This window comes from Notolepis coatsorum, assembly GCF_963971535.1.
Source record: "Notolepis coatsorum genome assembly, chromosome: 9".
NCBI classification, from domain to species: Eukaryota; Metazoa; Chordata; class Actinopteri; order Aulopiformes; family Paralepididae; genus Notolepis; species Notolepis coatsorum.
Window position 1 is genome coordinate 116,356,733 of NC_140173.1, and position 525,084 is coordinate 116,881,816.

The 525,084-nt window shown below is 43.6% G+C and overlaps 6 protein-coding genes across 8 annotated transcripts; 5 read left to right on the forward strand and 1 right to left on the reverse strand.

Annotated features, from left to right (window-relative positions):
• The first annotated feature begins 58,599 nt into the window (after positions 1 to 58,599).
• On the forward strand, positions 58,600 to 309,920 carry pde10a (phosphodiesterase 10A). Of its 3 annotated transcripts, none has more exons than XM_084321416.1 (22): positions 58,600 to 58,815; positions 126,574 to 126,708; positions 197,882 to 197,910; positions 227,807 to 227,930; positions 231,590 to 231,639; positions 231,813 to 231,953; positions 241,591 to 241,752; positions 245,964 to 246,014; positions 246,687 to 246,745; positions 247,648 to 247,699; positions 249,141 to 249,283; positions 250,245 to 250,337; positions 251,183 to 251,369; positions 254,888 to 255,030; positions 269,501 to 269,584; positions 273,549 to 273,699; positions 276,932 to 277,087; positions 279,150 to 279,322; positions 280,717 to 280,828; positions 284,203 to 284,283; positions 307,227 to 307,315; positions 309,030 to 309,920. In XM_084321416.1, exons 1-22 carry the CDS (start codon positions 58,752 to 58,754, stop codon positions 309,151 to 309,153), a joined length of 2,403 nt encoding a protein of 800 aa, XP_084177542.1. In that variant the 5' UTR covers positions 58,600 to 58,751; the 3' UTR covers positions 309,154 to 309,920. The 3 variants fall into 3 exon arrangements, 2 of the variants coding, with proteins under 2 accessions (XP_084177542.1, XP_084177543.1); XM_084321417.1 differs by having other exon boundaries at positions 227,810 to 227,930; XR_014620084.1 differs by lacking the exons at positions 307,227 to 307,315; positions 309,030 to 309,920 and having other exon boundaries at positions 280,686 to 280,828.
• A 51,562-nt stretch (positions 309,921 to 361,482) lies between these two features.
• Positions 361,483 to 385,914, reverse strand: crls1 (cardiolipin synthase 1). Its single transcript, XM_084321077.1, has 7 exons — positions 385,176 to 385,914; positions 382,791 to 382,928; positions 381,308 to 381,437; positions 377,857 to 377,942; positions 377,287 to 377,355; positions 365,652 to 365,743; positions 361,483 to 362,258 (listed from the first exon to the last, which is right to left on the reverse strand). Exons 1-7 carry the CDS (start codon positions 385,812 to 385,814, stop codon positions 362,165 to 362,167), a joined length of 1,248 nt encoding a protein of 415 aa, XP_084177203.1. The 5' UTR covers positions 385,815 to 385,914; the 3' UTR covers positions 361,483 to 362,164.
• Positions 385,915 to 416,065: 30,151 nt separating this feature from the next.
• LOC311234724 (E3 ubiquitin/ISG15 ligase TRIM25-like) lies at positions 416,066 to 416,842 on the forward strand (the record flags this gene model as incomplete). The annotated part of the gene is made up of 1 exon (XM_084321968.1): positions 416,066 to 416,842. One exon carries the CDS (start codon positions 416,066 to 416,068, stop codon positions 416,840 to 416,842), a length of 777 nt encoding a protein of 258 aa, XP_084178094.1.
• Positions 416,843 to 432,550: 15,708 nt separating this feature from the next.
• LOC311234265 (E3 ubiquitin/ISG15 ligase TRIM25-like) lies at positions 432,551 to 436,368 on the forward strand. Its single transcript, XM_084321401.1, has 2 exons — positions 432,551 to 432,651; positions 435,390 to 436,368. The coding sequence occupies exon 2, from the start codon at positions 435,392 to 435,394 to the stop codon at positions 436,082 to 436,084; it is 693 nt and encodes a 230-aa protein (XP_084177527.1). The 5' UTR covers positions 432,551 to 432,651; positions 435,390 to 435,391; the 3' UTR covers positions 436,085 to 436,368.
• A 15,379-nt stretch (positions 436,369 to 451,747) lies between these two features.
• Positions 451,748 to 453,451, forward strand: LOC311234725 (E3 ubiquitin-protein ligase TRIM21-like; the record flags this gene model as incomplete). The annotated part of the gene is made up of 1 exon (XM_084321969.1): positions 451,748 to 453,451. A coding segment is annotated over one exon (1,278 nt), but the record flags the coding sequence as incomplete, so codon positions are not given.
• Positions 453,452 to 464,725: 11,274 nt separating this feature from the next.
• Positions 464,726 to 520,948, forward strand: alg9 (ALG9 alpha-1,2-mannosyltransferase; the record flags this gene model as incomplete). Its single annotated transcript, XM_084322202.1, has 15 exons — positions 464,726 to 464,859; positions 487,916 to 488,051; positions 493,513 to 493,647; positions 494,680 to 494,750; positions 494,914 to 495,002; positions 495,851 to 495,986; positions 496,196 to 496,283; positions 497,025 to 497,130; positions 499,957 to 500,079; positions 500,630 to 500,784; positions 504,792 to 504,921; positions 505,313 to 505,460; positions 516,049 to 516,178; positions 516,504 to 516,634; positions 517,210 to 520,948. 15 exons carry the CDS (start codon positions 464,726 to 464,728, stop codon positions 517,331 to 517,333), a joined length of 1,836 nt encoding a protein of 611 aa, XP_084178328.1. The 3' UTR covers positions 517,334 to 520,948.
• Positions 520,949 to 525,084: the final 4,136 nt, after the last annotated feature.

Sequence of the window (525,084 nt, forward strand, 5' to 3'; positions counted from 1 at the left end):
ACAGAGCTGGTGTTAAATGTACTCTTATAGAGTCAAATATACAGTAGACAGTAGACACACATAGCTGGTATTAAATGTACTCTTATAGAGTAAAATATACACTATACACACAGAGCAGGTGTTAAATGTACTCTTATAGAGTCAAATATACACTAGACACAGCTGGTGTTAAATTTACTCTTGTAGAGTAAAATATACACTAGACACACAGAGCTGGTGTTAAATGTACTCAAGAGTCAAATATACACTAGACACACAGAGCAGGTGTTAAATGTACTATTATAGAGTCAAATATACACTAGACACACTGCTGGTGTTAAATGTACTCTTTTAGAGTCAAATATACACTAGACACACAGAGCTTACCTCCACTCAAGGACAATTTCAATAATTTTGTTTCAACTTAAATTAAGTAAAGGCTTTTGATAAAACGTGGTGATTTGCAAGATGGCAACAACAAGGAAAGGCCAGCGAAACAAACCAGATGTCGACGTCGACGACCAAACAATTGAAACAGACAATGACCCCACGCTGGTCGAAATTATGTCGGAGTTAAAATCTCAACGCATTGCAATATTGGGCCGATTAGACGGTATCGATACTCGTCTGGAAAAGGTGACAAACCAAGTATCGGCGATTAAAGAAGGACTGACTAAAACAAACAAAGCAGTCGACAAACACAAGCAGCGCCTGGATGAGGCGGAAGAGAGGATTTCTGCACTAGAGGACAACCTGCAAACAACCCAGCGAGAGTTACACCGAGCCGAAAAGACATTGAGAACAATGGAGATGAAAACGGATGAGTTGGAAAACAGAGGGAGGAGGAAAAATCTGGTTTTACTGGGGCTTCCAGAGAAATCGGAGGGTGACCAAACTCTACCTGAGTACATTCAGCAAAAACTACCCAACTGGCTCAAGCTTTCATTGGAAAAAACACTCGACCTGGAACAAGTGTTTCGCCCAGCGCGACCACAATCACAACCACACGCTGGGAAATATCCCAGACCAGTCCTAATCCGCTTTTTACGAATCGGGGACAAAGAGCTGATCCTACAAGCAGCAAAGAAATCTACAATCACAGAGGGGGAAGCCAAACTCACCATTCGCCAGGACCTGCCCACAGAGGTACGTCGAAGACGCAGAGAATTCGACCGGATGACCAAGATATTCATCGAAAAGGGCATGTTTCGAGGATTTGCATACCCTCACCGGCTTCGAATCCTCCATAAAAACAAAATTGTCCTGTTTGACGATCCAAAAGAGGCAGAATCATTCGCCGACGAGCTGGACTGAGGTTTGCCTCGTAAACCGTTACCCATGGTGGAGGTAAGAAGATGACATTTACGTTTTTTTTTTGTTTTGTTTGCACCCCCTCATTATGACTGTTATAATACGGACAAATCACTTGACTTTGAAACCCCAGAGGAAGGGGTATTGATTTGCCAATACAGTCGCGATCGGCTGTTCTTTCTTTTCTCCTCAATGTGTATATTTACTGTCTGGCAGCGGTACTTCCTGCAACAACGTGTGACGTCATACGGACGATACCATGACTAAAGGAAGGGAGGGGGGTACAAGGAATGGCACGAATTTAACATGCATCTGTTTTGCACTGATATTTTTCTCTCAAACATTAGAAGGTCACAATGACTGAATGGTAAAAAGTATGTGGAGAGGAGAACTCTCAACAGTATAAGAAAAAAAAGAAAAAAAAAGTCTGCCTAATAAGAAACACCCCTCACCATTCAGTAATATCAGGTGACCAACTCATATTTAACAACATGGGGGGAAGTGAAGAGGGGAGGGGGTGTAAAGAGAAATACAAATAAATAAAAGGAAGTTATTACACTGAAGACAAGAGCTCCAGGGGCCAATATAAGAAAGATTTAATTCTTTTTCAGTTATTTTGTTTTTTCCATTATTGTTTCTCTATGGCCTACTAGGAGTAAGGGGGTAAATGTCGTGGTTCAGAAAACCATGGCTGGGGTGGGTTGATGTATTTCATGTATGTTTTTTATTCTATGTATGTGTATTCTATGTATGTTTTGTGTTCTATGTTTTTTGGTCATGTTTATTAATAAAAGCAATGGCAATATTTTCGAGGCAAATGTATACAGTCATAGATACTCCTCAAAGATTGTACCAACTACCATGTCAGATATAATTATAAATTCGTGGAACATTAAAGGCTTGGGAAATCCTATTAAAAGGAAAAAAATGTTATCCCTTTTAAAAGAAAACAAAGTAGATGTGGCTTTTTTACAAGAAACATATTTGTCAGACACTGAACACGCAAAGTTAAAAAGAGAATGGGTAGGTCAGGTCTATTTCTCATCATATAAAAGTCATAGCAGGGGAACGGCTATTTTGATTAACAAAACAATACCATTTACAGTAGAAAAAACAATTACAGACCCAAACGGACGGTTTGTCTTGGTGTCAGGCTGCATTTGGGGAACATCCATTACTTTTTTGAACATTTATGCCCCCAATGCCGATGAACCCACATTTATGTCTGACATGGTGTTGCTGTTCAATGAAAACTGTAAAGGTTTTGGAGTGATGGCGGGAGATTTTAATTTGACAATGACAGCATTGGATAAGTCTAGTCAAACTAACCATAGCTCCAAATCCTCAAAAGTTCTTCAAGGGTTATGTGCAGAAAGTGGCCTAATTGATGTCTGGCGTGAATTACATCCAGGCATTAAAGACTACAGCTTCTTCTCAAATGTACATAACTCATATAGTAGAATAGACTATGCCTTTATTTACTCAAAATATATATACATGATAAAGGAATGTGAAATTAGCCCAATCATTTTATCAGATCATGCCAGAATATGCATGACTATTCAGTTTAATAGGAACAACTCGTTCACCAAACAATGGAAATTTGATAATTCATTACTCCAAGATGAAGAATTTAAAGTAAAAACGCGAACATGGATTACAAACTACATAAAGGAAAATAATGACCCCCTCATTGACCCTAACATTATCTGGGAGGCTGCAAAAGCCACTTTAAGAGGACTAATAATTTCATATGGTTCATTTAAAAAGCGAGTAAAAAGAGCACAAGCACAAGAACTTGAGAGAGAAGTAATAAGATGTGAAGCACTTCATAAGACAGCGTCTACAGAGGACAATTGGAGACAATTAATTGTGGCCAGGGCCAAATTAAACCTTAATATTTCAAACGAAATTACAACAAAAATGAATTACGTTAGACAAAAGCATTACGAATTTGGCAATAAACCAAGTAAATTACTGGCCCATCAATTAAAGAAAGAACAAACTGAAAGAACTATTAAAGCAATTAATCTCAATGATAATATAACATATCAACCTAAAGAGATTAATCAAGCTTTCTTTGAATTCTACAATACACTTTACAAATCTCAAAGTTCTCATTCACAAGAACAACTGGACCAGTACTTACAAAATAAGAAATTGTCAAAATTGTCTGAATTAGACCAGCAATATCTTAACTCATCATTTACAAAAGAAGAGGTTCTGGCCACAATTAAGTTAATGCCCATAAATAAAAGCCCAGGACCAGATGGTTTTTCTGCTGAATTTTATAAAGAATTTTGGACTGAACTTCATCCCATTTTTATGGCAATGATGTATAATTTCTGTCACAATAGAATACTCCCTCAATCAATGAACCTAGCACATATCACAGTATTGCACAAAAGTGGCAAAGATCCTTTAAATTGTTCATCATATAGACCTATTAGTCTTTTAGATCACGATTACAAGATTATAACCAAATTATTAGCAAAAAGACTAGAAGATATTTTGCCTAAATTGATTAATCCAGACCAATCGGGTTTCATAAAAGGGAGATATTCTGCTGACAATATAAGGAGACTTTTAAATGTAATAAACCATTTGGACACCAGTCGGAGCCCTTCTCTGCTCCTATCACTGGACGCAGAGAAGGCCTTCGATAGGGTTGAATGGAACTTTCTTTTTTCTATACTTGACAAGCTTAATATGGGACCAAACTTTATCGCTTGGATTAAAGCAATCTATAAAAATCCTAAAGCAGCTGTCATTACCAATGGAGCTTCCTCTGATTTTTTTACACTAACGAGAGGGACAAGACAAGGATGCCCACTGTCGAGTTCACTCTTCGCGATGGTGATTGAATTGCTGGCGTCATGTGTACGAGACAATATTCACATTAAAGGACTGAAAATGAATAAGGAGGAACATAAAATATCCTTATACGCAGATGACATTATTTTATACATAAAAGACCCAGAACAGTCCTTATCACACTTATATAACGAAATAGAACAATTTGGAAAATACTCTGGATATAAGTTAAACTTTAATAAATCAAATGCTTGTCTCCTGCATATGACCCCAACCGAAACGATGTATAAAACATATCCCTTTAATTGGTCTCCAGAAGGGTTTAAATATTTGGGAATAAACATTACACCGCAACTAGATAACTTGTACAGGGAAAACTATTGTCCTCTTATAGAAAAGATAAAAACTGATCTGTGTAAATGGTCCACGCTCCCATTATCTCTGCTGGGAAGAATAAATGTAATAAGAATGAACGTCCTTCCAAGACTAAATTTCCTTTTTCAAATGTTACCATGTTACTTATCTACAGAATTTTTCAAATCTATGAATAGACCCATCTCTAAATTTATTTGGTGCAACAAAATGCCTAGGATAAAGTTATTGACACTTATGAAACCAGAATCCATGGGAGGTCTCGGTCTCCCCAACCTCCAACATTATTTTTGGTCAGCCCAATTAAGAAATGTACTGTCATGGTCGTTGGGAAGACGGGATTCACAGTGGTTTCAGTTAGAAGCTAAATTTGTTGAACCGTTACCATTGGACTCTCTCATATTTATAAAACAATTTAAAAAGATAAGAAACATAGGTAATTGCTTCACTGTTTTTAACACACTATGTGCTTGGAAGGACTGCTCAAAAAAACTGGGTATCACCAATTGTACCTCTATATACTCTCCTATCTATCACAATCCTGATCTAGATAAACATCTAAGATCAATTAATATACTCAAATGGGCTCAGTTGGGGATAAGTCAATTCAAAGACCTGTTTCATACAAATATGCAGTTAAAATCATTTATGGATTTAAGAACAGAATATGCCATCCCAAATACTGATTTCTTTAAATATTTACAAATGAGAAACATTATACACATACTGAGAAGAGAAAATAAACTAAGACTAGAATTACATGAAATAGAAGAAATACTAATGTCATCGACCACAATTAAAGGTAAAATTAGTGAATTTTATGACATCTTCTCCAAAGAATGTCACTCATCTTTTTTGCCTTTGTTGAGGATCTGGGAGACAGACCTAACCATGAAATTTGTAGAAAATACATGGCTAAATATTTGTGATAGAATACACTTTCCATTTACAAGTAACAAAATCAAAGAAGCAAATTTTAAATTTATCCATAAATTGTATTTAACTCCAATAAAAATGCATAAAATGTCTAGAGATAATTCAATAAACTGTCCTAGATGTAAAACTAACGAAGGAACATTTCTACACATGTTTTGGCACTGTGATAAACTAAAACGATTCTGGAATTGTATTCATTTATTTACAAAATCTGTATTAGAAACGGAATTTGACTTGTCCCCATGTGCCTATTTACTTAATGAATTACCAGAGATCCAGATGGATCTTGGGATGTCTATCCCCGGTTGTGTATTTTTTGGAGGTGGGTTTCCCTAGTGGAAGAAGTTGTACAACAGACGCGTAAGAGGCCTGTCTGTTGCATAACAATGATGTTGTTGTTGTCATTGTTGTTATTATTTATTATTGTTTATTTAAAAATACGTATGAGAAAATGAACAGTGTAAACAATATCATTAACTCTGAATATAAAAATATGAGAAAAGCAAACAAGACGCGGTCTCGGACTGGTGGGGGCCCCTGATTCGAGGTCTTGGTGAATCGGAGTGTTAAAGAGGCATGATGCTCTGGCTCGCTGGGGCGCCGGATTTGGGGTCCTCACGGGGTGGGGACCTTGGTTGTCGATACTGGAGATGACGGGTGCTCAAGTAATCTCGCCTTATGGTACATACATGTGGGTATATGCATGTATATATGTATATATATGTATGTGTGTATGTATATGTATATATATATATATATTCTTATTAATTTATATATTTAATTTATACATGACTATTTTATTTTTCATTATTCTGATTTAACTGATGGTTTTGTCATTGTCGTTATTATTATTATTATTATTATTATTATTATTATTATTATTATTACTGTTATTGTCCTGTGATGTCTTGTTTATTAGTATTGTTATTGTATTGTATTGTCTTGTTTCATGTTGAAAAGGGAAAATAAAGAAAAACTATTTGAAAAAAAAAAAAAAAAAGACACACAGAGCAGGTGTTACATGTACTCTTATAGAGTCAAATATACACTAGACACACTGCTGGTGTTAAATGTACTATTATAGAGTCAAATATACACTAGACCAGGGGTGGCCAACCCAGCATGTGCAGGGGAGGAAATTAGGCCACTTTACTCGCCAAATGCGAGTATTTTTTACGTTTGGCGAGTGATTCATGAAGACCACTCGCCACTCGCCAGTCTGGCGAGTATACAAAAAAATAAAACATTCTGCAATCACTGCACTGGCAAACGGTGCGCGTCTTCTGAGTGTTCGCTTTAGTTGACAGTGCCACGAGAGCACTGCACAAGACCACCCCGCGGACATATAATGTTTAATAAACGTTTGGGCAGTACTGGCCAACCCGCGGACATATAATAATAATAAAAGTCCCGCGGTACTACTAGGCTAGCCATCAGGAGCACTCGCAAACAGATAACGTTAAACACAGCAGAATATGGAAAACAGACAGACTGACCAACGGGGAACTGCATCCAACCCTAGTACAACCATTGAGTATAAGTTACTAAGGACACATTTAAATCAGAGGTGTAATGTTGTCTACTGGAACTGTATACAGTGGTTAGCTTCTAGTTAGCGTTTTAGATATAGGTGCTTGCTAGCTAACGTTAGCCCCGTGTGCTCAAAGCAGCCAGCTGGGTGTATATCCGTTATGACTATAATGTTTCCAAAAAAGCACCGGACTACGACGTAAGGTTAGACATTTTATTTCATGCTCAAAAGCCCCTGGCTTGCACATCGCAGTCACGAAAGGGGCTAGCTCAACCAGTGCACTGTGCACACAACGTCAACAGCACACCAACCCAACTGACGTTACCACAACACTTGACGGTACTTCACAGCACTGTCGTAAGACCACCTGTCTTAAAGGCACAGTGTGCCTACCCAGATGCATACACAACATTGACGCGGCTTGACATACAAAGAAGTAATTATCACAATTAGCGATTTTTTTTGTCTGGTAAAAAATCTGTTTGGCTGGTAAAAAAAATCAGATACTCGCCAGTTGGCTGGTAAGCCAAAAAGTTAGTTTCCTCCCCTGCGCATGTGGCTCTTTGCCCGTCAATGTGTGGCTCTTCGATCCATTAAATTATTAAAAATAATTATAATATATATATTCATATAGTCACTCATTCCATAAGGACATAGAATAAACATTTACAGATTTTTTTTAATGCTCCATTTGCATGTTCTTGATATCTGAATCTAGGGACATCTATGGATCTCAGGGAATATATTCCCAGTGTCAGAAATAGTGTGTCTGTTCTAGGCTTGAGTAAATTGTAATGAACCAAAGGAGAATATCAATTCTATTTAAAAAATAATAATAATACATTTATCTTTGACTGTGAATAACACCATGCAAAAATTTACCAGACCTGAAAAAATCTAAGCAAATGAATAAAGGGAAGATGATTAAATAGAAGGTTTTGTAGATACAGTACTGAATTCTGCCATCTTTTTTATAATGTACATTTCTCCACCATTGTTCATCATATTGCAACACCGGTTTTTGCTAGACGTTCACAGAAAGGTAGAGAAACTAACTGCGTTCTGTTTTATGGCGTTCAGGTTTGTGGGAGAAAATCCCAAAAAATTATAGAAATAAAAAAGTAAATCCAGAAGTCAGATGATTGACAGGGGCTGGCGTGAGCTGGGTAGGGTAGTTTTTCGAAATTCGAAAGCCCTGAGTCTCTTCCTTCAAAAGACTACACTCACTTTTGGCCGCTCCACTTCCTCCTGTCAATATGTGCCGGTTTCCGACTCAATGCCCTGAGATTTCTATAATCTTATATTTCACTAATAACAGTTAAAATCATTGGTAAACAAACGTAATGCTGAAAATATACACTTTTACTGTATATCTCAGGCTTAAGAGGTTAACCCTGTGAGGCCCAAATTAAAAAGACATTAGCAACTTCAGAGGCCAGAGGGTGGGGCATATAAACACATTTACTATCAAATAGCATTGTGAGGCTGAACAACAGGACCAATTGACTATACATGTGCTTAACATTTTTTAAATAAACATTTACAGACTTTTCTTTTTAAATGGCTAAAAGTGATTTAGCAATTTTGCAACCGTGGGTCTCACAGGGTACTTTTAACCCTGTGAGGCCCAAATAAAAAAGACATTAGCAACTTCAGAGGCCAGAGGGTGAGACCTATAAACACATGAAGGGTGCCGTGACTGAAAAAAAAGGTTGAGAAACGCTGGTATATGGTGTGGCTCTTTGTGGTACCACAGTCATTTTTGTGGCTCTTAGTCTCTCACTGGTTGGCCACCCCTGCACTAGACGCACAGAGCAGGTGTTAAATGTATTCTTATAGAGTCAAATATACACTAGACACACAGAGCAGGTGTTAAATGTACTCTTGTAGAGTCAGATATACACTAGACACACAGCTGGTGTTAAATGTACTATTATAGAGTCAAATATACACTAGACACACAGCTAGTCAAATATAACACTATGAAGTTGAATATCTAGGCAGAAATGATGACTTGAGTGTCGGCAGAGGAAGAGAGAGAAATGCTATGGGAGAAGAACAACAGAGGCAATGAGATGAGAGAGGGGGGGAACTAGACGGTGCACGAGTGCGAAGGCATTATGTTATGCATGACCTCTGAATGGACCAGCTGTTTGAGAGTGCAGGAATGCCAGCGATTGATAGCGCAGATTGCTGACGTAACGCAACACAGCTCCCACGCGTCTCTCTCTCTCTCTCTCTCTCTCTCTCTCTCTCTCTCTCTCTCTCTCTCTCTCTCTCTCTCTCTCTCTCTCTCTCTCTCTCTGTAGATAGCATCAGAATGCATCGCTGCTGCGGCTGGAGAGGGGAGGAGGGAGGCCTTTATGCTGTATCATGTTGCAGGCTCTGAGCTGCTCAGCTGCAGTGTGGAGCTGATAGCGGGGAGAGATCAGCAGAGGGTGTAAAACGCCCCCATTCCACTGAGACGGGGCTCTCGATATGGAAAGAAATGGTATGGTAACCCAAATTCCTATCTCCAACTCAGAGAGACAAGAGCTCGCCCGAATTCCTGTCTCCGACTCAGAGAGACAAGAGGTCACTCAAATTCTTGTCTCCGACTCAGAGAGACAGGTCACTCAAATTCCGGTCTCTGACTCAGAGAGACAAGAGGTCACCCAAATACCTGTCTCCGACTCAGAAAGACATGAGGTCACTCAAATTCATGTCTCAGACTATAAGATCATGTAAATATGGGCTTCATTCCGAAGCAATAACACAGGTGTGTATCTATTTAGGTGCTTGAATTTCATTGTCAGTTATTTTTATATACAGTATACAACGATGAATTTTGCCTCTTAAATGTTTATTATTTTGGAAGCATAGGTCTTAACACATTGAGTACCAGCCACGAGAAATCTCGTGATTTCATGCCATGCGTTGAGTGCCAGGGACGAGGAATCTCGTTATTTAATCGTTATTGCTTTTATTAGCGATATCCATTCATTTTTCATCAATCTAGCCTCACGTTATCATTGGGACTGTCTATGAGCTCGAACAGGGAAAATACCGCCCCTATCGTCTCCCAGATGGTAATGCACCCATTGGATTGGACTCAATGGAAATGCATAAAAAAAAAAAAAAACAGAATCCACATTTTACTTCTCAGGCATGTAACCGGAGACGATTGGATTCATTGTGGACACTCAGAGCAGCGTGGATTATCTGTTTCGAGTACCTAACGTTGGATCAATAAATGCGATCGATATTTGGAATGGCGATCAGGAATTGGAATAATCTTTTTGCAGAACATCTGATGTGAGGTAAGGAATCTATGTTACCAGACTTGGGGTAATCAGATGTATTTTTCACATATATCTCAATGTGTCCCCTATGTGTGTGTGTGTGTGTGTGTGTGCGGCGTTAGCGCCAGGCAGGGCATAGATAATCGATTTTTCAGCCCGCTTCTCTAGTGTGCATAAGTACACATATACTATCGATAATTTAGCGTTTAATTGAAAACTATTCATAAATCAGTCGGAAAATGACAACGTGTTGTGTGTATTCCAGTAAAGAGCTATTATCACGGAATCTTTTATTTTTTCTAATTTCCAAAAACTTCAGTTTTTCAAAACGGTATAAAACGGAAATGTACCGATGAAAAAACTGTCCATTTCGTACATGTTGACTGCAAGCAAGTCATTGATAAGCGACGGGCGTATTAGACACATAGCCATAATATAGAATCAGGGCTGTACAGTGCGATGATATGATCGCAAATTGCCCCCTAATTTGGTCCGGGCGAGTTTAAAATAATATCTGGGGGCAAGCTTGCGAGTGGTGATTTCAACCCTTCATTCGCATTTCACTCCTAAATTAATCCATACAAATTGTAGTAAAACATTAGCCTACAACCAGGGCTGTACAGTGCAATATAATGTTGCAGTTGTAATTTCATTAGACAGACCAGCGCGGACCTTTAATAACATGCAATTTAATTGACACAAGCAATGAGCTAACCGTAGCTGCTAACCAAGGTATCTATTAGGATTATGCTAAGCTAACTAGCAATCTCTGCTAACCCTGGAAAACGGTCAAAGCGGACTCCACAAGACTAGTTCCATTCGTGAGGAAAGGGGGTGGGTTATATTGACAACGCTTGACAACAGAAGTTTAAACATAACTTCATATTTATTGGTTATTCATTTCTGTATATCATTCAATTTCGATCTCCGTGTGTCTCCATCTCTTCCTGTTTACATTCAAGTGTGACGTCATCACCTACGGCAGCTTAGACGATCAAAACGCGAACCTAGAACAAAACCCGAAGGGGGGGCTGGCTCTCTTGTTCGTTCTCGCCCCCCCCCTCTCTCTCTCTCCTCTCTCTCTCTCTCTCGCTCTCTCTCTACATTCAATGATTTAATGTAGCCAAATGTTACACACAGTATAAATACTAACTGGATAGTTAATGATATAAACATTTAATTTCATTATCTGAAATATTCTAAAATCATTAAGTCTGTGTGATTATTATTTTCTCACAGTAGTGTGTGTGTAAATATATTAAGGGTGCACCGATATATCCGTCGGGTATCGGTATCGGCCGATAAGTGCCTTGTTGACTGCTATCGGCCGATAAGCTCAAATGTGCCGATAGCAGTCGCCGATAAATAACCATCAATTTGTGTAGCGTCAAAAGGCAAAAAAAAAAAAAGTTCACTCGCGACCTACCTGCACAACGGCCGCCGTCCCCCACACACACACACAAGCTACTGCATCAACGTTACTACTTATGATTAACAAGGCATTCGTTTTGTGGCATTAACGTTATATAGTTAGTGTTACACGGACAATAACATCAGCATATTATTATTACCCATAGCAGCAAGGCATTACTCCGAGTCCGTTCATAGCTCAGTTCCATTCCGTTGCTCATTCCGTACCCAACTACCCCCACACACACACACAAGCTACTGCATCAAAGTTACTACTAAATATTCAACATTCTCTTTTGAGACTCCGCTTCAGACTCTTATCATTTGGCACTAAAAGCTAAACATTGTCACCAATATGGCTGTCCGCAACATGTCATTAATTGTGTACGCGAGGTGGTCGCTCAGTGACGACGCTAACATGAGCTAGCATGAGCTACCGGGAGGCAGAAGACTAACGTTACTGGTGAAAATGTGATTTACGTTGGAATACTCCTTTGCCAACTTGCTGTACTTTGCTTGCAGGTCTGCAGCCATTATTGCTGGATTATGAATAGCCCCAACTTTAGCCAACGTAACGTTATGCCATGGCTAAACCTTTAACATTAGTTAACGCTAGCTTTCGGTTAGCTGTTCAATGCTAATAACACAACCAAGCGAACCCATCAGAGCTCCCCATCAACACCGCTCTGTCGGGAGGATGGCATTTAAGAAAGTATCTGCTGTGATTTTGGGTAACAACTTTCTAAACACAGTGCCGAAAGTGGACCAAGCTTACAGAATCGGTTCTCGGGAGCAAAGAAACAACGGGCCAAGAGTCATCATTGTTACTCTGCGGAAGACATCAATAAGAGATGACATCATCAAAATTGCTCGCATCCAATGTGGGAAGCTGAAACATGGTGATCATTCAATATTTATCTATGAGGATCTAAGCAAAGACGCCATCGCTCGACGTCTACCATACAAGGAGGTGATGCAAAAATTGTTCAAGTCTGGCCTCAGACCAAGGCTAACATACCCGGCGCTGTTATCGATCGTGGACAGGGACGGCCGTAGGATTGGATTACACACACCTAAAGAAGCTGAGGAATATTGGAATCGATATGGAGCAGATCCCCCAAGGCAGAACGACACTGTCTGAAAACAGATAAGCCGCTTCATCTCTCTCTTTCTCTGTGTATATCAGTATTAGAATGACTTTTATTGTGTTCATCAAAAGTAGCAGATGATATGCAGGCCGTCTACACCAATGCGTATTGTGTATAATACGATTCGTAATACATTATTGTAACTGAGGGGTACAATTCCCTGACTGTATTGTTAGATATGATACTTACTACCACTACCTCTTGTACTTTAGACTCTGGCCACCCAGTACTAGGCATAAATAATTATGGTAAACACTCCCACGTAGATGAAACGATCCAACACAAATGTACCAAGTCGAAAGTCTGCGTTTAATAATAATTAATACATAGCAAAAGGTATGTAGAGCAATCACTTAATTACATTTATGATTTGAAATAGGATGCACTTTTATGGCAAATGAGTATTCGTTGGTATATCAATAGAGAACGTCCAATCTCTGGTGGCGCAGGCGGTAAATATACAACCTGGAATATTTAAGGAATAATAGCAATGATACTTTAATGATTATAGAACTGGATACACTAGGGGGGAATTCCGGTCGCTTGTAAGACAACTGGAGAAGGGGGGGGGGGTAGAGTCTGGCTGTATCCGTCTGGCCGAGGGTATCCTGGGAGAACCCACGGTTGTGCGGCTCGGTGCCTCAGCGATCCTCGATCCACAGATGAAAGCAGTTGGACTCTCTGTGGGCCGGCTTCCTCCGGTCCACGATGGAGAGACGTGAAGCGACCTCGTCGTGTAGAGCGTCTCCTCACCTGTCGTCCTCTCCGGGGGGGGGGTTTCCAACACACGGCAGTGTTGGTCTTTATCCATAGAATAATCACTGTATACAAAGCATAATCCGTGCCTGGGAAGGCGGGCTGTCGTCGGTAGAATAATCCGGTATGCAGGTCCACTCGCTCGTCGGCTCTGGGGCTCCTCGGGTGCAGCCTCACATGGGGTCGGCCACCCTGGATAAGCAGCCAGTTCTACCCGAAACGATGGGGGTACTGACTACGATAGTATTCTCACCGCACGAAGCACTACATATGAATAGACTATTATTAGCTTAATAGACTACGTCCAACTCGACGATACAGTGCCAAATATGACTATTCAAATATTAATATACACGATGTCTCAATACCGATGGTAGGCCGAACTTGGCCTTACTCCCACACGTGGCGTCGCGGGGAGGCTTTACGTCTGTCACTCTATTGGAGGGTAAGAAACTGGACTAAAAAGGAAGTCCTACTTTAGTAGCGCAGTATATATACGCACTATGAACAAATAGTACCATTAGTGGTGCGGTAGCCAGATTCCTACGCGGAACTAGGACTTGTTCGTACATGTTGAGCGGTACGTTTGAACTGGGTCTGGGGGGTATGGCAGCCTGGCACCAAGGTCTCGACCAATAGTAGAATGGAGACTATTATGGGATGTTCAGTAGGCTAGAATGGATATTCAATGCATATTGTACAAGGAATATACAAGGGATATCAGGGAATATTAGAGAATATACAAATACAATTAAATATATATATATAAATAAATATATATATTCGGTTTAATCTGGCCCTTCACAACAGCCACCCCCTGATTGGTCCCAGACCTAATCAGTTAAGCAGAGACAGATTAATCGCGTTGTCTATTTACACATAAGGGTTTGCTGTAGGGGTCAGTCAACTTCACAAAGTCATAGGGTTATAGGGTCATGGTCATCATCGATTGTGTCTGGGAGTCGGGGCAGTTCTATGAGCCTCGCCACGGGACGGGTGTAAGTGCGCCCCTGGACAAGCACTTCAGCTGCTCGGACCTTGCCGTCGGCACCGGTGATCACTTTGCTTACGCGGCCGGCCGGCCACATAGCTCTGGGCAGTGATTGATCAATAATCATGACGACTGTTCCTTCTGTCAAATTGTCTCTCTCCTTTACCCACTTCTGGCGGGTCTGTAGAGACGGTAGGTAGTGCAGTAGGAAACTGCTCCAAAACTTGTCGGCTAATACTTGGCTGTACCTCCACATTCGTCGGCCGTTCGCTTCTTCAGGCCGGTACATTGTCTGGGGTAACGCGGGATCTAGCCGCCCCATCAGGAGTGTGTTGGGGGTAACTGGGTCGATATCCGCCACATCGCTGGAGACGTAGCCGAGGGGCTTAGAGTTCAATACTCCCTCAATCTCCGTGAGGACTGTCATTAGGACTTCTTCCGCCACAGTCTGGGCCCCAAGTACTGCGTACAGGGCTGTCTTTATGGAACGCACTTCCCGTTCCCAAGTACCACCGAAGTGGGGTGCGTTTGGGGGGTTGAATTGGAAGTCAATCTGTGCTGGAGCGAGGTGGGTCTTAAGTTCTGGGCCCATAGCTTGGAAGCTCTCTCTCAGCTCTCTTTCGCCGCCTTTGAAGTTTGTCCCATGATCGGACAATAGTGTAGACGGTCTTCCTTTCCGTGATGTGAATCGCTTCTCGGTTCCTCTTCCTTTCTTTATGTGCAGCGGGCCAAAGCAGTCCATACCCGTTGAGTGGAATGGCTTGTCACCGATTCGGAGGCGACATGGAGGAAGGTCAGCCATCCTTGGTATGCTGGGCTGCGCGCGCCACTTGCGGCAGTCTAGACATGTTCGCTGGAAGCGTCGTACCGCCTCTCTTCCTTGTAGGATCCAGTAACGACGTCTGATCTCCGCGAAGACTCTTTCTGCTCCTGCGTGATGTACATCCTCATCGTATTTCTTTATAATCAGCTCTGTGACCTTGTGTCGGCTGTTCAATACGATCGGGTATTTAGTGTCATCCGGTAGATTGGGGGCTCTGCGTAGGCGACCACCCACTCTGATGAGGGTATGAGCGTCGCTCTCGGGGGCCAGATGAATTAATCTGCTGTCGGATGGGACGGGCTTTCCTCCCTGTAGACAGGCCAATTCATCGGGGAACGAGTCTCCCTGGGCTCGCTGCAGTAGAAGCAATTCTGCTTCCTCGTAGTTAGCTGCTGACATTTCAGCGGGGGACTTACACTCCGGGTGGTGCCGCAGGAATTTCCTTTGTTGTGCACTCTCTATGGTAGTGCAATCATCTATGTTGGGGTCTGCGGAGATAACAGTGCTCAATCCACAGAACATAGGTTTCTTATTCTCAGCCTCCTCTTGACTTGCTTCCCTCGGGATAGGCGTGGGCCACTCTCCTTCCGGGAGCTTTAGGAATGCTGGGCCGTCACTGTAGACATTGCGACGGGTGAGGTCATCTAGGGGCATTCCCCGGGTGATGACGTCAGCTGGGTTCTGTTTTGTATCAACGTAGCGCCACTCTGTTTCTCCGGTTAACTCTTCGGTTAAGTCTTGGATCTCGGTGACTCTGACTCCCACGAAGACTTTGTACTTGCATGAGTCCGATTTGATCCAGGCGAGTACTGTCGTGGAATCTGACCACAGGATTGTTCTATGCACCGGAATGGTGAGCTCACGTTGGATGAGCGTGGCTAGGTGCGCTCCGGCTAGGGCTGCGCAGAGCTCTAGACGTGGGATAGATTGTTGCTTGCGTGGGGCTATTCTCGAGCGGGCGAGGACAAATGCTGTGTAGATCTCTCCCCCCTCTTCTTGGGCCCGCAAGTAGGCTACTGATCCGTATGCGACCTCTGAGGCGTCACTGAAGACGTGTAAGTCCATTTTACATGTCTCTGGCCTCACCGTGGGTGGGAAGTAGCTTCGGCGCATATTAACGCCTGGGAGTGAGTGGAGCTCCATCTCCCACTCTCTCCAGGTGGATGCAAGGTGTGCGGGAATGGGGTCGTCCCAGCCCTGGTCCTTGTCCCACAATGCTCGTACAATCATTTTTGCCCTGGTGGTGTACGGTAGAATACATCCTAGCGGGTCATATTGTCGGGCGAGTGTTGTGTACACACTCCGTCTGGTGGTCGGCGCCGCCGCCGGCCTTCCCTGCTCCGTAGTCAGGGGCTTGTGTCTGTAGTGAAGCGAATCTGTTTTGAATCGCCACACCAATCCCAGGGTCATCTCCTGGGCTTCTCCCGGGATTGTAGCCATCCAGGTCTCGCTGCTGGCTGCCTTGTCCTCGGAGGAGAGGCTGCGCAGTACTTGCGGATCGCTGCTGGCCCACTGCCTGAGATCAAAGCCGCCTTTGATCAATGAGGCGCGGAGTTTAATCAGGAGAGCCTCGGCTTCTTCCGGGGTTGAAAGGCTTTGTAGACAGTTGTCTACGTAGAAGCTGTTCTTTACGCTGTGTCGGACCTCTTCGTCCGCTGCTGGGTCCTCTGCTACATGTTTCTGTAGTGCAAATGTAGCACAGCAGGGGCTGCACGTCGTTCCGAAGGGGAGGACTTCCCATTGGTAGATGGCTGGGTGCTCATCTCCTGGCTTCTCTCTCCATAGGAACCGTAACAGGGGCTTGTCCTCCTCTACTAATCTCACCTGCAGGAACATTCCTTTAATGTCCCCGCTGATGGCCACCTTTTCCTGGCGGAAGCGGAGTAGAACGCCGAGTAGGGAGGGGCCGAGTGTGGGACCGGGCAGTAACTCTTTATTCAGATTTTGGGATCCGATCTGGTAGCTGCAGTTAAATACTATGCGGTCTTTACCGTTGTGATGGACCTTGTGGTGAGGCACGTACCACGATTCAGTGGTCTGGTTAGCCTCTTTAATGTCCATCTTTGTGACGTGTCCCGCTGTGATGAGCTTCTCAATCTCGGCGCGGTATACACTCTCTTGGGCGGGGTTCTTGGCTAAGCGCCGCTCCGTGTTCAGCAGGTACCGTTCTGTGGCGTCTGTCTTGGCGTGGAAAGTAGGCATTCCTTCTCGCCGCAGGAGTGGCGTGGCGTATCTCAACACGCCGTTGACCGGGACTCTCTTGGTCCCTGTCTCGAGGAGGTGAATGGCGTAAATGTCATCTTTAGAGCGAATGTCTTTCTTTCCGTTCTTAAAGGGCATTTGTTCCAAGGTCCATAGCCGCTCTACGTGTTGCAGGAGTGCGGTTTCTCCCTCTGTGACTCAGGAGTGGAGACATCTAGTGGCTGTACTTCGGTTGAGAGATTTGGCGAGCGGGCCTTGGAGAGTCCATCCCAAACGGGTCTCGACTGCTGCAGGACAGCCTCGGGGTCCGGTATGGACCCGGTCTATCGGGACAATGAGGTCTGCATGGTCGGAGCCTATCAACAGGGTCGGCATAGCATTGTCTATGAGCGGGATCGGTAACTTGCGCAGATGTGCATATTTCTCCATCAGCTTGGCGACGGGGTATGTGTACCGCGACAGTCCTATTTCTTGGCTGGTGAAAGCGTCTGTAATCTGGTACTGTCGCTCAGGCTGGCCGCTTGCTGCGATAGAGAATGAGACATTCTCGCCCTTTATCGTCTTCAAATCTCGTCTTATTGTCCGAATTGTCATTTGGGTTTCGCTTCCCCGCAGCCCTAGCTGGGCCGCAGCGGAGGCGAGCAGAAGGGTCTTCTCTGACCCGTCATCGAGGACGGCGTAAGTGTCCAGGACTTTATTCTGGTAGCTTAGTGTCACACGCACTACTTTTAGGAGTACTCGGGCTCCACTGCTGCTGGCGGGATCAATGTACATGACGCTCGCTTTGCTGCTGGATGGTGCGGGTGAAGGGCGCCGTCTGTTACTGTCGTGAAGTATGTCCAGATGGGCTCCATCGCACTTGGTGCACCTTTTCTTTAAGCGGCATTCGGCTGCCATGTGTGAGCGCGCACAGCGAAAACAGCGCTTGTTGGACTTTATCCATTGACTTGCTTCCTCCGCGTTCAGCTTGGGGAAGGAGTCACATTGCGCTAGCCAGTGTTCTTTCTCACCGTAGGGGCACACTATCTTCCACTTCTCCGTTCTGGAGGGGGTACTGTGGCTCCTGCTGCTCGGTACTGACTCTGATTGGTGCATCACAGTCACCGATCTTCTTCCATCATTTAGTCGTCTGGTTCCTTCTCTGGAGCCAGGGGTGCTCCGTCCGAATGTATCTAGCCGTAGGCTGCTGACTTCTCTCGCCAGGAAGTCTGCTAGATCGAGGAGGTTCGGTTCGGGGCCATTCGGGTCTCGGTGGTCTCTCTGCCGCCTAAAACGCTCCTGTCGAGCGGGCGGCAGCTTCTCCAAGATCCTTTCCACATTTGAGTTGGCGTGAAGTTCATGCCTCCCCTTCTCTCTCTGCGCTCCCAACATCCCTACCAGGGACTGCACTCTGATGGACAGGTCGTCCAGTGCTCGATTGTCTATTGCTGGGGGTAAGCGGTCGATGTGTCGGATCTCCTGGATCACGTAATCCCATATGCGCCCATACCTCTGGTCCAATGCTACCAGCGCTGCTGTGTATGGGGTGGTGGAAGTCGCGTAGGCGAGCGCTATATTATGTGCGCGGGGTACCTTTAAGTGCTTCAGTAGGATGGCGTATTTATGGCGTTCATCCAATACATCCACCAACATGGTCTCCAGACACATGCGGAGTTCTGTATACTGGGCCCGGTTCTCTTGGGTGAAGTCGGGTACCATAGGCGTGCCAATGTATGACGCTGACTGTGGATACATCGGCGAGCGTTGGGGGAGAGGCCTCCTAGGCGAGTCTCCTCCCGCTCCTTGGTATGGGCTGGTACCGGCAGTGTACCATGGCCCGCTTGTCCAGGTGCTGTTCCTCGGTGCGGGTCGTGCGTCGTGCTCACCCGTGTATAGAGTCGGGGGTCTGTAGCGCAGCTCCGCGGGAGTATAGCCTGGGCTGTACCGGACCTCCTGGTCCGGTAGAGTACTGTGCTGTCGTCGGGCGCGGTTCTCCTCCTCTTCCTCTTCGTCTTCAGTTAGGTCATCCAGTGCTTGTAGTCTCTGGTTTAGCCTCTCCACAGGATATGCTGCTCCTTCCCGGTTGCTAGGTCTCGCTTGGACCGGTGGGGGGAGGTGGTCTGTGGGGGGTATAGACCTCGTCTGTTGGTCAAGTTCAGGGTTGTTTACTCGGCTAGGGGATGCCGCCCTGGAGGTGTGTCTAGACGAGTTCCTGGAGCCTCTGGCGGAGGGAGAGGGTGTTGTCCGTCTGATCAGCTGTTCTATTAGTTGCGCTTGCTGTCTGTCGCGCTCTGCGTCCCGTAGAGCACCAGCAGCTGCTCGCTGGCTGTCTGCTCGGTCTCGGGCCACATTCTCTTCCATCTGAATGCGTCTTATTTCTAGACGTATATGCTCTTCTTCGCTCCGCTGCTGGATCTGCAGTCGGTCGCGTTCAGCAGCGGCGTTCAGGCTGATGAGGAAGGCCTGCTGTAGGGTCCTCTCTGCCTCGCTGGGAGAAGGCGGTTGTATAGGGGAGCCTTCCCTCGGGGTACTCCTTGCGGAGCCTTGGAGCTCTATCTCCACGGTGCTCTCCCCGTCTTCTTCCGTGCCGAGTTCTCTCTCGGTAGCGTTGTATTCCTCCCGGGACTCATCGGGGACTACTTCTTCAGTACTGGCGGGGTGTGAAGTCATGTCTGGTTCCCACTGGTCCCCACCGTGAGCTTGGTCAGTTACATTAGAACCCGTAGGGGCCTCTATGGTCGGGGTAGTCTGGGCGTTGGGGTTAGACATACTTTTACTTTCTAGTTTTACCGCGTTTACTGTTAGTAGAAGACTAGGTTGTTGACTGACAGCGTAAGCCTCTAAGTACTGAGGGAGCCGTCGTTCGCGCTGCGGGTGTTGGTTAGGAGGATCGTTTCGTGGAGTGTTCATCATAGGCCATTTCAATATTAATAACACTATATTAATATTACACTAATTACCATCCGGCTCGAAGGACCAATTGTAACTGAGGGGTACAATTCCCTGACTGTATTGTTAGATATGATACTTACTACCACTACCTCTTGTACTTTAGACTCTGGCCACCCAGTACTAGGCATAAATAATTATGGTAAACACTCCCACGTAGATGAAACGATCCAACACAAATGTACCAAGTCGAAAGTCTGCGTTTAATAATAATTAATACATAGCAAAAGGTATGTAGAGCAATCACTTAATTACATTTATGATTTGAAATAGGATGCACTTTTATGGCAAATGAGTATTCGTTGGTATATCAATAGAGAACGTCCAATCTCTGGTGGCGCAGGCGGTAAATATACAACCTGGAATATTTAAGGAATAATAGCAATGATACTTTAATGATTATAGAACTGGATACACTAGGGGGGAATTCCGGTCGCTTGTAAGACAACTGGAGAAGGGGGGGGGGGGGTAGAGTCTGGCTGTATCCGTCTGGCCGAGGGTATCCTGGGAGAACCCACGGTTGTGCGGCTCGGTGCCTCAGCGATCCTCGATCCACAGATGAAAGCAGTTGGACTCTCTGTGGGCCGGCTTCCTCCGGTCCACGATGGAGAGACGTGAAGCGACCTCGTCGTGTAGAGCGTCTCCTCACCTGTCGTCCTCTCCGGGGGGGGGGGTTTCCAACACACGGCAGTGTTGGTCTTTATCCATAGAATAATCACTGTATACAAAGCATAATCCGTGCCTGGGAAGGCGGGCTGTCGTCGGTAGAATAATCCGGTATGCAGGTCCACTCGCTCGTCGGCTCTGGGGCTCCTCGGGTGCAGCCTCACATGGGGTCGGCCACCCTGGATAAGCAGCCAGTTCTACCCGAAACGATGGGGGTACTGACTACGATAGTATTCTCACCGCACGAAGCACTACATATGAATAGACTATTATTAGCTTAATAGACTACGTCCAACTCGACGATACAGTGCCAAATATGACTATTCAAATATTAATATACACGATGTCTCAATACCGATGGTAGGCCGAACTTGGCCTTACTCCCACACGTGGCGTCGCGGGGAGGCTTTACGTCTGTCACTCTATTGGAGGGTAAGAAACTGGACTAAAAAGGAAGTCCTACTTTAGTAGCGCAGTATATATACGCACTATGAACAAATAGTACCATTAGTGGTGCGGTAGCCAGATTCCTACGCGGAACTAGGACTTGTTCGTACATGTTGAGCGGTACGTTTGAACTGGGTCTGGGGGGTATGGCAGCCTGGCACCAAGGTCTCGACCAATAGTAGAATGGAGACTATTATGGGATGTTCAGTAGGCTAGAATGGATATTCAATGCATATTGTACAAGGAATATACAAGGGATATCAGGGAATATTAGAGAATATACAAATACAATTAAATATATATATATAAATAAATATATATATTCGGTTTAATCTGGCCCTTCACAACATTATAATTTCAGACCTCTGGTCTCCGGGGAGACAAGAACATATCATTGGCAATAAGAACAATCTGGAAGATTCTGGGTTTATCGCTCGACTGCCCTGGGTCACTTAGATCATTCTGGAACACAACAACAGTCTATTAGTACTAGTGTATTCTACAACCTTCTAGAACATAATGCACCATGACAACGAAGGCTTGCAACTCTAACATTAAACATCCGGTGTGTATAAACATAGCATATGATCAATTGACTGAAGTTCAATCAGACCTTAATAATACTTAAAAAAATCAACCACACCTAAACGTATGAACACAACAAGGTTATTCTAACAATTTAAGTAATCACTCCACTGATGAAGAGATTGGCACATTGTAGCTCTAAAAGGCTCTGTTTTTCTATTTTATCTAATCACTCAATTCGGTTCTAGTGGCTTCTCCACGTTGAGTATTATTCTATCTCTCACTCCTTATCTTTATCTTTTTTTTTATTATTTCTATTTTTTCTCTCTTTCTTTTATCTTACATTGTTCTTTTCCATTGTTCTTCACATTAAGGTGTTAATATTTCTCTACAATCTTTTCCTTTTTCCTGATGTTTCCTACATATGTTAGTAGAGGGTTCAAATGAATATGTCGATGAAAGTTTATTCTCTTTTTTTTCATTTTTCACAATATTTCATTACAGTAAGGGAAGGTGCAAGACCAAAAGCGACATTCTATTGTATTAGAATGAAAATGTTAGATCCTATGGCAATTAGCATAGGAAGATTAGGATTACAATGCTCAGTTTGGGCAATCCGGTGGACTAAGGGAGAAAGTCATACGCGGAGGATGTGTTTTTGGAACACAGGCATGTACGACTCTCTGGGTGCGGGGAAAATAGGGGATTTTTATTTGTATATATATATGTTTTTAAGCTCGGCTCTCAACGGGACCTCAATAATGTACATCTATTGTAGCTTCGCACTCCAGAAGCATTACCAAAAACTACACAAAAACATGCATAGATTATGGCTAGTTTGAATATAATGATATGGAACACTGGTGGGATAAACAAACAACACAAACGCAAAAGCGTGCTCACACTGATGAAAAAAGAACATGTGGACGTGGCTCTACTAAGCGAAACGCACATTTTAGAGGAAGACATAGATACGTTAGCGGATAACACATACCATAATATTAGTCACTCTTCTTTTGGTACGAGAACTCGAGGTGTAGTCATAGTCGTCAGACGTAAATTAAATATCGAATTAAAAGGGGTATGGTCGGATGCTGAGGGGCGTATAACTATAGCTAGGATTGTACATAATAACAGGAAAATAGCGTTGGCAGCGGTATATGCCCCAAATTTGTACGAAGTGGGTTTCTTCACTTCACTAACCGATGAAATGTTAAACCATCCCGAGTACTCATTTATAATAGGTGCGGATTTTAATGCCATTTGGAATCCAAGGATGGACAAATCTTACCTCGCCTTTTCCAGCGAACAAAAAAATTCATCTAAAGCATTAAAAGATTGGTCAAAGACTACAGGGGTAAATGATTTATGGCGTTCACTTAATCCCACAACCCGAAAGTACTCCTGTCGATCGGCGAGACATAACACATTATCCAGAATTGATTATGTCTTTGCATCCCCGAGACTATTTGATAAATATGAAGTGGAAATGATACCCAATGCGCTTTCAGATCACTGTTATTTACTCCTAAAAGCAACATTTGGTATACTATCTTCCCGGGCCCCAAGATGGCGTTTTAATACTATGCTGCTTAACAACAAGGAATTCATTACACAACTCAAAGAAGCTCTCACAGTATTCCTACGGGAGAATGCAAACGCGGTGCAAGACCCCAGAATAATATGGATGTCGGTAAAGGGTATGATCAAGGATTTCACGGATAGATTTTCCTCCATATTGCGCAAAAATCAATGCACAAAACTGTCTGAACTGGAAACGCTTTACTCAACGTTATTTAATTCTTTAAAATACAACAACTCAACTAGACTAGAAAATCAAGTTAACGTTCTAAAAACAGAGATCAATGCAATATACAGACAAAAATCGGAAATGCAAATACGCAGCACAAGACAACAGCAGTATTTCCAAGGTTCTAAACCTAGTCACCTATTAGCCATGCGATTAAGAATGAATGCAAAATTTGCAGATATAACTGCCATTAGAAAACAACAAGTACTTGTAACAGACCCCAAAATAATAAACGATACATTCAAAGAATTCTACTCCGACTTATATAATTCAGAAACGACCTTTGATCAAAACAAATTGGACACATATCTTAATCAAATTATTCTCCCTAAACTTTCGGAGGACGACGCTAAACAGTTAGAAGCACCGATCACATTAGAGGAACTCAAGAAGGCCATATCCGAAATGAAAAATGGTAAGGCTCCTGGAAGAGACGGTATCCCATCAGAAATGTACCTTTCTTGTTGGGACATATTTGGACCCTTATTACTAAATATGATCTTATACTCAGTCAAGGAGGGGAGCTTCCATAAACACGACAATATTGCACTCATTTCAGTCCTTCTCAAAAAAGACAAAGACCCCACCGAGTGCGGTAGTTACAGACCTTTAAGCCTCCTCGGAACCGATGTCAAACTGTACTCTAAGGTATTAGCCATCAGATTGCAAAAGCATATGACGTCTTTAGTTCATCCGGACCAAACTGGCTTCATAAGAGGTCGCCTGATCAATGATAACATAAGACGAATACTGCACGTACTAGATGCAGACAAAGAGGACACCACACCTAAGGCGATGCTATCCCTGGATGCTATGAAAGCATTTGACAGGCTGGAATGGTCGTTTCTATGGGCAGTATTAGAAAGGATGGGGTTAGGAAAAGGATTCATTGATATGATTAAAGTATTATACAAGGACCCATCGGCCATGATTACAACAGGCACATTCATCTCCGAAATCTTTCCGGTATCACGCTCAGCCAGACAGGGTTGCCCTCTTAGTCCCGGACTATTCGATCTATCATTAGAGCCTTTAGCACAATATATAAGACAATCCCAATACATAGAACCAATCGTAATCAAGGGCACACAACATAAAATTAGTTTATATGCGGACGACGTAATATTGTTCATGCAAAGCCCCAACACCACATTGCCTCATCTACTCAAGTTGATAGAGAACTTTGGTGATTTATCGGGATTTAAAATAAATTGGCCGAAGTCGGCTTTCCTTCCACTTAACATCCATGCAAAAAAAGACACAACCCTCCCAGGTGCGATACCCATTGTAACTGAGGGGTACAATTCCCTGACTGTATTGTTAGATATGATATTTAATACCACTACCTCATGTACTTTAACTTCTGGCCACCCAGTACAAGATATAAGTATGATGAACACTTTCCCACCTGATGAAACGAATCCACACAAATGTACCAAATCGAAGGTTTAATACAGCAAAGGGTGTATACAACGATCACTTAATTACATTTATGATTTGAAATATGAAATATGCACTTTTATGGCAAATGAGTATTCGTAGGTAAATCAACATTGAATGTCCAATCTCTGGTTACGCAGGGAGTAAGTATACAACCTGGAATATTTAGGAAAACGATAGCGATGGTACTTAAATGATTATAGCTGGATACACTAAGGGGGGGGGGGTCCCGCTGGTTGTAAGACAGTAGGAGGGGGGGGTTAGAGAAGCCGCTGGCGGTATCCCATCTGGCCGACGGTGTCTTGGGAGAATCCAAAGTCTTGGACACGGTGCCCACAGAACCTCGGACCGCAGACGAATACAGCTGGACCCTCTGTGGACGGTAGCTGCCGGTCCACAACGGAGAGACGTGAGGCGACCTCACTGGTGTCGAGCGCCGTCTCACCTGGAGTCCTCTCCGGGGGGTAGTTCCAACACTCCGCAGTGTTGGCCTTTATCCATGGAATAATCAAAGCACACAAAGCATAATCCAAGCCGTGGAAGGCTCGCCGTCGTCCGGGTAGAGTAATCCAATATACAGGTCCAGTCGCTCTTGGCCCGGAGCTCCTCGGATGCAATCACCACTAGGGGTCTGCTCAGCCTGGTTAAGCGTCCAGATAACGTCAGGAACGATGGGGGTACTGATAACTTTAGAACTCTAACCGAACGATGCACCATACATAAATAGACTATTATTAGCTTAATAGAATACGTCCAACTCTACGGTATAGTGCCAAACTATGACTATTCAACTATTAATCTACACGATATCTCAATGCCTATTCTGGGCCAAGTAGGCCTTACTACACCGCACGTGCGTCGTGGGGAGGCTTTGCGTCTGTCACTCTGTTGGAGGGTAAAGAACTGGACTAAAAGAAAGTTCTACTTTACTTGCGCCATATATATATGCGCTATGAACAAATAGTACCATTCGTATTTCGCCCGACATATTCCTGCGCGGAACCGGGGCTTGCCACGACATGTTAGGCGGCACGATTGAACTTGGACCTAGGGGTATGGCAACCTGGCGCCAGGTTCTCGTCCAATGGTAGAATGAAACTATTATGGGCTGTTTAGTAGACTAAAGGTATATTCAATGCATATTGTACAAGGAATATACAGGGGATATCAAACGATATACAAATACAACTAAATATATATATATAAATAAATATACATATTCGGTTTAATCTGATCCTTCACAACAGCCGCCCCCTAATTAGTCCCACCTAATTAGCTAAGCAGAGACAGATTAACCGCACTGTCTACCACTCAAGGTCCGCTGTAAGGGTCAGTCAACTCACAAAGTCATAGGGTCATGGTCATCATCGATAGTATCTGGGAGTCGGGGCAGTTCTATGAGCCTCGCCACGGGACGTGTGTAAGTGCGCCCTTGGACGAGTACTTCAGCTGCTCGGACCTTGCCATCGGCATCGGTGATCACTTTGCTTACGCGGCCAGCCGGCCACATAGCTCTGGGTAGTGACTGGTCAATAATCATGACGACTGTTCCTTCTGTCAAATTGTCTCTCTCTTTTACCCACTTCTGGCGGGTCTGTAGAGATGGTAGGTAGTGAAGTAGGAAGCTGCTCCAAAACTTGTCAGCTAGTACTTGGCTGTACCTCCACATTCTTCGGCCGTTCGCTTCTTCAGGCCTGTACATTGTCTGGGGTAGCGCGGGGTCCAGCCGCCCCATTAGGAGTGTGTTGGGGGTGACTGAGTCGACATCTGCTACATCACTGGAGACGTAACCGAGGGGCTTTGAGTTCAATACTCCCTCGATCTCCGTGAGGACTGTCATTAGGACTTCCTCCGCCACAGTCTGGGCTCCGAGTACGGCGTACAGGGCTGTCTTTATAGAACGTACTTCTCGTTCCCAGGTTCCACCGAAGTGGGGTGCGTTCGGGGGATTAAACTGGAAGTCAATCTGGGCTGGAGCGAGGTGGGTCTTAAGTTCTGGGCCCATAGCTTGGAAGCTCTCTCTCAGCTCTCTTTCTCCGCCTTTGAAGTTGGTCCCGTGATCAGACAACAATGTAGACGGTTTTCCTTTCCGTGATGTGAATCTCCGGAAGGCCATAAGGAATGAGTCTGTGCTCATGGTCGGAAGGAGCTCGATATGTATCGCTCTGGTGGTCATGCATTTGAATACAATACCCCACCGCTTCTCGGTGCCTCTTCCTCTCTTTATATACAACGGGCCAAAGCAGTCCATGCCTGTGGAGTGGAATGGCTTGTCGCCGATTCGGAGGCGACAGGGGGGTAAGTCAGCCATCCGTGGTATGCTGGGCTGCGCGCGCCACTTACGGCAGTCTAGACAGGTTCGCGGGAAGCGCCGTACTGCTTCTCTCCCTTGCAATATCCAATAACGACTTCTGATCTCCGCGAAGACTCTCTCTGCTCCTGCGTGGAGTACATCCTCGTCGTATTTCTTTATGATCAGCTCTGTGACCTTGTGTCGGCTGTTCAAGACGATCGGGTGCTTAATGTCATCTGGTAGATCGGGGGCTCTCCGCAGGCGACCACCCACTCTGATGAGATTATGGGCGTCACTCTCTGGTGCCAGGTGAATCAGTCTGCTGTCTGATGGGACGGGGTTTCCTCCCTGTAGACAGTCTAGCTCATCGGGGAACGAGTCTCTCTGGGCTCGTTGTAGTAGAAGAAGTTCTGCTTCTTCGTAGTCAGCTGCTGACATGTCAGTGGTGGACTGAATCTCTGGGTGGTGCCGCAGGAATGTTCTTTGCTGCGCACTCTCTAGGGTAATGCAGTCATCTATGTTGGGGTCTGTGGAGGCGACAGTGCTCAGTCCACAGAACATAGGTTTCTTGTTCTCAGCCTCCTCGTTACTTGCTTCCCTCGGGGTGGGCGTAGGCCAATCTCCTTCCGGGAGCTTGAGGAATGCTGGTCCGTCACTGTAGATGTTGCGACGGGTTAGGTCATCCAGAGACATTCCCCGGGTGATGACGTCAGCTGGGTTGTGTTTGGTGTCCACATACCGCCAGCTAGCTTCTTCTGTTAACTCTTGAATCTCGGTGACTCTGACTCCCACGAAGACTTTGTATCTGCATGAATCGGACTTGATCCATGTGAGTACTGTCCTGGAATCTGACCACAAGATTGTTCTATGCACCGGGATGGTGAGTTCACGTTGGATTAACGTGGCTAGATGCGCTCCTGCGAGGGCTGCGCAGAGCTCTAGACGTGGGATAGATTGTTGCTTACGTGGGGCTATTCTTGAGCGGGCCAGGATGAAAGCAGTGTGTATCTTTCCTCCCATCTCTTGGGCACGCAAGTAGGCCACCGATCCGTAGGCTACTTCGGAGGCGTCGCTGAAGACGTGTAGCTCAATCTCGCATGTCTCTGGCCTCACTGTGGATGGGAAGTAGCTGCGGCGTATATTGACACCTGGGAGTGAGCGGAGTTCCGTCTCCCACTCTCTCCATGTTGAGGCAAGGTGTGCGGGTATTGGGTCGTCCCAGCCCTGGTCCTTGTCCCATAGTGCTCGTACAATCATCTTTGCCCTGGTGGTGTAAGGTAGAATACATCCCAACGGGTCATATTGTCTGGCGAGTGTTCTGTACACACTCCGTCTGGTGGTCGGTATCGCCGCCGACCTTCCCTGCTCTGGAGCCAAGGGTTTGTGTCTATAGTGGAGCGAGTCTGTTTTGAAGCGCCAGACTAGTCCTAGTGTCATTTCTTGGGCTTCTCCTGGGATTGTCGCCATCCAGGTCTCGCTGCTGGCAGCCTTGTCCGCGGAGGAGAGGCTGCGCAATACGTGCGGGTCACTGCTGGCCCACTGCCTGAGATCAAAGCCGCCTTTGATCAGGGAGGCGCGTAACTTGATTAGGAGAGCCTCGGCTTCTTCTTGAGTCGAGACGCTTTGTAAACAGTTGTCCACGTAGAAACTGTTCTTCACACTGTGTTGGACCTCTTCATCTGCTGCTGGGTCCTCTGTGACGTGTTTCTGTAGTGCAAATGTAGCACAGCACGGGCTGCATGTGGTTCCGAAGGGGAGTACTTCCCACTGGTAGATGGATGGGTTCTCATCTCCGATCTTCTCTCTCCATAGGAACCGTAGCAGAGGCTTGTCCTCCTCTACTAGTCTCACCTGCAAGAACATCCCTTTGATATCCCCGCTTATAGCCACCTTGTCCTGGCGGAAGCGCAGTAGCACGCCTAGTAGGGAGGGGCCGAGTGTGGGGCCGGGCAAGAGCTCTTTATTCAGATTTTGGGATCCGATCTGGTAGCTGCAGTTAAACACAATGCGATCCTTGCCGTTGTGATGGACCTTGTGATGCGGCACGTACCATGATTCGGTCGTCTGATCGGCCTCTTTAATGTCAATCTTTGTTACGTGTCCCGCTGTGATTAGCTTCTCAATCTCAGCTCGGTACACACTCTCTTGGGCGGGGTCTTTGGCTAGGCGCCGCTCTGTGTTCAGTAGATAGCGCTCCGTGGCGTCTTTCTTTGCGTGAAAGGTGGGCATTCCCTCTCGCCTCAGGAGTGGAGTTGCGTATCTCATCACTCCGCCGACTGTGACTCTCTTTGTCCCCTGCTCGAGTAGGTTGATGGCGTAAATGTCTTCTTTAGAGCGAATATCTTTCTTTTCGTTCTTAAAGGGCATTGTCTCTAGGGTCCATAGCCTCTCGACATGCTGCAGGAGAGTGGTGTCTTCTTCTGTCGTTCTGGAGTGGAAGCAGCTAGTGGCTGCTGTTCGGTTGAGAGATTTAGCGAGGGGGCCTTGTAGGGTCCACCCTAGGCGGGTCTCGACTGCTGCAGGACAGCCTCGGGGGCCTGTATGGACCCGGTCAATCGGGACTATGAGTTCTGCATGGTCGGAGCCTATCAACAGGGTCGGGGTAGCGCCGTCTATGAGCGGGATAGGTAATTGGCGCAGGTGCACATATTTATCCATCAACTTGGTGACAGGGTAGGTGTACTGCGATAGTCCTATTTCTTGGCTGGTGAAAGCATTTGTGATCTTGTACCGTCGCTCTGGCTGCCCGTTGGCTGCGATGGTGAAGGAGACATTCTCGCCCTTTATCGTCTTTAAATCTCTTCTTATTGTCCGAATTGTCATTTCGTTCTTGCTCCCCCGCAGTCCCAGCTGGGTCGCAGCGGAGGCGAGCAGAAGGGTCTTCTCTGACCCGTCATCAAGGACGGCGTAAGTGTCCATGACTTTATCTTGGTAGCTCAATGTCACACGGACTACCTTTAAGAGCACTTGGGCTCCGCTGCTGCTGGCGGGGTCAATGTACATGACACTTGCCTTGGTGCCGCTCCGTGGTGCAGGTATAGGCCGTCTTCCGTTACTTTCGTGTAGTATATCTAGATGGGCTCCATCGCACCGGCTGCACCTTTTCTTTAGGTGGCATTCGGCTGCCATGTGGGGCCGCGCACATCGATAACAGCGCCGGTTGGACTTTATCCATTGACTCACTTCTTCTGCATTCATCTTTGTGAATAGGTCACATTGTGACAGCCAGTGTTCTTTCTCACAGTAGGGACACGCTATCTTCCACTTCTCTTTTCTCGAGGGGGTGCTGTGACTCTTACTGCTCGGTACTGACTCTGATTGGCGCATGACAGTCACCGATCTTCTTCCATCATTTATTCTCCTGGGTCCCTCTCTGGAGCTTGGCGTGCTCCGCCCGAAGGTATCCAGTCGTAAGCTGCTGACTTCTCTCACCAGGAAGTCGGCTAGATCAAGGAGGGATGGCTCGGGGCCGTTGGGATCCCGGTAATCCCTCTGCCGCCTAAAGCGCTCCTGTCTTGCGGGTGGCAGCTTCTCCAAAATCCTCTCGACGTTAGAGTTGGCGTATAGCTCATGCATGCCCTTCTCCCGTTGCGCTCCCAGCATCCCTACCAGAGACTGCACTTTGATTGACAGGTCGTCTAGTGAGCGATTGTCTGTGGCTGGGGGTAGGCGGTCAATATGCCTTATCTCCTGGATTACGTAATCCCATATACGTCCATATCTCTGATCCAGCGCTGCAAGGGCCGCTGTGTATGGGGTCGAAGAGGTAGCATAGGCTAGCGCTATATTGTGCGCTCGCGGTACTTTCAGGTGCTTCAGTAATATTGCATACTTGTGGCGTTCATCAGCGACATCCACCATCATTGTCTCTAAGCACATCCGGAGCTCCGTGTACTGTGCTCGACTCTCATAGGCGAAGTCTGGGAATGACGGTGTGGTATTGTATGACGCCGTGGATGGCTGATACATCGGCGAGCGTTGGGGGAGAGACCTCCTGGGCGAGTCCCCTCTTGCGCCTCGCTGTGGGCTGGTACTGGCAGGGTACCATGGCCCGCTGGTCCAGGTGCTGTTCCTCGGGGCTGGTCGTGCGTCGTGCTCACCCGTGAATAGAGTCGGGGGTCTGTAGCGCAGCGCCGCAGGGGTATAGCCTGGACTGTATGGGACCTCCTGGTCCGGTGGAGTACTGTGCTGTCGTCGGGCTTGGTTCTCCTCCTCTCCCTCTTCTTCCTCTATCAGATCCTCCAGATCCTGTAATCGTTTATTTAGCTTCTCCGCAGTGTATGCCGCTCCTTCCTTGTAGCTGGGTCTCGCTTGGACCGGTATGGGAAGGGGGTCTGCGGGGGGTCTAGACTCGGTCTGTTGGTCAAGTTCAGGGTCGCTTGCTCGTTGTGGTGACGCTGCCCTTGACTGTTGTCTCGACGAGTTCCTTGAACCCCTGGCGGAAGGAGAGGGTGTTGTCCTTTTGATCAGCTGCTCTATTAGTTGCGCTTGTAGTCTGTCGCGCTCTGCGTCTCTTTGGGCACGGGCAGCGGCACGCTGGGCGTCGGCCCGGTCTCTTGCCATATTCTCTTCTGTCTGGAAGCGTCTCATCTCCAGGCGTGTGCGCTGTTCTTCGCTCCGTTGCTGTGCTTGGAGGTGTTCGCGCTCGCTAAGCATCTGCGCTTGGAGTCGGTCGCGTTCGGTAGAGGCTGTCAGGCTGACGAGGAACGCCTGTTGTAGTATCCTCTCCGCTTCGCTGGGGGAAGGCGGTTGTGGAGGTGAGCCGCTCCTGCGTGAGCCGCTCCTGGGGGTACTCGTTGGGGAGTCCTGGAGCTCTAGTTCCTCGGCGCTCTCCTCCTCTTCTTCCGTGCAGAGTTCTCTCTCTGTAGGGTTGTCTTCCTCCCGGGGCTGGTCGGGGACTACTTCTTGGGTAGTGGCGGGGGGTAAAGGCATGTCAATTCCCTCCTGGTCCCCACCGTGAGCTTGGTCAGTTACATTAGGACCTACTAGGGCCTCTGTGGTCGGGGAAACCTGGTCGTTAAGGTCAGACATAATTTTACTTTCTACTTCTACCGCGTTTACCGTTTGTCGAAGGCTAGGTAGTTGACTGACAGTGTAAGCCTCTAAGTACTGAGGTGTCTGTCGTCTGCGCCGCGGGCGTTCTAGGTTAGGAGGATCGTTTCGTGGAGTGTTCATCATAGGCCATTTCGATATTAATAACACTATATTAATATTACACTAGTTACCCTCCGGCTCGAAGGACCAATTGTAACTGAGGGGTACAATTCCCTGACTGTATTGTTAGATATGATATTTAATACCACTACCTCATGTACTTTAACTTCTGGCCACCCAGTACAAGATATAAGTATGATGAACACTTTCCCACCTGATGAAACGAATCCACACAAATGTACCAAATCGAAGGTTTAATACAGCAAAGGGTGTATACAACGATCACTTAATTACATTTATGATTTGAAATATGAAATATGCACTTTTATGGCAAATGAGTATTCGTAGGTAAATCAACATTGAATGTCCAATCTCTGGTTACGCAGGGAGTAAGTATACAACCTGGAATATTTAGGAAAACGATAGCGATGGTACTTAAATGATTATAGCTGGATACACTAAGGGGGGGGGGGGGTCCCGCTGGTTGTAAGACAGTAGGAGGGGGGGGTTAGAGAAGCCGCTGGCGGTATCCCATCTGGCCGACGGTGTCTTGGGAGAATCCAAAGTCTTGGACACGGTGCCCACAGAACCTTGGACCGCAGACGAATACAGCTGGACCCTCTGTGGACGGTAGCTGCCGGTCCACAACGGAGAGACGTGAGGCGACCTCACTGGTGTCGAGCGCCGTCTCACCTGGAGTCCTCTCCGGGGGGTAGTTCCAACACTCCGCAGTGTTGGCCTTTATCCATGGAATAATCAAAGCACACAAAGCATAATCCAAGCCGTGGAAGGCTCGCCGTCGTCCGGGTAGAGTAATCCAATATACAGGTCCAGTCGCTCTTGGCCCGGAGCTCCTCGGATGCAATCACCACTAGGGGTCTGCTCAGCCTGGTTAAGCGTCCAGATAACGTCAGGAACGATGGGGGTACTGATAACTTTAGAACTCTAACCGAACGATGCACCATACATAAATAGACTATTATTAGCTTAATAGAATACGTCCAACTCGACGGTATAGTGCCAAACTATGACTATTCAACTATTAATCTACACGATATCTCAATGCCTATTCTGGGCCAAGTAGGCCTTACTACACCGCACGTGCGTCGTGGGGAGGCTTTGCGTCTGTCACTCTGTTGGAGGGTAAAGAACTGGACTAAAAGAAAGTTCTACTTTACTTGCGCCATATATATATGCGCTATGAACAAATAGTACCATTCGTATTTCGCCCGACATATTCCTGCGCGGAACCGGGGCTTGCCACGACATGTTAGGCGGCACGATTGAACTTGGACCTAGGGGTATGGCAACCTGGCGCCAGGTTCTCGTCCAATGGTAGAATGAAACTATTATGGGCTGTTTAGTAGACTAAAGGGATATTCAATGCATATTGTACAAGGAATATACAGGGGATATCAAACGATATACAAATACAACTAAATATATATATATAAATAAATATACATATTCGGTTTAATCTGATCCTTCACAACACCCATGGTAAAACATTTTAGATGCTTGGGTGTGGAAATATTTCCCACCATAAGACAAACGGTGAAGCACAATTACACAAAAATACAGAACAAAATCAAAGACGACCTGGACAGGTGGGCAAAACTTAAAAACTCAGTACAGGCAAGGGTATCAATAGTTAAGATGGATGTATTACCAAGAATCAACTTCATCAGCTCAATGCTACCGTTACCCCCTCCAGAGGGCTACTGGAAAAGATTACACTCCTCCACATACAAATTTATTTGGAATAACAAACCACCTCGCATAAAAAGATCCACCGCACAGAGAAATAAAGCAGACGGTGGCATGGCAGTTCCAGATTTTTTGCAATATTTTAAGGCTTACACATTAAGACCATTGACAATATGGTTTGATCCCCAGGCTTTGGTATCTTGGAGAGAATTGGAAGAAAACATAGTAGCCCCACAGAGACTGAAGGACATAGCACACACTAAACTTCCAATCAAGCACTGTGAGCGGAAATTTGGCCCCATAATTACCCATGCAATCCGAACATGGCGGGAAACACAAAAAAAATATCATAACCCTCAAAAATGGCATAATCACACTCCCATATTCAATAACAATGCACTCTTAATGGAAAAACGTCCTATAAGATTCCCTATATGGGAAGAGCAAGGCATACACTCATTAGGGGATATTTTTAATAACCAGGGCTTCTGTAGTTATGGAGAAATATGCACAAAGTTTAACCTCACCGAGTCCACATGGCTTTTTTACATACAGTTACGCCTATGTTTGAGATCTCACGGTGTTCCATTACACATACCAGTTGAACACCACAGATACCACAAATTTTTCTATGAAAGAGAAACATTGGGAGGTTTTGTATCAGGTTTTTATTATCAATTACTAACGTCCTCGTATGAAACCCTTCAACTAGACACTGTCTGGAGGAGGGATTTTCCAGACCTGGAAAGTGACTTTGATTGGCAAGAAGCATGGGCAAATGTCCGTCTTACATCAAGGAACCCGGACCATCAACAAATCAATCTTAACTATATTCACAGGACATACTTGACTCCTATAAGACTGAACAGAATGGGCCTGAAACAAGACTCAAAATGCTCCCAATGTACAAATGGAGACGAAGGGACATTTATGCACATGTATTGGGACTGCCCACCAGTTAAGGCATTCTGGAAAGATGTGACCCATCAATTATCAAAACTCGTATCTTGGAATATACCAGTACACCCCTCTGTATTGCTTTTGAATGATGTTTTTGAGTTTGCAGTAAATCCACAGCTAAAGAGATTGGTCTTATCGGGTATCACAGTAGCTAAAAAACTGATCGCATCACGCTGGTTTCAACCGGAAAAAATTTGCCGGAAAGTTTGGTCTCTTACATATCTCGATGTGATATATCAAGAAATATCTACAGCAAGAATTCTGGGTCTCAACGAATCCAAAATGTCAATGTGGGTAGAAGTGGTGGAGAGAATAAAAGCTAGCTTATAATGGTAGTGTCTGGTTAGGAGTGAGGGATAATGGAGGTACTATCCAAGGAGGGGTCCGGGAGGGGGGGGGTTCGAGCTGGAGCATATGTGTGTAGGGTTTTAGAAAATAGGTATTAGGGGTATGTCCTATATAAGCATTTGTATAATTGTTAATTTCGCTGGATATACACTGTATACGGTAAAATATTATTATAGACTTTTTTTTTTGTCTTGTTTCTGTACTTGCATGTAATTTTAACCACCTTGACTGTTAGTTTCATTATGCATTATGTGTTGAGTACTGACTTTTAATAATTTCTGTTTTGCAATAAAAAAAAAAAAAAAAAAGTATCTGCTGTTAAAATGACACAAACATTCGTTTTGTGGCATTAACATTATATAGTTAGTTACACGTTCAATTACATCAGCATAGTATTTACCCGAAGATAGCAAGCAAGTCGTTCATAGCTCGGTTCCATTCCGTACCCAACTACCCATTCTGCAATCTGTTAATAAAGTTTTCAACCAGACAAATGTATAGAAAGGCTTTGTTTTATTATAACATTTGTTGCAGTAAAATCATTGTGTCTCGTTTGGCCATCCTGTGGAGCGCACTGGTCGGCGGGCACTGCCGGGCAGCTAACGTATTAGCTTGTTGTGGTTCTGAGTTTGACTCGCATTCTCGCAAGCAGATCAATGGCGGCATGCCCCGAAGTAGAAAATTAATAAACGCTTGCCGATTGGTGGTAAGAACAGCAGGAGGTGGGTGCTAGTGGTGTGGCGTAATTGGCCGAATCGACTGTCAATCAAAATGGTTCCATTGCATTGGTTGAAAGCTCTGGTTGAGAGAATAGTATCCCGCTGCAGGCCGCCAGAATGGTTCCATTGCATTGGTTGAAAGCTCTGGTTGAGAAAATAGTATCCCTCTGCAGGCCGCCAGACGATACTGGGAGAGGGATAGTGATACCATAAACATATTTCTTGATGTTTCCTTTTTTTAAGTAAGTAAAGAGGTCTACAAATACAAACATACACATACAAATATACAGTAGTTTCATTAAAAAAAAATATTAAAAAAAATATTAAAAAAAATTACAAATACTTATTTTTTGCCACAAGTATCGGTATCGGTATCGGCCGATTGTGTTAGTTGAACAATCGGTATCGGTATCGGTGGCCAATTTTCATATCGGTGCACCCCTAATATATATATATATATATATATATATATATATATATATATATATATATATATGTGTGTGTGTGTTTGGCTAAAGTGGATAGAAAACACAGTACTGTGTAAAAGGCACCCAAGAGTTTTTATATAAATTGTCTTAGATGTAAATAATTTTTTTTATTAGTGTGTCAGTAGACTACTCTTAGTACATTTTCATTAAATTATTTTTTAAAGCATCTTCATGGTTTAATAATGCAAACATATGTTGCAGGGACTTATTATAATCATCATATTGGCGTGACTGTATGCATCAAAGGGTTAAATCAAGCATTTTTAAGTGCTTTAGAGGAAATGTCAAAATATCGCGATATCATTTAGAGGCCATATTGCCCAGCCCTACTATAATGGTAAAATAGTTATTAAAAAATGTGCCCCTAAAAAATATTCTCTGCCCCTAAATTTCTCATTTAGGGGCAAGTGTGCCCCTAGTGAAAAAGCTTAGCGTACAGCCCTGATAGAATATAGAAATAGCTCCGCGAATATCATGAAATATCGGAAAATCAGTCCAAAAAGGCTGGCATTCAAGCGATAAATCGTGCGCCCCCTGCTGGCACTCAAAGTGTTAAGATAGCTTAAGATAATAATGATCCTATGATTTTAGTCAGCAACCATTTCATGGTATCAAATGGTGAATATTTAATTTAGAAATTAATTTATTATTTGACGGTGTTCAATAATTGTATAGTTAGAAATTGCTCCAAGATATTAGAGTAAATGTTTGCATTAGGCTATGTTTTTGGCCACAAATTAGCCCCATGTTTGTTTGTGTTTCCCGTGTCCCTCTACTAAATGATGAGTTCTTATTACTCCATGCTAAATGATTAGTTGCGGCGCAAATGGAGGCCAGCAATGCTACCGATGCACTTAAAGGCTAGCTTTATAGCTCCCTGGCTCACTTAGCAGATCACGGCTGACATATTTGCGATGATTTGAGAACTGTGTAGGCGATGCAGACGTCAATGAGAGGTCAACAATAACATGATACAGGAAATCCTTCCAATCATTCTCAGAGTAAGAGAAAAGGGGGGGGGGGGGGGGTGAGGGATGGCGTTAGGAAGTAAACTCTAGTACTGGGATAATTAGCTAACCTAGTTTTTAAAAGCTCCCAGCTGTGAACCATGCATTGGACGATCCTAACTAGGGCTATTTCATAAGAAAAACTATATGTTTAGGGTGGCTAAGTGGCGCAGTGGGCAAGGCGCTCGCCACTAACGCAGGAGATGCTGGGTTCGAGCCCAGCTCTCTGCGTTGCTTCCGGCTTGGCTGGTCGTTCATACTAATACAATTGGCAGTATTAGGGGGTGGGAAAGCCGGTGGGTGGGGATCGGACGTTGTGGACAGCGACTCCTACAGGTCGGTTGGTGCGCCTGTACAGCAGAATCAGGAAGCAACGGGGGCAGCGTGAGCCTCCCACGCGTTACTCCTCACCGCTGAGAGATCGCGCTGTACAGGTGAAAAGATGCCGGAGGGGACACGTGATGCAAGGCTTCGTCCACATTGCAGCCGACTAGTGGGAGGCATGGTCTAACGACGTTCGAGACAGGGGAGGGTAGAATTGGATCATACGAAATTGGGATGGGAGAAAAATAGAAAATGGGGAGAAAAAGTAGGACTGTCACAAGGTTTGTATTTGTATTTATAATCCCACAGTCAAATTGGGCCATTGTTCATTTCATCTTAACTGGGTTTATGGTTTGTATTACAGGCCGGTCGCTCTGACGTCACTCGTCATGAAGACCTTTGAGCGGCTGGTCCTGCAGCACCTCAAGCCCCTGGTGAGTGACTCCCTAGACCCCCTGCAGTTTGCTTACCAGGCAAACATTGGTGTGGAGGAGGTCATCACCTACATGCTCCACAGGGCCTATACACACCTGGAGAGGCCACGCAGCTCAGTGAGGATCATGTTCTTCGACTTCTCCAGCGCATTTACCACCATCAAGCCACTGCGGCTAGAGGAAAAGCTCACTGGGATGCAGCTGGACCGGGGAATGGTGGCCTGGATCACAGACTAGCTCACCAGCAGACCTCAGTACGTGAGACTTCAGGGCAGCCAATCAGAGGTGCTGGAGAGCAACACTGGCGCTCCACAGGGTACTATGCTGTCACCCTTTTTGTTTACCCTCTACACCTCCGACTTCCGCTACAACACAAGAACGTGCCACCTGCAGAAGTTCTCCGATGACTCCTCCATCGTCAGCTACATTGTGGACGACGATGAGGCTGAATACATGGCTCTGGTGGAGAGCTTCGTAGGGTGGTCGGACAGTAACCAGCTCCAACTCAACGTCAGCAAGACAAAAGAGCTGGTGGTGGACTATTGGAGAGGTAAGAAGGGTCCCCCTTCTCCCATAATCCTCGGAGGGGAGGAGGTAGAGATGGTGGAGTCCTACAAAAAAACTGGACTGGTCGGACAACACTGAGGCCCTCTACAGGAATGGACAGAGTAGGCTGTTCTTCCTGAGGAGACTCAGGTCGTTCGACGTGTGCAATCTATCTTTCTACCAGTCGGTTGTAGCCAGCGTCCTCTTTTTTGCTGTGGTGTGCTGGGAGGGAAACATCAACTCGAGGAACTCCAGCAAGCTGAACAAGCTGGTGAAGAAGGCTATCTCAGTAGTGGATGGTGAGCTGGATAACCTAGAGGTGGTGGCTGAGAGGAGAATGAGGAACAAGCTAGAAGCCATCCTGGAGAACCCCTCTCACCCCCTCTATGAGGAGCTAGCCAGAATGAGGAGCACGTTCAGCCTAAGACTCATCCCCCCCCCCCCCCCCGACACACCACAAACCGCCTGGGCCGGTCCTTTATACCGGCAGCCATCACTGTCACAACTCGGGACTTGAGAACTAGAGACTATCTTGTTTCTTTGCACTAGAGACTCATATCACTGGACTCTAACCACTGGACTATCTTGTGTTCATACTTTTTATATTATTATACTGTATTTGTATCTATACCTTAAGTGTATCTATAGTGTATAATATATAGATACTGTACTGTATAGGACTGTGAAGCTAGCTATGCATCCCCCACCCTGTATCCCCCCCCATGCTGCTTTGACACCCGAATTTCCCCAAGGGGATCAATAAAGGATTATCTTATCTTATCTCATCGTATTCTCGTTGTTGCTGATGTTTGCTTTGTGTTATGTGTTTTGGGATGTTTTCACTATATAGCGAGCGCAAAAAAAACAAAAACACATTGTTTAGTGTATGTGACCTGGCGTATGTGATTTTTAATATTAGTTTTTGTAGACATGATTTTCAAATGTGGTAAGGCTAGGCATCTGTAGAGCAGTAGTCCTCTCATTCATGTCTAATAAATATAAATAATCATAATTTTACCTGTTGTCTAACACGCAACGGCCCATATACGGGACGATTTGCCCACCGGCGCGACATGCCACTTTGGCGACCTCTAGCGGCTCGGGTGTGCATAACATGTTTATATTACACTCATGTTAAGTTTCACTTTTGGTTTTGGCATAGTTGTAATAGACCTCTCACTACTACTCCGGCTGCTCCCGACTCCTCAGTCTTTGCTGCAGCTATAGGTAAATTAATGGACTATTAATAGATCGCTTTTAACTTCGTCTGTGCAGCCGTGGTCCCGGCTAAAATCGCCTGCCAAAAATTGCTTAGCATTGCAGATCAGGTCACCAGCGTCAGTGCATTCTCTGCAACAGTCGTTCATTTAGCAATTTGGCTTTAGATAATTGGAACTTTAACAAAACATGGAATCCTTTTTCTATTAACCCCACATGCAGTTTCAAGGACAGAATTACTGGTAGATGGGAAAGGAAAACACTGTCCAACCTCCTTTGATAGACAGGCAGTTCGCTTGTTAGAGTCCGTGGCACACTCCTACACAGAGCCGTCTCTATATGGTACGTCACAGCCTGCTAAACACCTCTGCCCAAGAGAGCCAAAATCTGTACCAAATCTTGACATCCAGAACCAAATTAGTTTACTATACAAACGAATATGGGGGAAACAAAAAAATATTATCTGTTCAACATGTTAAGGGAAGTATTACGAGTAATAGGTGGCACCGGTTAGTTGACTTGCTCTTAAGATTCAAGATTCAAGATTCAAGAGTTTTATTCATCACATACAGTACATACCAGGGCATACAGTGAAATGCGGTTGGCCATGCCCGCTTCGATTGTGCAATAAAACAATAGTAATAGTAATAATAATAAAAAGATAATGAGAATAGACATGGTAAAATAGACATGTTAATAAATCGCTTAAAGGCACTGGATCCTATGTACATTCCTATACAATGTGCAGTTTTTCTTCTATGTCCCTATGCTATACTTGCTGTTACTAACTATACTATACAACAATCACAACAAGTTATTTTCTTAAAGTGTCCTTTTCCTTCCTTTAAAGTGTCCTTTTCTTGTGTGTGTAGCAGGGTGGATTATCCCTGCTTCATGGGAACGGGTGTGCACAGCCACTGGGTAGCGAGACACAGTAGATCTCTGTTTGACTGCACCTCCGTCTTTGGGTCTGGAGCATCAACTGGAGGCTGGCAGTGGGAGTGAATGGGGCCCGGGATTTACCAACCTGGTCTGGTACTCTGGTCTTCCTCTCCCTTCCAGGGCGGTCAGCAGTACTCCCCAACACGCTCTCACTTCCCCCAATTACTCCTTTAACCCTCCCACACCTAGTGACTGAATTGTAAATAAATAACTTGGTTCCCCCCGCAAGCAGTACCCTCCCTCAGTGACACTAGAAACCTTACAGTAAGAAGGGAAAGGTGGAATAGGAAGGGGTTAATTGCAGCAACGTTACCCACACCAAAATGGCTAATACTGGGCACAGGAATGGACACGCACACAGAACCCCATTTAAGCCTTTATGTTAGTTGGTACTATTCGGTTACAAGGATTTAATAAGAATGGTCAAATAGAATGAAGTCCTACTATTACTCCGTTTGTAACTCAAGACCTTATAGACTCTTATTTACACCAACCTCTGGGTCAGTACCAGGGATAATATATTCCAATGTGCTCGACTCATCACCCACGTCTGGGTTAGTACCATGTATAATACCTCTATCAGGCTTTAATTATATGGCAAGAATAACACCTCTCTAAGGCTTTACTTATGATGCACCAGGTCTGTAACCTCCCCACAGGGAAAGGGTTAATTAAATGGGAATTATTATTAAAGAACCAACACGTTATCACACTCAAAGGAAATAAAAAATGTGGGCCCACTGTACCAAAACAAGAGTCCTATACTAATGCCGGCATAGAATGTATATGGGGTACCCCTATGAACTGTAGTTAGCAACCATTAGCTTCGCCCATAGGCCGCATTACACTGTGTACTGTGCAATAAGATCCGGCGCACTGGCGCTCTGCTGTACTCAACCAAGATGGCGTCCTCGCCGCGCCCCCACTGTTCGGGGTAGCAAGATGGCGTTGAATGCTCTCGTCACGGGCACTAGCAAGCGGGGCTGGAGCAGAGGAAGCAGTAGCGGGCTGTGAGCGTGTGCTGGATGATGGCGCCTCTGCTGGACGGGAAGAACTCCCGTGCTGGGCTGAAGACCGCCGGTGCAGAGCAGACATCCACGCCGGCGAAGACTGGTTGTTGACGGCCGGTGCTGGATAGACGCGCAGCCATACACTTGCCCTACCTTACACTGAAGCTACTCTCTGGGTCCCAAACAGCCCTCCTGCTAGCCGTGATATATAATGACGCAGGGTGTCTCTAAACACCGGTCCTCTTCAGGCCACGCTGGCGGGGCACCTCACTAGAGGGAATATCTTTAACTTAAGCCACACTTGGTTATACCGCACTTCTTCTAGGATAACTCGTTGTATCACTAGGGTTATTCAGTGGGGAAAACATGCAACGCTCCACTACGGTTACTCTTCTAGGATAACCCGTAATATACTCAAGTTCAATACGTTCGCCCGTGTGCTCCACAACGGGGGCTCTGTCGAGACACGTCTGATCACATCAAAGTCCAATATGAATATGATCCAGTGATACTGCTTATAATCCATATTCCAGACGGTAGAAAAGGAGAAGCCCACGTCATTGTCCAAGAGAATATTAATGGAAACTAGTTAGTATGTCTTGGTGCACCAGGGGAGATAAAAGGCAAGTCAGCACTTCTGAATAATAGCCATATTTTCAGGGTGCTACATGTGTTTAAAGTGACCTGTAGTGCGTTTGTGTCTGCGAGTGCAGAATGTTGTGTTGTGTGTGTGTTTATGTGTGTGTTCATGTGTGCTTGTGTGTGGAGAGATCAGTGTTCATTGTTCTGATGGCCTGAGTGAAGAACCTGAGCCTAAGTCTCTCTGTTCTTGTATACGGAGGTGCTTGCCTGACCGCAGCAGCTTGAACAGGCTGTTATTGGGGTGGTGAGGGTCCTTCATTATTCTACAGGCTCTGGATTTGCACCTCATATTGTATAAGTCCAGCAGGGGTGGTAGTGCAATATGTAGTGCTCTCTAAAGCCCCGGAATAGAAGGAGTGGAGTATCTTCCCCGATACTCTGAACTTCCTTAATTGTCTCAGGTGGTAGAGTTGACATGTCAGGTTCTTAGGGCAGAGATGTTTGACAGCGGAATGTCATCCAACTCTCTGCATAGGAGAATGAGTTATTCAATCAAATTGTAGAACAATGTTGAGGCCTGCAGGGCCCCATGCTTGTGGCGTGCACGTCCGTCCTCGTGCTTGTGGCGTGCACGTCCGTCCTCGTGCTTGTGGCGTGTACGTCCGTCCTCGTACTTGTGGCATGCACGTCCGTCCTCGTGCTTGTCGCGTGCACGTCCGTCCTCGTGCTTGTGGCGTGCACGTCCGTCCTCGTGCTTGTGGCGTGCACGTCCGTCCTCGCGCTGCTGGAAGAGGGGACCCCTTTCCTCCTACTGTGCGCTATAAAGGGTTTCTTGTTTATAAACATACCGTGTTTGAACCAATACATGCTGAATCACATGACTGAGTTGCCCCCCATCTGCTGCGCTAGTACAACGGGGCTCTATGGAGAAACCATAGCACTCCCCTGACTAAAAGTATAATGGAGCTCTATGGAGAAATCCATGGCACTCCCCTGCGTGATTACCAAAACTAGCCGCATTTCTCGGAGATGCTCTCTGATTGGCACTGACTGACGCTCTCTGATTGGCCACTGACGCGTTTGCCCAATCCGTGACGAGCTGTGTCTTTGCCCATTTCCACGTCAAACAGCCTGCAAACTACCTGGCGTTCTATCGCCATGCTCTAAGACAAACTCTAACCTTAACCAACTTCGAAAGAGTGCTTGCTTAACCGTCGAAAGAACTTGCCGTCACGCTCTAAGACAAACTCTAACCTTAACCAACTTCGAAGAGTGCCTAAGCTTAACCAGTGTAGAAACAGGCGTCGGCTAATCAGAGAGCGTCTCCAAGAAATGCGGCTAGGTTTGGTAATCACGCCACTCCCCTGACTAAATGGAGCCCTATGGAGAAACCATGGCACTCGCCTGACTAAAAGTATAATGGAGCTCTGTGGAGAAACCATGGCACTCCCCTGGCTAAAAGTATAATGGAGCTCTATGGAGAAACCATGGCACTCCCCTGAGGAAAAGTATTTTCAAATGAAAACGGCTGGATGTCATTTTGCCAAATCAGCATGGCTGAGTGTGAGTCTTTCACCTTTTACAAATCGAGCTTTGGCATGGATTGATTGTTTAGATGCCTAGCATGGCTAACACATATATTGTAGTCTGCCCCATTGTTCTGACCAAGATACTTGATGTGTGCACACAGAGTCTGATGTCAATGAGACCCTGTCTATAGTGCAAATTTTTTGCAGCTAGTGGTCAAAAGCTCCATTGGATACCTTTAAATTGATTGATCTCATCAGGCCAACAAGAGTTTTACATATTATAAATGTAAATGTGCAGTATGACCTGCTGACTCAACTGCTTGAACAGTGGTTCAGAAATAAGATAACAGTATTTAGATGAATTTGGCAATCAGGCTAATTCTGGATTGACACATAATACCATGTATGTGTCTATCTCATCTCTGTCACACATGCACAAGCTCCTGTCCTCTCCTTCTCTCCTCTATCTCTCCCTCCCCCCTCTCTATCTTCCCCATTCTCTCCATTAAACTTAATTTATTACATGGCATTTTCACATTCGCCGAAATGCTTGCTTGTGATTGGTCAATAGCGCGCGTCAGAGGTCCGTTATCACACAATAATGACCGCTGTGGAACAATAATGACCGCTGTGCGCAGCTGTTCGCAATCAAGCCCACTGACATCAGTGCAATCAGACACTGCCGGTGTTCTGCTGCAGGGGACGGAGCGACGAGCGGAGCCAGAACCAGTGTTGCGAGTCGATGTAAAATGAATTAGGTATATTGTTAGTAAGTTAGCCATGTAATAAGCGGGATAATGTATAGCTATACTCGATCATTGTCGCAAAATAATTGACCTTCACTGACGTTTAAAACACCTCGCTGAGGCGGCTCGGTATTTTAAACTCTGTGTCGGTAAATTATTTTGCGACAATGACCTCGTAGCTATACATTATCCCTTACATATTGTACCTGGATACTGGCTGGATCAGTGGGATATTTTAATGGCAACAGGAGAGCATTCAAGTTATTTGTTGTGTCGTTTGAATAATTTCTCTCCCTATCATCATTTTCATCCTCGCTTTCTTTAGCATCTCCATGACCCTCTTCATCATCATTTCTCTCCATAGCATCATCTGCATTTTCTCTTTCCTCAACTTCTTCATCATTTCTCTCCATAGAATCATCTGCATTTTCTCTTTCCTCCACTTCTTCAGCATCTCTCTTCCTGATATCATCATTTCCATCTTGAATATCTCCATCTTCAATGTCTGTACTGTCTTTATCTATAAGGTGGAGCAAATCATATTTGTTTTATAATAGTAATATAATTGTACTGTATATAATATTCATACTGTAGCCTACAATGTTTTAATTGTATTATAAAATAATATGTCATATAGCACTACCACTAGCCCTCTTGCCTTGATTGGAATAAAAAGGGTCTATGGTTGGTTAATTTAAATGTTTAAGACACATTTTCTGTCCAAAATAAGCATTATTGGCCATGTTAGCACCAGATTCGCAGTTATAATCGAAACTATGGCTCTGTGAGACAAGCTTGTACACATAGCTAGTAGTGATGACTTACAAATACATAGCTGTATCCGTATCTCCTCCCTTACTATTGTTGCTTTGGACCCACTTTTTCAAAGAGAAGATGCCTCTCGCAGAATTTTTCAGCTGCTTTCTTCCGATTTCTTTCTCTCCTTGGCATTCTGTAATCATAGAATATAGGCCAATGCTAAACCCACTTTTAAGTTTACTACCACTCTTAAATTAGCTTTAAAAAGCTATTCACACTGAACATTAAAGTGCTATGGGTATATTTTGTGCAAATGATCCTAAAATAATTTGTACACTTTATTTCTAAAACACAGGTTAGCATAGAATCAGCTAAGCAAGGTACCTGTTTAATTAGCTAGCTACAGTAGTAATACAGCTAGCCTACAGTAGCCTAGGCTACAACATACTGTAGGGTGACCAAACGTCCTCTTTTCACGCCCTGTCCGGGGCGTCCGTTTTTTTTAAAATAAATTCATGAAAATGTCCAGGTTTCATTGTTTTTAAGTTTCAGTTTCGGTTTCACAGCATTTTGCGAGCGTCTGAAGGCTCGGGCTGCATTTTTGGTCATTTATAAATGACAGAATTAAAGCGCTATTTGTTGCCGTTCGAATGCCACATCAATCCGTCCCATGGTTCTCGAGTTACATGCCGATGTCAGGTGTGCAACTTTTTACGCGGGCGCATCAGATTATCACCCCGGACTCCCGAGGCTGCAGAAGTCAATCATCCGCCGATTGCGAAAATGATTGGTCAGCGTTGTAACTTGCAGCAAACAATGAGTGTAGCTTTCCAGTGATATCTTTCCTGTGCGAATCAGGGATCTAGGTGAAAATTGACAAGCGAAGATGACAGAAGTGATACAAATTCCGAATGAATTTACTTGGATGAGGAAATGGAGAGATAGAGAGCTTTTTTCTTGGCACACGGTTTACCCGGATGTCTCTAGAAGACTCATTTCTGAACAGATTTTTATCAAATTTGGACCTGTACTACATAAGACTTCAGGGCTATGGATTTGCGGTGTTTTCCAGCTTATACAAAAAATATATATATATTATTTTGGAATATTGCAACTACTACACAAAAACGTGAGTACACAAGTTCAAGTTCAAATCAAGTACAGCCCTATGTTACTCATTAGCACTAAAAGTGATTTGTCTTTATTGTGTAAGAAACTTAAGAATGTTATCTTTTGAAAGAGACCAAGCTTATGCATGTGCTATAAGCATAAAGTATAAAGATAAGCTTTGCAAAAGAAAGTATGCAGTCCTCAAGTTCAAGTAAAAGAATGGCCTCTTTTCTGGGCGCATGTTATGTGCTTAAATTTGGGATATTGAAACCACTACAGAAACATTTGAGTACACAACTTCAAGTTCAGACCTATGCTACTCTATTTCATGAGCACTAAACGTGATTTTCCTTTTTTGCATTAGTAACTTCAGAAGGTTATCTTTCAAAAGAGACCAGGCTTATGCATGTGCTATAAGCATAACGTATAAAGATAAGCTTTGCAAAAAAAGTATGCAGTCCTCAAGTTCAAGTAAAGAAATTGCCGCTTTTCTGGGTGCATGTTAATTAAGAGGTTAAAACAATAAGGCATCTTTGAGTAAACTTTGAGTAGAGATTCAAGATTCAAGAGGTTTATTCACATACATACACAAGACATATAGTGAAATGAAGGTGGCCATGCCCGCTTCGATTGTGCAAAGTATCATTAAGTATCTCGAGGCTGGGGCCAGCATGTCCTCTTTTTTGGAAATCAAAATATGGTCACCCTACGCTAGCCATAGAAACAGTAATAGCAGTAAGAGCCTTAGTGGAAGGAACTGAGACGCTAGCAGCAGGGGCTAAATTAGCAGTTGAGGCCACGCTAACTTTAGGAGTCCTGCTAGCTACGCTAGCTACTGGGGCTAAGCTAGCGGAAGCGAATGTGTTAGTCGATGGGGCTACACCAGCTGTGGAGACCCGGCCAGCTGCAGATGCCAAGCTAGCAGACGGGGCTGCCCTAGCTGTGGAGGGTGGAGCAGGAAAAAACCTCTCTGTAGGGCATTCTTGTCCTGTGCATTGCTGTTTCCATACCAGGCAGTGATGTTTCCAGTCAAGATGCTCTCTACAGCTCCAGAGTAGAAGGTCTGGAGTATCTTCCCCGATACTCTGAACTTCCTTAACTGTCTCAGGTGGTAGAGGCGCTGCTTCACCTTTTTTATGACTGAGTCTATGTGTGTTGTCCATGTCAGATCCTCTGAGATGTGGACCCCCAGGTACTTAAAGCTGCTCACCCTGTCCACGGTAGCCCCGTTTATCCACAGTGGTGTGTGTGTCCCCTGCTGTGTTCTCCTAAAATCCACGATCAACTCCTTGGTTTTACCAATGTTCAGGAGCAGGCTGTTGTCCTGACACCAGCGTGTCAGTACATCAACCTCCTCCCGGTAGGCCTTCTCGTCGTTGTCAGAGATCAGCCCCACCACCACTGTGTCGTCCACAAACTTCATTATGGAAGTATAACGCCCCCTCTATGGTTGTAGCGCAACCATTCGCTCAACAACAGAGCGAGTGGAAATACCGACACTTCCTCAAGCGGGTGCCGACAGAGAGAGGCAGAGAACAAGCGAGAGAGAGGGAGAGAGAGATAGAGAGGGAGAGAGAGAGAAAGGGACAGGAGCTTCTCTCGGGGAAACACACACACACACTCACACACAACCTCCCGACCACGCGCGCGGGGCTGGAGCTTCTCCACTCGCATATCACTGTCAAAATATCTTTGACTCCCACGCGCGCCCCCGTATTCCGATCCGTGCAATAATATTCACAGGGGTATATATTGTCATTTGAAACAAGTTACCAATGCATTGTCCCGTGGGATTATGCTCCCTCGCAGCTAAATTAATTAGTATCCCCCTTCACTAGCGGACTGGCCATAGGGAGCACCGGGAGTTTTCCCGGTGGCCTGGCAGACTGGCATGGCCTGGCTGCCCTGGCAGACGGGCAAATGCTTTTTTATTTTTATTTTTATTTGTATTTGTTTGTGCCCGCAGTCAGGCCACTGAACTCTGAAGCAGGCCAGGTCAGTATACGTGTTTCTATTTGCGCGGAGATGTGCTCTATATAAGTTCAGGCAAGCAGGCAGGAATGAGTTAAATTGTCATTCACAACCCAGCGCAAGGCAGCGCGCCTGAGCGGGACTGCGCAGGCCTCGCCAATCTCAAACAAGCCTATTAATTTAAATCATGATGTAATCGACTGCCGAAACCCGGGAAATATGAACATTTTGGATAGCTCTAGAATGGGTGAAGACGAACGTCGGAATGAAATTGAAAGAATGAGACGAAAGCAGGGCGCAATCAGAGGTGTTACTACGCAAGTTTTGAATCAGATGGACATTGAAATTGACATGGAAACTCCGAATGTTGATCACTTGAGCACTTTATTGGATGTACTGGGAGTTAAAGGAGACAGTTTGTGGAACCTGACTGTGAAATAGAACAGCTATAACTCTGACGGATGATTTGGATGCTGATGATATTGAAGCCGGGGAGATGTATAAGGAGCGTGTCATTATGTTGAACTGACGGCAGCAGCGCAGAGGGTGAGTGACTAGTAAATTAATCGACTAGATCACAGAGAGCGTGAAGTAGAAGTAGATAAATGTAATGCAACGTGCACCGGTAAACTTCTATATAAAGGACACTTTCGTATTATAACCCGACGTTTGGACAATCCATTACTTGGAAAGTAGTTATTCTACACTTTGGTGTAGTGTATAAAACTTGTATGGTCCGTCACTGTCCATGGTGCTGAAGGTCGCGTTTATACTAGTGTATACAGCCTCTACAGTGCCACCAGGTGATGCGACGCAGCAAGATACAAAATGCTGTTCCCGGGGGGGGGGTATGGGACTGGCCTGGCCTGGCCTGGCCTGAGTAAAGTTTCCGGTAGGAATTATGGTCCCAGTCCGCCACTGTCCCCCTCAATCTCTCTATATCTCTCTCTGTCTGCCAGTGCGTGTGGGTGACTGTCACTCAAAGCGCTTATGGGCGGAGCCCAGCCCAAAACAGCTTGAAATTTTGAAGTGGAAAAATGCTGCTTTAGGGGCCTTTCTCACTCACCATTCGGGGTCGAATCAGCGCCCCCGGGGACGGGGGGGAGTGTTCTCACTCAGACGGACACACCCCTTTTGGGTGCGAAGCGGCGCTGATTCGTACTACCCCCCGCTGAACCTGGGATGCTTGAAATAGGTGGTTCTGGGTGCGCGCCAGTGACACACACAACGTCGTTACTTGCTTGAATTGTGGGCAGATAAAAACACACAGCAACAACTGGACAATACCCACTAAAATGATATATATATCTTCTATATATCTTCGAAATATATCAGATATAAAGCCCCTGGCTTGCACATAGCAGTTACGGAAGGGGGTAAAGACTTCCCTGGCTCGCATTAAGCCTGGTAACTTTTTTTGCCATAGCTATATGTCTACTATACTTTCTTGTTCAAATGCATTTATTTCTTTTTTTTTTGATCCACTTTTTCTCCCATTTTTCTATATTTTCTCCCATCCCAATTTCGTATCATCCAATTCAACCCTCCCCTGTCACGAACGCTGTTTCTTGCCTCCCACAAGCCGGCTGCAATGTGGACTAAGTCATACATAGCACAAGTCCCCTCCGGTACTTGAGGTAACAGCAGTCGCATCTTTTCACCTGCGCAGCTCGACCTCTCAGTGTCGAGGAGTAACGCGTGGGAGGCTCACGCTGCCCCCGACACTTCCTGATTCTACTGCGCAGGCGCACCAACCGACTTGTAGGAGTCGCTTGTTCACAACGTTCGATCCCCACCCTTCAGTTTTTCCCTCCCCGTAATACGGCCAATGTGTATTACTGCGGACGACCAGCCAAACTGAAAAACAATGTGGAGAGCTGGATTCGAACACGCGAATCCTAGCGTCTCCACACTGGTGGCGAGTGCCTTAGACCACTACACCACCTAGCCGCCCCAAATGCATTTATTTCTATAGACCAGTGGTGCCCAACTGCCCAACCAGTCGGCCGTGATCGACCGGTAGATCAATGACATTCAATATAATTGATGCGAGCAATGTTACTAGTAGCTAACTAGCGTTAGCCGTTAGCTTAGCGTCATCGTTAACCCTGCAAAACGCTCAAACGCGGACTCTACAACACCAGTTCCATTTGTGAGAAAAGGGGGGTGGGTTATATTGACAAGGCTTGACAACAGAGGTTCAAATATAACTTCATATTTATTGGTTATTTGTTTATTTTATATCAGCATCCAGTCTCCACCGCTGTGCCTTCCTGTGTTTACAGTTTCGAGCGTGACATCATCGCCTACGGCAAGCTTAGACGCTCAAAACGCAAACCGTAAACAGAACCCGGAGCGAACCAAGACTGAAGTGTGTACACAAACTAGAGGGGGGAGAGGGAGTTTGCACCGAGTTCGCACCCTACCCGGAATGAGGACGGTACGGACCGGAATGGTGAGTGAGAAAGCACCCTTAGAGTACTTGATTAGAGATACAAAACAATGATTAAAATGTTTTATTTTTTACAGATGTGTTCCATAATAGACTCACAGGGATTGTGTAAAGTTGCCCAATAGACAGGGTCAATTTTCAGAAAATCATAACCCTGAAGGCATTTCGTGTTTATTTTTGGTACACAACATTTCTAGGGGTATTAAGGGGTGCTGAATCCAAATCTGCTGTATACCAAGCTCAAAAATGTCAAATAAGGCCTCAAAATAGAGAAATCCAACATGGCCGCCAGCGCCAGGCTGAAATCTATTTAAGTGCATATCTTTTTGACTAAACAAGGTAGAAACATGAATGAAATGTGTTTTTATATGTTTGCATACATGAGGAATTTAAAATCATATCCTGATTTTAGATCAGTTGTGAAAATGTTGCTTGAAACTCATATTTATAGCAGAAACGGTGGTCGTTATTGATGCATAACTCATCAACCAAATAAGAAAGAAAAGCAGGATGATCCCAGGCCATGGATTTATTCATCAAACTCTTTTCTCTTGAATTTTTTTAATCAACATGCCATTTATGCAAATTAGATAGTCCTTAATATGCGTACAGTAGCTTAGGTACAGTAATTTATTGTCAGTCATCAATCGTATTCAGGCGGGTGTCGCAGGTGTCTTGCAGTTGCATGATTCATCCAATGCCACTTTTCCTGAATAGAATAGAATAGATTATAATATAATAAAATAAAAATATTATTTTACCATATCAATATAAGTGAATGTTCAAGTTTCTTTATTAGTTGTCATACAGAATACAGAATACTTTGCATGAAATGTTTCTTTCTGTGTTGCTCCTGAGAGTGTGTTAGATAATAACAAGATAGTATAAAATAAGTATAATAAGTATAAAATAGAAAGTCAAGAAGTCAAGTACGTAAACAAGTGTAAACAACAGAATTGTTCAGTATATCTATAAGTATGTACAGCTGGTACAAAAATGGTGAGGTATAGCTTAGCTTGTGGTGCCACCTTGTAGTGGTGAGGTGCAATAAGGAATGAGAATGATGTGCAATTTCCTTACCAATAATATAAATATAAAGTGTAAAGTGTGTCTAAAGTGGTAAAGTGGGTGCTACAGTGTGTTGTTTATTTAAGTGAGTGTATGTGCGCTGTGGGTGTGTTGATGGTTTGCTTATTGTTCATTGTTCATTCATTGAGCATCCTGATGGCCTGGGGATAGAAGCTCCTTCTGAGTCTCTCTGTGCTTGCCATGAGACTCCGGTATCGCTTGCCTGATCGCAGCAGTTCAAAGAGGCAGTTGTTTGAGTGGCTGGAGTCTTTGATTATTCTCTTAGCCTTGCCCATGCACCGCTTGTTGTAAATGTCTTGGAGAGTGGGAAGCCCACCTTCAATTGTGCGTTCGGCTGAACGGGCCACTCTGTAGTCTGCTGCGGTCTTGTGCAGTGCTATTCCCAAACCAGGAGGTGATATTGCCAGTCAGGATGCTCTCTATTGTGCATGAGTAGAAGTTCTTGAGGATATTCTGACTCACGTTGAACTTCCTTAAGCGCCTAAGGAAGTAGAGGCGTTGTCGTGCCTTCTTGATAACACTGTCAATGTGTGTGGTCCATGTCAAGTCCTCGGATATGTGGACTCCGAGGTACTTAAAACTGTTCACTCTCTCAACCGGTGCCCTGTCGATGCTGAGGGGGCTGTAGTCCCTGACCCCGACCTCCTAAAGTCCACAATCATCTCCTTTGTTTTGCTGACGTTCAGGGAGAGGCTGTTCTCTTGACACCATCCCGCTAGAACCTTAACCTCTTCCAGGTAGGCCCTCTCGTCGTTTGCAGAGATCAGGCCCACCACTACTGTGTCGTCAGCAAATTTGATGATTGTGTTGTTGTTCCGCTGTGCCACACAGTCATGTGTGTACAGGGAGTGGAGGAGGGGACTCAGGACACAGCCCTGGGGGGCCCCTATGTTGAGAGTGATGGATGAGGAGGTGCAGTTGCCTGCTCTCACCACCTGCCCGTCAGGAAGTCCAAGACCCACTGGCAGAGGTCATAGTTCAAGCCCAGGTCCCTGAGCTTGGCTATGAGTTTGGAGGGGACTATGGTATTGAATGCTGAGCTGTAGTCGATGAACAGCATTCTCACATAGTTCCCCTGCCTCTTGTTCAGGTGTGATTCTGCTGTGTGCAGCACATGGGCTATGGTGTCCTCCGTGGACCTGTTGGGGCGGTATGCAAATTGCAGGGGGTCCAGGTTGATGGGGAGGGAGGAACAGGGATACTGTCCGGTCCTGCTGCCTTCCTGATATTCACTTTCTTAAACGTCCTCCTCACATCATGTTCTGTTATCCTGAACACTGAGTCTCCATCAGCAGTGCCCCCCCCCCTCCATTGCAGTGGTTTGTAGGCTGGTGCTGTTATTCCCAGCCTCAAACCTCGCATAGAAGGTATTGAGATCATTTACCAGTTGGATGTCACTGTTCAGTTTGAGGGAGGTGCCTTTGTAATCTGTCATCGTTCTGAGGCCCTGCCACATAGCTCTAGAGTCAGCCTGTTCATATTGAAGTTCAATTTGATCCCTGTAGCCCTTTTTGCTTCTATTACTGTCCTCCTAACATTGTATCTCACCACCTTGTGGTCATTCATGTTGCTTGTCACAAGCCTGGCGTTGTATGCTGAGGTGCGCGCCTTCAGAGCTTCGTGGACAGATTTGTCTACCCATGGCTTTTGGTTTGGGTAAACTCTAATTGTGGTAGAGGGGATTGTTTCTTCTACCAAAGTACAAACAAAGTCCAGCACTGTTTCCGTGTAGTCATTAATATTATCTGTGTTATCGCGGAACACCCCCCAGTCTGTACATTCTAGTGCAGCTTGGAGCGTCTCCTCCGACGCCACCGTCCAGCGCTTCACCTCTCGCGATACTACAGGAATGCGCTTGAGACTTTGTTTATACTGCGGTACAAGAAAGATGGGGTTGTGATCTGACTTGGCGAAAGGACTGGCAGCATGTGATTTGTACCCACTCTTAAATTGCGAGTAGCAATAGTCTAAAATGTTCCCGCCTCTGGTAGAACAAGTCACATGCTGGTAGAAGTTTGGCAGCACTTTTCTCAGATTAGCACTATTGAAATCACCCACAACCAAAATAGCAGCGTCGTCAACGTTAGCTGCTTGGAGCTTGTTTACCTCGTCGTGGAGCTTGGAGAGCGCGTCGCCTGTGTTTGCTTGTGGTGGAATATACACTCCGATCAGAATGGCCGACGTTAATTCTCTCGGGAGAAAGAATGGCCGGCACTTGATGGATATATACTCCAGGTTTGGGGAGCAGTGGTTTGAAAGCTCCTTCATGTTGCCTGGATCACACCAATTGTTGTTCAACATGAAAGCTATTCCACCTCCCCGCTTTTTACCAGAATATTTTGGATCCTTCGATGTCCCAGCTTTCATGTAGAGATGCGTACATCGGATTCTGTCATAGTGAGCCAAGAGTAGAAGCAGCACATCTGTGTCACGCGCTGACACAACGATTGTTTCTACTGGAGCCTGGATGAGAAAATCAGACGTGTATCAGCTTCCTCATGGTCAGCACTCAGAGAGGAGACTTCAAGATCTGGATCTGTTGACTTGACAGTTGTCGCTTCAGTAAACCTCCCTGATACTACAACTACAGGTTCATAATCCGGGCTGTGTTCTATCAGGTGGTTTGAGAGCGATATCTGATTTGTTGTCTTCAAGGGCCATGAAGCTCGACTAATCGGCAGGAAGTGGAACAGACTTGCTTTTGATTTCATGACGTACTGGTCTATGGCGCTGTTTGCGTTTCACCCTTGTGCCTGTTTTGATGGATTGGTCATGGTATCTGTCAAAGACGACATCTACCCTCTGGTATTTTGCTCCCATCTTCAACACGGTGTCAGTGAACTTGTTGGCATAGTCACCAAATGTTGTAGTGTCAGGTGGCTTTCCGAGTGCCATTACCAGAGCTTGGCCATCAATGACCAGGCAGCTGGGTCCCTGAAGGGTAAGATCGGCAGGGGTTTTAATAATAATAATAATGGCTTGGATTTATATAGCGCTCTTCATGACACCCAGAGCGCTTCACAGAGTCCATTATTCGTTCATACACAGTCATACCGGTGGTGGTAAGCTACAATTGCAGCCAGAGCTGCCCTGAGGCAGACTCACGGAAGCGCGGCGAATAATCATCGCCTACGGCCCCTCCGACCACCACCAACATTCATTCACATGCATACACATTCATACGAGGCAAGTAGGTTAAGTGTCTTGCCCAAGGACACAACGGCGATGGGATGGACATGGGCTTGAGCGGGATTCGAACCACCAACCCTTCGATCATTGGACGACCCGCTCTACCCCTGAGCCAAAGCCGCCCCACAGCCGTTTTAACTTGTTTCGTCAGTATATTTGCTAACACAGACTTGTTGGTGGAATGTAGACTCCCGTTAGTTGTGGCCAGAGATGGCGGGATGGGCATGAGCTCATGCTGGAGGATATTGTCAAGATCTACCTTACGACCTGCTCTGTAAGCTGTGATGAGCCTTTGTAGAATCTGCCTGTCCACTTTGATGGTGTTTTGCTTGTTCTTGGAAAGTTGCACAACTTCATACAAAGAGGCAAATGTCTTGGCTTTGTTCTTTCGAATGGGTGATTTCAGGTTCAGGTGCTGGTCACTATCTGGAGGTTCACACAAATGTTTGTCCACAAACATTTTCAATTGTGCCTGTCCAAGGTGTTCTGCGCCAAGTATGGATTCTTGAATCTCCGGTGTGACTACGTCCTTGTTGATGTATGTAAGAAAACTTACAAAAGCACATTTAATTCAGGTTTGTACCTTGTGTAGGCACACTTAACTCATTAAGCCCCACCATTTATTTTTAGAAAATTCGCCTAAAACAGCATGCTTACATTAAAATGCTTATATATCCAGATTTATAAGAGCTACTTGCATAAACTTGGTACCTGAAGAAAGCTAAGACTTGGGGGATTCTAATGTTGGTGTCCAACACTGTACAGTTATTACCAAATTGCTGTAGTATTCCTGCAAACACTGAAGAAATGTAATTTTTTGTATCCTCGCCTATACAAAGATTACAGTTAGACAGTCAAAAACACCCTGTTACTCATGGTTGCACCCCAGCTATATTCCTACTTTCTTCCTCCATAGGTGCAGATGTTCTGTGCAAAGTTTCATGTCAGTAGAATAAAAACTGTGGGTTTAGCACCTGTTTTTGTGGAGAGAGGGCCTGGTGCTGGCGGCCATGTTGGATTTCTCAATTTTGAGGCCTTATTTGACATTTTTGAGCTTGGTATACAGCATATTTGGATTCAGCACCCCTTAATACCCCTAGAAATGTTGTGTACCAAAAATAAACACGAAATGCCTTCAGCACTTTATACAAGCACATTTTCTGAAATTCTGCCTAGTCTACAAATAGTGAAAGGAATAGCAAGACATGTCCCCTTTGCCTATTGCTTATTAACAGCGGAGCAGTGCTGCCGTTGCTTCCGCGTTTTCCCTGATTGGCTGCGACACGCCCCGCGGCAGGCGCGGCAACCGCAGAGCGGAGCGGCAGAGCTTGCGGCATTATGTAGCCCTAATCCACCATGATTTTCATTCGAAGCTCAGCTCACCTGGCAGCGCAGCGGTCCTGCGGTCCGTTGTTGACAAGTTCGAATCCCATAAAAAAAATTTTTTAACGTGTATTCTTTCGCCGGTTAAGGTTAGGCATGGTTATGGTTAAGGTTAAGGTTAGGCATTGTTTCGGAGTTGGTTAAGGTTAGAACGGTTAAGTTTAGGCGCTGTTAAGGAGCTGGTTAAGGTTAGAGTTTGTCTTAGAGAATGGCAATATTCTTTCTATGGTTAAGGTTAAGGTTAGGCATGGTTAAGGTTAAGGTTAAGGTTAAGGTTAGGCATTGTTTCGGAGTTGGTTAAGGTTAGAACGGTTAAGTTTAGGCGCTGTTAAGGAGCTGGTTAAGGTTAGCGTTTGTCTTAGAGAATGGCAATAGACAGCCTATTTCCGCACTGCCGCTCTCTCGCGCTGCCGCGGTCACATGGTCAAATTGTCACATTCTTGCACTCCTCCGCTGTTAGAAAGCAACACGCGTCCCCTTTAACCGTGAGGGCACATGGTCAAGTTTAGACCATTGGAAGAGCACCAATAGGGCACACCCTCTCATTTTTCGCCACTCAAAAGGGCACTTTAGCTGCGTTTTTCAACCGTGGAGGCACCAGGGGGGACGATCACCCCCTCTGCCCCCCCCCCCCCCCCTGAGTCCGCCAGTGAGATAGTCTGTTGTCATTTCCACCAATGTGGAAGGCAAAAGAAACCTCAAATCTCAAAAGCCTACAACAGCAGGTTATACATTCAGAGGTTGCTATATATTCAGAGGCTGTCCAATTCTGAAAGAAATGCTCCCCGCACGACAGCGCCTTGACTACACCAGTGAGAGAAGATACGCTGCAGAGAGAGAGAGAGAGAGAGAGCGAGGGATATAGAGAGGGTGAGAGAGAGATAGAGAGAGAGAGAGCAGCCTGCCTCCGGAGAGAGAGTGTGCTTATTGGGCATGTGGTTCAGCCCTTTCGGCGACGCCACACAGGAGGAGTAGCAGCAGCAGCAGTTCCCCCTGCGGTGTTTCCTCCCATTCCTCCGTCAGCCCTCCTGTTCCTCCCTTCATCCTCTACACATTCACAGAGCTGCCGCGCCGAGGAGGCGGACCGACTGTCTAGCTACACCTCGGCGAGAGGTGGGGTGGTGGTGGTGGGGAGGAGGAGGAGAAGGAGGAGGAGGAGGAGGAGGAGGAGGAGGAGGGAGAGGAGGTGGGGGTGAGAGGGGGTGGGGTGGGGGGCATTTTGCTCTCGTCTTTACCGTGCTTTTCAAGCACTGCTCGCGGCATCGTAGCCTACTGCTAAAAGGACCTTCGGAGCTTCGTGTTGAACGCGGGTCTGGACGGATCGTTGGGTTTGCAGCGGACCGCCAGACGCACAAGTTTCAGCAGAGGCGCGCTTTTCTCCTCCTCTCTCTCTCTCTCCCCCTTTGCGCTCGCAATCCGACATGGAAGATGGTCCGTCTTCAACAAGCTGTTTCAGAAGGTTAACGGACTGTTTTCTGGGTGCAAGTATGTACTTAATTTTTTTTAATTTTTTTACTCACTCTTTTTGAGAGTATACACCTCACACACACTAGTCTGGGGCATATGCGCAAAGGAGTCGCTCTCACCTTTACAGGTCTGCATGCGTAGAAACAGATTGTTTAAATGTTTGATGGAGGATGATCTGTAGTTTGTCTGCGCTGGAGTGATTGAACTTCTTTGACAATTGATAAACAACAGCTCACGAAATGATAAAGCATTTCAAAATGATCAAACGTTTCAACTGGACTTGTAACTGGGCTGTTGGCCGACACAACTTTATGAATGACAGATTGATAGCTGATCTGGATTGCAATGGGTGGGGACTTTATTGGAGGGTGTAGGTTACGCTATTCATAATGTGAGCGATTTGAAAGTGAATGCTATGTTTCATTAAAAAAAACAAGAATAATATTAATAATGCATATAATATAATAATAATTGTCTAGACGGCATGCGCGCTCGGCCGCTCGCATTCCTCGCCGCCGCCACCACGCGTAGCTGGACCTCGTTACTTGTAAGAAGTTGTTGCCATCCTGTTAAATCACAGGCGCATTAAAGAGAAGTGGATACATATATAATATTGCGTATCAGCTATTGGCATTTGGTGCACATTTCCCCAGCAGCCCGCTGCGTCAGATATAGGTCCTCTCTTTACTTTACATTTTAATAGACATGGCATCACGCAACCCCCCGCAAAAACAAACAAACAAACAAACAAACATAATAGTGATTAAAAGAAAACATTCGACCAACGTCTGATCAAGGAAAGGTGTGTGTGCGTGCGTGTGTGTGTGCGCGCGTGTGTGTGTGTAAAGGCGCTCCCATAGTCCAGCAGACTGTACACAGAGCAGACTCTGCGGATGTCCGCGCGGCTCTTTGAGCTTTCATAGTCGAGCAGATCTCAGCGGAGTCAAGCGGACGTCCGCGGTCTATTTCCTACATTTCTCGCACCAGTTTTACTACATTTCCCACAATTCTGTCTGTTCTACTGTACTGGCAGATCAGAGGGAACATTATCAGCGAGAGAGAGAGAGAGCGAGAGAGCGAGAGCAGAGAGAGAGAGAGAGAGAGAGAGAGCGCTTCACGGGCTCATCTCTCTCCTCGCGCCACCAATCGCTCGAGCAGTGTCACATTTAATGCAGTTCGATGTCAACCAAAACGCCGAGCAGCGTTTTGTGTGACACCAAGTCAGCGGCGCGGATGTCCGCGCGTCAGGAAATAGGAGCTTCGCACCTGTGGGTCTGCTGTCCGCTGAGATCAAAGCTCAAATAGCCGCGCGGACGTCCGCGCGGACATCCGCGGAGTCTGCTCTGTGTACAGTCTGCTGGACTATGGGAGCGCCTTAAGAGAGAGAGCTGTGGGTGATGTAGTGAGTGAGTTGAGTAATAGTACAGTGACTTTTATTTTATATATTAATATTAAGTTTAAAGACAGACTTTCACACAAAGCACTGATGTGGAACCAGAGGAATGGCTCTGCATCAGTCACCTCTCTGTAATAATAACAACAACACTGTAATCACATAATATTTGACCTGGTGTTACCAAATTGCACAGATATCAATATACCACTGTAATGGATTAGCCTAATATTAAGTCTGTATAATTAATGGTGACAGACGAAATCCATGCATGTTCAGGATTAGCATTGGTATTGCATTTGTAGAAACTAATCTTTCTCGTTTTGTAATTTCACATACCTATAGCTAACCTGAGAATATCTCCAGTCTCCATACATCTTAACATGGAGCACCTACTGTCCCTGTTATACATCTTAACATGTAGCACCTACTGTCCCTGTTATACATCTTAACATGGAGCACCTACTGTCCCTGTTATACATCTTAACATGGAGCACCTACTGTCCCTGTTATACATCTTAACATGTAGCACCTACTGTCCCTGTTATACATCTTAACATGGAGCACCTACTGTCCCTGTTATACATCTTAACATGGAGCACCTACTGTCCCTGTTATACATCTTAACATGGAGCACCTACTGTCCCTGTTATACATCTTAACATGGAGCACCTACTGTCCCTGTTATACATCTTAACATGGAGCACCTACTGTCCCTGTTATACATCTTAACATGGAGCACCTACTGTCCCTGTTATACATCTTAACATGGAGCACATACTGTCCCTGTTATACATCTTAACATGGAGCACCTACTGTCCCTGTTATACATCTTAACATGGAGCACCTACTGTCCCTGTTATACATCTTAACATGGAGCACCTACTGTCCCTGTTATACATCTTATCATGGAGCACCTACTGTCACTGTTATACATCTTAACATGGAGCACCTACTGTCCCTGTTATACATCTTAACATGGAGCACCTACTGTCCCTGTTATACATCTTAACATGGCGCACCTACTGTCCCTGTTATACATCTTATCATGGAGCACCTACTGTCCCAGTTATACATCTCTTAACATGGAGCACCTACTGTCCCTGTTATAGAGCGGCACGGTGGTGTAGTGGTTAACACTGTCGCCTCACAGCAAGAAGGTCCAGGGTTCGATTCCCGCTTGGGGACCAGGTTTCCACGATGCCAGGTACTCAGGTGGGGTATCTCCCAGGCCTTTCTGTGTGGAGTTTGCATGTTCTCCCCGTGCTCGCAAGGGTTTCCCCCCGATAAGATAAACCCAATGGAAAAACATGCACAACAGATCGCTAACGCTGTGGCGTCCTTGACGAAGACGGACAGGAGCACTTGGATTGGTCCCCAGGGGCACGGCTCACGTTGATGCCCTATCTGCTCCCGGCTGCCCATGGCAGGGCTGTACGCTAAGCTTTTTCACTAGGGGCACACTTGCCCCTAAATGAGAAATTTAGGGGCAAAAAATATTTTTTAGGGGCACATTTTTAAATAACTATTTACCATTATTTATATCGATTGTTTTTGATTTAAAAAAAAAAGAAAAAAAAATTGTATATATTTTTTTAATAGAAATATATATATTATATAATCATACTTGTAGCTGTATTATCTGCGAGACATCGCCACCACGCAACAAGTCAAAATGCTCGCTATATGCAACCAGCTCCACTGTCTGTGTGTACTCGAGTAGCCTCCAGCTACGGCCAGGATTCTCCGGAGCTGCAGCTGGACCCTATACTGTAGCCTCCAGCTACGGCCAGGATTCTCCGGCGCTGCAGCTGGACCCTATTGACTATATTCAGCGTGCCCTCAGCTCGAATACGCATCGACTCAGTGTTATAACTTATAAGACATTGATATCAGGAGCTATCTGAACTATTTAGTTTAATGGGACGTTTAGTTTTGAACAGTAAGCTAACGCGAGCTATCATGCACTACTAGACTTGCTGGAGGATTTGTTGATATCAGTAGCTAGCCGGCTGGCAGGCTCACCGAGGTCCCAGTGTCCCACTAGAGACTAGTGTTTACAACAGCCACGGGTGCGGGAGGGAGGAGGAGCAGCAGACGCCGCAGCTCTCTCTGTGTGTCTGAGTTCAGTTCAGTTCGGCTCACTATAGGAGGTCGAACACGTCGAAAATATGAAGCAATACTAACTTTACTTTTCTTCATAGCTAAATCAGACAGTCAGCCAGTCTATCAGAGTGAGTGCTCAGTCGATTGTTCCCGCTGATCATACCTGCTGAGTGCTCACTGCTCAGCTCGCGTGAGTGGCGTCATCACACGCCTTGGATAATTTAGGAGTGAAATGCGAATGCAAGGCTTGAAAGCACTGCTCGCAAGCTCGCCCCCAGATAATATTTACCAATCGCAACGGCCAATTAAAGGGGCAATTCGCGACCATCTCGTCGCACTGTACAGCCCTGCATGGGGGGAAGGACAACGGGATGGGAAAAGTGCAGAGAGACATTTCATCAGCGACTCAGTGCATGTGTGTGTGTGTTCCTGTGGGTCGCCCATCTCGCGTGTGTGTGTGTTAAACTGCATGACAAATAAAGACTTCTAGTCTAGTCATACATCTTAACATGGAGCACCTACTGTCCCTGTTATACATCTTAACATGGAGCACCTACTGTCCCTGTTATACATCTTATGTAGCACCTACTGTCCCTGTTATACATCTTAACATGGAGCACCTACTGTCCCTGTTATACATCTTAACATGGAGCACCTACTGTCCCTGTTATACATCTTAACATGGAGCACCTACTTGGGCGGCTACGTGGCGTAGTGGGCAAGGCGCTCGCCACGAAATGCTGGAGACGCTGGGCTCGTCAGTTCGAGCCCAGCGCTCCACATTTGCTTTCAGTTTAGCTGGTCGTCCGTACTAATACACATTGGCCGTATTAGGGGGTGGGAAACTGATGGGTGGGGATCGGGCGTTGTGGACAGTGACTCCTACAGGTCGGTTGGTGCGCCTGCGCAGTAGAATCAGGAAGTGTCGGGGGCAGCGTGAGCCTCCCACGCGTTACTCCTCGCCACTGAGAGATCGAGCTGCGCAGGTGAAAAGATGCGACTGCTGTTACCTCAAGTACCGGAGGGGACTTGTGCTATGTATGACTTAGTCCACATTGCAGCCGGCTTGTGGGAGGCAAGAAACAGCGTCCGTGACAGGGGAGGGTTGAATTGGATGATACGAAATTGGGATGGGAGAAAATATAGAAAATGGGAGAAAAAGTGGATCAAAAAAAAAACATGGAGCACCTACTGTCCCTGTTATACATCTTATCATGGAGCACCTACTGTCCCTGTTATACATCTTATCATGGAGCACCTACTGTCCCTGTTATACATCTTATCATGGAGCACCTACTGTCCCTGTTATACATCTTATCATGGAGCACCTACTGTCCCTGTTATACATCTTATCATGGAACGGTGGGCGGATTCCGAGACAGACGGATGAAATGAATGAACGAAAATATGAGTTAAGATTAACAGTTGAGGTAGACATTGAGGGGCCTGATAGAGTCACAATGATGGAGCTTTTGAGGGCGATAAAGTCGGAGTGTGGGACTGTCATTGGATGTCGATACAAGACGCCCAAGAAGTATGAAATCATGTTGATGGATGAGAAGGTGAAGGAGAAACTGATGGACGGATTTAAAATCAAGGACAGTAGAATAATGGCAACAGAACTGTCGAACGATGAGGTTGTCGTCTCTTTTTTGGGTCTGCCTTTATACGTAACGGATGAGGACATTCTCGAGAAACTGAAGCTATGGGGAGTGGCGGCGGTAACGCAGATCAAGAGAAGGACGTGGCCTGGAACGGACATTATAGACGGCACAAGGTTCGTAAAAGTGAAGTTCACTGAGTATGTCAAATCCCTGCCGTATTCGACCCGGTTTGAGACTCAACAGGGGATGGAACATTTTCGAGTGATCCATAATAGGCAGGTGCGAGTTTGTAGGCTGTGTCTTCAGCCTGGTCACGTCCTGAGAGATTGCCCGGACTTCAAATGTCACAAATGTGCCCAGCAAGGTCACTACGCTCGAGAGTGTGACACTGAACGAAAGTGCAGGGGATGTGATGAAAAGTACGAGCAGTGTACATGCACGCCCTGGAAGCGCTACGAGGAGCAGGGTACGAGAGGTGAGACCGGTGGGGCTGCCAAGAAGAGTGGAAACGACGGAGGAGAAGCCACTGAGACGGAGAAAACAGGTGGAGAGGACGAGGGTGAGGCAGTAGCAGATGATGAAGATGAAGGAGAGGAAGAAGACGAAGAAGACAAAGGAGATGATGAAGCGGAGGAGGATGAGGAAGAGGAGGGAACACTGTCGCCTCACAGCAAGAAGGTCCAGGGTTCGATTCCCGCTTGGGGACCAGGTTTCCATGATGCCAGGTACTCAGGTGGGGTATCTCCCAGGCCTTTCTGTGTGGAGTTTGCATGTTCTCCCCGTGCTCGCAAGGGTTTCCCCCCCGATAAGATAAACCCAATGGAAAACCATGCACAACAGATCGCTAACGCTGTGGCGTCCTTGACGAAGACGGACAGGAGCACTTGGATTGGTCCCCGGGGGCACGGCTCACGTTGACGCCCTATCTGCTCCCGGCTGCCCATGGGGGGAAGGACAACGGGATGGGAAAAGTGCAGAGAGACATTTCATCAGCGACTCAGTCAGGGGCGGAGCTATAGGCGCGGCAGGGGAGGCAGCGGCCTTAGGGCCCGCCCACCGTCTGGCGGGAGGGGGGGCCCGGGCCCCGGCCCCCCCTCCGGCCCCGGGCCCAGGCCCGGGACTGAATGGAGTTGCCGTTCGCGTGTGGGACTGGATCGAACACAACTGGTGGTAACGGCAACTGGGACTGGTGCGTTTGTTTTGATTCTAGGCTCCTCCCGTTTTGCCAGTACTGTGGTACGAGTACGACTGATAGCGTGTGGTTTAGGAACAGGGCGTTTTGCACAAATCCAGCGCTCCCTTTCCTTGGCTGTGACGTAGCCACGTAAATCTCACAAGCAGCGCGGAGCTGATATTTTTCTCTGATGTCGCGTTCACGTTACGTGGGAAGAATCGGAAGAATCAGCTTCCGACTGGGAAAAACCATTCACGTCAGCCTCCTAGTTGTAATTCCTACTAGGACATATGGGATTTTTTATAGACCCCGATATCTCCCACTTCGCGTCACGAATTGCGGAAGTATGGATGTGGGCGTTTTGAACGAGTCAATGCGTGAAGGCTTCCTAGTTGTAGCAACGAGATGTCCTCTGGTTCTTCCGCTTCTTCCCACGTAAAGTGAACGCGACATCAGAGAAACACAACATAATAAGTCACCTGAAACATGAATGAATGAAAACTTTATTAACAGATTGCAGAATGGGTACAGTACAGTACAGCTCAATACATACAATTGTTAAGGGGATGCAGACCAGAGAAAGACTTTCGTCTTGTTTACATCAGGGTCCCCCACATCACCACCGTGGTGTATTAAAATCCGACGACGCCGAGCAGCTAAAGGGGACATTTACCAGCACAAAGTGTGGATATATTATGATTTAACAAGTCTTATCTGTCCAGGACGATGACAACATTATTGCAGGTAAGCTACCTAGTACTACTAACGTTATCACGCTAGCTTGGATGCTAACTAACGTAATGTGAATGAATGAATGAAAACTTTATTTAACAGATTGCAGAATGGGTACAATACAGTACGGCTCGTTAAGGGGATGCAGACCAGAGAAAGACGTTTGTCTTGTTTACATCAGGGTCCCCCATTTTCAATTCATAGTGATCATAGAAAACATATACGTTACCACCTAGCCACAATCTATGGTATTTCTAGGTTACCACATGGGTGGCGCATGTGAACACTTTGTGAATTATGTGAGGGTGTATCATGATGATGGTAATTTGGCACTTAACGAACGTTACCTATCTCTTTGCCGTTTTGCATAGTGCACTGCATAGTACCAGAGATGACAAAAGTTATGTGGTAACATAGGTCGCATCACTGCCAGTAGTCGGCATATTACCCAATTCTGACTCTGGTATTAGTCAACTAACGTACTGTTAGCCAGCTACTGTAATAACGAAACTGAAATATCTAATGATGATAGTCAATCATAAAGACAGAAAACACTCTCATCACAGACAAGCTGGATCTGGCCAAATACCTAAACATGTCATGGTGAATGAATGAAAACTTTATTTAACAGATTGCAGAATGGGTACAATACAGTACAGCTCAATACATACAATTGTTAAGGGGATGCAGACCAGAGAAACACTTTCGTCTTGTTTACATCAGGGTCCCCCATTTTCAATTCATTATAACATAATGACATACAGATAGACAGTAGTGCTACATCTATACATGACATACCAGATTTGCAAATACAGTACTGTTTGTGATACGAAAAGAGTCCAGAAAAGAGAGTATATACATTTGACGTATTATTATTGTATTGTGATATGTTTTGTTTCATGTTGGATTTTTTTTTTTTTTTTTTTTTATACAATAAATATCGGGGGGGGGGGGGGGGGCCGAGCTGTCAATCTCGCCTCGGGGCCCGTGGGGCATTCCAACCGCCACTGCACTCAGTGCATGTGTGTGTGTGTTCCTGTGGGTCGCCCATCTTGCGTGTGTGTGTTAAACTGCATGACAAATAAAGACTTCTAGTCTAGTCATACATAGTCACACTTAACATAGAGCACCTACTGTCCCTGTTATACATCTTATCATGGAGCACCTACTGTCCCTGTTATACATCTTAACATGGAACACCTACTGTCCCTGTTATACATCTTAACATGGAGCACCTACTGTCCCTGTTATACATCTTAACATGGAGCACCTACTGTCCCTGTTATACATCTTATCATGGAGCACCTACTGTCCCTGTTATACATCTTATCATGGAGCACCTACTGTCCCTGTTATACATCTTAACATGGAGCACCTACTGTCCATGTTATACATCTTAACATGGAGCACCTACTGTCCCTGTTATACATCTTATCATAGAGCACCTACTGTCCCTGTCATACATCTTAACATGGAACATGTCATGCATCTTATCCCGTTACTCGGACATCGTCGTACCGGTATCATCAGAACCTTCAGTAACAGTTGGAGTTACTGTTAGTTAGTAAGGCACCATAAGTGTTCTATCAGGGCTGTCAGTTTATCGCGTTAATTAGATTAATTAATTACACCGAAAATTATCGCGTTATAAAAATTGACTCAAAATGAATAAAAAACGAAAAAATTAATAAATTGTATAACTTTATTTTTTTTATCTCATTCATTCCATAAGAACGTAGAATACACATTTAGAGACTTTTTTAATATGGTCCATTTGCATGTTCTTGGTATCTGATTCTAGGGACATCTATGGATCTCAGGGAATGAACCAAATGAGAATATCAATACAAAAAATGTATATCTTTGACTGTGAATAACACCTTGCTAAAATTGACCAGACCTGAAAAATCTAAGCAAATTAATAAATGGAAGATGATTAAACAGAAGGTTTTGTAGATATAGTAACTTTGACAGACCCATGCTCCGTTAAGTATACTTCTGGTATGACTGTGTTACTATTGATACAGCTATCACCCAAAAAATATTGAAGTCCTATTTTTTTATTTTTTTTTGTAAGATAGATGGTTGATCGTCCTACAAAGGGACACTATTTTCCACCATTAATGCATACCAGACATGCAAGTGTATACAGGACACCTCAAGACAGTAAACAACACGGACATGACATTGCTCCACAGCACACCAGTTACACAGACAGGCATTAATAATAACAGCAGACCAGTCACACAGACAGGCATTAATAATAACAGCAGACCAGTCACACAGACAGGCCAACAAGGGGAGAAGAGGACTTAGGAAGGACTAGCATGTTCTTGGCCTAATATTAGATTTGTCTAGTGAGGTTTCAAAGCATATACAGCACTGTTGTAGGCTATATGGATATTATATCAGATATTGTGTTTTGTATATACATAAGAATGGGCAAGTATTATCCAGGTGCAGTAAAGTGCAGTTGGGTTGAGTGACACTTCCAGTGTTGCAGTTTGTCCAACTGACAGAGGAAGTGATGGAGCAGATGCGTGGCACACGGGCACCGGCCAACCGACACCACAGAGCACAGCGGGAGGTGCTCCTTCTGAGTGTTTCTTCTGTTTTATTTACAATGTACTCACAACAGTCCTCACAGGGAATTGAGTGATCTAGGTAGGGTTCCAGCGTGGTCGAAAAACGTCGATGGGATAAATGATTTTGGGAGCATTCTAGAATGTTGTGCGGACTCTATCGTTATTATTTTGCTAGTTCCTAAGTCCTGCGCCTTGCACGTATTTTTTAGATGCAAAGCAGTATCTCTGTGACAGTAGGTCACCAACTCACTCAAGCAGTAACTCCGTAACTCACTCACTCACAGTTAGTCGTTCTGCCCCTAGTGGCGGCAGATGGGAAATGCACTTTGTGTAAAACGCTTCATATCTATGACACTATATGTGTCCTTGTTGGATGTGTGTGTGTGTATCCTGACTACTTTTCCTTTTTTGTTGCAATCTAACATTGTAGCTTTGCACGCATGTATGCTTCCTTTGTCATGGAACCATGATGTCCGCAGACTATCATTTAATTCAGGGCTAAATTTGGAATTGCGCTTGACACACTTTTCTTGCCCTCTTGCAGCATGACGTCCAGGGGATGGGTTGAGGCTCAGAGAGTGATTCATTGTGTCTGAGGTGGGGCTGTCCTCTGCTAAACAAACTCTGACTTGACTAATGGTCGTAGGGTTCCATCAACTGCGTAGTCATACATTATTGTCCTTCTGCAAACGAATACAGTCACACAGAAAGACCTCTTTAAAATTGTTGATGTGATTGTAATGGCTGACATTTGGAAAGATGTTAAAAAAGAAATGTGAGACCTTAAAGGGGAACTATCTTATAAATGGCCTTTTTGAGTGTTTAGCATTGTTTCCTAGCTATGTGAACTTATATTAATATGATCTATGTCTCAAAATTCTCATATTGGCGCATTCTTCCAATTCTCCTCTCACAATATTCACCCTCACTGAACTGAGTCATTTGAAAATGTGCCCTATATGTGATGTCAGAAAGACACCGCTGCATGTTAATGTTCAGGCGGCGGGGAAGTGGCGCAGTGGTTGGAGCCCAGGCTCAAAACAGCTTGAGATCTTGAGGTAGAAAAATGCTGTTTTTGAGGACTTGATTAGAAATACATAACAATGAATAAAAAAAATATATATATTACAGAGGTGTTCCATAGACTCACATGAATTGTGTAAAAGTGCCCAAATAGTGAAAGAAATAGTAAAATAGTTCCCCTTTAAAGGAACACGCCAACATTATGGGAAATGCGCTTACCGTCTTCTCCAGAGTCAGACAAGAAGATAGATAACAATTTCCTCTCTGTGTGTTCAGTAGAAAGCTATCCGGCTGCAAGCTACCATAGCTTAGCACAAATGAATGGAAGCGGATACGGACCACTAGCCCAGCTGTTGGCCAAATACACCTCTCTCTCAGATTTAAGCTTGGTTACTGGTTAGTGGTCCGTATCTGCTTTAATTAATTTGTGCTAAGCTAGGCTAGCTTGGAGCTCGATAGCTTTCTACTGAACGCACAGAGAGGAAATTGGAATCTATCTTCTTGTCTGACTCTGGAGAAGACTGTAATCACATTTCCCATAATGGTGGTGTGTTCCTTTAAAGGGTAATTTCAGAATTTTGGACCCCTATCCCTATATCCTACTTGTCATGTTCTTGATCAGTAGAGTCCTTTCTCATCACAGTCCACCCCGTTCTTCATACTGGATACCAGTAGCTCCAGCTAGTTAGCCACAAAAACAAATGCAAAGTCAACCGGGCCACACTCCTGTCTGTACAAACCTTGACATAAATTTTGCATTCGAATTGTGACTAACCCTAACTAGCCAGAGGTGCAGGTGTCCAGTATGAAGAACAGCACAAACTGTGTTGAGAAAGAACTCCACCATTATTGATAAGTAGGAAATAGGGTTAGGGGTCCAAAATCCTGACATAATTTATTATACTATATCCCATGCAGGGCTGGACTGTCTGGGACAAAAAATCTGCCCTGGCATTTTTGGCCCCGACCGGCCCACCACAATCGATCGGACACCACCCACCAGTACACCATCCTTGGGGCTCCTTAAATATGCGTACCTACTGTACTATTCCCCCAAACCACTACAAAGCTGGGTAGTAAATGCCATGGACAAGTGTACCAGTGCAAGTGGACCAGTGTACTCACTCGCTCTTGGCTGAATCTTGTTTTGGGTGGTGATGTAAAAACACCTGCATCATAGCAGGCTCAGGATGGGCATAGTAGTCTTCTATAGCCTGTTCATCCCTGTCTCTCTCCTCCACAACCTGGCTTAATAAGGAGAGGAGAGATGATTACAATTAACTGGTACATTCAGGTCCAGAATTGTTGGAATTCCCTGACAAAGATGTGAAAAAAGCTGTACAATTTAAACAATACATTACTGGTAATGAGCAAATAGTTGTTTATTCAATTAATGATTGATACTAACTACTCAGTTCATACAGATTTCAAGTATTCAAATATCAATGATGAATATTGCATAATGTTTACACAGTTAATAGATCACCTTTTTGTTTTATATTCATGTTCAGAGAGGACTAATAGTTAGATATTTTTATGTGATTTATATGGCAATTAAATCAATGGTGTGCTTGTTTGTTTGGGGAGTTTGACCTACAGTTAATGTGCCTACCACGACCACGTGAAGGTGCATGCTCAATTGACAGCACAAAAACAATTTGTGTAGGTGGAGACTAGAGCTACCACAGATAGTAATAAGTTATAACAGTAAGTAATCCATACCATATATATCATCATCATCATCATCATTTTATTTATCCGTACATGGAATCACCACAGTCCAACAGTACATATTCACATAATTCACAAAAAATACCATGGCCGAAAGGAACAGGAAGAAGAAAAAATCTTATATATACCTGCCCCTACACACGTACAACACACCGATAGACATATTGTGTAAAACCAAACAGAATATACCCATTTTGCAAAAAATAAATAAAAATTTAACATCAACACAACCAAATTAAATCAACATAAATAAACCCATTTTGTCTATCTATCAGTCAAACTACATATTTAGGTTAATTCATTTACACACACACACCCCCACACACACACACTTATATAATGTATTATACTTCTATATACTATCTAATTTCTATTTTATTATAATATAACTAAATCATACTATTTATTCTACACCATATTGGTACAGTATTATATATATCCTAATAGTTACAGTGGCAAATCCTTATGGAAGCCAACGGAAGCCAGGCCTCCCTATTAAAATATGAATTAATATCAAGTATCAAATATGAAAAAAAAAAAAAAAACAAAAATATATATATATATATATATATATATATATATATATATATATATATAATTTTTTAATATAGTTTACATTCTTTTTAATTTTTTCATCTTTTTCATTTAAATGTCTCCCTCTTCTCCTTCTCACTCCCTCTAACACACTGTCAGACTCACTGTGCTCACTGCAGTTATAGAGGAGAGGAGGGGGGGGGTAGGTCTCTTTCTCCAGCCTCAACCATGTGATTCATGTATGTAGAGTCCAAAACCGATCCTAGCCAATCAGATTCGAGCTGACTGCCACACCCTAAAAGTTTAAAACGGGGCTGTGAGAAGAGTGTGGATTCCCCTCTGCACACCTCCCCTCTGCACTCTGAACATTGTATTAACCCGTGACTGCTCCCACGGGCCGAATATTGCCCCGATCCTCGCGAGATTAAATCCACGGGTACCTCTCGGCGTGCCGAAGCTTTTCCTAAATCACTTCCATCATCGAAAACGAGGGGAAAAGGTCGGCTCGCGACCCTGAAAATGTTGCGTGATTTTAAAAACGCTGTTAAAATCTGTTAAATAAATAAAAATAAAGTTTGACTGGCCGCCGAGCCATACTGCTTGACTTAAATAAAAAAAAAAAAATATTAATAAAAATATTTAATAATTTTTTTTTATAATTCTTTTTTGGCTTCCCCTGTTATTTTACCCACGCGACGCCACTGAATAGTTACCTTATTACCATACTTGGCTGAAAATAAACGTTGCTGCCTGTTGTGAATGTGTTTTTCCCTGTAGGCTAATACATAATTAAGCATTACATCACGCGCAGGAGTGGTTTGTGAACAATAAACCATGCCTAGGGGTGGTCGTTAGACCCCCCTAGGCATGGTTTATTGTTCACAAATCACGACTGCAAGTGGTTTAAAGCTTTTATACAACTGCCACATTCATCCAACCTTATTTCTATACAATAAACACACATTAATTGAAGATTTATTGAAAAAACAAACAAATTAAAACAACAAATTAAAAAGTTTTCTTTGCCCTATAGGAAAAAAACGTTTTCTTCGCCCTATTTTTTTATTTATTTTTTTAAACCTACTGTAGAGGGCCTAAACTTAACCAGTTGGAAACCAAGCGTACAGTAATAAAATTAGCAATCAATCAATCAATCAACTCAATAGGCCATGCTCACTTAGAACAGCGCAGCACCCAGCTCTCTCTCAGTCTGACCCGCGTTGCAGACAGGAGTGTGTGTGTGTGTGTGTGTGTGTGTGTGGGGGGGGGGGGGGGGGGGGGGGGGTGGCGGTGGGTGGAGACTAGAGCTAGCGCTGACAGTCAGAGAGAAGGAAAAAGAAATTGAAAAGAAAAATGCAAATTAATCAATCAATCAAATCACGATTTTTCTTTTGTTCTAGAATGACTCAAGACCCATCAATTACATCATCCAACATTGTTTAAAGGACTAACACATTCGCAGTGACAGAATCGCTTCATATTTAGTCGTTATGGCGCTATCAACATATCCATTTGTTGTCCGCGATCTTGTTTTCTCCCGGAGTGAGCCGGCGGAGTGATATGTGATTCGGTTGTGGGCGGGTCCTGAGCCCAGGACCGTGGATTGTTGCCAATAAAGACGTGTAAATGGACTGTTTCAGCCAATCAGAATCGAGAAATTTGCATGCCGTTGTATAAGTAGGCATACATTTTTGCAGTTGAACAAAAATGTGCAATTGAGTAGGCTATATGTGCTGTGTTTTTATGTTTTTATGTCTTCCATCGAGGACCACCTTGGAAATAAGTGTTTTAATTAATGCTTTTAGGTGATATCCTCAGGAATACAAATTGGTCAAGATAATTAGTTTTTATGATGTTTTTTAAAATGTCCAAATACAAATCTAATCAAATAAAAAAAAGCAGTTTTTGCAGTTGAGCTACAGGTGTTGTATATTATCCTCCTGGGAACCGAGGAAAGAAAAGTGTCCTCACAATTATATTTGTTTGTGATTTCCTACCTATTAGGGCTAATAAAACATTTTACAATTTAGACTTTAAAAAAATTTATATATTTTTTTAATTTTACAGCATGTCCAGTGTAGTGGACACCAAGACCATCTTCGTGTAAAAAGACGACCAAACTTAACACTTTGATTGCCACGCAGTATGCCCATCATTATACCCAGTCTGCCACCGCTGTAAGCCAATGGAGATGTTTACCTTCTTTGCCTTACCTTCTTAATTTTTTAAATATTATAGCTATATTGACATTACTATGGCCCATTCAACATCGGGTATCTATTGTTCCGGATGTGGGAACGTTATATTTTTTCATTCATACATTGTTGTGTTAATACCGTCGAGAATATAAGTATGTTTTTAAGCTTTTCTGCTGTAATTCCAAAAACGCGAGTTATAGGCCCTGAAGCATATGATAGATTATCGATTGGTGTTTCTTTCCTATACACGCTATATTAAAAAATTCAAATGTATATGATTGGTATACATTATGCTTCATCATGCGTGAAGGAAAGGGGGGGGGGGTCGTTTAAAATTCCTTGATCGTCAGTAACAGCTTTATTTAGTATGGGTTGATATATTGATCAGATGGATTGCAAACAAAGAAATGGACAATCAAGCTGAAAATAACGTTATATCCCGCTTACCGTTTGCCGATAAGACTGGAGGAAAAATATTCCAATTATTTGAAGTCGATCTGCTAGATCCATTTCCCGTTTGTATGACGCAATAAATGCCGAAATCATATAGATTATTGCGTTTAGAAAACGATCCCAATGCACTCGATTGTGTCCTGATCCACGTAACAAGATAGTACTGCCGGAGGGATTTCCTCGATGCACCAGCGCCACTTCCAGTTTGGTGTGGAGTGTAACTCGCCTGATCATCCACCAGGCGGCGGTATTGAGGCGTTGCAATATCAGACAGGGTGCCGCTGCAGTCCCGGAGGCAGGCTGGATGAATTATGAAAAAAAAAAAAATGAAATATTGATCCCAACAACGAATTACCATGTTGTTGGCGTTCAACGCATGGCGGGCAATAACGAATTACGACGTTGTTGGCGACCAATGTGTTAATGTAGAAAATGGCTGTAGAATAGTAAATAAATAATTATTTCTTTAACAAATATGAAATAAAAATATTTTATCTATATCTATTATTGTAATTGAGTTATTTGGCTAACATAAATTCTCCATTCTTCATTGTGCTTAATTTCTTACTTTGCATTTTCTATTTTACTCCTGGAAGCATTTTCTCTGTTTGGTAATGCAGAGAAACATCTTGCATTTGGTACACATCATGCTCTTCTGTCCCTCGTACAAAGTCCTAATCTCTCATCATCTGACAACTCCAAATCTCAGTCTCCCTCAATTATTTGGTAAAGAATGCAACAATGTTGGTCATTAACTCATTCACGGCCACTAGATTTCACCATCTGCACTGTTTGGGGCCAGCGTTAACACTTTGACTGCCACGCTGTTTGGTTAAAGTTACCATCTAGTCGTTTCCGTGGTCGTTGCACTATGTTTGCGAAGCTGTGTTTGTGTTCTGTATTATAGCTGTAGAGACACGGTGTGGCTCATTTTGACAAACATTACTTGTAGTCCAGCATGGGAATAATAGTTTGTTTCCACACGCTGTAGTTTGTAGTTTATTACACGCTAAACATCATGCATTTCCAAGATAATAGTATTTATTTTTTTTTATCCACCTTTTCTCCTTATTTTTTCTATTTTTCTCCCATCCCAATTTTGTATTGCCAAATCTCCCCTCCCCTGTCTTGAACGTTGCTAGACTATGCCTCCCACTGGTCGGCTGTAGTGAGGATACACGAGGAGGCAGCCTGTCGCATCTTTTCACCAGACAGCGTGGACTCTCAGTAGCGAGGAGTAACGTGTGGGAGGCTCACGCTGCCCGCGATATTTCCTGTCTCTGCTGTGCAGGCGTCACCCAACCGACCTGTAGGAGTCGCTGTCCACATCGTCCAATCCCCACCCATCGACTTCCACCCGCTACCTCTGTCAATTGAGATAGTATGACGACTGGCCCAAGCCACAGGCAATGCTGACACCGGGATTCGAGACCGGAGTCTCTTGCATTGGTGATGAGCGCAATCTCCGAGTTTCAGAGCCTCCTCTGAGTTTCAGAACCTCCCTCTCAGTGAGGGAGCCTCCTCAGAGTTTTCAGAGCCTCCTCCTCAGAGAGTATTGGTCCAATGTGTTACATGAACCTTTTTCAATTGTTTACTCACGTTGAGGTCTCTCTGGGAAAACCGCTGTCTTCCCCTCTTACATAAGGAGCAGAATTGACGCGGTTGTTATTCCCATGCTCGTCATGTGAGGACCCGTGTCTGTGTCTTGTAGACCGGCTCCCTGCTGCTCGTCCCAGACAGCAAGGGGAAATGTTGTGAGGCTCTTTCTGGTTGGAAATTCGCCGTCACTGTTCTCTGGTTCTTTGCGAGCATATACGCTGTTTATGAAATCAGCGTATTGTAGTGGGTGCTATGGACATAATTCACCATTAGATTGTTTTGATGTATTGATGGGGCACTGTCACTTTAATGAGGTTGGTTGGGGGTTGGGCTTAGAGAAGACGCGCTGGTGGAATGTCATTCGTAAAATGTTTTTGGTGACGCGGAGCTGTCAGAGTTTAGCACGGCATAGATCTGACAGCTGTCACTTGTGCTAAGAAGATAATAAATGACACACTACTTACTTGGTGTGGTTGCAAGATAGAAATTGTGCGTCTCTCCTTTCCGACGATTTCTACAGTGGTGACCCTGTTATACGTTTTGAAGACGCTTCCGCGGCAACATGTCTACGAACGCAGTTTCACTGAAATTACCTGAGTTCTGGGAGTCGTCAGCCTCGGCATGGTTTGCGCAAACGGAGGCACAGTTCGAGCTGCGTGAGATTACCTCGGATACAACAAGATATTATTATGTGGTATCAGCCCTGGGAAGTTCGACAGCCAGCAGAGTGGTGAGCCTCCTAAAGAACCCTCCGGCTCGAGATAAATATCTCACGATCAAGTCTCATCTGTTAAAGACATTCGAACTTTCCGATACCGAGCGGGCCAGCCGATTGTTTTCTTTGCAAGGGCTCGGTGATAGCAAGCCATCGGAGCTCATGGATAGGATGCTGGATTTATTGGGAGAGCACAAGCCTGATTTCCTTTTCATGCAACTTTTCCTGCGTCAGCTGCCTTCTCCGGTTCGGGCCGCTCTGGCCAACACCACTATAGACGATTGCCGCGCTCTGGCCGAGGAGGCTGATACGTTTTTTTTGGCTGGTCAACAGCACTGTGCAGCGGCAGTTTTCCCAACCCAAGCCTTTGTTTCACCGCCGGGAGACTGGAACTTCACCGCCGCAGCGACAGCCCCTCGCCAGCAGCGTGACGCGAACGCGGGGCTGTGTTATTATCATGCACGGTTTGGACCTAAAGCCAAGCAGTGCCGCCCGCCGTGCAGCTTCAGTGGGCCGGGAAATGCCCGGGCCGGCGCTCGTTAGTGGCCATGAGCGTCGGTCAGGCTGGCAGGCTACTGTTTGTCCAGGACACCATCTCCGGGCGGCGTTTCATGTGCGACACGGGCGCGCAGAGGAGCGTCTTGCCGGCTTCTAGAGTGGACATCCTATCCGGCGGACACGGACCCCCCATGGAGGCCGCCAACGGCACCCCCATCCGCACATACGGCACCAGGTATGTCGAAATGTGTTTTAGTGGCCAACGGTTTGGCTGGGACTTTATCACAGCTAATGTAGCCGTCCCTCTTCTAGGCGCTGATTTTTTGTGTGATTATGGACTGTTAGTGGATGTTAAAAATTGCCGCTTAATTGATGCCATTACATTCTGCTCTTATGCTGGTGCGCTTGGGGGTGCAGACTCCATCGGACTCTCTAGCATGCTCTCCGCCGCAGATGAGTTTCAACACCTTCTCGCCGAGTTCCCGGGCTTCACGCGGCCCACGTTCTCATCATCTACAGCCAAGCATGGAGTGGAACATCATATCGCCACGACCGGCCCTCCAGTCTATGCCCGGGCTCGGCGCCTCGACCCGGTCAAGCTCAGCATTGCCAAGGCAGAGTTCGAGAACATGGAACGCCTCGGCATTGTCCGTCGCTCCGACAGCCCATGGGCCTCCCCCCTCCACATTGTCCCCAAGCCGGGAGGCGGGTGGCGCCCGTGTGGGGATTACCGCCGGCTCAACGATGCTACGACGCCGGACCGGTACCCAGTCCCGCACATTCAGGACTTTTCTGCCCGCCTTTCAGGGAAATTAATGTTTTCCAAGGTGGACCTTGTGCGTGGGTATCATCAGGTGCCCGTCCAACCGCTGGATGTCCCCAAAACAGCAGTCATAACTCCATTTGGACTATTTGAGTTTCTGCGCATGCCATTCGGCCTCAAAAACGCTGCACAGACGTTCCAGCGCCTTATGGACTCTATGCTACGAGACTTGGATTTTATTTTTGTATACTTGGATGATATCCTCATAGCCAGCGCCTCTAAGGCTGAGCACATGTCCCACCTCAGGATGCTTTTTGAGCGGCTAAATGAGCATGGACTGATAGTCAACCCGGCCAAATGCCAGTTTGGGCGGTCGACCATTGACTTCCTGGGGCACAGAGTCACTAAAGAGGGAGCGGTGCCCGAGTGGCCGAGTGGCCGTAGGGCCCTTAAGGTTTTCCCTACAGCGGTGCCGGCCGCTACAGGGGTCAGGCGGAGCCGTTATGGCAGGGTTCTCCGCCCTCCTGTTCATTGACTTCTTTTGTTATGATGAATTCTGGGGGGACGTATGTAGTGGGTGCTATGGACATAATTCACCATTAGATTGTTTTGATGTATTGATGGGGCACTGTCACTTTAATGAGGTTGGTTGGGGGTTGGGCTTAGAGAAGACGCGCTGGTGGAATGTCATTCATAAAATGTTTTTGGTGACGCGGAGCTGTCAGAGTTTAGCACGGCATAGATCTGACAGCTGTCACTTGTGCTAAGAAGATAATAAATGACACACTACTTACTTGGTGTGGTTGCAAGATAGAAATTGTGCGTCTCTCCTTTCCGACGATTTCTACAGTATGGTCTTACGAGACCGATCAGCGCCGGCCCAGGGTGTTTTTTCAATGATTGAATATGCTTTGTGGGCCGGCGAGCCTTGGTTGCCCAACATCATAAAACGGCGTTTTTTTATGCGGGCGGCTGGGAAGGAGATTTGTTGTCTCTACCGAGCGCCAGTGCACTAGGTTAGACTCGACGGCTCACGTACATCTCCGGGGGGAGATGACGGAGTAGATCAAACATTGGCAGGGGGGGTTCTACTGTTCTTACAGTAGACCCCTTAGGCGCCTGTAAGTGCTCCCGCAGTGCTCCGGGCACAGGTCGAGTTCTGCTCTTGGGACCTGTTTGCCTGGATTGAGGGGTCAACCTCCGTGGAGGGTTGTCTCCCCGGCACGCCCGGCTGGCCCCACAGTATTGTGGGGGGGAAGCCTCCTTGAGAGCGCTTCAGAGCGGCGTGCCAAGGGGGGAAGGGCCTTCACCTGATTTAGGCCCTGTCCGATACGCTGGCGATGTGGGGGGTGGTGTCACCAGTGACCGTCTGGTGGGGTCTCGATGCCGCAGCCTCGTTGGCCTCACCAGGCTCCTTTTTCAGGGGGTCCTAGTCCTCGGGTTGTGGCCTAGGGCTGGGACCTCCTCCGCGCTCCGCTGCTACGGGCTTGCCACAGGGTTGGGGTTTTGACTCCGACCCCGCGATGTTGGGGGCTGTGACGGGGGTTTTGCTCACGTCCGTTCCCTGGTGGCGTGTGGGATGCGCGTCTGAGTAGTCGCGGGCCCTTCTTAACAAAGGTAAGTCCCACGGTCTGCTCACCCTGTACGTTTGAGGCGCTAAACCCTCTTTGCACAGTCAGGGTCTGATCTCCCTCCCGTCCCTCGCTAGGGGGGGGCCCGGATCCTCCCCGGTTCTGATGGTTGTAGGTAGGCCTGCCACGATAACACATTTTGCTGGGCGATTAATTGCCCCCGAAAATATCGCGATAAGCGATATTATTGCGACTGGTTAGAGAATTTTTTTTGAGAAATTTATTTCCCAAAACTTTTATTTTGAAGCCCACCGCTCCGTCTTTTCCGGTTTTAGACTTTTATTTTGAAGCCCACCGACCGGACCGGAAGTATTGTTGTGATTATCCTAAGCAGAACATATGAGCCGACAACTTGTCTCGTCCGGTTGTTTTTGAGCTAATAACAAATGTTGAGATTGTTGGTGAACAACTAACTTTAGGTTAGTTTTAACGTTAGCTACTAACGTTAGATGCAGCTACTACAGGCAATCAACGATGAGGAGGAAGCGTCAAAGCAGTATATAATAGAATAGCTGTGGTGCGTAAGCACTGCAGCACGACTCGAAACTACCGGAGTGTTATAATAAATTAATTCATGTTTAACTTGTCCCCGTGTCCAGTCCTTTGACTAGCCCCACCCGTTCATTGTAAACAATGATGCATGTAATTGTATTAACGTTATTCTGTGTTGTACTTGTAGCTATGCTATACGTTGTATTTCGTTTGTTAGTTATTTAGCTAATGTTGTTAGCATGGAATGAGAATCAACGCTCTATCTTTCATCTTTATTTAGCAGTCCAGTTTCTCCGGGCAGTAGCGAGTAACTACTTGGGTCTAAAAATAGCTAACGTTACACTACAAATAATGCTACTTGGTTAAAAGGAGCAACACTATTGAGAAATGTAGTTAAGCTGTGGTGTTGCCCCACGGAGCTCCCGTGCTGTACTCTAGTAACGTCAGCGGCCCGCCTCCCAACACGGACAGTGACTGACAAGCGGCACTGGTTCCGCCTCATTAAAACAAACGCGCAAATAGCAATTAATCGCGCCCGTCAAAATCATTGCATTAATTTTAATTATCGCAGCAATTAATCGATTTATTGCTTATCGCGGCAGGCCTAGTTGTAGGGGACCTCAGCGGGTGCATCTGTCAGGCTTACGCTCTGCTTAGCTCTTGTGTTCCAATAGAGCAAAGCGTAAGCTATAACGAAATATAACAAAGGTTATCTTATAATAGCGAGCGCTTTGCTCGGACTCACTGAGGACCCCACGGTCTTCCGTTTCGGCGGTGAAAGACTGGGGAAGGAGCTGTTGTATGGCCATGACCCCGCTTTATAGGAGCGGATGTGGGAGTGGTCAGGCAGATGTGAGCAGGTACACGAGGTGAAAGATTTCATTTAGGATATGATTAAAGGGACAGTTCTTCCAATAGAGCAAAGCACTCGCTATTACTCATATAACTAGGGTTATAAGATAACCTTCGTTATAGTGTAGATCTTCACAACTTGTCCTCTTAGTTATAGTGTAGATCTTCACAACTTGTCCTCCTAGTTATAGTGTAGATCTTCACAACTAGTCCGCCTAGCTATAGTGTAGATCTTCACAACTTGTCCTCCTAGTTATAGTGTAGATCTTCACAACTTGTCCTCTTAACTATAGTGTAGATCTTCACAACTTGTCCTCTTAACTATAGCGTAGATCTCCACATCCTGTCCTCCTACAGTAGCTGTAGCGTACATCTTCACATCTTGTCCTCCTAGTTATAGTGTAGAGTAGACCTTCACAACTTTTCCTGTGAGTGGAAGAGCTGGGGGGGGGTATAGCGCTATAGCGAGAATCTTCACAACTTGTCCTCGTAGCTGTAGCATAGGGGCTCGTAAAAGAGCCTGGTGGCTTGAGAAGAGGCCAGGATCTGGGCTTCTCATTACCAAGGTCCCCACTGGCCTCGCTGTGGTGTGGCTCCAGAGTTCAGCGGCCGTCCAGATGTGGAGCAGGGAACATGATCCTATCACTGATGTGGCCCTGGGGGAGGGGGGGGGGGGGCTGGTGGGGTGGCAGTGATCCATCAAACATCAATTTCAAGCAGGATGCTGACTGTTTATTTATTTTTAGTGACAAGTGACAAGAAAGATGGGAAAAAAAGCGAGAGAGAGGGGGGGGGGGGGGGGGCATGTTACAAAGGTTATATGAGTAGGGATGTATGTAACAGTATGAAACTTCACAGTACGGTACGGTATCTACCAAAATACTACAGTATACAGTATTTCAGTTTGTATTGCTTACCGTCTTCTCCAGAGTCAGACAAGAAGGTAGATACCAATTTACAGACCTGTTCCTTTAAGGTATACAGTGATATCAAGTAGCCCACGGTTCTGAACCGTAAGCCTTGTAATACTACGCCCACAGAATAAACATATGTTGTGCAATGAGTACGTGGGTACGGATGGGACAGTAACCGGTTTCACACACATCTCTGGAAACTATTAGGACACTATTCATCTTCATTATCATCGCCACTGTGATTACCGTCGGTGGCGGCGACTTACGTAAGCCGAATAACTGACGGCATCACCCATAAAGTCCAGTTCTGTCATCCTTTAGTTGTTTTGTTTTGCATAGCTACAAGGGGGATTGCCCATCGCATCATCTCCTGGCCATGATGTGAACCCAGCCCACTCCCAATCAATCAGTGAGCTCAGCGTGGCGCCATGGTGAGACTAGCCCACTGAGGCTAGATCCACAAAGAATGGATTGCACGGAGCAAGTTGCACCCTTACTTACTTACAATTCATTATGAATTGAAAATGGGGGACCCTGATGTAAACAAGACAAAAGTCTTTCTCTGGTCTGCATTCCCTTAACAATTGTGTGTATTGAGCTGTACTGTATTGTACCCATTCTGCAATCTGTTAATAACATTTTAATTCAATCAATAGAGAAGTGTAAGAAGAAAACTGTTCTGTGAGTTGATACCATTTCTACCATTGGGGTGTGAAAGTTGTCCAGTATTTATCTAGTCCTACATATTTGCAATTGATAAAAAAAAAAAATCGAATATGGATTGGGTCTTTAAAACAGCAACTTAAAGGTGCTCTCAAATTGGGATTACTTGAAGTGAGGAGCATGTGAGACTCAACCACCACACACACATTCTGTGAAATCAGCACCTTGACCCAGTCATAATTTGACACGGTCCGGCAACAGCATTTAGACTCACCCTGCTAAATGACATGCTTATTTCCACAAAAGTGTATGTGTGTGGTTCAGTCCACACGGTCCTCACTTCAAATAATCAACATTTTAGCTTAGTGCACCTTTAAGCCACACCACTCAGTCACCTTATCACTGGGCTTGATTTGGCCTCTGAGTCTAACAGAGCTTCATTCAGAGTCAGAGTCACCTGACTCTTGGACTTGGAAATGCAAATCTAGATGCAGCTGTACTGTATCTGTCTGGGGCGAGGAAGGGCCAAACTTTTGCTACTTGACCATTAAACCACATTAAGTGTTATAATCATCCCCCTGTATTTATAGCTTAACCTTGTTGCCACAGAGGACAGGGGCCTTTCCTAGTGAAGTCTGAAGGTTGACCTGATATGGATGAATGTGTGGGTGTGTATGTGTGTGTGTGCACGTGCAAGTGGGAGTGGTGCAGCAGCTTGCCTGTGTGTGTGTGTGTGTCCAGATGAAGGGGACATAGGCCTGCCACGATAACAAATTTTGCTGGGCGATTAATTGCCCCCGAAAATATCGCGATAAGCGATATTATTGCGACCGGTTAAAAAAAAATTGGAGAAATTTATTTCCCAAAACTTTTATTTTGAAGCCCACCGCTCCGTCTTTTCCGGTTTAAGACTTTTATTTTGAAGCCCACCGACCGGACCGGAAGTATTGTTGCGATTATCCTAGCCGACAACTTGTCTCGTCTGGTTGTGTTTTTTAGTTTTAACGTTAGCTACTAACGTTAGATGCAGCTACTACAGGCAATCAACGATGAGGAGGACGCGTCAAAGCCGTATATAATAGAATAGCTGTGGTGCGTAGGCACTGCAGCACGACTCGAAAACGACCCGTTATAATAAATTAATTCATGTTTAACTTGTCCCCGTCTCCAGTGCTTTGACTAGCCCCACCCGTTCATTGTAAACAATGATGCATGTAATTGTATTAACGTTATTCTGTGTTATTCTAACGTTACACTACAAATAACGCTACTTGGTTAAAAGGAGCAACACTATTGAGAAATGTAGGTAAGCTAAATATGTGGCGTTGCTACTGCCCCACGGAGCTCCCGTGCTGTGCTCTGTAGTAACGCCAGCGGCCAACCCACACGGAGAGTGACTGACAAGGGGCACTGGTTCCGCCTCATTAAAACAAACGCGCAAATAGCAATTAATCGCGCCCGTCAAAATCATTGCATTCATTTTAATTATCGCGGCAATTAATCGATTTATTGCTTATCGCGGCAGGCCTAGGGACATGTCTTATCTGTTAAGACTGTCCAGGTGAAGGGGACATGTCTTATCTGCATCTCGCCATTTATAGCATTTACCCTTTAGCTCTGATGACCTGTACCATGCCAGTGGAAATAATGCAAATTACATTTCCATGGAAATCCCTCTCTCTCTCTCTCTCTCTCTCTCTCTCTCTCTCTCTCTCTCTCTCTCTCTCTCTCTCTCTCTCTCTCTCTCTCTCTCTCTCTCTCTCTCTCTCTCTCTCTCTCTCTCTCTCTCTCTCTCTCTCTCTCTCTCTCTCTCTCTCTCTCTCTCTCTCTCAATACCATCATATTATATCACTCATCTAGAACAGTGCTCTCATCTCTCTCTCTCTCTCTCTCTCTCTCTCTCTCTCTCTCTCTCTCTCTCTCTCTCTCTCTCTCTCTCTCTCTCTCTATCTGTCTCTCTCTCTCTATCTGTCTCTTTTAGCCTCTTTCTCTCTCTTCTGTGTGTGTGTGTGTGTGTGTGTGTGTGTGTGTGTGTGTGTGTGTGTGTGAAAGAGAGAGGTGTGAGCTTGTGTGTTTGTGCACTGTGTTTGCTTTCTGTCGTGGGGAGGGGGGGTATCTCTCAAGGTGGCAGTGTGTCTGGGGAACCACCACCTGAATTGCAAGATGTTATATCCATGAAGTTAAGACTTGTGATGTCAGCAGCTGTAAGTTTGGGGCTGCTGCTGTGACAACGAACGGGAGACTGATTTCGTTTTTATTCCCAAACTAGCTTTATTCTATAGCAGTGTTCTCAGTTCTTAAACAGAGCTTTATTCTACAGCAGTGTTCTCAGTTCTGAAACAGAGCTTTATTCTACAGCAGTGTTCTCAGTTCTGAAACAGAGCTTTATTCTACAGCAGTGTTCTCAGTTCTGAAACAGAGCTTTATTCTACAGCAGTGTTCTCAGTTCTGAAACTGAGCTTTATTCTACAGTGTTCTCAGTTCTGAAACAGAGAACATCTCCTGGCTGCTCCCCAGTGTCACCTCTACCATCTTTTTAAATTCCTCATCTATGGAGCAGCTTCAGACACTGCACCTGATGATGACGGCACATGTTAGAGTTTTAGCACTCACTCTAGATTTTGGATTTGTGAGATATTGATTTTATAGGCAACATGAGCTTTGTGTAAACCGCCGTCTCACCTCTGGTATGCTAATGGTGGAGTGGAGTACAGTAATAGAGGTGGAGTACAGTAATGAAGGTGGAGTACAGTAATGAAGGTGGAGTACAGTAATGAAGGTGGAGTGGAGTACAGTAATGAAGGTGGAGTACAGTAATGAAGGTGGAGTACAGTAATGAAGGTGGAGTGGAGTACAGTAATGAAGGTGGAGTACAGTAATGAAGGTGAAGTACAGTAATGAAGGTGGAGTACAGTAATGAAGGTGGAGTACAGTAATGAAGGTGGAGTGGAGTACAGTAATGAAGGTGGAGTACAGTAATGAAGGTGGAGTACAGTAATGAGTAGTGTTGTCACGATACTGGAATTTCGACTTCGATACGATACCTTGAAAAGTATCGATACTTCGATACCATTTCGATACAAAAAAAAATATATATATATATATATATATTTTTTTTACAAATTTAGCTTTTGTTGCTGGTTGATTCTCCTCAGCTTCTCTCTGGTACTATAATATAAGATAAATATAACACTTTTAAAACCCTTTGTTTATCTTTAGATCACACATTTAAAAATTCATCTCACTTCAATCATTTTAATTGCAGATGCAGAACATGGTATTTTCTCAAGCAGACAGATGTAAACACTGTAATCTGTGTTCCATGTACCTGACAAACTGAACTGTTTGTATTACAGTTAGTAACAGTTTCGATTTTTATTTAAAGATAACGAGAGAGAGAGAGAGAGAGAGAGAGAGAGGCTATGCTCGGAGCATTAGTAACGTTACATTTTCAACAAGATTGCTGCTATTTAAACACTTCATGGAAACGGGGTAACGTTAACCTTATGTCGACTGTAGTATTGTATGACCTCGACATAACGTTTAAACGTTAACGTTACTCCGTTTCCATGCAGTAATTATAAAAGTGGCCAGCTAAGCTAACGGAGCTAACGGCTAGCAGTAGCTAACGTTAGCTGAAAGCTGTAACGTTACTAACAACGAATCAGCTGTTGATATTATGCGCCATCAGTAGACAACGTATCATGTATTAAACTAGAGTTAATGGTTTAATGCTTCAGTCACAGTGACGTTGAAAGAGCAGCTGTCACGAACCTCTTTCATTTCTTTATGGAGATCCACGTTGGCACTGCTCTGTAACACCGCTTGCAAATAGCATTGGTGCATCTTTAGCTTGTCCTTCGTTGTTTACTTCAAACCCGAAGTACCTCCAAACAGCACTTCTGCTGTTTTCTTTATCCACAAGCACAAGTTGCGGAGGCTCTGCATTTGCCATCTTCAGCTAAAATGTTTGTTTACAAACTGAAGACGGCTCTGTGAGGGGGAGGGCTGGACTCGGAGGAGGCGGAGGGGCAAGCATGCTCTGAACAGCATGTTAACAACTTGCGGTAGAACACTCGCCAGCTGGTACCCATACTGCAGAAAGTATCGGTATTTCGGGAAATGAGTATCGAAACCATTTTAAATATTCAGTATCGATATGATCGATACTTCGATATTTTTGACAACACTAGTAATGAAGGTGAAGTACAGTAATGAAGGTGGAGTACAGTAATGGAGGTGAAGTACATTAATGAAGGAGGAGTACAGTAATGAAGGTGGAGTACAGTAATGAAGGTGGAGTTTCCCCTATCCTAACCTGTTCACAAATTGTGTGAATTCAATGAATAAACTCTTATTTTCAGTTTTCCATTGCAAACCTCTAGTTCCCGGACTCAATTGTTTGACAGACGCAGCCAGGCGGATGAACGAACGAGCGAATAAACGAGAGGAGAGGCGCTTGAACAAAGAAGAGTAAACCTCCAGCTCTCTCTCTTCCCTCCCTAATGCTCTGCCACTCGCCTGAGTATCGGGACGCGTAGCGGTTGGGTGCAGCGTCGCCCTCCGGCCCTCCTCCCCTTCCCGAGATAAGATAAGAAGAACCACATGCTCTCCCCACCTCCTGGCGAGGGAGTCCCAGGCGGATCTGCTGACGCACGCACCTACCCTCCTCCCCCTCTCCCCTTCCCGCCGTCCCTCCTGTTCTCCTGGCTGCTTCAGCCTCATGTCAGAGTGAACAGTTGTACCTTGGCACCTTGCCCTTGACTCGCTGCCAGCACGAGAGCGCCGGTCGGAGAGCACTGGTCTTTCCCGCTCTCTTACCTTCCTTGTTGTGGTGGTGTTGTTAGTGGTATTTGTGGTGGTGTTGGTAGTGGTGGTGTTGTTAGTGGTAGTGGTGGTGGTGTTGGTAGTGGTAATAGTAGTGGTGTTGGTAGTGGTGGTAGGGGTGGTGGTGTTGGTGGTGGTGGTGTTGTTAGTGGTTGTGGTAATGGTGGTGGTGTTGGTAGTGGTGGTAGTGGTGGTGGTGTTGGTAGTGGTGGTGGTGATGTTGGTAAGGGTGGTGGTGTTGGTAGTGGTGGTGGTGGTGTTGGTAGTGGTGGTGTTGGTAAGGGTGGTGGTGTTGGTAGTGGGGGTGGTGGTGTTGGTAGTGGTGGTGGTGTTGTTAGTAGTTGTGGTAATGGTGGTGGTGTTGGTAGTGGTGGTAGTGGTGGTGGTGGTGGTGTTGTTAGTAGTTGTGGTAGTGGTGGTGTTGGTAAGGGTGGTGGTGTTGGTAGTGGTGGTGGTGGTGTTGGTAGTGGTGGTGTTGGTAGTGGTGGTGTTGGTAAGGGTGGTGGTGGTGGTAGTGGTGGTGGTGGTGTTGGTAGTGGTGGTGTTGGTAAGGGTGCTGGTGGTGGTGTTGGTAAGGGTGCTGGTGTTGTTAGTAGTGGTGGTGGTGTTGGTAAGGGTGGTGGTGTTGGTAAGGGTGCTGGTGTTGGTAGTGGTGGTGGTGGGTGGTGTTTCACTGTAAAAAAATTAATCTCATTTTAAGTAATTCATCTTTTTAAAGCAAGAATGATCTTGCCATTGAAGGAGTGATATGCCTTCTTTCTAGACAATGGGCCTCATTTACCAAGGAAGGGAAAAAAACTAAAAACTGAGAGCTCTTTAAATATACGTTATCAAACTCATTTCCAATAGGAATTAGATTATAATCTAATGGAAATAGATTAGCATGCATATGTTGTGTTCCTAAATCAATTGTGGCATAGCATTTGATCAACTTTCAACCTTTTATGGAAGCGTTGATGAATGAGGCCCATTGTCATTTGTTTCAAGTTCATCTGGACTGGAACAAGTGAAATCCTTTCTCCCCTGTTGGTAGAATCTTCTTGTTTTCTAAGGTTGAGACTCATATGAAGCACACTTTTTTTGCAGTGAAGTCTTCCCTCCCACCGAACGTTGGCTCTGTTCGGGGAATGTCCAGCGCTCTGCTCGGGGAATGTCCAGCACCTGGGACATCATTGCTCATGGTCTGTGGAGTAAAAGCTGAAGACTCCTGTTTGGCTCCGTTAGGGAGCTAACACAGTTCCCACATCGTAGGGTCAGGAAGGAAAATCAACTTGGACTATTTGATGGACAGATAGTGGATATCATTATGGTCATTAGCGGTCCTCTCAGTTGAGTCCATCAGGGGAACCCTTACAAGTCCGGTTCAAAGGGATAGTTCTGATTTTCTACTTGAAGATGAAGATGACTTTGAGTCCTTTTTCAGCACAATCCGTGCTGCTCATCAAACAAGCTCTGGCTAGTTAGCCACACACAAATGTGAAGTCAATGGGGTCAAGCTCCTGTCTGTACAAGCTGACTGAAGCTCACTGAAATCTACTTTGTGTTGTGGACTAAGTTACAGTGAGCTTGTACAAACAGGAGCTTGATTATTGATCTGAGTGACCCCTTGACCTTTGCCTCTAGGCAACACCATCAGGCCAAACTTCCAATTTCAAACAAACATATCTGTTAGTCGTACAGTCACTTAATTGGCTGTGAAAATTCATGACCCTAGAGTGTGAAATCTATTGATTCCAGTGACCCGATGACCTTTCCTCTAGCGCCACCTAATGGATTCATAGCCTGGGTCTGTTGAGACTGGTAATATCGGCAACTCTTGTTTCTGTCCTCTGCCCAGTAAAATGTTGCATGTTAAAGTAATGGCAAAGTGGGGAGATTGTTAGTTGGCAGAGGTCTGCATTCTACCGAGTGCATTCTTCTATGTATGTATGCTGAATGAGTTATTACCTGAAAAATTATAAGCACATCTCTGGTAAGCACTAGATCTAGAATGATGAACACATCTCTGGTAAGCACTAGATTTTAAATGAGGAACACATATCTAGTAAGCACTAGATTTAAAATGATGAACACATCTCTAGTAAGCACTAAATCTAAAATGATACACACATCTCTAGTAAGCACTAGATTTAAAATGATGAACACATCTCTAGTAAGCACTAAATCTAAAATGATACACACATCTCTGGTAAGCTCTAGATTTAAAGAGGTCCTTCTGCATGTGGGAAACACAACAAAACTTTTCACCCCTCGCCGACCGTAAACATTTCTGTGACCCGTCGTCGACCCGGAGCGTTTTCCTGTCGAATCCGACTGAGCTGCGGGAGGAGAGACCCAGACAGACATATTGTCACTGGCTTGGGCCTTCCCGGGATGTGGTTGTACTGTAGTCATGACAAGTGTTATGCAACGATGCCTCATTGCTTGAGCTCAGGCCTGGGTTTAGACTTATCCACAGGAAACCCATGGCTGACTCAGGCAGAGAAAGGGCTGCCAACTGGGCCTCAGCCTCTCACACAATCACACTGACCGTAAAAACAACGTTGAGTTGATGCTCTCAGTCCTCGCTGCTCTCAGTCCTCACTGTTCTCAGTCCTCCCTGCTCTCAGTCCTCGCTGCTCTCAGTCCTCCCTGCTCTCAGTGCTCTCAGTCCTCGCTGCTCTCAGTGCTCTCAGTCCTCGCTGCTCTCAGTCCTCGCTGCTCTCAGTCCTCGCTGCTCTCAGTCCTCGCTGCTCTCAGTGCTCTCAGTCCTCGCTGCTCTCAGTCCTCGCTGCTCTCAGTCCTCGCTGCTCTCAGTGCTCTCAGTCCTCGCTGCATACGTATTGCTAAACAAGTGGCCTGCTGAATTGCATATTGTACCTACTGCTAAACAAGTGGCCTGCTGAACTGCATACGTACTCCTAAACAAGTGGCCTGCTGAACTGCATATGTACTGCTAAACAAGTGGCCTGCTGAACTGCATACGTACTGCTAAACAAGTGGCCTGCTGAACTGCATATGTACTGCTAAACAAGTGGCCTGCTGAACTGCATATGTACTGCTAAACAAGTGGCCTGCTGAACTGCATATGTACTGCTAAACAAGTGGCCTGCTGAACTGCATATTGTGACGAGCCTGGTGGTGTTCAGACTCGTCACGGTTCAAAAACAAACAAATTCAACTGTCCACAGAAGTGCAATTTCAATCAGTAAAGGATATTTATTGAATAGGGCAGAATATGGTCCGATGGGCAATTAGAATGGTCGTAATACAGTCCAAGGTCAAAAATACAAAACATGCTCGTATAAAAAAGGGATTGTTCAATACTCAGACTTGTCTTCCTGTCCAGGGTCAGTACACAAGGGGGTTTCTCAGCCAGTCTAGGGTCCAGTACACAATGAACACCTTCTCGCCTTCACCTCACCTCTCCACTACCTCTCACCTCACAAAACTCCGTAATAACAATCTCTCTCTCTCTCTCGCTCCTACCTCACCTCCTCTCAACTATACTCTGTCCTAGTGTTTTATGTTATGTGTGTCTGGTGTGTGTGCATGTGGGATGTGGGTGATCTAATGGTGCACAGGTGTGTTTTATCAGTCCTAATCAGCTGCCTAATTGCTTATTCTCCTCCTGTGGCAGTAGTATCTCCCATCCTTCACGTAGCCATGGGACGGGGGATGATATTTGCCACAATATGTACTGCTAAACAAGTGGCCTGCTGAACTGCATATGTACTGCTAAACAAGTGGCCTGCTGAACTGCATATGTACTGCTAAACAAGTGGCCTTCTGAACTGCATATGTACTGCTAAACAAGTGGCCTTCTGAACTGCATATGTACTGCTAAACAAGTGGCCTGCTGAACTGCATATGAACCGCTAAACAAGTGGCCTGCTGAACTGCATATGAACCGCTAAACAAGTGGCCTGCTGAACTGTAGATGTACTCCTAAACAAGTGGCCTGATAAACTGTATATGTACTGCTAAACAAGTGGCCTGCTGAACTGTGGATATGCATAACTGTGCACACACACACACACACACACACACACACACACACACACACACACACACACACACACACACACACACACACACACACAAATAATAATAATAATAAAAAGGATGTTTAATTTTAGCCCACATCTGTGTGTCTAGCCAGGAGCATCTTGTGTTACTTTTCGACTCAACATAACAAAGATGTATTATTAGCGACTAACAATGTCGATTGGCAGAAACTGATACCGAAAGGAAACCGCTAGGTCCAAAATGGAAAACGACACCAGTGTTCTTTGCCCATGTGTACCATTGCGTGAATTAAGCCAATCTTGCTTTTGATTTCACTGTTTCAATGGAAGGAAGGAAAAAAATCAATTACGAAACTACAAGGTGACGGAAACACTATTGTCTTGGCCTGTTTATATATAACATTCCATCCTTTTCAGAGGACATTATTGGAAAGAGGCACAAAGAGGTACATTAGAACAATGGTCTGACGGTCGCAGGTCACTATGTCAATATCATTTATCAGGGTTTCTGCTGCATTGTTTTTCCTACAGTGTGTGGCTTACGTTTCCTACAGTGTGTGGCTGTCGCTGATGTAACCTATGCTAACTGTTGACAAAAGTTAAATGCATCATCATAAAAGCAGCGCCGCCGGTCTAAATATTCAACCTTATTACCGAAAGTGACAAATCTGGGATTATTATTATTATTATTATTATTATTATTATTATTATTACACATGGGATGTCACTGGTGTATGATGTCAGTGGAATTTGTCTTCGGTACAGTATGCTATACTCTGCAGCACAAATACATAACAGACAATCCACATATTATCACGACACAATACAGGGATCCAGTCAATAAAACATAGTACACACAACCATGTACAGTAGGTGCAGTCATGCATGTCAGTGGTATGTGAGGAGGGGGCTAGAGGGAGGAGCTCAGAGTCCTAATAGCTACAGTAAGAGAAATAAGATATTTGTGAAGATGTTGAACGACCTTTAGCTCCTCTCTGAGGGAAAGGAGCTGAACGAGGTTTTTTCATTAGTGTTTCAAGTGCAGAATGTTTAGAGAATTCCTGTGAGATGGTAAATGGTAGCAACATGAACTTTTATCCATATATTGGAAGTTGTGTGCAAGTGCTCTCCAATAAATATGACTCCAATTGGCCTAAAGGGGGCACTATAATTAAAGGTCAAACTTCTTTAATTTGAAAGGTCATAACTCCTAAGCCGTAAGTCTGATTTACAGATGAAGCCTTTAGTTTTCCTAACCATTTTGCCGCGACGGGCGCACGGAGGTCTCACGTCATGGAAATTAATTAGGAAATCAGGTTGCTGTTCTGTTATACAGTATGCCCGCCAGGAGGCGCAAAGTCAACAACGGCCCGACAGGTGGCTGTTAACTTCAAGGAGGCTCATAACTAAACACGCAATGTTGCTCAATTAAAGAATTAAACAGTTAGAACCTGTCAAAATCAGCAGTCAAAGTGTATATTTTCGGGCAGCTGGTGACTGCTCTCTGTTCATTGGCGAGGAGCTCTGCGCTCGACAAAAGGGAGAGAGAGGCAGAGAGAGAATGAGAGAGAATGGACAAAATGCACTGCAATGTTGTGTTCTGACCACATGTTTTGGCTAAAATACATAGTATTGTATTGTACAGTATGTATAGTATTGTATGCCTCGTTTTATAAACATTTTGGGCCCGACGCGCGGCTCTGTTTATAATGGATATAATTTGTCTACGGCCCTGGTCTTGTGGCTTGTACCCATCTCTCACGCGGACGACCCGGGTTTGAATCCCGATTTGTATTTTATTTTTATTATTATTTATAAAATGAAATGGAGTTCTAAATGGCTAAATTCATATTAAGGGCGCTTTCACATATAGTTTTGGTGGACTCTGTGCAGTTATGGGGGTGAAGTTGCAACATTGTTGCATTCTTCATTTGGTTCACGCTGCCCTGAAACTTCCCTTCTCAACCAACCCACCGGACACACAAGCAAATATCGAGGCATCATAACTACTTCCGGTCTGGTTTTAAAATAAAAGAGCGAGGTCTAAAGCACCGGAAATACGTTTATTTTGTACATTATCTAACGTTAACACGAACCTAAACTAACTTAGGTTAGTTGTAACGTTAGTTTAGGTTCGTTTTAACGTTAGATAATGTACAAAAAAAACGTATTTTATTTTATTTTGAAACCCCCCGACCGGAAGTATGATGCTTCGATATCTGCTTCATCATTCGCCCACGTCTGTCCACGAGACATGTTTACAGTGTGCTTGTTTTGCAGTGAATGCCGTGCTAGAAGTTCTACCCAAGATGCACAGTTTAAAAAAAAGTTTAAAGGTGCTATGCATTATAAATGTCATTTTTCAGTCTCTAGCATTGTATTATAGTAATAGGAGTTCGTATCAATGTGTTTTTGGGCCTAAATACTATATTGGCGAATTCCTCAGCTACAGCCCATCCCCTCTTTGCCTCTAGTAAATCAGGTCATGTTGATTTGACGACCTGGTGCACGTCACAGGGCGCTGTTTATAGCGCACGGTGATGTGATTGGCTCTGTGGTTTTAGTAATGCCCGCCTCCATTCTTGCTACCTGCAGGGTGGAAGGTTTGTCCAGAAGATCACTAATCAGCTGAAGCCTGATGCGGTTCCCTCGGTCTTCGACAGACAGACCGGCGTTAGCTCTCGGGACTCGGGAGCGATCGCTAGCTACTTAGCACCAGCCGGGGCCGGCGTTAGCAACCGGGAGCGTCGTTGAGCATTCAGCCTGCTGGCTACCTAGATCCACTTCAACCAGCGTCGCGGAGCATTCAGCCTGCTGGCTACACAGCTTGTCGGTGTGCTAATAGCCTCTGCAAGCTAACGGTAGCTGGCTAAACAGCTTGTCGGTGTGCTGGAGCCTTTGCAAGCTAACGGTAGCTGGCTACACAGCTTGTCGGTGTGCTGGAGCCTCTGCAAGCTAACGTTAGCTGGCTACACAGCTTGTCGGTGTGCTGGAGCCTCTGCAAGCTAACTCTGTAGCTGGCTCCAGGCTATTAGCACATCGACAAGCTGCTGGAGCTCCCGACGCTCGGCTGGTTGAAGTGGATCTAGGTAGCCAGCAGGCTGAATGCTCCGCGACGCTCCCGGTTGCTATCATGTGCAGGTCCTCTTCTCAGACCTGTGTGGCAAAGCACTGCACACGCATCATGCAAGCTACACATCGCTGCATGTTGATCAATGGTGGCCCACTCGGTGCATCACAGTGGGCTACTATTGTGCTAACAACAACCGCGGTGTCCGGCTTGTCGGCCGGCATGAGTGCTCGATTTGGGGTGGTTCTCTCCTCCTTGTGTGCCCCCGTTCTCGCGGGTGTCCTGCCGGGGAGCTTGTGGACGCGACAACAGCGGCGGCCGTAGCGTTAGTTAGCTCATAGCTATTGTGTACCACTAGCGTTACGGCGGGCTCGAGCACCCTACGGCTGCCGCCGTTGTCGCGTCCATGGGCTCCCCGGCAGGGTACCCGTGGGGACGGGGGTGTACAGAGAGGAGAGAACCATTTTGTGTCGGGCGTGCATGCCGGCCAGCGAGCCGGACGTCGGGATATGTTGTTAGCACAATAGCTACCAAGCTAAGCTATGTTAGCTTCTAACGGTGTATACACAATATGTACAACGACACAATGATTTACATTATTACAAATATGGTAACGTGGTTGTGGCTTTTACAAATAGTGGTAACATATATATAGATAGACAGTACTGCTACATCTCTATATTTATGACATACCATATTTGTATTGCTACAGTACTGCTCAGTACTGCTATGATGGAGACCAGAGAAAGACTTTCGTCTTGTTTACATCAGGGTCCCCCAATTTCAATTCATGGTAACATATTATATATATATAGATAGACAGTACTGCTACATCTCTATATTTATGACATACCATATTTGTATGTAACCTGAAACCTAATCTCTGACGGGGAGATGGGCGGAGCTATTTGGTGGGTGGCTGTCACTCAAAGCATTCTGCTAGTATGGGTGGAGCCAAGCCAATAATAGCCTGCTTTCATGAGGCTGAAAAATGCTGGTTTTGAGTACAAGATTAGAAATATAAAACAATGATTATTTTTGGAATAAAAATTACAGATGTGTTACATAGACTCACAGGAAGTGTGTAAAGTTGCCCAAATAGTGCTAGGAATAGCAGTGCATAACCCCTTTAAGAAAACAGCCCATTTGAATGAAATAGCACCATGATGATAGTATAACAAGATATAGTACATTTACATTTAGTCATTTAGCTAACGCTTTTATCCAAAGCAACTAGGCCTGCCACGATAACACATTTTGCTGGGCGATTAATTGCCCCCGAAAATATCGCGATAAGCGATATTATTGCGACCGGTTAGAGAATATTTTTTTTGAAATTTATTTCCCCAAACTTTTATTTTGAAGCCCACCGCTCCGTCTTTTCCGGTGTTTAGACTTTTATTTTGAAGCCCACCGACCGGACTGGAAGTATTTTGTGATTATCCTAAGCAGAAACTATGAGCCGACAACTTGGGCTAATGATATGATGTTTTTGAGCTAATGATAAAACAAATTGTTGGTGAACAACTAACTTTAGGTTAGTTTTAACGTTAGCTACTAACGTTAGATGCAGCTACTACAGGCAATCAACGATGAGGAGGAAGCGTCAAAGCAGTATATAATATAATAGCTGTGGTGCGTAAGCACTGCAGCACGACTCGAAACTACCGGAGTGTTATAATAAATTAATTCATGTTTAACTTGTCCCCGTGTCCAGTCCTTTGACTAGCCCCACCCGTTAATTGTAAACAATGATGCATGTAATTGTATTAACGTTATTCTGTGTTGTACTTGTAGCTATGCTATACGTTGTATTTCGTTTGTAGCTAATGTTGTTAGCATTGAATGAGCATCAACGAACGCTAGATCTTTAATCTTTATTTAGCAGTCCAGTTTCTCCGGGCAGTAGCGAGTAACTACTTGGGTCTAAAAATAGCTAACGTTACACTACAAATAATGCTACTTGGTTAAAAGGAGCAACACTATTGAGAAATGTCTATGTGGCGTTGCCCCACGGAGCTCCCGTGCTGTACTCTAGTAACGTCAGCGGCCCGCCTCCCAACACGGACAGTGACTGAGGGGCACTGGTTCCGCCTCATTAAAACAAACGCGCAAATAGCAATTAATCGCGCCCGTCAAAATCATTGCATTCATTTTAATTATCGCAGCAATTAATCGATTTATTGCTTATCGCGGCAGGCCTAAAAGCAACTTACAAGTTCTGTACGACAAGTCATCAGGAAGGGTACAACTCTATCAGATGAGTAACAATGTTCATCAAAGTGTTGCGTGTTACAGTGTACAGTAGGTTAGTTTATTAGGACAAGTGCATGACAGTAAGGTTAGTTAGGGTTAGAAGAAGAATGCAATACAATACTATACATACTGTATAATACAATACTATGTATTTTAGCCAAAACATGTGGTCAGAACACAACATTGCAGTGCATTTAGTCCATTCACTCTCATTCTCTCTCTGCCTCTCTCTCCCTTTGTCGAGGGCGGAGCTCCTGAATGAACAGAGAGCAGGCACGTCGGGCAGGCTGTCACCAGCTGTATTCGAGCGCCCCTGCTGGTTATTGTTACCATTAATACGGTGCCCAAACGGTCCCCAAACGGTGGTCCAACGACAATTCATGGCTGTATCTGTACATGAAAATTGGTACAGACATCCAGCTATGTGCCCACTAAAAATTTTCCTCAAGGACCCATACAGTCCGCCATATCTCCTAAACCGTGAGTCCAACTATGACCAAATTTGCTGTGGATCATTATTGTATCAGTTTTATCAAACTTAACCAATGAACTTTAAAAAGGTGTGGTTCAGCACATAAATAGATGTAAGTTAACACATTTTAGGCCAATCTATCGTCACTCTACAAATTTGCCTCACGGACCCATAAAGTCCACCAGATTTTTTGTGATGTATCCCCTCCCTACTTCCCATTTCCCCACATGAAATGTACCTGATTGGATAAATGACATGCTGGTGCTCTTGTGCGACATCTAGTGGCCAAATGGTATCTATAGCACCTTTAACACATTCTGTGCCAAAAAACTGAAAATTACGTTTTTGGATTGTTTGATCTTTTTACTTTGATCCCGCCCGCTCTACAGACTTGCCCGGAGCAATCTGCATAATTTTGGCACATCCCCACACGACTTTCACCAGGTGGCAGTATCGTCCATGTCTGAACTGGAATAGGTTGGTGTGGATACACCTATTCTCTTTTTTTCTTTTTTTTGCAAGGGCCCCCCTCCTCGGAGACAGAGCGACAGAGCGATTGCCTAGAGATTTTTTTGCCTGAAGCCTATTTCCCGTATAGACATATACACAGGTAGGGATGGGAATCGAAAACCGGTTCCCGTTGGGAGCCGGTTCCTAATTGTCCGCTTCCTGGAATCGCATGCCTCCGTGACTATCGATTCCTCTTATCGCTGCCATGTTTTTTCGACAGTTGCGCATTTTAAAACAATAACGTTAGCGCCACGCATGCAGCCATAGCAGACTATTTGATTCCTTAACCTCTTAAGCCCGGAGCCTATTTTCTGAAAATCAGCCTAAAATGCATACCTAAGTAAATGGAATATTGCTCCACTTCTACAAGGTCCATTTGCATATTCTTGGTATCTAGGGACATCTATGGACCTCAGTGAATGTATTCCCAGTGTCAGAAATATTGTGTCTATTACTAGGCTTGCTTAAATTGTGATGAAACAAGGGAGAATATGAATTATGATTTTTCTTTTCATCTTTGACAGTGAATAACACCATGCTAATAATGACCAAACTCTGATCTCGTTCAGTACCTTCTTGAGATCATGTGTGCAAAAAATCTAAGGAAATGAATAAAGGGAAGATGATTAAACAGAAGGTTCTGTAGTTACAGTACTGAATTCTCCCATCCCGACCAATGCCATTTGAAATATTATTATAGAATATAGAATAGCAGGCTTATAAATTACCTTATTATAGCCAATTTGCACATTTATATATATATATACATATATTATCTTTCAAATGGTCGAGTTCAATTTGGATTTAGTATCACCAGGCGTGCATAAGAACAGATAATGAAATCTAATCGACTGTACTTTTTTATTTTCACCACGGTGCAACCGTTTTGAAACTAATTTCAGATCTAATTGTTGCTGCATGCTAACAATAGGGAAGAGAAACTAACTGCGTTTCAATATTTGTCAATAACGTTACGGTTTTGTGGTATATTATCCCGAATAATAAGAGTTCCCATGATTCAAAGTTTTCCAAAATGGTTGCCTCGCAAAATATACAGACATTTCGAAAAGGACACTTTAACCTATTCCTAAACTAACGTATTGATGATAATATACATTATAAATGCTGTTGTGACATGGTTATGATGTTTATACTTGAATACGTTTGAAAATAAAAACGCTACTTTTGTAGAACATTCTGAAGATATTGATTTATGACCAGATGTAATTTGCGGTCCACCGACGGACCGCACGGGCGGAAGACATTAAGGGCTCGAAATTGCCTGGGTTTTGGTCGCATATGCTCCCGAAATGCTCCCGCTGTTTGACTGTTTCTATGTGCAGTGAAAACTACTCCAATGCTTTCCAACCTAGTCATTCATTTAATTCGGGGTAAACAAACATTAGCCGCGGCGCTAACGCTAGCTAACCATGCTCAATTGCTCATACACACACACAGAGAGAGAGAACAGCTGATCTGAGCTAAAAAGGGTGGGGGCGAGCGGGGAGGGAGCCGTCTCTCCGGAGCCCTTTCTGTGTGCGTGGTGTGTGTGTCTGTGTGTGCGTATGTGTGTGCGCATGTGTGTGTGTGCGCGCACGCTGGTCTGCTGAAAGACCAGATGACAGAGGACTAAGAGGAGTCAGAGGAATAACGACCTGTTGAATGCAACTACAGTTCAATAGATTAAATTAGTTTAAGAGAATCTCAAATACATTATTTTATTTAAGTGTATAGTTATTATTTTTTTTACAGTTTTTGTATTTTTCTGACATGGGGGCTCAACAATAAATGACAATCAGAAATGTCAAGTTGCAAGTTATTCTAACCAGCTTAGTTCTGTTGCATTTCCAATTTATTTATTTAAATTAGGGATGTCCGATATTATCGGCCTACCGATATTATCGGCCAATATTGGCATTAAAATGTGATATCAGAAATTATCGGTATCGGTTTAAAAGAAATAAGATTTTTTTTCATTTTTTTTTAACATTTATTTAACCTTTATTTACCCAGGCAAGCAAGTAAGAACAAATTCAGATTTTATTTATTGTCAAAAGTATGCATAATGTTGTGTTAATTCCACAACAAGAGATATGTAATGTTAATTACCTGAAATTATTAAAATTTTTGGGGGGGGGAAACCCTGCATATATCGGTATCGGTTGATATCGGTTGATATCGATATCGGAAATTAAGAGTTGGACAATATCGGTATATCGGTATCGGTAAAAAAGCCAATATCGAACATCCCTAGTTAAGAACAAATTCTTATTTGCAATGGCAGCCGGGCAAGTGACAAAAGACACTTAAGGGAAGGGCAGGTGGGCTAGAAGATAAAAACAAGAGGTGATGAGCAGGGTGTGAGGGGTCGGAGATTATCTTCTTTGCTTGCTTTACAGTTCGTGAGTATGTAGAGATTCAACTGAGGGGAGTATGATGCCTTGTTGACAATACACTGTAGTTTTTCCCCCATGTTTGACTGTCCGTGCTGCCTTACCATACTGTCATAGAGGATGTGATGGTGGACTCGATGATGGCTGAGTAGAACAGAATGAGAAATTGATGCTTGATCTGGTATTTTTTAAGTTGTCTAAGGAAGTAAAGTTGTTTAACTTTTGCAATGATGTGCTCAGTGTAACGTCCCACTTCAGGTTATTGCTAACATATGTTCCAAGGAATTTAAAGTGGTGTCAGTGGTGTTGATGGTGTCTCCTTTTATTTCTATGGGTATCTTGGGAGTTCCTGGGCTTTGGCTGCATTGAGGTCATTGTTTGTGTAACAGATCGGTTCGGACATGCCCCGAGTGGGAGTTGAACCCCGGTCTCCCACGCCGCAGGCGGCATCACAGACCACTATCAAGAGGTGAATTCACTTCTAAGTAATGTGTCTGGACGCCTCTGGGGAGTGAGTTTACTTTGCAGTACCGCTGCCGTCCACAGTCACTTCACAACACTGTCCATCGTGACTGTAGGATAGACACACGGCACTCTGTTACACTCACCCCCCTAAACTCACACCACCCAAGGCATCCGGGTCACTTGGCACCAGTGTAACAGATCGGTTCGGACATGCCCCGAGTGGGAGTTTAACCCCGGTCTCCCGCGCCGCGGGCAGCATCACACACCATGTTATGTACCAGGAGCCTGATCACTCCTGTGTCACTGTGCAGGCAGGCCTGATCACTCCTGTGTCACGGGGCATGCAGGTGAGGGCTGCCAATTAGCCAATTAGTGCTGATTGGTTACCTGCTGGGAGCTTTAAAGCCAGCCCTAGTAACACACATGCAGGGTCTGTGCTTAGAGGAAGAGCTGTCAGGTTCTTCCAGTCCTTGTCCGTTGGGTTCACATTAGTACATTAGTTTACATTTACATTAATAGTTCCTTGATATAGTAGCACTTTGAGTTAGAGCACAGGGTTTTGGTGTTGGTTTGCACATAGGTTGCGTGCCCATGAGCCAGGGTCGTAACAGTTGGGCGCTCGTCCGGGATATTTTACCCCTAGAAATTTGTTTGGTGGTTTTTTTTTGTGTTACACGGGGTGTCATGGTATTATGGTTTGGGTGGTGTTCGTTACATATGGTGTAACGTGGGGGCTTGAGCCATTTCATCAAACAGGTGAGTATGCCGTATTTGTTTGTAATTTGATGTGACTACTTATGCTGTTAAAATATATAGTTTAGTGGGCACCACATGTAGATAGGGACATTATTTTCTGGTTGTTCGTTAGCGTCCTGTGCACCACGTACTCCTGGGGCAGTCAGGGAAGGGATTAGCACCATCTGCTTGTCTGGTACCGTATCATGTACTGGACGGGTGGATGGTCAAGTATGATCTTTGACTGGTAGCAGGTGTGGTTGAAGATGGTTAGGTCTACAGGGCATTAGTTTAAGGGTAGGTAGATTAGGGCGGCCAGAAAACACAGGTAGTGTGGTAGGGCTTGATTTTGTGTTTCTTAGGGTAGACATGTGGTGGGCCGGTTTTGACTGCAGTTTAGACGTAGAAGCATATGTAATCATATCAGGTTAGAAGGCGCACCTGTTTGGAATTGTTTGTTGGATTTATTTTGTTTGTTTGAGTGTTTGGTGAGCATACCTGGTAGCACCTAACACCCTGCGTGTATGACACGTATATTTAGGGTGGGTGTGTTTTATTTTTATTTTAATTTTTTTTTGCAACCTAGAAAGGTGCGCTCCGTAGAGCTCACATTTCCACCGCGTTCCCTTCTGGTTGTTATTATTGGCATTTAGCATTCTTCAGTGGTTCTTCAGTGGTTCTTCATGGTTCTTCAGTGGTTCTTCGTGGTTCTTCAGTGGTTCGTTAGGGGGGTCTTCGTGGTTCGTTAGTGGTTCTTCGTGACTGTGAGGTAAAGTGTGTAGCTTGTGGTAGCTGGTACAGTGACGATGGCTTCCATCAAGGACTTTGTTGATCGCCCGTCTCATGACATGTTGGAGAAGTTTTCCAAAGAACAACTTCTAGAACTTGCTGTACACTACAGGGTAGGGGTGGGACTATACATCGATCCAGATCGATATATCGATCTATTATCAATTATCAAATAGGATCGATGCAACGTAAAAAGATCGATTCATATCGCGATACTCTTATTTTGAAAATCCCCTGGTGAGCATATCCGCCCGGCCGCGGATATGTCCGCCTATTTTGCGACCCGAAATAAGTGCCTGTTCCCCCCCCCCCCCCCCCCCCCCCCCCCCACAACGGGTCAAATGCATCTAACATGCTTTGTATCCTCGCCATTCCTTTATGCCAAAATTAACGTTGCATTAGTGTAAGCTAACTAAGCTAAGCTGATCAGAGCCATATAGAGAGAACAGCAGAGGTCCTGGGAGGAACTGGGAAGGAGGGGGGTTACTGCATTCTCGAGACAGCGCCACTACCAGGATCTGGCCGGTACTGCACCTTCGGACTCCCAATATGTCTTTTCCAGCCAAAATACAGCTCTGTGACAGTGAATAGGATATTAATATCAAAAAGAAAGAAAAACGAACCAAAAACAGTGAACAGGAGGTATATTTGTAAATGTATTTGTATTAAAAACAATAGATTGTTTTTCATTTAAATGTCTGGAAGAGCTCAAAAATAAAAATGTCAAATGATATTTCCATTGCCTTTTTTTGGTTGATTTAAATGTTACTGAATCGAATCGTATCGTATCGTGGCAGACTTTGTGATATCGGAAAATGTTGTTGTCCAAAGAATCGATATCGTATCGTATCGTGATGAAACTGGTGATTCCCACCCCTACTACAGGGTAGAGCTTTCTGCAGGTGAGAAACGTTTGAAGCCGACTGCCTTGAGTGCTTTAAGGGTGTTACTCATTAGGGAGCAGGTGCTTGAGGAGAGGGTGGAGGAGCCTCCTTCGTCTGGCGCATCTCCGCTATTACCTGGTGTGGAGGGTGAGTGGAGGATTAGGGAGTTGGAGTTTAAGGAAAGGCAGCTAGAGCGAGAGCGTGAGGAGAGGAGAGAGGAGCGGGAGCTTAAGGAGAGAGAGAGTAAAGAGGAGCGTGAGCTTAAGGAGAGAGAGAGGAAAGAGGAGCGTGAGCATGAGCGTGAGCGTGAGTTTAAGCGTGAGGAGCGTGAGTTTAAGGAGAAACAAATGTTGCTGGAGCACGAGCGTGCACAGAAGGAGCTTGAATATAAGCATGCTGCCTTGCAGGCGGGTGCTCTGCATCCAGAGTCACGTTCCGGGTTTGATGTAGGCAGGAATATTAGGATGGTGCCACCATTTTTTGAGAAAGACGTGGAAAGATATTTTCCCCTTTTTGAACGGGTGGCAACCACATTGAAGTGGCCTGATACCGCCTGGACACTGCTGCTGCAATGTGTTTTAGTTGGTAGGGCACAAGAAGCCTACACTGCTCTGTCCCTTGAACAAAGCGCTGATTATGAGCTGGTTAAAGCTTCCATTTTGAGGGCTTATGAGTTGGTCCCCGAGGCCTATCGTCAGCGTTTTAGAGGTTATCGCAGGTCGGAGGGGCAGTCTTATGTTGAATTTGGAAGGGAGAAGGAGAACCTGTTTGACAGGTGGTGCACTTCTCAGAAGGCAGAGTCAAGAGAGCAGCTTAGGCAGTTGATTCTCCTAGAGGAATTTAAAAGATGTGTTCCTGATACCGTTTCCACACATCTAAATGAGCGTAAGGTATCGAAGATAGGCGACGCCGCTGTCTTCGCTGATGAGTTTGTGTTGACACACAAGTCCGTGTTTTTGGAGGACTACCGTGTTGAGTCCGGGGATAGGCGTCCTGTTCAGGGGGGGCCGTTTCCCAAGACCTGTGTCTGCTGGTCAGTTAACTTCACCTCCTAGGCGGGGTGGTTCTGCTGGTGCATTCCCAGAAGGGATTATCTGTTTCTACTGTAAAGAACCTGGTCATATCGTTGCTGGGTGCCCGGTGCTTGAGCAGAAAAATGTCAGAACCGTGGCTCTGGTAGAAACCATATGCAGAACGCCTATGCCAACGTTAGATGGGGATGGGGGAAGTATCAAACGTGTGGACAAAGAGCTCAAGGGTTCCTCAAGGTTTATGATGAATGGATTTGTTTCCCTGACTAATGCACTAGAGTCCAAACAGGCTATAACAATTTGGAGAGATACCGGTGCTTTTCAGTCCCTCATTCTGGAGGGGGTTTTGCCGTTTTCAGAAAACTCTTCTTTGCATTCCGGTGTCGTTGTTCGGGGCTTTGGGGGTGGATTTGTGGATGCACCTTTGCATGAGGTCACGCTCAATTCTCCCTTAGTATCAGGCAATGTTGTTGTGGGGGTATGTTCTCACATTCCCATAAAGGGGGTGTCCTTCATTCTAGGGAATGATTTGGCTGGTGACAAAGTGTTGGCTACTCCGGTTGTAACTCCCATTCCTGTGGTTTCTGAGGTCTCTAATGAGCTGGCACAGAAACATCCAGGAGTGTTTCCTGTGTGTGCTGTGGCTCGGGAAATGTCAAAGGACAAAAGTGATGTTGTTGATACTTCGACTTGGGACATTACACTTAGTGACACATTCTTTGTTGAATTAAAATGTGTACCTGTTGAGAATTTTGGAAAGCACACTGTGGATCTACCTCTGCATAATGATTCTCTTGATTGTGGCTTTGTGTTAGGCCCGGTGGTGAAACCAGAGTTGACATGCGTGCCGGAGAAGCATGTGGCAGGAGATGGTATGGCAGCGCAGTGTCTCAGGGTCTTCCCAGCCTGTATGGTGGCTGAGGCCACAAACGAATTGGAGGAGGAGTGTGGGAAGGATGCTATGAGAGGTGCTGTTGTTTCATGTGACACCGTTATAGTTGGAGAGGCTACTAAGCCTGACTTAGGCTGCCAGCCTTCCCACAGTAGCTCTATTGTCCCTAATGTTTCACTTGTGGGCAGGGATGGTCCCAGTATGTCAGTTGATGATTCTGACATTGATCCACATGTCCACACTGATTCTCTGCCATGCACTAGGTGTGATGGTCAACCTAGTTACCTGTGTCCTGTGGAGCAGGAGCCGCCTTCGCGACCTGGTCTGTTGAGTGGCAGCCATTTTGATTTTGATCAGGACAATGTTATTTTGGGTGACGCCATTTTAGATGGTGTTCCAGACGTTTTTGTGACTGTCGTACTGCCATGTTCCAGGTACGGTGGGGCTGTACCTGAGGCGGTACATCCTACTCTGGATGTTCACGGTTTGCAGTATCCTGGACTGCCAGTGCCAGGTGGGATGGATATGGGCGCGGTGGTGGTATCAGTGATCTATGGTTTTTGTTTTGCTGTGTTCTGTTCTGTTGAGCGCAGTTCTCAGGTTGATTTTGGTTTGCAGTCTATTTTTGACAGGTCGGTATCGGTGGAGGGGCCTGTTGAAAGGGAACATACAACACGGTTGGTGGTCGTGTTCGACAGGGGCCGACCCGCTATCACTGTTGTGGTGGTGGCCCTGACAACTAATGGGTCACAGTTGTTTTTTTTGTTTTGTTTATGGGTTGTTGTGTGGTGGTTGCCTCTGGGGCAACCAGTTTGGTGGGGGAGGTGTTATGTACCAGGAGCCTGATCACTCCTGTGTCACTGTGCAGGCAGGCCTGATCACTCCTGTGTCACGGGGCATGCAGGTGAGGGCTGCCAATTAGCCAATTAGTGCTGATTGGTTACCTGCTGGGAGCTTTAAAGCCAGCCCTAGTAACACACATGCAGGGTCTGTGCTTAGAGGAAGAGCTGTCAGGTTCTTCCAGTCCTTGTCCGTTGGGTTCACATTAGTACATTAGTTTACATTTACATTAATAGTTCCTTGATATAGTAGCACTTTGAGTTAGAGCATGGGGTTTTGGTGTTGGTTTGCACATAGGTTGCGTGCCCATGAGCCAGGGTCGTAACACACCACTATACCAAGAGGTGAATTCACTTCTAAGTAATGGGTCTGGACGCCTCTGGGGAGTGAGTTTACTTTGCAGTACCGCTGCCGTCCACAGTCACTTCACAACACTGTCCATCGTGACTGTAGGATAGACACACGGCACTCCGTTACACTCACCCCCCTAAACTCACACCACCCAAGGCATCCGGGTCACTTGGCACCAGTGTAACAGATCGGTTCAGACATGCCCCGAGTGGGAGTTTAACCCCAGTCTCCCGCGCCGCGGGCAGCATCACAGACCACTATACCAAGAGGTGAATTCACTTCTAAGTAATGGGTCTGGACGCCTCTGGGGAGTGAGTTTACTTTGCAGTACCGCTGCCGTCCACAGTCACTTCACAACACTGTCCATCGTGACTGTAGGATAGACACACGGCACTCCGTTACATTTGCACACCAAGTGACAGCTTGGGCCACCTCTATGGAGTACTGGGGTTCATCATTGTTGGATGCATATTCAATTGTTTTTACAGAACTGTCCTTGGATGTAAAATACAGTAGGTGGTGTACAGAGTGAGAAGAGCCAGGGGGGAGAACACAGCCATGAGGAGCTCCTGTACTGAGGGTAAGAGGGTGTAAGATTAGGTTATTAACCTTCACCCTCTGTGTCCTGTTTGACAGGAAGCTCTGAATCCAGTGGCATAAGGCTGGGTCAGTGTTCATGTCCAACAGTATGATAAAGAGTTTGAGTGGGTTGATGGCTTTAAAGGCGGAACTAACGTCTATGAACAGGATGCTTGTGTAGGTGTCTGGTGATTCCAGGTATTGCAGGGCATGGTGGAGCACTATGCTGACTGCATTCTCAATAGACAGGTTGGCTTGGTAAGCAAATTGATATGGGTCCGTCAGGTGCAGAATTTCAAGTATAACAGAATTATGCGATCAACTGCTTTCATGGCCACAGATGTTTTAGGGGTAACTGGTTCTGAAGTCATTGAGGCAGGTGATCTTGGGGGTATTTGGCAACATAAAGGATGGTAGAGAGTAGGGCTGCAACTAACGATTATTTTGGTAGTCGACTAATCTGTCGATTATTTTTTCGATTAGTCGACTAATCTAACGATTATTTCTGTCACACCCTCCATCTCTGCTTCCTGTGGGCGCGGCTCCTTTTCCGGGCTCTTAGCAGACTTCTTAGCTTAACATAACAGACCGACAGTAAGTTTGGGGGAACTAATGGGATAACTGAGGTTGCAACAAAAGTGCAACTAGGGCTAAAAACACAATGAAATAAAATAATAATAATAATAATAATAATAATAATAATAATAATAATAATAATAATAATAATAATAATAATAATAATAATAATAATAATAATAATAATAATAATAATAATAATAATAATAATAATAATAATAAATAATATATCCTTCTTAGCAGACTTCTTAGCTTAACATCCCAGGGAACTAATGGGATAACTGGGGATGTTGTTTGCGAGTCTCAAAGTCTGGGGTGATGGTAGACAAAGCAAGCGGCACGGTGGTGTAGTGGTTAACACTGTCGCCTCACAGCAAGAAGGTCCAGGGTTCGAATCCCGCTTGGGGACCAGGTTTCCATGGTGCCAGTTACCCAGGTGGGGTATCTCCCAGGCCTTTCTGTGTGGAGTTTGCATGTTCTCCCCGTGCTCGCAAGGGTTTCCCCCCCGATAAGATAAACCCAATGGAAAAACATGCACAACAACAAGATCGCTAACGCTGTGGCGTCCTTGACGAAGACGGACAGGAGCACTTGGATTGGTCCCCTGGCGCGGCTCACGTTGTGCCTGTCTGCTCCCGGCTGCCCTTGGGGGGGAAGGACGACGGGATGGGTTAATCGCAGATACGAATTGCATGCATGCATCGCATGTGTGCCAATTGATGACCTCGGAGCAGGTCCTAAATTATTATTATTATTATAACTCTGAGGTCATGCTCAATGTCCAATCTGAGAAGCCACTTTCACAAAGATAGGTAGTGCAAAAAATGTATAAAAAAAAATTAAAACATTTTTGAATACGACGCAAAGATTCGGCGTCAACGTCTTTTTATGATCGACGTCGTCGATTATGTCGATTAATCGCTGCAGCCCTAGTAGAGAGTTTGAAGAACTGTGGGACTGTACATTGGCTCAGAGAGGTGTTGAATATGTTGAACTGCACACAGTGGCTCCGCAGAGCAGGACCGGTCCTGTCTGACCCTGCTGCTTCCCTGATGTTCAGCTTATTTAAAAAAATAAAATAAAAAATTTCCTCCTTCTTTTACCGTCGGTCCGGGAGGGTGGAGACTATCACATGCTTCCTCCAACACATGTGTACCCAGCCCCTTTTCACCTGGCAGTGCGGACTCTCACTGGGAGAGTGTAACGTGTGGAAGGTCACACTACCTCTCCTAGATCCTTCCCTTGCTGTGCAGGCGCCCCGACCGAACTGTAGGAGTCGCTGTTTACAATGACCAGGACCCACCCTCGCCGGGTTTCCCACCCGCTAACACTGCCAATCGTGTTAGTATGGACGGTTGACCAACCCGGAAGCACCACAGCTGGATGAAATCCCACTGTCTCTGTGGTGGTAGACAGACGCTTAGTCCGCTGCGCTACCCGGCCGCCCTCTGGTGTTCAGCTTCTTGAACGTAGCTCTCACATCTCATCCTCGTGGAAGGGCAGTGTCGGAGTGGGAGGGACAGCTTTTCAAACCTTGCATGAAACTCATTTAATTTATCTGGGAGGTTAAGGCCACTATCTGGAGGGCAGCAGGGGCGTTTCTTTGGTCATCTGTCATGTCCTTAATGAGACTTCTTTAAGACTTCAGACTGTTGATGGGCTCATGACCACTGAGCTTTTATTATGTGATAAAACACGAGTCACAGGAGGACAGTTCTACATCTCTGGTTCGACTGCATTCCTCCGGGGTGACGAGGGAACCGAGTTAGTCCGTCTTGTTTGTACATATTCATTAATCAGCACGATCGCATGCGGGCGGACAGTGTTTGTGCAAACGCCAGAAATGTCACTTGTTGTTAAAAACGATTCCCGGGTGGCGGCGTGAGATTTATTCTCGTCATAATGCGTCCTCCAGATTACTTTCCCTTGTGTTTATCTTGACCGGCGTCTCTCCAGCGGAGCTGGCTCTAGAAAGAAGGAAAAATCCGATTGAAGTTTTGACCGAATGCCTCTCAGGTCAAGCCGCTGACCGAGACCTAACCATGCTACATCACGGCCTCGTCTCTGTCCCCCCCTTGAGCGAACGGCCACATGTGGTTCCCCTCAGGGTCTCACCGCCGTGGGGACCGTGGCATCTGGGACAGCGTGCTACAGATCTGGCCGCACCTTTTGATTGGTGGCCTTTGTTTCCAGGGCCCTCAGAGAGACCGATGCATATCATCCCAGCGGCTAATATCCAGTTGTCATAACACTACTTGCTATAATGATACTTGGTCTGGTATAGTATCTTAGAAGGACATTTTTCGTGACATCCAGTAAAGGAAGGAGGCAAATGGTTGATATTTGGGGCCACAATTCAGTAAATGTGAAAAAAAAATTGTCAAAATGTACAGTAACACAAATCCAATTTAATGGCTTATAGGCAGGTGCTAGACTTTTTATCAACTGAACAGACTTTTTAAATAGTAAACATAACTCCCAAAAACATACAGATTTTTTATGATAAATTAAAGAAGTACATGGAGGCATTCCAGTGTCCAGTGAATTAACGTTAACTGAAAGCCAATTGAACTTGAATAACATTCTCTTATTCATCAGATCTGAGTGATTATTATTATTATTATTATTATTATTATTATTATTATTATTATTATTATTATTATTATTATTATTATTATTATTATTATTATATATTTCCTTTAATAGCTTGCCCCTAGCCAAAAATAAACATGGAGTTAGCAAGGTTTAGCCTGCCAAAATATTTCTTTCTTGTGAATATATTGCTAAACATTGGAGCAGTCATCAGCCCCTTTCTAGGTAAGCTAGCTTGAAGTTTATTTGTTTCATGCAGATTCCTTGTGATCTCTAGTTTCATTACAGTACTGCTGTTTTCCAGTGTCATGAGGTTGATCTTGGGTTCACAAATGGACGGTGGCTGTGCTGAACAGCCGTAGCTTTGCTTTGTGGTCAGTGACGCCCAACAAAAACCCATTTGACAATTTCTGTCAAAATGTAGGCCAACATGTTTCTCCAACATTTGGAATAATCCCAGCTCTCAGGGTAGGGCCTATATTATTATTAGGGCTTACATGTTTACATTTGACAGTTTAGCCATTGAACCAATGCTCAACAGTGTTGTATAGTGAATGCAACAGTAGAATCAGTTTATTTTCACATAATATGAGTAACACTGCGAGCAGCCAAATAATAGCTTTTCAAGGGACAAAATGGAGTACAAATCAGGCTAGGGACAAAAATATAGAGGTTTATATGGTATATGTTTACAGAGTGCCCTGTATCTTTGGCATACCATTGCTCCATTACATAGCAATCATTAAATTACCATTGCAATGACAGCTAGCCGTTTTTAAATGCGTTTATACCACACAGGAGGAGACCAGTGAAAATCACAAATGAATACGATATGTAAATGTTTTTTTTAGACCTCAGTTGGCAAGCTGGTGTGATATGAAAAACCTCCGTTCAATACCCGTTTTGTTTGTAGTGTCAATTTTCACAGTGCCTGCTTTGTGTCTTAAATAGGACAAAGTCGTAAGGGTCTATCTTTTTATTTACACCCTTTTTTTCTCTCTCTCGCTCACTGTGTGTCTTTGTGTCCCCTGTAGCTCCCCCCACCCACCCCGCTGTCTCTGATTTATGAAGCCGTATTCTGCCGATGTGCGTCAGCACTGGCTGGGAGTCTCGTGAGGCGTTCCGCTCCTGAAGAGCTGTGTCTCGTGTCTGGACAGTGTCACTCTGCAACAGAGCCCTCCCACTCGCCCCCTCCTTTTCTCCTCTCCTCTCCTCTTCTCTCCTCTCCTCTTCTCTCCCCTCTTCTCCTTTCCTCTCTTCTCTTCTCTTCTCTTTTAGCTTCTCCTCTCTTCTCTTTTCTTCACCTCATTTATTTCCCTCCTATCTTCTCCTCTCCTCTTCTCTCTTATGTTCTCCTCTGTTCTGTTCTCTTCTCTTCTGTTCTGTTCTCTTCTCTTTTCTCTTTTCTTCACCTCATTTATTTTCCTCCTATCTTCACCTCTCCTATTCTCTCTTCTGTTCTCCTCTGTTCTGTTCTCTTCTCTTTTCTTCACCTCATTTATTTTCCTCCTATCTTCACCTCTCCTATTCTCTCCTCTGTTCTCTTCTCTCTTCTATCATCTTCTCCTCTCTTCTATCCTCTTCTACCTCTGTTCCTCCTAGGGGTTAACCATAAAAAGTATGTTTACTCAAACATTACTTATGTACAGAGGGTACTTGTATTTTAATTGAGTATTTCCATTGTTGGGGGAAGTTAATACTTTCACTACATTTCACAGGGAACAGCCTCATTTGTCCTCATTCAGCTGAACCCCTCAGTTACCAGATTGGTGGAAAACAAAGGCTTCCGAATCAGAATCACTTTATTCACCAATGTGGGGATACACTAGAATTTGAACATGAAAGAACTTGATTATCTGTGCAAGAATGTAGAACAATTGCGCTTTAACACGACAACAGCACACAGGGTACACGACAGAGGACATCTCACATAATGCAATGACAGCACAACAAAGCACATTAGACTATACAATGAACGTAACATGTACAACATATATATGTACACCAAAACATTTAGAATTGTCCATACGTTCAGTCAGGAGTAGGCGGAATAACTCGGGGAAGAAGCTGTCATGGTGCCTTCCGTCGTCTGTGAAGAGGTGGTGACCAGGGTGGGCTGGTCAGTGGATCAGAGGCAATCTTACCAGCCCTGCTCCTCCTGGCTCTCATCGCTCGCTCACAAATCGCTTCCATGCTACCTCTTGAATATGGGGGTCAGCACAACTGAGGTGCAATGCTTAGCCTCTCCCTTCCGGTATTGAATCAGTTTTTACATGGTCCTTCATGCCCTATAAGGAGCTGGCGGGGCGTTTCTGTATGCAAATGCAGGTGTACGAGAACGTGCTTTCATTTTAAGAATGACTGACATTCTTCATTCAGTTACGATCATTTTGGCAACTTACGAGCTCCTCTCGTGTCTGGACAGTGTCACTCTGCAGCAGAGCCCTCCCACTCGCCCCCTCCTCTTCTCCTCTCTTCTCAGGGGAGAGCGTTCAAGTATCCTTAGGAGGACTATCATAGGTTTCCTCTTACGAACTTCTTACAAGGTTATTTAAGAAGTCGTCTTCTTCTTCTTCTTCTTCTTCTTCTTCTTCTTCTTCTTCTTCTTCTTCTTCTTCTTCTTCTTCTTCTTCTTCTTCTTCTTCTTCTTCTTCTTCTTCTTCTTCTTCTTCTTCTTCTTCTTCTTCTTCTTCTCCTAAAGTTCCTTGATAGATGCCATCACTCCCCACAGGCTAGTCTTAGAACAGGAGTAAGCTGAGGGAAACCAGACGGTAGGATCACTCTCTACACAGGCTGGTCTCAGAGAAGGCAGATAGTAATGGAGATGGTGAAGATGGTATCAATGGTCACTCTGTAAAACTCAACCAGGACAGGAGGGCAGATGTTCAGCTTGTTAAGTTGTCTCAAAAAGTACATCCTCAGTTGGGCTTCTTCTTCTATCACAGTGATATTTCCATTCCATGGATATGGTGGTCCCCAGGAACTTAAATTACTTGACCAGTTCCACAGCTGAGCCATTCATTTCCGGGGTGTGTGGGGGGGGGGGGGTGGCGTTGCCTCTTCCGGAAGTATATTCTGATCTCCATTGTATTTTGAACATTGAGCTCCAGGTTGTTGGCAGAGCACCAAGATGCCAGCTGGGCCACCTCCCTCCTGTAGATGGACTCATCGTGGTCTGTGATCGTCTGCGATCTCGAGCAGCTTGACGGAGGGGTGATTGACAGTACAGTTGTTTGTGTATGATGAGTATAGAAGGGGGACAGCGCACAGTCCTGGTGGGCACCTGTGTTAGTGACTAGGGGCCTGGAGTGGTGTAATGGGCCTAGTCGAGCAGTCTGCTTCCTGTCGGTCAGGAAGTCAGATCCAATGGCAAAAGGGAAGGGGGGTTTTGAGTTGTGCTAATTTGTTGTGGAGCAACTCAGGTACACAAAGTCCACAAACAGAATCTGGGCGTAGCAATTGGGCTTATCCAGGTGCCCCAGAATGAAGTGGAGACACAGGTCAACTGCAGGCTTTGCCCTGTAAACTGCAGGAGGGGCTCTGGGATGGCTTTCAGATGAGCCAGCACCAGATGCTCCAAGCACTTAATGACGATGGACATTAGAGCTACAGGTATGTAGTTATTCAGTCCAGGAACCTTGTCCCTCTTTGGGACGGGCACGATGGTGGAGGTTTTAAGGCAGGGGAATGCGTTGAGGAATGGAACACTGAAAAGTACTAACATCTAAAAATGTTTACCGTTACTTTTGATTCTTCAACAGAAATAATGTCAAAAACTTTCAGGCCTATACTTGGGTAAAATCTGGGTAAGAACTCACGAGAGGACAGCCATCCAGAAACCTTCAGAAGGCGTTACTCAGTATCAGAACTATGATGGTTACTGAAACTTACATTACCCTACTCATCGGTGACCACCTTTTATGATTTCCTTGTGTGTCAGAGTTCAAACTAAATGTTAATTAGAAGGAGTTACTTATTGCATTTTCAATTAAAACTTTGCACACACTTGCACGTTTACCAGAGTTCTATTCTATCAGGGTAAATGTACTTTGACCAGAGTGCTATTCTATCAGGGTAAATGCACTTTTACCAGAGTGCTATTCTATCAGGGTAAATGTACTTTTACCAGAGTGCTATTCTATCATGGTAAATGTAATTTTCACTTGAGTTAAAGCGTTTGTTGACTTTGTCCACCGCCCCCTACTTTGCCTTTGGCTGAAAGGCTCAAGCTCCCTAACCCACCCACGCAGAAGCACATGCATGAAAACAGATGACCCATCATAACAGATGATCCTCCTGTTGATTTTGTGTGTGTATGTGTATGTGTGTGTGTCTGTGTGTCTGTGTGTGTGTGTTTTTCTACTGGTGAGGGAGCGTGTTTCTCAGTAGCAGGATCTGTTACACTTCACCTCAGTTCATTCAGAAAGTAAAAAATTGTGATGATGCAATTCAGTGATTAAAAAATGAAATGGAGAAATCCATTTTTAATTGAATTAAATGTTTCCACGGTCCACACATTATGTAATAGGAAAATAAATGCAATATGGTCAATCAATCAGAAAATGGGGATCTTTTTTTTAGTACTAGATTTTACACTAATATACTAAATACAAAATGTCTTTAAATCACCATGTTGATGATTTGTTGAAATACGGTGGCCTTTCTAAATGGATTCCATGGTAACCCTGCTGTCTGTGACCTCCTCCCATGTTCTGACCTGTAGTTACTGAGACAGTTGTTGTTCTGCACAACAGCCTGTAGCCCTGTGCTACGCTGGAATAGCATGGCTTTCAGACAGACATGACTCTCATAATGTTTTCACTGTGTGTGTGTGTGTGTGTGTGTGTGTGTGCGCGTGTGTGTGTGTGTGCATGCGTGCGTGCATGTGTGTGTGTGTGTAGGCAGCCCACTTAGTACTGCTTTCACCATCTGTGTGTTTGTGCATGCATGTGTGTATGTGCAGTGCACGTGAATCTGTGTGTGTAGACAGTCCACTGAGTACTACTTTCACTGTATGTGTGCGTGTGTGTGTGTGTGTGTGTGTGTGTGTGTGTATGAGAGAGAGTGAGAGAGGGAGAGGGCAGAACACATGCCTCACAGCTGCTTGTCCTCCAGTGATTCATGCTTAAAGGCAGTCTACACCAGGGCCCTCATTTATCAATGGTGCGTACGCACAGATATGTGCATAAACCGTGCGTACAATCATTTCTAAGCATATCTACGCACAGCTCAGACCGTGCGTACCTGGCGCCCAGCGGTAGAATATGAAGACTGCAATACGGAAATAAGCTTTCGTGCATTAGTTTCAACCCTGGCGTGTTCGGTATGACCCGTAATTCATTATAGTTAATTGTAAAATATAGCGACATTAGTGTAATTATTGTCAAACCCTATAAATAGCATTTGGAATAGGTCTTTCCAAATGAATGCATCTTATTTATTTATCGTTGCATTTGGCTGATAAGTCATTGCCGGTGGCCGGGAGGAACGCATTAAATTGTAATGTTATTATTACTGGGGTATCTGTAATTAAAATATCACTTAAATGCAGGGGATCGGGGCTATCTACTGAAGCCATGGCTGATGAATCCTCTGATCAACCCCAACAGGAGTGCATCTACAACCGGGCACACTCGCGCACAAAGGTCGATGGCTCTGCCCATGTCTGGCACAGGGGGCATGCTGCATGGCCTGAAAAGGTTTGCCACATCATCATGGCTTGCAGTGTGCTCCATAATCTGGCCATCAGAAATGGCATCCCGCTGCTGGAACCCCCAAGACCTGACGCATGTCAGACATGGAACAGCCACCTCCAAAAACGCCACAGCAATACCCTCATTTATCAATAATGCGTAGAAAGTGTTCTATTTTCGTTCCTACGCTAGGAATTTAGAATGTCTCTACGCACAGAAAAATCGGGATTTATCAACCGTGCGTGCACAGGTCGTACGCACACTCCATGTTGATAAATACCATTGTTCTTACCGTCTATGCTCAGGGGGCGAAATTTAAGCCGCCACCCGCCAGGGGCGCTCAATTTTTACCTTTGGCGCTTGCCACTGAGAGGTCTGCCCGCCGTGTGGCGTGTAGACGTGTAGTTCATAATGATACTCTTATTTTGAAAATCTGTGCGGGTCTCATTTCCGCCCCAAGCGCAGCTAGAGTCATAATATCGATGGCTCCGGCAGTTAGCAACATTCGGTTCGTATGATACTCTTATTTAGACATTTTGAAAAAAAACGTGGTCATATCCGCCCAGCCCTGCAGCGGGATACTATTGGCTTCTGCTCGTATCAACACAGAGGCAGTCTGCTCTAGTCTAGATCGGACCTCCATGAGCTACCGTTACTGTTTAAACAATGACCCAGTCAACTATTCACTTTTAGTTTAATACATGACGAGGCATTGTCTAACGGTATCTAGCTGGCTAGCTACTGATAGCTGCTGATATCAACAAATGCTCCAGCAATAGTCGACTCGAGTGCATAATACCTCCGTTCCCTCGTTAGCTAGCTCACGTTAGCTAGCTCACGTTAGCTAGCTCACGTTAGCTCTATATGTCCCAGTAAACTAAATTGTCTTAACGTTATCTAGCGGGCTAGCAGTAGCTACAGATAGCTCCTGATATCAATGTCTTATAACATTGATTCAATGCGTATTCTAGCTGAGGGCTTGATGAATGTGATTTGACCAAAGAACCGTAACATTATACACCAATAGGGTCCAGCTGCAGCGCCGGAGAATCCTTGCATGCTGAATGTAGAGTATTAGTATAGGGTCTAGCTGCATCGCCGGAGAATCCTTGCTGGAGCTGGAGGCTACTCAAGTATACACACAGACAGTGGAGCTGTTTGCAGATAGCGAGCATTTTGACTTATGACTGGCGAAGTCTCGCAGATAATACAACTACAAGTATGATTATATAATATATATTTTATTTAAAAAAATTTTTTTATATAAAATATATATATATATATTTTTTTTAATCAAAAAAAATTTGGCAGGTAAGAAATATGCTTGGCGGGTAGATTCTTCCCATCTACCCGCCACTGGCCGGTGAGTCAAAACGTTTATTTTGCTCCCTGTCTATGCTCGTGCATGATTATCCATATATGGTAATGAAACACCCCCATGGGATGTGAAATAATGGACTAAGCCGAGCGAACTATGAGAAACTTCACGAGCGAGATTGATCATGGAGGTCTAACTAACTAATTTAACGCACTGTCGAACCAAGAAGACACAACGCATGCTATTGGAGAAATACGCGACAGGCTGACGGACTTGTACACGGTGATGTCGGATATCAATGACTCCCTAAAGACCATTGCTGCAATGCTGCCTGGGCAGCTCAAAATACTAATAAAGACCGTTAACCACTGTTTGGCGTTGGTGTCATTACCATGCTGGAATATGAATGAATTTTTTCGTTTCGTTCTTTTAAAGTTCGATTGGCTAGCTGGTATAATATGATTTGTAGAGGCATACAATCTATTTTGTTGTCGGTATTAGGTAGCCTATATAAATTATATATAATAGCATAGCCTACATATGTAACAGTAACTTGCGCATAACGCATATGCACAGACACGGAGCCCTGCGAGGCCTGCATACAGTAAACTAACTTGATCGTTTATCTAACTGTTGTCCTTGTATCTTTACGCTTATGAAAACATTAAATAATATTTATAGGCTATAGGCCCTCGTTTTGCCATAATAGCCTATTCTCAAATGGCTATCATCTCCTCGCTGACGGACCAGTATACCTATATCATATCATATTCATTTTCTTTTGTTTTTTGATCCATTTTTCTCCCATCCCAATTTCGTATTATCCAATTCTTCCCTCCCCTATCTTGAACGTTGCTAGACTATGCCTCCCACTGGTCGATTGTAGTGAGGACAGAAGCCTTGCATCACGTGTCCCTTCCGGTACACGAGGAGGCAGCCTGTCGCATATTTTCACCACAGCAGCTCGAACTCTCAGTGGCGAGGAGTAACGCGTGGGAGGCTCTTCCCGCTACTTCCTGCTTTCGCCGCACCGGCGTCACCAAACCGACCTGTAGGAGTCGCTGTCCACAACGTCCAATCCCCACCCACCGGCTTTCCCACCCTCTAACACTTGCCAATTGTGTTAGTATGAACGACCGGCCAGCCGGTAGCAACGCCAAGAGCTGGGCTTGAACCCAGCGTCTCCTGCGTTAGTGGCGAGCGCCTTGCCCACTGCGCCAATCAGCCGCCCTATCATATCATATTCCTATGTCTCCAAGGAATCGTGGGGCTCTGGGGAAGAAAGGTTGGGAACCCCTGCTATATAGCCTATCCTTTATAATGTTATAGGCTATTTTACTTACAGTAGTCTATTTATGATTTTTTTCCATAGCCGGTCTCAGTTATGATGTGGCTGAGACGGATTGGGATTAATGAAGCTGCTAGGACTAGACTGCTTCTCGGCTACGAATTAAAGCCACGATTGAAAATAATGTACTTCCTTTCTTGACAATAGCCTATAACAATAATACGAGAGCATACAATAACAATGAATCTCACTGCCATGTAGCCTATTGATAGAAATGGCCTTGTTTTTCAATGTGTATATAATGTAAATATCGGTGGATGACAGCATCTGCTATTAGATCTCAGATGAGGAGGACAGTATTAGTGGTGTGTGCTTTCAAGTTAGACTGGGAAGCCACAGGCTAATAGGGCCATGGGCTGGGCTCCAAGGTTGTCGGCAAGTTGGTAACATCAACAACTGATAGCACTGGTGGGGGGGGGGTTTGGTCAGAGAGCTATGGGGAGAAAAGGGACGTTTAGGGTGTCAAAGGCCAGGCTGCCGTTGCCATGGTATCGTGTCACTTAGTAATGAGAAAAGGGGGCGGGCCCCATTGCTAGGGGAAAGACGTTATGAGATGTGAGTTCCTTCCGGGGTAAGTTAGAATAGGACACAAGGCTTATATGAGCAGACGTGGACAGAGAGACAGAGCACTAACTAGAGGGTGATGGGAGGGGCCTCCCCCCCCCTCCTAGGCCTCGAGGAGGCTAGCTTTGGCTAACAGGGAAGGTTTTTGGCTAACGACGAGGCCTCAACCACCATTGGACTAAAAGCAGAAGAGACGGTAGAATAATGAATTTAGTTTGTCTTCAACGACTGTTCAAGGACATTTCAGAATTGTTTCCATCTTGTACGGGGCTATGTTTATGAAAATAAACATCATGAAGTAGGTCACGTTGCCAGTGTCGAATTCTTTATGAGACGGATTGCATGGACGGGGTGATACAGTGTGTGACAGCCAATGTGAGATAACCGAGTATTGATGATAAACACAACGCAGAGGAAAGTCACGGTGATGAGCAGGTGACGAGATGAGATTGGCTGATTACCGATGTATCCAACAACTTGGTGACGTGACCCGGATTGCAGATCGGGAGATTAGATTAGGTTGAGACAACGATGCCAACGGTTGTTAAAGACAATGGGGCTGGTGACGGTGCGGTGCCAAGGCCATGAGGGAGAGCACCCGCGAACCGAGCGAAACCATGGACACCAGCCAATGGTGAAAAGAAAAAATTTGAGTGAGTGAGTGTCTCACGCTCTGGGGTCTTAGCCTTGTCTAACTTCATAAGCCAATGAAAACGAACAAATATGCATCCGTAAAATAATTAACGACACAGAGAAAGCCAGATTTAATCATGAGGAGTGCAGAGCTTTAGAGAACAGCTGCCGTTGGGTTGAGAGAGCAGAGAGGGCAGCTAACTGTCTTATTACCAAAAGAATGAAAACAAAGCCGCCACACCATGGCACAGAGGGAAAACATAGCAGGAGAGAGAGAGAGATAGAGTAGACTGTTATGAGCGAGATGAGAAGGGACGCAACAGCAAAGATGTTAATTTAGGACGACATCGTGTTTAGTTAATAACTGGGTCAAACACAGAGACGGAAAAGAAGAGACTGTCATGAGCAGGAGACTGTGCTGTCTGATATGGCTTGTCTTAAAATGTGCATTTGTGGTGTCAGACAGCCAGGAGACTCATGAGCAGGGGAGACTGTCAGCTGTAATGCTGTCTGATATGGCTTGCCTTAAATTGCGCATTGTGGTGTCAGGCAGGAGGATAGCATACTGGACGGTTGTTGTTATAAATGAATATTTAGTCCGAGATAGCGTCCCCTTTTAGGTATATTCCATGTCTTAGGGCTGGAGGCGTTATGATCAACTATGCTATGATCTACTTGATGCCTTTTTTTGTAATTCAATTGCCATTTTCATCCAAAATGGTATATTTTAAATACAATTTCTTTCATTCCAAAATCTTTATAATACTGCTGCAAGCAACAGTTTTTAAGCTTAAAGGCCAACGTGCAGGTTGTATTTTTGTTCAATAAACAATGTGACTAGGGCAACGGTGACTTTCATGAAGAGGGAAAAAAAATTATCAAAATTGACCCAGTTTTAGCGTTTTTTATCAAACATTTTGTCTACCAAACCACAACCTCCACGCACATGCATATTTTAATCCATGGTTCATAGCGTGCGTGTGTCATCTTAATGATGACGTCACACAAGGTGCAGGGCAGCGAGGGGCTCTGAGAGTCACAGCAGGTAGTGGTAGGAAGCAGAGAGCCTTGCTACTACTAGCCGATGAGCTAGTCTCTGTTTCACCTAACACTATTGCTCCGTGATCATAACCATTCATCTCTAAAGCTAACCACTATTTGTAAAAGCCACAACCACGTTACCATATTTGTAATAATGTAAATCATTGTGTCGTTGTACATATTGTGTTTATAACGTTAGTAGCTAAGTTAGCTAGCTTGGTAGCCAGCATTCTCGAAACTCCTAACATCACCCGATTTAAAATGGTTCTCTCCTCTTTGTATACCTTTGTCCTCACAAGTATTCTGCCAGGGAACTTATGGACACGACAATAGTAGTAGTTATAAGGTGTTTGAGCTTGTAACGTTAACGTTAGTTAGCTAATAGCTATCGTGGTAGCCCGTTTCGTGACTGATGCACCGAGTGGGGCTACTAGGGGGCTACTATCGTATCAACATGCCGTGACGTGTAGCTTGCTAGCCGGCATGAATGCCCGATTTAAAATGGTTCTCTCTTTGTATACCTTTGTCCTCACAAGTATTCTGCCAGGGAACTTATGGACACGACAATAGTAGTAGTTGTAAGGTGTTTGAGCTTGTAGCGTTAACGTTAGTTAGCTAATAGCTATCGTGGTAGCCCGTTTCGTGACTGATGCACCGAGTGCTATCCGAGGGGCTACTATCGTATCAACATGCCGTGACGTGTAGCTTGCTAGCCGGCATTATGAGTGCAGTGCTTTGCCCCACAGGTCTGAGAAGAGGACCTGCACATTTTACTCGTTCCCCAAACTCTTTTACATGGCCCGATTTAAAATGGTTCACGACAGTAGCCATAATGCTAACGTTAGCGGGGTAACGTTAGCCAGAGCCATATAGCCAGTAGTACTATGACCCGGACGGGGATAAGGCATAAGTTGCCTCGAGTGACGTCACGGCCCTGCTGGCGTCTGATAAGCTTTTTAATTTGCTCTGTGCATGTTATTCGTGCGTGGACCTTTTTAACCCTTTCTGAGTGGCATTTCCGGCGTCAAATGGAAAAAAATAAATAATGAAATTAGATACCAATGATGTAAACTACCCATAATTGCAGAGTAGGGTTTAACCTGCAAATTGGCCTTTAAGTTAAAAAGTACATGTGTCATTTTACAATCCGAGTATATATAGTTGACAACGGTATTATAGTACAAATCCATGCCTTTTTTTTAGGGATGCTCGATATTGGCTTTTTTACCGATACCGATATACCGATATTTTCCAACTCTTAATTTCCGATACCGATATCTAGGGATGGGTACCTTTCACATTTGAACCGATACCGGTACCGGTACCTGTGAATCGATACCGGTACCCAACGGTACCTTTTTTCGGTACTTTAGTCTCAAGAAATTTAATTTACCTACCTCAGTCGTAAAAAAAAAATAACTACAATTTCGACAGTTTTCGGCTTGTCATTGCTCCGACTGCTTTGTTGTTGAATCAAGTCAAATCCTAGGTAAGCATATATTGTGCGTGTGAACGTTGACATGAAAATAAAAAGGTAAAAAAGTTAAAAAAAAAAAAAAAAAAAAAAATAATAATAAAAGTTTTTTATTTTTTTTTTATTTTTTTTTGGGTTTCTCACTTGATTCGATACTCGGTAGTACCGACGTGTTTCGGTTCGGTACCTCAAAAGTACCGAATTCGGTACCCATCCCTACCGATATCAACTGATACCGATATATGCAGGGTTTCCCCACCCCCAAAAAACTGAATAATTTCAGGTAATTAACATTATATATCTCTTGTCGTGTAATTAACACAACATTATGCATACTTTGACAATAAATAAAATAATAATTTCTTCTTACTTGCTTGCCTGGGTAAATAAAGGTTAAATACACGTAAAAAAAATAAAATAAATAAAAAAATGTAACCGATACCGATATTTTCAGATATCACATTTTAACCCATTCTTCGCCAGGCATTGTACCCTTCTTATACCATCCTCTGCCAGCTCTATTTGTCTATGGAGATGTTCACCTTCTTTGCAGGGCTATAACTTTTTAAATTGTATTGCTAAATTGACATTACTATGGCCCATTCAACATCAATTATCTATCGTTCAGGGTGTAGGAACGTTTTACTTTTTCATTCACACATTCATACTAAAATACTGTCTAGAGTATAAATATGTTTTTATCGTTTTCTGCTGTATTTCATAGAACGTGAGATATAGCCATTTATGCATATATTAGATCATCAAATGCAGTTTGATAGCGATTGACACCAGATTAAATATTTCAACTGTACATGATCCTAGACGTTATGACTTATCATCTGATGTTGACCGGAGGGGGGGGGGTCGTTTATAATTCCGTGGCCCACATTACATCATTTATGTAGTATGGGTGATATATCAGAGCAGTTTGTATGGTTAATAATAATCAAAAACGCTGAAACTCACCGCAGCTTACTCCTACCGTTGGGTGATCAGTGTGGAGCAAAAAGATCGCTATTATGGGATGTTGATCTAGATCAGATTACCGCACACACACACAAAAAAAAAAAAGGTGAATGCATTTTTTTTTGTAGTCTACTCTTTATAGCATATAGCCTGCCTCTAGTCTAAATGTCTATCTTTAGAGGATGACTTTGCAGCATGAATATTGTTTGGGATTCGGCATGCACGCATTCGCTATTAAAAGTGAAACACGGATTCGAAGTCTCCCCTCTGTGTCGCGGGCAGGTGTGGTAGCGGCGCGCCCGCCGGTTACCCCCCCCTGACCCTTTCTTATTATTATTATTATTATTATTATAACGTTACTACTTATGATTACAAAGGCATTCGTTTTGTGGCATTGACGTTATATAGTTACACGTTCGTATTTACCGGACCATAGCAAGGCAAGCGTTACTCAATTCATATCTTAGTTCCTTTCTTTGCTCAGAGCGTGCCGAGTTGTACCCATTCTGCGGTCTGTTAATAAAGTTTTCAATCAGACAAGTGTATAGAACGAAGGGCTTTTATTATAACATTTCGTTGCAGTAAAATCATTATGCCTCGTTCCCTGAGGAGCGACGGTAATCGACTCCGGACTCCGGTCTCCGGTGGGAGCTAACGTACTATTAGCCGTGTTGTGACTGAGCTCTGATCAATGGCTGAGATTCAGGAAGTAAAAGCACTGCAAGATGCTCCAAAGTGTGACGCGTCTCTCTTCTGACCAATCAGTGGTCTGCAATGTTTCACGTGACTTTTCTGGTACCCAATAGGGTCGCTTGGAACCTCGATAGAGGAGTAGGGTATATCTGCAGAGCCGCAAGCCCAACGAGAGGAGAAACTTTATTTATTATTATAAAAAAACAGCGGTGATGCGGTATTCAGCCTACACTTGCGGTGGACGTGATGTAACAGCGATACCGCGGTAATGCGGTAATCGCGGCAGCTCTAGTGACAAACGAAAAGGAGATGACGGCAGCTCATCTGCAAAAAAAGTTAGGACCTACAGCAATCGCGAAAATTACATCACCATGGGCTTCACTGAGGGACCAGACAAACGACCTGAGTGTGTGATTTGTGGAGAAAAGTTGGCAAACTCGAGCCTGAAGCCCAGCAAGCTGAAGAGACATCAGGCGTCTAAGCACCCAGAAACCGTTGGGAAGGATCCAGACTTTTTTCGGAGGAAAGAACAGTCTCTCAAGGCGAACAAGCCCGTTGATGTTAGAGTAGCGTGGAGCAGGGGTGGCAGTGATTTACAGAAGGCTACTGAAGCCTCCTTTGAGTGTTCGCTTTTAATTGCAAAAGCAAAGAAAGCGCACAATATTGGCGAGCAGCTCATCAAACCAGCCTGCATCAAAATGGTTTAGAAACTGTGCGGCCCACAGGTGGCGGATAAACTAAAATCAGTACCACTCTCGAACAATGTAGTGAAAGACCGAATTGATAAGATGTCAAGTGATTGCGAGCAGCAGCTGTCAGAAAAGCTTAGAAAGGGTCCATTTGCCATACAACTTGATGAAACTACAACTGTCGCAGACGAGGCTGTGCTCATCGTTTATGTGCAGTATATCGAAAATGAGGATCTGAAGCAGGACATTCTCATGTCAGTCGAGGTGAGGATATTTTTACTGCAGTGGATTCTTACTTCATTCAACATAAATGCAAACCGTCCACCATTAGGGCCTGATTTGAGAGGATGAATACAGGATTTGAATATTGGCCAACATTTTGAAATACATATGGTGCAAGATGCGATTTGTTGATTGAAGGCACAAGTCAAAGAAGCATAGTGGGTCTAATTATGATGCATATGCCTGTGTATAAGCAGTTTGTTATTAAAATGACAAAAAAAGTATTAAAATGAAAAAAAAATAAAAAAGTATTTTATGGTATTTTATTAGGAGGGGGGTCCAGGAATTTCATCAGAGATGTTTGGGGGTCCCTGGGGGAAAAAAGGTTGGGAACCCCTGATCTAGATGAACCATTTCCGGGTTGTATAATACTATATACGTCCAAATAACGTTGTTTATTGAGTTATGGCAACGGATCGATTATCCAGTGTGTCGAGATGGAGTCCCGGGAGCGATAGCGAGTGGCGGACGGAATAGGGGGGAAACCAAGCACTACCGGCCCCAATTCCGGTTTGGCAACTCGCCGATCGGCCACCCGGTGGCGGTATTGAAGCGCTGGAGAGTTGAGTGGAGATCTACAGCACCAGTCATGGCTCCGTGGGTGAAATGTGAATACCATGACGAAAATTTGAAATATTGATCTCGATGACGTCGTAATCCTTCATTGGCAGATTAAGCATGGCTAGGAATGACGTCTTAATCCGTCAATGGCGGAGAATGGGTTGATGCCAATATCGGTAGGCCGATAATATCGGACATCCCTACTTTTTTTGGATCGATGACGGTATACCTTCATATCTGGTGGCCTACATTTCAGCCCTACCATGGCTGACTGTATATAGAAATGTGAGATATTGTCCTGGACTCATACACACACACATACATACACACACACACACACACACACACACACACACACACACACACACACACACACACACACACACACACACACACACACACACACACACACACACAGGACATTGGTGCTTGATGGTTTCCTAGTGCAGTGTGTGATTGAAGGCCTCTTGAGACCTGGGTGAGCTCAGAGGGATAGGGTGTGTGTTAAAGACAGCTTTCCCTCAGCGATGGTCTGGCAAATGGCTTTCTGCCCTGACAACCAAGACAATAAACAGCAGCACTTAGCGGGCTCTCAAGAACCTAATTGCCTATTAAGCACAATCGAGTCCTTTTTTGCCCCGCCGCCTCTGCGGGGGGTGGAGGGTAGAGGGGTGCTATCCCTGGAGATGTGGCTTTACTGTAAACATTAGCGCTAGCTGAACGAATTAGCCATAACCACACTGGTTACTGCCACACACACAGTAAAGAGGGGAGACGTTCTGAATTCATGTTCACATTACATTCTATCCAGAGCCACTCACAATAAGTGCAATAGTGGAAGCATGTTGACATTCATACAGTATGACACCCAACACTGCAAGCATGGATCGTGATGTCAGGTGATGTCAGGTGATGCCACGAAGCCGACCTCTGTAGAGGATGACTCTGGTTGACTGTGTGTGTGTGTGTGTGTGTGTGTGTGTGTGTGTGTGTGTGTGTGTGTGTGTGTGTGTGTGTGTGTGTGTGTGTGTGTGTGTGTGTGTGTGTGTGTGTGTGTGTTATGGAATGAATGGAGTGGCGGGTTATGGAATAAAAGATGATTTGGAAGCCTTGTTGTGGAAATCTGTCAGGGAAAACATCACAGCCATGATGGAGGAACCTCAACCCTTCTCTCTCTCCATCCCTACCTCTCCTTTTATACAGTCTGTAGTTTTAGTGATTTCTCAATACAAATCGATGTAAGTATACCCACCAAAGATGGCGACCGAGGTCCGTAGCGACGTGTAGCAACCGTCTAAACAGTTATTCAACTGGATGTTGGAAACTGAGATATTAGAAAAACCTTTGGCTACTATTTCATCCCATCCAACCTATTCACTAGTAGTGATTGAGGAGGATTGCTCTGCAAATAAAATGCTTAATTTCTACAAGGCCTTTGTCTTACTACCGCTGTGGTTATCCAATTGTGTTCTTTCTGATTCCTCGGTGCTGTGCAGCTTTCTTGGTTTAATTTGTTCTTACTCTCTTTCATCAGACTATGTATTAAGACAATAACAGCGTCTTGTCCTCTGGCTTTGTCTGTCAGGTTTGACTGATGAGAAAGTGAAGGCCTACCTCTCGCTGCACCCGCAGATGCTGGATGACTTTGTATTGGAGAGCGTGAGTGAAGAGACCCTGGACAGATGGCTGAAGAGGAAGACGAGCAGCAGCAGGCCTGCAGGTACACACACACACTTACACACACACACACACACACACACACATGCGCACACATACACACACATACACACACACATCTACACACACACACACTTACACACACACACACACAATCACACACACACACACACGCACACACATCTACACACACACACACACACACACACACACATACACTTACACAAACACACACACTTACACACACACACACACACATACACTTACACAAACACATACACTTACACACACACACACAGACACACACTCACTCACGCACACACACACTCACATACACTTACACACACAATCACACACTTACACATAGTAGCATACTACATGAACCTAGGCGTCCACAAAGACGACTTCAAACTGGAAATAGTAACTACAGATGAGGTACTCAAAAAACTGAGCGCCCTCCAACCAAACAAGGCCACTGGCCATGACAACATCCCCTCCAAATTCCTCAGAGACTCAGCAGCAGCCATCACCCCAGTCATCACACACATAATAAACCTCTCCATAAAACAGGGACACGTCCCCAAGGACTTCAAAATTGCGAGAGTAACACCCCTGCACAAAAAGGGCAGCAAATTAGACCCGGGTAACTACCGCCCTGTTTCTATCCTTACATCCATCTCGAAAGTCATGGAAAAAATAGTATACGAACAGATCGAAAAGTACCTCGCGGAAAAAAATCTAATCTACGAATTCCAATCTGGCTTCAGAACATCCCACTCCACTGACACATGCCTTCTCTACTTGAACGACCACATCAAACAAGAGGTGGACGCGGGCAAATACTGCGGCATGGTCATGCTGGACCTACAAAAGGCCTTCGACACTGTCAATCACACCATTCTGATTGACAAGCTAAAAGCAATTGGTTTTGATAGTTTATCAGTGAGCTGGATACAATCCTACCTGGAGGTGAGGGAACAGATGGTGGAAGTAAACGGTACCCTATCCCCCCCCTCACAGTGAGCTGTGGTGTTCCACAAGGAAGCATACTAGGACCGCTACTATTCCTAATTTATGCAAATGACATGTCGTCAGCTTGTGACTGCAACTTGTTCCTGTTTGCGGACGACTCAGCCCTGCTGGTCTCTGACAAGAACAAGTTACAGGTTGAAAAAGCCCTCAGCTCGGAACTAGGCAAAATCTGCATATGGCTCGCCGACAACAAACTATCATTACACATGGGCAAAACAGAGTCCATTCTCTTCGGTTCAAATAACAAACTCAGCAAGACCGACGGCTTCTCGGTTACAGTGGGTGACAATATTATCACAAGGAAAGATGAAATTACCTACCTGGGTTCCATCCTAGAGGCTAATCTTTCCTGTGACAAAATGGCATCCAATGTAATAAAAAAAGTCAACCAACGAACGCGATTCTTGTACCGGATCTCCTCTCTGGTAAACAAGAATACCCTGAAGACTCTAGCAGGAGCACTCATTCAAGGGTACTACGACTATGCTTGCACCTCATGGTACCAAAGCACCTCAAAGGCACTAAAAAACAAATTACAAACATCTCAAAACAAGCTAGTCAGACTACTACTTGACCTGACTCCTAGAACCCACCTCACCCCTGCCCACTTTGACAACCTAGGATGGCTTAGAGTAGACGACAGAGTACAGCAACTTGCAATGGGCCTGGTCTACAAGATACACTACGCGACCAAGGTACCCATGTACATGTCAAAATACTTCCCAAAGGTCAGTGAATACCACGATCACAACACCAGAGGGAGCTCCACAAATCATGTAAAACCCAGATTCGGCTCAAACAAGGGACTAAACACGTTTCGCAATTATGCCACATCAATGTGGAACGCCCTGCCTAAAGCTGTAAAGGAATGTGAATCACTACCCACCTTCAAAAACACTCTCAAAAAACACCTACGTGAGACTGCAATTCGAAACTGGCCCCTACAAATGTCCTAACCTAGTTGTACAGTAAATGACCAAGTAAGGCTTTGTCAATATTCCAATGTACAGTGTAAATGTGTGTGTGTCCCCTACCCAACCCCCCCCCCCCCCCCCCCCCCCCCCCACCTCCAATGTACAGCCCTCACCCAACCCACCCAACCCCACCCCACCAACCTCCTCCAATGTACAGTTTCTACGCCAAATGTATATACACTCCTTTTCTGGACACTTTTGTATCACAAACAGTACTGTATTTGCAAATCTGATATGTCATAAATGTATAGATGTAGCAGTACTGTCTATCTGTATGTCATGTATGTCATATATGTTATGATGAATTGAAAATGGGGGACCCTGATGTAAACAAGACGAAAGTCTTTCTCTGGTCTGCATCCCCTTAACAATTGTATGTATTGAGATGTACTGTACTGTACCCATTCTGCAATCTGTTAATAAACTTTTCAATCAATCAATCAATCAATCACACACACACTTACACAAACACACACACACACACTTACACACACATGTGCACGCATGCACACACACACATCTACAGACACACACACACTTACACACACACGCACACGCACGTACACACTTACACACAGGCATACATACGCACGTTCTGTGTTTCAGCAAAACACTTGCCATGGTTTACTTTAGACACATAAGGCCCGCTGAGTTGCACTACTTTGACAGGGGCCGTACGGTCTAGAGGTGAAAAGTGTAGGGCGGTATTTGACTTTGCCAGAGCACACGTCCCTGCAGTGTGTGCTATGAGTTCACGACCCGTCGACAGGCGATTTTGGCTGCCCTGTGGTGACATCGCTTGCTTAAATGTTTTTGAAAACCATTATAAAACAAACAGCCGGGGGAAATAATTCAATATTATCCTTTATCGTTTTTTCGGTATGATGAAATGCATTCTCCTTCACAGAGAGTTGGACAACGTTCCACTTGCTTTGTCAAACATCTCTGCCCAAAGAAGGAAGTAAACGAACCTACCTATACTCGTATTATTTTCCTTAACACATTGTGCGCCATAAACGGCGTAAGTCATTTTTGGGATCAATATTTCATTTTTTCGCCATGGCATTCATAATTCATCCAGCCTCCCTCCGGACTGCAGAGGCACCCTGTCTGAGATTGCAACGCCTAGATACCGCCGCCTGGTGGATGGTCGGGTGAGTTACACTCATTCTAAACCGGAAGTGGCGATCGGTGCATCGAGGAAATCCCTCCGGCAGTCATATCTTGTTACGTGGGTCCAGACAAACACTCGAGTGCATTTGGATCGCTTTCGAAACGCAATAATAATCTCTTTGTTTGCAATCAGTCTGATCAATATATCAACCCATACTAAATAAAGCCGTTACTGACGATCAAGGAATTATAAACGACCCCCCCCCCTTTCCTTCACGCATGATGAAGCATAATGTAAGTCCAAGTTCAAGTTTCTTTAATAGTTGTCATACAGAAGTACAGAATACTTTTATACAAAATGCTTCTTACTGTTACGCTCCAGAGACTGTGCAAGACAAGATAAGTATGAAATAAAATAACATAGTATAGCATGTAAATTAGAAGTAAAAAAATTAGGTCACAGTGTTCAGTATAGACATATGTACAATGTTCGATGCAGAATAAACGTAACTGAGTTACCATATAATATACAATATACTATGCAGTGTACTAATATACAATACTATACTATATAGTGCAAGGCAGAAATGGGATGAGGAACTGAGTTACCATATAATATACAATATACTATGCAGTGTACTAATATACAATACTATACTATATAGTGCAAGGCAGAAATGGGATGAGGTGCAATTTAGGTACAATTTACAGTAGGTGTTCGAGTTGTAGTGCAAATCCTTTATCAATAAATATAAAGTGTGTTTGTGTGATCTAAAGTGTGGAGAGTGGGTGCTGCAGTATGTTGTTTGTTTAAGTGAGTGTGTGCGTGTGGGTGTGTGTGCTGTGTGCATTTGATGGTTGTTGCATAGTGTTTATTGTTCGTTTAGCAGCCTGATGGCCTGGGGATAGAATCTTCTTCTGAGTCTTTCTGTGCTCGCCTTAAGACTCCGGTATCGCTTGCCTGACCGCAGCAGTTCAACGAGGCAGTTGTTCGGGTGGCTGGAGTCCTTGATGATTCTCTTAGCCTTCCCCCTGCACCGCTTGTTGTAAATGTTCTGGAGGGTGGGAAGCCCCCCTCCAATTGTGCGTTCGGCTGAACGTGTCACTCTTTGTAGTCTGCTACGGTCTTGTGCAGTGCTATTCCCAAACCAGGAGGTGATGTTGCCAGTCAGGATGCTCTCTATTGTACATGAGTAGAAGTTCCTAAGGATCTTCTGACTGACTTGGAACTTCCTTAGGCGCCTGAGGAAGTAGAGGCGTTGTCGTGCCTTCTTCACAACACTGTCAATGTGTGTGGTCCATGTCAAGTCCTCGGATATGTGGGCTCCGAGGTACTTGAAACTGTTCACTCTCTCAACCGGTGCCCCGTCGATGCTGAGGGGGCTGTAGTCCTTGACCCCCGACCTCCTGAAGTCTACAATCATCTCTTGTTTTGCTGACGTTCAGGGAGAGGCAGTTCTCCTGACACCACTGTGACAGATTCTCTACCTCTTCCAGGTAGGCCCTCTCGTCGTTGGCAGAGATCAGGCCCACCACTACTGTGTCATCAGCAAATTTGATGATTGTGTTGTTGTTCCGCTGTGCCACGCAGTCATGTGTGTACAGGGAGTAGAGGAGGGGGCTCAGAACACAGCCCTGGGGGGCCCCTATGTTGAGCATGATGGATGAGGAGGTGCAGTTGCCTGCTCTTACCACCTGGGGTCTGCCCGTCAGGAAGTCCAAGACCCACTGGCAGAGGTCATAGTTCAAGCCCAGGTCCCTGAGCTTGGCTATGAGTTTGGAGGGGACTATGGTATTGAATGCTGAGCTGTAGTCGATGAACAGCATTCTCACATAGTTCCCCTGCCTCTTGTCCAGGTGTGATGCTGCTGTGTGCAGCACATGGGCTATGGCGTCCTCCGTGGACCTGTTGGGGCGATATGCAAATTGCAGGGGGTCCAGGTTGATGGGGAGGGAGGAACAGATGTAGCCCTTCACTAGCTTCTCAAAGCACTTCATGGCTATGGAGGTGAGGGCTACAGGGCGGTAGTCGTTGAGGCAAGCGGGCGTAGATTTTTTGGGTACAGGGATGATGGTGGACTTCTTCAGACAGGTGGGGATGACAGCCTGTTCCAAGGACAGGTTAAAGATGTCAGTGAATACCGGGGCCAGTTGGTCGGCACAGACTTTTAGGACGCGGCCGGGGATGCCGTCCGGTCCTGCTGCCTTCCTGATATTCACTTTTTTAAAGATCCGCCTCACCTCATGCTCTGTTACCCTGAACACTGAGTCTCCATCAGCAGACTCCCCCCCCCCCATTGCTGTGGTTTGTAGGCTGGTGTTGTTATTCACAGCCTCAAACCTCGCATAGAAGGAATTGAGATCATTTGCTAAGGAGATGTCACTGTTCAGTTTGAGAGAGGTGCCTTTGTAGTCTGTCATTGTTCTGAGGCCCTGCCACATACCTCTAGAGTCAGCCTGTTCAAACTGAAGTTCAACTTTATCCCTGTAACGCCGTTTTGCCTCTATTACTGCTCTCCTGACGTTGTATCTTGCCGTCTTGTGTTCTTCCATGTTGCCTGTCACCAGCCCGGTGTTGTAGGCTGATGTGCGCACTTTCAGAGCCTCACGGACGGATTTATCTACCCAGGGCTTTTGATTTGGGTATATTCTAATTGTGGTAGAGGGGATTGTTTCTTCTACCAGAGTACAGACAAAGTCAAGCACCGTTTTAGTGTATTCGTTAATATTGGCTGTGTTATCACGGAATACACTCCAGTCTGTGCATTCAAGCGCAGCTTGATATATATATATATATATATATATATACCGATCATATACATTTGAATTTTTTAATATAGCGTGTATAGGAAAGAAACGCCAATCGATAATCTATCATATGCGTCAGGGCCTATAACTAGCGTTTTTGGAATTACAGCAGAAAAGCTTAAAAACATACTTATATTCTAGACGGTATTAACACAACAATGTATGAATGAAAAAATATAACGTTCCCACATCCGGAACGATAGATAATAGATGTTGAATGGGCCATAGTAATGCAGATATAGCTATAATATTTAAAAAGTTATAGCCCTGCAAAGAAGGTAAACATCTCCATAGGCTCACAGCGCTGGCAGACTGGGTATAATGATGGGCACAATGCCCGGCACCCAATGTGTTAACATATTGAATAAATAAAATCACATTATTGTTCATTTAATTTCACGGCGTCCGTGCAGCCATAAAGGTTTGGTTTCCTTACACAGAAAAGATAGTCCATTTACCTTTCTGATAATTACATCACTGCATAACTCGTAAATGTTAAGACAAACTTAATCTTTGGTTATTTGTGATACTCTGTATGCACCCAACCCAACGTTATAGCCGTTATAATCAGTGATGCAGTGGTGGTCCCACGGGGTACCACACCGTCCTAGCAGTTTTCTGAACAGAAGTAAGCGCAGTCGCGCACGGATGTGTACGCGCAGTTGCGCACGGATGTGCACGCGCACGCACACAAAAATGCGCTCCAATCAGTACTAAGTACCCACCGTCTTATAACAATAGCGCAGGTCGTCAGGTGTCTTCAACTACACTACCGGCACTTATCTATCACCTAGACTTTGCATAATAATAGGATACCAATACTAACATAACAAAGAAAGAGATGATCTGTGGAACTCTCACTATGTGACAAATGGTCCCGACTGGAAGGATGAGGCATTAAGTTGTGCTTCAGAAGGAAACTGTCCTTCTATAAACTGTAAGTTACATTGTTAATTTAGTTTGTATTTACTTGTCTAGTTTAAGTTAATTCAATTAAAGAAATTGTAACTACAATATTGTATCTACAATTACATTTAAAACATTGTTTGTTTTTCAACCATATCTGTTGACAATATAATTTCTTTATATATTGAAGGCTACATCCTGCTACCTTTTTCAGCTTCTCTATTTCAAGGCAATATTTACAAAAACTAAACTAAAACTAGTAATTTCCTATACAAGCATGTTTACTACTATTTATGCATAATAATCATCTGTTCTGTGCGACCGCGAGGGAACATGTGTGCGCGCCCGTGCGCACGCAGGAGTGCGCGTGCACGTGGCGTCCAGGCAGTTCTGATATTACGACTGCATCCCTGGTTATAATATATGTCCTGATTTGGTACAGACTTTGGCTCTCTTGGGCAGAGGTGTTTAGCAGGCTGTGACTTACAGTGCAGGCGTAGAGGGCAGCCCTGCTGCGTAGGGATTAAATTATGTTAATGTGATATTGCAGTACACACTTTTGTTTCCTAAATAAGTGAGGCAAATAGTAAAATCTCTCACACAGAATGAGATCGGATAAATATTTGAGGGCAAGTAATTGAAACGATGACCTTACTTGCACAGAATAAACTCATCCCCGCCCCCGCATTCCCACTCAGCGCCAATGTGTGTCTCTTCTAATCGTTAGAGAAAAGAGGTTGACAGGGACGGAAAGAAGAGGAGAGGAGAGGCTGGGAGCCTGTCGGGTCTTTGCGGGTCATTAAGCCTGTTTGAGCGGGCCAAGTGAAGTCTGCTGCTGCGTGCTGCTCTCACACACACAGGCGGACTGCCTCACACACACACATGCCGACTGCCTCACACACACAGGCCGACTGCCTCACACACACACACGCCGACTGCCTCACACACACACAGGCAGACTGCCTCACACACACACACACAGGCCGACTGCCTCACACACACAGGCCGACTGCCTCATACACACACACGCCGACTGCCTCACACACACACACGCAGACTGCCTCACACACACACACACACACAGGCCGACTGCCTCACACACACACACACACACAGGCTGACTGCCTCACACACACACAGGCCAACTTCCTCACACCCACACACACACACACACACACACACACACACACACACACACACACACACACACACACACACACACACACACACACACACACACAGGCTGACTGCCTCACACAGACCAACCACATCTATCAAGGGCCCACGGGGGCTGGCACACGGCCCAGTTGAGCTGCTGACGTCAGAGCCGACCTCCTGGGACGTACAGCCGGCTGGAGAGGGGGGGGGGGGGGGGGGGGGGCTGGCCCGTGGTGTGGGTGTGCTGGAGTGGGGGCGGTTGGTGGAGGGAGGATGGATTTGTCGCATTTTGGAGCTGTTTTCTGCATGAGATCTCTGCAGTGAGAGAGAGAGAGAGAGAGAGAGAGAGAGAGAGAGAGAGAGAGAGAGAGAGAGAGAGTTAGTGTGTCCGGTCCCCACCAGGCGCTTCTCTCAGACACTGTGTGTGTGTGTGTGTGTGTGTGTGTGTGTGTGTGTGTGTGTGTGTGTGTGTGTGTGTGTGTGTGTGTGTGTGTGTGTGTGTGTGTGTGTGTGTGTGTGAGTGTGTATGTGTGTGTGTGTGCGTGTGTTGGTACACTGAAGTACACACTGATGCCCCATTAGTACAAGTAATTTTCACTCTTTCATTTCAGAAAGAAACAAGGCATACAAGCACACAAAGCTTGTGTATAGCTAAGACACCGATTCATTCACAGAACACAAATCACGTCTCCAGCCCAAGGCCCCCCACAGGAACAATGAAGGAGAGCAGCTCAGCTTCTTGCGCTTCAGTGTCTCTCATCAATTTTCATCAATGACAGACCTGGAACTAAAAGTCCCTGGAAGTCTTCTTCTTCTTCTTCTTCTTCCCCTAACCCTGTTCCTAGAGCCATATGAAATCCGCGTTCACGGAATCGCGGACGGAATCGCGGAATTAACCAATAAAAATGGAATCAACTGCAAAACGTGGAATATTGCAGAATTTGGCCTAATCTGGACTGAAATGTAGTTTTTGGGTGGAACGTTTGGTGCACACGCGACCGGGGAGGCGGGGACGCTACAGCGTGTTACACACAACACAGCGGTGCTCAAGCGTCTGGCTGCTTCAGTGTTAACATTGTCAAGAAGCTAAAAAATTCCACAATAAGCCCTCAATTCAGAGCAGAACAGTATCCTAATGACTTTTATGCCTCCGGTGATAAGGTGTTTTGTCAACGTTCCGTGGACTGGACCCGCAAAACACTTGCGACACTATTGTGATTAAATAGCTATAACGTTAGGACATGATAGCTTCTAGCTAAATCTAGTGCACCCATTCATTTGTTTAATGCAAACGATTGTCATTACACACTGTCTTTTATAAACTAAATACACTTAAATAGCTATGTAACGTTATAGGACTATAGATGGAAATGATAGCTTCTAGAAGTTCTAGCTAAATCTGGTGCACCCATCCATTTGTTTAATGCAAACGATTGTCATTATACACTGCCCTTTATAATCTAAATAAACTTAAATAGCTATGAAACGTTACAGTACATAGGACTATAGATGGAAATGATAGTTTCTTGCTAAATCTGGTGCACTCATCCATTTGTTTAATGCAAACGATTGTCATTATACACTGCCCTTTATAATCTAAATAAACTTAAATAGCTATGAAACGTTACAGTACATAGGACTATAGATGGAAATGATAGCTTCTTGCTAAATCTAGTGCACCCATCCATTTGTTTAATGCAAACGATTGTCATTATACACTGTCCTTTATAAACGAAATAAACTAAACTAAAGGTGCCTAAATTATGCATTACTATATTTCATCACAATTTAATAGATATAGCTAGGTTACTGACATTGTCATTGTGATAATGTCAGTAGTAGCTAGCTGTATCTATTGTTTACACTTGAAATATGTATTTTTATTTTGTCACAATATTAATTGAAAAATATTGTGTAAAATTGAGTTGCAGCACTTAAAAACATTAAATGGACTGTTATATCTTATTCAATTGTGGACATTTATTCATTCCCACTTATTAGACACTATTTCTGATGGTAAAATGAGCATAAAAAGCAAAATACAGAATTCTAAAATATTAAAACGGAAAAAATGGAATTTGGGAAAAAATAAAATGGAATTTGGAAAATAATAAAACTGATTTCATATGGCTCTACAGCCTGTTCCCTACTTACCAGTGAGGTTATTGACCGAGGCCTTTCTCAGCGTGACCCGTGCCGTTCTTCATGCCGTATACCTGAAAACTAATATGGAGTCAATGGTGCCACGCTTCCAGTCTGGACAAGCCCAGAAATAAACACTGAAATCTATTCTACACCACACAGTGCACCCAAAGTAGGTTTCAGCGTTTATATCAGGGCTTGTACAGACTGGAACCGTGGCCCCATTGACTTTGCATTAGGTTTGTGGCTAAACCAGTCGGAGCTGTGGGTATATTATCCAGTCTGAAGTGGATTGTGCTGAGAAAGGACCAACACCATTTTGGTAAAACAGTTGGAAAGCTGAAAAAGAGGACAGCCTGCCACAAGGATATTGTTTTCCTGGCTCTGGGAGGGCAGAGAGGGAGTGTGCTGTTGGTTATAATGGAGGTCACCTTGTTGGGTGTCATTACTTTTTTCCCCACACTTCCAAAAATGCTCGAGCGTCAGTATCGATGTGCAACATATGTCCAGACATCAATATGCGAGGCAGAGCAGACCCCGGGTGCACGTTGCACAGTAGGGTTGGGGGAAAAAATCAATACAGCAATATATTGGAATATTTTGCATGCCAATACTATATTGATACAGTGACGGCAAGTATTGATAAAAAAAAAGAACGTTACACAAAATATTACAATAGCGTGTATCGTGATAATATTGTATCATGGGGCCTCTAGTGATTCCCAGTGAGTAGGGTTGCAATATTGTTGTATTTCTAACATAATACAGTATGGCATTGCACTGGAACATGCAGCTGTTTTTATTTTCTTTTACGATTGCATACCCAAAGTAATTTGCGATTTATTATACTTTATACTTATATACATGCATGAGTCTGGTCTCTTTTGAAAGGTAACATTCTGAAGTTTCTTACACAATAAGCTGGAAAACATAACGGTTCCATAGCCTGAAATCTTGTAGTCATACTGGTCCAAAGTTTATAAAAAATCCCACCGGAGATGAATGTTTAACAAAGGTTTTTGTAATGTGTGTACCGGTAAAGATTCTGCATGATTATCCAAAATGGCCGTCCGCTCCCATTCATTCAGAGGCTCTCGTCAAAACAATGGACTTCTTCGTCTTCTTGTGTCACCTTCCCCCACTCTCAGCGCTCGTCTGGGATAGCTTTCGGAGCAGACGCTCCTTGGCTACAAAGGCGGTCAATAATTTTCACCGCCGGGGGTCATTGTATAGATGTAGCAGTACTGTCTATCTGTATGTCGTGTATGTCATTATATGTTATGATGAATTGAAAATGGGGGACCCTGATGTAAACAAGACGAAAGTATTTATCTGGTCTGCATCCCCTTAACAATTGTATTGAGCTGTACTGTACTGTACCTATTCTGCAATCTGTTAATAAAGTTTTCAATCAATCAATCAATCAATTGGTCCGCTTAGGACAGGGGCAAACAGGATGTGGTCACTTGTCCGTATGGCTTGAATCACACAATGGAATCACACAATAGGTTGAGTGTGGTGACGATCGAAAGGCGGCAAATTAAACTTTCCAACAATGTATTGGTTGATCGGCGAAAACGCAACCCGCAGCCGACAGACGAGGGCAAAGTGCCGCGACATGTGTGCGAATGCGTGACTGCCCGCCATCCAATGCTTAACTCATTGGGCGCCACCCTCTTTCCCCATCTGTACTCAATGGCGCCAGCATTATTGACAATTTTAGCGATGTTTGCAGACCCATCGTGTTTTCTGTATTATAGCTATGGAGACAATAGTATGGCATTGTTCATAGTCCATCACTGACTAATCAGTTAATTTCTACATACTGTAGTTTGTGCGCTATTACACACTAAACATCGCCCCTTTCCAAAATAATCCAGTATTTTTTCATAGATCGCGAGATATGACGTGTTTTAAGATAAGATAAGATATTCCTTTATTGATCGCCTTGGGGAAATTCAGGCATCATAGCAGCATGGGGGAAGGGGGGGGGTACAGGTAGTAAGAACAACACAAGCAGTGTAAACAAATAGGTCAATATAATTTACTATCTAACTAACTGAAATATATATTCACAGTATTCACAGTTTTATGCAATATGACGCGTTTTATGCAATATGCCCAAATCATTCTGGTTGATCGCCTGAAACCCCAAATACTTCCAAATCAAAGGTATATACCATGTACATACAGTGGTGGCCAAAATTATTAGAACACCTGACAGATCGGAAAACATTTACCTTTTTCTTGCCTCCAAAACATGATTTAATTTCCTAATGTTCATGAAACATGCAGATGGTTCCTCTGAGCACAACAAATATCAGATTAAGTGAGTCCTACTGTTTGTATCCACTTTTAACTTTAATATTTGGTATGTCCCCCTTTTGCAGCAATTACAGCAGCACATCTCTCTGGCATAGTGTCAATATATTTCCTGATAACTTCAACACTAATGTTATCCCATGCCTTCTGCAACTCAAGCCAAAGGCTTTCCTTTGAATGTACAATAGATCTGTCCAGTTTATTGTCCAACTCGCCCCAAATTTGCTCGATGGGGTTGAGGTCCAGACTTTGAGGGGGCCAGCCCAACATTTTCAATGTTCCAACAGATTCCTTCTGTTGCAGGTAGTTCCGGCAATAGTTAGAAGAATGTTTAGGGTCATTGTCCTCTTGGAAAATAAATCCAGGCCCAATAAGACGACGCCCAGATGGTACTCCGCGCCTTGTGGTATACTTTCTTATCCATGATGCCATCAATTTTCACTAAGTCACCTCTTCCTGAGGCTGAAATGGCACCCCACACCATAATACTACCCCCTCCGTGTTTAACTGTTGGCAAGAGACACTCATATCTCTCCCCCTTCCTCCGTCTAACATACACTCTTCGCTTGTTGCCAAACTGTTCAAACTTGAACTCATCAGTCCACAACACTTTATACCAATCTTCCTTTGTCCATTTCTTGTGTTCTTTTGTTCTTTTTTCTCTCTCAGTAATGATTTATTTGTAAAGTAAAGTCCTTGTTCTCCCAGTTTCCGACACACAGTTCTTGAAGACACTGTTGCACCATTAATCATTGTGGTGTTGATCTTGTCGTGCAGTTCTCGTGAGGTCTTTCTTTGGTCCTTAACACTTTGAGTGCCAACGACGAGATTACTCGTTTGTTCATGCCGACCGTTGAGTGCCAGAGAGACGAGAGATCTCGTTTTTTATTTTTATTTTTTATTTATTAGCGATTTCCATTCATATTTCATCAATCTAGCCTCCCGTTACCACTGGAACTCTCTCTGAGCTCCATTGGGAAAATACCGCCCCCTATCGTCTCTCCCTGTGGTACTGCACCCCTTTGGATTAGACTGAATGAAACGCATGGGGGGGGGGGGAATCCTGCTTCCTTATTTTACTTCTCAGGCAAGTCACCCGAGACGATCGGATCCATTGTGGAGCCTCAGAACAGCGTGGAATCGGTGTTTCGACCACCCAGCGTTGGATCAATAAACGCGATCGATATTTGGAATGGTGATCAGGAATTGGAATAATCTTTTTGGAGAACATCTGATCTGAGGTAAGGAATCTATTTGACCAGTCTTAGGATAATCAGAGCTTTTTTCACGGAGATATCAACGTGGGCCCTATGTGTGTGTGCGTGTGTGTGTGTGTGTGTGCTGATCAGGAAATAAGATAATCGATTTTTCAGCCCGCTTCTATAGCGTGCATAAGTACACATATACTATCGATAATCTAGCGTTTATTTGAAAACTATTCATAAATAGGACGAAAAATTACAACGTTTTTTGTGTATTCCAGTATATTCCAGTAAAGGGCGATTATCACAGAATCTTCGGAAATTTTCTGGAACTTTCATAAAACAAGCGTTTTTCAAAATGGTATAAAACGGAAATGAACCGATTAAAAAACAATCCGTTTTGACAATGTTGACTGAATAGTGATAATCTAGCGTTGATTTCAGGATGATTAGATAATCAGCCGAAAAATTACAACGTGATGACTGGATTACAGTAAAATGCATTTTTCTCACCTTTTCCTGGAATGACTGAAAAACACCCAAACCATACTCTATTCAAAACGGTATAAAACGGAAATGTACTGATGAAAATACAATCTGTCTCAGCAATGTTGACTAGAAGCAGCTCACTGAGACCCGACGGCGTTATTAGACCCATAGATATAATATAAGATATATTTTAAGCACTCGCAAATGTCACAGTCTAAAACTATATCCATTGAATAAAGACCTGGCAATGAGTGGGGTATCAGCGCCCCCTGCTGTGCCGGTCAATGTGTTAAAATAGTTGGTAAACAAACGTGATGCTGAAAATATACACTTTGACTGCTGATTTGACACATTTGAATAATTAATTCTTTAATTCAGCAACTTTAATTCATACAGTCTGTAGACATAGTGATATGGCATGATGTCAAATTTTGTGGTCTCGTTGTGAGCCTCCTGTCGGGCCGTTAATTCCCATGCCGTTAGACCACTGTGTGCTCGTCACGGCAAAATGGTTAGGAAAACGAATGGCTGCATCTGTAGAGAGCTCCGGCTGAGTGTTTAGAACGGGGATCAAAGGAAAAAGATCAAAGGATCTAAAAACAAGCGATTACATTTTTGGCACTCAACACTTGGCGGCGAAACACGAGAAACACATTACGTTTTTGGCGCCCAATGAGTTAGGAGGTTAAAAATTAACGGCCAGACATAGAGATAGTGTCTGGCAATGCAAGACTGCGGTCACCATGTTACCATGGTGACACAGTGTGTTAACTTCTTCCGCCTGTGCGGTCCATCGGTGGACCGCAAATGGCATCATGTCATAAATCAATATCCCCAGAATTTTCTACAAAAGTATCGTTTTTTTTGTCAAACGTATTCAAGTATAAACATCATAACCATGTCACAACAGCATTTATAATGTATATTATCATCAATACGTTAGTTTAGGAATAGGTTAAAGTGTTATTAGATAGATTTTCCTTTTCGAAATGTCAATGTTATTTTGGGAGAGGCGACCATTTTAGAAAACCTTGAATCATGGGAATTGTAGTTTTTTGAAAACTACACTTCCTGAAAGGATCTATGGGGTTCAAGGTTCATAGTTCTGTATGCATTTCTTTAACTCTTTCAGTGCCACGCCTGGTTTTCCGTTTTACCGCTTGAATGCCACCATCGGCGCCAATGTTAACGTTAATATCGCCTAATCTATGTTTTAAATTATGGCTATGTGTCTAATCTGCCCATCGCATTATCAAAGACTATTTTCCAGTCAGTGCTGTGAAGACAGATTGTTTTTTTATCGCGTCGTTTCCATTTCAGAGGAGTTAGAAAAGCCCCCGTTTTGATATAAAAAACAGCTCATTCTGGAGCATTCTATGAAAATCGTCTTTTAGTGGAATATTCCACAACGTTGATATTCGTCTGCCTTTTTATGAATCGTTTTCAAATAAACGCTAGATGATCAATATTATACGTGCACGCAAGCACATTACGGCCGCGCACTGATAATCGCTCCGTTGATTACCTCACGGAGTTTTACAGTGAAACCGAAAGAAGACATTTCACAAAACAGCTTATAACTTCATCAAACTTACTCCGATTATCCTACCACTGATAACATAGAGTCCTTACCTGACATCAGATGGTATCCAACTGGTATATTCCAATTCCTGATCACCATTCGAAAAAATCGATACGTGTATGGATCCAACGCGACACAGTAGATCTCTATGATCCGCGGGGATCTGAGGCTCCAGAATGAACTCTGGTAACCCCGGCTGGATCAGTGAACTGGAAAATGTGGAGTACCGGATTTTTTTCCCCATTCATTTTCATTGAGTCCATTCCAAAATCACTTATGTCATCTGGGAGACGACAGGGGGCGCTTTTTTTCACAGTGATCGTCGGCGCCCCTCGGCTATATTCGGGTAGGCTCGGGTGATGCAATAATTTTTCAGATCGCAAAAAAAATAATAAAAAAATCCGAGAAATCTCGTGAGTGGCTAGCAACCACCTATAAAAAACACGAGAAATCTCGTGAGTGGCACTGAAAGAGTTAATAACTCTCATTACAAAGACAAATATTGAAACGCAGTTAGTTTCTCTTCCCTATTGTTAGCATGCAGCAACAATGAGATCTGAAATTAGTTTCAAAACGGTTGCACCATGGTGAAAATAAAAAAGTACAGTCGATTACAGTAGATTTCATTATCTGTTCTTATGCACACCTGGTTATACTAAATCCAAATTGAACTTGGGCATTTGAAAGATAATATATGTATATATATAAATGTTTGAATTGGCTATAATAAGGTAATTTATAAGCCTGCTATTCTATATTCTATAATAATATTTCAAATTGCATTGGTCCGGATGGGAGAATTCAGTACTGTATCTACAGAACTTTCTGTTTAATCATCTTCCCTTTCATTTCCTTAGATTCTTTGTATACATGATCTCAAGAAGGTACTGAACGAGATCAGTGGCAGTCTTTAATGTTTGGTCATTATTAGCATGGTGTTATTCACTGTCAAAGATGCAAAGAAAAATCATAATTCATAATCTCCTTTGTTTCATCACAATTTAAGCAAGCCTAGTAATAGACACAATATTTCTGACACTGGGAATACATTCACTGAGGTCCATAGATGCAAATGGACCTTGTAGAAGTGGAGCAATATTCCATTTACTTAGGTATGTATTTTAGGCGGATTTTCCGAAAATAGGCTCCGGGTGGAAGAGGTTAAAAACCACAAGTCAAATCTGGCCTTGTGAACCCCAACACCATTTGAATGATGGTGTGGTGATGACGCTTGCATTGCGGAATGGTGTGCAATGGCCCATACACAGTGGGCAGAGAGAGAGAGAGAGTGGGAGGGGGGCAGAAACAGAGACATAATGAGATTCACAGCTTGTCTCGTTGGATAGGGAGAGGACTCTAGTGCAGGGGTTCTCAAACTTTTTTATACCACAACCCCATTTTATTTAGGAATTTTTTGGGCGACCCCACACTTAATGTATCACGTAATTTCAACGTGGAAATAAGGAATATCAAAATAAAGGCACACGTTGTTGAACTTGATCATGCATATTTATTAGAAAATGAAATTACAGCACTATGTTATCAATGAAATTAATTAATATTATCAACAAAAGCAACAGAATTGTTTCTGTATACACATTTATAAAAACGAGGCATATTTAGCCTAAATATGTTGCCAGAATATAAAGAAAAGAAAATGCGTTCACACGCGCTTTAGTGGAGGCGGAGATCCGCTTCTACTCTGAGGCGAGATCTCTATTTATTTAAAATTTGTATTCTGATATCCAGAACTTTGCGAGGGCCTGTCCAGTGAACTTGACTAATCATTGAGCTCCTCCTGCTCAGACAGTGGCCTGCTGCGTCATGCGTAATGAACGGATCGTTGATCCAGTTGTCCAAACTGTCCTCGCTCTCTCTCCAAAATTGTTCAATGAGCCCTTCTAGTGGCTACAGATGATGGGATTCAAAGAATTTTTTTAAACATTCTGTTCCTACAAAAAGCCATCAAGCAGAATAAATACCCCAAAATCTCAGCTGATTATCCTGGAGTGCCACTAACAGAGTTTTTTAATCCAGATCTCGATTTTAGCTGCAAGTCCAAACAGGTCTGTGTCCCGACCTTGTAGTCCCAGATTCAACGCATTGAGGCAGTCAAAGATGTCGGCTAGATATGCCAGCTGTGCCAGCCATTCATTATCAGCATATTTATCTGCCAATGGGTTGTTTTTGTCTGCAAGGAAAATCTGCGCTTCATCTCTGAGTTCAAAAAGGCGATTTAATACTCCGCCTCGAGATAGCCACCTCACTTCAGTGTGGTATAGCAGCTGGTTATGCGCAGAGCCCATTTCATTGCGGCCAACCGGCACCACTTCTGACAACTAACCTATCCATTGCGAATCCAGGTTACACACAAACGTGGCCTCCGCGATTATAAATTTGCAGGGTGAGATGTGTATTGTGTCACAAATGGGTCAATTGTCCACACGTGATAGCAATTTAACTAAATAATTAACACATTAATCTAACACAAGAATAATTGACATAAACAACCAAAATAGTTTGTATAAGAATCAGTGGTGAATGCAGTGTGTGGATGAGTGAAACAGTGTGGTGTGGTGTAAGTATTAGTATTATAATATCAAAGGATGGAGTGCTGGACAACCTGTTCCTAGGAGATGGGAAAAGCAGACAGAGGGAGTTTAGACAGGGAACATAAATACATATGTGCAGGCAGCTCTCTCACTGCCCAGGTGAGAGTAATTGGGCTAACGACCCACCCACTCCACCATGCTCTGTGAGTCAGCAAACTCACCCATTTATGTTTATGTTTATTAACACTTTGAGAGCCAGTCCGTGTTTTCCTTTTTACCCCCTTGAATGCCCAAATCCACTCCAATGTTAACGTTAATATCGCCTAATCTATGTTTTTAATGTGTGTAATCTGCCCGTCGCTTATCAAAGACTCATTTTCCAGTTAACATTGTCAAAGCAGATTGTTTTTTTATCGCTTCATTTCCGTTTGCTAGCATTTTGAAAATCACTCGTTTTCGCGGAAAAAACAACACATTCTATGATAATCGCCTTTTACTGGAATATTCTAGAACGTTGTCATTTGTCGGCCTATTTATGAATCGTTTTCAAATAAACGCTTGTGCCGCACGCTGATAATCGCTGCTCTTATTTCCTGATGGCTTTTACAGTCAAAACAGCTATATCACATATAGGGGAAACGCTTATATATCCGTGAAAACGAGTCTGATTATCCTAAGACTGATAACATAGATTCCTTACCTGAGATCAGATGGTATCCAAATGGATTATTCCAATTCCTGATCACCATTCAAAAAAATCGATCATTGTATTGATCAACCGTGTATACAGTAGAACACATAATCCCTGCTGCTCTTCAGGCTCCGGAGTGATGCCGGTCGATGCCGGCTGCGTGAGTGAGAAGTAAAATGTGGAGTCAGAAATCCTTTCTCCCATTCACTTTCATTGAGTCCAATCCAAAAGGGTGATTTACCATCTGGGAGACGATAGGGGGCGCTTTTTTCACATCTGAGCGCCGGGGGTGCCTGGAACTCCAACGGTAGGCTCGCTTGATGCAATATGATTTCAGATCGCTAATAAATAAAAAGAAATTATAAGACGAATATTCTCGTGATGGGCCTTCAACCAGGGGGATAATAACCAGAGAAAAGCCGTGAGTGGCATTCAAAGTGTTAACACATTGGTAGGGCTGTCTTAAATACTTCGAAGCTTCGAAGCTTTGTTCGATGGCACGAGCTTTGAACATAAAAAAAAATAGAAGTAAATTTTTTTTTTTAATTTTTTTTTGCCTCCAAAATCTTGCGCCTCCATTCCAATTAATTCCCGCCTCCATTCCAATGAAACGAAAGTAAGCGGCGCCTTCCCGCCTCCATTCCAATGAAACGAAAGTAAGCGCCTCGACTCCACCTCTCTACAACAAGCACGTGGAGATTATCTGTGTTGAAAACAACAAGGACATGTGCAGCAGACATGTCGACGAAGAAGTCATCAGACGTGTGGTTACACTTTAAAATATGCAAAGACAATGCCCAAAAAGCCGAGTGCCAGATATGCCAGAAGAAAATGGCTTTTCACAACTCTACAACAACTTTGTCAAATCACCTAAAAAACGTAAGTATCGTTGTACACGACGGCGACACCACACAAAACATTAATAAGGCTATGCCTATGCTGCTATGACTAATGTGTTACCAAGTTGGCTAATTTAATTGTAAGTCAGCCCTATGTGTAGGTCAGCCCTACACATTGGGCGCCATAGGTTATATCCATCAATATAGCCAGTCTGCCACCGTTGAAAGCCTATGGAGATGTTTACCTTCTTTGCAGGGCTATAACTTTTTAAATTATATTGCTATATTGACATTACTATGGCCCATTCAACATCGATTATCTATCGTTCAGGATGTGGGAGCGTTATATTTTTTCATTCATACATTGTTGTGTTACTAGCGTCGAGAATATAAGTATGTTTTTAATCTTTTCTGCTGTAATTCCAAAAACAGTAGTTATAGGCCCTGAAGCATATAGATTATCGATTGGCGTTTCTTTCCTATACACGCTATATTAAAAAATTCAAATGTATATGATCGGTATACATTATGCTTCATCATGCGTGAAGGAAAGGGGGGGGGGGTCGTTTATAATTCCTTGATCGTCAGTACCGGCTTTATTTACTATGGGTTGATACGTTGATCAGATGGTTTGCAGTGAAATTAATAAACAATCGGGGTGAAAATAATGTTAGTGTCCTCTTACTGTGCACCCATGAGACTGGAGGAGAAAGATCCCAATTATTTGACGCCGATCTCCTACATCCATTTCCGGTTTGTATGGCGCAATAAACGCCGAAATCATATAGATTATTAAGTTTAGAAAGCGATCCAAATCCACTATAGTGTTTGTCTGGAGTCCCGTAACAAGATGTGACTGCCGGAGGGATTTCCTCGACGCACCGATCGGCACTTCCGGTTTTGGCGAGAGTGTAACTCGCCCGACCATCCACCAGGCGGCGGTATTGAGGCATTGCAATCTCATACAGGGTCCCGCTGGATTCCGGAGGTTGGATGGATGAATTATGAATGCCATGGCGAAAAAATGAAATATTGATCCCAAAAACGGTGTACGCCGTTGTTGGCGTTCAACGCATGGCGGGCAAAAACGGCGTAAGTCGTTTTTGGCAACCAATGTGTTAAAGGATCCCCATTAGAGACACATGAAAGAGCCTCTAGTCTTCCTGGGGTCCTGGACAAAACAAATACAATACAAATGTACAATAATTTTTTTTAACAAAACATAAATAAAAGATTTATACAAATATACAAATTCACATTATACAATCTAACATTCCAGTCAAAAAAAGATAAAACACACAGATAACAGTTACATACTTGACATGTTTGCAAGATATCTCTTAATATTTTAAGTAATTTTATTATGTATTGTGGATGAGATGTTTTTCGGCAGAACATTCCAGAAAAACGTCTCATCCCCATTAGGAGGTAGAGTGGGGGTTGTCACAATTGGAATACTGCGTCAGCCTCCGTTGATGAAGGGGTGAGACATACACAAATACACACAGCTGCCAGGTGGAAAACTCGATCTGGTTGGTTTTTCTCTTGATTTAAAATTTTTTTAGTTGCCAATGCGCAATCGTTGATCCAGTTGTCCAAATTGTCCACGCTCTCTCTCCGAAATTGTTCAATGAGCCCTTCTAGTGGCTACAGATGATGGCCTTCAAAGAATTTTTTCAAACATTCTGTTCCTACAAAAAGCCATCAAGCAGAGTAAATGCCCCAAAATCTCAGCTGATTATCCTGGAGTCACCTACGCGCGACCCCACTTTGGGTCGCGACCCGTAGTTTGAGAACCGCTGCTCTAGTGCCTAAGAACAAAGGGTTGCATTGCAGGCCAAATGGGTCAAAGTTGAAGGCCAGAGACAATGATACGTCCACACGTCCTCGATAAATCTACTTCTACACTCTGCAGCCTTGTTTAATTGTTACACCAAGCTATAGGCTGTTCTAGGCCCTCTGGAGGTGTTGACTTTTCATACTGAGGCCGGGGGTTAGTTGTTGCAGGGGGATATGCCTACGGTATTAGGTCACATCTGTTTCATGTTAGCTTGGTCCAAATGATGATTCTCGAAATAGAAAGCACTGATTTTAATGAAAGCCACAGCTTTATAATACACCGCCATATTTGGTTGTTTTCTCCTTATTCTTTAAGGCTGAGTGATGCTGAGGACCTCACAATACTGTACAATATGTATCACAATACATAGACCAATAATTAGGGATGTTCGATATTAGCTTTTTTACTGATATCCGATATACCGATATTGTCCAACTCTTAATTTCCGATACCGATATCAACCGATACCGATATATGCAGGGCCCCCCCCCCCCCCAAAAAACTGAATAATTTCAGGTAATTATTAACATTACATATCTCTTGTAGTGGAATTAACACAACATTATGCATACTTTTCACAATAAATAAAATAAGAATTTGTTCTTACTTGCTTGCCTGGGTAAATAAAGGTTAAATAAATGTAAAACATTTTTAAAATATTCTTTTATTTTTTTTAAACAATACCGATAATTTCCTATATTACATTTTAATGCCAATATTGGCCGATAATATCGGTAGGCCGATAATATCGGACATCCCTACCAATAATCTGATTACAGATATTCTATACAATGGTTTATGATTTCTTAATGTAAACTGAAACATTATTAACCTCAAAATCCTGTTAGGCTATATTGTGCCAAGGATATTGCTATATATTGTACCAGTATCAAATTTTTTTTTTTTGCACATCTATTATTCTATTTCTATGATAATACACTGGAGAAGATCATAAATTGAATGCATATCAATTGTAATTGCAGGAAAAGTCACCTCAAAACACTTGAAAAAGCAGCTGGCGATATATTTCGGGCTCTATTTAGTGGATTGTTCTTGTATTTTGACGTTACCTGTGTCAAACTAGCTAAAAACTCTCTAACCTGATGTCACATTGTATTATTGTGACCACAGCTATAGAAGAGATTGATAGGAGAAAGAAATTATGCAGCCTAAATCTTCAAGGGTAAATACCGGTTTTGGTGTCAGTCCCACTTTATCAAAGACAATTGGGCTAGATCCACAAAGAATGGATTGCACGGTGCTAATTGCACCCTTACTGTACCTGCACGGTGATTGATTGAATGAAATTTTGATTAACATGTTATAGAATGGGTACAATACAGTACGGTTCAATACACACAATTGTTAAGGGGATGCAGACGAGAGAAAGACTTTCGTCTTGTTTACATCAGGGTCCCCCATTTTCAATTAATAATGAATTGTAAGTAAGGGTGCAATTAGCACTGTGCAATCCATTCTTTGTGGATCTAGCCCAAAGTGGTTCTTTCTAGACCGACTGTGTTACACCTTCCTTCAACAATCATACAGGGAGAAATGTATCATAGAACAAGCACACTTACCAAGTTTCTTACTGATAGTAGCATTATGTTTGGATTTTGCAGCATGGCCACAATCGAAAACTCTTGTAGTTCAAGTTACTTACTTACGTTAGTTCGCTGTTAGCTGTGCCTAGCTAACGGGTCAGATGAGTCAAAATGCTGTTCACGCAGTATCTGGGTGGGTTCGGCTTGTCAACTGTCCTCTCTGTGTGTTCAGTAGAAAGCTAGGCCAGAGGCTGCACATTAGCCTAGCTTAGCACAATGAATGGAAGCGGACATGGCCGGTTAGCCTAGGCATTGTCCAACTAACACCTCTCTCTTCGGCCATGTCCGCTTCCATTCATTGTGCTAATCTAGGCTAATGTGCAGCCAGATAGCTTTCTACTGAACGCACAGAGAGGACACCGATATCTATCTTCTTGTCTCTCTCTGGAGAATAATGTAAGTTAATTTCCCCAAATGTTGGCGTGTTCCTTTAAGTAGAAGTAGACGCGGCAGGATTGGAGAAAGTGAGAACAACAAAAAAGTACATAACATTTAATCAGAAAATAATAGCAATGGAATCTGTTGAATAGCAACACCTAGCGACTTCTAACGGCGTGAAAGTATCTCAGAGTGGATTCTTCCTGTTATAAGTGATAATCAGAAACATGTGATGTTCAGCAACTTGCCCTACAGGTTGTTAGCATTGTTTGGGCACTGGAGCCGCCTTGAGAGAAGAACAGAACAGACTCAGTGAAAACACCAGTCGACAGGCAATAACAGCAATATCACTTTAGCTCCACTTCCTGTGCTGCTGGGGTAAGACCGCTGTTCTAGGCCACTTAGGCCCCCCCACTCGGCTCTCTCTCTCTCTCGCTCTCTCTCTCTCTCTCTCTCTCTCTCTCTCTCGCTCTCTCTCTCTCTCTCTCTCTCTCTCTCTCTCTCTCTCTCTCTCTCTCTCTCTCTCTCTCTCTCTCTCTCTCTCTCTCTCTCTCTCTCTCTCTCTCTCTCTCTCCACGGCCTACTTCAAAACAGATCCACTCCGTGGACAAGCATGACGTCCAAAATTGCCACTCATTCGGCGCAGAAGCAGAGTGGGTAATGTGTTCGGATGAGAACAGGATGGAGTTTTTCTGTACAAGTTGGGAAACTTTTATGAGCTTCCTCTGTATGTCAACGCACTACTGTATGTACTACTACCGCAGTGATATTATATTTTTGATACTCTTATGTCCGTAAAGTCCATTTACATGTTCAGATGAGTCAGAATTTCACTATCAAAAGACTTGTGATGTACATTCATTGGTAAACCTTTTTTATTTTATTTGTTTGACAATGTAAGTAAGTGTGGGGTATATTTTTGAGGAATTTCATTTGTAGATAGAAAATACGATTTAATTTTCTTAACTCACCATAATGTAGAATATAAGTGTTTAAGCAGCCTCTATCCCTCACTGTTTCAGTCCTGTTCTCATTTGAGCAGCCTCTAACCCTCTCTGTTTCAGTCCTGTTCTCATTCTAGTAGCCTCTAACCCTATCTGTTTCAGTCCTGTTCTCATTCTAGTATCCTCTAACCCTCTCTGTTTCAGTCCTGTTCTCATTCTAGTAGCCTCTAACCCTATCTGTTTCAGTCCTGTTCTCATTCTAGTATCCTCTAACCCTCTTTGTTTCAGTCCTGTTCTCATTCTAGTATCCTCTAACCCTCTCTGTTTCAGTCCTGTTCTCATTCTAGCAGCCTCTATACCTCTCTGTTTCAGTCCTGTTCTCATTCTAGCAGCCTCTAAACCTCTCTGTTTCAGTCCTGTTCTCATTCTAACAGCCTCTATACCTCTCTGTTTCAGTCCTGTTCTCATTCTAGCAGCCACTATACCTCTCTGTGTCAGCCCTGTTCTCAACAGGCTGTTTCTGTGTCTGTAACAAGCAAGCCGCCTTGATTGTACAAATGAGATAATTCTTGTACATCTAGCATTGCTGTATGAGCCTGTACCATCGAAATGAAATGAACAAAATGAAAACAGTCAAATTAGCATGGGGGAGTGGAGGTACAGGTATGGACAGGGTAATAGTAGAATTGTATCTGAATATAAAAATATGAGAAAACAATAAACAGTGTAAACAATATAATTAACACTTTGATCGCCATGGGTTAAATTCATAATTTACCATCCCTCGCCAGCTCTATTTGTCTATGGAGAAGTTCCCCTTCTTTGCAGGGCTATAACTTTTTAAATTCTATTGCTACATTGCCATTATTATGGCCCATTCAATGTCCTATATGTATTGTTCAGGGTGTAGCAACGTTAAACTTTTTCATTCACATATTCATACTAAAATATGGTCTAAAGTATAAGTATGTTTTTATCGTTTTCTGCAGCTTTCTTCAGAACGTGATTTATAGCCCTAAATGCATTATATTGATGATCAGATACAGTTTGGTAGGAATCTGTGCGAGATGAAAAATTTCAACTGGACGTACTTCTAGAATGATCTACGTATGATATGATGATGACCGGATGGGCGGGGGATCGTTTATAATTCCGTGGGCAGCGTTAGATGATTCATCCAGAGTGGGTCATATGTTCATCATAGCAGTTTATATGGAATACGTTAGAAAATAACGCTGAATCTTACCGTATGTTCCTCGCGCCGTTGGACGATCAGCGTGGAGTAGACCGTTTTCGATTATGGGATGTTGATCCTGATGAACCATTTCCAGGTTGTATAATACTATATACGTCCAAATAACGTTGTTTATTGAGTTAGGGCGAGCGATTGATCATCCAGTGTGTTGATCTGCCGATCGGCCACCAGATGGCGCTCTCGAACCGTTAGACAGTTGAGTGGAGCTCACCAGTACATCTCAGGGCTCCGGAAAGGAAATATGATTTCGATGACAGATTTTTGAAATATTGACATCAAAGACGAGTTACGGCGTCTTCGGCAGAATGAGCATGGCTAGGAATGACGTCTTAACTCGTCATCGGCGATCATAGTGTTAACTCTGAATATAAATATTTGAGAAAAATAAACAATGTAAACAAAGGTGCAGATGAGGGTCTGTATGCCCTATTATATGTTACAATAAATATATACTATGAGTAAGAGTAAACAGTATACACAAGGTACAGTATATACAAGGTACCCTAACTGGTATGATGTCGTCATATGTTAGTCCGTGCAGGATTTGGTGGTTAAGTGAGTTTTTCACAATATGGGACCTTTAATATATTTGGGTGACAGGGCTAGGCATAACAAAAAATATTGTTTGGTTCCTGTTGGTTGTCAGTTAAGGCCATGGGTAGGTAGGGAATTTTTTTATTTTTTTTTCACGGCAACTATGGATAGGGAATTTCTTTATTTAATTAAAATTTTCACAACAACATGGATGCATGTACTCTGCCAGAATGTTTAATATCCATAATACAAAAGGTTTGACTAAGATTTGTATGAAACTTTATTGTAAAAAAATATATATATATATATATTAAAAAGAAAAAAGAAAAAAATTGAAACTCATAAAATAAATTGGGTCGCACCTAAATCGGCAGGGTCGGTCGGCAACTGGAACCAAACCATTATTTTTGTTAGGCCCTACCCATTTCTTTACATTTGGATCACTGATTGAACCAGTCCATATATAACATTCACATTCCAAAATATTTTCGGATCGACTGCATTGGCTGTCGAAAACATTTCAAAATAGATTTACATGGTATTATTATACACAGAGAACATAATCAAATGCATACAGTATATTCTTCATTGAGAGCTGCCCATTACTAGATCAAAACATGCAAGGCTCTATCTCAGTGGCAGGACCCTGTCATCATGTGACTGTCACTGAGATATTGTCTATATTAGCGTTGACTGCTAGCAAGCACACTACTTCCTGCTGGCCACCCCTTCAGACAACCCTGTTCTCTCATCATGTGATGGCCAAAGCTGCATTACATAACAGTTTGTTTGTACTCGTGTGTGTGTGTGTGTGTGTGTGTGTGTGTGCGTGCGTGCGTGCGTGCGTGCGTGCGTGTGTGTGCGCTCGCGCGTGTGTGTGTGTGCGCGCGCGTGTGTGTGTGTAATGGATTATAACAAAATCAGAAGTTGGAGAAGTAGTGTTGACATGGTGACTGTGTGGATTGTGCAGCATGGTGAAATGTTCACTGCAGAACCAAAGAGACTAATCTCATGTTAATTTGTCAGTGTCCATTGCATCCTCCAAAATGGAACTTATTTTAATAAGGGAAGGTCTTAACTCATTCAGCACCGGGGATTAGCCATCGCCCTGTGGTCGCATTGCCACACGTTAAAATATAGGACTGAGTCACCTTGTTTGTAGAGCTATAACTATATTCTATATTATAGCTATGGATACAATACTATGGCCCATTTGACATTACCTATCTATCGTTCAATATGTGAGAAAGAATACATTTTTCCATCCATACGTTCCAGTGTTATACCATGGTGAATATAAGTATGGTTTTAGAGCGGTCTAGGGTAATTCATGAAATCCTGAGTTAAAGCCATACGTCGATTCCACTATAGACGTTGCCATGTCTTGCCTGTATAATCGGAAATCAAATCTATATCATAGCTATTATGTTCCACCATGAATGCATGAAGGGGGGGGGGGGGGGGGCGTTTCTGATTATTTGATTGACAGTAACGGCATTCGCATTGAACACTAAAAACGGTTATCAGCCTGATCAGTATGAAAGCATTGCAGGATCAAGCTAAAATGTACGTCAAATCGCCCTTACCTGTGGCCGGGAGTATTCCAAAAATAATATTCCAATTGTTTGATCGCCATCTGGTATAGCCAATGTCCATTTTGTCTACGGCATAATTCACCACAACATATGGATCGGAGATATTTGACGCGCTTCGATGGAACTGGCAGAACGGCTGCCCTTGCCTGACAAGGAAACATAAAACCGGAGACTTGGGGCCATCCCACAGAGAAAGATACAAGGGTACAAAGGGTGCTCGATACCGCCATCTAGCGTGATGCGGCCGGTATTGCACTTTTACATTCTCATGAGGATTCCCCATGTTAACCCCGAGTCCGTGCGCCTGTAATGAATAGAAATATTGAATAAAAGAAATAACGATCAAATAACGAGTATACTCGTTGTTGAACGAGTATACTCGTCGTTGGCGGGGAATGAGTTAAAGGAACATGCCAACTTTTGGGGAAATTAGCTTATTTGCCATCTATCCTGGAGTTAGACAAGCAGACACATATTTTCTTCTCTGTGCATGCATTAGGCTTAGGGAACAGCCGCACCATTAGCCTAGCTTAGTGTCATTCACTGGACGTAGGTGTAGGGATGCCCCCCGGACCCCGGTTTTGAACGGGAACCGGTAGTATATTAGAAAATACCGGAGTATTTATAAGCTCCGACGTCCTCGGTACTGCTATCGATACTCTAGAGAAATTATTATTATTATTATTTAAAAGTTGCGAACGATCCTCTCTCTGTCTCTGCACGAGAAGCGAGCCGCAGCCAGCGAGTCAATTATTACACACACTCCTCGCGAGTCGCTCGCTAGTGCTACACATAGACATACGGGTACTACATACGGGTACTCCTTAATGAAAGTGCTGTCCCCGACGCCCCGTGCTATAGCGCGCTGCACACAGACAGCAGCTCTGCATGCACTGAGTCGTGATCATGGCGGATAGAGCGAAGCGTTCTAAAGTATGGATATACTTTACAAGGGTCAATGCCGACAATGCACGTTGCCACAAGTGCAACAAAACATTTGCCAGTAAGGGTGGCAATACGAGCAACCTATCGAAACATTTGTTGGCAAAACATATTAGCGTGCAGAAATGCGCCATATTCGACTGCCTTGCGCGCAGTGGTCCATCTGCATCCACGTCCACTGCAGCCGGTAAGCCAAGATACGGAGTTTCCTAGGCTAATAACGAATTATTACAAATAGGCTAATAAACAAAATAATTGTTTAGCTACAAATACTACAATCTAAAAACTTTTTATAGATCGTCAAGCTGAGGCGTCAGCCACCAATGTGTCCCAGGCCAGTGAGCCCAGGGCCACCACACATCCTCCCTCTACCTCCCTCCACCACCCAAAGTCCTTTCTCCCTAGCAGCTAGAGGAAGGATGACAGAGGATAGGGTGAACGAGTGTCACAGTTCTGTTAGCCTTTTGCATTTGTTGTTTATTATAAAAAGTCTATAATTCAGAGTCAGACACATTTAAAACATTGTTGCTGCTGTTGCTGAAGAAATTATATTCATTTATTATATTTATTTATAAAGTTATATAAAGAACATTGCTGCTGCTGTTGCTGAAGAAATTATATTTATTTATAATACTTATTTATAAAGTATTAAGTTGTATAAATAATAAAGCAATGTCGATTCTGTTCTTAATTAATTGTCTTTTTTTCTTGCAAAAAAAATAATCAAAAAGAACCGATAAGAGTATCGATAAAGTACCGAACCGTTAAGCAGTATCGATAAGAGTAGTAGTATCGATAAAATCCTAACGATACCCATCCCTACGTAGGTGTGCCAGCAGTGGCGGCTGGTCCATAGAGGGCGCTAGGGCGCTGCCCCCCCCTGGTGGAGAGAGAAGAAGAAGAAGAAATAGTGTTTTTGGATTTTAGATTTTCGACGCCTAAAAATATAATAAACATGTTTAAAATAAATAAATGTTGTGTTTAAAATGCACAATAACGTTAATATATCAAATATAAATCATTGTTTGTGCGTCCTATTCATCCCCCCTCTGTTTGTGCGTCACGTCACTCTCTCCTGGGCACTAGACAACAACGCCTCACTGAGTGCAACCCAGGAGAGAACAGCAAAACAGCTCTAATAAGTAGAAGTAATAAACTGTCGCCCAAGGCTTTCTAAACCATGTATCCACTCACTCATGATATCTTATGTTTAAGCAAGCCCAGTGTTCACACGCTGAAAGGGGAATGATCTCATTTGTAATCCTCCTACTGATAATACTCAATCTAATGTAACAATAAAAAAGAATGTCATTCATTGCAACTCCAAAATGATGACAGGGACTATATGTGCGGCACGGTGGTGTAGTGGTTAACACTGTCGCCTCACAGCAAGAAGGTCCAGGGTTCGATTCCCGCTTGGGGACCAGGTTTCCATGATGCCAGTTACCCAGGTGGGGTATCTCCCAGGCCTTTCTGTGTGGAGTTTGCATGTTCTCCCCGTGCTCGCAAGGGTTTCCCCCCCGATAAGATAAACCCAATGGAAAAACATGCACTACAATAGATCGCTAACGCTGTGGCGTCCTTGACGAAGACGGACAGGAGCACTTGGATTGGTCCCCTGGCGCGGCTCACGTTGACGCCTGTCTGCTCCCGGCTGCCCTTGGGGGGGAAGGACGACGGGATGGGTTAATCGCAGATACGAATTTCATGCATGCATCGCATGTGTGCCGATTGGTGACCTCTGAGCAGGTCCTAAATTATTATTATTATTATATAATAATTCATTTAATCCTGACTTATTTATGTCAAAATGTATCTACAAAGGTTGACTCGCATGATATTGTTCATGATTCATCTTCATGTGATTATTTTTCAGAAAATCATTTTAACTCCTTTATTTCAGCCTTCAATATGACCAACATCTTTTCTACTATACATCTAAATATAAGAAGTCTTCCCAAAAACTATGACAATTTCTACCATTATCTCTCATCACTGAACCATGTATTCTCAATTATAGCACTAACTGAAACATGGCTTACAGAGGAAATTACCTCGCTATTTGAAATCACAGACTATACAGCCACACATAGGTGTAGAGAAGGCAGAGGTGGTGGAGTTTCTCTCTATGTTCAAAAGGGTCTGGAATTTAAACAGAGATCTGACCTTGAAGTGAAGTTTCATGACTGCAACTGTGAATCTGTTTTTCTAGAGCAGGGGTGGCCAACCCGCGGCTCGCGAGCCGCATGCGGCTCTTTGCCCGTCAATGTGCGGCTCTTCCATCCATACAAATAAATAAAAAATATTATTATTATTATTTTTTTTTTACTTTTTTTTTACGTCACTCATAAGGACGTAGAATAAACATTATAATTTTTAAATGGTCCATCTGCATGTTCTTGGTATCTGAATCTAGGGACATATATGGATCAGTGTCAGAAATAGTGTGTCTGTTACTAGGCTTGAGTAAATTGTAATGAACCAAAGGAGAATATCAATTATATTTAAAAAAAAATTATCTTTGACTGTGAATAACACCATGCTAAAATTTACCAGACCTGAAAAATCTGAGCAAATGAATAAAGGGAAGATGATTAAACAGAAGGTTTTGTAGATACAGTACTGAATTCTGCCATCTTTTTCATAATGTAAATTTCTCCACCATTTTTCATCGTATTGCAACACCGTTTTTTGCAAGACGTTCACAGAAAGGTAGAGAAACTAACTGCGTTCTGTTTTATGGCAATAACATTCAGGTTTGTGGGAGATAATCCCAAAAAATAAGAGAAATAAAAAAGTAAATCCAGAAGTCAGATGATTGACAGGGGCTGGTGTGAGCTGGGTAGGGTAGATTTTCGAAATTCGAAAGCCCTGAGTCTCTTCCTTTAAAAGACTACACTCACTTTTGGCTGTGCCACTTCCTCCTGTCAATATGCGCCGGTTTCCGACTCAATACCATGAGATTTCTATAATCTTATATTTCACTAATAACAGTTAAAATAATTGGTAAACAAACGTAATGCTGAAAATATACACTTTTACTGTATATCAAGAGGTTAAAACCCTGTGAGGTCCAAATTAAAAAGACATTAGCAACTTCAGAGGCCAGAGGGTGGGACATATAAACACATTTACTATCAAATAGCATTGTGAGGCTGAACAACAGGACCAATTGACTATAATTTTTTTTAAATAAACATAATTTTTTTTAAAAGGCCCAAATAAAAAAGACATTAGCAACTTCAGAGGCCAGAGGGTGAGACCTATAAACACATGAAGGGTGCTGTGACTGAAAAAAAAGTTGAGAAATGCTGGTATATGGTGTGGCTCTTTGTGGTACCACAGTCATTTTTGTGGCTCTTAGTCTCTGACTGGTTGGCCACCCCTGCACTAGACACACAGAGCTGGTGTTCTGTATCATGCTAGCTTCCGCTCAGCGTCATATTGCATATATCTCGCTTCAGTGTATATGCACTGAATACATTTCAAAATGCACCTTTACATACCAACATCCGTCTGACCACACCCCCATTTGCTACCTATATAAGCAGGGGTGGGGCCACACACTCATCTCCTTCTCAAATTTCACCACAAGGAAGTGCCTGTTATATACCTCACTTGACGTGGGAAAGAAAGTATTTATCTGAAGAAAGGAAAACAGAAGACAAGGAGATACGTTGACATTATATCTTTATTTTCTCTCTCACTATTTTCGAGAAAATACAGCGATATTGTCTTCGTCACTGGAGTGTCTGGAAGATGATGATCATTCTGACCTCCACCGGCTTTTTCGTATTAGGGGCTCGCACCGCTGATATACTCCCCACCTGCAGTCCTCCTTGCTGCGGCCGGATAGGTATTGAACCTCCGGTCATACAGCTGGACTGTGGGAGGCACCGGCTGTTGTGAGAAGCTGTTTTGCTTCCGAGCTGGGTGAGTAATGTTTTGCTTGCGAGCACTAGTTGTCTGTTAGTGCTATGGGGGCTAGCTGACAATTTTACGAAGGCCGGCCCCAGATTGGAGTCCTCTGCTCGGCTTCTTAAGCGGCGGACGGAGGATCTTGGTCTGACGCCCATGATGGTCAACCTAGTGGGCCGCGACCGAGACCTGGTTGAACCCGGGATTCTCTGGACGAGCGGATGCTTCTCTGTCCCGTGCAGGCCCCATCTTTCACATGAATGTGGAAGTACACCCTAAAGCACGAGGAAAAGTGGGCATGGATCTTCGTTATCGGGAGTTCCATGCTCAAGTCGGCTGCAGCCCGGATGGGAATTGTGCCGGCTCCGCTGTATGTCTGGTAAATCACAGTTGAAAACTGTGTTTGACATTTCTTTTTCTCTTCCCTCTTAGGATGGGGAGGGACTTAGACAGCGGCCTGTCTGAAGTGTGGCTTGTTATGTCGTTGTGTACAGTTCAGGTGATAGCTGCTTAGCTTGCGTGCTAGTTTGTGGCCTACTGTTGTTAGCCAGTCAGCTGTTAGCTGCGACGCTAGCTTGTTGTGTTCACTAGGCTAGGAAAGGTTAGCTTGCTGCTATCAGTCGAGAGCGGCTGTTAGCTTAATGCTACACTGTTGAACGTTACTGTGACTATAACATGCCTTAAACACTCTGACTACGACGTCATCTTTGACAGAGGATGTTAGTCGACCCTACACCCGGGTGCCATGCCAGCGAGGACTTCGTCAACATGGAGAACGGCGGCTGAGTGGCGTAGCGGACATTACCCTTGTCACCAACGCAGGAGATGCTGGGTTTGACTCGGTGTCCCGTTGACCAGTGTTGCAGTCCTCTCGGCCTGCGCTCAGGGTGAAGGTAGGAGTCCTGACCGGACTTTAAACACTTCTTCTTTTCTTCCCTTCTAAATGTTTTGTAATAACGATGTTTCCAAAACATGTGTTGCTGCAATACATTGAGGATACGACGCGTGTTGTGTGTGAATTGTCTTGTCACTGGTATAGCTTCTCTCTCCATAGAAAATCTGCGTTGTTTTTTACATGTGTGAAAAGAACTGGTTAGTTGTGATGTGTTCATGTAACGTTTGTAACGTGGGTGAACTCACAACTAAGAGGGTTAGTTAACCTGTGAAGCTATGCTTAGTGACATGTGATTGAGGAATGAATCTTTTTCTCAGCCTGTGATGACAATGAACAGCATGTTCACATATTAACAGGAGTACCTGTTCAACCTGGTCGTATCAAGGGTAAGGTAGGAGGGGTGACCCCCCCGGTTTCCCTGGGGCTTCCCCCCTCCTCTCAGACATGTTTGTTTACAATATATTGTGTCACTGTGTTTGTGGGGATACGATGTAACCCTCAGCTTAAATTGCTGGGGTTGTGCTTCCGCTTGAGAAACTATTATTTTCCTAAGAAAAGGTTGTTTGGTCACTTATCATGTGTGCTTAGCAAGGCCTGTGGCCAATACGTAATCAAGGACTTATGTCTCTCTCATTATGAAAAACGGCGTTCCTCTGTAGTAAGAGTGTACTTTGCCATTTTTTGTTGTGATGAAGGGTTGTGTGTGTCGTTGTGATCTACAACTGGGTTAGGTTTGGCCCACAGAAGCACATGTTTAAGTCTGGACCGGGGCTCTTAAAGGGGCCCTCTCTGTTCTGTGTTTTTTCCTTAGTAAAACTCAGATAGCAGGTTAGCACATGAGCTATGTGAAGCTGTTAGATGCTTCATGTAGCATGTTATGACTGGGTCGCGTCTTTACTTTCCGTAGCTCCATTTCTGCAGACCCCTCTCTGATTGGTTGAGCCCATTTCTGCAGACCCCTTTCTGATTGGCCGAGCGCGCGCATGCGCATGAGCCGCGACAAGCTCCTCTAGCCAAGAATCGAAACTCCGTTAAGCTCCAGAGAGAGAGGCTGAAAACCCACAGTTCTTGCCCGACGGATGGGAGCCGAATCCCGGATCCGAGTTTTCTGATGAATACCCCCAAAACATGGAGGTCGCGAACGCAATTTATACGCATGGAAGTATTGATTACGCCATAACGAATCATTAAAAAAATATACCGTTAACTGAAATATGTTGTGTGTGCCTTTACACATAATGTTGGATTATGTAATTGGTTTGTCATTAAAAACCAATAATAATCGCTCGCATCGCCGGCTTCGCTGACCAGAGCTCTCTCAGATTCAAAGTTTTAATTGCAGCCTGGAACATACATGTTTCGGAACCAATGTGTAACTAGACAGTTACAATATAACATTTATATTAATTAACCCAGTTAATGCCTTAAGAGAAAGAGTCTGGTAGGGTGGTCAATGTCACTTCGGATTGCTACGGAAATGTTGTGTCTTACTAATAGCTAACTAATTCCTTGGTCAATAGAAGTCTCTGTGATACTTTCTGAATATGATTTGGGAACATCAAATGGGCAGGGTTATAATAGAAGAAAGACAGTGTAAACAATATAATTAACTCTGAATATAATAATGAGGAAAAAGAAACAGGATACACAACAAGGTGCATGAGATGAGGTTATATGTAGAACATGGTACAGTTACAGTAAGTGGGGAGTGCGTCATGGTACAGTTACAGTAAGTGGGGAGTGTAAACACTAAACAGTGATTCAAACCCCCTCAATGTACAGTTTCTGACAGCTGGGCTGTGTTGAACTTGTCACGTGAAATAACGTTATCTGAATAAACCGCGAAATAACCGCGAAATAACATAATGTTATGTTATATAACGTTACAATGTACAGTTTCTAACAGCTGGCTGTGTTGTGAAATGTGCATAACGTTATGAATAAACCGCGTACATGACAATGTACTAAAAATGACCCTAAAATACTCTGTTCCGCCCAATTCATTGCAACGACGTCCACCGTATACCCCACACTACTATAACAGTTACCCTCAGAATTCAAAACACACACCAACTCGGCAGGTAACCTGTAAAATAGCGCCGTGCAAGCTAATTAGCCCTAGCCAGCCTCGTTTCCGAGCGGAGTATCTCATGACAATGTACTAAAAATGACCCTAAAATACTCTGTTCCGCCCAATTCATTGCAACGACGTCCACCGTATACCCCCCCACACTACTATAACAGTTACCCTCAGAATTCAAAACACACACCAACTCGGCAGGTAAACTGTAAAATAGCGCCGTGCAAGCTAATTAGCCCTAGCCAGCCTCGTTTCCGAGCGGAGTATCTCATGACAATGTACTAAAAATTACCCTAAAATACTCTGTTCCGCCCAATTCATTGCAACGACGTCCACCGTATACCCCCCCACACTACTATAACAGTTACCCTCAGAATTCAAAACACACACCAACTCGGCAGGTAAACTGTAAAATAGCGCCGTGCAAGCTAATTAGCCCTAGCCAGCCTTGTTTACTGAGTCCTACCTCCGCGTCTCCTTCCGGGTCTCCTTCCGCTATCGGCCATCTCCTTCACTGATTGGTTGTTAGTGCGTGTGCTCATATCCAAGCTTGGAAAATCGATATATCGAAACTTTGCGACCACGTTTCATGTTTATTTCGAGGAAATAATTTATCGCGATAGTTATCGTTATCGTTTTATCGCCCAGCCCTATGAGCATGTCTCTATTGGTAAGACTTCCGTGAGTTGTTCAGGTTCCATGTTATGGATCTGTTTCAGGGAGTTGTCAGAGCTCCTTCTCACGAAGCTCCTCCTCAGGGAGAAGTGCCTTCTGTGAGATCGGACTCTCCTTCCCAGTGAGGGAGCCTCCTCAGAGTTTCAGAGCCTCCTCCTCAGATTGTCAAGGTGAGTAGAACTTCAAAAAGGAGTTCTGCTCTATTGTATATGTATTCGATTCAATTCGATTATTGAGTGTGTATTGGTTCAGTGCCTCCTCCTCGGAGAGCCCTAACCTAAGTGTTACATAGCTCAATGTTGCAATATTTCTTTTCAATCTATACAGCTCGCGCGGGGAGTCTCTTTGGGGATTCCCGTCTCCTCCCTGTGGCGAGGGTGGCGGGATGTAAAAATGGAAAAAAAATTACCCTCGGCCGCGTCACGTGGGATTCATGTCAGTCTGTGTTTCTTTCTTTTTTAATAAAAAGAGGAAAGAACATGAAGCACGACGGCTCCTTGTCGTTCTCCCAGGCGACTTGAAGGAACAATGTCTGGTGTCTTGTTAGACTATCCATTGATGTGTTTGGGTCTCGACGCGTACATAGTGCTGGCTCGGGGTGTTTCTGATAAGAATCACGCATGAGGCTGGTACACCTTGGTTGCTCATTATTAAAACGGCGTTTTTATAGGGCAACTGGGATGGAGGTTTTCTCTTCCGAGCGCCTGTTACTAGGTCTCGACGAATTCTCGTTCATATCTGGGGGATGTTAACGGAATAGATCAAAACATAGGTAGAGGGGTCTCACGCCCTTGGGGTGGGCCACTGAGCGCGGTACGAATGGGACCATCTGGGTGGCGCCCTCTTTTCATGTTTTAGATCGACACGCGTACCTACCCGGATCTCCTCTCTGGTAAACAAGAATACCCTGAAGACTGGGGTACCCATGTACATGTCAAAATACTTCCCAAAGGTCAGTGAATACCACAACCACTACACCAGAGGAAGCTCAGCAAATCATGTTAAACCCAGATTCGGCTCAAACAAGGGACTAAACACGTTTCGCAATTATGCCACAACAATGTGGAACGCCCTACCCAAAGCTGTAAAGGAATGTGAATCCCTACCCACATTCAAAACCGCTCTTAAAGAGCACCTACGGGAGGCTGCAATTCGAAACTGGCCACCGTAAATGCCCAAAACCCCCACCACCTCCTAATAGACAGTCTCCTCCCCACAGCATGTATATATTCCCTCCCCGCCGTATGTATATTTCTCTCCCACCCACCCACCCCCTCCTAATGTACAGTCCCCTCCCCATCATATGTATATACTCTGTCAGGATCTAGGGGTAACAGTACTGTATATTTGAATACCGTTTATGTCACAAATGTATCAGTACTAAATACCTATATGTCCCTATGCCATAAATGTCATGTATGTTGTGTATGTCATTTTTTGGGAAGGAGATGAGTGTGTGGCCCCACCCCTGCTTATATAGCCAGCAGATGGGGGTGTGGTCAGACGGATGTTGGTATGTAAAGGTGCATTTTGAAATGTATTCAGTGCATATACACTGAAGCGAGATATATGCAATATGACGCTGAGCGTCACTAGCATTCACAGAACTTGGTTATATTCATAACCTTACATTAAATGTACTCAAGAGTCAAATATACACTAGACACACAGAGCAGGTGTTAAATGTACTCTTATAGAGTCAAATATACACTAGACACACTGCTGGTGTTAAATGTACTCTTTTAGAGTCAAATACACCCATGTATATATTCCCTCCCCGCCGTATGTATATTTCTCTCCCACCCACCCACCCCCTCCTAATGTACAGTCCCCTCCCCATCATATGTATATACTCTGTCAGGATCTAGGGGTAACAGTACTGTATATTTGAATACCGTTTATGTCACAAATGTATCAGTACTAAATACCTATATGTCCCTATGCCATAAATGTCATGTATGTTGTGTATGTCATAAATGTCTATATGAATTGAAAATGGGGGACCCTGATGGAAACAAGACAAACATCTTTCTCAGGTCTGCATCCCCTTAACAATTGTATGTATTGAGCCGTACTGTATTGTACCCATTCTGCAATCTGTTAAATAAAGTTTTCATTCATTCATTCATTCACCCCCTCTCTTGGAGTGGGGATGTCGGCGTGGTTAGGGCACGGGACTGGTTCTGGTCACGCTGGTCCAGGTCAGTTAACCCATTGTCTGCCGGGGACGCAGATCTGCTGTTCTGGTACCCTGAGGGACTTGTGCTTTTTTCGGGGGTAAAAATGCCGGGTCGGCCCGGGTGTCACAGGGTTGGGCGTTATGGAGACCCTTTGTTGGGTACATGTTGTACCCTGCATTATCATAAAGGGGCGGGTTTTTCATTCCTTTCGCTCCTCTCTTACGCATGGCGAAGAGGGGGCTGTTGGGGTGGTCTTATGGACCTCCTCTGGCATCCCTGTGTGCTTCCCGGGCCGCCGGGCCCGGTCCGAAGTTGTGTTTCGTCGACCCGTAGGCCTGGAATAACCCCTTTTTGAAAACTGAAACACTTGTACTGCGGTATAGCCAGTGTATACCCGCAGGTGTGTTTTGGAGTTTTTTCTTGAGGGGTTATAGGAACAACCACCGCATGTGGTACCAAGAGGGTGGTTGATTCCCTGGTGTGTTGGAGCAGAGTCAACTCCCGGGTTACCCGGTTGAGTGTGCCCCTGCACGTTCATGACGTCTGCCAATCGTGCCAACCTTCTCTGCCTCGGCCCCTCTGGGTCGGGGTTTTTTGGTGGAGGCTTTGCCATGGTGCGCAACAATGCCAGCATACGCCCCTTCCGCCGGGGATGCTGTTTTCAGTTGACCCCTTTGGCGCCTGTCTTGTCCACAGTGCTCCAGGCTCGGGTCAAATGCCTGCTGCCTGGATTGAGAGACCGACCCCTTCTGGTGGTCATCTCCCCGGTGCGCTGCCTGCTCCCGCTGTAGTGTAGCCTCTTGAGTGCTTCGAGTTACAGCCATGCTGACTGCCTGAGTGTGCCAGGGTCAGTGTGCCAGGCGACGTGCTAGTGGGGGGAAGGGCCCGCTCTTGGGGGGCCCTGTCTGAATACGCTGGCGATGTGGGGGGCGGTGTCACTAGTGACCGCCTGGTGAGGTCTTGATGCTGTAGCATCGTTGACCTCTCCGGGCCCCCTTTTTCCGGGGGATCCAGTCCCTTCAGTGGGTCTGGGTCTTCCTTCGCGCTCCGCTGCTACGGCCTTGCCACAGGGTTGAGTTTGCTCTCGACCACGTGATTTTGGGGGCGGTAACGAGGTTTGTTCTTTCCGTTCGTTCCCTGGTGGCATGCGGGCTGTGCGTGTGAGTAGTCGTGGGGTCAAGCCACGGTCTGCTCACCCTGTGCGTTGAGTTGCTCGAGTTTCTCTTCGCACGGTCGGATCCGTCTCCCTCCCGTCCTCCAATAGGGAGGGTATCCTCCATTAGGGAGGGTCGGGGGGCTCGGTCCTCTCCGGTCTGATGGTTGTGGGGGGCCTCAGCGGGGTACATTTGTCGAGCTTTTAGCTCCCGCTCAGCTCCTGTTATGCAATATGACGCTGAGCGGAAGCTAGCATGATACAGAACGTAAGGTTATGAATATAACCAAGTTCTGTGAATGCTAGTGACGCTCAGTGTCTAGACACCACTGCGGCCCTTGATTTTTCATTGTGGTGAAATTTTTTGGGAAGGAGATGAGTGTGTGGCCCCACCCCTGCTTATATAGCCAGCAGATGGGGGTGTGGTCAGACGGATGTTGGTATGTAAAGGTGCATTTTGAAATGTATTCAGTGCATATACACTGAAGCGAGATATATGCAATATGACGCTGAGCGTCACTAGCATTCACAGAACTTGGTTATATTCATAACCTTACGTTAAATGTACTCAAGAGTCAAATATACACTAGACACACAGAGCAGGTGTTAAATGTACTCTTATAGAGTCAAATATACACTAGACACACTGCTGGTGTTAAATGTACTCTTTTAGAGTCAAATACACACTAGACACACAGAGCAGGTGTTACATGTACTCTTATAGAGTCAAATATACACTAGACACACTGCTGGTGTTAAATGTACTATTATAGAGTCAAATATACACTAGACCAGGGGTGGCCAACCCGCATGTGGCTCTTTGCCCGTCAATGTGTGGCTCTTCCATCCATAAAAAAAATAAAGAATTATAATATATATATATTTTTGTATGTCACTCATTCCATAAGGACATAGAATAAACATTTACAGATTTATTTTAATGCTCCATTTGCATGTTCTTGATATCTGAATCTAGGGACATCTATGGATCTCAGGGAATATATTCCCAGTGTCAGAAATAGTGTGTCTGTTCTAGGCTTGAGTAAATTGTAATGAACCAAAGGAGAATATCAATTCTATTTAAAAAAAGAAAAAAAATGTATCTTTGACTGTGAATAACACCATGCAAAAATTTACCAGACCTGAAAAATCTAAGCAAATGGATAAAGGGAAGATGATTAAATAGAAGGTTTTGTAGATACAGTACTGAATTCTGCCATCTTTTTTATAATGTAAATTTCTCCACCATTGTTCATCATATTGCAACACCGGTTTTTGCTAGACGTTCACAGAAAGGTAGAGAAGCGAACTGCGTTCTGTTTTATGGCGTTCAGGTTTGTGGGAGAAAATCCCAAGAAATTATAGAAATAAAAAAGTTAATCCAGAAGTCAGATGATTGACAGGGGCTGGCGTGAGCTGGGTAAGGTAGTTTTTCTAAATTCGAAAGCCCTGAGTCTCTTCAAAAGACTACACTCACTTTTGGCTGCTCCACTTCCTCCTGTCAATATGCGCCGGTTTCCGACTCAATGCCCTGAGATTTCTATAATCTTATATTTCACTAATAACTGTGAGGCTGAACAACAGGACCAATTGACTATACATGTGCTTAACATTTTTTAAATAAACATTTACAGACTTTTTTTTTTAAATGGCTAAAAGTGATTTTGTCATTTTGCAACCGTGGGTCTCACAGGGTACTTTTAACCCTGTGAGGCCCAAATAAAAAAGACATTAGCAACTTCAGAGGCCAGAGGGTGAGACCTATAAACACATGAAGGGTGCCGTGACTGAAAAAAAAGGTTGAGAAACGCTGGTATATGGTGTGGCTCTTTGTGGTACCACAGTAATTTTTGTGGCTCGTAGTCTCTCACTGGTTGGCCACCCCTGTTCTAGAGGTTCAATCTATTGCTCTGAATGAGAATAAAAGAATGATTGTAGGTTGTATATATCGTCCTCCTAATACAGACATCAACAAGTTCAAAGTAGGTATATTAGATATCTTGGAACAAGTTGATAAGGAGAGTAAAATATGTTATTTATTAGGTGATTTTAATATCGACCTTCTAAATGAGGAAATAAAACAACACATAGATGACCTCTCAAACATACTGTCTTCCAATTACTTTTATCCTTTAATTAGCAAGCCTACAAGAATAACTCGTACATCTTCTACACTAATAGATAATATTTTACAAATATTACAAATGCATTCCCTCATGTTGTAAAATCCGGCATTCTTTATACTGATATCTCCGATCATATGCCTGTTTTTCAACTTTCTATTCTCCATGATAAGTCAATTATGTCTAAACCAAAGAGGTCTTCATTTCGAAGGTTCAATGATATAAATATTAACAACTTCAGAGAGATGTTGGCAGAATTGTCCTGGGAAACAGTCTATGAGACGCAAAATGCAAATTCTATTTCGTTTTTGTCCAATGTTTTCCTCTTATAACTAACAGTAACAAAAACGTTGCAAACTTGAACAAACCATGGTTCACCATTGAACTGCTCTAAAGAAAAATAAATGATATAAAAAATATTTAGAAAGTCCTACTCCATTAAAGTATGCTTCATATAAGACACACAGGTATAAACATAATCATCTTCTTAGAAATGCCAAACGGAATTATTTTAGTGACCAATTTATTAGCTCTTCAAACAATATTAAATCGACATGGGACACCCTGAAAACATTACTCAATATGAGACACTCCTCTTCTCCATCCACAACTGAATTTCAGGATGGTACGGATAAGATAACAGAGCCATCCCAAATTGCGAATAGTTTTAACAACTTCTTTGTGAATGTGGGACCATGTCTTGCAAAACATAGGCAATGCTCATGGTTCTCCAACTGATAAAAGAGTATGCTTCTCTAAATGCTTTTGAGCCTGTAAAGACCTCAGAAGTACTTGATATTATTATGAGCCTAAAAAACTCTTCTCCTGGCCATGATGAAATTCCAGCCTCTTTGATCAAAAAGGTTGCATCTTCAATTATTGATCCTTTATCATTCATTTTTTCCATGTCCCTTGAATCAGGCACTATCCCTCAAGCCTTCAACGTTGCCAAGGTTATACCGCTGTTTAAAGCTGATGACCCCTCTGTATTCTCAAACTATCGTCCTATATCGATACTACCTTGTTTTAAAAAAAATCTTGAAACGCTGGTATATAGTAGAATCATGAAACATCTAGATGACAACCATATCTTGTTCGAACATCAGTATGGCTTTAGGAAAAAATACTCTACATATATGGCTCTTTTGCACCTTAGAGAAAAAATTACAGCTGCACTGGAGAAACATTTATATAGGCATTTTCTTAGATTTATCAAAGGCTTTCGACACAGTGAATCATGAAATTGTATTATCAAAAATGTCATGTTATGGTCTTAAAAACAGGTTATACAATGGGTTGAGAATTACTTAAACAACAGAGAGCAATTTGTAGTTTTCAATGGTAATCGATCACAGCTGGCTGTACTAAAATGTGGTGTTCCACAAGGGTCCATTCTAGGACCCTTGTTGTTTTTGATTTATGTGAATGATCTTGCAAATGCATCCAGTTTATTGTCACCTATATTATTTGCTGATGACACAAATATCTTCGTCACTGACAAGAATTTTGATTCCCTTATTGATAAAGCAAATTCTGGACTCATTCATTTTTCCTATTGGTTTCAGTTAAACAAGTTATCACTCAATGTCAAAAAATCTAACTTCATTATTTTTAGAAATAAGAACAAAAACATTTCAGACGGAACCAAGATTTGTATCAATAACAATGAACTTGCACAAGTTTCATCAGTGAAATTCTTAGGTGTCAATATCGATGAGAAACTCTGCTTTAAGAATCATTGTGAAATTGTTTGCAAGAAGGTTTCAAAATCATTGGGCATTATAAAAAGGGTTAAAAAACAATAAAAAATAGCACATTACTAACTTTGTATTACAGTTTAATTTATCCTCACATCTCTTACTGCAATATAATTTGGGCCAGCACTTACCCATCTTACTTACAAACAATCCATAGAGCTCAGAAATCATTTGTAAGAATTGCAACCAACTCTTCTTATTTAGCCCCAACCAAACCATTATTTAAACAACTGCAACTACTCACAATTTATGAGGTGCACAAGTATCAAACAGGGGTTCTTATGTACAAAGTAATTGGTCTTCCTTTATCTTTGCCTAATTTTTTTCAAACTTATTTTGAGTTTAATTCTCATTATCATGCACATCTCACAAGAAGAAATAAAGACTTACACATTCTTTTCTGTAGGACCTCTGTTGCCAAATTCTCATTTGTTTATCAATGTGCAGTGATGTGGAATGATATACAAAATCTAACAGAAACATGTTCCACTTTAAATATATTTAAAAGTAAGCTTAAAAAAGAACTACAGATCCTGTAGTCTATAGCAGTGTTTCTCAACTGGTGGGTCGCAACCCAAAAGTGGGTCGCGGGGCCATTTTGAGTGGGTCGCGGATGTGTGTGTGTAATATTTGTATATTTTTTGAATTTTTTATAATTGTTTTTGTTCACTACCTATCTTTGTGAAAGTGGCTTCACAGCTCTGGTCCAGCTGAAGACAAAGCAGAGGAACAGATTGGACATTGAGCATGACCTCAGAGTTGCTTTGTCTACCCAGACTTTGAGACTCTTGTCAGGAGCAAACAACATCCCCAGTTATCCCATTAGTTCCCTGGGATGTTAAGCTAAGAAGTCTGCTAAGAAGGATATATTGTTTATTATTATTATTATTATTTTATTTCATTATGTTTTTAGCCCTAGTTGCACTTTTGTTGCAACCCCAGTTATCCCATTAGTTCCCCCAAACTTACTGTAGGTCTGTTATGTTAAGCTAAGAGGTCTGCTAAGAAGCATAATTATTTATTATTATTATTATTATTATTATTATTATTATTATTATTATTATTATTATTATTATTATTATTTTATTTCATTGGGTTTTTAGCCCTAGTTGCACTTTTGTTGCAACCCCAGTTATCCCATTAGTTCCCCCAAACTTAGGCCTGTTATGTTAAGCTAAGAAATCTGCTAAGAAAGAAGCATATTATTTATTAAAATTTTATTTCATTGGGTTTTTTAGCCCTAGTTGCAGTTTTGTTGCAACCCCAGTTATCCCATTATTTCCCCCAAACTTAGGTCTGTTATGTTAAGCTAAGAAATCTGCTAAGAAGCATATTATTTATTATTATTTTATTTCATTGGGTTTTTAGCCCTATAGTTGCACCTTTGTTGCAACCCCAGTTATCCCATTAGTTCCCCCAAACTTAGGTATGTTATGTTAAGCTAAGAAATCTGCTAAGAAGCATATATTATTTATTATTGTTTTATTTCATTGGGTTTTTAGCCCTAGTTGCACTTTTGTTGCAACCCCAGTTATCCCATTAGTTCCCCCAAACTTACTGTAGGTCTGTTATGTTAAGCTAAGAGGTCTGCTAAGAAGCATAATTATTTATTATTATTATTATTATTATTATTATTATTATTATTATTATTATTATTATTATTATTATTATTATTATTATTATTATTATTATTATTATTATTTTATTTCATTGGGTTTTTAGCCCTAGTTGCACTTTTGTTGCAACCCCAGTTATCCCATTAGTTCCCCCAAACTTAGGCCTGTTATGTTAAGCTAAGAAATCTGCTAAGAAAGAAGCATATTATTTATTAAAATTTTATTTCATTGGGTTTTTTAGCCCTAGTTGCAGTTTTGTTGCAACCCCAGTTATCCCATTATTTCCCCCAAACTTAGGTCTGTTATGTTAAGCTAAGAAATCTGCTAAGAAGCATATTATTTATTATTATTTTATTTCATTGGGTTTTTAGCCCTATAGTTGCACTTTTGTTGCAACCCCAGTTATCCCATTAGTTCCCCCAAACTTAGGTATGTTATGTTAAGCTAAGAAATCTGCTAAGAAGCATATATTATTTATTATTGTTTTATTTCATTGGGTTTTTAGCCCTAGTTGCACTTTTGTTGCACTTTTTTGTGTTTATTTCATGTTTTTAACAGTGCATGAAAGGTAACTGCAATTTTTTTTTAATATAAATCATAGTGGTTAAAAAATTTGGATCGCGACTTAATGACTAAGGAAAATGTTGGGTCCCGAGGCTAGACCAGTTGAGAACCACTGGTCTATTGTATCCATGTGTATTTGTGTGAAGTCTTTTTTTTTTACATTAGAATATTGTATAATGCTGTATTGTATGTATCTGTGTGTATGAGAGAGGGATATGCGCATGTGTGTTTGTGCATAATGTGGGGGGGGGGGGGGATTTTTTTGTGTAGTTATCCTATATAGGTTTAAGAGGGGAGGTCGCTTATAAGCCCTTGGGTTTTTTTTTTACCTCTCCTGCACATTTTAACTGTTCTTCTTTTACTTATTTTATTCCAGAATGTATGTTTGTAAGTGCAAATAACAATAAACAATAAACAATTGAACCCATGAGGTGGTTCTAAAGCTAGTTGATTGATTAGAAACTGTAGGGCACACCAAAAATGCACTGGAAATTAGGGGTGCACGATATAGATTTTTTTACCCCGATATCGATACCGATAACGTTGGGTTATAACTATAACCAAGTTCTGTTAGTAATGGTGACGATCGGCGTCACTCACGCACTGTACCTCGCTTGTGCACGCGCACTGAATAAAATTCCACAATGTACCTTTATCCCAATATTCGTCTGACCACACCCCTCATCAGCTTACTTTCATAAGCAGGTGTGTGGCCACCTACTCGCCTCCTTCCCAAGCTTTCGGGGCCCGGAGAAGTCCATGATGCCAGCATCAAGACCCCACCAGGTGGTCACCTAGTGACCCCGCCCCCCACATCGCCAGCGTATTCGGACAAAGGCCCCTCACAAGAGCGGGCCCTGTCCCCCCAATAGCACACTGACCCTGCAGGACAGGCAGTCAGCATGGCCGTAAGAACCAAAGGCTTACCACGGAAGCAGGCAGCGCACCGGGGAAACCATGCAGGCAACAGGCTGTAACCCGAGCCTGGAGTACTGCGGACGAGACAGGCGCCAGAGGGGTCAGCTGAAACAGCCGCCCCGGCGGAAGGGGCGTATGCTGGCGGTGTTGACCACCATGACAAAGCCTCCCTCAATGAGGCAGCGAAGGCTGACACGATTGGCAGATGTCATGAACGTGCAGGGGCACACTCAACCGGGCAACCCGGAAGTTGACACAGCACCAACACACCAGAGAACCAACCACCCAGTCATTACCCTATGCGGTGGTTGGTCCCATAACCCCTCAAGAAAAAACTCCAAACGTACCTGCGGGCACTACCGCAGTACAAGTGTTTTAGTTTCCAACAGGGTTATCCCAGGCCTACGGGTCGACGAAACATTACTTCGGACCGGGCCCGGCGATACGGGGAGCACAGGGTCCCCCGAGGAGGTCAAAGACCACCCCAACAGGCCCCTCTTCGCCATGCGTAAGAGAAGAGCGAAAAGAATGGAGAACCAGCCCCAAGCACCCCGTACTTGGTATTCCCAGGAGGTCTCCCAACCAAGTACTAATCAAGACCAACCTGCGTAGCGGCCGAGATCTGACGAGATCGGGCGTATACAGGTTGGCACGGCCGTAAGCCATTATGACAGTGCAGAGTACAACGTACCCAACAAGGGTCTCCATAGCGCCTAACCCTGTGACACCCGGACCGACCTGGCATTTCTCCCCCTGGAAAAAACCCAAGTCCCTCAGGGTACCAGAACAGCAGATCTGCATCCCCGGCGGACAACGGGTTCAACTGATCCGGACCAGCGTGACCAGAACCAGTCCCGTGCCCTAACCACGCCGACATGCCAACTCCAGGAGAAGGGGCCGATATGCGTGTTGACCTTAAACATGAAAAGAAGGCGCCACCCAGCCGTTCGGTGCGAACCGCGCCCGGTGGCCCACCCCCAGGGCGTGAGACCCTTCTACGTATGTTCAGATCCATTCCGTCATCATCCCCCTGATATGAACGAGAATCCGTCGACAACCAACATAGGTCGTCGGAAGAGGAAAAAAAACCCATCCCAGTTGCTTTATAAAAACGCTGTTTTAACCCCAAGCAACCAAGGCGCGCCAGTCAGTCGCCTGATCTTCAACAGAACACCCCGAGCTAGCACTATGCATGCGTCGGGACACAACCACATCAATGAACAGGCTATTTAGACCTGTCATTGAATCCCCAAGGCACTATGGGGAACGACAAGAGGGGTGTGATGCCTCCTAACTCCAACTCTTTTTAATAAAAAAGAAGGAAGCACCAACAGCATGAATCCCAGTCTACACAGCCGGGGGTAAAAATTGTTAAAATTTTTACATCCCACCACCCTCCCATAGGGAGGAGACGGAAATCCCCAGAGAGACTTCCCACGCGAGCTGTACAGATTGAAAAGAACATATTGCAACCTTGAGCCATGTAACATTTTGGTTTTAGGGCTCTCCGGGGAGGAGGCACTGAACCCATACACACTCAATCGAATTGAATCAAATACACACACAATAGAGTAGGACTCCTTTTTGAGGTTCCACTCACCTTGACAATCTGAGGAGGAGGCTCTGCACTCTGAGGAGGCTCCCTCACATGGAAGGAGAGTCCTAACTCACAGAAGGCCCGAATAGGAGCTTTGTGAGGAGGAGCCCTGACCACCCCCCGAAACAGATCCATCATATGGACCAAAACAGCTCACGGAAGTCCTACCAACAGAGACGCGCACAGTGACGTACTCTATGGCGGGGGAATTTCTGCGGTGCACACGCCCAATATTCCAGGGCGTGGGACCAGGAAACTCCCCCCCCCCCCCTCTTACCCTGTAACGTGCCGAACAGCAACGTGACAGGAACCTTGACAGGAACCCCTGCCCATCAAAGAAGGGGAGAAAAGGATTACCAGTTCACCCCTTTACAACCCCACACCCATGATACGATGTAATGACAAAAAAGAGTATGACGCAGTCATAGTCAGCTCCATGAAGTGTCTAACAGCTTCACACAGCGCATGTGCTAACCTGCTATCTGATTTTTAATAAGGAAAAAACACAGAATAGAGAGGGCCCTCTCAAGAGCCCCGGTACCAGACTTACACATGTGCTTCTGTGGCCAACCCAACCCAATTGTAGGTCACACGACACACACAACCCATTATCACCTACAAAAAATGGCAAAAACACTCTACAGAGGAACGCCGTTTTTCATAATGAGAGAATACATAATTCTCGATTAGTATCGGCCACAGGCCTTGCTAAGCACACACGAAAGTGACCAAACAATCTTTTCTTTTAGGAAAATACAGTTCCTCAAGCAGTTTTTAGCACAACCCCAGCAATCAAGCTAAGGGTTACATCGTATCCCACCACACAGTGACACAATATATTGTAACAACATGTCTGAGAGGAGGGTGAGGAAGTCCCCAGGGAACCGGGGGGAAAACACCCCTCCTACTTTACCCTTAATACGGCCAGTCGAACAGGTAAACCTGTTAATATGTGAACACACTGTTCATTGTCATTACAGGCTGAGAAAATAATTCATTCTTCACTCATATGTCACTAAGCATAGCTTTATAGGTTCGTTTTAACACCCTTAGTTGTGAGTACACGGTACATGAACACACATGATGTTTCTCAACACAACAAACCAGATAATTTTCACATCTGTAACAAACAACCCGATTTGCATGGAGAAGCTAAATACCAGTGACAAGACAATTCACACATAACTCGCATCGTATCCTAAATGTAGTGCAGCAACACTCGTTTTGGAAAACATCGTTATTTACAAAACATTTAGAAGGGAAAGAAAGAAGAAGTGTTCAAGGTCTGGTCAAGACCCTTCCTACCGTGAGCGCAGATCAAGCGAAACTGCAGTCTCTAACAAGGCACCGATAGTAACACAGCATCCCTGTGTTGTCGACATGGGCAGCGTCGCCGCTCCATCCCGCCGCTACGGTTCCCCTTGTTGACGCAGTCCTCGCCGGTCGGCCTCAGGGTAGGTTCGACTAACATCCTCTGTCAAAGATGACGTCGTAGTCAGAGTGTTTAAAGCATGTTATAGTCTCAGAACGTTCAACAGTGTAGCATTAAGCTAACGGCCACTCTCGGCCAATAGCAGCAAGCTAACGTTACCTAGCCTAGTGACACAACAGGCTAGTGCCTGCAGCTAACAGCTGACTGGCTAACAGGTAGGCCACAACTAGCACGCAAGCTAAGCAGATATCACCTGAACTTGTACACAACGATATAACAAGCCACACTCAGACAGGCCGCCGTTCTGAAACCCTCCTCACCTTTTAAGAGAGAAGAGAAACGAGATGTTAACACAGTTTTACAACGGTGATTTTACCATCCGGCGGAGCCAGCATAAGTCCCATCTGGGCTGTAGCCGACTTGAACATGGATTTTCCGATAACGATCATCCATGCCCACATTTCCTCGTTTAGGGTATACTCTCATTTGCATATGAAAGACGGGGCCTATACGGTGACAGAGAAGTACCCACGCGTCCAGAGATCCTGGGATCACCAGTTCTACTGGTCGTGGCCCACTAGTTGCTATAATGGGCTTCAAACCAAGATCCTCCGCCGTCGCCTAAAAGGTTGAACAAAGGACCCTAATCTGGGGCCGGTTTTCGTAAACATTGTCAGCTAGCCCCCATAGCACTAACAGACAAGTGGAGCTCGCAAGCAAACATTACTCACCAAACCTGGAACCCACCACTTCTCACAACAGCGGCGCGTCCTACAGTCCAGCTGTGTCGCTGAAGGGTTTTACCCCAACCAGCCGCAGCAAGGAGGACTGCAGTTGGGAGGCATGTAGCGGCGTGAACTCCCAATACGAAAAAACCGGCGGAGGTGTAGAATGATCATCATCTTCCAGACACTCCAGTACGAAGACAATATCGCCGTATTTTCTCGAATATAGTGAGAGAGAAAATAAAGATATGATGTCAACGTATCTCTTGTTTTCCAACTTTCTCCTACTAACAACCTCGTCAAGTGGGGATCTACCAGGCACTTCCTTGTGGTGAAAGCGAAGAAGGAGGCGAGTAGGTGGCCACACACCTGCTTATGAAGGTAAGCTGATGAGGGGTGTGGTGAGACGAATATTGGGATAAAGGTACATTGTGGAATTTTATTCAGTGCGCGTGCACAAGCGAGGTACAGTGCGTGAGTGACGCCGAGCGAGAGCCGTTACGATACAGAACTTTCTGCTCCTCAAGGTCGATACCGATACCGATAACCGATAATATATATATATTTATTGTATTATTATTATTAAAAAAAATTTTATTCCTGTAGTTTTTACCTAACCAGATTTATCATGACATGAGCGTTACTACTATGAACAAAACAAAGCCAAGACAACAGTTTTGACTCTTCAAATTCCAAATAAATATAATTTTAATCACAAAATTCACAATTCGTCAATAACTTGTAAACATAACACTGCAAAATGTAAACATTTTCCAATTGCCATAGTGAGGTTCATCACTCAGTGATGTAAAAATTAAATAAAGGCCTCTAGAACTGTTGCAAATCTTTGCATAAGCCTGGGATTCAAATTCAATACTGGCAGGTAAAATCGGACAGTCAGATATGTCTCTATGTAAACAAAGTATACAAAGGCGGCTTGGAATTATATACCTGGGCGCTAAATGACGAAGTAGCCGACAGAATCCTTTGTCTTCAACGAGGGAAAAGGGCTGGTCGTCAAGTGCCATCATTTCTGTGATCAAGTTAGAGATCGCTTGAGCCCTTGGGTCATTTCTGTCAAACTTCTTTAATTTTGCAAACGCCTCGTCAATAGGTACAAGCCCCGCCGGTTCCTTTGCAGCTGGCTTTGGATTCGCAGCAGTTTTAGCTGCTCGCGCGTCGTCGTAGGCTTTTAACACACCATGTTAAATGATGTGATGTTGCAGGTGACTTATTATGTTGGATGTGTTATAGCTTGTTGCCCTTTTCCCTCCTCGTGGAACTTCTGCATTGCATTTGTTACAAATAGCAAGCAAACTCAATATCAATTTTATCAGGTTTATCGGGATGACGTCATAATTGCTGATATCGGCCCGATAATTATCGACCCGATAACTATCGTGCATCCCTACTGGAAATGTTTTTGCTCGTTTGGCAAGATCATACTCGAGAAATGTACAAAAATATAATTTTTTCTTACCCAACAACATCTCCTTTCTTATGTTTTTAGGGATTCAACTTCCCCTCAGGCTCAACTTACCACACTGACCGAAACATGCCAAATTTATGATGATGACTCAGCTTTCATTACGTATTCATACCACGTTCATGTCATGTGTAACATATAGTTATCGTTTGTTATCGTACGTGTTGTTACGTTATGTATGAACAGTGTGTCAAATTCATAGACAGAAAATCTCAAACGATACTTTATACAATAGTTGTTAGCTCCTGTCTCCCAGGTTTATTGACACGCCGGACCGGGCAGGACGAGGGTCTTGTGCTTAGTCGGGCCGGACCTTATTGGCTGCCAGGCATAGCATGATGCTGTTGATCAGCTGCGTTTAGGATAGTCCCCTCCCCACAAGCAGACAATCATGTGCCTGTGTTGCACATTCTCACACCACAGCACAGCGATAAGAAAGCCACCTCACCTGCAGGGCTATAGCCGTGAGGAGGGTGGGCCTCACAGTGGGCCTCACGCGCCCCGGCATCGGGCCACAATTTAATACCCTGGAACACTTGTGCCTTCCCCCCTTCCCTGAGATGATTTGCGTGCTTTGCCTGAAACACAAAATGTAAAGAACTCGCACTATTCTTCCATAACAAAATAACTTCAATTAGAGACAGCATTAGTCCTGATACAAACATGGACACCATCAGCAAACCCTGCAATAAAGTAACAATAGGAAAATGTGCCTGCATTACATCAACTGATCTTTACAAAACTGTCATGAAATATAACTCCTCCACTTCCTGTCTTGACCCTATACCCACAGCATTTTTAAAGCGAATATTCAAGAGTATTTCAAGTCATGTCCTAAATATTATAAATACCACGCTTCTGACAGGTATTTTCCCAGATGCATTCAAAACCGCCGTTGTAAGACCCTTACTAAAGAAACAAAAAAAATACAGTAATGTACTGACCAACTATAGGCCGATATCCAACCTCAGCAAGATACTTGAAAAAATTTTCTTAATACAAATAAACTCCTTTCTCAAAGAAAACAACATCATGGAGGAATTTCAATCAGGCTTCAGAATGCACCACAGCACTGACTGACTGCTCTTACTAAAATAATTTGTGACCTCAGAATAAACTCAAATGCAAATAATGTCTAAATTCTCGTCCTATTAGATCTAAGTACAGCATTCGACACGATCGACCATGTTATCGTAATAAATGGTCTAGAAAAGTTAGTTGGTCTTTCTGACTATGTATTGAACTGGTTCAAAACATATATCAAAGAAAATATTACGTCAGACTTAGAGATCATTCTTCTGAGAAACATGACACCTACTTCGGAGTTCCACAGGGGAACTGCCTTGGTCCATTATTATTCTCACTATACATGCTCAAGTTCAAGTTTCTTTATTAGTTGTCATACAGAAGTACAGAATACTTTTATACAAAATGCTTCTTTCTATTACGCTCCAGAGACTGTGCTAGACAAAAATAGATAAGTATAAAATAAAATAAGTATAGCAAGTAAAAATAGAAGTCACGTACATGGACACAAGTGTTCAGTATGTACATATGTTCAATGCAGAGTAGAAGTAACTGAGTTACCATACAATATACTAATATACAATATACTATATAGTGCAAAGCAGAAATGGGATGAGGTACAATTTACAGTAAGGTGTAATGAGGTATGGGTTGTAGTGCAAATTCTTTACCAATAAATATAAAGTGTGTTTAGGTGTTCTAAAGTGTGTAAAGTGGGTGCTGCAGTGAGTTGTTTGTTTAAAGTGAGTGTGTGCGTGTGGATGTGTGTGCTGTGAGTGCATTTGATGGTTGTTACATAGTGTTATTGTTCATTGAGCATCTGATGCCACTTGGAGACATCATTAGAAAACACAATGTATGTTTCCATAGTTACGCAGATGACACACAATTGTACATCAGTGCTGAACCAAATTATCGCACAGCTATTAACTCCATTTCCGCCTGTCTCTTAGCAATAAACAAATGGATGATAAACAACGTCCTAAAATTAAATGAGGACAAAACTGAAATCCTACTAGTTGGTCCTATAACAAAAAGAGAAATGTTACAGAACAATATGGGGCAACTTACTCTTTCGATCAAACCCGAAGTTACAAGTCTTGGTGTTCTAATAGACTCAGACCCAAGCTTTAAATCACACATCAACTAGGTAACAAAAACATAATTCTTCCACCTTAGAAACATAGCTAAGGTACGGCCATTTATAAATCAAAAGGACGCTGAAAATCTCATCCATGCCTTTATCTCAAGCCGACTTGACTACTGTAATGCACTCCTCACCGGCCTCCCAAAAAAAAACACAGAACAACTCCAACTCATTCAAAACTCTGCAGGTAGGCTACTAACTAGAACCAAGAGGAGAGACCACATCAGTCCAGTATTAGCTACTCTGCACTGGCTTCCGGTAACATTTAGAATCGATTTCAAGGTCCTCCTCCTTATATACAAAGCACTAAATGGAACAGGACCAAGCTACATTGCAAATTCTCTAGTCAACTATGTGCCTTCTATTACGATCATCTACTACTGGTCTATTGAAGGTTCCCCAACCACAGCCTAAATAAAATCACGGACGCAGCCTTCAAGATTCAAGATTCAATAGTTTTATTTCAAACCATAGTGTTAGTTTGGCTACATTTACCATTGTCCGGCAAAACAACATTTGAAAAATAAATGAAATGGGAAAAGAGGAACCCCCCCCCCCCCCCAACTTTTTTTTAAAATAAAACAACAGCCAGAAACTATACACTGTTTGAAAAGGAGATGGAAGAAGCAAATCGTATCTGTTTCCATCCCCCATAAATAACTAATTGCAATATTATATGTACTTCAGCAAGTACAATATGACATGATTTCCAATACATAACATATGATACAATACAATTTGCAAATACTTCAACTACACATGACACAACACAATCACACATGCACACACACCACACACACACACACACACACACACACACACACACACACACACACACACACGCACACACACACACACACACACACACACACACACACACACACACACACACACACACACACACTAGACCAGGGCTATTCAACTAAAGTGTTCAGGGGGCCACATTGTCAGAAACCCAAGGGGCCAGGGGCCGGACTGCCACGGCGCCTCCCCGTGCTATGAATATATGTACACTTGACACAACACGCAACCACATTTTCACAACTTTTATTTAACTACATTGCAAAAGTAGTATACTTTTCAAAAAAAGTGCTTAATTTATGTGCCACATCTGCAACATCTCCTGCAGAAAGTGCTTCATTTATGACTGTGCAACAACTGCAACATCTCCTCTTCAACATTTCAATATAAAAATAAAATAAAAAACAAACAAGTGCATGGTGTGCATCTGAACATTCTAACATCAACACTTGAACAAAAAAACACATTTATAGTGCAGCTGAGCTTATGAAAAAGTGCTTCATGTCTGTGAACAACAGCAAATCACAGCATCTTATTAGCACTTATTGTCCACTCTTAACTCTAAAACATCAGGGGGGTGGGGGGCAGACAGGCCTAGCCTACATACACACATCTAATGAGAGCGATTGCACTTCTTTGACTGGGCAATGGCAGAGAAAGAGGGTTCATAGGAAGTGAGGGCTACCCGCAAACAGTGATGCAAATGCTCATTTGTCAAGGAGGCACGTTGCTTGTTTTAATGGCATTCATGTGAGAGAAACTGGATTCACAGGTGTATGTTGAGCCAAACATTGTTGAGCCAACACAGATATTGCCAGCGTTTTTATTTTGGGGAATGTCTTGACATGAATACACTTTATCCAAAATGTTGTGGTGGATTCATTCTCAAGTGCCTGCTTCAGAGCAGATGATGCTTGCATGTCAATTATTTCAAGTTGCAGGAGACCTTCATCAATGTGAAGTGATGCAAGGAACTAGCAGCTACATTGGCAAATGGGTTGCTCACAAAATGCATCAATTCTCTGGACATGTCAAATTCATCAAATCGACTTGCAAAGTTTTCCCTCAATTTATCAATGAAATCTGTCATTAATTGAGTGACTTTTGGCTCAATTGTGCGTGTTAACGTTGACATGAAAAGAAAAAAGTAAAAAAATATATATATATTATTATTTTTTATTTTTTATTTTTTTATTATCATGTAATCTTTGGCGGGCCGGTCAGAATCATCCCACGGGCCGGCAGTTGAATAGCCCTGCACTAGACTATACTCTCATGTCACCCTTCAAATCATTCTCATACAATAAGTTGGACTTCCTCCCTGGTATACTTTGTGAACACCATCTTTTTGAATTCCTCTTTAATATACTTATACTGTAGATTGACTGGATTTGATCTCCTCCTACAGATCATTCCACAAGGTAACTCCACACAGAGAAATACACATAGCCTTCCTGGTTGTTCTTGAAGATTGCTGTTCCAGTTTGAGTTTCCCTCTAAGGTTATATCTTTGAAGTCCAGCTCTCTCATAGAACAATTTCTGTATCTTGTCAGGAAGGCTGTGATGTATGACTCTGTACATGAACTGGGCGGTTTTGTAATCCACCAGGTCCTTTAATTTCAGGACTGAACCTTTTAAAAACAAAGAATTTGTATGTGCTTTATAGCTCTCATTGGTTACAATCCTGATTGCTCTTTTTTGGAGCATAACCAAAGGAAGTAGGTTGGTTTCATAGGTATTTCCCCACACCTCAACACAATAATTCAGATATGGAAGGACCAAAGCATTATATAAGATAAAAGAAGATTGTTGGTTCAGCCAATACCTTGACCTCCACATAATACCCACACTCTTTGAAATGTTTGCTCTTACATGGCTTATGTGAGGCGTCCAACAAATTTTTTCATTCATGATCACTCCTAAAAAAGTGGTTTGCTGAACTCTTTCAATAACGGTATCATCTATCGTAACTTGGATCGGTGTGTCATAATTACGATTTCCAAAAATCATTAGTTTTGTTTTGTTCAAGTTTAAGAGGCGTGGTGTTTTGGCTCGCGGGGGGGGGGGGGGGCCGGGCTGTGGGTCCTCCGGGACTGTGGCTTGCGGTTGCCGGACCTGGAGGTGGAGGGGGCTCGGTGAGCACTTTTTTATAGTAAAGATTTTATTTTGTTATCCTTTTTCTCTGTGACAACTTGTTTTGACTGGTTGTGTATCCAATAAAGGTCTAATTTATTGTCTAGTCATTGTTGTGTTAGTTTGTGTTCTTGGATGTCTGTTATGTATTATTGTCATTATTGTGCTGTGTTGTTGTTCCTTGTTTGAAAAAATTTAAATTAAAAGATTTGGTAAAAAAAAATAAGTTCTGTTTTTGTCAAACCACTTTTTTAATTTGACCAATTCAGTTAGGGTTTCATTCAAAATCTGTTGTAAACTCTCACCAGAGCAAATCATATTTGTATCATCTGCAAAAAGCACAAATTCCATTGTTTCAGATACTTTACAGATATCGTTAATGTACAAAAGAAACAAAACTGGACCCAGAATTGAACCTTGTGGTAAGCCACACCTAATATTCATGTTTGTTGAGATGGCACTGCCCATTTGAACAAATTGATTCCTATTACTCAAGTAACTTTTAATCCATTCCAATGCTATACCCCTAATGCCATATCTTTCCACCCTTTTAATTAAAATACTATGGTCAATCGTATCGCAAGCTTTTTGAAGGTCAATAAAAATTCCCAGTAGGCCTACATGGTGTTTTTTGTCAATTGAAGTAGTTATTTCCTCTATTAGCTCAATGAGTGCCATGGTAGTGGATCTATTCCTCCTGAAGCCATATTGGCTGTCAATCAGCAAATTGTGTTTCTCAATGAACTCTTCAAGTCTTTTTACATAAATCTTCTCCAGAATCTTAGAAAATTGGGAAAGCAGAGAAATAGAAATAATTTGAGAAATAATTTGTAAACTGGTGTTTGTCCCCTGTTTTAAATGCAGTTTTATTTTTTTTTTGGTCCACTTTTTCTCCCATTTTTCTATGTTTTTCTCCCATCCCAATTTCGTATCATCCAATTCAACCCTCCCCTGTCATGAACGCTGTTTCTACTTTTGCAGTTTTCATTATACGAGGAAATATTCCCGATTGTAAAGACTAATTACATAGATATGTGTGAATGGTTCTACAAATCCTTCCGCTACGTTCTTAATCACGGTCATGTCTATGTCATTCCAATCCGTTGATGTTTTATTTTTGAGTATGGCCATGATTGCATTTCCATCTGTTGGAGAAAGAAACATGGAGCTTTGGTTTCTATGGATTGAGTCTTCTACACCCACATTTTGTGTCGGACAGCTTTCTGTCATTTTTCAGCTAGACTAGGTCCAACCCCTACAAAGAACTTGTTAAAGCCATCGGCCACTTCCTCCATATTACTACTTTTCCTGCCGTCCTCAATGAAGTAATTTGGATACAGTCCACCTTTTGGCCCTTTTCTTATTATGTCATTAAGCACTTTCTAAATACCCTTGCTATCATGTTTATTCCTTTCTAGTAAGTTGGGGGAAAAAGAACTTTTTACAATTCCTCATAATATTGGTTAGTTTGTTTTTATATAGTTTATATTTCAATTCAGACTCTTCCGTCCTATTTGTAATAAATTGCTTATAATTTTTGTAATTAACTTCATACACCGTAAACACAGCTAAATGGTCCTAAATGTCATTGATTAATAATCCACTAATGGTGTTACCAAAACTGTTACAAAATATGTTATCTATTCTCCACTTGCACAACATGAAGTAGGCATTTCCGGTAGGTCTTCCTGGTTGAGAATGGTTCTTCCGGTCCCATCTAAATACATTGTTTTTAGCAACTTTTCTCCTGTTATTTAAACAACTTTGTCGTCACAGAGAGGTAATGAAACGTTTGTATTATTATATTATAAAATGTATTTAATAAGCAAACGTTTGTCAGCAGGGTTTTTGCGCTGTATTTCATGTAAAAACGTTTACTGTTAGTCTACTTGCTCACACTAATTAAGGCTAATGCTGGCTAACAGAAGTTAGCGCAAGAAACGACGCAAAGTAGTGTTTATAGTGCATTTCTTGCCACCAAATAGCATTTGTACATTTGTATGACAGTCTATAATGCTCCCGTGAGGTCTTTCCGGACGTTTTAGTAATGATTTTCACTATAAAAACATATTTCTAAAAGACAGGAACTTGATGAAAACGGGCCAGATTAGCTTTGAGCTAACAATCTTTGCCGACGCATACTTGATGTAAGATAAGATAAGATATTCCTTTATTGATCCCCTTGGGGAAATTCAGGCATCATAGCAGCATGGGGGAAGGGGGGGGGGGGGGGTACAGGTGGTAAAAACAACACAAGCAGTGTAAACAAATAGGTCAATATAATTTACTATCTAACTAGCTGAAAAATATATTCACAGTATTCACAGTGTCACATAAGGTGCAGTATGCATAAGGTAGTGTTATAATTTACTATCTACTGAAATATACATTATTCACAGTGTCACAGTATCCACTGAAATATACATTATTCACAGTATCACAGTATCCACATAAGGTGCAGTATGCCTAAGGTAGTGTTATTGTCCTCCTTGGGTTCCTATTAGTCCCAGGTCAATGTCTGGCAGCAGTCGCTGCCCCCTGTTGTGGAGCCTGGAGGCCGCTAGTCGCTGCCCACTGTTGTGGAGCCTGATGGCCGCTGGTATGAAGGACTGTCCGAGGCGGTTAGTTGAGTGTCGGGGGGGTATGAGTCTGTGGCTGAACGAGCTTCTCATCTTGACTAGCTCGTCGTAGAGGGGGTGGTAGGGGTTCTCCATGATGGCAGCCAGCTTCCTTCTCATCCCCCTCTCTGCCATCACCTCTAGTCTAGGTAGCTCGACTCCCACCATGGAGCTAGCCTTCCTCACCAGCTTGTTGAGCTTGTTGGTGTCCCTTGAGTTGATGTAGCCTCCCCAGCATGCCACAGCAGTATTCATTTCATTCTAAACGTAACGTTAGTTTACAAAACATTACCTGTCTATATAACGTTGAGGAACAAATTATAAAGTGTGTGAGTGTGTATTGTTGTACATAATCACATCAGCTCTGGAAACTAGAGTGATTAATTCGGTTGCAGTTAGTTAAGTGCAGCTAACTTTTTTGCTACTGTCTGTAACTGCAATGCATTTTCTGCTTTCTGTCCAATGTTCACCAAAACACACACAAGCAGAAAATGCTCTCTACCTCATCTGCTCGGCGTGATAGATGAATTTGGCAGCCTGTCCGGCTTTAAGATCAACTGGCCAAAATCTGCTTTTCTTCCACTTAATGAGCCTGTGAAGGCTACCATCCTACCGGCAAACATACATATGGTGGAGCACTTTAAATGTCTCAGGATTGAAATATTCCCCACTATTAGCCAGACGGTAAGGTATAATTACTCCAGCTTGGGTGACAGGATTACGAATTACTTCAACAGATGGTCCAAATAAAAAAATTCATTACAGGCCTGTGCGTCAATAATTAAAATTAATATTTTACCCAGAATTAACTTTATCAGCTCCATGCTCCCGGTACCTCCTCCTGTTGGTTACTGGCAGAAATTGCACTCTGCCTCATATAAATTCATTTGGAACAATAAACGCCCGCGCTTGAAGAGATCAACTGTTATCCTCACACAACCCAGATCACCAACAGATTCATCTACATTTTATTCACAGGACTTATTTAACCCCTAGACGATTGAATTTAATGGGTCTCAGACCTGACTCTCTATGTACCTTGTGTCCAAAGGGTGCCACAGGTACATTTATGCATATGTACTGGGAATGCCCTCCTGTTGTGATTTTTTGGGAAAATGTTACATCTCAGCTCTCAGACATTTTCTCTTTGACCATACCTGTATCTCCTTCTGTATTGTTATTGAATGATCTCTCTCAATTATCGACCTCTATACAGGTGAAAAGACTCATTTTGGCCGGCCTCACAGCCGCAAAAAAATTTGATCCTGTGCATTATTTTCAGTGACACTGACCCGTGTCTCCAGCTCGGAAACATGATCCCCCAGAGTGTCCAGTTTTGTCTGGATTACATCCAGTTTGTTGTATATGGGGTCCACCTTAGAATCCAATTTATACAACGGCATGCAAATATCTCGATTCTGATTGGCTGAAACAGTAAATTTACACGTATGTATCTGTCACAATTCCACGCTCTTGGTCCCAGGACCCGCCCACAACCGAATCACTATCACTCCGCGTCCGAGTTAAAAAAAAAAAAACAAGATGGCGGACAATAATCTTTACAAATGGATATGTTGATAGCGTCATAACAACTAAATAATAACCGATTCTGTCACGGCGAATGTCTTAGTCTCTTACACAATGTTGGATTGTGTAATCTATGGGTCATGAGTCATTGTGGAACAAAAGAAAAATCGCGGATTGATTGATTGATTATTTGCAATTTTTCTTTTTTTTTTATTATTCCCTGACTGCAGAGCTCACTCTCTCACACTGTCTGGCACACCCACACACACACACACACACACACACACACACACACACACACACACACACACACACACACACACACACACACACACACACACACACACACACACACTCCTGTCTGAAACTGAGAGACATAGAAGCAGCTGAGTGCTGCGCTGTTTTAAGTGAGCATGGCCTATTGAATTGATTGATTGATTGATTGCTAATTTTATTACTGTACTGGTTTCCAACTGGTTAAGTTTAGGCCCTCTAAAGTAAATAAATCAAAAAATAGGGCGAAGGAAACTTTTTTTTCCTATAGGGCAAAGAAAACTTTTTAATTTGTTTTACCTACTTTCTATAGAAGCATCTAAGAATGAAGTTCTATAGAAAGTAGGTCTGCACCCCCTTAACAATTGTGTGTATTGAGCCGTACTGTATTGTACCCATTCTGCATCTGGTAATAAAGTTTTCAATCAATCAATCATTCCAATAACAACCGCTAACTTCATAATTAAAAACTAAAGAAAAGTTGGATGTGTTAGTTGGTTGGATGTCTTAGTTGAAAGACAGTTGGATGTGTTAGTTGGTTGGATGTCTTAGTTGCAAGACAGTTGGATGTGTTAGTTGGTTGGATGTCTTAGTTGAAAGACAGTTGGATGTGTTAGTTGGTTGGATGTCTTAGTTGAAAGACAGATGGATGTGTTAGTTGGTTGGATGTCTTAGTTGAAAGACAGTTGGATGTGTTAGTTGGTTGGATGCACTTCCGAGCTGCTTCCACATGGAGGAAATTTCTCTTTTTTGTGTTGTGGGAACTACTTTTTGTGGCGGATGTTTTTTTCAATAAATCTTCGATTAATGTGTGTTTATTGTATAGCAATAAGGTTGGATGAATGTGGCAGTTGTATAAAAGCATTACACCACTTGCAGTCGTGATTTGTGAAAAATAAACCATGCCTAGGGGGGTCTAACCACCCTCGGCTGCGCCTCGGGCCTAACGACCACCCCTAGGCATGGTTTATTTTTCACAAACCACTCCTGCGCGTGATGTAATGCTTAATTAGTGCTGAATCCCAGAATAGCCCTCCACAGTGTCTCCAGAGTCCAGGTTGATTTCCACCGGCAACGCCACCTCCATCTGGCTCGTCATGACGCCGATTGATTGCAGGTGTGCTCGGTGTGTGTAGACCGACGCGCCGACGCACCCCTGTCAAAACACTGCCCGATGCGAGAAAAAGCACCGTTTTGCTTCAACAAGGAACTGGAAGACTATTGAAGTTCAAATTAATTCAGGATCAAAATTAAAAGAGTGAATGTCAAAGTTTAGCTAAAAGTTCATCTTATTCGACTGAGCATTTTCGTGCTGCCTCACACCGCCACCATCCACAGACACAGCTGTCTCCAATCAGTGAAAAAAACATCAACTTTGCAAACTATGCACCAAAGCTATGGACATTAGGGAAGCTAGATCTCTAAATATTTTCAAAAATAAGCTAAGAACTTACCTCCTCACCACAGCCTTTTAATACACTACACTGCTGATTGTACTATAGATTGCATTATTTGACTCTGTCCATTCTATTTTACTCTTTTATTACTTTTTATTCAGTCGGGTGAACTGTGTGGGTATCAAGCAGGAAGAAAGACTGTCAGGCTTTAAAACTGTGTAGGGGACCCAGGCTTAGAGCTGCGCCCTGAGAGAGGAAACTGTGCCCTGAGAGGGAGGTTTGCCCTAAGAGGGAGGTTCGAAGGGTCAAAGTGGGTATCAAACAGGAGGGAAGACTGTCACCGATATTGTCCAACTCTTAATTTCCAATACCGATATCAACCGATACCGATATATGCAGGGTTATATTTCAGGTAATTAACATTACATATCTCTTGTTGTGGAATTAACACAACATTATGCATACTTTTGACAATAAATAAAATCAGAATTTGTTCTTACTTGCTTGCCTGGGTAAATAAAGGTTATAGAAATGTAAAATAATATATATTTTTTTTTTTAAACCGATACCGATATTTTCCGATATCACATTTTAATGCCGATATCGGCCGATAATATCGGTAGGCCGATAATATCGGACATCCCTACTTTAAACTGTTAAACAGTCATCCAGAACTATTTTATTGCACTGCACTGTTGCATTATTTTACTCTGTCTATTCTATTCTACTATTTTATTACACTGCACTATTGTACTATTTTACTCTGTCTATTCTATTTTACTCTTTTTATTATTGTCTATTTTTAAAACTGTAGAGTAGATGAGAGGGGAGGAGAGGAGAGCCGAGGGGAGGGGAGGAGAGGAGAGGAGAGGAGAGGAGAGGAGAGGAGAGGAGAGGAGAGGAGAGGAGAGGAGAGGAGAGGAGAGGAGAGGAGAGCCGAGGGGAGGGGAGGGGAGGAGAGGAGAGGAGAGGAGAGGAGAGGAGAGGAGAGGAGAGGAGAGGAGAGGAGAGGAGAGGAGAGCATGGAGTGCAGCAGTAGGCAGTGTTAGTTTTGGCAGCTGCCTCCACATCCTCAGTGGAGGCAGGTCGCTGCAGGACCACCACTGGGTCGACACGTATCGACCGCTGAGTCACCGATGGCTGAGCGTCCTGCAGGGATCGGCTCCTGTAGCAGCCCTATAGTGAGGGATCGATGGGAGGACCCGTCATCCAGTATCGTGCATGCACATTAGAGCCAGCTGACTGAGGGCTTCCGCCAAGGCCACGGAAAGGAATCCCAGCTATTCACAAATAATTGAACATGAATGATCTACAAAAACAAAGGATTATTTACACAATCTTTCCATTTAGAATTGATTCAATAATAGATTTACCACAGCGCTGCTTCGTACACTCAGTACGATAGATAATAACTAGGCCTGTGAAGGTATATGGATCTTTATATATTAACTCATTCCGGGCCAACCACGAGTATAGTCGGGTTAACTCGCCATTGCTTCCGTGCCAATCACGAGTATAGTCAGGTTTTAATCGTTATTTCTTTTATTAGCGATATCCATTCATTTTTCATCCATCCAGCCTGACGTTATCATTGGGAATGGGTCTGAGCTCACAAAGGGCAAATACCGCCGCCTATTGTCTCCCGGATGGTATTGCACATCATTGGATTGGATTGGCTGGGACTGTGTATCAAAGAAAATAAGTCCGGTCCAGGTTTTACTTTTCGGGCATGCAGCTGGATACTATTGCATTGAGTCCCCCCACTGGGAGCATCGTGGATCATTGTGTTTTGGACTATAACGTTGGATCAATGGACGCGATCGATATTTGGAATGGCGATCAGGAATTGGATTAATCTTTTTGCATGACATCAGATGTGAGGTAAGGCCTTTATGTTACGAATCTTGGGGTAATCAGATGTTCCTATCACCGCCATCGGAGAGTGTGTGTGTGAGGTTCGCGCCGACCAAAGTATGGAGAAGCGATTTTTCAGACCCCGCTTCTCTTCGTACATGAGGACACATATACTATCGATAGCGTTTATTTGAAAACAATTCATAAATCAGCCGAAAAATTACAACGTGTTTTGTGTATTCCACTAACGGGTTATTATCGTGTCTTTCTCTGGAATTATTACTAGAAATCTCCAAAACTATACTCGTATTCAAAACGGTATAAAACGGAAATGTACGGATGAAAAAACAATCCGTTTCGTACATGTTGACTGGAAGCAACTCATTGACGATCAGTCACTGTGTTATTTAGATCTATTGCTATTATATTTTATATGTTTTATGCACTCGCAAATAAGTCCTATTCTCCATTGGATATAGCGTTGGCACGGAAGGGCCAGCAGCAGAGGGCGCTGTTGGCTCGGAATGAGTTAAAGGGGAACTATTTTACTATTTCTTTCACTATTTGGGCACTTTTACACAATTCCTGTGAGTCTATGGAACACCTCTGTAATATATATATTTTTTTTATTCATTGTTTTGTATTTCTAATCAAGTCCTCAAAAACAGCATTTTTCTACCTCAAGATCTCGAGCTGTTTTGAGCCTGGGCTCCTAAACCACTGTGCGCATTCTGGTTCGCCTGAACATTAACATGCCGCGGTGTCTTTATGACATCACATATAGGGCACATTTTCAAATGACTCAGTTCAGTGAGGGTGAATATTGTGAGAGGAGAATTGGAAGAATGCGCCAATATGAGAATTTTGAGACATAGATCATATTAATATAAGTTCACATAGCTAGTAAACAATGTTAAACACTCAAAAAGGCCATTTATAAGATAGTTCCCCTTTAAAGAAAAAGTCAACAAAATATACTAATCATCATGTATTTTTTGCAGCAGTATTATACAGATTTTTGGATACAAATGTTATTAAAATATACCCTTGTGAATGGGAAAACACTGACAATTGCATTAAAAATAAAGAAGACATATCATGTTCAAGTCATTTGCACTTGATAAACAAATTAAATATCATTATACCGTAAAAAAAAATAGATAAATATTGTGATATCATATTCTGACCATACCACCCATCACTAATCATGACTGTGATCTGATGTAATGGACGTCTGTTCAGGAGTTGCTAGACTAGTGTTTAGAGTTCAGCGTAGAGCAACTGGGATCTGGTGTATTCTCTAGGAACATGTTCAGCCTGTTCCTTACTGTTGTTTACTGAAAGCACAGCAGGCCAGTGAAAATACGGGATGCCATTACACCAGCCCCTCTCTGGTCTCTGTCACCGTGGTGATGACAATAGGGAGGAGAGGCCTACCGTATCCTGACCACACACACACAGACACACACACACATACGCATGCACACACACACACACACGCATGTATTTTTCTGAAAGTACAGTATACTATTTATGTATTCAGAAAGTATACTAAAGTTGTATTGAATCCCTTAGTGTGTTAATAGTTGTATTAACAACTGTGTGCTTAAATATATTGAAATTGTACTTTTTATGTAATTTTGGTTACCTTTTACTCACCAAAATAGTACACTTTTAATAAGTTGACTAAAGTAAGGGAAAGCGGGGTCGGTTGAGACAATTTTGCAACCACACGAAATAAGTTATTATTACCCACAGACTACTTGAATAGGAATGGAAATAATTTGATTCCTTAACAGATACAGGTATCTGCTAACAATTTATTATGGCACAATTTTGTTAAATATACTAGGAGTGCGTTTTCCCCAAATTCGACCTCACCATGGAGGTTGGGACAGCGGGTAGGGTCGGTTGGGACAGTGGGTAGAGTCGGTTGGGACAGTGGGTAGAGTCGGTTGGGACAGTGGGTAGAGTCGGTTGGGACAGTGGGTAGGGTCGGTTGGGACAGTGGGTAGGGTCGGTTGGGACAGTGGGTAGAGTCGGTTGGGACAGTGGGTAGAGTCGGTTAGGACAGTGGGTAGAGTCGGTTGGGACAGTGGGTAGAGTCGGTTGGGACAGTGGGTAGAGTCGGTTGGGACAGTGGGTAGAGTCGGTTGGGACAGTGGGTAGAGTCGTAGGGACAGAGACAGTGGGTAGGGTTGGTTGGGACAGAGACAGTGGGTAGGGTCGGTTGGGACAGTGGGTAGGGTTGGCTGGGACACCTTTTTCTGACCTCAAAAACAGCTGTTGAAACACACATTTGATATATAATATAACTTCACATATTCCTTTGAAAGAAAATGTCAATGACACAAATATCAAAACAGTTACTTTTAAGTATAAAATACCTAAGAAAAAAAACACAAAACGTACATGTTGGTCACCCAATTATAACCAAAGACAAATAGGCTACAAAAGTTACATGATAGAAAAATTTTTATAAAAGTAACATTCCAAACCCACGAAGGGTACAGTAAAGTGGTTTGAAACATTAAATTAAAGCCGTTACTCCAGAATAGTAGCAAACGCCAATCCATCAGCATGTGCAAAGAAAAGTTTCCCATGTTTCATTAAATTTGGCAAGTGAACCATTTATAGTACACCCAATTCCACTTTAACAAAGTAAAACATGTCCTTGATCCATGAGGGGGTGAAGGTGATTTCCACCTCAGTAATCAGATGTCTGGCTAATAAGGTAACAAACATACAAGGTCTGCCTTATATTCAGGAAGCAGCAGAGTGGGAGGGGGAACCCCAAACAATGCTGTGATTGCGGTTGGTTCAAATTGAATCTTAAAGGGGCACTTCACCAAATGCTGATTTATATTGGACATCTGAAAACTCTAAAACTGTTTTGCACACTTTAATTTAGTTGAAAGTAAATTAGTTTGAATATGGCCATCAGTGATGTCATCGGGGACATTGAATCCTTGTGTTAATGATACGATTATGAAAAGATAAGTTAGCAGTCCCTATACGATAAGCTATTGCTATTTTATGTCTATATAATTTCATGGAGCACACAACGCAAGGATCAAACTCATTCACTCTCAATAACTGCCAAACTAAATGAATGTGTGCAGAACGGTTGAGTTTTTGGTTGGGTGTGAAATGATGTGCAAAATAAATCAGCATTGTTTTTTTGGTGAAGTGCCCTTTAATACAATACTGTTCTGCCCTCTAATATCCCCTGATCAAACTGGGTTTATACGAAACAGATGTAATTTTTTTAACCTCAGAAGACTCTTTAATCTGGCGTATAATCCCTCCACCTTGTCTGCACCAGAAGCTCTGATCTCATTAGACGCTGAGAAAGCTTTTGATTTTGTGGAGTGGAATTATCTTTTTTACACCTTGCTTTTGGTCAGTGGTTCATCACCTGGGTAAATCTGCTTTACCCGTCCCCTATGGCCTCAGTCAGAACTAATAATACCCACTCAGAACTCTGTGGATGCCGATCCCAACGGCCCCCGCTCTCCCCTACAATTTAAGCTTTGTAAACATCTCCATTTCTTTGTTGAAGTGTACTTAGATTACACTTACAACATATTAATGACTATCAGGCTAAACATGTGCTTTGAATTAGTACATGAAAGTAGGGCTGCACGATTAATCATGTCATCATTTGCATACAGACACGCCCCGCCCGCCAGCTTATTATAAGGAGGTGAGAGGGTCTGCATTACCTCTATGCTGTGTTGGTCCTTATTCAACAGGTAGTGCAGAACCAATTTGCGACAGATCACAATTCGATTAGATTAAAATGCATTGTCATCATACAGCACAAGTACAATACAACATCCAACCAGAATGCAAATGTAATAGTAAATTGCACTTAAATTGTTTTTTCTTTAATTAAGTATTTAGTTTAGTAAGATTTTCATTGTATGGCAAACTGTCTGTTTAACTGTGCACATGACAATGAACAATCTTGAATCTTGAATCAATAGTAACATACAATGCACAGGTGATAGAAGGCTTCATTTGGGATAAATAGTTGGTGATTGCTTCAAGTCGATTCTAGAGACATCATCGGATTAAATAATTATAATGATAATAAATACGACAATTACATTTTGCATTTATAGTCATGACTCAATGAGGAATCTGAGCATCTGAACACACACACATGCACACACGCACGCCGTCTGGCTCACCTGCCGCATAACCCAATCGCGCGATCGATATATATAATAATATTAACAAATTCCATATAAATCTATAGTTCATTAACGATGCAGAAGCTGATACTGTATCCTGCCCACACACACAGCGATTTGCTACTCGAAATGATAATAATAATATTTTATATAATCTCCCAAAATGAGATTAGTACAATCATCCAACTCCAGCAATGGGTGCACTGCATTTACAACACAAGACAAAATGAGAACAATGCGGCAGAATAATAATTTTTTCTTGATTATCTTGCTTTCATCATCGTGTGAAGCCAAAATCATAATTGAAATTGAAACTCGATTAATCCTCATCCCTAACCTAGCATAGACAAGTTATGGAATTCTGCACTAAATTATCTAACAATATGTTCTCAGATGGGTGTCACTGGGACAAAATATCATATCAAATGGGGTCCATGGCTTGACATGAAAAGGTTTGAGAACCTCTGTCCTGGACCACACGATATATCATGTATGAATTCTTAAATCGAGTACTTTTCCCCCTTGATGGATTAGATAAAATTGTCATTTTACATGTGCTTACTTACATATGTATTCTCATCATACAGCACAAGTACAATACAAAGAAAATAAGTTTGGCATCCAACCAGAGTGCAAATGTAAGTAAATAACATATATCAAGCCGTTTCTACACTGGCTCTTAGGCAAGCAATGTAATAAATAAATAAAACCAACAATAAATAATATAATAATAACAAGACGGTATATGGAATATTAATACAGTATATTCCACTATACAGTAGCTATATCCCGATCGGTTTAGTTCTTATTTATTTAGTTTGCAGTGTGTGTGTAATGCTCACAATGCCTCACTGAGTTAGGACCACAAACGCAAAACGTAATTATTAATTATACAAATATTGTTGCATTAATACACAGGTTCTCTTCTACACAGGTTATCTTCTACCCGGGTTCTCTTCTATACAGGTTATCTTCTACCCGGGTTCTCTTCTACACAGGTTATCTTCTACCCGGGTTCTCTTCTACACAGGTTATCTTCTACCCGGGTTCTCTTCTACACAGGTTATCTTCTACCCGGGTTCTCTTCTACACAGGTTATCTTCTACCCGGGTTCTCTTCTACCCAGGTTCTCTTTTACCCGGGTTCTCTTCTACATGGCTTCTCTTCTACGTGGCGTCTCTTCTACCCAGGTTCTCTTCTACCCAGGTTCTCTTTTACCCAGGTTCTCTTTTACCCGGGTTCTCTTCTACATGGCTTCTCTTCTACATGGCTTCTCTTCTACCCAGGTTCTCTTCTACCCAGGTTATCTTCTACATGGAACAAAAGGGTTCTGGAGTTTATAGTTCTCTTTGTTCCCGGGCATGGCGCTGTGCCCCTGATGGACGTCACGTCATGCCTGGGCCTGGGGTTCACTCTAAAATAGCTCTCAGGGCTAAAGTTAGGAAACTCGTAGTGTGCCGGAGGAATGTTTGAAACAACAAACAGTGTCAACTGTTTTATTTTCCCTCTTCACATCATGTACAAAGAGAAGCTTCATTTCAAACGGAGGATGGTGTTCAGAAGCAGCACTGTCGGGGGGTGGTAATGGTGGGGATTTGCATGGTTTTGATCACATGAAAAAGATATCAAAGAGATCTGAGTGGGTTAGCGGTCATGTGTGCTATTGGCCCATGTGGAATGAAAACTGCTTTTTTCTTCTTCTTTTTTTTCAAAAGAAGGAAGAAGGAAAAAACAGCGTGTGACTTGTTTTATTCTCATAACTAAAGTCAGGGCTCCCACCACACTATCAGTCCGAGAGCTGTTTTGATTGGCGGGGACGTGGTTATCACACACACCAGCGTCCAAACACAATACTTATAAGTCAAGTGAGTCTCCAATGGCCACAGGAAATCAGACGTCTCTGCATTACGTCAACTCCAGCTTTCCTAAAGCCTTTGTTTCTAAGGCCTTTATTCAAAAAATAAATAAATGCATAGACCACAAGTCAAAATCGTAAAAATAAATGTTGCCAGCTTGTCATTTAGTTTTCTTTTTTGGATAAAGGGGTTATAGGACGGTAGACCTGCTCCACCTGATCTATAGGATATGGTATCTTTTTGGATAAAGGGGTTATAGGGCAGTAGACCTGCTCCACCTGATCTATAGGATATGGTCTCTTTTTTGTTCATATCTTTGTAGAAGTGTAACATTGTTTGCTTGTTTGTGTTGTTTCTTCTTAGATGACACATCAGCCAAAGAAGTCAGCAGGGTAAGTTATGGTATCCACTATATATATATATATATATATATATATATATATATATATATATATATATATATATATATATATATATGTGTGTGTGTGTGTGTGTGTGTGTGTGTGTGTGTGTGTGTGTGTGTGTAGGTGTGTGTGTGTGTAGGTGTGTGTGTGTGCATGTGCATCTATTTTTCTCCTCAATGGGTTGGCCAATCAATCTGGAATTGGAAATTGGTCATTGGGCATTGGCATAAGCAGGGACCGACGTAGCTGGTTTTTAAATGTTCCCAAATTTACCGTAAGCTGTTTATGAGCATTTTAGGTGGATTTTGTCTAGTCTTGATGTAGATTTGGCCATCTGAAATGTTATTTAGGTGCTGGGCAAAAGAAAATGTAGGTACCCTGCCATTTAACCAGATATTACCCTTTGTGATGTCATACCAAAGACTAGTTGAAAGTTGTGGCGGCGTTGTGGTGCTCACATCCCAAAGTGTGCTACCCACCACAGTTAAGACAGCCGAAACATGACCAATCTTTCGCTGTTGACTAAAAACACACTTCTTCAATCAATATCTGAAATGAAATAAAATAAGAAAAATACTAATATTCTTGTATTCTTATGTACCCCAGTTGCTATTGCATGTACTTATTTGTGTTTCATTACACGTATATCGCCTGTTTTATAGCAACACTACTATCACCGACATCTACTGTAAGAAGGGAGATTCCCCCCTTGAACGGCACTTTTAAGGTTTCTCCCCTCCACATTGCCTGTGGTGCTTTTTCTATATATATATATATATCTTTTCCCCCCTTATTTTTCCATTTTTCTCCCATCCCAATGTTAGTCATTATGCCAATTCCCCTTCCTGGTCGTTGCGCACTCTACCCCCTACTGTCGGTCTGGGAGGGCGGAGACTATCACATGCTTCCTCCGACACATCCGCCAGCCCACCGCTTCTTTTCACCTGGCAGCGCGGACTCTCACTGGGAGAGTGTAACGTGTGGAAGGTCACACTACCTCTCCCAGATCCTTCCCTTGCTGTGCAGGCGCCCCGACCGAACTGTAGGAGTCGCTGTTTACAACAACCAGGACCCACCCACGCCGGCTTCCCACCCGCTAACACTGCCAATTGTGTTAGTATGGACGGTCGGCCAAGCCGGAGGCACCACAGCCGGATTCGATCCCACTGGCTCTGTGGTGGTAGACAGACGCTTAGTCCGCTGCGCTACCCGGCCGCCCTATTGCTAGGTTTTTTGTGAGTTTTTCCTTAACTTCACGTGGGGTATGTCTGTGAGTGTTGCATTTATTAATTTTACATTTTATTTTGGATTTCATGGTGTTTTTTGTTTTGTTCTTGATTTATTGTGATGTTTCTTCTTGACTTGTTTAAAGAAGACGTGTCCAGCCCATGGGGACATTAACGTGTGTTGTCGGGCCTTACAAATACATTTGATTTGATTTGATTCTTACGGTCTTCTACTATCATCCACAGGAGAATAACAGTAGAACAGTAGAACATAATATGTACGTTTTGGAGAAAACCATACTGTATATAAAAACTAAAAAATTATAATTTGCGTGATACTGCAGTAGTTGTGGATGTGGCGCGTGCATACCTGGGTTATGACATTAATGTCAACGTTTATATCAAATCAGGGACTAGCACCTTCAATGGAAGTCCATTAAATTAGTTTGTTTGATCTGAAACTTGCGTTGAATGTTACAAAAACTAAATATTATGTTGCTTTCTAATGCCAGGAAGACAATACTGTAGCTTCCCCCTCTAACAATGTAACCTTGCAGGACAGTCAGATTGAATTGGTGTCACAGTAGGTATTTTAATTGATTTAATTTAACTTTTGATTTTCACATTGAAAACGTAGTAAAGAAACCGAATCTCAAGCTAGGTTTTTATTTTAGAAACAAATCCTGCTTTTCCTTTGTTGAAAAAAATTTGTTGAGACTGCATTTCTTCCCTTGATTGACTATGGTGAACATGCACGCATGCCTCTACCCAATGCTTGCATTGGCTGGGTACTGTTTACCACAGTGCTCTGAGGTTTGTTACAGGCTGCAAAGCTCTCACTCACCATCGCTCCCTATGTGCCAGATTTCAGTAGCCTTCATTGGCCTTATGCAGATTCACGCATTGGCACATATTTATTCATAAGTCCATCCTTGGTCTGCTTCCCTCTGACCTTTTTGGGTATATCTCACACAATGCGCTCTCATTGGGCCTCATGCATGAAGCGATATAAGAACAGATTTTGTTCTCTTCTGCTCCCTTAACAAGTTAGCAGAGTTATAATGCTAAGCAGGAAAGTGTTGCGTCAAGTTCAAGGCCATATCATTTTTTATTTTTAATATTAAAAAAATTATAATAATCAGGATTAACACTAAGAGCCTAACCTCAAGATATCTATAAAAGATTACAAATATTTCCTAATTTTAACCACTTATCTTCCTGTTTGTTTGATAGTAAATCCCTTTTTATGACAAAAAAATCGCAGAAATCGGCATTTATTTCATATTTATATAAGTTTTCAACCCCATAGTGCAGCGTGGAAAACCTGCACCAAGTCCTTGTGAAAAAGATACTGTCTTTATATTTACAAATTATTGACTAATTCGGTCAGAAATAGCTGAGACGCTAACGTTAGTAAGCGCCAGTTATTGGTCATATTTCCAGCGGGGGATACAGTACACATTGTCCGGGTAAAATCTCTCAACACAGAGCCCCTCCCGTAAGAGCGAGCCCTCTTTTGTCACCAGTGAGCAGCCGGGAGCAGATAGGGGCGGGACCAATCACAGTGCTTGGATGTTGCCGTCTAGGTGGTGATACAAGCCGGCTTGCTCTGAGGGAAGGAGCCCATTCACGCTAGTGGGCTAGTCGCTAAAATATATATCGTTTTATATATAATTGTACCAACACAGATATTAGGCAGTACACACATTGTCCTGCAATACATGTAGTGAATGCACAGCTACATTCGCCATATATTTCTATCGCTGCTGCTGAAATGCAATGTTATTATTATTATCATTATTATTGTAAAGATTATCATTACAATCGCAGCCGCCTGGAGAGGCAATGTTACAAGTGTACAATAATGGTGATGGTGGTAGTGGTATTGCATTTCACTGTGGACCGCAGCAGCGATGGAGGTGTGTGGCGGGGCGGTGTGTGTGCTGCCTGGTGTCTGTGTTGGTGCAGTTGTGTGTAGGGCGATGTATGTTTTGGCGACTGGCCGGTGCGGGGGGCACCGTCGCGGCGCGGCCTCCTGCACCGGCTGGTCGCTGGAATGTATATCGTTTTGTGTATAGTTGGGCCAGCGCGGATGTTGGGCAGTGCACGCGTTGTCCTGCAGTGCATGTGCAGTGGGTGCACGGCTGCATTCGCCGTGTGTTTCTGTCGCTGCTGCGGTCTACAGTGAAATGCAATATTATTATTATTATTATTATTATTATTATTGTAAAGAAGCGTTCCCGGAAGGCGACCACGTAATTCTAACCGGGTTGACCTTTTATGTGATTACTGCCATCTGTGTAAACAAACATCGCCTCGCCCGAAAATTGTTTTGACCCACTTGGGCATACTGCATACACCTTTGAAACCACTGTCCACTCTCTCTCTCACTCTCTCTCTAACATTGGAGTCAATGGGAAGAAAATAACCCTTATGGTTAATTGGCAAGCTACAGTGTATAACTTTTTTTTAGAGCTATTCTAATGATGACCATTTAACATATTGGATATATATAGAAAATGACCAAACGGACCTAATTTCATGACATAATCATCAACACAGCCATCGTTGTACACAGAAACACAAAAAATAGGCAAAAAACACAAAATAGTCACTAAGGGGGCAGAAGAGCATTTCCTCTTACTTTGTTCTTACCTGGGATTCAGAAAAGTTTTCTTATTGTTGCTTTTTTCTCAGGCAAGAACAAATTATAAGAGTGGTCGAGACCACTCTTACCAAAATAAGAAACTCTTACCCAAAATAAAAATTTAATAAAAAAAGCATACCATTGGTTAATTGCCCCCAAATACGACTTTAAAAATACAGAACTTTTCTTAATTTTTTATCTACTTTTTCTCCCATTTTCTATTTTTCTCCCATCCCAATTTCGTATTGTCCAATTCTACCCTCCCCTGTCTCGAACGTTGTTAGGCCATGCCTCCCACAAGCCGGCTGCAATGTGGACTAAGCCTTACATCACGTGTCCCCTCCGGTACTTGAGGAAGCAGCAGTCGCATCTTTTCACCTGCACAGCGCGATCTCTCAGCATTGGGGGTCTGCGTTTGGAGGGCACGCCGCCCCCGTCGCTTCCTGATTCTGCTGCGCAGGCGCACCAACCGACCTGTAGGAGTCGCTGTCCACAACGTCCGATCCCCACCCATCAGCTTCCCACCCCCTAATACTGCCAATTGTATTAGTATGAACGACCAGCCAAGCTGATAGCAATGCGGAGAGCTGGGCTCGAACCCAGCGTCTCCTGCATTGGTGGTGAGCGCCTTGCCCACTGCACCACCTAGCCGCCCCAAATACAGAACTTTTCAATAATAATTATTATTATTATTATAACTTATTGCGTGCGTTCTGTCTGAAATGGATTATATATTACTGTTAGAACAGTTATGCTCTGGCCACCCAGGCCATTGATTGATTGAAGATTTTTTTAACATATTGCAGAATGGGCACAATACAGTACAGCTCAATACACACAATTGTTAAGGGGATGCAGACCAGAGAAAGACTTTCGTCTTGTTTACATCAGGGTCCCCCATTTTCAATTCATAATGACATTTATGACATACACAACATACAGATATACAGATATATATCATGACATTTATGACATGACATACAGACAGTGCCGTCTGGGAGAAATGCGAGGACCTGTGCGAGATTTCAACATGAGGCCCCCCCCCTAAAGGTTAAAAAAATATATATCAAATTTTTTTTATTTTGAATTTTTTTGCATACAGTCAACGTATTCTTAAATAATAGCACTGCCCGAGGCTGGGCATACAGTCAACATACTCTTAAATAATAGCGCTGCCCGAGGCTGGGCATATGATACAGTCAACGTATTCTTAAATAATAGCACTGCCCGAGTCGCTGTCCACAACGTCCGATCCCCACCCATCAGCTTCCCACCCCCTAATACTGCCAATTGTATTAGTATGAACGACCAGCCAAGCTGATAGCAATGCGGAGAGCTGGGCTCGAACCCAGCGTCTCCTGCATTGGTGGTGAGCGTCTTGCCCACTGCACCACCTAGCCGCCCCAAATACAGAACTTTTCAATAATAATTATTATTATTATTATAACTTATTGCGTGCGTTCTGTCTGAAATGGATTATATATTACTGTTAGAACAGTTATGCTCTGGCCACCCAGGCCATTGATTGATTGAAGATTTTATTAACATATTGCAGAATGGGCACAATACAGTACAGCTCAATACACACAATTGTTAAGGGGATGCAGACCAGAGAAAGACTTTCGTCTTGTTTACATCAGGGTCCCCCATTTTCAATTCATAATGACATTTATGACATACACAACATACAGATTATATATCATGACATTTATGACATGACATACAGACAGTGCCGTCTGGGAGAAATGTGAGGACCTGTGCAAGTTTTCAACGTGAGCCCCCCCCCCCCCCTAAAGGTTAAAAAAATATATATCTAATTTTTTATTTTTTTGCATACAGTCAACGTATTCTTAAATAATAGCACTGCCCGAGGCTGGGCATACAGTCAACATATTCTTAAATAATAGCGCTGCCCAAGGCTGGGCATATGATACAGTCAACGTATTCTTAAATAATAGCACTGCCCGAGTCGCTGTCCACAACGTCCGATCCCCACCCATCAGCTTCCCACCCCCTAATACTGCCAATTGTATTAGTATGAACGACCAGCCAAGCTGATAGCAATGCGGAGAGCTGGGCTCGAACCCAGCGTCTCCTGCATTGGTGGTGAGCGCCTTGCCCACTGCACCACCTAGCCGCCCCAAATACAGAACTTTTCAATAATAATAATTATTATTATTATAACTTATTGCGTGCGTTCTGTCTGAAATGGATTATATATTACTGTTAGAACAGTTATGCTCTGGCCACCCAGGCCATTGATTGATTGAAGATTTTATTAACATATTGCAGAATGGGCACAATACAGTACAGCTCAATACACACAATTGTTAAGGGGATGCAGACCAGAGAAAGACTTTCGTCTTGTTTACATCAGGGTCCCCCATTTTCAATTCATAATGACATTTATGACATACACTACAGATATACAGATATATATCATGACATTTATGACATGACATACAGACAGTGCCGTCTGGGAGAAATGCGAGGACCTGTGCGAGATTTCAACATGAGCCCCCCCCCCCCCCCCCTAAAGGTTAAAATAATATATATCTAATTTTCTTTATTTTTATTTTTTTTGCATACAGTCAACGTATTCTTAAATAATAGCACTGCCCGAGGCTGGGCATACAGTCAACATATTCTTAAATAATAGCGCTGCCCGAGGCTGGGCATATGATACAGTCAACGTATTCTTAAATAATAGCACTGCCTGAGGCTGGGCATACATAACATATTCTTAAATAATAGCGCTGCCCGAGGCTGGGCATATGATACAGACAACAGTCAACGTATTCTTAAATAATAGCGCTGCCCGAGGCTTAGTGGCAATGCACCTGTACAGTCGTGCACTTTATGATTAATTGAAAATGGGGGACCCTGATGTAAACAAGACGAAAGTCTTTCTCTGGTCTGCATCCCCTTAACAATTGTATGCTGTACTGTACTGTACCCATTCTGCAATCTGTTAATAAATGTTTCAATCAATCAATCAATCAAGTACACCTGGCAGTAACAGGGAAAATGCATAAAACACCCCTGGAACCTGATAAACAAGCTTAAAGCCAGGTACATTTTTCAAGCACGACATGCAGATTTGCAGTTTTGCCTTATTTTAATCGAACTCTATAAGCTTATTACACACACGTCACAAACTGCACGATGCAACACACAGAGTGAGCGAGAGACAGAGAGAGACAGAGAGACAGAGAGAGAGAGAGAGAGAGAGAGCAAGAGAGAGAGAGCGAGAGAGAGAGCGAGAGAGAGAGAGAGCGAGAGAGAGAGAGAGCGAGAGAGAGAGAGCGAGAGAGAGAGCGAGAGAGAGAGAGAGAGAGAGAGAGAGAGAGAGAGAGAGAGAGAGATCCACGGCAGGAACAGAGTAGAGAGCATTAAAAACTCACCCTAACGCAGTCAGGTCCAAGAGGAAGGAGACGACCGTGGAGAAAGTTCACCAGTCCCATGATGATATTGTACCCCCTGTTGGGATGAACTTGGGAGTCTGTTCCTAGTTTGCCACACGTTAGCACTCGATAACGTAGCTAGTGTTAGCTAACGCTAGTTAGCTGTCCCTGCCTTTAGCTAAGCTACTAGCCGACATAGCTATAGCCTGACTGAAGGTTCTAACACGCAACAACTTTCATCTTCAGTCCATCTGCCGAACGTCCTCTTCGTCTTGGCATAACCTAATCACTATACTTGGTATTGATAAGCTTACGGCACGCAGCGTTATTTCTTCTGCTCCGATGCTGCACAGCGCTCCCGTGGAAATAGTCAGATCCCGGCCGTACCTGTAACCTCTCCCCTCGTTGAAACCAATAGTATATCTGCAGAGCCGCAGAGCTCCAATAGTATATCTGCAGAGCCGCAGAGCCGGAACAAGTCAGACATTCTACAAACGTGTCTAATGTGAAATATATAAGCATGTAAGCAAAACTAGGTTTTAGGTCTGTGATGGAAAGTGATTGTATACATAGCATAGAACGCATATTTAGAGATCGTCTATATCAGTGGTTCCCAAACTTCTGTTTTATGCGGACCACTAGATTGTTATCAAGAACATTTGCGGACCACCTCGTATGCAAACAGTAAAACATAAATAAATAAACAACTGACTTAAACCCAGTAATACGCGAGACCCTCTTCTTGGACCAAGTAAGGTTTCGTCGATAATCCAATGTACGGTTACCCCCACCCCGCCTACCCATCCTACCCCCCACCCCACCCCACCCACCCAACCACCCCCAATGAACAGTTCCCCCCCCCCACACCCCACCCCACCTACCCAACCCCCCCCATCTCCTCCAATGTACAGTTGTTTCAAATGTATATACTCTCTTTTATTTTTTTACTCTTTTTGTATCACAAACAGTACTGTATTTGTAAATCTGGTAAGTCATAAATGTATAGATGTAGCAGTACTGTCTATATGTATGTCATATGTTATGATGAATTGAAAATGGGGGACCCTGATGTAAACAAGACGAAAGTCTTTCTCTGGTCTGCATCCCCTTAACAATTGTGTGTATTGAGCTGTACTGTATTGTACCCATTCTGCAATCTGTTAATAAAATGTTCAATCAATCAAGACCCGGGCACTGCATTCCGTTCTCAGAATGGATTTGACGAGAGAGAGAGAGAGAGAGATCATCAGCAGGCTATATATGCGGAGATATTCAGACTCTAGATCTATTTGCAGAGCCAGATGAGATGAGGCAACCTGTGCGATTGGCTCTTGACAACGCACAGTCGTTGTATAGATATAGTATATTGACAAAGCCTACAGTACTTTGCTGGAACGATTCATTTTGCACGTACTGTATACAGTACGTGTGTATGCGCGCACTGTGGGAGGTGGCCAGAAGCATGCAACTAGCCAACTACTATTATATTACTACTATATTAATACAGTCTATTCCATTATATAGGTGCTGTATGATGACAATACATTTGATTCCTATCTAATTTTGATCCATCCAGCGCTTGAATACGGCCGGGGGATCCGCTCTATACAATGCAGACCCACGGCTCTCATATTATAATGAGCCCGCGAGGCGTGTCTCTATATGCAAATGACTTGCGCGAGAACGCGCATCCAGTTTAGAATGAGTGGAATTCACCATTCAAAAAACCTGGGTAAGAACAGATTTGGACTTTAAGAACAGCTTGATGAATGTGGCGGTGGCTTTTCTTATTGTTCTCTTAACAGACAGGTAAGCAAGAATATAAGAAAAATAATAAGAGAGTAATGTTGAATGAGGCCCATTGTCCGTCCCTGAGGTTCACACTGAATTTGGCAAATAGGCATTTATGTTCTCTGTCCCTGCAGCCTGGAACCCACTTGCAGACAGATTTGCACCTAGATGGGCTTGCGTTGCTACTCTATATTTTGTTAATATGTGCTTTTAATGTTTGCTTTTACTGTATGTTGTTTGCAACACTGTATAGTAGTGGGGCGGCATAGCTAACCTATTGTTCAATTTGTGATAAAAGCACCAAATTTGGTACATATTTAGCTTAATATATTTAGAAAATATATGGATATTGGGGCATTGCAGATTGGCATTCTGGTGACCATGGTAACCATTTCCAAAAATGGCTGCCAGCAATTACTGGCATAGAACACTTTGGCCACCAAAGCTATTGTTTCCATGTTTTTAACACTACAAATAGTATTTACATACAACTTAAAGTTAAGAACATGTTTTATTAATATTTCTTCATAATTATTATATAAAGATTTTATTAAAAAAATGTATTTAAAAAATGTGTAAATAAACAATTTACAAAACAGTATCAAACATTTTCCCCTAACCTAAAAACAAACAATGACGCGATACTGGAAGATAGGAGGCGGCATGAATATATACAGAACCAATTAGGAAGACAAAAAACAGCTGGGCCTGGAGGCTAGGATATAAGAACACTAACACTAACGGTCATTAAAAGTACTCCCGTAGTCTCGCGAGAGGTGCAGAAATGGGATGTGACGTCAGAGGATACGATCCGGTCAGTGTTTCACAACACAGACTGGATTGTATTCCGCGACACAGATAACATTAATGCCTACACGGAGACAGTGCTGGACTATGTCTGTACTAGGGTGAAAGAAACAATCCCCACTACCAAAATGAAAGTTTACCCAAATCAAAAACCCTGGGTAGACAAATCCGTCCGTGAAGCTCTGAGAGAGCGCACCAAAGCATACAATGACGGCCTAGTGGCAGGCAACATGAATGACCACAAGGTGGCGCAACACAACGTAAGGAGGACAGTGTCAGAGGCCAAACGGCGCTACAGGGATAAAATTGAACTCCAGTTTGAACAAGCTGACTCTAGAGCTATGTGGCAGGGGCTCAAAACGATGACAGACTACAAAGGCGCCTCCCTCAAACTGAACAGTGACATCTCCTTAGCAAACGACCTCAATACCTTCTATGCGAGGTTTGATGCTGGTAATAACAACACCAGCTCACAAGCCTCGGCAATGGGGGGGGGGGGGTCGGCTGCTGATGGAGGCGCAGTGTTCAGGGTAACAGAGCATGAGGTGAGGCGGACCTTTAAAAAAGTGAATATCAGGAAGGCAGCAGGTCCGGACGGCATCCCCGGCCGCGTCCTAAAAGTCTGTGCCGACCAACTGGCCCCAGTATTCACTGACATATTTAACCTGTCCTTAGAACAGGCTGTCATCCCCACCTGCCTGAAGAAGTCCACTATTATCCCTGTACCCAAAAAATCCAAGCCTGCTTGCCTCAACGACTACCGCCCTGTAGCTCTCACCTCCATAGCCATGAAGTGCTTTGAGAAGCTAGTAAAGGGCTACATCTGCTCCTCCCTCCCCATCAACATGGACCCCCTGCAATTTGCATACCGCCCCAACAGGTCCACGGAGGACGCCATATCCCATGTGCTGCACACAGCAGCATCACACCTGGACAAGAGGCAGGGGAACTATGTGAGAATGCTATTCATCGACTACAGCTCGGCATTCAATACCATAGTCCCCTCCATACTCATAGCCAAGCTCAGGGACCTGGGCTTGGGCTATGACCTCTGCCAGTGGGTCTTGGACTTCCTGACTGGCAGACCCCAGGTGGTGAGAGCAGGCAACTGCACCTCCTCATCCATCACCCTCAACATAGGGGCCCCCCAGGGCTGTGTTCTGAGTCCCCTCCTCTACTCCCTGTACACACACGACTGTGTGGCTCAGCGGAGTAGCAATACAATCGTCAAATTTGCTGACGACACAGTGGTGGTGGGCCTGATCTCTGCCAACGACGAGAGGGCCTACCTGGAAGAGGTCAAGGTCCTGGCGGGATGGTGCCAGGAAAACAGCCTCTCCCTGAACGTCAGCAAAACAAAGGAGATGATTGTGGACTTCAGGAGGTCGGGGGTCAAGGACTACAGCCCCCTCAGCATCGACGGGGCACCGGTTGAGAGAGTCAACAGCTTCAAGTACCTCGGAGCCCACATATCCGAGGACTTGACATGGACCATACACATTAACAGTGTGGTGAAGAAGGCACGACAACGCCTCTACTTCCTCAGGCGCCTAAGGAAGTTCCAAGTCAGCCAGAAGATCCTTAAGAACTTCTACTCATGTACAATAGAGAGCATCTTGACCGGCAACATCACCTCCTGGTTTGGGAATAGCACTGCAAAAGACCAAAGCAGACTACAAAGAGTGACACGTTCAGCCGAACGCACAATTGGAGGGGGGCTCCCCACCCTCCAGAACATTTACTACAAGCGTTGCAAGGGGAAGGCTAAGAGAATTATTAAGGACTCGAGCCACCCGAACAACTGCCTCTTTGAACTGCTGCCGTCAGGCAAGCGATACAGGAGTCTCAAGGCGAGCACAGAAAGACTCAGAAGTAGCTTCTATCCCCAGGCCATCAGGCTGCTAAACGAACAATGAATGAACACTACACAACAACAACCACCAAACACACATAGCACACACATCCACACGCACACACTCACTTTAAACAAACACACTGTAGCACCCACTACACACACTTTATAGCACACACCCACTTTAAACAAACACACTGTAGCACCCACTCCCCACACTTTATATTTATGGATGAAGGATTGCACTACAACTCGTACACCTTACTGTAAATTGTACCTAAAATTGTACCTCATCCCATTTCTGCTTTGCACTAGATAGTACTGTACATTAGTACACTGCATAGTATTGTGTATTGTATATTATATGGTAACTCAGAACATTGTACATATGTCTATACCGAACAACTGTGACCTCATTTTCTTCTTCTAAATTCATGCTATATTATGTTATTATGTTATTTGATACTATCTTGTCTAGCACAGTCTCTGGAGCGTAACAGTAAGAAGCATTTTGTATGAAAGTATTCTGTACTTCTGTATGACAACTATTAAAGAACTTGAACTTGAACTTAACACAATGAATACATGAGGAGTGGACTAGAGCAATATTACAGGGACAGAAATAATACAACAAGACAAGGACACTAGACTAACAGGCAGGGATAATAGAGACACATAATAATAGGCAGCAAGGTCTTGAGCCAGGCAGGGATTAAACATTGTGAATGTGATAGAATGAAAATGAACGATGACAACAACAGATTGTCCAGAACGGCGTAGTACCGCCGATGAGCACACGATGGTGCCAGAGGATAAATGTCCAAAAAGTTCAGATCCTGACAGTACACAGATTTGGCGTAGCGGTTGGTCCTATTTGGTGGGACGTCATAACGGCGGCCAGAAGGCAACAGTGAAAACTGCTGAGACAGAGCATGGAGGGGTTGATTAGTGATGCTCGTCCCCTTCTTGACCACCTGGTCCGTCCAGAGAGAACATAGGTCTCTCTGTTTTACTCCAATTATTTTGGAGCACACTTTCACTATGTACTGTAGGCTGTTCCTATCTTTAATAGACAGGCCACTGAACCAGCAGATAAAAGAAAAAGTTAGGAGGCTTTCAATAAAAGAACTATAAAAAGTGCTTAGGATCTTCGCACTAACATAATGGGGACCAGCCACGAGTTAACTCGGGTTTCGGTGCCATGCGTTGTGGACCAGAGCCACGAGTTAACTCGTGGCAAGTTGTTATTGTTTTATTCCATATTAATCACGTATCAACGTCCCCGATCGACTCTGCAGATCTACCCGCATATCTGATTTCCGCAACATGCAATACCGGCCAGATGCTCTTAGGGGCGCCATCGCTCCACTGCAGTATCATTGAGGGCGAATGGGGAAATTCTTTTTTTACTGTCTATGGGCGTTTCATATGAGCCTGGATCCCAAGCGACCATCCTCCACCGTTGATCACGGTTCAAAGCGCAGATTTCAGCCTGGAATAATGGGATTTATGATCAGCCAATGGACATATCGATCTACCAGATGCCGATGAATAATGGGGAAATGCTGCCGGCGATCACATGGGCTGACGGTAGGACACTCTTCACCCAAATTACAGCCGGATTGAACATTGTTGTACTTGAGCGCACACTGTATTGCTAATCAATAATACTAATCGGCGTCCCCCGCCGCCCCCATTTCATCCATAGATGCTCTGTAATAGTCTGGATGCTAAGCAGTTTGTTTTATTTCATTCATATATAGACAACAGAAATGCCGTTCGATATAACGTGACTAGCCTTTAGCTCTATAAATAGCTTTCCAGAAAAAAACCGAGACAAAAACTGCGATAAAGCTTATATTCACGGCGTTATAAAATGACAACCAACTGATGGATTTTTATTTTCTTTAAGCCATTATGAAGGCACGGTTTATGCACTCAAGTGACAATGAGAATGGACAGATAGCAATACTATAAAGTATATATATAGCTATCCAAAAGTACATCGGTTTGTTTACAAAGCGTTGTCCTCCAGCCACATATTAGATGGCAAGGCCCGGTCGTCAAAGTGTTAAAAGAGTTCAGCTTTCTCAGCAGGTAGATCCTCTGCTGACCTTTTTTAACAATAGACTCTGTATTTAAGTTGAACTTTAGTTTACAGTCAAACACAGTTCCCAGGTATTTGTACGATTCAACAATCTGGACGTCCTCATCGTGAATTACACTAGCTACACTGGCTTGATGATCGGGGTTGTGTCTGAAGTCAATTATCATGTCCTTAGTCTTAGAGACATTGAGGTCCAAGTAATTCTCATCACACCAATTCACAAAGTCGTGAAGTACAGGTCCATGATCAGTTTCGGAGGGCTGCAGTAGGGATACCAGGACAGTGTCATCTGAAAACGTAACTAGATGCCTTTGGTCATGAAGCGATCTGCAGCTGTCCGTGTACATAATAAATAAAAGGGGAGACAAAGCGCAACCTTGGGGGGAGCCAGTGTTGGAAATCGACATGTTGGACATCTGCCCATTGACAAAGACCTGCTGGACCCTCTCAGTGAGGACATTTTAAATCAGCATGAGAAGCTGGTGTGGGAGACTAAAATAAGAGTCAAGCCTCTCAATTAAAATGTGGGGCTGCATTTTATTAAAAGCAGAGGAGAAATCTGCAAATAAAAGTCTAGCATGAGCTCCAGGTGTTTCCAGATGTTTATACACAATGTCCAAGATGAAGAGCATAGCATCCTCCACCCCTTTACCTGGCTGATATGCAAATTGAAGGGGATCTAATTTACCCTCAATAAAAGACATAGTGTTTTTTTTAAATCTCAAAAACCTTCATTGCTAATGAGGTAAGCGCCACTGGTCTAAAGTCCTTCAATTCTTTTGAATCTTTTGACTTAGGGATGGGTATGATGGTTGACGTCTTCCATAATGTGGGGATCTGACCTAGATCTACACACATCTGGAAGAGTCTAGAAAACACCCAACCAAGCTGATCAGCACAGTGGTGCAGGGTGCGCCCGCATATCGAGTCTGGGCCAGCAGCTTTTCTTGGTTTAACCTTTTTAACAAGCAGGTCTTCACTCCTCTTCGAATGGGTTGCCCAGTTCTTCCATTACATTGAGGAGCGAGCAGACATATTTTCTAAATTCTTTCTGCACACTTGCTGTCTGATCATGGTGGAACACCCCATCTTGTCTTCCCATGAGCTGGTGAGCATCTTCAAAGTCCTCAATCAGCACTGCAACCTCAGGGCCAGCTACCATCCACCGTCTGAGGGCACTAGGGTTGTCTGGAAGACCTACCACCCCTCCATCACTCTTGATGCAAGCATTATTTTGCTCATGTGCTTGATCAGTGGGGATTGGCGAGAATACCTGATTGGTCTTCTGAATGGTGAAATTGCCTACATTCAATTCTCTGGCAACATCTGGGTGTCTTGTTGGTAGTTCAGTCATGTCACGAAGATGAACGGATCCAGCGGGCATAGTTTGTATGGTCCAGAGCAAAGAACCAGGGGACGAGTTCTGTCAGAGCATCAAGGTACATGCTGAAGGACTGCCGCAGGGATCTCACATAGACCAGTAAACACAGCTCCAATGCCATGACTGTTGCCCAGTACTGGAATTGAGCGCAGCTCTCCTCCCTCCTTGAGCACCATTCATCAAACCCGAAAGGCGCATCTTCTGTATCTGTATCACGGTTATTGTAGGCCCGATACTGCAGGACATATAGTGCAGCCACTGTGACTTGGTGGGCACATCAGGTGCGAGCAACATGTGCTGCACGCAAGGAGTCAGCAGTGCCTGCTGTTGTGATCTCTGCTTGTACCAGTGCTTCAACCCAGCCACTGCCTTTCAACCAATCACCCAGGGTCTTCAGAGCTGCCATCTCTATATGCAGGCCGCCAAACATCACAACAAATTTGTCTTCCCCATACATCTATGGCCACTTCCACTGGATCTGCTTGGCAATAGCATACAGGGGTTGATCAAATGTTACTACTGGTGTCTGCGCAGAATTCAGATGTTGAACTGCATTTCTGACTACATCCATGGAGTGTTTGATCATTGCCACTGTGTGGGCACTCTCGTGGAACAGGGGTAGTAGGGCACTTGGGCAGATTACTTTGGGCAAAATTCTTCTGCTCTGTGTGACAATAAATAAATGAATGATGATATGCTATTTAAAACCAAAACTAAGGCCTCAGTATGAGTTTAAGACGTGAACATGGTCATGTTTGTTGAATAAAAAAAAAAAAGTTAAAAAAAAAATCTGATTTTTTTTATACATTTTTTTGCCGATCCCGATCTTCGGAAAATCACGAATCACGTGATCGGCCCCGATCACGTGATCGGATCGGGACATATCAGGGTTAGTGGGATCTAGATTATACCCGTTATTGCATGCAAATCCAATGGGATAGGAAAGTTTGACCAAGCGCTGGTGGCCATTTTGAAAAATGCCTGCCACGGCCACCAGGGTGCTAGTTTGTAACGCCCCAATATCCAGTTTTGTTCCCAATATATCTATCAACACATCTGCCAAATTTGGTGCTTTTATCACAAAATGAACAATTGGTTTGATATGTTGAGCTATGCCGCCCCACTATAGGGAGGTGTAGTGGTTATGTCATTTTCGTTTTTTCCTGTTCCACCCTCTGTTCCACTTAATGTATTTCCCCATTGACCATTTCTAAATCGGCTCGTTTTAGATAAATAAAGCATTAACGTTGGCATGGTGTACCTTTCTGTACGTATTCATCCACAATCTATAGCTCAACATGAAAATATTCGCAATTAATCGTAAAGGTAGCAAAATAACAACGTTTATGTTTTCGTTCGCTGGGAAACTACACTGCTATTTGGCACTGCTGTGTAGACGCTTGGCTTTAGTCGCAGACCTAGGACCAGATTTCCCTTACATTCGATAAGCTTAACAATTTGTACAATGGGAAAATAACTGACCCTGAATCTGTGGCTAGTATCTCTCTGGTGATCATATCCATTTATCAGATGAAGCCAAACACCATTTCTAAAAGCAACAACCACGTTATCATTATTTGTATTCACTGCATATTAACACTTTGATTGCCTAAGGCTAAATTCATTATATACCATAGGTTGCCAGCTCTATTTGTCTATGTAGAAGTTCCCCTTCTTTGCAGGGCTATAACTTTTTAAATTCTATTGCTAAATTGCCATTATTAGGGCCCATTCAAGGTCCTATATGTATTGTTCAGGGTGTATGAACGTTAAACTTTTTCATTCACATATTCATACTAAAATATGATCTAAAGTATAAGTATGTTTTCATCTCTTTCTGCAGCTTTCTCCAGAACGTGATTTATAGCACCAAATGCATTATATTGATGATCAAATACAGTTTGATAGCAATCGGCGCGATATAAAAAAATCCAACTGGACGGACTTCTGGAAGTTACTACACGTAATCTGATGTTGACCGGATGGCCGAGGGGGCGTTTATAATTCCGTGGGCAGCGTTATACCATTCATCTAATGTGGGTCAAATGTTCATCATAGCAGTTAGTATCGTACACATTGAAAAATAACGCTGAATCTTACCGTATCTTCCTCGCGCCGTTGGGCGATGAGCGTGGAACAGACATTTTCCTATTATGGGATATAGAAATATCCGGTCCATTTCCAGGTTGTATAATAATATATACGTCCAAATCATGTTGTTTTTTCGAGTTATTTGCAGCGATCGATGTTCACTGTGTGAAGACTGAGTCTCTCTAACACTAGTGAGTGCCCGGACCCCATATGGAGTGAGTCCTACCGGGTTAAAGGTAACATCCGTTTTTTCGATCTGCCGATCGGCCACCAGATGGCGGTCTTGAACCGCTAGAGGATTGAGAGGAGATCACACTTGTGTCTCAGGGCCCCGGAAAGGAAATATGATTCCGATCACAGATTTTTGAAATATTGATATCAAAGACGAGTTACGGCGTCTTCGGCAACTTGAGCATGGCGGGGAAGGACGCCTAAAAGCGTCTTCCGGCAGTTAAAGTGTTAAATCACTGTAAATACTAATGTAAATCATTGTTTCGTTGTACATATTGTGTATAGTTTATAACGTTATTGTTTTTACGGCGGGCTCTACATGCCCCGATTTAAAATGGTTATCTCCTCTTTGTATACTTTTTAGAGAATATGCTATACAGCGTTATATATATCGTTCTTATTTACTTTTGTCCTCACAGACAAAGTATTCTGCCAGGGAACTTATGGACACGACAGTAGTAGTTATAAGGTTTTTGAGCTTGTAACGTTAGTTAGCTATCGGCGTGATTTTTTTTCCGTAGTCGCAGTTTGCGAAGACGCTCTCTGATTGGCTAACCCGCGTACAGCGAAGACCCTCTCTGATTGGTTTAGCTCCGAACGGCTCTGGGATAGAAATTTCCGCCTTGTACATATATATTCTCTGCTTCGAAGTGGTTATGCTGTGGCCCTCTTTCGAAGTGGGTTATGCTTAGAGTTTGGAATCAGGGCTGGTGGTTTATCGCCCCGCTCTAAAGATAAACTCTAAGCATAACCCACTTCGAAAGAGGGCCAAAACATAACCACTTCGAAGCAGAGAATAATATGTACAAGGCGGAAGAGCCCTTCGGAGCTAAACCAATCAGAGAGGGTCTTCGCTGTACGCGGGCTAGCCAATCAGAGAGCGTCTTCGCAAACTGCGGCTAAAAAAAATCACGCTAGCTATCGTGGTATCAGCCAGAAGTGACGTGTAGCTAGCTAGCTAGCTGGCATGATGCATGCAGTGCACAGGTCTGAGAAGATGACCTGTACATTTTACTCTGTCCCGAAACGCCTCTACATGCCCCGATTTAAAATGGTTAGCGACAGTAGACATTGCTAACGTCTAGTACGTTTAGCGAGGTAACGTTAACGTTAGCTAGCTAGCTAGCGTGGTATCAGCTGGCCGCGACGTGGATCAGGCGACAGCACTGAACAGGCTGCCTAGTGAACAACAGGCTGCCTACTGGTAAATGTAGTTCTTTTTTTACGACAAATTAAAAACCTTATAACTACCTTTATTTCAACCAAAAATGCTTAAACAATAATGTTAGTGGTAGAAGGGAACTCATTTTGTGCAAAAATGGAAAGCTTGCCAATGTCCATGCGGCAGAATTGTTACAATAGCCGATAATCCATTTTCCCAATGATGAATCCCTATACGGGTGGAACAACCAGTGACGTCAGACTACACCTCCCTATTGCTGCTATCTTGGCCAGGGCTCCCTCGAATAAGAGATATCTCAATGGGACTCACCTGGGTTAATACATTTAATTCCCAATGCTAATCACAGCCTCCTTTTGGATTTATACTCATGACACTTTGAACAGAGTTCAACCCCTTCCACGGATAACTGCAGGTGAAAAGGTTGTGGTGTCAGGGCTCTGTTTTCTTCAGAGGCCTTTATGGTAAAAGGTTCAACATGGGATGGGGGATTGAAGGACTCCCTATGAACACACAACTAGCTTCATGGGCAAATAATAAGGCTATTGGATCCCATTCTGAAGCTCTAATGCTAAGGAAATACACTATTGTAGCTCATTAGGTGGTTCCCATTAAAGATCCCACATTATTGAAAATGGGTTTTGTCTAGTCTTGGTGTAGACTTGGCCATCTGAAATGTTATTTAGGTACTGAGGGAAAAAATAATGTAGGTACTCCTTGCCGTTTGACCAGATATTGCCCTTTATGATGTCACACCAGAGACACAAGCAATCAATTAGCTTTAATTAAACAATTACCTGTCCTTCTTGGAGCCAGGAACACTGCCTATCTAATCTACTGTCCAGTTTTACTTTTGGGTGTGCTGTAATCATCAAAAATGGCCTGTTCACTGCAAGGGAAGTAAGCTGTGCTGGAAAAGAAAATGCTAAACATTTTATTTAGACTAGTTTGTTCCAAAGAAAACGTAAACATGTTTCATAGATTAACACATTGGGCGCCGGGGGTTGTGCCCATCATTGTACCCAGTCTGCCACCGTTGAAAGCCTATGGAGATGTTTACCTTCTTTGCAGGGCTATAACTTTTAAAATTGTATTGCTATATTGACATTACTATGGCCCATTCAACATCGATTATCTATCGTTCAGGATGTGGGAACGTTATATTCTTTCATTCATACATTGTTGTGTTAATGTCGTCTGGAATATAAGTATGTTTTTAAGGTTTTCTGCTGTAATTCCAAAAACGAGAGTTATAGGCCCTGACGCATATGATAGATTATCAATTGGCGTTTCTTTCCTATACACGCTATATTAAAAAATTCAAATGTATATGATCGGTATACATTATGCTTCATCATGCGTGAAGGAAAGGGGGGGGGTCGTTTATAATTCCTTGATCGTCAGTAACGGCTTTATTTAGTATGGGTTGATATATTGATCAGATGGTTTGCAGTGAAATGAATAAACAATCGGGCTGAAAATAACGTTACTGTCCTCTTACCATTTGCCGATGAGACTGGAGGAAAAAGATCACAATTATTTGATGCCGATCTCCTAGATCCATTTCCGGTTTGTATGGCGCAATAAACGCCAAAAATCATATAGATTATTGAGTTTAGAAAGCGATCCAAATGCACTATAGTGTTTGTCTGGATCCACGTAACAAGATATTACTGCCGGAGGGATTTCCTCGATGCACCAGCGCCACTTCCGGTTTTGGCGAGAGTGTAACTCGCCCGACCATCCACCAGGCGGCGGTATTGAGGCGTTGCAATCTCATACAGGGTGCCGCTGCAGTCCAGAGAGAGACTGGATGAATTATGAATGCCATGGCGAAAATTTTTAATATTGATCCCAAAAACGACTTACGCCGTTGTTGGCGTTCAACGCATGGCGGGCAAAAGCGGCGTAACTCGTTCTTGGCGACCAATGTGTTAAAGGTTAGGGGTTCACCGAGCGATCGGCCGGCTGAGCAGTCTCAGTATATCCGATTCTGTGCCGATTCAAATTTACACAGCATGTCGTCGGCAGGGAAGTTCTTCACAAGACACAAATCCTGCATATCTGTAATCCCCATAAGAATTGGTTGACGGTTTAGCGACAAGTCAGTCTCTCTCCCCCTCGGTCAGCCAAGCTGTGTCTCGAGTCGCTAAACACATTAGCTTGTTAGCTAACTATCTAACACAGCTAACTGTTGAACATAGCTGCAATGTCATTGTTTTAGATTGCAAGGTAAAATAGACCTACCATTGTGGCTCTTCAACGAAAGCTTCTCCAGGAGCTACTACAGTATAGAGCCACAGTAAACAGGGCTGTCAATCAAAGTCATTGGGGCAGGACTAACCACATACTAATTACGTATGCCATAAACCCGGTTACACAATAACAATTACCTGGAGCACTTTTTTTATTTTGAGATTTGTTTGAGTGAGAGTGAGAGAAGGTTATTAATTGTCAATGTTTCATTATGAACATACAATTGAACTTTCCATTAAAGAAAAGTTACAAAACGGTTTGTGTATGCTGTCAATTATGGTTCTTAGAAAGGAGAAAAATTGGAATCGTCAGAAAAAAATATATAGATGCACCCCTATAAATCATATTAAATTGTTGAAAATATCACAAAAATATGGGACCTTTAACTCTTTGCCCGCCAAACCCGAGAAAAGTCATGTTTCGTCACCAACCGTTGAGCGCCAAACCCCGACTTTTCTCGGGTTTTGATCCTTTTTCCTTTGATCCCCGTTCTAAACACTCGGCCGGAGCTCCCTGGGTCTCCCTGGCACAGCTGCCTACGTTGGAATTGCAATGATGATCGAATCCCGCCAGGTGGCAGTATCACCTACCTTTTGAACTGGGATAGTTTAGTGTGGAGAGTATCTGCAAGAATTCCTCCCCCTCAGCGGGAATCAGGACAGAGCGATCGCTCTGAGATTTTATCGCCTCAAACCTATTGTTTCCTGTATACACATATACACAAGTAATTGCGATCGCGATGGGATCACCGGGATTATTCTTTTTGGAGTACCTTCTGGCTAAGGTAAGGTCTATTCTGTCTATTTTACCGAACCTAAAACATGTTCTTGTACCGATCACAGTGTCGTATTTTACCGGACCTAAAACATGCTTTTGGTAACGATCACAGTTTCGAGTTAAAACGACCCGATGATTTTTGTGAAGACACATATGGTATATACCTTTGGAAGTATTTGGAGTTTCAGGCGAACAATTTGAGCATAATGCATCTAACGCGTCATATCTTGCGATCTATGAAAAAAGACTGGATTATTTTGGAAAGGGGCGATGTTTAGCATGGAATAGCGCACAAACTCGAGTATGTAGAAATGAACTGGTTAGTCAGTGTTGCACTATGAACAATGCCTGTCAAATGAGCCATACTATTGTCTCCATAGCTATAATACAGAACACACGATGTTCTGTAGTATACAGCAAACATTGCTAAAATGGTTAATAAAGCTGGCGCCATTGAGTAGAGATGGGAAAACATCATGGCGGTCGATGAGTTAATGTGTACGGGAAACGACTTAGATTAAGATGCAGGTTGATTATATAGATATTTTGACAATAGTTACTGTTGTTTTATATTGTTTTGAGACCAGTGACCTCCTGACCTTGGTCCTTCTTGTTATGCATGGCTGGACATTGAACTGGTGGTGTGTAAATTATAACAATTGATTTAAAAAATGTTGACCTCTCTTTCCAACACCAGCGACTTTCACCAGTGACTCATTCGCTTATGGCTAGCAGTACCCATTGGTTTCAGTGAGCAATGGTAACAGTGCCAACATGGCATTTTTTGTTTTGAAATTCACAGTGCTAAAATGCCATTAGCTGTAGGACTAGCGTTGTTTTTTGTGCGCACGTCCCCCACCGCCCCAACAATGTGACAAGTGTACCTATAGGGAGGAAAGATAAAACCCTATAAAACATTGAAATCAAAGCATCTCTTTAACATTGGAATTGGTGAGAGGAAGTCAGCTTGTACGAATGCACGTGTCAGAAGATAACAGAGAGTCAAGTCAGTGGGAACCTTTACGACCGCAGGGCAGTGAACATTATTTGAGAGAGTTGGCAGGACATTGATGGGAAAGCCTGGTCCCCCCATGCCCCCCCCCCCCCCCCCTCCCCCCCTCCTCCTACCCTCTCTGTGTTCACACTTACGTCACCCTGGCACCAGTGTGAGGCTGGCGCTCCCTGAGGCAGAGGGCACTGGAGCCTGGTAGAGAGGACTGACAGGTGCCTGGTCCATAGGTCTATAAGCTAACAGGATGTGGGAGGAGAGAAGGCGGTCCCATGGGAGTTTGCTTTCTAGTGTTCTAGGAGTTTGCTTCTCTCTCTCTCTCTCTCTCTCTCTCTCTCTCTCTCTCTCTCTCTCTCTCTCTCTCTACCTCTCTCTCTCTCTCTCTCTCTCTCTCTCTCTCTCTCTCTCTCTCTCTCTCTCTCTCTCTCTCTCTCTCTCCTCTCTCTCTCTCTCTCTCTCTCTCTCTCTCTCTCTCTCTCTCTCTCTCTCTCTCTCGGCAGGCCCAGAAATAGATACTACTCTGGCCCTTCACACGACAGGAGGCCTGGCTCTTATGTAACAAACAGCCCTCTGTTGAGGCTCAGCAGCCCTGGCTATGATGATCAGAGCTATGGGGATTCAGTGTATTTCTCTCAGGGCTGTGGAGGCGGGGCTGTGGAGTTGTTACCTGTTTGCACGATAGTCATGTCAACTCACCTGTTGTACTCAGGGATTAGGAGGAGGAGGGGCGAAGTAAGGAAGGGGGGGGGTGAGTTAGGGGGAGTAGACATATGGGGGTTGGTGGTGGTAAGAAGAAAGGTGGGTGAATGGGGCAGGGATTAATTGATTGATTGAAAACTTTTTTTTAAGATTTCTTTTTTGGCGTTTTATCGCTTTATTTCTACTGGGCAGTCCAGTAGGGAGAGACAGATGAGGAATGGGAGACAGAGTGGGGGGAAGACATTCTGCAAATAACGAAGGGTTCGCGAGTCGAACCCGGGTCGGCCGTGTCACGGCTGAGCGTGCTATGTGGTTCGCCACTGGGGCGCCCCTTGAAAACTTTATTAACAGATTGCAGAATGGGTACAGTACAGTACAGCTCAATACATACAATTGTTAAGGGGATGCAGACCAGAGAAAGACTTTCGTCTTGTTTACATCAGGGTCCCCCATTTTCAATTCATCATAACATATATGACATACATGACATACATGACGTACTGCTACATCTATACATTTATGACATACCAGATTTGCAAATACAGTACTGTTTGTGATACGAAAAGAGTCCAGAAAAGAGAGTATATACATTTGACATAGAAACTGTACATTGGAGGAGGTTGGGTAGGTGGGGTGGGGTTGGGGGGATGGGGGGGACTGTACATTGGAGGTGGTTCGGTGGGAGGGAGGGGTGGGTGGGTGGGTGGGTGGGGGACACTGTACAACTGTACAAGCAAAACTGTACATTGGAATATTGACAAAACCATACTTGGTCATTTACTTTACATTGGAGGAGGTTGTGTTAGGACATTTACAGGGGCCCGTTTCGAATTGCAGTCTCCTGTAGGTGTTTTTTGAGAGTGTTTTTGAAAGTGGGTAGTGATTCACATTCCTTTACAGCTTTGGGTAGGGCGTTCCACATTGATGTGGCATAATTGCGAAACGTGTTTAGTCCCTTGTTTGAGCCGAATCTGGGTTTAACATGATTTGTGGAGCTCCCTCTGGTGTTGTGATCGTGGTATTCACTGACCTTTGGGAAGTATTTTGACATGTAGTTTCAAGTTTCAAGTTTCTTTAATAGTTGTCATACAGAAGTACAGAATACTTTTATACAAAATGCTTCTTACTGTTACGCTCCAGAGACTGTGCTAGACAAGATACGCATGAAATAAAATAAAGTAGCATGTAAAAAGAAGTAAAAATAGAGGTCCCAGTGTTCAGTATAGACATATGTACAATGTTCGATGCAGACTAGAAGTAACTGAGTTACCATACAATATACTATGCAATATACTAATATACAATACTATATAGTGCAAAGCAGAAATGGGATGAGGTACAATTTAGGTACAATTTACAGTAAGGTGTACGAGTTGTAGTGCAAATCCTTTACCAATAAATATAAAGTGTGTTTAAGTGATCTAAAGTGTGGAGAGTGGGTGCTGCAGTGTGTTGTTTGTTTAAAGTGAGTGTGTGCGTGTGGATGTGTGTGCTGTGTGCATTTGATGGTTGTTGCATAGTGTTTATTGTTCGTTGAGCAGCCTGATGGCCTGGGGATAGAAGCTTCTTCTGAGTCTTTCTGTGCTCGCCTTGAGACTCTGGTATCGCTTGCCTGACCGCAGCAGTTCAAAGAGGCAGTTGTTCGGGTGGCTGGAGTCCTTGATGATTCTCTTAGCCTTACCCCTGCACCGCTTGTTGTAAATGTTCTGGAGGGTGGGAAGCCCCCCTCCAATTGTGCGTTCCGCTGAACATGTCACTCTTTGTAGTCTGCTTCGGTCTTGTGCAGTGCTATTCCCAAACCAGGAGGTGATGTTGCCAGTCAGGATGCTCTCTATTGTACATGAGTAGAAGTTCTTAAGGATCTTCTGACTGACTTGGAACTTCCTTAGGCGCCTGAGGAAGTAGAGGCGTTGTCGTGCCTTCTTCACAACACTGTCAATGTGTGTGGTCCATGTCAAGTCCTCGGATATGTGGGCTCCGAAGTACTTAAAACTGTTCACTCTCTCAACCGGTGCCCCGTCGATGCTGAGGGGGCTGTAGTCCTTGACCCCCGACCTCCTAAAGTCCACAATCATCTCCTTTGTTTTGCTGACGTTCAGGGAGAGTCTGTTCTCCTGGCACCATCCCGCCAGGACCTTGACCTCTTCCAGGTAGGCCCTCTCGTCGTTTGCAGAGATCAGGCCCACCACTACTGTGTCGTCAGCAAATGTGATGATTGTGTTGTTGCTCCGCTGAGCCACACAATCATGTGTGTACAGGGAGTAGAGGAGGGGACTCAGAACACAGCCCTGTGGGGCCCCTATGTTGAGGGTGATGGATGAGGAGGTGCAGTTGCCTGCTCTCACCACCTGGGGTCTGCCCGTCAGGAAGTCCAAGACCCACTGGCAGAGGTCATAGTTCAAGCCCAGGTCTCTGAGCTTGGCTATGAGTTTGGAGGGGACTATGGTATTGAATGCTGAGCTGTCGATGAATAGCATTCTCACATAGTTCCCCTGCCTCTTGTCCAGGTGTGATGCTGCTGTGTGCAGCACATGGGCTATGGCGTCCTCCGTGGACCTGTTGGGGCGGTATGCAAATTGCAGGGGGTCCAGGTTGATGGGGAGGGAGGAACAGATGTAGCCCTTCACTAGCTTCTCAAAGCACTTCATGGCTATGGAGGTGAGAGCTACAGGGCGGTAGTTGTTGAGGCAAGTGGGCGTAGATTTTTTGGGTACAGGGATGATGGTGGACTTCTTCAAACAGGTGGGGATGACAGCCTGTTCTAAGGACAGGTTAAATATGTCAGTGAATACCGGGGCCAGTTGGTCGGCACAGACTTTTAGGACGCGGCCGGGGATACCGTCCGGTCCTGCTGCCTTCCTGATATTCACTTTCTTAAAGGTCCTCCTCACCTCATGTTCTGTTATTCTGAACACTGAATCTCCATCAGCAGCGCCCCCCCCCCCCCCCCCTCCATTGCAGTGGTTTGTAGGCTGGTGTTGTTATTCACTGCCTCAAACCTCGCATAGAAGGTATTGAGTTCATTTGCTAAGGAGATGTCACTGTTCAGCTTGAGGGAGTACATGGGTACCTTGGTCGTGTTGACTCGTGTAGTGTATCTTGTAGACCAGGCCCATTGCAAGTTGCTGTACTCTGTCGTCTACTCTAAGCCATCCTAGGTTGTCAAAGTGGGCAGGGGTGCGGTGGGTTCTAGGAGTAATGTCAAGCAGTAGTCTGACCAGTTTGTTTTGAGATGTTTGTAATTTAGTTTTTAGCGCCTTTGAGGTGCTTTGGTACCATGAGGTGCAAGCATAGTCGTAGTACCCTTGAATGAGTGCTCCTGCCAGAGTCTTCAGGGTATTCTTGTTTACCAGTGAGGAGATCCGGTACAAGAATCGTGTTCGTTGGTTGACTTTTTTTTATTACATTAGATTTTGTCGCAGGAAAGATTTGCCTCTAGGATGGAACCCAGGTAGGTAATATCTTCTTTCCTTGTGACAATATTGTCACCCACTGTAACTGAGAAGCCGTCGGTCTTGCTGAGTTTGTTATTTGAACCGAAGAGAATGGACTTTTTTTTTGCCCATGTGTAATGATAGTTTGTTATCAGCGAGCCATATGCAGATTTTGCCTAGTTCTGAGCTGAGGGTTTTTTCAACCTGTAACTTGTTCTTGTCAGAGACCAGCAGGGCTGAGTCGTCCGCAAACAGGAACACGTTGCAGTCACAAGCTGACGACATGTCATTTGCATAAATTAGGAACAGTAGCGGACCTAGTGTGCTTCCTTGTGGAACACCACAGCTCACTGTGAGGGGGGGGATAGGGTACCGTTTACCTCCACCATCTGCTCTCTCCCCTCCAGGTAGGATTGCATCCAGCTCACTGATAGACTATCAAAACCAATTGCTTTTAGCTTGTCAATCAGAATGGTGTGATTGACAGTGTCGAAGGCCTTTTGTAGGTCCAGCATGACCATGCCGCAGTATTTGCCCGCGTCCACCTCTTGTTTGATGTGGTCGTTTAAATAGAGAAGGCATGTGTCAGTGGAGTGGGATGTTCTGAAGCCAGATTGGAATTCGTAGATTAGATTTTTTTCCGCAAGGTATTTTTCGACCTGTTCGTATAACATTTTTTCCATGACTTTCGAGATGGAGGTAAGGATAGAAACAGGGCGGTAGTTGCCAGGGTCTAATTTGCTGCCTTTTTTGTGCAGGGGTGTTACTCTCGCAATTTTGAAGTCCTTGGGGACGTGTCCCTGTTTTATGGAGAGGTTTATTATGTGTGTGATGACTGGGGTGATGGCGGCTGCTGAGTCTCTGAGGAATTTGGAGGGGATGTTGTCATGGCCAGTGGCCTTGTTAGGTTGGAGGGCACTCAGTTTTTTGAGTACCTCATCTGTTGTTACCATTTCCAGTTTGAAGTCGTCTTTGTGGACCCCTAGGTTCTTGTAGTATGCTACTATGTGTTCTACCCCATACTGCCCTGAGTGGGAGGGTAGTTTGTTTACCAGTGTTGTGGCTATGTTTGTGAAGAAACTGTTTAAGTAATTGGCTACATCCAGCTTGTCTGTGATGAGCGTGTTGTCCGTCTTTATGTTTATGTTTGAGAATCTGGTTTTAAGTTTTTTACTGCAGCCTAGTTGGTTATTGAGTAATTTCCAAAGTTCACGTGGGTTGTTTTTGTTTTCCTCGGTTTTGTCATTGATGAATTTTTTTTTTGCTGTTTTGATCATGGAGTTTACGTAATTTCTTAGTCTGTTTCTTTCCAGTTTGAGTTCAGTCATGTGGGCTTGGAGTTCACTGCTCGTGCTTTTGGTAAGCTTTGACTGACTTTTACGAAACTCAGAGCATTTTTTGTCTCTTGTTTTCATAGCGGTCAGTATTTCAGTGTGCATCCACGGCTCAGCGTGATTTTTTACCCTGGTAGACAGAACTTGGGTATTGGAGGACAATAGGCTGTCTGTGGGGGGGGGGGATCACAAGTAGGATGGAGGGTGAGATACAATTATTCTACACTAGATCGAGTGGCACGACGAAGGAGGCGTGCATGAGATAAATCCGCTAAGCCGGGGTGTATCTCTCTGTATAGTTCACCTGGTCGCATGAAGAGCTTTCTCCACTTTTCTCCCAAGCCTTGTGGTCGGACTGCTGTGTGGACCTCCACTTCCCTGTGTGAAAGCGGTTTAAAGGAACACGCCAACACTATGGGAAATGTGTTTAGTAGTCTTCTCCAGAGTCGGACAAGAAGATAGATACCAATTTCCTCTATTTTTTTTTTTATTCTGTTTTTGGTAGATTTTTAACTACCGGGCAGTCCGGTAGAGAGAGAGAGAGAGAGAGGAAGAACGGAAGACAGAGCGGGGGAAGACATTCAGCAAAGAACGCCGGGTCCGGGAATCAAACCCGGGTCGGCTGTGCCGCGACACAGTGCGTTACGTGGTTCGTCAGTCACTTGGGCGCCCCTCCCCAATTTCCTCTCTTTGTGCGTTCAGTAGAAAGCTTTTGGTTGCAAGCTAGCCTAGCTTAGCACAAATGAATGGAAGCAGATACGGAACAGCTAGCCTAGCTTTTGTCCAATAACTCCCAGGGTTTTAAGCTAGACCAGCCGCATTTCATTGTATACCTGTATGCCGTGACAATTAAAACTCTTGACTTGACTTGACTTGACTAGACTAGTGGTCCGTATCCGCTAACTCTGTAACCATGTTCCTTTAACTTTACCTCTTACCGGCTGTAATACAAAAATCACCAGGCACTCTAATTTTATGTCACCAGCTGAATTAATTTTGGAATAGAAAATAAACCCCTCATGCCTGTTACCTTGGGGCCCACAACTTTCAATTTAAACATCTCACAAAGCCAAAGTTAAATAGCATTTGGTGGATTTAGTTCCTAACTTTTTAAAGGGCCACTTTGCCAACTTTCAACCTTAGTCCTATTTTGTTCTGTTGTGAGGACATGATAATCGGACATGACACGTACTGTGGTGTTCTGTGTCTCGCAAGCTCTGCCAAATTTCTGTGGATGTATTAAAAAAATTTGTAAGTTCAACTTTCAAGTTTTGTTTTATTTGTCACATATAAGGTACATACACATTACAGTGAAATGCTTGGTTCTGTATGAGCCCCATGAGATTGTGCTTCAAACAGTAAAGAAAATACCAAACTCTATACAATATACAAACTAAAGTACAAAATGCAAACAAAATGCAAAAATGCTGAAATTAGGTAGGGATGGATGTAGTGCAAACATTTTAGTATTTAAAAAGTGCAGTTTAAAGTGTCAAAAGTGAATGTTAAAGGTGAGTGTGTGCATGTGGATGTGTGTGCAATGCATGGATGGGTTTAAAAAAATGTCATTGTCCCTTTCCTCCTACCCTGACTCACCCTCAGTTCCCATTTGCTTGACTGTGGAGTTGCATTGTGTGTGTGTGTCTCTTTGTGTCCAGCAGTACCAGGACACTAACATGCAGGGTGTGGTGTACGAGCTCAACAGCTACATGGAGCAGCGCCTGGACTCGGGAGGAGACAACAAGCTGCTGCTCTATGAGTTGTGCAACATCATCAAAACAGGTAGAAGAAAGCGAGGCCAGTGGGCTTCAGTCTCACCTCGCATGCTGTAGAGGACGACCGCGGGCTCTGCCGAGTGATTGACAGCCTTCACCCGGGAAACAAAAGATCAATCGATATCCGTGTGATTGTTGAGAATTTTCGTGAGAATTTCTAGAACTCCAACATTTTAATGACATAATAATAAAAATGGCTGCCGCTGGTAATTGAAATCAGTACAGTTCTACAATTGCCAAATCAAAATCGGAGGGAAAGTCTGGGGGCACCGCAAAAGGTTTATGTTTGTAGATTCACATTTTTGAAGAGTTTTATCTGTAGATGCAAAATGATCTTGACAAACATTACCAAGGTAAACAAACCTTTTACAGCAACAGAATACAGCAAATCCAACAAAAAACCCATGTGGTTGGACACTAGTAATTGCTTTCTCTGATGTGATATTGCATATTGAGCTGTATTTATCTTTGACTGTGTGTTGGTGATTGATTGATTGTATGTTTAAAATGTATTGTGTGTGTTTTGTCACCTCAAATGCCATGTACACTCTGCGCCATTGAAAATGAGTGTCTCCCTCAATGACCCCTGAGTTTAACCCTTGTGGCTCCCTAGGATTCTGACACTCACTGGGCTTAAGAGATTAAATGATCAAAGCCATATAATTTTAACTGTTTACTATTTAAAAAAAAATCCCCCATGATTAACATTAATAGCCTAATCTCAAGATATCTGTAACAAATTATAAATATTTCCGAATTTTAACCACTTAAATTCGTGTTCGTTTGATACCATGTCCGTTTTTATTGAAAAAAACTGAGAAACAGTCATATTCATCATATTTCTACACATTTTTGATACCACATTACAGTGTGTGTAAACTCGACAAAATCCCTGTCAATAATAATCTGCCATTATAAAAAAGAAAGGTTGACTAATTCGGTCATAAATAGCGGAGACGCTAAACGTTAGTAAACGCTGATTATTATTATTATTATATTCTGCGGGCGAGCATTACTCAATCTCCCGGTATAATTCTGAACACAGATCGCTGTCGGCGGAGCACCAGAGTACTTCCGTGAATGGAGCTCTAGTCACAGTTCCGCATAGAAGCGGAGGCGGGCCTGGGGGGCTCTTTTTTCAGCGTGTGACACGTGATATGGGAGAGGGAGGGTGGAGCGAGGTGGATGATATGGTTGTTTTGTGTTGAGCGCTGTCTCGCACCCCCCCCCCCCCCCCACCCCCGGAGCAGTATGGTGCCATTTCAGCCACATTCCCCAGCATAATCACCGCATCCTGCCTGCTCAGTGGCCGGCAAAGTGAGCTGTAGAGCAATTGCGCCACCGCGTGTTCTACATCGTTAACAGCATCATGCCTCGAAAGCTTGACCACTGACAGTGTGTAAACAGATTGCATTTGATAATTCTATCTAGAATTGAACGAATGAGTGCAGATAAAAAAATGCCTTTTAACATGGGAGTGGAGCTGATGAAAACGGACGCCAGGCACAACGTTGTACCCATATACTAATAACTTTTGTTTTAGAGCGTTTCAAATCATAATCTTTTCACATAATGAAAATATATGTAATATATAGATACGGACCCAATTTCATGAAATAATAATAAACACAGACACCGCTGTGCTCACACACACACACACACACAAAAAAGTCAAGAAAGTAGAAAACGGTACCAGGGAGTGATAAAGTAGATACAAAAATAAATAATAATCCTACGAAAATACGAAGAGCCGAGTTAATCAACTAGAGATAAAAATTATTTCTCCATTCCTATTATTTTCTTTTGTTTAGACCCATTTGTTTGTAATAAACGGTTCATATGTATTTTTTTTTTTAAATAATAATAACTTAGGCGGTCAGGTGGCATAGCTGAGATTGCGCTCGTCACCAATGCAAGAGGCTGCGGTCTCCCGGAGTCAGCATTGCCTTGGCGTCGGGCTGATCGCTATACTAACTCGTTTGGCTGGGTAGGGGGAGGGAAGCCGTGGGTGGGAAACTGGCGTTGTGGACAGCGACGCCTACAGGTCAGGTCTGGGCGCTTGCTCAGTGGAGGCAGGACTTGAGGAAGGCAGCGTGACCTCCCACGCGTTACACTTCACCAATGAGAGCCCTCGCTGCCAGGTGAGAAGAGAGCCACTGGCTGTCGCCGCACGTGTCGGAGGAAGCGTGCGGATACTTCAGGGTTCCCTTGTACCGACCAGTAGGAGAACATGCGCACAACAACCAGGTAGGGGAGGGGGGGGAATTGGCACAACGACTAAATTGGGACGGGGAGAAAAACAGAGAGAGATACAAAAAAATAAAAAAAACATTGAACTCTTCCGCCATCATCATCTTATTTGTAATTCATGCCGTTAGCTTGCATTTGCGTTAGCTGGTCGTCTAGCCAGAAGTGGGAAGACAACGATGTCTGCGGTTCCCCTGACAGCTTGGTCCAAGTGTGGGACAGTTTGGTAGGCCCCCTCGTCCCGATTCCCTGTCCCAGGCTGTCCACTACTGTCCCTGGCTGTCCACTACTGTCCACTACTGTCCCTGGCTGTCCACTACTATCCACTACTGTCCCTGGCTGTCCACTACTGTCCACTTCTGTCAACTACTGTCCCTGGCTGTCCACTATTGTCCACTACTGTCCCTGGCTGTCCAGTACTGTCCCAGGCTGTCCACTACTGTCCACTACTGTCCACTTCTGTCCACTACAGTCCACTACTGTCCACTTCTGTCCACTACTGTCCAGAGCTGTCCACTACTGTCCACTTCTGTCCACTACTGTCCAGAGCTGTCCACTACTGTCCACTACTGTCCATAGTTGTCCACTACTGTCCACTACTGTCCAGAGCTGTCCACTACTGTACACTACTGTCCACTACTGTCCACTTCTGTCCACGACTGTCCACTACTGTCCACTACTGTCCACTTCTGTCCACTACTGTACACTACTGTCCACTACTGTCCACTTCTGTCCACTACTGTCCACTACTGTCCAGAGCTGTCCACTACTGTCCACTACTGTCCAGAGCTGTCCACTACTGTCCACTACTGTCCAGAGCTGTCCACTACTGTCCCACACCTATAAAAAGCCATCAGGGGAACGGCGGGCATTGTTGACATGCCAAAAAGAGAAATGTGCTCAGGCAACATTCCTTGGATTAATAAAGGTTACAAAAACAATCTCAAGTGAAGTGACAGTAAAGTGTTGCCAATGAAAAAACGTCCCATTGAATGAGGTCAATAAACCGCAGGGATCACTGAGTAATGGAGTTATCTGTGTACTTATCTGTGTATGATTCTCCCCAAGCTGACAGTGTCCATCTGTAATCATCATGCCATACACCCACATTACCCACGTGCTTCCAAATCATGGTAGTAGGTGTGTTGGGTGGAGGGGGTGGGCATGTTTGGCTGAAAGGGAGCATGGGCCCTGGGTCATCATGTCCTTGTTCTTCAGGGAAGGTTCTCGTCCAGTCATACTCCCCTCTAAGTATCCCTGTGGTTTGCCCTCTTTTACCCACTGTTGTTTGGCACACATTTGCGTCAGAGAGAATAACTTGCGACGCATAAATACCATGCGACAAATTGTCACAGGACTTTCTTGCTGTGTTTCAAGCATGTGCATTGCATGTGACACATGTTTCTCGTACCTCTACAGCGACAAAAGCTGACGGATTTGCACTTTACTTCTTGGGAGAATGCAACAATGTAAGTGCATACAGTAACAATACAGTAATAATAATCTTCTGATCAGCAGTTGAAGTTATTTCTGAGGTCCTTGTACTAGTTTTGATGTGTGATAAGTATTTGATGTCTCTCTCTCCCTCTCCCGTTTTCTCTCTCTATCTATCTCTCTCCCTCCCCCTACTATCTCTTCATAGAGTTTATGTTTATTCAATCCAACAGGGGCCAAGGAAGGCCCCCCAAGCCTCATCCCCTCTGGCCCCATTGTGTTTGGGACGACCATTGCCGCTCACGTTGCCAAGACTCGCAAAACACTACTAGTAGAGGACATCGTGGGGGTAAGGCAATGTTACAACCAGAAGACACGGCAACAAGCATTGTTTATACACACTTTTAGTTTACCTTTAACACTTTCAGCGCCAGGGGTCACTGTTTACCTTACCGTTGAAATGCCATCACCTTTTAACATGGGGATACGTGGCTGTGTTTGCAGGCCTAAAGCTATATTATATATTATAGCTATGGATCTAATAATATAGTGGATTGTCATTGAGTTTCTTCCGGTCAAGATGCAAAAAACAGATAATTCTTTCATTCATACATTCCCATTTTATACCGTGGTGAATATGAGTATAGTTTTAGAGTAATGCTGTGTAATCCCAGGAAACGCAGCTAAACAGCGTTTCAGTGCATTTCACTAGGAATCATGCCATTCCTCGCTTGGATCAACAATCAATCTGAAATCAACGCTAGATTATCTGTATTATGTTTCATCATGCATGCATGAAAGGGTGGGTGGGGGGGTTTCTATGCTTCGATCGTCACCAACGGAATACGTTACACAGTACATTACAGACACGCGCTCCGATCACGGGGAAGGAATTATCGGATCAACGCAATATTTATAGCATAGTCCTTACCTTGTCTAGGATGTACTGCAAAAAGAATAATCCAATTATCTGATCGCCATTCCAAATACTGATGTCAATTGTGTTGCCAACGTAATCCAGCACTGAACATGATCCGGGGGGGCCCGACTCTCGTCAATGCATGCATTATAAGCGATTGTCTTGCGCGAGTAGTTAGACCCCGCCTGCTGGCCGCAGACCGGCCCAGACACCAAGCCACATCGTCTCAAATGGAGTGCAATAGCCGCCGCGGCTGTATTGGACTTTTGCAATCTCAGACCCATCCCCAGTGATAACACACAGCTGCTTGCATGTTTATGAATGGAAATATCAAATAAAAGAAATAATGATGAAAACCAGAGTATTCTCAGGTTTTCGGGGGTCCTGGCGCTCAACCTTCGGCGAGTTAACCCGACTTTAGTCGGGTCCGGCGCCCAATGTGTTAACAGAACATTTTCATTAGCTTTGTTTTTTATCTTGTTTTAATCTTGTTTATTTATTTGAACTGTAACGCATCATCAATGAAATGAGGGCAATCATTTTAACTTCAATACTTTTTTATTAGTATAAATAAAGGTTTGAATCCTTTGATTGACAGGTAGCTAGCTTGTCAGTTAGTCAGATTGGCAATTAGCTTGTTGGTTAGTTAGCTTTTGAGTTAATTAGACAGGTAGTTAGTTAGTTAGTTAGTTAGTTAGTTAGTTAGTTAGTTAGTTAGTTAGTTAGTTAGTTAGTTAGTTAGTTAGTTAGTTAGTTAGTTAGTTAGAATGGTAGTTAGTTTGTTAAATGAATATAAATACATCTTTGAATCATTTGATTGACAGGTAGCTAGCTTGTCAGTTAGTTAGTTAGTTAGTTAGTTAGTTAGTTAGTTAGTTAGTTAGTTAGTTAGTTAGTTAGTTAGTTAGTTAGTTAGTTAGTTAGTTAGTTAGTTAGTTAGTTAGTTAGTTAGTTAGACAGACAGGTAGTTAGCTTGAGACATATAAAGGGGCATGCATATACTTCCTCAGCACACTCTTACATAAGCAAAAGTCTGTCTTCATGCATCCTTGTTGTTGGATTCTTGTGTTATCAGTAGGGGTGCACCGATATATCGGTCGGGTATCGGTATCGGCCGATAAGTGCCTTGTTGACTGCCATCGGCCTGTCGGCCGATAACCTCAAATTTGCCGATGGCAGTGGCAATTTGTGTCGCGTCAATCTGGTCCACACGTTCAAACTTTGAAAAAAGTTTCAGTCAAGCGACGTGCACAACCCCGCCCCCACACGCTACTGCATTGATTGATTGATTGATTGAAAACTTTATTAACAGATTGTAGAATGGGTACAGTACAGTACAGCTCAATACATACAATTGTTAAGGGGATGCAGACCAGAGAAAGACTTTCGTCTTGTTTACATCAGGGTCCCCCATTTTCAATTCATCGTAACATATATGACATACAGATAGACAGTACTGCTACATCTATACATTTATGACATACCAGATTGGCATCAAAGTTACTTATGATTAACAAAGGCATTCGTTTTGTGGCATTAACGTTATATAGTTACACGTTCAATAACATCAGCATATTATTTACCCGACCATAGCAAGCATTACTCATTCATATCTCTCACTTCCTTCCTTTGCTTAGAGAGCCCGTACTGAATTGTACCCATTCTGCAATCTGTTAATAAACTTTTCAATCAGACAAATGTATAGAAAAGCTTTTATTATAACATTCGTTGCAGTAAAATCATTATGCCTCGTTTAGTACTCCTGCAGAGCGCTGGTAGTCTACTCGTGGGCTGCGGGGAGCTAACTTTATTAGCTACGGTAAGTTTGTTGTGGTTCGCTCGCGTGTGTAAATCAATGGCGGACTTCCCGGAAGTAAAAAACGAATAAGCGCTTGCCAATTGGTGGTAAGAACAGCAGGAGGTGGGTGCAAGCGATGTGACGTAATTGGCAGAATCGACTGTCAATCAAAATTGTTCTGTTGTACCTGATACGACACATGCATTGCAAACTCAGATTATGGAGATATTACTGGAGAACATGGAGCTTTGTTTGAGAGAGATACAGTGAGTGCTGTCTCTTAAACTCTTAAAACTCATACACTTTTTAGTCAAGTTAGTCTGTGGGTATTGTATGACTCAGACTTCAGCAATAATCATGAGCATTATAAAATATATAAAAAACACACATGGCATGATGGAATACCATAAACATATTTCTTGATGTTTCCTTTTTTAAGTAAGTAAAGAGGCCTATGTTCATATCGGTGAGCACAATTTGTAACACAAAAAGAGAGACGTGTAGCCTATTTATTTATTTAATATTTTATTTATTAATTTTATTATTATTATTTTATTTGTTGCCATGCCTAAAATAATAGTCAAGCATAGGGCTAAAACATTTTCATAAACAATAATATCATTTTTTGTTATATGGTTATAATAAAAGCTTTTCTATACATTTGTCTGATTGATTGATTGAAAACTTTATTAACAGATTGCAGAATGGGTACAATACAGTACAGCTCAATACAACAACAGTGCTAAGACTGGAGGATGAAGACCAGAAAAAAACGTTCTGCTTTTTTACATAAGGGTCCTCCATTTTCAATTCATCAAAACATTTAGAGACATACAAATATACAGTAGTTTCATAAAAAATAAAAAATAAAATAATAATAATTTCGGCCGATTGTGTTAGTTGAACAATCGGTATCGGTATCGGCTGCAAATTTTCATATCGGTGCATCCCTAGTTATCAGCCTCTAATCAACTCATCACCTGTGGTTCCGTGAAGTCTCTGCGTTGTGTTATCTTACTTTACTTATCATACTGGCTGTCACATGCTGGCTCACCCCATTAGTATATCCATAAGTTTTTACTGTCCACTACTGTCCAGAGCTGTCCACTACTGTCCACTACTGTCGTGATGTTTATTCCATAAACATAGACTCGTAAGATGGAAACAGTTTGAAAGTCTTGCAAAGTCCTTGAAGAAACTAAATTCATAATTCTATGATCTCTCTTGATGGTTGCGGCCTGTCCTGTCCTGTCCTGTCCTGTTAGCCTGTCCTGTTAGCCAAAGCAATTGGTTCCCTTAGCCGAAGCTAGTTATCTCTCTTCTCGTGGTATTTTCCCCTCCCCCCCAGCCCTCAGAGGGCTGGAGCTCAGCTACTGTTTTGAAACGCTTGTCTGGTTAGTCTCCTAGTCTGACTCAACCCGGAAGAACCCCCCAGCTATAAAGTGTATTTCCCTAGCAACGGCCGTTAGCCATGGCAATGACGCAACGTGTCTACGTTTCTTGTCACCTCTGACCCAACTCAACTCTAACACCCTTTCTCTATCTCTTTCTCTCTCAGCGGCCTGCCTTCGATACTGACCTTGGCTCACAGGGCCTGCCTGTGGCTCTCCCACAGTCTAACTTGAAAACACACACATACATGGCAGCTGTCCTCCTCAGCGTTTATAGTTTAACAAGTATAAACTAATATCTATATAGGGTATAAACCAAATGCAAATCATTGATTTCCTTCATTGTGCATATGTGCATCTGTGTTTGCATGTGATACGCAATTCTCATGGACTGGTCTTTTCCCCTACTGTGCTCACTAGTGGTCCACAGTTGTAGGTTATAGTATATTTTTAACACATTGGTTGCCGCTCACGTAGATTTACGTTTCTATGGCCCAGCGGTTGAGTGCCGGAAACGTAGATTTACGTTTTTGTCTCGGTTTTCCTTTTATTCGCTATTGCCATTCATAATCCATCGAGGCACCTTGTGCATGCTGTACTGAATGTGTCTGAGATCGCAGACGGTCAATACCACCGCCTAACGCCTTGCGGCCGGTATTGCACTCCATTTGAAACTATGTAGTTTGTTTTCTCGGCCGAGCTGCGGCATGGGGGTGGGGTCTGAACACTCCGGCAAGACAACCGGTCACCACGTTGCCTCGACGAGTTCATCCGCCCGCCCGTCCATGTGCAATGTTGGATAACATGGGACAGACTACCGCAACCAGTATTTGGAATGGCGATCAGATAATTGGATTATTCTTTTTGCATTACATCAGAGACAAGGTAAGGATTATATATTACCAATCTTGCGTTGATCCGATATTCTTTTGCCCACGATCAAAGCGTGTCTGTGTGGTTTGTGTGTGTGCTGTGTCCCGTTGGTCACATCACGGCACGGAGGTGCGCCCCACTCCAACCCCCCTTTCATGCGTGCATGATGAAAGATAATACCGATAATCTAGCGTTGATTTCAGATTGATTGTTGATGTATTTATTGAATTACACAATTCTGGGATTACTCAGAATCACTCAAGCTATACTCATATTCACCACGGTATAAAACGGAAATGTATAGATGAAAAAGGTATCTGTTTTTTGCACGTTGACCGGAAGAAACCCACTGACAATCGACGGCGTTATTAGATCCATAGCTATAATATAAAATATAGGTTTAGCTCTACAAACAAGGTGAGCGCTTATATGGGGTTAATGGGCGGCAAGGCCTATGCACTTCCCGGAAGGGGCGTGGCACCCAATGTGTTAAAGGGATAGATTTTTGGAACCCTAGCCTTATTTATTTCTTACCATTGATGATGTACTCAGCACAATCCATGCTGTTCCTCATACTAGCTCCTAGTTAGCCACAGAACCAATGCAAAGTCAGTGGGTTTGCCCCCGTCTCTGACTGAGGCTCACTGAAATTTACTCAACAGTGCACATAAAGTAGTGAGCTTCAGTCAGCTTGTACAGACACAACCCCATTGACTTTGCGTTTGTTTGTGGCTAACCATCCAGAGCTATTATGAGGAACAGCATAGATTGTGCTGAAAAAGGACTCCATCAATCAACATCATCTTTGGTAAGTAAGGAATGGGGCTTGAGTTAAAATAAATCTGAACATTTAAGCCGCTTTTCCACTTCATGGTACCTACTCGACTCTACTCGACTCTACTCGGCCTTTTCGTTTTTCCATTGCAAAGATTTTCGGATACCGGTAGTACCTGGTACCGGGTACTTTTTTTGTACCTGCTTTGTTGAGGTTCCAAGCGAGTAGAAGTGATACCAGAAAAGTGACGTGAAACACTGCAGACCACTGATTGGTCAGAAGAGAGAATCGTCACTACGCTATCATTGCGCTACACGGGGGACGTCCTCCACAAAACCGCCATCTTTATATAGCCTCGCGTAGCATTCATTATTTGTTTGCAGCAGGAACAAAGTGCAATAAACAAAAAAGGATACATTCACTGTGTATTCTGCCTCATTTATTGATGAAACAAAACCAACATCAACACAATTTACCACCAAGAACAAAGAGTTTAGTCTCACAAAAAGATCGCAAAATTTGTTAGCTTACGTGCTAATGTCACTGGGATTTACCATTATAATAGTTAGCATTGCGGCTAGCGTACAAAAGATCACAAAATGTGTTAGCTTACGTGTAGTTAGCTAATAAGGCCAGGGCTCGAGACTAACGATGTCCCGTCGTCCCGGGGACGATCAAATATTGATTTGGGACGAACAGAAATCTTTTTTGGGACGCAAACGGGACGAGAGGATTTAATTTTTTTCACAGGAAATGTCAATTAGCCGACTGTCAGTGCGCGCATATATATATATGAATTATTCTACGTTAATAAAACATACCTGGTGATCAACTACAGTTTGCTGTAAACATTATGATATGTGTGTAGTGTTCTGATAACGACGGCTGCAGCGGGAGCTGGCTCATGCTGGATTTGCGAATAGCACAGTGCAATACTCCAATTCAGCCATTGGCAATTCAGCCGTTTGGTGGGGGGCGCTGTTGAGCGGGCCTGTGACCGGACCTGAAAGCGCCCCTGGCTCTGCGGCTCTGCAGTTGCATACTATTGGGATTCGTTGAGAGCAGCACGGAGTCTCGACTCGGGACTTATTTGATTTTATTTTAGCAGCAGTTATCAATATCGACCAGGAGGACAGCGCGATCTAAGGGACATGTTTCATTACTAGTCAAGTGTCATTACTTTAGTTATCAAAGGTGGAATCTCTGGACGCAATGACATTATATAGTTTAAAGCTAAACTACGTTTTTCTTTCTTGTTAGAAGAGAGATAACTTATTCAGTTAGATTTGATTTGATCTTTATTTATCTCGAACATTTTCAACCATAAACACACCAGGCCACGTGAGCGTATTGGCGCGGCCGAGAAATCCGCTATTCGCTCTTTAAAGCTTGGTCCGCTCCGCTAATCGCTCATGTTGACCCCGTCCCCAAGTCGCTCCCCGCTCACCTTGAATCGAGCGCTCCCCGCGCCAGATCGCTCGGCAGTTTTTTTTTATTTTTTTTTTTGCATGGTGTAAATTAGCTCAAACTACAACAGTCTACACCCCCTGGGCCCCTTAACAATTGTTTGTATTGAGCCGCATTGTAATTGTAGCCATTCTGCAATGTTAAATAACGTTGTTTATCCATTCACTAGCTCTATTAAGCGATGATAGGCTAGCCGAGCCACAATGCTATGGTCGCTGCCATTAACGTTAGCATGTAAGCTAACGTCAACAACAATGGCGTCGATACTTTTTCTAACAGGAGTGAGTGTGGGCATCTCTACAGTGACAAAGCCTGAACAGGATATCACAGGTTCACCCTTCTCATTGGTTGAAAATGGCCTTCATGTTTGTACATCGCCATCTGTTGCTTTGGCATTGTACTGCATGCATATATTACATCAACAGTGTTAAACCACTGTGAGCGGCCTGGAGTGGATTGGAGCGGAGGAGAACTCTCGCTCCGGACGTCGCGCCGACTCATTTTAAAACCCACTCCTCGCTCACGTCAAAACCGCCCGCTCCGCGCCCCGCGCCGCTCACACGCCGCGCCGCTCACATGGCCTGAAACACACACATTTGTAATAACAAAAAAAACTAAAACGAAATAAAATACAAATACATTTAAATATATTTTCCTATGGAAGGAATAATCAACATGGCTCCAATTGTTTGACTATAACAGCACCGTGACCAAATATCCCTATACTACCACCTTGTTAAACACTTTTTTTTATATATATATATATTTATTTATTTTTAATCATAATTATTCTTGTGAAATCTTTCCACCTGGGAGCCTTTTGACTAAATCAATTTATTCTCCCCTTCTCTGAATGGTGTTTCTTATGGCAATAACAACTATAGACGACAAAACCAAAGTAAAGAAACGACATTTGATTTTTGGGACGGTTACATTCACTTTGGGACGGTTAAAATTGTATTTCGGGACGGTTCTGGGACGGTCGTGAAAAAAGTTAGTCTGGAGCCCTGAATAAGGCACTGGTATCATAGAATATAATAGAAATACTTTAATCATCCCGAAGGATTTTACACTACATTTCTAGTAGCCAAAGCTAGCGAGCTAGTCTAGCAATCTAGCCATCGCTAGTTAGCCTGCTAACATCAACTGATTGATGTTTCTGACACTTAACATTAGCCAGCGTTAACGGTAGCTAGCTATGCTATCTATTCTATCGTGTGTCCATTTAATCCGTCCAGATCAAATGTTAACACATTTAGTTAGCATTCATTTGCTAGCGTTAATTAATATAATCTCCCCGTTTTATAAATGTATATTTAACGACAGCCACGATAGCTAACGTTAAAGGTTAATTAACAGTAACATTAGCTAGTTGGTGAGTCAGATTCACTGATGGGATACACAGGGGCGGCTGGCTAAACTGACCCCCTCCATAGAGCTCCACAAAAAATGTCTACATTTGTTAGCTTACGTATAGTTAGCTAATAAGGCACTGGTATCATAGAATAGAAATACTTTAATCATCCAGAGGGAAATTTGACACTACAAATCTGGATGATTAAAGAATTTCTATTCTATGATACCAGTGCCTTATTAGCTAACTATGCGTAAGCTAACAAAATTAGCTATCTTTTTGTGAGACTAAACTTTGTTCTTGGTGTTGATGTTGGTTATGTTTCATCAATAAATGACGCAGAATACACTGTGAAGGTATCTTCATAGCAATTGTGTTGCTGTTGATTGTGTTTCATCAATAAATGACACAGAATACACTGTGAAGGTATCTTCATAGCTAGCTTCAATACGTGTGTGTGTCGCGTTGAAGTTGACATCACGGCGCCCTCGCTATGACGACCAGCTACACTGACGGCGGGTACTACCTGCAGTGGAAAACAAACAAAGTACCAGGTACCAAAAGCGAGTAGAGTAGAGTAGAGTAGAGTAGAGTAGAGTAGAGTAGAGTCGAGTCGAGTAGGTACTATGCAATGGAAAAGAGGCATTATATTGCACTACACTGAACATTTTACACTGTAGTCCTAATGTACCATACATGCTGGATAGAGGCATCATGACAAAGAACATATGTCAACCACTGTATTAACTCACAGCTCACACTCATGCAAAACAAGGCTGTGACCATGATTGCAATATAAAGACATACTGTATGCTATGCTACTATGAGCAATGTGATGTACCTGGGTTTTTCTTGGCAATCCTTCCCACGTCCATTGCTGTACTGTGACTACTGTAGATGTATTGACCTGAAGCCCAGCAGTCAAGAGTAATGATAAACTCCATATTCCCCCCTTGACCCACACCCTGGCCATGCTGGAGACGTGACTGGCATTGGCATCTGTTTCTGTGTGAAGTCAAGCCATTATTGGTGATCTTCCACCCTACATCACTTCATTGCTGGATTGGAACTCTGGACCTTATCACACTCACTCTGGTGATTGGCTTATGCTTAAGGTCCCCAGAGTTTGCGCTGAATTAGGAAAATCTGCTTTTAGCTTCTGTGCCCCAGACACATGGAACGTTTTGCAATGCACTTTAAAACTGAACTCATTAGTATGCATTGGTCAGTTTACATCTGTAACAGCCAACCATCTCACCACAGTCTGCAGTTGTTTTTAATTATTAAAAAGGTTTCATTGAATTTACTTTCCGTTTCTACACAGTTATTTGTATTTATTCGCCGTATATTTCTCGACGTCATTGTAAATGAAAGCTGAAGTAAAGATTGAATGAATTCTCCCATGGCAGGACGAGCGCTTCCCGGACGGCACGGGGCAGAGGTCAGACTCAGGGATCCACGTGCACTCTGTCCTGTGTATCCCCATCCTCACTGCTGTCGGGGACCTCATCGCCATCCTGGAGCTCCACCGGCACCGGGCCAGGGAGCCCTTCAACCTCAGCCACCAGGAGGTCAGTCAGAGAGCTGGGGCTGGGCAATAATCCAGTCACATCATTTGTCATCTTTTAAAAGGAACACGCCGACATTATAATACAGATAGTGTCTTCTCCAGAGTCAGACAAAATGGTAAATGGCTGCATTTTATATAGCGCTTGTATCCAAAGCGCTTTACAATTTGTTCCTCACATTTTAGCCATTCACTCACTGACGGCAGAAGCAACCATGCAAGGTGCCAACTTGCTCATCAGGAGCAATTAGGGGTTAAGTGTCTTGCTCAAGGACACTTCGACACGCTGCCCGGGAGGCCTGTAGCTGTTCCGCAACTGTTCCTACTTCCCGGGTAGGCCTGATTGGCCCCGACAGGCACGTGACCCGCGCGGCCATGCCCCGCGGCAGCCCCAAGGCGCGCGGCAACGAGGCTGCTGTAGTTCACAGGCGCTTTCCGCCTTCCATTAGGAAGGAGTTCGCGGCGCCTTTCATAATAATATCATCAGTCATCTCTAATAATATTAATCACTGTTCAATGTACTAATATACAATACGGCTCACTTTTCCCACTTCAATGACAGAGCCGCTGTTTAATAATATTGTCGCGGCGGAGCTCCGTCGCGGCAGCATTATGTAGCAGTAATCCCCCCTTAATTTTTTTTTTTTTTTTTTTTTTTTTACGTGCATTGCATTCTATAGCGTATTGTATATTGTATGGTACAATTTACAGTAAGGTGTATGCTGTACCATACAATATACAATATACAATACGCTATAGAGTGCAATGCACGTTAAAAAAAAAGAAAAAAAAATTAAGGGAATCGAACTTAGGACCATAGGATCCACAGCCAAGCAGCCTTACCAATTGAGCTAGTTTGTCGATGGTAAAAAAGGGGGGATTACTGCTACATAATGCTGCCGCGACGGAGCTCCGCCGCAACAATATTATTAAACAGCGGCTCTGTCATTGAAGTGGGAAAAGTGAGCCGTATTGTATATTAGTACATTGAACAGTGATTAATATTATTAGAGATGACTGATGATATTATTATGAAAGGCGCCGCGAACTTCTTCCTAATGGAAGGCGGAAAGCGCCTGTGAACTACAGCAGCCTCGTTGCCTCACGCCTTGGGGCTGCCGCAGGCCTACCCCGGAAGTAGGAACAGTTGCGGAACAGCTACAGGCGCCCGGGAGGAGCGGGAATCGAACCGGGAACCTCCGGATTACCAAACGACTTCTCTACCTTCTTTTTTTTTAAAGATTTATTTTTTGGCGTTTTATCGCTTTATTTCTACTGGGCAGTCCAGTAGGGAGAGACAGAGGAGGAATGGGAGACAGAGTGGGGGGAAGACATTCGGCAAATAACGACGGGTTCGGGAGTCGAACCCGGGTCGGCCGTGTCGCGGCTGAGCGCGCTATGTGGTTCGCCACTGGGGCGCCCCGACTTCTCTACCTTCTGAGCCACTATACCAATTTCCTCTCTGTGCGTTCAGTAGAATGCTTAGCACAAATCAATGGAAGCGGATACAGATCCCTAGCCTAGCTTAAAACTCCAGGTGAGGTGTTTTTGGCCAACCGCTAGGCTAGCCGGTCCATATCCATTCATTTGTGCCGGATAGCTTTCTACTGAACGCACAGTAGAGAGGAAATTGGTATCTATCTTCTTGTCTGATTCTGTAGACGACAGTAAGCGCATTTCCCATAATGTTGGTGTGTTCCTTTAATATAGGTCTTTGAGGTCCCCCTAAACATGTCTTTGAATTTCTTTACTGGAAAAACCCTCCACTCAGATTATGCATTCTAGCATTCCTCTGTACTCCTCTGTTTCTATGTCTGTACATGCAAATGAGCGGCTCCTGCTCCCACAACCCAGAACTGTGCATGGACGATTGAATGAAATTCAGATCAAGCTGTCAAACTAGGCAGTGCAGATCAAATATGACTCAAGATTCAGCTATTTCATCCACAACATAGGCTACCGTTTAAAATGTTGTCAGAAACATATTTTAGCTTCAACTTTAGGTATAGTAGATTTACGAGCAAGCTGTCATTTTGTACACATGTGTTTTTCCAAGCTCTCTTCACACACAGTCAAGGACCATCCATATGAGCGTATTGTGATTGGTCAGTCGTTATTAACTATGTCAATGGTATGGTATTTATTTTAGACAACAAAACATATACAGATCATTACATCACATATTTGCTTTTGTCAAGGAGAGGAACGAAAAGCCAATGACTTATTTCCATCGTTGTCCTTGGAAGTCTAGGATGCTTTAAGAAACAAACACCTACAATTTCATGCCTGAAATTCCGAATAGCTTGTTTCAATAGGGAGGGTTCTTGTCACAGCTGAACTGCAGAAACTGCACAATGTACATATTTCACAATTTCTCTTGATTGATTGATTGATTGACATTTTATTAACAGATTGCAGAATGGGTACAATACAGTACAGCTCAATACACACAATTGTTAAGGGGATGCAGACCAGAGAAAGACTTTTGTCTTGTTTACATCAGGGTCCCCCATTTTCAATTCATCATAACATATATGACATACATGACATACAGATACTGCTACATCTATACATTTATGACATACCAGATTTACAAATACAGTACTGTTTGTGATACAAAAAGAGTCTAAAAAAGAGAGTATATACATTTGACAAAGAAACTGTACATTGGAGGAGGTTGGGTAGGTGGGGTGGAGGGGTGGGGTGGGGGGGGGGACTGTACATTGGAGGTGGTTGGGGGGGGTGGGGGGGGGTAACTGTACATTGGATTATCGACAAAACCTTACTTGGTCCGAAGAAGAGGGTCTCGTGTATTATTGGGTTAGGACATTTACTGTACATTGGAGGGGGTTGGGTTAGGACATTTACAGGGGCCTGTCTGTATCCTGTCTGTTGGGACAACCCCTCATTGTGGAAAAACAATGCAGCACACAGGAAAATCTAATTTTTATAATAGCTGCTCTTTAATGGGATCTAATTGTGAGGACATTTCGATATTATATGATTTATATATTAATTGATGTACAGGCAGGGAGGACCATTGTCGAATTTGTCAAAACTTCTGCGGATAATCTGTCTGCTGTCTGGACACTGACATGTTTCAAGTTTCAAGTTCAAGTTTCTTTATTAGTTGTCATACAAAAATACAGATTACTTTTATATTAAATGCTTTTTTTCTGTTTTGCTCCTGAGAGTCTGCTAGATAAAAATAGATAAAGTATAAAATAGAAAGTCAAAAGTACGTAAACAAAGTGTAAACAAAAGTGTTCAATATACATATATACAATATACAATACAGAGTAGAAATTTTTTTAACTGAGTTACAATACAATACAGTATACAGTACAATGCAGAGATGGGATGAGGTACAACTTAGGGTAAGGTGCAATGAGGTATGAATTGTAGTGCAAATCTCTTTACCAATAAATATAAAGTGTGTTAAAGTGTCTAAAGTGGGTAAAGTGGGTGCTACAGTGAGTTGTTTATTTAAAGTGAGTGTGTACGCGTGGATGTGTGTGCTGTGAGTGTATTTGATGGTTTGTTACATAGTGTTATTGTCGTTGAGCATCCTGATGGCCTGGGGATAGAAGCTCCTTCTGAGTCTCTCTGTACTGGCCGCACATGTTGAATCGAAGGCAACTTTGAGTGAAATTAACAAATTTTATGTTCAAATCTAGATGTGCCTGATCATTACTTTGGAATGATAAACAGCCTTTAACAGATGTTTGACTGCACAAGAAGCCACTGTAAAGGTTATACTACTTGGCTATAAGTTATCGACTTGTTCAGGCGAGCATCTTGATTCACACTCCCCCTGATCAACAAGTTGTTGTGTACTCTTTAGACTTTAACTCCAAACAACAGTACACGTAAACAAAAATGTCCACTTGTTGGGGTTGTGGGGACTTTTCTCGGGGTCACCAGTCATAAAAGTTTGGGGACCCCCTATCGAAGATGTCCCATTTAGCTTTAAGTCAATGTTATGAAGAACCCAGAAGAACCCAGAGCACTGGCGTCCCTGAGGACTTGTAGGACTATACAGGTTCCAATGAGATGACAAATGACAGTAGGCCTTACACATGTCTTTCGCACTGAGAGACACAATATTAAGACTGGTACATGGAAATTAGACTTAGATGAAATGACAATATGCATTTGTGGCTATAATCCAACAATTCTTCTCAGTGTTTTAAACATCTTTGTTTCTTCTTTCAGGTTGCAACAGCAAATTTAGCATGGGCGTCTGTAGCCCTTCATCAAGTACAGGTAAGAACAGTAGCTCTGCTTGTGATCTTGACTAGAGGACATCAGTAAACATGAAGACAGAATATGCTGGAGTGCATTTGGATAATACACTATGTGGTACTTTAGATATAATAATCCCCTATAGTGCGTCACTTGGAGAGGGAGCTGAAACCATACCCACGTCCCACTTATTATGTTCTTTTGGGTGACTTGTGTTTGTCGGTGGTTCTGAGCTGGTGTTTTTGACGGGAGAGGAAATCCTCTGTGTGCAGGAACTGGGCCGTCAGCGGGGCCCAGTCTAATCAACCATGCCGTAGTTTTCAACACACGGCTTCCCCCTGGGGACGTCATTATGACCCTGCGACTCTGTTGTCACACGAGCAGATAGTGCAACACCTAAGAGAAGATAGTGCAACACCTAAGAGAAGCCGTGTCCCAGGACAGCCGAGGCCACAGTGGGCCTTCTGTACCGTGGCGCATAGTGCAAACTGTACACCTGGGTTAACTGCAGGAGCTGCAAAACAATCTCGTTATCACCGGGACTCGGTTGAAGTGGGCCACAGCCAAAAAAAAAGTGCCAGCTGAGAGTGGGTTAATTTAGTGGATGTGGGATGCTGTATGGCGCTCAATAGGTTATGTGCATGATGCCGTGGTGTGTGCTCGGTCTTGACTTACTTCTCCTTCACTCCCCAGGTGTGCAGAGGCCTCGCCAAACAGACTGAACTCAATGACTTCCTACTAGACGTGTCAAAGTAAGGAATGCTACCTGGTTATTTGGGGATACAGTAGGTAATAAGCTAGACCTGTACCTTCGTTTAGAATAGGCTGGTAGAGCAGAGACAAAAACTGCAGTAGAATGACTTTTTTAGCTATTTTTTTGCATCAACAGTGAATTAATTTCTTGTATTATTTTTCGTCATTCAAGTTTAGATAATTATTATTCACATTCAAATGAATTGAGGTCATACGAAATGTGTTCTCTTTTCAGCAAACAGAAGGTACTGTCTGACATATAGTCTTTTTGAGAGAGTCATGTTTTGTTTTGCATCACGCCTGTTTATCTCCACTTTCCGACATTTTCGAGAGTCCAGGCTGCAGCCGCTTCTGTAGTACTAGCACAGAGATGACTGTGAGTAATGGTACTTCTATAGGCTATTGGGTACCACTGTATGTAGTGTACACACAAACAAATCTCAACAGACTGCAATAGAGATCTTAAATGACCATGCCAGTCTACATAGGAGGTTTAGCCCATTTAATAATCACTGTCAGCACACATTATCTGTGTTTTGCTTGTATATTTTTTAAACATTAAAATGTTATGTTGATATCATATAATTAATTATATAGAAGAGACCTAACCAGGATGTACCGTCTGGTTGTGCTAACAAACATAGCTACTTAAAAACAAGTTTCTCTCTCTCTCTCTTCTTTGACAAGAGTCTTTGTTAGCACGACCAGGAGATATAGTCGGTATCTCATCTACAACGGCATGTCTCAGATCCATGTCACGGTTGACCAGCTCTTCTTCTACATACATGCATCACTCTGCGACTTGACCTTTTTGCGACATGTATGTGAGCCTGACGGTACTTTGTGTTTGTCATGTATCTCATTGCTCCTTCTCCCCCCCCCCCCCCCCCCCCCACACCAGAACGTACTTTGACAACATTGTGGCAATAGATTCTCTACTTGAACATATTATGGTGAGTGTTTTCGATCAGTCCAACACACACACACACACACACACACACACACACACACACACACACACACACACACACACACACACACACACACACACACACACACACACACACACACACACACACACACACACACACACACACACACACACACTTAGTCAAGCATAGACTGGTAATGGTGAACCCTTTTCAGGCTATGATGACTTGATTAATGATTCGATTCAACTTGATTAATGATTGGAGGAGAGCTATAGACTTTGGTATTTCTGTATTTCACAAGAAAAAAGAAAAAATTTAAAAGATGATGGATTTGTATATATTTTTTTATACAATCAGTGGGGGTTAAAAAAAGTTGACTGCCGGTTGAGAACCACTGGACAGACTATGTGTTATGTCATGTCATGTATATTGAGCTGTGAAGGTTTGTTGTGATGATACTAGAGCCTGACTCATACTGGATTGTATACATGCACACAAAAAAACAAGATGGTTTGGGCCTAATTCTGAATGGGACTAGCATAGATTAGCCTGGCTGTGAAGAGGAGACTTGTGTGGTTCCAATGAGCACATTTTCATTCAGCACAACTCATGCTGTTCCTTAGCTACAAACCAATGTAAGGCCAATGGGCTCAGTCAGCTTGTACAGACAGGAGCTTGACCCCATTGACTTTGCATTGCAAGTATGAGGAACCACATGTATTGTGCTGAGAGGAAGGACTTGACCGATCAACAACATCATTGGTAAGTAAGAGGGTTCCAAAAATCTGAACTATCCCTTTAAATCTGGAGCAATATCCATCCTCTGTGAGCATGACATGGCTGGTGTCTATGGATTCCTCAAGATCTCCAGTTTCATATGATATCGGCCGATAAGGCTCTAGATGACACCTTCAAATTGCTTTGCCTGAGAATAAATAAATGAATTACTATGGACATTCATGTTGCCGTACCTACAGTATGTTACACATTTTGAATTGTTTAAAATGCATGTAGATGTTTATTATGGATACAGTAACATGACCACAACATTTTCTTTCAATCATCTCTGGCAATGCAATGATGTCCTCACATTGGATTTCCTTATGTTGAGAGCTCATAACTCTTAAAACAGGAGAAGAAAATCTTGGCAGTAAAATGTCCTCTCGCAGAATTGCAACATTACATTTTATTGAACGGAATCAGTTCCTGTTCAGAATGGCCAGTGGCTGTTAAGTAACACCTACTTGGATTATTTTCAATTTAACCAATGCAATTTTTATCATTAGGTTTAGTCAATGTAAACACATTTGCAACAAAGTGCTTAGATAGGCAGCTTTGCAATTTGAAACCATTCATGAAACTAGATCCAAGTCAAAATGAGTCACCTTCTTTCAATTCTTAAACAAAACATTTTAAAATGTATTTTATTTTACTCATATCACACATTGGTTTTGTGTTGCAGATATATGCAAAAAACCTGGTGAATGCAGACAGATGTGCCCTCTTCCAGGTCGATCACAATAACAAAGAACTCTACTCCGACCTGTTCGATATCGGGGAGGAGAACGAAGGAAAGCCTGTCTTTAGGAAAACCAAAGAAATTAGGTGTGTAAAACGTCCTCTCTCTCCTATCTTCTGTGTAACACAAGATATGATCCCATCCCCTTCAACTCTGTGTCCGTACTTTCCTCTGTGGTAGCCTGTGTGGTTAGACTGATGTATTGTGTAGACAGAGCTGTGAATGACTATGTAGTGACTTAGAACAGTGGTTCCCAAAGTCGGGGTCGCGACCCAAAGGTGGGCCGCGAGCAGCCACGGGTGGGCCGCGAGATGATTAAACCTTTTTTTTTTTTTTTTTTTTTTTAGTCAGGCCACTGTGTGTCTAGTTGTATTCTAAAATTCTATTCTATTGTATTCTAAAATGTGACTATATGGTTTTATATTAACTTAATAAATAAACAAAAACGAAAAATCTACTTATTTCAACGAACATTTCAAACTAAATAACAGATTATGCACATACAATGCTGAAAACAACCGAAGCAACAATAGTATTTTAATGAGGCTATTATTATTATCATTATTATTTTGCAACAAGTTAGCCCTCTCATAAATAGCACATATAAATGAATAACTAACTTGAACTAACTTAATAGGATTGAAGTGATATTTGGCTTAAAAAATCGGTCGCCTGGCAAAAAAAAAGAAAAGAAAAAAAGCCTGATGATGTGCATTTGGCCGCGGCTCTCTGACGCCTTATTTTCTGGGTCCTGGCCTGAAAAGTTTGGGAACCCCTGACTTAGAAGACTAAGAACAGTACTAATTTAACACCTGTCTGCTATCCCCTCTCTCCTCTCCTCTCCTCTCCTCCTCTCCTCTCCTCCCCCCCTCTCTTCCCCTCTCCTCCCCTCTCCTCTCCTACCCTGTCTTCCCCTCCTCTCTCCTCTCCTCCCTCTCCTCTCCTCTCCTCTCCTCTCCTCTCCTCTCCTCTCCTCTCCTCTCCTCTCCTCTCCTCTCCTCTCCTCTCCTCTCCTCTCCTCTCCTCCTCTCTACTCATCTGCCTCAGGTTTTCGATAGATAAAGGAATAGCAGGCCAGGTGGCTCGGACAGGGGAAGTCCTAAATATCCCAGACGCCTATGCAGACCCACGGTTCAACCGGTAAAAGCCACCAGGCCCCTCAACCAGTCAACATTATATTCAGCCAATAGGCCTCTTGACCAGTCACCATTATACTCAGCCAATAGGCCTCTTGACCAGTCACCATTATATTCAGCCAATAGGCCCCTCAACCAGTCATCATTATATTCAGCCAATAGGCCTCTTGACCAGTCACCATTATACTCAGCCAATAGGCCTCTTGACCAGTCACCATTATATTCAGCCAATAGGCCCCTCAACCAGTCATCACTATATTCAGCCAATAGGCCTCTTGACCAGTCACCATTATACTCAGCCAATAGGCCTCTTGACCAGTCACCATTATATTCAGCCAATAGGCCTCTTGACCAGTCACCATTATATTCAGCCAATAGGCCCCTCGACCAGTAACCATTATATTCACCCAATATGCCCCTCGACCAGTCACCATTATATTCAGCCAATAGGCCCCTCGACCAGTCACCATTATATTCAGCCAATAGGCCCCTCGACCAGTCACCATTATATTCACCCAGTATGCCCCTCGACCAGTCACCATTACACTCAGCCAATAGGCCCCTCACTCCTTAATGATGAATGACGACAGTGGCTCAGGAGGTAGAGCGGTCGTCTGGTAATCAGAAGGTTCCTGGCTGGCTGGTTCCTCCCAGCAGCGACACTTAACCCCTAACTGCTTTCTATGAACACGTCGGCACCTTGCCTGGTTGCCTCCCCCCGGTGGTGTGTGAATGTGTGAGTGAATGGGTGAATGTGAGGCATACATTTTAAAACTCTTTGGAATAAAAGTGCTATATAAATAAAGACCATTTACCAAAGTTGTGTTTTTTTCCATGTCTTGGTGTCAGAGAGGTGGATCTGAAGACGGGCTACACCACGCGGAACATCCTGTGCATGCCCATCTCGAGCCGGGGGACGGTGATAGGTGTGGTGCAGATGGTGAACAAGCTGAGCGGAAGTGCCTTCACTAAAACAGACGAGAACAACTTCAAGATGTTTGCCGTCTTCTGTGCCCTGGCCTTACACTGTGCAAACGTAAGTGATTGTCATGTAGTCGAGAAGCTAGGCGAGCCAGTAATAACCACGGATGGCCAAAATGGTTTGAAGCTTCGAAGCTTCAATCGTTGCCCTGGTAATCAATGTCAAAATCACTATTTGAATGCTTTGTTTTCTTTTGTTTTTTTACCCCTCCAAAAATGAGAAATATATTGTAGAAATAATAATCCAATAATAATAACATTAATTTCCAGAATCTAGTCATAAGTAAAATATATAGACTTCTGTATATTTTTACTGTATATTTTATTCTATTCTTATTCTTAGGCCATTTGTTTTGTTATTCTTATTCGTGACTTTGTGTGCATGTGTCTATGGGTGCATACGAGTACTGTATATTATATTTTATTTTATTTTATTTTACTTTGATCTTTATTCACGTAGTCGTTGCTGTAGTTACTATGTACGTTGTGACCTTTGTACTGTCGACTTGTCCATATGCCCCATAACCAATTTCAACCGGGGTACGAATAGTTTATTCAATACATTTTTATAAAATTCAAGTGCAAGTTGTGGGTATATGCTCTGCTAAATATACCACCACTGCAAAAGAAATCTCCTTCTAAACAAGTAATTTAATCTTGATTCTTAAAATCTTTATTAAAAAAACACCTGCCAATGGGGTGAGATAATTTCACTTGTTTTAAATACAATAATGAATTTCTCCCAAGATATGAGAATATGTTTAAATGATCACTCTTACTTGTTTCAAGACAGTAGCAGCAGGGGCCTTGAGAGATGATGCAGTAATGAGAGCCAGGTGTGGATTAATGACACTCAATAGAAGAGTTAGTCAAGAGTTGCTGCAGGGTGTTCATTATTACAGACGTAGCTGTGCGTTAGAATTTGTTATACTGGACTGGCGGGGTTTCTCCATCAAGGAGACTCACCCCGTGACCCCTATTGTGGTGGGAGGGGGCTGTCTCACTCAGTTTGTGCGACAAAGCTTACGCAAGCACAGCGTCATGAAGTTTAATTTAAAAATTGATGGGCCGTGTTAATATTTTAAGACCATAAGCACTCGGCGTCTGTCCGCCGAAAAAAAGGATTTATGTTCAGCCATAACTCACTCCCCCTGGTGTCTTTTGGCAAGTTACTCAGCACCGCTGGCCTCCTGCTTTATACATTTTGGTGGAAGGTGTGAGGTTTGGCATTGCTACTACGGCCTTACTGTAGCACTGCTGCTGTCTTGTGGAAGGGACGGGGGATTCAAACCAGATGTGGAGTGACTTTTTTGAGAACACAGCGGTGTTAAGATATGTGGCGGGACCTCTGCGGATGTTTATCAGGCTGCCAGAGGTGCTGGAAATGACAAGAGCTGTGGGAGGCACTGATATCTTGTTGTTTAAAAAGAAGAGGAGCAATGTTGATAATGAATAGGCTGCTGCACAAGAGACACATGCCAGTGTTACAGGTCCCAAGGCTATCGGGTACCTTCACAAATCATGTTTGCGGCCGATGTCATCATTCCCTCCTGAAACAATAGAGTGGTGGTCAAGAGGAATGAAGACACGACCTGTTCACGTTCTGCTCCAAATCTCCTCTCTGAGTTATATTACAAAACCTCCGAATCAAACATCATTTCTGTATCAAAACGTCATATTTACAATAATAATAATAATAATAAAACTGATAACGTGGAAAATGCCATCTTTCACCCCATGGTCGAGGTGGGTCGCAATGTGCGCTCACATAACACATATCACATTCTTATTGACGTTATTAACCATTCAACTTATTTCACAATTCTCGTTATTCATATCACCTAACGTTATCACTTCTAATGGTAGTGTTTCCTGTACTTTTCACAGTGTACTGACCTGAAACAATAGAGTGGTGGTCAAGAGGAATGAAGACACAACCTGTTCACATTCTGCTCCAAATCTCCTCTGGGGAGAGGGTGGAAACCGTCACCTTAGGCCTTAGGGGGACCTGGTGCATCACCTGAACTAATAGGTTCCGCCCTTCACTTCCTGTATAACCTATTCTCCTCCTCACAGTAAATGTGAACTTAGTTAATTATATTAGCGTGTAGCTGGCAACATGAAGTTTACCACAATTCTTCTAATAATAATAATTAGATATACAATTGCAAAAATTACACAAGATTATGCACATATTCTTGAGAGTACCACAGCAGCGCAGTGTTGGGTTAGTCTGGACACAACAGGGCAGTGTTGGGTTAGTCTGGACGCAACAGGGCAGTGTTGGGTTAGTCTGGATGTGACAGGGCAGTGTTGGGTTAGTCTGGACGCAACAGGGCAGTGTTGGGTTAGTCTGGACGCAACAGGGCAGTGTTGGGTTAGTCTGGACACAACAGGGCAGTGTTGGGTTAGTCTGGACGCAACAGGGCAGTGTTGGGTTAGTCTGGACGCGACAGGGCAGTGTTGGGTTAGTTTGAGCATGCCAGCGCAGTATTGGGTTAGTCTGGACGCAACAGGGCAGTGTTGGGTTAGTCTGGACGTGACAGGGCAGTGTTGGGTTAGTCTGGACACAACAGGGCAGTGTTGGGTTAGTCTGGACGCAACAGGGCAGTGTTGGGTTAGTCTGGACGCGACAGGGCAGTGTTGGGTTAGTTTGAGCATGCCAGCGCAGTATTGGGTTAGTCTGGACACGCCAGGTCAGTGTAGGTTCGTTTGGACATGCCAAGGAAGTGTTGGGATCATTTGGACGTGCCAGGGCAGTGTTAGGTTAGTTTTGACGCACCAAAGCAGTGTTGGGTTTGTTTGGGGGCCAATTCAATTCACTCAATTTAGAAAGTGGGTTTTCTTCAAGTTTTCTTCTTTATAGTATTAATTAGATTAATTAATTACACAGCAAATTATCACGTTATGAAAATTAACAAAAGATTTATAAAAAAAAATATGTAATAATTTATTTTTATTATTTATTAAAAAATCTCATTCATTCCATAATAACATAGAATAAACATTTACAAAATAAAATATCAGGCCTAAAATGGTTATGCGATTAAAATGCGATTAATTAATTACAAATCCTGTAATTAATTAGATACATTTTTTTAATCGCCTGACAGCACAATTTTTTTTTTTATAATTTTTTAGCATTTTTACAGCTTTTTATTGGCCACGCAGGACCGACAGAGGGCGAACGGGAGGAGAGGTGGGGAGGACATGCGACAAATAACGACGGTAGCTGGGATCGAACCCGGGTCGGCCGTGTAGGTGCGCAAGGCACTATGGTATGCGCCACGAGGGCGCCCCTGACAGCACTAATTTAAACTAAAATGGACCCTCGACTCAGATAGAGACCCTTCAAGACAGGACCACAATGTTTTCAGTGTGTGTTCTATAATTTACACTTATCTCCACATTCTGCTATGCTCCCTCTGTGTGTGTGTGTGTGTGTGTGTGTGTGTGTGTGTGTGTGTGTGTGTGTGTGTGTGTGTGTGTGTGTGTGTGTGTGTGTGTGTGTGTGTGTGTGTGTGTGTGTGTGTGTGTGTGTGTGTGTGTGTGTGTGTGCGTGTAACATTCTAGATGTACCATCGGATCAGGCACTCCGAGTGCATCTACAGAGTGACTATGGAGAAGCTGTCGTATCACAGCATCTGCACGTCAGAGGAGTGGAAGCCCCTCACCCAGCTCAACCTCCCCACGCCCATCTATAAAGAGATTGAACTGTGAGTCTGTCTGCTGTGTGGACTGTACTGTCTCCTATAGCCACAGGTAGGGCTGTGATGATGTTGTGTGGACTGTACTGTCTCCTATAGCCACAGGTAGGGCTGGGATGATGCTGTGTGGACTGTACTGTCTCCTATAGCCACAGGTAGGGCTGTGATGATGCTGTGTGGACTGTACTGTCTCCTATAGCCACAGGTAGGGCTGGGATGATGTTGTGTGGACTGTACTGTCTACTATAACCACAGGTAGAGCTGGGAGGATGGGTCCATATATAAAATGTAGGGATGTTCGATATTGGCTCTTTTACCGATACTGATATACCGATATTGTCCAACTCTTAATTTCCGATAGCGATATATGCAGGGTCCCCCCCCCCCCCCCAAAACGATTAACATTACATATCTCTTGTCGTGGAATTAACACAACATTATGCATATTTTTGACAATAAATAAAATCAGAATTTGTTCTTACTTGCTTGCCTGGGTAAATAAATGTTAAATAAATGTAAAAAAAAATAAAATATATATATATATATATTTTTTTTTACCGATATTTTCCGATATCACATTTTAATGCCAATATCGGTAGGCCGATAATATCGGACATCCCTAATAAAATGTGTTATTTGCAGCAGTATTATAAAGATTTTGGGATAGACATTGGATTTGAATAATACCCTTTTGAATGAAAAAGCACCATGCCAATAGTAATACAAAAATGTTGTCAAATGCTGCTGTAATTTGCACTGGGAAAAAAACCAATATACTGTAAAATACTGTTATACCATCACAAATAACTAGAATATATCATATTCACGTCAAAATAGCTAATTAACTCATTCTCAATCAGTCATACCTTTTCGTCGCAAATATTATCAGTTTAAAGTTTAAACATAGTTTAACCCTCTGAGACCCACATAGACCCATTTCTGTCTTTTTTTTAGGGAGGGGGGGGCAGGGGGTCTTTAGGGAGGGGGGGCAGGGGGTCTTTAGGAAGGGGGGCAGGGGGTCTTTAGGGGTAATTAGGTCAACAGTAGATGCCACATAGAAGTGGTGACATCATCTGAAAGCTGGAAACCTGAAGATTAATTTGAGATGCAGCTCAACGTTTTTCTAGTCATACATCTTTAATAAACATTGTGTTTTGTTTAGGCGCCCATTAAAATTTTGAAAGTTTAAAGTGTATAAGGGATTATGATTGAAGCATTTGATGGCCGGCCATTCCCATGCTCAGTTATGTCTCGTACATTTTTGGGTTGATACCATTTGTTACACAGATTTGGTGCAAAATCTAAAAAAAAATTATAAACAAATTATAAACATGGTCAAAAATACCACAGTAAGACACCAAGGTTTGGTAGCAAAATCCTTCAACATTTGGGGATTTGTAAGAATTTTTCAGCGATTGGATGGTGAGAAATTCTGTTCTGGAAATTGCTGAATTGTCTCTGAATGCCCTGGATCTCTAGTTTATGGTGTAAAGCAGGGGTCAACAATTAAGTTTGGCCTCTGGCCAAATTTATTCCAAGCCATTGTATGGCGGGCCAGAAACAAAAACAATGGCTAATTTAATATATTGATACAGACCACCTTATAACTAAGACATACATTTGTGGCAGAGGCAGAGAATGAACAAAATGAACGAGCTGCATAGGTGGCATAATAAACTGTAAACGACATACACATTTGCACTGAACATTATACCTTTGTCTTTTTGCCATTTTATTATAAAACCAGAGACATGTGCCTCTATCTTACATGATGGCCCTTTCTGTGGAGCGCACTGGACTATTGAGAAACAATAGGAATTTTCCATTGGTTTTCCTAGTCCACGTGACCATTTCTAGCATTTCCATTGGCTATAGTGAGAGACATAGATATATGATAAATGGATAGATACAGCAGATTAGATGCGGTCCAGAGAAAACAACCAATCTAGATATTTCAAGATTCTATGCTTTACATCCGCGCAATCTCAGAGAGATGCACAACATTTTGAGATGACAATCGATTCCGATACAATAAAGCCTTTATCACAAACGGATCCAAAGATATTTAATGTTTTACAAAACATGTCTAGTGTTGCGCCTGGCTTTAGAGGGTTAAAAGCCAAATTGTATTTTTTATTTAGTTAATAAATGTCTCGTTGTAATTCCTTATATACCTAATGTAGCGCATCTTCTTTAAGCGGATTCAGCTTTTTTTGCTCTGATTTGACTTCAGTTTAATTGCATTGTTACTGTTCACATGTGTATAAGTAAAGATAAAGTTTGAATGACTTACTGAACTGGTGTTTGTTATTTCAGCACCAGGCGCGGTCCACCGACTTTTTACATGTTGAGCAAGCGCCTCGCTGCCTACCTGTTTATAAGTATAATACACCAAATAATAATACAGTATATATACACCAAAGTATAATAAGCATTGTTTAAGTGGTGGTCGTTTCTTTGTTTGGACATTATAGCTAACATATAGCCTAGCCTAGTTGGTCTGATATATATAAAAAAATATATTTAAAATCTGACGGTCCAGTTATTATTGCTGGCGGGCCAATATCGGCCCGCGGGCCACCTATTGCTGACCACTGGTATAACGTTTCATGAGGCTGTGATTATCCTAGAGGTCATAATAGGTCATTTTATACAGTGAGGTATGCGTTTAAAGTAGGGATGCTCGATATTGGCTTTTTTACCGATACCGATATACCGATATTGTCCAACTCTTAATTTCCGATACCGATATCAAACAATATCAACCGATACCGATATATGCAGGGTTTCCCCCCCCAAAAAATGGAATAATTTCAGGTAATTAACATTACATATCTCTTGTGGAATTAACACAACATTATGCATACTTTTGACAATAAATAAAATCAGAATTTGTTCTTACTTGCTTGCCTGGGTAAAATAAAGGTTATAGAAATGTAAAAAAAAAAAAAAAAATTAAAACGATATATTTTTTTGAAAACCGATACCGATATTTTTCGATATCACATTTTAATGCCGATATCGGCCGATAATATCAGACATCCCTAGTTTAAAGCTTAAAAATAAAATGGTACAAATAAATGGCTACTATGGGAACTAACATCATCACATACAATATAAGTACAATTGGGTCCACACGAGTCTCAGATTTCCAGTCATACCCAATGTATGCAATTCCAAGACTGTTTAGGGACCCCAGTATGCAGAAATTGTCAAATACACAATTTTTAGAATAGGCAAACATAACACATTTGTACTGCATGGAATCAAGTCAAGTCAAGTCAAGAGTTTTAATTGTCACGGCATACAAGTATACAATGAAATGCGGGTGGTCTTGCCCGCAACGATGTGCAATACAGTGGTACAACATATAATAGAATCCAATAAAAACAACATTGTGCAATAAACAGGTAACAGGTAACATGGTGTGACATCTCGGTATCTGTACATAGTTATTTACAGAGCATATAGTTATTTACAGAGCATATAGGACATGCTAGGTAGCTTTGGTAGTGCAATACACTGTTCCTGTTATTCTAATTTAAAGTGGCCTTTCCTTTTGGCCATAAGTGTGCGTGTGTGCGGCATGAGTGTGTGCCCGCTCATGTTAAAGTGTTAAGTGGCTGCTAGTGTGTGAGCGTGCACAGCGTGCGTGTCGTGTGTGTGTTCATGTGTGCTTGTGTGTGGATAGTTCAGTGTTCTGTGGCACTCAATGTTCATTGTTCAGGGCTCTGATGGCCTGGGGGAAGAAGCTGAGCCTAAGCCGCTCTGTCCTAGTAGCTGGGGTTCGCAGGCGTCTGCCTGACCTCAGCAGCTGGAACAGGCTGTTATTGGGGTGGTGAGGGTCTTTCATTATCCTGCAGGCTCTGGATTTGCACCTCTTGTTGTATAGAACCTGCAGGGGAGGTAGTGCAATACCCGTGGTACGCTCGGCTGAGCGCACCACTCTCTGTAGGGCCTTCTTGTCCTGTGCCGTGCTGTTTCCATACCAGGCAGTGATGTTTCCGGTTCCCCGATACTCTGAACTTCATTAACTGTCTCAGGTGGTAGAGGCGCTGTTTCGCCTTCTTTACTACTGTGTCTATGTGTGTTGACCATGTCAGGTCCTCTGAGATGTGGACCCCCAGGTACTTAAAGCTGCTCACCCTGTCCACGGTAGCCCCGTTAATCATCAGTGGTGTGTGTGTCTCCTGCTGTCCTCTCCTATAATCCACGATCAGCTCCTTGGTTTTACCAATGTTCAGGAGCAGGCTGTTGTCCTGGCACCAGCGTTCCAGTACCTCAACCTCCTCCCGGTAGGCCTTCTCGTCGTTGTCCGAGATCAGCCCCACCACCACCGTGTCGTCTGCGAACTTCACATACAATTAGCATGTATGTAAAGGGGAGACTCATGGCTGCCCATAGAACCCATTTTCATTCAGATATCTTGAGGTGAGAGGTCAAGGGTCTCCTTTGAACATGGCCAGTTTTTCACCTTGCCAAAAAAAAGCTTATGAAAAGCAGTCTGCCGGTGAGAGTCTCAGAGGGTTTATAAAAACTCACTTCCTGAATTTACTTGGAATTTCAAACCTTTATTTTCGAGATATTGAGGTTTTCCTAATTTCCAATGCTTGTGATGACAGACATATTTAAAGAGGAAAATAAAGATAAAGGAAAAGAAAATCTGTTTAATAATTAGACATTGAATAAATAGGACAAAAACACAGAAGAAAACAAAAACTCAAACTCAACTACACACACACAGCCGCGACCGTGGTAGAAAGACATATCAGATCAACGATCAAATTTATATATAGTGTTCTTACCTTGTATCTGATGTAATGCAAAAGAAATAATCCAATTATCTCATCGCCATTTGAAGTACTGGGCGCGGAGGTCCGTGCCACGTTCAACAGCATTGCATATTGAGGGGGGGGGGTGGGGGGGGGGGGAGCCTCGCAGATGCATCGGTGTATCTGCCTACCTCGCCTGAGTATTTAAACCACGCCCGCACAGCTTGGATTGTCCCAGAAAAGAAACTAGACCATTCCCAATGGGGTGCAATACCAACTGGAAGGCGTAGGCGGCGGTATTTGCCCTTTTGCGAGCTCAGACCCATTCCCAATGATAACATCAGGCTGGATGGATGAAAATGAATGGATATCGCTAATAAAAGAAATAACGATTAAAACCCGACTATACTCGGGTCTGGTGCTCAAGCGATGGCGAGTTAACCCGACTATCATCGTGACTGCCACTGAATGAGTTAAGACATTTTCAGACAGATTTTGGGATTCACCAATGGTCCTTTCTCCTGGATTCTGTTCTAACTAAGAGCAGGACCCCTGAATAGCAGTCGTAAGTTGACAGACTGGTGTGCGCCGTGTTCTTAAGGGCTTTATTTGGGAGGAATCATAGTGATTTCGTTCATGTCAACTCTATAGGCCTACTTGGAATTAATTAATCATAATTTAAATAAATATGACAATATTTGTATGATAAAAAATTACGTTTAATATTTATAGTCATGCCTCAACTACGCATTTGATGTCCGAAAATAAATAATAGCACTACACAAACACTGCAAATGGCAGTGGATAAATAAATAAGAAATAAAGCTAATCGCGTGGATATATCAATAGTGGAATAGACTGTATTAATATTCCATATTTATACCGTCTTGTTGGGCCACATGTTCAGCGCACACACACACACGTGCGCATACTGTATAGTCTACCTGCGGAATGAATGAACAGTAGGCTTATATTATTCTAATGACTTGTTTTATTAGGAGATCACAGATACTGCGCTGCCCTATAGTAGTACAGTACGTACACAGTACACATCTTAGCGTGACATCTCCACAGAGTCGGGCGTGAGCGGTTTCAGTCAAGCTTACCACTGCATACAAATTTCCTACATTTCTCATGGCAGTTTACTACATTTTATGCAGGTCGATGTCAACCATCATGCCAAGCACCCTTTTGTGGGACACCGGTGCGCAACAACTCTGTGGAGTCTGGTCCGCTCACGCCCGACTCTGTGGAGATGTCACGCTAAGATGTGTACTGTACGTACTGTAGGGCAGCGCAGTATCTGTGATATCGTAATAAAACAAGTCATTCGAATATTAATATAAGCCTACTGCGTTCATTAATTATGCACATAGACTATACAGTACGCGTGCGCGCACATGTGTGTGTGTGTGTGTGTGCTGATGCTACTAAATAATATAACTGTCCTCCTTTCCACTCCCAGCACTGCAGGAGTACCTCCAACTCCGCATTGCTGTAGTTAGCTCTGCGTTTTCCTGCAGGTGCGCCTCTAACTCTCACACTCTCATTGGGATTTAATTTGCACACAGCTCTGTTGGCTGGCTTTATAAGGAGCTGCCGGAGGCGTGTCTGTATGCAAATGGAGTAAACGGGAACGCGCATTCAAGTTTGTCAATGAGTGACGTATCTCATTGTGGGCATTGCAGCTGTGATCATTTTGGCCACTTAAGACAGCCTCTCCACGTGTTGGTGAATCCGGGTGTAATTATCGTCGAGTTTCTCTTACTGTATGACCTTCCAAGGTGGTTGTCGTAAGATAAATCTTATGGCAATGTTGGTGAATGAGACCCATTGGCCTTAACCTCTTAAGCCCACAGCCTAATTTTCGAAAATGTGCCTAAAAGTACATACCCAAGTAAAAGGGAAGATTGCTCCAGTTCTACAAGGACCATTTGCATGTTCTTGGTATCTAGGAACATCTATGGACCTCAGGGAATGTATTCCCAGTGTCATAAATATTGTGTCTGGTAATATGCTATGAGTAAATTGTGATGAACCAAAGGAGAAATATAGATTTTCATCCTCGCCTGTTTTTTTCCATGTTTGACAGTGAATAACACCATGCTAACAATGTCCAAACCTGAAAAGATGCCACTGAGCTCATTCAGCAACTGTACCAAAAAGCTAAGCAATTGAACAAAGGACATACTGTAGCTTCCAGAGCAGTTCTAATAAGGGTAGTACCAGGCGGACACTCAAAGGACATCTGGGATACCCAAAAGTACCCAAAATGTGCCAAATGGGTTCCAATGGAATTTGGCTAGAAGAAAACACTTATGATCACTACAGGAGGTTATTTCCACATAATGCAGCCTTTGAATATGACATGTACCCTGTGCATCATCATATTCTACCATTGTGTACAGTATAAAATCAATAATTGCCCCATTGCCTCCAAATGGGGTTGTTTTATTATAAATCTGTAAAATCTGTAAAAATGAAAATAGTAAAAGCCATCTCTGTACATTTCAAGATAAGAAAATATGCAAATAATGCAAAAGAAAAATGCTACATAAATGCAAAAAATATATGCAAAAAATACAAAGATAAATGCTAAATAAATGCTAAACAAAATGCAAATAATGCAATAAAAAATTAAATAAAAAGCCTACTATATACAACTATATACCACAGAAGGCTGGGATACCATTCACAGCCTTCTGTGGTACTCCAAGAAACAGTTCCTTGTTGATGTGAGGCACAATGCAACATTGCAGTTGCTGCAGGAGATAGGGGTCTTGATCTCCATGCCCTTTCCTTTCCCCTGTGCCTTAGCCTTCTCCGCACAGAACACGCACTTCCTGCGGCCAGTCGTGGCATCTGCCCCCAAGTACACAGGCATACAGCTGAGGGAGGGGCGGGGGGTAGCAGCAGTAACCTGTCTCCCCTCTCAGCGTTGGGTGGCATGTCATTGGCCGTGGTTCGGGGAAAGCCTTCCCTGTGCACACGGACAGTTCCACAAGCCATTGTATGGTTGACTGCTAATTTATTGAAAAGCAGGGGGCTGCAATAGAAATTATCCACGTACAAGTGGTACCAAGAAGGTCAAAGTTCATCAGATCCATTACGGAGGTGACACTGAGACCCTCTCCCTTCTTGGCTCTGGCTACAGGATCTTTCCATTGATAAACAAAGAAGTTGCATGTGTAGCCAGTGCTGGAGTGACACAATACAAAAAGTTTGTAACCAAATTTGGTCGGCTTGTCTTTCATGTATTGTCTGAATCCAATTCTGGCTTTACTGCCAACCATCCTTTCATCAATGCAAATCTCCCTGTATGACTGGAAATGTGCACTACAGGCATTCACAATCTGGCAATCTGTTCCACATCCGGCTCTTCCTTGTTACACCACCTCTCCTCCTCAGCATCTCCAGTAGCCAACAGAGACTGCCCACGACCACGTCCACGACCGCGTCCACGATCGCGGCCCCTCTTTGGCGGTGGTTGGGTGGGGGAAGGGGCATCACCCTCACCAGCCGCTAGCCTCGGCCGCTTACTGGCTTGACTAGATTACCTGCGCCCCGATGTAGTAGGCAGCATGTACTCATCATCATCGTCTTCTTCAAGCTCACTATCATATGGAAACAGAGCGATACATTTAATTAAAATATAGTCATTGGTGCGGCTGGGTGGCGCAGGGTGGTAATCTGGTCATTGTAAACAGCGACCCCTACAGGTCGGTCAGGGAGCCTGCACAGCGAGGAAGGGAGATGGTGGGGGTAGTGTGAGCCGCCCACACGTTACACCTCACCAATGAGAGTCCGCGCTGGCAGGTAAAAAGAAGTGGCTGGCTGACTCCGCATGTATCGGAGGGGACATGCGATAGTATCTATCAACCCTCCCTAGACCGACCAGTGGGGGGCACATGCGAGCAACGACCAGGAAGGGGAGGGGGGAATTGGCACGACTAAATTGGGATGGGAGAAAAACACAGAAAAACAGGAGGAGAAAAAGTGGATCAAAAAAATATAATATAGTCATTGCACAACACAGGTAGTGAGCAAGAGTAAATTAAATAAAATGTTACTTGAACTAAACATATACAGTAAGTACAGTCACATTTATCACACATGTATGTAAACAATGTATGTATTATACTATAGTTGACTGAGAGTGAGACCAAGTTCCACACCTTGAAAATGCTGATTGCTTTGTCCTTGGCCAGACGTTGATGTAGACGGGTTCTGGTCAACAGATTCACTATAACAAATAATAATGCAGATATAATTGTATTCTTATTTTTACTGTATGAAAAACATTATCAGGGGCTCCCAAGGGCATCAATAAAGGAATATATTATCTTACTGTATATACAGGACAGAACATTTCACTGTAAAGTACATGTATGTGACAAATAAAATGTAACTTGAACTAAACTGCATACTGTACCTTGAGCATGTAGTCGATGGGGGAGGGACACTTGGGGCAGCAGTAGCCTTCTCTTCCTCCTCAGAATCACTATAACAAAAATACAATAATGATGTAATATCATGTAATATGATGTAATCAATATGATGTAATCAATATGATGTAATAAACACAAATAGCATATTATATTATCAAAATAAAGAATAAATCTCATCTTCAGAGGCATAATTATCTGTGGTGTCCTCAGAATCGATTACCGTACTTTTCGGACTATAAGCCGCAGCTTTTTTACGCATTTTTCGACCCTGCGGCTTATATAACGGTGCGGCTTATGTGTGGACCAAACTCGAAAATGTAAAAATCGAAATATTGCTTTTTTTACTGCATTGAAATGTTATTTATCTGTTCCCTTATTAAATATGCAACTTGTTTGTTGAAATGTTAATAAATGGGAGCTTCCTCAAACAGCCATCTCTTTCCCGACAATCCCCTCTGTGCACGAACCCTACATATGGTAATTAAACATTAAAACACCTGCGGCTTATAGTCCAGTGCGGCTTATATATGTACACATCATTCAATTTAGCTGCTGCGGCTTATAGTCAGGTGCGGCTTATAGTGCGAAAAGTACGGTACTTCTTCTGTATCAGAAACTCGCATAATCTCTAGCAAGATCTCCTCCATTGTCTTGCAATAAAACTACTAAAAGCATTAAAACTTCTGTTGTACTGCTGTTATAGCGTGCAGATGCGTCCTGGTGCGTCTTCGTGCATCCCACAGGTAAAATGAGAATGACCGGTTGTTGTTTACGCATGCAAATTTATAGCCTTTGCTTGACCCAAAACACATCAAGTAAGGTAACGTTGGAAAGGTCACGATACAGAGAAGCCGACTGCAGTCTCCAATCTAGCTGTTGTAACACCTCCCGCCCAGCAGATGGCCACAGAGGAGGGTATGTGCAATTTAGTACTTCAGACCAGTCGAAGACATTTGGATTACTGTATTCGCTATTCATATCGGATTTACTTGTGGATGGGCTCAAACGAACGACAGAAAGGTAACAAATTAATTATACATTGCATTTCATGACAATCGGGTCCGTGTACGTTTTGATAGTTCGTTTTTCGTTTAAAACGGAAATACGAAAAAACGAGAAAAAATACGTATATACGAAGTGTTTTCCTATTTCCGTTTGAAACCAAAATAAAAAAACTGGGAAAAACTGAAATACGAAGCTGTTTTTCGTATTTTGGTGTCAGAATCAAATGAAAAAAAGGAGTAAATAATGGGCCGATTTTGGTCCGTGTATGTTTTGATAGTTCGTTTTTCGTTTTTGATGTGAAGAATGGAGAACGGAACCACGTGACAAGTACATTTTTCAATGTAAAAGCCATGCACGATCTAATGTTAACGAATATGTATAACGTTATGAATAAATACATAAATACATGCATACAGATCTATACCAGGGTAGCGTTATGATACATACATTTTTTGTTTTGTGCATTTCATTTAGACATGATATTTTATGTGAAGTAATAGCCTAATAATATGGAAATAGCCTGTGTGGTCTGTCCCAAATAGTGTTGTCTAAACACACGTTATACAGATATCCTAGTTCAGTGGTCGGCAATAGGTCCGCCAGCAATAATATCTGCCCGTCAGATTATTTTGAGAATATGATTTGTGATGAAGACTCGCTTTATTGTATCGGAATCGGGAGACTTAGGTAAAGTTAGAAAGATATTCACAGATTAGAATTTCCGCGGTCAATAATTCTTAAGCTAAATGTTTTTAAAACACAAAGGACACCTCTTTCCTATCGTAGTAAGGTAGACAATGAGCTACAACCTTATTTTCACCTAAACGAGGCGAGCCGGCCTCGGAGCTGTACATTTAATAATAATAATATTGATCTATATGTGCAGTGGGCCTTGAGGCAAGTGCGCAGCCAGGGACCGTCTAAAAAGTGCAATACCGGAAAGAGACACTACAAAAAGATTCAATAACTTCACTGTCATACAGTGTATAGTGTCACCAAAATCACTGCACACATCATCAGTGGTATCCTATTATATTATAGTGTTATACTACAAAACTTAGATTTGGAAAAAATGCTTTTTCATAATTCTGGGGATTTTGTATTGGAAAAAACATTAAATATCTTCACTCTTATAGAGTGTAGTGTCACCAAACTCACTTAACAGTTCAATGAAAAAGCATTTTTTCCAAATCTAAGTGTTGTAGACCACTATAATATAATAGGAGACCACTGATGATGTGTGCAGTGATTTTGGTGACACTATACACTGTATGACAATGAAGTTATTGAATCTTTTTGTAGTGTCTCTTTCCGGTGTTGCACTTTTTAGACGGTCCCTGGCTGCGCACTTGCCTCAAGGCCCACTGCACATATAGATCAATATTATTATTATTAAATGTACAGCTCCGAGGCCGGCTCGCCTCGTTTAGGTGAAAATAAGGTTGTAGCTCATTGTCTACCTTACTACGATAGGCAAGAGGTGTCCTTTGTGTTTTAAAAACATTTAGCTTAAGAATTATTGACCGCGGAAATTCTAATCTGTGAATATCTTTCTAACTTTACCTAAGTCTCCAGATTCCGATACAATAAAGCGAGTCTTCATCACAAATCATATTCTCAAAATAATCTGACGGGCAGATATTATTGCTGGCGGACCTATTTCGGCCTGCGGGCCGCCTATTGCCGACCACTGAACTAGGATATCTGTATAACGTGTGTTTAGACAACACTATTTGGGACAGACCACACAGGCTATTTTATTATTAGGCTATTACTTCACATAAAATATCATGTCTAAATGAAATGCACAAAACAAAAAATTTATGTATCATAACGTTACCCTGGTATAGATCTGTATGCATGTATTTATGTATTTATTCATAACGTTATACATATTCGTTAACGTTAGATCGTGCATGGCTTTTACATTGAAAAATTTACTTGTCACGTGGTTCCGTTCTCCATTCTTCACATCAAAAACGAAAAACGTACTATCAAAACGTACACGGACCAAAATCGGCCCATTATTTACTCCTTTTTTTCATTTGATTCTGACACCAAAATATGAAAAACAGCTCCGTATTTCAGTTTTCCCCCATTTTTTCGATTTTGGTTTCAAACGGAAATAGGAAAACACCTCGTATTTCCTTTTTTTTTATTTCTTTTTTTGTATTTCCGTTTGAAACGAAAAACGAACTATCAAAACGTACACGGACCCAATCGCTTTGTGGTTTGTTCCGAAATTGAGATATAAACACGTAGTGTCACTCTTTCGATTAAAATAATGAAATCCTTTGTCTGGCTTTGTCAAGGGATGGTGTGAACTGGGAATTGTTTTCTTTACTTCTTGTGTCATTTGAAAGCCCTGAGTCTCCCGGTCATTAGGACTACAAAAAAATTGCGTATATCCCCTCGTTTATGAATAAAAACACCAGTTTTTCGATGCGATACGCGGATTTTTTAATAAGCTCATATTTCGCTAATGTCAGGGGAAAGCATTGCTAAACAAATGTATTGCACAAAATATACACTTTGACTGCTGTTTTCACATGTTTAGGGTCTTAACTCTTAGAGACATTATGACATACAGTCTGGAGAGATTGATTTATGATGTGATGTCATTTTGGGACCCGGTCGCGTCGGGCTTAAGAGGTTAAAGATAAACAGATAGACTTTCTTTCTGCTAACCATTAGGAAGCTGGTTCTGTTGTTGTACACAAGTCCAATTTTTGTCGCAATTTACTGGCAAGATTACAACAAGATACAGAGTGATTTGAGATAAATGCTTTGAGTTGGTTATTTACCAATGATTCCATGATTTTTGCTAGACAGGACCGTTTGGAGATTGGTCAATAATCATTTAGGTCACTTCTATCTCCTCCTTTATGTAATGAATAAAGTGAAAGTGGATCAGTGCTACAGCTCAGCTGCACATGCAGTGTTCACTTTTTGATTCAGTGTTTCTGTCTATGTACTCTACGGTGACCCTGACCTACCAGTCTGGTCTGCGGCCACGTGTCTGTGAAGGAGACGATGACACAGTACAGGCCCGTAGGTGGGGAGAGGGGGAGGGAGGGGAGGGAGGGAGGGGAGGGAGGGAGGGAGGGAGGACGGGGGGGGGACACTCCACAGGAACAGGAAGAGGCAGGTCTTCTGGATGACAGCCCTGTCAGATTTACAGCCCCTAGACCTCAGACATCCCCTGATTCTGTCTCCCCCTCCACTCCCCTCCCCCTCATTTCCTCTCCTCTCCGCTCCCCTCCCCTCCCCCTCTCCTCTCCTCTCTCCTCCTCTCCTCTCCTCTCCTCTCTCCTCTAGGTGTTTTGGCTGTGCTGTTAATCTGATCCTCTCTCTCTCTCTCTCTCTCTCTCCTCTCTCTCTCTCTCCTCTCTCTCTCTCTCTCTCTCTCTCTCTCTCTCTCTCTCTCTCTCCTCTCTCTCTCTCTTCTCTCTCTCTCTCTCTCTCTCACACACACACACACACTCAAACACCACACACACACAGCATTATATTTTGTATCAGCCCTTATCCTCCTCTCCCCTTCCATCCCCCATTCTCTCCCCTCTCCTCTCCTCTCCACTTCTTTCGTCTCGTCTCGTCTCCATTCTCCTCTCTTCCCCTCCCCTCCCCTCCCCTCTCCTCTCCTCTTCTTTCATTTCCCCTCCCATCCCTTCTTCTCTACTCTCCTCCCCCTCCCCTCCCCTCTCCTCTCCTCTCCTCTCCTCTCCTCTCCCTCTCCTCTCCTCTCCTCCCCTCCCCTCCCCTCCCCTCCCCTCCCCTCTCATTACATTTACATTTACTTTTAGTCATTTAGCTGACGCTTTTATCCAAAGCGACTTACAAGTTCTGTACGACAAGTCATCAGGAAGGGCACAACTCTATCAGCTGAGTAACAATGTTCATCAAAGTGTTGAGTGCTACAGTGTAGGTTAGTTTATTAGGACAAGTGCATGACAGTAAGGTTAGTTAGGGTTAGATATATATTTTTTTCTTTTTTCTTTTAATTCAGATTCGTCTCCCCTCCCTTCTCCTCTCAACTCCTCTTCTTTCATCTCCCCTCCCCTCTTATCTCCTCTCCACTTCTTTCGTCTCTCCTCCTTCTCCTCCCTCCCCCCATCTCCTCTCCTCCTCTTATTTGTCTCTCCCTCTCCCTCTCCTCTCATCCCCTCCCTTCTCCTCTCCTCCCTTCTCCTCTCCTCTCCTCCAGGTGTTCTCAGCGGTGCTAATCTGAGCCTCTCTCTCTGTCTCCTCCAGGTTCCACTTTGACATCAGTCCTTTTGAGGAGATCTGGCCTGCTGTCTTCGTCTACATGGTTCATAGTTCCTGTGGGAAGAGCAGGTGAGTCGCTGCAAGCTGTGACAACGTCACTGCATTCTTAGCAGAGCCCCCCCCTCTTCTCTTCAGGGAGTCATTTTCCATGGTATTATTGATCAAATAGCGAATATGCAATGTGGTGACATCAAATCTAATTTATGATTTTTATGATTTATGATTTTATTAGGATCCCCATTAGCTGATGCAAAAATGTGTGTGTGTGTATGTATATGTTAGATGTTGTTTCAGTTGTCTTTAAAGCTTGCTTTCGTTTGTGCTTTAGCAATCAAATCAAATCAAATCAAATTTATTTGTAAGGCCCGACAACACACGTTAATGTCCCCATGGGCCGGACAACGTCTTCTTAAACAAGTCAAGAAGAAACATCCCAATAGGTCAAGAACAAAACACCATAAAGTCCAAACATTTTTAAATAAATGCAACACTCCCAGACATACCCCACGCGAAGGTAAGGAAAAACTCACTAAAACCTAGCAATAGGAAAAAATGCACCACAGGCAATGTGGAGGAGAGAAACCTTAGAAGGGCCATTCAAGGGGGGATCTCCCTTCTTAGATGTCGGTGATAGTAGTGTTGCAGTAAAACAGGCGAGCAGTTGGTAAAGCATGCACTCACATGTGTGAGTAAGTGCATGCGATAGCAACTGAACATTTTGAAAGATTAAAGATAGAGCTGATAGGGGATCTATTTGAGGCAAAGGGGTGGCGCAGAGAGGGTCGCATCCTCCCGGTCATCATCACGGGACGTCCAACACTCCGGTCATCACTCCGAGACAGCCACTCACAGGGAGACAGGGAGACGGGACAGGTGTTTCGCGTGGTTGTGATGGGTGGACATAGCAATAGATACAAGTGGTAAGCATATATGTGAATAGAATAGATATATGTAGTAAGCATATTATATGAATAGAATAGAAGTACTTAACCAGAAATGAACTCCACGTCTGAACCACGTTGACAGACCACGGACAGAAGACGGTAAGAAGCTGATCCATGGCCTCGGTGGTGCACGTAGAACAGTCACTGCAATCTTGGCCAAGACCCAGAGACATCCCCCACCTTAGTCAGCACTACGAGACAACCACTCAGAGAGATGGGGGGGGGGGGGGTTAGATAGTTCCCATGTTTGTAGTGGGCGGAGATGGAGCAATAAATACATGTAGTGAGCATATGCATACATGGTGACAGTAGAATCATAGTATATAAGAAAATTGTGAAATTGAGTAATAGATAGAACTACTGCAAGCGTATGGATACAAGATGAGATACAAGACAATAGCTCAGGGCCGTATGCCCCGGGGGGCAGGAGAAGCCACTCAGAAGGTTCAGCACTGCAGGCCAGACAGAAGGCGGTATGAAGCTGTTCCATGGGACCGGTTGAGACAGAGACAGAGGTTAAAAAGGTTCTCCCATGTCTGCAATCTGTTCTGGAAGTGAATTCCATGCAACCATGGCTCGATACAGCTCATTAGTGTGATCCTCCGTGATTAGACTAACTAAGGGAGGATGAGAGGTGTTTTGGCGGGACATGATTTGAACATTAACCAAGCATTACGGCAGAGTAGAGCCTGACCGTGATAATCAATACGTTTCTGGAACCCTACTGGAAACTGGAAACCTAGATTTTTTTTCTTGAATCTGTTTTCCTTAGAAACTATAGTTTAAATGTCATATGAATTATTTATTTTCCAGCACCTTAATTTTTATTATATTATTTTAATTAATAAAAATGTTATATAAAATGTTTCCCTGCCTCGGTACCACATACCCAAAAGTAAAACAACCTTTTACAAACTGGCCAGTAGGTTAGGTAGGCAGTGTTCCTGTCTCCAAAAAGTACAGCTAATTGATTAATTAAAGCTAGTTGATTGTGTCCTTGGTATAACATCACACAGGGGATACTTCTGAACAGCGTGTTATGGCTTGCTAATCTGAAGACCTTTTCAGGTAACAACCCTGGCCAAACTGCAAGGAGTATCTACGTAATTCGCCTATATAACATTTCAGACTGCCAAATCCAAGACTAGGCCCATTTTACATCATAATATGAGACCTTTTCAGGTTTTCCAGGACATGTAGTAACCCTGTACACATACAGCCAGTGCAGTTGCTAGATAAGGCCTGTAGATCCTTCTCAAAGGCTCCTTGAGGAGGTTCCAGAGGGTCCCGGGAACAATATGGAATAGGTTGATTTCACTATTTTATTCAAAGTTAGCCATAAGAGTTTATAAGAGTGACTATTCTATGCTGTGTAGTGTAGAGGTCTAACTTGCCTACAACTGCAGAGACGCGGGTTAAATTCCCGGCAGCGGTACCGCCCACTTGGTCAGTCGTCCCTGTGATTTGGCAGGGGGAGATAGTGTGAACCTCCACACACATTACGCTCTCCCAGTGAAACTCCTGGCTGTCAGGTAAAAAGAAGCGGCTGGCGACTCCACATGTATCGGAGGAACCCTCCCCAGACTGACAGTAGGGCAGCGCAACGACCAGGAGGGAATTGGCATAACAGTCCCTTATCTTAACTTGATTTTATCAAATGGGGGGATATTATGAAACACGTTGAGAACCAATGCTGTAGATGATGGATCTGAATCCCTCATACAAACCATATACATTATTATCTGCTTTAAGTTTTCACATGAACAATGTTTTCAAACTGGATCATCTAAAGACGGTAAAAATAGAATTTACTTTATTGTCATTATACTTGCATACAACAAGATTAGGGACTCGAATTTAACACATGCATGGCCATTGGGGCCCGTCTAATCCCACTCTATGAGGCCAGCTTTTCATTACAAGCTTTCACTGTGTGTGAGGTTGTTTATAGAGCTAAATCTATATTTTATATTATTGCTATGTGTCCATTGTCATTGTCAATTGACAGTAGTATAAACCTTGCCTTCAATATGCCATAAAGAAATAATTTTTTTCATCAATACGTTCCCATTTTATAGCATCGTGAATAAGAACGTTATATCGGAATGGTCTAGGGTAATTCCTGCAACGCTAGTTATAGGGCGCTAAGCTAATAACGTTAAATCGATTGGCGTTTCGGCCCTTACACAAGCTAGAGTTAAAAATCAAAATGCATATGATCGGTATCATGGTCCACCATGAATGCATGAAAGGGGGGGGGGGGGGAGTCGTTTCTGATGATTGATTACCAATAACGGCATTCGTTATTGCAACATCATACGTTGACCGGGTGGATGGCTATGAGAACAAGGGCCGATCAGATTGAAATTGACGTCAAATCGCTCTTACCTGTGGCCGGTTGGATTCCAAAAAGAATATCCCAGTTATTGATCGCCATCTGGTAGATCGATATGTCCATTGACTGATGCTATATTCCTTTACTGCATACTGAATTCGGCGTCGCAAAAAGTATTCCAGGCGATCTAGTAAAGCCATAGCTTCAGGCTAACAGAAAAGTTAACCCGGAATGAAAAAAAAGTTACACCCGGTCTGCAACAGGGAAAACTGCATTATCGAGACAGCGCCAATACCAGGATCTGGCCGGTACTGCACTTCCGGAATCCGGATATGCCGTTTCCAGCCAACATACAGCTCTGTGACATTGAGTAGGATATTAAAATGGAATAAAAGCAAAACCGAGTGGTAACACGTATATATACATGGTTGGCCGTGGTGCCCAATAACGTATATGGTTGGCCACGAAACGGTTTTAAGGTGCTGGTAATAAAAAAAACAAGCATAAAATCACAAGTAATAAAAAAGGAACATAATATCGCAATACTCTACAAGGATGGATTGTCATGTTTTTCATAGTTAAAAGACAGTAGAGGATGGAAACATTCGGGTAATGTACAGTATCACATCCACATTCTTAAGTCATTTTGATTGACTTTACAACTCCTAATACACAGGGATGTCCACAATTTCTCTTTGAAGGGTCCAATTCGTAATTTGAATGTTTGTGTGCTTTTCTGCTGTGTCTGCTGTAGCTTTGAGCTGGAGAAGCTGTGTCGGTTCACCATGTCGGTACGGAAGAACTATCGGCGCGTCCCGTACCACAACTGGAAGCACGCAGTGACTGTGGCCCACTGCATGTACGCCATCCTCCAGAAAAGCACCGGGATGTTCACAGACCTAGAGGTTTGCTCAGTCATTTAGAAAAGTTTTCAAGTTCAAGTTTCAAGTTTGTTTATTAATTGTCATAGTAAAATACAGAATACTTTATCATGAAATGCTTTTTTCTGTATGAGCCCCTGGGGCACCACCCCACCTGGTGGAGAGAAAGAAGTGGTTTTGGATTTTAGATTTCGACCACTAAAAATATAATAAATATAAAAAAAAGAGAATTACTCATTTTAAGTATGTTTGTGTTTAAAATGCACAATAACGTGTAATTTATCAAATATAAATCATTGTTTGTGTGTCATGTTCATCCCCCCTGGCCCCCCCTCTCTCTTCTCGGGCGATAGAAATGTGCGCACGAGAAGAGTGTGCAACGCAGCCAATTGAAATGTTCACAGGGCAACATAAATGAACCTAGCAACTAAATGTTATCCAATCAGCGTCTTCAAATATGATGCCTGAACTAAGTAGAGTCATTGTCAAATTGTCTATTGACTCTATTGGCTGAGCATGGCATTCATGTGATGTCGATCACGTCCACCAGGAAATCCCATACGCTCTGCTAATAGTTGTTGTCGAAGTCGTCATCGAAATTGATAATAATCAAGTTTCAAGTTTCAAGTTCAAGTTCAAGTTTCTTTAATAGTTGTCATACAGAAGTACAGAATACTTTCATACAAAATGCTTCTTACTGTTACGCTCCAGAGACTGTGCTAGACAAGATAGTATCAAATAACATAGTATAGCATGTAGTTTAGAAGAAGAAAATGAGGTCACAGTGTTCGGTATAGACATATGTATATATATGTGTATATATGTATATATATGTATAATCACAAGATACTGTACATTCAGACTTCAAATTTCAAGCCCGGACCACAAAGCTTCTCGAAGGGTTAAGCGTGACACGCAACGGCAATTCGTACGTAACGTGATGTTCTACAGGCAGCAAAACAAGTGAGTCTATAACAATATACTGTACTGTTCTTCTAACTGATTGAATATGGCACCGCCCCACCTAGAATAAAGGATGTGTACCACTACCAATATAGTGCAAACTAGTGCAAGTTGGTGTGTATTTGAGCCAGAGCAGGAGAAATACAATTATAGACCAACTGATCATGGTTGATGCTGTGCATAGCTGAGAATGTGTGACATTGCAGTAAGTATTGAGGGCATTTGGCATATAGGCTGTTATCGTGCTTCATCAATTATCAGTTTATTGTGGTATGAAGATTTGGGGTGAACTGAAAGATGTGGACTATCCCATTAACCAACTCAATAAAAGCCTAAATACTTTAAATTTTTTTATCCACTTTTTTTTTTAATCCTTATTTTCAATTTTTTCTCCCATCCCAATTTCGTATTTCCAATTCTTCCCTCCCCTGTCTTGAACGTTGCTAGACTATCCCTCCCACTGGTCGGCTGTAGTGAGGATAGAAGCCTTGCATTACGTGTCCCCTCCGGTACACGAGGAGGCAGCCTGTTGCATCTTTTCACCGCAACAGCTCGAACTCTCAGTGGTGAGGAGTAACGCGTGGGAGGCTCACGCTGCCCCCGATACTTCCTGTTTCCGCCATACCGGCGTCACCCAACCGACCTGTAGGAGCCGCTGTCCACAACGTCCAATCCCCACCCACCGGCTTTCCCACCCTCTAACACTTGCCAATTGTGTTAGTATGACGGCCGGCCAAGCCGGTAGCAACACCGAGAGCTGGGCTCGATACCAGCATCTCCTGCGGTAGTGGCGAGCGCCTTGCCCACTGCGCCACTCAGCCGCCAAGCCTAAATACTTTTTGAAATAAGATTAGTCCATGACGTATCTAGGTGATGGTCAGAAATACGTTGTCTAGGGATAACATACAGTCCAACTGCTCATTTCCCTATCACCCCCCACATCATCAAGGGGGCAAAAAGAAACATAATCCTGGTCAGAACAACATCACAATTTTCAGGTGATTGATTGATTGATTGAACATTTTATTAACAGATTGCAGAATGGGTACAATACAGTACGGCTCAATACACACAATTGTTAACACATTCATGGCCATTGGAATGTGGCTGGAATGTGGCTGGAACGCCAGCTTTCCATTACAAACTTTCACTGTGCATCACGTTGTTTGTAGAGCTAAATCTATATTTTATATTATAGCTATGGATACAATATCATGGTCATTTGACAGTATGAACCTTCCGTTCTAGATGCAAAAAAGAAAAAAAGATTCCATCAATACGTTCCCGTTTTATACCGTGGTGAATATGAGTGTTATTTCGGAATGATCAGGGCTAATTCCTGTGAGGCTATTTATAAGGCGCGATGCTAATAACGTTAAATCCATTGGCGTTTCGTCCATACGCACGCTAGAGTTAAAAATCCAAATGCATATGATCTGTATTATGTTCCATCATGAATGCATGAAAGGAGGGGGGGTGAGGGGGTCAATTCTGATTAATTGATTGCCAATAACGGCATTCGTTATTACCACAACATACGCTGATCAGGGGGATGGCTATGAAATCCTTGCACGATCAAGCTGAAATTGACGATAAATTGTCCTTACCTGTGGCCGGTCGGATTCCAAAAAGAATATTCCAATTATTTGATTGCCATCTGGTAGATCATATGTCCATTTGGCCCATGATATAACCCACCACAGGAGTCGGGGGTCCCGAGGGCTATTCAATGTGATCCAGTGAAGCCATAGGTTCACGTTAGTAAAAAGGTCCGCCCGGAGCATTTTCAGTGGCACCCGGTCTGCAATAGGGGTTACAGAATTCTCAAGACAGCGCCACTACCAGGATTTGGCCGGTACTGCACCTTCGGAGTCCCAATATGCCTTTTCTAGGGCAAAATACAGCTCCGTGACATTGAATAGGATATTAAAATCGAAAAAAATTAAAAACTAGTGTCAAGCGCTGGCTCCCAATAACGTATATATACGTGGTTGGCCGGGAATGTGTTTTAAGGGGATGCAGACCAGAGAAAGACTTTCGTCTTGCTTACATCAGGGTCCCCCATTTTCAATTCATAATGAATTGTAAGTAAGGGTGCAATTAGCACTGTGCAATCCATTCTTTGTGGATCCCGCCCGCATTGTGTTTACTGTACAAACAGGAAACCCATCTATATGGGCCTACAACTGACTTTACATCAGCATGTTCTATAGTCACGAGGGCTCCCAAGTAGGGCCTGCCGTAACATCTTTCCCCCTTTACCAAACTTTCTCCGCCATGTGCCGGTGTGCAGAAGAAGGGTCTGTTGATAGCCTGTCTGTGCCACGACCTGGACCACCGCGGCTACAGCAACACCTACCTGCAGAAGTTTGACCACCCGCTGGCGGCCCTGTACTCCACCTCCACCATGGAGCAGCACCACTTCTCCCAGACGGTCTCTATCCTACAGGTAGAGCTCCAACCAGCCAGCACCGCCTACAGAACAGCGACCAGACAACAACAACAACAACAAAATATGTGAACTTATTGCGGATGTATTGTATTTAGATTATTTATTGAGTCCATTTTGCATCTGAAAGGAATATTTGAGCATTGTATAAGTTGTCGTAGATGAAGCACGTTTATTTTCAATAAGAGTGGGCAGTAAACTAAACAGGGCAGTAAACAGGCAAAGTTACTAACTCACTCTCTCTCTCACACATTCATCCATTCAGTCACTCACTCACTCACTCACTCACTCACTCACTCACTCACTCACTCACTCACTCACTCACTCATTCACACACTCACAGCTAGCCACTCTGCCCCTAGTGGTGGCTCACAGGTATGGAATGTTGACTTATGTTCAGAGAATCTGCCCTCATGCTTCACATCTATGAGACTGTGTCCTTGTTCTGTATTGAGACAGTAGGAAGGCTGAGAGGAAGACAGAGTATGGGAGACACAGGAGAGAAGGCTCTTTATTGAGACAGTAGGAAGGCTGAGAGGAAGACAGAGTATGGGAGACACAGCAGAGAAGGTTCTTTATTGAGACAGTAGGAAGGCTGAGAGGAAGACAGAGTATGGGAGACACAGCAGAGAAGGTTCTTTATTGAGACAGTGGGAAGGCTGAGAGGGAGACAGAGTAGGGGAGACACAGCAGAGAAGGTTCTTTATTGAGACAGTAGGAAGGCTGAGAGGGAGACAGAGTAGGGGAGACACAGGAGAGAAGGTTCTTCATTGAGACATTAGGAAGGCTGAGAGGGAGACAGAGTAAGGGAGACACAGGAGAGGGGGGTCCGGTATCGAATTTGGTGCCATTTGGCCAGATGGTGGTGCTATAGTGTGTGCCTGTCCTTTGCATATCTCGAGAACCATTCATCCAATCAACTTCACGCTCGGCGGGTCTATTGCTGAGGAGTGCAGTGTCGAATTTGGCCAGATGGTGGCACTATAACAATTAACTTTATGTTAAGTTTGGCGGGTATATTGCTGAGGGCCCAAGTAAGTGCAGTGTGAAGTTGATTGGATGGGTGGTTCTCAAAAACACTGCAAGCACTGGGGGGGGCCAAGCAATCGTAGAATCGTTGAATCATTGATCCAACCTTCTATTCCACACTGCTGGAAAGGAAATCTGGTCTAAATGAGATTTATTTATTATTTATATTATGTTATATTATATCTGTATTGGGACGTGTATATGATATACTGGATATTGGATTCCAAATGGAGCTGGTTGGACACACACAGACACATACACACACACATGCACGCACACACAGACAGACACACACACACACAGGGATACATTGAAAGATACATGCGATACTTACATGATGTTCTAACTTCTAACTGTGCACTGCTTACACACATACTTAAGATTTACAGTGCAAACAACCACTTGTGCTCATGTGTGTACAATGTACACACACACATCCTAATATATATTCCCAGTATTGCTCTTGTTTGTTACTCTTCCAAATTGAATGAGCATGTGTCCTGTCCTAAACACCCAGTATCCTGACTGTCCTACACCCATAAACACCCAGTATCCTGACTGTCCTACACCCATAAACACCCAGTATCCTGACTGTCCTACACCCATAAATACCCAGTATCCTGACTGTCCTACAGCCCTAAAGAAACCGTATCCTGACTACACCCCTAAACACCCAGTATTCTGACTGTCCTACACCCCTAAAGAAACTGTATCCTGACTACACCCCTAAACACCCAGTATTCTGACTGTCCTACACCCCTAAAGAAACTGTATCCTGACTACACCCCTAAACACCCAGTATTCTGACTGTCCTACACCCCTAAAAAAAACAGTATCCTGACTACACCCCTAAACACCCAGTATCCTGACTGTCCTACACCCCTAAAGAAACCGTATCCTGACTACACCCCTAAACACCCAGTATCCTGACTGTCCTACACCCCTAGGCCTTGCCGCCTGTTGTAGCCTAGCTGAGCCGAACGCCTCATAAGTGGAGCTTTTGCTTTTTTATTGATCTCTTTGTTTCCCATAGCTGGAAGGGCACAATATTTTCTCCAACCTGACATCCAGCGAGTACGAGCAGGTGCTGGAGATCATCCGGAAGGCCATCATCGCCACCGACCTCGCCCTCTACTTTGGCAACAGAAGCCAGCTGGCAGACCTGCTGACCACGGGAGGGCTGGACCTCAACAACCACACACACAGGTCAGCCCACACAAGTCACACAGGCTATAGTGGTGGGCGATACAACGGTGCAGTGATTGGAAATATAGTTTCTACCGGTATGGGTACACAGGCCGTAAGCATTTCAGTCAAATAGAAATACCATGGTTGTAGAGTATAGTGAAAAATTTGTTTGTGTTGCACAATGAATATTATACTGTATTGTTACAATTGCAACTGTTGAGACCCATGGCAAGAAATGAGCATTCCCATAGAGCTCTTAGTCCTACATTCTTTTAGAAGGTATCACAAGAAAAACAAATATACCATGATATATATAATTAATGTCCAAAAGGCTAAATATACTGTATGTATATTTGAAATGTGGGCCGTATCTTCCACCCCTAATGGGATCCATGGAATGCTTCGGCTCCATTAGCTGTGTTCGCCCTGACTGAGGCTAGGTATGGCTAGGTAGTAGGTACGATTTGGTCTTCTGTGTCTCCACTGATTGGCCAGCCATCTGCCAGTGACAATATCAAACACATCTCACACACGCACAACACCAAAGCTAAGGGCTGTGATACACCAGGCAACCATATTGGTAACACGAAAGCCAGGGCAACTCACCTGCCAAATGAAATTGGAGCAAGATGCAACACAATACTACAATGTGTCTGGGTAACATGTTTTAATGGAATCAGTGGAAGAATGATGATGTACATAATGCTTAGTTACTTAGTACCATCACACTTTTACTCCTTGTTTTATTTATTATAAAAAATGTGGCAGTTATAATATATAGAAATAGGCCAGTGAAAAGATAAGGCTTAAAGATGCACTTGTGTAAAACTGGCACCCTGCTGTGACCGCGAGAGGTAACGCCACAGTTGTACACACAGACAAACATGGAGGATAAGACAAAACAGAAATAGAAGAAAATACATTTCTTCATGCAAGGTAACTTTGGGGCACAGTTTTACATGTGTTGTTCACATTTGTGCTCTAGAAAGGAGATTTACATAGTTCTAATTTGTAAATCACAGCTTTTCTTGTTTGCAGAGAAGATTTTGCGCCACTAGTCATGCCCGACCAGAAGGGTTTGTGTCAGCGATCCCACTGGGCTTCATGCATCACTGGCGGGAGGGTTTTCTCTCGTTCAGCACGACTGTGTAATTTAGATTCCTACAGAAGAGGTATTTTCCCATGAAAAAGTTACATAGTGCAGCTTTAATGCCAATAGAAGCCCCAAGGCACTATATGAATCACGACAGCCCTACTGGGAGCCAGACAGGCCCCACCCCTGGTCTGATGGGAGACCGAACATAACATGCCCCAGACCAGGTCAGCTGAGTTCAGGATTCTACCAGGGCTCACAGTATCTGACTGAGGCTTCCATGTGCAGCACAGCTGTAATGACCCCCCATCCCCCCCAGGGACCGTGTGATTGGGCTGATGATGACGGCATGTGACCTGTGTTCTGTTACCAAGCCGTGGACAATCACACGACTCACAGCCAACGACATCTACGCCGAGTTCTGGGCTGAGGTACAGTCTACTACTCTTTATATTATTTTTATGTTTTATATTTTTATATCCACTTTTTTTTTCTAATAAAATTCCACGATTTCTCTGGGAATACCTTGACGTATAGACCCTTTTATTTCTCGTCAAAGTCATCTTTTTGACTCCAGGGACATTCTGGATGAGAGAGTTCCCATGTCAACCAAATTGTGTGCGCATCCCTAAATATCATCATTGTTTACAAAACGTAAATACGGTCTATGAGCTACCGCGGTTTCTAGTTGTTCACATAGCTGGTTTGAATGTCATAGGTCCTGTTTTGACTTGCTACAGCTTGCATTTGGGAATTATGTAATCAGGAAATGTATTACTTTTGGTTATTATTCCTTCAAGGGAAACTAGATCTACCATCAGCCTAATGTGAGAATCTCCAGAAACTCTAACTGTACTTCAGTAGAGTGGGCCAAGCATCTGGGGACGCCGCTTACTGACTCCATGCACAGGAAGTTGAAAGTTCTATGGGGGCGGGGTCTTACTTAACCCGCTCCCTATCAGGAATTTACATGGTGAGCATGACAGGCCAATAGCTCAGTTTATACAACCTCGCCCCCCTTGCCTCATGATATACGTGTTTGCTCGCCAACCGTTGAACGGCAATCATTATTTGGTCCGTTTTCCTTTTTTTAGATTTTAATATTCTATTCAGTGTCACAGACCTCTATGTTACCGTTAAAAGCCATACTGAGACCCCTAGAGTGCAGTGCCGGCCAGATCCTGCTAGGTGGCAGTATCACCCACCCTTAGAAACCCTGTTTCAGACTGTGTGTCACATCTAATCTTGTCCAGGCGGAGAATTTTGGTCCAGGCAAGTCTAGCGGTTCACCCGATCACATTGGAACGCGTCCATGGCCCCTCGATGCATGTGGACATCAATACTGGAAATCGCGATCAGATAATTGGAATATTCTTTTTGGAATAACCCCGATCAAAGATAAGGACTATCTGATGTCAATTCCACCTTGATCCTACAATGATTTCATATCGATCCAGTCGATCAGCTTATGTAGTATTCAAAACTAATGCCGTTGATGACGATCAGAGCATAAAAAATTTGGAAAACAGTAGCAAGTAACGCAAACGCATTTAGCAAAATTCACATATCGCTCCATAACGTAGTTCCCAGGAATTAGCCAGTATCACTCTGAAACTATACAATATTCACGACGGGATAACACGCGAACGTATACATGAAAACATTTATTCTTTTTTACATGTTGAACGAGGAATATTTACTGTCAAATGAGCCATAGTATTGTCTATATAGCTATAATATAGAATATAGATATATAGCCCTGCAAACACCGTGACGCACAGTGAAAATGCCTATTTTAAAGCGTTGCGACATTTACTACAGGATGAGGATAATAGCTGGCAGAGAAAGAGTTAATAGTGTAATATGTAATAATAATATGTAATACATGTGAGACATGCGCCAGCCAACCTTTTTTTCACCAGATGGGTCAGCATTTCCTTCTTTTTTTTTATCCACTTTTTCTCCTCCTTTTTCTATTTTTTCTCCCATCCCAATTTAGCCGTGCCAATTCTCCCCTCCCCTGTCTTGATCGTTGCTCGCATGTGCCCCCCACTGGCCGGTTGTAGGGAGGATAGAAGCCCATCACATGTCCCCTCCGATACATGTGGAGGCAGCCAGTCACATCTTTTCACCTGCCAGCGCGGACTCTCATTTGGCGAGGAGTAACGTGTAGGAGGCTCACACTGCCCCCGCCATTTTCCTGTCTTTTGCTGTGCAGGCGCCCCAACCGACCTGTAGGAGTTGCTGTTCACAACGACCAGACTACCACCCATCGACTTCCCTCCCGCTAACTCTGCCAATTGAGTCAGTATGACGGCCGGCCCAAGCCGGAGGCAACGCTGACAGCCGGATTCGATACCGATGTCTCTTGCATTGGTGACGAGCGCAATGTCCGCTGCGCCACCCAGCCGCACCATGGGTCAGCATTTCCAAAAATGTTTGGCTATATATAATAATTATGTATAACTGGCTCTGGGCCATAACTAATCTGAAAAACATCAATTGAAAATGCTGGCTTTTGCATAACCACAGGGTTATTTACAGCCATTGTAGCACCATGCTTATATCTTTATAGAATCCAGTGTTAATTTTGTCAATGAAAATGATGACTATATGCACTAGGTGGTGTAGTGGGCAAGGCACTCGCCACCAGTGTGGAGACGCTAGGATTCGCGTGTTCGAATCCAGCTCTCCACATTGTTTTCAGTTTAGCTGGTCGTCCGCAGTAATACACATTGGCCGTATTACGGGGAGGGAAAACTGAAGGGTGGGGATCGAACGTTGTGAACAAGCGACTCCTACAAGTCGGTTGGTGCGCCTGCGCAGTAGAATCAGGAAGTGTCGGGGGCAGCGTGAGCCTCCCACGCGTTACTCCTCGACACTGAGAGATCGAGCTGCGCAGGTGAAAAGATGCGACTGCTGTTACCTCAAGTACCGGAGGGGACTTGTGCTATGTATGACTTAGTCCACATTGCAGCCGGCTTGTGGGAGGCAAGAAACAGCGTTCGTGACAGGGGAGGGTTGAAATTGGATGATACGAAATTGGGATGGAAGAAAAAATAGAAAATGGGAGAAAAAGTGGATAAAAAAAAAAATAAAATGATGACTATATGGTCGTCAACAAAGCTTTTTCCCCTGACTAAATCTAGACTAAAACAGAAAAGACAAAATCGAGACTAAAACTGACTGAGACTAAAATACTCAGACCTGTAGTTGACTAAAAGAAAAATAAATGAAGGTGACTAAATATGATGAAAACGAAAAAGGAGCATTTGACACATGACTAAGACTAAAACTAAAATTTAAATAGCTGACAAAATTAACACTGGGGGAGAGGGGCGTCTACAATCTATGATCCCAATAGAAATTAATGTGAATTTGACTGACTGTAGCGGTACATAGAATTGCATTGCAAGAGAATAAAATGCCCTTTTTTTCATTAACGAAAACTAGACAATAATGTCATCCGTTTTCTGCGACTAAATCTAGACTAAAACAAAAAAGACAAAATCGAGACTAACACTGACTAAGACTAAAATACTCAGACCTGTAGTTGACTAAAACTGACTAAACGAAAAATAAATGAAGGTGACTAAATATGATGAAAACTAAAAAGGAGCATTTGACTAAGACTAAAACTAAAATTAAAATAGCTGACAATTAACACTGATAGAATCCACCATTATATACAGTAAATGTTGTGATCACCTGGTGTGGTGTTCAGACCATTAACTGGCCTGTATAGGAAAAGAAACACATCCAAATATGTTGAAGTGAGTGTGTCCTTGTCGCCCTCCCTCCCTAGGGAGATGAGATGAAGAAGATTGGCATGCAGCCCATTCCCATGATGGACCGAGATAAGAAGGACGAGGTGCCTCAGGGCCAGGTGAGAGCACAACCTGAAATGACACCTCTGTGTGTGTGTGTGTGTGTGTGTGTGTGTGTGTGTGTGTGTGTGTGTGTGTGTGTGTGTGTGTGTGTGTGTGTGTGTGTGTGTGTGGGTGTGTGTGTGTGGGTGTGGGTGTGTGGGTGCGCTCGTGCGTGCATGTGTGTGCGTGTTGTGAAGACAGCTTTCCAAGGGTTTAGGGACAGCTTAGGGTACCTGAGGTTAGGGTCCTGCTCAGGCTAAGGTTAGCTTATAGTTCCGGTTATATTACAGATAGCCCTGCAAGGTTTAAGTTTGGATTTGTCAGTGCAATGTCCCCCCTAATAATAATAATAACAACAACTAGAAAGGTGTGCTCAGCAGAGCACAAATCTCCACCAGGCTGACAGACAAACATACAAACACTGGGTCTCATTCCCCAAAAATTTTCAAAGAGTTCTCTTGGAAGACTTATCTTGGAATCCCCAACGTGCTGGTAATATGTCTTAAGTGGCTCAAACGGTCGCACCGGTGATATGATCTTATATCTGCTTGGGGAATGGCATTATGTCTTAAACTCGAACGCGTGTCCCCGTTCAGGTCATTTGCATACAAAACAACGCCTCCAGAGCTCCTTATAAGGCAAAGTAATGACGCAGCTGTGTGGAAATGGATGCGGAAGTGCCTTGTGCGACCCATCGAAATGAGATTAGATTAATGTATTGTCATCATATAGTATCTACTAAATCCTAATGAAACAAGGACCTAGAATATATTAAGCCTATACTGTTCATTAGACACGTAGGCTATACTGGCGCACACAAGACTTGTTATGGAATATTAATGCAGTCTATTTCCATGCGATTAGCTTTAGTTCTTATTTATTTATTTATCCACTGTCATTTGTTGGTGTATAGGCTATATAGTGTATTTCAATATAAGTTTAATTGATTAATGATATATTCAAAGGAATGCAGGTTTATAGCTATATCAAACAAAGGTCTGTCCCATTGTATACCAATCAATGGGATATATTGCATGTTGACCTTCTTCTTTAGGCGCTATTGGATCGAAAACAAGTTTGTCTCCTTCACAGTCTTCGTCGTCGGATGAATCAGATACAACAGGATCATCACGGTGTATGAATTCCGAAATGTACTCGTGCATTAAATCCGAGGAGTCAATGTTTCTTCCTGAAGCCGAGACTCTGTTGAGAGCAGCTGACAAGCTGTGCGTCCATCGTTAACGTTAATAAATCTCTGAATCTGTGTGAATGCTACCTGCTCAGTGAATCTGAATATAAACACAAGCCCATGTGTGTGGGCGTACCTCCCGACGTGCACCCATTCAGATGCAAAATAAATCCAGCCTCCTCACCCTCGGTTTAGAAGGACATTCTCCGTCCCAAAACAGCCTTTTTGAAACAGATCATTCTTACTATTAGAGATATTATAACTGTTCGCTGTTATAGTATATATGTTCTTTAACACTCTAACTGTAATTATATTAAAGAAAATATAATAATAACACACAAAAAAAGACTTGTTTTTTTTTTTTTTAAGAATCCAGCACCCCGACTTGTAGGCATTATCGCCAGACGTGGTCACATACTGTATTGTGATCGAAGTGAAATCATGGTTGGATCACAGCAGGATTGATACCATATAGGCCTTACCTTCACTAGGATGTACCCCAAAAATAATATTCCAATTATCTGATCGCGAGTCCCAGTATTGGTGTCGATCTTGTCGCCAACATAATCCGCCACACATCATGGACCGGGAGCAATTCACGCTTCTCAATCCAATCGGGACAACCGGTCCACTTGCCCGACCAATATAAATCAGACCGGAGACCGCTGATCGACCCACAGGCCAAGATATCATGTTTCAAAGGGTGCTCGATACTGCCACCTGGGTGGATGCGGCCTGTATTGCACATTGGCATTCTCAGAATGATTCCCCATGTTAACCCAGATGTCCGTGTGCCTGTAATGAATGGAAATATCGAATAAAAGAAATAATGATGAAAACCCGACTATACTCGGGTTTGGCGCCCAAGCGTCTGCGAGTTAATCCGACTATCATCGGGTCTGGCGTCCAAAGTGTTAAGTCCGGAGCCCTATTTTCTGAAAATCCGCCTAAAATACATACCTAAGTAAATGGAATATTACTCCACTTCTACAAGGTGCATTTCCATATTCTTGGTATCTAGGGACATATATGGACCTCAGTGAATGTATTCCCAGTGTCAGAAATATTGTGTCTATTACTAGGCTTGCTTAAATTGTGATGAAACAAAGGAGAATATGAATTATGATTTTTCTTTGCATCTTTGACAGTGAATAACACCATGCTAAAAATGACCAGACATGAAAAACTGCCACTGATCTTGTTCAGTACCTTCTTGAGATCATGTGTACACGAAATCTAAGGAAATGAATAAAGGGAAGATGATTAAACAGAAGGTTTTGTAGATACAGTACTGAATTCTCCCATCCGGACCAATGCAATTTGAAATATTATTATAGAATATAGAATAGAAGGCTTATAAATGACCTTATTATAGCCAATTCGCACATTTATGGATTGTGCCAAATCTTATATTTTAAATGCCCGAGTTAAATTTGATTTAGTATCACCAAGCGTGCATAAGAACAGATAATGAAATCTACTGTATGTACAGTAGCTTTTTTATTTTTGCCAGGGTGGCACCATTTTGAAACTAATTTCAAATCTAATCATTGCTACATGCTAAAAATAGGGAAGAGAAACCAACTGTGCTTCAATATATACCAATAACGTTAAGTTTTGTGGTTTATTATCCCGAGTAATAAGAGATATTAAGAAAATTCATACAGAAGTAATTTGCTTGAAACCCCATAGAGGCCTTTGGGAAGTGTCGTTCGAAAGAATTCCAACGCTCATGGAAAGCTGTCCGTGTCCTCTTCAGAATGGCCACAAAAAAACTACAATTCCTGACGTAAAAATTTTCCAAAATGGTCGACTTTCGCGAAGTAAACAACACCAAAACGAAAACGAAAATTGATCTTAATAACACTTGAATCTATTGGTAAACTAACGTATTGATGATAATATACATTATAACTGCTGTTGTGACATGGTTATGATGTTTATACTTGAATACGTTTGAAAAATAAAACGATACTTTTGTCAAACAGTCTGGAGAGATTGATTTATGACGTGATGTAATTTTGGGACCAGTACCGGTCTCGTCGGGCTTAAGAGGTTAACTCATTCAGCGCCAGTGTGTATCCCCATCCCTGTGGTCAATGGGCCACGCTTTAAAAGATAGGCATTTTCACTGTGCGTCAGATATAGCAGAGCTACCGGTATATCTATATTCTATATTATAGCTATGGAGACAATACTATGGCTCGTTTGACAGTCACTATCTCTCGTCCAACATGTAAAAAATAGTTTTTTGTTTTTTCATGTATACTTTCGCGTGTTATCCCGTGTTGAATATTGTATAGTTTCAGAGTGATCCGAGCTAATTCCTGGAAGCTGAGTTATGGAGCGATATGTGCATTTTGTGAAAGCCGTTCGCGTTGCTCGCCTGGACATGATACTATTTCCAAATCAAAGGTATATAATAGGTATTATAGTTTCATCATGAAGGCATCAAATGGGGGGGGGGGGGGGTGTTTTGTGATGCTCTGATCGTCAGCAACGGCATACGTTTTGGAGTATGTTACATATGATAGTTGCGATCGATGTGAAATCATTGTAGGATCAAAGTAGGATTGATGTCATATAGTCCTTACCTTTGCTAGGAGGTATTCCAAAATGAATATTCCAATTGTCTGATCGCGATTTCCAGTATTGATGTCCATCGGGTCCCTGACATGAAATGGGACAAACTATGCATCAAGTGTGCTGGACGCATTCCAAGTGGCTCGAATGAAGCCACTCTTTTCTCCGTAATCTCACGTAAAGACATCTTTGCGTTAACTCGTTAATAACGTGATAACGTTGACAGCCTTAGTATTAACCCTACTCTTTTCCTGTGGGACCGATATGAGTCCTGGGAGGAGCATTATAATAATAATTATTTAGCATTTAGCATGTATCTAATGACGTTGTTCTGTGCAATCTGGAATTTGCTCTTGAATGAATGAATGAAAACTTTATTAACAGATTGCAGAATGGGTACAGTACAGTACAGCTCAATACATACAATTGTTAAGGGGATGCAGACCAGAGAAAGACTTTCGTCTTGTTTACATCAGGGTCCCCCATTTTCAATTCATCGTAACATATATGACATACATGACATACAGATAGACAGTACTGCTACATCTATACATTTATGACATACCAGATTTGCAATTACAGTACTGTTTGTGATACAAAAAGAGTCCAGAAAGAAGTAGGAGGGGTGGGTGGGGGACTCTTAAGCTTTTGAGAAAGGCTACTATACCACGCGGAACAAGAGTAGTCAAAGTGACATTGTATTAGTGATGCTACTGTACTAAAGTTTTTTTTTACCTTGAAATTAAGAAAGCGTGTGTATCAATACAGGAATTTCAGCTTCTTTGAGATTTTGGATAGAGCCATGGCTGCTATTTCCTTCTCAACAACAGCTTGGTCCCGGGAAACACCAAGATATTTTACATTTGATTTGCTTTCAATGATGTTTCCTTCACACTGTACCTTGATTGTCAAGTCAAGTCAAGTCATCTTTATTTTACAAATGACTAAAGCCAAGCCAAAGTCCTTCACAGGTACATGATAAAAATACATACAATGCAGTAATAAGTAAAAAGAAATATTAAAAGAATTAAATACAAAAATTACAGAAAAAGGTATTGTACAATTAAGGAAAAAAGAGCAAGGTGCAATATAAAAGAGACAAGAAAAGTCCAGAGCAGTGGCGGCCGTCGGAAGGGCGCAGGGGGTAGGGGTGAAGCCCCCCCCCCCCCCCCTTCGTAGATTTTTTTTGTCAAATAAATTGTGCAATAGTCACTTTTGGTGAGTTCTACATTTAGGTAACATTAATGAACAAAGGGACAGCTACAGTATGTAAATTGTAAAGCTTTTTTTTATTTTTTATTCCAGTCGATCATAATGTAATGATCATGATCATACTACGGAGAGCTCACTGCGTTGGAGAGAGAGGTAGAGAGAGGAGATCGATGATCTCTCTCTCCCTCTCTCTTGCTCTCTCTCTTGCTCTCTCTCACACAGCATTAACCTCACATGGAATCCAAAGCAGATCAGACCTAGTATACTGTATATGAATAACTTCAGTATGAGACTATGAGTACAGCATATTTTGCATATTGTTAAAAGAGCCAAGGCTGGCTTGCGTAAATTAAACATATGACTTACCATCAGAAGAGTTGACATTCAGCTGTCCATTGTTTAATATCCTTTACTCCAGTAACAGTCCATGGGCATGTTGTATCTGTCCCGTCGTTTGAAAAAGCAGGCATGATGATGGAAAGCAAAATACGCATTTTCATGACTGCATCCTATAGCTTATTGTTGTTGTTGTTGTTGTTCTTACCGAACCAGCTAAGACAGAGTATAGCCGTAACCCTTCGAAAAGCTTTGTGGTCCAGGCTTGACCTTTCCATGATAAAAAGTGTCCATATAAATCCATTTGTTAGATCCAACACTGTCTGAATGTACAGTATCTTGTGATGATCTCTCCAACCCCTGAGAATACACTTCTTATTACCGAACCAGCTAAACAAGCCTAGCTAAGCTAACGCACTGAATCTGAAATGAAAATACTACTGGCTCCTCCTCCAAGCATTCTTTTCTGTCTGATGACTGACGGGTACAGTGGCACAGAGCTTCAAGTCAAGAGTCAAGAGTTTTATTTGTCACGGCATACAAGTATACAATGAAATGCGGTTGGTCTTGCCCGCAACGATGTGCAATACAGTGGTACAACATATAATAGAATCCAATAAAAAACAACATTGTGCAATAAACAGGTAACATGCAGGTAACATGGTGGGGCATCTCGGTATCTGTACATAGTTATTTACATAGCATGTAGGACATGCTAGATCCTTTGGTAGTGCAATACACTGTTACTGTTGCTATGCTATTTTTAAAGTGAGCTTGCTTCGATCGCTAGAAAACGCGCCCCGAGACATCATATTTGAAGACCCTGATTAGCGAAATGTATTTGCTTGATCTATTTACATTGGCTGCGACGATACATTGGCTGCAGTGACGCGCACAGTGTGCGCGTTACGTCTATGCGCCCAGCTTTGGAGGTACTCTCTATCAGGAGAGAGAGAGTGACGTGAATCACGCACAAATCAATGATTTATATTTGATATATTAACGTTATTGTGCATTTGAAACACAAACATACTTAAAATTAGTAATTATTATTCATTTTAAACATGTTTAGTTTATTTTTAGGGGTCCAAAATCTAAAATCAAAAAACACAATTTCTTCTTCTCCTTCTCTCTTCACCAGGGGGGGGGGCGCCACTGGTCCAGAGTAACAGCAAAGGTTGTGTGCAAGTGGCAGGCTAACTCTGGTCAAAGGCTAGGGAAAAGAGGTGCGTTTTGAGCAGCAATTTAAAAGCCTCTAGGCTCTGGGCAGATCTTATGTGGGGGAGGCTGTTCCAGAGCCGAGGGGCAGCAGCAGCGAAGGCTCTGTCCCCCCTGGTTTTTAGCCTGGTCCTAGGCACCTCCAGCAGCTCAGCAGACCTCAGGGCTCTGGATGGGGTGTGGTGGTGCAGGAGCTTGGCCAGATACAATGGAGCCAGCCTGTGTAGTGCTCTAAAAACAGTCAGCAATAAGCCAGGCGACGAAGCAACGACATACAGCACATTACAGTAATCCAGCCGGGTCGAAATTAAGGCATGGATCACCCTCTCCTGATCCTTCTGAGAGAGGTATGCTTTGGTCTTAGCCAGGAGTCTGAGGTGGAAAAAGCTGGTTTTAACCACCGAGCTAACTTGTTTATCGAATTTAAAATGACTGTCAAAGATTACTCCAAGGTTTCTGACAGAGGAGCGGATATTTGAGCCCAGAGGGCATTTCCAAATAAAATTATTTCTGTTTTGCACTCGTTTAGGTTGAGAAAATGTTTTTATGTCGGTTTTTATGTCGGCCAGGCAATCTAACAGTGGCTGTAGTGTAACCTTGCCTTTTGCTTTTAAGGGTAGATAGATCTGCACATCGTCGGCAAAGCAGTGGAAGGACATGTTGTGCTTCGCAAGGATTGAGCCTAAGGGCAACATATATAATAGAAAAAGGATGGGGCCCAGTATCGACCCCTGGGGCACCCCACAGGTAAGAGGGGCCGCTGATGAGAAGAATTCTCCTAGCTGGACTGAGGCCATGTTTAGACGGAGAGAGTCTGAACAGAAACCGCAAAAGTCGTCTTGCGGTCTCACTTCAAATTTTGCGTTTAGACTAGTGTTTTGGGATGGAATTCTGCGTGCAGACGAGGCTGTAAAGACTCGAGACGACGGAGCCCCGCTGTCACACGATTGGCGCAGATGTCACATGACCAGAAACGTCAGTGGCCAATCAGATCGCCTCAGGTCGTTGAGACAACCAGACGTGCTGTGAAGACCCGCCCTACTCTGCCTCTGATTCGCAGACTGTGGGTGGGGGAATGTGATTGGACCAAAGCAGAGTCACTCACAGACAGTGGCTCCAGTCACTAATAGTTGCGATAGCCGCGGGACAGATTCTTGTGTATTTAAAAGTACTGCCAATGTAGCCTTCAGGTGATCGCCATGGATAGAATCAGACATGCTTTGTTTACGCTTCTAGGCTACTGGCATCTGGCGCATGCCTGTGATGTAAGCAGTACGCGACGAGAGCCTTGACAACCCTTTCGTCATAGTTTTATGCGGTTTGACAGTTTAGATGATAGCGCAAAGGTTTATCGTTTCTAGGAATTCCACCCAGGAAGGTGGTCTCACTTTTTTGCGGATTCTCCCCGTAAAAACGTTGTTGCCGTATAAACAAAAGGCACATCCGAAAAAAAAATTTGCGGATTCACCTGCTAGCGTTTCCGTCTAAACAGGGCCTTAGAAGCTCCGGCCAGTCAGGTAGGACATGAACCAGCTTAGGGCGACACCTGTGATGCCAACATATTTTTCAAGCCGCAACAGTAGGACAGTGTGGTCTATGGTATCAAACGCGACTGTGAGGTCTAAAAGCACGAGAATGGCGGTGTAACTGAGGGGTACAATTCCCTGACTGTATTACTAGATATGATACTTACTACCACTACCTTTGTACTTAATATTCGGCCACCCAGTACTCGGCATAAATATATTATGATGAACACTGTCACGTAGATGAAACGGATCCAACACAAATGTACGAATTAGAAATAGGTCTTTATTTCTACACAGCGGTGGTGTGTAGAGCAAGCACTTAATCAAATCAATCACATTTATGAATGGGAATTAGTATGCACTTTTATGGCAAGAGTATTCGTCGGTATATCAATAGAGAATGTCCAATCTCTGAAGGCGCAGGTGGTACATATACGACCTGGAATAGTTAAGGAATAACAGCAATGATACTTTAATGATTATAGACTGGATACACTAGGGGGGGTTAATCCGGTCGCTTGTAAGCCGACAGGAGTAGGAAGGGGGGGGGGGGTAGAGTCCGGCTGCCTCATCCGGCCAAGGGTATCCCAGGTGAACCCACTGTAGTGCCGTTCAAGGCGCCGGCGATCCTTGGACCGCAGATGAAAGCAGATGGACTCTTTGTGGGCCGGCGTCCTCCGGTCCACGGAGGAGAGACGTGAAGCGACCTCGTCTTGCAGAGCGTCTCCTCACCTTGCGTCCTCTCCAGGGGGGGGGGTTCCAACACACGGCAGTGTCGGGGGTCTTTATCCATGGAATAATCAACGTATACAAAGCATAATCCGTGCCTGGGAAGGCGGGCTGTCGTCGGTAGAATAATCCGGTATACAGGTCCACTCGCTCGTCGGCTCTGGGGCTCCTCGGGTGCAATCTCACATGGGGTCGATCATCCTGGATAAGCAGCCAGTTCTCTGCCCGAAACGATGGGGTACTGACTATGGTAGTATTCTCACCGCACGAAGCACTATATATTAACAGACTATTATTAGCTTAATAGACTACGTCCAACTCGACGATATAGTGCCAAATATGACTATTCAAATATTAATATACACGATGTCTCAATACCGATGGTAGGCCGAACTTGGCCTTACTCCCACACGTGGCGTCGCGGGGAGGCTTTACGTCTGTCACTCTATTGGAGGGTAAGAAACTGGACTGAAAAGGGAAGTCCTACTTTAGTAGCGCAGTATATATACGCACTATGAACAAATAGTCCCATTAGTGGTGCGGTAGCCAGATTCCTACGCGGAACTAGGACTTGTTCGTACATGTTGAGCGGTACGTTTGAACTGGGTCTGGGGGGTATGGCAGCCTGGCACCAAGGTCTCGACCAATAGTAGAATGGAGACTATTATGGGATGTTCAGTAGGCTAGAATGGATATTCAATGCATATTGTACAAGGAATATACAAGGGATATCAGGGAATATTAGAGAATATACAAATACAATTAAATATATATATATAATAAATATATATATTCGGTTTAATCTGGCCCTTCACAACAGCCACCCCCTGATTGGTCCCAGACCTAATCAGTTAAGCAGAGACAGATTAATCGCGTTGTCTATTTACACATAAGGGTTTGCGGTAGGGGTCAGTCAACTTCACAAAGTCATAGGGTTATAGGGTCATGGTCATCATCGATTGTGTCTGGGAGTCGGGGCAGTTCTATGAGCCTCGCCACGGGACGGGTGTAAGTGCGACCCTGGACAAGCACTTCAGCTGCTCGGACCTTGCCGTCGGCACCGGTGATCACTTTGCTTACGCGGCCGGCCGGCCACATAGCTCTGGGCAGTGATTGATCAATAATCATGACGACTGTTCCTTCTGTCAAATTGTCTCTCTCCTTTACCCACTTCTGGCGGGTCTGTAGAGACGGTAGGTAGTGCAGTAGGAAACTGCTCCAAAACTTGTCGGCTAATACTTGGCTGTACCTCCACATTCGTCGGCCGTTCGCTTCTTCAGGCCGGTACATTGTCTGGGGTAATGCAGGATCTAGCCGCCCCATCAGGAGTGTGTTGGGGTCTGCGGAGATAACAGTGCTCAATCCACAGAACACAGGCTTCTTATTCTCAGCCTCCTCCTGACTGGCTTCCCTCGGGATAGGCGTGGGCCACTCTCCTTCCGGGAGCTTTAGGAATGCTGGGCCGTCACTGTAGACATTGCGACGGGTGAGGTCATCCAGGGGCATCCCCCGGGTGATGACGTCAGCTGGGTTCTGTTTTGTATCAACGTAGCGCCACTCTGTTTCTCCGGTTAACTCTTCCGTTAAGTCTTGAATCTCGGTGACTCTGACTCCCACGAAGACTTTGTACTTGCATGAGTCCGATTTGATCCAGGCGAGTACTGTCGTGGAATCTGACCACAGGATTGTTCTAGACACCGGTATGGTGAGCTCACGTTGGATGAGCGTGGCTAGGTGCGCTCCGGCTAGGGCTGCGCAGAGCTCTAGACGTGGGATAGATTGTTGCTTGCGTGGGGCTATTCTCGAGCGGGCGAGGACAAATGCTGTGTAGATCTCTCCCCCCTTTTCTTGGGCCCGCAAGTAGGCTACTGATCCGTATGCGACCTCTGAGGCGTCACTGAAGACGTGTAAGTCCATTTTACATGTCTCTGGCCTCACCGTGGGTGGGAAGTAGCTTCGGCGCATATTAACGCCTGGGAGTGAGTGGAGCTCCATCTCCCACTCTCTCCAGGTGGATGCAAGGTGTGCGGGAATGGGGTCGTCCCAGCCCTGGTCCTTGTCCCACAATGCTCGTACAATCATTTTTGCCCTGGTGGTGTACGGTAGAATACATCCTAGCGGGTCATATTGTCGGGCGAGTGTTGTGTACACACTCCGTCTGGTGGTCGGCGCCGCCGCCGGCCTTCCCTGCTCCGTAGTCAGGGGCTTGTGTCTGTAGTGAAGCGAATCTGTTTTGAATCGCCACACCAATCCCAGGGTCATCTCCTGGGCTTCTCCCGGGATTGTAGCCATCCAGGTCTCGCTGCTGGCTGCCTTGTCCTCGGAGGAGAGGCTGCGCAGTACTTGCGGATCGCTGCTGGCCCACTGCCTGAGATCAAAGCCGCCTTTGATCAATGAGGCGCGGAGTTTAATCAGGAGAGCCTCGGCTCCTTCCTGGGTTGAAAGGCTTTGTAGACAGTTGTCTACGTAGAAGCTGTTCTTTACGCTGTGTCGGACCTCTTCGTCCGCTGCTGGGTCCTCTGCTACATGTTTCTGTAGTGCAAATGTAGCACAGCAGGGGCTGCACGTCGTTCCGAAGGGGAGGACTTCCCATTGATAGATGGCTGGGTGCTCATCTCCTGGCTTCTCTCTCCATAGGAACCGTAACAGGGGCTTGTCCTCCTCTACTAATCTCACCTGCAGGAACATTCCTTTAATGTCCCCGCTGATGGCCACCTTTTCCTGGCGGAAGCGGAGTAGAACGCCGAGTAGGGAGGGGCCGAGTGTGGGACCGGGCAGTAACTCTTTATTCAGATTTTGGGATCCGATCTGGTAGCTGCAGTTAAATACTATGCGGTCTTTACCGTTGTGATGGACCTTGTGGTGAGGCACGTACCACGATTCAGTGGTCTGGTCAGCCTCTTTAATGTCCATCTTTGTGACGTGTCCCGCTGTGATGAGCTTCTCAATCTCAGCGCGGTATACACTCTCTTGGGCGGGGTTCTTGGCTAAGCGCCGCTCCGTGTTCAGCAGGTACCGTTCTGTGGCGTCTGTCTTGGCGTGGAAAGTAGGCATTCCTTCTCGCCGCAGGAGTGGCGTGGCGTATCTCAACACGCCGTTGACCGGGACTCTCTTGGTCCCTGTCTCGAGGAGGTGAATGGCGTAAATGTCATCTTTAGAGCGAATGTCTTTCTTTCCGTTCTTAAAGGGCATTTGTTCCAAGGTCCATAGCCGCTCTACGTGTTGCAGGAGTGCGGTTTCTCCCTCCGTGACTCGGGAGTGGAGACATCTAGTGGCTGTACTTCGGTTGAGAGATTTGGCGAGCGGGCCTTGGAGAGTCCATCCCAAACGGGTCTCGACTGCTGCAGGACAGCCTCGGGGTCCGGTATGAACCCGGTCTATCGGGACAATGAGGTCTGCATGGTCGGAGCCTATCAACAGGGTCGGCATAGCATTGTCTATGAGCGGGATCGGTAACTTGCGCAGATGTGCATATTTCTCCATCAGCTTGGCGACGGGGTATGTGTACCGCGACAGTCCTATTTCTTGGCTGGTGAAAGCGTCTGTAATCTGGTACCGTCGCTCAGGCTGGCCGCTTGCTGCGATAGAGAATGAGACATTCTCGCCCTTTATCGTCTTCAAATCTCGTCTTATTGTCCGAATTGTCATTTGGGTTTCGCTTCCCCGCAGCCCTAGCTGGGCCGCAGCGGAGGCGAGCAGAAGGGTCTTCTCTGACCCGTCATCGAGGACGGCGTAAGTGTCCAGGACTTTATTCTGGTAGCTTAGTGTCACGCGCACTACTTTTAGGAGTACTCGGGCTCCACTGCTGCTGGCGGGATCGATGTACATGACGCTCGCTTTGCTGCTGGATGGTGCGGGTGAAGGGCGCCGTCTGTTACTGTCGTGAAGTATGTCCAGATGGGCTCCATCGCACTTGGTGCACCTTTTCTTTAAGCGGCATTCGGCTGCCATGTGTGAGCGCGCACAGCGAAAACAGCGCTTGTTGGACTTTATCCATTGACTTGCTTCCTCCGCGTTCAGCTTGGGGAAGGAGTCACATTGCGCTAGCCAGTGTTCTTTCTCACAGTAGGGGCACACTATCTTCCACTTCTCCGTTCTGGAGGGGGTACTGTGGCTCCTGCTGCTCGGTACTGACTCCGATTGGTGCATCACAGTCACCGATCTTCTTCCATCATTTAGTCGTCTGGTTCCTTCTCTGGAGCCAGGGGTGCTCCGTCCGAATGTATCTAGCCGTAGGCTGCTGACTTCTCTCGCCAGGAAGTCTGCTAGATCGAGGAGGTTCGGTTCGGGGCCATTCGGGTCTCGGTGGTCTCTCTGCCGCCTAAAACGCTCCTGTCGAGCGGGCGGCAGCTTCTCCAAGATCCTTTCCACATTTGAGTTGCCGTAAAGTTCATGCCTCCCCTTCTCTCTCTGCGCTCCCAACATCCCTACCAGGGACTGCACTCTGATGGACAGGTCGTCCAGTGCTCGATTGTCTATTGCTGGGGGTAAGCGGTCGATGTGTCGGATCTCCTGGATCACGTAATCCCATATGCGCCCATACCTCTGGTCCAATGCTACCAGCGCTGCTGTGTATGGGGTGGTGGAAGTCGCGTAGGCGAGCGCTATATTATGTGCGCGGGGTACCTTTAAGTGCTTCAGTAGGATGGCGTATTTATGGCGTTCATCCAATACATCCACCAACATGGTTTCCAGACACATGCGGAGTTCTGTATACTGGGCCCGGTTCTCTTGGGTGAAGTCGGGTACCATAGGCGTGCCAATGTATGACGCTGACTGTGGATACATCGGCGAGCGTTGGGGGAGAGGCCTCCTAGGCGAGTCTCCTCCCGCTCCTTGGTATGGGCTGGTACTGGCAGTGTACCATGGCCCGCTTGTCCAGGTGCTGTTCCTCGGTGCGGGTCGTGCGTCGTGCTCACCCGGGTATAGAGTCGGGGGTCTGTAGCGCAGCTCCGCGGGAGTATAGCCTGGGCTGTACCGGACCTCCTGGTCCGGTAGAGTACTGTGCTGTCTTCGGGCGTGGTTCTCCTCCTCTTCCTCTTCGTCTTCAGTTAGGTCATCCAGTGCTTGTAGTCTCTGGTTTAGCCTCTCCACAGGATATGCTGCTCCTTCCCGGTTGCTAGGTCTCGCTTGGACCGGTGGGGGGAGGTGGTCTGTGGGGGGTATAGACCTCGTCTGTTGGTCAAGTTCAGGGTTGTTTACTCGGCTAGGGGATGCCGCCCTGGAGGTGTGTCTAGACGAGTTCCTGGAGCCTCTGGCGGAGGGAGAGGGTGTTGTCCGTCTGATCAGCTGTTCTATTAGTTGCGCTTGCTGTCTGTCGCGCTCTGCGTCCCGTAGAGCACCAGCAGCTGATCGCTGGCTGTCTGCTCGGTCTCGGGCCACATTCTCTTCCCTCTGAATGCGTCTTATTTCTAGACGTATATGCTCTTCTTCGCTCCGCTGCTGGATCTGCAGTCGGTCGCGTTCAGCAGCGGCGTTCAGGCTGATGAGGAAGGCCTGCTGTAGGGTCCTCTCTGCCTCGCTGGGAGAAGGCGGTTGTATAGGGGAGCCTTCCCTCGGGGTACTCCTTGCGGAGCCTTGGAGCTCTATCTCCACGGTGCTCTCCCCGTCTTCTTCCGTGCCGAGTTCTCTCTCGGTAGCGTTGTATTCCTCCCGGGACTCATCGGAGACTACTTCTTCAGTACTGGCGGGGTGTGAAGTCATGTCTGGTTCCCACTGGTCCCCACCGTGAACTTGGTCAGTTACATTAGAACCCGTAGGGGCCTCTATGGTCGGGGTAGTCTGGGCGTTGGGGTTAGACATACTTTTACTTTCTAGTTTTACCGCGTTTACTGTTAGTAGAAGACTAGGTTGTTGACTGACAGCGTAAGCCTCTAAGTACTGAGGGAGCCGTCGTTCGCGCTGCGGGCGTTGGTTAGGAGGATCGTTTCGTGGAGTGTTCATCATAGGCCATTTCAATATTAATAACACTATATTAATATTACACTAATTACCCTCCGGCTCGAAGGACCAATTGTAACTGAGGGGTACAATTCCCTGACTGTATTACTAGATATGATACTTACTACCACTACCTTTGTACTTAATATTCGGCCACCCAGTACTCGGCATAAATATATTATGATGAACACTGTCACGTAGATGAAACGGATCCAACACAAATGTACGAATTAGAAATAGGTCTTTATTTCTACACAGCGATGGTGTGTAGAGCAAGCACTTAATCAAATCAATCACATTTATGAATGGGAATTAGTATGCACTTTTATGGCAAGAGTATTCGTCGGTATATCAATAGAGAATGTCCAATCTCTGAAGGCGCAGGTGGTACATATACGACCTGGAATAGTTAAGGAATAACAGCAATGATACTTTAATGATTATAGACTGGATACACTAGGGGGGGTTAATCCGGTCGCTTGTAAGCCGACAGGAGTAGGAAGGGGGGGGGGGGGGTAGAGTCCGGCTGCCTCATCCGGCCAAGGGTATCCCAGGTGAACCCACTGTAGTGCCGTTCAAGGCGCCGGCGATCCTTGGACCGCAGATGAAAGCAGATGGACTCTTTGTGGGCCGGCGTCCTCCGGTCCACGGAGGAGAGACGTGAAGCGACCTCGTCTTGCAGAGCGTCTCCTCACCTTGCGTCCTCTCCAGGGGGGGGGGTTCCAACACACGGCAGTGTCGGGGGTCTTTATCCATGGAATAATCAACGTATACAAAGCATAATCCGTGCCTGGGAAGGCGGGCTGTCGTCGGCAGAATAATCCGGTATACAGGTCCACTCGCTCGTCGGCTCTGGGGCTCCTCGGGTGCAATCTCACATGGGGTCGATCATCCTGGATAAGCAGCCAGTTCTCTGCCCGAAACGATGGGGTACTGACTACGGTAGTATTCTCACCGCACGAAGCACTATATATTAACAGACTATTATTAGCTTAATAGACTACGTCCAACTCGACGATATAGTGCCAAATATGACTATTCAAATATTAATATACACGATGTCTCAATACCGATGGTAGGCCGAACTTGGCCTTACTCCCACACGTGGCGTCGCGGGGAGGCTTTACGTCTGTCACTCTATTGGAGGGTAAGAAACTGGACTGAAAAGGGAAGTCCTACTTTAGTAGCGCAGTATATATACGCACTATGAACAAATAGTCCCATTAGTGGTGCGGTAGCCAGATTCCTACGCGGAACTAGGACTTGTTCGTACATGTTGAGCGGTACGTTTGAACTGGGTCTGGGGGGTATGGCAGCCTGGCACCAAGGTCTCGACCAATAGTAGAATGGAGACTATTATGGGATGTTCAGTAGGCTAGAATGGATATTCAATGCATATTGTACAAGGAATATACAAGGGATATCAGGGAATATTAGAGAATATACAAATACAATTAAATATATATATATAATAAATATATATATTCGGTTTAATCTGGCCCTTCACAACAGGCGGGATTTCCAGAATCAGCAGCTAAAATGAGATCATTAACACATTAATTGCCAATCACGAGTGTACTTGTGGAAAAAGCGCCGCCAGAGATATCTTGTAACGTGGATCAATATACACACCTCGAGTGCATGGGATCGCTTTCGAGACGCAAGAATCAATAGGCTTTCTGCGTTTATTGCGTCATACAAACAGAAAATGGATCTAGCGGATCAACATCAAATAATTGAAAAGAATTATCTCCAGACTCATCGGCCAGAGGTAAGAGGAATCTAACGTTATTTCCAGCTCGATTGTCCATTTATTTCATTGCAATCCATCTGATCAACGTATGGTGTCTTACTAAAGAAAGCCGTTACTGACAATCAGTGGCGAATCCTCCTGGAAGCCAAGGGATGCCAGGCTTCCCCATTATTAAAATATGAATTAATATGAAATATGAAATATGAAATATGAAATATGAAAAGAAAAAGAAAATATTAAAATAAAAATAATATATATATATTTTTGATATAGTTTACAATAATAATAAAAAATCATTATTTTTCATCTCTGTGTTATAATTTTTTTTTTTAAATGTCTCCCTCTTATCCTTCTCACTCTCTAACACACTGTCAGACTCACTGAGCAGAGGCAGTCACTCTGTGCTCACTGCAGCAGAGGAGGCAGAGGGGAGGTGTCTTTCTCTAGCATCCACCATGTGATTCATGCTTGTGGAGTCCAAAACCAATAATAGCCAATAAGATTTGAGCTTAGCAAAGCGCTAACCACACATTAAAACGGGTCCGTCAGCAAACTAAGTACTCTAGCCTCTGCACATTTGCCGCCCTGGAGGCGGGCCAGTCCAGAACGTTTCCACCGATTGACCAATCATATCACATTAAAAGCTAAACGTGACGACGTCATCGCCTCGGTGAAACTGCGTTGGGGAAAATATACACGCCTCGCGGCCACGTTCTAATCAAAACAACAATACGAGGGAACCCCGGAGATAGCTAGCTAACGTTATTTGAGTCTTAATGTCTAAACAAACAGCATTGTTTGATTGATTGAAATTTGGATTCCTCTCTCGGATTAATTCATTGAGGAGACCTGAAATTCGCTCAGCTGCAGAAGAGTTTAGGAGAATACCTGAATACCCACAGGACTTGGAGAACTTTGTGATTGTGGACGTTGCTTTATTTTACTTTGCAGCGTCAGCTGCAACAATGGTGACTGCGAGTACCTAATAACCTAATAACTTTTCATAAGTGATGCCGCTGTGTGTGTGTGTGTGTGTGTGTGTGTGTGTGTGTGTGTGTGTGTGTGTGTGTGTGTGTGTGTGTGTGTGTGTGTGTGTGTGTGTGTGTGTGTGTGTGTGTGTGTGTGTGTGTGTGTGTGTGTGTGTGTGTGTGTGTGTGTGTGTGTGTGTGTGTGTGTGTGTGGGGAGCCATACTGTATATTCTGCTGTGTCATATCATACTGTGTTATTGTGTTGATGGGGCGGCGCCGACTCGCCGAGTCATACTGTACTGCTTGTGTTTGATGGGCCGAGCCACAGGCTACTGTATACATGTATGTTCTGCCATGTCAGCAATATCTTGCAAAACGCTGAGAAACGCTCCGACGGCGACATCAGGCCATATCTCTATCTATCTCTCTCTCTCTCTCTCTCTGATTCATAATCAACCAGACCTCCTGCAGGCAACCACTGTATGTGTGTGTATATATATTTGTGTTGTGTGTGTGTAATATTCAGAAAGAGAGGGAGAGAGAGAGCGAGGGAGGGAGAAATATATTATATATATTATTTGGCTTAAATATGAACAGAATTTAATAAGAAAAATATTTATAAATATTTTTTTGGCATCCTCTGTTATTTTACCCACGCGACGCCACTGCTGACAATCAAGGAATCATAAACGACCCCCCCCCCCCTTTCCTTCACGCATGATGGAGCATAATGTATAGCGATCATATGCATTTGACATTTTTAATATAGCGTGTATAGGGACGAAACGCCAATCGATAATGTATAATATGCGATGCGGCCTATAACGCGCGTTCTAGGAATTACTGCTATACACTAGGGCTGTCCCCGACTAAGGATTTGGATAGTCGACTATGATTGGCCGAAATTAGCCGATAGTCGACTATGAAGAAAAAAAACGTGAAAAATAAATCTATAGTTTAAAAAAAATTTAAAATTATCATTCCATTTGGGCTGTGGGGGTGCTTAACACTTTAACTGCCACACACGAGATATCTCGGGTTTATTTTTATGTGGTTGAAAGCCACTCACGAGATTTCTCTGATTTTTTTTTTTTTTTTATCGATCTGAAATCATATTGCATCACGCGAGCCTACCCGAGTATACACGAGTGGAAAAAAGCGCCCCCTATCGTCTCCCAGATGACATAAGGGATTTTGGAATGGACTCAATGAAAATGAATGGGGGAAAAAAAACGGTACTCCACATTTTCCAGTCCACTGATCCAGCCGGGGTTACCACAGTTCATTCTGGAGCCTCTGAGACGCGCGGAATCATGTACTGCACTGTACACACGGTGGATCTATACACTTATCGATTTTTTCGAATGGTGATCAGGAATTGGAATATACCAGTTGGATACCATCTGATGTCAGGTAAGGAATCTATGTTATCAGTGTTAGGATAATCAGACTAATTTTGATGAAGTTATAAGCTGTTTTGTGAAATGGGCTCTTTCGGTTTCACTGTAAAAGTCCAAGAGGAAATCAACACGGCGATTATCCGTGCGCGGCCCGAATGTGCTTGCGTGCACGTATAATATTGATCATCTAGCGTTTATTTGAAAACGATTCATAAATAGGCAGACGAATATCAACGTTGTGGAATATTCCAGTAAAAGACGATTTTCATAGAATGGTCCAGAATGAACTGTTTTTTATCTCAAAACGGGTGCTTTTCTAAATGCTCTAAAACGGAAATGACGCGATAAAAAACCAATCTGCCTCGACAGCACTGACTGGAAAATAGTCTTTGATAAGCGACGGGCAGATTAGACACATAGCCATAATTTAAAACATAGATTAGGCGATATTAACGTTAACATTGAAGTGGATCAAGGGGGTAAAAAGGAAAACCCGGCGTGGCACTCAAAGTGTTAATGTCTGAAGGAGGCGACGGAAGGCTTCTTGTCCTCTGCAAAAGCATGCAATTGGTCCACTAATGCAGTGATTCCCAACCTGGGGTCCGCCAGGGGGCGCAGGGGGTCCGCCAGACCACAGATGATTTGAGGTATTTTTTTTTTTTTTTTTTTTCCCTTTCAGAGAAATATTTAATTAGTATATTTTTATCATCAGAAGCATGAATAGTCTCTCCACTACAATAAAAAATAAAGATAAATAAATAAACATCTAGACATGATTTTTGAACGTTAACGGTAGGCTAAACCGGGTAGCCGCTAAAACGCGAATCAGTTGACTATCACTTTCCGTAGCTAGCCTAGCACGCTAGTTAACTTTCTCGGCTCGTCTGCAGTCAGCCGCCAGAGGCGAAAATTTGTGACAAACGAAAAGGAGATGACGGCAGCTCATCTGCAAAAAAAGTTAGGACCTACAGCAATCGCGAAAATTACATCACCATGGGCTTCACTGAGGGACCAGACAAACAACCTGAGTGTGTGATTTGTGGAGAAAAGTTGGCAAACTCGAGCCTCAAGCCCAGCAAGCTGAAGAGACATCAGGCGTCTAAGCACCCAGAAACCGTTGGGAAGGATCCGGACTTTTTTTGGAGGAAAGAACAGTCTCTCAAGGCGAACAAGCCCGTTGATGTTAGAGTAGCGTGGAGCAGGGGTGGCAGTGATTTACAGAAGGCTACCGAAGCCTCCTTTGAGTGTTCGCTTTTAATTGCAAAAGCAAAGAAACCGCACAATATTGGCGAGCAGCTCATCAAACCAGCCTGCATCAAAATGGTTTAGAAACTGTGCGGCCCACAGGTGGCGGATAAACTAAAATCAGTACCACTCTCGAACAATGTAGTGAAAGACCGAATTGATAAGATGTCAAGTGATTGCGAGCAGCAGCTGTCAGAAAAGCTTAGAAAGGGTCCATTTGCCATATAACTTGATGAAACTACAACTGTCGCAGACGAGGCTGTGCTCATTGTTTATGTGCAGTATATCGAAAATGAGGATCTGAAGCAGGACATTCTCATGTCAGTCAACCTTACTACCACCACTCGAGGTGAGGATATTTTTACTGCAGTGGATTCTTACTTCATTCAACATAAATGCAAACCGTTCACCATTAGGGCCTGATTTGAGAGGATGAATACAGGATTTGAATATTGGCCAACATTTTGAAATACATATGGTGCAAGATGAGATTTGTTGATTGAAGGCACAAGTCAAAGAAGCATAGTGGGTCTAATTATGATGCATATGCCTGTGTATAAGCAGTTTGTTATTAAAATGACCAAAAAAAAGTATTTTATGGTATTTTATTAGGAGGGGGGTCCAGGAATTTCATCAGAGATGTTTGGGGGTCCCTGGGGGAAAAAAGGTTGGGAACCCCTGCACTAATGGATACATCTTGATATTTGTCTAGTCTAGTGTGTTCATTAGATGGGTGAAATCCTCTTTCAGTGCCTCTGTGCCTGTTTTCTTAGGCAGTTAGCCTCTGGTATGCGTGCCATTAGCGTTAGCAACGCTGCTTCTAGGCCTTTTTTGTTTTGGAAAGAATGATAATTTTTTTTTTTATTATTATACTTTTTTTTATTTATTTTATTTTATTTATTCAGCATACGCTGCAAATCGATTCTCTGCTGTTTTAACAGATTTTCATCTGTGTTTTGCCTATATTTGATTGTTTTTATTGATGACTAATTTGATTAGTTCTGAAAAGGAAAGGAAAATAATATAGAAAAAGCCCATGCATCGTAATTCATATCACAATCACAACATTCAGCTAAAGTAACCGCTATGCGGTTTGTTTGTTAACACTTTCAGTGCCACCAGGTGGCACCAGAGTTAGTGCTTGAATGCCACCATCCACTTTAATGTTAACGTTATATCGCCTAATCTATGTTTTAAATTATGGCTATGTGTCTAATCTGCCCGTCGCTTATCAAAGAATCATTTTCCAGTCAGTGCTGTCAAGGCAGATTGTTTTTTTATCGCTTCATTTCCGTTTGAGAGCATTTTGAAAAGCACCCGTTTTGAGGTAAAAAAACAGCCCATTCTGGGCCATTCTGTGATAATCGTCTTTTACTGGAATATTCCAGAACGTTGATATTTGTCGGCCTATTTATGAATCGTTTTCAAATAAACGCTAGATGATCAATATTATACGTACACGCACGCCCATTCGAGGCGCGCGCTGATAATAGCCGTGTTCATTTCCTCATGGATTTTACAGTGAAACCGATAGAGGACATTTCACAAAACAGCTTATATCTTCATCAAAATGAGTCTGATTATCCTAACACTGATAACATAGATTCCTTACCTGACATCAGATGGTATCCAACTGGTATATTCCAATTCCTGATCACCATTCGAAAAAATCGATAAGTGTATAGATCTAACGTGTATACAGTAGAACTCATGATCCGCGGCGCTCAGAGGATCCATAATGAACTGTGGTAACCCCGGCTGCATCAGTGGACTGGAAAATATGGAGTACAGGATTTTTCCCCCCATCCATTTTCATTGAGTCCATTCCAAAATCCCTTATGTCATCTGGGAGACGATAGGGGGCGCTTTTTTCCACATCTGATCGCCGGCGGCTCTCGGGTAGACTAGGGTAGGCTCGCGTGATGCAATATGATTTCAGATTGCTAAAAAAATAATAATAATAATAATTTCCGAGAAATCTCGTGAGTGGCTTTCAACATAACTATTATAAATCCGAGAAAACTCGTGAGTGGCATAGAAAGTGTTAATGTAGAATTTTTACATTGTGGACCAGGGAACATGCCATAGTCTGTACAAGGTCATCAGGTTTACAGAGGACTGGGATTGAATTCCTTAAAGGAACACACGCTTACCGTCTCCTTCAGAGTCAGATAAGAAGATATAGATTCCAATTTCCTCTCTGTGCTTTAAGTAGAAAGCTATCCGGCTGCAAACTAGCCTACCTTAGCACAAATGACTGGAAGTGGATACGGACCACGAGCCTAGCTTAAAACTCCGGGAGTGATGTTTTTGACCCACAGCTAGGCTAGTTTGCTATATCTGCTTCCAATCATTTGTGCTAAGCTAGGCTAGCATGCAGCCGGATAGCTTTCTACTTAACACAAAGAGAGGAAATTGGTATCTATCTTGTCTGACTCTGGAGAAGACGGTAAGCTCATAATAATTGCCGTGTTCCTTTAAGACCTCCACACACACACACACACACAGACACACACTTACACCGGGTCACGTGGTGCTTTTTCGTCCCAGGGGAGTGAATCTCCTAAATTAGCCTGTTGACGGTCCTCTGGCCATGAATAATCTGTTATCAGTACACCTCCCAAACCAGAGAGAATTGAAATCATGAGATGTGTGTGGCGCAAGTCCAATTGGTTCACCAGAGTGTAGAGATTTTATTAGGCACCCAAATGATCTGACAACATATTGAATATAAATTAATTGATCGTAATATGATTACCGACATATTATATTGATAATGTATGAATATGATATAGTATAATGAATCATAATGAATAATCATAATAACTAAAGAAGAGTTTTGTTGTTGTTTCCTAAGGTGGGATTCTACAATGCTGTTGCTATTCCATGCTATACAACACTATCGGAGCTGTTCCCTCCATCCAACCCTCTGCTAAATGCCTGCAAGTGAGTATCTATCCCTCCTTGAAACCCTTGGAATTTAGATTCCTAGGCAATAACGTGTCCACCTGTATGTACTGTATGTGTGTGTGTGTGTGTGTGTGTGTGCCTGCGTCCATGTGTGTCCGTGGATGTGGGTGAAGGTACACAGGTTTCCTTGCTTTGTGTGTGTGTGTGTGTGTGTGTGTGTGTGTGTGTGTGTGTGTGTGTGTGTGTGTGTGTGTGTGTGTGTGTGTGTGTGTGTGTGTGTGTGTGTGTGTGTGTGTATGTGTAGATTGTTTATCAGTATCACATTTCACGTTGCCGCCTCCCCTGCGTAACCCCGTGCTTTGCAGCCTTTGCGACCTTGATCCGCGGGGAATGCAAACAAAGCGAGTGGTGCAATATGAACGCCTGGCCCCCCTGACACCGTGTGCGCTGCCAGGGGCAGGCCGGGCGGCAAGGGCCAGCCGCTTCGGAGCCCGGTGACGTGCCGTCGGATCAGCCACAAGTGTGTAAACTCATGAAGTTGGCTAATTGAACGGAATGGCCTGAAAGGGCAGAGGCAGGTTTTTTTTCTTACATTCTTGTATCAGGCTTCATATAGCACAGAGGGGGGGGGGGGCAACAGCTCAGTAGAGTTAGAGGGATAGTCCGTCCGTTTTAACAAGCCTGTCTGAATTGTCTCAAACTGGGAGTTATTTTGCGTTCTTCCTATAAGCACTGGTACCGGTGTTTTGAAATGTAGCGATTGGTAGCCTATATTGCTAGCTCAAACCCATACAATGTTATACAATAATGAACCAGCATTATACAACAGACTGCATTTGATACAGTTGTTGTTATTAGCAAACACTGCAACAGGAAAACAGCTGTAGTCCCAAGCTGTTTCCTAGCAACACATCAAACATTCCACTGAAACTGTATGGAGGGTATTTTTTTCCAAACTACAACAGCAGACCTTGCCATAATCACGCCTCACCTTAACGGAAAATAGTGATTAAAAAATATGTTTTTGTGATCAATCTATTTTATAAGTTACGACCAACTAGGGCATTGAAAAAGTTACTTTATTGATGACATTTTCGCGTAATTTGTCAATGGGCCGCTTTCAGACCCATGGGAAAGGTGTTTGCATACTTTTCCATGGGTCTGGCATGTCAGGCTTATACTGACTTATTCCATTAAAACACTAGCATTTCTAACAAACACTAATCATTTCTACTTCCAATGTCTCAAAAACAAAAACACTGCCCTTCAGGGGGAAACTGAAATGCCTCCCAATCCGTAACCATCAGATAGGCCTCTTAAAATGTGTGGCGTCTCTAATGGACAATTATGTGGTCGCTCTCTGCCACAGACTCTTGATATAGAGACTTGTTGTTGAGCATAGTTCATTTTAGCAGCTATTTAGACTTTGTGTTTTTCTTTTAGATTAGACATTTTTTACCAGTTTTTATTGTTACATTTTAGTCATATCATTCAATGTAGTTTTCGTTCAGTTGTTTACCGACATCGTCCACTATATTTCCACTGCATCTATTGCATTTTGGTCCTTTGCCACTTTAGACACGTCCCCATAAGAAACAATGGCCTGATATCAATGTGTGTCCTGAGAACTTGAAACATGGTGAAACAAGCTGTTACCTATACCAACCCAATTCCACTGAAACAGAGGGGAATTACTGAACTCACACGTGCAGCCATTTTGCCCTTATGTCTGACTGGGTGTGTTTTGCAGGGACAACCTGGGGCAATGGGAGATGATCGTGAGGGGAGAGGCGGAGGACATCACCCTGCGTCCCTCAGACCCTGCAGATGCCAACCGGTCCCACGATTCAGGCCCCGTCAAGGTGGACAACTGACTAGAAAGCGATTGACCGGTCTCCCGCCCACGGAGTACAATCCCCTAATCCCTCCACAGACTCTTGGACTTCCTGGGAGAATGATCCCCATTTTATGTGGTGGCACCGTGGCAGGGAGAGGGAGGGTGGGGGGCAGGTGCACCGCGTGGGTAGTGAAGGTGACTTCCTTTGGTGATTTTAGATTTTTTTGTTGTTGTTAAACACACAGTTACCTCATTGGGTGACGGAGATGTCAACACTGACGGTTTGCGTGATCCCAGAGACTGACGGACAGCCAGAGGGGGAGGGACCTGAGCCCCATCGTCCTATGGCCACTCAGCCTGGGAATCCAATTGGCAGAATGGACTTCGTCTATGTGTGTGTTTTAAAACATTTTTGACGGTTGATTTATTTTGTTGTTGTTGTTTTATGTTATTTTTATTTATTATTTTTGTTATTTGACTTCAGCTGGTTTCTTCTATGGTCTTGTTATTTGCAGAAGCCTTACTCTCTGAACCTGAATATGTGAAATATTTTCGACTGTTGTCGGTTCAGCCTTTTTCTTTTTTTGTGAAATGGTACTGTTTGCTTCCTGCGGTAGATAATTTTGTTTAACACAAAACTACTTCAGAGGGTACAGAGACAGAAGGAATGTTTTAGAACAGATGCATGTCGTTAAGCCATCTTATTAAGGAGGCGGCTGCCAGAATGTTTTTCTATAACCTTTTTTTTTCTTAAGCAAAAATCTTTTTTGCAGTACTTGAATTAAAAAAAAAGCCCATTCTAGGTGGAGATTGCAGCCCCCCCCCCCCCCCCCCCCCCCCCCACAGCATATTGTGCGAAACAAAGCCTGAACTGTTACAGGAGGAGACAAATAATACACTTAAATCACACGGGAGTCACACTGCTCCAGTGCTCCACCCAGGAGTGGCCCCTGGCGCTGAGGCCCCCCCGCTGCGTACGTCAGCCGCTCGAGTGTCTGTTTAGCGTGGACCTGACCTTGGGCTGGGCAACCTGTATTTAGAACAAGCGCTGAGTTCACAAGACAAGAACATAGAAGCAACACGCAGATAGCATCAATAAGGCTCATTGACAGTCAACGTTTTGCCTCGACTGCTGACAACAGTCAGAACAATGGCCCCCTAATCCCCATTGCTTTTCTCACGCAATTGATGGATGAATGAATGGTTTTGAAACAAAAGATTTTGGGAGAAACTGAACTTCAGCCTTAGATCTTCGTTTGTGATTGTTTCTGCGAGGTTTAATATTCAGTACAATGAAATCAATCTTGATGGTATGTTGATGTAAAATTTGCCAACATTTTAGAGCTGTTGTTGTTTGCAGTTTAAAGGCCCTTTTGTTTACAGAATAGGACGTCATTATCTATATTCAAATACTGAGATATCAACACTAGGCCGACAATTTTTACTTCTGAAACTGACGTATATCATTTAAAGAATGAAACTCGTTCCTATTCCATTCTATGAGAGACGTCGGAAGCGTTTAGGCCATATCCTATTATGTCAAGTTTGCCAAGAAAACCGCTAATAACATTTGGTTGAACTTTTTTTTATATCTTTTTTTCCCCATTTCGCTAGTGATGCCAACGACTGAAAAAGGACCTCTGATCTGTAAACACACACACACATATGCATCACTTAAGATCCTGCCCCCTCAGTGTATTTCTCTGAAAGCTAAGGCTATAGAAGGCCATTTGGAGCTCAAGAGAAGAGAGGTCTGGCCCTCCCTTGGTACGCTGAAGTACATCACAAGTCTATCACTGGGTTCGCATCTCAAGAATGTAAGTTGAACATTTGCAGGCATGTTGAATAAAAAATATATATAACCTATTCGTTCCCTTTAGCTATGAAAGGAAATACATGTACATGTACCCTCCACTATGCTGACACTTTGTTCCAGAACAGAGATACACGTGGTACTATTGTATACTGTCGTATATATCTGTCCAATATGTTTCCAAGATCTTCCAAAAGACACCTTTTCTTTGTTTTTCTTTTTTATTTAATGTTTTATTTTGTCCCCAGATTGTTATTCCAGTGGACGGTGTTTCTCCCTGCTAAGATATTTTTGTGAATGACTGGTTACTGAGTTGTGAATGTATATTTTGATGAATGTTTATTTTTTTTTTTTATGACTGCAGATTGCTTGTGGTGGTGGCGTGTGGGTTATATTATACACCATCAGTTTATAGAATATGTGCTCTTGTCTTACTTTTTTGCAAATATTGCTTCCAGCAACTTTTTGACCTAGAGCAACAGCATGACACCCTAAAAGCGGAGGTTTCTCAATGATTTTTGCATATGCAGTAATAGGTGTATAGCGTGTGTACATGCTAGGACTTAGGTTGACACTGAGATATATGCTCTGATGGTGCTGTATTGAATGGCGGTCGTGCACTTTCTGACTCTGTGTGTGTGTGTGTGTGTGTGTGCGCGTGTGTGCACGCGTGTGTGTGCGCGGTGTGTGCGCGTGTGTGTGCATGTGAGCTTTTGACTGCCCCCCTCCCCACAACCCACAACCCCACTTTGAAACATGGGAGTCCATGGTACTGCATTGTCCCTTGGCTTTTAAGCACCAGTTGTATCCCATTGTCTGCACTATGTTTAGCTTATGATCATCATTATTATATGAATGATTATTATTATTATTATTGCTATTATTATTACTATTGTTATTTTCTTAATTAGAGTTAAATTTAAATTAACTTATATTTTTTATACAAAGAAAAATAATGTTGGGCTTTTTGTTTTTGTACAGAGTGAACATTAAGAGAAAAACAAAATGGTCTAGACATGTTACTGGTACAGTAGGCGGAGACCACAAGATAACTGAGCAATGGCTCACCTGTAAATGTTAAGAGCAGTAGTCATGACGACTTTTATTAAATACATGGAGAAAAAAATACATCAATGTGCTTGTTTTTTTATTCTTAAAAATGTGTTTTCACAGACAAATGCAACCTACTGCTCAGCTCGGAACTAGGCAAAATCTGCATATGGCTCGCCGACAACAAACTATCATTACACATGGGCAAAACAGAGTCCATTCTCTTCGGTTCAAATAACAAACTCAGCAAGACCGACGGCTTCTCGGTTACAGTGGGTGACAATATTATCACAAGGAAAGATGAAATTACCTACCTGGGTTCCATCCTAGAGGCTAATCTTTCCTGTGACAAAATGGCATCCAATGTAATAAAAAAAGTCAACCAACGAACGCGATTCTTGTACCGGATCTCCTCTCTGGTAAACAAGAATACCCTGAAGACCCTAGCAGGAGCACTCATTCAAGGGTACTACGACTATGCTTGCACCTCATGGTACCAAAGCACCTCAAAGGCACTAAAAAACAAATTACAAACATCTCAAAACAAGCTAGTCAGACTACTACTTGACCTGACTCCTAGAACCCACCTCACCCCTGCCCACTTTGACAACCTAGGATGGCTTAGAGTAGACGACAGAGTACAGCAACTTGCAATGGGCCTGGTCTACAAGATACACTACGCGACCAAGGTACCCATGTACATGTCAAAATACTTCCCAAAGGTCAGTGAATACCACGATCACAACACCAGAGGGAGCTCCACAAATCATGTAAAACCCAGATTCGGCTCAAACAAGGGACTAAACACGTTTCGCAATTATGCCACATCAATGTGGAACGCCCTGCCTAAAGCTGTAAAGGAATGTGAATCACTACCCACCTTCAAAAACACTCTCAAAAAACACCTACGTGAGACTGCAATTCGAAACTGGCCCCTACAAATGTCCTAACCTAGTTGTACAGTAAATGACAAAGTAAGGCTTTGTCAATATTCCAATGTACAGTGTAAAATGTGTGTGTGTCCCCTTCCCAACCCCCCCCCCCCCCCCCCACCTCCAATGTACAGCCCTCACCCAACCCACCCAACCCCACCCCACCCAACCAACCTCCTCCAATGTACAGTTTCTATGCCAAATGTATATACACTCCTTTTCTGGACACTTTTGTATCACAAACAGTACTGTATTTGCAAATCTGATATGTCATAAATGTATAGATGTAGCAGTACTGTCTATCTGTATGTCATGTATGTCATATATGTTATGATGAATTGAAAATGGGGGACCCTGATGTAAACAAGACGAAAGTCTTTCTCTGGTCTGCATCCCCTTAACAATTGTATGTATTGAGCTGTACTGTACTGTACCCATTCTGCAATCTGTTAATAAACTTTTCAATCAATCAATCAATCAAAACTGTAGAGGCTCTGAGACAGAAGATTTGGTTGGCAATGTAGCCTGATTGAATGAAGGTGTGCTGCGCCATCTAGTGGCGTGTGTTTACTACTGACGTTCATAATGATCTGTGTTGACGTTCGGTTATGCTGAGCACCGGTCCGAGCAGACACACAAGCCATAACGGCGGGTGAGCTGAACAATATTGTCAATAGGGAGGTGTAGTCTGACGTCACTGGTTGTTCCACCCGTATAGGGATTTATCATTGGGAAAATGGATTATCGGCTATTGTAACAATTCTGCCGCATGGGATTTGAAAAACGTTCCACTTTTGCACAAAATGAGTTCCCTTCTATCACTAACATTATTGTTTAAAGGGGCTATGCGTTATAAATGTCATTTTTCAGTCTCTAGCATTGTATTATAGTAATAGGAGTTCGTATCAATGTGTTTTTGGGCCTAAATACTATATTGACGAATTCCTCAGCTACAGCCCATCCCCTATTTGCCTCTAGTAAATCAGGTCATGTTGATTTGACGAGCTGGGCAACGTCACAGGGCGCTGTTTATAGCGCAAGGTGATGTGATTGGCTGTGTGGTTTTACCTAATGCCCGCCTCCATTCTTGGTACCTGGAGCCGATACAACCTGGAAACAGAAATTGCCGTCACTCGCCTCAATTTCACGATGAGCAGCAAACCCCGCAGATGTAAATGTTCCTGGTTGTAGAGCTACCGAGAAGTCTTTGCACAGTTTCCCCGTTGATGCCGAACTTCGCCAACAATGGAACAAGTTCCTTTTTGGTGACCCTCCAAGTTCCGTTGCAACGTCTAATACTCGGGTTTGTACTGCACATTTCTCCGCCGACGACGTCACCAATCAAGGTATTTTTGATGCTGGAGTGGTCTCCATGTTGGTGCTAACCAAAAGAGCTGTGCCTTCAATACGCGACCCGACACAAGAAATAGTAAGTAGATATGTCGTGTGAGATATGTTATCATAAATACCATCTAACGTTATAGTAACTGCTGCTCTTTATAAAGTAACGTTATAGAAAACTATTGAAGCAAGCTAGTCATAACTTCTAAATAAAAGAACACAACTAGTGAGAGGTAAACAAGGTAACGTTATATTTAGTGGCTTGTATTATATTGTAATTGATTTACGATTTGGTAACTCTTAGGCCACCACAAGTTCCAGCGGCAATGTACGCCTTTCTCCTGCTTCAAGGGACTTCAGTTGCCAGACAGACAACCCAAAGATTCGTTCTGTTGGTACACAGCTTTCTATGAAAACACTTCGTTCGCATGTCAAGAGTCAAGGTAGGTTTGTAACTCAGTGTGATGTAATGTAATAATGTGTAATAATGTGACCCAGAATTGTTTAGATTGGCCCCCTTCACCCACCGCTTTCACCCAAAGCTGTAAAGGAATGTGGATTGTTTGTATAGTGTCCCCCCCCCCCCCCCCACCTCCAATGTAAATTACCCAGTATGGTTGTCAATATACAGTATATATACAGTATATACAGTCAAATGTATATACTCCCTTTTCTTGACTCCTTCAGTATCACAAACAGTACTGTATTTGCAAATCAAATTTAGCTCTAGTGTGGTGACCCATGTTGGCGTTACACAGGTCACAATGCTAGCTCTAGTGGTGACCATGTTGTTGTTACACAGGTCACAATGCTAGCTCTAGTGTGGTGACCATGTTGGTGTTACACAGGTCACAATGCTAGCTCTAGTGTGGTGACCATGTTGCTGTTACACCAGGTCACAATGCTAGCTCTAGTGTGGTGACCATGTTGGTGTTACACCAGGTCACAATGCTAGCTCTAGTGTGGTGACCATGTTGGTGTTACACAGGTCACAATGCTAGCTCTAGTGTGGTGACCATGTTGCTGTTACACCAGGTCACAATGCTAGCTCTAGTGTGGTGACCATGTTGGTGTTACACCAGGTCACAATGCTAGCTCTAGTGTGGTGACCATGTTGGTGTTACACAGGTCACAATGCTAGCTCTAGTGTGGTGACCATGTTGCTGTTACACCAGGTCACAATGCTAGCTCTAGTGTGGTGACCATGTTGGTGTTACACCAGGTCACAATGCTAGCTCTAGTGTGGTGACCATGTTGGTGTTACACAGGTCACAATGCTAGCTCTATTGTGGTGACCATGTTGCTGTTACACCAGGTCACAATGCTAGCTCTAGTGTGGTGACCATGTTGGTGTTACACCAGGTCACAATGCTAGCTCTAGTGTGGTGACCATGTTGGTGTTACACAGGTCACAATGCTAGCTCTAGTGTGGTGACCATGTTGCTGTTACGCCAGGTCACAATGCTAGCTCTAGTGTGGTGACCATGTTGGTGTTACACAGGTCACAATGCTAGCTCTAGTGTGGTGACCATGTTGCTGTTACGCCAGAGCAGGTCACAATGTGTGAGTGTGTGAGTGAGTGAGTGAGTGAGTGAGTGAGCAAAGTTATCAATAAATCCCTTGTTTGACTAAACTATGTTTTGTAAATAGGTGTTCAGGCGAAAGTCGTGTCGCTCTCGGTGGGGACACAAAATACTGGATACTGGTCTAATCAACAGGGACCATCCACGTCAACACCTGTGAAGGGGTTTAGACCCAGTAAAAGACCACGACTGGAGTCTGATGACGATGACGATGGAGTGACCGACAGCTCGATCGATGTTCCAGAGCCGCCGCAGGATTCCACTTTCAACATTGACTCTTTGATTAGCGAGCCCTCGATTCTAGCGTAAGTTAGTTGTTACAAACATCTCCATGGCCCGTAAAAATACAAAAGCTATATAGTTGTGCCGTGTTATTTATTTGTGTTTTTCTCGAGCAGGGAACCGTCAAAACCAATCTATGAGGTCCAGAAATACATCGTTTACGAAGACAGTCTACTGGAATTATTTCAACAGTGTCCGGTGTGCAATGCTCAATGTCATATCACCAAAACTACGCGAGGGACCTTCTTGGCTGTCTCCCAAGTTTGCCCCGGTTGTAAATACAGCCGTAAATGGGCGAGTCAGCCTCTCATCGGCATCACACCAGCTGGAAATATTCAGCTTTCTGCAGCAGTATTTTTCACTGGCTCATCTTTCACCCAAATGGAGAAGGTATTTGATTTGATTGATTTGATTGACAAGTCAGATATACATTATGTTTTTGTTTGTGATTCACACGTGCATATTAACAAAGCGTTATTCATTTATTCTTTTAGGTCCTAAATGCGTTACACGTCTCCACAATAAAGTACAGAGCGTTTCGGGAACACGCCAAGAAGTTCTTGGAACCTGCTGTTCTAAGTTTGTGGACCAAGGACCAAGACGTTACCCTCGCCAGATTAAGCGAGAAAGAAAGCGTGATAATCGGCGGTGACATGCGAGCCGATAGTCCAGGTTAGAAAAAGCTCCCCAATGACAAATTCCTACTTTATGAATACATTTTTAATATTGCACTACATTGATTGAAATTGTTATTATTATTTTCAACAGGCCACAGTGCTAAGTACGGAAGTTACTCTGTGATGGAACTCGCCACCAATCATGTCATAGACGTCCAACTAATTCAGGTAATTAACAAGTCTGAAGAGACACTGCACCCTTCATTGTGCTCAAACGAACACAAAGCTCTCGGTCTTGAATCTTGAATCGCTGTAGGTGTGAAGTGGTCTGGCTGGCTGTGTGTGTGAGCGGGGTGTGAAGTGGTCTGGCTGGCTGTGTGTGTGAGCGGGGGTTAGGAAATGTTAATTGTGGAATTTTGAAAAGGCTATTCCCTTCCTTGTTCCAGAGCAATGAGGTGGGAGGCAGCTACCATATGGAACTGGAGGGCTTGAGGAGAAGCCTCGCTCTTCTGGACGCCAAATCCGTGACCTTGGACTGTATTGTCACAGACCGTCACCCGCAGATCCAAAAGTACCTGAGAGATCACGACATCAAACACTTCTACGATGTGTGGCACGTGGCCAAAGGTATGTCGAAAGGCATCCCACATTCAATTCCACCCCTCCTACCAACCCCCCCCCCCCCCCCCCCCCCCCACCCACCCAACCAGTACTGTAATTGCAAATCTGGTATGTCAAAAAATGTAGATGTAGCAGTACTGTCTATCTGTATGTCATGTATGTCATACGACTGTTATGTAATGTTATGTTATGTTATGTAATTCAAGGTCTGTCTAAGAAGCTTGACAAAATTGCACAGGCGAAAGACTGCAAGGTCATAAAAAAGTGGCGCCTGCACATTTCAAACCACCTCTACTGGACAGCTGCCACGTCGAAGTCTGCCGATGAGAGGGTTGCTAGGTGGAAGTCATGTCTCAATCACATGATGAATGTACATGAACACGACGAAGAACCACTCTATCCGCGTTGTCTTCATGCTGACCGTGTATCAAGAGATAGTAGCAAGTGGGTTAAACCTGGTATGTCTGTCTGTCTTTCATCATGAATATATACTCAAAATATTTATTTATGTCCTCATTCTAGATTGGTGTGATTTTCAAATGTATACTTGCTTGAATAATTCTAATCTACTGTAATATACTCTAATGAAATATCTGAATGCAATTTCTTTTTTACTTTAGACTCAAAACCGGCCCACCAGCTCGAGAAGGTTTTGCTAAACACAAGGATCATCAAAGATGTCGCCAAATTGAGTCCACACCATCAAACGTCTTCATTGGAGTCCTATCACAGTGTGATTTTACGTTTTGCCCCAAAAAACGTGGTTTTTTCGTACATAGGAATGCTTTGCAGGTATTTTATATTGTGTACAAATGACTAATTATGGACTCCTGATTTGTCAAATAACTCATTATGTTGCATTAGATAACCTCAGATCAACTACAAATATATTGCTTGTGCTTATTGAAATGTTCCTTTCAGACTATACCTAGCTGCCATGCATTTCAATGAAAACTCAAATCGCCAGCAAGCCATAAACGCTTCTGGAGAGCCGGCGTACAAGATGAGTTTTCCAAAGGCCAAAAAAGGTGGACACACAATAAAACCAAGGAAAATCCCAGCGACATTCAGTAAGTAAAAATATCAACATTTATTATTGCACACACATGACCTATATAAATAGAAAAATATTTCCACTTACAGTGGAATACAATAAATTGAATAAATAATAACCTTTTTAACATGACAAAACAAATAACAATTTCTCATTTACAGACTATGTCAACCAGCTGATGGCGCTCCTGTTTGACTCCGTCCTTCGTGACCCCCAACAATATATCCAGGTGGTAGAGGCGATTGCCATCCCAGAACCTTTGTGCGCACAGTTCGACAGGCCTTCCATGGAAGAAGCGGTAGCCGGCTATGTGTCACGATTCAATCCTGTACCGGTCTGAAGCCAGTATAGACACCATCAACATCCGGAAATTCTGTGCGGATTCGAACCACGACACAGGATGGGATTACTACCCTCACTCTGCGGCCTAAGTAGCCGAAGCACCACGCGACAAAGCATCTGTACGCGATATATCTGAAACGGCTGAAGAAAATCAAGTATTATATTTATGCACAAATAAAATTAAAAAAAAAGCTGGGAAATAACCATTTGTCATGTCATGTCATTGGACAGTAGCAAGCATTGATTATATGTGATGTGCAATAAGGATTAGATTGTGTTTGCAAGAAAGATTAGTATAGTCTGAGAGATGCAAGATGGAGAAACACCTGTAAAAAAATATATAAATCTGTAATAAATATTATTTACTTATTGATTCCGCTTTCTGGTATCCGGCCAAAATCTGCCTTGTAGATATTAGTTGCCATTTGGATGGTATAGGGGTTGAAGCACACTGGATCCAATCCCGGATGATCAACCATGCACAGTAGTCCAGTTGGTTCCTGGTTAATTCGACGTCTGACCTATATATATAGAAAATTAAATCGTTAGCCATATGCATGGTTTTCAGTGCTACCAAGATGCAAGTTTGTGTTACTACTTTACCTGTGGAACTTCCATGCAGCATACATTCTCAGTCTCTGTTGGCATCCGTTCACAATTTCCGCACGTGCACCTAGTAGATTTGAGGGTGAATGAAATTATCAATCAATGGAGGCCAGAGAAAGACTTTCGTCTTGTTTACATCAGGGTCCCCCAATTTCAATCGTCAAGTACAGTTAGTGTCAGTCAGTACAATCAGTCACACTGTTCACAGAAGCAACAGTCAATCATCTTTATCTTTCAGTCACACTGTTCACAGAAGCAACAGTCAGTCATCTTTATCTTTCAGTCACACTGTTCACAGAAGCAACAGTCAATCATCTTTATCTTTCAGTCACACTGTTCACAGAAGCAACAGTCAATCATCTTTATCTTTCAGTCACACTGTTCACAGAAGCAACAGTCAGTCATCTTTATCTTTCAGTCACACTGTTCACAGAAGCAACAGTCAATCATCTTTATCTTTCAGTCACACTGTTCACAGAAGCAACAGTCAGTCATCTTTATCTTTCAGTCACACTGTTCACAGAAGCAACAGTCAATCATCTTTATCTTTCAGTCACACTGTTCACAGAAGCAACAGTCTCCGAGCAGAGACTCTCATCGGGACAGAGTGTGTGTTTTCGACGGGCCGCGCGCGACAGAAGTACACAACTATTATATAACAGTAAGTAACTAATAGTGCAATTAATCAACTTACCAATCGGAAACGATGTAACGTAAGCCTCGATCGCTGTTGTTTGGGGGTTAGTGTCAGTACAATCTAACGTTAGTGAGTGTGTGTTTTCGACGGGCCGCGCGCGACAGAAGTACACAACTATTATATAACAGTAAGTAACTAATAGTGCAATTAATCAACTTACCAATCGGAAACGATGTAACGTAAGCCTCGATCGCTGTTGTTTGGGGGTTAGTGTCAGTACAATCTAACGTTAGTGAGTGTGTGTTTTCGACGGGCCGCGCGCGACAGAAGTACACAACTATTATATAACAGTAAGTAACTAATAGTGCAATTAATCAACTTACCAATCGGAAACGATGTAATGTAAGCCTCGCTGTAGCAAATCGCCTTCTTCTTCTTCTTCGGGATCAAACTGTGGGTCGCTCTCTGGATCCCAAACATAATGTACAGCCATGTTGTATTAGTTAGTAAAATCGGTATATGTTTTTGCGTGTCGAAATAAAAACCTGAAACCTAAGACCTCAGACCTCTACCTGGATGGAATGACGGGGAGATGGGCGGAGCTATTTGGTGGGTGGCTGTCACTCAAAGTGTGGGTGGAGCCAAGCCAAATAATAGCCTGATTTCATGAGGCTGAAAAATGCTGGTTTTGAGTACAAGATTAGAAATATAAAACAATGATTATTTTTGGAATAAAAATTACACATGTGTTACATAGACTCACAGGAAGTGTGTAAAGTTGCCCAAATAGTGCTAGGAATAGCACTGCATGACACCTTTAAGGATTTTTGGTTGAAATAAAATTCGGCGATTTTTTTTAATGATTAATTGCGAATATTTTCATGTTGAGCTATAGATTGTGGATGAATAAGCACAGAAAGGTACACCATGCCAATGTTAATGCTTTATTTGTTTTAAACTATAGACGATTTAGAAATGGGCAATGGGGAAATGCATTGGGTTGGACAGAGGGTGGAACACGAAAAACGACAATGACGTAACCACTACACCTCCCTATACACACCCACTGGCTATGCGAGCCCCACTCATATAAAGTGCAAATTAAGTGTTCAAATGAAGGCATCAAATAATAGATTAACCATTGTCTTACCTTAACACATTGGGTGCCATGCATTGTGCCCATCAGTATGCCCTCTCTGCCACCACTGTAAGCCTATGGAGATGTTTACCTTCTTTGCAGGGCTATAACTTTTTAAATATTATAGCTATATCTGCATTACTATGGCCCATTCAACATCGGGTATCTATCGTTCTGGATGTGGGAACGTTATATTTTTTCATTCATACATTGTTGTGTTAATACGGTCGAGAATATAAGTATGTTTTAAGCTTTTCTGCTGTAATTCCAAAAACGCTAGTTATAAGCCCTGAAGCATATGATAGATTATCGATTGGCGTTTCTTTCCTTTACACGCTATATTAAAAAATTTAAATGTATATGATCGGTATACATTATGCTTCATCATGCATGAAGGAAAGGGGGGGGGGGGGGTCGTTTATAATTCCTTGATCGTCAGTAACGGCTTTATTTAGTATGGGTTGATATATTGATCAGACTGATTGCAAACAAAGAAATGGACAATCAAGCTGAAAGTGACGTTAGTTTCCTCTTACCGTTCGCCAATGAGACTGGAGGAAAAATATCCCAATTATTTGACGTCGATCTGCTAGATCCATTTCCGGTTTGTATGACGCAATAAACGCCGAAATCATATCGATTATTGCGTTTCGAAAGCGATCCAAATGCACTCAAGTGTGTACATATTGATCCATGCCACAATATATCTCTGGCGGAGGAATTTCCTCGATGCGCCGATCGCCACTTCCGGTTTGGCGTGAGTGTAACTCGCCCAACCATCCACCAGGCGGCGGTATTGAGGCATTGCAATATCAGAACAGGGTCCGGCTGCGATCCGGAGGGAGGCTGGATGAATTATGAATGCCATGGCGAAAAAATGAAATATTGATCCCAAACACGTGATACGCCGCTGTTGGCATTCAACGCATGGCAGGCAATAACGATTTACGCCGTTCTTGGCGCACAATGTGTTAATGCAGCAAAATGCCACATTTCGTCTTGGCACCAATGATCTTTTCTGCTTTAACTTTGTCTGTGAGTGTGAGATCACTTTCAATGTGAAGCAGACTCTCAGAGTTGCCTGTCTCTTCTGGCACATTGTTGTTGTTAGCCAGTTTCGGATGTGATGTGCCTCATTGCTGAGAAAGACCGTTCACAACTTGAATCACAAGTAGCGGTCTTGACAGCAATGAAGGGAACGTTTTTCGTCATTTGGATCTCATGCTTTGAAAACAATGTACATACATACAGTAGCTCTAAAAAGTTTCCACGATTTGATTAACTCTGATCATGTCCTCTTAGAGCAAGCCCTTGTATGCCAAGATAAAGCAACATGCAGCCTCAGGTGATCCGTAGTTATGCCCAGGGGTAGCCCCTTTCGTGACTGTGATGCACGCCAACAAGGTTTGGCCGTGAAAACACAGTCACTTGCTCCTCAATGGGATACCAAGCAATGTTGCCCATGAAGGACTGGTTCTGGCGAACCGTTCATTATATATAAATAAGACCGGTTTCACAAGTATCACAGAGAAATTTCAAAGGTACTCACAGTTGCACGAAGGTTTCGGACAAAAATACGTGATGGTTTGAAAGCTCGGCGTTGCTAATAAACATTTTAAATAATTTTTATAAACTGGTCAACACTGCATTATTTCCAGCGTTGGGTGTGATGCGCATGCGCTGTGATCACAGCGCAGGCGCACCAGGCAGCCAAATACGGAAACAACGCAGTTTTGAGCAGTGTTGACCAGTTTATAAAAAATATTTAAAATGTTTATTAGCAACGCAGAGCTTTCAAACCATCCCATATTTTTGTCCGAAACCCTCGTGCAACTGTGAGTACCTTTGAAATTTCTCTGTGATACTTGTGAAACCGGTCTTATTTGACATGCCCTGGGTGGGAGTCGAACCTGGCGCCGCGGGCGACATCGCAGACCGCTATACCAAGAGGTGAATTAACTTCTTGGTAATGTGTCTGGATGCCTTTTAAGGGGGAGTGAGTTTTACTTGCAGTACCGCTACGTGCCACAGTCACTTCACAACACTTGAAGTCCATCGTGACTGTGGATATATTCGCGGTACCTCCGTTACACTTGTATAAGACAGGTCCTGAGAGCGGCTGAGAGGAAGTATAGAAAGTCACGCCTCACTGCTGACATCGACACATATCACAACCTCTTGTTAACATTCTCCAAAACCATTACTAATGCCAAAGCTTCTTTCTTTCACCATAGGATCGAGGCCTCTGCCAAGAATCTTCGCAAACTGCATGCTACCATGTCCTCCCTCCTCACTCCCCCCCCCACCCCCTCCTCCCTCATCTTTTTCTGCCGAAGACTTTGCGATCTTCTTTGAGGAAAAAGTGGAGAACATCCGCAGCTCCTTCTCCCAACCCCCACCCATTCCAAACACTGAATCGAGAACCTCATCCTTCACTCTGTCATCTTTCTCTCCCATTACAGAAGCCGAGACCCTGACACTGGTAACGTCGAAACGTCCGACTACATGCCAGCTGGACCAGCTACCCTCCCCACTCCTCCAGACCATAGCACCAGACATCCTCCCATTCCTAACTGCAACCATCAACTCCTCACTCAACTCTGGGGTGGTCCCCACCTCCCTAAAACAAGCCAGAGTCACGCCCCTCATAAAAAAAAAACTCTGAACCCCACCGTCATAGGCAACTATCGTCCTGTCTCTCTTCTCTCCTTCCTTTCTAAAACACTTGAACGTGCTGTATCCAACCAACTTACTGCTTATCTCTTACAGAATGACCTCCTAGACCCTAATCAGTCTGGCTTCCGGACTGGCCACTCCACAGAAACGGCCCTCATTGCGGTCACAGAGGCACTTCACTTAGCAAAAGCGAAAGGCCTCTCCTCTGTCCTGATTCTCCTAGATCTATCTGCAGCCTTCGACACAGTCAACCATCAGATCCTCCTCGCGGCCCTCGCAGGAATGAGAGTGGCTGGATCTGCGCTGACATGGCTGACATCATACCTCAATGACCACTCCTACCAAGTGTCATGGAGAGGGACTCTGTCGGCCAAAAAGCTAGAAAGCAGAGAAGAAAGAATCTAGCTGCTGCATTGAGAATGAATGAGAGACTGATTTTGTGGATCAACAGAATATTCGTTTTCTCCCTTTTCTTCTTTTTTAATATCCAAATGAGCTTCATTGTCTTTTCATTGTCTATGTGGAGCCAGCATCAGACTTATACATGACATTTATGAATTCTGAAAGTGGGCATAGTTCCCCTTTAACTGTCTGTTGCCTAGTTGAGTGGGTTCACTGGTTTAAACTAGGGTAAAAGAAGAGTAAATAAACATGGAATAACACAAGTAAAAAAAAGTATTTTTTAAAGTATATATATATATGACAGAGGATTTGTGTGTAAAAGTGATAAGCATACTTGCATAATGGGTATGTGGCAGTCCAGCTCCAATAGCAGCAGTCATAGTTGACGGTGCATTTTTATGTAAATGCCACAGGCAGAGCTAATCGACTTGGACTATTCATAGCAGGTTCCCGAATCAGCTATTCAGACACAATGGATTGAAAATTTAACAAGGAAGTGTTTATTTGCACAATAGAACATACAGTATCAGATGGGGAAATTGTTATTTTTATTGAGCCGTACTGTATTGTACCCATTCTGCAATCTGTTAATAAAATGTTCAATCAATCAATTAGGTCGGCTTGCCGGCAGCCAAACACCGGTGCCGGCTTGTGTTGGGGAATGTTGGGGGTCACGTGGCAGGCCACTGGCCTCTGCAGCTCCACACGGGGCAACTGTATCTCAGGAGCGGCTGTCTGGTAATCAGAAGGTTCCTCGCTCGATTCTGGCTCCTCCCGGCGGTGTGTCAAGGTGTCCTTGAACAAGATGCTTAACCCCAAACTGATGAACAGGTTGGCACCTAGCATTGTTGCGTCCGCCGTCGGTGTGTGAATGTGAGAAAGAATGGGTGAATGAGTTGTAAAGTGCTTTGGATAAAAGTGCTATATGAATGCAGTCAATTTACCACCATGGCTAGTGCCAAAATGACAGAAGCTGTAAAGCCAAAAGGCAAGAGTTCTGTCACACGGTATAGATACTGGCGCACTTCTATGTGCACCATTTACACACTGTACTACACCTAGGTGCCATGCTCAACACAGGAGCTAACTTATTTATATAAAGCACTGCAAACCATAAGCTAATACTTCTAACAGACCAGCTAACACACTCTCTGATCTGTACTAGATCCTGCACAATAAATACTCTATTATCAGTGACTGCTAAGGGGAAAAACACACCGCTACCTAGACACCCTAGTGGCCTAGCGGAGCACCGTGGAAGCCGTACAAGACAGGGGAGACCATACAAAGGGATACACACGAGCAGCTAAAAATACTACCTGCTGGACACTTTCCTACAGTACATTACATCCAAACACAACAAAAGAGGGGGGTGGGGAAGGTGCTAACACGGTGGAGCAGTGCACTAGAAAGGGGGGCACGTGGGGGATAAAATATGGCCGCTAACCCTGGATCAGCAGACAATATACTGTGCCTAGATAGCTGCTGCACGTAACCCAATAATACTGAGTTTCAGGGGGATGGAGGTTGTGGTGTAACAGCAACCAAGGTCCATTGGAAAAAATACCAAAATGGTTCTACCTAGCAGAGAAAAACCCAATCAGTGGCATTGTTACGTTACCATTGATTTAGTATAAAGTGCTTGTTGTCTTGTATCAATGTAACATAACAGGAACCGGTAGCCAAAGTAACAAAAAGGTGTTTAATTATATTTACCATGGTTTGAAGGTGAAGGAATAACATAAAAATTATAACAAACAATTGACAGGACTGTGCAGATAGGATCAGCCACCCACACTTCTTCTTCTTCTTCTTCTTCTTCTTCTTCTTCTAAATGGTGTTTTACGGCGGACGGCCACCAAAATTGGGGCATTTACCGCCACCTACCGACCCGGAAATCGGGCCAGTCTTCCATTCTCCCCTCTTCTTTTCTTCTTCAATGGTTTAATGTCAGATTGCGACCACAAAAGGTGCATACCGCCACCTACTGTACAATCCATTCAACCCCCTAACACACAAAACAAAACCAAAACCCATCCCTAACATCACCACCCTATCCAAACCCAATCCACGAGTCACTCACTGCCCCCTGTGGGCTGACTCCGACCCTCCCGAACACCCACCACCCCCTTCCCCAACTCTCCCACTTGATCACCCACAACAACCCTCTTCCCCAACTTCCCTAACTCCCTTGATACTTGCCCCATTGTCAACCCCTTCATACCCATGTCTAGTACTGCTGCTTCAACTACTAACTTTAACCTCTCTGTCCTACTGCTAACCATCACTATTGTATTCACTACCCTTGTCACAAATGCCACTATCTCCAACTTCTCCCCCCACACCCTCTCTTTCTCCTCTTGTACTTCCTCTACTGACAAATGCCCTTTTCTAAACCCCTGATCCACACCTTGCTTCCCCTGATCCTCCTGCACTACCCTTACTGCCAAATGCCCTTCTCCTTCCTTACCTTGCTTTCCCTGACCTACCTTCCTAACTGCCTCTGCATACGAAATCCTATCATCCCTTCTCACTCTCTGAACCTCAACCTCCCTCTTCATCACCTCACAACCCCTAAACGCTACACTATGCTCCCCACCACAACTACAACACTTCAGCTTCACTCCCTCTCCACACTTCCCATATTCATGCTCCCCACCACACCTAGCACACCTCTGTCCCTTCTTACATGAAACAGCTATATGGCCAAACCCCTGACACCTATAACACCTAAGAGGACTCTGAACAAATTCCCTAACCCTAAACAACCTATACCCTACAAACACTACACTAGGAACAACCTTACCCTCAAACTTAATCACTACCGTCTCCGTCTCTATCCTATCTGCTCCCCTCTTCATCCTTTCTGCACTCTTAACTATGCCATTACGCCCGTCCCTCCCTAATTCTTCCACCAGCTGCTCTATGCTAACCTCGACCGGTACCCCAGCTATCACCCCCTTATATCCCCCCTCCCTCTTCTCCCCTACTCTCACTACCTCACTTATACCCACTCCACCAATGCTCCTCATCTTTCTAGCCATCTCCACCTGCCCTACACTTACACACCCTAAGGCCAGATTCCCATCTCCCAAAACTCTAGCATACTTTACCTCTCCTAACTGCTTACCTACGAGTTTGGGCAACTCGAACAACCCTAATTTACTCACTCTCCCCTCCCCCTCAAACCTAACCACTACATGAATCACTTCCGCAACAACCTTGTCTCTACCCTCACCATCTGATCCACTCGAGCTATCCCCCCTACCCTTCTTCCTTTTCACCCCCTTCCCCCCACTATCCCTGCCCCTCTTCTCCACCTTATTCCACCCTTCTCCCCCGCTCTCACCCCCTGAACCACACTCCATACTGTCATCTCCCATCGCCAAACTCACTCCCTCAGGGAGCAGCAAGGCGGACATACCCATCGGCTCATTCTCTTCATATCCGTCAAACGTGACCCTGCAGTCTTCACCCTTGATCCAGGAAACAAACCCCAGATACACCTTGCCATCCCCGGGGTACACAGCACGACAGCGGGAGCCCACCATCCATGCTAGAGCCGCCTCCATGTCTCCATATCCCATCAAACAGTTCTCTCGACAAGTAAACTTAAGTCTCTCTCGCTTTCGACACCACCGCTCCGGCACACCAGGACCAGACTCCACACATTCAATCTGCAAAACGCTTCCCTCCTGGCGGAGTGACTCTACTTCCCCTTCCGACATCCTCACGCCACCGACTCGGAACAAGCCTCTCACCATCTCCTTCGAAAACCTCATCCTCCTTGTGCTGGCACCCTCGACTCCCCTGGACCCAGCCACCCACACGGGAGAGAACAGAACAGATATTCACAAGGGGATGACGAGAACAAGAAACACCTGGGCTGATTACAAATGGATACACCTGAGAGGGAAACGACAAAGGACTACAGGAACAATACAAGGAACTACACCTAGACACCACACATCACACTGGAGACACCGATCAGGATACAAACACATGAACACAGGATACAAACACACCCACACATAACAGGCATGTTTTTTTTAAGAATAGAAATACTTTAATCATCCAGAGGGAAATTTGGCACTACAAATCGCTCACAGTAAACATTTAGGTAGACAAAACAAATCACGAATAACAAAATAAGCCTAAGAATAAGAATTTCACAGTTTAACATGTGGGCAAACAAGAGAGGGTCACTTAGCTTGGGGGATGATTATAGTAGATGGACTATAGGAGAAAGACCCCAGCCAAGCCACTCTCTGGTCCTGCAGGAATGTAGTTAGTTTGGAAGGGAAGTCTTCAGGCTGTTGATGATGGGGAATCTGACGTTGTAGATACCCGGTGGAACGGATACGTGAGACCTCCGTCTGAAGTAGTCTGCCATCTTGGAGCTCACCTGCCATTTTAAGCCCAGGGCCCTGTTCCTCGTACCTGGCTAACTGAGTTAGCCGGATAATTTTCAGGATAACTTGACTTAAGCTAGACCTGTCGGTTCCCCGACGCGCGATTGTCTAAATCACTATGGCAACAGATCAGAATGTTTGAACCTGCTCCAGCGCAGGGTTAAGTTCAGTTAGCTGGATAAACTGCATGGCCACGCACTCGCAAAGAATAATAATAATCCTCACAGTCTAGATCCCATTATACCATTCTGAATTATGTTTTTGTGCTTTGTTCTTCTATTGAAATGGGGCTTTTGAAATGTAAAATAATAGACCTAAAATGCTGATAATAAATCATATTCAGCCTATGGATTTACTTTGTCCTAAATAATGCACGTCATAGCTATACGGCGCTCGCAGTCGCGACACACACTATGTAGTTATATTAATAACGCGGAGCATTGCAAATGTGAATCCCGCAGGGATATTTTTAATGAATGAAACAGGCGTTTGGCTCTGATTCGTTTCATATTCTCTGCGGTTTATGTATTTGTTTAACGGAGCGCCCGAATTGTGTTTCATTCAAGCATAAATTGAAGCGTCTTTATGCATGGCTTGTGATGTGAATTACAAGAAAATCTGAATATGTGGATTGTTGAATTGTATCACTGTCACTCACACGTTATTGTGATATTGTAACTGGGATTAAAATGTGCTAAGATGCGCTGTTTGACGGATTTGATGACGTGGATGTGACTTGAGAAAATGAATGAGCAATTGCAAGCTTTTGACGTTTTGATGAATGAATTTGAGAAAATGCATTTATCTGTTCAAGCACTGTTATCTGATGATGAACAAGAGGGTGATTAACATGACTGGTGTCAATGGTATAAACTAAAAGTTAATCAATTCAATACATGGATGATGTCCGAAACAGATTAAAACCTGATTAATAGTGAAACTGTATAGCCTCCCCTCCCTCCAAGCCTCTTTGACACGTTATTTCGGGGGTCGCGCCTTGAAAACTTTGGGAACCATGTATTTATATAGTACATGATACCTAAGCACATACAGTACAGATATCCTCATAAGTATCTATTAATTCGTATCAATTAGATACTCTTTGGGCTTGTTTTTATCTACTTATTCTGAAAGAGTTGAACTAATTATTTTCGCTAGCAATATCTCATTCGATTATTCATTCCAGAAGCAGGCACATTTAAAGAAATATAATCTGATTGATTGGGGTAATGAGGGACTTAAAATTAGCCTATAGATTTTGCATTTAACTTGTCGGCGAGGCTATTGAGCCGTACTGTATATTGTACCCATTCTGGAATCTGTTAATAAAGTTTTCAATCAATCAATGGTGTTAGAAAATCAGGATTTCTGCAATCAACACCTACTGTCTTTTCAGGTGAGGCGGCCGCACGAAATTATCCTGAGTATCAAGTCTGGTTCGAATTAACGAGACTGAATCAGCGTTCGAGGAACAGGGAAAGCCTGGATTCAAACATCGGGTTAATTGAATCTGGATAATGGGACTTTTGATCGACTTAGTTGAACCAGGTACAGGGAATAGGGCCCTGGTGTGCAGAACAGGGGTGTAAAGTACTTGAGTAATTGTACTTCGTTACAATACTTAAGTACTGTTTTGGGGGATTTGTACTTTACTCAAGTATTATTAGGTTTGTATACTTTGTACTTTTACTCCATTACATTTCAGAGAAAAAAAACATACTTTTTACTCCTTACATTTAAAATGCAGACCTACAAAGTACAAAGTACAAATCTCGCAGGTCCAACCATTTTAATTAGTATATTTGAATTGTTTATCTGGCCAATCTAACGTTAACGTTATTAATCCTGCGACCGCAGGTAAACAGCCAATCAAATCCCCATCAATGGAAAATGAACCCGCCCATAGCCATGCTGATTGGTCCTTGTGCAAGCCTAGAAGCAGACTAGAAAGCGGGGATCTTTGATTAAACACCTGTTATCAGAAGAATTGACAGTCAAGTGACAGTCAAGCTATAGAAGATGGCCACAATGAGTGATGAAGAGGACAAAACAGTCGGCGACAGCGTGGACGGACAAGGCAAACATCCATGGCCCTATCTACATAAAAAATACATAGTTCAAGGACTCCAACCTTATAGTGTTGTTGAGTTGCCATCATGCAAAAACCTAATAAATGGTTTGCCACCAAGCACTAACGTCATTACGACTCAGGCCCACTGTCCACTCGAAGATCAGCAAAGCTGCTCAAACCATGAAAGAGAAAGTCACTGCTGCTATGAGTGAAGTTGAATGGATTGCTGGACAGCCCGACGAAGAAGTTTCATTGGGGTAACCGCTCACTGGATCGACACTGAAAGCTTAGAAAGGCTTAGAAAGACTGAAGGGCTCCCATACTTTCAATGTTTTGGTCAGTGCCTTAAACGACATTCACTTGGAGTACAAAATCTGCATTATGCTATTATTCAGGATACACCATTCTGTTTTTAATATTAATATTGTGATATTATTCATGGTGTGATGTGAATGCCGTCCATGTTAGTTTACCTTCAATGGAGAAGTGCATTAAATAATTTTAATGCAAAAAAAAGTGTCCTCTGTTCTTTCATTTGAGCATTGTCTATCACAAAACACATTCCATTGTGGGCAGAGTGTATGCTTGGTTTCATTCCAGCCTTGCCTAAACACCAGCTGATGATTTCACTAATTGGCTCACCTCTTCAACTAACTCACCTGGTGCAATGTATAGTTAAAATGAAAACTTGGCACACAATGGAATGAGTTTGAGACCCCTGGTCTATCCCTTTAAAAATAAATGTACTTTTACTTTTTAGTACTTAAGTACATTTAAAAGTAGGACTTTTTGACTTTTACTCAAGTGTGTTTTTTAGCCAGATACTTTGACTTTTACTTGAGTCAGATTTTGAGACAGTACCCATACTTTCACTTAAGTATAATTTCTGAGTACTTTTTACACCCCTAGCCATGACATCATCAGACTTGAAAAAAAAATGAGGGAGGAAACATAGAGGCAGACCTAGGCACCTGCTCAACCAATCCACAGCGGGAAGGAGGCATCTCAGGTCCTCCCATAATTAGTTCACATTGCCCACAGCTGTGCATGACTATCTGATTACATTGTTAATTGTCCCAAGTTCTGGTCAGCACAGTCATGGTGCAGAGGAAAACGTAATCCACAGGTAATCCAATATGTTATGAGAGAAAAAAAAGGTTAATCCACAGGATAGGAAGAGGGAAGAGGTGAGAAGACGAGGAAGCAGCGTCACTCTGCCAGGAGGTCGAACGGAACTGAAGTGAAACGCGGCTTGATGCCAGGGACAGTATGGCTTGTTCATGTGGGAGGTTTGATTTCGAGAGGTGCGCCAAGTGGCGGCGTCTGCCTCCGTCGGAACTGTGCAGCGAAGACATGTGTGAGGGTAGTAGTCGGTGGTGGGAGGCGACCAGTGTAGTTGTGAAGGATCGGGAACAGCGAAAACCTCGCAATTGGTGGCCCTGGCCTGTGGACGGCTGCCCAGGGTATTGGGAGGATCATGATGGTAGTAAATGGAGTGAGTTGGGCGAGGTCGACAGCGATAGGGATGAGAAGGGTCATGACGAAGGGAAGGGGACGGGTGGTGGCAGTATGGAGTGTAGTGGGGAGGAGAGTGGGGGAGAAGGGTGGACGAAGGTGGAGAAGAAGAGTAGGGTAAGTGAGGGGAAGGGGAGTAAGAGGAAGAAAGAGAGGGGAGATAGCTTGAGTGGGTCAGAGGATGAGGGTGGAGGAAAGGGTTTTGGAGGGTTGAATGTAGTGGTGCGTTTTGAGGGAGGAAATGGAGTTGGGGATATAGAGCCGAACCAGCTGTCGAAGCTCATTAAAGCGCAGTTAGGTGAGGTAAGGTACGGGAAGGTGTTGGGGGATGGGAACTTGTTTATAGCGTGTGTAAGTGTAGTGCAGGTAGAGAGGGCAAGGGAAATGAAGAGCATTGGGAAAGTGGAGGTCTGTGAAGTAGGGATAGTAGGGGAGAAAAGGGATAGTGGGTGCAATGGGGTGATTGGGGGAATTCCAATTAGGGTTAGTATGGATCAGCTGATTTGAGGAGTGACGAACGCAATGGGAAAGTTAAGAGTGTAGAGAGGATGAAGAGAGGGGCAGAGAAGGAGGAGACAGGGACCATAGTTATTCAGTTTGAGGGTGAGGTTAGTCCGAGAGTGGTGTTTTTAGGGTATTTGGCATATAGGGTTAGGGAGTTTGTGCCAAATCCGTTGAGGTGTTATAGGTGCCAGGAGTTTGGACATGTAGCTAAGTGGTGTAGGAAGGGACAGAGATGTGGTAGGTGTAGTGGGGAGCATAAGTATGGGGAGTGTGAGCTGGGAGTGGAGCCAAAGTGTTGTAGTTGTGGTGGGAAGCATAGTGTAGCGTATTGGGGTTGTGAGGCGATGAAGGTAGAGGTAATGGTCCAGCAGGTGCGAAGGGAAGGTAGAATTTCATATGCGGAGGCAGCTAGGAAGGTAGGACAGGGACAGCAAGACAAGGGACAGGGGATTAGGGAAGGTCAGTTGGCAGTAAGGATAGTGCAGGAGGATCAGGGAAAGCAAGGTAGGGGGCGGGGTTTTGGGATAGGGCATCGGGTGGTAGAGGAAGTTCAGGCGAAGAAAGAGAGGGTGTTTAGGGAGAAGTTATGTATGGTGGCCTTTGTGGCAGGAGTAGTGAATACGACAGCGGCGGTTAGTAGTAGGACAGAGAGGACTAGGTTGATAGTTTTAGCAGCAGTGGGACACTTGGGTATGGAGGGGTTGACAGTGGAGGATGTTTTGACGGAGTTAAACAGGGTGGCTGATCAGGTAGCGTTAGGGAAGGGGGGTGTGAGTGAGCGAGTAGGACAGAGTCAGGCCACGGGGGGCGAAGCATGTGTCACAGAGGGGGAGTCAGTCAGGAGGAAGCAGTGTTAGCTGCACGTCATTGGACAATGTGGGGGAGGGAGGATTCCAGTAGATGGCGGTAGAGTAGAAGGAGAAGAGAACTTGTGAGCAGATAAATCTGTTAGGCAGCAATACGCCGGAAGGTGTCCAGTCTGCCGGAAAGTACACGAAGAAGAAGAAGAAGTTAATCCACAGTTATTTCCTGTATCACAAAACACAGTATATATCCACAAAAGGTTCAAAGTCCTGCCAATATGTGACACATACAGTGCAGACATCAGGTAAGCAGATATGCAAAGTGGTATATTTGGGTTTTTGAGTTGAGAAGCTCGATAGCCTGGTGGTAAAAAAAACGGTCCTTGATTGCAAAATCACAATGTACTGTAATGCAACAATATCCAATTTAAATAGGCTAAAGATTGTTGCCTAATGTGTATAGTTTCAGTTAGCCTACTTTGGGTTGACTTAGTCTATAAAATCCATAGAATGTGAACCTAAACACTATTTAGGCCTACTCCAATTTACAAACCATGTTTTGAATGTCATTGTATAGCCATAATTAACGATTATAACCAAAGATATGTAAAAAGTAAAAATAAAAAATTATCTCAAGTGTGCCTTTTCCCCTAAAACATCTTCCTTACTAATCCAACAAATCATTGGCTGCACTCATACATGTACAATACTCCCCACCCCTTGATAATGTGCTACATTCTGTGTCCTCACACAACCGTGCCCACCACCCATAAGCCAAGGCCACGGTGCTCTGATGGGCGTCGAGACCTCCACACATTACTGCTGGCCACAGAGGCTGCACACTCCACCAGAGACAGGTGAGGCCCGGGTGATGACCAATGTTCAGAATATGAAAGACCCTCTGTGTGACTTCACTACTGCCAAAGCCTTAGTGCAGCCTAACACCCGTAGACCCCGACAAGAAGTGGCTGCCGAGAGCTCACCGTGGACTGCCAGGAAAGAGGCACAAGGTGCAACCAAGCCGGTCATTGAGACCTCACAGTCATGCCCAGTGAAGCTGCTAAACTGCCCGGGGCTGGAGGAGAGAGACCGCAGCAACCGTTCTGGTCGTCCCACTTCCACCATCCGGCTGGCCTGACTAAGAAGGACCGTCTGAGGGCGATGCAGCGGTTCGGCAGGAGGGTGGTGGGCTGGCAGGACCTCTGGGAGCAGAACCGCACGACCCGGAGCAAAGCGGCCGAGGCGCACAAGAGGAAACTGGAGAGGGTGAGGACTTAGTAAAGTAACCTCATTACCATTGATTTATATGAGAAGGTTACAGTAGGTCCATGTCCTCAGCTATACCTCCAGCACCACTGAGAAATGGAAGGTGTGAATGTGCGTCATGACTTTTTCAGGGTAATAATGTCCCACATGCCCTCCCGACACACACACAGCTGCTGTTTAAAGGGGAACTATTTTACTATTTCTTTCACTGTTTGGGCACTTTTACACAATTCCTGTGAGTCTATGGAACACATCTGTAATTTTTTTTTTTTTAAATTCATTGTTTTGTATTTCTAATCAAGTACTCAAAAACAGCATTTTTCTACCTCAAGATCTCGAGCCGTTTTGAGGCTGGGCTCCAACCACTGTGGGGCCTGATGCCACACTGCCACATTATTATGCAGCTGAGACATCTCTGACATCACAGATCAGCACATTTTCAGATGACTCAGTTCAATGAGGGTGAATATTGTGAGAGGAGAATTGGAAGAATGCGCCAATATGAGAATTAGAGACATAGATCATATTAATAGCTATGAAACAATGCTAAACACTGGAAAAGGCCATTTATAAGATAGTTCCCCTTTAACAGTTACAGTGGTTGAAGTTAGGTCTGTTACTCTGTGTGTGTGTGGTGTGTGTGCGTGTGGGTGTCCTTACCCAGGAACTGCAGAAACTGACAGTACAGCGCAGGCCCAGCAGCTTTGGGGTGTTCAGTGACGTCTTTGATGATGTGTGCAATGGCTCGCCTGCGTTTGGAGGCATCCTGAGGGAAATTAAGGTTTTCTTTTTTTATTTCCTCTCTCTACCCACAAGCACATTTTTAGCATGTAGCCATTAGATGTATCAGAGCCCAGAGACGGTGGAGTAAAAAAAGGAACTGGAACGCACAGAACCTCCTGTAGCCGGTCATGAGGTGTCGGTCCGGGGGAAGCGGGTCAACAACTTACCTAGAGGTCACAAGAGGTTCTTTGGTTCTTGGTTATTTTTCTCTGCCAATATCGATACGGAGTTCAGAATTATTCATCAATAAGTGAAGGCTGACTAACCAAGTTGCGCAGCACAGTGGCATAGAAGTTAGCAGCACTGTTGCCTCACAGAATAGAAGGTCCTGTCTGTGGGTTTGAATCCTGGCGAGAGGCCTTTCTGTGTGGAGTTTGCATGTTCTCCCTCAGTCCGCGTGCGTTTCCTCTGTTGGCTACTCATGTTTCCTCCTGCACCATAAAAGACATGCATGCTACAGTGTAGGTACATACTGCTGCCATTGCCCTTCATCAAGGCACTGATATTGTAACTGGAGTTGGTCCCCGGGGTGCTGGACTGAATGAATGAAAAACTTTATTTAACAGATTGCAGAATGGGTACAATACAGTATGGCTCAATACATACAATTGTTAAGGGGATGCAGACCAGAGAAAGACGTTTGTCTTGTTTACATCAGGGTCCCCCATTTTCAATTCATAGTGACATTTATGACATACACAACATATATGACATCATGACATTTATGGCATAGGGACATACATGACATACAGGACATAGTACTGTTACATTTGTGACATATACGATATGCGAATATACAGTACTGTTACCCATAGATCCTGACAGAGTATATACATATGATGGGGAGGGGACTGTACATTAGGGGGGGGGGAATATACATACGGTGGCCGGTGGGGAGAGAATATATCCATACGGTGGGGAGGAGACTGTACATAGGAGGGGTTGGGTGGGTGGGAGAGAAATATACATACGGTGGGGAGAGAATATATACATACGGTGGGGAGGAGGCTGACTATTAGGAGGGGGTGGGGGTGGGGGTGGGGGGGGTTTGGACATTTACGGTGGCCAGTTTCAAATTGCAGCCTCCCGTAGGTGCTCTTTAAGAGTGGTTTTGAATGTGGGTAGGGATTCACATTCCTTTACAGCTTTGGGTAGGGCGTTCCACATTGATGTGGCATAATTGTGAAACGTGTTTAGTCCCTTGTTTGAGCCGAATCTGGGTTTAACATGATTTGTTGAGCTTCCTCTGGTGTTGTGGTCGTGGTATTCACTGACCTTTTGGGAAGTATTTTGACATGTACATGGGTACCTTAATCGTATAGTGTATCTTGTAGACCAGGCCCATTGCAAGTTGCTGTACTCTGTCGTCTACTTTAAGCCATCCTAGGTAGTCAAAGTGGGCAGGGGTGAGGTGGGTTCTAGGGGTAAGGTCAAGTAGAAGTCTGACCAGTTTGTTTTGTGATGTTTGTAATCTTGTTTTTAGCGCCTTTGAGGTGCTTTGGTACCATGAGGTACAAGCATAGTCGTAGTACCCTTGAATGAGTGCTCCTGCCAGAGTCTTCAGGGTATTCTTGTTTACCAGAGAGGAGATCCGGTACAAGAATCTAGTTCGTTGGTTGACTTTTTATTACCTTGGATGCCATTTTGTCACAGGAAAGATTTGCCTCTAGGATGGAACCTAGGTAGGTAATTTCATCTTTCCTTGTGACAATATTGTCACCCACTGTAACTGAGAAGCTGTCGGTCTTGCTGAGTTTGTTATTTGATCCGAAGAGAATGGACTCTGTTTTACCCAGGTGTAATGATAGTTTGTTATCAGCAAGCCAGGTGCAGATTCTGCCGAGTTCTGAGCTGAGGGTTTTTTCAACCTGTAACTTGTTCTTGTCAGAGACCAGCAGGGCTGAGTCGTCCGCTGAGATTACTCACCTACTATTGCAATATATGAGTCATCCGACTGTGGCTGCCCACTGCTCCTAGATAGTTAGAATGGGTTAAATTAGATTCGATTAGATTCAAATGTATTGTCATTATACAGCACAGTACAACAACAAGTTTGTTAAGTAACAGTGTAATGTAACAGTAAAATGCAATAGTAATATACAATATACAGCTGATGAAACTTTGCATAAAATATATTAATTAGTACTAAATGCAAAGGACACATTCCATGGTGACGTTATTGTAACGGTTTCACTAAGCCAGAACACAGGTGCAGACACAAACAAGCAGAGATGATGTGGAATCAGAGTATAACCCAAATGTCGGGTGTATTTAATGAGAAAAGAAGAGTAACAGAATCCAGTCGTAGCCAGGAGTGGATATTCAAACTGTCCAGGGAGTGAGCAGGTACTGGGTAGTCAGATGAGCGTAGGGGTCGTAGCCAGGAGAGAGTTCTCATACAGTCCAGGGATGTTCATGGAGAGGATGGTTAGGCAGGCAGAGGTAATTCACAGGAATCCAAGACGGGGGAACAGAGAGTGGAGCCAGGCAGGAACTGTGAGCAAAAGGAGGACAAGAACGTTATAAGCACAATAGAACACAGACTTATAAAGAGAACAAGGCATGAGAATACGGACTGACTGGAAATAAGGAACTACGATCTGGCAGCCTCATGACATCTGGGCCAGGTCTAAATAGGGTTGGTAATCAGCTGATAGATGTCACTCAGCTGCTCCTCCGGATGACACACACCTGCACACCATCCTGTATTCAGAGAAAGAGGAACGGAAGAGAGGGAGAGTAGCTAGGTCGGGATAGAGTGGGAGAAACGAGGGTTAAAGAGGGTGGGAAGCCTGGAGGCCTGGAGGGGCATGACAGTTATATGTAAATGTACTTGGCAAAGAGCTTCCTTAAATTCCTATTAATCTGTTACATTTACTTAAAGGGCCATGTGGTATTATATAAGACATATATTGCAATAGTAGGTATGACTAATCTTGGGTTCCTTAACTTTGTCATTTAGAGTTGATCAAAACTGAATAGATGGCCTCTCAAGCATCCACTCCTCTGAGGTCAAATTAGCATGTTAGAATGTACTATGTTGAAAACGGACAGATGGTCCTACTAAAAACCAGATAACCGATGAGTGTTTAAATGATCAGCAAGACCAGCCGCATTTCATTGTATACCTGTATGCCGTGACAATTAAAACTCTTGAATCTTGAATCTTGAATCTTGAATCAAACAGAGGGAACTGTTTAAGATAACACAAGCTCACCACCAGTCTGTATGTAGAAAAGCAGATGGCCGGATCAAAAGCTGCTGATTTAGGCTGATAAAACAGGAAGACAATTTATAAACTAGATGTAACCCAGGTTTCAGATTCATAACTATTTAGTTATAGGAACATAAATGTTTTGACCAAATCCTTTGAATTGCCTCACTGCCCCTTTAAATTACCTCATGACGTGAGATAGGTGTCACAACAGCCCACGCCTTGCCTTACGGCAGGTGAGCCTTGCCATACGGGAGATGAGATTATAGATTGACTGAGACTGACGCTGCTGGATACTGAAATGAACTAGCGCCACGAAATAGTTATCAAACAGTCATAAAAGATTCCCCCAGTTACAAAACCGAAGAAGTTGTTGCAGTTAAAGAGCATACCACTTCCGGAAGCGGTTTTGGCCAGGTTTTTCTAGCACCCCGTTCCACCCCCGGGAAGAGTTCCCAGGAGTCCCGACCGACCACCACTCATCACGTGTGCCCACGCGGGACGAGGCAGTGCGCCGGACCGACACAAGATGGCGAGCCAACCCACTGAACCTCAGATCTAGATCAAGGCTATACGCCGGCCTGATCTGATTACCCCTGTTGCCTCAACAGCCTGGTAGGATTGTGAAATTACCTTCCTCATTCCCAGTGAGGAAGTGGATCAGGAATTAACGAACTAATTGAACTTGAGTCACAAGAACTTCCAAGGACCATCATATCCTTTTCTATGATACGAACTGATTGAACGAGAGCACAAGGGCTTTTGACCCCGTTTCACCTTTTGTATTTTGATATTGTATTTTGTATTTGATTGATGCACATTGTATATATGGGTACTGATATTTCTCCTGTAAGAAGGGAGAGTTAAAGGGTAAATGCACCCGGTAAGATACTTGAACTACTGATATTTCTCCTGTAAGAGGGAGAGTTAAAGGGTAAATTCACCCAGTAAAATACCTGAACTACTGATGTTCTCCTGTAAAGAGGACGAGTTAAAGGGTCAATGCACCCAGTAAGATACTTGAATCTCACTGATAACATATTGATTATAGTTGAATCACTGATGGTTCTCCTGTAAAGAAAGATGGTTTAAAGGGTCATTTCACCTGATAAGGTATTTGCATTCCTATAACCTTGAATATTTCTACTGGTACTTTGTTTGTATTACACCTGCAAAGGAAGAGTTTAAAGGGTCATTTCACCTAATAAGGTATTTGCATTCCCTGCACACTTAAAGGTTTAAATTAATATGTTTAAACACTTACCTATTGAAATTATAAACTGATATCGAGTTAACTGAATGATAAACTGTTATAGAGTTTACTGATCTGCAATTGCAGAAGAAAGATAATGAGTTACTCACGAAAAAGGGATACATCTAATGTCCAACTTTAAACCTAGCTTTTAGCTAGTGATAACCTCAGAGACGTCTGAACCGAACCAAATGTGTTGATCCAATCAACCTAGAACCTGATATCGAACTAACCCTCCTGAAAGGAGTGGTTAATGAAAGAACCTAAAAGGGATACTTCACTTTACCTCACTGTCACTGTATGTATTGCAATTGTCTAGCTAGCGCGCTTGTTGTGAATAAACTACCGGTCACTGTTATAACCTTGTCTCTGGTCTACTACTCCTTTAACTGTGTATATTACTCCTCTCCTCATTCAAACCTAGAACTGGTCCGTGGCGAACAGCTGTTACTGTTAGTGACACAAGTGCTACATAGACATTGTTGGTTTTAATGTAAGATGTGTGACTAATCAAATGTCTTTTATTTCAGTCATATACCATTCAGAAAAATCCAAAAAAGGGCTAAAGTTTCATAACCAAAGGTTGAAATATATACTGTTTATTTGGCGGCTACGTGGCGTAGTGGGCAAGGCACTCGCCACGAGATCTGGAGACGCTGGGCTCGCCTGTTCGAGCCCAGCGCTCCACATTTGCTTTCAGTTTAGCTGGTCGTCCGTACTAATACACATTGGCCGTATTAGGGGGTGGGAAACTGATGGGTGGGGATCGGGCGTTGTGGACAGCGACTCCTACAGGTCGGTTGGTGCGCCTGCGCAGTAGAATCAGGAAGTGTCGGGGGCAGCGTGAGCCTCCCACGCGTTACTCCTCGCCACTGAGAGATCGAGCTGAGCAGGTGAAAAGATGCGACTGCTGTTACCTGCTGGAGGGGACTTGTGCTATGTATGACTTAGTCCACATTGCAGCCGGCTTGTGGGAGGCAAGAAACAGCGTTCGTGACAGGGGAGGGTTGAATTGGATGATACAAAAATTGGGATGGGAGAAAATATAGAAAATGGGAGAAAAAGTGGATAAAAAAAAATATATATATATACTGTTTATTGTAGTTCCTTAACAAGCACATTGGCATGGGTAGGTGGAAGGGCAGCACTGTGCAAAGGGGTACTGACTGACAGATGGACTGAGATGGGAAATAATCTCCTGTGCTACTCGCTGACTGATCTGCTGAATCAATCCGTCACCCATCTGACAATACTGGCAGCAATGACATCAGAGGTAGGGACAGGGGCACCTCTGCTTTGGCTAACTGGGGCAGGGAAATCTGTGCTTTGCCTGGCTGGGGCAGGGGAACCTGTGTGTTGGCTGGCTGGGGTGGGGGGCACTTGTGCTCTGGCTGGGGGGAGGGGGAACATCTGTACTAAACAAAGGGGCCCCTGATGTACCCTTGATACCCGACAGGTATATTGCTCATGGGACTGGGTTGCACGCCATGCAACCGGCTCTGTGAGCAGAAGCACGTGCACGCAGATGCACGGATGTGCACACAAGAATGCGCTGCACCAACTGATGCACCAACTCGCTAAGTACCCACCTGGCTACTTTGCATAACAATAGCGCCGGTCGTCAGGTGTGTTCAACTACGTGCTCCGATACATTCATACAAAACTTGTGAATGAAATGTGTTACATTTATGCGCATGTGCGGGAGCGCGTGCATGCGCCCGGGAGCACACGTGCACGTGGCATCATTAAAACACAGTGCAACCAGCTTTGAAATCAGCTGCGACATCACAATACCACCCCCCTGAACAGGACTGTTAAACTGTAAAAACTGCCTAAAACCTCTACCTCTGCCAACCCCAAAAGGAGTTACAAAAGATCCCCCCTGAGATTCACCCATGTTTTTTTTTTTATCCACTTTTTCTCCCATTTTCTATATTTTCTCTCATCCCAATTTCGTATCATCCAATTCAACCCTCCCCTGTCACGGACGCTGTTTCTTGCCTCCCACAAGCCGGCTGCAATGTGGACTAAGTCATACATAGCACAAGTCCCCTCCGGTACTTGAGGTAACAGCAGTCGCATCTTTTCACCTGCGCAGCTCGATCTCTCAGTGGCGAGGAGTAACGCGTGGGAGGCTCACGCTGCCCCCGACACTTCCTGATTCTACTGCGCAGGCGCACCAACCGACCTGTAGGAGTCGCTGTCCACAACGCCCGATCCCCACCCATCAGTTTCCCACTCCCTAATACGGCCAATGTGTATTAGTACGGACGACCAGCTAAACTGAAAGCAAATGTGGAGCGCTGGGCTCGAACTGACGAGCCCAGCGACTCCTGCATTTCGTGGCGAGTGCCTTGCCCACTACGCCACGTAGCCGCCCAAGAGATTCACCCATGTTAAACTTAAACAATCAAGTGAACAGCATACAATATCATTAAAGAAAATACAAAAGTATCAACAAAAGGCTTGCACGGATAACTGGTAGAATAAAAAATATTCCTCAATCTGACGGGCGCCCCTCCGTGCTTTGATCGCAACCAACGGAACAGGCCACACACTCCCCGATCAGCATGAAGGAATTTTTGGATCAGCGCAATATTGATACCATAGTCCTTACCTTGAACGAAGCTTCGAACTATTCGGTACAGCCCTAGCATGTTTTGATATTGTCAATTATCTCACTTTTACTAGGTGACTTTTACTACTAACTCAAATATACCACAAAAAAAAGGAAAATGGACATACAGACGTTTTTTAATCAAAGGGCAGCAGAGACAAGTGATACAGGGACACAGGTAAGGTCTTACAATGGCTTAGTGATTATAACAGTGCAGTTCAGCATTCAGTAACCCATACTTTTTGTGAACTGTTTTTTGATACTACATTCTGTTGAACACACACCTCAAAACCGTACCTAAGGAAAATTGGCTCAATTGCAAGAAAAATAATAGACAGTTATATTACATTCTGCATAAATTGTATGCAAAATATTGTGGTTCCCTGCTTTAGTCTGTTGACACATTTCTATACAAAAAATGCTTGTGTAGTCCTGTGTCATACCTAAATGTCATATAAGTGAATTGTATAAAAACAACTCACCAAAAGTGACTATTGCGCAACTGATTTGACAAAAAAAAATCCACCAAGGGGGGTAAACCCCCCGTTCACCCTCCCTCCCACTTCCCTAATTGCCATACCTAGGCTTTTACTGAAATGACGCTACTGCATTCAGAGTACTGATGTCGATCAAGGTGCCAACGTAATCCAGCATTGAACATGAACCCGACCCTCGTCAATGCATGCGTTATAAGCGTTTGGCTTGACCGAGTAGTTAGACCCCGCCCGCAGGCCGCAGCTCAGCCCAGACACCAAGCCACATCGTTTCAAATGGAGTGCAATAGCGTCCGCAAGGCGTTAGGCGGCGGTATTGGACTTTTGAGATCTCAGACCCATCCCCAGTGATAAAACAGGCTGCCGGCATGTCTTTATGAATGGAAATATCGAATAAAAGAAACGACGATGAAAACCCGACTATACTCTGGTTTTCGGGGGTCCTGGCGCTCAACGTTCGGCGAGTTAACCCTAGATCTTAGATCCTAATATGAAAAACGATGTGATTTAATGTTCTGTCTTACCTTGACTTTGTCTATTTTGCTGCTATCTATTTTATGCTTTATGTCTGCACTTTATGCATTGCTCTTGATCTGCCAATGTTGTGCTCATTTTATGCCTGTCTTTTTTTTACTGCTGTGAAGCACTTTGAGCTGCAATTCTTGTATGAAAGGTGCTATACAAATACAGTGTATTATTATTATTGTTTGCTTCATTAATTAAAGGGTGTGAATTTAAGTGTTCTCTAGTGCCTTTGTCCGCTTTAAGGTCGTGGTATAAGTTAAAGGTTGTGGTGTCGAAGTAAAAAAAACACCTATCTGGGCTAAGCCCCGGATCTCCTACAATACTAAATCCGCCCCTGATACATACCCTCATCTTGCACCTTGTTGCCCATATGCGCATGTCCAGAGTTAATTATATTGTATATTGTTTACACTGCCTTTTTATTCCATTTGAATTTTTACTTCTCCACTGTACTATAATTCTGTGACCTGTACCTGTATGTCTTCTACTACCTGTACCCAGTGGTGCAGTAGTGGTCCCATGCGGTACCATGCCGACCCAGCCGTTTTCTGAGCAGAAGTACGCGCACGGAAAATGCGTTCACAACTTTAGTTTCACTCGACTCGTCGCACCGTGCGCCAAGTACCCGGCACTTATCTATCACCTAGTCTTTGCATAATAATAGGATACCAATAGCATAACAAAGAAAGAGAAGTGCAAAACCAAAATACAAGCCCTGTACCAATTGGTGGGGGTTTGCTTGAGCTGTGGAACTAAATGGTCCCGACTGGTAGTATGAGACATTTCGTTGTGCTTCAGAAGGAAACTGTAAACTGTAAGTTACATTGTTAATTTAGTTTGTATTTACTTTTCTAGTTTAAGTTAATTCAATTAAAGAAATTGTAACTACAATATTGTATCTACAATTACATTTAAAACATTGTTTGCTTTTCAACCATATCTGTTGACAATATAATTTCTTTATATATTGAAGGCTACATCCTGCTACCTTTTTCAGCTTCTCTATTTCAAGGCAATATTTACAAAAACTAAACTAAAACTAGTAATTTCCTATACAAACTATTTATGCATAATAATCATCTGTTCTGTGCGCACGCAAGGGAACATGTATGTGCACGCGCGGGAGTTTATTGGACAAGTCCGGCAGAGAGGAAGGATGGGAGGAGAGATATGGGGGAAGACATGCGGCAAAGGTCGCCGGGTCCGGGAGGCGTGTAGCTTATTGCCAGCGGAAGAGTGCAAGAATGCTTCCGCATTCGTCACCGCACGCCAGTACGGTAATGCGCCTTTCCTTTCGCCCCGCTCAGACAAATGCATGTAGTATATTGCAACACAACGCAGCATTTCCGCGTACATTGCAACGAATCACTTGGGAGTTTGAAAGTGATATCAGAAGAAACTACTCAACCTCGGCTGTCTTTAACTATGAGTGAACACAACGCATTGTAACGTTAACGCAGCTGTCAACTGTACTTTACTATGGAATACATGTATTATTATCGCGACGCGTCGTCACAGACTAAACAGTGTTCTGGATTTTCCTACAATGGATTATTGATTGTAAATTGAACCCTTGCAGCACTGAAGAACCATTATGAATCTGTGTTGGAAAATGTTTTGGATCTAAATCACTTGGAGTTTGAAAGTGATATCAGAAGAATCTACTCAACCTCGGCTGTCTTTAACTATGAGTGAACACAACGCATTGTAACGTTAACGCAGCTGTCAACTGTACTTTACTATGGAATACATGTATTATTATCACGACGCGTCGTCACAGACTAAACAGTGTTCTGGATTTTCCTACAATGGATTATTGATTGTAAATTGAACCCTTGCACTGAAGAACCATTATGAATCTGTGTTAGAAAATGTTTTGGATCTAAATCACTTGGAGTTTGAAAGTGATATCAGAAGAAACTACTCAACCTCGGCTGTCTTTAACTATGAGTGAACACAACACTAACTTACCATGTTTAGATAATGAAGTACTCAACCTCTACTGTATTTAACTATGAGTGAACACAAGTTCACAACACTCTAACTTACCATGTTTAGATAATAAAGTACTCAACCTCTACTTGTCTACTGTCTGACTGAACACAACACTCTAACTGTAGGAAAATCCAGAACACTGTTTAGTCTGTGACGACGCGTCGCGATAATAATACATGTATTCCATAGTAAAGTACAGTTGACAGCTGCGTTAACGTTACAATGCGTTGTGTTCACTCATAGTTAAAGACAGCCGAGGTTGAGTAGTTTCTTCTGATATCACTTTCAAACTCCAAGTGATTTAGATCCAAAACATTTTCTAACACAGATTCATAATGGTTCTTCAGTGCTGCAAGGGTTCAATTTACAATCAATAATCCATTGTAGGAAAATCCAGAACACTGTTTAGTCTGTGACGACGCGTTGCGATAATAATACATGTATTCCATAGTAAAGTACAGTTGACAGCTGCGTTAACGTTACAATGCGTTGTGTTCACTCATAGTTAAAGACAGCCGAGGTTGAGTAGTTTCTTCTGATATCACTTTCAAACTCCAAGTGATTCGTTGCAATGTACGCGGAAATGCTGCGTTGTGTTGCAATGTACTACATGCATTTGTCTGAGCGGGGCGAAAGGAAAGGCGCATTACCGTACTGGCGTGCGGTGACGAATGCGGAAGCATTCTTGCACTCTTCCGCTGGCAATAAGCTACACGCGTCCGGGAGTCGAACCCGGTGCGGCCGCGTTGCACTACAGTGCGTTACGTGGTGCACCACCCTGGCGCCTTATCTTATCTTATCTTACACACACACACACACACAATTAATGGCTGCAATGATAGCTTCTGCCAGTAGATGCCAGTGTTGAGCCAGTAGTTTCTAAACGTTTCAAAGCTTCGAACTTGCCACCCTTAATTGAACCGACACTGTATACTACTGACCAGTGGCGTCGCGTGGGTAAAATAACAGGGGAAGCCAAAAAAAAGTATTAAAAAAAAATTATTAAATATTTTTATTGTTTTTTTTTTTTTTTTTAGTCAAGCAGTCACCATGTACACTACAGTATGGCTCGGCGGCCAGTCAAACTTTCTTAACAGATTGCAGAATGGGTACAATACAGTACGGCTCAATACACACAATTGTATAAGGGGATGCAGACCAGAGAAAGACGTTTGTCTTGTTTACATCAGGGTCCCCCATTTTCAATTCATAGTGACATTTATGACATACAAGACATCATGACATCAAATATACAGTACTGTTACCCATAGATCCTGACAGAGTATATACATATGATGGGGAGGGGACTGTACATTAGGAGGGGGTGGGTGGGTGGGAGAGAAATATACATACGGCCGGGAGAGAATATGACTGTCTATTAGACAAACGTGACAAGACAAACGTATTTCTCTGGTCTGCATCCCCTTAACAATTGTGTGTATTGAGCCGTACTGTATTGTACCCATTCTGCAATCTGTTAAATAAAGTTTTCATTCATTCATTCATTCACGTGTCTGTTGCGCGGCGCGCCCAGCCATCAGAGCGCTCCTACTGTAAAATGCGGAAGCAGCCATTTCAGCCTCAGTTTTACTCGTTTATAAAAATGATTTAAAATGTTTATTAGCAACGCCGAGCTTTCAAACCCCGCCGCATCTGTGTGTGAAACCCTAATGGAACGCTGGGTACCTTTGACATTTATATCCGATATATTTTGGACCCACCGCTAGCTTTTAAGCAGTGCTTGATGGTGCACATTAACCTGGCTACTACGGAGGAATAAGTGACTGCGTATTCCAGCCCCTGGCTTGCATTGCAGTCATGAAAGGGTATACAAGCTTGCCTGATAACGTTAGTTAGTCAGTCAGGCTGCTCAGTGCTTACCTGGTCAATAATGTGGTCCTCCTCTTGCCAGATAGATTTGTTAAATCATAATATCCACAGTGGTGTGCTCTGCTGGTCCTCAGTAAATGTCCCGCCGGCGAAAATAAGTTGCTATTAAAGTGCTAAATGTTAGATACACTAATAGAGGATTCGAACGTGCCCGCTCTGTTAATAACATTTTCAATCAATTCCGCGAGGGGATGATGTTCAGACATGTTTGTAGTAGACTACTAGACTGAGTGACGCCAGACAGTTTTATACTACTAATGGGATGTCACGTTAGGTAGTCAGGTGGAAACGTGAACTTCTGAGTGCCCCGCCTCCAGGGGGGAAAATATGCTGAGTGTTTTCCTCCCAGCTCCGTTTTAAACTTTTAGGGTGTGGCAGTCAGCTCGAATCTGATTGGCTAGGATCGGATTTGGACTCTATAATGCTGGAAGCCTGGAGAAAGAGACCTACCCACTGCCTCTCTCCTATACTAGCTGCAGTGAGCACAGTGAGTCTGACAGTGTGTTAGAGGGAGTGAGAAGGAGAAGAGGGAGACATTAAAAAAAATATATATATATATATATGAAAAAGAATGTAAACTATATTAAATTTTTTTTTTTTTTTTTCATATTTCATATGAATTTATAGGGAGGCATGGCTTCCGTTGGCTTCCATAAGGATTCGCCACTGCTACTGACCCCTTTGATGACAGGCCTATGTTGCGTTTCTCAGAGGAATATGCAAAGACATTAATCCCTCATTACAGTGTCAGTAAAATGGCGATTGCAGTGGCTGCATTAGAAGAATAATTCTAAAGGTTTTCAAAAGGAATCCCTTAATGACAGTAAGTGACTGGAGGTGACTATGGGTTCCCATAGCTATCTTTATTGGTGGTGGTCCATTCACAAAGGCCTGCAGAGGTATGTGTGCATTAAATATCATACCAAAGGGAAATGTTTCATTATTGCTTTATGTTCCATCCTGTTTCTGAAAGGGCATCCCACAGTGCCCTCCGGTGGTGGAAGAGGCACACAGATCCTTGTCATAAAGGGGCACTTCGACCAAAAATCAATGCTGGTTTTACACATAATCTCATACACAAATCAAAAACTCGAATCAGTTTTGCACACATTAATTTAGTTTGGCCACCAGTGATGTCACCAGGGACATTGAATCATTGTGTTAATTACAGCACCATGAAATGATGTAGATGAAAATATATGAATACCTTGTGTTATAGGGTCTGCTACCTTGTAATTTCATTGAGCTGTAATTACCACAACAACACAAGGATTCAGTGATATCACCGGTGGCCATATTCAAACTAATTTATTCGCAATAAGTGTCAAACTAAAAACTGTGTTTAGAGTTTTGTGATATGAGATTATGTGCAAAATAAATCAGCAGTGTATTTTGGTGAAGTACCCCTTTAAGTAAAAGCAGAAATACCCAGATATAATAGTACTCTGGTAGAAGTAAAAGTTATCCATTCAAAATGCTACTTGGACTAAATTTTTAGACATAACCATATTTTTAGACATTACATACAAGTAACTAGTATCTGCTGCATTCAGATGCATGTGATTTAGTGAAAGTAAAAAGGTTCCCTAAAACGGAAATACTCAAATAAAGTACAGGTAACTTGAGTAAAAATACTCTTATATAATCTGTTATCTGTCCTAGTAATCCTTGCCATCATTCTCTTGATCATCTTCAATCAGTACAGTAGGGTTATGTGTCCACTAAAAACCTTTTTTTCAAGGGGGACCGCTTTGAAAAAAGAAGAAAAAAAAGCTCAGAGCGTTTTTCTGAGGCTCGCGGCTCCGCCCCTTCCTCGATGAGTTACATTGATGAGCGCGCTCCTTTCCCAAAAGTTGAACTAGTTTCAACTTTATGAGCTGGGAGCGTTCCGACCAAAAACGCTGCCGCCCAGAGCTCATAAAACGCGAGGCGCGTCGCTGGGAAGAGGAGCGCGCCTGTCGCTTCTCCAGCATAGAAATGAATGACAGAAAGGAGCTGACAACTCATAAAACGTCCCTGGTGGACACAAGCCCTAAGGAGGTATAAAAGGCCACTATATTCAAATACAGCCATGTCCAGAACAGAGAGAACCCTTTGATCCTGACACATCTCCATTCAGCCGTTTCCTGCGCGCACCAATAGGAATACATCGTCTCTTCAGCTCCACGCAGGGTTTGGTCGAGGGGGCCGCATCAGCAGAATTGTTGCCGGGTTGCCATGGCGTCCGATTGTGTCATGTCACACACACCCAATAACAGCCGGACGCCCCACCGGGCCGGGCAACTGATCCCATGGTCGCCGTGACATTCACCCTGGCAACCAGAGGGGTCTGGGAAAGGGGGCAGAGGCTCGGGAGATGTTGTTGGTCCCAGTGTTCGAATTATGAGGGGGCCAATGGGGGCTCAGCCCCCATAGCTAGAGTCTGAGCCCCCCTGTGGGGGTCTCTCAAAAAATGTATATCTTTTATTTTATTTTTTATTTTATTTTTAATGTACGAATTAGTATTATTTATGTTACCTAAATAAATTGTTAATAGATCATATTTTTCTTTTCAGTTTTTAAAAGAACCGAGTAATTAATGTTGTGGAATAGGCTGCATTTCACCTCCAAGCCGCTATGCGTCGCCAATGAGCGTCGCCCATAAGTTTAACACTACTCCAACCTAGTGAAGAAGAAGCAGCAAGCAGCTGCTGTAAACAGAAGGCTGCCGGTCCGTGTCCTGCAACTGAAAACATAAACACTAAACAGTACGCCACATGCCGCCAAAAAAAAGGCTCACCCGCCGCAAGGCTGTACAAAGCTGGACAGCTTTGGTTTTATAAAAAGGCCAAAGACTGACGCTGTTAGTGCAGCAGCTAGCAGCGCTACTGTCACTGAAGTTGACACTGCTAGTCACTGGGTGAAATAAATTATAGGATGTGCCCTATTGGTGCCCCCACGGTTGAAAAACGCGCGCTAACGTGCCCTTTTGAGTGAAAGAAATTAGAGGATGTGCCCTATTGGTGCCCCCACGGTTGAAAAACGCGGGCTAAAGTGCCCTTTTGAGTGAAAGAAATGAGAGGATGTGCCCTATTGGTGCCCCCACGGTTGAAAAGCGAGCGCTAAAGTGCCCTTTTGAGTGAAAGAAATTAGAGGATGTGCCCTATTGGTGCCCCCACGGTTGAAAAACGCACGCTTAAGTGCCCTTTTGAGTGAAAGAAATTCGAGGATGTGCCCTATTGGTGCCCCCACGGTTGAAAAATGCGCGCTAAAGTGCCCTTTTGAGTGGCGAAAAATTAGAAGGTGTGCCCTATTGGTGCTCTTCCAATGGTCTAAACTTGACCATGTGCCCCACGGTTAAATAATATCATGCAAAAGTGCCCTTTTGAGTGAAAGAAATTCGAGGATGTGCCCCATTGGTGCCCCCACGGTTGAAAAACACTCTCTAAAGTGCCCTTTTGAGTGGCGAAAAATTAGAAGGTGTGCCCTATTGGTGCTCTTCCAATGGTCTAAACTTGACCATGTGCCCCACGGTTAAATAATATCACGCAAAAGTACCCTTTTGAGTGAAAGAAATTAGAGGACGTGCCCTATTGGTGCCCCTCTAATGGTTAAACATGACCATGTGCCCCCACAGTTGAAAACATTGTGCTAAAATGCCCTTTTTGAGTGTTTAAAATGAGAGGACGTGCCCATTGGTGCCCTTCCAATGGTCTAAACTTGACCATGTGCCCCACGGCAGGGTAAGATGGAGCAACTTCAAACAGAGACCACTGGAAGAGGCTTTCAGGAGGGCAGACGTAGAAGGCCAAGCCAAAAGAGAACAGGAACGACAAAGAAACAGGGAGCTAATGACAAGACTGGTAGACATCACATTGTATCTTGCACGGCAAGATGGGGCGCTCAGGGGTCATGATGAAAGTGGTACATCTTTGAACAAAGGGAATTTCCTTGAACTTGTACAGCTACTTGCAAAATATGACTCCACCATCAAAATGCACCTTGATAAAATCAATCACATCCAGTCTCAACAGAAAAAAAACAGACATCACTGTTGTCCTATAAGACACAGAATGACATAATCAGTGCCCTTGCCACTTATGTCAGAAGAGTAATTCTCAAAGAAATGGAAGATTCCAAAATATTCTCCATTCTCTTGGATGAGACAACTGATGTTTCTCATGTCGAACAAGTGTCCTTTGTTGTTCGCTTTGTCCATCAGATGGAAATCAAGGAGAGATTTTTACAAGTTTGTGATGTGAGTGGAACAACAGCAAAAGAATTGGAGAATGTTGTGATGACATTCCTTGAGGAGAATGGATTAAAAGTGGAAGACATCAGGGGCCAAGGCTACGATGGAGCCGCAAATATGAGCGGAAGCTACAACGGTCTGCAGTCGCGAATTCAGAGCCACAATGAGAAAGCTTTATACGTGCACTGCCATGCCCACTGTCTCAACCTGGTCTTGGTGGAGATTGCCAAATCAAGCCAGCATTTTGTTAGGTTTTTCAATTTAGTTGAAAATCTGTACACTTTCATATCCAGATCTCCAAAACGCCACGCTGCGTTTGTGAAAATGCAACAGACCATGTACCCTGGCCAAAGACTCTTGTGAACTGAAAAGGCTGTCTGACACACGGTGGGCGTGTAGAGAAGATGCTCTGAGATCCCTGAAGGTCCTTTCTGCTGTGGTGAAGCTGCTTCAGAACATGGCTGATAGTGATCCACCAGACTCTGCAGCAGGTGATGCCCGGATGCTCTTGTGTAGCATAGATTTTGAATTTATGCTATGCATGGAGATTGCCACACCTGTCTTCAATGAGACTGCCATCGCATCTGCTTCACTTCAGAGAAAATACCTTGACTTGTCAGCATCATACACCATTGTGGAGGGAGTCATACAAAGAGTGAAAGCAATGAGGAAGGATGAGGAGTTCAAGGTCCTTTTCTCAAAAGCAAAAGGGCAAGCAGAGGCAGCAGGCATTGAGGTGCCAGAAGAAATACCTGGACAAACAAGATGCAGGAAGGTACCTCAAAGGTACAGGTATAGCTCTCAATCTGCTACGGAGGACTACCAAGTCCAAGACTTGGAGGAGCACTACCGGGGAAAGGTGTTCTTTACCTTTCTTGACATACTCTCCCATGAGCTACACTGAAGATTCAAAGGGAAGGATGACACGCCTACTGGGTCAATCCTATCAGGTCTTCACTGCCTTACCATCTCAAGTCACTGGAAGGGCATGACTAACAACACAGCTGCTGTATCTGTCAGAGATGTGCGTCAGTTTTATGATGTAGAGGAAGAGAATGTTGTCACCGAACTCAAGGTATTCCACTCTTCATATGTGTGAGGATTGGTTCATTCCCCGCCACACGCTTCTTAAGGTACTGTGATGATTGGTCCGTTGCCTAACGCACACTTCTAGGTCAAGTATCAATTACCATCACGCATCTGATGTGTGTTCTAATCGGCGCTCCAGAGGCTTCATATACTCGGACCTTCTGTCATTCGATGTCGGGTCGTTTTGAGTATTACTGTTTTGAATACTTCTGTTTCTGCCTGTTGTTCCCTGTTGCTGTGCCTCGTCTACTCTCCCTCCAGGACATCTGTGGATTGCCGCTGGTGAAGACCTTGTCCCCCCGTTTTGAGCTGCGCCTCGTTTACCCGCTTTACTCTTGCGCTTTGGTGAGTTTGAACCAAACCCCTTTTTTGGACTATTCTGTTTTGTGTGTTTTGAAGAACACTGAAGAGTTCTATTTTTGCTTACACTTGACTCAGCTAAGTTGTGTGTTAAAGGAGACACTGAAGATTATCATTTTGCTTGCACTGGACTCAGCTGGGTGTGTGTTTAGAAGAGACACTGAAGATTATCGTTTTTGTTTTGCACTGACCCTCAGCTAAATTGTGTGTTGTGGTGAACACTGAAGATATCGTTTTGTTTGTTCTGGACTCAGCTAAGGGAGGAGGAGACCGCACTGCCTCTGTGTGATGTGGACTGTTATTGATCTCTCTCTCTCTCTTTTCCACCTCGAGTTGAAGCTGGGAGTATCTGCAGAGCCGCTTCGGCATCAACACCGTTTCCCCACCTCGAACACCAAGAGGATCTGCAGATAACTCCGCTGAAGGCAGTCTCCCTTTGTTTCAAGATTGTTACTTGCTCCTTTTTGACTCTGAAAATAAATACGCCCTAGTATTTGGCTAACTCTGAACTACCTGTCTGTGCCGTGCGTTTGAGGTCGGTTTCAAACCCTAACAATATGCTCTCCCCTCCAACAATGTCAAAGCTGCGCTTAAGTGCCTTAAAGACAATGATGTGGAATCTGTTTTCCCAAATATAACCATAACAACTGCTTCAGTAGAGCGATCATAACCAACATATTTTCATTAGAGGTGATAGAGGAGAGGACAGAGGATGGCAGGAGGGAGGAGTCAGGTGGTACAATAAAGTACGTTTAATGGAGAGAATGGGGAAGATAGGGAGGGAGAGAAAGAGAGGGAGAGAAGGAGAGGACAGGATGAGAGAAGGAGAGTAAAGGACAGGAGGAGAGAAGGAGAGGAGAGGACAGAAGGAGAGAAGGGGAGTACAGGATGAGAGAAGGGGAGTATAGGAGGAGAGAAGGGGAGTACAGGAGGAGAGTAGGGGAGTATAGGAGGAGAGAAGGGGAGTATAGGAGGAGAGAAGGGGAGTATAGGAGGAGAGAAGGGGAGTATAGGAGGAGAGAAGGGGAGGAGAGGACAGGAGGAGAGAATGAGAGGAGAGGGGGAGGAGAGGACATGAGGAGATAAGGGGAGGAGAGAGAAAGGAAGAAGCTCAACGGCACTCGAATCAACTTTAACTGTTAAACTGTTTTATGAAATAAAAATGTTAAAGGTGTATTGTTCCCTGTGTGTTTTTATCATAGAGGTGTGGTTATACAATTAATCTGGATTGTCTATGTTATTCTAATGTTAATCTTAATCAAGGATGAAGACTATTTCATCATACATGACGCATCATAGCTTTTTGCTTACTGATGGGGTCCCATGTTGTGCAGTAGGTGCCCTTTTTTATTTTCGCCCCTGCCCTTCAAACAGCCTGAGTCCGCCACTGCTGCTAGTGCTAGTACTAGTGTTAGCTCTGCTGCTCCTGTGCGCAGTGCACCTGTTATTGTTACCGCGCCGGTTGCCACTGCCAGACCCGAGTCTCCACCACTAGACCTGGACTGTGCTGCTACTCAACCACCACAATGCTGGGGTCCGAGTCAGTGGAACTTTTGGAAAAATAAATATAGCTGGTTATTTGCCAAGGAGGGATGCATTGGCTGCCTTCCATGTAAAAACGCCAAGACATTGTTAAATAAATCATTTGGAGCCCATTTGGCAGAGCAGTGGATGAATGGGACTGTGACTAGCTCTCAGAGCAAGAAGTTGAGGAAGAAAATATACTTGCACAGTGATAGCATTGCTCATAAGCAAGCTATAGAAATAGAAAGTCAAAACCAGAAGGAAGTGCTTCCAAAAAAAGTTTGCGAAATCACATCTGCTTTGCTCAAGGAGACAGCCAGTTCATTCAGGGCAGCATATACTGTCGCTAAAGAAAGGTTGCCGTATACCAAATTGAACCCCCTTATGACACTTAATGAGTTGAACGGTGCGACAGCTCACCGATCCGATCATTCTTGTGCACAGATCATAGAGCATATTGCCACAGAGATGAAAAAAAAACATTATTTATTTAGATTTATACAAGTATTTATTTTATGTTCATTTTATTATCAGATGATAATGTTACTTACTGTATCCTGATAAATGCTGCTGTTGTGCCATACAACTATTTATTTTCCATTCGATTATTTTGTTAGTTTTTTATTTATGTGCAGAAACAAATAAATGTTAATTCAAGTTCATAAATTTGGTCTAATTTTTCAAATTAAATTGTTGTATTTTATCAGATGCTAAATGCAAATAAGTAAATATGGCATTATATATCAGAGGTGAGTAAGAAAATGAACAAATATTGATGGTGAAGAATGAGACTGAATAATGACATCACACAATAGATTAGACTGTTGTGTGATGTCATTATTACTTAGACATTATACTTAGACTAATCCTAATGAGATATTCCTCTAAATATGACTTCGAAAACAGCCACAATTTCAGGAACAAAATTGTAAAAAAAAAAATTCAGGGGGCTCCCATAGCTCTCAGGTGATAATTCGAACCCTGGTTGGTCCTATCGTGTCATAGCCCCTTTCGTAACTGTGATGCACGCCAACAAGGTTTGGCAGAGTGAATCCACAAGTACAAGACCCACTATAAGTCGCAACAGCTTTTAACAGCTACTTTGTGGATTCTGTTAGGACTCTAACCTCCAGCCCACCTACTAATGTCCTCCATGCAGTGCCAATAGATGAAACACACCCTGTCTTTACCATAAATTAAATCTCAGAGTCCAAAGTGGCAAAAATATTAAGTTCACTCAAAAGCTCTAAAGCCTAGGATGTTTTTGGGTTAGACTCTTTTCTAAAAAAGCATAGGGAGTCACTCTCAGAGGCAATCTCAAAGATTGCTGAGAAGAGTATAGGTGAACAACTAACTACCCATCTGAACAACAGTCCCTATCCACTTGCCAATCATTCCACCGAAACCGCAAACTGCTTCTTTTTAGAGATGGTAAAAGCGAAGATGGACAAGGGAGGCGTGATTGGAGCCATGTTTTTAGACCTGAAAAAGGCCTTTGATACCATTCAAGATTCAAGGTTTATTTGTCACATTACATACCAGGGCATACAGTGAAATGCGGGTGGTCATGCCTGCATCGATTGTGAAATAATACAATAATAAAATAGACGTAAAAAAAACAGGTAATAAGAAGACATAAGATGTGCATGATAAAAATAGACATGCTAAATTCCTGAGAAGGCACTGGTTCCTATGTACACTACTATACAATATACAATTTTAACTCTGTCATTATGCTATACTTACTATATATAAACTATACTATACAAGAACCACATCTGTTCTTTCCTTAAAGTGACTTTTATATTCCTCATTCCTTTAAAGTGACTTTTCCATTTAGTTTAAACAACGAATGGTCTTGAATGTATGATGAGATGATGATGAGTATCAGTCTTATATATTATATTATCAAAGGCAACACAGGCGAGGTTTTTGGTATTAACATCCTCCCTGATGTCCCCAAAGGAAGACTTTGATTTTCTACTCTACTAGAATGTTGTATTGTACAGTCTATTTAGCCAATGGTTCTTAAATTTCCCCATTTGTAATTTACAAAAATATATTAAATGCAAGCTCAAACTCCATCCTGTTGATAAGATAAAATACGATCAAATAAGATATTCCTTTATTGATCCCCTTGGGGAAATGCAGGCACCATAGCAGCATGGGGGAGGGGGTGGTGGGGATTGCAGGTATGGGGGAGGGGGTGGGGAGTGCAGGAATGGGCAGGGTAATAGAAGAAAGACATACCGTAATTTTCGGACAATAAGCCGCGCCTTTCCCCCCCCATTTTTCGACCCTGCGGCTTATATAACGGTGCAGCTTATATGTGACTCGACGTGACCAAACCCGAAAATGTAAAAATCTAAATATTGCTTTTTTGACTGCATTGAAATGTTATTTATCTGTTCCCTTATTTGCTAAACTTAATACAACTTGTAAATGAGTTAATTCTTGTTATTTGTCCGACAGTATTGTGTCCCAATGCTAATTACATGGAAAAATCAATTGCAGACTGAGAGAAGAGAAAAGGCCATTGCTCTTTGACCGCCAACATCGCTGGTGCAGGCATTCTGTGCAAGTACCGCCGCAGGATGACGTAGGTCCTCTCCATCAGAGGTTCTGCTCTCTCTGCCCCACCCATCCCTTCCTCCGTGTACAGACATACAAATACATGTATTGAGTACCCAAGTAACAACAATTAGATTCAATGTCCCCACCTCTGGGAAATTGAGTGGCAAACCTTTAATTTCATGCTCTCTCATCATTACTCATTCTGAATATTAACACTTTGGATGCCACGTCCTCCCCGTCTCAAAACCTTGTTGCGTGCCACCACCCACTTCAATGATAGCGCTCTCATATTTGCGAACGCATAAACTACATCTTAAATTATGGGTGTCTAATCTGGCCGTCGCTTATCAATAACTTGTTTGCAGTCAACATTGTCGAAACTGATTGTTTTTTAATCGGTTCATTTCCGTTTTATACCATTTTGAAAAACGCTAGTTTCTTGAAACTTCCAGAAGATTTCAGAAGATTCTGTGATAAACGCCCTTTACTGTAATACACAACACGTTGTAATTTTTCGGCCTATTTATTAGTCGTTTTCAAATAAACGCTAGATTATCGATAGTATATGTGTACTTATGCACGCTATACAAGCGGGCTGCAAAATCGAATCTCTTATTTCCTGATCGCACACACACAAGGGCCCACGTTGATATCTCTGTGAAAAAAGCTCTGATTATCCTAAGACTGGTCAAATAGATTCCTTACCTCAGATCAGATGTTCTCCAAAAAGATTATTCCAATTCCTGATCGCCATTCCAAATATCGATCGGGTTTATTGATCCAACGCTGGGTGGTCGAAACACTGATTCCACGCTGTTCTGATGGTCCAGAATGAATCCGATCATCTCGGGTGACTTGTCTGAGAAGTAAAATGAGGAAACAGGATTTCCCCCCCCCCCCATGCTTTTCATTCAGTCTAATCCAATGGGGTGCAGTACCACAGGGAGAGACGATAGGGGGTGGTATTTTCCCAATGGAGCTCAGAGTTCCAGTGGTAACGGGAGGCTAGATTGATGAAATATGAATGAAATCACTAATAAAAAAAGAAAAAGATAAAAAACTATATTTCCCGTCCGTGGCACTCAACGGTCGGCATGAAATAACGAGAATTCTCGTCCGTGGCACTCAAAGTGATAAGGTGGCCTTTTTGCTTAATGTGGGATGTTTATTCAGGTGTCAATTCACCAAAAATAAAGTAGATTGCATGCCTGAGTAAATGTTCCGCAGATCGCTTTTCAAAGCCCCCAACGTTGCCTCGGTCTCCCCCTCTGGTAAGTCTGCCGGGCACCACCTCACACACTTAAGGATAGGAATCATAGGTTAACTCAATACTTTTGCGGGAAATTATATTTTACAAAATGTACACATAATTTAAACATTCAATCCAAATAACCTAAGTTAGTCTAGCATGGCAGTACCCCTTTAACCCCCAATTGCTCCCAATGGGTGATGTCAGCGCCTTGCATGGTTGCTGATCACCATTAGTGTGTGTGTGAATGGAGTGGACACTGGCGCTGTTTGTTTGCCGCTTCTCAGTGTGAATGAGAAGACCATTGTAAAGCACTGGGTGTCCTGAAAAGTAGATGTAAATGCTAGGTATTATTATTGTTATTATTACTGTAACCTTCACCGTACAATAATACGGTAATATCTATATTTTTACCACCCCTACACATACCCGTATTGGTCGACAGGACCTCTCGTCAGCCTGGACTCTCCTGCCATTCCAGTGTGCCGTCTTCCCTCTCGGCCTCTGCGGCGTATAGCCAGAGTGTTGTTCCTGCTTTTATACTCCTCTTGTTTTTACTTGTTGGAGAAGAGAGGGGCATCCGTCTCCAACAACTTCACCTCGCCTGCTAATGTCAGCAAAGGTTTTTGGATGGCTCCTGACAATTGTTCGGACGATGCTGTGGCACATGGCTCTGGTTGAGTTGTGCTCGTGCTGCATCATCTGATCCACCAACGCGTTCACAAAGGCCCTTCTCTCATCTGGCTTTGGTCTCTCTTCATTTTCCACTGCACGTTGAATAGCTGTTGACATCTGGTTCCAGTTGACACGAAAATCTACATGCCATGACATGCCAGGCTGTGAAGACTGAAGAGCTTGAAGTGCTTGGGGGAGTACTTGGGGGGCTGGACAACAGGTAATGCTGGAATGCTTGCGGAGAGGACAGAGTGTTCGCAGAGCTCGATGTTGGGGAACTTGAAGCAATTGGATGGGGAGGGAGCACCTCCATATTAACACTTTGATCGCCAGGGTTAAATTCATAATTTACCATCCCTCGCCAGCCCTATTTAACATGGAGAAGTTCCCCTTCTTTGCAGGGCTATAACTTTTTAAATTGTATTGCTAAATTGACATTACTATGGCCCATTCAACGTCCTATATCTATTGTTCAGGGTGTAGCAACGTTATACTTTTTCATTCACATATTCATACTAAATACGGTCTAAAGTATAAGTATGTTTTTATCGTTTTCTGCAGCTTTCTCCAGAACTTGATTTATAGCCCCAAATGCATTATATTTATGATGAAATAGTTTGATAGGAATCTGTGCAAGAAAAAAAAATTCAACTGGACGTGCTTCTAGGAGTTACTAAGTATGATCTGATGTTGACCGGATGGGCGGGGGGTCGTTTATAATTCCGTGGCCAACGTTATATCATTCATCTAGTGTGGGTGATATGATCATTAGAGCAGTTAGTATCGAACACGTTGAAAAATAATGCTGGATCTTACCGTATCTTCCTCGCGCCGTTGGACGATGAGCGTGGAACTGAAATATTCCTATTATGGGATGTAGAAATATCCGATCCATTTCCAGGTTGTATAATAGTATATACGTCCAAATCATGTTGTTTATCAAGTTATTTGCAACCGATCGATGTGCAGTGTGTCAAGATGGAGTCCCGCTAACGATAGCGAGTGCCCGGACGAAATATGGGTGAGCACCACTTCATCCGCATCACTTCCTGTTTGGGCGATCCGCCGATCGGCCACCAGATGTCGCTCTTGAACCGTTGGAGAGTTGAGAGGGGCTCAACAGTACATATCATGTCTCCGGGGGAGAAATATGATTTCGATCACAGATTTTCTTCGGCAGAATGAGCATGGCGGGGAAAGACGCTGCCCAGCGTTTTTTGGCGATTAAAGTGTTAAGCATTACAAATCCTAGAAGGGACAAAAACAGTTATGCCAATGTTCCAATGTTCTAAGTGTCATGCGAGTCAAAATGTGAATTTACCTTTATTAATACCATTCATCAGCTTCCGACACTGGATTGGTTTGAGGTATCGGACCAGATCCTTCTCCTCCATTAAGGCCAGATCTTTGATACTCTCCACTCCAAGATCATCAAGTAGGGTAGTCAGTAAGTAAATATAACCAAACTGCTTCCTTTATAGCTTCCATTACCTAGTCTCATTGATTAGGGTCAAACATGAATCAGTTCATGCATATTCCCTACTTGTCTGTTTGCAGTTTACACTATGCGGTTAACTGCCAACATGTGCTCGCTATACAATCAACAATAAAAATTTTAATATCTTCAAGGTTAATTAATATCCTGCTCCACTTATGTCTGTCCTCAAGTCTCTCATATCCTCCCTTTCCTCCACATCTCTCATATCCTCTGTCCTCCGTTTAAACTGCTTCTGGAAAATAATGGTGGAGCGCAATAAGCATCTGATCAGACCTGTCTCAAACCCTGCCCCTTTTCTTGATCCTCCAATCACAGCTGTCGCTTACCTCTGACTTCCTCGTTTATACGAGGAAGTCAGAGGTAAGCGACAGCTGTGATTGGAGGATCAAGAAAAGAGGGCAGGGTTTTGAGACAGGTCCGGGGTATTACTGTGCAGCTGTGTGTGCTGAACAAAGTTATGCACATTCTCAGACACATGCTTACATCGAATATATTTACAGTGGAACATTGTTGTGCGTAGTCAATGTTCATAATTATAAAACAGAGGGATATAGTACAGATAAACATAGAACAGGGAATATAGCATAGAGGGACATAGAATGTGATTAATGAGGAATATTAATTAATAAAGTTACCCTTTCTGTGCCAAGTCTGATTTAATGTGGAGAAACACACAATGGTATTATCACAATCACACAAACAGCTACACACACACACATTAAACACTGTGGCAGATTTAAAAATGTTTTAATCATAATTGATTGGTTTACAAAACTGTCAATCTTGACAATGATCAGGGTGCCATGGCAACCACTAGATTGAGGGGAGAAAAAGAAGACACTTCAGACTATTGGACAAGTATGTGTGTGTGGAGGGGGGGGGGGGGGGGGGGGTGAGGCCACAAATCGATTATAGATAGATATGTCAATGGCCTAACTTAACCTTAACCTAACCATAATTATAGATATTTCAATGACTTAACTGAACCCTACAAGAACAGGAAGATGAGTCAAATCCTTGTAGGCAGAACATTGTGTGGCTCTTCAATCAGGAGGTCAGGCGTCAGCTTTCGGTTGAAGGCTTAAATTTAGTGATAGGGTTAGGGAATTAATGTAGTTCAAGTTTCTTTATTAGTTGTCATACAGAAGTACAGAATACTTTTATCAATGTAAGGTTCTCACAAGGATAGAAGTCCATACGTCTGTGTGTGCGTGTGTGTGTGTCAAGTTGAGCAGCAGAAGAGTGGATGGCTGCCATAGTGACAGCTACAGTACGTTGTCATGATTACTTTGGTGTCAACTCTCCAGATCGGTCTTTCCTTTTGTTTGTTGGTGCCAGCATCAAGGCTACTCAGTGCAGTTGCCATGGGTATTTGGTGGTGTTGCCATGGTTCCATGATAACTGTTGTCGTCGTCATGGTGATCTGGTGTTGAGAACCTGGACAGTCTTTTTGCCATAGTGCCAGTAGCTGTAGCCTGATGCTGCCGTGGTAACCGCTGTGATATACCTGCAATATCACAACACATCATATAACATAATATCCCAACACATAACAATATCACAACACATAATTCAACACCATGTAACAATATCACAACACATCATATAACACCATATAACATAATATCACAGCACATCATATAACACCAAATAACATATAAAAACTAAGGCTGTCAAAGTTAACGCAGTATTAACACGTTATCGCCCGATTCTAGTAACGCCACTATTTTTTTTTAACTCACGATTAACTTTTAAGACATTTGTTTACTTTTTTTTTTTTTTTTTAACTAGACTTCACTCAGGTGTATTATTGATGCTCTCATTGATACTATGTTTGTTTCTGAAGTGTGTGTGTGTGTGTGTGTGTGTGTGTGTGTGTGTGTGTGTGTGTGTGTGTGAGATATATATATAGAGAGAGGGGGGTGAGAGAGATGAGGAAGGGGCAAGAGAGAAAGAGAGCTGGGAGAGTGTGTGAGAGAGAGGGGGGGGTGATTACTGAGCCCTTGTGTGGGTGAATGTAACAAGTTCCTAACGTTCTCTTTCCCCTATTTCATGCACACTTTATTCATTGTTTTAAATTATTATTTTCGTTTAAGTTATTTTGTGCATCACTCTGTTTTGAATTTGATGCAAATTTGCAATGCATGAGGGTCATCCTTTTGTGTTAAATGGCTGCATAAAGCAAGCATTTGTTGACTCATGTTGATAAGAGAATTTTTTTATTTTTAAATGCGATTAATTTGCGATTAATCGCGAGTTAACTATGGACAATCATGCGATTAATCGTGATTAAATATTTTAATCGATTGACAGCACTAATAAAAACACATAACATAACAGTATCACAGCACATCATATAACATAATAGCACAACACAACAATATCACAACATATATAACACCTAATAACATAATATCACAAGTTCACAACACATAACAATATCACAACACAGCATATAACATAATATCACAACACATAACATAACACCATATAACATAATATCACAACACATATACTACTCTGCTGTGCTGTTGTAGCTGAGGTCTGCTTCCATCTGCCCTGCCCTACTCTGCTGCTCTGCTGTAGATTGACTCTTACTAGTCATGCTGCTTGCGAGTATGACTTACTACCATAGTCTTTGTTCATCGTCACGACACTTCCGAACGTCGTGCACGTTTGGCTGCCGCTTCTCATCGTAGTTTGTTTGTTTAGTTTTTTTGTTTGTGTCTATACGTTAACTCTTTAATTGCCAAGCCCAAGATAAGTCTGGTTAACTCACCATGCGTTGGCTGCCAGACCCGGCCGAGATATCTCGTTTAGAGTTTTATTCGATATTTTTATTCATTATTCATCCAGGGACCTTGGTGTTACCATAGGGAATGAGTCTGAGATCGCCAAAGTGCAATACCGGCCACATCCAGCTAGACGGCGGTATCAAGCACCCTTTGAAACCTTACATCTTGGCCTGTGCAATGGTCAAATGTCTCCGGGCGCAGTTTTCTGGGTCAGGCCAGTCGAGCGGTTCTCCCGGTTGCATTGAAGCGTGTCAAATGCTCCCGATCCATATGTTGTGGTGGGTTATGTCGTGGACCAAATGGACATCGGATGGACCAGATGGCGATCAAACAATTGGAATATTATTTTTGGAATACTCCCGATCACAGGTAAGGACTATCTGACGTCAATTCTGGCTTGATCGTGCAATGCTTTTATACCGATCGAGCTGATCAACGTTTTTAGTGTTCAATACGAATGCCGTTACTGGCAATCAAATATTCAGAAACGACCCCCCCCCCCCCCCCCCTTTCATGCATTCATGATGAGACATAACACCTATTATCTAAATTTGATTGGGAATAGTAGCGTGTCCCGGCAAGAAACGGCAACGCTTATAGTAGGATTCACGTATGAGGCTATAACTCAGCCTTTCGGGAATTACCCCAGACCACTCTAAAACTATACTTATATTCACCACGGTATAACACAGGAATGTATGGATGAAAAAATTTATTCTTTTTCACATACTGAACGATAGATAGTTGATGTCAAATGGGCCATAGTATTGTATCCATAGCTATAATATAGAATATAGTTATAGCTCTACAAACAAGGTGACACACTCCTATCTTTTAAAGCGTGGCATTGCTACAACAGGACCCGTCTAATAGCTGGCGCTGAATGAGTTAACACCATATAAACATAATATCACAACACATAACATAGCAATATCACATCATATAACACCAAATAACATAATATCACAACACATCATATAACATAATATCACAACACATCATAATACCATATAACATAATATCACAACACATAACAATATCACAACACATCATATAACATAATATCACAACTAGGGCTGCACGATTCTTGCAAAAATGTGAATCACGATTTTTCTCTCTAAGAATTGAGATCACGATTCTCTCACACGATTATTATTTTTTCAATAAAATCCTTTATTGCAATGCACTCTCACACAGACAACATAACAACACCCTTATCAACACCCTGATGAAGGCCCTGTGTAGGCCGAAACATGTCGGTTTATTTTAAATTCTTTAAATAATGTGAGCCATAAAATAAAGGCATTTTAAAACTTGTAGAGCTGCCTTGGATCTCAACTTTTTTATTTTTGACAACATAACATATGAAAGTGCTTGACTTAAACATAACATATATGAAAGTGCTTGACTTAAACTTAAGTCTCTTGTAACATACAAAATAACTCAAGTCAGAATAGTCATCATTTAAGAAAGTTTAAAAAAAAGAAAGTTAAAAAAAAATGTATAAAAGAAATCATCATCATTTAGAAATGAGATTGCATACATAGGTCTATGAATCGAGATCGCGATTTCTTTTCAATGAATCGTGCAGCCCTAATCACAACACATAACTTTATCACAACACATAACATAATATAACATGACAACACATACCATAACAATATCACAACACGTCATATAACATAATATCAACACACATAACATCAGATAACATCATATTACAACACATAACATAACTGTTGTTTCAGGTATATACATATATCCTAACAATATATTACACAACTTTGTTGAATACTCTGTTTTAATTGGTCAATGAGCACATTATTTATCACTAGCAGGCTGATGTTGCACTCAGTATGTCAACTTGAACTATAGCTAGATTAATGGAGCTAAAATTATTTTGTGTGGCAAATATCTTAGTCTTTGATTAATATAAAAGTTAGTAATGCAGTTGTGTTTAGAGAGGCAGTATTTAAGCACTAGACAACATGGAAGGGAATGTTGCATTACCATAGCAACTGTAGCAGTACACTGTATGCTGGAAGACCTTGTGTGCGTGTGTGTGTGAGTGTGAGTGTGAGTGTGAGTGTGTGTGTGTGTGTTACCATAGTGACTGTAGCAGCACGCTGTCTGTGTACTGGAAGACTGGAGCAGCCAGCGATGCAGCGACCAGTATCAGCTGGATGGCGGTGTTCACCTGACAGACACACACAGACACATATTATTTTATTTGAATCTACCAAATTGAACCTACATACATACCATTCTAATATTTCAGAGGTTTGACATGGTTTTACTGGCTATGGTTTGGTTCAGCTGTAAAAGACAGAGAGGAAGAGGTTCACAGGAGCAGCACCAGGGTCAGTCTACGCGGTACACATATCTGTACGGACTACAGACCGGTGGCTCTCACACATGTATCTGTACGGACTACAGACCGGTGGCTCTCACACATGTATCTGTACGGACTACAGACCGGTGGCTCTCACACATGTATCTGTACGGACTACAGACCGGTGGCTCTCACACATGTATCTGTACGAACTACAGACCGGTGGCTCTGTAACTCACACATGTATCTGTACAGACTACAGACCGGTGGCTCTGACACATGTATCTGTACAGACTACAGACCGGTGGCTCTCACACATGTATCTGTACAGACTACAGACCGGTGGCTCTCACATCACATAATATGAAGACACTGGAGCAGCTGCTTCTCCATCATCTCCTGAGACCACAGAGGGAACATGCACTTGATCCCCTACAGTTTGGGTGCCTGGAACATATTGGAGTGGATGATGCTATCCTCTATCCTCTAACTTTAGGTTAGTTGTAGCGTTAGTTTAGGTTCGTTTTAACGTTAGATAATGTACAAAATAAACGTATTTCCGGTGCTTTAGACGTCGCTCTTTTATTTTGAAACCCCCCGACCGGAAGTATAGTAGATGCTTCGTTATCTGCTTTAGTGTCCGGTTCTGTGTTTGTTGGTTTTCGTTAGCTAGCAGCATATCAACACCAGCCATGGGAATACTGCTTTCTAAATTGTGGAGGCTTTTAATCGTCAAGGTAAGAGGATTTGAAGGCATGGTATCCATAAACTTCAATCGGTTCGGATCCTTTGAATGAAATGAAAATGTAAACAAACACTGGCGTCACGTTAGAAAGTAGCACTGCGTTGCGTGAAATCACTGCGCCCCGAGAGGAGTGGTTCGGCAAAGAATTGTTCCGAGTATATTTGCTTAGAAAACGTAAATGTCGAATTCAATTATTTTTATTTCTCCATGTGGTAAATACACAGGTCACAACATGTTTACAGGAACGTTTTGGAGTTGTATTTGGAGTGTATTTCGTGACTGTAGGGGACTGTAGGGAACTTCAGGGTAAAGGACTGCCCCACTTCCAGTGATGAAGCTAAGCTACACTAACGGTGCGGGCGTTCCCTAAGCCTAATGCATGCAGATAGACAAAAAAGGTATGTATCTTCTTGTCTAACTCCAGGGAAGATGTTAAATAAGCTAATTTCCCAAAATGTTGGAGTTTTCCTTTAAAAAGCGGCCTGACTGGGGCTATATTTCCTGGCCTGAATGATTTCCCCAGTCCGGCCCTGGTTAAAAGCCTCCAATGCTTATTAGTGTGTGTGCGTTTGAACGTTTGCATGTTTCAACCATACATTTCCATTTATAAAAAATAAAAAATTATAAATATATATATATTTTTTTACCTCCTATAATAGTGGGGGTCGCGGCTCTCTGACACCGTTATTCCGGGGGTCGCGGCCTGAAAACTTTGGGAACCCCTGGCATAACCCACCACAACATATGGATTGGGGATATTTGACGCACTTCAATGGAACCGGGAGACCCGCTCCACTCGGCCGACAAGGAAAAGTGAGACCGGCGACATTTGGCCGTTACACAGGCCAAGATACAAGGTTACAAAAGGTGCTTGATACCGCCGTCTAGCTGGATGCGGCCGGTATTGCACTTTGGCGATCTCAGACTCATTCCCTATGGTAACACCAAGGTCCCTGGATGGATAATGAATACAAATATCAAATAAAGGAATAAGCGACCAAAACCTGAGAAATCTAGACCATACTTTACTATGAATATGTGAATGAAAAAGTTTAACGTTGCTACACAATGAACAATACATATAGGACTTTGAATGGGCCCTAATAATGGCAATGTAGCAATAGAATTTAAAAAGTTATAGCCCTGCAAAGAAGGGGACTTTCTCTATAGACAAACCGCTGGCGAGTTAACCCGACTTATCTCGGGTTTGGCCTCCATTGAGTTAATGGGATGGGAGTGCGAGGACAGGCGTTCCGACAAGCTGTCAAAACACTGTCAGAGGCTGCCAAACGAAGCAGCAGCTGGCTATGGATCAAGAGAAAGGACCCCAGCTGGGCTGCAAAATGACCATCGAGGGGTAAAAGCAGAGGGGGGCACACTTGGGATGCCAGCTGTTGCCGCTGAGCCCTTCGGAGGCGCCGTGGGCCCGTCAACGAAACACCAATGAAGGAGGGTGCCCACCTGAAGACCCCAGTGAAGCTTTTACCCTTATCCCATTCAATACCAAGTGCTGATTATCTAAGGGATTGTACTATCTAGTCCTATACGCTCAACTTGATTCTTGATGTTCTTCTTCTTGATGTTCTAATTTTCAATGATTAATGTCCATTTGTTGTTGGACAGACGGAGTTGACATTAGGTTCTAATTAAAAAAATAAACCAACGGACAGTAATATCTTCCATCACTTTTCTATCTGTTGTGGCAACCCCACCATTGGGCTTGGTAATTGAAGGGCGTTATGTGCCCATATTTGTACTTCCGCTTCCAGGCACACATGCAGCTAGTAGGCCATCAAGACCAGCTAGCCAATCACGACGGGATGTGCATTTTGAGGAAAGTGAGGAAATAGCGGGTATAGTCTAGTATACCGTAATTCCTCTAATAGTGACCCAGGCTTGTATTTGCTTAAACTGTAGCGGGTACCAGGCTTTTATTAGGAGGAGGCATGTATAAGAGAGAGGCCTATATTTCTAATTTTCAAACGGATCATAATGAATAAATCAACATTTTGTGTCAGTTTGAACCCAGTAAAATGTACTGGGTTCATTTATTGAAACCAAGTACTGTATGAAATAGTAAACAGTGCAATTACAGGTGGTCACTGGTCATTTCAAAGTTTTCAAAGTGAAATCAAGTAACTTTACCTTAGCAGCTCAGTATGCAGCTCAGTATATTAGTAACCCGGCTTGTATTAGGAGGTTGGCTTATAATTGCTTAGCTCAAGAGCGCACCCGGCCATTAATAGAGACCCGGTTTGTAATTGAATACCGGTCACTATTAGAGGAATTACGGTAGTTTAGAAATAGCAAGTATAGCATAAGGATATAGAGTAAAAACTGTATATTGTATAGTAGTGTGTACATAGGACCCAGTGCCTTAATTCGTAGCTAACATTGTATTGCATTATCTCAGGACTTTAAAAAGGTCCCCTCTTATAAATGGCCTTTTCCAGTGGTTTGCATTGTTTTCTAGCAATGTGGGGTTGTACCAACACTGACTAGATGTGAAATCTCTACCCAGGGGGAGCTCCCGTAGCTCACCGCGTATCTCTGCGCTATTTCGGCGTCGGGGACAACCGTGCTCGTCACGGATCTGGGGTACACGAGTTCGACTCCCGGACTCGCCGTATTTTCTCAGTGTCTTCCCCTGATCTATATCCCATTCAACCTGTTTCTGTCGGTCATGCTTGACCAGAAAAAAAGCGATAAACGCTAAAAAATGAAGTAAAAAAACAAAAAAAATCTCTACCCAGTCCCGTTTCTTCAGTTCAGCTCAGACAAGAACCTCCCCCACTCAACCAAGCCATTCTGAATTGACTCGCTCGCTGACGTGAATAGGTGCTGATCTGCCACCGCCCGCCCACAATCAACTGTGATACATTGAAAACGGAGCAAGTGGAAATAATGCGGAAGCGGTTTCGACAGCAGACAGCAGAGACCTTCAGCACTTCCTCAAAAGTGTTCGACAGCATAGCTCCAGAGTGCTTATAAATCCCAGCTTCCCCCCGCGCTGTTTCTATGTGCAGTGAAAACTTCAATGCTTTTAAATAAGCTTTGCAATGCACCCTCGTAACGTTAGCCGCTAGCTAGCCAACCGAGTCATACACACAGAGAAGACCGCAGCTTGGCTGGTTAGAATGGGTGGGAGGGATTTGGGGGGGGGGGGGGGCTCTCTCTCTCGTATCTGCTAGTGCAGGTGGGTGACTGTCAATCAAAGCGCATTGCGAGTATGGGCGGAGCCCAGCCAAAAACAGCTTGGAGTCTGGAAGGGCATAAAGTGGTGCACCAAAAGTACTTGATTAAAAATACATAACAATGAATTTTATTGAAAAAAAACTTACAGATGTGTTCCATACTCACAGGAATTGTGTAAAATTGCCCAAATAGTAAGCTAAATATGAGACCTTTAACATGTCTATTTTATCATGCCTATTTTATGTCTATTTTATTACCCGTCTATTATGTCTATTTTATTATTTAGTATTATTGCACAATCAAAGCGGGCATGGCCACCCGCATTTCACTGTATGCACTCACACACCCCACACTGTTAGGTTACACTGTGGAAGTGCATCAATGAGACGAGCAGACGGAGTATCGAGTCTCTGAACTTTACTTCCAAACAAATTCCACAGAACCACGGTACAGCCACACCCTTAAGTCAACTCCCTCCTGTCACTCAATCGGTGTCCATTCTGAAGTGAGACACCTCCATCTAGTGTTCACCACACAGGCCCCCCCCCCCGAACATTCAGAATTGACATTCAGTGCAACACCAAATAAACGGAACTGAACACAATAAACCCCCAAAAACAGTGCACCCAGTGTCTTCAGTCTCTTTTAGGAGGTCTGACCACACGGCCATAACGACTGTATTTAACAGTCACAGGGAACATGGAAGGGGAAAGGGTAAGGGTAGGGGGCCGTCCCCGCCGCCGCCGAGGCTTCGTCGGTGGAAAGGTAGAGATAACAACGGCCGGAGGGCATGGGACATGGGAAGACTTGGGTGGCCGGCCCCGGCGCCGGGGCTGAGCCAGCTCCACTGGCCCGTTTGGGACCACATGAGCAGGCTTAAGACGATCGACTGAGATCTGCTCCTTATTCCCCCCCATGTCCACCACAAAGTACTTGGGGCCCGGCTCGAGGACGCGGAAGGGCCCGTCATAGGGAGCCTGCAGTGGAGAACGGTGGGCATCATGACGGACGAACACATACCTCACAGTCATCAGGTCCTTAGGAATGTAGGACTGGGGAAAGCAGTGATGTGTGGGAACTGGGGCAAACACCCTCGCTGCGTCCTGGAAGGCAGATCGGTGAGCTGTAGTGGACCAAGGGGCAGAGGAACCAGGAAGGAACTCCCCTGGGAGCCTCAGCGGTTGACCAAAAACCGGCTACATGCTGGATGTCTGTAGTGAACTCTGATATGGCGGAAAGTTGGCGCTGCTGCCGCCCCGACCATGGCTCTGTGGTCTTGGCCATGGCAAACGTTAGGGGCTTGTGGTCGACAAAAACTGTGAACTCTCGGCTCTCCAGCAAGAACCTGAAGTGACGTATGGCGAGGAAGAGGGCCAGGAGCTCCCTGTCGAATGTACTATAGTTCCTCTCGTTGTCGCGCAGCTTCCTACTGAAGAAGGCCAGAGGCTGCCAGGCGCCAGCCACCCACTGCTCGCACACCGCACCTACTGCATAATCGGAGGCATCGGTGGTGAGGGCTATAGGAGCAGCAGGAGATGGGTGTGCCAGCATGGCGGCGTTGGCAAGGGCAGCCTTAGAGCCCTCGAATGGCTGGACCCGCTCCGGGGACCAGCCCACGTCATCGTTGGCTCTCTTCCCCTTCAGCGCCTCGTACAGAGGTCTCATCAGGTGAGCCGCATGGGCTATAAACCTATTGTAAAAATGAACCATCCCCAGGAACTCCTGGAGAGGTTTGATGGTGAGGGGGCGGGGGAAAGCAGCAATTGCCTCCACCTTGGCGGGTAGAGGAACAGCCCCCTGGGAAGAGACACGGTGGCCCAGGAAATCCATGGCCGGCAGGCCAAACTGACAATTGGCCGGGTTCACGATTAGCCCATGCTCGTTGAGCCGCTCGAACAGTTGACGGAGATGTCCCCGATGCTCCTCCACCGATGCACTGGCTACCAGGATGTCATCCAGATAAATAAACAAAAATGACAGGCCTCGCAGCACAGAGTCCATCAGCCGCTGGAATGTTTGCGCTGCCCCTTTAAGGCCGAATGGCATGCGCAGGAATTCAAACAGTCCAAACGGGGTGATAATGGCAGTCTTGGGCACGTCGAGCGGATGGACCGGCACCTGGTGGTAGCCACGCACCAAATCTATTTTAGAAAAAATGGTGGCGCCCGCCAGGTGGGCAGAGAAATCCTGGATATGTGGCACTGGGTACCGGTCATGAGTGGTGATGTTATTTAGGCGACGGAAATCACCACACGGACGCCACTTCCCGTCCGCCTTGGGGACCATGTGTAGTGGGGAGGCCCAAGGACTGTTGGACCGGCGCACAATGCCGAGCCGTTCCATTGTGGCAAACTCCTCCCTGGCTATTGCCAGTTTAGCAGCATCCAGGCGGCGTGCCCGTGCATAAACTGGCGAGCCCACCGTTGGGATGTAATGTTCCACCCCATGCTTGGCGACAGAGGCAGAGAAAGTGGGGACAGTCAGAGCAGGAAACTCAGCGAGGAGGCGCTGGTACATATCGCCTGTGGCGAGCATATTGGCCAGGACAGGCGGCCCCGGCCCCCCCAGTGTGCAGGGGTATGTGTCAAAGGACACAGAGCCAATCAGCCTACGGTTCGCAACGTCCACTAACAGTCTGTGAGCACACAAAAAATCCACGCCCAGTATAGGCACCGACACTGAAGCAATAATAAAATCCCAGCTAAACTGCTGTCCATGTAAACACATTGTCACGTACCTGGTACCAAACGTACGGATGGAAGTCCCATTAGCCGTGTCCAGGGGTGGTCCATGTCCACTTCCCAAGGCGTCTGTGGCCGACGCAGGCAGGATACTCCTCTGGGCGCCCGAATCCACCAACAGACGCCTTCCAGACAACGTGTCCTCGATAAACAACAGCTCGTTGATATTGACGCCAGCGCTCATAGCCGCTAACGAGCGCCGGCTCTCGCGTTTCCCTGGTTACCAAAGGTGCATGGTGGAACACAGCTCTTCGCTTTGTTGCCAAAACGGCGATGATAATAACAAAGCCCTCTATCATCCCTCTGTGTCTGATCCCTGCGATCAGCCACCCGATCAGACACAGCAGCCACACAGTACTGACGGGAGGCCAGTAGAATTCTGTCCGCCTCCTCTGCCAATCCCCGGTAATCCTTGGTGCGCACGAGAGGCGAGCTGGCCAGAGCCGTGCGCACCGGAGTCGGGAGTTGACGCAGGAACAGCTGCACAAAAATAAATGTAGCGTCACCTGAACCGAGCAGTGCTAGCATGTTCTCCATCAGTTCTGTTGGTTTACTGTCCCCCAATCCGTTGAGGGACAATAGGGGCTCCGCGTGCTCTGCATCTGACAGCTGGAAAAGCCGCAACAGCTGTTCTCTGAGCGCGTTGTATTTGCCGGCTGCTGGTGGCTCTCTCAGGATTCCCATCAGCCGGCGTGTAGTGGAGGAATCCAATGCCGCGACAACATGATAATATTTCGTCTCATCCGACGTTATTCCGCGGAGGTGAAATTGTGCCTCGATGTGCTGAAACCACGGGGCCGGGTCATGCTGCCAAAACTCTGGCAACTTGACTGTAGCGGCATACACTGCGGGAACCACAGCCGGTGGATCCTCGTTATCGCTCATATTTCACACGTTTAGGGTCACCACTGTGGAAGTGCATCAATGAGACGAGCAGACGGAGTATCGAGTCTCTGAACTTTACTTCCAAACAAATTCCACATAACCACGGTACAGCCACACCCTTAAGTCAACTCCCTCCTGTCACTCAATCAGTGTCCATTCTGAAGTGAGACACCTCCATCTAGTGTCCACCACAACACAGAATTAAATTAATGACTAGGTTCTAAAGCATTGGATTAGTTTTCACTGCACATAAACACTCAAACAGCGGGAGCATTTTGGGAGCATATGACCAAAAACCAGGCAATTTCGAGCCCTTAAAGGGGAACTCCAACATTTTGGGAAATTAGCTTATTTAACATCTTCCCTGGAGTTAGACAAGAAGATACATACCTTTTTTGTCTCTGTGCGTGTATTTTAGCTTTGGGAATAGACGCTCTGTTAGCATAGCTTAGCTTCATCACTGGAAGTGAGGCAGGACAGTAGCCTTACAGTGCCTTACAGTGTATTGCAAGGTCTGACATTGACCAAACTTGATATGCATGACCTTGGTGGGCTCTAGGTCAACTCCTGAAAAGGGGGTCAATGTCAGACTTTGCAATCAAAAGTTAGGGGGCTAATAACCCTTGCCATAATTTCAGTGCGCCCCCTAACTTTTGATTGCAAGGTCTGACATTGACCCCCTTTTCAGGAGTTGACCTAGAGCCCACCAAGGTCATGCATATCAAATTTGGTCAATGTCAGACCTTGCAATACACTGTAAGGCACTGTAAGGCTACTGTCCTGCCTCACTTCCAGTGATGAAGCTAAGCTATGCTAACAGAGCGTCTATTCCCAAAGCTAAAATGCACGCACAGAGACAAAAAAGGTATGTATCTTCTTGTCTAACTCCAGGGAAGATGTTAAATAAGCTAATTTCCCAAAATGTTGGAGTTCCCCTTTAACACATTGACGGCCACGGGTATTAGACGGACCCACTCTATAAGGCCAGCATATCATAATAAGGTTTCATTGTGCGTGAGGCTGTTTGTAGAGCTAAATCTATACTTTATATTATTGCTATCTGTCCATTCTCATTGTCAATTGACACTATAAACCGTCCCTTCAAAATGGCTTAAAGAAATAAATAATACGTTCCCATTTTATAGCGTCTTGAATATGAACGTTATATGGGATTGGTCTGGTATATTTCCTGCAAAACGAGATACAGGGCTAATAGCTAATAACGTTAAATCGAATGGCGTTTCGGCCCTACAGAAGCTAAAAATCTAAATGCATATTGTCGGTATCATGGTCCACCATGAATGCATGAAAGGGGGGGGCAGGGGACGTTGTTTCTGATTATTGATTACCAATAACGGCGTTAGCCTCAGTAGCCACATTCGCTGATCGCCTGGTTGGGTATGATAACAAGGCCTGATCAGCGTGTAATTTATGTGAAAAAGCTCTTACCGTGGGCCGGTTGGACTGCAAAAAGGATTTCCCAGTTATCGATCGCCATCTGGTAGATCGATATGTCCATTGGCTGATGATCTATTCCTTTACTGCGTACTGAATTCCGCGTCCCAAACCGTATTCCATGCTACATGCTACACGCATAGATTTAGGCTAACAGGAAACTCCATTCAAGATAAAAAAAAAAAAAAACACCGTTCTGCCACAGGGAACACTGCATTATCGAGACAGCGCCCCTACGAGGATCTGGCCGGTAATGCACTTTTCCGAATTCCAAGAGTAGGGTAATTCTGCAGTGCCGCTTGGTGACATTGAGTAGGTTATTAAATTGGAATAAAAGCCAAAACAACCTAGCCATGGATATGTCCGTGGTTGGCCCTTTAACACTTTGTATGCCACTCACGGCTTTTCTTGGGTTTACCCCCCCGACCGTTGAATGCCACGTCACGAGTATTCTCGTTTTTTATTTTATTTTTTATTAGCGATCTGAAATCATATTGCATCACGCAAGCCTACCGTTGGAGATCCAGGGACCGCCGGCGCTCAAGATGTGAAAAAAGCGCCCCCTATCGTCTCCCAGATTTTACTTCTCACTGATGCAGCCGGGGTCTACCAGAGTTCATTCTGGAGCCTCTGAGCCACGGCGAATATGGGTTATACTGTACACACGATGGATCAATACAATTATCGATTTTTCGAATGGCGATCGGAAATTGGAATAAACCATTTGGATACCATCTGACCTCAGGTAAGGAATCTATGTCATCAGTGTTAGGATAATCAGACTCGTTTTCACGGATATATAAGCGTTTATGTGATATGTGATATGGCTGTTTTGACTGTAAAAGCCATGAGGAAATAAGAGCAGCGATTATCAGTGCGCGGCACGAGCGTGTGTGTGCACACATATACTATCGATCATCTAGCATTTATTTGAAAACTATTCATAAATAGGCCGACAAATGACAACGTTCTGGAATATTCCAGTAAAAGGCGATTATCATAGGCATGGGTTGTTTTTTCCGCGAAAACGGGTGATTTTCAAAATGCTATCAAACGGAAATGAAGCGATAAAAGAACAATCTGCCTTGACAATGTTGACTGGAAAATGATTCTTTGATAAGCGACGGGCAGATTAGACACATAGCCATAATTTAAAACATAGATTAGGCGATATTAACGTTAACATTGGAGTGGATGATGGCATTCCAGCCGGTAAAAAGGAAAACACGGCTGGCGCTCAAAGTGTTAAGCATGGCGCCGAAACACGGACATGTCCGTGGTTGGCCGAGAGTGTGTTAAGGAATCAAATAGTCTGCTCTATGGCTGCATGCTGGCGCTAACGTTATTGTTTTGAAATACGCAAATGTCGGAAAAACCTGGCAGCGATAAGAGGAATCGATAGTCACGGAGGGATGCGATTCCAGGAATCGGACAATTAGGAACCGGCTCCCAACGGGAACCGGCTTTCTATTCCCATCCCTATAGAAGCGTGAGGAACACTTTCATCCAGCGACATATCAGGCTTCATACAGGAATATTGTGCATCAGAACTACAGTCTCTGTAAATTCCCAGCCTATTTGTTTTTGCATAATAAGTGGGACTGTTTGTTCATTCTGTTTGTTTGTTTGTTTGTTTACACATATAAAAACAATTACATATATAATACAATACAATGTGAGGACAGACTGGTTGTCTCTGAGAACAATGTGAGGACAGACTGGTTTTCTCTGAGAACAATGTGAGGACAGGCACTGGATTGTTCATTCTGCGTCCTGGTGTATTCTCCTCCTGTTGTTTTAAAGACACGTGAGGGCAGCATAGCCCTCCTCCTCATAATACTATTGTTAACACAAGTGGGCGCTTTTAAGGAAAAGTGATAATCATTGCATGTGAATGCATGGGTGGGTCAGATCTGCGCTCATGCAGAATCTGGACAACAACCAGTGGTGCACTGTGCCAGGAGATGGGGGTGTTGCACTGTGCCAGGAGATGGGGGTGTTGCACTGTGCCAGGAGATGGGGGTGTTGCACTGTGCCAAGAGATGGCGATGTTGCACTCTGCCAGGAGATAGGGGTGTTGCACTGTGCCAAGAGATGGGGGTGATGCACTGTGCAAGGAGATGGGGGTGTTGCACTGTGCCAAGAGATGGGGGTGTTGCACTGCCATCCTACTTATTTAGGAAAAGGCATGAATGGAAGAGAGCATTGGATTTATGGTGCAAGCATAATTTTATTTTAAAATATCAACTTGCTACTCTACACGGACAGTAATATTGCTAAGTAACTTATTGCTTTCAAATTAAAGTAACTAGCAATATGTAATATATTACATTTTGAAAGTAACTAGCCCAACACTGAAGTATTTAAAATGTATGTGTGTGTTATACCTTGCTGAAGAGAGTAGGTTTGAGCTGAGCTGTGGTATAGCAGGGGTTAAAAAACTTAGAGAGAGTCACCTGGAGATAGAGAGAGCAAGAGACAGAGAGAGAGGGGAAGAGAGCGGGAAAGGTGGGGGTGAGATAGAAAGGATGATAGAGGGGGTAGAGGGGATAAGGAGAGATTATCTGATCAGCCTACATAAACCATCTTTATTCATTAGCTGATTAGCCTACATAAACCACTTTTATTCATTAGCTGATTAGCCTACATAAACCATCTTTATTGATTAGCTGATTAGCCTACATAAACCATCTTTATTCATTAGTTGATTGTACATAAACCAACTTTATTCATTAGTTGATTAGCCTACATAAACCATCTCTATTCATCAGATGATTAGCCAACATAAATCATCTTTATTCATTAGTTGATTAGCCTACATAAACCATCTTTATTCATTAGTTGATTAGCCTACATAAACCATATTTATCCATTATACTGATGTCAGATGATACGTCTGGTTATAGGGTGTAGGGTATAGAAATAAGTTGTGTATTAGATGTTTAAGGCAGTCTCACCGGAGGTGGAACAGTCTTGTATCGGACCCAGAAAACAGCAGCTATCAAACCAATATCTCTGAAGATCACCAACGCTGTGAGAGCAGCTGCAATAAACACATAATAGTAATTACAACAACAACAATAATAATAATAATAACAATAAATGGAAACAAAATAAATCAAAGGGTGTATTCTAAATTAATTCATATTTGCAACTGCAAGTGAAATAAAACCGAAAAGTTACAAATGAATAAATCGATTTTCAAGTGGTCTAATTTTAACCTATCTGTCTAATGGGGGATGCCAATGTTTCTGTTGTCATGGATACAAAGTATGTCACTGGTTTGATAAGTAATTAAGCATGCAGTGAACTGCCAGAAGTGATCAGATGCAGACCTTTCCTCAGATTGGTCCAGCGCTAAACATATAGCGCTTTTCCACCGCGGGAACTTTCCGCAGGAACTAGGAACCTTTTTAGGAACTTGTGCGTTTCCACTGCAGGGACCATGGTCTAAATTAAGTTCCGGGACATTATTTTACCCTCAAAAAAGTCCAGGCGTAGAGGAACTATGGGGGGTGGGGCTTGCGGCACTGCACTGAACATTCTGACTCAAGTACTTGCAGCATGCACCGATCCGATATTGATATGGGATATCGGCCCCGATATGACTAAAATAGCTGAATCGGATATCAGGGGGGGGGGGGGGGGGGTAATATATACAGTATATATCGTTTCTTTTTTTCTTTATGTGTTAATTTGTTACATTTTGTTTCACTAAGTTAGGAAAGTAATGTTTTAAGTCAAGCCTGATGTTGCCTTGCACAAAAGAATGATCCTAGTCTCTTCCACACAGTGAGGCATAGAGTTTATTAATTGAACAATGGGTATCGGATCGGTACTCGGTATCGGCCGATACCCAAAGCCCAGGTATCGGTATCGGCCGGGACTGAAAAAGTCGGATCGGTGCATCCCTACTTGCAGCATTTTATTTCAACCAACAGTTTATTTTTTGTTCATGATATAGCTATTAGGGATGGGCACGAGTAATGTTTTCCCAGACTAAGTACTTGCATGAATTTCTCAAGTAGTGTAGTAGTAGCTGTATTCCAATGCAACAAAATGTTTGTGGTAATAGCAGTGTTGTCTTCCTGCAACAACTCGCGCCTCACAGGATTTCAGAGCGAGATTTCTGTTTCAGTGGCACAAACAAGCACTTTTGGTGGTAACCAAAAAAAGATTTTTAAATCGAGCACCCTCAAAAACCATTAGAGTTCAGTTGAAACAGCGAGTAATCAATTACTCATCATCCCTAATACCTTGCATTAAAAACATTTTCCCCAACGAATATACTCAATATCGTGCTGTCAGAACAGTCTTATGTTTGCAGGTTAAGTACCGTACTTAAAGTTCACTATTGTCCATTACTATTACACTATTGCCCCGCTCCCAAGTAGCCCACCCCTGACTCTTTTCTTTTAAGCCACAGATCCCGTTGTTTTGTTTTGTTTGTTTTGTTTGTTAATTTCAACCACTTCATCCAATTAGACAGCACCTTGCTTCCTTTTTTTTTTATCTTTTATCTTATTTGTTTTTTTCCTGTTATTACTATACACATAATTCATAATTCTTTAAAATTTTTATCTTTTATTTTTTCAAAAAAATTATTTTTCCACCCTTTCCTTGTACAGTGTCCTTGAGTCTGAGAAAGGCGCTTCTCTCTTAAAATCCAATTTATTATTATTATTACTAGGTCACTGTAATAATTATCAACCAGGACATGCACACGTCAAACTTAACGTTAGTTCTATGCATGAAACTCATATTAGAAGTTGATAAAAGTGATCTAAGCACAAAAAGATTTTTCTTCAGTGAATCTCTAAGCAGGGTTGTGATTATAGGTGAGGTTTTTCCAGAATGCAGTGCCAATAGGGAGGTGTAGTGGTTACGTCATTGCTGTTTCCGGCCGGTCCACCATCTTGAAAATGCAATGTATTGCCCCATTGCCCATTTCTAAATCGTCTAGTTTAAAACAAATAAAGCATGAACATTTGCATGGTGTACCTTTCTGTGCGTATTCATCCACAATCTATAGCTCAACATGAAAATATTCACAATTAAGCTTTCCAATGTTCATGAGGCAGAATTGTTACAATAGCCGATAATATAATTTCCCCAATGATAAATCCCTATAGGGGTGGTCCAAAGTGACGTCAGACTACACCTCCCTATAGGGATAGAATAGGTTAAGACTATCACTTGGCATCACTTTCATTTCATAGTGGATTGAAAATCAAATGCAAGCCTATTGCTCGAGATGAAGAGACAATAATTAAAACATTTTGTATAGTATTGTAATATAATTGATATTGACACAAAGAAATGCAGCATCTACCCTTTAAAATTAGGATGCGGATAAAATAGAATACTCTGCCCCTTGCACTTACTTGACAGACAAAGTCCTGTTAATTTCATAGCGGATTGAAAATCAAATGCAAGCCTTGCATCCTTGAGATGAAAAGAGCCAATAATTTAACAACAACTACATGGCAATGATGACAGAGTTTGTAACCCAACTCAGGCGCAGAGAGAGTTATGTACACTTCAAAGTTCAAACAATCTACAAACCCCGATTGGAAATACAACAAGTCATCTGAACTTGTGTGTGTTGCCAGTGCATTGTGTGATGCACATTCCTGCTGAATGTGACGGCCAATATATGGCAAAAGAGTATGCACATTGGGAACATTGGTCTGTTCCTTTAAATGTGATCACAAAGATCTGATCAGAGAAAAGTGTCCTTCATGTTCTAGTATAGCTGACTATTATTGAGACACTGGAATGCCTGATTGAGACCTTTTTCATAAGTCAGTGGACTAATTTACTTAATCTTCACAAATCGATAGTCTGCAGTGGAAACACAGACAACAATGGGCTGAACAAACCTTTTAGTTCCTTGAAAAGTAGTTCCTGGGACTAATAGTTCTGGGTAGGGATGCTCGATATTGGCTTTTTTACCGATACCGATATTGTCCAACTCTTAATTTTCGATACCGATATCAACCGATACCGATATATGCAGGGTCCCCCTCCCCCCAAAACGGAATACTTTCAGGTAATTAACATTACATATCTCTTGTTGTGGAATTAACACAACATTATGCATACTTTTGACAATAAATAAAATCAGAATTTGTTCTTACTTGCTTGCCTGGGTAAATAAATGTTATAGGTCTGTAAAAAGACATTAAAAAAATTAAAATATTTGAAAACAGATAGATATTTTCCGATATCACATTTTAATGCCAATATCGGACATCCCTAGTTCTGGGTACTTCGGGTCAGAACACGGCTATAGTATGAATAAGTTCTGGGCAGTACCAAACTAGCTAACATGCTAACCTGCTATTAGCAAAGATGCTAGCCTGGTATTAGCTAACATGCTAAACTGGTATTAGCCACCATGCTAACCTGGTATTAGCTGGGCGTAAGTCAGGCTGACATACAGAACACTGATCAGAATCTTATCAGCCAATGGGTCCAAAGCACTGCCCAAAGCTGACTTCTGATTGGGCCATGTCCTGGCGATATAACCATCCAACTGGAGAGAGAGAGAAAGATGGGGGGTGATATACAAACAGATCAGATTTAGTGCAAATATGACCATCTTAATATTCAGTGTATTGTCAGTAGGCTAGGTGGTGTCGCAGTAATACACTATATCATGGGATATGATTTCCAATAAAGCAAACCATTACAGTGTACTGCACACACAACCAGAAGTCAGGCAGTGGGCAATACTAGTCAAGTTAAATGTATTTGTTAAAGGGGAATGCCACACATTTTAAGAATTCACATGTGTTCTTCCTGCACCTCAGGCAGAGTCCTGCATCAGTAGGTGAAAATGTGGCTAGTGGGTGTGAAGAAATCTTAGGGGCATTTTTTGTTTTGTTTTTACGGGTGTATACAGCGTCTCCAGTATTCGTGGTGAGCGCCTTTCCCACTGCACCACGTAGCCGCCCTTACACACATAATCCTTAGAATGATTGTATCATAAGCATCTTATCAAACCAAAACATCATTTTGAGACATCAAAATAGTTTTCAATAATTTTCTTTCTCTCTCTGTAGGCTATAGCTGCATTCTTCAATCAATTCGGTCAACTTTGCCATCAAACTCTCGCCTCGCACTGCTTTGTTTGTAATGTTTTTCTGTGTCCATGTGAGCTTTGAGATCGCCAACACCTTTATTAGACACAGAAACATATGGTCAAGCTTTGCACGCAGTTCATCTGTAATGTACATTTTCGCGTTTGCATTGTGAGGAGCCAGCAATGCTGGTCGGATCGGTGGACTTCTGTTGTGTGTGTCTGTGTGAGCGCGCAGTAGCACCGCCCACAAGGCACTGAAAGCGGGGCTTCTCTTGGTAACGTCACACGCAACAGGTTACCGTAGTATTCGGTGCAATGCGCCAGTCAATTTAACTACAGGCATATTTTACACAAACGTTTCTGTGCGCGATAGGATTTCAGATGTGCGCAGGAGCGTCTTGCCATGTGCGCGCGCATGGGCGCACCTTAGGGGGAACATTGCCCGTGAGATATAAACATGAAAATCCCATCAGAAAAGTGATGTGAAAAATGGTTGGTCGGCGGCTGGTGTGAGCTGGGTACACTACTACTAGTTTTATGTATTTTATAGAAAAATTTATCTCGGCCCGGTACCGACAGCCGATCGGGCTTAAGCGGTTAACCCTAAACCTAACCTAACACATGTAACCCTAATCCTAAACCCACATCTTATCCCTGATTACGGCTTCATTACATCACGGCTTGAGCACCTCTCAGCCAATAATACCACTCGGTCAGAAATAACTGGTGTGTGTGTCTAATCTATGTGCATGCGTGATTCAGTGTATGTGTGTTTTAATATGTGTGTGTGCATTTTTATGTTACCAGGTCGGTGGCTCCAGCCAGGATGAAGAGAGCCAGGCTGATGTCAAAGTGCTGCTGGATGATCAGATGGGCCAGGAAAGGAGCCAGGATGATCCGGCACACACACAAGAAGTTAGGAACCGTCCACGGATTCTCATACTAGAAACAGACAGACAGATAGATACACAGACAGACAGACAGAGAGACAGACAGACAGACAGGCACAGGATATTTTATGTATCACAATGGACAAATTAAAACATCAAAGAAGAAATTATGTGAAGGTTAATGCCCTTTGAGGTTACAGGAAGTGTCAAAGAAAAAGCTTGGCAGTTTTTTTTATACTGGACCTGCCAGGGCATAGGACCTGCCTACAGGAGAAAAAGTTACTGGCTGACTGATTCAAGAGTTCATATGAGGACCATGTAGAAGCAAGTTGATTCTACGCAATCCACAAGCCGCAATTACGTGGAGTAAGCACGCAACAACTGCTTGACACAACTACCAGACAGTATGTGTGACAAAAAGGCTGGCTTGCTGCTAGCCAGACATTTCATTGGACCTCATTCACCAATATTGTCATTAGTGTTTCCCCTACCATCCACCTGCCACAGCACACATACACTGTAGTCTATGTGCATAATGAATGAACAGTAGGCTTATACAATTCTAATGACTTGTTTTATTAGGAGATCGCAGATACTGCACTGCCCTATAGTAGTCATACTGTAGTTCTACTACAGACAGTACAGTATAGTACACATCTTAGCGTGACATTTTAAGGCCGCCAGAGTCGGGCGTGAGCGGACCAGAGTCCACAGAGGGGTCGCGCACCGGTGTCACACAAAAGGCTGCTTGGCGTGTTGGTTGACATCGACCTGTCCTGCATTAAATGTAGTAAACTGGGGGCGCCCGAGTGGCATGACTGTAAATATAACTACATTTTGTATCATACAAATATTGTCATATTTATTATTATTATGATTATTTCATTCCAAGGATGTTGTAGAGTTGACATGAATGCAATCACCATGATTCCTCCCAAATAAAGCCCTTAACCCTTTCACTGCCACACGACAGCCGGTTAACCCTTTACTATCACACAACCGACGGCGACGCTCCATCATTAGCTCCGCGGATGCTAATGATGGAGCATCGGTGTCGGGTGTGTGATAGTAAAGGGCTAACCTTCTGTCGTGTGGCAGTGAAAGGGTTAACCTTCTGTCGTGTGGCAGTGAAAGCGTTAAGAACACAGCGCACACCCGTCTGTCCGACTCACGACTGCTCTTCAGCGCTCCTAAATCCTGCTCTTAGTTAAGACGGAATCCAGGAGAAGGGACTGTTCGTCCGAAAATTTCTTAAGTGGAGCTAGGACAACATTTTGTCTGATCTTTTGTCTTAAGTCCGTTGGTGAATGAGACCCATTGTCCCCAAATCAATACATTTCACAAGAAAATGTGCAAATTACTGGTGCTTTATTTTACTAATTGTTTAACCAAGTGGCATGCTGCTAATGTTGGTTTGGTGAAGCACTTAGTAATTATGTCAAACTAAACAAATACTGCCTTTCCAAACACCCGAGTGCTTTCTTTGCTAGCTCAGTCTTGATGAAAGATATTTGTCCAACAGAACAGTTTTACATTCATAAATCAAAGTTCTTAAGTTGACACCAAGTGCATCACATCAGGTGCCTGCTAACGTGGCAGATAGGAAGGATACTGTACATGTGTAATGTTTTGACAGTGGATCATTACTGTCAAGGAGGAATGACTTCAGTAATCTTTGATTACTAGGTAGGAAGTACTGAAGCTGCTCCATAGACAAATAATTGGGAAGGGGTTGGGATGGCACAGAGAGCACCCAGAGGAGTATGTGTACATTTTCTGTTTCAGAACTGAGAACACTGTGTAGAATAAAGCTCATTTGGATATAAAAACTCTAACAATCTGCAGGTGTGCAAAATCCATCTCCAATTCATTGTCAATGTAGCAGCTCCACTTTATACCTGATGGCATCACTGGTTTGATTCTTAATTCTGGTTGTTATTTTTATTTTTTTCAAAAAAAGATTTAAAGAATAGGAAAGCCTCATCCAAGTAGAGCTTTTACTTTGAAACACCTTGACTTCTATGCGTGCCTGTATGTAGGCAGAATACAGTTTCTCTTATTAGCTATAATATAATATTAATGTCAACAGAAACACAGAGTAGCCCGATCTCGCTTAAATACGTAAATAAAGTAATAATCGACCACAGGAAAAATGTACATTATTATATTATAGCCATAAGTAGTAGGCCTATATGTACGTATGTTATAAAAAAAATTACAATTCATTCATGTTATCTGATGAGACCTTGTTGCATAAAAACAAACAGGCAGACAATGACACCCCCCCCCCTTCTCTTACCAGTTCTTTGAACTTGAACAGGCCATGTTCTGGGGACTGACTGGCTTCACTCTGGTCTTCAGGCGGCTGAGGGGAAGAGGGAGTGGATTCTGTACGCTGGGCGGGCTTTCCACTGCAGTAACATCTGACCCCCAGACACACAGGAGAGACAGGACACACGGACAGGAAGCTGGGAAGGAGTTGTGCTCCTTGCCAGGTTGCTGGTTGGATTCCTGGGATGGTTCTGGTCCAGGTTGATGGTTGGATTCCTGGGGGGATTCTAATACAAGGCGCATTGGGTCTGTGTTGCTCAGCTGTCTGTCTCTCTGCTCGTTTGTCTGTCTCCTGCCCCCGTCTTCGGCTCGCTGCGATCAGCCCCTCTAACCCCCCCAGCCTGTCTGTCACTGGCCAGTCTGTCTGTCTCCCTCTCCCATCCTGTATTCCTGCGGTGTGTCTGTATGATATGTCTATCTGTGTGTTCCTAGCTCTGACCTTTGACCCAGTACACCACCACTGCGTCGTCCCACTGTGACGCTTTAACGTTATACTCCGCCATGACACTGCCTCGAGCCCACACACTATTGCACGACGCGCGGCCACCGAACACCGAATTCCAGCACATAGCAGCACATCACTCTTCCGGATACAGAGCAACAACATCTCGAGCCTCTGGTTACCGGCCTGTTGGGCTCGCGCTGTCTCTTCGCACCATATTACTCAGAGGCGGACACACAACTCGAGCCTATAGGCTTCCATGTTGCCGTATTCTGATATGTACGGAAGAGTTGCGACGTCGTAAACCTTTGCGTTCTTCTTCTTCTTCTTGTGAATTTCCGGCAGTCTAGACACCTTTCGGCGGCGTGTTTACGAAACCTAGCCGCATTTCTCGGAGACGCTCTCTGATTGGCCGACGCCTGTTTCTACACTGGTTAAGCTTAGGCACTCTTCGACGTTGGTTGAATGAATGAATGAATGAATGAATGAAAACTTTATTAACAGATTGCAGAATGGGTACAGTACAGTACAGCTCAATACATACAATTGTTAAGGGGATGCAGACCAGAGAAAGACTTTCGTCTTGTTTACATCAGGGTCCCCCATTTTCAATTCATCGTAACATATATGACAGGGCTATTCAACTAAATTGTTCAGGGGGCCACATTGTCAGAAACCCAAGGGGCCAGGGGCCGGACTGCCACGGCACTTATTGTCCACTCTTAACTCTCAAACATCAGGGGGGTGGGGGGCAGACAAGCCTAGCCTACATACACACATCTAATGAGAGCGATTGCACTTCTTTGACTGGGCAATGGCAGAGAAAGAGGGTTCATAGGAAGTGAGGGCTACCCGCAAACAGTGATGCAAATGCTCATTTGTCAAGGAGGCACGTTGCTTGTTTTAATGGCATTCATGTGAGAGAAACTGGATTCACAGGTGTATGTTGAGCCAAACATTGTTAGCACAGATATTGCCAGCGTTTTTATTTTGGGGAATGTCTTGACATGAATACACTTTATCCAAAATGTTGTGGTGGATTCATTCTCAAGTGCCTGCTTCAGAGCAGATGATGCTTGCATGTCAATTATTTCAAGTTGCAGGAGACCTTCATCAATGTGAAGTGATGCAAGGAACTCTTGTCCTTTTGTGGAAATAGCAGCTACATTGGCAAATGGGTTGCTCACAAAATGCATCAATTCTCTGGACATGTCAAATTCATCAAATCGACTTGCAAAGTTTTCCCTCAATTTATCAATGAAATCTGTCATTAATTGAGTGACTTTTGGCTCAATTGTGCGTGTTAACGTTGACATGAAAAGAAAAAAGTAAAAAAAAAAAAAAAAAAAAAAATATTAAAATAATTTTTTTTTTTTTTTTAATTATCATGTAATCTTTGGCGGGCCGGTCAGAATCATCCCGCGGGCCGGATCTGGCCCGCGGGCCGCCAGTTGAATAGCCCTGATATATGACATACATGACATACAGATAGACAGTACTGCTACATCTATACATTTATGACATACCAGATTTGCAATTACAGTACTGTTTGTGATACAAAAAGAGTCCAGAAAGAAAAGAGTATATACATTAGGCGTAGAAACTGTACATTGGATTGGGTAGGTGGGGGTGGGGGGGGACTGTACATTGGAGGTGGTTGGGTGGGTGGGGGGGGGGGGGGGGGTTGGGTAGGAGTGGGGGGGGGTGTTGGGTAGGAGGGGTGGGTGGGGGACACTGTACAACTGTACAAACAAACACTGTACATTGGATTATTGACAAGACCATACTTGGTAATTTACTGTACATTGGAGGGGGTTGTGTTCGGACATTTACAGGGGCCAGTTTCGAGTTGCAGTCTCCCTTAGGTGTTTTTTGAGAGTGTTTTTGAAAGTGGGTAGTGATTCACATTCCTTTACAGCTTTGGGTAGGGCGTTCCACATTGATGTGGCATAATTGCGAAACGTGTTTAGTCCCTTGTTTGAGCCGAATCTGGGTTTAACATGATTTGTGGAGCTCCCTCTGGTGTTGTGATCGTGGTATTCACTGACCTTTGGGAAGTATTTTGTCATGTACATGGGTACCTTGGTCGTGTAGTGTATCTTGTAGACCAGGCCCATTGCAAGTTGCTGTACTCTGTCGTCTACTCTAAGCCATCCTAGGTTGTCAAAGTGGGCAGGGGTGAGATGGGTTCTAGGAGTAAGGTCAAGCAGTAGTCTGACCAGTTTGTTTTGAGATGTTTGTAATTTTGTTTTTAGCGCCTTTGAGGTGCTTTGGTACCATGAGGTGCAAGCATAGTCGTAGTACCCTTGAATGAGTGCTCCTGCTAGAGTCTTCAGGGTATTCTTGTTTACCAGTGAGGAGATCCGGTACAAGAATCGTGTTCGTTGGTTGAAAAGATGACAAAAAAAGTAACCCATTCCCACTCCCCACCCTCCACCCGGATGTGTAAGGGAACTGTGCGCTGGGTGACGCTCCCACTGCCCAGGGGCCGACCGTCCAGGGCATAGACTGGTAAGGGAACCCCTAAATCCTCCACCGGGGTTCCCCACTCCTTCACCAATCCCACGTGAATAAAATTGCCCGCCGCCCCTGAGTCAATGAGAGCCTTAGTTCCCCTAATGTCACCCCCACAGTTGATCGCCACCTCAAAAAATGTACGAGAATCCGTGGTTTTGGCAGGAATGAGCCCACCTGCTGGCGCCCTCTCGAGGCCCGACGGCGCACCTTCCATCCCCGATTGGCGCCGAGCCGATACAGCCTGGACCCGACAGCTGCCGAAGCGGTGACCGGTGCGGCCGCACCGGAAGCAGCGTCGCTCTTTGATGAAGCGCTGCCTCTCGTCGTCCGAGAGCGACAGCGCTCCAAGCTGCATGGATTCATCACCCAGTGGCCCACTCGTGTAATGCATGGAATTATCAACACCAGGAGAAGAAGGAAAACATACCTGGGGCTGGGTGTTGTTGACATGCTCCTTCTCCCTCTCCCGGTGCCGATTATCCATCTTGATGGTGGTGTTGATCAGCACTTCCAGCTGCTCGGGGATCTCACGCGCGGAGAGAGCATCTCGCATCCGCGCTGAGAGTCCCCTGACGAACAGAACCACGCAGACGTTCTCCGCCCAAGCTGTCTCCCGAGCCAAGATCCGAAAATTGATAGCATAAGCTGCGACAGTGCGGAGGCCCTGCCGGCAGTCGAGAAGACGACCACCAGCCTCGAAGATCGAGAGTACCCGGGAAGTATCGAATACTCTTCTCAATTCCCGGGTAAAGGCGTCCAGACTGTCGCAGATTATCGCCCCTGCCTCTAATTCCGCCGTAGCCCAGGAGAGGGCTTGGCCGGTGAGCAGTGTGATAATATACGCTACCTGCGCTGTCTCCGATGGAAATGATCGTGGTTGCAGCCGGAAAACGAGTAGACACTGGGTGATGAATTCCCGACAACCATCCGGTGATCCGTCATAGCGAGCGGGCGCCTGCAGATGTGGTTCGCGGGACCGCTCCTGGACCCCGAACACCCCCCGACTTTCCTCTGCGTGGAGCGCTGCTTCCCCCGCCGCCGACTGCACACCAGCCACTCCTTCTTGGGCTTGTCGGGCTGTGGCCAACGCCGACTGCGCCACCGCTTGGGAAGATCCGACGACCCCATTGAGTCGGATTAACTCGGCGCTGACCAGCTGCTGATGTTCCTCCATCCGTGTCTGGGCTGCTCCCTGCGTCCGGAGCATCTCCATGATGGCCTCCATGGAATTCTGATGGTCAGGTCTTCTGTCAGAATGCAGGTAGGTGAATTCCAATGGTTGAAAGCAATCACAGAGACAGAGAGTGTTTACTCTTGAACAGGTTCGACTTTAATAGTAAGAACACAGAGTAAATTCTAAGAGAGAACAAGTGCTAAAAGCACAAGTGTAAGATAAGGTAAATGGGAGCTTATTGGAGGTCCAAAGTAGAACCGCCCGCGTTATCCCCGAACGCAATTAGTGAAGACCTGACAATGGACAAGCAGAAGAGAGGTATGTTAAATAGAGACAAAACACCAACATTCCACACACACACCCGTGACAGCCAATCAGGAACCACCCCTAAGTGACAGCACTAATTGACAGGGAAATGACAGGTGACAAGCCCAGTGACATAGGCCAGGAATGTGGGTCGGTGTCCAGAACGTAACAGGACACGTCCCCAAGGACTTCAAAATTGCGAGAGTAACACCCCTGCACAAAAAGGGCAGCAAACTAGACCCAGGCAACTACCGCCCTGTTTCTATCCTTACATCCATCTCGAAAGTCATGGAAAAAATAGTATACGAACAGATCGAAAAGTACCTTGCGGAAAAAAATCTAATCTACGAATTCCAATCTGGCTTCAGAACATCCCACTCCACTGACACATGCCTTCTCTATTTGAACGACCACATCAAACAAGAGGTGGATGCGGGCAAATACTGCGGCATGGTCATGCTGGACCTACAAAAGGCCTTCGACACTGTCAATTACACCATTCTGATTGACAAGCTAAAAGCAATAGGTTTTGATAGTTTATCAGTGAGCTGGATACAATCCTACCTGGAGGGGAGAGAACAGATGGTGGAGGTAAACGGTACCCTATCCCCCCCCCTCACAGTGAGCTGTGGTGTTCCACAAGGAAGCATACTAGGACCGCTACTATTCCTAATTTATGCAAATGACATGTCGTCAGCTTGTGACTGCAACTTGTTCCTGTTTGCGGACGACTCAGCCCTGCTGGTCTCTGACAAGAACAAGTTACAGGTTGAAAAAGCCCTCAGCTCGGAACTAGGCAAAATCTGCATATGGCTCGCCGACAACAAACTATCATTACACATGGGCAAAACAGAGTCCATACTCTTTGGTTCAAATAACAAACTCAGCAAGACCGACGGCTTCTCGGTTACAGTGGGTGACAATATTGTCACAAGGAAAGATGAAATTACCTACCTAGGTTCCATCCTAGAGGCTAATCTTTCCTGTGACAAAATGGCATCCAATGTAATAAAAAAAAGTCAACCAACGAACTCGATTCTTGTACCGGATCTCCTCTCTGGTAAACAAGAATACCCTGAAGACTCTGGCAGGAGCACTCATTCAAGGGTACTACGACTATGCTTGCACCTCATGGTACCAAAGCACCTCAAAGGCACTAAAAAACAAATTACAAACATCTCAAAACAAACTGGTCAGACTACTGCTTGACCTGACTCCTAGAACCCACCTCACCCCGGCCCACTTTGACAACCTAGGATGGCTTAGAGTAGACGACAGAGTACAGCAACTTGCAATGGGCCTGGTCTACAAGATACACTACGCGACCAAGGTACCCAGGGTACAAAATAGTTACACGCCCAGCGCCACAGGCGTGTAGATTTAATGTTTGGCCGTCATAAATTAAGGCCTGGGCGCCATCTGGCGGCCAACAAAATCCACTGCATGAGTCGGCATTAATATGATGCAGGGAGTAGCCTCCAGCTGAGCGAGAGAAATGTCGTGGGAGCGGGTGGAAGTTGCCAAATCTGGAACAATCTCCGGGGCTGCAGCTGGACCCTATTGGATGCGGGCGTGGTGAGTTGAAACGAAAGTGAAACTGTGTGTGTGTGTGTGTGTGTGTGAGATGCGCTCTGCTCACGAGATCAAGTTTGTAACATGAGACGCACATGAGATCTGTCTTCATCCGTTCTTTAGCCTACAAAAAAAAACCTGCAATCGCGTTTTTGATTGTGCTCTGATATTTAATTTTGCATTTGATTTGACCAAATATGTGGAGGCATATTCCCGGAGTAGCTCCCCCGGGTCCCCCCTCAAAATTAAGAAAAACAGGCGACAACATTAACGTTGACGAGTCCGTTGCTACCACCAGCTTGGCTTAAATTTGAGGGGGGGGGTAATGTTTTGTATACCATGTCGTGCCAAAGCAACGGATAAAAGAAAACGAATTTAATTTGTCATCGGGACGTCGGTGATGAAACTGGAAGCCATCAAAAGCCACGAGACGTCACGCTGTCACAGGGACTGCTCTGTTAGATACAAAGCACAGTCTACTCCGCTCCTGGCTGCTCCGACTGTACGACTGTTGACCAAGCTGTCAGAGTCGACTCTGGCTAAAATGCGGATACTATTCCGTAACGCCCACGCTATAGCGAAAAAATCAAGACCATACAGGGACTTCGCCTGGATGTGCGAGTAAGTTTATTGTGTTTTTTTTATAACGTTAGTCCAGCATGTTCATATAGGTGTGTCGGCTTTCACTTTCAGCTAATTATTTATGGTTGTAAAGCCTACCCAGTGGAATGCATGATCACCAAGACAAAAACATTTCTCAATTAAATTATGTTGTTTATGATATTAATTGAAAATAGCATACGAGAGTATTATATAGTAATAATAACACATGGCGATATACTAAAAAGCTATTTATAATTTTTGGCTGGTAAAAAATCTGGATGGCTAGTAGTTTTTAAAATCTACCAGCCAAATGGCTGGTAAGTCAAAAAGTTAAGTTTGTTCCCTGAAGGTACCCATGTACATGTCAAAATACTTCCCAAAGGTCAGTGAATACCACGATCACAACACCAGAGGGAGCTCCACAAATCATGTTAAACCCAGATTCGGCTCAAACAAGGGACTAAACACGTTTAGCAGTTATGCCACATCAATGTGGAACGCCTTACCCACAGCTGTAAAGGAATGTGAATCACTACCCACTTCCAAAACCACTCTCAAAGAGCACCTACAGGAGACTGCAATTTGAAACTGGCCCCTGTAAATGTCTAAACCCAACCCCCTCCAATGTACAGTTTCCCCCACCCCACCTACCCAACCCCCCCCCCCCCACCCAACCACCTCCAATGTACAGTTTCCCACCCCACCTACCCAACCTCCTCCAATGTACAGTTTCTTCCCCCTCAAATGTATATACTCTCTTTTCAGACTACTTTTGTACACATAAACAGTACTGTATATTTGTAGATCTGGTATGTCATAAATGTCTATATGCAACAGTACTGTCTACCTGTATGTCATGTATGTTTCTTCACAAACATAGCCACAACACTGGTAAACAAACTACCCTCCCACTCAGGGCAGTATGGGGTAGAACACATAGTAGCATACTACAAGAACCTAGGCGTCCACAAAGACGACTTCAAACTGGAAATGGTAACTACAGATGAGGTACTCAAAAAACTGAGCGCCCTCCAACCGAACAAGGCCACTGGCCATGACAACATCCCCTCCAAATTCCTCAGAGACTCAGCAGCCGCCATCACCCCAGTCATCACACACATAATAAACCTCTCCATAAAACAGGGACACGTCCCCAAGGACTTCAAAATTGCGAGAGTAACACCCCTGCACAAAAAGGGCAGCAAACTAGACCCAGGCAACTAGACCCGACAGCTGCCGAAGCGGTGACCGGTGCGGCCGCACCGGAAGCAGCGTCGCTCTTTGATGAAGCGCTGCCTCTCGTCGTCCGAGAGCGACAGCGCTCCAAGCTGCATGGATTCATCACCCAGTGGCCCACTCGTGTAATGCATGGAATTATCAACACCAGGAGAAGAAGGAAAACATACCTGGGGCTGGGTGTTGTTGACATGCTCCTTCTCCCTCTCCCGGTGCCGATTATCCATCTTGATGGTGGTGTTGATCAGCACTTCCAGCTGCTCGGGGATCTCACGCGCGGAGAGAGCATCTCGCATCCGCGCTGAGAGTCCCCTGACGAACAGAACCACGCAGACGTTCTCCGCCCAAGCTGTCTCCCGAGCCAAGATCCGAAAATTGATAGCATAAGCTGCGACAGTGCGGAGGCCCTGCCGGCAGTCGAGAAGACGACCACCAGCCTCGAAGATCGAGAGTACCCGGGAAGTATCGAATACTCTTCTCAATTCCCGGGTAAAGGCGTCCAGACTGTCGCAGATTATCGCCCCTGCCTCTAATTCCGCCGTAGCCCAGGAGAGGGCTTGGCCGGTGAGCAGTGTGATAATATACGCTACCTGCGCTGTCTCCGATGGAAATGATCGTGGTTGCAGCCGGAAAACGAGTAGACACTGGGTGATGAATTCCCGACAACCATCCGGTGATCCGTCATAGCGAGCGGGCGCCTGCAGATGTGGTTCGCGGGACCGCTCCTGGACCCCGAACACCCCCCGACTTTCCTCTGCGTGGAGCGCTGCTTCCCCCGCCGCCGACTGCACACCAGCCACTCCTTCTTGGGCTTGTCGGGCTGTGGCCAACGCCGACTGCGCCACCGCTTGGGAAGATCCGACGACCCCATTGAGTCGGATTAACTCGGCGCTGACCAGCTGCTGATGTTCCTCCATCCGTGTCTGGGCTGCTCCCTGCGTCCGGAGCATCTCCATGATGGCCTCCATGGAATTCTGATGGTCAGGTCTTCTGTCAGAATGCAGGTAGGTGAATTCCAATGGTTGAAAGCAATCACAGAGACAGAGAGTGTTTACTCTTGAACAGGTTCGACTTTAATAGTAAGAACACAGAGTAAATTCTAAGAGAGAACAAGTGCTAAAAGCACAAGTGTAAGATAAGGTAAATGGGAGCTTATTGGAGGTCCAAAGTAGAACCGTCCGCGTTATCCCCGAACGCAATTAGTGAAGACCTGACAATGGACAAGCAGAAGAGAGGTATGTTAAATAGAGACAAAACACCAACATTCCACACACACCCCCGTGACAGCCAATCAGGAACCACCCCTAAGTGACAGCACTAATTGACAGGGAAATGACAGGTGACAAGCCCAGTGACATATGCCAGGAATGTGGGTGGTCACCGACCGAGGTCGGTGTCCAGAACGTAACAGGACACGTCCCCAAGGACTTCAAAATTGCGAGAGTAACACCCCTGCACAAAAAGGGCAGCAAACTAGACCCAGGCAACTACCGCCCTGTTTCTATCCTTACATCCATCTCGAAAGTCATGGAAAAAATAGTATACGAACAGATCGAAAAGTACCTCGCGGACAAAAATCTAATCTACGAATTCCAATCTGGCTTCAGAACATCCCACTCCACTGACACATGCCTTCTCTATTTGAACGACCACATCAAACAAGAGGTGGATGCGGGCAAATACTGCGGCATGGTCATGCTGGACCTACAAAAGGCCTTCGACACTGTCAATTACACCATTCTGATTGACAAGCTAAAAGCAATAGGTTTTGATAGTTTATCAGTGAGCTGGATACAATCCTACCTGGAGGGGAGAGAACAGATGGTGGAGGTAAACGGTACCCTATCCCCCCCCCTCACAGTGAGCTGTGGTGTTCCACAAGGAAGCATACTAGGACCGCTACTATTCCTAATTTATGCAAATGACATGTCGTCAGCTTGTGACTGCAACTTGTTCCTGTTTGCGGACAACTCAGCCCTGCTGGTCTCTGACAAGAACAAGTTACAGGTTGAAAAAGCCCTCAGCTCGGAACTAGGCAAAATCTGCATATGGCTCGCCGACAACAAACTATCATTACACATGGGCAAAACAGAGTCCATACTCTTTGGTTCAAATAACAAACTCAGCAAGACCGACGGCTTCTCGGTTACAGTGGGTGACAATATTGTCACAAGGAAAGATGAAATGACCTACCTAGGTTCCATCCTAGAGGCTAATCTTTCCTGTGACAAAATGGCATCCAATGTAATAAAAAAAAGTCAACCAACGAACTCGATTCTTGTACCGGATCTCCTCTCTGGTAAACAAGAATACCCTGAAGACTCTGGCAGGAGCACTCATTCAAGGGTACTACGACTATGCTTGCACCTCATGGTACCAAAGCACCTCAAAGGCACTAAAAAACAAATTACAAACATCTCAAAACAAACTGGTCAGACTACTGCTTGACCTGACTCCTAGAACCCACCTCACCCCGGCCCACTTTGACAACCTAGGATGGCTTAGAGTAGACGACAGAGTACAGCAACTTGCAATGGGCCTGGTCTACAAGATACACTACGCGACCAAGGTACCCATGTACATGTCAAAATACTTCCCAAAGGTCAGTGAATACCACGATCACAACACCAGAGGGAGCTCCACAAATCATGTTAAACCCAGATTCGGCTCAAACAAGGGACTAAACACGTTTAGCAGTTATGCCACATCAATGTGGAACGCCTTACTCACAGCTGTAAAGGAATGTGAATCACTACCCACTTCCAAAACCACTCTCAAAGAGCACCTACAGGAGACTGCAATTTGAAACTGGCCCCTGTAAATGTCTAAACCCAACCCCCTCCAATGTACAGTTTCCCCCACCCCACCTACCCAACCCCCCCCCCCCCACCCAACCACCTCCAATGTACAGTTTCCCACCCCACCTACCCAACCTCCTCCAATGTACAGTTTCTTCCCCCTCAAATGTATATACTCTCTTTTCAGACTACTTTTGTACACATAAACAGTACTGTATATTTGTAGATCTGGTATGTCATAAATGTCTATATGCAACAGTACTGTCTACCTGTATGTCATGTCATGTATGTTTCTTCACAAACATAGCCACAACACTGGTAAACAAACTACCCTCCCACTCAGGGCAGTATGGGGTAGAACACATAGTAGCATACTACAAGAACCTAGGCGTCCACAAAGACGACTTCAAACTGGAAATGGTAACTACAGATGAGGTACTCAAAAAACTGAGCGCCCTCCAACCGAACAAGGCCACTGGCCATGACAACATCCCCTCCAAATTCCTCAGAGACTCAGCAGCCGCCATCACCCCAGTCATCACACACATAATAAACCTCTCCATAAAACAGGGACACGTCCCCAAGGACTTCAAAATTTGCGAGAGTAACACCCCTGCACAAAAAGGGCAGCAAACTAGACCCAGGCAACTACCGCCCTGTTTCTATCCTTACATCCATCTCGAAAGTCATGGAAAAAATAGTATACGAACAGATCGAAAAGTACCTCGCGGAAAAAAATCTAATCTACGAATTCCAATCTGGCTTCAGAACATCCCACTCCACTGACACATGCCTTCTCTATTTGAACGACCACATCAAACAAGAGGTGGATGCGGGCAAATACTGCGGCATGGTCATGCTGGACCTACAAAAGGCCTTCGACACTGTCAATTACACCATTCTGATTGACAAGCTAAAAGCAATAGGTTTTGATAGTTTATCAGTGAGCTGGATACAATCCTACCTGGAGGGGAGAGAACAGATGGTGGAGTGTGACGTACCTTGGGTACGTGGGTTGGTCATTACCATTATTACTGTATTTATGACACCTTCTGAACATCAGGTTAGTATATTTAATGTGTTGTTTTGTATATGATGTGTGTGTGTGTGAACATGAGAGTAATGCTGTCTTTTCTCTCCCTGTCAGGTGCTGCCCATCCCTACTGAAGAGTGCTGATTGCTAATGGATGACAGCTGATTGGCAATCAGCTCAAGAGGGATGGGTAGCCAAATACCTGACAGCACACACACATCTCGGCGCCTCATTCTGTCAATTGCTGGTGACTAAGAGTGAGGTTGCCATTGTTAAACCACTGTTGTGTTCATATATATATCAGGGTTTCCGTTAGAATTTTTTTTTGCAGGTCTGAGTGTCCGGTAGATTTCAATCTACCGGACAAATGGGATAAATTCCGGTCAGAGTTTATTGAGCTTAAAAACAATCGATAGACCTATATAAAGAATGACATCATCAAGGCATTTATAATATTTTAACTTAAAACTAGGCTACTTTTGCGTATCAGTCATTAATATATTCCAAATAAAATAAGTCCCTCGAGACTTCGTGCTGCTGCTGCCGACTTGAGGTGTCGGTGGGCAGTCTGCCCGACCTTAATAAACAGCAGTCTGTTATAATCACATTTTTATGAGCTAACTAATTCCGTTATATTGGACATTTGTATTAATTATATCAAGCGAAGAACTGAGAAATTTGGCACCGCTGTGTCAGCGCGAGCTGGCTGCTGATATATTTACGTGAAGCATGGAGCACTTGGAGCAGGCAGAGCAGAGCAGTGGTGTCAGCAGCGCCCCCACCCAACAGCTGAATTGCCAATGGCTGAATTGGAGTACTGCACCCTGCCAAGCCATGCTTCACGTAAATATATCAGCAGCCAGCTCGCGCTGACAGCAGGATGTCATTATTAGACCGGCTGCTTGGTGAGATTGTTTCGTTCATCGCATAGGCTATATAATTTTAGCCTATTTTAATACAATTCAAATAATCTAATTGTGTTTAGAGGGAATTATTTTCACCGGACATTATGACCGGAGAGATTAAATATGTCGGACTTCAACAGATTTTGCCAGTCAAATACCGGTAATTACCGGCTAACGGAAACGCTGATATATATATTGTTGGCCTATGTGCCTATTTCCACTTCTCTACCTGAGTGAGTATCCTCTTGTTGGCCGTTGTGCCTATTTCCACTGAGTGTGGAGTGATACTTTACTGCCCTTTTGCTAGTGTTCCCTTCAAGTGGAACTGCATATATATATGTATTGGTAAACTGTATGCCATGGCCACTTTGTGTGGACTTGTACCTTTAGTACGTTCTGGCTGGTTGGTTAGTGTCGGCGGACGCTAATCTAGTTGTTTATCTATATATCACCTTGTGTGTTCTCCCCTTACCTTTTTCCCTTTGTGTGCGTTCTGGGTTTAAATCCCCTCTAAAATAAACATCATTCTCCCTTTGGGGAAAGCCGTGGGTTTCAAGCCCCACCACAATAAATATTATTTACCATTTGAAAACGTCTTTGTTTACTATCTGCCTACCCGGGACTGTTTTGACAAGCATTTTTCTACTGAGGGGGTTGTTTCTGCTCATGTACCACCTGCCCAGTTAACTATCCTGTATGGTCGTTAGACTTTCGTACATGACATGGAGGTAAACGGTACCCTATCCCCCCCCCCTCACAGTGAGCTGTGGTGTTCCACAAGGAAGCATACTAGGACCGCTACTATTCCTAATTTATGCAAATGACATGTCGTCAGCTTGTGACTGCAACTTGTTCCTGTTTGCGGACGACTCAGCCCTGCTGGTCTCTGACAAGAACAAGTTACAGGTTGAAAAAGCCCTCAGCTCGGAACTAGGCAAAATCTGCATATGGCTCGCCGACAACAAACTATCATTACACATGGGCAAAACAGAGTCCATACTATTCGGTTCAAATAACAAACTCAGCAAGACCGACGGCTTCTCGGTTACAGTGGGTGACAATATTGTCACAAGGAAAGATGAAATTACCTACCTAGGTTCCATCCTAGAGGCTAATCTTTCCTGTGACAAAATGGCATCCAATGTAATAAAAAAAAGTCAACCAACGAACTCGATTCTTGTACCGGATCTCCTCTCTGGTAAACAATAATACCCTGAAGACTCTGGCAGGAGCACTCATTCAAGGGTACTACGACTATGCTTGCACCTCATGGTACCAAAGCACCTCAAAGGCACTAAAAAACAAATTACAAACATCTCAAAACAAACTGGTCAGACTACTGCTTGACCTGACTCCTAGAACCCACCTCACCCCGGCCCACTTTGACAACCTAGGATGGCTTAGAGTAGACGACAGAGTACAGCAACTTGCAATGGGCCTGGTCTACAAGATACACTACGCGACCAAGGTACCCATGTACATGTCAAAATACTTCCCAAAGGTCAGTGAATACCACGATCACAACACCAGAGGGAGCTCCACAAATCATGTTAAACCCAGATTCGGCTCAAACAAGGGACTAAACACGTTTAGCAGTTATGCCACATCAATGTGGAACGCCTTACCCACAGCTGTAAAGGAATGTGAATCACTACCCACTTCCAAAACCACTCTCAAAGAGCACCTACGGGAGACTGCAATTTGAAACTGGCCCCTGTAAATGTCTAAACCCAACCCCCTCCAATGTACAGTTTCCGCCACCCCACCTACCCAACCGCCCCCCCCCCCCCACCCAACCACCTCCAATGTACAGTTTCCCACCCCACCTACCCAACCTCCTCCAATGTACAGTTTCTTCCCCCTCAAATGTATATACTCTCTTTTCAGACTACTTTTGTACACATAAACAGTACTGTATATTTGTAGATCTGGTATGTCATAAATGTCTATATGCAACAGTACTGTCTACCTGTATGTCATGTATGTTTCTTCACAAACATAGCCACAACACTGGTAAACAAACTACCCTCCCACTCAGGGCAGTATGGGGTAGAACACATAGTAGCATACTACAAGAACCTAGGCGTCCACAAAGACGACTTCAAACTGGAAATGGTAACTACAGATGAGGTACTCAAAAAACTGAGCGCCCTCCAACCGAACAAGGCCACTGGCCATGACAACATCCCCTCCAAATTCCTCAGAGACTCAGCAGCCGCCATCACCCCAGTCATCACACACATAATAAACCTCTCCATAAAACAGGGACACGTCCCCAAGGACTTCAAAATTGCGAGAGTAACACCCCTGCACAAAAAGGGCAGCAAACTAGACCCAGGCAACTACCGCCCTGTTTCTATCCTTACATCCATCTCGAAAGTCATGGAAAAAATAGTATACGAACAGATCGAAAAGTACCTCGCGGAAAAAAATCTAATCTACGAATTCCAATCTGGCTTCAGAACATCCCACTCCACTGACACATGCCTTCTCTATTTGAACGACCACATCAAACAAGAGGTGGATGCGGGCAAATACTGCGGCATGGTCATGCTGGACCTACAAAAGGCCTTCGACACTGTCAATTACACCATTCTGATTGACAAGCTAAAAGCAATAGGTTTTGATAGTTTATCAGTGAGCTGGATACAATCCTACCTGGAGGGGAGAGAACAGATGGTGGAGGTAAACGGTACCCTATCCCCCCCCCCTCACAGTGAGCTGTGGTGTTCCACAAGGAAGCATACTAGGACCGCTACTATTCCTAATTTATGCAAATGACATGTCGTCAGCTTGTGACTGCAACTTGTTCCTGTTTGCGGACGACTCAGCCCTGCTGGTCTCTGACAAGAACAAGTTACAGGTTGAAAAAGCCCTCAGCTCGGAACTAGGCAAAATCTGCATATGGCTCGCCGACAACAAACTATCATTACACATGGGCAAAACAGAGTCCATACTATTCGGTTCAAATAACAAACTCAGCAAGACCGACGGCTTCTCGGTTACAGTGGGTGACAATATTGTCACAAGGAAAGATGAAATTACCTACCTAGGTTCCATCCTAGAGGCTAATCTTTCCTGTGACAAAATGGCATCCAATGTAATAAAAAAAAGTCAACCAACGAACTCGATTCTTGTACCGGATCTCCTCTCTGGTAAACAAGAATACCCTGAAGACTCTGGCAGGAGCACTCATTCAAGGTTACTACGACTATGCTTGCACCTCATGGTACCAAAGCACCTCAAAGGCACTAAAAAACAAATTACAAACATCTCAAAACAAACTGGTCAGACTACTGCTTGACCTGACTCCTAGAACCCACCTCACCCCGGCCCACTTTGACAACCTAGGATGGCTTAGAGTAGACGACAGAGTACAGCAACTTGCAATGCGCCTGGTCTACAAGATACACTACGCGACCAAGGTACCCATGTACATGTCAAAATACTTCCCAAAGGTCAGTGAATACCACGATCACAACACCAGAGGGAGCTCCACAAATCATGTTAAACCCAGATTCGGCTCAAACAAGGGACTAAACACGTTTAGCAGTTATGCCACATCAATGTGGAACGCCTTAGCCACAGCTGTAAAGGAATGTGAATCATTACCCACTTCCAAAACCACTCTCAAAGAGCACCTACGGGAGACTGCAATTTGAAACTGGCCCCTGTAAATGTCTAAACCCAACCCCCTCCAATGTACAGTTTCCCCCACCCCACCTACCCAACCCCCCCCCCCCCCCCGCCCAACCACCTCCAATGTACAGTTTCCCACCCCACCTACCCAGTGGTGCAGTGGCAAATTGACAGTAGGTCAAACGCTCCACGCGCGCATGCACAGTTTTTTTTGGCACAGATTTTTTTATTTTTTATTTTTTTTGCCTTGAAATAGAGAAGCTGAAAAAGGTAGCAGGATGTTGCCTATATTGTCAACAGATATGGTTGAAAAACAAACAATGTTTTAAATGTATTGATACAATTTCTTTAATTGAATCAACTTAAACTAGAAAAGTAAATACAAACTAAATTAACAATGTAAGTTACATTGTTAATTTAGTTTGTATTTACTTTTAGTTTAAGTTAATTCAATTAAAGAAATTGTTTTACACACAAAAACAAACCAGATAACATTAGAACATATATTACAGCAGATTTAACCAGCATATTAAGAGCAAGTTCTCTACTGTGCAGAGAACATCAAAACACATTCCCAGCGTATGAAAGACAATGACACTAATTGCCTCTATGGATGGGATGCAAGTTAACATTCCATGGCAATGACAGACACAGCCCATCGTTCACACCAAACCTGATGAGGGGCAGGGATTCAATGTAAAACGCCCTACCCAAAGCTGTAAAGGAATGTGAATCACTATTCAAAAACACTCAAAACCCAGTTGTACAATAAATGACCAAGTATGGCTTTGTCAGTATTCCAATGTACAGTGTGCCCCCCCCCCCCCCAATGTACAGCCCCCCACCCACCCAACCTCCTCCAATGTACAGTTTCTACGTCAAATGTATATACACTCTTTTTCTGGACACTTTTTGTATCACAAACAGTACTGTATTTGCAAATCTGATATGTCATAAATGTATAGATGTAGCAGTACTGTCTATATGTCATGTATGTCATATATATGTTATGATGAATTGAAAATGGGGGACCCTGATGTAAACAAGACGAAAGTCTTTCTCTGGTCTGCATCCCCTTAACAATTGTATGTATTGAGCTGTACTGTACTGTACCCATTCTGCAATCTGTTAATACACTTTTCAATCAATCAATCAATCAATCAATCAATCAATCAATCAATCAATAATATTGTTCATAGCAGCTAGCCTATCTCAGACTGTTAGTTAAAGCTGTTGATAAAAAGTGCACTGACTTGTGTGCTGTTTGGGAACAGTTGACAATGTTTATGTAAAGACAGTAAGGGTTTTCATCAGCTCACCTGGATATGTGTTAGTGTTCTCAAGTTAGTATTGGACGTGTGGGACGTCGAGAGCAGCTTCGTTTTTGGTTGACACAATAAACACCTAAACACATATGTTTTAGGCGTTTTTTCAGTCAAACTCATAAACGTGTCCAGGTAGGGCCATGGAGATGCAGTGTTGTTATTGTTGTTGACATCATCTTCATCAATGCCATCAGTGGAAACATCAAATTCGCGCTGACTGGTTCTGTTATTGTAAATTGCATGATCCATTCATTCTCATTCAGTGGTCTGCGTTTCGATTTTCACTTCCTGGTTTGTGGCCTGGAGTCCCGCCCTATCCTGCCTCTGATTGGCCTACCCGTAAAGTTTTGGCCTACCATACCCAATCGTGAGTCGTCACTCATATCTAAACAAACCAACCAATCATAGTGGGTTTTTTACGGTGAGTTTTTTTTTCTCCTCGCAGATCTTCTAGTCTAGACTCTTTCTCCCGAAAGTAGCGTGTAACGTTTTTGTGTGCGTGACTGCGCGTACACGCGGGAACATATCCGTGCGCGATTGCGCGTACTTCAGCCTCAGTGACCGAGGTACAACGCCGTTATACCGCGTTATACCAGCACTGCACCACTGGTTAAATACGTTCTCAGATACATTCACACCTAACTTGTTGTGAATGACATGTGTTACATTCCATTCGTAGAGGCAATTAGGCACTGTCTGACTGTAGTCTGTGCTCAAGCGAGGGGACATTTATGCGCATTCGCGGGAGCGCGCGTGCACGTGGCGCCATTAGGTGCGTGCACCCCCAGTTGATTTCTGGAACGCACGCCTGATTATATTATATTTAATGGCATACACTTTGATGGTACCATACTAGCAGGAATGAGTGTATTCTTGTTCATTTTGACCTCATAAGTTTACGTTTAACTTTATTTGCACTGTGTCCAACTTATTGTAACTATTTGGTGAGACAAGCGCCTCTGTGGGGCTGGAGCAGGAGGGAGACATGATTACAGGGAGTGGTGCCTGACGTCATTATGGAGCAGGAGGGAGACATGATTACAGGGAGTGGTGCCTGACGTCATTATGGAGCAGGAGGGAGACATGATTACAGGGAGTGGTGCCTGACGTCATTATGGAGCAGGAGGGAGACATGATTACAGGGAGTGGTGCCTGACGTCATTATGGCCAATCAGAACAACATGCGCCTGGTATATAGGAATAACTTCCACCGAGGACAAAGACATCCAATATTAAGCCACGTCATCCGTTTATGAATGAATAGATCATGTGTTTTCCTGTATGTGTTCCATATAGACCCTACACCTATTGAAATCCCTAATTTGTCTTCATCCGGTTTATCCCTAAACAATCAATCCATGCCAAAGCTAGATATGTAAACGCTTAAAGACTCTCACAGCCATGCTGGTTTGGCAAAATAACATCCAGCCGTTTTCGTTTGAAACAACTTTTAGTCAGAAAGCGTCATGGTTTCTCCATAGAGCCCCATTATACTTTTAGTCAGGGGAGTGTGTCATGGTTTCTCCATAGAGCCCCATTATACTTTTAGTCAGGGGAGTGTCATGGTTTCTCCATAGAGCCCCATTATACTTTTAGTCAGGGGAGTGTCATGGTTTCTCCATAGAGCCCCATTATACTTTTAGTCAGGGGAGTGCCATGGTTTCTCCATAGAGCCCCATTATACTTTTAGTCAGGGGAGTGCCATGGTTTCTCCATAGAGCCCCATTATACTTTTAGTCAGGGGAGTGTCATGGTTTCTCCATAGAGCCCCATTATACTTTTAGTTAGGAGAGTGTCATGGTTTCTCCATGGAGCCCCATTATACTTTTAGTCAGGGGAGTGTCATGGTTTCTTCATAGAGCTCCATTATACTTTTAGTCAGGGGAGTGTCATGGTTTCGCCATAGAGCCCCATTATACTTTTAGTCAGGGGAGTGTCATGGTTTCGTCATAGAGCCCCATTATACTTTTAGTCAGGGGAGTGTCATGGTTTCTCCATAGAGCCCCATTATACTTTTAGTCAGGCGAGTGTCATGGTTTTGCCATAGAGCCCCATTATACTTTTAGTCAGGGGAGTGTCATGGTTTCTCCATAGAGCCCCATTATACTTTTAGTCAGGGAGTGTCATGGTTTCGCCATAGAGCCCCATTATACGTTTAGTCAGGGGAGTGTCATGGTTTTTCTGGTCTGCATCCTCTTAGCAGTTATTTTGTATTGTACCTGAAGTATCTTTCTTTGCTTCATTTATCTCTATTTGTGATCGTATAGTTTTCTATTACCCTTTTCCTCTGCATTGGTTTTAGGTATTTCTCAGATGTTCGGTTCAAGTGAGGGGAGACGGACAACGTGGTCAAAATACAACTGCGGTGTTTTATTAATACCATAGCTTAGGAATCAACAAGTACATCGTCTCTTTGGTTCAATCTAATTGTCTCTTTCATTCAATCTAATCGTCTCTCGGTGCTGTTCGCTGTCTCAGGTTGTCCATGGCAACAACGCGTCCTCTCTTAGTGGTTTGCTGGTCTGGTTGTTAAGGCAACCTGGCCTCCGGGTCCTCTGGGGTTTTGGGAGCGCTTGTTTCGTCTACCCTCGGTGGAGTCTGGCTCCCCTGCTGCGAGGCGATCGTTTTCTGTCATCTGGTGTCAATCGCTCTCTGTGTCATCGGCTCAGCCGTAGCCGGCTTGCCGAGTCTCCCTCTGTCGGTGGAGGTTTTCAGCGCTCCAGCTGCGATGCGATCTCTGTCATCGTCTGTGTCTCCCTCTCGCTGTGTCAAGGCTCTGCTCTCGAGTTCTGTGTGTCTCTCCAGGTCCTTTCTGGTGTGTCTGTCTCCAGTCTCCAGGTTTCCTTCTGGTCTCCTCCTCCCGTCACCGGGTGTGTGTGTGTCTGTCCGTCGCCATCAGCCCTTTTTATCAGAGAGAGAGAGAGAGAGAGAGAGAGAGAGAGAGAGAGAGAGAGGGGGGGAGAGAGAGCGAGTCCCTGCCTGCCTTATTTTGGTCACATTCCAGCAGAAACTTGTCTGCGGGTCTGGTGACAACATGTTTCGCTGACACCACCGTTTGGGTCTTCTGACAACGGTTTTCACAGTTTGAATCTGCTGACACTTTACTTGAAGAGGGGATCCGTTTCACTGAATAATACATCCTCATGCTTGTGACAAAATGTTTACATAGTCTAGTTAAGAAACAGACTACTTTGTGTCCTGACAACAAACCATATATCCCCGTCCTTTAATAGAACACTTTATTTTCCTGATGAACAGTTGACCAATACTGTATAGTTTTACCTTCTAGTTTTAAGAGTTTTTATTCTTTATTGTGACTAAGTTATTCTAATAGTTTCTAAGAGTTTATGCCTACATGTAACCTATGAAATTGCTAAATCTTTTAGTATATCATTGCTTTGCATTGTTTTTTCAACTAGTGGCAGTTCTCTGTGTAAGGGGAGATTTCCAAATAGCCTGTGTCACCTTTCTGACCTCTGGGTTAGTCAGCAGCAGCCGTGTTGTAACCTGAAGTTCCTTCCGTAGGGTAAATATGACCTTTTTGATCTCAACTGTTATTCTGAGTTTTTAGTTCCTGTTTCAACGATAATGATCTCCTCGCTTTTCAGTTGGAGGTGGCCTAAACCACAGCTGCTAACCAGTGGAATGTGCATTAACATCATAAACAGTCTTTTGCCCTCCAGATTGTCCTCCATTTGGCTGAGTGCGGGGTGATCTCCCTCTCAAGCCTAGGGTCACAAAAATAACTCACATGGGGATATCTAAATGGCCCTTCTGTCAATCAGCATTTTGTCTTTCTAATCATTACCTTGTACATTTCAGTTGGCTATGTTCATGTTTTCATTTAGAAATATACGACAATCCACCCTTAGGGGGTTTAATAACCCACTATACAACATTAATTTTCTAAATTAAACATGTTAAAAATCATAATCATAATTTTTGCTAATATTTTTCAAAATTTCAAAAAAATTACAAAACCCCTTTCCATCTGTACAGTTACAAAATCATCATTTCACCTACCTTTTCCTCCTTTCACAGTTTATACACATTATCAGTTATTATTATGACATCCAGTCTAAGAAAGCTGTTCCTGTTTTTACAAGAAACACTCTTTCAATAATAGCTTTGTTGTTTAGACTATTTTTTATCCGTGTAATTAGCTTAAATGTCTATTTTGTGTAATGGACTCTGCAAGAAAAGATTAATACATCACACCACTAAAAGATTAACTCTCTAAACATTTGAGGGAAATTCAAACAAGCAACATAAATGATTTCTTCTCCTTGAAAAGACCACTGAGGCCTCAATTTTCTTCGCTTTCATCCCTGTCAGTTATCCCTGTTTAAACCTCCTGAGGCCTTTACTGCTAACTCGTTTTTGACCGTTTTCTTCTTGTTGTATCTTGTGCTAATCACCGCCTCTTCTTCGTTGTATGCAGGTCTCTGGTACTGCTCCGATTTTCCACAGAAGGAAACGATTTTCCCTCTGTCCTTTTTGCATTTTGGATTATTATTCACAAAACACACAATAGATTGGAAACTTTTATTTTCGCAGATACATCTTTACTGTTCTGCATTTTGACAATACATTTTTTCTCCAATTAATTATCTATGTATTTCACAGCTTCTTACGTTAGCATTCAATCAAATCATCTTTGTCTCATTTCTTTTTGTGCTGTACTGTTTTACTAGATTCAATATCTCAAGATCAACACAACTACCTCCACCCTTGACAGTGGAATATCCATTATTTCACTTTCAAATACCTTGTTTCCCGACAGCCCCTCGGTCCGGACAGTCAGCTCTAGATGAGGCCAATCACCAACAGAACCTATGTGCATGGCCAACAAACCACAGTCCCTTTAAACACACATCACACACTCTCTGCCAGCTTTCAACAAGCCGGTGCAGAGTCTTCCATAAGTCAATCATCAAATTCACATGTCTGCACTCTACATGAACACTGTCTGGCCAATTTGCGACCAAAAACCTACAGAGCTTTCTATAGACAGAGAGATATGTTTCCCCAACACTTATCATAACCCAAAAAATGACACAACCCTCCAGATTCTACATCTGGAGTCTTAATGAGCGGAAAACAAACCATGAACCAGCTCCCGTCCATTCTCAGTTCCCAGCTCATTATATCAGACTTCCTACCAGTCCCGCTGTGTCACCACCACCTGCTATCCCTGACCGGCGAGAGAACTCCCCCAGCCAGCCAGTTCCTATAACTATTAGAGTACCAAACAAAAACAAACAAATTAACAAAAAAATTGTGAGTGCCTACATGCTACACACCCATCAAACAGAACTTAACAATCATCTAGAGGCATAAATACCCCCGCAAAACTAAGACAGCAAAATTAGAAATCCAAAAAGAAATAAAATAAGTAATGAAATAATAATTGTGGTTTTTTATATATATATATATATATATATATATATATATATATATATTTTTTTTTTAATTCCTTAATTCAACTTTGACCACCCTTTGATCAAGTATTGTAATCACTACTATAAACAGTCCTTTGTTTCTAACTCTGTCTAATATTATATGTTCCATTGTTCCTGTCTAAAACCATAAATTTTGTTAGTTTAGATTAATCCATGCAATTTTCCCAGTTACTTCATCCCATCAACAGCCCCAACTTACCCTGGTTAGTCTTCCAAACCATTTTAGTAACTTGCACACCTAATCAAACCTTATCTATGTATCCTCATCTCTATCCTCATTCTAATCAGTCTCATTTTCCATTTTAATCTATCAATAACTCTATCTACTCGAGCACCCAAAAGGCTTTGTTTGTGCATTTCCGCTTTGCTCTTAATTAACCTATGACCTATGCAGACACCTCCTCTGAAAATGTCCCAACTCTCCACATTCCCAGCAACCCTGTTTGGACTCTCGCTTCTTACTGGACGTTCGCTGAGTCCGCCACCCTTTGTAACATGACCGAGCGAAATGGCCAACCTCCCCACAATTCCAGCACACAGCCGACGCCGGCCATCCCAGGGGTTCCAGTTTACCCAGTTTACCACGACTCCCACAGTCTCTCGGCTGGCCTCCCACCGTCCTCGCCAGGTCCACCCCTCTCCTGTCCTCTGGTCGCATGTCCTGTTGCCTGGAGGAGAGAGGGGCATACCTGTCCTTTTCTGCTGCCTCTCCTCGGGCCTTCTCTTGTTGGGAGGGGCCTGGAAACTCACCCCTCCTGCGGTTCTGTTCACCCTGTCGCGGCCCAGTTCCCTGTCCGGGCAACGGAGCACAGGGCATTCTTTGATCACAGCGGCCTAGGTCAGACGCCCGAAGCATGATCTCAACAGCTGTCGCTTCTAGCAGCGCAGCCTTTCTTGCCAGTTCTCGTTCCAATCTCTGAGTCTCGTGTGCGGCTTGACCGATCTCCAGCTGTGTCTTCATCAGATCTCGATGAACTGCCTCGTGTTGTTCGAACGCTGTCACAAACGCTCTCCGTCGTCTATAGGATGCTGCCTCCTCCCCCATCTCAGCACCGGCGGTTTGACTTCCCATCGTTGGGCTCCGCCTCTCATCTTGGCTTTGGTGCTGAGGGCAGGGTGGACATGGGAAACGGGTGGGCTGTAGAAACTGTTCGTGTATTCCATACCTGCTGTCGGTCTCAGTTCCAGCCATCCGGCCAGAGTGGACTTCGTGGGACTGCTGTAACCTCAGTCTCTTTTTCTGCCCCTTGGTTAAACCGCAGTCGCCTGCAATGGACACTCCAGCTTGAATCGGTTCTGGTTGGAGTAACACCGTTGTCACTGGTTCACTCCCCTGTATCGGAACCAAAGTCAACATTTCAAGTCCTTCTGTCGTACTGGTCACATGAGAGAAGTCCCAATTAATCAGATCATCACTGGTAAAGTCTATCTGGGAAATGTCTGCAGAGGCTCTCGGCCTTCTCCCCCCAATGGCCCGATCACTAAGGCCCTTCTCCATATTGTTGTTGTTGTTATTCTATTGTTATTGCATCTAACGCTTCAGTTATTCCTATCAATGTTCCACTAAGGTGAACTTCCTATGTTACTGTCATTCACTCCACTCTTTCAAACACTCCTGTAACACTGTTTGAAAAAACAAGTTCCTCTGTCTTTCACTATTACCACTTACTTGAGTTAAAACACTCACACTGTCAAAATTTTACTGTGCAGACAAGGATTGATAACTGGCTTATCATTCATACTTATACCAAGGCTCATTTCAGCCGTTTTCCTAGTTGGCTATGGAAATCGTTAGAGCTCCTGTCCGGCCGAGCACCTGTACAGAAAGAAAGCAGAAACATCCAGACTTAATACAGTGGCATTTCCCTTATTATTTCCACTCTTCGTTATGCATTGGAAATGTCGGGCAACACTATACTAAAATATTTAGAGAGACACAGTGTGATTTGTTTGAATAATAACGACACAGCTTATCTTGTTTTTTGTCCGTTCCTTCAACAGGAACACTGGAGGTTTCCAATCCCCTGTGTGCTCTCTCCACCTGATTTCCTGGGAAATATAATCATTAATCCCCTTCCTATCCATTGTCTAATAATCCTTTGTAAACCTGGTCCTTCATCTGATTCTAACCTCTCTTTGCTTGATGAATCTGTTCATCCTAACCTTATTTCTTACTTTTAAATGCCCGATTAGCGTATCGACTAAATGTATTATTTGCTTTTGCTTCACATACTCCTCATACCACATCAATTTCATTCATCCTTACACACAACCATACCCCCTCACAACACTTAATAAAAATCAATCAGTGTTGTTACTGCTACCAACCACCAATCAGGGAAAACAATAAACTTTTAGCAACTTAGATCACTAAAACCCTGACCGACACATAGTACAGCTGGCCACGTTAATAAATTCACGGACACCCGCACCATGCCACCGCAATATCCTTCAGATCCTTGAATACACAAAGAACCGTCCGTCTTCAGCCCAAAGCGTTTTCCTCCAGTCGCGAATCCGAACGAAAACACCCCAAGCTTCCCACCAAGGAATATCACAAATCATCCTACCACCACCAGCACCTAGACAGGCCAACGCCCATCCGGTACCTACTTCACATACACAATAACAACGCAGTACAAATAAACCTACAAACCAATAACCCACAACATACGCCGCAATCTAGGGATGGCGAAATACAAGGAGAGACACAAAGGAGAGACAGGGAAGGGAAAAAGAAAAAAGGAGGGAGGGATACAGGGATACAGGGACTAAGGGGAGGAAAGGGGGGGGGGGCACACAATGCAACATTAACTATTACCAAAACCGTCTAAATCAACCTTAACTTTAATCAGACCAAAAGAATGACCATGAATATTCTATTTACCCTTACGCAATAATTTAGCAAGTAACACTATTCTAATATAACCAATATAACCAATTTTAATATAACCAATACTCCACGCCCATGATGAATTGAAAATGGGGGACCCTGATGTAAACAAGACGAAAGTCTTTCTCTGGTCTGCATCCCCTTAACAATTGTGTGTACTGAGCTGTACCGTATTGTACCCATTCTACAATCTGTTTAATAAAAATGTTCAATCAATCAATCAATCAGGCAATCCATCCTAAACAAAACTCCCTTTGTGCACCTGTCATCCCATAAAGTCAAGCTGGGAGATAGGGATGGAGCGGAGGGGGGGGGGGGGGGGGGGGGGGGGGAGGGAGGGAGAGGGAGGGGGAGGGAGGAGAGGGAGGGAGGAGGGAGGGAGGAGGGAGGGAGGGAGGGAGGGAAGGAGGGAGGGAGGGAGGGAGAGAGTGGGGACGAGGGGAGGAAGAGACAGAGGAAAAAGGGGGGGGGGGGGGGGGTTCACGCCAAATCCCATCACAAAACGCCGCTGCTCCCACTCCAACCATACTTGGCCCATAACAAATACAGATTTATAATCAAACAAGTATACCCATTCATCATCAACAACTGAACAAACCGAATATAAAGAATTTACAAATCCCCACAGATTGCCGCGCTTCAAAACCTATAATAATCACAACTGTTCTCTATTGTTTACTGCACCTCGTTCCACCTGTAAAGGTGAAACTATAAAAGAGGCAACAGCGCCCTCCGCTGGAACGTCTTGTCCATCACCACCACTGCACTACAGCACTCACCACGTCCTGCAGGAGGCGCCCACGCCTCCCCCGCAAGTGCGTCATCACGCCGTACCATACCAAGACGACAACTTGACGTTCTATCTCAACCACAAAACTACAATTCCCAGAACCCTCTACACCGGAAGTCCCTGTCCTCCGCCTCTCTAAGATCCCGCTGCCAGCAACAGTAGCAACACGCGAGATTCCCCGAGAGTTCAATCATGCTATATTGTTAGCACAGGTAGCTTAGCATCTTAGCTTCGTTAGCTCAGCACAGCTAGCTCCTATTAGCTTAGCTTAGTATCCAACATCACTCCTCCTAAACGGCCCAGTCTCCTGTTGATCCGAGCGGCACAACACATTGCGACGTTTACACAACCCCAGCTATACCCCGTATCACAACTTTAATCCTATTTAGCCCCCGTTCACAGAACATATATCATTATCCTTATTCTAGCACGCTCGCCCGATTGGCCCCGCCTGACCGAAATACACAGTATATCAAACGCACCCCCAGCTCCGACGCTCCCAATGACGTCACCAGCTCTAAAATCTTTTCTTTGATCTTTACTACATTACTTTTAGACTTCCACACCACCGTTATGAAAAATTTTAACGCACACTTCACATCATCTAGGTTCCATCACACATGCCATTCATTCAATTCACTCGACAACGCAACACAGCGACCACACGCTAGTCCCGTCGCGCTCAGCTAATGCTGGCAGGACAGGGGTGTGGTTTCTCCCCGCTGCAGCCTTGGCCACCTGGTTCATAATAATACAAAAAATACCTTGGCATTCACTCAGAGCTCCCAATGATCATCCATTCAAACACATATACTCAGCAAAACAATGTCTCATTCATAAGCATACCATCCATTAGCACCCATTTGCTGCCCATTTCACACAATATCCTCCTATGTTCTAATCCCCTGTGCAGTATCTACTTCCAAAGTGCTTCATATATCTACTGAGTCCGACTTGCTATACCCCTGAGAAACCCACTCCATTCATGTATAGTGGCCCGTGAAGAGTTTTAATCCTCATTCCTCCACGCGGCTGATGTTCTTCAGATATCGACCTTAGCCAATCTGAGCCTAAATGACGTCGGACTAGAAGTGGTAATTCGCTTATGGAACGTCTTCCAAAGTCCATTACTCCGTCGCACCGATTCTAAGTGTGGTTTCTACAGCATCCTAGCCCGAACCCCTATCCTCTTCTCATCTCCCTGTTCTCTGTCTCTCTTCGCGGAACCAGGCTACCCCTGAACTTCACCACGGTTATCTTATTCTACTCTTTAAAATCTGATTACTCCGCTTTACCCTCTAATGAACCACTACGTCACGCACAGTCCCACTTCCCGCTATCTGTGACCAATCTCCGTTCTACTGCTCCTACGCCGGTCCCCTCAAATATTTTACCTAATCCCTAGCCTATCCCCTAAGCTGATATAACTAAATACAGACATCTATTTCCTCTCCTCACTTGGCCTTGTACCAACTATAGGCATCCTAACTGAACATCCCCTAACCCCTACTCTTCCTAAGTGCAGCGCCGGCGTGTGGCTGAGACCAGAGCCAGGTTGTGAACCCTGGACCCCGGTACTCCTCCAACACCAACATAACCTGATCCATCTCATTTCTACCTAATGCAATAGCAACCCCAAAATGCGAGACTGCTTCGCCCATTACCAATCTTAAACACATTAGTACTACTTACCTATTCCCACTGGCCTCGGTCGAAATGGTGACGATCCTTCAGTTTTCAGTCGTAGAGAGCTTCGATGAGGGGGAGAGAACCTCTCCGTGTCCTTGAGAAGTGGCTGCTGTCGTCTTCAACCGGTACTGGCCGAATGCAGCACGGGTCACGGACCAATTGAAGTATCTTTCTTTGCTTCATTTATCTCTATTTGTGATCGTATAGTTTTCTATTACCCTTTTCCTCTGCATTGGTTTTAGGTATTTCTCAGATGTTCGGTTCAAGTGAGGGGAGACGGACAACGTGGTCAAAATACAACTGCGGTGTTTTATTAATACCATAGCTTAGGAATCAACAAGTACATCGTCTCTTTGGTTCAATCTAATTGTCTCTTTCATTCAATCTAATCGTCTCTCGGTGCTGTTCGCTGTCTCAGGTTGTCCATGGCAACAACGCGTCCTCTCTTAGTGGTTTGCTGGTCTGGTTGTTAAGGCAACCTGGCCTCCGGGTCCTCTGGGGTTTTGGGAGCGCTTGTTTCGTCTACCCTCGGTGGAGTCTGGCTCCCCTGCTGCGAGGCGATCGTTTTCTGTCATCTGGTGTCAATCGCTCTCTGTGTCATCGGCTCAGCCGTAGCCGGCTTGGCGAGTCTCCCTCTGTCGGTGGAGGTTTTCAGCGCTCCAGCTGCGATGCGATCTCTGTCATCGTCTGTGTCTCCCTCTCGCTGTGTCAAGGCTCTGCTCTCGAGTTCTGTGTGTCTCTCCAGGTCCTTTCTGGTGTGTCTGTCTCCAGTCTCCAGGTTTCCTTCTGGTCTCCTCCTCCCGTCACCGGGTGTGTGTGTGTCTGTCCGTCGCCATCAGCCCTTTTTATCAGAGAGAGAGAGAGAGAGAGAGAGAGAGAGAGAGAGAGAGAGAGAGAGAGAGAGGGGGGGAGAGAGAGCGAGTCCCTGCCTGCCTTATTTTGGTCACATTCCAGCAGAAACTTGTCTGCGGGTCTGGTGACAACATGTTTCGCTGACACCACCGTTTGGGTCTTCTGACAACGGTTTTCACAGTTTGAATCTGCTGACACTTTACTTGAAGAGGGGATCCGTTTCACTGAATAATACATCCTCATGCTTGTGACAAAATGTTTACATAGTCTAGTTAAGAAACAGACTACTTTGTGTCCTGACAACAAACCATATATCCCCGTCCTTTAATAGAACACTTTATTTTCCTGATGAACAGTTGACCAATACTGTATAGTTTTACCTTCTAGTTTTAAGAGTTTTTATTCTTTATTGTGACTAAGTTATTCTAATAGTTTCTAAGAGTTTATGCCTACATGTAACCTATGAAATTGCTAAATCTTTTAGTATATCATTGCTTTGCATTGTTTTTTCAACTAGTGGCAGTTCTCTGTGTAAGGGGAGATTTCCAAATAGCCTGTGTCACCTTTCTGACCTCTGGGTTAGTCAGCAGCAGCCGTGTTGTAACCTGAAGTTCCTTCCGTAGGGTAAATATGACCTTTTTGATCTCAACTGTTATTCTGAGTTTTTAGTTCCTGTTTCAACGATAATGATCTCCTCGCTTTTCAGTTGGAGGTGGCCTAAACCACAGCTGCTAACCAGTGGAATGTGCATTAACATCATAAACAGTCTTTTGCCCTCCAGATTGTCCTCCATTTGGCTGAGTGCGGGGTGATCTCCCTCTCAAGCCTAGGGTCACAAAAATAACTCACATGGGGATATCTAAATGGCCCTTCTGTCAATCAGCATTTTGTCTTTCTAATCATTACCTTGTACATTTCAGTTGGCTATGTTCATGTTTTCATTTAGAAATATACGACATACCCATTCTGCAATCTGTTAATAAAGTTTTCAAACAATCAATCAATATATAGGCCTACTACTCTCAATCAGATTTCCACTAGAATGAGAGGTATTTATTGTAGTCACTGTCCTCACAAGTGCCTCTCTCTTCTAGTGTATTGTGCTCATAGATGATGATTTCCATGATGTTTTCACGATGCTGATCCATGCACGGATTCAATAACCACAAGTGTAAAAGTGAAATAGCTTGTTGTGATTATACGATTAAAAGGCTGCATTCAGTTGAAGGATTTACTTTAATGTTTAATCCAGTAAGAATAGTACTAGGCTATATAACATACATATGTGCAAGTAGATTACATTAACTAAATGTATTGCCCTTTTGACATGTAGCCTACATATTCATAATCATGAACGTTTATTTGGAAGTAATTTGTATTCTGTACTTAGTTTGAAAGTGGTCAGACAGTTCCCTCTGTGTGTAATACAGACAGTCTTCACACATTCACACAAATAACACTTACAGAAAAGCTGTTCCCTTCGAACCACCATGTTACCTTGGGCCCAAACAGCCAGCGCATGCCTTGCGCTTCACTAAAATAGAGCCCTATGTGTTTGGACACAGTGAATGGTTGCTGGCAGCTATACTGTATCTATCATTTGTTTTTCTTTGTTCACAGTTATGGCCAGTTCCAGTCTCAGTTCCAGTCTGTCAGAGGATCAGTTCCAGTGTTCCATCTGTCTAGATGTGTTCACTGACCCGGTCACCACCCCCTGTGGACACAACTTCTGTAAGACCTGTATCACAGGCTACTGGGATAGCAGTGACCGCTGCCTGTGTCCCATGTGTAAGAATGCCTTCGAGAGGCGACCGGATCTCAAAGTCAACACTTTATTCTCTGAAATGGCCGCTCGGGTTAATAAACTGGCTTCAGTTGAAGATGAAACCAAGCCTCCGGAGCGAAGTCATCTTGTTGAGTCTGGAGATGTTCCTTGTGATGTTTGTACTGAGAAAGGGGTCAAGGCTCTGAAGTCCTGCCTGGTGTGTCTGGCCTCTTTCTGTGAGAGCCACCTGCAGCCTCACCAGATCCTGGCTTCCTTCAAGAGACACAACCTGATTGATCCTGTGGAGAACCTGGAGGACAGGGTCTGTAAGAAGCACAAAAGGCCTCTGGAACTGTTCTGTAAGAACGACAAGATGTGCGTGTGTTTACTGTGCATTTTCTCTGACCACAAGACCCACACGACTGTACCCATTGAGGACGAGTGTGAAGAGAGGAAGGTAGAACTGGGAAACACAGAGTCACAAGTACAACACATGATCCGGGAGCGACAGCAGAGGGTTCAGAAGATCAGGAACTCTGTCGACCTTGGTGAGAGAAGCACATCTGAAATAATTAAGGCAGCTGAAAAGACCCAGAAGGCTTTAGAGAAACAGGCTGACGAAATCATCAAATAGCTCAAGGAGGAGATCAACATGTTACTGAGCAGGAGTTCAGAGCTGAAGATACTCTCGCACACCGAGGACCAACTCCACCTCCTCGAGAGCTCTGCAGCCCTCTGCACCCTCCCCACAACAACCCAGACCTTGCCTGGAAGGAAGCTCCAGTTTGACCGAGGCCCCATGGAGGCCGTGAGGAGAGCTGTGGAAAATATGCAGAAGACGCTCTCTGAGACGCTAGAGGCGATGGGAGTGAACACAGTGAGACAGTATGCTGTGGACGTGTCTCTGGACCCAGACACTGCTCATCCTCGACTCCTTCTCTCTGAGGACCGCAGACAAGTGAGATGGGGAGACGCCCAACAGGCTCTCTCCTGTAATCCCAAAAGATTTGAGCGCTTCGCGTGTGTCCTGGGGAAGGAAGGGTTCGTCTCTGGGAGATTTTACTATGAGGTCGAGGTGACGGGAAACGTCTGGTGGATGATAGGCGTCGCCACAGAGTCCATTAAAAGGAAGAGCAGCGTCCCGTTGAATCCTGACAATGGGGTCTGGTCTGTGAGATTGTACAGAGGTGTGTATGAAGCTTGTGCTGACCCTCCTGTCACCCTCTCCCTGACAGAGACGCTTCAGACACTAGGGGTGTTTGTGGATTATGAGGCCAGAGATGTCTCCTTTTACAACGCAGACACTGGAGCCAACATCTACAGCTTCAGTCGCTGCCCATTCTATGAGAAACTGTATCCGTTCTTCTTGAACACAGACGGGAAGCCGCTGACCCTCCGCCGAGTCAGTCAGACCGACTGAAGCAGTGATTTGACAACAAGGCAGATGGTTGGCGGCGGAGTGAGGGGAGTATGGTGTAAGTTGGACTGTATGACCTGGACAATGAAAGACGGGGGAGGAAGCAGTAGGAGAGAAAGAGGAAGTGAAGATAGGGGGTGGTAACATAATAATAATAATTATTATTAATAATAATGTATGAATATGTGTATTATTATTAATAATCGTATCTATATTACTAATAATAATAACATCAACAATAGCATTAATAATAATAATATTGATATGATTATTAATAATACATTCGATTTGTGCTTTTCACAGTGCTCAAAGACGCTTTACAGAATGGGATACTACAACTGGGTCAAAAGCTAAATTTGTGAAAATGTCGATTTTGAGGCTGTTTTAAAGAACATTAGGGTGTTGGCAGGTGTAACTGAGGGGTACAATTCCCTGACTGTATTGAATAAGTATGGTATCATTAAACCACTACTGTCTTATGTACATTACTACTGGCCATACAGTACACAGGTATATGAGATGAACACATCCACAATAACACGGTTTCACACAAGTACTCGTTTAGAAGAATATTTATTAGCAGCAATAAGATTATATTACATTACTTTACTTAGAGTCGCGCTTGTAAGGCGAAGAATGTGCATGAATAGGTCAAGAGCGTAAGTCCATTAGAATATTACGCAGGGGATAATGAATACCACCTGTATCGTAGGAATTATATCTATGGTACACTAGTAGGGCAGCGGGAGATACTAGTAGGGTCCCTCCGGTTGTAGGCCAGCAGGGGGAGGAATGTTCGAATGCAAAGTCTGGATCACCGGGGAATCAATAAGCTCCAGCTACGGGAGACGGTACATTACTCCCTTGATCGGCAGACAAAAGCAGCAGCTATTCTCCGGTATGCGGTGCAGCATGGAAGAAAGCTAGCCAGCCTCAGGCGTCCTAGAGGCGGGCTCGACGATGCTCCTCACAGGGTAAATCCCACACAGTTGTGGGTGTAGACGATTCTCCGCTCCATCAGATACAGGACCAAAGCAAATATAATCCAGCCGAAAAGGGCTCTGTAGTCGTCGGGTAGGTTATCCAGTGTACATATCCACACGGTCCTCGTCTAGGGCTCCTCGGATGACGGCACCAGGTTAAGCCGCCCAGCCTGGATAAGCACACTAGCTGGTACGAGGAAGCGTTGGTAATGCTGGTCACTGTAGAACGGTAGCCGCACGATACACTATACATAAATAGACTATTACTGAAATAATAGAATAGGTCGAACTCGACGGTACAGCGTTAAACTCTGATACTTCAGCTATCAATTCGCACGCGGTCTCAAGGCTCTAATTTGGGGCAAAACGGGCCCACTTCACAGCACGTTGTATCGTGGTGTGAGGCTTCAACTTATTGGGTAACAGTACTTCTGTATTCACCTGCGCCGTATTTATACGTTAGGTGAACAAACTAGTACCAGCCTTATTTCCGTCTCGTATTCTTGCGCAGAGCCGGTCATGTCCAGGCATGTCTTTGGCGGTGACTTTGAACTAGACCTTGGGGGTATGGCAGTGGCGCCTAGTGGATCGCTATCCAATAGGAGAACGAAATATTATGGTCTGTACTAGGTAAAAGGGATATTCCGTGTATATGTACAAAGAATACACAAGGGATATCAGACGATATACAAATACTATGCAATATATATCAAGTAATAAATATATATATTCGGTTTAATCTGATCCTTCGTAACAGCCGCCTCCTAATTAGTCCGCACCTAATTAGATAAGCAGAGACAGATTAACCGCACTGTCCACTACTCAATGTCCGTTGTGAGGGTAGGGCAATTCACAAAGTCAGTGGGTCATGGTCGTCATTAGGAGAGTCGGGGAGCCTTGGCAACTCTATCAGCCTCGCCACGGGTCGGGTGTATGTCCGCCCCTGGACGAGCACTTCTGCCGCTCTGACCTTTCCGTCGGCACCAGTGATCACTTTGCTTACGCGGCCGGCCGGCCACGCAGCTCGGGGTAGTGACTGGTCTATGATCACGACGACTGTGTCCACTTTTAAGTTGTCCCCGTCCTTGACCCGCTTCTGACGGGCTGGAAGGGATGGTAGGGGGGTTAGGAGGAAGCGGGCCTGAGACTGCTTTGATCTGTGCTTGGCTGCGCCTCCACCTCCTCCGTCTGTTTCTCTTGTTTGCTCTGTACCCCGTCTGAGGAGGGGCCGGTTCCGGCCGCCCCATCAAGGAGTCGCTTGGGATGCTGGGTTCGATGTCAGCTACGTCTGGAGCGCAGCTGAGGGGGGTGGAGTTCCGAACTCCCTCTTGTGCCCACGGTTCTCTCACAGGCCTCTCGCTTAATGTCAATAGCCTCTCAACGGGCTGTACGAGAGAGTGGCCGGTGTCGCTCACCTTTGTGTGTAGGCAGCGTGTAGACGTGGGTTGACTGTCAAGTCCGTAGAGGGGGCCCTGGAGCGTCCACCCCAGTCGGGTCTGAACCGCGACTGGGCATCCTTTGGTATTTATACGTTAGGTGAACAAACTAGTACCAGCCTTATTTCTGTCTCGTATTCTTGCGCAGAGCCGGTCATGTCCAGGCATGTCTTTGGCGGTGACTTTGAACTAGACCTTGGGGGTATGGCAGTGGCGCCTAGTGGATCGCTATCCAATAGGAGAACGAAATATTATGGTCTGTACTAGGTAAAAGGGATATTCCGTGTATATGTACAAAGAATACACAAGGGATATCAGACGATATACAAATACTATGCAATATATATCAAGTAATAAATATATATATTCGGTTTAATCTGATCCTTCGTAACAGCAGGTTTCTTTTAGGTTGATTTAAAGAACATTAGGGTGTTGGCAGGTGGGTTTTGAGGCTGAGGTAGTGGAGGAGGTCAGAGAGGTAGAGGTGGAGGAGGAGGAGGTCAGAGAGGTGGAGGTGGAGGAGGAGGAGGTTAGAGAGGTGGAGGAGGAGGTAGAGGAGGAGGAGGTCAGAGAGGTAGAGGAGGTGGAGGAGGTCAGAGAGGTAGAGGTGATGGAGGAGGAGGTCAGAGAGGTAGAGGTGATGGAGGAGGAGGTCAGAGAGGTAGAGGTGGCAGGTTGTTGAGGGCTTTGAAGGTGAAGTATTTACATACATCACATTGTTTGGGAACAGGTGATTGATGGGGGAACGTCACCCAAATCAAGAATTCCAATATGTTATTTCTAGGAAAGTTCAATCAATATTTGTGAACATGTGCTACTCTCCCCCAAAGCCAGAAACCAGAGAAGTAAGACTCAACTTGTGACGTCATCAGGTATAAAGTCTGGAGCTGCTCCACAGACAGTGGAAGGGAGACTGATTTTGTTCTGTAGGGTGTTGGCAGGGTTTGTTTTTTAGGCTGATTTAAAGGACGGCGGGGTGTTGCTGATGTGAGGGGAGGGCATTCCAGAGGGAGGGGGCAGCTGCTGCAAAGGCCCTGTTGCCCCAGGTCTGGAGCTTGGTCCTGATGGGAAGTAAGGGGTTGGTGTCAGCAGACCTGACGTGACGGGTAGGGGTGTGGAGGAGGAGGAGGTCAGGGAGCTAGAGGTGCTACATACATTAGTGTACCCACACTCACTACCACACCACATTCAACAGGACCAATTCTCTTTATATACCTAATTTTGTGTTTTCAGTATATGGTGATCTTTTTTTTTGTGACCCTTTTCTTAAAATGTTTCTATTCATGTTCTCTTATGTTTGGTGATAGTTGGATGTTTGATTGTTTAAGAATTAAAGTAATTCATCTCTAAAGCAACATTAAAGAATGGCTCCTAATATGTCAGAATCAGAACCTTACAAACCACGTTCATTATACTAACTGATACTGAATCTGATTCTCTAGAAGCTCTGAGCTCAAACTACTGATGGACAAAGTGCATAAAGATGGCTGCCTCCATTCCCTGTGGTTAGGGGTGCCATGCCCTGTGGTTAGGGGTGCCATTCCCTGTGTAGTAGAGTAGAAGTAGTAACGTGTATCTTCAATGATTCTATTTACTAAAGTCTCAGGATCGTATAGTGGATCGCTACCGTATCTCTGCTATTGTACTCACACGTTTTGTTCAAATGTCTTATAAATGATTTGGAGTCGGAGCCAGGCGCTACGGTACAAAGACAGTCTCGCCGTTGTTTATTGGAAGATCCAAACAGCTTAAAGTTCTGGCCAATTTCTCTATGTCTAAAACAGCGTCTGCAGCACGTCTCGATTGGATAGTTTTCAGCGCAGGTTTGGGGGTCGTCTCAAGATGATGTTCTCCGTGCCTTGACGTGGTCTCCTGGGCCCTCATGCATCAACGTGTTCTACGCACAGATCTGTGCTTACCCTGTGCGTACGATCATTTCTAAGCAAAGAGTGGGATTCATCAACTTCAACTTGAACTTGACTTCGTGCGTACATCTACGCACAGGTCAGACCTGGCGTACCTCGCGCCCAGTGGTAGAATATATTATTACAACAAGGAAATGAGCTTCTGTGCATAATAACACTGGCACGTTCTGTACGAACCGTAGTTCATTATAGTTCATTGTAAAATAGCAACAGTAGTGTAATTATGGTCAAAACCCTATAAATAGCATTTGGAATAATAGATCTTTCTCTCAGAATGAATGCAGCATGGTTTATATAGCGTTATCGGAATATACGGGGTGTAGGCTACTGACTGACTGCGCTCCGCGTAGCTTGATTGATTGATTGATTGAAAAGTTTATTAACAGATTGCAGAATGGGTACAGTACAGTACAGCTCAGTACATACAATTGTTAATTGGGGATGCAGACCAACTTCCGTCATGTTTACATCAGGGTCCCCCATTTCCAATTCATCATAAATCATAAAGCTCAACTCGTTATTATTCTGCGCAGACCGCAGAAACACGGGAACGTTTTGATTATATTTAAAAGGCTTTACGTTAAACGAAACAAGTGGAACTTCGAAGCTGTAAGCAGAATACAAGTCATATGAATATAGTGTTCTTCCCCCTTTTTACTGTATAAGAAAGAATAGACAACGCATTGCAATGACACTATAGTGGACAGACTATGTATATGATGGGATTCAAGTTCGCGTTTTTGTTGCTCATAGGCATGCTGTCAGAGTATGATATCTTAATCAAACATTCTAGAACATTTGTCGTCACAGATCATGTCCTAATAGAACATAGGCTATGGCATGGATCGTGATATTGTGTGGACTGTTATTATTACTGTACACCGGTACCACCCATTGCGACAACAGCCTTGTGAGTCCCGCACACAAACATGATGGAATTCAAGTTCATGTATTGAAAGGCAGGCTATCATACATGCAGTGAGATTCATTGTTCTTGTATATGCTCTCGTATTATATTGTTTATATAGGCTACCCAATACTGACATCAAAATAGATTGTAGTATGCCTCTAGAAATCATATGCAGCAGGTAGAAGATTGACGGGGGATCCATCGCGATTTGGAATCAAATTGAGGAGAACTTTAATCCCTGGGGTATTAATCAAACAACACGGGAAAAGGCAGTCATATTCCAGCGCGGTCTTTATTAGCCGACAACAAAATAGATGCATCTAAAAATCATATAGCCAATCGAACACAACTAATAAAGGCATTCATATTACAGCACGGTTATAATGACACACAACCAACGCCAAACAGTGGTCAACGAACGGTCTTTATTAGTATTTTGAGCTGTCCAGGCAGAATTGCAGCAATGGTCTTAGGGAGCCGTTGATATCTGACATCACCGTTTACAAGTCCGCCTTTTATTTATCCCACAATACGCGATAGTGTCTTCTTGGTTCGACAGCAGTGAATTCTCCGTGGAGTTTCTCAGTGTCCCGCTCGGGTCCGTCCATTATTTCACATCCCATGGGGGGTGTTTCCTCATTTTCATGACCATATATGGATAATCATGCACGAGCATTGACGGTAGAACAAAGTGGTATTCATCAACACGGAGGACCATAGAGCCTGCGTACGCACGTGTGATGAATGCCGACTTCCCTGTGCGTGCGCTAGTTCTACATTCCGTGCTTACGTGTGGAAGTAGGTCAAGTTCTACGTCCACGTTGATGCATGAGGGCTGGTCTCCGTGCGCGCTTCTCTCCTTCTCAACCTGTGGTAGAATATATAGGAATTCCCCAACCCACGCCCCAGTGGTCGAGTTTCCGCTCCGTGATGTCACAGAAGGAGACTCCGATCCCTATTCTCATTGGTTTAACACGATCAAACTGAGTTTCTCTGACCAAATAAGGAAATGACATCTATTTCAACCGTTTTCTTCCTTCTACTGAAACGGACTAAACCTTTATTATTTGATTGAATAAATGAATGAATAATTTGCTCACAGATTGCAGAATGGGTACAGCACAGCACAATACACACAACTTTGCCAAAGGGATTTAGATTAGCAAAAACCCTTTTTGGAAAGTTTATATCAGGGTCGCTCATTTTCAATTTCCTAGTTTTAACCTTTTTCTTACTAAATGAACACACACTACTTTACTAAATGCTCTTTACTGTTACATTCCAGATTGTGCTAGACTATCTAAATCCTATAGTATAATTCAGATTTAGATCATTGCGGCCACAGTTTTCTTATAACAACCTGTATAATGTTTGATGCAAAACTCCATATCTCTTTTATTTCATAAGCAATGTGTTTAGGAGAAAAGGCCATACTGTTGTTTTACTTATTTTAAGTTCTAAATCCTGTGTTATTTAATTTAGTCTCTCGCTGGTAATGGTCTTTAACTACATTAACTAGAATCTTATTTCCTTGACAATGATATGTTTAATCCTATGTATGGCTTTTTCCTTTTATCAGTGAGTCTGGTTACTCCATTTCTCAGTGGTCAATCAGTCTACTTTTTAGTGTCGTTGTGCTTGCTTTTTCTTGATGTGTCTCCTATAGTTATCTGTTGATTAATAACTTGCTTATTTAGAGTTTCAACTTTCTGCATTTGTAATTTGTTTGGACCAGCTGCATGTTATTTCCTCCTCCTAAGAGTCTATCTCCTACTCAATCTGAACCACCAACTGTCTTACTGTCTTAAAGTGTCACCGGGGGGTTGCATCTTCCGTTTTACCATTAGCATATAGTGGAGGGACCCATTTTATGACCTTTTAGCAAGAATGTCTGCCCCTCACCCCTTAAGCCTATTATTAACCCAACTGCTGACATGCTGATTCCTATCCACTATAGAGATGCTGTCTTCTTAAATTTCATTACTTAGCACTATTGTACATTTTTTATTCAATTAATTTACGACAGTAGAAAGCTTTATTGTTGTTGCACTGTAACACAGTACAACGAAAAGTGTTTATGCAGCACCTAACAAATTATACACACACTACCACACAACACATTCCATGTACCCATACACACACTAACATACATACATTAGTGTACCCATACACTCACTAACATACATACATTAGTGTACCCATACACACACTACCATACATACATTAGTGTACCCATACACACACTACCATACAATACATACATTAGTGTACCCATACACACACTAACATACATACATTAGTGTACCCATACACACACTAACATACATACATTAGTGTACCCATTAGGGCTGTCTTAAATACTTCGAAGCTTCGAAGCTTCGTTCGATGGCACAAGCTTCGAACATTAAAAAAAAAATCAAAGTAAAAAAAAAAAAAAATCTTTTTTTATTTTTATTTTTACTTTGTTAGTTAGTTAGTTCTTTAATAGTTGTCATACAGAAGTACAGAATACTTTCATACAAAATGCTTCTTACTGTTACGCTCCAGAGACTGTGCTAGACAAGATAGTATCAAATAACATAATAACATAATATAGCATGAATTTAGAAGAAGAAAAATGAGGTCACAGTGTTCGGTATAGACATATGTACAATGTTCTGAGTTACCATATAATATACAATACACAATACTATGCAGTGTACTAATGTACAGTACTATCTAGTGCAAAGCAGAAATGGGATGAGGTACAAATTTAGGTACAATTTACAGTAAGGTGTACAGGTTGTAGTGCAATCCTTCATCCATAAATATAAAGTGTGGGGAGTGGGTGCTACAGTGTGTTTGTTTAAAGTGGGTGTGTGCTATAAAGTGTGTGGAGTGGGTGCTACAGTGTGTTTGTTTAAAGTGAGTGTGTGCGTGTGGATGTGTGTGCTATGTGCGTTTGGTGGTTGTTGTTGTGTAGTGTTCATTCATTGTTCGTTTAGCAGCCTGATGGCCTGGGGATAGAAGCTTCTTCTGAGTCTTTCTGTGCTCGCCTTGAGACTCCGGTATCGCTTGCCTGACCGCAGCAGTTCAAAGAGGCAGTTGTTCGGGTGACTGGAGTCTTTAATGATTCTCTTAGCCTTGCCCGTGCAACGCTTGTTGTAAATGTTCTGGAGGGTGGGGAGCCCCCCTCCAATTGTGCGTTCGGCTGAACGTGTCACTCTTTGTAGTCTGCTTCGGTCTTGTGCAGTGCTATTCCCAAACCAGGAGGTGATGTTGCCGGTCAAGATGCTCTCTATTGTACATGAGTAGAAGTTCTTAAGGATCTTCTGGCTGACTTGGAACTTCCTTAAGCGCCTGAGGAAGTAGAGGCGTTGTCGTGCCTTCTTCACAACACTGTCAATGTGTGTGGTCCATGTCAAGTCCTCGGATATGTAGGCTCCGAGGTACTTAAAGCTGTTGACTCTCTCAACCGGTGCCCCGTCGATGCTGAGGGGGCTGTAGTCCTTGACCCCCGACCTCCTGAAGTCCACAATCATCTCCTTTGTGTGTGTGTGTGTGTGCATGGGGCCATTGGGTGGGGCCGGGGGACAAATACACTGGAGGAAAGGAACCCAGCTCAGCACTGCCCAAATTATATCATCACTATTGCCTGTTTGAAGGATATCATCCTCAAACACATACACCACCTACACGCCTATTCTCAGTCCTTGCCCCACAATGGTGGAATGAACTACCCACCCCAGTTAGGACAGCCGAATCCCATCCAATCTTTTGCCGTCGACTAAAGACACACTTCTTCAACCATTATCTGAAATAAAATAAAAAAAAATTAAATAAAATAATTCTAACCCTAACTAACCTTACTGTCATGCACTTGTCCTAATAAACTAACCTACACTGTAACACGCAACACTTTGATGAATATTGTTACTCAGCTGATAGAGTTGTATCCTTCCTGATGACCTGTCGTACAGAACTTGTAAGTCGCTTTGGATAAAAGTGTCAGCTAAATGACTAAATGTAAATGTGAATGTAAATGCCTTGTAGAATTCCACACATAAGAAAGAAAGATACTGGGATGAATAAACAAAATAGGAAATAAAATGTAGAAATGCATGCAATACATAAATAAATATGAATCTCCATATATGAAATAGAACATTTAGATAAGGTGCTACTGAGATGTTTTGGTGAGTTCTTTGTTTTTTTGTGGAAGTAGCCCTTCTTAAAAATGCATGAACATTCACTGATAATTGGTCTGTAGTGGAGTCTACAAGGTCTACATTGCCGGACCATGTAGAATCCGGACCTTGTAGACTGACATAATTCTGTGCATAGTTTAGACTACACAGGCCATATTTCAAATAATCAAAATCTTACTTCATTCATCTTAAACATTCTTGATTTGGGGGATTGGTAGTTCCCATGAAATCTGAAGTTGTTCAAATGACAACAGCGATCCACCTTGAATTAAATCACACAGCCGTGTTGGCTGCGTCACAGTCACGAAAGGGGCTACTTAATTCATTAATCCAATCCACTTTATTTATAGAGCACATTTAAAAACAACAAAGTTTACCAAAGTGCTGTACAAGTCCCACAACATAAGATAAAAAAACAAAAAAAACAAACAAAAAAAATTATATAAAAAAGAAATTAATTACATTTTTTTTTAATTCGAAGCTTCGAATTAAAATCGAAGCTCGGCCCCGAAGCTTCGATTGCCAAAAAAAATCGAAGGTCAGCCCTAGTACCCATACACACACTAACATACATACATTAGTGTACCCATACACACACTACCATACATACATTAGTGTACACATACACTCACTACCATACCACATTCATGTACCCATACACTGCTACACATGCACTTATTCAAGAACATAATATATTTTTTTAAACAGCATTGCAATTTTTTTTTTTATTATTATTATCATTCATACATGGAATTGTTACAGTCCAACAGTGTCTTCAGTACATATAGTTCACTTAATATGATCCACTAAATTCCATGACCGAAAGGAACAGGAAGAAGAAAACTCGTATTGTACCTGCCCCTACACACATACAGTACACTGATAGACTGTTCATACCGCGATGTTTACCAAACCAAACAAAATGTACATACTTATTTTGCAGAAATGAAAACATCAACACAATTACATTAACATAAATGAATAACTTTTGTGTATCTGTCAGTTAAATTGCATATTTACTGAGGTTCATTCATTTATACACACACATTTATCTATATACTGTATGTATTACTATATTAATCATGTATTATTCTATATTATACTTCTATATACTATATAATTGTATCATACAGTAGAGAAAAAGATATTGCACCTTAGTAGTCAATGACATTATTGCACATGTCCCAAACATCTGTCGTATTGCACAGACATGTATATATTATAGTGAGGTCATGTGGTATTGCACAGACATGTATATATTATAGTGAGGTAATGTCGTATTGCACAGACATGTATATATTATAGTGAGGTCATGTGGTATTGCACAGACATGTATATATTATAGTGAGGTAATGTCGTATTGCACAGACATGTATATATTATAGTGAGGTCATGTGGTATTGCACAGACATGTATATATTATAGTGAGGTAATGTCGTATTGCACAGACATGTATATATTATAGTGAGATAATGTTGTATTGCATAAAATAACTCATTCATCCAAAACAAGACAGCAATTCTACTTCTGCATGCACTGGGAGAATTGAGCTCACAGCACAGATTTGGAGTTGATCGAATGGACATTGCTGTTCTTAGGAAATGTTGCACATGGTGGAAATAATGGAAATTAACATTTCTAACATTAACATTTAGTGTATGTTTAAAGTTGATACATTGAGGCATGGTATAATTTCACTTTATATTACAGCAGTATCCGTTTTTAACATTAGTGTCTGACACTATAGACACATGTTAAAAGTCAAAGTAAACTTTGTCATTTTCCAATTTGTGCAAGACATACAGAAAAATTCAATTACGTGCCCCCCTTCCCAAGGTTTAGAAAGACAATAAACACAAGCAGTGATGCGTTCTTCATGGGACGGGGTTGCACACAGTGCACAGGGGCGGATTTAGGATTGTAGGAGATCCGGGGCTTAGCCCAGATAGATTTTTTTTACTTGGACACCACAACCTTTAACTTATACCACCACTTTAAAGCGGACAAAAGGCACTAGAGAACGCTTAAATTCACACCCTTTAATTAATTAAGCAAACTATAATAATTTATAATAATAATAATAATAATAATAATAATAATAATAATAATACACTGTTTGTATAGCACCTTTCATACAAGAATTGCAGCTCAAAGTGCTTCACAGCAGTACAAAAAGACAGGCATAAAATGAGCACAACATTGGCAGATCAAGAGCAATGCATAAAGTGCAGACATAAAGCATAAAATAGATAGCAGTAAAATAGACAAAGTCAAGGTAAGACATAGAACATTAGATCACATCGTTTTTCATATTAGGATCTAAGATCTAGAGTTAACTCGCCGAACGTTGAGCGCCAGGACCCCCGAAAACCAGAGTATAGTCGGGTTTTCATCGTTGTTTCTTTTATTCGATATTTCCATTCATAAAGACATGCCGGCAGCCTGTGTTATCACTGGGGATGGGTCTGAGATCTCAAAAGTCCAATACGGCCGCCTAACACCTTGCGGCCGCTATTGCACTCCATTTGAAACGATGTGGCTTGGTGAATCACACCTAACTTGTTGTGAATGACATGTGTTACATTCCATTCGTAGAGGAAATTAGGCACTGTCTTTAGTCTGTGCTCAAGCGAGGGGACATTAAATGCGCATTCGTGGGAGCGCGCGCACGCGGCGCGCGTGCACGTGGCGCCATTAGGTGCGTGCAACCCCAGATGATTTCAATAACGCACCACTGGATGTAGCAGTACTGTCTATCTGTATGTCATGTATGTCATATGATGAATTGAAAATGGGGGACCCTGATGTAAACAAGACGAAAGTCTTTCTCTGGTCTGCATCCCCTTAACAATTGTATGTATTGAGCTGTACACTGTACCCATTCTGCAATCTGTTAATAAAGTTTTCAATCAATCAGTCTTCGCAAACAGAGGCTACGAAAAAAATCACGCGGATCAGAACGACATGTCTGTTTCCAAGCTTAGAGCTCCATCTTGTGGCTTTTCAGTGAATTACAGCCACAGTAGATTCTGCCAGATCGGTTCTAGTGAGAGGAAGATCACCACCTTCTATTTATCATCATGAGAAATGTTTATTGTTTTATTTCATTTAACCAGGCAGGTCAATTAAGAACAAATTTGTGACATCCTAGAGGCAAATCTTTCCTGTGACAAAATGGCATCCAATGTAATAAAAAAAGTCAACCAACGAACTAGATTCTTGTACCGGATCTCCTCTCTGGTAAACAAGAATACCCTGAAGACTCTGGCAGGAGCACTCATTCAAGGGTACTACGACTATGCTTGCACCTCATGGTACCAAAGCACCTCAAAGGCGCTAAAAACAAGATTACAAACATCACAAAACAAACTGGTCAGACTACTACTTGACCTTACCCCCAGAACCCACCTCACCCCTGCCCACTTTGACCACCTAGGATGGCTTAGAGTAGACGACAGAGTACAGCAACTTGCAATGGGCCTGGTCTACAAGATACACTATATGACTAAGGTACCCATGTACATGTCGAAATACTTCCCAAAGGTCAGTGAATATCACAACCACTACACCAGAGGAAGCTCAACAAATCATGTTAAACCCAGATTCGGCTCAAACAAGGGACTAAACACGTTTCGCAATTATACCACATCAATGTGGAACGCCCTACCCAAAGCTGTAAAGGAATGTGAATCCCTACCCACATTCAAAACCACTCTTAAAGAGCACCTACGGGAGGCTGCAATTCGAAACTGGCCACCGTAAATGCCCAAACCCCCCACCACCTCCTAATAGACAGTCTCCTCCCCACTGCATGTATATATTCTCTCCCCGCCGTATGTATATTTCTCCCACCCACCCACCCACCCACCCCCTCCAAATGTACAGTCTCCCCACCGTATGTATATTTCTCTCCCACCCACCCACCCCCTCCTAATGTACAGTCCCCTCCCCATCATATGTCAGGATCTATGGGTAACAGTGCTGTATATTTGAATACCGTTTATGTCACATATGTATCAGTACTAAATACCTGTATGTCCCTATGCCATAAATGTCATGTTGTGTATGTCATAAATGTCGATATGAATTGAAAATGGGGGACCCTGATGTATCCAAGACAAACGTCTTTCTCTGGTCTGCATCCCCTTAACAATTGTGTGTATTGAGCCGTACTGTATTGTACCCATTCTGCAATCTGTTAAATAAAGTTTTCATTCATTCATTAATTCACAAAAGACAAAGGGAGCTTTAACCAGACCACTATTGAACACAAATGATAGCCTACATACATCATATTTACATTTACATTTAGTAATTTAGCTGACTCTTTTATCCAAAGCGATTTACAAGTTCTGTACGACAAGACAGCAAGAAGGGTACAACTCTATTGTCTGAGTAACAATGTTCATCAAAGTGTTGCGTGTTACAGTGTAGGTTCGTTTATTAGGACAAGTGCATGACAGTAAGGTTAGTCAGGGTTAGATTTTTTTTTCTTTTTTACATCACAATACAAACATCACAGTACATACATCACAATACATATATCACAATACATACATCACAATACATGTTTACAGGTGTCTTTAAGTCACAATGATATCTTGAATAGAGAGCATTTTTATGTCATGCATGCAGACTAAACCATTACATTATGAATTGAAAATGGGGGACCCTGATGTAAACAAGACGAAAGTCTTTCTCTGGTCTGCAATTGTGTGTATTGACTGAGCCGTACTGTATACTGTAGGTACCCATTCTGCAATCTGTTAATGAAAATGTCCAATCAATCAATCACATCACATGCTTATTCCATGTACTGTATTTGTGATTGATTGTACATGGTCTTCATTCCAAATAATTGACTAAACTTAACTGTTGCATATTTAACTCTGTTGAAAAAACATATATAACTACTAAATGGGGCGACAGTGGCTCAGGAGGTAGAACGGTAATTTGGTAGTCGGAAGGTTCCTGGTTCGATTCCCGCTCCTCCCGGGCAGCATGTCGAAGTGTCCTTGAGCAAGACACTTAACCCCTAATTGCTCCCCATTTGCCGGTTGGCACCTTGCATGGTTGCCTCTGTCATGTGTGAGTGAATGGGTGAATGTGAGGAGCAAAATTGTAAAGCACTTCAGATAAAAGCGCTATATAAAAAGCACCATTTAACTGTTTAAACTGCATTTAACTTCTAACTGTTTAAACATTATATATATTCATTACTCTTGTTTAAACTGCACAGGGGGATAGAGATTAAAGGGTTTTAGTTATCATTTTCACAACAACAGCAGGTCTAACATTTTGGGTAATTTTTACATCAACATACCTTCTGTTAAAATATGCAACAAGGTTGAAAAATACGCTTTTCATTGAACTGAACATTTAGGGCAGGTTCTGTGAATACTCCAATCATTGGGCAAACAACTGTGGGGAGGGCGGGGCTTAGTGACGTCACTTTGCAGAAATGAAAGTGAACAAGCTGAACGGCAGGAAGTTCCAGGAACACGCAGCAGAAATCTTTACAAAGAGAGTTTCACCAAACTGTCCAGGGGCCTGTTTACACGTGTGAACAATAGAGCCATTTAAAGGTGAGTAGGATTTGATTTTAATAAGAAGGAAATACAAAAATGTCATAAGAATAGAATCGGTTTTTACACGAATTTAGTCAATTTACAGTAACACACCCAAACCAAACCTCTGTCCATTATATTCAGGCATGCGTTCGTCATGGGACGGGGTTGCACTCCGTGCAGGGTCAGATAAGTACTCGCTATAATTACCCACCTGGGCTACTTTGCATATCAATATAGCGCCGGTCGTCAGGTGTGTTAAATACGTTCTCAGATACATTCACACCTAACTTGTTGTGAATGACATGTGTTACATTCCATTCGTAGAGGCAATTAGGCACTGTCTGTAGTCTGTGCTCAAGCGAGGGGATATTTATGCGCATTCGCGGGAGCGCGCGTGCACGTGGCGCCATTAGGTGCGTGCAACCCCTGTTGATTTCTGGAACGCACACCTGATTATATTATATTTAATGGCATACACTTTGATGGTACCATACTAGCAGGAATGAGTGTATTCTTGTTCATTTTGACCTCATAAGTTTACGTTTAACTTTATTTGCACTGTGTCCAACTTATTGTAACTATTTGGTGAGACAAGCGCCTCTGTGGGGCTGGAGCAGGAGGGAGACATGATTACAGGGAGTGGTGCCTGACGTCATTATGGAGCAGGAGGGAGACATGATTACAGGGAGTGGTGCCTGACGTCATTATGGAGCAGGAGGGAGACATGATTACAGGGAGTGGTGCCTGACGTCATTATGGCCAATCAGAACAACATGCGCCTGGTATATAGGAATAACTTCCACCGAGGACAAAGACATCCAATATTAAGCCACGTCATTCATTTATGAATGAATAGATCATGTGTTTTCCTGTATGTGTTCCATATAGACCCTACACCTATTGAAATCCCTCATTTTTCTTCATCCGGTTTATCCCTAAACAATCAATCCATGCCAAAGCTAGATATGTAAACGTTTAAAGGCTCTCGCAGCCATGCTGGTTTGGCAAAATGACATCCAGCCGTTTTCGTTTGAAACAACTTTTAGTCAGAAAGCGTCATGGTTTCTCCATAGAGCCCCATTATACTTTTAGTCAGGGGAGTGTGTCATGGTTTCTCCATAGAGCCCCATTATACTTTTAGTCAGGGGAGTGTGTCATGGTTTCTCCATAGAGCCCCATTATACTTATAGTCAGGGGAGTATCATGGTTTCTCCATAGAGCTCCATTATACTTATAGTCAGGGGAGTGTCATGGTTTCTCCATAGAGCCCCATTATACTTTTAGTCAGGGGAGTGTCATGGTTTCTCCATAGAGCCCCATTATACTTTTAGTCAGGGGAGTGTCATGGTTTCTCCATAGAGCCCCATTATACTTTTAGTCAGGGGAGTGTCATGGTTTCTCCATAGAGCCCCATTATACTTTTAGTCAGGGGAGTGTCATGGTTTCTCCATAGAGCCCCATTATACTTTTAGTCAGGGGAGTGTCATGGTTTCTCCATAGAGCCCCATTATACTTTTAGTCAGGGGAGTGTCATGGTTTCTCCATAGAGCCCCATTATACTTTTAGTCAGGGGAGTGTCATGGTTTCTCCATAGAGCCCCATTATACTTTTAGTCAGGGGAGTGTCATGGTTTCGCCATAGAGCCCCATTATACGCTTAGTCAGGGGAGTGTCATGGTTTCTCCATAGAGCCCCATTATACGTTTAGTCAGGGGAGTGTCATGGTTTCTCCATAGAGCCCCATTATACTTTTAGTCAGGGGAGTGTCATGGTTTCTCCATAGAGCCCCATTATACTTTTAGTCAGGGGAGTGTCATGGTTTCTCCATAGAGCCCCATTGTACTTTTAGTCAGGGGAGTGTCATGGTTTCTCCATAGAGCCCCATTATACGTTTAGTCAGGGGAGTGTCATGGTTTCTCCATAGAGCCCCATTATACTTTTAGTCAGGGGAGTGTCATGGTTTCTCCATAGAGCCCCATTATAGTTTTAGTCAGGGGAGTGTCATGGTTTCTCCATAGAGCCCCATTATACTTTTAGTCAGGGGAGTGTCATGATTTTTCTGGTCTGCATCCTCTTAGCAGTTATTTTGTATTGTACCCATTCTGCAATCTGTTAATAAAGTTTTCAAACAATCAATCAATATATAGGCCTACTACTCTCAATCAGATTTCCACTAGAACGAGAGGTATTTATTGTAGTCACTGTCCTCACAAGTGCCTCTCTCTTCTAGTGTATTGTGCTCATAGATGATGATTTCCATGATGTTTTCACGATGCTGATCCATGCACGAATTCAATAACCACAAGTGTAAAAGTGAAATAGCTTGTTGTGATTATACGATTAAAAGGCTGCATTCAGTTGAAGGATTTACTTTAATGTTTAATCCAGTAAGAATAGTACTAGGCTATATAACATACATATGTGCAAGTAGATTACATTAACAAAATGTATTGCCCTTTTGACATGTAGCCTACATATTCATAATCATGAAAGTTTATTTGGAAGTATTTTTTATTCTGTACTTAGTTTGAAAGTGGTCAGACAGTTCCCTTTGTGTGTAATACAGACAGTCTTCACACATTCACAAATAACACTTACAGAAAAGCTGTTCCCTTCGAACCACCATGTTACCTTGGGCCCAAACAGCCAGCGCATGCCTTGCGCTTCACTAAAATAGAGCCCTATGTGTTTGGACACAGTGAATGGTTTCTGGCAGCTATACTGTATTTATCATTTGTTTTTCTTTGTTCACAGTTATGGCCAGTTCCAGTCTCAGTTCCAGTCTGTCAGAGGATCAGTTCCATTGTTCCATCTGTCTAGATGTGTTCACTGACCCGGTCACCACCCCCTGTGGACACAACTTCTGTAAGACCTGTATCACGGGCTACTGGGATAGCAGTGACCGCTGCCTGTGTCCCATGTGTAAGAATGCCTTCGAGAGGCGACCGGATCTCAAAGTCAACACTTTAATCTCTGAAATGGCCGCTCAGGTTAATAAACTGGCTTCAGTTGAAGATGAAACCAAGCCTCCGGAGCGAAGTCATCTTGTTGAGTCTGGAGATGTTCCTTGTGATGTTTGTACTGAGAAAGGGGTCAAGGCTCTGAAGTCCTGCCTGGTGTGTCTGGCCTCTTTCTGTGAGAGCCACCTGCAGCCTCACCAGATCCTGGCTTCCTTCAAGAGACACAACCTGATTGATCCTGTGGAGAACCTGGAGGACAGGGCCTGTAAGAGGCACAAAAGGCCTCTGGAACTGTTCTGTAAGAACGACAAGATGTGCGTGTGTTTACTGTGCATTTTATCCGACCACAAGACCCACACGACTGTACCCATTGAGGACGAGTGTGAAGAGAGGAAGGTAGAACTGGGAAACACAGTCACAAGTACAACACATGATCCGGGAGCGACAGCAGAGGGTTCAGAAGATCAGGAACTCTGTCGACCTTGGTGAGAGAAGCACATCTGAAATCATTAAGGCAGCTGAAAAGACCCAGAAGGCTTTAGAGAAACAGGCTGACGAAATCATCAAAGAGCTCGAGGAGGAGATCAACATGTTACTGAGCAGGAGCTCAGAGCTGAAGATACTCTCGCACACAGAGGACCAACTCCACCTCCTCGAGAGCTCTGCATCCCTCTGCACCCTCCCCACAACAACCCAGACCTTGCCTGGAATGAAGGTCCAGTTTGACCGAGGCCCCATGGAGGCCGTGAGGAGAGCTGTGGAAAATATGCAGAAGACGCTCTCTGAGACACTAGAGGAGATGGGAGTGATCACAGTGAGACAGTATGCTGTGGACGTGTCTCTGGACCCAGACACTGCTCATCCTCAACTCCTTCTCTCTGAGGACCGCAGACAAGTGAGATTGGGAGACGCCCAACAGGCTCTCTCCCGTAATCCCAAAAGATTTGAGTGCTACGCGTGTGTCCTGGGGAAGGAAGGGTTTGTCTCTGGGAGATTTTACTATGAGGTCGAGGTGACGGGAAACGCCTGGAGGATAGGCGTCGCCACAGAGTCCATTAAAAGGAAGAGCGCCATCCAGTTTAATCCTGACGACGGGGTCTGGTCTGTGAGATGGTACAGAGGTGTGTATGAAGCTAATGCTGACCCTGATGTCACCCTCTCCCTGACAGAGACGCTTCAGACACTAGGGGTGTTTGTGGATTATGAGGCCAGAGATGTCTCCTTTTACAACGCAGACACTGGAGCCAACATCTACAGCTTCAGTCGCTGCCCATTCTATGAGAAACTGTATCCGTTCTTCTGCAACGCAGACGGGAAGCCGCTGACCCTCCGCCGAGTCAGTCAGACCGACTGAAGCAGTGATTTGACAACAAGGCAGATGGTTGGCGGCGGAGTGAGGGGAGTATGGTGTAAGTTGGACTGTATGACCTGGACAATGAAAGACGGGGGAGGAAGCAGTAGGAGAGAAAGAGGAAGTGAAGACAGGGGGTGGTAACATAATGATTATTATTATTATTAATAATGTATGAATATGTGTTATTAATAATCGTATCTATATTACTAATAATAATAACATCAACAATAGCATTAATAATAATAATATTGATATGATTATTAATAATACATTCGATTTGTGCTTTTCACAGTGCTCAAAGACGCTTTACAAAATTTTTGAAAATGTCGATTTGAGGCTGATTTAAAGAACAGTAGGGTGTTGGCAGCAACTTAGAGGAGGTGGAGGAGGAGGTCAGAGAGGTGGAGGAGGTGGAGGAGGTCAGAGAGGTGGAGGAGGAGGAGGAGGTCAGAGAGGTGGAGGAGGTGGAGGAGGTCAGAGAGGTGGAGGAGGTCAGAGAGGTAGAGGTGGTGGAGGAGGTCAGAGAGGTAGAGGAGGAGGTCAGAGAGGTAGAGGTGGTGGAGGAGGTCAGAGAGGTAGTGGAGGAGGTCAGAGGTAGAGGAGGAGGAGGAGGAGGAGGTCAGAGAGGTAGAGGAGGTGGAGGAGGTCAGAGAGGTAGAGGTGGTGGAGGAGGAGGTCAGAGAGGTGGAGGTGATGGAGGAGGAGGTCAGAGAGGTAGAGGTGGAGGATGAGGTCAGAGAGGTGGAGCAGGAGGTCAGAGGTGATGGAGGAGGAGGTCAGAGAGGTAGAGGTGGAGCAGGAGGTAGAGGTGATGGAGGAGGAGGTCAGAGAGGTAGAGGTGATGGAGGAGGAGGTCAGAGAGGTAGAGGTGATGGAGGAGGAGGTCAGAGAGGTAGAGGTGATGGAGGAGGAGGTCAGAGAGGTAGAGGTGATGGAGGAGGAGGTCAGAGAGGTAGAGGTGGCAGGTTGTTGAGGGCTTTGAAGGTGAAGTATTTACATACATCACATTGTTTGGGAACAGGTGATTGATGGGGGAACGTCACCCAAATCAAGAATTCCAATATGTTATTTCTAGGAAAGTGCAATCAATATTTGTGAACATGTGCTATTGTGCTACTCTCCCCCAAAGCCAGAAACCAGAGAAGTAAGACTCAACTTGTGACGTCATCAGGTATAAAGTCTGGAGCTGCTCCACAGACGGTGGAAGGGAGACTGATTTTGTTCTGTAGGGTGTTGGCAGGGTTTGTTTTTTAGGCTGATTTAAAGGACGGTAGGGTGTTGCTGATGTGAGGGGAGGGCATTCCAGAGGGAGGGGGCAGCTGCTGCAAAGGCCTTGTTGCCCCAGGTCTGGAGCTTGGTCCTGATGGGAAGTAAGGGGTTGGTGTCATCAGACCTGACGTGACAGGTAGGGGTGTGGAGGAGGAGGAGGTCAGGGAGCTAGAGGTGCTACATACTAATGTATGTACCAGTGTACACTCACTACCACACCACATTCAACAGGACCAATTCTCTTTATATACCTAATTTTGTGTTTTCAGTATATGGTGATCTTTTTTTTGTGTGACCCTTTTCTTAAAATGTTTCTATTCATGTTCTCTTATGTTTGGTGATAGTTGGATGTTTGATTGTTTAAGAATTAAAGTAATTCATCTCTAAAGCAACATTAAAGAATGGCTCCTAATATGTCAGAATCAGAACCTTACAAACCACGTTGATTATACTAACTGAGACAAAGTGCATAAAGATGGCTGCCTCCATTCCCTGTGGTTAGGGGTGCCATTCCCTGTGGTTAGGGGTTCCATTCCCTGTGGTTAGGGGTGCCATTCCCTGTGGTTAGGGGTTCCATTCCCTGTGGTTAGGGGTGCCATTCCCTGTGGTTAGGGGTGCCATTCCCTGTGTAGTAGAGTAGAAGTAGAAAGCTTTATTGTCGTTGCACTGTAACACAGTACAACGAAAAGTGTTTATGCAGCACCTAACAAATTATACACACACTACCACACAACACATTCCATGTACCCATACACTCACTACCATACATACATTAGTGTACCCATACACTCACACTACCACACATACATTAGTGTACCCATTCACTCACTACCACACCACATTCATGTACCCATACTCTGCTACACATGCACTTATTCACAAGAACATAATTTTTTTTTTTTAAACAGCATTGCAATTTTTTTTTTATTATTATCATTCATACATGGAATTGTTACAGTCCAACAGTGTCTTCAGTACATATAGTTCACTTAATATGATCCACTAAATTCCATGACCGAAAGGAACAGGAAGAAGAAAACTCGTATTGTACCTGCCCCTACACACATACAGTACACTGATAGACTGTTCATAGCGCGATGTTTACCAAACCAAACAAAATGTACATACTTATTTTGCAGAAATGAAAACATCAACACAATTACATTAACATAAATGAATAACTTTTGTGTATCTGTCAGTTAAATTGCATATTTACTGAGGTTCATTCATTTATACACACACATTTATCTATATACTGTATGTATTACTATATTAATCATGTATTATTCTATATTATACTTCTATATACTATATAATTGTATCATACAGTAGAGAAAAAGATATTGCACCTTAGTAGTCAATGACATTATTGCACATGTCCCAAACATCTGTGGTATTGCACATGTATATATTACAGTGAGGTAATGTAGTATTACACAGACATGTATATATTATAGTGAGGTAATGTAGTATTACACAGACATGTATATATTACAGTGAGGTAATGTAGTATCACACAGACATGTATATATTACAGTGAGGTAATGTGGTATTACACAGACATGTATATATTACAGTGAGGTAATGTAGTATTACACAGACATGTATATATTATAGTGAGGTAATGTAGTATTACACAGACATGTATATATTACAGTGAGGTAATGTAGTATTACACAGACATGTATATATTACAGTGAGGTAATGTAGTATTACACAGACATGTATATATTACAGTGAGGTAATGTGGTATTACACAGACATGTATATATTATAGTGAGGTGATGTGGTATTACACAGACATGTATATATTATAGTGAGGTGATGTAGTATTGCACAGACATGTATATATTACAGTGAGGTAATGTAGTATTACACAGACATGTATATATTACAGTGAGGTAATGTCGTATTACACAGACATGTATATATTATAGTGAGATAATGTTGTATTGCATAAAATAACTCATTCATCCAAAACAAGACCGCAATTCTACTTCTGCATGCACCGGGAGAATTGAGCTCACAGCACAGATTTGGAGTTGATCGAATGGACATTGCTGTTCTTAGGAAATGTTGCACATGGTGGAAATAATGGAAATGAACATTTCTGACATTAACATTTAGTGTATGTTTAAAGTTGATACATTGAGGCATGGTATAATTTCACTTTATATTACAGCAGTATCCGTTTTTAACATTAGTGTCTGACACTATAGACACATGTTAAAAGTCAAAGTAAACTTTGTCATTTTCCAATTTGTGCAAGACATACAGAAAAATTAAATTACGTGCCCCCCTTCCCAAGGTTTGGAAAGACAATAAACACAAGCAGTGATGCGTTCTTCATGGGAGGGGGTTGCACGCAGTGCACAGGGGCGGATTTAGGATTGTAGGAGATCCGGGGCTTAGCCCAGATAGATTTTTTTACTTGGACACCACAACCTTTAACTTATACCACCACTTTAAAGCAGACAAAAGGCACTAGAGAACACTTAAATTCACACCCTTTAATTAATTAAGCAAACTATAATAATTTATAATAATAATAATACACTGTTTGTATAGCACCTTTCATACAAGAATTGCAGCTCAAAGTGCTTCACAGCAGTACAAAAAGACAGGCATAAAATGAGCACAACATTGGCAGATCAAGAGCAATGCATAAAGTGCAGACATAAAGCATAAAACAGATAGCAGTAAAATAGACAAAGTCAAGGTAAGACATAGAACATTAAATCACATCGTTTTTCATATTAGGATCTAAGATCTAGAGTTAACTCGCCGAACGTTGAGCGCCAGGACCCCCGAAAACCAGAGTATAGTCGGGTTTTCATCGTTGTTTCTTTTATTCGATATTTCCATTCATAAAGACATGCCGGCAGCCTGTGTTATCACTGGGGATGGGTCTGAGATCTCAAAAGTCCAATACGGCCGCCTAACACCTTGCGGCCGCTATTGCACTCCATTTGAAACAATTTGGCTTGGTGAATCACACCTAACTTGTTGTGAATGACATGTGTTACATTCCATTCGTAGAGGAAATTAGGCACTGTTTTTAGTCTGTGCTCAAGCGAGGGGACATTAAATGCGCATTCGTGGGAGCGCACGCGGCGCGCGTGCACGTGGCGCCATTAGGTGCGTGCAACCCCAGATGATTTCAATAACGCACCACTGGATGTAGCAGTACTGTCTATCTGTATGTCATGTATGTCATATGATGAATTGAAAATGGGGGACCCTGATGTAAACAAGACGAAAGTCTTTCTCTGGTCTGCATCCCCTTAACAATTGTATGTATTGAGCTGTACACTGTACCCATTCTGCAATCTGTTAATAAAGTTTTCAATCAATCAGTCTTCGCAAACAGAGGCTACGAAAAAGATCACGCGGATCAGAACGACATGTCTGTTTCCAAGCTTAGACCTCCATCTTGTGGCTTTTCAGTGAATTACAGCCACAGTAGATTCTGCCAGATCGGTTCTAGTGCTGTTGAGCTAAACACAGAGATGAGAGGAAGATCACCACCTTCTATTTATCATCATGAGAAATGTTTATTGTTTTATTTCATTTAACCAGGCAGGTCAATTAAGGGGAGACACTGCAGGTGAATAGGGTAAAAAAAATTAACTAATAGATATCACAATGAAACTTCCCCAGTTGATTACTTATATTAAGACAAGACTTTTTTGTATTATAAGTTGTATTGTATGTTTAAATATGCAAATGAGGCATGATCTACTTAAATATGCACTAATTTGCATATAATTCCAGGACAGAAATCTGAACATTGGATAAAGCCATTTTCAAAATTATAGTTTCATTTTGTTGACATATTAGAGCCAAAGGTTATTACAGAAGGGATTTTGGATATCTCTTTTTATCACTCCATAAATCAGAAAATACTCCATTCAGTCCATTTTTATGGTAAAATTCCATATTTCGCCATGTTTTTAGGAATAAAATGTGATATAAATCAGGGTATGAATGCGATATCAACAAACCCTTCTGTAAATACCTTCAGAACATAGATATGAATAGAACTGGAAGGTTTGGTGTATGTGAGTGCTACTGAAGTGGAGATTTCTGGCTCAGAGTATGAGGAAAAACTCTTAAAACTCATTTTTGGGAAAACGCCTTCAAAGTTCTGTATTGTAAAATGCCATACTTTTTTTTTTAAACAGATATTTACAAACACAATACCTAATCAAACCATTAGTAATAGACAACCTAAACACATGCCCGATAACTGAATAATAATAATAATGATGTTATTGAACTGAACAGAACTACACACAGGCTACAAACAGTGTAGTACAGTGTAGTACCCCCTAAATTAATAGGCAAAACATATTTGAATAGATATCACTATGAAACTTTCCGTTTGTTATGTACATATAAACTAAGAAAAAATATATTGCAAGTTTTCTGAAATGTATGTTTATATATGCAAATGAGGCACTTCCCCATTAAATATGTGCACATTTATGGTTGCAATAAGGCAAAATGAAGTAAAATAAACAACTAAATGTGTGTTATTGACGTTTTATTGTCACTAGTTTCATAGAAGACATGTTTAGGAAGCAAAATATAACAAAATCTCAAAATCAACAAAAAAAGTATATTTGACTATTCACCTGGGGTGTCTCGCCTTAAGAACAAATTTGTGACAAATTTGTGACATCCTAGAGGCAAATCTTTCCTGTGACAAAATGGCATCCAATGTAATAAAAAAAGTCAACCAACGAACTAGATTCTTGTACCGGATCTCCTCTGGTAAACAAGAATACCCTGAAGACTCTGGCAGGAGCACTCATTCAAGGGTACTACGACTATGCTTGCACCTCATGGTACCGAAGCACCTCAAAGGCGCTAAAAACAAGATTACAAACATCACAAAACAAACTGGTCAGACTACTACTTGACCTTACCCCCAGAACCCACCTCACCCCTGCCCACTTTGACCACCTAGGATGGCTTAGAGTAGACGACAGAGTACAGCAACTTGCAATGGGCCTGGTCTACAAGATACACTATATGACTAAGGTACCCATGTACATGTCGAAATACTTCCCAAAGGTCAGTGAATATCACAACCACAACACCAGAGGAAGCTCAACAAATCATGTTAAACCCAGATTCGGCTCAAACAAGGGACTAAACACGTTTAGCAATTATACCACATCAATGTGGAACGCCCTACCCAAAGCTGTAAAGGAATGTGAATCCCTACCCACATTCAAAACCGCTCTTAAAGAGCACCTACGGGAGGCTGCAATTCGAAACTGGCCACCGTAAATGCCCAAACCCCCCACCACCTCCTAATAGACAGTCTCCTCCCCACTGCATGTATATATTCTCTCCCCGCCGTATGTATATTTCTCCCACCCACCCACCCACCCCCTCCAAATGTACAGTCTCCCCACCGTATGTATATTTCTCTCCCACCCACCCACCCCCTCCTAATGTACAGTCCCCTCCCCATCATATGTCAGGATCTATGGGTAACAGTGCTGTATATTTGAATACCGTTTATGTCACAAATGTATCAGTACTAAATACCTGTATGTCCCTATGCCATAAATGTCATGTTGTGTATGTCATAAATGTCGATATGAATTGAAAATGGGGGACCCTGATGTAAACAAGACAAACGTCTTTCTCTGGTCTGCATCCCCTTAACAATTGTGTGTATTGAGCCGTACTGTATTGTACCCATTCTGCAATCTGTTAAATAAAGTTTTCATTCATTCATTAATTCACAAAAGACAAAGGGAGCTTTAACCAGACCACTATTGAACACAAATGATAGCCTACATACATCATATTTACATTTACATTTAGTAATTTAGCTGACGCTTTTATCCAAAGCGACTTACAAGTTCTGTACGACAAGACAGCAAGAAGGGTACAACTCTATTGTCTGAGTAACAATGTTCATCAAAGTGTTGCGTGTTACAGTGTAGGTTCGTTTATTAGGACAAGTGCATGACAGTAAGGTTAGTCAGGGTTAGATTTTTTTTTCTTTTTTACATCACAATACAAACATCACAGTACATACATCACAATACATATATTACAATACATACATCACAATACATGTTTACAGGTGTCTTTAAGTCACAATGATATCTTGAATAGAGAGCATTTTTATGTCATGCATGCAGACTAAACCATTACATTATGAATTGAAAATGGGGGACCCTGATGTAAACAAGACGAAAGTCTTTCTCTGGTCTGCAATTGTGTGTATTGACTGAGCCGTACTGTATACTGTAGGTACCCATTCTGCAATCTGTTAATGAAAATGTCCAATCAATCAATCACATCACATGCTTATTCCATGTACTGTATTTGTGATTGATTGTACATGGTCTTCATTCCAAATAATTGACTAAACTTAACTGTTGCATATTTAACTCTGTTGAAAAAACATATATAACTACTAAATGGGGCGACAGTGGCTCAGGAGGTAGAACGGTAATTTGGTAGTCGGAAGGTTCCTGGTTCGATTCCCGCTCCTCCCGGGCAGCATGTCGAAGTGTCCTTGAGCAAGACACTTAACCCCTAATTGCTACCCATTTGCCGGTTGGCACCTTGCATGGTTGCCTCTGTCATGTGTGAGTAAATGGGTGAATGTGAGGAGCAAAATTGTAAAGCACTTCAGATAAAAGCGCTATATAAAAAGCACCATTTAACTGTTTAAACTGCATTTAACTTCTAACTGTTTAAACATTATATATATTCATTACTCTTGTTTAAACTGCACAGGGGGATAGAGATTAAAGGGTTTTAGTTATCATTTTCACAACAACAGCAGGTCTAACATTTTGGGTAATTTTACATCAACATACCTTCTGTTAAAATATGCAACAAGGTTTAAAAATACGCTTTTCATTGAACTGAACATTTAGGGCAGGTTGTGTGAATACTCCAATCATTGGGCAAACAACTGTGGGGAGGGCGGGGCTTAGTGACGTCACTTTGCAGAAATGAAAGTGAACAAGCTGAACGGCAGGAAGTTCCAGGAACACGCAGCAGAAATCTTTACAAAGAGAGTTTCACCAAACTGTCCAGGGGCCTGTTTACAGTGTGAACAATAGAGCCATTTAAAGGTGAGTAGGATTTGATTTTAATAAGAAGGAAATACAAAAATGTCATAAGAATAGAATCGGTTTTTACACGAATTTAGTCAATTTACAGTAACACACCCAAACCAAACCTCTGTCCATTATATTCAGGCATGCGTTCGTCATGGGACGGGGTTGCACTCCGTGCAGGGTCAGATAAGTACTCGCTATTGATTGATTGATTGATTGAAAACTTTATTAACAGATTGCAGAATGGGTACAATACAGTACAGCTCAATACACACAATTGTTAAGGGGATGCAGACCAGAGAAAGACTTTCGTCTTGTTTCCACCAGGGTCCCCCATTTTCAATTCATCAGGACATATATGACATACATGACATACAGATAGTCAGTACTGCTACATCTATACATTTATGACATACCAGATTTGCAAATACAGTACTGTTTGTGATACAGAAGGAGTCAAGAAAAGGGAGTATATACATTTGACGTAGAAACTGTACATTGGAGGAGGTTGGGTGGGGGGGGTTGGGTACACTGGGATATTGACAACCATACTGGGTAATTTACATTGGAGGTGGTTGGGGGGGGGGGGGGGGGGGGGCACACTGTATAAACAAGCAAAACTGTACATTGAGGGGGGGGAGACTCTGTACAAACAAACAAAATTGTACATTGGACTATTGACAACCATACTAGGTAAATGACTGTACATTGGAGGGGGTTGGGTTAGGATATTTACAGGGGCCAGTGTTGAATTGCAGTCTCCCGTAGGTGTCTCTTGAGAGAGGTTTTGAAAGTGGGTAGTGATCCACATTCCTTTACAGCTTTGGGTAGGGCGTTCCACATTGATGTGGCATAATTGCGAAACGTGTTTAGTCCCTTATTTGAGCCGAATCTGGGTTTAACATGATTTGTGGAGCTCCCTCTGGTGTTGTGATCGTGGTATTCACTGACCTTTGGGAAGTATTTTGCCATGTACATGGGTACCTTGGTCGTGTAGTGTATCTTGTAGACCAGGCCCATTGCAAGTTGCTGTACTCTGTCATCTACTCTAAGCCATCCTAGGTTGTCAAAGTGGGCAGGGGTGAGGTGGGTTCTAGGAGTAAGGTCAAGCAGTAGTCTGACCAGTTTGTTTTGAGATGTTTGTAATTTTGTTTTTAGCGCCTTTGAGGTGCTTTGGTACCATGAGGTGCAAGCATAGTCGTAGTACCCCTGAATGAGTGCTCCTGCCAGAGTCTTCAGGGTATTCTTGTTTACCAGAGAGGAGATCCGGTACAAGAATCGAGTTCGTTGGTTGACTTTTTTTATTACATTGGATGCCATTTTGTCACAGGAGAGATTAGCCTCTAGGATGGAACCCAGGTAGGTAATTTCATCTTTCCTTGTGACAATATTGTCACCCACTGTAACTGAGAAGCCGTCGGTCTTGCTGAGTTTGTTATTTGAACCGAAGAGAATGGACTCTGTTTTGCCCATGTGTAATGATAGTTTGTTATCAGCGAGCCATATGCAGATTCTGCCTAGTTCCGAGCTGAGGGTTTTTTCAACCTGTAACTTGTTCTTGTCAGAGACCAGCAGGGCTGAGTCGTCCGCAAACAGGAACAAGTTGCAGTCACAAGCTGACGACATGTCATTTGCATAAATTAGGAACAGTAGCGGTCCTAGTATGCTTCCTTGTGGAACACCACAGCTCACTGTGAGAGGTACCCACCTGGGCTATAAGTACCCACCTGGGCTACTTTGCATATCAATATAGCGCCGGTCGTCAGGTGTGTTAAATACGTTCTCAGATACATTCACACCTAACTTGTTGTGAATGACATGTGTTACATTCCATTCATAGAGGCAATTAGGCACTGTCTGTAGTCTGTGCTCAAGCGAGGGGACATTTATGCGCATTCGCGGGAGCGCGCGTGCACGTGGCGCCATTAGGTGCGTGCAACCCCTGTTGATTTCTGGAACGCACGCCTGATTATATTATATTTAATGGCATACACTTTGATGGTACCATACTAGCAGGAATGAGTGTATTCTTGTTCATTTTGACCTCATAAGTTTACGTTTAACTTTATTTGCACTGTGTCCAACTTATTGTAACTATTTGGTGAGACAAGCGCCTCTGTGGGGCTGGAGCAGGAGGGAGACATGATTACAGGGAGTGGTGCCTGACGTCATTATGGAGCAGGAGGGAGACATGATTACAGGGAGTGGTGCCTGACGTCATTATGGAGCAGGAGGGAGACATGATTACAGGGAGTGGTGCCTGACGTCATTATGGAGCAGGAGGGAGACATGATTACAGGGAGTGGTGCCTGACGTCATTATGGAGCAGGAGGGAGACATGATTACAGGGAGCGGTGCCTGACGTCATTATGGCCAATCAGAACAACATGCGCCTGGTATATAGGAATAACTCAGGGTTAGAAATTAACATTTTTTTTCAAGGGCTTTTTTTGCCCCCATTAATTGATTTTCGGGGGCTTTTTTTTGTATTTCGGGGGCACTGAATTTTTATGATAAACGGTAGGGGTGGGACGGTTCACAAAATGGACGGTTCGGTTCGTATCACGGTTTTGGGGTCACGGTTTTCAGTTCGGTTCGATATACGTACATTTTTATAAAAAAAAATGTAACACTCAAATCTAAACATGCTTCTCATTTATTAAAAAAAAATAAAAAAGTTTACAGTGTTACAGTGTTTACAGCCTTAAATAATGTTTGGCACACAAAGACCGAACTGACTGAAAAATATAGGCTACATTTGTAGTATTAACTTAGTGCAAACAAACAATATGCTCAGCCAGCACTAGACTTTCCTTTCTTTAATATAAACACAAAAAAAACAATGTCATCCATGTTTAAATTCCCTGATTGTCAGTTCTTAATGGAAAGATTCGTGTTCTGCTTGAAATTATTATGTATCTGTCTACATTTATTTAGACTAACATTATTTAAATATTGAGTGCAACTGTGGTGGATTACGTAATTCGGTGAGTTGGAACTATCTATGGGTTGGCGCCGGGTCCCCACGGACATTTTAGTGTCACGCACCTTCAGCTCAGGCAATGTTATTATCAGCTCCGGTAGCTCCGGTGAAATGAATGAATGAATGAATGAATGAATGAATGAATGAATGAATGAAAACTTTATTTAACAGATTGCAGAATGGGTACAATACAGTACGGCTCAATACATACAATTGTTAAGGGGATGCAGACCTGAGAAAGACGTTTGTCTTGTTTCCATCAGGGTCCCCCATTTTCAATTCATAGACATTTATGACATACACAACATACATGACATTTATGGCATAGGGACATATAGGTATTTAGTACTGATACATTACGGTAACGTTAGGAGGTGATGGCATGCAGTGGGAAAGCGGCAATAGTCCCGGTTGGAGTTAGTAAAACACAGTTGTATGTTAGCCTTCTTGGATGTTGAATAAACGCCTATCATTGTCTTTAAACACCCCGCCTCTCAGACTCCCATTTCCTCCTCTGCTAGCTAGTAGCTACGGTAACATTTCGTTGACTGTATTACCTCGCGGGCTGATTCTATAGTTAAAACGTGCGTTGTGTTTACAAACTGCTAACGCTATCGCAAGATGTGTGTATGCCTATGTAATGTTAATGGCTATGTTTTTGAAGTCGTAATGAAGATTGATTTAGATTGTGCGTGCCATTTGTACACAAACTGACTAGCACCTGGCTCAGCTGCAGTGCTGCTGCAGCAGCCAGTGCTCACCTCCGCCAAATGATTTTTTTTTATTTGCGTGTCATCTGAACCGTACGATACACAGACGCGTCATTACCGGATAAATATATATATATAATTAGTAAACTGTCGGGGGCATTTTGTGCCCCCCTTAACTGATTTTCGAGGGCATTTTGTCCATTTTCAAGGGCATTATGCCCCAAGCCCCCGTTAATTTCGAACCCTGGAATAACTTCCACCGAGGACAAAGACATCCAATATTAAGCCACGTCATCCATTTATGAATGAATAGATCATGTGTTTTCCTGTATGTGTTCCATATAGACCCTACACCTATTGAAATCCCTCATTTTTCTTCATCCGGTTTATCCCTAAACAATCAATCCATGCCAAAGCTAGATATGTAAACGCTTAAAGACTCTCACAGCCATGCTGGTTTGGCAAAATGACATCCAGCCGTTTTCGTTTGAAACAACTTTTAGTGAGAAAGCGTCATGGTTTCTCCATAGAGCCCCATTATACTTTTAGTCAGGGGAGTGTGTCATGGTTTCTCCATAGAGCCCCATTATACTTTTAGTCAGGGGAGTGTCATGGTTTCTCCATAGAGCTCCATTATACTTATAGTCAAGGGAGTGTCATGGTTTCTCCATAGAGCCCCATTGTACTTTTAGTCAGGGGAGTGTCATGGTTTCTCCATAGAGCCCCATTGTACTTTTAGTCAGGGGAGTGTCATGGTTTCTCCATAGAGCCCCATTATACTTTTAGTCAGGGGAGTGTCATGGTTTCTCCATAGAGCCCCATTATACTTTTAGTCAGGCGAGTGTCATGGTTTCTCCATAGAGCCCCATTATACTTTTAGTCAGGGGAGTGTCATGGTTTCTCCATAGAGCCCCATTATACTTTTAGTCAGGGGAGTGTCATGGTTTCTCCATAGAGCCCCATTATACTTTTAGTCAGGGGAGTGTCATGGTTTCTCCATAGAGCCCCATTATACTTTTAGTCAGGTGAGTGTCATGGTTTCTCCATAGAGCCCCATTATACTTTTAGTCAGGGGAGTGTGTCATGGTTTCTCCATAGAGCCCCATTATACTTTTAGTCAGGGGAGTGTCATGGTTTCTCCATAGAGCCCCATTATACTTTTAGTCAGGGGAGTGTGTCATGGTTTCTCCATAGAGCCCCATTATACTTTTAGTCAGGGGAGTGTCATGGTTTCTCCATAGAGCCCCATTATACTTTTAGTCAGGGGAGTGCCATGGTTTCTCCATAGAGCCCCATTATACTTTTAGTCAGGGGAGTGTCATGGTTTCTCCATAGAGCTCCATTATACTTATAGTCAGGGGAGTGTCATGGTTTCTCCATAGAGCCCCATTATACTTTTAGTCAGGGGAGTGTCATGGTTTCTCCATAGAGCCCCATTATACTTTTAGTCAGGGGAGTGTCATGGTTTCTCCATAGAGCCCCATTATACCTTTAGTCAGGTGAGTGTCATGGTTTCTCCATAGAGCCCCATTATACTTTTAGTCAGGGGAGTGTCATGGTTTCTCCATAGAGCCCCATTATACTTTTAGTCAGGGGAGTGTCATGGTTTCTCCATAGAGCCCCATTATACTTTTAGTCAGGGGAGTGTCATGGTTTCTCCATAGAGCCCCATTATACTTTTAGTCAGGGGAGTGTCATGGTTTCGCCATAGAGCCCCATTATACGTTTAGTCAGGGGAGTGTCATGGTTTTTCTGGTCTGCATCCTCTTAGCAGTTATTTAATTTGTACCCATTCTGCAATCTGTTAATAAAGTTTTCAAACAATCAATCAATATATAGGCCTACTACTCTCAATCAGATTTCCACTAGAACGAGAGGTATTTATTGTAGTCACTGTCCTCACAAGTGCCTCTCTCTTCTAGTGTATTGTGCTCATAGATGATGATTTCCATGATGTTTTCACGATGCTGATCCATGCACGGATTCAATAACCACAAGTGTAAAAGTGAAATAGCTTGTTGTGATTATACGATTAAAAGGCTGCATTCAGTTGAAGGATTTACTTTAATGTTTAATCCAGTAATAATAGTACTAGGCTATATAACATACATATGTGCAAGTAGATTACATTAACAAAATGTATTGCCCTTTTGACATGTAGCCTACATATTCATAATCATGAAAGTTTATTTGGAAGAATTTTTCATCCTGTACTTAGTTTGAAAGTGGTCAGACAGTTCCCTCTGTGTGTAATACAGACAGTCTTCACACATTCACAAATAATACTTACAGAAAAGCTGTTCCCTTCGAACCACCATGTTACCTTGTGCCCAAACAGCCAGCGCATGCCTTGCGCTTCACTAAAATAGAGCCCTATGTGTTTGGACACAGTGAATGGTTGCTGGCAGCTATAGTGTATTTATCATTTGTTTTTCTTTGTTCACAGTTATGGCCAGTTCCAGTCTCAGTTCCAGTCTGTCAGAGGATCAGTTCCAGTGTTCCATCTGTCTAGATGTGTTCACTGACCGGGTCACCACCCCCTGTGGACACAACTTCTGTAAGACCTGTATCACGGGCTACTGGGATAGCAGTGACCGCTGCCTGTGTCCCATGTGTAAGAATGCCTTCGAGAGGCGACCGGATCTCAAAGTCAACACTTTAATCTCTGAAATGGCCGCTCAGGTTAATAAACTGGCTTCAGTTGAAGATGAAATTAAGCCTCCGGAGCGAAGTCATCTTGTTGAGTCTGGAGATGTTCCTTGTGATGTTTGTACTGAGAAAGGGGTCAAGGCTCTGAAGTCCTGCCTGGTGTGTCTGGCCTCTTTCTGTGAGAGCCACCTGCAGCCTCACCAGATCCTGGCTTCCTTCAAGAGACACAACCTGATTGATCCTGTGGAGAACCTGGAGGACAGGGCCTGTAAGAAGCACAAAAGGCCTCTGGAACTGTTCTGTAAGAACGACAAGATGTGCGTGTGTTTACTGTGCATTTTATCCGACCACAAGACCCACACGACTGTACCCATTGAGGACGAGTGTGACGAGAGGAAGGTAGAACTGGGAAACACAGAGTCACAAGTACAACACATGATCCGGGAGCGACAGCAGAGGGTTCAGAAGATCAGGAACTCTGTCGACCTTGGTGAGAGAAGCACATCTGAAATCATTAAGGCAGCTGAAAAGACCCAGAAGGCTTTAGAGAAACAGGCTGACGAAATCATCAAAGAGCTCGAGGAGGAGATCAACATGTTACTGAGCAGGAGCTCAGAGCTGAAGATACTCTCGCACACCGAGGACCAACTCCACCTCCTCGAGAGCTCTGCATCCCTCTGCACCCTCCCCACAACAACCCAGACCTTGCCTGGAATGAAGGTCCAGTTTGACCGAGGCCCCATGGAGGCCGTGAGGAGAGCTGTGGAAAATATGCAGAAGACGCTCTCTGAGACACTAGAGGAGATGGGAGTGATCACAGTGAGACAGTATGCTGTGGACGTGTCTCTGGACCCGGACACTGCTCATCCTCAACTCCTTCTCTCTGAGGACCGCAGACAAGTGAGATGGGGAGACGCCCAACAGGCTCTCTCCCGTAATCCCAAAAGATTTGAGTACAAGCTGTGTGTCCTGGGGAAGGAAGGGTTCGTCTCTGGGAGATTTTACTATGAGGTCGAGGTGACGGGAAACGTCTGGTGGAGGATAGGCGTCGCCACAGAGTCCATTGAGAGGAAGAAGAGCAGCGTCCTGTTGAATCCTGACAGCGGGGTCTGGTCTGTGAGATTGTACAGAGGTGTGTATAAAGCTCGTGCTTACCCTCCTGTCACCCTCTCCCTGACAGAGACGCTTCAGACACTAGGGGTGTTTGTGGATTATGAGGCCAGAGATGTCTCCTTTTACAACGCAGACACTGGAGCCAACATATACAGCTTCAGTCGCTGCCCATTCTATGAGAAACTGTATCCGTTCTTCTGCAACGCAGACGGGAAGCCGCTGACCCTCCGCCGAGTCAGTCAGACCGACTGAAGCAGTGATTTGACAACAAGGCAGATGGTTGGCGGCGGAGTGAGGGGAGTATGGTGTAAGTTGGACTGTATGACCTGGACAATGAAAGACGGGGGAGGAAGCAGTAGGAGAGAAAGAGGAAGTGAAGACAGGGGGTGGTAACATAATGATTATTATTATTATTAATAATGTATGAATATGTGTTATTATTAATAATCGTATCTATATTACTAATAATAATAACATCAACAATAGCATTAATAATAATAATATTGATATGATTATTAATAATACATTCGATTTGTGCTTTTCACAGTGCTCAAAGACGCTTTACAGAATGGGATACTACAACTGGGTCAAAAGCTAAATTTGTGAAAATGTCGATTTGAGGCTGATTTAAAGAACATTAGGGTGTTGGCAGTTGGGTTTTGAGGCTGAGGTAGTGGAGGAGGTCAGAGAGGTAGAGGTGGAGGAGGTCAGAGGTGGAGGAGGAGGTCAGAGGTGGAGGAGGAGGTCAGAGGAGGAGGAGGTCAGAGAGGTAGAGGTGATGGAGGTCAGAGAGGTAGAGGAGGAGGAGGTCAGAGGTGGAGGAGGAGGTCAGAGAGGTGGAGGAGGAGGTCAGAGAGGTGGAGGAGGAGGTCAGAGAGGTGGAGGAGGAGGTCAGAGAGGTGAAGGTGATGGAGGTCAGAGAGGTAGAGGAGGAGGAGGTCAGAGGTGGAGGACGAGGTCAGAGAGGTGGAGGTCAGAGAGGTAGAGGAGGAGGAGGTCAGAGAGGTGGAGGTGATGGAGGAGGAGGTCAGAGAGGTAGAGGTGATGGAGGAGGAGGTCAGAGAGGTGGAGGTGATGGAGGAGGAGGTCAGAGAGGTGGAGGTGATGGAGGAGGAGGTCAGAGAGGTAGAGGAGGAGGAGGTCAGAGAGGTGGAGGTGATGGAGGAGGAGGTCGTAGAGGAGGAGGAGGTCAGAGAGGTGGAGGTGATGGAGGAGGAGGTCAGAGAGGTAGAGGAGGAGGAGGTCAGAGAGGTGGAGGTGATGGAGGAGGAGGTCAGAGAGGTAGAGGTGATGGAGGAGGAGGTCAGAGAGGTAGAGGTGATGGAGGAGGAGGTCAGAGAGGTGGAGGTGATGGAGGAGGAGGTCAGAGAGGTAGAGGTGATGGAGGAGGAGGTCAGAGAGGTAGAGGTGATGGAGGAGGAGGTCAGAGAGGTAGAGGTGATGGAGGAGGAGGTCAGAGAGGTAGAGGTGATGGAGGAGGAGGTCAGAGAGGTAGAGGTGATGGAGGAGGAGGTCAGAGAGGTAGAGGTGATGGAGGAGGAGGTCAGAGAGGTAGAGGTGGCAGGTTGTTGAGGGCAACAGGTGATTGAAAGGGGAACGTCACCCAAATCAAGAATTCCAATATGTTATTTCTAGGAAAGTTCAATCAATATTTGTGAACATGTGCTACTCTCCCCCAAAGCCAGAAACCAGAGAAGTAAGACTCAACTTGTGACGTCATCAGGTATAAAGTCTGGAGCTGCTCCACGGACAGTGGAAGGGAGACTGATTTTGTTCTGTAGGGTGTTGGCAGGGTTTGTTTTTTAGGCTGATTTAAAGGACGGTGGGGTGTTGCTGATGTGAGGGGAGGGCATTCCAGAGGGAGGGGGCAGCTGCTGCAAAGGCCCTGTTGCCCCAGGTCTGGAGCTTGGTCCTGATGGGAAGTAAGGGGTTGGTGTCAGCAGACCTGACGTGACGGGTAGGGGTGTGGAGGAGGAGGAGGTCAGGGAGCTAGAGGTGCTACATACATTAGTGTACCCACACTCACTACCACACCACATTCAACAGGACCAATTCTCTTTATATACCTAATTTTGTGTTTTCAGTATATGGTGATCTTCTTTTTTTTGTGACCCTTTTCTTAAAATGTTTCTATTCATGTTCTCTTATGTTTGGTGATAGTTGGATGTTTGATTGTTTAAGAATTAAAGTAATTAATCTCTAAAGCAACATTAAAGAATGGCTCCTAATATGTCAGAATCAGAACCTTACAAACCACGTTCATTATACTAACTGATACTGAATCTGATTCTCTAGAAGCTCTGAGCTCAAACTACTGATGGACAAAGTGCATATTATGGCTGCCTCCATTCCCTGTGGTTAGGGGTGCCATTCCCTGTGGTTAGGGGTGCCATTCCCTGTGGTTAGGGGTTCCATTCCCTGTGTAGTAGAGTAGAAGTAGAAAGCTTTATTGTCGTTGCACTGTAACACAGTACAACGAAAAGTGTTTATGCAGCACCTAACAAATTATACACACACTACCACACAACACATTCCATGTACCCATACACTCACTAACATACATACATTAGTGTACCCATACACTCACTACCATACATACATTAGTGTACACATACACACACTACCATACATACATTAGTGTACACATACACACACTACCATACAATACATACATTAGTGTACCCATACACACACTAACATACATACATTAGTGTACCCATACACACACTAACATACATACATTAGTGTACACATACACTCACTAACATACATACATTAGTGTACACATACACTCACTACCATACATACATTAGTGTACACATACACTCACTACCATACATACATTAGTGTACCACTACCCATACACGCACTAACATACATACATTAGTGTACCCATTAGGGCTGTCTTAAATACTTCGAAGCTTCGAAGCTTCGTTCGATGGCACAAGCTTCGAACATAAAAAAAAATCAAAGTTAAAAAAAAAAATCTTTTTTTTTCAAAAATTTTTTTATTTTTATTTTTACTTTGTGTGTGTGTGTGCATGGGGCCATTGGGTGGGGCCGGGGGACAAATACACTGGAGGAAAGGAACCCAGCTCAGCACTGCCCAAATTATATCATCACTATTGCCTGTTTGAAGGATATCATCCTCAAACACATACACCACCTACACGCCTATTCTCAGTCCTTGCCCCACAATGGTGGAATGAACTACCCACCCCAGTTAGGACAGCCGAATCCCATCCAATCTTTTGCCGTCGACTAAAGACACACTTCTTCAACCATTATCTGAAATAAAATAAAATAAATAAAATAAAATAAATCTAACCCTAACTAACCTTACTGTCATGCACTTCTCCTAATAAACTAACCTACACTGTAACACGCAACACTTTGATGAATATTGTTACTCAGCTGATAGAGTTGTATCCTTCCCGATGACCTGTCGTACAGAACTTGTAAGTCGCTTTGGATAAAAGTGTCAGCTAAATGACTAAATGTAAATGTGAATGTAAATGCCTTGTAGAATTCCACACATAAGAAAGAAAGATACTGGGATGAATAAACAAAATAGGAAATAAAATGTAGAAATGCATGCAATACATAAATAAATATGAATCTCCATATATGAAATAGAACATTTAGATAAGGTGCTACTGAGATGTTTTGGTGAGTTCTTTGTTTTTTTGTGGAAGTAGCCCTTCTTAAAAATGCATGAACATTCACTGATAATTGGTCTGTAGTGGAGTCTACAAGGTCTACATTGCCGGACCATGTAGAATCCGGACCTTGTAGACTGACATAATTCTGTGCATAGTTTAGTCTACACAGGCCATATTTCAAATAATCAAAATCTTACTTCATTCATCTTAAACATTCTTGATTTGGGGGATTGGTAGTTCCCATGAAATCTGAAGTTGTTCAAATGACAACAGCGATCCACCTTGAATTAAATCACACAGCCGTGTTGGCTGCGTCACAGTCACGAAAGGGGCTACTTAATTCATTAATCCAATCCACTTTATTTATAGAGCACATTTAAAAACAACAAAGTTTACCAAAGTGCTGTACAAGTCCCACAACATAAGATAAAAAAACAAAAACAAAAAAATTATATAAAAAAAATGAATTAAATTTTTTTTTTAATTCGACGCTTCAAAAAAAAATCGAAGGTCAGCCCTAGTACCCATACACACACTAACATACATACATTAGTGTACCCATACACACACTACCATACATACATTAGTGTACACATACACTCACTACCATACCACATTCATGTACCCATACACTGCTACACATGTACTTATTCACAAGAACATAATTTTTAAACAGCATTGCAATTTTTTTTTATTATTATTATCATTCATACATGGAATTGTTACAGTCCAACAGTGTCTTCAGTACATATAGTTCACTTAATATGATCCACTAAATTCCATGACCGAAAGGAACAGGAAGAAGAAAACTCGTATTGTACCTGCCCCTACACACATACAGTACACTGATAGACTGTTCATACCGCGATGTTTACCAAACCAAACAAAATGTACATACTTATTTTGCAGAAATGAAAACATCAACACAATTACATTAACATAAATGAATAACTTTTGTGTATCTGTCAGTTAAATTGCATATTTACTGAGGTTCATTCATTTATACACACACATTTATCTATATACTGTATGTATTACTATATTAATCATGTATTATTCTATATTATACTTTTATATACTATATAATTGTATCGTACAGTAGAGAAAAAGATATTGCACCTTAGTAGTCAATGACATTATTGCACATGTCCCAAACATCTGTGGTATTGCACAGACATGTATATATTATAGTGAGGTAATGTCGTATTGCACAGACATGTATATATTATAGTGAGGTAATGTCGTATTGCACAGACATGTATATATTATAGTGAGGTAATGTCGTATTGCACAGACATGTATATATTATAGTGAGGTAATGTCGTATTGCACAGACATGTATATATTATAGTGAGGTCATGTGGTATTTCACAGACATGTATATATTATAGTGAGGTAATGTCGTATTGCACAGACATGTATATATTATAGTGAGGTAATGTCGTATTGCACAGACATGTATATATTATAGTGAGGTCATGTCGTATTGCACAGACATGTATATATTATAGTGAGGTAATGTCGTATTGCACAGACATGTATATATTATAGTGAGGTAATGTCGTATTGCACAGACATGTATATATTATAGTGAGGTAATGTCGTATTGCACAGACATGTATATATTATAGTGAGGTAATGTCGTATTGCACAGACATGTATATATTATAGTGAGGTCATGTGGTATTTCACAGACATGTATATATTATAGTGAGGTAATGTCGTATTGCACAGACATGTATATATTATAGTGAGGTAATGTCGTATTGCACAGACATGTATATATTATAATGAGATAATGTTGTATTGCATAAAATAACTCATTCATCCAAAACAAGACAGCAATTCTACTTCTGCATGCACCGGGAGAATTGAGCTCACAGCACAGATTTGGAGTTGATCGAATGGACATTGCTGTTCTTAGGAAATGTTGCACATGGTGGAAATAATGGAAATGAACATTTCTAACATTAACATTTAGTGTATGTTTAAAGTTGATACATTGAGGCATGGTATAATTTCACTTTATATTACAGCAGTATCCGTTTTTAACATTAGTGTCTGACACTATAGACACATGTTAAAAGTCAAAGTAAACTTTGTCATTTTCCAATTTGTGCAAGTGTAACGGAGGTACCGCAGTATATCCACAGTCACGGGTACAAGTAGTGACGTGGCTGTGGATGGTAAGCGGTACTGCAAGTAAACTCACTCCCCAGAGGCATCCAGACCCGGAAGCAAGAAGTGAATTCACTTCTTGCTTAGTGGTCTGTGATGCCGCCCGCGACGCCGGCGTCCGGGGTTCAACTCCCACTCAGGGCGATCCCTTAACAGGGGTCGAATCGACTTTAAAACACAACGCAGACAAGATCAGACCGGCTACACAAGACATACAGAAAAATTCAATTACGTGCCCCCCTTCCCAAGGTTTAGAAAGACAATAAACACAAGCAGTGATGCGTTCTTCATGGGACGGGGTTGCACGCAGTGCACAGGGGCGGATTTAGGATTGTAGGAGATCCGGGGCTTAGCCCAGATAGATTTCTTTTACTTGGACACCACAACCTTTAACTTATACCACCACTTTAAAGCGGACAAAAGGCACTAGAGAACACTTAAATTCACACCCTTTAATTAATTAAGCAAACTATAATAATTTATAATAATAATAATAATACACTGTTTGCATAGCACCTTTCATACAAGAATTGCAGCTCAAAGTGCTTCACAGCAGTACAAAAAGACAGGCATAAAATGAGCACAACATTGGCAGATCAAGAGCAATGCATAAAGTGCAGACATAAAGCATAAAATAGATAGCAGTAAAATAGACAAAGTCAAGGTAAGACAGAACATTAAATCACATCGTTTTTCATATTAGGATCTAAGATCTAGAGTTAACTCGCCGAACGTTGAGCGCCAGGACCCCCGAAAACCAGAGTATAGTCGGGTTTTCATCGTTGTTTCTTTTATTCGATATTTCCATTCATAAAGACATGCCGGCAGCCTGTGTTATCACTGGGGATGGGTCTGAGATCTCAAAAGTCCAATACGGCCGCCTAACACCTTGCGGCCGCTATTGCACTCCATTTGAAACGATGTGGCTTGGTGAATCACACCTAACTTGTTGTGAATGACATGTGTTACATTCCATTCGTAGAGGAAATTAGGCACTGTCTTTAGTCTGTGCTCAAGCGAGGGGACATTAAATGCGCATTCGTGGGAGCGCGCGCACGCGGCGCGCGTGCATGTGGCGCCATTAGGTGCGTGCAACCCCAGATGATTTCAATAACGCACCACTGGATGTAGCAGTACTGTCTGTATGTCATGTATGACCTACCCAACCTCCTCCAATGTACAGTTTCTTCCCCCTCAAATGTATACTCTCTTTTCAGACTACTTTTGTACACATAAACAGTACTGTATATTTGTAGATCTGGTATGTCATAAATGTCTATATGCAACAGTACTGTCTACCTGTATGTCATGTCATAATATGTTATGATGAATTGAAAATGGGGGACCCTGATGTAAACAAGACGAAAGTCTTTCTCTGGTCTGCATCCCCTTAACAATTGTGTGTATTGAGCTGTACTGTACCCATTCTGCAACCTGTTAATAAAATGTTCAATCAATCAATACATTGTTGTTGTGGTATCCTGACGTAATGGTTTCACCCATAAGTTGGTTTAGCCCAGACTCTTGATAATGACGTCAGATACGGTACCTGTCAGTTCATGTATGCAACCCCCAAATGGAAGTAAACAAACCTTGAGCTATAATGTCATTGTGTGGACATTCAGTTCTTTCTGCTAGACACTAAGAGTGACAGCCAGAATAGAAACATTACATGGTGTCAGAATTTTAAGCTTATTTTGGAAATGTTTGGAATGGACAGTTCGGGCGTTCCAATGCCGAGAATGGACTGGGACTCGTCCAATCTACCCGATGCATGGAGGAAGTTTCGCCAGCATGTGGAGACAAGTTAATGTTTTCGGGACCTTTGTCTGCAAGAACAGAAGAGGCGAAATTCAGCTACCTACTCCTGTGGATAGGAGAGAAGGGCAGATATGTCTTCAATACGTGGACTCTAACGGTAGACGAAAGGAAGGTACTGAATACGTACTATGCAGGTTTTGAAGCCTATGTTATACCCAAAGCTAACCCCATTTTTGCACGTTATACGATAATACGTTCCACGAACGGATACAAGGCGACAGTGAGAACTTTGATCAGTTTGTAACAGAGCTTAAGCTGCTAGTGAAGGACTGTAATTACGACAAAAGTGACGAAATGGTCCGAGACAGAATCGTGGTTGCCACTAACTCAGCAAGAGTGAGGGAGAAGCTGCTCTGCTACGGTCCAGATTTAACGCTGGAGAAGACTATTGACATCGCAAGATCACATGACATTTCCCAGCAACAACTAAAAACAATGGGATGTGCGACTGTGAGTGGAGCTACTCAGTCTGTGCACGCAGTTAGCAGCAGGAGACCATTCAAACCGGACCAATCACGTTATGGTCGCAAAACAGTGAGCAGGGCTGACGTCATGCAGGAGGAATGTGGAGCATGATGCGGGAGAGAGCACAGCCGTGCTCAGGAATGTCCAGCTAAGGGACGTCAATGTAACAACTGCAACAAATTCAATCACTTTGCTAGGATGTGCAGGTCAGCACCACAGCGACGTCAGATAAAGCCACAGGCAAAGAGGATGCATGCTATATCTGACACTGGTGAGCAGCAAAGTGATGATGATGAACTGTACATTGACACTATAACAAAACAGCATGCAAACACAGACAAAGAACAAGCCTTTGCAGAATTACAAATTGGAAAACAGAGGCACAAGCTCAAATTTAAAATTGACACAGGTGCTCAGGCTAATGTGATACCAGCCAACACATTCCATGAGCTATTTGGAAATGTAGTATTAAGCCCGCAGGCCAGCAAGCTCTCAGGCTATGGTGGGCATGTGCTTACTGTAAAAGGGGCCTGCAGGCTAACATGCAGATATAAAGAGAAGACAGTCATGCTTGACTTTGATATAATTGATGCCCATGCTCCACCTGTGTTGGGCATGAGAGCATGTATAGACCTGAATTTGGTCAAAATAATCCATACAGTCAATGCACAGCCCAAACCACACATGAACATCATGGATGAATATGCAGATGTGTTTGAAGGCATTGGACTGTTTCCCGGTGAGTGTACCATTCACCTCAGACCTGACGTAACACCAGTGGTGTGCCCACCTCGCCGCATACCATACGCCCTACGTAGTCGGCTCAAAAGTGAGCTGGATGAAATGGAGAAAATGGACATAATCCAGAAGGTCACTGAGCCAACAGACTGGGTCAATGCACTGGTGGTTGTAGAAAAACCCAAAAGGAAAAAGCTTAGGATTTGTCTAGATCCCCGCCCCCTGAACAAAGCCATCCTGAGACCCTACTACCCGCTCCCTGTTCTAGATGACATTACCCCCAAATTAGCGGGTGCACAGTATTTCAGTGTGCTAGACGCCAGGTCTGGGTACTGGAATATAAAACTCAGCCATGAGTCATCCGTTCTCACCACGTTCAACACCATCTATGGCAGATATAGGTTCAATAGACTCCCATTCGGAATCATATCTGCACAAGATGAGTTTCAGAGACGAGTGGATGAGGCCTACGAGGGACTCCCGGGCGTCGCCGCCATTGTCGATGACATCATTGTGTATGGCCGCACGAAAGAGGAGCACGATGCCAACCTACGTGGCATGCTGGAGAGAACCAGACAGATAGGAATAAAACTGAACAAAGACAAGAGCACCATCTGTGTGACAGAGGTGAACTACTTTGGACACACACTGACACGAGAAGGTGTCAGACCTGACCCCAACAAGGTTTCGGCGATCAAGGACATGGCCGCGCCACAGAGTAAAGCAGAGCTGGAGACAATATTGGGCATGATCACGTACTTGTCAAAATTTGCCCCCAGACTCTCAGAGGCAACGGCCCCGCTCCGTCAACTGTTGAAAGAGAGCAGTGAATTTGTATGGGACTCGAACCATGATGTTGCTTTCCAGCAAGTGAAAAGCATTTTAACACAAGAGCCAGGTCCAGTACTTGCCTACTTTGACCACACAAAGGATGTGAAACTGCAGGTTGATGCCTCCAAATATGGATTGGGAGCAGTCCTACTGCAGCAAGAGAAACCAGTCGCATACGCGTCCAGAGCACTGAATGAGACTGAAGTCAATTATGCTCAGATCGAAAAGGAGCTGTACGCCGTGCTCTTTGGATGTAAGCGATTCCACCAATACCTGTACGGACGCCAGGTGATCGTCGAGTCAGACCGCAAGCCACTGGAGACAATAATGCGCAAACCCCTTGCAGCTGCACCGCCGAGGCTCCAACGCATGATACTTCAGTTGCAAAGATATAGCATTAACATTGTTCATAAGCCTGGAAAGCAGATTCCAGTGGCAGACACACTATCTAGGGAGCCGCTAGCGTGCTGTGATGACTCACTGAGTGAGGGCATGGACTCGCAAATACACTCAGTTGTAAGCAGTGCGCCTGTGAGCGACCGGAAAATGGAAGACATCAGAACTGCTACAGCCAAAGACGAGCAGCTCTCAGCCTTGAAGAAGATCATCCAATCAGGGTGGCCAGACACTGCAAGACAATGCCCCTCTGCCATCACTGAATATTGGAACCACCGGGATGAAATAACAGAATCGAATGGCATTCTGCTTAAAGGTGAGAAAATCATTGTGCCACACTCACTCAGAGGTGACATGCTGTCACGCATACACACAGGCCACTTCGGCATGGAGAAGTGTAAGCAGCGTGCAAGAGATGTTCTATTCTGGCCAGGGATGTGCAAACAAATAGAGACACTAGTTGGATCTTGTAGCATTTGCCTCGAACGACGCAACTCCATCCCCAAAGAGCCAATGCTGTCACACCCCATTCCAGAGCGACCTTGGCAGGTGATAGCCACTGATCTGTTCAAATGGAACAACACTGACTATATAGTTGCAGTTGACTATTATAGTAGGTATTTCGAGGTAGAAAAAATCACTAGCCTCACATCCACCGCTGTGATTCAGAAACTCAAGGCCATGTTTTCCAGGTTCGGGATTTGTGAGAAATTGCTCAGCGACAATGGACCGTGCTATAGCTCGCAAGAGTTCAAGAACTTTGCGAATACATGGGATTTTGAGCACATCACAAGCAGCCCCCTGTACCCGCAGAGCAACGGGCTGGCTGAGAAAACTGTGCAAACAGCTAAAGCCATCATGGACAAAGCACATGCACAGAGGTCAGATCCATATCTCAGCCTGTTGGAATACCGAAACACACCAGTGGACGGATTCAAGTCACCAGCACAGCTGCTGATGAGCCGATGTTTGCGCTCAAGCCTTCCAACCACTGAGAAACAGCTGCGACCAGAACTTGCCTGTCGCAGTGCAGTTCTAGGCAGACGAGAACTGTGCCAAAAACGTCAAAGGCAATACTACGACAGAAATGCCAAACCACAGCCTGCACTGCCAGTAGGAGCCACGATCCGCTTCCAGCAACCAACAGGGTCGTGGAAACCCGCCACAGTCGTCGGACCAGCAGGGACCCAGCGATCCTACAACATCATCACGGATGAGGGCCACACGCTCCGGCGCAATCGGCGTCACCTCCTACAGACCACCGAGGGAGATACACGTCACGGAGTGGCAACGGATGGTCAACAGGTCGAGCCTCAGGCCACTGAGACTGTACAGCAGACTGTTGAAAATTCCCCAACTGTGCCACCACAAGGCATTACTACCAGGTCAGGCCGCTTAGTTAAGCCGAGAGACATTCTAGACCTGTGACTATTATTACACTGATGTTGTTAAAAGAAAAGAAAAGATTATTTTTTTGGTTTGTGATAGATGTGATTTGCACTTATGGTGTTATATGGTGGTATAATTATATGGTGTTATAATTAAATGCACTTATTTTGAAAGAAGGGAAATGTGGTATCCTGACGTAATGGTTTCACCCATAAGTTGGTTTAGCCCAGACTCTTGATAATGACGTCAGATACGGTACCTGTCAGTTCATGTATGCAACCCCCAAATGGAAGTAAACAAACCTTGAGCTATAATGTCATTGTGTGGACATTCAGTTCTTTCTGATTAGACACTAAGAGTGACAGCCAGAATAGAAACATTACAGTTGTGACCGATAGGGGGCAGTGGTGCGTCTTTAGGCGAGGGAACTAACTGCCGAATCTTCACGACGAAGAAGAGAGTAACCCCCAACATGGCGGCGAAGGGACTTCGGCAGCGGACTAGGCGCGGGAGCCGACAAGATGGAAACAGCGTCCCTGGAGAAGCTCGGACAAGCAGAGAGGACAACGGCAGCGAGGACAATAAAGCACCGGACACTCGACAGGAGTAAGTACCAACCAGGACAGACAATCCGCCGGCGGAATGTTGACAGACGCACCGAGACAAACCCCACACGGAACATCCGGGTGCTAAGCGGCATAGCGACGCTCGCAGTTTTTCTGTTTGTGTGTTATTATTAAATCTGAAAATGTCACTGTCTACTGACATCAGATACAGCATTTAATAGTTGACGTGACTACCAGCTTGGCAGACCACGCACATTGACAAATAGATGTTGACATGGAAGAGTAAGACAATCTACTATGATGTTTTGAACTGGACTGTACTGTATATCCCGCTGGCTATAAGACCCGCCCCCTCCACGTTGAAGTTCCCATCAGACAGTTGATTGATTCAAAATTGTATTAACAGATTGCAGAATGGGTACAATACAGTACAGCTCAATACACACAATTGTTAAGAGGATGCAGACCAGATAAAGACTTTAGTCTTGTTTACATCAGGGTCCCCCATTTTCAATTCTTCATAACATTTGACATACACGTAAGTAACACGATACAGATACAGTACTGCTGTTACATCCAGACATTTATGACATACAATATACAAATATACAATACTGTTTATTTACAGACAGTTTCTAAAAGAGAATTTATACATTTGAGGGGGAAGAAACTGTACATTGGAGGGGGTTGGCAGGGCTGTACGCTAAGCTTTTTCACTAGAAAAATTTAGGGGCACAATCTTTTTAGGGGCACTTTTTTTAAATAACAACCCAATTTTTAAAATTAAAGTACTGTATATTTGTATGTCTCTAAATGTTTTGATGAATTGAAAATGGAGGACTCTCTTATCATGTAAACAAGCCGAAAGTATTTTCCTGGTCTTCATCCTCCAGTCTTAGCAGTTGTTGTATTGAGCTGTACTGTATTGTACCCATTCAGCAATCTGTTAATAACGTTTTCATCAATCAATCAGACAAATGTATAGAAAAGCTTTTATTATAACATTCTTTCATATAACAAAATTATATTATTGTTTAAGAAAATGTTTTAGCCCTATGCTTGACTATTATTTTAGGCATGGCAATAAATAAAATAATAATAATAAAATGAATAAATAAAATATTAAATAAATAAATAGGTATGGCGGCTGGGTGGCGCAGCGGACATTGCACTCGTCACCAACGCAAGAGACACCGGTATCGAATATGGCTGTCAGCGTTGCCTCCGGCTTGGGCCGGCCGTCAGACTGACTAAATTGGCAGGGCCAGCGGGAGGGAGGGGAGTCGATGGGTGTTCGTCTGATCGTTGTAAACAGCGACTTCTACAGGTCGGTCAGGGCGCCTGCACAGCAAAGACAGGAAATGGCGGGGGCAGTGTGAGTCTCCCACACGTTACACCTCGCCAATGAGAGTCCGCGCTGGCAGGTGAAAAGATGTGACTGGCTGCCTCCACATGTATCGGAGGGGACATGTGATGGGCTTCTATCCTCCCTACGACCGGCCAGTGGGGGGCACATGCGAGCAACGATCAGGACAGGACAGGGAGAATTGGCACGAGAGGTAAATTGGGATGGGAGAAAAATCACAGAAAAATGAGGAGAAAAAGTAGATCAAATTTATTTTTTATGAATAAATAAATAGGCTTTGAGGGGGGATCCCCCCTTCCCATCCCTTACATCAAAGTATCAGAATGTTTAATAAAAATGTCCGCCGCACTGGCCATCCTCTCAGTCACGAGAGCATGCACTCGCAATTCGCAAATATTTTATTTATTTTATTTTTATTTAACCTTTATTTATCCAGGCAAGCAATTAAGAACAAATTCTTATATACAAAAGCAGCCTGTCCAAAAATCAAAGGCCTTTTGTGGGAAGGGGGGATGGGAGGCTGTAACAAAAACAAGGTTATGTACATGCATACAAGTAAATAAAATACAAAATAACTAGCAATTAGGGGTGGGAATAGCCAGAGACCTCACGATACGATACTATCGCGATACTTGCGTCACGATACGATAGTATGGCGATACTAAATATATCGCGATACGCTGAGTATTGCAGAATTTTTATCTTTTTTTTTATCAAATTTAATTTATTACCTTTTTTCAACTGCAAAGTAAAACAAAGTCAACATGTTTTATCTAATAAAATAAAGTTCAGTCTGTTCATCTCACTTCAATAATTTTTATTGCCGAACATGGTATTTTCTCAAGCAGACAGATGTAAACACTGTAATCTGTGTTGCATGTACCTGACAAACTGAACTGTTTGTATTAGTCATATTCCAACTTAACTGAATGCACATGTGGACTACTGTACTATTACAGGTCAGGGTTTCCGTTAGAAAAAATTGTTGCCGGCCTCAGTGTCCGGTAGATTTCAATCTACCGGTCAAATGAGAGAAATTCCGGTCAGAGTTTATTGAGCTTAAAAACAATTGATAGGCAAAAGAATGACAACAAAACAAAAGAATGACATCATCAAGGCATGTAGATTTATAATATTTTTACTTAAAACTAGGCTACTTTTGCGTATAAAGTCATTATATTCCAAATAAATTAAGTCCCGAGACTCTGTGCTGCTGCCGACATTAAATCAAATAGGTGTCTGTGGGCAGTCGCCCGACATTAACACTTTGGGTGCCATGGGTTAAATTCATGATATACCATAGATTGCCAGCTCTATTTGTCTATGGAGAAGTACCCCTTCTTTGCATGGCTATAACTTTTTAAATTCTATTGCTACATTGCCATTATTAGGGCCCATTCAAAGTTCTATATGTATTGTTCATTGTGTAGCAACGTTAAACTTTTTCATTCACATATTCATACTAAAGTATGGTCTAATGCAGGGGTCAGCAACCTTTACTATCAAAAGAGCCACTTTTCCCCCGTCCCACAAAATAAAATGCTCAGGGAGCCGCACAACCTATTTACCCTTAAAATGAAGATAACACAGTGTATAACGTTTTATATATCCCCAAGCATACCCCACATTTAGCATAAAACGCCTGACAATTGCATACCCAAAGTAATTTGCGATTTATTATACTTTATACTTATAGCACACAGTTTGTTGCATTAATGGGATTATAAAGCAACAAAAAGAAAAGATTTGACTTTTTAATTGCTGTTTTTACCTGTTATAACAAAGGGAAACCTCAAACTCTTATGAAGAGGAGAAAAAATACTGGCTGTGTAGACCTATTTTTTAATAAAACACAGAAGAGGAGACAAAACACTGGTGTCTGTAGACCGACTTTGAAATAAAACCCTGAACTATTCAGGTATATTTGAGTCCTTCCCTTATTTGTGGAACATTTATAAAATAGAAAGTAGTCTACTTTGAAAAAAGAATACCATGTGTAGACCTACTTTGAAATGAAACACAGAAAAGGAGAAAAAACACTGGCATCTGTAGACCTACTTTGAAATAAAACCCTGAACTATGCAGCTCTATTAGAGTCCTTCCCTTATTTGTGGAAAATCTATCAAATAAAAATAAATTTTTCATTGTTCGCAAATTTCGCACCACATATCAGGCATACAGGTAAGCCTTTTGTTGACTAAATATCTTAGTTGATGAAATATTTTTTAATTGCAGTGTCACAGTATGACATCGATCTCCAAAATAAGAAAAAAAAATAAATAAAAAAGTTTAAATTTTTTTTTTTTTTTTTTTTGGGCCAGGGAGCCGCAGCTGATTGGCTAAAGAGCCGCATGCGGCCTCAAGGCCGCAGGTTTCCGACCCCTGGTCTAATGTATAAGTATGTTTTCATCTCTTTCTGCAGCTTTCTCCAGAACGTGATATATAGCCCCAAATGCATTATATTGATGATGCAATACAGTTTTATGGCAATCGGCGCGATATAAAAAATTCCAACTAGACGTACTTCTAGAAGTTACTACACGTCATCTGATGTTGACCGGATGGGCTAGGGGGCGTTTATAATTCCGTGGGCAGCGTTATACCAATCATCTAATGTGGGTCAAATGTTGATCATAGCAGTTAGTATCGAAGACGGTAATTTTACACGCTAAAACTCACCCCAGTCTCCTCGCGCCGTTAGGCGATCAGCGTAGAGTAGACATTTTACCATTATGGGATGTCGATTTACCCGGTCCATTTCCAGGTTGTATAATGGTATATACGTCCAAATCATGTTGTTTATCGAGTTATTGGCAATGGATTGCTATATATTGTGACGAGCCAGAGTGCCGGGAGCCAAACCGAGTGCCCGGAAGTAATATGGCCGACCAGCACAACCTCCACAGCACTTCCTGTTTGGCGATTGCGCCGATCGGCCACCAGATGGCGCTCCTGAACCGCCAGAGAGCTCAGTGGGTCCTCCTGGTGGATCTCAGGCCAGCGGAGGGGAAATATGAATCTGATCACAGATTTTTGAAATATTGACATTAAAAACGCTGTAAAGCGTCCTTCGGCAACTTGAGCATGGCCGGGAATGACGCTGGAAAGCGTTTTCCGGCACCCAAAGTGTTAATAAACAACAGTCTGTTATAATCACATTTTTATGAGCTAACGAATTCCGTTATATTGGACATTTGTATTAATTATATCAAGCAAAGAACTGAGAAATTTGGCAGAGAGAGACGGCAACATTATCGTGGGTTTGCGTGACGACTCTCTCTCTCTCCACCTCCCAATGACTTATTTGCGAGAGTATGTCGATGCAGAGCAGCAGATTCAGCTGTTATTGGCTCTTTTCTGGGGACCGCACAGCAGCGCCCCCCACCCAACATTGAATTGCCAATGGCTGAATTGGAGTACTGCTGGAGTACTGCACTGTGCTGCTGCTGCTCCGGCTCTGCAGCTTCACAAAAGTTTGCACACCCAGCACTAAGCTCTCGCTGACAACGTCGTTGTCATTATTAGAAGCAACGATGAAACAAATGTAATGATTGTTTCGTTCATCGCATAGGCTATTTAATTTTAGCCTATTTTAATACAATTCAAATAATCAAATTGTGCTTAGACTCAGGGAATTATTTTCAGTAATTACCGGCTAACGGAAACGCTGTTACAGGTATTGAAATGAACAATGCAACTTCCTTATACAAAAAAAAAATATATATATATCTTTTTTTTATGAATAATTAAATATCGATACTTGGCGTCCCTGTATCGATACAGTATCGCCACGCAAAGTATCGCGATACTACTATGTATCGATTTTTTCCACCACCCCTAACTACTAGGCACTCAAGCTTGGCACTGCTAGACGAACAATACCACTTACCCTTAGCCGCCAGAGGTGTACACCTCCTGCTGACTTGTTGTACACAGTTTGTAAGTCACTTTGGATAAAAGTGTCAGCTAAATGGCTAAATGTAAATGGCCTCCATCATGTGATTGGGATTGAGCTATGAGACATGCTAGTTATATACATTAGCATACAGTTGAACTGAGGTTATATTGACTGAAGTCAAGTTATATACATTAGCACACAGTTTGATTGAAGTTAAACCCTGCATATATCGGTATCGGTTGATATCGGTATCGGAAATTAACCCTTTGTGCCAACAACGAGTTAACTCGTGTTAGCCTGCCAATCGTTGAGCGCCAACAACGAGTTAACTTGTTGTTGTTTTTTTTATCCACTTTTTCTCCCATTTTTCTATATTTTTCTCCCATCCCAATTTCGTATCATCCAATTCAACCCTCCCCTGTCACGAACGCTGTTTCTTGCCTCCCACAAGCCGGCTGCAATGTGGACTAAGTCATACATAGCACAAGTCCCCTCCGGTACTTGAGGTAACAGCAGTCGCATCTTTTCACCTGCGCAGCTCGATCTCTCAGTGGCGAGGAGTAACGCGTGGGAGGCTCACGCTGCCCCCGACACTTCCTGATTCTACTGCGCAGGCGCACCAACCGACCTGTAGGAGTCGCTGTCCACAACGCCCGATCCCCACCCATCAGTTTCCCACCCCCTAATACGGCCAATGTGTATTAGTACGGACGACCAGCTAAACTGAAAGCAAATGTGGAGCGCTGGGCTCGAACAGCCGAGCCCAGCGTCTCCAGATTTCGTGGCGAGCGCCTTGCCCACTACGCCACGTAGCTGCCCGAGTTAACTCGTTGTTATGATTGTTATTTATTTTATTCGCTATTGCCATTCATAATTCATGCAGGCTGTTCTGAGTGTCTGAGATCGCAGACGGTCAATACCGCCGCCTAACACCTTGCGGACGCTATTGCACTCCATTTGAAACGATGGAGTTTGTTTTCTGGGCTGAGCCGTGCGGGCGGGGTTTAAATACTCTGGCAAGACAAGCGCTTACAACGATGCACGATGTGCCGACCAACTGGCCCCGGTATTCACTGACATATTTAACCTGTCCTTAGAACAGGCTGTCATCCCCACCTGTCTGAAGAAGTCCACCATTATCCCTGTACCCAAAAAATCCAAGCCTGCTTGCCTCAACAACTACCGCCCTGTAGCTCTCACCTCCATAGCCATGAAGTGCTTTGAGAAGCTAGTGAGGGGCTACATCTGTTCCTCCCTCCCCATCAACCTGGACCCCCTGCAATTTGCATACCGCCCCAACAGGTCCACGGAGGATGCCATAGCCCATGTGCTGCACACAGCAGCATCACACCTGGACAAGAGGCAGGGGAACTATGTGAGAATGCTATTCATCGACTACAGCTCAGCATTCAATACCATAGTCTCCTCCAAACTCATAGCCAAGCTCAGGGACCTGGGCTTGAACTATGACCTCTGCCAGTGGATCTTGGACTTCCTGATGGGCAGACCCCAGGTGGTGAGAGCAGGCAACTGCACCTCCTCATCCATCACTCTCAACATAGGCCCAGGGCTGTGTCCTGAGTCCCCTCCTCTACTCCCTGTACACACATGACTGTCTGGCACAGCGGAACAACAACACAATCATCAAATTTGCTGACGACACAGTAGTGGTGGGCCTGATCTCTGCAAACGACGAGAGGGCCTACCTGGAAGAGGTAACGGTTCTAGTGGGATGGTGTCAAGAGAACAGCCTCTCCCTAAACGTCAGCAAAACAAAGGAGATGATTATGGACTTTAGGAGGTCAGGGACTACAGCCCCCTGCATCGACGGGGCACCGGTTGAGAGAGTGAGCAGTTTTAAGTACCTCGGAGTCCACTAGGGCTGTCTTAAATACTTCGAAGCTTCGAAGCTTCATTCGATGGCACAAGCTTCGAACATAAAAAAAAAATCGAAGTCTAAAAAAGAAAAAAACGTTTTTTTATTTATTTTATTTTTTGCCTCCAAAATCTTGCGCCTCCATTCAAATCAAATCAAATTTATTTATAGGGCCCGACAACACACGTTAATGTCCCCATGGGCCGTACAGATCTTCTTTAAACAAGTCAAGAAGAAAACATAACAATAAGTCAAGAACAGAACAAGAACACCATAAGGTGCAAACATTTTTAGATGGATGCAAATAAATGAAAGAATGCAAGCACTCCCAGACATACCCCACGCGAAGGTAAGGAAAAACTCACTAAAACCTAACAATAGGGAAAAAAGCTCCACAGGCAGTGTGGAGGAGAGAAACCTTAGAAGGGCCATTCAAGGGGGGATCTCCCTTCTTAGATGTTGGTGATAGTAGTGTTGCAGACGGACAGTTGGTAAGCATGCACCCAGGGACCGAAACTAAAGCCCGCCGCCCGCCAGGGGCGGTCTGTTTTTACCTTTGGCGCATGACACTTAGAGGGCTGCCCGCCGTGTGGCGTGTAGACGTGTAGTTCATAAGCAGGCCCCTAAAAATATTTGTATGCGAACGGTAAAAATCAATTACGCGCACGCTGTGCGAATACAGATTATAGCCTCTCTCGTCTCTTTTTTCCTCCGCTGCGAGATCGTTAAAAAACTACAAGTCCCACATTGCACTCAAGCCAACGGTCCAATCACAGTAGAGTGAAGTGACTGGTTTCATGGGAAATAAAGCAAATGACCAATCGGAAGCTCTCATTTTTCTTGTTTACTTCCTGAAACTCCGCGATCAGGGCTCTCGTTTTCCGAGACACCAACTTATTATAGTCTCTCTTACCAATAGCAATAGATTTTAGAACACCTAGATTTATCGATAGCAATAGTAATATAACGTTAATGCAACAAAACGAATGCCTTGCTTTGTTAATCATAACGTTGATGCAGTAGCGTATGTCGGTGTGTTGGCTGTAACGGACATGACAATAACATAACGTGTACACATTAAAATTGCGATAATCTATTCTAACATTTTCAAATCGATGCAGTTGAATTTCCCCCTTAGGATCGATGCATTGTTACACCCCTACACCAAAGTCACTGGCCCACTGTGTATCTGTGTGTATAATAACTTGGCTAGCGTTATCAACAGCAGAGGTGGGCAATGGGTCCAGCTGCAGCACCGGAGTGCAAGCGATGTGATGTAATTGGCAGACTCGACTGTAGGGCTGGGCGATATGACGATATTATATAAATATCGGGTACAGTTCATTAACGATACACTTTTTAAACGTATCGTGGATATCGTGATGTTTTGCCCAAGAGGCTTGTGTCGCGTCAATCTGGTCCACACGTTGACACTTTTGAACAGCGCCGCCCCACACACACACTACTGCATCAAAAGTGACTACTTATGATAACAAAGGCATTCGTTTTGTGGCATTAACGTTATAATAATAATAATGCAGGACCTGTTCAGAGGTCTCTATATAGTTACACTTTCAATAACATCAGCGTATTTACATAGTGCCGACCGAGGTCGACCTAGATATAGCAAGCTCGTTCATATCTCAGCCCGTGCTGACTCAGTTGTGCCCATTCTGCGGTCTGTTAATAAAGTTTTCAATCAGACAGATGTATGGAAAGGCTTTTATTATAACATCCGTTTCAGTAAAATCATTATGCCTCCAGTCGTTTAGTCCTTCTGCGGAGCTAAAAGCTAAACGTCGGCCGCGGCGAGCTGCCATTGTTATTGTCATTGAGCTCTCCAACGGCGGAAGTAAAAAATGAATACGCGCTTTCCGATTGGTGCTAAGAACAGCAGGGCGGGTGCAAGCGATGTGACGTAATTGGCAGACGCGACTGTCAATCAAAATGATTCTGTTTGCCGACTGAATGAATGAGAACGTTATTAAAAGATTGCAGCAGGGGTACAAACAATACAGTACAGCTCAATACAACAACAGTCAACAGCGGACTGGAGGATGCAGACCAGAGAAAGACTTTCGTCTTGTTTACATCAGGGTCCCCCATTTTCAATTCATCATATTTCATATCTAAATCATATAATATCTCATTGCTAAATATATGCAATATATAATCTAATAATCCAATAATCTAAATCTAATATATAATATAAAAATGCTAAATGCATGGGTATTTTATTTTGTCTTTAATGTTAGCTTGCAAACTCAAATACTGTCTTGGTAAGCCTCATAATGAATTTTGGGGAAAAAAAGAAAAACATCGTGATGCGTATCGTGTATCGCCGAAAGGTCAGAAAATATCGTGATATCATATTTAGGCCATATCGCCCAGCCCTACTCGACTGTCAATCAATGGTCTACCTGACACGCAAACTCAAACAATGTTTCTGTACTGGAGGTGTGATTGATTGATTGATTGAAAACTTTATTAACAGATTGCAGAATGGGTACAATACAGTACAGCTCAATACACACAATTGTTAAGGGGATGCAGACCAGAGAAAGACTTTCGTCTTGTTTACATCAGGGTCCCCCATTTCAATTAATCAGGAAAGTGTACAGTAGGAAAGTGTACAGTATTTCAATAGGCAACCCTGAAAGGATTATTTTTCTAGAAGAGAAACACAGCCAAAACAGACAGTGGAGCTGTTTGCAGATAGCAAGCATTTTGACTTATTGCGTGGTGGCGATGTCTCGCAGATAATACAACTACAAGTATGATTATATAATATATATTTTATTTAAAAAAAATTATATATATAAAATATATATTGGCAGGTAAGAAATATGCTTGGCGGGTAGACTCTTCCCATCTACCCGCCACTGGCCGGTGAGTCAAAAAGTTAATTTCGCTCCCTGCATGCACCCATGTGTGTAGTGGAACACAGATGAGTGCATGCAATAGCAACTGTACATTTTGAAAAATTAAAGATAGAGCTAATAGCAATAGCAACTGAACATTTTGAAAGATTAAAGATAGAGCTGATAGCAATCTATTTGAGGCACAGGGGCGGCGCAAAGAGGGACACGTCCTCCCCGTCTTAGTCAAGGGACATTTAACACTCCGGTCGTTGCTCAGGGACAGCCGGAGACAGGGAGATAGGGGGCGGCGCAGAGAGGGTCACGAACTCCCCGACATCATCGCGGGACATCCGGCACTCCGGTCACCACTACGAGACCTCCGGAGACAGGGGGGCACGCAGAGGGGGTCGCAACCTCCCGGCCTTCGTCACGGGACGTCCAACACTCCGGTCAACACTCCAGGACAGCAAGTCATAGGGAGACAGGGAGACGGGACAGGCGTTAGACAGCTCATGAGATTGTAGTAGGCGGACATAGCAATAGATACAAGTGGTAGGCATATATGTGAATGGAGTAGATATATGAAGTAGGCGTATTATGTGAATAGAAATGGAAGTACTTAACCCAGCAATGAAACCGCATTGACTGTTAATCTGTTAACAGTCTGTTAATACTGTTAATCAGTTGACAGGACCACGGACAGACGGCGGTGAATAACTGATCCAAGGCCTCGGAGGTGCATGTAGAGCAGTCACTACAATCTTGGCCAAGACCCCGAGGCATCCATCACCTTAGTCAGCGCCAGGAGACGGGCACTCAGAGAGAAGGGGGGGGGGGGGGGGGGGGAACGAAAGTAAGCGGCGCCTCGACTCCACCTCTCTACAACAAGCACATGGAGATTATCTGTGTTGAAAACAACAAGGACATGTGCAGCAGACATGTCGACGAAGAAGTCATCAGACGTGTGGTTACACTTTAAAATATGCAAAGACAATGCCCAAAAAGCCGAGTGCCAGATATGCCAGAAGAAAATGGCATATCACAACTCTACAACAGCTTTGTCAAAACACCTAAAAAACGTAAGTATCGTTGTACATAGGGCTGCAACGATTAGTCGACATAATCGACGATGTCGATTATAAAAAATCGTCGACGAGACATTGTTGCGTCGATTACCGTAGTCATTAAAAAAAACTTTTTTTTTTTTCTTTCTTTTTTTTGTGCACTACCTATCTTTGTGAGAGTGGCTTCTCAGGGTTCCAGACAACATCATAACATGATGATCCCATAGCAAATTTTGGACATTGAAAACATTGTTCCCCTGCAGGAGATGATGATCAGACTAGACACACAATACATTACACACGCACTCCTCTCACTCACACACAGCGATCAGAGTAAGACACACACATACACACTCCTCTCACTCACACACAGCGATCAGAGTAAGACACACACACATACACACTCCTCTCACTCACACACAGCGATCAGAGTAAGACACACACACATTCACACTCCTCTCTCTCACACACAGCGATCAGAGTAAGACACACACACATTCACACTCCTCTCACTCACACACAGCGATCAGAGTAAGACACACACACATACACAAATTACACAGTACACACCTCTCACTCACACAGCGATCAGAGTAAGACACACACACAAATTACACGGTACACACACTCCTCTCACTCACACAGCGATCAGAGTAAGACACACACACATACACACACACACGGACTCCTCTCACACACAGCAAACAAAAGACCTAGAAGTCTGTCTGATCTGACTCATCCCCCTCTCCCCTTACAGCTGTTCCACGTCACCCTCCTGGTCCTGGACCAAGTTACAGCCCCATCAGCCGCGGTGCTGGGGGCAGATGCTGCTAGTTATTTCTTTTTTATTATTATTTTTTTAGTTATTTAAAGTACACTTCCACTTTAATTTGTATTATTTAATTTATTTATCTTGTTATGAGTGATTGCTGTATTGTTCTTCAAATACATTTTCATTTAAAGTGGCTTAAGATCCAAATTCAAATGTTTCATGAGTCATTATTTTAATTTGCTATGGGATCATCATGTTATGATGTTGTTGTTTGGTCCTGACAAGAGTCTCAAAGTCTGGGGTGATGGTAGACGAGCAACTCTGAGGTCATGCTCAATGTCCAATCTGTTCCTCTGCTCTGTCTTCAGCTGGACCAGAGCTGAGAAGCCACTTTCACAAAGATAGGTAGTTAAAAAAAAAAAAAAAAAAAATTATATCTTTTTTTGTTTTTTTGTTTGTTTTTGTTTACATAATTGGTTTTCGATTAGTCAACTAATCGAAAAAATAATCGACAGATTAGTCGACTACCAAATTAGTCATTAGTTGCAGCCCTAGTTGTACACGACGGCGACGCCACACAAAACATTAATAAGGCTATGCCTATGCTAACTAATGTGCTAACTAATGTGTTACCAAGTTGGCTAATTTAGTTGTAATCATCTGCTTTTGTAGGTGCATTGTCTGATATAATTATAAATTATAAATTAAATACAATATAATTGTTTGCTTGATAGACGAAGGTTGCAACATAATTATGTAATGTCATGTCGTTGGCTGTGAGAGCAGCCCCACTGCACCCAGGCAGCGCAGCCGAGTGAAACCTTGTTGGCTGCGTCACAGTCACGAAAGGGGCTACTTAATTCATTAATCCAATCCACTTTATTTATAGAGCACATTTAAAAACAAAAGTTTACCAAAGTGCTGTACAAGTCCCACAACATAAGATATAAAATAAAAATAAGCTTCGATTGCCAAAAAAAGCTTCGAAGGTCAGCCCTAGAGTCCACATATCCGAGGACTTGACATGGACCACACACATTGACAGTGTTATCAAGAAGGCACGACAACGCCTCTACTTCCTTAGGCGCTTAAGGAAGTTCAACGTGAGTCAGAAGATCCTCAAGAACTTCTATTCATGCACAATAGAGAGCATTCTGACTGGCAATATCACCTCCTGGTTTGGGAATATCACTGCACAAGACCGCAGCAGACTACAGAGAGTGGCCCATTCAGCCGAACGCACAATTGGAGGGGGGCTTCCCACTCCAAGACATTTACAACAAGCGGTGCATGGGCATGGCTAAGAGAATAATCAAAGACTCCAGCCACCCAAACAACTGCCTCTTTGAACTGCTGTGGCAAGCGATACCGGAGTCTCATGGCCAGTGTAAGGGCAACCTAACAAGAAATGTTGCCAGTGAGGGAATACTGGGTGAAGCTCTTTCCTACGCGTGATGCTTGTTGATAATAAAATGATGTCTTCTCCTTGGTTACTGTTGAGAGTGTTTTATTACTACTTGCGGTGTGGACAAATATAAGCATACAAAATAAACTCAAAAAGTGACTCAATGTAACTGAAAACAAACAAACGAGCACGGTAAAAAGATAGTGTGGCTTCCCTGTGATAATTACCCAAATTCCCTGCCGCTGCACACCTGTGAACCCATACACTGCACCTAAGCGCACATGAGCCCCGCCTCCTGAGCCCACTGCCTGCTAATTGGTCAACACTTTCATGAGGACACGGTGCCTTCATACAGTAACATAAAGGCAGAAAATCATTAAATTGGCTACAACACTCCGGGCCCCAATTGATACTATATAAACATGTAACAATTCAATGCATGCAAGTGGTTGTAGCCAAGTGCGTAGTCCGCATTGATATTTAACTCGTAGTGCTCAAAGTTCATGCAGTCCGAAGGAAAAAACAGATAATAATATAATTAGCTTCCAAAAGAAGACAGATCTTGGCGATAGTTCAAAAGTCATGTAGTTCATAAAGTTTGTGTACTCCAGTAGGGTTAGTAACCCCAGTAATAGAAAATTGGCTTCAGTCTACTCAGTGTCTAATAGAAAGTAGATCTTTATTTTTTTTTTATACTTTATTGTGTCAAACAAAAACATTTTACATTTAGGTATAGTAAGTGTACCCACATACACATACACAACTGCACCTGTTCATACCTACATACGTACATACCCACACAAATGTACATACGCATATTCCAAATCTTGACACTTTTTTTTTTTTTTTTTTTTTTACCCATCACCCATACAAAAAACAGGAGACGAAAACACAAACAAAGGGGCGAGCACCAGCATAGATCCCGGACCGGCACACATCCAACATCCATCCCTACCCGTCCCCACACACACACAAGAAAAACAACAAACAACAACAACAATAATAACAGCAAACAAATAAGAAATTAATAGAAAAAAGAAACCAACCAAAAAACTAAAAATTTTAATAAAATTATAATAATAAGTAAAAAGGCTTGAATTTTCATTGTAGGTATACAAAGTAGATCTTTATGATCATGGAAACTTCTCCTATGTCCAAAGGGAAAAAATGGTTATTAATCTAATCAGCTTCCAAAAGAAGACAGATCTTGGCGATCGGTCACTCCAGAATGTTATATTTGGTTTGAACTTTCACGGATCGCACAAGTCCATGTCTGTCAGGAAAGGTCTGCAGTACCTTGCCCAACAGCCAGGATCCACGAGGGGCATTAGAGTCCGCAATCATGATGATGTCCCCTGTGGCAAAGTTCCTCTTGTCCTTTGTCCATCGTTGTCTCTCCTGCAACAGTGGTACATATTCTCGAACGCACCTGTGCCAAAAGAGGTTGGAGAGGAATTGAACTTGCCTCCATCGACGTTTAGAATAAGAGTCAATTTTGCTGAAGAGCCCTGGTGGTAGGGAAGGTTTGCCCTTTAACAGAAGAATGTGATTCGGGGTCAAAGGTTCAAGGTCATTTGGATCCTCTGAGGCGTTCGTAATGGGACGGTCGTTCAATATGGCCTCTACTTCACACAGGAATGTTTGTAATCCTTCGTCGTCTAGATGTTGGTGATGAAGAACAGAAGTCAGCACCTTCCTGACCATGCGAATGACCCTTTCCCACACTCCTCCATGATGAGATGCAGCTGGAGTGTTGAAACTCCACTTTACTCCAAGATGAAGTAGTGAGTTTGATATTTTCCCTTGGTTTAGGTGAGTTAAAGCTTCTCTCAGCTCACGTTCTGCCCCAACAAAATTGGTGCCGTTGTCGGACTTAATGTGTGACACTTGGCCTCTTCTAGAAACGAATCTGCGTATGGCGTTAATGCAAGAACTGGTGTCCAATGAGTAGGCCATTTCCAAATGGACTGCCCGGCTGGCCATACATGTGAAAATAACTCTGTATCGTTTGATGAGGCTACGGCCTCTCTTCACCTCAAATGGTCCAAAATATTCTATGCCGACATTTGTGAACGGTGGAAAGTCGGCTTACAACCTTTCCTTTGGTAAATCTGCCATCTTTTGCTCGCCCAGCTTTCCTCTGTTTCGTCGACAGACAACGCAGGAGTTGAGTACTTTTCTGGCAGCCGCATTTGCTTTGGTGATCCAGTACCGTCTGCGAAGTCCCGAAAACAGGTGGTTCCTTCCACAGTGTCCCAGCTGTTCATGCATGTGGCGTAAGATGAGAGTGGTGATGTGTTGACCTTTAGCAAGAATGACTGGATGTTTTATATCATCGGACATTGCTCCTTTGCTAAGTCTTCCTCCCACTCTCAAAAGTCCGTGATCCAGTACTGGATCAAGTCTGCAAATGTGGCTGCCTTTCTCTACTCCAGATGTTCCTTCTTTTAAAGCAGTGATTTCATCACTAAACTTGTCCATTTGACAGTATTGAATGATGGCTCTTTCCGCAGTGTCAATGTCTTCAGGACATAAGGTGTGACCACCCATTGTGGCTCTGAAACTCTTCATGTCCTCTTCCACTTTGTTCTTGTGAGTTATGTCAAACTCGGTGCTGCACAGAGCAGCTTGTAGTTCTTTTCTCCTTTGAAGCAGCACCTGCAGCGTCTTCCTTAGCTGAAGAAACCACGCAACTGAGGTCTTAAGTCTGTTCACTGACACTGACACTGACATCTTCAACCTGTCCTTGGAACAGGCCGTCATCCCCACCTGTCTGAAGAAGTCCACCATCATCCCTGTACCCAAAAAATCTACGCCCGCTTGCCTCAACGACTACCGCCCTGTAGCCCTCACCTCCATAGCCATGAAGTGCTTTGAGAAGCTAGTGAAGGGCTACATCTGTTCCTCCCTCCCCATCAACCTGGACCCTCTGCAATTTGCATATCGCCCCAACAGGTCCACGGAGGACGCCATAGCCCATGTGCTGCACACAGCAGCATCACATCTGGACAAGAGGAAGGGGAACTATGTGAGAATGCTGTTCATCGACTACAGCTCAGCATTCAATACCATAGTCCCCTCCAAACTCATAGCCAAGCTCAGGGACCTGGGCTTGAACTATGACCTGTGCCAGTGGGTCCTGGACTTCCTGACGGGCAGACCCCAGGTGGTAAGAGCCGGCAACTGCACCTCCTCATCCATCACGCTCAACATAGGGGCCCCCCAGGGCTGTGTTCTGAGCCCCCTCCTCTACTCCCTGTACACACATGACTGCGTAGCACAGCGGAACAACAACACCATCATCAAATTTGCTGATGACACAGTAGTGGTGGGCCTGATCTCTGCCAACGACGAAAGGGCCTACCTGGAAGAGGTAGAGAACCTGTCACAGTGGTGTCAGGAGAACTGCCTCTCCCTGAACGTCAGCAAAACAAAAGAGATGATTGTGGACTTCAGGAGGTCGGGGGTCAAGGACTACAGCCCCCTCAGCATCGACGGGGCACCAGTTGAGAGAGTGAACAGTTTCAAGTACCTCGGAGCCCACATATCCGAGGACTTGACATGGACCACACACATTGACAGTGTTGTGAAGAAGGCACGACAACGCCTCTACTTCCTCAGGCGCCTAAGGAAGTTCCAAGTCAGTCAGAAGATCCTTAGGAACTTCTACTCATGTACAATAGAGAGCATCCTGACCGGCAACATCACCTCCTGGTTTGGGAATAGCACTGCACAAGACCGTAGCAGACTACAAAGAGTGACACGTTCAGCCGAACGCACAATTAGAGGGGGGCTTCCCACCCTCCAGAACATTTACAACAAGCGGTGCAAGGGGAAGGCTAAGAGAATTATTAAGGACTCGAGCCACCCGAACAACTGCCTCTTTGAACTGCTGCCGTCAGGCAAGCGATACCGGAGTCTTATGGCGAGCACAGAAAGACTCAGAAGGAGCTTCTATCCCCAGGCCATCAGGCTGCTAAACGAACAATAATCGCTAAACGAACAATAATCACTATGCAACAACCATCAAATGCACACAGCACACACACCCACACGCACACACACACTCACTCAAACAAACAACACACTGCAGCACCCACTCTCCACACTTTAGATCACACAAACACACTTACACTTTATATTTATTGATAAAGGATTTGCACTACAACTCGTACACCTACTGTGAATTGTACCTAAACTGCACCTCGTCCATTTATGCCTTGCACTATATAGTATTGTATATTAGTACACTGCACAGTATTGTATATTGTATGGTAACTACGTCTACGAACATTGTACATATGTCTAAACTGAACACTGTGACCTCTTTTTTTTTCTTCTAATTTTTACTATGTTTTTATTTCATACTTATCTTGTCATGCACAGTCTCTGGAGCGCAACAGTAAGAAGCATTTTGTACAAAAGTATTCTGTACTTCTGTATGACAACTATTAAAGAAACTTGAAACTTGAACTTGAAACTTGAACTTCCATGAGGAGAAATAAGTTATCAGCTGATTTGTTGCTTGTGGTGCGTCGTTGATGATGACAGCATTAACTGAGGCCTCTCCTCTGACCTCTGGGTCATCACTGTTGATGGAACTTGTATCCATAATGTTAACAGGCCACTCTTCCTCACTTTTGGAAAGGAACTCCGGGCCGTGGATTCTTTGCTCAGCAAGGTGGCGGTTGTTGGGCATGACAACGTTGTCCTCTCTAAAAGGCAATGGCAAGCAGTAATGTCCATTCTTTAGTTCGGCTGAAGTATTGACAATCTGCATGAACTTGAGGTCTTCTATGGACATTTCTGGCTTGTCTGCTGTTGATTTCTCATTGAAGTCATGGTTGTATTGTTCAACCAACAATTCCTCTATCTGAGCAATGGAAATGCGGTTGGCTGTGACCGTGGGGCAGCCGATCCCACTGTCACCGCCTTCTCTCAACGGTCCGTTAACAACCCATCCCAACAGGGTTTTAACAGCGTAAGGTCCTTTACCCCTGCTGTTTATCACTTCCCATGGCTCCATTGCGTCTGGAGTGTTAGTTCCTATCAACAACTCCACGTCAGCGTCAATAGCAGGAATTTCCACAGTGTTTAAATATGGCCAAGCATACAAGTCCTTCTGTCGCGGGATGTTATATCGAGTCACAGGCATCTTGTGTTGGGTGTACACATCAGGCAATTCAATGTAGGTGTCACTGTTTAGTGCTGCAACCTCTAGTCCTGAAATGACTTGACTGTTGACGAAGTTTTCTTGGTTCATTGTTTTCATCAGGAATCTAGTGCTCCTTCCTGTCAAGTTGAGCTTCCTCATGAGTTGCTCAGAGCAGAAAGTGGATGAACTGCCGGGGTCTAAGAATGCATAGGTTTCTAAGACTGTGTTGCCTTTCTTTGCCTTGATCTTGACAGGTACATAGACAAGACGCAATTTTGTGCTCCGGCCCCTATGTGGCCACAAGTTTTGGGAGTGGTGACTTGACTCATTCTGTTTTCATCTCGTGTGCCATCTTGTCGTGATCTTAGTTCTTTCCATTCCCTTTCATGAATATGGAGAATGGTAGGATGTCTTAGGTTACATATTTTACAAAACAACCTACTATGGCACTGTGAACTTATGTGCCCGACATGTAAGCATCCAAAGCAAGCGCCCTTTCTTTTTAGAAAGTCTATTTTTTCACCATGCCGCTTCTTCTCCATTTTAGAACATGTTTCCACACTGTGACCCTCTTCACATAGCAGGCAGGATTCTCTTATTGGTTTGTCTCTCTCCTCTTGATTGTCAAGCTCAACGGGTGCCACAAAGGTAGCAAAACTGCTTCCTCTCTCCTGCAGGCGTCCTTGTGAAGATTTGTTTCCAATCTTTAACTTTGACATTGAGACAACAGTGTCTAGAATGTCCCCGTACAGTGGGTCAGATGCGATAGACACTTGTCTTTCAATGAAGGTGACAATTTCACTGAAACCTGCTTGACGATGGTGTTTCTCCTGGTATTCAAAAGCAATGTTTCTCCATCTGTCCCTGAGTTTGTAAGGTAGCTTCATAATTATTGCCCGTAGGTTTGATGGCATGTTCATCTCAGACATATAGCTGATGTCTTCCATGGCATTACAGCAGATGCGTAGAAACAACGAAAATGCTTGCAAAGCCTGGATATCCTCTGATTTTATAGGTACCCATCCAAACGCTCTCTCCATATATGCAGTGGCTATTTTCTGCTCATTTCCAAAACGTTCATGCAGAAGAGTTCTTGCCTTGTGATACCCCCTGTCGGATGGCATATGTTGACAGCTCTTTACCAGCTCTTTAGGTTGCCCTCTAGTGTACTGCTCCAGGTAATACAAGCAGTCCACGCTATTAACAGCCTTTCCTTCCACTCCATGTTCAAAGGCTCTAATGAATGTGTTTTATTCAAAAGGGTTTCCATCAAAGATTGGTATATCCCTGGGGGGTAGTGATAAGGAAACTTGATGTTGCACAAGTAATGCTGTAATGTCATTTTGCTTCTGCATGATCGTGAAGATATTGCCTTGATCCTCACTGCTTTGAATGGGTTGCTGCGGTGAACATACAGCAGGAGGTAGGTGTTGAGATCGTTGTGGCATGCTTGCAGTGAAGGCACTTGGTTTTGTTTTGGTTCCGTGAGAACTGATTTCCTTGTGCCGAGTGGCTACAGTACTGGGCTGCTTGTATAGCTTTTGGTGTGATTGAGTTGGTCTTGCAGGTTTGCTGCCTCCTGTTGGTGGAAATCTGTATTGCTGTGTTGAATCCATTGGCTGTGCATCAATTGCCATTGCAGGGCCACTCCCTCCTGTTGGTGGATAGCTGACGTGACAATCCGACATTGATGGAATGAATTGTACAGCAGAGGGGTTGAGAACAGCCTTTTCTTTTGATGCATAAGAGTTCATTCCATCTGTAACTCTGCTTTCAATGTCAGACCCTCTGTTCCTGAGAACATTTACCTTAGCTGTCTGAGCAGCAATTTGACTTTGTATTTGAAGCAATTGTCTTTTTTTTCTTATTTGTGCCTCCTGGGCTTCCATTTGTGCTTTTAATTGTACCTCCTGAGCTTCCATTTCATGACTTTCTTTTAACGGCATTTCCAATACCACGAGTGCCGCCACCTCGGCCTGTGCCAAGATGGATGCAGAAATGTTTGATGACATTGAGTGTCGGGTAGAACTACCACGTGACACCCTTGATTTACCCGTATTGGAAACACTGTCATTTGGCCCAATACTATTCACCTCCTCGTTTTCATTTGACACAAAGTTGAAATTTGAACCATCATTATCAAGACCCTCGTTTGTATAGGACACAGCATTGTTATTTGAACCGTTGTTATTCAGAACCTCATTTGTACTCGAAACAGCATTGTTCTTTGTGTCAACCACACCCTCAGTTGCATTGGGCACATCATTGAATTCGTAATCATTGTCATCAACTTGTGTGGGCATGCACTGCTCCCTATTAGCACACACCCATTTCTCCGTTTTGTCAATGATTTGATTAACATTGTGCAGGTGACCTTGAAACCATTCTGTTTGTTTAGACATTTCGTCGTCGGGTAATAGAGGTTTTAGTGATTCATGTACCCGTGTAGTTTCACCAACCAACTTCCACAGTGTGTCGTGCTTAATTTGCATGACGGAAATATTTTCATTTGAGCACATCATTTGATCCAACTCTTTAGCTATTTTACACAATTGTTTCAGTCCAAAGTTCCTTTCTTTATACAACAACATAATCTTTGTTTCCAAAGCTTTAAATGTGGGCTTAGAAAGCCTTTTGCCAAGTTCATTGTCTGTTTCATCTTGATTGACAGCTGCCTCCATTTCAACGTTAATTTCCTGATTCCCCACGCTACTCATATCTACAATGTCAAGCAATAGGCGGAGGTTTTATATAGAATTCTTGGTAGGATTTGCCTTTGTCCATTTGCGCGAGGCCACTCCTTCCACAACTTTATTCCATTCATTCATGAATCCGTCTCACCGTAACTTCTTTGATGTGCTGTTCCGCGTTGTTGATATCGTGGTTGAATCGGCAGAAACGTCAATGAAAAGTGGCGCTGTTCCTTGACTCCTTCCGTATCTGTCCGTCTTCGAAAACAATCTTGTTTAGAAGCTTATCTTTTTACTTGTGTAAGGGCAACCTAACAAGAAATGTTGCCAGTGAGGGAATACTGGGTGAAGCTCTTTCCTACGCGTGATGCTTGTTGATAATAAAATTATGTCTTCTCCTTGGTTACTGTTGAGAGTGTTTTATTACTACTTGCGGTGTGGACAAATATAAGCATACAAAATAAACTCAAAAAGTGACTCAATGTAACTGAAAACAAACAAACGAGCATGGTAAAAAGATAGTGTGGCTTCCCTGTGATAATTACCCAAATTCCCTGCCGCTGCACACCTGTGAACCCATACATATAGACTGCACCTAAGCGCACATGAGCCCCGCCTCCTGAGCCCACTGCCTGCTAATTGGTCAACACTTTCATGAGGACACGGTGCCTTCATACAGTAACATAAAGGCAGAAAATCATTAAATTGGCTACAACAGCCAGTACAGAGAGACTCAGAAGGAGCTTCTATCCCCAGGCCATCAGGATGCACAATGAACAATAAGCAAACCATCAACACACCCACAGCTGAGCACACATTCACTCACTTTAAATAAACAACACACTGTAGCACCCACTTTACCACTTTAGACACACTTTACACTTTATATTTATATTTATATTATTGGTAAGGAAATTGCACATCATTCTCATTCCTTATTGCACCTCACCACTACAAGGTGGCACCACAAGCTAAGCTATACCTCACCATTTTTGTAACAGCTGTACATACTGTATAGACTATAGATACACTGAACAATTTTGTTGTTTACAATTTTGTTTACACTTGTTTACGTACTTGACTTCTTGACTTTCTATTTCATACTTATTTGATACTATTCTTGTTATTATCCAGCACACTCTCAGGAGCAACACAGAAAGAAACATTTCATGCAAAGTATTCTGTATTCTGTATGACAACTAATAAAGAAACTTGAAACTTGCATCAACTAGGCTGGAATGGCGATCAGATAATTGGATTCTTTTTTTTGCATCACATCAGAGACAAGGTAAGGACTATATATTACCAAGCTTGCGTTGATCCGATATTTTTATCCCGCGATCGAAGCCTGTCTGTGTGGAATGTGTGTGTGCTGTGTCCCGTTGGGTCACATCACCGCACGGATGGGCGCCCCGCTCTAAACCACATTTTATGCTTGCATGAGGAAAGATAATACCGATAATCTAGCGTTGATTTCAGGATGATTCGATAATCAGGCGAAAAATTACAACGTGATAAGTGGATTTCACTAAAGGGCTATTTTTGCGTCTTTTCCTGGGATTACTCGGAATCACCCAAACTATACTCATATTCACCACGGTATAAAACGGAAATGTACGGATGGAAAAATTATCTGTTTTTTGCATGTTGACTTGAAGAAACTCACTGACAATCGACAACGTTATTAGATCCATAGCTATAATATTTAATATAGTTTTCAGCACTGCAAACACGGCATTCTCCTCATTGAACAAAGCGCTGGCACACAACGGCCCAATGACCATAGCGCCCTCTGGCGTCAAATGTGTTAAGAGTTGGACAATATCGGTATATCGGTAAAAAAGCCAATATCGAACATCCCTAGATAAATGAGAAAATAATAATTTGATGGAAAAGTAATATGCTTTCCCAGTGTTTTACCTACTCTTAACACTGCACAGAAATTAGGCATTTTCTTTTGAAAGAGGCTCCCAATGGTTACATGCAGTTGTGTGTGTGTGTGTGTACAGGACGGTGAGTCGTGGAGGACATGTGTGGGCACCAGAGGCTTCTACTGCTTTTAAATGTCTGCTGTCTGCGCGCTTCTGTGCAGCGTTGCTAAGCAACATCTCCGACTGTGATGAGACCTTCAACTACTGGGAGCCTGTACGTACTGATGACATCATTAAAGGTAGAATCTGTAATGCCATCAAACAGCGACCTCTAAGCAAAAGAGCCCCTCTTGGTACTGCAATTTGTTTACATTTCTTTGTTTTGGTTTGATGTGCAAGTTGGATTTTGAGTGTGTTTAGGGGATCTGTTTGTATTGCTGTGGTGCGTTCAGCAATAAGAACCTTTCCCGTATACCCACTCAAATTAATCCACACATCAAAACAAACAAATGTAAACAAAGCGCAGTACCAAGAGCGGCTCTTTGGCCTAGAGGTCACTGTTTGGGGCTGTTACAGATTCTACCTTTAACTCATTCCCCGCCAACAACGATTATACTCGTTATTGGCCGCCATCCGTTGAATGCCAACAACGAGTATACTCGTTATTTGATAGTTTTTCCTTTTTATCGATTTTAATATTATATTCAATGTCACAGACCTGTATATTGCCGTTAGAAGGCATACTGGGATCCCGAGGGTGCAGTACCGGCCAGATCCTGCCAGGTGGCAATATCGAGAGTGCAGTAAACCCTGTTCCAGACCGGGTGTTATGTTTAAACCGCTCCAGGCGCAGTTTTTTACTACAGGGAAGCCTAGAGATTCACTCGGTCGCATTGAAACAGGACCAGGCCCCTCGATGCATGTGTTGTGCTGTATTATGTCGTGGACCAGATGGACATCAGATGGCGATCAAACAATTGGAATATTGTTTTTGGAATACCCCCGACCACCACAGGTAAGGACTATCTGACATCAATTCCAGCTTGATCGTACAATGTTTTCATTCCGATCCAGTAGGGATGTTGCAATAACCGCAATACCGCGGTGTGTCAAGGCACCCGCGGATGGAGAACAGACAACCGCGACAACCGTGGTAAATACCAAATGGGGCGTCATCATTTTTAACTCGGTTCATTTAATGACAAGATTGCCTCGTGCGTCCGTTTTCCAGTAGCATGAGCTACCTTCACGTTTCCAAACAGTTTACAACTCACAGATGAAATCAGGATTTATTTTCATATCCCGGACTCGAGCCCCCAATTTATACCTTTTCCCATATTAATCTGAACCGTAGTAGAGTACAGGGGAGCGTTCTCCTAACACTCCCGGGCAGAAGTGCCGGTCATGTAACTTGCTTCTTATAACTAGCCGGACTTCGGGGTAATTCCCTCTGTAAGGTGGTGACAGTAGACCAGAAAACCGTTCTCTCAAGGACTGGGCATTAATTTCTGTTTGCAGCTCTCTATTCTTAATGTTATTGACTAACGTTACACACAAATTAAGTGCTGCCTCTCTCTACCGTCCCCGCTACACTCTGTTATTAATGTTTGCCTACTCTCACTTAACGTTAGTTAACGTTATCATCATCATAGCTATTAGGATCTGTAATGTCAACTGGATAACGTTAGCTTTGTTTGCAAACATTAGTTAACGTTCGCTATCTATAATGTTAGCTAGTTTTCCCCCCATGAACAATGACACAAGTTGTGATATTGTTATTGACTAACGTTACACACAAATTAAGTGCTGCCTCTCTACCGTTCCCGCTACACTCTGACTACATCAACGTTTCCCTAATCCACACTCATTTCGTTAACGTTATCATAGCTATTATATCTGTAATGTCAACTGGATAACGTTAGCTTTGTTTACAAATGTTAGTTAACGTTCGCTATCTATAACGTTAGCTAATTGGCTAGTTTCCCCCAATGATGAACAATGACACAAGTTGTGATATTTAACTAGCTATGTATGTGCATTAAAATTCACTAACGTTAAAATAGTGTTATAATAACGTTAAATGTTCGCTCAAATAACGTTAAGTTTTAAGTTTGAGAAGGGATGTGTGACTGACTATGCTGCTTGCGTAGACCTACAGTATATATCCCACAACGCATCACTATTTTTTTTTTTTTTTTTTTAAGTGTTTATCGCTTTTCTGGTCAAGCATGACCGACAGAAACAGGTTGAAATGGGATGTAGAGCAGGGGAAGACATTCTGAGAAATGACGGTGGGTCCGGGAATCGAACTCGTGTCCCCCAGATCCGTGACGAGCACGGTTTTCCCCAACGCAGAAATAGCGCCGAGATATGCGGTGAGCTACGGGAGCTCCCCCACTCTTTTTATTTTTTTTATCTACTTTTTTCTCCCATTTTCTATTTTTCTCCCATCCCAATTTCGTATCGTCCAATTCTACCCTCCCCTGTCTCGAACGCTGTTAGGCCATGCCTCCCACAAGCCGGCTGCAATGTGGACGAAGCCTTACTGTACATCACGTGTCCCCTCCAGTACTCGAGGAAGCAGCCATCGCATCTTTTCACCTGCACAGCGCGATCTCTCAGCGGCGGGGGTCTGCGTGGGAGGGACACGCCGCCCCCGTCGCTTCCTGATTCTGCTGCGCAGGCGCACCAACCGACCCGTAGGAGTCGCTGTCCACAACGTCCGATCCCCACCCATCAGCTTTCCCACCCCTAACACTGCCAATTGTGTTAGTATGAACGACCAGCCAAGCTGATAGCAATGCGGAGAGCTGGGCTCGAACCCAGTATCTCCGGCATTGGTGGCGAGCGCCTTGCCCACTACACCACCTAGCCGCCCAGACAACGCATCACTCTTAAAGGGGAACTCCAACATTTTGGGAAATTAGCTTATTTAACATCTTCCCTGGAGTTAGACAAGAAGATACATACCTTTTTTGTCTCTGTGCGTGCATTTTAGCTTTGGGAATAGACCCTCCGTTAGCATAGCTTAGCTTCATAACTGGAAGTGAGGCAGGACAGTAGCCTTACAGTGCCTTACAGTGTATTGCAAGGTCTGACATTGACCAAATTTGATATGCATGACCTTGGTGGGCTCTAGGTCAACTCCTGAAAAGGGGGTCAATGTCAGACCTTGCAATCAAAAGTTAGGGGGCGCACTGAAATTATGGCAAGGGTTATTAGCCCCCTAACTTTTGATTGCAAAGTCTGACATTGACCCCCTTTTCAGGGGTTGACCTAGAGCCCACCAAGGTCATGCATATCAAGTTTGGTCAATGTCAGACCTTGCAATACACTGTAAGGCACTGTAAGGCTACTGTCCTGCCTCACTTCCAGTGATGAAGCTAAGCTATGCTAACGGAGCGTCTATTCCCAAAGCTAAAATGCACGCACAGAGACAAAAAAGGTATGTATCTTCTTGTCTAACTCCAGGGAAGATGTTAAATAAGCTAATTTCCCAAAATGTTGGAGTTCCCCTTTAAAGGAGCAGGCAACACCCTAATCTACTTTTATCACATTTCAGAATGTTGAGGGACAAATGGATAGATTATCAAACATGTTTAAAAGGGTTTCGGGAATCCTATGACCTTAGACTTTTTTCTAATCACGATCGCGGGTAAACTCGCATGTCTTAATAAAAAAACATATATATTTAATAGAAGTGCGGTACCACCGCATCCCGCGGTGATTAGCCACACACACAACCGCGTGAGAAAATGTCATACCGCAACAGCCCTATGATCCAGCTGATCGGCGTGTGTGGTGTTCATAACGAATGCCGTTACTGGCAATCAAAGCATCAGAAACGACCCCCCCCTTTCATGCATTCATGATGAAACATAATACCTATTATATACAGTTGATTTGGAAATAGTATGTCCAGGGATGAAACGCCAATGCTTATAGTATAATTCACGTAGAGCCCTATAACTCTGTTTCCCAGGAATTAGCCCGGATCATTCTGAAACTATACTTATATTCACCACAGGATAACGCGCGAATGTATGCATGAAAAATTATTCTTTTTTGCATCTTGGACAGAAGATGGTTACTGTCAAATGACCATAGTATTGTATCCATAGCTATAATATAGATATAGCTCTACAAACAAGGTGACACACTCCTTTGTCTGCACCTAGTTCATCTATTTATCACTGTGACAAAAAAATATATTTATTATTATAATTTTTTTATTCATTGTTTTCTTTTCCTGGAAAAAGTATCTAATCTGTGAGTTGCATCACATTTGACACTTGAGGGCGAACACCAAAAAATTTCCCAATTCAATTTTGAACCACACCCTCCAATGCGCAGCTACTGTACTTTTAGGATTCCAATCAAAGGTCAATCAAATCGACCACCCCCTCCCACCCAAAGACCTGTTGCATTCAGAAATACGTTACATCAAATTGTGGAAGCTCGCAATGTCATGAATACAGTTTCCATGGATCTTTAAAGAACCAGGCCTTCTGTTCACCTGCACTGGTCTACCCACTTTACTCCCACATTTGAGTCTTTCTGTCACTGAATTTAGTGACAAAGATACCAGAGCCTTTGGGGGTGTTATTATTATTGTGATTATTATTATTTTCATAACAATTCTCTAGATAAAGTGACACCCTCATTATATTACAACGGCCCAAATCCTTGTTGCCTAGCAACATGTGCATGTTTAACACTTCCAGTGCCACGCCTCTTACTCCTCATTGGCGCACCTCATGCCACCCATTAACCCCATGTAAACGGTCAGCTTGTTTGTAGAGCTATAACCATATTCTATATTATAGCTATGGATACAGTACTATAGTCATTTGACACTGGGTTTCTTCCAGTCAAGATGCAAAAAAGAAATAATTTTTCCATCCATACGTTTCCGTGTTATACCGTGGTGAATATAAGTATGGTTTTAGAGCGGTCTATCGTAATCCATGAAATGCTGAGTTATAGTACTACACGTTGATTACATTGTAGCCGCTAGCGTTCCGGATTCAAGTCCACATTATCGGTATTATGTTCCATCATGAATGCATGAAAGGGGTGGCGGGGGGAGGTGGGGGGGTAGTTTCTGATTATTCGAGCGTCGATAACGGCATTCGCATTTAACACCAGAAACGGTTACCAGCCAGATCGCTATGAAAGCATTGCAGGATCAAGCTAGAATTGACGTCAAATCGCTCTTACCTTTGGCCAAAAGAAATCCAAAAAGAATATTCCAATTTCTTGATCGCCATCTGGTAGATCCAATCCCCATTTGCTCGACGTTATAAACGACCATAACATACGGATCAAGCATAGTTGACGGGCTTCGATGTAACCGGCTGAACTGTGCGCTTCGCCGAGAACAAAAAATGAAATCCGAGACATGGGGTCATTCCTAGGATACAATGTTAGAAATGTAGCTTGATACTGCCACCTGGTAGGATACGGCCGGTACTACACCTTTGGATTCCCACTATGCATTTTTCAGCCAACACACATTTTAAAATCGAAAAAAAGGAAAAACGACCCAGAAACGAGAATCTTCGTTTTTTGGCACTGAACGGTTGGGGCACAGAAACCTGAATCTTCGTTTTTGGCAATTAATGTGTTAATACTAGGGATGAATAGTTGAACAAAATCACGTCATGATTGGGTAGTTTGTTGTTGTTCTGATACAATATCCTGTTGTCCTCATCATGTCATATCCTGTCTGGCAGATGCACTACCTGCTCTACGGTTCGGGGATGCAGACGTGGGAGTATTCTCCACTCTACGCCATCAGGTCCTATGCCTACCTGTGGCTCCATGCTCTACCAGCCTGTCTGCACGCACATGTCCTTCAGACTAACAAGGTACAACCACTCAATAATACTGCTACTACTAATATTACTACTACTACTACTACTACTACTACTACTACTATAACCACACTCATTGTTATCTACTCCTTGATTTGCTTAGCTGAGCTACAAGAAAGCCAATGGGAGATCCATTATAACTTTGATGTAGGCAGCCAGGGTAATGATATACTTCCTTAACATCTGCTGGGATACTTTGGTACAAAACTTAAATGTTGGAAATTGGCTCTCCTTCTCTCTTCTGTTACTCCAGAACTCTGCCAAAAACTAAACTAAAAACTCTCCAGCATTCTCATCTGTGAGACCCCAACACTCACCCCCCTGAACAGCTCTCTTAAAGCAACACTCACATTTATGTATTGCTACACTACTACTACTGCTATTAGTATTGCTACTAGTTACATACTACATACTTAATTCTCAGTTGACTAATAGTCATAGGTTTTATCGATTTAATCTACAAATCTGTAAAATCTGAGTTTTCCACATGCAATAACACAGAAAGAACTCTATATCTTGTGCTTACCAGATATGTGCTTGTCATTTTTCAGGAAATAACTCTTGCAGCACGGAAAAGCAACTAATCAACTAACAAATTATTGGCAAAAATGACAATCAACTAATTATTTGACTAATCGTTTATGAAGGGGCAGCCTCTCCCTCTCATGTACAGCATCAAACTGTAAAATGTACAATGCTTTCCAGCTCACTAAGGTTTGTAGTATTGTGTGTATTGTGTCTAATAAATGGTGCATTTTACAGTATATAGCGCTTTTATCCAAAGTGCTTTACGATTTGTTCCTCACATTTGACCCTTTCACTCACACATTCACACACCGACGGCAGAGGCAATCATGCAAGGTGCCATCCTGCTCATCGGGAGCAGTTAGAGGTTAAGTGTCTTGCTCAAGGACACTTTGACACGCTGCCCGGGAGGAGCGGGAATCGAACCAGGAATCTCCGAATTACCAGACGACTGCTCTACCTCCAGTGTCTAATAATTATTTTAATTTTTTTGTCTTCCAGGTGTTGGTGTTTTATTTTGTGCGTTGTGTTTTGGCTTTCTCCTGCTGCGTCTGTGAACTCTACTTCTACAAGTAAGTCACATTACACCAGATACCAAGTTTAGTATAATGATTCTCAAAACCACGACAATAAAATAAATGCCTTTTTTTTAAGAAGGTCATTTAATTATGATTTATATATTATCACAAAAATATCACTACTAATTGCTACGTGTTGTGTTTGTGTGTACCTCAGGGCTGTGTGTAAGAAGTTTGGTCTTCACGTGGGTCGTCTGACGCTAGCCTTCCTGGTCCTGAGCTCTGGCATGTTCTGCTCCTCTGCAGGTTGGTTCACAAGACTTCCACGCATTTTTATTAAAAATAGACTTCTAGTTGTAGGCGGATATTCTACAAAAGTCCCTGGATATTTTGAGTTCTGAGCCGTCAAGATCAAAGAAAGTACAATCGTTTGATATCACTGAATTGTGTTGCCTGGGATGGTAATCAGCCATACTCCTGTGACTGTCCCTGGTTTATACATCTAGAAGAGGCAGGCAGTGAGTGAGTGAGTGAGTTTCTTTACAGTTTGGTCGGGGCGCCTGCACAGCAAGGGAAGGATCTAGGAAAGGTAGTGTGACCTTCCACACGTTACACTCTCCCAGTGAGAGTCCGCGCTGCCAGGTGAAAAAGAAGCGGTGGGCTGGGTACACATGTGTCGGAGGAAGCATGTGATAGTCTCCGCCCTCCCGGACCGACGGTAGGGGGTAGAGTGCGCAACGACCAGGAAGGGGATTGGGAATTGGCATAATGACTAACATTGGGAGGGGAGAAAAACGGAAAAAATAAAGGAGGAAAAAGATAATTAAAAAAGTGCAGGTTTCTAGGACAGGTCAGCAGTCAACCCTAATTCGATCTTTATTTATACTCGATAAATACACTGAGTTGTTAAACTCATTTACAGTGCCGTCGAGATGTTACATTCACAAGTGTCACAGTGCGTTCATAAATATAAAGACATCAGACAATCAGAATAATTAAGAGCACATTTTAAAATACATTTAAAAAAGATTTAAACGGAGGTAATCATTTAAAAACAATTACATTATTATATAGGATACAATGGTGAGTACTAATAACCTCTGTCGGTCTGTCTCTGTCTGTCCTTCCTTCTCTGTGTGTTTGTCTGTCTCTAGCCTTCCTCCCATCGTCCTTCTGTATGTATACCTGTCTGGTTGCGATGACTGGCTGGTTTCAGGATTCTGTGCCGCTGGCTGTGGGGGGCGTGGCTGCTGGCGCTATCATAGGATGGCCTTTCTCCGCGCTCATTGGGTATGATTTAAAAAAAGAAATACAATAGTATCTTATACAGCTGAGCTCAGTCACCCCACCCTCTCTGGGCCCAGCGTGATATTGTCTATGGCTTTAGCCTTAGAAGATTAGACACCGGAATTGTGCTGCAACATACTAGTTGAGTCTTTTGAGGTGAAAGTATTGATGCAGATATGAACTGTGTTGTGTTGTTGTGACGTTGTTGTTAGGCTGCCGATCGCCTTTGACCTGCTGCTGCTGAAGAGGCAATGGAAAAGTTTTATCAAGTGGAGTGTTTTGGCACTGGTCATATTGCTGGTGAGAATACTTTTAGGATCATTAGTAATACTTTTTGTAGTAGTTGTCGTAGACGTAGTAGTTGTGACTGATTGAAATTCTCAGAGAATACATGCTTATATCCGTCTATACATAGACATACTGTACTGAAAGGCAACAGTATTTCTCCAAGATTACTGTGTAAAACGAAAATAACCATGTTATTGTACTGTGTTAGTTACTATGAATGGTAACTCACACATTCACACACGGACAGCAGAGGCAACCATGCAAGGTGCCAACCTGCTCATCAGGAGCAATTAGGGGTTTAATGTGTCTTGCTCAAGAACACTTCGACACGCTGCCCGGGAGGAGCGAACCGGAAACTTCTGGATTACCAGATGACTGCTCTACCTCCTGAGCCACTGTCGCCCCCCACTACTATGTTAGTGTACTGTCTTCCATCCTAACAGTGGAATGGATAAGGGAGGCCTCCTTCAAAATGTCAAACAAAACATTAAATATGTTTAGATGCAATACTGACGAGACCTTTTAAAGATATTTAAAACAAAAGTATTCTAATAAGGTATTGCAGATTGTAAAGGCCTCATTAAATAGGGCAACAATCTCCCCAGTGTGCTGTAGAAGTCTTGTAGGTAGCTCTGTACCATATCCAACCTGGGTTTATAGGGTTAGGGTTAGTTATGGTTAGTCTACAGCACTACTGTTATTGACAATGATATACTGATGTTAAAATCCTCTCCTGTCTTTGTGTTTGTTGAGGTCCCGCTGGTCTGCGTGGACTCATTCTTCTACGGTAAACTGGTCATCGCTCCTCTCAACATCCTGCTCTACAACGTCTTCACGCCGCATGGCCCCGACCTCTATGGTAACAACATCATGTCCATGGCTCCTATTTCTGCTGCTATTGCTACTATTATTACTACTCTTACAACATAATGTCTGTTACTCTTACAACATCATATCCCTGGCTACTATTACTGCTGCTACTGCTGCTACTGCTACTGTTACAACATCATATCCCTGGCTACTATTACTGCTGCTACTGCTACTACTGCTACTCTTACAACATCATATCCCTGGCTACTATTACTGCTGCTACTGCTGCTACTGTTACTGTTACAACATCATGTCCCTGGCTACTATTACTGCTGCTACTGCTGCTACTGTTACAACATCATGTCCCTGGCCACTATTACTGCTGCTACTATTACTGTTACAACACCATGTCCCTGGCTACTATTACTGCTGCTACTGTTACAACACCATGTCCCTGGCTACTATTACTGCTGCTACTGTTACTGTTACAACACCATGTCCCCGGCTACTATTACTGCTACTACTGTTACTGTTACAACACCATGTCCCCGGCTACTATTACTGCTGCTACTGTTACTGTTACAACATCATGTCCCTGGCTACTATTACTGCTGCTACTGTTACTGTTACAACACCATGTCCCTGGCTACTATTACTGCTGCTACTGTTACTGTTACAACATCATGTCCCTGGCTACTATTACTGCTGCTACTGTTACTGTTACAACATCATGTCCCTGGCTACTATTACTGCTGCTACTGTTACTGTTATAACACCATGTCCCTGGCTACTATTACTGCTGCTACTGTTACTGTTACAACACCATGTCCCCGGCTACTATTACTGCTGATACTGCTACTACTGTTACTGTTACAACATCATATCCCTGGCTACTATTACTGCTGCTACTGTTACTGTTACTGTTACAACACCATGTCCCTGGCTACTATTACTGCTGCTACTGCTACTGTTACTGTTACAACATCATGTCCCTGGCTACTATTACTGCTGCTACTGTTACTGTTACAACACCATGTCCCTGGCTACTATTACTGCTGCTACTGCTACTACTGTTACTGTTACAACATCATATCCCTGGCTACTATTACTGCTGCTACTGTTACTACTACAACATCATATCCCTGGCTACTATTACTGCTGTTACTGTTACAACATCATATCCCTGGCTACTATTACTGCTGCTACTGTTACTGTTACAACACCATGTCCCCGGCTACTATTACTGCTACTACTGTTACTGTTACAACACCATGTCCCCGGCTACTATTACTGCTGCTACTGTTACTGTTACAACATCATGTCCCTGGCTACTATTACTGCTGCTACTGTTACAACACCATGTCCCTGGCTACTATTACTGCTGCTACTGTTACTGTTACAACATCATATCCCTGGCTACTATTACTGCTGCTACTGTTACTGTTACTGTTACAACATGTCCCTGGCTACTATTACTGCTGCTACTACTGTTACTGTTACAACATCATGTCCCTGGCTACTATTACTGCTGCTACTGTTACTGTTACAACATCATGTCCCTGGCTACTATTACTGCTGCTACTGTTACTACTGTTACTGTTACAACACCATGTCCCTGGCTACTATTACTGCTGCTACTGTTACTGTTACAACACCATGTCCCTGGCTACTATTACTGCTGCTGCTGTTACTGTTACAACACCATGTCCCTGGCTACTATTACTGCTGCTACTGTTACTGTTACTGTTACAACACCATGTCCCTGGCTACTATTACTGCTGCTACTGTTACTGTTACTGTTACAACACCATGTCCCTGGCTACTATTACTGCTGCTACTGTTACTGTTACAACACCATGTCCCTGGCTACTATTACTGCTACTACTGTTACGGCACCTTTCCACCGATTCCAGCCACGTCTAGCACTGCGGCTACATTCAATTAATTAATTTCAATGTAGAGGAGCGTATGCAGTATCTTGTGTGTACCTCATGGCTGCATACGCTCCTCTACATTGAAATTAATTAATTGAATGTAGCCGCGCTGCTAGACTTGGCAGGAGTCGCTGGAAAGACACAGAATGCAATTTCACCACTTAGACCAGCTTCTATGCATGCACCATCCAGCGGTTTCTGCCACAGAGTTCTTAATTACCATGGCAACCAGAGATTGTGATTAATTTAAAACATATTTAAAACTCACATTTCACCTCAAAATGCAGTAAATGACGTTACTCTACGTAAAGTCACATCACATTTAATAATCTTTTTAAAATGTGTTTGTTTGATAGATTTCTCCATTAAAAACTACTGCAGTATATAGAATGTCTCTGAGATGGGGGCGGCTATGTTGCGTAGTGGGCAAGGCGCTCGCCATGAATGCGGAGACGCTGGGATCGCCTGTTCGATCCCAGCGCTCCACATTGCTTTCAGTTTAGCTGGTCGTCCACAGTAATACACATTGGCCGTATTACGGGGAGGGAAACTGAAGGGTGGGGATCGGGCGTTGTGGACAGCGACTCCTACAGGTCGGTTGGTGCGCCTGCGCAGTAGAATCAGGAAGTGTCGGGGGCAGCGTGAGCCTCCCACTGAGAGATCGAGCTGCTCAGGTGAAAAGATGCGACTGCTGTTACCTCAAGTACCGGAGGGGCCTTGTGCTATGTATGACTTAGTCCACATTGCAGCCGGCTTGTGGGAGGCAAGAAACAGCGTTCGTGACAGGGGAGGGTTGAATTGGATGATACGAAATTGGGATGGGAGAAAAATATAGAAAATGGGAGGAAAAGTGGATAAAAAAAAAAGAATGTCTCTGAGATAGCCACTGCTACTGCTGCTGCTTTAGTGCTCAGTGTGGGATGACATGCTGTGTGTTTTAGGTACAGCGCCCTGGTATTTCTACTTCATCAATGGGTTTCTGAACTTCAACCTGGTGTTCCTTCTGGCGCTGCTCTCCCTGCCGCTCACTGCCCTGATGGAGACGCTGCTACGCCAATTCAATGGTCAGCCAACTGTGTGTGTGTGTGTGTGTGTGTGTGTGTGTGTGTGTGTGTGTGTGTGTGTGTCAATATTCAACTTGATTCTTCTCCCCCAAAAATTGGCAACCAGTTTTGCAATAACATCTATCCCTCCATCCACATATGCATCATATATCCATCAACCATCCTTCCATAATCCCTAAGCTGTTCAGTCATGTGACTGAGAAAATATTAAGTTTGTTTTGTGTGTATTTCTTTAACAAAAACGTAAGACAACCATACAGCAATACATACAAACATAAGAAAGACATATTTACAGGCAGCTACACCAATAACACCTATCTTCCAGTGTTAGGCTACAGACATAACATACAAACAATTAACAAGCGCTACTTACTGTATATCCTCTGGAGCTACATATAGAAAGATGGTAGGTCTAATTTCACTCTGATGTATTCCATAAATGGACTCCATTGTGTGGGTGAATGTGTCTTTGTGTGGGTGTGTTGGAGTGTGTGTGTGTGGGGGGGGGGTGAATGTGTATCTTTCACTGTGTATCTTTCACTCTCTCCAGTCCAGAATCTTGGTCGCCCATACTGGCTGAGTCTGTCTCCGATGTATGTTTGGATGTTGGTGTTTTTTACTCGGCCGCATAAAGAGGAGCGCTTCCTGTTTCCTGTTTATCCCCTGGTGTGTCTGAACGGAGCTGTGGCGCTGTCCTCTCTGCAGGTGACCACGATATTATTCATACTGCTACTATCACTACTACTATAACTCACGATACGATAATGTGGTGAATTTGGCCCTCAATAACAATAATATCACGATACACGATAATCGTGTATATTATATAAGAAAATGTATCTACAATGCATCACAATATCTGTGTGACTGAAGAAGAAAAAATTACAGCAAAAAGCAGTAATTATGTATTTATTCACAGCATTCATTTCAAGCTTATCAGATTAATTAATTAATTAATTAAAGATATTTTTAAGGGCATTTTAGTGCTTTATTGATAGGACAGTCAGAGAGAAATCGGGAGAGAGATGCAGGGGTGGTGGATTCGAACCCAGGACGTTGCGATTACGCAGCATGCGTATTAACATGGTGCGCCACCGAAGCGCCCCAGCTATCAGAATCTTTAGTGTGCATCACAAATTGTCCAAATTGCATAGTGCCCCATTAACACACACTGATCACCACAGCTTCATTGCTATTAATTATGTCTCCAATTGGAGACTTACCATCTGCAATAAGAATATATATACTGATATATATATATATATATATATATATATATATATATATAATCTGTTTTATCTAATAAGATGACGTTTTCATTCTGTTCACCTCATTCCGATTATTGCAGTAAAATGGGATTGTCAAGCAAAAACATATTTGCAGTGTGGATTGTTCTTGTCCCACCTCTAACTACTACTATACTACTGATGATGATAAATAATGGTGTTAACAACAATAAATGGCAACAGAGCCATGGCCCTCTCCTCCCTGCAGGTGACCACAATAGGGAGGTGTAGTCTGACGTCGCTTTGGACCGCCCGCGAGGTCCACCCGTATAGGGATTTATCATTGGGAAAATGGATTATCGGCTATTGTAACAATTCTGCCTCATGAATATTGAAAAGCTTTCCATGTTTGCACAAAATGAGTTCCCTTCTATCACTAACATTATTGTTTAAGCATTTTTGGTTGTGAATATCATTGTGAATATTTTCATGTTGAGCTATAGATTGTGGATGAATACACATTACACACAGAAAGGTACACCATGCAAATGTTAATGCTTTATTTGTTTTAAACGAGACGATTTAGAAATGGTTAATGGGGAATTACATTGCGTTTTCAAGATGGTGGACCGGCCGGAAACAGCAATAACGTAACCACTACACCTCCCTATAATTATAATAATAGAAAACGATGTCTGTAGTAATTTTCTCACAGAGGTATAAAGCTTTTCATGCAGAAATGACGAGGCAGATTAAGAATAGAAAACAAACTAAAATAATAATATATCAATAATAATGATGAGTTCCAAAGTTAAAGGGTATATATTATGCCTCTCTTTGTATGGATTTAGCAGTCTGAAATGTAACTTATATAGTTACTCCTTGACGTTTTGGCCAGGGTGGACATTTTCAAATGAACAAGCCTTATTCAGAAGCATAGCTTGACCCCACTTTGAGAACCAATGCTATACAATACCTTGGCTCTTTTAAAGGGGAACTCCAACATTTTGGGAAATTAGCTTATTTAACATCTTCCCTGGAGTTAGACAAGAAGATACATACCTTTTTTGTCTCTGTGCGTGCATTTAGCTTTGGGAACAGACGCTCCGTTAGCATAGCTTAGCTTCATCACTGGAAGTGAGGCAGATCCGGAGCCTTACAGTGCCTTACAGTGTATAGTTTGATTGATTGATTGAAAAGTTTATTAACAGATTGCAGAATACACTCCAAATACAACTCCAAAACGTTCATGTAAACATGTTGTGACCTGTGTATTCACCACATGGAGAAATAAAAAATAATTGAATTAGACAATTACGTTTTATAAGCAAATATACTCTGAACTATTTTTTTGACCAACCACTACTCTATGAGCGCAGCCAGTGATTTCAACGTGACGCCGTGTGTGTTTACATTCTCATTCATTCAAAAGATCCAAACCGATTGAAGTTTATGGATACCATGACTTGAAATCCTCTTACCTTGACGATTAAAAGCCTCCCCAATTTAGAAAACAGTAATCCAATGGCTGGTATTGTTATATACCGGACGCTCTGAGCTAACCGGAGCTAAGACCAGGATCGCAAAGCATATATAATGACTTCCTTTCTGGGGTTGTCAAAATAAAAGTGCGACGTTTATAGCAGCGGAAAACGTTTATTTTGTACATTATCTAACGTTAACACAAACCTAAACTAACTTTAGGTTAGTTGTAACGTTAGTTTAGGTTCGTGTTAACGTTAGATAATGTACAAAATAAACGTTTTCCGCTGCTATAAACGTCGCACTTTTATTTTGACAACCCCAGAAAGGAAGTCATTATATATGCTTTGCGATCCTGGTCTGTGTTAGCTCCGGTTAGCTCAGAGCGTCAGGTATATAACAATACCAGCCATTGGATTACTGTTTTCTAAATTGGGGAGGCTTTTAATCGTCAAGGTAAGAGGATTTCAAGTCATGGTATCCATAAACTTCAATCGTTTTGGATCTTTTGAATGAATGAGAATGTAAACACACACGGCATCACGTTGAAATCACTGGCTGCGCTCATAGAGTAGTGGTTGGTCAAAAAAATAGTTCAGAGTATATTTGCTTATAAAACGTAATTGTCTAATTCAATTATTTTTTATTTCTCCACGTGGTGAATACACAGGTCACAACATGTTTACATGAGCGTTTTGGAGTTGTATTTGCAGTGTATTCTGCAATCTGTTAATAAACTTTTCAATCAATCAATCAAACTATACACTGTAAGGCACTGTAAGGCTCCGGATCTGCCTCACTTCCAGTGATGAAGCTAAGCTATGCTAACGGAGCGTCTGTTCCCAAAGCTAAATGCACGCACAGAGACAAAAAAGGTATGTATCTTCTTGTCTAACTCCAGGGAAGATGTTAAATAAGCTAATTTCCCAAAATGTTGGAGTTCCCCTTTAATAGCCACTCAGTGAAATGGATTGAGCTCCAGATATTTTTGGCGTTAGTTCTGACATAGGAAAGACTTAAAATAGAACACTTTTGTAACATTGTAACATTTTAAGTATTTCATTGTGAATTTGGTTGAATTTGAATTAGGGTTGTCGCTGTGATGTGCAATTTCCCATGAATAATTAACTCTACAACACTGGTATTACCGGTGACACCAGATATTTTACAAAATTATGTTCAATATCTGATGAATAATATCATCCATCAATTTTCGATCAGTTCATTGACGGATCAATGTAGCTGTTATTTAGAGCATCGTGCAAACTTACTTTTGCTGGTCTGGACTGATCCTCTGAGCTTCTCTCCTCAAGCTACTGCAGGGTTTAAATCAGAACATTTTCCAAATCCTCCGCCATTGTTGTGTAACCGTCGTCTCGTCTCTAGAGCCTTTTCTCTCCTTTACGTGAAGTTAAATCTACTATAATAATAATATTAAGTTAATAAACTTTATTTGTATAGCACCTTTCATACAAGAATTGCAACTCAAAAAAGACATAGGCATAAAATGAGCACAAAAGTGAAAGTGAAACTACTCTGTAGTCTGCTGCACAGACCTATAAAATAGATTTGCTGTCCGGCGCAGACACTTTCACTTTATAATATTGTCTGACTAAGTATTGATAACACGCTTAGTATTTTACAAATTAAGAAAGCATTTTATTTGATGAACGTGGGTATTGATGAAAATGAACTAATTGGGTTTTATTTCTATAAAAAAAAAGCATACACCGGTGTGGGGCTGTGGACAAGTAATGTACAGTAGTTGGTGGATGCCTGAACACAGAGTAACACCAGTATCACAGACTACTGCACAAAGTCTAATTTGAATGTAGTTCTTTTTGTTTTCTTTCACTTGTAACTCTGCACTGTTGAAGAAGAGGGTTCTGCCCTCAGCGTGTTTGCAGAGATTTAAATGAAGGTTAAATAAATAAATAATAAATATGAAACACTTTCTGTTGAGTGACATTCCTTTGTGTCATGTGAACTAATTTCCCTTTTCAGAAATGCTACCACTTCCTGTTCCAGCGCTATCGTCTGGAGCACTACACAGTCTCCTCCAGCTGGCTGGCCATCGCCTCGCTGACCGTGTTCACCACCCTGTCCATGTCTCGCTCCATAGCACTGTTCAGAGGTACCTGTCTATCTGTCTCGCTCCACAGCACTGTTCAGAGGTACCTGTCTATCTGTCTCGCTCCACAGCACTGTTCAAAGGTACCTGTCTGTCTGTCTCGCTCCACAGCACTGTTCAAAGGTACCTGTCTGTCTGTCTCGCTACACAGCACTGTTCAGAGGTGTCTGTCTGTCTGTCTCGCTCCACAGCACTTTTCATAGTAGCTCTATTGAGCCTTTCAGATTTTGAGAGTTAAGTCAAAGTAAAAAAAGTTTTGGGAGACTGTTGGGGTCGAAAAAACGCTAACAATGCTAACATGTGTGTTCCTGCAGTGCTTGGTTTCCTCATTATAGAGTATCTGATTGTGTTATTTATTTATTTATTTTCTGTCTGCCCATCTCTGTCTCTCTAGGTTACCACGCCCCACTGGATTTATATCCAGAGTTCCACCGGATTGCCAAGAACCCGGCTCTCCATGGGGTGCCTGAGGGCCGACCTGTCAGCGTCTGTGTTGGCAAGGAGTGGTATCGCTTTCCCAGCAGTTTTCTACTCCCTAACAAGTCGGTATACTAAATAATAATAACACACACACACACACACACACACACACACACACACACACACACACACACACACACACACACACACACACACTAAAATAATTTAATAAATACAGAATAGAGTAAAACATAACAAAGAAATATCAACAACAAAATGTAAATTATTCAAAATATAAAACTTGAGTCTTGAGATGGAGGGAGGATGATGACGATCAGGTGGGTCTTGAGGGCCTGTTTGAAGGAGGGGAGGGTGGTTGATTGACAGATGGGGAGGGTGTGGCAACTGGAAAGGTGACTGGTAGGGTTGTGGCGGTGGAGGAGGTCAGCGAGGTAGGGAGGGGTAGGTTGTTTAGGGTTTTGTAGGTGGTGAGTAATATTTTGAAATCAATTCTGTATCCTCGGCGACGGGTAGAGGTGAGCAGGCGGGCAGCGGAGTTCTGAACATATTCAAGTTCATTGAGGATTTAATGACCTAACAATGCATGATTTAAGTCACACAAAAGTTGGTATTCTAATCACCTACCAGTCTGTATACTAGTCTGGAGCTGCCAGTGCAACTGGTGGTGTTCATTTATTGGATCAACTTACAACTAAAACTAAAAAGATATATGCTCAACAGCTTGTTCAATTGTGATGACGTTTTATTTTTTTTTGTGATACAATTTTCTTTATTTAACACATTGGGTGCCAGACCTGAGATTTCTCGGGTTTTGGTCGTATTTTCTTTTATTCGATTTTTATTTAATTCATTACAGGTTCACGGACCTCTTGTGTTACCATAGGAAATCATTCTGAGATCCCAAAAGTGCAATACCGGCCGCATCCTGCTAGGTGGCAGTATCGCCCACCCTTTGAAACCTTATTTCACACTGTGTGTTACATTGTATATGGTCCGGGTGGAGAATTTAGACCAAGCCAAGTGAATCGCTTCATCCGACCACTTCGAAACGCCTTCAGCACACTTGAGGCATATCTTGTGCCACTTCATGTCAGGGACCCGATCGACATCAATACTGGAAATCGCGATCAGACAATTGGAATATCCTTTTTGGGATACCTGCTCCTAGTAAAGGTAAGGACTATATGACATCAAGCCTACTTTGATCCAACAATGATTATAATGTAACGTACTCCAAAACGTATGCTGTTGCTGACGATCAAAGCATCAAAAAACGACCCCCCCCCCTTTCATGCATTCATGATGAAACATAATACCTATTATATACCTTTGAATTGGAAATAGTAGCGTGTCCAGGCGAGCAACGCGAACGCTTTTAGTAAAATTCACATATTGCTCCATAACAGTTACCAGGAATTAGCCAGGATCACTCTGAAATAGGGGTGTAACGATGCATCGATTAATCGAAATGCATCGATTCTAATGTAATGATTCATCATCGATTTGAAATGGTTATAATCGATTATAATCGCAATTAATCAAAAGAAAAAAGAAAAATTGGTATTGTTTTTATTGACCTATAGTCCATTCATGCTGAGTGAATCAGTTCCCCCAGCCACATTTGTGTATGCATTTTTTTGGGGGGAATTAACTGATAGAAAATGTATAGAAAATTAATCGAATCGAAACGTGGTCAAATGAAGAGATTTCATGATGCATTGAATCGTTGCCTGAATAATCGTAATCGAAATTAATTGTTGTGAGGCCGCATCGTTACACCCCTACTCTGAAACTATACAATATTCACCACGGTATAACACGCGAACATATACATGAAAAAATTCATTCTTTTTCACATGTTGAACGATGGATAGTTAATGTCAAATGAGCCATAGTATTGTCTCCATAGCTATAATATAGATAGAATATAGATATAGCCCTGCAAACACCGCAACGCACAGTGAAAATCCCTATCCTTTATAGCGCTGGCACACTGAGTACAAAGATGGCTAGACCGGCTAGCGCCCAAAATGTTAACATGTAACAGACCCAACACGATACAATAACAATAATGACAACAAATAAAATAAGACATAACGAATTAAATTAAATCAGATAAATTATAATAAAATACATAAAAAAAACAATGACATTGGGATCACAAGACAGGGAGAACATATACTTTTTTTTTTATAATAATAAAATTATATTGCTAAAAGACATTTCTTCCCCCAATCTCACCCCCCACCCCAGGAACTCTCAGGACCGAACACGCTCTGCCGCTAGATCATGGACTTTACTCTCCCAGCTGCCGATGCCCACAGACTAATGTTTGATTCCTTGACTCCAATTACCCGAGCTGTGGAGATCTCTAAATAAATTACATCTAAGAATGTTAAGGCCCAGTTAATTATTGTAAGCTTGTCAGGTTGTTTCCATCTTACAGCTATCAGTTTTTTGGCTGCTGTAAATCCAGCCAAAATGAGTTTTTTTTGCTGTATAGGAGCCGGCAGCTGGGAGACATCATTCAGGAGTATCTGCGTTGCGGATAGTGGTATTGTCAAAGAACGTATAGAATAGAATAGAAATACTTTATTCATCCCGAGGGAAATTTGGCACTACAAATCCCTCACAGTAAACAGTACACATTTAGGTAGACAAAAACGAAGTCACGAATAAGAATAAAATATAGCCTAAGAATAAAATACGGTCCGGGATGCCTAAATATTAAAGGCAACCAACTTGTGTCTAACCACGCCCAACTTGCGTCTAGCCACGCCCCCGCGGCGACGCGGCAGCAGCAGAGCGGAGCGGCAGCTCCGCTCTGCCGCGGAGCGTAGCGGCAGAGCGTAGCTCGGTCGCGGAGCTCCGTCGCGGCAGCATTATATGCCAGTAACCGCCCCTTATTCAGTATCCAGAAATAGCTCAATTGGCAACGCTGCATGGCTGTGGATCCTACGGCTCGTTGCTGGCTAGTTCGATTCCCTTCAATTTTTTATTTTTTTTTTTTTTTAACGTGCATTCGCATTCTTTCGTCGTTAAGTTTAGGCATAACTTTAAGCATTGTTTCGGAGTTGGTTAAGGTTAGGCATTGTTTCGGAGTTGCTTAAGGTTAGAAGGGTTAAGTTTAGGCGCTGTTAAGGAGCTGGTTAAGGTTAGAGTTTGACTTAGAGAATGGCAATATCTTTTAACGTGCATTCATTTCGCCGGTTAAGTTTAGGCATTGTTTCGGAGTTGGTTAAGGTTAGGCATTGTTTCGGAGTTGCTTAAGGTTAGAAGGGTTAAGTTTAGGCGCTGTTAAGGAGCTGGTTAAGGTTAGAGTTTGACTTAGAGAATGGCAATAGACAGCCTATTTCCGCGCTGCAGCGCGAGTAAATAGACAGCCTATTTCCGCGCTGCCGCTCTCTCGCGCTGCCGTGGTCACATGGGCGTATTGGCCAATCAGAGAAACGCTAAACACAAGTTGGTTGCCTAAAATATTCACGCGTCCGGGATATACATTTCCTATATTATGTATATACATTCTAATATAAAATATACAGTAAAAATATACAGTAAGTGTACAGTAAAGTGTAATATTGTACAATGTTGGTTTAAAAGTCCAGGAAGATGGTACTGTCACTCTGTGCTTAGTGAGGCACAGTGATGCATTATAAAGTCTGAGGGCTGTCGGAATGAAGGACTGCCTGTGCTGTTCAGTGCTACATCTTGGGAGTGAAGGATTTGGGGTGCTTTTTCAATGTATGTGATGTATAGATTGGGGGGAGAGGATCACAGCTAAAACGGTGATCGAAATGTGCATGGAAGACGGTGATAGAAGAAGCGGTTCAGAGGCAGTAGCCAGCAGAATGTTTAGCAGCCAGCCGAATGTTTGTTGACATTCCTTGTAAGAACATCTGAGATAAGAGCGAGTGTCTCCCAGAGCAGGAGGGAGAGGTTCATCTTAATGAAACGTGAAATGTGTGTAAAGGTTATTAACGCAGTTGTCATGACAACACGTCGCATGACAACCAGAAGGCGGGGCCGTCGTTGCGACGACGAACATCTATAAGTCGAACGGTGTTTCCGGGTGTAAGGCAGACTAGAATCTGACCAAGAGCGAGTAGGACTGAGATCACACAGAAGACACTCTCTCCTCTCATTGAGAGGGGGGGGGGGGGGGGGGGGGGAGGATGAATGCCACATCATCATTAGCTTCGGCTAACGCGAGGAGGGTTAGGCTAAAGACCAGGCCTGAACACTATTGGACTGAATAACAAAAGGACGATAGACGAACACACCGAAAGATCATTAGAATAGACTCTTCAAGGACGATACAATTTGATAACATCTGATAACATCTGATTATGAGGTTCTGTTTATAGCAATAAAACAACGTTTTTCCTCATAAGGTATTTCACAGTGTCGAAGTGTCGAATTCTTACGGAGGTGGAGAATTATTATGGTTTGCGGATTGTACTAACGGGGTGAGATAAGGATCTTATCTGCCGGTATCGGAGACGTCAGGACCATTAAAATGACACAACGCAGAGGAATTGGATGGAGAGCCAAAACAGATGAAGACGTGATACTGGCCAGTTTGATCAGGATCTAACAGGAGTCTTAGTCTAGCACTGAACGTGCTCCTTCTGTCAGCCAAGTCTGTGTATAGTGGGTGGGAAGGATTGTCCCTGATGAGATGGAGATTAGCAAGGCTCCTCCTCTCCGCCACCACCGCTGGAGAGTCCAGCTCCACCCCTACCACTTTACTGGCCTTCCTGACCATCTTATCCAGCCTGTTTGCGTCCCCCGCTCTCAGTCTGCTGCCCCAGCAGGTCACAGTGTACAAGAAGGCGCCCACCACCACCAACTCGTAGAACATCCTCAACATCCTTGTACAGAAGTTGAAGGATCTCAGCCTTCTGAGGAAGTAGAGTCGGCTCTGGCCCTTCTTACAGAATGACCTCCTAGACCCTAATCAGTCTGGCTTCCGGACTGGCCACTCCACAGAAACGGCCCATCATACCTCAATGACCGCTCCTACCAAGTGTCATGGAGAGGGACCCTGTCGGCCAACCGCCCCCTGCGTACGGGTGTCCCCCAGGGCTCGGTCCTAGGACCCCTTCTCTTCTCCCTCTACACTAAATCACTGGGTAACATTATCACGTCTCATGGCTTCTCGTATCATTGTTATGCTGATGATACTCAACTCTTCCTCTCCTTCCCTCCCTCAGATATCCACGTCTCTGAGCGGATCTCGGCCTGTCCGACATCTCCGCCTTGATGACGACCAACCACCTCAAACTGAACCTAAGCAAAACAGAATTGCTCCACCTGCCGGCCAAATCCTCCCCCCTGACCGACCTTTCCATCACAGTCGAGAATGCAGCTGTGACCACGTCCCCGACTGCCAAGAACCTTCGTGTTGTCCTCGACAACCAGTTGAACTTCTCTGCTCACATCGCAGCGACAACCAGAACCTGCAGATTCCCCCTGAGCAACGTCAGAAGGATCCGCCCCTTCCTGACAAAAGAAGCCACCCAACTCCTCGTCCAATCAACAGTCATCTCCTGCCTCGACTACTGCAACTTGCTGGCCTCCCGGCCACTGCCACCAAGCCTCTTCAACTCATTCAAAACGCAGCGGCCCGCCTGATCTCATTCTCAAACCTACTGAAGTCAGCCCATGTCACCCCACTTCTTAGGGACCTGCACTGGCTCCCCATTGCTGCACGAATCCGCTTCAAGGCCCTTGACCTGGCATACCGTGCGGCAAAGGGAACCGCTCCCGCCTACCTCCGGTCAATGGTCTCTAACTACACACCCTCAAGACCCCTACGCTCTGCATCTTCTGGCCGCCTCAGACCTACTCCTATCCAAGCTCCGGGAGGGTCATCAAAGAGAAGTCGCCTATTCTCAGTCCTTGCCCCACAATGGTGGAATGAACTACCCACCCCAGTTAGGACAGCCGAAACCCGTCCAATCTTTCACTGTCGACTAAAGACGCACTTCTTCAACCATTATCTGAATAAAAAAAAAATATATAATAATAATAATAATCTAACCCTAACTAACCTTACTGTCATGCACTTGTCCTAATAAACTAACCTACACTGTAGCACTCAACACTTTGATGAACATTGTTACTCAGCTGATAGACTTGTGCCCTTCCTGAGGTTGTCTGCAGCTAATCGTCCCCGGATAAAACCTGTTTGGTTGCAGTGTACTACATTTACATTTACATTTAGTCATTTAGCTGACGCTTTTATCCAAAGCGACTTACAAGTTCTGTACGACAAGACAGCAAGAAGGGTACAACTCTATCAGCTGAGTAACAATGTTCATCAAAGTGTTGCGTGTTACAGTGTAGGTTAGTTTATTAGGATAAGTGCATGACAGTAAGGTTAGTCAGGGTTAGATTTTTATTTTTTTTATAAATCATTTCAGATAATGGTTGAAGAAGTGAGTCTTTAGTCGACGGCGAAAGATTGGACGGGATTCGGCTGTCCTAACTGGGATGGGTAGTTCATTCCACCATTGTGGGGCAAGGACTGAGAATAGGCGGCTTCTCTTTGATGACCCTCCGGGAGCTTGGATAGGAGTAGGTCTGAGGCGGCCAGAAGATGCAGAGCGTAGGGGTCTTGAGGGTGTGTAGTTAGAGACCATTGACCGGAGGTAGGCGGGAGCGGTTCCCTTTGCTAGGTCGAGGGCCTTGAAGCGGATACGTGCAGCAATGGGGAGCCAGTGCAGGTCCCTAAGAAGTGGGGTGACATGGGCCGACTTCGGTAGGTTTGAGATCAGGCGGGCCGCTGCGTTTTGAATGAGTTGAAGAGGCTTGGTGGCAGTGGCCGGGAGGCCAGCTAGCAGTGCATTGCAGTAGTCGAGGCGGGAGATGACCGTTGATTGGACGAGGAGTTGGGTGGCTTCTTTTGTCAGGAAGGGGCATATCCTTCTGACGTTGCTCAGGAGGAATCTGCAGGTTCTGGTTGTCGCTGCGATGTGAGCAGAGAAGTTCAACTGGTCGTCGAGGACGACACCAAGGTTCTTGGCGGTCGGGGACGCGGTCACAGCTGCATTCTCAACTGTGATGGAGAGGTCGGTCAGGGGGGAGGATTTGGCCGGCAGGTGGAGCAATTTTGTTTTGCTTAGGTTCAGTTTGAGGTGGTTGGTCGTCATCCAGGCGGAGATGTCGGACAGACAGGCCGAGATCCGCTCAGAGACGTGGATATCTGAGGGAGGGAAGGAGAGGAAGAGTTGAGTATCATCGGCATAACAATGATATGAGAAGCCATGAGACGTGATAATGTTACCCAGTGATTTAGTGTAGAGGGAGAAGAGAAGGTCCTAGGACCGAGCCCTGGGGGACACCCGTCCGGAGGGGGCGGGTGGCCGACAGAGTCCCTCTCCATGACACTTGGTAGCAGCGGTCGTTGAGGTATGATGTCAGCCATGTCAGCGCAGATCCAGCCACTCCCATTCCTGCGAGGGCCGCGAGGAGGATCTGATGGTTGACTGTGTCGAAGGCTGCAGATAGATCTAGGAGAATCAGGACAGAGGAGAGTCCTTTCGCTTTTGCTAAGTGAAGTGCCTCTGTGACCGCAATGAGGGCCGTTTCTGTGGAGTGGCCAGTCCAGAAGCCAGACTGATTGGGGTCTAGGAGGTCATTCTGTAAGAGATAAGCAGTAAGTTGGTTGGATACAGCACGTTCAAGTGTTTTAGAAAGGAAGGAGAGAAGAGAGACAGGACGATAGTTGGCTATGACGGTGGGGTTCAGGGTTGGTTTTTTTATGAGGGGCGTGACTCTGGCTTGTTTTAGGGACGTGGGGACCACCCCCGAGTTGAGTGAGGAGTTGATGGTTGCAGTTAGGAATGGGAGGATGTCCAGTGCTATGGTCTGGAGGAGTGGGGAGGGTAGCTGGTCCAGCTGGCATGTAGTCGGACGGTTCGACGTTACCAGTGTCAGGGTCTCGGCTTCTGTAATGGGAGAGAAAGATGACAGAGTGAAGGATGAGGTTCTCGATTCAGCGTTTGGAATGGGTGGGGGTTGGGAGAAGGAGCTGCGGATGTTCTCCACTTTTTCCTCAAAGAAGATCGCAAAGTCTTCGGCAGAAAAAGATGAGGGAGGAGGGAAGACATGGTAGCATGCAGTTTGCGAAGATTCTTGGCAGAGGCCTCAATCCTATGGTGAAAGAAAGAAGCTTTGTCATTAGTAATGGTTTTGGAGAATGTTAACAAGAGGTTGTGATATGTGTCGATGTCAGCAGTGAGCCGTGACTTTCTATACTTCCTCTCAGCCGCTCTCAGGACCTGTCTTTGTTCTCTCACTGCATCCGTCAGCCATGGACTGGGTGGGGAACGGAGGGCAGGTTTCTCAACGAGGGGACAGAGCTTGTCGAAGGAGGTTGCAAGGGCTGAGAGGAGGGTGGAGGTTGCCATCTCTGTGGGGAGAGCAGAGAAGGTGTCACTCAAAGGTAGAGCGGATATTATGTCAGAGGAGAGGGTGGAGGGGGATAGGGAGGGCAGGTTGCGTCTGAGTGAGACGGTTTGAGTTGGGGTGAAGACCTTTCGGTTAAGCATGAGAGTTAGTGAGAAGGATATGAAGGAATGGTCAGATACATGTAGGGGAGTTACCGTGGTGTTAATGATGCTGGAGTTACGGGAAAATATGAGATCCAGGGAGTTGCCTGCTTTGTGGGTGGGAGGCATGGCAGTGGGAGTCAGGTCAAATTGTTGTAGGAGGGAGACCACTGGGACCGACTGAGATGAGTCAGGCAGGTTGAAGTCGCCCAATAGAAGGAGCGGGGTACCATCTTCCGGTAAGGAGCTTAGAAGCATGTCCAGCTCATCTATGAAGTGATCGAGGGGACCTGGAGGGCGATAGAGTGTAACAATGGTGAGATTGAAAGGATTAGAGACAGATACTGCATGATATTCGAGCTCAGTCATATGTTTTTTGTAGACGACGGGCCAGGACTTTGGCAAATATTTTGAGGTCAGCGCCAAGGAGACTTAAGGGCCTATAACTACTGCAGTCATTTGGGTCTTTGTCCCTCTTAAGGAGTAGAGAAATAAGACTCATATTTACGTCCCTCGAGAATCCCCCTTTTTCATGGAGTGTTTAATCATCTCATGTAATAATGGACCTAGTGGGTCCAAAAAAGCTAGGTATAGTTCAGATGGAATTCTATCCAAACTGGGTGCCTTGCCCCTCTGCATCTCTGCAATTGCGTCTCTGCGTTCTACCAGAGTGATGGGCCCCCCCAACTCCTTAGCTTTCTCTTCCAATATTCTCGGTAGATCCAATCTGCTGGTAAATGCCTCGAATTTAAAAGTTACTTCTGAACTGTATAAATTGGAATAAAATGATCTAAAGGTGTTGTTAATCTTTGAGTCTGTTGTTAACCCCCCCATGTTGGGTTCTGATTGAAGGGATATCGGCCTCGGCCACCGACATGGGCCTCCCCCTCGCCCCCCGCCACGATGAGTGACCGGGAAGAGTAGAGTTGCCCAGTTTCCGCAGCTCCGACATGGCCTCCCTGTATTCTTTATGTTGAGCCATGACCTCCGGTGGACAGTCCTCACAGAAAGCGACGTGATGGCCTACGCACAGAGCCTGCCCTCTTTAGCTCGAGTCTCGCGGATGATCATCTCCTCCAGCTGGAATCCATGGATCCGGACAATTTTAGCTAACTTAAGCTTTAGCTAGGTTGGACCACCTCGAGTTGATGTAGTCGTTGTTCTTGCCGGCTAGCCCTCTCCGTGAGCGAATTATTTCCTTGGGTATTGCCCATGGCTTTTGTATGGATAATTTCCACCTTTTTATCCATGGTTTCCATAGCTGCTGTTATCTCTGTGGACACGGCTTTGAGGTAGGATCCGAAGTGAGTTTCGAAAACTTTAGCGAGGATCACTTTGATAGCCGCCATTTGGAGATGTAGCTTCTTGGATTTTGAAGACGACGTGCCGCTCCTAGTTGGTTGTTTTTCCACCATATCTCATCAACAAAAGTCCCAAAACGTGGTAATAATTTTTCAAGTGCTCCAGTAGCACACCATGTACCGCGCTGCGTCGCGGAATACCGTGCTGCGTCACGGATCTGGTTGACTCCGAGTTCGATTCCCGGACTCGCCGCCATTTGCCGAATGTCTTCCCCTGCTCTCTCTCCCGTTTCACCCTACAACTGTCGGTCATGCTTGATCAGAAAAGCGATAAACGCTAAAAATTGAAGTTAAAAAAAAAAAAAAATCATTATTCAAATGTTTGGAGATGAGTGAGGGTACAAAAGTGACAAAATTAACAAAAGTTGGGGGAGCAGGTGCGATGTGCGTCTTCACTCCATGATACCGGAAGCCCCTCACTCTCCAATTGTGATGACATTTGAAATGTGTTGCCCATTTCTGATATCCTACGGATGGTGTCGATATGTATTATTATTGGGGGGACAGTGGCTCAGGAGATAGAGCAGTCATCTGGTAATCGGAAGGTTCACGGTTCGATTCCCACTCCTCCCGGGCAGCGTGTCGAAGTGTTCTTGAGCAAGACTCTTAACGCCTAATTGCTCCCGATGAGTAGGTTGGCACCTTGCATGGTTGCCTCTGCCGTCAGAGTGAATGGGTGAAAGTGAGGATCAAAATTGTAAAGAGCTTTGGATAAAAGCGCTATATAAATGTACCATTTACCATTTATATGTAACTATATTCCTGTTTTCTAGTTGGCAGCTGCAGTTCATCCAATCAGAATTCAGGGGGCAACTGCCTCAGCCGTATGCTGCTGGCCCATTGGCTACTCGGATGATCCCACCCAACATGAACGATCAGAACCAGGAAGAGACCAGCAGATACGTGAGTTTGACCATGCCCCCAAAACATCTATATTACTATTGTACTAGACTGAATACTCCATGTTGTAGTACACTGAATACTCCACTGTGGTTAGTTATACTACATGGTGTATTAGTGTGGTCAGTAGGCAAAGGTAATGATTATTAGATTTTATGCAAATAAAATGAAATGTCGTTATTGACAGATGTTGTGTTCTTTCACAAGAGTAGATGTTAGGAAAAATCCTGAGCTGAATTCTTCACTGTTGTATATTACGTTGTGTGTGTATGCTTAAGCTGGATATTTTGTAATTGTTTTATGATTATGGTGTGTCTGTGTGTTTAAGGTGGATTTACGGCAGTGCCACTACCTGGTTGACTTGGACATAGAGAATGAGACGTCATTAGAACCTCGCTATTCTACCAACAAAGATGACTGGAGCATCGTGGCTTCCAAACGTTTCCTGCTGTCATCCAGGTACACCCCTAACCACTCCTAACTTCTAACCTCTAACCTCTAACCCCCTAACCACTAACCTAACCCTTAGCCACTAATCCCCTAACTACAAACCCCCACCCACTAACCACTGCTTTGTAATAATGAACATCTTCCCGTTCTTTTTCCATGTCATTAATGGAATCACAGTGCTGGTAAAGCCTTCATCCATGACAAAATCTTGCATTTTGGGAATGTGGGCTGAACTGGACATAAAACTGCTTGGTGTTCAATCAATCACATTCACTGCTCATCAGCCAAAATCCTCTCAGCTGCTCGCATATTGGTTGAGCATAGACTGTCAAGCTACTTCACAGGTACAATTTTGACTAATTTCAACTTTTGACCAAGTGAGCGAACCAGACTTCCTTTGCAACAGGAGGCGAATGGTGTGCCACAACTTTGTGTGATTTTGTACAGCGGTGAATGAGAGATGGAAAAAGACATTGGCTCATATGTGAGCGCAGTTTAACCCAAACCCAGCGGGGAATCTTCTAGAACCTCTCAAACCTTTAACAAGCTGCACCACTTTGACTGTTGTGTGTTTGCTGTTTCAGGTCGTCTGCGTTCTTTAGAGCTTTCTACCTGCCCTTCCTGACGGAGCAGCACACTGCCTACGGACGCTACCTCATCCTCAAGGCCCGACGACCTAAACCACCTCGCAAACGCACCCACGGCTGAACCCCCCCTCCCACACACACACCCCTCTCAGACTGACCTTACACACAGACACATGTTGGTGGATTTGCATTGTGGTTGCTCTCCGAGATCTGACCATAACAACGTGACCTTATGAGATCACTTTGCTGTGTGTCCACAATGTCCGTTCTGCGTTTCCTGGTGGCAGGATTTATTTCCATCTGTGTCTTCATTCCTTTTTCCCTGCTACTCCTCTCCATCTTTATCCCATTGATGATATGGCCATTGGGACTGGATTGTGTCCAGAATAATAGGATTTTGATCCCAATTACAGTCTGGCCACCTAGGGATGTGGTCTGGCTCATCAGATCACAGGTGCAGCAAAGTGTGACTTGTCTGTCTGAAGTGTCCAGTTACAGCAGAAGTGGAGCAGATAACCAATTTGCTCGTTCAAATAGACACATAGATAGTAATATTCCATTTGGCCCTGCCCCCTGGTTCAAAACCTGCTATACTTTACTATGGAGACTGTATGATATTTTGCAGTAAACACTTAATTAGCTTGAAAAATCTTCAGCATTAATGAGTTTACTTTTAACTATCAAGACATGAAAAGCATAGGTTACATGTATTTCCAAGAAACGCTCAAGTGGAGTTTAGTTGATTTATAAGCTACAACCAGCAGCCATGTTGCAGTGTCATATATGTCACCACTAGGTGGCCAGCCGTCATGCTAATGCTGCGTTCACGTGGAATCAGGCAGACCGGATATCATGTTAGTGGACAGGAGCAGGGCGGGGAAATGAGGTGAGGCTGTCAGAGAATACCAGTAATGGTAGATGGCATTGTCGTCAAAAGTTAAAATATTTTCTGAATTTACAACCGGATGTTACGTGACTAGAATGTACAGGAAGAAAACGTGTTCTATCTGGACAATTGGAAGGTATATAATATGACCAGAGCTTGAAATCTTACTGAGATTTTGCTAGAAAGCTGACAAGGCAACGACAGAGCTGGGCATAATACCAGGAAATATTTTGGAAGGTTTGTTATGCTATATTATTAACCAAGCCTGCTCTAAGCAAAGTTACCGTTAGCTAGATTGCTGGTAAACAATACCATCACCATAGCAACATGCCGTCCTGCCTTTCCCTTGTCTCATTATTCTTTTCTCTTTCCTTTGCCGTCTTAAAAGTGCCGTTACTGCCAAACCGTCTGCCTGAATCCATGTGAATGCAGCATATGCTGGAGCTTAGTGTGGTGTTAACTACAAATATTTCCAACTGAAAATAAGAGTACCTAGTTAGCGGTTAGCTGTTCATAGTTGAAGGTGACAAAAAAAAGTGTAGAACTTCCTCATGTCAGACTTAAATGAATATAGAATTATCATTATCGGTAGCCGGTGTATTTGTTTACAACATATTAATACATAGTTAATGTAGGAACTAGGAAGAATGGTATTCCCTGAGGCACATTTGCACTATCTTACATTGAAGGTATTTTGAACCGGGGGGTGGAACTAGTAGAATATCACTTTATTATTATTATTTTTTTAAATCTTTTTTTCCCCCTCCTTTTTCCTCCGTTTTTTTTCCCATCCCAATGTTAGTCGTTATGCCAATTCCCAATCCCCTTCCTGGTCGCTGCGCACCTAGCCCCTACGGTCGGTCTGGGAGAGTGGAGGCTATCACATGCTTCCTCCGACACGTGTAGCCAATCAACCGCTTCTTTTCACCTGGCAGTGCGGACTCTCACTGAGAGGGTGTAACGGAAGGATCACACTACCCCCCTTAGATCCTTTTCCACACTGAGCAGGCACCCCGACTGAACTGTAGGAGTCGCTGTTTACAACGACCAGGACCCACCCACCAGCTTTCCCACCCCTAACACTGCCAATTGTGTTAGTATGAACGACCAGCCAAGCTGGTAGCAATGCAGAGAGCTGGGCTCGAACCCAGCATCTCCTGCACTAGTGGCGAGCGCCTTGCCTACTGCGCCACTTAGCCGCCCGTAGAATATCACTTCTGTCGTCTATTGTAACCCACTTGGAATCCTCCAACTCAGTAAAGGTTAGGGGTTAATTTAGGGCTAACCCTGACTCCGTAATCTCATTATTTTGTTTCTTTATGATTCCTTTGTCTCATAAATCCGGTGAATGTGATGTTAAAGCCCCAATCCGGAATTCTTTGACCATATCAATGTGGATTGTGATTTAAGAGTTTAATCTGTAGATGGAGAATAAGCTTGTGAAGTTAAAGCAGCTATGTGTAGATTCTTAACAGCTTGATATAATAACCTTAAAAAGTTGACCACCACTTCTGTGGAGGGATACTGTGGGAAAGTCGGACATGGTTTTCCTGGAAAAATTATTCAGTTCATGGCTCGTTAGCAATCATTGAGGCTAGCATTATGATATGGATCCCCATATTGGCTCAACCTTCTACTGAAAGAACGCAATCCATGATCAAGCGCCAAATAACAGCTGGACAATGCACATAATAAGATTGAACAGTCAGGTCGTTTTTGTGAAAAAGAAATAAGGTTTCTAGAAGTGCATCGTAATATGTCCGGAATGTACTCTGGCCAAGACAACCGTTCCCATAAGTCAAAGGTTTTGTCCAGAACATTAGTAAACGTTTATCTTTGTTGAAAATGTATATTGCGAGTGAAGTCAAATTTTTCTGTGACGTGTCATTATAGCCTTATGACCAAGTACATTTAAAACGGAACAAGGTTTAGTTAAGTGCATTGTGGCTGAGGACAAGGACTACAAAGGACACCCTGATGTGATGCCATTGCCATGGCTGTGGATTTGACAGGAATCCTTTTGGATTGTTTCATGGTTTTCAGACTGCAGAGTAGTTTATGTTATCGATAAACTTGTTTTTATCTATCCGTCTTCTGTTATCTCTCTTCTTGGCTCGCATGTCCACACAGCCAAATGGAAAATTATGGCAACATCCTCTTGACAGAAAGCAATGGGTTCATGGTTAAATGTCTTAATTTTGAGAAACACTACCATTGTCAATATTGAATTACTCCTTGGAGACTACAGATTTCCTTGGGGCTGGTTCCATTTTTTTAAGATAATTATATCAAGCTATCAAAGTTTGACAAAGATGTATAGATGTTTGAAAAGTACTACACGTAGGAGCTTTAAATGAACAGTATATTCCAGCTTCCATTCCAGTCTGTAATGTGAAATAATGTTCTCATCTCCATTCTTACCAGATGTGTCAAATGATGTTTGTGTCTAGAATCTCACTCGTAATGTCTTTTTCCCCATCAAACTTTTTTCTGAGGAATCAAAACAAGTCATCTGCAATGTGGTTACTGTAAATATTGTCAGTGTTTGTTTTATCCTGTTTAGCGTACCAGATGGTTGGGGTTTACCACAGGGCAGTTCTGATCATGTCAATTAAGTTGTCAGTCATAGAAAACTTGGCTTGGATACTAAATTGTCTTTCAAATGTAGTGTAAACATTATGCCACTGTTTGCATTGTCCTGTGTGCTAACAAGAGTTTCCTTTGCTCAGTGATTGAATCTGGAGTATTTATTTATTTTAGCTGTGACCTTGTGTGAGGGGCACAGTGGCATACACAGCTGTTCTGGTTTATCAATAACCATTCAAAATGAATTTATTTTAAATAAATAAGTTATTTAAAGTCCTGTTGTTTATTGATGTTTTTAATTATCTACCATAGCTGAAACTATACTCAGCTGTCAGACTAGTTTAAATTATCCAACATCTGCCATTAGGCTAAATTGTAAGCTTTAGTTTTGATACATGCGTGTGATTTATTAGGCCAACATGATATATATATTTTTTAATATTCTATTTATTTTTGGGCTTTTTCTGTATTTTTTCACCCATCTCAATTTGGTCGTTATATTTTCATTTCAACCTTTATTTAAAATCATAAGCTTCTGAGCTTTTCCTCATTTACAGAAACGACGATTGTACAAATGTAAATAGTACATAATACAAACAATATTCACAGAAAATTAAACAGTAACATTTTTAAACTTTTTAAATAATTTTAAAAGATCAGCTAAAACAGTTACATGTAGTCACACAATGGTCTGAAATGATACGTTTAAACATACCGAGGGGGGCGGTCAGGTGGCGTAGCGGAGATTGCGTTCGTCACCAACGCCGGAGATGCTGGGTTCGCGTGTTCGAATCCAGCTCCCGGCGTTGTCACCAGCTTGGCTTGCCGTTCACACTAATACAATTGGCAGTATTAGAGGCTGGGAAAGCTGGCGGGTGGGTCCTGGGTGTTGTGGACAGCGACCCCTACAGTTCGGTCGGGGCGCCTGCTCAGCGAGGGTAGGATCTGGAGAGAGGTAGTGCGGCCTCCCACACGTTACACTCTCCCAGTGAGAATCTGCGCGGCCAGGCTGGCTGCCGGCAGGCTGCACATGCGTCGGAGGAAAGCATGTGACAGTCTCCGGCCTCTCGGACCAACAGTAGGGGAAAGTGTGCAAAACAACCAGCCGGAAGGGTGGGATCTGGGATGGGAGAAAAATCGGAAAAAGAAGGAGGGGGAAAAAGATAATAAAAAAAAAAAAAACATACAGAGGGAAGGGAGAACCTCCAATTTCAGAGAGATTTGGAGGACATTCCATGAATTAGAGACATCAAAGGAAAAAGCTGACTTCCCTAGATCAGAACAAACTTGAGGGACCCTAAGAACCATCCAGTCATTCGATCGAGTTGAATAGGTTCCAATCTAACAGTGAAGAGATATAAACAGTTTGTTTACCAATAAGGGCTTTAAAAATAAATAAATACCAGTGTTTGTTGTGCCTTTCTGTAAGAGAAGGCCAACCCACCCTATCATACAGGACACAATGGTGAGTATGAAAATGGGGGACCCTGATGTAAACAAGACAAACGTCTTTCTCTGGTCTGCATCCCCTTAACAATTGTGTGTATTGAGCTGTACTGTATTGTACCCATTCTGCAATCTGACAAAGTTTTCATTCATTCAGTAATGGAATTCATTCAAGGACTACAGCCCCCTCAGCATCGACGGGGCACCGGTTGAGAGAGTCAACAGCTTTAAGTACCTCGGAGCCTACATATCCGAGGACTTGACATGGACCACACACATTGACAGTGTTGTGAAGAAGGCACGACAACGCCTCTACTTCCTCAGGCGCCTAAGGAAGTTCCAAGTCAGTCAGAAGATCCTTAAGAACTTCTACTCATGTACAATAGAGAGCATCCTGACTGGCAACATCACCTCCTGGTTTGGGAATAGCACTGCACAAGACCGAAGCAGACTACAAAGAGTGACACGTTCAGCCGAACGCACAATTGGAGGGGGGCTCCCCACCCTCCAGAACATTTACAACAAGCGGTGCAGGGGCAAGGCTAAGAGAATCATTAAAGACTCCAGTCACCCGAACAACTGCCTCTTTGAACTGCTGCGGTCAGGCAAGCGATACCGGAGTCTCAAGGCGAGCACAGAAAGACTCAGAAGAAGCTTCTATCCCCAGGCCATCAGGCTGCTCAACGAACAATGAACACTACACAACAACAACCATCAAACGCACATAGCACACACATCCACACGCACACACTCACTTTAAACAAACACACTGTAGCACCCACTCCCCACACTTTATAGCACACACTCACTTTAAACAAACACACTGTAGCACCCACTCCCCACACTTTATATTTATTGATGAAGGATTGCACTACAACTCGTACACCTTACTGTAAATTGTACCTAAATTGTACCTCATCCCATTTCTGCTTTGCACTATATAGTATTGTACATTAGTACACTGCATAGTATTGTATATTATATGGTAACTCAGTTACGTCTATTCTGCATCGAACATTGTACATATGTCTATACTGAACACTGTAACCTCATTTTCTACTTCTAATTTACATGCTATACTATGTTATTTGATACTATCTTGTCTAGCACAGTCTCTGGAGCGTAACAGTAAGAAGCATTTTGTATGAAAGTATTCTGTACTTCTGTATGACAACTATTAAAGAAACTTGAACTTGAAACTATCATATCTATCACCAGTAATAAACCTAAGAGCTGAGTGATATGCAAAATCCAGAGGGTAAAGAGTTGATGCCGCAGCATGCCTATAAATTACATCACCATAATCCAAAACTGATAAGACTGATTCAACTATCCTTTTTCTACTAAATAGAGGAAAATTGGATCTGTTTCTGTACAGGAAACCAACTTTCTGTCGCAGTTTAGAGGCAAGATTGTCCACATGGAACTTAAAATGTAAATTTCTCGTCAAGCTCGTTATGCCTATAGGGAGGTGTAGTGGTTACGTCATCTTCATTTTTTTCTGTTCCACCCTCTGTTCCACTCCATGTATTTCCCCATTGACCATTTCTAAATCGGCTCGTTTTAGAGAAATAAAGCATTAACGTTGGCATGGTGTACCTTTCTGTGCGTATTCATCCACAATATATAGCTCAACATGAAAATATTCGCAATTAATTGTAAAGGTAGCAAAATAACCGTTTATGTTTTCGTTTGCTGGGAAACTACACTACCATTTGGCGCTGCTGACTGATGTCACCACAGCTTAGACGCCTGGCTTTAGTCACAGACCTAGGATCAGATTTCCCTTACATTCCATAAGCTTAACAATTCGTACAATGGGAAAATAACTGACCCTGAATCTGTGGCTAGTATCTCTGGTGGTAATAACCATTCTAAAGCCAACCACCATTTTTAAAAGCAACAATCACGTTACCATATTTGTATTTATATTTTAAATCGTATAACGATATTTCGCTGCATATTAAATCACTAACTAATGTAAATCATTGTTTTGTTGTACATATTGTGTATAGTTTATAACGTTAGTTTTTTACATGATGTTAGTAGCTTGCTAGCCGGCATGCCCGAAACTATGAATAAATGAAAACTTTATTTAACAGATTGCAGAATGGGTACAATACAGTACGGCTCAATACACACAATTGTTTTTTTTTTTATCCACTTTTTCTCCCATTTTCTATATTTTCTCCCATCCCAATTTCGTATCATCCAATTCAACCCTCCCCTGTCACGAACGCTGTTTCTTGCCTCCCACAAGCCGGCTGCAATGTGGACTAAGTCATACATAGCACAAGTCCCCTCCGGTACTTGAGGTAACAGCAGTCGCATCTTTTCACCTGCGCAGCTCGATCTCTCAGTGTCGAGGAGTAACGCGTGGGAGGCTCACGCTGCCCCCGACACTTCCTGATTCTACTGCGCAGGCGCACCAACCGACTTGTAGGAGTCGCTTGTTCACAACGTTCGATCCCCACCCTTCAGTTTTCCCTCCCCGTAATACGGCCAATGTGTATTACTGCGGACGACCAGCTAAACTGAAAACAATGTGGAGAGCTGGATTCGAACACGCGAATCCTAGCGTCTCCACACTGGTGGCGAGTGCCTTGCCCACTACACCACCTAGCCGCCCTAATACACACAATTGTTAAGGGGATGCAGACCAGAGAAAGACGTTTGTCTTTGGATTCGAGAGTCTCTGCGGTGGTAGGCGAGTGCTTAGTCCACTGCGCTACCCAGTCGCCCCAGGTCAACATGATTTGACTTAAATATTTGGAATATGGAGGCCTACATGGATCAAGTCATGGTGTAAATGGATTTAGACTGGGGGAACTTCCAAACAGTCCACAAATCAACCATTAAGTGCTGTGTAGCCTACTTGGAAAGTGTCGACTAGTCGCCTTTGATTGATTGAAAACTTTATTAACAGATTGCAGAATGGGTACAATACAGTACGG

Bases quoted from the DNA above. Each gene is read 5' to 3' on its own strand.
- pde10a (XM_084321416.1), top strand. From the start codon at position 58,752: ATGGAAGATGGTCCGTCTTCAACAAGCTGTTTCAGAAGGTTAACGGAC. The intron at 58,816-126,573 runs GTATGTACTTAA...TTTGTCTGTCAG, and splicing joins GGACTGTTTTCTGGGTGCAA to GTTTGACTGATGAGAAAGTG. The intron at 307,316-309,029 runs GTGAGTATCTAT...TGTGTTTTGCAG, and splicing joins CCTCTGCTAAATGCCTGCAA to GGACAACCTGGGGCAATGGG.
- crls1 (XM_084321077.1), bottom strand. From the start codon at position 385,814: ATGTTGTTGCTCTGTATCCGGAAGAGTGATGTGCTGCTATGTGCTGGA. The intron at 377,356-377,856 runs GTGAGACTGCCT...CTCTATCTCCAG, and splicing joins ACAAGACTGTTCCACCTCCG to GTGACTCTCTCTAAGTTTTT. The intron at 362,259-365,651 runs GTAACACACACA...GTGATATTGCAG, and splicing joins GTGCTGCTACAGTCACTATG to GTATATCACAGCGGTTACCA.
- LOC311234265 (XM_084321401.1), top strand. From the start codon at position 435,392: ATGGCCAGTTCCAGTCTCAGTTCCAGTCTGTCAGAGGATCAGTTCCAT.